Source organism: Plecotus auritus, assembly GCF_963455305.1.
Source record: "Plecotus auritus genome assembly, chromosome: 8".
Classification (NCBI taxonomy): domain Eukaryota; kingdom Metazoa; phylum Chordata; class Mammalia; order Chiroptera; family Vespertilionidae; genus Plecotus; species Plecotus auritus.
In genome coordinates, this window is record NC_137782.1 from 159,074,232 (window position 1) to 159,548,839 (window position 474,608).

Here is a 474,608-nt window from a genome sequence, read left to right on the forward strand (position 1 = left end):
TAAAATGTTCTCTGTGGCTTCTTAAAATTGACTCCTACCTCCTTCGCTTCCTATGTGGACTTTTCTTCTTCCTGCCCTTTAAATGTGAAAATCCCCTCTCTTCTTTCTGTTCTCTGACATCTCTCATATGTCTTATTACCGAATGACTAGGGTGGTTTCCTAATGGGTCGCCTTGCCTCCAAAAACCTACCTCTGCCTTCAACTTAACCGTTGTTGTTTTTAACACATTTTGTACTGAAAGTCTTTGGGGGCCATGGTGGTATCTTAGCCAACTTTGTATGCCCAGAACCTGTGACAGGCTCATGTAATGCCTCTTTTGTACATTCCATGGCTGTGGCATTTCTTACTCTATGTTATAATTACGTCTTCATGTGTCTATGTTCTATCCAGACTTTGACAATCTTAGAGCAAGTTTATGACTTTACTCATTTTGAAAGTTTACTCATTTTATAGCCTGCAATGCCTAATGCTGTGCCTGCCATGTAGGGAACAGATAGCTGAAACAATGCTGAATGAAAAAAGGAATAATTAAAGAGAAGGATCTTTTGTCTATTCCTTTAAGAAAAGATATAAGTTTGCAAACACTGATTTCATATTAGGCCACTGAAAAATCTCCCCATAAAAGAAATTATGGCCTCATTCTATGACCACACTGTAACAAAACTATAAAATAATTACAAAAGTTTAAGTTGAAAAAGAGCCAAGCTCTTAGAAAATTTTTGTAAGTCTTCTTTTAAAAAATTCATTGATTGGAGAAGAAATAAAAAAGGAAATTACAGGATGCTTAGAAGTTTTTAATAATGAGAACACCACATACCAAATATTGTGGGCAGAGCCAAAGGAGTTAATTAGAGGCAAACTACCCCAAAAAGATGTTGAAAAACAACAGATCAATAACCATGGAAAAATGTAAAAGTTATTGAGAAATTGTTTCTAAGAAATGTTCTTAGTCCAAATTACTTGCACAATCAAGTTCTCTCTGATTTTCAAGCCACAGATAATTTCCAAACTATATAAGATGTTCAAGTGGACAAAAGTAACAGAAGCTAACATAATACGTGTGACTTAAAACAAACTGCTAAAGCATAATAAAGGAAACCACAGACTAACCTCATGTATAAACCTTAGAGATGTAAAAAGATAGCAGTATTAAGGAATGCATTAGCATAATGACGAAAACAAGTCAACTGAAAAAAGATTTTGAATTAGCACAATAGGTAATCTTGAAATGTCTTCTGATAAAATTCAATATTACTTTTTTTAATTAATAAAATGGAGTTAGAATTATTTTTAGCATGCTGAAGTTACCTGTATCAAACCAAACACAACATCAGAAACAAGAAAAGGCTACTCACTGTCACTACCATTTAGCACTGTTCTGGGCATTTGAATCATTACAACCAGACAGGAGAAAGAAACTAAAGAAGAATTATGAGAAAGTAGGAGACAAAATCATCCAACTTGTACATGTTACAATCATTTACTTAATAGAATCAACTTTTTTTTATTGTTGTTAATCCTCACCAAAGGATATTTTTTTCCATTGAATTTTTAGAGAGAGTGAGAGGGAGGAAGGGAGAGGGAGATGGGAAAGAAGAAGGGGAAATAGAGTAAGAGAGAGAGAGAGAGAAACATTGATGTGAGAGAGACACAACGATTGGTTGCCTCCCATCCCCACCCTACCCCCAACAGGGGACAGGAATTGAACCCACAACTCAGGAATGTGCCCTTGACTCTTCGGATGTGGGGCCCTGTGCTCTAACAACTGAGCAATACTGGCCAGGGCAATAGAATCAACTTTTTAAAAATGTTTGACATAATTAGCAATGTCAGTGAGGTAAAGACACAAAATAAACACACGAAATTCATATAATTTTCCAAATAACAGCCAAAAACTGTTTTAAAATATAATGGATAAAATCTCATTCAAAGTAGCAACAATAACAAAATTTCTAGGAATAATAAAAAGTGAGTATTTTAAAAATGTATAAAACTCTATGAGAAAATAGACAGATTTCAATAAATTGAGTTATACAAGTTTCTAGGACTGAAAGACTCAACATTGTAAAGGTGTCGATTCTCTCCTATTTAATTTCTAAATATAATTAAATTTTAGTTGAAATCCAAGAGATGTTTTTAAACAGGACAAAAAAAGAAACCCTGAAGTTTATTTAAAAGACTTTAAAAAATTGAATTTAAATATTGAATTTGAAAATTTTTCTAAATAAAACTTTAGAGAACAACAAGGAGAGGGTACTAGGTATTAAATAGGCTGAAACCATCAAAAATTAAAAGTTTGAGCCTGGTTCCAAAAGAGGCAGAGCCATGGAACAGAACAGAAAGCCCAGAACACAAGATCTACATTAAAATGTTTACTTCTTAAATATGGTATTTAAACCCAGTGGGGAAAATGAATTATTCAATAACTGGTCCAATAGTTAATGACTATGAAAAATAAAGATGCAGTTATACCTCAGACCATACAAAAGTACATGCCTAGTGGGCTAAAGAGTTAAAGGGGAAAATACAACCACAGGCAGACTTGAAGAAAATCAGGTGACTGTTTTTATAATCTTAAAATTTTTAATCATAATTAAATACGTGTATCATGGAAATTATTTTAATGATGATCACCAAAGCAGAAACTATAAAAATTTTTTTAAATATTTAAATGAATAAAATGTAAAATTCATGTATATAAAAAATAACCCAACTATAACCAAAATTGCCACAAATGATAAAATGAGATTTAAAAAGGAAACCTATACAGTAAAGAGTTAATACTTTTACCACACAAATAGCACTTATAATTAACAACTGAGCAATAGTTTTACCATAAAAATAGCATTTATAATTCCCGTTGTTGGCCGGAGGTTTGGAAAACGGCACCTTCATACTCTGCTAGCAGGACTGTAAATTGGTACAATATATAAGAAAGATAATATTGTAATACTAGAAGCCTGGTGCATGAAATTCGTGCAAGGGAGGGGTCCCTCAGCCCAGCCTGCACCCTCTCAGAATCTGGGACCCCTCAAAGGATGTCCAACTGCCTGTTTAGACCCCAAACAGGCAGTTGGACATCCCTCTCACAATCTAGGACCACTGGCTCCTAACCGTTCGCCTGCCTGCCTGCCTGACCACTCCTAACCACTCTGCCTGCCTGCCTCATCACCCCTAACCACTCGCCTGCCTGCCTGATTGCCCCCAACCACTCTGCCTGCCTGCTTGATTGCCCCTAACCACCTCTCCCTGCCTGCCTGATCACTCCTAACCACTCTGCCTACCTGCCTGATCACCCCTAACTGCTTGCCTGCTGCCTGATCGCTCCTAACCACTCATCTGCCTGCCTGATTGCCCCTAACTGCTCACCTGCCTGCCTATCGCCTCTAACCACCTCTGCCTCAGCCCCCACTGCCGCAGCTTTGTCTGGAAGGTCGTCTGGAATGACGTCTGGAAGGTCAATCGGCTGTCCAATCTAATTAGCATATTACGCTTTTATTACTATAGATGTTGCAAAAGCTTTTTAAAATATGTGTACCCTTTAGTTCTGAAGTTTTTGTTCTAGAAATATACCCCAAGAAAATACACGTGAAAATGGATTTTCACGTGTATAAGGATGTTTCTCACAGCATTGTTTATACTAGGTAAAACTTAGAAACAATCCATGTGAAAGTAGGCTTTTCTATTTGTGTGTTAATAGACAGAGCCTATGATGACCCTCAAAATGCACTACCAACATAAAAGAAGCATTAAATTGCTTATTCCCATATTAATTTCTACAAGGGGCCAGGAGTGGGGAGGAAAGTATGAGTAAGGCTTTCCGTATTCTGGAAAGCTTGGCTTTAAGTCCATGAAAAACTGGGCATATAGACAAAAAGCTTTTTGTGAGCCTCAAATCCAAGCCACCGTGTTTGAGTTGAATAATTAGAACACATTCATAAGAGGTAGCACTTTGCAATCATCCTATCTAATAAAGAGGGAATATGCTAATTGACCATCACTCTGTCACAAAGATGGCTGCACCCACAGCTGAAGCCAAGTTCCCATAAGGAGGCTTAACAAGCAATCAGCTTGTTATAAAATAATGTTTGAACTATACTAACACGGAAAAATATTCAGCATAGATTAAGTGAAAAACACAAGTACAGAACAGTTAATCAGTATGATCTCATTTGTCTAAGAAAATATGTCGACATTTGTAAAAGTCTAAAACGTTACATATCAAATTTTAATAGTGGTTATCTTTGGGAATTGGGGATCACATACAGGTTTTCCCTTGTTTATGCAGATCAGCTTTTTTCCTGTTTCTATGATAAATGTTTATCAGTTGTTCCTTTTTAACTGAGATCTTTTTTATGTAAGAAAAGACATACTAGACCTACAATCATACTTCAATACTTTAATCATCTACACAAAGAGGAATAAGACATTGGTAAGAAATGAAGTAAAGAAAAAAGGACTCAGAGCAGAAAGGCCTGGCCATCCATTAACAAGGCCAGACTCTTCCTCTAGACCAGTGGTTCTCAACCTTTTTAATGCTGTGACCCTCTAACACAGTTCCTCATGTTGTGGTGACCCCCAACCATAAAATTATTTTTGTTGCTACTTCATAACTGTAATTTTGCTACTGTTAATGAATCGTAATGTAAATATCTGTGTTTTCCGATGGTCTTAGGCTCTACAGCAGCGGTTCTCAACCTGTGGGTCGGAAAACACAGATATTTACATTATGATTCATAACAGTAGCAAAATTACAGTTATGAAGTAGCAGCGAAAATAATTTTATGGTTGGGGGTCACCACAACATGAGGAACTGTATTAAAAGGTTGAGAACCACTGCTCTAGACTGTCTCAGTTTTCTAATGTCCTGGTCCTGGAACCAATATTTGATAGCAAGTCACTGGAAGTGGTGGAACCATAGGTTCAAAGCATGCAGGAAGAGGGGGGAAGCATGGTCTTGATGGAGCACCTGGATTCAGTTTCTCAGAGACGTCCTGATGGACCTTTGTGCCTATTTGAGGCATTCCCTTCAGTAGAAATTCCCAAATAATATCTATCCATCCCATGCACACATGGTCAGGTAGCATGAACCTCCCCTGCCCGCTGAGGCCTCCTGAAGCTGCCCATCCATGCATCCACCTGGTTCCAAAGGCTAACCATGCCTCTCCAAGTTGGCGACACGCCACCTGCTGGTCAATTTCAGGTACTAACTGCCATATCACATTGCCCCCCCACCTTCCTTTTCTAGGAGGACCTTTCACGCAATATTACTCTCTTAAATAAATACCAGTCACAACCAGTTATCGTAAGAGCTGTGCTAGCGACAAGCCTGTAACAAATAGAAAGAAAAAATGGTGAAATAACCAGAGAATAGAGCTTTTAATCCCTAAAGACCTTGAACAAAGCAAATCATTGTCAATACATGAAAAAGTAGTGTCTGTGTTTGATGTACTTTGCATTTGGGGATTTGCCAAGCAGGTGACAAAAATCTCTGCTCTCCAAGTTTATAATCTCTCCGGGAGAAAAGCCACACGTAAGGAATAATAATTACCTATCATAACAATTAGTACCTATCAATATTATAATGTACTACATTGATACTATATAACAAGCTAACATCTGTGCACAATGCTCATTTAATTCTCACAGCAATGCTCTCAGGAGATACTATTATTACCCCCAGATGACCTTCGTGAGATGAACTAGCCTGCTCACAACAGTAAGCAGCAGAGAAAGAGAGGAATATGAATGTAAACCTAGGTCCGCCTGACCCCAAATCTTGCACATTTGCCCCCCAAATGATTTAGTAGCCACAGAAGTTTTCATAGACTGGCTCACACTTCTTTTTAATTGAACCGGCTTACCCTCAAGCACAACAGCCAAGTCAATGGCTTGCACTTTGGGGTCTAACCATTGGTAGGACAATAGTTGTTCCCTGTCACTACCCTTCGCAGATGTGTGGTATTTCAGCCAGTGACACCTGCGAAGTGGTGGTGGCACAGTCTGGTAGACTGAGGGGCATTTACAACATTGTTTCGGTGGATAATGCCTTCTATGGGTTAAACACATGTTGAGTTCCAAATAACTGATACACAAACAAGTGAACCTTCGCAACATAAGCCATTTATAACCTGGAGATGGGCTGTATAAAAATAAAAAGGAGAATGAATAAGGAAGACAGCCTCTACCAGAGGCGGCCTCCACGGTGCCTCCTCAACCCAGTAGCCTGCTCCTTTCCTCAGTGTCCCTGGAGAAACTCCCAAATTTCTGGACAAATCTGTCCAGATTAAAGACAGACTTCCACATTAAGTCTCTTTTTCCTGTTTTCTATCTCTTCTCTTTTCTTTCTTCCTTTTTGTAAAATTTCATTTACTTTTTAAAGACACATTTCAGCCCTAGCTGGTTTTGGTTCAGTGGATAGAGCGTCGGCCTGTGGACTGAAGGGTCCTGGGTTCGGTTCTGGTCAAGGGCATGTACCTCACTCGGCTGCAGGCTCTGTCCCCAGTAGGGACCATGCAGGAGGCAGCCAAACATGATATTCCTCCCTCATCGATGTTTCTATCTCTCTAGCCCTCTCCCTTCCTCTCTCTCTAAAAGTAAATACAAACATTAAAAAAATAATAATAATAATAAAAACACATTACATATTAGTATAGTTGCATTTACTTAATCTAATTCATTTCAATTCACCTTTATGGCTGCATTTTCCTGTTACGATCAGCTTCTTTGATTAGGCTAGATTTCTAGTGAAAGCTTCATTCGGTAAAACATGAGAAGGAACATTTAGTATTCATGGTACAAAGCACCTTTAACATAATTACTTACATAATACCTTTTTCCCCTAATAGTTTTATTTCAAAACCTTGATTTGACAGCAATTTTTATGACTCTGTGAGGATCTCACCCCTATGAACCACAGGCTAGTGGTAAAGTTAATCTGAATCTGAATCTTCTAAAATGCTACCACTGTTCCAGAAGTCTTAGTTCTTGAAAAGACTTGCGTGGGGAAAAAAAAAAAAAAGCCCCCAAGGCTGCCCCTGTGCCTTGTTCTGAGAATCATTTAGTTAATCAGAAGATAACAGAAGAGCAGTTTTCAGGTTAGATTTCCTTTCTATTCAAGTTTCAGCATCATCACCCTTTCAAAGCTGAAAAGACAAAACTGATTCAGGGATAAATGAGGCAAAGAAAATATTTAAATTTATTTTTTCTCAAAAAGTGTGATCGCTAAATGTATGAGTTGGGTCTTCATCGGAATCACAGGAAAAGCGCAGTTAGAAACTTTAAATCCTCTTTTTCTCCTAGGCCAGTGGTTCTCAGCCTTTTTAATGCCGCGACCCTTTAATACAGTTCCTCATGTTGTGATGACCCCCAACCATAAAATTATTTTCGTTGCTACTTCATAACTGTAATTTTGCTACTGTTAATGAATCGTAATGTAAATATCTGTGTTTTCCGATGGTCTTAGGCGACGCTGCTAGCAGTTCTCAACCTGTGGGTCGCAACCATCGGAAAACACAGATATTTACATTACGATTCATTAACAGTAGCAAAATTACAGTTATGAAGTAGCAACGAAAATAATTTTATGGTTGGGGGTCATCACAACATGAGGAACTGTATTAAAGGGTCGCGGCATTAAAAAGGCTGAGAACCACTCTAGGCAAACTATAGGCCTCGCCCTTCTCCCATCCCCCACTGCTGCTTCAAGCTCGCTCAGCACTGGCCTTGGAGTCTCCTAAGCTGTCCTGGGTTCACACACAAAACACCCCCCCACCCCTTCACCCCCGCCCCGCCACCCGGGCCTTGGCTGGAAGATGATGCTCCGTGTATACTTTTTGAATGAATAAATGAATGAATGAATGAATGAATGAATGCATTTTTACACTGTAATTAGAAAATACTCATATTACTTTGAGACCAAATCCATCTGCTCAAAATTGTGCATAATTCTCTATAGAACCTAACCATCCTGCTCTTCACTTTACCATATTATCCCAACCCAGCAAGCTGACTACCAGTCCTATTTTCCACTCCTCACTGCCAACTGCTTCCTCCAGTTTTAATCCAACCGTTACCGTCTCTAGGTCATAAATCTGGGAGGCCTGAGTTTCTGAGCTCATTGCATTTCCTTTCCTGAGGCATCACTGCCTTTATCACATACGTCATTAAACATCGCCATGATTCACTGACAGATATTTGCTCAGCCTTTTGGCCAGTCTTGGGATTGCTTATACCCTTCATGTATACAAAGCCTTTAGATAAGGTTTCCCTTTGATGACTTCCTGCGAACACAGAGGCAACCACAGCAGAGTGGGAATTTGCCTGAGGAAGGAGGGTCTGGAATTCTTGCAGCAGGATTTATCTGACTGGCACAGCAGAGGGAGGGAGGTAAACAAACAATGACAACAAAAAACACTTTGGGGAGCACATTTTAAAAAACGGTAGGGAAATTTCCAATCGTTTTTCATGTTTTAATTAAACAAGGAGTGTTTATTCTCAGGGCTCGTCTTTGTGATCGCCATTCTTATGAGTAAAAGGCTGTAGAGATCCATTTAAGCTAAAACTCAAATGGAAGGCCCCGTGGAGGGGAGGGGTCAGAACTGAGAGGTGGGTGCTGTTCCCTTCATATAAACATAGGAGGTCAGAAGCTCAACAAGGCTTCTTGGCAGGTGGAGTTAAAAACATGCAGTAAGAAATCAATCCAGGGAACATGGGTTCAAACAGCTGAAAAATGCCAATCTAAATGGTGAGGCTTCGATAGGTATTTAAATGCTGATACATTATTTTTAAACATATATTCTACTGGTCAGAATAACTACATTATTTTATTGAAGAATGGTTTTGTTTCCTATTCCAAAATAAGAAAAGCAGGACACCTGTGTGCTTTCTTTTTACTTTATAAGATATTTACATTTAAAAAGCAATAATGCACATTCTAGCAAGTCAAACAATACAGAGATACATAACGAAAAAAATGTAAGCCCTCCTTCCCATGCATTCCCATCTTGCTGAGATAATACACACCCATGAGAAATGTATCTCATTATATTTTCCCATTTTAAAAAGTAATCCCATTTTAAAAAGTAATCTATAATTAGATTTCCCCCCTTAACAATGTATCATGGCGACACATATTGGTTCCAAGGTCAGTAATATAGATTTAATTTATTCTTTGTAATAGTTGTAGTAATTACATTCAAGATGCTCCCAGTGTTTTTCCTCTATAAATAGAGTTGCACTAAACATCCTTACACTTGTAGCTTTAGTTTCTAGTGCTCTCATATCCATAGTATAGATCTCCAAAACTGGGATTATTAGAACTGCAAAGTGATTCATTTACTACACTTTCTCAGTTATTTTCCCAAAACTAAACTGAGGGCAATACAAGGGGTGATGGCCTTAAAAAGACTGATAAATGTCCATTTAGAGGATCAAGGTTATGAGAGGCACTAAAAATTCATTTCAGAATCATATCCCACTAGGTATATTAACTAAATTGTGTTAAATCTTGCTTGCTTTTTATATGAAATTAATATTTTTCAAAATCAAGGCATCTTAAGCCAAACTGATTAAAATTTGTCAAAGTTAAAAGTGGAACTATCTCCCCCCAGCTAATCCTTATGATCTGCACACACCAAAAATTCCATACACTCTAAAGGCCGTTCCAGTTGTAGATTCTATTGCTAATTCATTTTAAAAAAATGCATGAGCCCATGTGAACCGTTATGTTATGAGAACAAAATGGTAATGTTGCACTAAAAATATTTTATTGCACTTTCAAAGCACGCAATGGTGCTGGTGCAAAAAGGGTCGGTCCCAGCCTCGCTTGTTTTTATCTGTTTCTGGACTGTGGACTTTCTCTTCCACATGGCATCTCAGTGGAGCAAGCATGGGGGCCACAGTCCAAACCCAGGGATAAAGAGCACCCCGTGTCTACAGCCACACTCCTCCTGGCCTGGAGTGTTTATCTAAAATCACCTCTTCTAAATTATGTTTTCACCATGTCCTTTGGTTTGAAACTTGAGAGTGAGAGACTGGACTATATGTGTCTATACTTTTAACATATATATTCCACATTAGCTAATAGGGCTGAACCAGCCAACACACTCCAAGACACAAATGACAGAGCACAGGGTTCCCTGCCTGAAGAAAAAAATAATATGTTATGCCCACCAGACATTCAAGGAAATTTGTTCACATTATCAAAGCCTTCATTGTTTTAGAAAGCCCCCGTTGCCGGATTGCGAGAAATGTGTGCACCCCCGAATGCATTAAAAGTGGCAGTCAACCACCCAAAATTCAACTCAGATTATTCAAGAACACATTTGTTAAGTAAAATAAACAGTCCAGTGTTGGACCCAACTTACTGGCCCAGGTGGTCTGTGTCTTTTCCTTCGGAACAAAAACGTGGGCAAGCAACTCCTAGCTGCCTGGGATAGTGACCATGGGTTTCACAACCTCCCAGGGCGCTTAAAAGCAATAGCTAAAAATAGCCCGAGCTCTCATGTCAATGTCCTCAGCGTAAGGGCCAGGTGAAAAGTGCCCGAAATAGGCCCCCTGCATTCTAATTCCATAGGACTGCTCTTAGCTGAAAACCCCCCGTCACGCTCCCGACAGTTCCAACATGGATCACCTTTTTCTTTTCTAACCGTTTCCCAAATTAGAAGGAGAGGCAGTGTGGTGAGTGGTATGGATGTTGGCACGTTGGAGAACCGGGAAATTAGGATTCTCATTCCATAATCAGTCATTCATGAGTGAAGTCACTGAAGCCTGCAAGTATAAATCCCCTAACTGCAAAAGGCAATGATGATACCAACTCAAAGGGTGGCTGTGTGGGTTGGAAATAATGCACTGCATTTCAGGGTTTTATCCTATAAAAATATTCAATGAGTGCAAAAAGATGTATGCAGGACAAGTTCAAGGTGTCACTCATAGCAACAACAAAAAAGGGAAACACCCTAAAAACAAGGGGAGATTGATAAAAATAATTGCAATGCATTAATTCAATGCTACATGATCACACAGTCATAAAAAAGAGGAACGGGAAGATGACTTTGATGTAATAAGAAAGCAAGCTGCAAAAACACGGCATAAATAATTATTGTTTTAAGCAAAACAAACAATCAAAAAACAACAAAAACCCTACTGTGCATTTATCTCCATTTTTATTACAATCATGTATGTTTTCAAATGCATAGAAAATATCTGCCATCTGTTCAGGGCGGTAATCAACACCCACTCTGAAGAAAAAGGGTGGCAAGGGTTACAAGCCTTGTCTTTTTTACCTACCCATTACGGTATTGAGTACATTCACTTACAATAAACCTGTCTTGTTTTTATAGTTAAAAATTAAGGACAATAAAGAAAGCAATGAGAAATAATTAGCACACTGATCAGTGGGCTTCGATGAAGGGTTATCATAGTTACTTCTGTCCAGAAGCTAGATAACTTAAGTAAAACAAGTTTGCAGAAAACTAGCCAATATTCGTAACATGCAACCATTTATGTGCCTGTGTGAACTGGATTGGTCTTTTTTTTTAAGTGATTATTTATTATCTTGATTGTGGTGATGGCTTCATAGGTGCCTAGGTATGTCAAGACATCAAACTGTATGTATATATTTTTAAAATATATTTTATTGATTTCAGAGAGAAAGGGAGAGGGAGAGAGAGATAGAAACATCATTGATGAGAGAGCATCACTGATCGGCTACCTCCTGCATGCCCTTACTGGGGAACAAGTCTGAAAACCTGGCATGTGTCCTGACCGGGAATTGAACCGTGACCTCCTGGTTCATAGGTCAACGCTCAACCACTGAGCCACGCTGGCTGGGCCAAATGGTATACTTTTAATACGTGCCATTTACTATGTGTCAATTGTATCTCGAGAAAATTGTTAAAAAAACAAGTGGAGCTAAATATTTCAACAGTAATAGCATGAAAGATGGGCGAATGAGATCAGAATTAAAGGTTCCTAAGGTCTTTATATTATTCAGATGTCAAAACGAAGATATTAATAATAGGTGTTGTTAAATCAAATACATATTCGAAGTGTAGCTGCTAAGAGAAAAAAATAGAATACATCACTTCCAAAACACTAGAGGGGAGAAAGTGGAATAAAGAAAACTTGAAAAACTGAGAAGAAGGCAGGAGAGAAGAGAAAAAGAATGACAATAGGAAATAAAATTGACATTATTAATACCTCAATAACAATGATCCGTGTAGATTGAACTCACCATGAAAATGCAAAGACTATCATTACATTGTGGGAGTAAAAGGGGCCACATACTAAACCTGACAAGCTCAGGGGAGACCTGCATGGTGACCTCACACACGCAGAGACCGAAAGTAACCACACAGGGTGATCTGCCATGGACGTCCCTAACTACAAGTGGGTGGTGGTGGGAGTCAGTCCTAGCCCCTTGACAAGGTCAATCTTTGCCATATGCGAGCCTGTCTATTGTCTTCCTGCATCTAAGATAACGTACCTTTAAAATGTCAGAGTGATCTTTTTATCCAGACCCCTCAGGGAAACCTCCTGGCACCAGTGTGTGGCCACAGAGCCCCTCCATGTTATCCTGGTGCCCCATTCCTCTCCCCTTCTCACCTGCGTAAAACAAGTTTGTGTCTCTCCATTTCGCTGAGTATCCCATCTCGGAGATTTCCCTGCTCTGCTTTTCCCCGCCCCCTTCATCTGCCACCAATGGATGTCAGGTGACCTCCTTACATCTCTTCCTTTTGTTCTAACGTATAAAACAGGCTGCGAAACTGCCCTTCTCCATTCTCCGGAGCATTTTCTCGCTCTATTGAGATTTTGCTTCCTGACCATTGTCATCAGTTTGGCTCCCATGTCCACAGGTTGGGACATTTCTTACTTTGACAAAATAACAAGTACATGAATCCATGTTCAGTCAGTTCAGCTCCACAGGTGTAGGGTGTGTATGTGAGTGTGTATATGTACACGCACACACGCACGTGCGCGCGCACAGATAAAAAGATCAGATACCTTTCCCCAAATCAACCTCTTTAACTGCTTTTCTGAAGCCTTGAAATTAACTGAAAGTTCTTTATACCAAAAATAACAAAGGAAACAGACCTGGTGGGGAGGGGGGAGAGGGAGGGAAGAGAACTGGCAAAGAGAAAAAACTTTTCCCCATCATAACCTCAGCAACATGGTAAATGGAACGCATGTGGAGTTGTCCAACAGATGCCCCGTTGGCCCAGAGAAGAGATGAAGCCCTTCCTACCTACAGGGAGGCCCTCCGGTCTGTCCTGACCGCCCAGGTCCTCCCCCCAGGAGAGATCTGAGGGTAGAGAGGCCTGCCCTGCAGGTCAGTCTGGAGCCTCTGAGAAATGGGAGCTAATCCTGCCCAGGCCGCACTGGACAACTCACCCGTTCTCCAACGGGATCTGCAGATCTGCAGGGATGGTTCTCATCAAGCTTATCTGGAAAACAGATGGCAACTTCTTCCCAGAAGTCCATTCTTTAGTCATTTTCCAAAAGGAGGCCATGTGGCTCATCCGGGCCACGTGCGTCTGGCAGCGCTCTCCCGGCCTCTGCTGACTGTGCACGGATGGGGGTCCGTGTGCAGGGAACTGTACGCAAGACCCTGGAAGACTGAACAGTCACGCTGTGCACTGCCTGTAAACGGCATCTCCACAGGCCCCTCCCAGCCCGTTATCTCGGAGCCTGTGATCCCGGCCTGATCACTGGGGTGCTAAAGCAGAAACTGCATCAGATGAAGGATCACAAGGCCAGCTCTGCCTCCATCTAGCCAAAGAATAGTGAGCCCATCACATTACCACTGTGAGTTCCCCTTAATAATCAACAAGAAAGTGGTAATGGCAATATTTGTCTCATGGGGAAAACTACTTTAGAAACCCATAATGTATTGTAGAAATGTAAAGTATGCTCACTTCTTTTTTTTTTCTTTTTTAAATATATTTTATTAATATTTTACAGAGAGGAAGGGAGAGGGATAGAGAGCTAGAAACATCGATGAGAGAGAAACATCGATCAGCTGCCTCCTGCACACCCCCTCCTGGGTATGTGCCCGCAACCAAGGTACATGCCCTTGACCGGAACCGAACCCTGGACCCTTCAGTCCGCAGGCCGACGCTCTATCCACTGAGCCAAACCGGTTTCGGCAGTATGCTCACTTCTTATATTAATCTGTGGATGGACAATTGGGAACACTGAAGCACTCCAAAGGGTTTTTTTTTTTTTAATCCTCACCCAAGAATATATTTCGTCCAATGATTTTTAGAGACAATGGAAGAGAAGGAGGGAAGAAGGGAGGGAGAGAGAAACATCGATGTGAGAGAGATACATAGATTGGTTGCTTTCCACTTGCACCATAATCAGGGCCAGGGTTCGAACCTGTGACCTTTGGTGCCCAGGCAAACACTCTATCTACTGAGCTACACTGGCCAGGGCCAAAGAGATTTATTTTTAAAAGCACAAAATATGGCTCAAGGAATTAAAATGCTAAGAGAAGAAACTCCTGGAAAATTAACTCTAGAGGCAATAATAGCTGAATGGATGAAAGAAATTTCACCAAACATCATGTGATTAAATATATTCGAGGGGGCAGCTGTATAGATAGGTAGATGGTGTTGTAATTTTTCATGGCAAAGAAGAAACAGGGATGTTTGAAAGAAAAAAAGCCCTAAAAGCTAAAGACATCGAAAGAGAATACTGAAGAAGGAAGGGTTAACTGATTGGAGGGATGGGAGTGGTTTCAGATACAGGTCCCAGCCAGGAGAAATTCTAGGAAGGTGATTCAGAAGAGAAAAGTCAGGGGGATACATTATTCTCTTGACCTAGACTCTTGTTCCTCGAGCTACATTCATATCTCAACTCACCTATGTGTCTCTGAATTCCCTTGCTGATTAGTGAAACTAACCATTGCCCTACTCAACCCAAATTTCTTAACCTTGTCCAAAGGCCAGTTAGTGCCTGACCTTGCCACCCCCTCCTCCTTTACTAGCGACTAGAAAGAGCAATGGCAGCAAATGCAGGATCCAACAGTGAATGGCACTCATGAAGCTGTAATTACTGGCTTGGAAAGCACACTCTATGCAAAGGCCAGCGGCACACACCTCCTCCCCCTCCCCCCACTCCCTCCAACCTCCCCAGGCTCCAGGGGAAAATCTGAGCAGGGGTTTCCAACCCTTTTCATCCTTATGGCACCCATAAACCAATTACTAAAATTCTGTGGCACACCAAAAAACGTATTTTTTGCCAATCTGACAAAAAAAAAAAAAATAGGAATGATTTTGATTCATTCACACCAGACAGCTATTGTTGTGCTGTTACCGTTTTTCTATTTGACAACCTAAAGGAAAAGAAGCGTCAGGTACTGCACGTTTTACACATCCTTGTGGCTCACAGGTTGAAAATCGCCGCTGTGGAGCATGACCCAGAGCTGGGTGCCCCCAGCCCTGCCCTTCTTTTCCCCTCAGGAGAGCCGAGCAGCTGTGGCCAGCTTCCTGTCTCAGGAGCAGACACAGTCTCCTGCATTAGAACCTTTCTCTCCGCCTTCCCCTCTTCTGCCCATCTGCCAAGTATCCCAATGCTACTCAGGGAAATCTCACCCTATTTGGCAAACAAAAAAGTTCCTAATTATGGCTACAGACTGCGCAAGTACTGGAGGTATGTCATCCTTAAGGAAAAGGCAAATCCAAAGTTTAGAAGTAAAATGATGCAGAAATGAAAAGTTCTTCTCCACCTAAGAATCACATAGATAAGGCAGTCTCCTTAGAAAAGAATTCATCTGCTTCCTCATTCTCTTCTAGTAACTTTGCTTTCCTACCAACATGAATGGACAAAATAAATCTAATTTATCTTGTATGCTTGTCCTGGCACCAGGTACAGCCCCTGGCACCTCCTAGATCCTCCATCAGAGCTCATTGCTTTGGACACAAGGAGACTGTGGGATGATTCAATATATACTTTTTCTGTTTTGCTTAATTGTCAATATATTATTAATGTAACAATGATTAACATAGTATTAATGTATGGTATATTAATATAGAAACAATATGTTAATAATATTTCACGGTAATAATTTAATAATACAGATTTATAATGAACTAGAGGCCCAGTGCACAAAATTTGTGCACTGGGCGGGGGGAGCGGGAGCCCTCACCCCAGCTGGCACCCTTTCGCAATCCAGGACCTCGGGGAATGTCCGACTGCCGGTTTAGGCCCGATCACAGGCAGTTGGACATCTCCCTCGCAATCTGGTTCTGCTGGCTCCTAACCGCTCACCTGCCTGCTTGCCTCATCACCCCTAACCATTCTGCCTGCCTGCCTAATCACCCCTAACTGCTCGCCTGCCTGCCTGATTGCCCCTAACCGCCTCTGCCTCAGCCCTTGTTGCTGCGGCTTTGTCTGGAAGGACGTCCGGAAGGACGTCTGGAAGAACGTCTGGAAGGTCACTAGGCTGTCCAGTCTAATTAGCATATTATGCTTTTATTATTATAGATTATGATCTCATAAAGAATCATTTAACATAATACATTGTGAATATGTTATAACAATTTTATTGTTAAGTATATGGTATTTTAAGTATACATTCCAGCCACTATTTATGATGTAGTTTCTATGGAAAAAATGAAAAGTGAATTCAGAGGACTAAGAACATTCTTAAAAACAAGTTTTTGGAGCATGACTAATTTGTAAATCATGCAATGCATGGTCATTATTTATATTTTAAATGCCTTTAACTTTTATTTTGATTTTATAATTTCCTAACTTCATAACCAAACCCTGATGGAATAAGATATGAACCTAAATATGATCATTTCAGTTGGCTGCGACTCACAGCCCGCACCTCGGGGTCCTTGGTCCAGGTCTCTGCCATGGGCGGGGCCATAAGAACCTTCCACGTCCTTTAGTTGTATCCACTCCCACCAGTTCTATTTTCGTAGCTCCGTATTTAGCACACAGAGCTATCTTTATCCTCCAGCTGACTGCCACGAGAGTCCCCAGGGCAGAGTAGTTACACAAGATTATTGAGGCATACTTCCGACCCTTCAAACAAGACAATGCAGAGTGCAGAAAAGACATCAGCAAGCGGTCACATTGTTAGAAGTGTGTGAGAGAGAGAATTTTTAAAGATTTCTTTCTTTGTAATAGTTTTTGTGTAATGGTAAGAGCACAATGTCTATATTGCTTCCTGGAAGTTAATTTTAGTCTGTGTAATGTAATCTATTTCTATGCCTACATTCACTTGAAAATGTCATAAAGTTTCTTACAATCATGTAGTCCTGATCTCAAAATTGGGAATCTTTTAAAACTTCTATTATTCTTATCCTCAGTGGAAGAATCCATAGTTACGCGCCTAAATAAGCAGCTGGATTGTTCTAACAGGCTGAGACTCAAAAACTGCCAATCCTTTGCTTGCTTTTCAATTATTCAGCTTAGCTGGATGCCCATGCGAAAGGCCAGCGGAATGTATCATAACGGGAGAGGACTATGAGTCCTGAACAGATAGGAGAATCTCATAGCCTGATCTTCAAATGCTGTTTATGTAACAGGCAGCACTATAGCTCTTCTGTTTAGATTTGAACCATCCAACACAATATCCACTGAGCATCTGAAGCTATTGAGCGCATGAAATGAGGCTTGTGCAAACTGAGATATGTAGTCATCGTAAAACACACACTGGATTTCAGGGACTTGCTGCAGGAGAAATAACGCAAAATATCTCAATTCTCTTTTACATTGATTACATGTTAAAATGACAGTGCTTCAGATATGTTTGGCTAAATAAATTACATTCTTAAAATTAATTTTACCTCTTCTCTTTTATTTTTTAATGTGGCCGCTGGAAAATATAAAATGACATAGGGTGACTCACATATGTGGCTCTCCTTATATTTCTATTGGCCAGCACTGGTCTGGAGGCTTCCACGATAAAGAGCATGACCACTGAGTGGTCCTTAGGATTGGAAGTCAGAGCTGCTGCAGAATTTTACTCCAAATCAGGCTCATAGAGGAGAATATGACTTAGAATAAAGGTCGAAGTAGCCCCTGTATGGCTAGTTCTCCCACCCAAAGAAGTTTAGTGGTCCCCAACAGGACAGTTCAATGTCTTGGACACACGTCAGAGGGAAATGTTACCTAGTGTATGTAATACTGGCCTTACTTAGCACTTTCCTAGTTGATAACACAGCCCTCATCTCCATCTCAGCCCTTATGAACCGTGCTCATGTCACAGCATGGACACTGGAGTGAATCACGGATTCACTTCTTTTGAGGTTTTGTTTTCTGTTCTCTCCTCTGTTGCTGCTAAAACGAAAACTAGGAAACATTTTGCAGGGAATAGAAACGGGAATTTTTTTTAAAGTTTAATGAAAAAATCATACTTTGAAGACTCTACATATGGCCAAAATTTGGCTAGTGATTATTAGAGGAGCTTTATTACTGGGCACGAGCACGGGGGGTTCATATTAACCCTGAATATTAACGTATATCAAAAATTCAGTACCCAATCCCTGATGTGGGCTTACCAGGTAACTGAATTAAAACCATATTGGGGCGGCGGGGGGCGGAGGGGCACTGCTGCCAGCAAAGAATTGTGTAACTGCTGGTAAAAACAACCGTGACTGCAGGAGTAGGCCGAGGACAAAACAATACCACCTTTGTAACGCTCCGGGACTGCTGCAGGAGACTGGCTCCACTGCATTTTCCAGGCCGATATTTGCTGACCATCTCTTCTACCCATAATTGTTTTCTGCCATTCATTTCCTCCAATTGTCAATTATTACTAAAACAATTATGAAAAAGAAAAAAGAGTGTGTGCCTTTGTTTCCTGTCGCCGATGAATACAGTGAAGTCATAGGCCAGGCGAGCGCATCATCATTTTTTCCATTACAATGAATTATGCTGTCACAAACAGGATACAGCTCTCTACCAGGGCAAAGAGGCCGTGAGGGGGGCTGACTGAGCAGAAACGTGATTGGCAGCCATGACAGCAAGAAATTAGAGCACTGGGACTTAGCTGCTTTTAAAAAACAAACTGGTTTTGGTTCCTGACAATAAAAGTAGGACATGCTTATCCTGGAGACAAAGTGAAAAATAAAAATCACCATTACCCCACTGACCAGAGATTCCTGTTGTTAACATTTCATTGTGTGAATTTTTAGTTCTTAACTCTTTTTCATATGTACATATATAATTTTTAAGACGAGATCACACCATGTATATAATGTTTTGCCTTTTCTTTTTCACTCAACATTTATCATGAATAGTTTCCAATGCCATTAACCATTTTAATATAATTTAATGGCCATATAAAATTCCATATCATGAAATATTATTTAACAATTTCCCTATTTTGAATATTTGTCCAAAATTTGTCTGTTACAAATAGAGAAACAGTCTTTTGCATGCATTTTTGTCTCAATCTATGAATATTTCCTTAGGATACATTCTTAAATTATATCCATTTATTACAAAAACACATATGATGTATTTTTAAGTATTTAGAATAAAAGGTCTAGGACAGTGGTCGGCAAACTCATTAGTCAACAGAGCCAAATATCAACAGTACAACGATTGAAATTTCTTTTGAGAGCCAAATTTTTTAAACTGAAGGTTCTTCTAACGCCACTTCTTCAAAATAGACTCACCCAGGCTGTGGTATTTTGTGGAAGAGCCACACTCAAGGGGCCAAAGAGCCGCATGTGGCTCACGAGCCGCAGTTTGCCGACCACGGGTCTAGGACATTTTCCTAACAATAAAGATGCATGTGTGCATTAAAAGTTTAAAAAACAAACTTGATATATGTACCTTCCTAACAAGATAAACAAGTGAAATACTTTTCCTAGAAAATGCTTCATGTCCACTTGAAAAGAATGTATATTCTGCTATTTTGGGGTGAAATGCTCTAAAAATATCCATTAAATCCATTTGGTCTGGTATGTCATTTGAGGCTACTGTTTTCTTGTTGATTTTCTGTCTGGAAGACCTATCCATTGACGTCAATGAGGTGTTAAAATCCCCTACTGTGACCATAGTACTGTCAGTCTCTCCCTTTATGTCCAGCAAGATTTGCTTTATATATGTAGGCGCTCCTAGGTTGGGTGCATAAATGCCTACAAGGGTTAGATCCTCTTGCTGGATTGCTCCCTTTATCATTATTCAGTGTCCTTCTTTGTCTCTTACTGTAGCCTTTGTTTTAAAGTACATTTTGTGAGAAATAAGTATTGCTATCCCAGCTTTTTAAATGTTTTCATTTGCATGAAATATCTTTTTCCATCCCTTACAGTCTGTGTGTGCCTTTTGTACTGAGGTAGGTCTCTTGTAGACAGCATCTATATGGGTCTTGTTTCCTCATCCATTCAGCTACCCTGGATGTCTTTTAATTGGAGCATTTAAGCCATTTACATTGAAAGTGATTATTGATAGGTATATATTTATTGCCATTTTATTCTTTTCATCACCCAAGCAAGGTGCTCCAGGAATGTCCCTTGCATGGGTTATGTGAGCCTTCCTGTTACAGTTGAGTCTGGATTGCTGTTGGCACCCCTGTAAATGGGGTCAACTTTAGGCTGCCTGCCTATGGGGAATGGCCCCGACCATCATGTACCAGCTTCTGTGTGGATGCTGGCCACACAAAGCAAATTTTGCCTATCAGGGGCAATGTGCAGCTTCTGGAGCTCAGTGGGTCCTGCTCTGCTGTGGTCTGGAGCCTGCCACTGGGTATGTAGATTCTGCGGCCTCTTGGGAGGGACTCCAGTGCAGGTCAATGCCAGACGCTGCCTGTGACTGGCCCTGGACAACCTATTTGGAGCTAGAAAGCAATCCACCGTTTGTGGCTGCCTCGGCCAGATCCTGGTGTGCATGCGAAGGGCAAAGCTGCATACCAAGGCCGGCTTTTACCAGCACCGAGTCCAGGGCAGGTCAGCAAAAGGCCCAATGCACCCTGAGACCAGCCTCCGCCTGTTAGGCTCAGTCACCGAAAGAGCCTCTAGCAGTACTCGAGTTGCGTGAGGTCGGTTCTCAGTGAGTCAGGAGGTCGGGGCGAGTGGTGTTCACCAGACTGATAGAGATTCACACTCAGTGTCAGTGCTGAGTCTGAGGCCACTCAGCCAAAGTCTCGGGGTACACCAAGGTAGCTGCCACCCACGGGGTGTCTGCCAACCTCTGTGGTGGGATGGGGTCTCAAGGGGTTGTCCGGGTGAGGCCAGCTCTTTTCACACACCCACCCTTCCTACTAGTCTCCAGGTGGCTTTTTCTGTAAATCCTTGCTTATAAGACTTCTCTTCCGTTGGTTATTCAGGTTGATCGTTCTATATTTTAGCTGTAATTCAAGTTGGTTCCTGGGAGGAGGTGAGTGTACCTTCCACCTACTCCATGGCCATCTTGGATCTCAACAAGTAAAATACTTTTAGTGACTACAAAGTTCAAGATAAAGCCAAAACTGACTTGTGCACAATGTCCTTTGGGTGAGCCACGTGTTAAGGGTGTATGTAATCCCACGAAGTCTTTTACCAGAATCTCCCAGCACAAGTAGGCTCCAAACCATTTTAGAGCCCACAGATGATTCTGCAGTGATTCTGTGAATTCTTGCTTTCCTAAGGGACTTGTGGCTGGCTGTGCAGTCCCTGGGCTGGGCTGAGCATCGTCACCTCATACTGCCACTAGAGGGCAGCCAGGGACAGAGAGAGGAGTTGAATATTTGGTCACGTTTTCTCTTCAGCATGATCTTTATTTCACCAGATAACGAGGAGAAATTGAAAATGAGGCGCTGAAGGGAAAAACAATCTAGGTAATAAATAAATAAGAAAATCTCTGTATTTAAATTATTCCCTTTTCCTCAGAGAGGTTCACCAAAAGGTGCAGAATTCTGAGGGCTGCCACAGTTAGGCACCGAAGACCAGTCATCTTAAGACGTGGGTGACAGCATGAGCCATTGGCACGCTTAGATCTTTGCAGAAGAAAGTGAATCCAGAGCTGATTCTTGACGTTCCCTGTGGGAGTTAGCAGGAGCAGGAGCTTTGACCTCATACATACCTGGGCTCCATTTTCTGCCTGTCTCTCCCTCGCTAGGTAAACTTGGACAAGTTACAGAACCTCTCTGAGCCTCTGTTTTCTCATCTATAAAATGTGGCTAACAAGGGAACCTGCTCATAGGTGGTAGTGAGCATCACATACTAGAATGGCTACCAAAGGCTTGGCACACAGTAAATGTTCAGTCAATGTTGGCCATTGTCATTATTTCTGGTCCTCAACTCCCTCCTAAGCTGTTTCCCATTTCCATCTGTCCACTTATTATTTCTACCTAATTATCGCATCATCGTCTCAAACTTAACATGTCTGGAACCTCATCTCCCTTACTAACTTCCTGGCCTGCTGCTGTCTCTTTGATTGGCTATTTCTTCTAATGGACATAAAACATATCATCCTCTCTAGCACTTCCTCTCCTTCAATAACCATATTCAATTAGTTTACAAAACAAGTCGATTTGCTCTCTAACGTGTCTCCATCTGGTTTCTTTCTCTCTGCTGTCACCAGTACCCAGGCCTTGGAGGCCTGCTCTCTTTACCCCCAGGTCCTGCCTCAAATGGGCAGATCTTATTGATGTCATTTCCCTTTTCACAGAGGCTCCCCAGTGTCTTTGAATTAGATTCTAAACTGCTTGGTCTGGCACTACCGTCCCATCACAGTCTGACCCCAACCGCCTCCAGATGCTTCTCTCTTCCTCCACATGCTCATTGCCTCTGCTCCTCTTGAGCTGGTTGACGCACCGTTCCCTGGAATGGTTGGCAGGCTCAGGAAATAAAAAACAGACACCCAATTAAATGTGAACCAGATAAACAACAAATAATATTTTGTGTAAGTATGTCCCATGCAATGGGCTTCAAACACACCTGTGCAATAGGACTGACTTTTACTAAAAAAAAAAAAGTACTTGTTTATCTGAAAAAAAAATCACATCTAAATGGGAATTCTGTATTTCACCTGGCAACCCAAGTACATTCCTCTCTCTGCCCATGCACACAGCTCCATTCTTGTCTTGGATGCTCTTATGTCTTGTTGTACCCATCAGATCTCCTTCTGCCCTTCCAGGCCTAGTTCAACCTCATACCTCCATGAAACCTGCCTGGATCAAGCCTTTCTTATCTGGTACTCCTTCTCTACCTCACTCATTTGGTTCCATATATAGGATGCCTTGTGTCCTCTATAATTCTCTTTCTCCAAGTAAACATTAAGTTTATCACAGGCAGAGATTGTATTATAAGGAGGAGGATTTAATAAACATGGTTTGGTTGTATGGTGCTGCTTCTGACCTGTAATATAGAATGGGAAGGGCTGAGAGCATAGGAGAAAAACCTCCAGAGGCCACTAATCTGGATTTAAGCTGCTTCTAGGCACGAAAATCAGTATGTGACTCCCTCTCCCTCACACAGGTATGGCTGCCTGACCTAGGCATATTTCTCCTTATACCCCATTCCAACACACCAGACAAATTGTGGATTCATTTGCTAACATCTAAATTTATCACCACTTCACACTGTCCCCTCACACTTACATTTAAATGTGAGGGCCAGGGTGGCTATACTGTGTAACCTGTAAACACATAGTGATCAGAGCAGTAATGCTGGAAACCAGGAAATACATTTCTATTTAATTGATAGAGAAGCTAAAAAAACATTGGCAGTTTTCCCCCAAATGACCAAACTCTAATAACATAAAATATTCTTAGGAGTTTCAAACTACATCAAGAAACCTGTGAAACTATTAAGTAATTCCCAAGAAATCTATTTAAATAATTGGCATTTTATGAATATATTTATAAGTAGCTATGGACATCCAGAAAACAATGACCAACAACATTTCTAAAAGTGAAAAAATATAATCTTAGAATAAAACGTGTATCATAATTTTATCTACTTACATCTTCAATAGTGTTTAAAACATTTTTATTCTCGTAATGTAAACACACAAATGTGCCCAGCGAGAAAGGTGCTTTGAAACGGTAAATGGAGGGACTTCAATGTTAATAGGGTCACTGTAGGCAAGGACTCTATCACTAGACCCACACGGAGTGGCAATTAATTAGGTTCCCTTGGATTTCACTTTGCGGAAATAATAAAATGAATTCAGAATTGGCTTTGCAGCACCAGAGTGTCCTGGAAATAAACGCTAAGACTTTGTTCTATTTGATTCTTCAGATTCATCCTATTTGTCCAGATTAATTTTATTTCCCTCTATTTTTAACAACCTAAGTTCAACTCAAAAATATTGCCCTTTCTATTCAAGAAGATTATACTTTGCCACAGTTTCCATGGGATGAATTACCATTTTCTAATCAGAAAAAAAGAACCCTTAAGTTCTCCCAGGAAAGAACAGCCAATGAAATCCACACGAAGACAGAGGAAGCCTTGGCCTCCTGCGCCAGTTGCAATCTGGCTGGCTCAGCTTTCCTGGCTTCCAGCTTTGCTATCTCCTTGGGACAGATTCTAAACATACCAACCTCAAGCTGGGAAAAGCCAAACAACAGCAACCTACTTCCTTCTGTTCTTCCTTTCCAATCAACCACCAGAACCTTATCCCGTAGTAGTTCGACACTGAGGTAAGATTAATCCAGTTCTCCAGGGCACACACGCGGATACTATCAGCAGCGGATGCAAATACGGTGCATCATTTAAACAAACGCACTTGTTTGATGTCAAGGAATGTTGAAAGAATTTGGAATGTCCCTAGGAGCTTTTCAAGTTTTTGCGGAGATGTCAACTGTTCTTGGATTTCATCCATTCCCTGTGACCTTCCCACTTCCAAACCCAGAGGCGTTTCTCAGGTCCCTCAGAAAACAAATGCCGAATGAATGTTTCGAAATAATAACTTAAATGGCAATAACTATTGTGAGCAAATTCTATCACTGGACCTGTTCAGTGCTATGTCTTGTGCTTCTAGAAGGTTCACCTTTGTCTGAAAATGATGTCCAGGAGAAAGAAGCTTTGTATTTAAAAACAGACAAACTTTGTCTTCACTTAATTTTACACAAAATTAAATTTTAGGTAAAATGACTTTTCTAACATTGACCATTTATGCCTGACGGCCCAGTACATATATTCTAAACCAGTATTGATCAAAGAAATGATGCATAAATTATTAATCAGTACTTCAAAAAAGATAGAAAAACAGGCAAATATCCAGAAATTATTTTTCAAAAATGACCTTTAATGAAATTACTTATACTATTCATTATCACTCTGGTGATAATGAAATGAAGGAAACCTTAGTGCAGATAAAGTTGTCTTAAGGAAACAACCACTTTAAAAAACATGTATTATTATTAACAATGGCAGATTTCATAACTGAGCTGATTTCTACCTTGTTTCAGAGATACAAGCAAAGCTTGGTGAAAAGTTGCATCAGGATCTGCCTCAGGTCATATACACAGTCCGTAGCTACTATCCCAGTTCATGATATACATGTAGACACATCCATGGGCAGTCTTAAAAACGACACTTACCTTACCTCCCCGATGCGGGATCATTTCAAGTTCATCTCTATTGAATCGCCTCTTGCTCTCCACTTCACCAACCCTAGCAATTCTCTCCCACGTGTCTAAACTCCTCGAGATTCCTGTTCTTTCTTCTAAAATGCTGTCATTATCTCCATTGCCCAAATTCAGTTCAAAAATAGGGAGAGGGGAAAAAAACCCAATTTGCAAGCTGTTTACGCCTAACAACGATAGAAGCTGCTAAGCTTTGAGCTCAATGAATTAAAGGTTGTTTGGCTAAATGGCAGGCACACTTCCTCCTATTCTTTCTGAACTTCGTTTTCCTGCCTCCAGAGGAGCTTGTTCCTTTCCTGGGCTATAAATAGACTGGTCGCAAGAGTAAGGAGGAAAGAAGAAGGCAGGAAACGCATCTGATTTCAAAAAGCAGTGTTAGGTGCATGTGTGTGTGTGCGTTTCTTTCAAGTGAATACCCATAAGCACGCTAAGGAAAATTCAGCTTTGGCATGTGCGCCATTCTCAAAATTTCCTTTGAGAATTGCTTCGAGCCTTGGTATCCCTATAAATTGTCATTTACCATAAGCAAAGCTTAGGTTTGGAGATGTATGATTTTCCATGTAAAATACCATGAACAAGCCTATATCTGCTCCTTCTTCCCCACAGCAATGCCATATAAATTGAATTTCCTCGGGGAAAATTGGACAACTGGCGATACCCTGTTTCTTTTCCTCCAAGAGGAGGTAAAGTACTTTTTGAGGCAAAGTCCAACAAAAGGAAGAAGTCATCAGGTGAACAAGAAAACCAGACCTTTTGCTTAAAAGAAATCATGAGCTTGAATTTATAAACCGGCCATTCATCTGCACTAAACCAAAAGATTGTCCACAGTCTTGCTACTCAACGTTGTTTAACTTCTCATAATTGCAACTCACGGAAATAAAAATTAGATGTCATTTCTCACATTTCAGGTTGGCAGATTAACATTTTGGATATTGTCTGATACCGTTGAAGCGGAGAGAAATAAGCATTTATATAGTAGGGGATGGAAGTGTAAACTGGCATTAGCTACTTGGAGGTCCATTCTTCTCTCAAAACGTTAAGTGCACATACTCTAACAAGAGGCTTTAACATAGCTGATTCTGCGAAGGGGCAGGGGTGTAGATCTGGGATGGAGGCATAGTTTAGGACCAGGGGTGGGCAAACTTTTTGACTCGAGGGCCACAATGGGTTCTTAAACTGGACCGGAGAGCTGGAACAAAAGCATGGATGGAGTGTGTGTGTGAACTAATATAAATTCAAAGTAAAGGAGCGGAGGGGAGAGCAAGAGAACCGGATAGAACAGCCGGATCCGGCCCGCGGGCCGTAGTTTGCCCACGGCTGGTTTAGGTTGTGATATGCAGACTTTGTGCTCTTCTAATTTTCACAGTGTGTGTGCTTTAAAACATTAATTATCACGACAGAATTTTTAAAAAATGTTATTAATTCATGTGGTTCTATTAGAGATCTATTTATTACATGTCTACGGATCATCCTACACTTAGTGCTTATCAACAAGCTGCTCTTTTCATTGGGGTAATATTTTGAGAAGCAATAGCTGGAGATTTTCTTGGAAGGAGGGGCTACTCTAAGTGGTGTTCACCCACCAGGAGCATCTCTAGCACTTTGATCAGAATCTCTGGTGAGGGGCCCAGTGGATTTTTACTCCGGGTGATTCTGTTGCTCACTAAGTTGTAAGAAGCACTGGTCCATGGAATTGTTTTGTTTATTCTGTATTTATATTCCACCTTCCAAAAAAGATTTGAGACGATTGATTTTTTTAAAATGTAAGAATAAGGAAAAGTTTTGAGTGCTTTCTAGGCTGGTGACTCCTACTTAGAAGGCCAGGAGAGTGTTTACACGTAAGGTGAAGAAGACACACTCATTTCACAATGACTTTGGAGAAGCAACCCGAGACAAGGCGAAAGCAGTGCAAAGAACAAAGGGAGGAGATTTTTACAAGCCTAACCAATGGACACAGACAACAGGGGGGCGAGGGCATGAGTGGGGGGTGGGGGGCAATGGGGGATAAGGACACAAATGTAATACCTTAATCAATAAAGAAAAAAAAAGTTAAAAAAAAACAAACAACAACACAAAAACACAAACGGAGGAGATTTAAGGGCGAGACAAAGGAGTGCTCACCTTGGGGTAGTCGTGATATAAATGGATAAATTCAAAGCCAACTTTACCAATATATGTACATTTGAAAATTACAAGTTGTCTGAAATAAGGCTAACCCAAGGAAGACATGAAGAAATTAAATTAAAAGTCTCTAGAGGAAAACAAAAGGTCCCACTCCCTATTCTTGCTTAGTAATTTGTTGTTTTCTGACCCAGCCATTTCTTGTCCATCTGTAACCGTCATGCAAAACCCTGTGTTTTAGAAACAACAGGTTCATGATGAACTCAGCCAGAGCTGGGGAGGGACAAGCAAGACTCTCTACATCCCAGGCACTGATGGGGGGAAAAACATTTCTGAGACAGAGAGAGACAGACACAGGGAGAGGAGTGAGTGACCTCCTTGCAACAGCAGAAAGGAAGAGGGAAGTCCGTGACTGTCAGGATATCACAGCTGCAGATACTGAGTGGCTAAAAGGTACATGAGTTGACATTGACTGGCAATGGGGTAATATTTCTCTGGGAGCAAACCATGCTCTCGTGTGAGAAGAATGAACACCTCTAAGAAACTCCAAGAGCATTGACCAGGCTTTCATTGTTCTCTGGAAACATTCCTTCTCTTTTGTGGGGAAATATTTCACTCCTCAAGAACAACTTCACAAGCTCCCTCTGTAGCCCATGGGTAGAATTGAAGCACTAAAACATCTATAAAAACAGAAAGGCCCTGTACTCTTAATCTAAAAGGCATTAAGGGAAAAGGTCAAAGGCTTTGTGAGGAAAGGTACTATTAGGCTTTCTTTAACTATTTTGGTTCTGTAACTGGAGGAAAATAGATTTTTAAAATTGCAGTCACCTACAAAGAATTGCAATGTACATATACAATATAGAGGAAACCCAAGCAAAAGTCCTCAAAACACACACACACACACACACACACACACACACACACAAGTCTGTATGTTAATGCTCTAACGAGCTGAATGCACTGTAGGTATCTGAACCTATATGCCTTGTAGGTATTTTTAATGATACTTTATCTTTGTTCACAAAGTGCAGAAGGTCTAGGTGATAATCTAGACCTTGGTAAAGTTTAGTGGGAAACTCTAGCCAGACTGCCTTCGTTGTACTTGACTTTGGTCTCTATTGGCATTCTGTCACTTTGCCATGCACCTAAAATAAAACAGCACAAGTTTCCATGCAATGGCGGGGAAGAGAGTCTTGAGACTCTCCCATAATAAATGCCCAGAGCTTTTTCAATTTTGTCAAGGCTTAAATCTGGCGTCACAGTAATTAAAGGACATTTTAATTGGTGCCGTGGTAAAAGTTTTGTCTATTGATTTTGAAGCATGAGCACCCTCATTTTGCTGCTTCTGCCAGTTGTGTGTTCCTTTTGGAAAGCCCTTGGACTCCACCATAAGGTGGGTTGTGAGGCTAATCACTGCTGGAGGCAGGAGGAAGTAAATCCATCACTGGGAGGAAAAACTGCAGAAAAGAAAACAGATCATTGCAGGGATGACAGTGCGTGGCACACTTCTGAAGGCAGACGGAGGTTACCAGGGCCTCCAAGAGTACGGTGCCAACATTACCTTATTTTTGCACAACATTTAGACAGAAGGAGGGAAGGCAGCATGGGAAAGAGCGTGGCAGTGAAACTGATTTACCCATCACAGAGTAAAATTTATTGCTTTGGCAGCCACTCTGGTCTAATAAAGGCCAAGTGGTAGGTTGGTTGCTGATTTAATAGTCCATACAGTTTCCTTGCTTAAAAAAACCAAGAGATTAGTCTGAATTCACATAATCCCCTGAACCATATAATTATGCAATTAATGAAAACAGTTTAAACTGAGTTTACATTGATATTGTCGAGGTGAACACAATCACAAGCTTTAGAACTCTAACATAAATTATTGGGTGCAATTCACCTCAATTAAATGCAACAAGTTAAAACAATTGAGTCTTCTGGTCATATTCACTATGACCAGGAGACTCTTTCTTTCCCTTGCTGGCAAGCTGCCATGTTGTGAGCTGCCACGGTAGAGGGCCACGTGGCAAGGAGCCGAGGGTAGCCTCCTTCCAACAGCCACCAAGAAACTGAGGCCCTCAGTCCAACAGCATGTAAGGAGCTGGATGCTGCCAACAACCATGTGAGCTTGCAAGCAGCTCCTTCCCCAGTCGAGCTTCAGATGAAACAAAAGTCCCAGCTGATACCTTGAATCTTCCCAATCCAGATGCTAGAAGCTTTCAAGATGATCCCAGCCTCAACCAATACCTGACAACAGTCTCATCAAAGACCCCAACCCAGAATGCCCAACCAAGCAGCTTCCTACTTCCTGATCCACTGAAACCATGAGAAACAGCCAATGCTTGTTGCTATTTTAAGCGGCTAAATTTCAAGGTGACTCATTAAGCAACCTTCAGTAACCAGCTCAGAGCCTGAGAATAACTGAAACTGCTTAAGAAAAGTCCAAGAGATTCTTGTAATCACCTTCAGATTTCTCTGAAGAAAGGAGTAGTGGTGAGTAAAAGATTCTGCAGCAACAGAAGCTAGTGTCATTCTGCTCCTAAGACTGCTAGTCCATCCTCACCATGCTTAAATGAGCCAGGCGGACTCCTGCATGAAGAGCACTACGGACATTCTTATGTATTGCGGGTTTGGTTTCAGACCACCGCAATAAAGTGAGTCATAAGCTTTTGGGTGGTAGAAGGTCCTGTCTTCAATTTGTAAAAAATGCCACATCTGTGAAGCATCATAAAGCGAAGCACAATACAATGAGTCCTGCCTGTCTGTTACTGTTACGCAGTGTGATGGTATCTGGAAAGGTAAGTGATAATAACAGTTTGCTCCCATTTGCCAGGGCAAGAGCAGGGCCCCTGGGAACTGAAGTCTGGAAGTGGCCTGCATCACTTTCACTCACAGCCAACCCTCAGGCTCATTATGTGGCTTCAGTGTTACTGAAAGCCTAGAAAGTGTAGGAAAGCACTTGGATAGCCAGTGAGCAGCGAATGTCAACACTCCAGAGGCAATCCCAGATCTTCCTGACTGTAAAATGGGGATTCTGTCCATGAGACCCCAGTTCCTTTTGGGTCTAGCTAGCCTTGTTGTCTAGCCAGCTACTTTTAATTTCATTGTTTTAAAACACCAGTTGTTAAAGATTTCCCTTCCAGGAGATGTAGAAAGAACATCTACATCTTCTGGCCTCTAAGAACAGACCTCCTGAGTTTGTATCCTGGCTCTTTGTACTTTCTGTGTGCTCTTGGGTGAGTTATTCAACGTCTCTGTGTCTCAGTATTGCCCATATGTTAAAGGGAATAACTGATATTCATAATAGGATCTACATAACAGAGTTGACAAGATTGAGTTCATTGCAATAAAGCATGAGGACAATGCTCACTATGGTAAATGCTCACTAAATCTTATAATAATTATTACTCAACCACGTAGCTTTAAACTGAGAACACTCTTTCTCAGCTGCAAAGTGTAACTTCAGCCAGAAATTTTGGAAGCATGTGCATTGGGTCACAAGGCAACCACTTGAGAGGGAATGACATCGTAAACATCAAACCAACTTGGAAAAACAACTCAAAGGTCATGCTCAGTTGAAAGTGGTTGAGCATCGTGGTCTTTATTGGCAAAAGCCTGCACGTGTGCACATATTTGTGTGCAAAATCCAAAATGTAAAGAAGCAGCAAGATGTTTGATAAGCCACACGTGAAATTCAATTTTGAGAGTCCTTATTCATGTAACCTGCACATAATATATTTAGACACGGTCTTGTATATTCATGAATCAAGAAGCAAAGCCTAGAAATAGCTCAATAAGCAGCCAGGGGCTGGCCAATATCGCAACACGTGGGAAACAGTGGCCAGTATCATGACCAGCCGGGTTCCTGACTGTAGGCAATAACAATAAGGAGGAAAAATACAATATGCTCCAAAATGGAAAGAGCCTCATCGATTTTTAACCCAGTATTTATTGATTTATGTTACCCTTACTCTATCAGCGCATAGCAAAACTTTGTAAGGAAACGCACCCAAGTGTCATCGGTGGTAACATTAGAGGTGGATCAACGCTGGTGGCATCCTTCTTACCCACCCTGCAGCGGGTGACCAGCGGCCACCACCCCACCTTGAGCAGGTGACCAGTGGCCCGCCACCCCACCCGCAGCGGGTGACCAGCGGCCCGCCACCCCACCTTGAGCGGGTGACCAGCGGCCAGCCATCCCTCCCGCAGCGGGTGACCAGTGGCCGCCACCCACCGCCCTCTCTCTGCGGAGTGATCCCATCAGTAAATGAGGGAATTGCCAACCACTTTTGGGAGCTGGTGCCTCTGTCTGAGCTGCCCCCCCCCCTCCCCACTCCCGCCCCGGGCTGGCCGAGGCTGGCCGGCTCTAAGGGACCCACACTGGACATTACCTGTGGGACCATTTGTCCTTTTCCGAGGCGGCAAGGGCTGGGAGCGGCTCCTTCCCTCTTGGCGTGCCGCTGCGCCTCGCATCCCCGCAGCTGACCGCCCACAGGGCACCTTCCTGTCTGCCAGATGGAGCTGGGACTGTCCGCAGCCATATTTCATTTCAGGATTTCAGGAGGCACCGCCTCGTTGCCAGCTCCCTGTGCTGGCCTGCTGCCGCACCACAGGGGTCCCGCCCCTTCCGGGGAGAAAGGGCGATGACTGGCAGTGAAGCAGCCTCTGAGGGAAGAAACTGGCACACCTGAGCGTGTGGTGGACGGCCGGGCCTTCTCCATCTCCATGTCCATCTCCAGCCGCTGCGCAGCTCGGGCCCCCGTGCCCCCGGGCCCCCAGGCCTGGGCCCAGGACTTGAGGGAGGCTGGCAACTGGTGGGAAGGGCGCCCGCCTGGCTGGTGTGGGACCTGTGGCTGCCCCTGGCTCCCTAAACTGTGACAACCTGGGACCTGGGCAGGCTTCTCCAGGCACCGCCTTCCCAGCCAAAGGACAGGCTGGACCTGGTCCCCAGTCATCTCCCTGATGGCATGTGTGTGTGGAGGATACTCATGCACAAGCAAGCACACACACTTGCCCATGCTCACATACATGCAAGCCCACCCCTGAGCAGACCTGCCCGGAGGTGGTCCTCCCCAGCTGCCTGGCAGTGCCCCAGCACTGCACACACTGGTGGAAACCCGCCCCGCGCCCCCCTCCATTCCCCCCCCCCCCATGTCCTGAAACTCCCCTAGGGCCGAAAGAGCCTCACAGTCACGCTGCCTTTTCTACTCTGGACATCGTTTTCCTCACGGAAAGTAGGCAGGAAGCACTAGCTTCCCTCAGCGCAGCCACCAAGCCCAGAAATCTGGTGTCACCCCAAAACCTTCTCTTCCTTCTTCTGCTGGCTTCACAATCTGGGGCAACTCAGTGAATAAGATGAAGTTGTGTGTGTGTGTGTGTGTGTGTGTGTAGGGGGCGGGGAGGAGGAGAAAATCAGTAAAAGGTAACTCTGCAAAATACTTTTTAAAATTTTTATTCAAGTGTCTCTCCTAGAATGGGGTCGGGAGCAATTGAGAAATCCGGGTGCTGGTGATTAGGAACTGTGGGGAAGGGATTCTAAACACCAGTGCTGATCGGAGGGAGGAGTTTGAGAACAAAGACCCCAAGAGCTGTTGACTCATGTTGCTTGATTCTGAAACACACAAGTCCCCTGGCAGGAAACCCTGCGGGGACTACAGACTAAACCGTCCTGCCACTTCAGTCCCAGGAGGGGCTGAGCAATAACTGGAGCAAAGGGAAGTTGTTTTATTGTATTGTCTTAAAGAGAAAAGTTTCTTAATATTTATACTAACATCTTAAATAAAGATGTAGGGGGATGCAAACTTGAATGAGGTAGCAACCATATTGGATGATAGAATCAGACTCTCAGAAGATCCTGACAGGCTAAAGTTAAGGGACAAATTTGATGGGAGGTAAAATTAATCCAAGCAAAGGCAAAATTCTGCACTGAGGCCCAAAACACCCCTTGTACCAGTTCAGACTGGGGAGACACGGCTCATTAGGAGCCCATAATCTTTAACCTTGTTATCCATTTTGTATCAGTTGGAGCTTGCTAATTGCTCAGTGTTTTTAAGGTATCCCACGGAGAAAGAAGTGCAGAGGGGATGACAATGCTGCCTCAGTCATTCGATTGCTTCTAGCAAGACTTCAGACATTTCCATTAGTGTACCCAGTAAGCAGATTTAGATAATATCTCATCTTAATTAGGTTAGCACTCATACTGAAAAAATAAAGGCTTTAAAAGATGTCTGCACAAAAGTTAGCAAGTGAAAGAAAGATAATAGAAAAATAAACCGAAGGAAAATGGCAAACTTTTCTACTCTGACCACACTCTTCATCAGCCACATTATGAGCTGATGATATCAGTAGACCCACAAGCAATAGTCCCTCCAGACCGACAATTATCAAGAAGACCATTTGAAACATGGATTTACATCTGCTGGCATTAGTGACAAAATTCACCTAGTTGGCTAGCATATTGTGGCTTGAGATATTAACTAGTAATAAACAAAGTCCCGTAGTTAGCAAGGCATTTAAAAGCTAAGCATCAGAACAGGAAGACAACTCCAGTGGTTTCTCAGAGATACTTAGAGCTATGTGGAATAAACCCAGTTCTTAACAAATCTCACAAAACCTACTGACAATTACTTAGGACCTTCTTTTGAGGTTTCTCCCTTTACCATTAAGGACAAAAGCCACAGGTCTCTGGTTCTTTCTGCAATATATATATATTTGGAATAATTGTAACACAAAGACTAACAAACTAAGAGGCATTCCTTTTTCAGCAAATGTTTTTGAGAAGTCACATAGAAAACATTGCTGAAGATGTGAAGAAAAAAATATTAGGAAAGATTACTCAGTATTGGTCACACATTTGGGTGAAAGTACAAATTTTGTAATAAGTCTCAGCTTATAATACTGAGTAATACAGTGAAGAACTGCTGGGGTTTTTTGTGAGTCATTAAAAATCCTACTGAAAAATCCTAAAATACTAAAGAGTATCCCAAAGATAAATGCTTTCATAAATAGAAAACAATATGTTTATGGGAAAACTGTTTTGAAGTATAACCACTGAATTCAAAAGAATAAAAGGTATTTTTTTTCAGAGAAATAAAAGGAAGGATTTCAGGAAACCTTGACAGGATATTCATCTCTGTGGTGTTAATCCAATATTTCATAAATGCAGCAAAGAAATTGATGCTGGAAGTGCACACTGTACTACTTGATGTCACTGATGTGGATAGTTTTTTTAAAAAAATCTTTAAACAGCAGAACTTTATAAGATTGTAATGGGATGGAGGGTCTGTTGAGATTGCATCATAACCAATTTTCTTCTTCTACCCAATATGGCTTCCTTCCCTTCCCTTCCCTTCCATAGACATTGTTCTAAAGAACTCTCCCTAATTTAATACCTGTGTGCTGACCTCCATCTCAGAATTGGCTTCCCAGGAAACCCAATTTGCAACAATGGCTGGAGTGGACCAAGAAAATAGATGCTCATATGGGGTTCCGAAGCTGCCACCCACCCACCAGCTAGCAGTGAGGATGCTGATCATCAGAATGAGATCTGCTGCTTCATGGGACAGAGAAGAATGTGGTGACCTCCTGGTGATCCCCTGGGTTCCCTCTTGACATTCCCTTGCTCATCTTAATGATACATGAACAAACACAACAGTCATGCTTAAGAAGGGCCATGGAGACCAAGAGCTCAGAGACCTCAGGAATGAAGATCTGGGTCATGCCAATAGGTAAGCCATTTACCCAGTAGATCATGAATATCAATTGTAGCCTAAGTGCTTACAGCTGGTGTTGTAATTTATCCTGCTAACCTTCTTTTCCCTTTCCGCCGGGAAAAGAGGTACCATGGGATCTTGAAGGAACTCTTCCCAGAATTTACATGGAGAAGTGGGTCTGAGTAATAGAAATGGTGGACCACAGTGGAAGCTGTGATGTGCCACTCTGACCCCTTTAAGACTGAAGGACTTATTTCTCCAGTTATTGAGGGAGCTATTGGAGGACATTCCTCAGAAATTACTGTTGGCTGGAAAGTTCTACCTTGCACAAAGTCATGCCTCCTTCCCCAGGGAAGCTCAGATCTAATAACTGTTCAGTGTATAATATAAAAACCCAGAATGCTCATTTTATCTCAAGATAGCAATAAAAGGCCATCACAGCTTCAAGGTCCACCAAAGGTTGGCCTAGTCTTTGTCGAGACAACACCACAGCCCCATTTCTTCCTCTGTCCAATACTGGCTGCTCCCTTCCCTTCCCTTCCACAGTGTTGATCCTGATACAGCTCCCTGTAAAACTTCCTGCACACCAATCTCCACCTCAGAGACTGCTTCCTGAAAACCCATACTTTTACATGAACATTATTGGGACACCTGATAAAATTTGAATATGAACTCTCCATTAGATACTAGGATTATACAGAGTTACTTTTCCTGATTTTTCACCACATATTGTGTTAATATAAGAGAGTATACTTGTTTTTAGGAAACACACACTGAAGTGAATAGGAATAAAGGCACACTTAATCTGGTATGATTTAGAAAAAAATGTACATGGACAGGTGGAGGATCAGTGAGAGAAAAAAGAAAATAGGGCAAAATGTAAACAATTGGTAAATATGGGTAAAAGGTATGGGAGAATTATTTATATTTTTCTTGAAACTTGTAAGTTTGAATCAAAATAAGAAATTACAAAAATAAACCTACCAGACTTCTTCCCATTTTCAGTGATTCTGATTCAATTATTAGGGTACCAGCATCAGTGTTTTTCTTTTCAACTCCCCAGATTTGACAACCATTGATATTATGGGAAAGGTCAACATTAAACAAGTCATCTCAATATAGTGTGATGAGTGTTATGAGAGCGGAAATACCAAGTACTAAGAGAAAGCACACAAAGAGGGCCCACCCTAGTTAACTGGGTCAAAGAAGGTATCCTTGGGAAAGTGACAGTTCAGTTGACATCTGCAGGAGCACTTAGACCAAGGAGTATTGATGGGAGGAACAAGGGGAGTATTCCAAGCAACAAGACATTGTGGGGAAGTCCCAAAGGAAGCAAGAGTGAGTTACAGTCATGGAATTAAGAGAAGTTTATTGTCACTGGGTGACTGGTGACTTGAGTGCAGATAGCAAGGGGAACCATGGCATGAGACGAGTCTGAGGAGGTAAGCAGGGAACATATTGAAATTTATCTGGAAGACAATGGAAAGCCACTGAATGCTTTTATACAGGGGAGTGACTTGACCAGATTTATACTTTTGAAACATCGCTCTGGCTACTCAGTGGAGAGTGGATTGGAGGGAGGCAAGAATAGGAACAGGAAGACCAGTTAGAAAAGGTTGTAGCAATAGGAAGATGACTTGGACCAGAGAAGTCGAAATGAGAAAGATGAGATGTGGAGGGAATCCATGATATTTAGGATGTAGAATCAGTAATATTTGCTATTGATTGGCTGTGGGTGATGCTGAGGAGGAAGGAAGGGTGACCTTCAGGTTCTGGGTTGGATAACTAGATGAGGCAGGGAACATCTAAGCTCCATGGAAGCAGGAAACTTGTCTGAACTGGATACTCTTATATTCCCAATGCTTAGCCCTAATCTGTAGATGTTCAATAAATATTTGTTGAATAAATGAGTGAGTAATCTTGAAGTTAAGATAATGAGTTCACTTTTGAATATGGAGAATTTTGAGTGCCTTTGAGTCTTTTGAGAGTCCACACTGGAAAAGTGTAACCTTTCATTCAATTAGGAAAGTAACCAATGAAAAGATAATACCTGTGTCCTAATTTTGAGATCATTATTCTCCCTAGTATATAGAAGTCTAAAGTCCCCCTGAGACTTTGTGTAGTCAATATCTCCTCACTTTGGACCTAATTTGATTTTAAAATGACACAGTGACTGAGTATTGACCTTAACTAATGGGTTAAAGTCAATTGCCTAGCTTTTGTGGTCATCCAGATTTCTTTATCCTAGCAATTATATGACTATAACACATATAATTGTCTTTCTTTTTTTTCATCATTTTTTGAACTTGAGTTTAACATGTCATATGCATGTCACATTAAGGTATTCTGGTAAAAGTTAACTCGAAAAGCATGGCATTTTAAAGTGGACAAGAAGGACTAGCTAATAAGCAGGAAAAAAAAAAGAGGGAAATTCAAGGATTTTTACTGCCATCCAGTGGTGGTGCTCTCAGACAAACACTGGGTACAAAGCCCATAGTTAATCTCTGTTTTCCACAGCAAAGTCCCAAATGCCATTCATTCAAGCTTAGGGATTAACCTGCAATGCTAACTTGCCATGAAAATTGTATTATGTTTTCCCAATTTTAAGACAATAACTTTAATGGGCCCTTTTGTGGTCCTGAAGAAGATCATAGGCTTCCATAACAACCAGTTTACTTTAAGAATGTACTCAAGCCCTAGCTCAGTGTTCGGCAAACTCATTAGTCAACAGAGCCAAATAGCAACAGTACAACGATTGAAATTTCTTTTGAGAGCCAAATTTTTTAAACTTAAACTTCTTCTAACACCACTTCAAAATAGACTTGCCCAGGCCGTGGTATTTTGTGGAAGAGCCACACTCAAGGGGCCAAAGAGCCGCATGTGGCTAGCGAGCCGCACTTTGCCGACCACGGCCCTAACTGGTTTGGCTCAGTGGATAGAGCGTCAGCCTGTGGACTGAAGGGTCCCAAGTTCGATTCCGGTCAAGGGCACTTGTCTGGGTTGTGGGCTTGATCCCCAGTGGACGACGTACAGGAGGCAGCCAATCAATGATTCTCTCTCATCATTGATGTTTCTCTCTCTCTCTCCCTCTCCCTTTCTCTCTGAAATCAACAAAAATATATTAAAAAAAAAAAAGAATGTACTCAATGGGGGAAGAATTTGGCTCAGTAAAGCCCTGGTCTTGATGACCCGAAAACTCCTGCCCTGGTCTCCCTAGCCCACCCCATATACACACCTATATGGGGAATGATCTTCACTGGTTCACCTTTTGGTACCTACTAGACATTTCCAAGTTATGTTTTATCTGCGCTCTTATAAATGTGAGCTCCTACATTGACTATTTAGAGCCCATGGGCATAAAAAAGGGAACTGGCCAAACTCCAATTCATTGAGTTTAATTAAGCAAGAGCCTTTGCCAGCCCACTGGAGGAGAGAGAGAGAGAGAGAGAGAGAGAGAGAGAGAGAGAGAGAGAGAGAGAGAGAAGAGAGAGAGAAAGAGAGAGACATTGTTATCACAAGATTTAGAAAAAACGAAAAAATTGGCCAAACATAGCATATAAGTTTTATATAAAGTACTTTTTGGACTTGAACACCATCCAGTTTACATGAAACTCATAAAAGTGTTAATATTTCCTACTTTAAAAACATGCATATAATGTTCTCTGTGCACTAATAATGTGGCCTGTTAACCAAGGTTTGACCTTTCTGTGCTGTAAATTCAAGCCCACCCACCAGCTTGTCCAAAGTCATAATCTCTGGCAGTGATGTCATCCCTTGACACTAAAAATAAACACTACCCAGATCTCTGTGTCCTTTCTCCTGCAGGTTTGTAGTCCACTGCAGAGGTGCTGATGGATGGGGTTCAGGAGACCACAGGGTTTTGCTCGTGCCCACTGGCTTGAGCTCCTGGCTTCCAGGGACTGGCCCCGACCAAAAACAACACTTCCCAAGAATGCTGTGCAAGCTCCACTTATATAATTCATAAGGGTGTGAAGGCCAAAATATGCAGTTGGCATCCAATAAAAGATATATATTGTATTTACTGGCAGATAAGACATGCCAGTTTTATAAGGAAAACTAGGAATCTGGGGGAGGAGGGAAATGTGAAGGGAAAATTGAAATAGTTTTCATCTTGCTTGTTTTAAAGAGATTTTTTTAAGTAGTTCTGTAGATGCGGTATACTATATACAGGAGTCCAGAAGAAAAATCATTGGTTATGGCTATGAGACAATATTCTACTAACTTTTAATGATATAAAATAATATAGTTAAAAGGGAATATATTAGCATTAGGTACTGAGTAAGTTACAGAACAAAAATTTACTGGTAAATGAAATCCCATACACATGGAACGCTATATAAATAGCTTTCAATACGATCTCCCATCAAATCCTGGAAACCAAAAGTAAATCATAACATGAAATAAATTTCAATACATTTTTATAAAAACGAATACAAATAACTAGCAGAACAAAATACATAAGGACGATTTTCTATACAGTAGCCAAAGGAATCAGTACAGACTTGGCACAAAACATCCAGCAAGAAACTAAATATGAACGAATACTTATTTCACACTCCTACATGGAGTAAGAGTAAATATTTCACTGAATATTAGTGTACAGGAAAAAAAAACTCTATACTAATAAATGCATTCTTACATAAAGAACTTGACCTTAAGATTATAGCGATGTCTCCATGTGCTCAGAGAGAGACAACATCCAGCACGCTTGGATGTTTGGTGTTGCTGTGCGCTGCCACTAGGGGATCTCATTACTGCTATTGCCTTCTTGTTTTCTACTCCTCCGTCCCTTACCCCCTCTCCACATCGTCAGGCCTTCCACCTTTAATAGGGGTACAGTGGGGCTGGGGTAGGGAAGATGCATGCTGCCAGAGCAAATAATACAGCTCTGTGCTTCCTCGATGCTTGGGCACTGCGTTCGTCTGTCTTATGCCTCTGAACTGAATGTTTCCTAGACCAGTGGTCGGCAAACTCATTAGTCAACAGAGCCAAATATCAACAGTACAACGATTGAAGTTTCTCTTGAGAGCCAAATTTTTTAAACTTAAACTTCTTCTAACGCCACTTCTTCAAAATAGACTCGCCCAGGCCATGGTATTTTGTGGAAGAGCCACACTCAAGGGGCCAAAGAGCCGCATGTGGTTCACGAACCGCAGTTTGCCGACCACTGTCCTAGACCAACCCCTCAGGAAATACAATATACTCATGGTTTTAATTCTTCACCAAGGTATGCCCTTGGAGTTAGAGGCTTTTTAAGAGAAGCCAAGTTACAATAACCAGCAATTGGCCAACTTAGTTGCCTGCTTGAAGGGGAACATAATAAAAGATTTTAATATCTTAATCAATGGAAATTTTGTATAGTCTTAGATGACCTTTGGGTATTCCTCCCAAACAGAGGCCAGTTTGGGCATGTTTCAGACAGAGGTTTATTCTTTTTTTTTTTTGATTTTCCAAAGGAATTTATTTGGCAGGCCAGGGGACAGGGAGGCCCTACAGCTAAAAGAAGGTGCCGGGCCTCTTGGTGGTGAAGTGTGGCTGGTGCTGGCGACAAGATGCGGTGGGGCAGCGGGAACTTGATCTCGGAGTCGCGAAACAGCTTGACCGCCAGTGGGTGGCACTTGCTGGCCATGATCTCCTCCACTTTCAGAATCTGGATTGAGTGGGCGTGGGCGGGGTGCCAGGCCCCATGTCTCCATAGCACCGGGTGGTCAGGTCCTGGTACTCCTGGTACATGTTACGGGTGCCACTGTGGGAGCCGTAGCGCAGCCAGATGCCAAAGTTCTTCAGCCCAAGGGGACACTGCTCCACATCTACACCTGCCCACAGTAGATGATTTCCCCTGAAGATTTCTTCATCTTCTTTAGCTGTGAGACACAAAGCACCAGAAGCGGGACTTGGCAACAACATGGTTAGGTGCCAAGGTGCGCATATGGCAGAGGGGCAGCTGAGGCCCTCGGAGGTGGGCAGGCAGCGCCCAAGGCCACTCCTAAAAGCTAGAGGTTTATTCTTGTAAACAACAAAACCAGAACACATTTCTCTTTGGCTGCAACGTAATTAGATAAATTCAACATTTATATTCAGGCTAAGCCTCCTTAGCAAATTAGGAATAGGAAGAAGCGTTCTTCACCAGGTAAAAGGCACACATAAAAACTTAAGTGTGCATCCTACCAAACAGGGCAACAATAAAAGTATTTTTCTTAACGATCAAGATGCCTGCTATCACCACGCTACAATTCATTATTGCACTGGAGGTCTTAGTAGTTCAGTAGACAAGAAAGGTAAAGCTATGAAGACTGAAAGGAAGGAACAAAACTGTCATTAACCGAAGATACAGTAAAACCCCAGGGTAATCTAAGGATAAATTGTTCAAATTTAGAAGACAGTTTAGCATGGCCCTGATCAATCTATAGAAGTCCCATTGGAAACAAACTATTCAATGTAAACGTTCACTGCAATGGACTCATGACAACAGAAATTGTGAACACTTTAGACATTTATCTGTTTGGCGAGGAGCAACGATTTAGTTGGATCATTGCTAAACCAAACAAGTTTTGGCACTAAGATATCCAAGCTCTAGAACTATCGTGATTTTACAATGGGGCAGGTCTCAGCCCTTCCATGCAAATGACCTTATGTTGAGATTACAACGTAAGTGCTATAGAGACACGTGTACAGTACCCACTTGTTCACTTGTTCTTGAGACATTCCCTATGGATTTAATATTTCCAGGAGACAAGGCAGAGTAAGTTCCTACTTCTTCTCTCCACCCTCTGCGCTTCTATGCTTTCCTCTTTGGACACCCTACTTTGGCTGTTGGGTGTATTTTGCCTTGGTAGCAAGGCTGATGTGATGGATATCCAACCCTACAAAATGACACTGTTTGTTCAATGGGAAAACCATCTGTGTGCAGGTCTATGGGACTGCTCTCAGCAACACCTATGAGGGATTGAGGGTAACAGGATCTGTGCAAGGAAAACTTTCTCTATCTCTGCCCCCTCCCCCCACCCTTTCCTCTTGCTAAAATCAATTTTAAAAAATCAGGCTGGGAAAGAGAAGACAATTTGAGAAAAGGGAAATCAAATAATTAGACAATGTTTGACACAGTAGAGACCTTAGAGTTCACTTTACTGATGACAAAACAGTGACTAGAGATATAGACTTTTTTGAGGTCTTACAGTAAAGCACGCCATGAAGAGCCAGAAGCTAGGACCCAGGTGGTGGTTCTGAGATGCCAAGTCCAGTGCTCTTCATGTAGGACCAGCTGCACATTCTGTGACAAAAAGGAAGGGACAGGTGAAGTAGCTGTGTTGCTTTCTTTTCTTTTTTCCTAGTAAAATTTAAGACCCATACAATTCTAATTACTTCATCTGTTTCCTGGGGCTTCTACCCTACCCCCAACTCCCACCCCACTCCCCAGCCAGGACTGACTAGTTCCTCCTTATTTCCACAACACTGAGTTCTAGCTTCCCCTGGACTACTTACCGCATTGCAGTATGATCAGTTGGGCTCACACCGGTCTTCTGAGCTAGGTGTGGGTCAAACGCCAGAAGTTCTTCATCTCCATGGTCCCAGCATCAAGCACAATGCCTGGTACAAGTAAGTTCACACTGGACAGCTCACATATAGCACCTCTCCATCATCGCAGGAAGTTCTATTGAACGAGCACTGGTCTAGAGCAGTAATGAAGAGAAGGCTGAGAAGGCTCTGAGGACAAGGGAAGCAGTGATTTCTTCTAGGAGGTGGGTTCTGCCCCACCAGTGACGGCCATCCTACTCTCTCAAAGACAGGGGGAAGCTGGTTAGAGGCATCTCACATTCCCGTGGTGACTACCAATGTTATCCTAAATTAGAGAGGTCTTTTTCCTGAGCAGTGTCTCCTGTTTTTTCAGACTGTGATTTACTTTTCCTTATTCCATTTTTGCTCATAGTTGTGATTGGCTATCACTTTGATATTGAGCTGTGACAGCCATCTTTATTTTCTTCTTCTTACCAAAGATTTGAGCAGTAAATCATAGGTGCTTTAGTCTATATTTAAATCATTCTCATTTGAATGTTGAAGAGAGTATTAGAATCATAGTATTTTTTAAAAAAATATTTTTTAATTGATTTCAGAGAGGAAGGGAGAGAGGTAGAGAGATAGAAACATCATTGATGAGAGAGAATCATTGATTGGCTGCTTCCTACATGTCCCTTACTGGGGAGGATTGAGCCCGTAACCCCAGCATATGCCCTTGGCCGGAATTGAACCTGGGACCCTTTAGTCCGCAGGCCGATGCTCTATCCACTGAGCCAAACTGGCTAGGGCATAGAATCATAGTCTTTTTATTGCTGCATGTTACTAGAATAATTCCTAAATTCATAGTTATGGTTTGTCCTCACAAGCAGGGACATATAGAATTGGCATGCTTGGTAACTGTTTTCTTGAACTGTTGACCCAAATAAAATGTTCATAAACCTCATTTCTTAAGCATAACAGATGTGTAATTTCTGCCAATATTGGGTCATTAAGATTTACCAGGAGAATTCAAGTACATTTTAGAGTACGGCAGTCCTTTGTGTGTGAGAATACTACAGCTAAATTATAGTATTCTTTTGAACCTATAAACGTTTTTTAGAGAAATATGAATGATGGGATTGTGCAAACCTTTGATATATTTAATTAGGGTTTGGTTTGTTGGCTTTGTACCTAGTGCTCCTCTCAGCGAACATGGCAGATATCAACCTGTAACTTCAAATTGCATAGGCTTACAGCAGCTCGCCAGTGTTTTTGGAGCGATGTTTGATGATTATGACAAAAGAATAGAATGTTATTGGTTACTGGTACTTAAAGTACAGAGACCTGTTCTGTGGAGGGATGGAGAAAGAGACCTGACTCTCACTCAAGCAGCTGGGAAACACATGGATTAGCATAATGGGTTATCCATAATGAGTATAAGGAATGACTGGAATGTGCTGTACTGTGTGTCTGTCTCTTCATGCCACAGAACCCCAAACCCATGGAGGACAACTGGGCTTTAAAAGTAACTCCTAAAAGCAACGAGAAGAATCCTATGTGTCTTCTTATGATCTTTCCTCTGTGTGTGTCCTACTCGGTTCCTGTAAGGACACCAGTCACACTGTGTTACGGCCCACCCCAATGACCGCATTTAACCATATTCACCTCGTTGAAGACCCTCTCTCCAAATACAGTCACATACAAATACTCTATGGTTAGGACATCGACACATGCATTTTGAGGGGACATACTCCAGCCCTTTAAGTATCTAACACATTTAATAGTTAGCCTGCCAACAACTCTACATTAATAGGAAACCCCTGTTAAAAATAAAGGTGGGGGGATACAACTTGTACACGTATACTCATTGACAATTACTCTCAGGTAGAATATTTTTTTCTAAAAAAATGGTGATTTATTTTAACATACAATGGTAAATATGCTGGGATCATCAAGTTTTCAAAAAATTTCGCTGGGCATACTTCACACATTACAATTCTATGTGAGTTCATTGGTTCTTCCATTTCAATGTACAAGAGGGATCCTCCTGACACCTACTAGCAGCTTGGCTAAGCACGGACATTAGAATCAGACAATACATTGTAAATAGAAAGTACTTTTCTCCAAATGTGTATAAAAGTGTGGAAACAAAATCACTGCCTGCTCCACAGGACAGACAAGCTGAATTTAAGAATGCTCCCAACTAGGAATCACATGACCCTGTGTCACAACACTTACAAAGCAGTTTCACAATATCCCACCAACAACTTGTGCACTTGAGATTAAAAAAAAAAAAAAATCTGAAGGAAAAGAAAAACAGTAGCCAAGGAACTGCACAACCAAAAAAATGAAAATTATATAAAATATTTCCACCGCTATTTAAATGCCAAATTTAATCAAGCAATAGTAAAAAAAAAAAAACAAAAACAAAAACAGAAACAAAAAACACAAGACAACATAATAATACAACCTTCTGTTTAAAATAACAGCACTGCTCCGCCTCTTTTTTCCACTGAATTTTACATATGAACAGACTATATATACTGGTTTTTCAGAGAAATGTCCATTTGGTCTGTCGCACCGGTCAGGCTCACACCGAATCCTTTCCTTGTCTTCTGAGGACACACGATACCACGCTGCTCCCGTGTTTCCAGCACTCTGGGCGAGGTGCAATGTCTCAAGTATAATACATTTCTCTCTTTTCCTTTACACAGTGCAGAGTATATGGGCTTAGGTTATGCAGGTTTTCTGTTACTCCAGGTCGCTGTCCTTTTCCAAATTCAAGGCGGTATTCAACGGGGTGCAGTAGTTGGGCTTGTCAGAAGGCACGTAGCCGGGCAGACACAAGCATTTGTAGGAGCCTTCCGTGTTGATGCACTTGGCATTCTTGCAGAGAGACATCCGGTTGTTCAACTCGTCGCATTCGTTCACGTCTGCAATAAGCCAAACCACACAGGTGAAGCAGCTCTGATGTGCTCTTTGAGGACACGGAACCCACAGCCTACCCGAGGCATCGAGGCGACTGGCCTGCACACAGCCTGGCTGTTCTCCTTCCCTTCCCCCACCCTGAGACGTTCCCATTCATGACTGTTGATCCATCCCAGGAACGGTAAGTCAGACTTTCTAGATCTTACAAAGGTAGATTATCGGGGGAATTCTAGAATTCCTTTCCCTGTTATTTAACACAACACGAAGCATTTGTTAGCCTGACATTTTACAGTCAAACCTCAAGAAAGCTGGAAATACTATCCCACTTGTGAATTCTTTTCCACAGGTAGAGAACAGATGGATGTGTCCAGAGGAACACAGTTAAGAGCAAACCAGGGAGCCGACAGCCTCTGAGCAGCCCCTCCTAAGGCTGAAGTTACCTTCTCGGTTTCTTTCCACAGGAAAGAAAGGCTCTTATGCACTTGCAACACCTGTACTTAACCCAGGTTCCCCACTTTCCAGACCCACCACAGATGGAGACTGGCCAACAGGGAAAGGGACACTACAGGAGGGGGAAGAACTGCAAAAAATAGAAGAAAACTTTATGTCCAGGGCCTTTTAGGAGAGAGGCCAGAGGGCCCTGGAACACAGTCTGGGAGTTCATTCGAGGTCACATGGGGCAGGACAAGTATGAGGTTACTGCTCTTTTAAAAATAAGAGGGGAGGCAACGAGAGCATTTTAGGAGGAACTTTTCCCAAATGATTACCATGGAAGTTGTGTGTTTTTCAGTCGTCTACATTCCCTTATGCTTGGGTTAAGTATTCAGGAAAAACATTGCTGGCTGCACATCAAAAGCTACATTTAAGACTCAAATCAAGAAATGGCTCTAGGTGAGGAATTCTACAGGAATTCTTACATGAGATATCAACTCTATTTTTAAACATATACTAGAGGCCCAGTGCATGAAATTTGTGCACTGGGAGTGGAAGGGGTGGGTGGGTGGAGGTGTGTGTCTCTCAGCCCAGCCTGCATTCTCTCCAATCTGGGACATCCCTCTCACAATCCAGGACTGCTGGCTCCCAACTGCTCGCTGCTTGCCTTCCTGATTGCCCCTAACCACTTCTGCCTGCCAGCCTAATCACCCCCTAACCACTCCCCTGCCAGCCTGATCGATGCCTAACTACTCCCCTACCGGCCCGATTTCCCCTAACTGCCCTCCCCTGCTGGCCTGGTCACCCCTAACTGCCCTCCCCTGCCAGCCTGGTTGCCCCTACCTGTCCTCCCCTACAAGCCCAGTCGCCCCTAACTGTCCTCCCTTGCAGGCCTGATTCCTCCCAACTGCCCTCCCCTGCTGGCCTGATTGTCCACAACTGACCTTCCCTGATGGCCATCTTGTGGTGGCCATCTTGTGTCCACATGGGGGCGGCCATCTTTGACTACATGGGGGTGGCCATCTTGTGTGTTGGAGTGACGGTCAATTTGCATATCACTCTTTTATTAGATAGGATATTTTCATTGATTTCAGAGAGGAACAGAGAGGGAGGGAGACGGAAACATCCGTGAGAGAGAAACATCAACTGGCTGCCTCCTGCATGTCCCACACTGGGGATCTAGCTCGCAACTCCAGGCATGTGTCCTGACTGGGAATCAAACTCTGACCTCCTCGTTCATAGGTCGACGATGCTCAACTACTGAGCATACCAGCCGGGATCACCTCTATTTTTTAAAAATTGTGGTAGAATATACAGAACAGAAATATGGCCATTTTAACCATTTTTAAGTGGCTAGTCCAGTGGCATTAAGTATATTTGTGTTGTTGTGCAACCATCACCACCTTTCATCTTTAAAACTTTTCTCATTTTCCTAAACTGAAACTCTGCAAATCTGTCTTAAATGTACTTGAGGGTATGCGATCTGACCACAGGAGATCTCAGGAAAAGAATTATTTCCCACAAGACACCATTCTTACCGACACAGGTCATCTTGGCCATGTCCAAGTGATACCCATCAAAGCAGTCGCAGGTGTACCCTTCCTGCACCCTCACACAGCGGCCGTTTTCACAGCCATTGAGGATGCCGCACTCCTCAGCCTGAAGCTCCTCAAAGCTGTTTAAAAAACCTGGAAACGACAGGGCAGACGCCGCGTTAGAAATGTTCACCCTCTTAAACTGTTTCTAAAAACTATATGGTTATGCGTACGGTTATCAGCTAGACATAGTTCAGACACTTTAAAGTTAGCATTACAATGTAAGTGAATACTGCATATAACTGCAACACAATAGGAAGCACCAACCATTAAAAATTTTAGATATTGTGTACAGATCAGCCCCACATCTTGGATTCTGATGCACCAGCAAGTATGATTTTTGGTTTTGCCCTTATTTAAAGTTTTTACCTAACATTCCAATTTCCCTGAGTTCTCACCAGCAAATGTCAGGACATCTTTCAGCGTGGAACCAATAGTGAATTTATCAGAGTTCAGGAGACATTTGCTCAGAAAACCCAGGAGAGCTGGAGGGGTGCTTCTTCTGCTTAGAGTTCCCCGCAGAGGGAGGGCCAGGCCCCTGGCCCTGTCGGGTCTGTTTGTTTGCTCTGGCTTTGGAATGAGCCCTACAAAAGGGCTCTTGGGGATCAAAGGACAAAGGCAGTAAAAGGGACTCAAAACATCCTGATAAATGAGAAAAGAACATCGTGCCTGTGTCTAGTAAACCCAAAGTCCTTTTGTGCTGAAACAAAGACGCTCTTGTGGAGTTCAGATAGCTTTAAAGGGACTCAGGGCTGCAGTGTAATAATACAGAAACAATCTACCCAGGCAGCAAGGGTGCTTAGCTTTCTTTCTAGAGAAGAAAGCTGTAAATATAAAAGACTCAAGCACACTGTGGGTGTGGCCCCTCCCCACCTTCTGGACCTCACCAAGTATTAGCTTTAAGAAACATCAAAATGAGGAGAAGGGTGTTGGGGCGCTGCGTTTTGTGACAAAGGGGAAGGGATTAAGCAGCACAAATGGGTAGTTACAGAGATGTAGATGACAGCATAGGGAATACAGGCAATAATACCGTGATAATTAGGTATGGGGCCTGAGGGGTACTTGAAGCAGCAGGGGGGACCGCTCTGTAAAGCACATGATTTTTGAACCACTTTGCTGTACATCTGAAACTAATACGGAATAATATTGTAAACTGTAGTTGAAAAAAAAATATATAAGAAAAAAAATCAAAATGTGGCCAAAACTCTTAGGCCTTTGAAGTATGTAATTCTCCAGTGGAACTGCAGGGGGCAGCAAAAGATCATTGCTTATACAGGGCTCTAGGTCTAACTTGGTGACTTAAAAAATTTAGTAATATATCCAGGACAGGTCCTTTTTACAAAATTTTAAAGGAAAAACATATCACAGGTCATCAGGAATACGTCAGCAGATTCCCCCTAGCCAGTTTGAGAAATACTGACTTAAGAAAATAAAGTCAAATTCCAGGTATCACAGCAAAATCATTTTGACTTTAAAACTAGTTAAACCATTTTTTATTCTAGGAATTAAAACATGAAATTAAATTTGAAACTCCTACACAGGCATCAAGTAGACTCCCCATAATACTTGCACAGGCCTCTAAGACGGGGTCAGCACAGCGCCGTCCCTGCTGCCTATTCTATAAATGAGCGTTTTACTGGAACACAGCCACTCCCTCTCCTGATGCACATCTGGCTGCTTTCATGAGAACACAGCAGAGCTGAGTAGCTGCAATGGAGAGGTGGTGGCTGCAAAGCCTAAACATTTCACTATCTGGTCCTTGTAAGAAAAAGTTGACTTCTGCTCTAGGAGAGTCCAGCTTTAGAGCTATTGCTCTAACTAAAGGCACCACCCGCCATCAGTAATATTTAAAAATAACTAGAAAGCAGGAGATGGCGAATTGTAAAGGTGATAAGAATCCTTAGCCTCCCCTCTATGTTACCATCTACCCAATACCATCATTTCTCCAGCAGGGCCAGTGAGCCCTTGCTCCTGGTCTGAGATGGAGGAGCTATTTCTTGTAATTTGTTTGAAATTTAAAGGCCATTTTGTAGTCAAAGCTGGAGGTCCTGGAACTACATCTCAACTACAATGTTGCTAAATAGGAAATGGATGTGATACCAACTTGTTCCCCTTTTAAGGTTTGTCCTAAATGAAAAAAGAGTTTTAAGGCAATGTGAGCATTAAAAAAGAAGGTACATTAGCCAGAACATTTCAACATGGAACTTCCTGAAATCTGAACTATGTTGCGATCGAGGCTACACACATAAGCTATGGGGCTGTGTCAGAGTAGATCTGGTATTTTGGATTTATGGGGCAGGTAAGCTGGCTTTATTTCAACCTTAATATTTCTTCTCCCTTTCTTTTCCTTTCTGTCTCTTTTTAAGGTAAATGTTTATGGACCTATAATGTAAACACAGAGAAATGTAGAAATCATAAGTGCACAGTTTTATAGCTGCTAGTGCATCTACGCACATTTCATGAGGTCGTGTATGGCTGTGTGTTGTTGATTACAAGAAATGTCAGGTGTTAGAAGTCAGGACAGTGGTTGCCCTTGCAGGGAGTGGGCTAGGAAAGGGCACCAGGGCCTCTGGATACTGGAATGTTCTAGACCTGGATGAGAGTTACACAGATGTGTCAGTGCTGTGTTCATGTAAATTCTTTATTGATTGATTGATTTTAAAGAGAAGGAGGGAGGGAGGGGAACAGAGAAAAAGGGAGACAGACATCAATTTGTTGTTCCACTTATTTATGCATTCATTGGTTGGTTCTTGTATGTGCCCTGGCCAGGGATGGAACCTGCACCCTTAGCGTATGGGGACGATGCTTTAATAAACTCAGTACCCGGCCAGGGCTGTTCGTATAAATTTTAAAGCACCCTAATTCTACTGGATGAACAATATACTACATCCTTCAAAAAACAAAAAGAAGGGAGGAAAGAAAGGAGAAAGGGAGAGAGAGAGAGGGGAAAGAAAGGAGAGAAGGAAAAGGGAAGGGAAGGGAGAAAAAAACTCTTCAACTCAGAATTGAAGTAGATCCAAGTGCAATCACAAAGCATGCATTGCCCCTCAGGGACTAGGTCATGGCTAGTTTGATGCGCAGGTGTCAGGACCCAAAGAAAGGAAAAGCTTCATTGTATTTTGTGAGTCAGCAGCCTCTCCAAGTCCCAACCGTTGCCCTCCTCCCCCCGTCCTGAAAATCTGGTGCAGAGTGCTTCCCTGCAAGGAGGGCCCCTTGGTGGGAAGGGGCCCAGGCAGCTGGGATCAGCATTTCCCTATTCCCATTCTTGAAGTGACGCAACCTATTATCTACTAATATTTCATTTTGGACCGTCCGGTTTCTCAGACTTCGGATACTTATCTACCCATGAAAGCTCTGGTTTTCCCATGGAAACATTCAGTTCGTGTGGCTTCCTCATCCAGGCTGCTGGGCTGCACATGGTAAAGCAGTTACTTTCTAATGAGAGTAGGGTATTCACACCCCACCTCCCACAAGAAAACCCCACTCACAAATGCAGGAAAAGCCGGCACACGTCATATCTTACTTAACACATCCCCTCACGAGTGGATTCTAAAAATTAATTTCTGACCAGGAGAGCAATGTTTTTGACCTCCCATGCTAAGACACTTGTAAGAGCAGTTCACCTTTGTCATTTCCTTGTGTGACAAAAGCTACAATTCTAACAGGGTGTTCAAGGAAACCCTCCCGCTAGACCACCACTTAATGGGTACAAATGATTGTTATGGAAATGTAATAAGGTAATTTGCTTCACAGACAGTGAACATGGCAGCATCCCCACCAGCGAGACCAAGATCTGATCCAACAGCTCTCACATTTGGATGCAGCAGAGTTAGTCCAGGAGCCATGACACCCCAAGTTTCTGATTCGGAGGTCTAGCTCAGCCTGAGGATCTGCATTTCTAATGAGTTCCCAGGATTACATTTTGAAAACCCTTGGCTAATCTTGAACCACAAGTTAGTGTCAAAGTAACCGGAAATGTCTGCTTACGGTCCTGAATGAAGTAGGGATCGGCTTCCGGAGCATACTGTTCACTGAAGTCCACCAAGGCGTCCCGGCCGTATGGCTGCCGGCGTCCTGTGACGGGGATGTTACACAGCTGGGCATAGTCATCTAAGAAAGAAACAACAAGGGATGCCTTCAATGTTTGCTCGCACCTGGATGCATCTACTGCCAGCTTAGAGCCCTGGGAATCTGCTAGGGCACTGGCCACGGAAGGCCCATGTCCCATCCACACCACTGGGCCAGGAAGTGTCTCGATGTTCTTCATGAGATCCCTGTCCATCCACATACACTGAGTGTCCATCCACATACACTGAGTACCCATCCACATACACTGAGTGTCATCCATATACAATGAGTATCCATCCACATAAAATGAGTGCCATCCACATACAATGACTGTCCATCCACATACAATGAGTGTCCATCTACATATGAGTGTCCATCCACATACATTGAGTGTCTGTCCACTTACAATGAGTGCCATCCACATACAATGAGTATCCATCCACATACAATGAGTGTCATCCACATACAATGAGTCTCCATCCACATACAATGAGTATGCATCCACATACAATGACTGTCCATCCACATACAATGAGTGTCCATCCACATACAATGAGTGTTCATCTACATACGAGTGTCCGTCCACATACAATGAGTGCTGCAGAAGGTAATTAAGATTTTAACTTGAACTCTAAATAAAAAATAATAGCTGAGCAGTTGGTAGAATGTACCCCAAGAGACTAAGGAACTGAGAAAAAGGGCCATCTGAGAGTGATGCAGGCCTGTCGGGAGAATGGCTTGATCTGAGCCCATCAGGTAAACACTTGATAGATATAAAGTGGTTGTTCTTACAGACAGGTTTCACTCACGAGAGAGAGAGAATTTATCTCTGGTGACCCAGAAATTAGACCAGCAAGGAAGGATGCTATGATGTACCATTTAAACTTAGTAGCTATTATTATAACTCGATACTCAAGACATGATCCTTATGGATAGTATTATATTAATGATATCATCATCATCACCATAGTGTAGTAAAGGTAGCAGTAGTAATAATAGCTAACAGACAGATAATGCTTGCTCTGTGCCAGGTACTCTTCTTAATACATATTAATTCACTAAACTCTAATTCATTAATTCACTCACACCACCCTATGAAGAAGTACCATCATCATCCCCATTTCACAGATGAGGAATCAGAAGCACAGAATGGTTAAGTGACAGCTAATATGTGGCGGCGCCAGACTGGAACTCAGTAATGAAGCTCCGGCTGCACACTTATTCTGCCTCTCCCACAACGACCTCAGCTCATCTCTAACTCTTGCCTTTACTCCTGCACCCCAGATAGACTCCTCTATGGTTACTATTCCTGTGGCCATAGTTCCAAGCTGGGTCAGCCCTATGGCTGCCTGACTTCTAAACTCTCCTTTAGGGTTCCTCACAGGATCCACCCAGCGTACAAGATCTGGGATCCCCATTGGCTGAGGTGACTGGGTTTTCAGTGCAATTCATGCTCCTGTCTGCATTTAGGAGCAGAGTTGTGCAGAAGGTGTAGCAATGAAGGCTTCAGAGGGGATGTCTTTGTGTTCTGAACGCATGTTTTACAGAAACAGGCTACCCGAGGATTCACCTAGCAGACAGTAAAAATTCTGGGGCTCCCCAGACTCCAACAGCACTGCCAGAGCTGTGAGGTGCAGGCCAGCAGGCTCCAGGGCTGGATGGGCACTCTTAGGGCAGTTGCAACAAGGCAACAGCCACTTGGAGAGCTGTCCTCTATTTTTTTTTGCCTCTGTAACAAAACTGAACAAATACACTAAGGCAATAGCGTGAACACTCAAGACTGTCTTTCATCCCTCAACTTAAAGGAGTCAAATGTGTGTGTGTGTGTGTGTGTGTGTGTGTGTGTGTGTGTGTGTGGTGTGCAAGCATAAGTACACACACACACACACACACATGCACACTACAACTGTCTTCTATAATTGCACCAAGGAAGCGTAAGGCCAGAAAAGACCCCACACCACTGGGTAGGGGAGGATTATGGTTGCCCCTTCCTAAAATTCTCCTCCTGCAGAGCATTCCAGGAACAACATACAGACCCCAGACCGCCCAATATTTTTGCATGAAAGCATTTCATGAGAAATATTCATTTCATTAAGGAAAGAGCTGATCCTGGAAGAAGATTCTTGACTCAACAAAACCCAACTTCAAACAAGAACACACATGGCCGTCAGTTCTGCTTCGAGTTTGAGAAAGAAGAATGAAGGATCTCCCCGCGAGAGCAAGATTGCTGAGATGTTTACAAGTTTCAAGAGCTGAGGTCATTGTCTCTCAAGACTTTCTCTATACATTTGTTGGACATCTGAAAGGGAGACTTGTTCCATATTTTATATCCAAGCAACAGTTGTGATCAAGAATAGATATTACAAGTAAATTAATCCATGTTCTTATTTTGTAAAACGAAATCCAGACACAGCTGAGCAAGCTCCTCTGACATGTGGCTCTCAGGGGAGCCCCGCTGAGACTCGAGGTCCTGGGGCTGTGGACCGACAGAGCCAGGGCCGTCCCAGAGCTGTCTGACCTTTTTGTCATGGCCTTGGCCAAGACCATGCCTCCTCCACTAAGACATGAGCTGGTGGCCACCCTCCAGGCTGTCACCGTTGAGCAAAAGGAAGGGACCTAATGTGAGAGGAGTGATGAGAAGGAACAGATTTCTGTTCTGGTGAAGTGCTGATGGGCAGCTTCCTGGAAATGCTGGTCCTTGATTTGAAACTAAATAAAATTTGCTTTATAGGAAAAGATATTTTGGATTGATTTTAAAAAGAGCTTACCCAAAAGCATCAAGAAAGGGAACTGTAAGCTGGGTTTGGGAAGTATCTCCTAGGAAGACTTCTAGCCCAACGGGGGCTGGTGAAGGGGGGCAGAGGAGAGATGGGGATGGGACCTCTGGGACTTGAGGCATCTTCTTTGCCCTCCCCTCTTCCCAGACATGCATTTATCTTTCAAGATTCTAGAACTTACTGTCCTTTGCTGCTTTACTTTGTCTAACATACTAACATTCCAAACTTCAAGACAGTTTTGGTCAGTTATCAAAACATGATTTCTGTATTAAATGTCCTCTCTGTTGTATCTGAAGACGTGCTTGTTTGAGGGGACTGAGCTCTCAGTGCATTTCCAGGACATGCATGTTGAGTAATTTTTTTTCTGGGAGCATGGATGAGTCCATACTAACCCACCCATGTCACCTCTCCACGCATGCACTTCTGTTCTCATCTTGGCCAGGGTCAAGGGTGAAGTGAGGATGGGGTAATGGAAAGAATGTAGGCTTTAGAGGCAGAAGCTTGAGCTCAAGTCCTGATTATACCATTTATCATTCAGCTCAGAAATTTTGGGCAAGCCTCAGTTTCCCCTTCTGTCACATGTAGATAATAATTCCTGCTTGTCTACCTATGTGTTATTGACATATAAACATGAGGTAACATTATGGAAAGGTTTATAAATTTTGGAGCACCAAGAAATTGGACGGTGCAATTTTTTTCTCATAGGTAAAATCACTAAGTCCCTACTAAACAACAGGAAGTGAGGATTTTCAAAGACAGCATCCGAATGATTGATGCAAACTGCAGCGTTAGTAAAACTTAATGGTAGTTGTCATTGGGCAAAGGATTGTGCAGTAAACTAAGGGCAATGAAAGCACAGTTTCTGGATGTCTTTAGATATTGTTGTAAGGCTATTTGGAGTTTCCTAATAGATGGAGGAAAATTTTAATTCAGTAAATAGAGAATAAAGCCTTCATCTCAGACATAAGGCTTACTTGTCGACAGCCTAGCAAATATTACCACTTGGTCGAACAGTGATAAAGTATGAACAATGGCATGCTTTCACACTAGATATACGGCACTCAAAGTACAGGGGAAAAACTGGTGTTCAACAATTCTTTGTGAATGCCTGAATCGATCAGAAATGTGTGGAGGTGAGAATAGGTTTCTCAACCATCTTCCAGGGGAACAACTATATAGGACTTTCTAATGAGTCTCGGGCATGGCACCAGCTTTAGGATCTGGGCACATGCATATTTCTAGCACGTCTGAGCCTCTGAGCAAACCCCCAGCCACAACCAGAACCCATCCTAGCTTGGAGATGTTTGGTCTGGTTATCGGTAGGGCTGGTCAGGGCTGCAGGCCAGCTTGGGGACACAGTGAATTGTGGTTGGTTGAAGGGACGGAGCCCGGGATAGCGGATACCTGAACTATTTGCACAACTTCCCATGACAGCTCATGAGAACCTCATGGCTGTCCCTTCATCCAGCTTAATGTGTGCACACAAACACATATATTCCATCCCTGGAGTCTTTTTTTTCCTCCAAAAATTTTTCCCTTTACTTAACGCCATCACCAATGAAGCACCTAGTCACCTAGGGCTTGGTATAAACAAATAGCTTTGCTTAGGAGGCGGGGCCTGCACTCTGTGGGAGGCAAACACTACTTATGATACACCATGCAGTGTGTCCATCCGGGATCCAGCCAAATGAGAGTGTAAAACGAATAGGAAATGGAAATATTCACACCTCCAAGCCCCGACCCCACTGCCGTCCCCACCCCACCCCCCAAGCACAAATGCTAAGCTCTTGATCAAAGCTATGAAAGACACACATGGGATGGTGTGGGACACGTTACTAAGTGGTCTAAACAAGACCCAGGCCATTGATCACACTCATTTCCCCGGCCTGGCAGATTCATAGAACAGATGGTGCTTTGATTTTAATTTTAAATTGAAAACAAAAAAGTTTAAAAATTACCCCCTGGAGCCAGTGGGTCTGGGGCCCCTGCCGTCGGCGGCAATGGGAAGCACATTACTGGATCCTGGCAGGGACCCGCCACTGCTGATGACAGACACATCTGCAGGGCTGGGCTCACAGTCACATGTCACCATGCCACTCTGGCATGTGGGGAAACTGGGAGGTGAAGCCTGCGCTCTGCCTGAGGCTGATTGAATTCAGCTGCTTGTAGAAATAATGCAGAGGCTGCATTTCGCTCCCCACACAGCAGGGCTGAACCTTGAACGCTGGAATTGCATCATTTTCCAACATAGGAGAAACAAGGACCGATTCTTATGCTTTAGAGAAATGGGTCTTATTTGGATCAAATTCCTAGACCAAGCATTTTTCTTACAGGTCCCCATATGTATTATTAATTGATGATGGTGTTTGGAAAATAGACACACACACACAACCAGGAAATGGAGGAAGGAGACAGGGAGAACAAAATGAGTATTTACCCCAATGCATGCTGAGCCAGCAGTATAACAGGCATATATATATATATTTTTTGGACTGAAATAAGCAAAACCTACAAAATTAGAAAAATGTTGACCATTTACAGAACATTCCATCCAGGACATCTGTTTGGGTGTCTGTCCACTTAGGCTCCTTCTCAGAGGATACATTCTTACCCACAGTCACCGGTGAACATGCAAGAATCCAGTTGCCCTGATATTAAACTTACTGAGTTGTGAGAGAAAATTGGGCACATTAAAAAGAGAAAGGACCCAGAGTAAAAGTCTTGGGTTCTAGTCTTGTTTCTCTACGTCCTAGTTCCTTGGATTGGACACAGTTTTTGGTCTGTTGAACTGGATTATAGTCTTTTGCCTTAGTGACATTCAGTGATGGACCAACTCCCTCACTTGTGGAAACCAAGACTGAGAATATTATGGGCAGTGTGGGGTTTGGGAGAGAGAAGGGCTGTAAGGACAGGTCACTGTGACATGGGCAATAGCTCATCGGTAATAACTAAGTCAGCCAGGAAGAGCTGGGAAGGTTCCATCCACCATGGGGGTAACCGTACAGCAAGCATGTCAAACGCACGGTGCGGCCCGCCAGCCACGAGTCTGACATGCTTGGTCTACAGGAAGGAGGCCAACCAGGTGAAGAGGAGGAGGGACAGTCACTCAGAGAGTCACAGGTATATTCAGTAGCCCTCCCTTATCTGGGCCTGACTTTGCGTGGTTTCAGTTGCCCGCGGTCAACCATGGTCTGAAAATGTTAAAAGGAAAATTCTAGAAAGAAACAGTTCATAGGTTTTAAATTGCACATGGTTCTGAGTAGTGTGATGAAATCTCGTGCCATCCCACCCTGTCCCGCCTGGGACGTGAATCATCTCTTAGTCTGGTGTATCCACATTACGCGTGCCACCTGCCCCTAGTTCCTTAGTAGTAGCAGCAGTCTTGGTTGTCAGATTGACTGCTGGGGTCTTGCAGTGTTTGTATTCAAGTCACCCTTATTTTACCTAATAATGGCCCCGACGCACAAGAGCGGTGATCCTGGCAATTTTGATGTGTTTGGAAGGAGCCATAAAGTGCTCCCTTTAAGTGAAAAGGTGAGTACACCACAACAAGATATTTTAAGAGAGAGACCACAGTTACTTTTATTACACTGTGTATTGTTAATAATTGTTCTATTTTATTAGTTATTGTTAATTTCTTACTGTGCCTAACTGACAAATTAAACTTCACTATAGGTTTGTATGCAGAGGAAAAAACATAGAATATATAGGGTTCGGTACTATCTGTGGTTTCAGTCATCCACTGGGGGTCTAGGAATGTATCTCCCATGAATAAGGGGGGACTACTGAACAACAAATAAAAAAGCATTAGGGGAACAAAAGCACCATGCAGACGCTGGCTAAAGAGCAGTCGAAAAAAGGAAGGTTAGCTAACCTGTACCATGAAGCTTCTTTGTGTGAGGCGCTGTGCACTTTTGCACACACCTTGTCATTTAAATCTCAGAACAGCCCCGTGAAATAACTGTAATTAGCTCCTTTGTTTCCAATAAGAAAATTAGGTTTCTACTGTAAAGTCCTAGTTTAGGTGAGGGATTTTTAAAAAATATATTTTTACTGATTTCAGAGAGGAAGGGAGAGGAAGTAAGAGATAGAAACATCAATGATGAGAGAGAATCAATGACCAACTGCCTCTTGCACGCCCCCCACTGGGGATGGAGCCCGAAACCTGAGCAGGTGCCCTGACCGGGAATCGAACCTCTGACCTCCTGGTTCATAGGTTGATGCTCAACCATTGAGCCACGCTGACGGGGCTAGGTGAGGAATTTGAACCTAAATTGGTCTATGTGCAAAACCATGTTCTTTCTACTCCCCAGCTGCCCTTCTGAAACCCTAAGAAAATTATTAAATACACTCCCCAGACCTTAAGCATCAGGTAAGTAGTTTGTTCAGCAATAAGCATCTGTGATTACAATTCCGGGGAGAGGAATAACCATGAATGCTGATGAGCTCAGCCCCACCAGGGGCAGCTCTATCATTAGGATTTATGTTTATTGAATTTGCTCGATTTATTAGGTGAAAGAGATCAAATTGCTTAATGTTCAATTAAATTGTACTTGTTGAGAACAGGGAAGTAATGAAGTCTACAGTCTTGGCAAGGTTTACCTTCTGCGGGGCTCCTGTAAATGTGGAGGTTCTGAGGAAACTCATGGGTCTCACACCAACCAAGTCCCCCCACCCAACCTTCTTCACCTAACACTGCCCCCTCCAAGTTCAGTCACTCCCAGAGTTTCCCACCAGGTTGCTATGTATTTAGCCAGACTCTAACCGAAGAGACAGATCGTTGGGTCTGAATGCCACAACGTGAAGGCTCACTTTGCTTTCTAAAATCTGGATTCAAAATTTGCACACTTGTACTAGTATTAAGTTATGCCACACATGAAAACCTTATAATAATGATTGATAACTTATAAATTTTCTCATTAAAATTACATAAAAGGGTTTCTCCATTTCTAAGTATCTCGGGCTTTGGAAATACTCAGTAAGTCTTACATTCAGGCAATCTCAGAGGAAACCAGGAATGAGGTAACCTCTAATAATTGATAAGAGACAAGACTGAACAATATTAAGCAAAGTGGTAAATGATAAAAAAATAAATAAGCATGTATTATATATAAGAAATACATTTTGTCTTCTCTCTTAATATATATATATATATACATACATATATTTGAATTAACCAGGTAAGCATTTTTTAAAAGATAGGAGCTAAATATGTGCTTAAGAATATAGGGGAACTTGTACAATATAGGGGGTGTATTATATGCCACTGAACTGTTCACTTAAAAATGCTTCATTTTATGTTATAAATTTCACCTCAATAAAAACAGTCAAGAGAAACAAAACATACATGGAAAAACCTTTAATATATATATATATATATATTTAAAGTCTGGAGTTCATCTAACTTTTCTGTTTTTAATTGGTAAGATAAGGAAGCTAGACTAGTTGATCTCTAAGGTCCTTTCTAGTTTACATATGATTCTAAACAGAAAAATTTTACTATTAGGCTGCAAAATCTTGTGAAGACAATTTGTCATGGAAACTTAAGGCTGTAATATGAGGTAATCACCACTAGATGATGCTATTGCCTTCAGGGGGTGCTTACCCGAATGCTTCAGGTTGACTGACAATCATGGACTTCAATACACTGTACACATGGACAGTCTACCTTGTAAGGGCAGTCTAAGTATCATTCATTTTTCTGCTGAGGAAACTGAGAAATTTAATGATATTCCAAAGGTCCAGTTAGGATAAATTCTCAAAATATAACACTTCCTTTTACTAAAAACAGTAAATTATTTTCAAACCTCAGAGGGAAGGTAGGGGAGGGTGGGGGTAAGTGAGAGAGATCAACCAAAGGACTTGTATGCATGCATATAAGCCTAACCAATGGACTCAGACACCAGGGGGTGAGGGCATGAGCGGAGGAGTGGGGGAATGGGTGGATAGGGACACATATGCAATACCTTAATCCAGTGGTCGGCAAACTCATTAGTCAACAGAGCCAAATATCAACAGTACAACGATTGAAATTTCTTTTGAGAGCCAAATTTTTTAAACTTAAACTTCTTCTAACGCCACTTCTTCAAAATAGACTAGCCCAGGCTGTGGTATTTTGTGGAAGAGCCACACTCAAGGGGCCAAAGAGCTGCATGTGGCTCGCGAGTCGCAGTTTGCCAACCACTGCCTTAATCAATAAAAAAAAAATGAGGGTAAAGATGTGTTGTAAGTATATTATTCTTTTTAAGTTTGGAAGAGAGAAAGCTATATTAATATTTGTTCAAAACTTTTCATTAATATTCAGAGGTATAGCTCTCAATGTCCTGAGATAAAGATATACTGCTGAATCCATTACCATTATTTGAGGAGTAAGTTCTAGATAATGAATGTAATATTAAAGTAAACATAGTTGATATGATTATTCATAAATATGCCTTCCATTCGACTGTAAGAAGTAAGACAACACTGTGAAGCAAAACTGAACTACTTTAAGATCCCTAGCTCTGTTTTATGATTTTTCTCCTATATTGCTCTTGACCTTAATCTACAATGACTTTCTTGTGACCTGCCCCTCTGGATCTACTCAGAATCAGGGACAGTCCCCTACGCGCTCCCTTCTGGCAGTGACTTCTTTGGCTATCTGCGCAGGTGCTCATGCATTACGGTGTGAATGGCATCTCCTAGGGCTGAGCAGCGCACAACCAACACAACTGCTCACAGCAGCCCCGCTTGTGCTGGGAAGGAAGCATGAAGGAGGAGGCACTGTGGTGTGTAGCTCCCCAGTGAGCTCATCTTTTGTAATGTGCTTCTTTCTTAAGATGCTAGTTACTGATGCTGAACAAAACAATGACCACCCCCACCCCCCACCCCCGGCCCCAGCTTCTGCTTCTTGCCGATTGTGTCAACACAAAGGTAGCTTTGTGAAAATCAACGATTTTCAACCGGTGTGTGGCAAGAATTTTTAAAACTTGCAGTACCTGACTATTTAGTCAGGGGCACTGACCTCTTTTCCCTTAGACTGTCAAATTAAAAAACAACAACAGCCAACACAACAATAGCCACCTGGTGTGAATGAATCAAAATTATACCTATTTTTTTTTTGTCAGATTGCCAAAAAATATATTTTTTTGGTGTGCTGCAAAATGGTAGTAATTAGTTTATGTGTGCCATGAGATGGAAAAGATTGAAAATCGCTGTTCTAGATGCTTTTCTCCCAATGACAAGAGGCACAATCTGTCTGCTGCATGGAGGGCAAGTAGATAAACTTTCCCTCACCCCTCTGCAGACTTGCCTGGTCTGGCCTGAGGTCTACATTTAAAAGGCAAGGGCAGCCAGTGGCTTTGTGCTAGCCATTGTTGTCTTATAAGATTAATTAAGAGAAGATCGAAATAAATACAACAGTCTTTGAATTCAAAACTGCAGACAGAATAGGGCTGTGAAACAATTATGTACAGTGATTTTCTCATAGTCCCACTAATCACAGAACATTCAACTATTCCTATCATTGAAGAGATAAAAAAAGTCGTTAACAACAACAACATTTGAAATATGTGAAAGCAAATTCCCACTAACGAGCAATTCGCCTACTGAAAGATCACACCGAAAGGCATTTCTAGGAAACTAAGTGCCTATTCATAGTCTCTGATTTCAAGGGAGAAAGCGTAAACGGCTAAAAACTTTATTTTGGAGAATAATTGGATCACTTGTTAATTAAAAATAATAGTGTTGCTTTTGGGATCAGATTATTCATTTGACATGCATGTCTCAATTTCTCTATATTTGGCTCTCAATTAGAAAATTCTAATAGGACATCAATGTGATTATAATCATAACAACATTTATTCTCTTTTCAGAGTATTTTATACAACAGAGAGTGGCCACCAAATATTTCCTAAGCATGTCAACGTGGTATAGCTTTTAGGAAAATAAACACTGAATGAAACTGACACCCCGAAGTCCAAGCTGTACACAGTCTACAATTTCAGAAGTGCTTGTTCATGGCACCGACAGGAAATCTTTTCATCAGATGCCCCACATTTAACTGTCCTCTAATCATTGCCGAGACCACTGAGACAGTAGTTTCACCAAGTTCTCAAAACAGAGAGTTCATGCTCAGGTTCGCAGTCAGCAAGGTCCGCTGGTCCACCCAGCCGGGGTGGGGTTCCACATGCTCATTGGCTCCAGCCTACTCTAGGGGTTGGGGTGAGGAATTGCAACTTTTCCAGCAGCTTAGCAGCAGATGGAGTGAGTGTCCCCCGATCAGGGTTTGTTTTCTTCCTTTTTGACGTTATCTACTCGAAGGCAAACCATGTTTCCTCGCCTTCTATGTTTTAAATCATTGACCATCACAGGGTCCTACCCTAAATGTGACTTCCTTGCTCATTGCTTTCTTCTCCTCTAACACACCTGCCGAAGGTGAGGTGGTTGTGAAAACCCGCATGGGTGCTCCATTTCTAGTATTTTTCCTCCAATGCCCCGTCCTCCTCTTTGTACCTGGCTCCTCTGTCGTTCATTCCTGCTCACTCATCGGCTTTCACAAGTCCCTATCTCCTTCCCATTTTTGGTCAGGAGGTCCCGACCAGCCGCACAGCCCTGCCCAATGCTGAGTATCTCCCCCTGTCCCTGCCCTTCTTCCTCCGGCCATTTTACAAATGAAGGAACAAATGTAATGCTGACCTAAAATGACAAAGCTCTATGTGCAAAATTCCTTATGAATTTCAGATTTCAATAACCCTTTTCTAGAAAGAAAAGTATTTTCACCCCTTTTGGAGGGGGGAGTAAGGGGAAGCTTTCTAAATAAATAAACACCTTTTCAATAAGGAACGATATAAATTGCTTAGTTGCCATCTCATATGGTATCCAATTCAATCGAGTTCCACGGATACCATGAACCCAGTCCCTAAGGAACTGGACCACTTACCACTGAGATAGATTCTGTGTACAGAGTACACATTCTGTATGCAGGCAGGGTCGCCACTCAACGCAGGAGGCCTTTTACATCTGTCCAGTTTGATTTTTTTTATTCTCCACTATACGTTATGAACAGCTACACTTTCTTTAATCATATTATTCAGGATCTAGGATCCAAATGACAAATGCTTTCATGCTCAGAGAGGATTCACTGCTATAACCTCACAAAGGAGTTCCCAGCTTTGGCTGTGGAAAACCAAAGTGACTTGTCCAGAGCAATCGACAGAAGCAGAGCCAAGGCAGACGAGAGCCCGGACTGCCTAGACCGAAGGCGGCCACCATGCACTGTGCCTCGCGTGCACGCTGTTCCAAAGTTATTATTAACATTTTTTGGAAACATATTTCTTGGAAAAGCCTTTAAACCGTGACTGCTGAAAGGCCTGTTGCAGCCACTGCCCAGTTACAATATTTTTTCAAGTTTAGTCCAAGAGTCAAATCCCTGTCTTCCTTCACACCTCCTCACACCTCCGAGGGGATTATGAAACCTCTTACACTGAGATCTTTGGGAACATGGAAGCACCATGCGGCCATGCATGGACGTGGAAGAAATCACGAGCTCAAATGCTCAGACTCCAAGTTCTGTCACTTTCATGGGACCTCATGAAAACATTGGGGATAGATTAGCTGTTAGGAAGTGCCCCAAAATTTTGTATCACAGCTAATAATCCTATCTAATAAAAGAGCAATATGCAAGTTAACCATCACTCCACTATACCCACAAGCCACGCCCACCAGCCAATCTGGAGCAAGTATGCAAATTAACCCAACGAAGATGACTGCGGCCATGGAGCGAGCAGGAGGCTTGGGTTTCCCCGGTAATGGAGGAAGCCAAGCTTTCTGCACACCCTGGCCGGCCTAGGCCTCCACTCAAGGCTACAAAGTTTCAATTATAGAAGATAAATAAATCCCAAAAAAATGGCAGCAGCCACAGAGCTGGAGAGAGCAGGAGGCTTGAGTTGCCCCTGGCGATGGAGGAAGCCAAGCTTTCCGCACACCCTGGCTGGCCTAGGCCTCCACTCAAGGCTACAAAGTTTCTATTATAGAAGATAAATAAATCCCCGATACCAGGGCCTCCGCAGGCCCCTCGCCCAGGCCGCCCCACACCCCAAGGGAACCCCCACCCTGATCTGGGACACCCTTCAGGGCAAACCAGCTGGCCCCCACCCGTACACCAGGCCTCTACCCTATCTAATAAAAGAGTAATATGCAAATTTACCATCACTCCAACATACAAGATGGCTGCCCCCATGTGGACACAAGATGGCCGTGACAAGATGGCCAGCAGGGAAGGGCAGTTGGGAGGGACCAGGCCTGCAAGGGAGGGCAGTTGTGGGCAATCAGGCCAGAAGGGGAGGGTAGTTGGAAGGGACCAGGCCTGCAAGGGAGGGAAGTTGGGGGTGATCAAGCCTGCAGGGGAGGGCAGTCAGGGGTGACCAGGCCAGCAGAGGAGGGAAGTTGGGGGCGACTGGGCCCGCAGGGAAGGGCAGTTGGGGGGGACCAAGGCCTGCAGGGGAGAGCAGTTGGGAGGGACCAGGCCTGCAGGGGAGGGCAGTTAGGGGCAAACAGGCTGGCAGGGGAGCAGTTAGGCATCAATCAGGCTGGCAGAGGAGTGGTTAGGGGGTGATCAGGCTGGCAGGCAGAAGCGGTTAGGGGCAATCAGGAAGGCAAGCAGGCGAGCAGTTGGGAGCCAGCAGTCCTGGATTGTGAGAGGAATGTCCGACTGCCCGTTTAGGCCCGATCCTACTAGGGGTCCCAGATTGGAGAGGGTGCAGGCTGGGCTGAGGGACACACACCCCCATGCACGAATTTCGTGTACTGGGCCTCTAGTACAGGAGTGGGCAAACTTTTTGACTCGAGGGCCACAATGGGTTCTTAAACTGGACCGGAGGGCAGGAACAAAAGCATGGATGGAGTGTTTGTGTGAACTAATATAAATTCAAAGTAAAGGAGCGGAGGGGAGAGCAAGAGAACCGGATAGAACAGCCGGATCCGGCCCGCGGGCCGTAGTTTGCCCAAGGCTGCTCTAGTACATAAATAAAGGCATTGCTTCCATATTTAAATGTGACAATAGTTAGGAATATACTATTCTAATTTAGAAATACAACATGATTGTATGGCATGTGATTTCACAGAATTAAATTGTAAATTTCATGTAAGTACATTTGTTTCAACATATGTTGCCTAGTACATATCAGTAAATAATGAAATGAAGGAAGAAATATGTAATTAATTTAAAACTGAAAACATGTAAATTATAAATAATTTAGACTGCATTTCAGTCATGGTTCTTACTCTTAGCTGCACCTTGCATATAATGGTTTAATAAACATGTTGTTCTTTGCCTTGTTTAAGAACTAGAATTAGACATAATTCTGTATTACAGTCTATAGATTTTTTCTCCTTTAAAAAATGGCTATATTTCCACTATATGGATACACCAAAAATTATCAACCAATTCCCTATATAATTTCAAATTTTTCTTATGCTGTAATGGTTATTTTTTTATCCCTAGCAGTCAAGTACAAGACCAATCTGTATTCCCAGAACTGGAAGTTTTTTTTAGTCAAATGTACCTACACTAGTAGATCTTCAAACTGCTCTCTCGGTAAAAGAAAGGGCCCACGCCTCTGCATCCTGATTATTACTGAATACTGGTGTTTTACAAGTTTTCAAACAATTTCTTTTGTGGCACTTCAGTTTCCTTAAAGATTTTTTTTTTTTTTTTTTTTTTAACCATTCTCACCTTTCTATGCCTGACTTGCATCAGGAATACTTAAGGTTAAAACACCTGTGGTGCAGTACATCAAACTACCAATAGGTGGCACTCTGCCAGCTTCCGAAGTGTCCCACAAAGAAAATTTAAATTCAAAGTTTTAGAGCAAGACTTTCTCAGGTGATTATGTTCCATTTAATTACACTAAATCTAATTATTTTAATAATTTACTTAAAAGAAGTGTAATTATTTTAACAAGAACCACAGACACTGGGATCCCTGGGTACTTTAGATTCCAGTGTTTAAATGTGTCAAATTTTCTTTCATTTACAGATCAATATGGTTTTATTTCCATGAGATAATGGCACTCTACATATCTTGTAGAAAATTTTAATTTGATATGTTCAAGAGTATCAATAAAAACTTTAAAAACTCATTTTAGATAATTATTGACTTTCCCTGGCTGGGTGGCTTGGTTGGAGGGTTGCCCCATACACCAAAAGGTTGCAGGTTCAATTCCCAGTCAGAGCACATACCCAAGTTGCAGGTTCGATCCCTGGTAGGGGCGTGTATGAGGGGCAACTGATCAATGTTTCTCTCAATCTCTCTCTCCCTTCTTCTCTCTTTAAAAATCAATAAAAACATTTCTTTGGATGAGGATTAAAAAAATAATTATTGACCTGCTTTAATCTATTAATCCATCAAATATATATTATATGTTAAGCCCACGATTGTGCTAAACTCTGATGCATAGTTGATGAGGCACCACCTCTAATTTTGCCTAGCTCTAGAGATGCAGTTTTTCTTTTCTCTACACATACAATGCATGAGAAAAAATTTAAATCTCAGCTTTAATTTTCACTTGGCTACTTCTATATTCTAAGGGATACCATTTATCTAAGATGTGCTTTGAGACTCTGGGGTGAGAGGCTGGAGCAGCACCGAAGTGGAGAAGATGCGTGAATGTTGGGCCTGGCTGCCTGGACTGGAATCTGCCGCTTGCTGGTGTGGACCATGTACCTCAGTTCCTCTTCCAGAGAAGGAAGGCAATTATGCCCCTGCCTCAGAGAACGGCTTGGGAAATTAAACATCTTAATACATGGAAAGCATCTGGAACAGCACCTGGCACTGTGCTACATACATGCCAGCTATTATCATATTCTACTATGGGGGAGACCCAGAAAAACCAACCGACAGAAAACCCAATAAACTCCACCGAAGATTTCCAAGTTCTGACATTCCAATGATTTTCTTCTAGCATGTCACTGAAAATTCCCAGAAAGACCAAGCAATAACCAACCCCCTCGTGTTTGACATGGATACAAGGGATTGTTCTTCCTGACTTATTTTTCCCCCTAACAGCTTTTTCTTCCAGAGGCTGGAGGTATGAGATCATGATAAAGGGCTCAAATGTGAGGGTCCTCCCACAGCAGTTCAGCCCCTCCCCCCAGACGTCACAGATGCCCTGCCGTCAGTTCACGACCACTTCAACAAACTGTCCACTGTTGCACCTGCAATGCTACCCACCCTCGGTGGTCTGGAACCTTCTCCTAATGCCAGGTCCGGCCTCCAAGACATTAGCTGAGGCAAATAAAATCCTCAGCAGCCCAGAAATGTACTGACTGATACATGCAATTCTCACGTCAAGCTATCCTGACACAATCCATCCCCCTGCACTCACTTCCCCTGCAGGTGGTCCCAATCCGCAAGGGGCCACCTACCTTCAGAGGACACTAAGTATTTCGGGAGCCACTCCACCGCCTCCAACTCCCAGCATTCTCAGATGCAGCTGCTGCCTTAGCAAGAATTAGTGCCCGTGACCCATTGGACCAGAAGTGTGCAAGCCTGCTCCAGAGCCAAAGCGTCACTTTACGCTGCACTTGATGCTCAAAGCCGATGACAAGGGCTGCATTTGCCCCTCCATTCCTCCAGCACCGTCTCCATCACTAACAGATTGTTCCCCAAAGCAGCGCTGGGCGCCTAAGGAAAGTGGAAGGTCCGGTGCCTGACACACGGGGATTCAGCCAGGGCTTACAGTAACACACAATTTGGCCCTTTCTCAACAATCAGGATATGCGGAAGCAGCATATTTAAGAGGCTCAGTGACAGAAATTATAAGCAAAGCAGTTTTAAAACATACGTTCTTTGCTCCCTCTTTCTGAAAAAGTAGCAACGGCACTCTTGTTGCTTTTAATAAAGTCAAGTTGGATGCTGTTAGATGTCTCTAGAACCTCGCGAGTGTGGGCTGAGGACCAGCCGCAGCCGCCTCCCCTGACGGAAGGAACACTGAGATAAGGGCTCACCTGAGTCCTTCATGGGGCACAGGGCGCACTGCATACCCCAGGCCTCGCCATACAAGCAGCAGCACTCCGTGTAAGTCGTCTGCTTGCCAACAAGGGGCCGGCTGCACACATAGTCATCACTCAGATGCTCCCAGCACAGGTCTTGGTAGACATCGGTTTCTTCAATTTGTTCTGAAAGGGAAGGTGTGGATCTGTGACAAGTGCAGCACTGCTCCTGTTTCACAAACATGGAGGTGGAAGCCGGCGAGGCTCCAAGTTCCCATGCCTGTTGCTAAGAGTGACTTCCAAATAAAACTCTGAAGCCAGCCTGGTCTCTCCATGAATCACACCTCTGTCATCTCCACCTGGGTGTCATCCCATCAGCTGAATTCAACCTGCCTCTCCTGTTCCAGCGATGTCCTTCCCAGTAAAACTCTCCACTATCTTGCCTGTACTTCCTATTCCTGATGGTCTTCTCCTTCCTTCAGTCTTTGCTTTGTCAAGCTTACTTTTCTGTCCAATCCTACCACTTCTCCCTACATAATATTTTTTAGATTCAGGCTTTCTCACTCATTTCAGCTGCCTAAGCCTTGGACTAGTGACACTTCATCCCAGAGTCCTCCATCCTAACCTTTTGACCTTTCAATTGATTTCATCCAGAGTGGTCTCCTGTTGTGATGATGGACTGACCCACCACACCTGATGTGGGAATGGACTGATCAATCACACCAGTTGTCAGTGGCACATGAGCTTCTCAGGGAGGAACAGGGATTCCTATCCATGGGTATACAGGCTCTCCACCTCCTTGTGGAACTCCACCCTCTGTTCTGCCCAGCTTCCCCTATGTCCTCCAGTGCAACCTGGGAAACAAACTTATCTCCCCCTGAACTTACCCATACATCTTCCTCAGCCCCCTTTGAAGGCTCAGTGTGATCAACCCTCAGGCATGAACAGTTCCGCGTCTGCTCAGCCACTCCAATACTGTTGTCCGCTGTATGAGTATGTTCAGGGTATTAAGTCTCCTTAATGTACTGATGATACGCATTTTGCCATTTCTCTTAGCATTTCATTTGAATTATTTCAAAAATACCCACGGAATCAATTTTTCTCTTTGCCAATAGCTTACACTTTAGTCAGAAAACCTTATGGCGTTTGTTGGACACACACTTGCATACCCCATCCAAACTTACCGTGTGATTCAGATGGCCGTACACATCGCTTTTCCGAAGCATCCAGGACCATTGGATGGGTACAGAAGCAGTTGTAAGAGCCTTCTGTGTTAATGCACTGGCCATCGATGCAGCTGTTGGGGTCTTGACATTCATCCATATCTGAAAGGGAAAAAAAATGTGAAAGAAAACCAGTAATCAGTTGTGTCTCATACACTTACCCAATCTGCGTCCAGATTCCAGGGGCTGCCACAATTTCACTCACTACGCATCATTATCCAAAACAGTCTGACTATAAAACGGTGACGTTGTGTTGACGGGGAAAATAATGTTGCCCTGCTGCTGATGACATTCCATAAGGAAAGAAAACATTCAGGAACAGAAAATGCTTAGAGTCTCAGACATTGAAGATAAAATGCCTCTTTAGGATGGTGTATAGTTATTTCCTTTTGCTGTGTTTTCCGGCCTAGTGTACATGGTTTTCTGCTTAAGCATTAAAGTCAGAGTCAGCATTTTAAAATGGGATGAGTGATGAAGCAGGAGGTTCCCCAGACCAAAAGAACACTCCACTCAAACCAGTGACCTGAATTATAGTTCCACATTAACTGTGCGTTTGAAATCTAGTCCAACAGGAGTATATAGAAGCTTTTTATTTTCTTAAACCTTGCTCACGAAAAAGACCCATAAAACATTTACACATCTTCGCAACACATGATTGAGATGCAAAGAAATTGATTTTGTACTCCCCAGCATGACTTATTTTTTTTCAATCTGTGTATTTTCACAGCACCTTCTACTCTCTTAAAACTCACCAAAGCACTGCAATTTGACGGGGTCGTAGTATGTCCCTTGCTTACAGTAGCATTCATACCCAGGCTGAGTGTTCAAGCAGAAGCCATTTTTGCATATTTCTTGTCCAAAGAGCAGGCATTCATCCGCATCTATGGGCAGGCGGGGGGTGGGGGGTGAGAAATGGAGCAACAAAGAGAGGAGTTAGCTCTGGTCATTCAGTCAAGAAGAAGCGTCTAACCAATCCTGAGCTTCATACTAGATATTTTTACATTTATATGCCAAAGATTCTTAAAGACACAGCAACACAAAATTCTTGAAGTTGTGACTAATTCCAAGAGGTGGAAACATAGTCAGGGTTGCCTGTGATGTTTAAGAAACAAGGTCCAAAGCATCCATAGGGAAGGTATATCTGTAAAGATGGTTTCTGGGCTGCTCCCTTGTATTTGATGGAACAGTCTATGAAATTCTACAGTGGCACCAACAATATTCTCTAAAGGACATGCCTTTGAAGAAATGTGCCTTCCTATAAATACATATTACGGCCCCTTAATTAGCTGAGATGATGAAAACTCCTGAAAAGAGTTTGATGGAGTTTTATAAAAGTCTTCTTTCTTGGGGATGATAAGCTAATAAAGGCACAAGTTGTTAAGGGTGTTGGCAGACCCATTCTCCCACAGAATTTAGAGTTCTCAGGATACTCAGTGGTAAACCTGAGATAATAGGAACATCTATCTGATAGGCTTGGAAGGATTAAGTGATAAGAGAATCCATGTGGAGAGTTCAATATACTCTCAAAAAGTGTTACTTATTACTTTTATTGCCATTATTATTACCATCAGTTCTCACATTTTAGAGCTAATACCATCTAGTCCTCATTTTAAAAAACTGGAGATTCCAGCCCTGGCTAGTGTAACTCAGTGGTAGAGCATTGGCCCATACATTAAGGGGTCTCAGGTTTGATTCTCGGTCACGGGCATGCACCTGGGTTGCAGGTTCTATCCCCGGCCTGGCCCGGTCAGGGCAAGTGTTGGAGGCAACCAGTGGATGTGCCTCTCTCACATCTATGTTTCTCTCTCTCTTTTTCTTGCCCTCTCAAACCCTCCCTTTCCTCCACTCTCTGGAAAAAAACAACAACAAAAAACAAAGAAAAACCACTAAAAAACTGGAGATTCCATAGATGAATTGCTCCAAGGTATACAGCTGGAAAATGGCAAAACCACGTCCAAAATGTACGGCTGTTTAGATCTGAACCTAATATTCTTTCAGCCACTTCCAGTGCTGCTGAAGACAGGGGAGGAGGAATTTATTTTTCTATGAAAGAGGGGATGATTTGGTGGTGAAATCAGGGCTTCATCTCACAATATGAAGTGAGATTTAACTACATCCGGGCAAAAACATATGTAATATTTGTGAACTTGAAAAACCATTAAACACATATCACCAACCAAGTCTTGTTATTTAATTGGACTAAATCATAGATGTATTTAAAAAACACAGATGGAATTTCTTACCCAGCTACTGGATTATACCAAATTATTAAAACACGATTTTTCCAAAGAGATGAACAATAAAAAATGTTTTCCATCCACTTAGCAGTTTTCAATATTAAATTTTACAGAAAAAAAATCACTTTGTCTATAAAAGGACTTAATATCTCTATCATGGAAATGTCAAAAGTGAATGGTTAATGAGGAAATACTCATACATGTGGTTTAAATTTCACCCAAATAAAAAGGCTGCATATTTATTTTAGAATTATAGACTAATAGCACTGAATATATAAAACACATCTACTTTTGCTTTCTTATTTTCCATTCCTTATTATGAATCTGTGGCCATAAGTAAAAGGTCCTAACAATAGTAGGATGAGTTTTAAAAAAGCAAGAATGCTAGCTTTATTGATGATCATTAAAGACCAACATGATGACAAATTTATAGTCTTAACATAAGGTTTCTAATATGCTTCTGCAATAAAAGAATAAATTTATTAAGTACAGAATTCCGCGTTAGGTAATTTGACATATATTATCTCATTTAGTCCTCATAATACTTTTTTAAAAGATATATTTTTTATTGATTTCAGAGAGGAAGCGAGAGGGAGAAAGAGATAGAAACATCAATGATGGGAGAGAATCATTGACTGGCTGCCTCCTGCATGCCCCCGACCGGAGACCGAGCCTGAAACCCAGGCATGTGCTCTGACCAGGAATCCATCCATGACCTCCTGGTTCAGAGGTTGACGCTCAACCACTGAGACACACCAGCCGAGCAACAACTTTTGAGACATCATTTCCGTCCCAGAGCTGGAAACTCAGAAGGTTAAGTGCCTTAAGTTCTAACTCCCGGGCCATGCATGGCCCTGCCCAGAGTCCATAGGGGTTCCTTCCCGTGGCCAAATGAAGGCTTTGTAATCAGTTTCCCTGGCTCAAACGAACTCTGATTCTGTCTACCCCAGCCACGCTTTTATTTGCGTGCCTGATATGCACACACATTGTAAATTCATTTCTGCTCGATCCTGACCTTTATAGTCCTTGTCACCAGCTTCATACGAGGATTCTCCAGTGGGGACAAAACCTTTCCCTCTAGGACACATTTCAGTGAATTCGGCTGATTTCAGGAGAGACAAAGAAAAAAAGTTGAAAGAGAAAAACATCAACCACTTCCATTAATGTGTATTTTCTTATTATGATTTTTTTTATTGTTGACAGTATTACAGCTGTCCCCCATTTCCCCCCTTTAGCCTCCTCCCCCCAACCCCCATCCCACCCCAGGACTCAGTAGCTTTAAGACAAATTTTGGCATCCTCTTCAGGCAAATAAATTCAGTACAATCTCAAAAATTATGCATTAGGTGCAAATAAAACCAATGACTTCAGAGGTGTACCTATCATTATTTTTATAAAACCTTCCTAGTTCGCCCATATTTTACCTACTCATGTTGTACTTGGGGTTATGACTTACTTCTCCATTACTGTGGTCTCTAGTATTTTAAAGTTTTAACAGGAATCCATCAAGTGAAATCTTAGCTTAAACATGCAATCGCTAGTTATGGGTCATGCTGTGTCGTTGTTATATATATAAAAAAAAGATTGGTTTCCATTTTAAAAAATGGGGTAACATGGAATTCTCTTTCTGCCAAATATAATACTGAACCTCCCTGTAACCGTAAATTCGGTGATGGAAAGAACTTTAGGAATGCATACTGAGGTGATTTTTCCAGCTCTGAATGAAACACACTCTAAGGTAGCCTCACTTGAATTCCAGTTGGGCAGCTACCAGTGAATGCCCGAGTTTCAGAGCTCCTGTTCTCATTCAAACCAGAATGAGACACTCCGCCACCACATGACCAAACGCAAGTGCGAAACCTCCTCTCAGTGGATGCTTACCAGTCCCCAAGACCGGGCAGGGGAAGATCTCACAGTTGTCGCCCCACCCCGCCCCGGAGGTGCAGCAGCACTCTTGCTTGGTGACATTGGGGGCCAGCACATTGTCGCAGAGGCTGGCGTCGTTGAGATTGTAGTAGCATTCTTTCTTCTCTTCTCTGCTTGGCTCTACTTCCACATCTACACAGAGGGCACAAAGGAAAAGGAGTATTGACTGGACACATCAGATCTATCGCTCTCACAACAGAGTAGAAGCCATGGTGACAACAAAGACCGGGTGGGATAATAATAGTGTTTAATGGACAGAAAGCCGCTTCCCACTTTTGGGTCGGATTCTCCCACTGCAAGATGCACATGCACTTGAATCCCAAATTTTGGTGGATTTCTAACCCTCTCCAAGAGTGCAAATCTGTCAAAACCATTTCCTGTTACGTTAACCAATGACTTTATTCTTGTGCATTTGGCTGTGAGTAAAGTTTCCATACTTGCTTTCTTGCCAAACATAGGCCCATTCTTTACTGAGCTATAACACCTACTTAATTCAGTGAAAATTTTCCCCAACACTTGACGGGAGATGTAGGGCCACACATAATATTTAACCCTTAAGATGGTTGTTTGAATCAACCATGCCCCCGATCTTTTCTGAACAGAACAAAGCAGAAGATGGTAACTAGAAAACAACAACAACAACAACAACAACAACAACAACAACAAAAAACTACTGCAGAAACCCAGAATCTATAAAATAACCTTTCATGACTGAAAATCTACTTAAATTGCTGCAAATACAAGGCTTTGAATGAAATAGTGAGTGTCAGATAAGCCTCAAGGTAAATTTCAGGGCTGGGTCTTGTCCCTCCCTGCTCCAGTGTGTCCTAGAGGAAAATGCATTCTAACAGACTCAGCTTAACACTCTGTGATAAAGACAAAGTGATGTGATAGGATATATGTGATGAGAACGTAACCCGCCTGTTTTTAGATAATTCCAGACATGATTTCATCCCATCGGATTTGAAGTCTATGAACAAGTGTGTGCTCTTAAGAAATGATCAATATTTTGTGACTGGACTTGGCAAGTAATCTAATCTCTTCCCTGCTATATGCCATGAAGTTCAAATTACTGTCTATGGTCCAATTAAAATTTGTTCCACTTTTATTTTATAATATATCAGATAAGAAACTGACTACCACCATCAGAACTACTTAGATTAATTCCAATGATTTTGTTTTCATGAGAATGCTGCCGTTTCCAGATTCTTGGACCCAAACAAACTGTAGGGACAAAGGGAAAACATTTGCCAATGAGGATAAGACTTTTTTTTATAAATATATTTTTTTTATTGATTTCAGAGAGGAAGGGAGAGGGAGAGATAGAAACATCAATGATGAGAGAGAATCACTGATAGGCTGCCTCTTGCACGCCCCCTAATGGAGGTCGAGCCTGCAACCCAGGCATGTGCCCTGACCAGGAATTCAACCATGACCTCCTGGTTCATAGGCAGATGCTCAACCACTGATCCACACCAGCTGGGCAAGGAGGATAAGATTTTAATGTCAATGTTTACCCTTCTTTTTTTTTTTTTTAGTTAATAGATAATTATATTAGAAAAATGTAAGAAATTATTTTCACAATAGCTTCCTGTATATTTCTTTTGGCAGCACCAGATAGACCTGGAACTTGATTAATATACCAAAGAGCAAAGGTGTTTTTAAAACGTAAGTTAATAAAATTCTCAGAAAAGAAAATCCCTTTTCTTTCCTCTTCTGGCACTAAAAACAAGCAAGGCAGCAAACAAGCCTTGACCATACCCATTGCTCTCCTACACAACACAGAGCATCCACGGGGATGGAAAAGATCCCTCGCACGCTTGAGTCTGGCTCGTTCTCTGATTGTTCTGTCTTTGACAGATTTCAGCTTGGACTCTAGGTTAGTGTTAATAGCTGATGACAAATTCAAACGTAGACTAAGAGTCCAGGAAAAAAACTGAAATGCTGATTCCTCAGAAGCAGCTTGTGAAGTGGTTTTGAATCATTTCCTCCTGTGTGAAGTTGGAATAAACCTGCCACATCCCTCATCTCATCTAGCTTTCCACGTGCACAGAGGACAGCAATGAGCTTGGCCCACGCCAATGCACGGGCCACTGCCAGTTCATTCTCCTCAGGAGGGGCCCCGAGCTCTCTCACACGGAGTCACTGGAGAAAACTAAGGGTAGGTATTTTAAATGATTATTAAGTCAATCCTGAACTCTGTGGAACATTTCATAAGCTTTCCCCCAACACCTGTGAATAAACTGACACCCTATTACTATTAAAAACTCAGCTCAATTATTTTATACAGTTGGCCTAAAAATGTAGCTAGCTATTAATGAATGTATTTAGAAATATCAATCAAGTCAGCAACACAAGTAGTTTTGCCAGTCAAGTTTACAGTTTGTACTAAAAGAGGGCTCAAGGACTGTTTTTTCCCCACTTGTGTAGAAAGTTGTAGGTATGTCATCGAGTTTATTACAAAACTAGAGGCCCGGTGCACAAATTTGTGCATGGGTGGGGTCCCTTGGCATGGCCGGTGATCAGGCTGATCGGGGCCGTCTTGCCCAGCCCAGGGGGATGGACTGTGGGAGGTTGACTGTGGGAGCGCACTCACCACCAGGGGGCAGCTCCTGTGTTGAGTGTCTGCCCCCTGGTGGTCAGTGCGCATCACAGCAACTGGTGGACTGGTCGTTCGGTCGACCGGTTATAAAAGTCGCTTAGGCTTTTATATATATATAGAATGACCTTCCTAGAGCAGTTGTCAACGGAGACTTCTAGATTCAGAGGTGATCAGAAACCATAGGCTTCTGAGTCAAAGCATGTCAAAAATTACATCTACAGTAAACACTGCTTTCTACAATGTTCATTAGACCCACAGCATAGGAATGAAGAAATCAAATGATCTTTGCTCTTCTTCCTTCCTTGATGAAAGGAAATTCACAGGATAGTGCATGGGGAAACAATCAATAATATCACTGTATTATTCTGGCTTTACACTGGTTGTTTCAAGTTTTGCTCTGATTTTTCTTTCCAAGCAGTCTGGAAGCTCCATGTTTACACAGCTGAACTCGAGGGCTGGTCAGGCCCTCATCCGTGTTTGGGAAGTGAAGCAAATTCTTTTTCAAAAACTGGTCCACAAAGGTCGTTCTGTGAAAAACTACAATTCCCCTATCTTCCTAACCTTTATGGTACATAATGACCTTCCTAGAGCATTTTTCCACTGGGGGAACACTGATCAGTAAATAAACAGAGTTTAGAAATGCTTCTATTGGAAAATGATTTTAAAAGATCAATCATTATAGGAAGTGTCAAGCATTAAAAAGAATTTTTTTCTTAAAAACATTATGAATAAAATTAGCCATATTACGTATCTTATGCCATGAACTTCTACAAAATATATTACTTCTCCAGTCTTTTCAGACTTGATTTCTCAATCTGTATCTAGAAGTTGGCTTCGCATCTGTATATAAACAATCATTTGTGTATTCTAATCCTGGGGGTGTGACTGGTGATAAGAAACTGAGTTTTTGGACTTTTTCCATGTGTGCTTTTTTGGGAAGAAACTTTTAGAGAGTAATTCCATGAGACAGATGGTGCAGGGTGGAGCATCCTCACCTTTCAGAAGAAAAACTGAGTGTGGGTCCAATGTCCCAATGCTTCATGCTTCCCTAGACTTCTTCTGAGAAGCCCAGCTTCTTAGCTTCTCACTGGCATGAGTTTGTTTTGCTTTGTCTTTTTTTCTTTTTTCTCTCTGAGACAAAGCGGGAGGGGGCAGCAGACAATTCGTGCAGGTGTGGAGTTCAGCTGCAATGCCACAGGGCATGGGTGGGTACCCTTGCTCCGAGTGGGAAGGAGTGGGTTGCAGCTGTAGGTGCTGCTTATGGAGCTCCTGGAAGCTTCTGGAAGCTCCTCTCGGTTCATCAGACAGAAGAGGGTGTGGTCATTCACTTACAGGATTGTTTCCTTCTTCAGTCTTTCCCCCAGTATATCTAATTTTAGCTTTGCTGTTGGGGTGAGGAAATTGGGAACATTTTTTTGGTGAAAGTGGATTCGAGCATCTAATGGACACATCTTTGCTTTCACGTTCCATTTGCAATGTGTTCTGAAGGCCTCTCTGAGCTGGTCCTCTCAGAGCCGCTGGGACAGGCAGGATCACGAGAGTGACCAAAGGGCAACGTCACAAATACGTGAGCACACAGTGTCCCCAGATGAGAGCACCTGCCTGCACAGTCTGGAAAAAGACATCAGTTCACGCAGCTCTGCGATGGGGTAGTGGTGTTCCGTAAGCTACTTTCAACAGACTTAGGAAGCTTTATTCTTTTTTATTTTTTAAATCACCACAGGCACCGATGTTTTCTACCAACTCGTGTTTTTACGAGAAAAGGAATTCTAGTGTAATATTCCAAGGAGGAGTAACAGAGAACTTGGCAATGCATACCTTTCTTTATTCTCCCCTAGTTTTCTTATTCAAGGACTTGGAAAATGAAAGTGTGTGTGTGTGTGTGTGTGTGTGTGTGTGTGTGTGTGTGTGTGTACGCGTTAAGTGGAATTCAGGAGAAGCCATGGTGCATTTCAGACAACAAGCGCAGCCAATGGAATGGACTGGATATGAGGGATGCAAAGAAAAGGAAGTCTGCAGAAAGGTGGTAAAAGATATGAAAGAAGTCAAAATAAAGGTTAGAGAGCAAAACACAAGAGAAAAAATACTTTGAGAAAAGATTTCTCCACACAGTTCCCATCTTTAAAGAGGTCAGTCGGGTAGGAAGTCAGCCCATGACAGCGTTAGGAGAATAAGACCTGGGCACCTAAGCCACACTGTAGAAGGGTGGGCTGAGCAAGGCAATCATGCAAGGCTTCCTGGAGGAGATGATGGTTGAGCCAAGTTCTTGAAAAATACATTTTTAAAAAATTGGCCAGCAAATAAGGCGTGATAGGGGTGAGGAGGAGTGAAAATACAACTGCACCGTGTATGGGTGCACCAGGGTGAGGGGTGCCTGGTTTGCAGAAGGAGTAACACTGTGAGTGTGAGAACCTGGGGGATGGGGCAGGAATGCATTAACAGGTGAACAGGTGGTGGCTGTGTTTCTGACTTAGGTGTGGGGTAGAAGACTGCCAGTCTCTCTTGGAGGCCTCAGGACCTCGCATTCCCAAGGCTTCACCATAAATTCTTGCTAGATGGAGTGGAGGATGTTTTGTTTTTGTTTTTCTGGTGAAGGGGTCAGAAGAGGAAGGGAGAAGTAAGCCTAAAACAGGAATGCACTGGGGAGAAGAGAAAGTCTGTGATTTATGGAGATGCTACTGAAAACTGGAAATGTGAGGGTAAGACAAGTGGGCAGATGTGGGTGAAAGAGACTCCTGAAAGCCGAATAAAGCACCGTGGAGAAAGGAAATGGGGGAGACACACCATCCTGGGTGGGAACAGGAAGCACCTGTGGAGATGGAGAAATGAGCAGACGTCACAGCAACACAAGTCCTGTGCGCATCGTAAGGGCTGGGACAGAGGATCGCGAGCATAAAGCCACGCTGAAAGAGACATGTGAAATGTTTGCAAACATTTAGAAATGTACAAACCAGCCCGGCTAGTGTGGCTCAGTGGTTGAGGGTTGACCTATGAACCAGGAGATCACAGTTGGATTCCCGGTCAGGGCACAGGCCAGGGTTGTAAGGCTCAACCCCTTGTGGGGCGTGCAGGAGGCAGCTGGTCAATGATACTCTCTCATCATGAATGTTTCTATCTCTCTCTCCCTCTCCCTTCCTCTCTGAAATCAATAAAAAACATATATTTTTATTTTTTTATTATTTTTAAAGTATATTTTTATTGATTTTCTCACTATCCTCTTTGAATGTGAGAAGAGACCTGACCCAACTTAAAAAAAACAACAACACAGAAAACAAATGATCACATTTTCTTCAGCCTTACCCACATTTATGGTATAGATCCACTACAAATACACATTAAGACCTCTGGAGTTTTATGGCATTTTACAGTGTTTGCATTCCAAACAATGTGGTCTCACTGTCTTTAATTTTTTTTCCTACCGAAGGTTTTTTTTTCCAATCAGACATTATTTTGAAAAAACTCTCTTCATGTTAATTGATTTCACAGGTTAACTAAACACATTAGAAAAATAATCCTACTCTGCCAAATATAACAGTTGCATGATATTATGTGGTTTCCTGCCTTAAAAAGATATGTACCTACACAGAACCTGCAGTGGACCTCGATAGGAAGAGAGAAACCAGAATGCTGTTTGGGTTCAGCTGTCAGAACCAGGAGGACTGACTTGCCCGCGTCCCCTGATAGCAGGGAAATAAATGCTTTTTCTTTTGTGCCACCTGCAATGTAACCAAAGCAGCACCTGGAGGAACTGTGCGCCCTAAAAAGAAGTGGGAATAGATAATTCCTCATTGAAATGTGGCCCCTTCACAACTTCGATCAAAGGAATAATTATTTTATGCAACTAGCTGGGAATGAGGTGGTGGGGCACAGAAGGGACACATTCTCCAATGTGGAGAGGCAATTCTATTCAACAGTTGCAGAGTGTCGCCATAGGTCAGGCACTGCGCTGAGCACTGAGCTAAGTTACAGGGGATACAAAGCGAAATAAGACAGAGGAAAAATGGCCATATTGCCTGTGAACAGATTTGGACCTCATGCTGTAAGCATCAGGAACCAGTTGAAAGTGTAAAGAAGGGTTGAAAACCAGATGTATGTTCCGAAAATGTAAACAGTGTTAGCAGTGTGGGGGTTGGGAGAGGCAAGATGAGACGTCAGCAGGCACCTGCTGTGGTCCAGGGAAGAGAGGCTGAAGGACTGGCTGGGAACAGTGGGAACAGAGGAGCAGGGAGAGATCTGAAGGATACTACTGAGGTAGAAGCGGCAGGATGTTAGCATGGCTTGGATGGAAGGGGAGAAAAATCAAATCTGACTTCAGGATTTCCAGTATTTTTGTTGTTTGTTTTTATGTGAATCCACTGATATTTTCAAAGAGAGTGGAAGAGTGAAAGGGACGGGGAGAGACAGAGAGAAACTTTGATGTGAAAGAGACACATCAATTGGTTGCCTCCCACACATGCCCCAACTGGGGCCAGGGATTGAGCCTACAACCGAGGTGCATGCCTTTGACCAGAATTGAACCTATGACCCTTCAGTTCGAGGACCTACACTCTAACCACTGAACCAAACAGGCTAGGGCAGGATTTCCAGTTTTGATGTTTAGCAATTAATGAGTGAAGACAGAGAGAGTAACAGGCTGGAGAAGAACAGTAATTAATTTGGTTTTGGATAATTTCAGGCAGAGATGCTTACAAGACACCCCAGGAGAAAGGTCCCATGATTGGCAGCTGGAAATAGAGGTGGAGGCAGAAGGTGTTTGCTTGGCAGTCCACATCGAGGAGAGGATAAAATCTCCCAGGAGAACTAGAGTGAAAGGGAGGGCTGCACATGCAGCTCCCCGGGCCACTATTATTTAAGGAATGGGCAACAGAAAAGGCGTCCGAGAATGAGACAGAAAAAGAACCGTCCGAGGGGTGGGGTGGGAGGATACAGGGAGGAGTAATGTCCTGAAGTCAGTCAAGGGGAAAGGCAGGGAGGGAAATGGGAATCCATTGTCATCGATTCTGAAGATGGAGCCTGCGATTAGACGGCTGGGTCACTGATGACTGAGAGAAAGGAGTATCAGGCAGGTGGAGCATCTGAGGGCTGATCTCAGCGTGTGGGGGATCGAGTGGAGGAGAGTTCTGCTGAGGTAGGTGGAGCATGGATGTCGCTTCAAAGACTGGAGGTCGGCATGGGGACAGGTTATCCCTGGATGATAGCTCTGGGGGGGATTTCCTTTTTTGATATATTTTTTTGCATTTGCCAGTTTTCTAGGAAGAATGTGCATTGTTTTAATAATCAGAACAAAGCAAAGAAATGAAGTGAAAAGGAAGCCAGTTTTTAGGAGACTTTGGTGGCATGGTGTCCTCGATCTTGAGAAATAGATGGAAGAGGAAAGAGGCCGGAGGCGGGATCCTCTGCCGATGCTGCCCACACTGGCTAGATGACCCTGAGAATGACTTTCAGAACTCCCCTCTGGGCCTTGGCCTCCTGACCTGTAAATAAAGGAGCTGGGCTGGAGACCACGAAGGTGGGCCTAGAGGTAGAAATCTGGGGTCTGGCTTGCGATGTGAGAATAAGCTCTCAAATGAGTAGAGAAAATGGATATTTAAGGAAACCCTGCAATGCATGTTGTGATGAACAATTATTTCATAACGCAAATATTCATTCCAGTTTGTTTTATAATTTCTGATCTTGTTTGTTTACATTTCTGTTTTTAAAATATGTTTTTACTGATTTCTAGAGAGAAGAAGGGAAAGGGGGAGAGAGAAATAACCATGGACTGCCTCCTGCACTTCACCTCCTAGGGATTGAGCCCACAACCCTGCATGTGGCCCAACCAGGAATCGAACCTGTGACCTCTCCTTGCATGGGATGATGCTCAACCAACTGAGCCACACCAGCCAAGGCTATTTGCATTTTTTAATAGTGAGGAAGAATCATTGCTTTATAATGCAAAGAATCACTCCAATTTATATGTTTTATACTTTCTGATCTTGTTTATGTGCTTTTCTTAAAGTAAACACCTACATCGATTATAATACGTATCTTTTTTTGCATTCTTTTCATTATACCTTCTGTTTTAAAAATAAAATCCAGTCCCTACCACAGCATCTCCTCTATGCACTAATCAAGGCAGAGAACAGCATTTTGTGGGTGAGGCTTGAAGGCCTGCAGTTGCCAAGACTAAATGTTTACTGCTTCCTTGAGAGTGCCCGAGGACATAAAGTTTTTATGGAGCAATTATCGCAGGCACTGAGGAAATAAAAGCATCAGGCTATATTTCATATCCATACCCTCTTCCATGTGATGAGCGATCTGGTCTGGACATTTCTTAGTTGTTTCTGTTTCGGGTGCTTTTAGGCAATTCACAGCCATGCAAATTAGTGGCCAAAGGCCCAGGCAGTGAAAAACATTAGACCAGACCTAACAAAAAGGGTAGGTAAAAGCCAAGAAGTAGTTTAGGAATAAAAATCCTAGGACATTAAAGTTCAAAAGCACCTTGAAGGTCCACCTGGGACAAAGCCCTGCTGGAAGTGGGTGCCTTTCTGCCAGTGGGTGTCCCACCTGTCCTAGGGCAATGATTTTCAACCTCTTCATCTGAAGGCACATCTGATTAATTACTAAAATGGTGAGGCACATGGAAAAATAAATTATATGTTTTGCTGATCTTACAAAAAACAAAGGTATAATTTTGCTTCATTTATAGTACACGGCTATTGTTGTGTTGGCTGTTGTCACTTTTTTATTTGACAATCTAAGGGAAAAGAGGCCAGTGCCCCTGACTAAGTCAGGTACTGCGTGTTTTAACAATTCTTATGGCACACCAGTCGAAAAATCGCTGCTCTAGGGCAACACCCACGATTTCATGAGACAAGTATTTGACAGCTATCTAATTACTGGAAAGTTCTACTGCATCCTGACCTGAAATCTGCCTTCCTGACACTTATCCGTTAGGCCCAGTTCTGCCCTCGGTGTGAAACCACTTGAAATTATTATGCTACTGCTCATCCTTGGAATGTTATAGCCTAACTGGCAAATTTATCTTCCCTTTCTTAAACACTTTCACTAAGGATGAGGTCTGTTACCCTATCATGTATATAATAAAGTTCATCTGAATCCTTGTTTAAAAACTTAGACCTGGCACAAGATGTTTTGTTTTATGTAACAGCAGACTCTCTGGCTGCAGTGGAATACAACTCTTAACTGGCCTCCATTTAACCCACTTGTTGGATTAGCCAATGTTCTCTGGTGCTCTGGGAAACATCCTGGCTAATGCTCACAGCGGGTAGAATGCTCACGGCCAGTCGGCTGTTCTTGGGCAGGTCTACATAACTTCTGATCTTACATGTTGACCAGTATGTCGACCAAAGTCTCAGCCACATTTATTCTCAAACATTTTGTGCCAGTGTGTTGATTACTGTAGTTCCATAATCAAATACTATATAAACCAATAAAATATGAATGTGAGTAGAAGAGTTATTTCTATAACATGTTCAAGTTTTAGAAAGACTACAGTTTGTTCAGTTAAAAGAATGCTATCAAATGGGTATGGAAAAAACAACTGCAAAAAAATTGAGAAAAACCACAACAACCTAGAGGAATGTTCCACTCATTTACTTCTGCAAAGGCCTTTACATTCTCACTCCCTTTAATGTTGGCAGTGGAGATAATGCATCATAGGTATGGCTCATGCAAGACAAGCCAGGCAGAACTCTTTTAACGGTGAACTTCTACTCAAAGCAAGACGTTGGCCCTTCCTCAAAGATTATGAATGAATGTACATTTACATGCTTTATGTTGAATTTTAAATATTTAAAATATGTCTTATCATTTTTATGATTTCCAGCTTTAATCACCTTTTTCAAACAACTGATCAATTATTGGCTCTGAAGTCAGGGAGAAGGTTCCTGCTAGAGTTTATAGCTGACCTGTCTCGTGGGACACTTAAAAAGTCCATATAATGAAGTTTTCCAAGACCTATACAAATTGAGGTCTGGTAGAAGTCAGAGATGCCAGGAACTATAGGAATTAGTAAGACTCACAAGCTACTGTTTACTTAGATTATCTATAACTAGAGGCCTGATGCACAAAGATTCGTGCAAGAATGGGCCTTCCTTTCCCTGGCTGCCGGCATTGCCTTCGCTCTGGCTAAAGCCATCTTTCCGCCTTCCCACGCTGCCCAGAGGCCCAGTGCGGCGGTGTGGAATGCCTATGTCGTCGCCATGGTGACGATGCAAGTGTCCAGCCCCATCCCTGGCTGCTCAGTGCCTGCGTATGCAAATTAACTTCCATCTTTGTTGGGTTAATTTGCATACTCACTCCTGATTGGCTGGTGGGCATCACAAAGGTATGGTCAATTTGCATCTTACTCTTTTATTAGTGTAGATAATACAAGGGTAATATGCTAATTAGATCGACATCTGGAAGGACGTCATTCCAGATGTCCTTACTGATGAAGCTGGGCCGGAGGGAAGCGGGCCGGAGGGAAGCAGCCCGGGTCCTGGGTGTCTGCTGGTGGCCAGAGGAGGGAAGCCCAGGTCCCGGGTTCAGAGGGAAGCTGGTGCTGGCAGCCAGAGGGAAGGAAGGCCTACTCTTGCACGAATTTTTGTGCATCGGGCCTCTAGTACTGATATAAACCAATGAAACAACTGGGTATGTAGAGGATTTAGCAGAAGCTAGAGAACTATGCAGAAAATATACAAGAAATCGTAAATAAAAGTGTTAAATATAATGTTAAGGTAAAAGTATGTACTCATTGGCAGACAAGCTTTATGAAGCTACATATTCAAAATTATGTTCTTTGAAAAAGCAGAAGAACTTTCCACAAAGGGAGTTAGTCAACGAGAGAGAAAGGAGACTCAGGGAGGGAAAAGGCAAGGGGACTTGGTAACAGAAAAACAAAAAACAGCAGGTGAGGAACAAGGCTTACAAAAAGAGTCATGTAAAGTTTTAAGAAGTAGTTGTCAGTGAACTAGTCCGGTTCACCAAAAATGGTTCTGATGAACAATGATCCCATTGTTAGAACTCTAAAAAAACACAAGCAAGCTTTAGGATCCCAGACATATCTAATTGAAGCTATGTGAACTGAATGAACCATTTCTTGACCTTACTAAAACATTCTAGCAAGTGAAAATATTTGGAGTTAAAAGGTACACCATTTCAGAAGAGCTCATCAAAGGATGAGAAATAGACATCCCTTAAGGGTTTGCATTATAGCTTACTATTTGATTACTTTACTTTATATAGTACTTTGCCACTGATGAAGGGCCACTACATATACACTTTTTTAAAAAAATTACCAAAACCCTCTGAGGTAAATATAACCTGCCTGTTTCCTAGGTGAGAAAATCAGAACTCACAGATGTTGTATGACAAACCCGAGCTCACACAGCTGGAAAGTTGGTAGCAGACCAGAGCCCCGGTCATTTCAATTTACAGTCTTACAAAGAGTTTGGAAAATAAACGGAAAAAGTAAACGTTTCATTAATACCAACAATCATTTTATGTATCCTCCCCTCCCCTCCCTCTGTAGACTGTGATCACTGGAATGTCTTATTTTTTTCACTTCGCATGGTATCAAATGAATTTAGCATGACTACCTGATCTTCATATAATTCATTTAACGACTACACAAATATTATGACATGCGAATCATTTCAGTCAAAAATACAATGGGTGAGGTGTTACTCCATAAAACCAAAGATCAATAAGAAGAAGACAGTTACTTAATCCATCCCGTTATTGGCCAACCAGGTTTTTGATGCTTAGTTTGTGTTTGTCTTTGCTGCGAAGATGAAAAGTCCTTTCTCTACAGCTCATGTGTTGCAGTCCCTGAATGGAGAGCAGCCCCTCCCTCCAGGAACACTCTGTTCCCCTTCACAACGCCCGTGTATGACGGTCTGCTCCTTTAAACCTGCACTCCCCACTTCCTATAGTTAATCCCTGAGAAGTAACATGTGTGTGGATGAAAACCTGTACTTTTATTATATTTCCCTCATTACTTGCAAAGACAATTATTTTACCCAGAACACGTGCACCCTATGATGGAACAGTGAAAGCTTTCTTAGAAACGTGGATAAAATCAACTGAGATTGAGCAAGAAAGCAAAATGGTCTGCGTGTCATTTTAGCTGGCTCTCAAAGGACCACTCAGTCTTTTGCTTTTCTTAAAACACAACCACACTATGGCGACATGGCACAAACTACAAGGGCGATCTGGAAGTTGATGAATTTATCTGGAAAAGCATCATTTCTCCATTGCAATGCGTGCCATCAATGACAGCCCAGATAAAATTTTAAATGAATGCAAACACAGCCGCTCTGCGGGCCAAATTCTGGGAAAGCACCTCAAGAATTCCAAGTGGGAATCTTTATAGATCCTGAGAGGCTTATATGTTGCTCCTAATTTGGAGAAATGTCAAGATACATGTCTCCGAGGACCAGGAGAGAAGGGTTAGGCAACACAATGAGATGATGCATGTGAGACCCCAAGCGATGGCTCTCTGAGTTTTAAGCAATTCCCAGTAAATGCTCTCATCACTTGGGATCCTACACCCTCACTCATGGCACCTCTGGCTTGGAAAGCACAGGAGGGACCACCTAGTCCTCACCCCCCTCCTAAATCCACTAATAAGGCAGGCTTGGAAAGAGCACAGAAGCTTCTAGGGACAGCATGTGCCAGAACATTTGGTTACTACTTACCTCACTGCAGAGTGTTCGGCCCAAACCTATGCACATACCGATCCCAGAGAGGAGCCCTGCACCCCTCCACAGGGGCCCTGTGACTTACCCCCGGGGGCCCGGGAGCGGCACTGCCCGGTCATAGGGCTGTACTCCTGGTTTTCGTCCGCGCACACACACAGGAAGGAGCCTTCCACGTTTTCACAAAAGGCTTCGCCACACACGCCACTGAGCAGCTCACATTCGTTCACATCTGGAAAAGGGAGCACAGACCGAGTCCGATGGGGGCCTCCCTCCTTTGCTTGGCCAGCTGTGCAAAACTGGTGGCACTGGCTGAAAACCAGGACCCCTGGCGAGCAGTCGAGCCCTGCTGCCCCTCAAGGCAGGGCTGTGCCCTTTGGTTTGTATGAACAAGCCATGAAAATGCACAGTGAGTCTCCAAATTCCAATTCTGGCTTTAAGGAACATCCCAGAACTGTACTGCAAGCACCCGATGCACCTTTGATGCTTTAGTTTTCTCCTTCCTAACTTATTGACTTAAGGAGGTCTTATATAACCCACACTCTTCCTCTCAGTCCCTAATTCGAGGAAAATCACCATCACTGGCACTTTGAAAACCATACACTCCTTTAAATTCATTTTTAAAAATGGTTTTAAATCCACTTACATGTCTGAAAATCGTTTCCTAGCAGCCAAGACATCCATCATTTAACAACCAGGAGTCAGGCTGTGTAAAGACCCTGTAAGTATTCACTGGGTCCCATGAATCACTCACATACAACTCCTCACTGGTTTCACCCTGCCTTGGAAAATCCTGTTGGTGTCCACAGCCCAGGAATCCACTGGTGAGTATGTTTGATTCAACATTTTGCAAGTGCACAGCCCAAAAGAAGGCCCGATGTGATGTTCGACCTCGCCCAATCCTACCTCTCACCTTTACTCCTCCTAAGAAATGTTATGAATGAAGGCTCCATTCGGCAGAGCCCCTGGCTGACACCTGGAATGCTCATGCGCTGTACGCCTTCCACCTGTGCAACATGGGCTTTCAGGAGGCCGCGTACCCAAAGTTAAACATTTGAGCAATCAGCCAAATCCCTCAGAAAACAGATCCTGTTTTCACCTGCTACGCTCAGTTAATTGAACACAAAGTTTATGTATCTTGACTTATTTGAATAATTACTCAGTTTTCCATTTCACTGCGTATATAAACAGATAAAAACCCAACGAGCTGGGTTTCGCTTATTAAAAGATATTGCAACTTAAAGTAAAGCAACGAGTTAGTATATTTAATCAACCTAGACAGTCATAATTTAGACCAGAAAAACTGACTTTAGAAATCTGCCAGTTCGCATTGATCAGTTTTAGGTAAATGTCCAATGGAACTTTGGACTTTCCAACTGGTGTTATTTACAGGGCTACTGAAATCTCCCCCATCAGGTTGCATTCATTGAACCCAAAAATATTTCCTAGTTGACTTCTAGGGGCCCAGGCACTGGGGGAAAAAATCATGAGTCAGGCGACCCAACTCCTGACTTCATGAAGCTTATGGTCAAGTCAGGGAAGTGAATCAGATAAGCATGTAGGCTGTGGTAAGTGCCAAGCACAAACAGAACAGAGCGCTATGAAAGCACAAGACAGTGGGCCTTCGGTGCAGGGGTGGGTCAGGGAAATGGTTGGAAGGGAGCTCTATCTGAAGGATGAGAGGTGATGATAAGAAGGGGTGGAGGTGGGGGGAGGCAGTCAGGGTCCTAGTGGAAGAAACAGCATGGCCAAAGGTTGGTATCAAGGCTGATTCATCCCTTAAATCCTACAGAACAGCAGTGTGGTGAGTTGCACAGAATAGGTGCTCAGTTAGTATTTCTGAAGGAATGCATAAACAGACAAAAGGACACCTGTTGAGTTCCCTAAGATGACAAAAACGATTTCTTTACTAAGGGTGGCGTTTTGCGTGCCACAATGAAACATCGACACGGGCTCAGTGAATTCATCTGGCTGCCTGGAAATGGACACTCACCTGGGGTTTGAGAGCTGTGTGAAGTCAGTGGCTTGAGATCCCACTAAGGGACAGTTAAACAACATTTACTGAGCACCCATGACAGGCCAAACCTGAGGTCCAGCCGGGGGAGAAAGTTCTCCATCACTCGGCACTCGCTGCCTTGGAGAAGGCAGCTGCAGGCAGCACACGTGTGATTAAATTATTCCCCCCCAAAGGGTATCAGTTCGGCAACAGAAATGGCTCAAGGTATTCTGGAAGCAGGAGGAGGGTCACAGCTCCGTTTGAGAGGGAGAGGTGGGACAGGGGTGGTGTCTGGGAGAAGAGGGCATCTCACCTCCAGCTCTGGCAACGAGTGGAGTGAGTGCAGGCTCTGGGAAGGGGAGGTTGGGAGGACATGCTCAACAGAGTGAGCGAACAACAGCCAAGGAACGGCGCAAGCGCAGCAGTTTCACGTGGCTGGAGCGTAAAAGGTGAGGGGAGACAAGGTGAGGCTGAGAAGGTAAGTGGGGGTCAGGTCACATGACCTGTTTAGTCACAGTATTTAGTGAGTGTCAGATGACTTTCGCCGCTTGTATTTCAGGCAATGGAGACTAAAGCAGCAACTGGAAGTAGCGAGGATGACAGCGTTACCTCAAAAGTGGTTATTAGTCAAGTGATTTTTTTCATTAAATTTCCAGATGCCTAGGTTTTGTCTTCCCAGTTAGATCTGGATGGGACCTGAATGAATGCTTTCATTGCAAATTTGTCACAGAATGAACAGAGCTCTTTTTCTTAATTAAGAAGAATCAAGAAAAGGCCTGGCTATCTGGGAAGTTTTTAATGGAAGAACCTTTCTTCTCTTTCCCATTCAATTGCTCTGTTATAAACATGCTTCATAATGAATTTGATTTAAAGAAATCATAGCTGGTCAGAAAATGAAATGCAACACCCCCTCTTCTCCTGGGCACGTGCTGGGCCATATCCTAGGACATCTGATGACATTCAAGATTCCTTCGCCACGTTCATCAGAGGAGCGAAGAAATGCAGTTGCCCAATCCAATGCATTGCTCCTGGGTGTCCTTCCTGGAAACGGAAACTCCTGCCAACACCTCTCCTTTACAGGCACTGCCTGAGGAGGTGCCCAGGGCAGACAGACAAGCTCTCCCCACACCAGACGCTGCTTCCTGTGCAGGAGGGGCCTGAGAGTTCTGCACACTCAGCTAAGAGCTTAAACACATGTTCTCCCTGCTCTACGTCTAAATTCAAAGTTACACGTCTATACTTCTTAACGTCCCTAACCATTTCAGAAGCCAGGGGACCTTTTCGTACATCCCCACATTGTGTGACAACATCAAATCGTGATGAAATTCTGTCTGATTACCTTGCTGATCGTCTCTCCTGTTGTTGATGGCTTTGGTTTCTTTTCCACGTGGAGATAGAAAACGTGTTGGGGGGAAAATAATCTAAAAACTCACCCACACACCCTTGCCCATCCTGCGGGGCCTGAAAGCCCTGATAACAGAGGCAGCGGAAGGAGCCGGCCGTATTGTCACAAAACCCGTGCCTGTCACAGACAGTGTTGTTTACACACTCATCAATATCTGCAAAAAAGACACAAAACACAGACTGACAGACACCAGGTAGGAATGGGTACACAGGTGCTTCCACACCCCGGTTAGTATGAGATGATCATGGTTACACAGGATGAACTTGAAAAACATTTTACACAGCAATAAAATGTTTTGATGGAAATGTCTTACTAGACAAAACACTGGGTTCTAGGAGAAAACATTTACTTTTTCTCAGGAAATGTTTTCGAACGGAAACAACGGCTGCGATGGTCACGCTCAGTTATTTTCTCAAGGCTTTTAATTCTTTATTTTGAAGGAGAATACTCTCTCTCTCTCTACAGGGGACATATGGGAAGGTACTGCCACCTGTTTTGATTGTGGTAAACACTAAACCGTTCTATTTGCAGAGTTGGGGACTGAAAGAAGCAGTGGCCTGCCTGGGCAATGGTTACTCAACTCCATGGATGACCTTGATCAAGTCTAACCAGTATTCCCAAGAAGGGGGAGAGAAGAAGGAGGGGGAGGGGAGGAGAGGCAGAAAGCAGAGGGGAAGGAGAGAAGAGAGAGGGGAAGTGAGGAGGAAGAGGGAAGGAGAGCAGAAAAGAGGGAGTGGGAAGGGACAGAGAATCTGATGAGTTCAGCAGTGTAGCCAGCCAGACCCAATTATTCACAAGGAGAGATTTCCTGTCACCAAGTCATAGCCACTCAAGGTCCTCAATGTCAATGCTGCTCCACCTGGCCAACCAGAGGCCAAACCTGTAAACCCATGTTGTTCTGTATAAACTTTATGACAGACAGTGGTCCTGGGCCTCTCCCCGCCCCCCATTAATAAAAATGTTCTCATAAAAGTGAAGTCTCAATGACAAAGTCACAAAAGGACTTTCAGATAGAGTTCTTCTTTATCTTCTTCTTAAGCTTCCCTGCCATTTTTTCATTTCTGTCCTCCTGTTTACTGTGCACTTCCTTCTGTCCTGTCCACCTCTGGACCTCACAGTCCCAAAATACAGGTTTTGGGAGAAATAATTAAGAAAGTGCAATGACTGTATCCAAATCTGGTAGAAAGTGCTTTTATGTTCAAATAATGAAACAAGAAAACAAATGATAAAGAAAATGATGGTTTGGTTAAATTGCACTTGACAGAATTTGGTTTTCGAGAGTTAATGTTAATAAAATTGAGCTTTTCTTGTTTTAATTTTTTTAAGCCGAGTCCAAGAAATTTTCTAAGGAAAAATTCAGCGCTTTCGGCAGCTGTCTCACTTCCCTTCCTGATGTTCCAACACTGACACCATCAAGTTCAGAGACTGTCTCACTTTTTGAATTGCAAAATATGAGTGACTGCATCAGAGTTTTCTTAATTTTCCCAATTCAAAGAAGACATTCAAGGCTAGGGCCTTCCTCCCAGCCCCACCCTTTTCCCAGGAGTCCAACCTGCTCAGCATCTCCCACTATACAACCCCCCCCACCACCCATCCCCTTCCTTCACTGCCTTGGAAAAGCTTGACCATGATGTTACCCACTGTGCTTTTCCATTCTTTCTACCACTGTAATATGTCTACAAAAATAAACCCCACAAAACTGTCTACAATCATTGCCTTTATTTCCTAATATAGCTTATTAGTAAATAAAATAATAGCAACGATACTAATACTAATAACAATAATATGAGTGTGTTTCTAGAATCACTGTGATGATTAAACACAATAACACACATAAAATGTTACTTTTAGAACACTGCCTGGCATGTAGCATAGGAAGCATCCAATACGTGTCAACTGTTATTATTACTATTACTATTCCTCCTAGTCTTTAATAACTCACTTCCTGACTCTATATCTCAAAAACCCTCAGAAAACCCATCGACAGACCCATCATTAAATCCCATGATCATTTGTCAATCAGTCACCATCACCCTTGACTTCCACGTCTGGTCAACATCCCCTCCTTTACTCTCTCTTTTCATAACCGGACAGACTATTTTTCTTATTCTACCTGTAACCACTATGGCTGGCCCTCATTTGGCACAGCCTGAATGAAGGTGGCGCCTGCCAGGTCTCAAGCCTCAGTCCTCCCCTCTCTGCCTTTTCCACACCCTCCCAACTGCAAAGACCAAGGTCCTCAGAATGAATCCCAACTCCTTCTCTCCAGCCAGGATCCTTCATATTCAAAGTCATCCATTTATCCATTTGATCTTCTGTTGTAACGTCAAACTTATCAAGTCTGAAACCTACTAAACTACACTGTCTTCCTCCTAAACTGTACTTCCTGACCTTAGTGAGAAATCTTGCATCTCTTAGCCTTCCCCCCCGCTTTTTTTTTTGCCTTTATCAAACACAAAGAAGACACTCCATAAATTTGTTCTGAGAGATTTTCAATGCCAGCATGAGGCTGGGATTACAGCTATTTACTGATCACAACCATGAAAGGAGTAACTGCACGTGTCATCAAATCACTTAACACAGGCCACTGCTAATTTAAGACTTCCTGAGATGGACATTTGTCAGGAGATTACACTACTCGTTGAACTACAGGACATAAGGGTTGGAAAGAATCTCAGAAATGCTTCCTTTACCATTTTTATGCTGATTTCCCAGCCTTCCTCCAGGGTCCACCTCCATGTGTTAGAGATATTTATCTAATAACTATTGGACACGCTCATAATAAATGAACTTATTGCCACTCCCGCCTCACATCTCCTCCATTTCTCCTACATCCCCTTCAGCAGAGAATCCAACTAGTCACCCAAGCCAGGAACCTTAGTCACCCTTCTCTTGCTCCTCCTCCCCCATGCCTCCTGTCACACCCTTTTATCTAACTTTCCTGATGCTCACACTAATTGTTTTTTTTAATCTCCAGTCTTGCCTCCCTCCCTCTAATCCTTTCTCTACCAAACTGCAACCCTGTCAGTGACATTCTCTTGCTCAGAATGTTCAGTATCTCCTCTTGGCTGGGGGATACCAAGCATGCTCCTTCGCAGAGCACAGAGCGCCCTTCATCAGCCGGCTCCTGGCTGCCGGTCTGGCCACCTTTCTCAGCCAGCCTCCTTCCCAATAAACGCTCCATCTCCACCAGCAGAGTTCTTTGAAGACCCCATGGTCTTCAATCTCTCGCTGACTTGGTGCACACTCCTTCCTCCACTAGAAACCCGCCCCATACCTGCTTTGCTCAAAGCTCCTCCTGGCTTTTCAGGAGTCGATCCAAGAGCCACTTCTTATGTGGCACCTCCCATAGCTCCTCCGATTGCAGATTTCAGGGCCCCTCCTCTCTGCTCCCAGAACATGTTGTGCCATTGCTGTGCTTATCAGGGCTACTTTTTGGGGTGGGGAACCTCACCAGCACCTTATTCCCCTCCAAAAATGAGGTGATGGATGGCAAAGAAGCAGCAGTGCTAGAAACCTGGTTGCTTTTCCGACAGATTCTTGAAATAAAATCTCTTGCTTTCCTTTTTATTAATTCCATGCTGTTATAGCAGACGGTGCTTTCGTGTTACTGATCGCCAGCTCAGGAACTGAATGACCGACCTTAAGGTGAGGAAGTCCTGAGACAGTTATGAATTACTGGGCGTCTTGCAGTCTCAGACTTACTGTAACAGTGATTAATGAAGTTTAGATGAGCAATATTTTGGATTTGAGTGAATAGGAAAAAATAATGTGGAATGCCTGCTGGAGACTCACTCTTCAACAACTAATATTTTATAAAAATGATAAACTGTCACTCTCAGCAGTTTCATGTTTTCAACAATGAGGTGAGGTAATAGCTTTAATAAGAAGACAACATTTGTTTCACTTCTCTGACTAATGATCCGTAGTAAAAAAACACACGATTTCATTAGATTTTTCTTTGATGTGAGCTCTCTCAGATATTTTTCCATTGTTAGTTCTGTCTATAAAGAGACTTAGAAGAACTGCTACAGTTAAGATGAACTCTATAAACATAAAGCTAAATGTTAAGATTTTTGATTATATAAAAATTGAAGCCCTATCAAGATGCAGGTTTCAGAAATGGACCAGTGAAAGCCATCTGTTTTGGCTGAAGTTGAATTCTGAATATGAAACTCAATTTTGAAAGATCCAACTACCACAGCTTGTCTTTTCACTTAATGAAGAATGAGTCTATGACATTACCAATTTTGCTAAGGCATCTGTAAGAACCCTGCGTGGTATTATCACCAGTCATACTGCCCACATGAGTGATGAAAAAGTGATTATCCAGCTATCTCTCGGCTGGCAACGCAAATGAATTAGGTACACTGCTGTAAGAATTGCTGATTCCTCATGCAAGATTTTGCTATTAATACCTGACTGAACAAAGCAGATATAAATATTACTGCTTCAATGGAAATGAATTCAATAAAGAATTACACAGACCAAGGAGAGTGGATCATTGATGTGAATTCTCCAATAACTACATTATATAAATGCCAGAAAGGAAAATAAAGCAGAGTCCTTCCTGGGCATCTGGAACTAGCAGGAGCTCATTTTTAAAGTAGCAGTGTTGTCAGTGACCTACAGGCCCACACTTTGAGGCACTGACCTGTTTGGTAGATCCATTTTTCTCATCCATACGCTTTTTATTTAGTATCTTTTCTCACTGGATGAAAAGTTTTTCAAAACCTATTATATTACTTTTAAATATATATATATTTTTTAAATTAATTTTAAAGAAAAGAAAGGAGAGGGATAGAGAGATAAAAACACCTCCTGCACATGCCCTACTGGGGATAGAGCCCTCAACTTGGGCGCGTGCCCTCACCAAGAACTGAAACATGACCTCCAGGTTCATGGGTTGATGCTCAACCACTGAGCCACACCGACCAGGCCAAAACCTGCTGACTGTTATCAGGGATTCTCCACAAAAAGCAGAACTCTAACCATTTTCCCTCAATTCTCAAATAAAGACTTAGGGTTAGACACTTGGTATCACCCTCTTGCTTAAGTAAGGTGAACTATGAAAAAGGGTAAAAGTATGCAAAGGAGGCATGATTTTCTAAAAGGGACTGGGGTCAGGTAAAGCTTACTCATCAAAAAATTACAACTATGTTCAAAGGCCTCAACAATCCATTAGATTCTCTGAATTATGTACAGAGAAGTATGTGTATGGGGAGAAAGGAGTATTTGTGTGCCTTTTTTATTTTTCAGTTAAATGATTTGGTTTTCCTTCTCTCAGTTGCATTCCTCAGTTTGTTGTTGTTTTTGTTTTGTTTTGTTTTTCTTTGTGTGTGTGTGTGTGTGTGTGTGTGTGTGTTTTAAGACAAAGGTGCTTCTCCTTTGTACTTCCTTAGCATGTCCATCTCTTTTGATTTTCTTTTTCCTATTCTGAGCAAGACATATCTACTTAGCTCAGTGCTGAGTCTCCTGTCTGCTTCCAGGGAACTCCAGAGAGGGGGGTGATGGCACAGAGCCCCATTGTTAGCAAATGGATCGTTCACAGAAAAATCGCCACAGTTCTTGCATGGCTCGGAAGAAAAAGCCTTCCTGTCATCAAAACATTTTCAGATGAATGATACGGTTCATCTCAACTTGAGGGGACTTGCAGATTACTGGGTTTGAAACCCTTCATTTTAAGAACCAGAACACTGAGGCCTAGAGAGGGGAAGTGACTTGCCTCAAGATTATGCAAGCAGTTAGTGGCAGAGCTGGCAACGCAACGGAGCCCAGTGTAGGAACAATCTTAGGAATCCGAGTTTGTAGCTCCATCCATCACGTCTTGCCTCCCACCGTGGCGATGGCTATACAAGGTCCGTCCAAGAGGGTGAATGGAACTAACCAAACTGTGAGCCCAACAAGTGCACTGGAGTTTGTTCACGACAGAGATGGGAGTCGGAGAGCACACTCCTTGATGTATCGCGTATTGACTTGCAGTTTGAATCAAGTACTCCCATCTCATCTTGAAACAAGTCTTCGTCATCAAGTATCATCATGCTGGAAATTGAAATATCCGAGGTATAGTTGTGCTGAAGATGAGATTTTCCTAGGAGACCCATGGAAGAAAGGCCCATTGGGCAATAAGGGTGTAGAAGCCGCAGGAGGTCCCAGGACCAAGTTAGCACTGATGTTCTCTGGATCTTTTCACGAAAAGGAAACGATCCATCACGTTAGCCCAGGGCCCTCTTGACCAACTGGAATTGGTTACACAGTTAGTGCCAGAACCTTAGGGAAATAGAGCCAAAGAAAAGGGGCTTACATTGGAAGGGAGTAGGGTTCTTGCTTCAGGAAAAATGCCGCCCTCATGCTCCTTACTGAAAGGAACGGAAGCAGACGGGAGACAGTAAGTCCCAGCCAAGAAGTGGGACTGAACAATGTTAGACCAGCTGAATCGCTGCCCAGAGGAATTTTTAAATGGCATGGCTGCTGGCCCAAGAGAGATTAAGGCCTCTCTCCCAGCAAAGGAGGAGAAGCCAGGATTAAATGGAAGATGAGTGCGAGGCCTAAAGAAGAAAATAAAATTTAGCCAATAGGAAATTAAAAACTGGATTTGGAGATGGTCCAGACAATACAATAGGATATGGAAAGAGCCTTTAAGAAACAGTCCACTGAGGTCTGGCAACATCGGTCAGGCTGAAGAATATGGGCTTTCTGTGTTATGGAAAATAACTCCATTCTGGGAAACGGGGACGAGCCAGGAGGCAGAAAAAGCCATGTCCCTGTGCAGAGTTTGACTGCCATGCTGTTGCCTGACAGAGAAGGTGGGAAACCCTGGGGACCTCAATGGTCACAAGTATGTTTTGAAAGCTAGCAACCTAAGATAAGCAACAGAAATGACAGAGGTAAGAAAGTTATTTCAAGTCCAACTTTCTAGCACATAAATTCTAGAAATCAAGGCTGCCCAATGAGTAATTTTTTTTTTAATTCAGCCTTGAAATTCACTACTTTTAAAAGATTTACTTAAATTACCCTGTAACAACCACCAGGAGCAGCCTCCCATTTGGTTTCTGGAAACAGCTAGAGGTTCTAGAGAAACTAAACTAAAACTTTGCTTTGATTTAATTAACATCATGTGGACAATGTATATTCGCCATTCATAAAATCCTAATGAAAACCCCCCTAAAATCACAAGCATCATCCTAGTCATCGTATCCAAAAACATGAGCCATCCTCAATGATCTCCTTGCACCCCATCATCATGCTCCTCTAATTTTATCTCTTGGTTCTATCTCCAATCTCTCCCCTCCCCACCATCCTTATTCAGGGCCTCACCAGCTCTCACCAGAATTCCTACAATGGCCTTTCATCTGGGTATAGTGCTTCCAGCCACTCACTGCCACTCCAATGCCATTCTCCATAATGAGAGAATGATTTACCATGGAAACAGTCCAACCAAATAATTCCCCCTTAGACTTCTGCAGGTTTTCTCCATGGATAATAGTATAAAACCCTTACCACATGCCTTATGGAGCTCATCCACACATAGCTTCTCAAGGTACTTGCTTTTCTAGGGGGACCCTCTATCCCTGGGATCCAAGGGGCTATATGCTCCTGGGTTTCCTCTTAATCCTTAATCTCTTTTACTTGACCACTAGATTTTGAAGTTTCATGGTGTCTAGTCCTAGGCCCTCTTTTCTTCTCATTTTATGATGTCTCTTAGTGGCCTCATTCATTCTAATAACTCCCACTGCCACCTACAGCTGACCACTCCCAGTTGTATCTCCAACCTAAACTTCTCGTCCAAGCACTAAATCTAACTTAATCCAATTGCCTACCTGATGTACCCACATAAATATTTCCTAGACAATTGTACTAAAATATATTCGAATCATACTCTTGATCTTTGAAAAAGTTTACTTTGCTTGAAAGGATAAAACTTATATAAGAGAAATGCTTCCAATTATTATTAATAGCATACACATATTTTAAGATTGAAAACCATAGCAATTCTCAACATTTGTAACTGCAACTGAAACCAAGCAACCAACAAAATCAAAATCGCCAAGACAAAAAAAAAACAACTTAAATTCTTTTTAATCTAGCCAAGGATTTTTTTTTTATTTTTTTTGCATACAAAGCTATATTTGTTTAGTTTCAAAAACTCTGGACACACAGGCCAAAAGTACAATCTTCTGAACATTAAATTAAAAGATTCTGTTGAATAAAAAATAAACACACTTTGGACCAAATCCCTCCCTCAACACAAATGGTAAATTTCCAGTTATAAATGTTTTCTAACTGAAGATTGACTTTTCTACTGTATACAGGTAAGTGCTTCATAGTTTTTCACTCTTTATTATGTGGAAGCAGATCTTGGGCCATTGTGTTTCAGGTCCCAAACTTAACTTTTGGTGCATTTTATTTCCCTTTCATGCACTGTTCTCTCTTTCTTCTTCCCATTGGTAAGAGGGATATATATTAGACTAAAATATTAAGGACTCTGAGTAGCAATCCTGACCATTATTCCCTATCGATCCATTGTAAGCCATACAAACACTCTGAAAGAATTTCCTCTGAGTGAAGAATAAAATCAAGCTATTTTCTGTTTTTTTTTTGTTTTTTGTGTTTTTTTTTTTTGGTAAATAAAAATAGCAATGCAGGTGAAAATAAGAGACCATATGTAACTCAATACATCTTTCCTTAAAATTTAATTGCATTTCTGTATGACCCACTGCAAGCCAAGGGTATTATTTTGAATACTCCGTCCCAAACATGCTATTGTTTTGTAAAAGGTGATGGAAAGATATTAAGAAATAAAATTTTTAATAATTTTCTTGAAATCATAACAGCACTGCCATGTATACAAAACGGACTGAAATCTAATGTTCTAGGATGTGATAGGGTTAGGAATTGTGACTATTTAAACAGATAATGGAGAAGGGAAGATGTTGAATGTTTGAAGGGGAGGTCATATTTGTTGTTAAGCATTAATGATGAGACACAAGGTCTAGATCTAGATTGATGCAACTCCCCAGGTCCTCGCTGGCTCTGTCCCTGGAGTCACCTGAACCCCCAACAGTGGGTTCCCAGTACCTTCCTCATCCACATGCCTTTCCTACGTTTTAAAGTAAACACGGCCCTAACTGGTTTGGCTCAGTCAGTGGATAGAGCATCGGCCTGTGGACCGGGGGGGGGGGGGGGGGGAGGGGGGGGGTCCCAGGTTCGATTCCGGTCAAGGGCATGTACCTTGGTTGCAGGCACATCCCCAGTGCGGGGTGTACAGGAGGCAGCTGATTGATGTTTCTCTCTCATCGATGTTTCTAACTCTCTATCCTCTCCCTTCCTCTCTGTAAAAAATCAATAAAACATATTTTTTAAAAAATGAAAGTAAACACGGCTAGTAAATGCTCCTTTATGTGAGGATAAAATCTAAAATCGAGTTTTTAAATTTTGTAATTTTTTTGAACACCCCAAAAAGTCCTAAGAATTTTTCAACTATTTAAATCAAGTCTTCAGTTCTCATTTCCAATAGGCTTTTGAAGACAAGGAAGGGGGTAAGTGTACAGACGAAGATCCTCTCTCATCTGAAATAAGCCCGAGGATGAAAGTCTTTAGGAACAAAATCATTGTAGATTAACTGCTTTCAGAAAATTCCAAGAAGAGTATTTTGGCCTTTACATTTTCAACTGTCTTAACAAGCGCAGGCAGTGAAAGGTCAAGAAAATGGGGCAAGTGCTGGCCCAGTTTTGCTCAGGGAGGGAGCTCAGAAAGCTCAGGTCCTGGCGCTGGGAAGGGCACCTGTGTCCTTCGACAGGTTAGCCCTGGGCTGGCGGGACGCTTCCCACTGGGAGAACAAGGACAGGGGGCAGAGCCTGGAGGGTGAGTAAGGAGGACACTGCCTGTGGCAGAGGTTTGTTCAATTACAATAAAACCTGGATATTTTAGGGTAAAATCGGAGCCTGAATATCTGTGACACCTAAAGGAAAAATTCCAAATTAAGTTGAAAAGTAGTATATTTTTAATGAGAAGCAAGATACCTCTTTCTTTTCACAAAAGCCAAACCTGTAAACACATGAAGCCATCTATGCTTCTTTGGAGAAAAAGAGAATCCAAGTGGATTTCTGAATTTAAAAAGCCATTTTCTTCCTATTTCTTCCCAGTAGGGATTGACAGAATACTACATGAAAATGGAAAACGTATATTAAAGGATTTGAATTTGCTACAGAAAAGAAACATTTCTAAAAATCTAAAGAAATGAGAAGAAAACTTTAAAAAAGTATTTCTACTCTTGAAAGTTAAAAAAAAAAAACTTAATGTTACTATATAACGGACTATCACAAAAAGAAGACTATTTGAATAAATTATTCAGTATAAATAAATCCTATGCCATTCAGAAAAAGTTCTTTAGATATTCATGGAAAATATCCTGAACTTCACGGCATATTTCTCCTACCATAATTACTACTGGCAAAAAAACAGTATGTGTGAAATATACATGTGTGTGTTTACACTGTAGAAGTTTTTTAAATGCACTGCGATTTGTCTGATATTTATTTATAGCCACCTGGATCATCTTTGCATTAATTTAATAGTTTTATATTTTTACACCCACGATTTGCTTAAAAATAAACACCTTTGTCTAACGTCAGAGCCAGGCTGCACACTTGCTCTTTCCGTATAGTCTTTCTTACACCGGGAGGTGCTGCCAATGAGGACTGGGAGAAAGCCCTAGGCATGGGCCAAACATATCAAACCCCAGATTCATCTTTTTGACACTCAGGCCCCAGAGGCAATATCAAATCAGCCAAAATATTCCCTTTTTTTTCACTATTCTAATTTTTCTTTTTCCGTATTCAAATAAGAGTCCAAGAAAGATCAGTTTTGAAACCACAGGAAACAGTGTACCTCTAGAAATAACTCCAATGCTTAAATGCAAACAAACATAGGCCTTAGCCATCAGTTTATTGGCAACAGATATATAAAACATTTTAAAACTTGAAATATTGAGGGGGTGAATGGGGACAGTAAGTCATATGAAACTTTTGGGGAAAATGAAGGGTAAGAATTAAAGCCAATTATGTATAAACGAGTCAATGTATTGTATTCTGATGGACTTTGGATACAGTTTGAGTTTAAAAGTGGCTAGTATACTGCAGGTGGGAATGCAGACTGGTACAACCTCTATGGAAAACAGTGTGGAGTTTCATCAAAACATTAAATATGGAACTGCCATTTGACCTAGTGATCCCACTTCTAGGAATCCCACTGGTATCCTAAGAAAACCGAAACACCAATCAGAAAGAATGTATGCATCCCTATGTTTATGGCAGCACAATTTACAATAGCTAAGATCTGGAAACAGCCTGAGTGCCCATCAGTAGATGAGTGGATAAAAAAGCTATGGTACATTTACACAATGGAATACTATGAAGCTATAAAAAAGAAGGCTCTCTTAACCTTTGAGACAGCATGGAAGGACCTAGAGAGCATTATGCCAAGTGAAATAAGCCAGTCAGAGAAAGACAACTATCACATGATCTCACTTATATGTGGAATAAACAAGAGACTGACAAACAAAATAGATCTAGACACACGGAAGCATACAACAGACTGACAATTCTCAGAGGGGAGGGGGGCGGGGAGAGATTAACCAAAGAATGTATGTGCATGTATGCATAATCCATGGACACATCCTGTGGTGAAGGCCTGGGGAGGGGGCAGGAATAAGGAGGATTCAGATGATGAGGTGAAACATTTTAAAAAATATTTTTATTGATTTCAGAGAGGAACAGAGATGGAGAGAAGAAACATCAATGATGAGAGAGAATCATTGATCGGCTGCCTCATGCATGACCCCTACTGGGGACCAAGCCCACAACCCTGGCATGTGCCCTGACCAAAGCTGAACTGTGACCTCCTATTTAATGGGTTGACACTCAACCACTGAGCAACATTGGCTGGGCAAGAACTCTATTATTATTATTGCTATAGCTTTTAATAAAGTCATGAAATCAGATATATATTAAGTATCTGCAGTCCACTTACACTGGGAATCCAAGAAAACTGCATAATCTATCAGTCAGATGCTTAGCAAGTAACTGATTTGGGAATCAATATATTAAGCATTATATATAAAACCACTACTTACAACCTTCCATGACCTATCAAGTATTCAGGTTGTTGATGACATCGAAAGACTCACCCTAACAGATGCCGGAAGCCGGGTTCCCGGACCTGAGCTGGGTGGCAGAGGGAAGTGGGAGGGTGGCTTGCCTAATCGCAGACTTCACTTTCTGGAAGTCTCATGTCTGTGTTTTGGCTGCAAGAAAGTGTTTACTTCTCCTTCTATGAAGAGCTGATTTTTTCATAGCTCGGGGGTTCTAGAAGGTCAGCAGTGATACAAGGCTTAGGAAGAGCTCTTGAATTTCTTTGCTACGATTATGCACCTTTTTTTAAAATACAAATGTTGCTATATGGAAGACAATCATACAATGCATGGAAAATATGTATTCCAGGTCCAAAAGCAGCTTATTCCAGCAAAATTTCCTCAGCTCTCTCCCTAATGATTTAAACATCCATTTTCACTCACTTCTGTAGAAGTGCGTTCACAGAAGGAATGAGTATGAAGAACAGTAGCCTTTCCAGTGGGAAGCCACTTCCCTTCCTTACCTGGAATGTTGTACGACCCTTATTCTTGTTACACATGGGAGAGAAAGAATCCGATTGTTAACCTAAATTCCCTTTCTTTAGAAACGTCAGAAACACTCAGGCCGCATTCTCTTACTAGGGTTTTCAGTTTCCAACCCCCAAACTACTAAAAAACGTAAAAATCCTGGGGCCAAGCAGCCAGATGTAATATAGTATTGTGTCAGGTACTTCGATGTCCTACTTGGCTAAATCGTTTTCAAAAATGTTTTCTCTTTGGTGATAGATCTGGAGTTCCATCTCCGTGCCCCAGAGCCGCCAACTGCCTTGGAGCTTGGCCAGGAATGGTTTTATACTTTCTCCACTGTTTGTAGAAAATGTACCTACCTAAAAGCCTGAAAACAAAACCACGCTTGCTCCCAGTTTGCTTTTGTTTCTTTGATTTGGCCAAAGTTGCCTCGACTGCGTTTTCTGGTTTCCCCGATGAACACAAAAGTGGCTTGAGAGTTTGAACCCAACCTCTTTCAGTCTTTCTGTTATCACTGTTCTCAGGAAGCATCACAAAGCCAGCCATCCTGGCCACCTGCGTTCAGTATGTGTTGGAGACCGGGTGTAAGCTGACAAGTTCCTTGCACCTGAAGGGACTAGCAAGGCTGTCCCCTACCCACACAGCTTTCCCAGGCTTGTTTGGATGGCGGTTATCAGTAGAATGAGAGCAACCTTTCATAGCTTACCAAGAAGTCTGTAACTATTTACTGAGATTTGCTGTACTGAGAATTTGTCCTTCTGCTCTGTCTCTCCCTTAGAGATTAAGAGGAACAAAGAATACATTCCTCTTGACAGACCTCCTATTCAGTGTTTTGTGTATAAAAGGCATTACGCAGTTAATAAACTTGCTGCAGTCTCTCCATGACCTGTAGTCCTCCCGATCCCGCTTTCCTGTCTTTCTTTCTTTTCTCAATTCCCACCTCCCTACCTCAGCCCGGTTCAACCTGTCAGGCTGGCCCTGGCAAGTATGCCTTCCCTTTCAAGTGCATGAGTGAACCAGTGGTGTATAGCAGGTACTAGGAAGGTTTGGGGATTCGGGTCTCCATAGCTGTTTAACAATAGGACCTGGACCTTGGCGTACTTTGGGGTTCCGGGTTCGGGCTGGGCATTATGTATACGTCCCCTCCCAATCCTGTAGTGCTCTGTTTGCGAATCAATGTTCGAACGGTTTAGAAAGCGGGAGCAGAAGCTTCTGATCACATGGTCTGTCTGGGGTATTCATTTTGAAAAGTGAGAAATAAACAACCACAGCAGGGGTGGAAAATACAGGAATAGAAAACAGAATTAAAATGAAAGGTGATGACTTGTCTTTTCTGATGAAAAATAGGTAATTCCAGAAATGCCTGACTTTTAAAAACAGACTATTTTTAAGAGCAGTTTTAGGTTCACAGTAAAATTGCTCAGAAAGTTCCCATACTCCCCCAGGCCCCCCAACCGCACCCCTCCCCCAGCCTTCCTCACTATCAACGCTGGGGAAGCAGAGTGGTACATTTGTTACAACTGCCGAACCAACAGTGACACCTCACTGTCACCCAGAGTCCATAGCTGACATTAGGGTTTGCTCCTGCTGTTCGGCTCTGACTTTTTCATTCCCTGTTAGGACCACAGAATCCCCGTTGGCAATAGGAAAAAGCCCAGAGCAGAGAACTGCAGGCCCTCCCGTCTGTTAAGGCTCCTGTCCCTGAGCCAACGGACAAGCGGTTGGAAAGAGAAAGGCTTCCTTCGGGCCTCAGACACAAAATGTCAGCTTTGCTTTTATAAACGCACCGAGCACAGTGACGGGCACGCAGCATACACGGAAGAAATAGTTGCCAAATGAATGAAGGACCGAGGATGCTCTCTAAAAGGCAGGGCTTTCGGGGGCGATGGTGGTCTGGTTTGTAGGCCGAATTAGCCAAGACCACCAGGTTCTGAAAGCCACTCTTGCTCCCTCTGCGTTGTCAGGCTTCTTCGAGGTCCGTGCTGGACCGGTGTGGCCATGCTGTTGTGTGAACAGGCTGGAAACATGCTGAGGTCTAGAGGTGTCTGGTGTCTCCAACTCCAGCTCTCACTCAGCCTGGACACCCCGCTGAGAGTGCAGCGGGCAAAGAGGCAGGTGAGGGGCGTGATGCAACGTCAGCCTCCAGGAGGCCTCTCTCCAGGGAACAGGGGACAGAGGAGGTGATACTTAGGAAGCCAACTGTCCCTTTCCTATCGCCTCCCACTCACACAATTCTGCTGACGATGAAGAAACCAAACCCCGAGTCACCTTATAAATGGGATGACAGATACTTTGCATATACATTAAAATTCCACAGTAAAAAAAAAGAGAGAGAGAAATAGTAAGAGGGCAAAAGAATTATGACGTTTTAAACAAATGGATGTGATGCGCTGGGATATAAAATAGTGGACCAAGGGAAAGAGGTCAATGTTTCCTTTGCTTTTCTACACAAGATCACAGCTCTGGCTGAGGACATGAAGGAGTGGAAGAGCAAGTGAGCCACACTTAGGAGAAGAAGGGAAAGCACCCAGGGAGGAGGCAGCAATCAAAGGGTCCTGGTCCCTGTGCTTTTGTGACGTCCACGGGTGGGACTTGAGAAAAAAAATCTTGGCATTAATATCCATAGAATAGAACTATGCTGTATTACTTAAATACAAAACCACAATCTTCTCCAGGTACTATTTACTTATTTATCCCCGATTCCCCGCCTGGAATGTGGGCTCCATGTGGGCAAGAACTGTGTGTTTTGCCCTCAGAACAGTAACGATGAGGGGCACAGTATAGGCCCTCTGTATGTATTCGTGGAGTGAATGAATACATGAATGAAATAGCTGCTCATTCATCACTTACTTCCCACTCCACTCCGGCTGACTGCAAGTAACACTGTTGTTCTCCGTCTTGGCAGGTGCTCTAGAGTGCCACCAACAGCAGGGGAGGGAGGCAGCCAGCGGCGCTGTTGTTATTTCTGTGGAACCTGCTACTTGACACTTGAGATGGTGCATGCTGACAGAGGCAGCTTCCTCACTGTGTTCCGTAACTGTGACCAGATGCAGCCACATCTCCAAGCCACGGGAAACAAGGGAAGGGCCCTCCTCCCCTAGCGGGGTGGGATCCACTCAGCCCTGCCTACAGCAGGGTGTGCCAGTCCTCGCACCCATGCGGCTGCAGCGGCTTTACCAGAAGTTCAGAGGCTGGGGAAGCGGCATGAGTGAGAGTGCCAAACGCGTTCTCAATGTGAATTCAAGCACAATATAGGTCTTCACTTAACATCGTCAGTATGTTCCACAACTCGCAGCGAAACAACGAAACCGATTTTACTATAGGTTGGCTGACATAATGAACAAGAGTTAAGCTCCTATGGTATCTCATCAAGGTTGTAGCAAAACGACGTTGAACAGAATGACGTCATTCAAGGACCTAAGCTGCACAGGTAATTCCTGATCACATGGCCTGGCTTCCTCCTAGGTCACAGCCAGGGGCAGAGTCAGTGCTACTGCCACGAGTTTCAGTCCAACGGAAGGAAATTTGGACCAGTTTAATATATTGGATTAAGCCCAAACTAAATGAAAGCCTTGCAGAGCTTATTCTAGAAAGAGAATAACACGTCTAATAATCAGAAGAGTTCTAGTAATACTGCCCTATAGCAGCACAATATTGTGAATGACCCTATTTTATTACTTGTAAAATTTTCCAGGTTCCGGAGTTAAAAAAAAGAATGAACCAAGTGTCAGAGAGAGTATACTAAGGTACAGTAATTTACGTAACACTAGACATTTTCTAAAAACTCATTTTGAAGTTCAAGTCTTTGCCAAGCAAATGCATAACAAAAATTAGAACTGCAGCCCGGCTGGTGTGGCTCAGTTGTTGAGCACTGACCTATGAACCAGGAGGTCAGGGCATATGCCTGGGTTGGGGATGGATCCCCAGTGCGGAGTATGCAGAAGGCAGCCGATCAATGATTCTCTTTCATTAATGTTTCTATCTCTCTTTCTTCCTCTCTGAAACCAATAAAAATATATTTTAAAAAATTAGGACTGCACTTAAAGCGAATAAACACTCAGGAGTTGCAAAAATCAGTATTAAAAAAGATAGAGACTTAAAGGAAAATGACTAAGTCCAAGAGAAAAAATAAATGGGAATATATTTACGTTGGTATATTCTTCTGGAACAACAGTGTTGACAAGTGAGCACTTGAGCGTCTTACTTTTTTTTTTGAATATAGTTTTTTTCATGGCACAACTATTGGCAGGTCTAACTTGCACTCTTTTCCAGTGAAGCGAGCCCTGTCCAGCCAGGACTTAGAGCTCACTGAGGAGGCCAACCTGCATCTTTCTGGAGTGCAGGGAAAGGTGCATTCCGCAATCCGGTTTCACCAGTGGTTCAGATGCCGCCATCCCTCCAGAAGACGGACGCGTTCCTGCGGCATGTTTCCGAAGTCTCAGAGCTCTCGGTATAAAATTAACCTAAACCTCGAACCATGAAAACATGGCGTCCTCATAAATCTCTCATGGCCACCTTTTTACGATGTTTTCGCTCCACTTCCCAACTTTTGATCACTTCCAAAGCCCTCAAAATCTGCTTGCTCAAACCGCACCCTGCACTATCTCTTTTTTTTACTTGAGGCCAAATCTGGCATCAATGTTTTGTCTGCTCAGCAGGAGAGCAATTTCAACAATCTCCTGCTTTTTATAAGATCAGTGTATTCCTCCCAACATAGTAATTAGTTTCAGATGAACCTGGTCGCTGTTCCTTGGACCATTCCACTGTGGTGTGAGCAAGGAGAGCAGAGACTTCCCACTGCACTATTTTTTTGAGCAAAGAATGTGGGTCCTCTCATAGCCCCAGGACAGAGCCTTCCCATTTTACTTCCTTACAACATAGCTGGGTTTTCCTAACCGACATTCTCAAAGAGGTAGATTGAAATGATGATTATGGGAATCTTCTCATTTTTCTTTTGAAAAGGTTCCGATGAATTATTCCTCCATTTATCAAACTATAATGTCATCAAGGACATAAATCTTATGACTATAACCAGGGCTATATCCCTGCAAACACACAGAGGTTGCAAACAGGAAGCCAACAGTGTTATCTTAACTGAATTAGCTTGCAGGGGATAATAAATACTGACAGGTAAAAAAAATATACTGGCCTAGAGCTAAGGCTATTTAGAGGAATAACTCTGGAAAGTCTCTGCTGGCAGTGGTGCAGAGAAATCAAGCAAGACATTATTTTTATAAACAGAATGATGGAGATGATCTATATGGAGCACAATCAAAACAGGCACCGTGTCAAGTTACACCCCGGAGTTGCCAGTTTTCCTTTAGGTCTCCCACGTGCACCTAAATCATCAACTCCTGTGCATTTTGATTCATTAATTCAGTACCAGCAGTGAAGTCATCCATGAGTATTTTCCCCGCCGTAACCTTAGGTTAGCCCTTGTAAATCCCAGCAGCCCTGAGGGATGGTTTCTGGGAGGCGTCACCCTGATGCCTGGAGGTCTTCAGTTGGGACTATCTCTTAGTGTCTTGGAGTCTGCCTGTTTCACAGGAAGCAGCGTCCTCGCTGCTTTATCAAGCAGTTAACAACAGAATTTCTCATGTTCATCTTACCTTCACACGTACGGCCATCCGCCGAGATTGTGAAGCCCTGTTCGCAGACACAGTGAAAAGAGCCATCTGTGTTCAGACACTCTCCATGGGGGCCACAGAGTCCAGGCTGTTCACACTCGTTAATGTCTGGAATTGAAAAGAGAGTTCCAAACACTTGAAAAAAATCTGCGTGGTTTTTTTTTTCTTTTCCATAATGCCATATGTACAGTAGAGACATCTATTACAAAATGGTTGGACACTTATTTTGTGGCACAATCACACCATTTGTACAAATACCAGACCACAAGACAAAGTGGAAATGTCATGAAACTATTTAAGTTGAGTCATATGAAATAGCCAATGTTCCATCATTTCCGACCTACCAAAAAAAAAAAGCAATTTTGTAGGTTCAACCCAAAGCCAGCCTCATTTTAGACTTGAGGAACAGTCTCATAGAATCAACAGCTCCTCTGTGAAATATCCTTCATCGGTGAGAAAGCTGTGTGCCCCTGCCCACTCCCACTGCCGTGCATACAATTCTGTTGTGGCCTTATAACACCCATGCATACCAATCCCTAGGATGTGAACTTCTTAAGGGCAAGGCTGATTTACTGCATTTGGTTCATAAACAGCGCTTCACAAATGTCTGCTGACAATATACATAAAATAGGCTCCAATCTTTATTTCCTTGAAAATGGACAAAAGAAAGAAAATACAAGAAAAAGAAGGCGGTTTAGACCAGGAAGTTCCTATTATTTGCACGGCTTTGTGGTGATGAAATGGGTGAATGAGGGTCAACTGCTTAGTGCAGTGCCTAACACACAACTAAAGGTCAAAGAGTGGTAGCTGCTATAGTGATGACGTGTGAGCAAATCATGCTGTAGTTAAACTTGTGTTGACCACCTTACACTCTGCCTGTCCCCAATGAAAAGTGCTATTGATCCCTGTAGCCAGAGCCACGATGCACTCTTGAACCAGGACAAAGCATGAAGAGTTTGGTGTAAGTATGATGTTCTTTCAAGCCAGTTCTAATTGCACTGGTTGACAACATAAGGAATCCTGGAGAATGGTTCATTTGTTCACTTTGGTATTGACACAGAAAATTGCCTATTTACACTGTGTGTGTTTTTTTAATTTATCTTTATTGTTGAAAGAATTATAGATGTCCCCCTTTTTTCCCCCCCTATTGGCCCCCTCTACCCTGCACCCACCCCTTCCAGGCATTCACCACACTGTTGTCTGTGTCCATGGACTATGCATATACGCATATAATAAGTTCCCTGGTTAAGGTTAATCTCTCCCCACACCCCCTCACCCCCTTACCTACCCATGTTCCTCACTACATTGATTGCTCCTTAATGAAAATACATATTTTAACTGAGTCCCCAGCTTCTAATACAGCACATTAACAGTGTATTATGAATGTCTTTCCACTACAACATTTCGGTCATGTTCATACTCTACCAACTGAACAGCAACTGGCTAGTTCACTTAATTAAGGGGCGGGGATCATAAAAACTATCACAGATCCTTGGCACCATCCAGGCAAGTAGTCCTACTAAGGTCATTCTCTTGCCTTCCTAAAGCGTCCTAGGCCATCCTTTCTCTCTTGCTAGTGAGGTCCTCGGCACTTTCTCGTAGGAGTCCATCTTCAGTTCAATGAAAAACATTTACTGAATGCTGCCTATGAGAAGGTAAATAGGGTGGAACCCTTGACATTATGAAGCTCACCATATAACAAGGGAGGCAAGAACACACATGGATAACTGGAAAGCACAAGACCTTCCTAGTGATCTCTAGAACATGCTTAGCCACCAACCCTGCTGTTCCCTTTCTCAAGAAAGCCATCCCTCCCCCTGTATCCAGGATCTATTAATCCTGAACAATGTATCCTACCATCTGCCATATAGTTCAGACTAGTTGGCCTATCCATTGCTAAATAAAAGTAATAAACCAAGCAGCAATTACTCATTTTCTTAAGAATCCTTTCTTTCTTGTTATTGTCACTGATTTTAAGACATTTGAAGGGAGAGGAATGAATCATTTTCTACTTAACTATTTCTCAATTTTTCACAGTGAAAATTTTTTTTCACTTCTATTATAAAAGTCTCTAACTACTGATAGAATCTCAGATTGGCAATCTTTTTTGAACTCTGATCTTCTCTTAGCCTTAAGCTCCATTCTTTCTTTCCAACCTGCTGCCTAGAGTCATCTCTACCTGGGCAAAAGTTCCACTGGTCTAGAGATCAAGCCCAAGGTCATGCCCTAGCAGTTGAGACCACCTCCTTATTTCATCCCAGTTCCTCAATGTGGCCTTTTAAAAGCTGCCTGCTTTGCAACTTCTCAGAGGGAATAATGTGCACAAAGTTCGTGCTTCAAGAGAAGTCAATGATCAACAAATAATTGTATAAAAAGTTTGATGACAGGAACTGAAAATGGATTCCCAGACTTTTTTTTCCAGGAAACCACTAAGAAAGAACAACATGACTATCTGGAACTAGAGAAACATATGCATTCAATTTGGGTTGGACTTATTGAGCCATTTCTAAGCTATGCTGCTAGTAACTCAGCTGAAAGCCAGGCTATATTTGTGTTTCTTTCACGGGTCTGAGATTCCACAGAAATTCGCAGTTTGGCGTGTGTAAGTCAAAACGTGAAACTGAAGTGTGTGCTGAATCTCAAATGTATGCTGCCACATTCCTAAAGAGTCAATCAACATGGAATTTCCATGCTGCCTGTATACATACCATCACTGATTTCGCTGGGGGAAGAGGATCTTAAATACACTTCCACTTGAAAGTGACTTGTTGATACAGAACTTGCTTCGCATTATTAGGTAAGGTTTAAAGTTTAGGCCTAATACACATTGTTATTACATTTTCAGCATTAAAACAAATTGAAATCTACACCAATCTACAGAATGGTGACATGACCATGGGATTAGATAGAAACAGGCTACTAACTTCAAGCAGAGTGAAAGACCACAAAGTTGCCTCCAAAAACATAGCAAAAAAAAGATAATTCAAAACAAAGTGAGTGTACACGACTCTGATCATAAACAGCCTCTGACAGGAGACAGTGGGTGACAGAGCAGATTCATAGATGATATTGTTTAAAAGATATTAAAACCGGCTTCAGGAATACTTTTCATTCATTTGGATTTCAGTTTTTTTAAGCAGACATGTTAATTCATTCTGGAAAACAGGAATCAGCAAGGTGACAGAGAATGAAGTCACCTTAATAATGATAGTCAAGCCCTAACTGGTTTGGCTCAGTGGATAGAGCGTCGGCCTGGGGACTGGGGGGTCCCAGGTTCGATTCCGGTCAAGGGCATGTACCTTGGTTGCGGGCACATCCCCAATAGGGGGTGTGCAGGAGGCAGCTGATCGATGTTTCTCTCTATCGATGTTTCTAACTCTCTATTCCTCTCCCTTCCTCTCTGTAAAAAATCAATAAAATATATTTTAAAAAAATAATGATAGTCAATAAAGCATCATATGCTTGAAGCTGTCACACGTTTGAGAGTTGATATCAAATCACAAACAAATTTAATGTTCTGAGCAAAGATAGTAGTGCAATTAATAAATGACTAAATTAATTCCTCATGATTTAACTCTAGATGTTTAATAATAAAATTTGCAATATCAAATCATGGTCCATTTATGCTAAGATTTGGTTTTGCCTCTAGTATAAAAAAAATTGTGATAAAAGATATCAGAAAAGAAAATATTACTTTTCAGCCAAAAAAAAAAAATCTGTATTTAAAACAGGTTTCAGTTGTTTTTGTTTGTTTGTTTCCAGGCATCTCTTAGCATTTTTATGCAAATCAAGATTCATTTTGTTAAGATGTAAAAGTCCCAAAGTGGATAATCTCACATAAATTTGTTATTCAAATGTTCCTTCTCTACTGCATTAAATCCAAGTACATTTAAATTCTGCTTTGTAAATACTGAAAAACTTCAATTCATTTTATTAAATCATAATGGCAAGTATCTGATATTAAATGAGGTATACAGCAGTGTATTTAAGTCTTGGGATTAGTAAGGGAATTAATTGTAAAAGATCTTGAGACAAAGGCCCATGTCTTTGGTATCTCAGTGACATACAGCTGGGTGTGTGATAGGAATATAGGGCATAATATTATTCCGGTACCACATCTTAAAGATTAGACCATCTTCCCTTTCAAGAACACTATAATTTGCCCTGGCCCATGTGGCTCAGAGGTTAGAGCGTAAGCCTGTGCAATGCAGGGTGGTGGGTTCGAATCCTAGTCAAGGGCACGTGCCTCAATTGCAAGTTTGATCCCTAGCCCTGGTTGGGATGTGTACGGGAGGCAACCCATCCATTTGTCTCTCTTACATCAATGTTTCTTTCTGTCTCTCTCTCTTTCTCTCTCCCTCTTCCTTACTCTCTAAGGATCAATGGAAAAAATAGCCTTCTTGAGGATTAAAAAAAAAAGAATACTGTAATTTGGGATATGTGAGAAGAGATATAGTTTATGACAATCCAGAATAAAAAAAGTCATATATGTTCAGTAGCAGTGCATAAAGAATAACTTCAACAATCCTTTATTTAAATGTTACTTGAAGATACAAAACTGAGTTCCATAATGGCAGAAGAACAATAAGAAAAAATAATATTTCCAAAAATAAATATGCATAAAGATAAATATAAATGTGAATTTTTAATGAAAAAAAATAAGCATGGAAATACTATTGATACAGTAAGCAATTATACAAGACATGATCACAGTACGAAAGAGGCCCGTGATAGGTCACCAGGGTGGAAAGCCCCAGGTACCTAGAAATGAACAAAACTGGGAAAACAAAGCATTGTAGAATGGGACCTTGCCCCCAGGATGACCCTTCCTCTGCTAGCATATCGCTGGTCATGAGGTTTACACCATCCCTTGACCTTTCCCTCATGAGCATGTTGCAAGTCATGTGGTAGACCCCCTTAAAGGAGGAAGAAGGAGCCAAAAAATAGCCTCATATGACTCCCATTCAAGCCCTTGCACAACCACTCCCTTAAGCATTAAGCCCTCAGGACAATGAGGACCAGCATCAAATAATCTTAGGAACAAAGCCTCAGGTCTGTTGACCACAGAGAAAGAGTTTGGGTCAAAATAGGGATAACATCTAGGGCTCAGTTGTGTTTCAGCTCCAGGACCAGAAAAGCAGCAAGGCCAGGCAGGGTGATGCCATGGCTGCCATCAGGACCAGCTGTGATGACTAATGACCCCCCTACCCTGGCGCTGACCAATCAGTGAAGACCACAACTCTGAGAGGACACCCAGCTGATGAATATTTTATTGAGATCCTCCCCTGAGACCTGTAAAAACCCTTAACATCACCCAGTGTGTGCTCTCTCTGGAGCACACCCATTCCTCTCCCCTTCCTTCCCCCACGAACGTTTTTCTTTGCCTTTCTTTCTCCTAAGCTCCCAGGGCTCTTCTTTTATCTCTGTTCTTGTTTCCTGAGTCCATGCAGCCCAACTGGCTCACTTCTTCTAACCCTGTAAATTTCTAAATAAATTTTTGCTTGCATTTGAGTTCCTTGGCTCTTAATTCTTTTCTTAGCTGAACTCAAGGACCAAGGTCTAACATCTGGTGTCGTTCACCATTAACACTATGACTAATAAGTATAGGAAAACTTGTGGGGCAGTCAGGTATAGCTAAAGATGTTGGGACACAGGATCTAAACGATCTTATTTTTCATCCCAGCATCAATCATGCCCCAATGCATTACATGGGGAAAAACAACTGAATCTCACATCTTTCTTTATGCTATAAATGCAATAATAACTGGTATGGCAGCAGAGCAAATAGTAATGAGAGAAGATACTGGGTTCAAAGCTCTACCACTTATTGGGGGAGCACACTAATTCAATTTTCTGAGCATCAGTTATTTATACACAAAATGAATGTAAAAAAACCTACCTCAGATTTTGAAGAATTAAATGAGGTACCTACAGTACTCAGCATTTAGTAGATATTAAATTAAAGCTGTTGTAATTAGTGCTGTGTTCCCCTGTACTGTTGTTTAGAAGATTACATATGATAACACTTTGAAAAATAATATAAAATCCTGTCCTTCATAATTTTGATCAAATTATATTTTAAATACATATTTTTATTGATTTCAGAGGAAGGGAGAGGGAGAGAGAGATAGAAACATCAATGATGAGAGAAAATCATTGACTGGCTGCCTTCTGCATGCCCCCTACTGAGGATCAAGCTCACACTTGGGTATGAGCCCTGACAGGGAATCGAACCCGGGACCTCTTGGTTCATGGATCTATGCTCAACCACTGAGCCATACCAGTTGGACTTGATCAAATTATTAATGAGGTGGTTTTTTTAGGAAGAGAAAAAGCTGGATACTGGATAAAAACAGAGATAAGGAAAAAGAGAAATATTAGCTATGTGACAAAGTGAAATATGCCCACGAAGGATATAGAAAAACTAGAAAGATAATTTAGAATCAAGTTCCAAGACTGACCCATGAAAAAAAACAACAGATTGCAGGTGATCTCAGTTGCTAACAGCATGCAAAGCGAGGACACAGTTCTAAAACATAGGAGTTTCAGTTCATAACAAGGTGCCATGCAAAAGAGGACTTCCTACTCGATGCCAACCCAAGAAAGATATTTTAACAATACCAAGTGGCAAAGCCCATTTACATATAAAGCAAGTGGTACAACCCCAGATCACCGTCAGGAAGCATCGAGAATGGAAGGACTGTGGAAATGATGAGAAAGAGGAAGAGAGAAGTACCTTGGCATCCTTTATTGTCATTTAACTGGAAGCCATCTGGACAAGTACAATCGTAGGACCCTTTGGTGTTAATGCAGTCTCCTCCCTGGCAAACGCTATTGTCTTCCAAGCATTCGTTGATATCTACAAATCAATTTAAGAATTTTAAAGATTAAATAAATTATAGCTTAAGCAAGTAGGTATTTCCCCTTACATTTACACCCAAAAATCACGTTCATATATATTTTTTACGTCACTCATAACACATGATTTGAAATGAGTGACAAGCTTTTTAACTTTAAGAGTTTTTTTTTTAAAAAATGAAACATTTTGAAAGAATTTTAACTTTGAATAATATATAATCTGAAGTTTTAACATCCAATGAAATTAATTGGAAGAGGAAAAGTCAAAACTCTGTAACAAAGAGTAATTTACTTGGCTATATTCTTGGTATTGACAGAGAATAAAAAGCATTCTTTAAATACATACTATTAAGAATATCTTGAGCATCTATTTTTACATGATGCTGTATTATGCATTATAAGAAAAAATTAAAAGTATTTGGCATGGTCCCTGCCCCTAATGAGAAATGACTGTTCAAAAAAATTTGTAGTAATAAACACATGAAACATTAAGTTGTCTTAGAAGTCCAAAACAATTTAACATAAAGCTTGTCAGAAATATAATTATTTATCAAAAGAATAGTAACAACTTCAGGTGTCACGTGAATTTAGAGAAGAGATGTAAAGGTCAAAAGAGGGCTCGCTGTAACAAAAGGAATGTCCGTGGGGTCTTGTCAGCAGGCTGGACAGGAGGAGGGGGAAGCAGAGGGGCTTTGGCAGAAAGGGACTCAGTAAGATCAAAGCTGAAGTCACTGACTCAGCAGCTGTCACAAATAGGTTGGAGGCTGCCTGGAGCTTTGAATGTGTGTGTGTGTGTGTGTGTGTGTGTGTGTGTGTTTCTAGCATATGTGCAACTAAAAATGGTTTACATACCCAATAATGAGTTTTTTACTGTAAGCATGTGAGACAATTAAGGACCCCCCTCATAGAATGATCGCTGGGCAGGACTTTCCAGAGGGCTGTTTAACACCACACTCACTCCCAGTCTGAACTCATTATCCCTAACACAGGCCATGAGTCCCTCTTCTCTTGTCTAGTATAGAGGATTTAAATGATTAGCAGTGAAGAAAGCTAAGGGACCAAACGGTCTTTGTTTTCTCAGAATTTGGCATGTTATGGCATTTCTTGCAAATAACTATGATCACTGCTAAAACATATGAGAAGCTCCAGGAGGAAGTGAATACGAAGACTGTTGGAGTCTAGTTCTGTCTGGTTCAAAACATGGAGGCGCCAAATTAAGTTTTCTTCACAGAACCCAATCAACCAATTAACTGGCTTCTGTACCAGTCATCGGGGAAATAAAAGAGAAATAAGCACCTTATAATTTCATTCTATCAAAGTAAAAACAAGTTATATTATGAGGTTCACCCAGATTTAGAGTGTTTCTGAATACTGATCCTAAAACATAAAACACGGCTGATGTGACTTTTTCACCAATTAAGTGGGTTATCACTTTTTCTTTAGTGTGTTTTTCCAACTTCACTGAAGTATAATTACATACAATAGATACTCCTAATTTTAAGAGTTTTGACAAATCTAGACACATTCTTTTGACCATTCTCATAACCAAGGTGTAGGCATTTTACCTACACATCATTTACTGTTATCTCCCTCACTAGATGTAAACTCCATGAGGGTAGGAATTTTTGTCTTTTTGGTTCATTGCTCTATGTTCTGGGCTTACAATAAATCAATAAATATTTGTTGAACAAATGTATAAAACAAATGATTCTGACAAGAAAAGAAATCACTTCTCCCCACCATTTTTTGATTTGGTCCATAAAGACCAAGCATTCCTTTGGTCAAACTAGAGATAACATCTAGGGCTCGGTTGTGTTTCAGCTCCAGGACCAGAAAAGCAGCAAGGCCAGGAGACACCAATGGCTGCCATCAGGGCCAGCTGTGATGACTAATGACCCTCTGCCCTGCTGCTGACCAATCAGTGAAGGCCATAACCCTGAAGGACACCCAACTGATGAATATTTTATAACCGAGGGGCCATAGGAAGTCAGAGTAAATCAGGAATCTTTGTCTCAGGCTTTGTAAGGGATTAGCAGGGAGCAACCCCAGTGAGGGCTGGGGAAGGTGCTAAGATAGGCATGAAATCAGACACTGTGCCTGGAAGGGGAACAAGTCGGAGGCAGTGCCTTTAAAGGTTGAGATGCCTGGACCTCCAATAACCAGGACCACTGAGCTAACCCCATCATGTCAGATGTAAGTGGCTACTGAGTGTGGTCAACAGCACACAGAAATGTACACAACACTTGGGCTTCTAACTCGACGAGAAGGCCAGCAGGACTGCAGGACAACCCTGTAGGAAAACCACATCTTTGCCAGAATTATTAGAGAAAAACTACACATGTCAATATAAAAGCCAACAAGAAGGATGGCTCTTCTTCCCACAGCTGTGAGCGGCATGCAAACCATCACAGCTCAGTTAATTACAGCTAAATACACTGGGAGGGTTGGAAGCAGTGCTAGATGGGAATTATCAGGCAGAAGTGCTAATAGAGTTTCAGAGGGAGCTCTCTCTGACTTAGCTGGATGGACTCCAGTCCTATTTATAATCTAGTAGGAAAACGAGCCCTGACTTGATGAAAAAAAGAATCGATAATATATTCCAAAAGAAGCTTTCGCATGGAACAGAATATAATCATATATATTAATAATGATGAGGAAGTTGGCTAAACAGTTTTTGTTTGGCTTTTCACGCAATGGATGTTTTTAGAATAAAAATCCTGAACTTCTGAAAAGTGGTTACACGTTATAACAGCCCAAAGAAAGGAACATGCCCTTGGATGAGACCCATTACCCAAAACTCAATCAATGGCTTGGTCAACCAGTTGGCCAGGCCAGGATCAGGGCAGGGGGGTTTCAGGCCCCAGCATGTGCCATGCCACTAACTTCACAGCAGGTTCCCCTGGCTGACTCCCCCCGCCCCAACAAGGCTGCCTCTCCCACTCTGAAACAGCACTATGTTGGATCATTAACATTTACCCGTACGGTATAGAGCTCCCCAAACACACTCTTTCACACGAAGTTTATGAGATCGATTTATCACTTGTTTGACCCTTTGCCTAGTTTTCAATAGTTGATTACAACTTTTCACGGGCGTTGTCAGACCTTTGAAGAACATTAGAACATTACCACCTTAGGGTAAAACCTTAGAAGGTGATTCATCAATAGTGGACAGGGAGGCCCTGGAAACTGCCCAGATCGCCCCCCAGATGGGCTGCGACTGCCTGTGCCACGGTCCCTGGGCAGAAAAGCAGGAGGCTATGAAGTGCAGTGGATCTTTCCCAACCAACGGGGACAGGAAGTTAAAAGTATCTGGGGCCATTGAAATACAGGCCATAAAAGCATTCACTGGAAAGTGCACCCACTTCTCTCACAGGTGGGGATCAGGCTCCCACTCAGACGCTCACGCTCTGCGTGGGGCGCCGCCTGCCACACTCACACTTCCTGTGTCACAACTGACAGAGTCAAAATGCGGTAAATGAGCAGGCTAGTCAGGAAAAAACTGTTACTTGGATGGATACCAAAGGCAGACAGAAGTGACAAGTGCCAGATAGGTGGCAGGTTGGTTCGGCAGCCCTGACGGCCTCAGGAGGTTCTGGACCACGGCAGGTAGGGGGCGGTCAATGACTGCATAGTGCTGTCCATGTCGGGTACCTTTCAGAAATATCCTCTGAAAAAAGCTCAAAATCGAATTAATGTTTGCCTCTCTAAAAACGTTCCCATTGCCCTAACCCGTTTGGCTCAGTGGATAGAGTGTCGGCCTGCGGACTGAAAGGTCCCAGGTTCGATCCCGGTCAAGGGCATGTACCTTGGTTGCGGGCACATCCCCAGTAGGAGGTGTGCAGGAGGCAGCTGATAGATGTTTCTCTCTTATCAATGTTTCTCTCTATCCTTCTCCCTTCCCCTCTATAAAAAATCAATAAAATATATTAAAAACAAGCAAACAAAATGTTTCCATTATCTGCAAAATTAACTTCCATTTACTTATGTGGATCATTTGCATGCTGGTTCTGCATAAATGTGTCACCTTTCAAAACTACACGCCCAGCCCTAACCGGTTTGGCTCAGTGGATAGAGCGTCGGCCTGTGGACTGAAGGGTCCCGGGTTCGGTTCCGGTCAAGGGCATGTACCTTGGTTGCGGGCATATCCCCAGTAGGAGGTGTGCAGGAGGCAGCTGATCGATGTTTCTCTCTCATCGATGTTTCTAACTTTCTATTCCTCTCCCTCCCTCTCTGTAAAAAAAATCAATAAAATATATTAAAAACAAACAAACAAACAAACAAAAAAACTACACGCCCAGGACCACACTCCATCCATAGCTGAGAAAAGTTAAACTGGTCCTTTCCTCCTTTCACTGGCTCAGGTCTTCCAACAAACAGCTCTAAACAGTGCAAAGAAAACCTGGGTTCCACTTCTTCTCTGCGTTACTTGTGTGGCCTTGGGGAAAGCACTTTGCAGGGACCTAATGTCCTCAACTGTGAAGCCAAAAGGTTGGGCTCGAGGACCCAGGCTGGGAAAACATACTGATTTCTGTCTGATTCTGGCATCTTCTGGTTCCGAAATCAGGAGCAATTCTCACCTTCACAGTGGTCCCCCAGGGCGGATGCTCTGTAGCCCTGGTCACACACGCAGCGGAAGGAGCCCTCCGTGTTCCTGCACTGCCCGTTCGTGCAGAGATGCCGGTGCTGGCATTCGTCAATATCTGTGAGCAGGGGAGGGAAAAGAACCTGCAGAAGGGATGCTTTAAAAATACTTTTATCCTGGCTAGTGTGGCTCACTGGTTGAGCATTGACCTATGAACCAGCAGATCATCATTCCATTCCCAGTCAGGGCACGTGCCCAGGCTGCTGGCCTGATCCCCAGTAGGTAGGAGGCAGCCAATTGTTTCTCTCTTTTATCATTGATGTTTCTATCTCTCCCTCTCCCTTCCTCTCTGGAATCAATTAAAAAATATATTATAAAATACTTTCAATCATTCATGCAAAGGAAGTACTAGTATATAAATTTGATGGCTTATAATTAACTTAGATTTGATTTGTCGTTATGTGAATGAAACACTCCTCTAGTAAAAAGCTATTAATCCCCCAATAGAGAGAAATCCAGATAAATTTACAATTTTAACCAACGTGTTAAGAGCCTGTACATATGAATCCCACTGTTCACTGTGCATGGTAAATATGTTACTGGAGTCTATAAGCCTTCACTAAACTTCTTAGCTTTCTTTTACAGGTTCGACTATGACACTCTGTCATAGTCTGGAGAGTTGCACACTGCAGCCCACTGCCTATTACTGTAAATGAGGTTTTATTGGAAACGAGTACCACAGATTCATTTACTACCTGAAAGTGATTTTTTTGTATTGAGTTCAATTAAATTTCTTTTAAGTCTAAGGTCAAACCTAGTGAGGTCCAAACTCCTCACTATCACCTGTAGGAACAGGATGTATTTCACAAACTCGATCCCCAAGTAGAAGGGGGACACTATGGCAGTCTTGTTGAAAAGTCTACTTCAGTGATTTTTTTTAAAGGGAAAATTTTATAAAGCTGAGTACACATAAAAGTTAAGGTCATTAACATTCCATAGCACATACCAGACTGATATAACGACCTTCTAATTGCAGGAATCCTAGTGTGCACAGCTTTCAAATGAATTCAACCGAATTGACTTTCTGTAGTAAGGAATGCAGAGTACAGTCCTTTTTCTTACTAATATGAATGCCCAACCACTTGATCACTAATTACCTACTTTTCAAATTTAAATATTTTCATCCTGTTCCATTGACTTTCCTGATGTAAGTGTAAGTCCCTTGCTTCCTGGCACTAGAAAGCCATCATCGATGTAGTGCCTCACTTTCCTGAGGGCGCCTTTTCCAGGCCCGGGGTCTTAGGCTAAAACCAAGGAGTTCACGTTGCCACACTCCTACCTTCACACTGGTCTTTTGCTGCTGACAGCTGGTAGCCCTGCCCGCAGGTACACCTGAAGGAGCCCTCGGTGTTTTTGCACTGCCCATTTATGCAGAGATTCCCTTGCTGACATTCATCAATATCTGTAAACACAAATAATGACAATTGTTTGAAATTAGGGCATATCTCGAAGACCCCTCTCGCTCAACTCTGAGACTAAACTAAGTCACTGCCCACAAGGCATTCCATTTCCAGACTCGCCCTGTAGGGCATGACCCCCAATAACAAAAGTTTTCTATAATAAAGAAAAAGGGGAATGTAATGTTCTCTACAGTACATTCTGGGGTTAATATTACAAAAATAATAATACTTCCTATATGAGACCCTCTAAATTTTAGTCTGATTCAGCTCACTAATGTTCCTCATATCAACCTCAGCAGCTGAACTGTGGAATGGAAAAAGTTACAAATAGACAATAAAGTTATGAGCTACTTTTAATATAACATGAAGCCCTTTGCCATCTCTCCCATACTTTGGCTATAGCAGAAATACAAGATGAAATATTTGAGAGTTGAAAACAAAACCTCAAGCACAAAATAGTGACAATTGGCAGCATGTAGAAATTTCAGGAAAGAAGGCTGAATTAAGGCTCTACCAAGAATTTTAAAAACAAAACCATTTTGAAGGCAGTAATGGAGAGAAATAAACATTTCTCCTGTATTTAGAAGAAGCTGAAAAAGTAAAAGATCAAACAATTGTGTTAAAAGATACTGAACTTATTTATTTATTTGGGGGAGGGGGAGAGAGAGGGAGAGAGAGAGAGAGACAGAGAGACAGAGAGAGAAAGAGAGACAGAGACAGAGAGAGAGAGAGAGAGAGTCACAGAGAGAAGCATTGATGTGAGAGAGAAGAGTGACATGTTGATTGATTGCTGGGTATCAACCTGCAACCCAGGAATGTGTCCTTGACCCAGAATCAAACCTGACACCCTTTGGTGCAGGGGCCAACACTCTAACCACAGAACTTAATTTTAAAGAAACAAGGAAAGCCAAGTGAAATGATGGTATTATATTGATGGCTGGTGGATTATCAAAAGAGAAAGTGGAAGTCATTTAAAAAATTCTCACATTTCTTTTAAGGCAGTGGTCTCGCAAGCCGCGGTTTGCCCCTCTATTGACTAATGAGTTTGCCGACCACTGTTTTAAGAAAACCAAGTCCTAGCAATCAATGTCTGACCATTGCTTTCTTCCAAAAATATCCTAGTTACAATGCCTCTAAAATATTTTCCCAGGAGAACAGTCCTTCCCCCTAAGTATTATTGACAATTACCTGTTTCCTGAGCAAAGATGCATTTCTTAACCTCTAGGGGGGCATTAACCTTTTGATTTTATCCTGATACAAGCAAGGTCTAGAGTTATTAGAAGTTTCCTTAAAAAAAAAAAAACTCACATAAACTATTAATCTAATTGTAGTTCAGGAATTTACGGCTTTTTTTCCCCCATTTAATTTTATATAGAAATTAGTGTACTACAAACTTTTGTTTCACTTATTGTATTATTGATCCCTTTTATTTATACCTAAGTCCTGCCTGCCAACTGTTGACTACCAAAAGAGAAATCAAATAAGTGAGCTGAATTTCATTTGAAGAATTATATTATACCTTTCCAACACTCTAAGTCTATTAATTTTAGGAGTGGCCGACAGCAAAGAACAGCCTACACCGTATTTTCTTTCAGCACATTCTATAAAATACTTGAGGTCTCTCAGTTCAAGAACTTGAGACCAACAACTGCTCCTGTCACGTGCTGGATCTCATGTAATGCCTGACAACATTTGTAGAGCCTTGGACTCTTTGATTTTCTCAAAGAAGATGACAAATTAAGTATTCTCATGTGATGATGTCTGCCACAAGAATAGACCCTCCATTCCAAGTACCGGCAGGGTAAGCCAGACATCTTACATAAGTTCCTCATTTGTATTGGGAAGACTGTCAGAAGTAATCCATTATAAGTAATGACATACACATTTGGAATAACTTGAGGCAACCCAGTTATCTTGAATCAGGTGACCGCTGGGTCTTTAAAATAACCAAGGGGAAGAGAGGCTGTTTAATTCTACAGATCAAAAGGCATTTTTCATTTCGGAGGAGGGACAAAACTCCTATGATAAAAGAAAGCTTTCTAAAGAACCAGCATGAGGAAAATGTCATCTCTCTTTTGTGCCAAGAGGTGAAAATAAAATATTATTCTCTGTGAAAGATAATTAAGATAATAATTTTGCACATATTCCTATGACAGGACCAGCTCAGAGTTCAAATAGAGACTACCTCTAGTTATTTATAAATTTAGGACATACAGTGCTAAACTGTACAGATGCAAAGAGATACAAAGAATAAAGCAGAAGGAAATTAACACGTTAGGCAATGTATTTAATAACCCGATAAAGGCTGTCAGTATATTTAGTGAGGTGAAGACAAAGACAATATTAAGGACCATCCACAAGGTGAGATTAGCAGCTTTGCTGCAATGTTGGAAAAGGGAGAGATTTATGATCTGGGAAGAATTTGACATCTGTGAGCCGATGTGGTTTGGAAAAGATTATGAAGTAATTAAAGAAAAAGGATGTTATGTAATTTATTATTATAAAAAGGAAAGGCTTTGATTGATGAGTAAGGAAAACACTTAGTGCATATATAGTTTTCTAAAGGAGAAGATAGGAACTTTTTTTAAAATTCTCACCCGAGTATAAGTTTTTATTGATTTGAGAGAGAGAGAAAGGGGGAGAGAAAGCAGAAGAGGGAAAGGGAAATGGAGAGAGAGAGAAACATTGATGTGGGAGAAAAACATTAATTGGTTGCCTCCTGTACATGCCCCAACTGGGGATCAAACCCACATCTTGGGTATGTTGTTTTTTTAGTAGCAATTTCAATGAGATATAATTCACATACCATGCAACTCACCTTTTTAAAGTATACAATTCAATGTTTTTTTGCATATTCACAGAGTTGTGCAACTGTACATATTATTAATAGAAACAGAAAAAAACTTAAATAAACAGACCTATGGTTTACAGGTGCTCTGTAAATATACACTGTCTTCCTTTGTGTACATAGCTATGGTCTGTGTGCCCAAGTAGCTCGGTGAAAATAAACCACAGGTAATGTGGGTCCCTTTCTAAGGCTAGATACTCTAATCCAGTGGTCGGCAAACTCATTAGTCAACAGAGCCAAATATCAACAGTACAATGATTGAAATTTCTTTTGAGAGCCAAATTTTTTAAACTTAAACTTCTTCTAACGCCACTTCTTCAAAATAGACTCACCCAGGCCGTGGTATTTTGTGGAAGAGCCACACTCAAGGGGCCAAAGAGCCGCATGTGGCTCGCGAGCCGCAGTTTGCCGACCATGGCTCTAATATATTCTTTTTTTTTCCTTTTTTTAAAAAATTTTACTTGTTTTATTTATTTTTTATCGTTTAAAGTATTACAAATAGTAGTACGTATGTCTCCTTTTTTTTTCCCCATTGACCTCCCCCCGGCCTTCCCTACCCCCCAGTACATGCCTTTACCTGCCCCCGCCCCACCCCCCCGCAGTGTCTTGTATCCACTGGTTATGCTTACATGCATGCGTACAAGTCCTTTGGTCCTACTCTTAATGGAAGTTCAAGCAAGACTGAGAGAGGTGATGCCAGTACTTACCTTGGCAGTGCTTGTGGTCTGGGGTCGGGGTGTAGCCCTTGTGACACGAACACATGTAGGAGCCTTCCAGGTTGGAGCAAGTCCCATTGGTGCAGACCTTCGGTTCCAGGCACTCATCCACGTCTTGAAGAATGGTGCACATCGGGAAGGGAAATTATAAAACACACAAACAAAAGCAGATCAGAGAAAAAAGAAATCAAACATAAAGAAAGTTGAATTTAGTTAGAAAAAAATAGTGGATCTTCAAAAGACCTTTAAGATAAACTTTCAAATTAACCCTCACAAGGAAGAAAAGCTCTGGTGTGAGCTGCTCATCTGATGGTTCTATGCCTTCATTTACTTTCTACAAAGTAACGGACAAAAGAAACCAAACATGCTGTGTGAGTGAATTCAACGGAAGACAGGGGAGCAGAAGGGAGAGTGGTTGTGGAGCAACATCCCCTACAAAAGAACATATTCCAAGGAATCAAAGAGGCATCCAGCTCTACTTGGAGAATTGAGTTCAGTAAGAGGTGAGGATTCATAGGAGCAAAAGATATGACTGGGGTCCCAGAGAAACCTCAAGGAAAAGTATAATAGGTGAAAAAAAACTCTAATAAAACCAGTATTATAAAAACAGTCTGGGGACAAATGTAAGGCTATTGGGGCAGTCAGAAGGTATGCTACAGGCTAAAGAGGCAGATACTAGCTAATCTTTATCAAGCACTTACTGGATGCAGGCACTAAAGGCTTTACCTATATTATCTCATTTAATCCTAACAAAACCCAGCTAACCACTTTCCAGAGAGGAAGGAACCATGACGTAGAGACATCCAATAGGCTGCCCAGGCCACACAGTTAGAAAGTGGTGCCTCTGAGATTGAAATCCAGTCAGTGTTAACCCCGAGGCACACCCTTCTAACCTGACTGTAAGTTTCTGTCGTAGGAAAGTTAAGTCTAGTGATAGGAACAGAGAGAGATGTTTATGCTTATGTTTGTTTTTATTATTTGCAAAACTACTCATCTAAGTGTTCACTGATTTCATTCAATGAAATAAAGCATTCATTAAGCTCCTATGAGAACATTATTAATTAAAAAAGAAAAACTGGAGTTCTGAGCCCCATTTGCGTGCCCCTGGGTAAGTCCACTGTATGTTGTAGTGGGAAGATACAATGTAGCATAAATAACCGCCCAATGTGCTAGCAGCGCGTACACACACACACACACACACACACACACACACACACACAGTATTGCAGTTCAGGCTTAATTGTAAAGCAGTCTGTACCTTAATCAGTGCATCTTAATGATAAGGCAGACAGACAAGAAGGAGGAAAAGGCTCCTGATTTCATCCACTTCCTTCGATAATGCTCACTGCCAAGGCAAAACAGCTTTCTACCTTCTTAATGTTCTTAACGTTAACAGACAGAGAGTCACGAACACGTCAACAACAGAGATCTCCTTTCCGGTCAGCAATCCAGAATTCAGAGCGCATTCATTTGCCCCGCATTTCATTAAAGCTGTATTCTATCGTTCTTACAATAGAACTGAGAAATAAAGGGTTAGCAAAATACGGTAAAGAGAGGGGAGTCTGTGTGCGCAGGTGGGTTCCACATGCATACAGAGAACAGCCAGGCAATTGGCACTCTTAGGCGGCTCCACCCACTCTCACACAACCACTAATCACGGTGAACGGACTCTTCCCCATCACAGCAAGAACAGCTCTTCCAGGCTGACACACGCTCCATCCATCCTGCCTGTGTGGGAATCCACCTTTGTACACATGGAAGGCAAATGACTTGAAAGAAGCCAAACACTGAAGCCAAAATAAACAATGGGACAGAATGAGCCTTGACACTAAGCATGGCCATTCCTGACAGCAGCGAGAAAGTGTCAAGTTTAGCATCTGGTTTGCTTGAAAAAAAAATGGTAACAAGTTGAAAAATGTATGGCTCGCTCTAACTAATTATTCATGCCCAGGGAATGTGACTTACAGGGCTGGAGGACAGGGAATGTGACTTACAGGGCTGGAGGACGTAATAGCAAAATCAGTTCAAGACCATATTTCTCTGAAGTAAGTGAATAGGCATTACCGATTACTATTCATGAGATATTTATAAAAGTTCTACTTTGTCAGGCGACTACCATGATTAACTATGAAGCAGAATGCCTTGAAATACCTAGGGTATTCTGATGTGTTTATTCTTCACTTATTACAGACATAATTGCATGGAGCTAGAATCCTTGCAAGTCAATCATTCACATGGAGACAGAGCAGTTTGAATTCAATGAGTATTTGGACTTAATGGAGCTCATGTCCTTGGGGAAATAACTATACAGTAAAATATTATAAAAGTACCTTTACATGGGGGCAAAAGGTACAAACTTCCAGCTATAAAATAAATAAGTCAGCCCTAGCTGGTTTGGCTTGGTGGATAGAGCGTTGGCTTGCAGACTGAAGGGTCCGTGGTTCAATTCTGGTTAAGGGCACATGCCTGGGTTGCGGGCTCGATCCCCAGTAGGGGGCGTGCAGGAGGCAGCCGATCAATGATTCTCTCTCATCATTGATGTTTCTATCTCTCTATCCCTCTCCCTTTCTTTCTGAAATCAATAAAAATATATTTTAAAAATAAATAAATAAAATAAGTAAGTCCTGAGAATGTCATGCACAGTATGGTGACTAGAGTTAAAAGTACTGTATTGCATATTTGAAAGCTGTTAAGAGAGTAGATCTTACTAGTAAAAGTAACTTAGCACAAGGAAAAAAAAGAAAAAGAATTTATAACTATGTACAGTGACACATGTTAACTAGACTTACTGTGGCGAGTATTTTGCAATGTAAACAAATATTGAATCACGATGTTGTACATATGAAACTAATATAACATTATATGTCAATTATACCTCAATTTAAAAAGAATCTCTATATAGAATACATGTATCTAGATGGGGCCTCACTTGGTTGATGGAAAATAAACTCAGTGTTGTATCTTTAGCCCAGACCTGTTTCCTAAGCTGCAGATCCCTACATCTAGCAGATCAGTCTACAAGACATCTCCACCTGATGTCCCACAGACACCTCTGAGTCTTCGTGGCCAAAACTGACCTTCCCCGCTGCCTCCTCTTTATGCTGTCTCCCATGTCAGTACATGGTGCCACTACCACTCAAGTACCCAAGTCAGAAACATGGGCACCCTCCTTTCTAGATTTCTTACACTTCTTACCAAGTCCTATCAATCCTACCTTCCAAATATCTCTCAAATACCCTCTTTCATTCCTATTCTACCATTCTCTCTCACATGTATCACTACCATGGCCTTTTATTTCTCTATTTCCAGTCTTGTCCTCTTCTAACATTACCCAACCTACTGCCGGAGTAACCTTTCTACAATACAGATCCAATCAATGGTTGTTCCTCTACTTTAAAAATCCTCAGTTGTTCCCAGTGTTCTTCAGTTTGGTCAAGGACACAAACTTGTGGGGTCTCGAGTGGTATGGACAGGAGGGCTGGTCCCCACCATCCTTCCTTCCAACCCTTGGGAGGATCAATGCCATGGGAAACAAGGTGGTCACTGCCCACCTCAGCACCCATCACTCACAGCCCCTTACCCCCGCCGCAGAGAGAGGTGGTAACATCTACTATGTTGGAGATCAAAACTCACCTTACTCTAACAGTACAGTCTTATAAAAGAGCCACATTACCCAAATTCTTACACTGTATATACATTATGAGTTCAAAAGGGAAGTTTATCATGAAAAACACTGTGTCCACCGAAAAAGTGGCTTCCAGACTCCAGAAAGAATTACCAATGGGCTTTTGGGACAAAATTTGGCATTTGCCATTCAATGAATGAATTAAAACCACCCACAGTAAGGAAGTTGTTGGCATTTATGAGACCAGCACTTTGTGGATATGATAGTTCAAAAGTTTATGAATCCTTCTCACTATTCTATTGCCCAACCCCAATGGATCCTTCTCATCGATAACCCCTGACAGACTGTAACAAATGGCGTGTTGAAACCAGAAATGCCACGCCTGGAGCAGCTCCTGACCTACTCCTCTAATCACTCTCCCGGAAGCAGCACTCAAGATAGTCTGGCATGGTTTGCCCTGACTGAACCTTGGCTGGTTCTTATGATCATCACTCTCATTTAAAAGTGCTTCACCTCATCAGCTGAATCCTGGAGTCTACAGTTCTTTGTCAAGATCAATTTGAAGTTCATGGGTCATTAGCTCCTGACTCCACCTTCTTTCCTCTTTAGGGGGAAATGAAGACATTAATCTCTCTCCAGCTCTCTGGCAACTTTCCATCCTCAACCATTTCACAAAGATGACTCCCAGCTGGCCAGCAATCCCACCTGCAATTCTCTCACTGCCTTGGGATGTATTTCATCTGAGTTAGGAACTCTTTTGAAATTTCCCTTACTAATATCCTGGGAACACACCAGACTACCTGGTGGGCCTGACTTCTAAGTCACAAAGGGTTTTCAGTGGCTGATTTTACACCAGTCAGCCCAAGGCTGCACTGCACCCACACCCCCACCCTCAGCCCCCGCCGCCCTTCCACTTCACTTAGCTCCTTGGGGTGGGTCAGGATTGGTTCCAGCAACCATTGGCCTGCATGACTTCCTGTACTTTCAAGGAGGTGAACTTGTCCACACAGTGAACCAGGCATTTTTCAGAGTCCATTCAGCCTCATTTAATTCCTTAGTGACCAATGTGGACTTCATGAGTGGGCACCATTTGATATGGGGGGGGGGGCGGGGTAGGTGGGTGGAAACATCGTATTCTATCACTACAGCTACATAAAAGTCTAGGATTACGCCTTGCCCAAACATGCTATTACTTCAATGACCCCTTAACTATTCTTCACACACAGTCTTTTATACTAAAGATGCTAAGAGAACATACTGGACAGAAACACATACTTGACAAATGAGAGACAGACGCTGGGTAGGCCAGTGTGATCCAACAACCTCAAGTGCACTTAAGGTACAGTAAATCCTCAGGGACTCAGGCCTGCTGTCATTTCTGACCAAGTTATGCAGTAGCAGAGCTGTCTACAAAAATATATGGTTCTCGAAGATGCATCACTGCTTTTCAGAACTGGAAACCAGCCAAGGCTATGCACATCCCAGGTCAAGAGCCAAGGACAGCCTGAGAAGTTCAGTTCCACTAATCCCACCAAACCACTGGCTTCTTACGTTACCTTTCCAAAAGCACATGTGTCTTTCAGCAAAACTCAACTGGACTATCCATGGGGCAGGTCTGACATCTCCGACTCTAGCATCCCCCAGCCATTACTATTACATTGTGCAAGGGACAACTCCAGCCCACACAGATTTCTCCTTTCTATGAACTTTCCTTTTCTTATTATGTTAATTATGTTGTTTTGTTCTTGAGTTTTCTTGAGTGCACATGAGAGAGACAGGAGATACTGTGTAGAACAAAACCAAAAAATTGTTTTGGAGAAAGAGGGCCTGGGATCTGGTCCCCACTTCTTACCTCTGACCTTAAGCAAGCCTATTAACCTATTTGGGAATCAGTGTCTCCATCTGTACTACACGGATGATTGCCAGGAGGATCAAATGAAACCACAAAGTCAAAGCCTCTATCACAATTAAGATCTAGTCTCTCTGAAGTTTATAATCCAGTGCTGCTGTCTCCAATCACCATGCTGTGCACTAGGTCTCCAGAACGTACTTACCAAGAGTTACAAGTTTGCACCCTTAAACATCTCCCCAATCCCCCTTCCCCAGCCCCAGGTAACCACATTCTACTCTGTTTTATTTTGCTTTTTTACAATTTCAAATCTTCTCTGGCATCTGGCAGACATATAGTTAGGTGCTCGATAACAACTTGCTGACTGATTAGAGATTCCTTTAACATATAATGATTTAGGGGTAAGTTGGGTGTTGACATTTTATAATATCCACAAAAGGTAGATGGTAAACTCAGCTGCCATCTTGTATGTATTTCAGGACAAGGAAGATAAAAGGGAGGGTACCAGGGTTAGGGAAAGAAGAATTCTAACATTGACTGAGTCCTTCTTTATGTCAAACACCTTACTAAGCACTTTATATGGCTCACTTAATTCTGACAATAATTATGACCTATGATTTTACAGATATTAAAACTAAGCTTCAGAGTGGTCACATGGTCCCAAATCTGCCTAAATTCAGGGAAATGTGATCTTTATGTCAGAGTTACTGGAAAGTACCTTTAAACAATGAAATATTAGAGAATTTCCTTTGGGGAATAATCTAGTTGGGTTGGAATCAGCTAGTTCTCCAGGAGTTAAGAGAAACCTATAAATTGAGTACCTGTCAGGCTGGCTCTCCTCAAGAAAAGTCCTGGTTGGAGCAGCCAGTTGGAAGTAGACAGAACTCAAGGTGTTGAAATAGTCATTAGAGGCAGGGATCGAATGGGCAACAACTCCAGGCTGAATGTGAGGTCCAAGGAATACAGTGTTGAATGATGAAAGTGGCTCTCAAGAGAGGACCAAAATCCACAACTTGAAAGAAGATGCCACATTAACAGAGGTGCAAACAAGAGTTGCCAGAAAATATTGAGGGATAGATATTTTGAGAGTAGTAGACAATAAACTATTGAGAATGAAGGACTATGTACCCTGGGCTAAACACTAGGAAAGAGTGTGTTCCCTGTGACAACACCTGCTGACATTTTACCCGTTTCTGCCACAAACAATTTCTGTCCTAATTCATCAATCAAGGAGAAGCATCAATCAGCAAGACCCAGTGTACATAGCATGAATACAAGCAGACCATCAATGGTTTCAGCAGGTCTACTGTTTAGTTAGTGAAAGAATCAGAAAGTGTAACTGGCATAAAATCCCTGCAGAACACAAGGGTCAAAAAAGCAATTCTTAATTCCCAATTAAACCATTTCAAATAAAAATGAGCCAAATCAGAATGAAGATGGACAGAATACCAAAAAAAAAAAAAAAAAGAAAAAGAAAAAACCAAGCATAATGCCAAATAAAAGTGCTAATCTGTACAACACTGCACAAGTTTAATCACATAATTTTAAAATATGAGTGAGTGAGTGGAGGGTAGTAGAAGAAGGAGGCTATGAGACATATGGCACAGAACAGTCCAGTGATGCAGCAATTATTTCTGTAGGTGATCACGAGCAAATGCCAAGGGTAGGGCTTTTCTTCAAACAGTGAACTTCTATACTGTTCTCATATATTAAGAGTTGGACAATAAAAGTCTCATCAACGTATCCTAAATTATCTGAACTAACAGGATATAAAATGCCACTACTCACAAATAACTGTTAGAGACAAAAGCAAATGGTTAACAAGGAAAACCCTGTAAATGACTGATCTCTGACCACCGCAGACTCTTCTCTCTTACGCTGCTTCCTTCCCTTCATGGCACTCATCATATTTGACACACCATATACTTCTCATTGCTGGCTTACTTATCTGTAAGCACAGTAGCTCTAGAGTAGAAGTGCAATTCGAGGAGGGAATTTATGTTGCTCACTCTCCATCCCCAAAGTCTACAAAAAATACCTGGCTCATAGTAGGCACTCAATTGTTAAATGAATAAATACATATAGGTCAAGTTGTGTTACCCATGAGCTCAACGCAAAGATAAGATTAAGTAAGGACTACACCTTCTGGAAAGTATTTTGGAGTCCCACAAGTACAAAGGTGAGAACTGAACTCCATAAAGGAGCAGAGACAAAGAGGAGTGGCTGGGTATTCATGAGCACTGTCAGAGTTTAGCAGAAAAATCCAATCCACTCATTGGCTTAATATGAACAGAAAGGTTTATTGCAATATCTTTCTGCTGTCACACTCAACTTTTCAATATTTGAAAGCTCTACTGCCATAAAAAAATTATGATGGAAAATCCATTTTGATATCATCTGCAAAAGCCCTCATGAGGAATTTAGAATGAGCACAAGTCCAACCGAGCAATGAATGGAACTGCAATTATACCACAGAGAAGCTTCATCTATAGAAGACAAAGAGCCAAACATTTGACCCAGAACAGAAGGAAAAAGTACGCTGCCTACTTTTAATAGGAGATGCATGACCTTCAGAATGCAAAAATGAAACCTATTGCTTAGAACAGTGGTCGGCAAACTCATTAGTCAACAGAGCCAAATATCAACAGTACAATGATTGAAATTTCTTCTGAGAGCCAAATTTTTTAAACTTAAACTTCTTCTAACGCCACTTCTTCAAAATAGACTCCCCCAGGCCGTGGTATTTTGTGGAAGAGCCACACTCAAGGGGCCAAAGAGCCGCATGTGGCTCGCGGTTTGCCGATCACTGGCTTAGAACAAGTGGCAAAGTGTTTGACGTTGGTTGAGTAGCACAGTGACTTAATGTGTCTGCGTATGATTCTACTAATCTGGCTGGCAAAGTGAAATTACTTTTAAATGAGGTGCTGTGTTTCTGTCACTACAACTGGAGCAAAGTGGTCACAATTAGATTGATTGTATACATCTAGGTATGAGAAGTCATTTATTATTATTACTACCCAATCTAGATGCATGCATTTATATTGAAGAGCAATCACTTGCCAATTTGGTAAGTCGCATTCCATTAGCAAATTCATGAATCAGGGCTGTGTTTATATCACCACTTAGCTATGTAAGGTAAAGTTCAGGATCTGCTCTTGGGTTATAATATCCATCAGTATGTGGAAATGAGAGCATGAATGGAACCTTCATAGACAACTATAAAATGTATGCCAGATGGGAAAATTAAAACCAAATGCACTTTCTGACCAACACAGACTACAAAATATTATCAAATAAGCAATTAATGAAAAAATCTTTTATTCTCCCCAAAGATCGACATCTCACCGTTCCATTGACAGACACTCTTGGGATGGGCATGAGGCTCAGGGTTTGGGGCCACTTGCACCAGGTGCAGCTCATGCTGCCTGAGGCTGAGTCCAAAGCTTTGAAATGGAGAGTGTTTTTGCCAGGCCTACCTATACCGCACTTTCTAAAGTACCTAAGTGTCTTCCCAGAATTGCAAGAATAGGCCAACATTTTTAACAGACCCAGAAGGTCTGGCGTGTTTTACTCCTCATCTTGCAGCAAATCTTTCCTTGATCTCTGTCCTTCAGCACACTGTCCTTTCAGCTGCTGGAATATGACCGCCTCTTTCTACAAGCCCCCTGCATATGCTGTTTCCTTTGTCCAAAATGTTCTCCCTCTCATTGCCTTCCCCAATTAAAAATTAACTCAAGAATTTTCCTAGAAGCAACTCATTGTAGCACAGGCTCTTAGAGCGTCGCAGAACCATCCCTTTCCAGTACTTGCATCAGCCGTGCATTTGCACTGATTTATGAGATATCTGGGTGGGTACCCATCTCCCCCCCCCCCCCCCCCCCCGATAGGAAATTCCATGAAAAAGGCACTTTTTTTGGACCCTTGATGTACCCTGGCACTCAGTACAACTCTGAGCATATATAGTACGTTGTCCAGCATTTGTGAAAGAAAAGATAGAAGGAATGAATGAAAGAAAAGTTCAGACTTTGGCATGGAGTGCAAAAGAGTTCAACTTCTAAGGAAAAGATCATGTGGTAGACAGAAACACCAAGGAAAACCATGGAAGGAGACAGTTAGTGAGAGCACGTGTAATTAGAACCGAAGCAAGTGTACCAGATCTCCCTCGGTGCCTGATGCAGGCACTATTTATTAAACACTTAAATGAATAAATGTATTATAAAAGGGACATGAGTAATCAATCAAGATTCCCCCCCTGCATCTGCTATTTCTGCTGCAAGTTTGGGTTTGTATGTTTCCTAGTTCTATGTGGTCTCTGACAGCTTCTTCTTAAGCCTTTTCTCACTTTTTAAGTATTTTGCTTTCTACCATTCTCCCTGTGGTGATTATTTTATTTAGTTTTGGTTATTTAACACATCAGGTAACAATGTGTTTCCACCAGAATTATTTGTTGCATGTAAAAATCCCACATTCCTCATGCCAACTCACTTCCTTATTTTCTCCATGGTTAAAACTTACTTAGAACTTTTCTTTGAAGTTGCCTTAGAATGATATTTTGTTACCTTCCATATGTATGTGTGTGTATTTATTTTTATTTTATTTTATTTTATTTATTTATTTTTTAAATGTATTTTATTAATTTTTTACAGAGAGGAAGGGAGAGAGATAGAGAGTTAGAAACATCGATGAGAGAGAAACATCGATCAGCTGCCTCCTGCACACCCCCCACTGAAGATGTGCCCGCAACCAAGGCACATGCCCCTGACCGGAATCGAACCCGGGACCTTCCAGTCCGCAGGCTGACGCTCTATCCACTGAGCCAAACCGGCTTCGGCTATTTTTATTTTATTTTGAAAGAGGGCTCATTTGGCATTACACTATTCTGTCAGAAAACGGGCCAGACAGATGAAATAAAACTATTTGATAAGAACTCTGTGGTACCTACCGAGACACTGCCCATTCCAGCCTCGGAACCCTTCAGTGCAGGGAACACACTGGTAAGATCCAGGAGAATTCACGCACTGCTCATCTGGACAAGTACTTGGACTCAAACACTCATCAATATCTGAAAAATCAAAAAGCTAGGTCACTGGCATTTTATCAGGATACTACAGCAAACACTTTTGTGATAAAGGGGGAAATGCATGTCCTATCTGGTGGGATAAACAACCAGCTAAGTGACACAAGGTCTATAAACACACAGCGATAATGCATGGCCAAGCATACCTTGACCCAAAATATTTACACACATTCCCAGGAAGTCGTTGGACCCAATTCTCCAACTGGCAGGGCCTGAACTCCCTAGTTTAGGAGCTCGCAATTTCTCCGGGGAAACTTTCTGGACATCAAACCTTTTAAGCAAGTGTGCAGTTTGCCAGAAAAAAAGATAGAGAATAGGGAGGGATGAGCAGGAGGAAGCCATACAGGGTGGGGCAAAAGTAGGCTTACAGTTTTCCATGTGGAAAATGATACCATAATGAATACAAGAATAAACCCTGTGTTTCAAATACTCCCAACTATACACCTAGTTTTGCCCCACCCTGTATATCCACCCACCTACAAGTCAGCTCTACAGACACTTGACGCTCTGGGGAAATCCTCACTTTGACCTCAAGGGCCCCAAAACATCCTAGGTTGAATAATTTAAAACCTTTCATATGCTAGGAATTCCTTGGAAGTAGAAAAAAAAAACACTGGAAGAGAATGAACTCATCACATACTTTCAAGATTTCCCATCAAACATGGTGATAAGATCATATGGTAATATTTTCCGGTAAAAATGCACCTTTCTTTTCTCATTCACAGCTAACTGAAGTTAGTAATCATTGTTCTCTTCCATGAGGAGGACAAAACATCTTAAATATGGTTGGGACTGTGGCAGAGATAAGGAATCCAATAGCTTGAGGCATTTTTAAGAATAGTTAAACAAAATGGGGGAAGAAAGTAGGATATATTTAAAGTAAGTGTTTTTCTGGAGTTGGATTTTTTGAATTGCAGTGAGTGGATTTAATGTCTAAGTGTCTCAATATAAAATGTATATAAGACCTCTAATCATACTTGAACTATAGACAGATATCTCAGGACATAAACTGAAAAGTGAAAAGAAATACATGATGGATACACAGAACAGGCATGGGCATTTGACGTCTTCATTCTGGTAAATTTCTTTAAAATGGTCTCCCATTGCATACCCCTGGATGTGTGTAAAAAGAAATGCTTAAAGTAAAAGAGTTGAAGACGATAGTAACAGAATCGACACCAGGCCAGCACTGTAATTATTTTTCCTATTGGTAAAAAATTCTAGCCAATAGACAATGACACACAGTGGTTGTGTGTGTGTGTGTGTGTGTGTGTGTGTGTGTGTGTGTGTGTGTGTGTGTGTGTGTTTTAGGTCAGATGTTCTGGGACTTCTTGTTCTACAAAAAGATGATGTTTGCCAGTTTCACTTTCCAAACAGCATGACATTATTCTCTGGATGGGATGTTTTTTTAAACCGAACTACAAATGCTAAATCAGAGAAGGTCACAGAGGCAGGCTGGTCCGATAAATAAGGTGCAGTGCTGAGCAACACCAGATAACATCCCTGAGTTTCCTGCTGCCCTCACCTGCTCTCTTGTCCCCTCATCTAAGAATTAGGGACCACCTGACGGGTAATATCTTAGCGGAATAAAGTAAGGATGCATGAGATAATGTCTGTAAACTACAATAGGCTCCTTGGAGACTGGCGCTGTTTGAAAGCAGCCTTGTCGGGGACAGCTGAGAAAACCTTCCGTGAGCCAGGAGCCCGGGGACCTTTGGTTCGGGTCCATGACAAAATTAGAAAACAGCCATGTTCTTTGGCTCCTTCTTCTTCTCAAGCCTTTTCATGGGGAGAGAATTATATGTTTTTTTTACACAGGGAACTCTGGTAATATTTCTGTTAAATAATCTGCATACATTGAATATTACTGAAAAGTCTCCTGTTTCCCATGGACTTACATTTCTTTCTACTCCTTTCCACTTTCCATCCTGATGCTACAGTTATTATTTCAATGTCTTATCTTCTCATTCTGAGACTGTACGTAGAACATAAAGATCCATATTTGACCTCCTTGGGGAGTGCTGCTTTGCACCTAAGTGCTTATCAAATACCTACACACACACACACACACACACACACACACACACACACACACACACACCCTTTTTTAAGTACTCCCACAACTAGAGATGTACTGAGAAGATCTACACAAAAAGAAAAGGCGTCAGGGAAGGGCAAAGTTTAAGAACAAACGCTTCCTCAGAACTAATAATGTGACCGGCACCATATAAGATACTGCAACACCATTTCTATGCTCAGCAACCTGAGGAAAGTTAACTTCTCAGCTGCCATGCTACAGATGAAGAAGGAACTTCCAAAGGGGCCAAGTCACTGGTTCCCAAGCAGACAGTCAGGACCGGTGGGGGTTGTGAATTGATGCCATGGCTCCTCTCTCTCCTGTGTCCACCCCGCCTCCCCGAGTGGAGAGAGAGTTCCCAGGAAGAGGAGCGTGGGGACACGTCACACCTGCACTCCACCATGCCCCTCGGCCCTCGGGGGACAGTTCACGGCTCTGTTCTCACTCGAGTTGACCGGAGATCCGGTAAGTACACTGTTCCCTCTTGTCTCTTGATTAGAACCGAAGGGGACAAGGCAAGAGGCCAGCAGGAGGCAGGCGCAGGCTGCCCCAAACTGTCTAATTAGCTCTCCCTCCAGGCCTGGGCCATTGGAACGGTGAAGAAAACCAACCTGCAGACGCCAAGGGACAGCTGAGAGCAGCCCACCCCAACCAGTCTACCTCCTTCCCTCCCTCTGGACGCCCAGCCATATGAGAAAAGAGGCTGATCCTCGGGCAGCCAGGCAGGCAGGGAACCCCAGGGCCCCCGCACCACCTCCACATCTGGACTCCTCAAACACTAGCTCAGAGACCCCTGCACCTTCACCCTCATGTTTCCATGGCAGAATCTAAGCCGAAGTTCAATGCAATTTTCTTTTTTTTTTTAAAATGACTTTGTCTGTTTGGGGGATCAGGGTAATGCTGTTTTCTTCATGAAAATAATTAAAGGAAAAAGTACCATCATGGTTTCAAAAAGAACCTGTGTGCAATTTGGACCCAAACACGAGAATGTGAAATTGTTCATCATTTTGACCATGCTATAAAAACTTTTCAGCCCTAACCGTTTTGGCTCAGTGGATAGAGCATCAGCCTGCGGACTCAAGGGTCCCAGGTTCAATTCCGATTAAGGGTGTGTACCTTGGTTGTGGGCACATACCCAGTAGGGAGTGTGCAGGAGGCAGCTGATCGATGTTTCTCTCTCATTGATGTTTCTAACTCTCTATCCATCTCCCTTCTTCTTTGTAAAAAACAACAACAATAAAATATATTTTTTTAAAAAACAAAACTTTTCAGCGCCATCTGATTTGGCTCAGTGGATAGAGTGGTGGCCTGTGGACTGAAGGGTCCCAGGTTTGATTCCAGTAAAGGGCACATGCCTGGGTTGCGGGCTCAATCTCCAGTGGAACATGCAGGAGGCAGCCGATCAATGATTCTCTCTTATTATTGATGTTTGTATCTCTCTCTCCCTTTCTCTTCCTATCTGAAATAAATAAAAATATTAAAATAAATAAATCATGTCCCTCTTTAGAAAAAATAAATAAAAACTTTTCAAAATATTTTTGTAAGGCGAGCCAATTTCTGGCTGCGGTCCTTAATAAAGGCATTTTTACTTGGCACTGTTGGAATTTGACCTGCAGTGGGTCAGACAGAGCTTCTGTGGGGAGTCTGCAAGCAAGTCCCAAAATCTACGTGAAAGAAACAAGTTGAGACAAAAGAACGTATCCAGGTGAAAAGGTCAAGAACAAAAAAATCAAAGGTGGTTACACCTGCACCATGTCCTCACATGAAGGACCCAGACACTGTAATTAAGTCTGGGTTTGTACTAACGCTGCAGTAATTGTTCTAACGTGATCTCACTTGAAATACCAGCGAAGGAAGATACTGAAGTGGGTAAGAAAGAGCATAAAGATAGAAAATAATCCAGACAGAGCCACGGAAGTGAGGCAAAGAGGCTGTGAATCCAGAAGGCGGGAGGCGCTGAGGCGAGCTGGAGGCATGCACAGACGGGCAGCGGGAAATACCAGGCGGGGGCCTGTCAGCCACGGGCCTCCGCCCAGCCCTGCACCGCACAGTCAGGCTTACTCAGCACTCAGAAGTGGTGCAGCCTCCCGGCCTCGCAGCACACTCACCCTCGCAGTGCCCTCTGGGGGTCATGCGGTACCCGCTGTCACAGTACTTGCACCGGAAGGCCCCCACGGTATTGATGCAGTGGCCTTCCCCGCACACATCCGGCCGCAGGCACTCATCAACATCTATGGAAAGCAGAAAACAGTGTGAGGTTTATTTCACAAAATATAATTTCAAACCTCTCCCTGTTCAGTTTGAGTTTAAGAATGAAATAACTGATTCCTGCTATCACCTGAGTGGTTTTGATTTGTGTGGGATCCAAAAGAAACATTTAACCCCTCTGGTCTTTGTACACACTTGACACTCTTTGTTTAAAGGGGTCAGAGAAATAATCCTATATAATAAAAGCCTAATATGCTAAGTGTCCGACCATTCATTCGACCAGTCGCTATGAAGCACACTGACCACCAGGGGAAAGATGCTCAGACCAGTAGGTTAGCTTGCTGCTGGGGTCCGGCAGATCGGGACTGGGCGAGATGGGCCAGACATGATGGCCCCTCCCTGGCTAGCCAGCCCCGATCATCAACCCTGATTAGGACGAGGCGAGACAGGGGCAGACATGCCCTAGAGCCCTCCTGTGGTCCCAATTGTGCACCGGTGGGGTCCCTCGGCCTGGCCTGCACCCTCTCGCAATCCGGGACCCCCTTGGGGGATTGTCAGAGAGCCAGTTTCGGCCCAATCCCCGCAGGCCAGGCCAAGGGACCTCACTGGTGCACGAATCCATGCACCGGGCCTCTAGTATTCTAGTAACTATGTATGGTGCTGGCTAGGTACTCCTCTTATAGGGGAAATCATTTCGAAAGTTACATAAAAGTCTCTTAATGCCTAGGCTATACACCTAAAACTAACTAACAACGAATGTCAACTGTCATTAAAAAAAAAAAAATTAAATGCAAAAAAACAGTATTGGAGGAAAAGAATTCAATTTTAATATCTTTCCGCATCGAGCAGATTGCTGTGTGATAGCAGGTGTTGTCTGATGAGGCAGTGAACGGATGGGATCTTAGGGGAGGCACAAAGGCAGACCTGGGAATTGAGGCACAGGAAGCACTGCCATTACCTATGCAGCTAGTACCCTCCTCACTGGCCATAAATCCTGCCGGGCAAATACACAAGAAACTTCCCTCAGTGTTCTCACAGCGTCCCTGGGAGCAGAGGTGTTGGGCCTGCGTGCACTCATCAATATCTGTTAAGAGAAGGACGGATCAAAGGATTAGTCAACTGGAGCACGACATTCTCCGTCTCCTTGTTCGTGAAACACCAGCCGACTCCCTGTGTCCCACAAGCCTTCATCGCTGAGGACAAGGAGACATGACTGTTCTCCTTAAGCACTTGAAAGGCTGTGACTGGGAAGAGGGAATATGCACTGTGCATATTGCTTCAAAAGCTAAAACTACAACCATGACACTGGTGTTTCAGAGAGACAGGTTTCAGGTCAACACAGAAGAACCTGCCGATACCTAGACTCATCTAAGCTCTGCCATTCACTGAGGGACTCCCAGGCCGGGATGGCAGGGACAGGCCCAGTGTTGTGAAAGGGACTCTCCCACTCTACACACAGGTGGAGCATGATTGCCCTTTCAACTTCATACTTTATGGCTCCAGTAACACACACAGTGTGTGCAGATGAAAGGGAAATAACCATAGTGTGAACAGGCGGATGTCCCCTTATCCCCTCATACGTATACAAAACCAAATAGCAAAAGTCACAAATCTTGTCTAACAGCATTTAGCATATTAAAGTAGTATTAATTAGCTTTATGCCTCTCGCTTTTATTCACTTTATAAGCCTTAGTTTCTAAAAACTAACTATAGTGTTAACAACCCACCACCATCCCAGCTCTTTCTGAGACACATTTCTCCAGAGGCATACTCAACAACTTTGTGTCAGCATTTGATGATTTTCAATTTAGAAATCCCTGTTAGAAACCAGATTTTATGCAATTAGAGAATATAATTCTTTATTGCAGTATATGTTAATATTAATTTGATTTTGCTAAATAGATGTTTGTAGCTCGCTGTTTCTAGAACTCTTATTTTATATATTTTACCTGAAAAACTTTTGGAAATCCCTTCACCTTTATGTAATTGTATTATACTTGGCGAAGTAGGCAGAGTTGAACCAAGAGGTAACAGCTCCCCAAGAAAACCTCTTTTTGAGCATCCTTAGCTCAGGGATAAGAACTTTATAATATTAAACCAGTAACATTTTCCTTTGATAATTACAGAAAAAATGCTCTTACTGTGCAAATATTTGCTACTGAATAATTTCGCCTACGAAAGTGTCTCTTACCAATGCATTTCCTCTGCTGCTCACTGAACTTATAGCCTTCGTAGCAGATGCAGGTGTACCTCACCGGCAGGTTAATGCAGTGTCCTGCTCCACAGATGTCGGGGTTCACAGAACATTCATTGATTTCTTTAAAAATAAGTAAAATATTGGGGGGAGAAACAGATACAAAGATTTCATTGCTACCGGTAAACCATGACTTTGTGTTTCCTGATGAGCTTATTGCCAGGTATGCACTTAAAAGACAAAAGGTGACCACTTCTAAAATCAAGTATAAATTCATTTGACTACTTTATTAATTGTTCCATTAGGCCCACACAAGGTCATCAATAATTCCTAATGAAACAATTTCTAGATGAACTGGAGTGGGTGGACACTCAGAAAGAGCCATGTTGGAAGTTGTGAAATAATAAATTCTTCCTAACTTCTAAGATGGCCTATCAGTGAATTTCCGTCCACCCAGATTCATTTCTGAATCATCATGTGATTTGTCCTGATAAGAAATATATGGTAACGTTGCATTTGTGAGGAGGCCAAATTCAAGTTCCAACTATGTCCAACCTCCTCCAAAATTTCTCATTAATTCTCAAGAAAGATGTACCCCTTCTAATCAAAGCAAAACTTCTGGGTGTAACTTTACTCTTAATTTGCCATTTCCAACATGCGCATATTTTATTTAAATAGATAAAGTAGAATCTTCTTCCAAATCTTCTCTGCTAAATTCCTCCCTTACTCTTCCACTGATTCCTGCTTGAGACTTGCTTCTTCTATGAAGCCTGAGCAGATTAACCCTGAGTCCTCACTCCACTCAGACAGATGCTGTGCTAGACACAGGGTCATAGGAGTCCATGGTAGGAGAAGATCAGAAAAAGGAGCTTAATTACCAAAAGGACCTAAGGACTCAAAGGTGGCCTTCTGAGATGACATACCTCCCTAAAAGAGTCTGCTTTCAATGACCTTTGTAAGGAGGTAGAATGGTTCAATGGGAGTGGGGCAGTGGTCAGAAGTCCAGTCTTGGAGACAGTCTGGGTACAAATCTTGCTGTCCCTTTCTTAGCTCTGTCACAGGGCGGGGCGTGCTCCTCAAAAATTCTATGCCTCACTTTTCTACATGTGTAACATGGGAATAATCAAAGCGCCAACTTCAGGCTCTCGGGTTCAAAGGAGATAACGTCAATAATGCATGGAGACCAATGCCTGGCACATTTTCTATGATCAATAAAAGATAGCCATTATCATCATTATCACGGTTGCTCCTGTGGAAGTCACATAAGAATATACAACAAAGAAACAGCACATTTAAAACAACAGCTGTTTGTTCATTGTCATCACACAGTAAGCAATGCTTGAAACACATGCTGTCGTGGAAGAGCCCAAGGGGCCAGAGTAAGAAGGGGGCCTCGAGCATGGCTGCCTAATGCCCAGCCCTTTTAGAGGGTCTATAATTTGAACGAGAAGAAAGATAAGTGACAGGTGTGCTCCGTCACCAATAACCCACCATGCACTCTGCAGAAAAAGGATGTGAAAACCAGTGCCTTAACCATTTGTATGCCATAAGCGTCTATATAAGTCTATAGATGCAAGCAGCAGACCTTTTTTCATTAAATTCAAAATATCGTGGCAGTTAACTGGTTAACAAAGGTTCACCATGGAAATGACCTACATGAGGTTGAGGTTGCTCTCCAAAACCCCACTACAGTCTTCCTATTTCACCAAGTGCTATTCGCTGTGCTGTGACTTTAAGACACCAGACGCAAGTCACTTGAAAAGTTGGTAGACTTTAAAAGAAAGCATATGAGTACAGAGCTGCAGTGTTTTACACAAAAGCACTTGGAGGTAAGGGACAACCACACACTTACAAATTACTGATATCTTCAGGGAGCCTGGTTATGCTAACTCACTTTCAGAAGAATAGTTTTTACACTCAGTATAATATAAAATTATACACAACAGCAAATAATTTGAAAGGCTAAAAACATGGATGATTAACATGAGTCCTTAAACTTCAGTGATGGGCAATTATGCCAAAAAAAATGAATTAAGATACATATATAGCATAGATTATTATATAGTCAGTAAATGATAGGAAAATGTTTACTGGTTACAAAATATAGTTGGGAGCAAATTATAATATAGATATCACCTAAATTGCAAAATACACAGAAAAGAAGATTTTAAGGAAATAAATCCAGTGTCAGGATTATGGGGATTGGTGATTTTTTCTTTACATTTTTCTGTATTTTTCAAAACTTCTACAATAAGCTTATATAATTTTATATTCAGAAAGGTCTTCAATTAAAAAGTTATCATTTCTGTGTTCATTTCTATGTGTGATAAAAATCTGAAGGTGAAAGGTAGTGTTCTCCAGGTTATACTCCCAGGGGTGGGCAAACTTTTTGATTCGAGGGCCACAATGGGTTCTTAAACTGGACCGGAGGGCCAGAACAAAAGCATGGATGGAGTGTTTGTGTGAACTAATATAAATTCAAAGTAAAGGAGCGGAGGGGAGAGCAAGAGAACCGGATAGAACAGCCGGATCCGTAGTTTGCCCACGGCTGTCCTAGACCCTCAGGTAAGAATTCTCTTCTCTGTTGATAGGAATTCTTTAGTAGAATAGTATCAAAAGCATGCCTCTGACCATTTAATCCATGTTGAACTTAGACGTCTTCTTTGAAAATTATTGCTATTTATACTTCTCGGTTTTCTTTGTAATTACTGATCTTTATACTCTTTGCTCCCATTTTCGTAAGACAGAAAAGACATATTTATCACATTTGCAAAAAGAAAAAAATAGAAGTTAATAATGAGGGACAAAAATTCAAAACAAATCAAAGACTATAAATACCTAGATTTTCATGAAATGCTTAATCAGTACTCACTCTCCATCTCACACACACACACACACACACACACACACACACACTAATTTGTTGAGTACCAAATATTTGCCACTTTTCAAGCATATTGGAATGGAATTTTTACATGTGTGAATACAAGTCTTTAAAAATATGTGATGCTTAATTCACACCAGATACATTCCTATACCAGTTTGCCAACATACTAAGTTTCTTCTTAAATCAGCTCTAAGATATAAGAAATTCTTAGGAATTATAACTCCTTAATCTTAGGAAATGAAATGAATAACAGCCTTTCCTTCCAATCTAGTATTTTGAATAGAAGCCGTGCAGTTGAAGTTATATTCATGAGGCATGTTTGAGGAACTTTAGCTGATTACCCCATAGATTAGTAAGTATGTCAAGCTGCAGCTTGAAAATGCTGGTCCCCTTGGGAGGGCCCCAACTTAGGTAAGAAAATGTCCTCTGACACCACTAGAGGGAACTAAGAGACACATCACAGGAGCGAAGGGACATTTACGAAAACACACCTGATTTCTACACTGTTTGTCCCACTTGTCACCCAATTCATTAGTTCATTAGGCAGAACTCCACCCTTCCCGTAGAAAGAAGAGTCGTAACACCTCCCAAACACTTCTGTCTGCTTTCTCTTCACTAGTCATCAAAAGTTAATCAGCACCATTTTTAAGGGAAAAGTAAATTACTAGTACTCCTATCTTAAAACTTAAGCAAAACATGTCTCCTCCCACCGCCTCCTACACTTTCCCTCCTTTTTTATTAAATTCTCGTTCTCTGGCACATATGCTACACAGCAAGACGAGTCCTCAGGGTACCGCCTTGAAGGATAAGGAAAGCTTCCTGCTTTTTCCATGTGTTTTGTTTTTTTTTTAGGGAAAAGACATTGTGCTTCTTATTTTTTGAAGAGGTCACTCACACATGTGAACATCTTCCCAGAGAATGGATCAGTTTATGTCAAAACATACATTTCTGCCCAGTCAGCGTGGCTCAGTGGTTGAACATCGACCTATAACAGGAGGTCACGGTTCAATTCCTGGTCAGGGCACGTGCCAGTTGCAGCTCTAGCCCCAGTAGGGGGCATGCAGGAGGTAGCCAATCAATGATTCTCTCTCATCATTGATGTTTCTATCTCTCTCCCTCTCCTTTCCTCTCTAAAATCAATAAAAATATATTTAGGTTTAAAAAAACACACAAAACACACACACACACACACACACACACACAAACACACACATACATTTTGTGGATTAGACTGTGTCTACATAACCCTGGAAATATAGCCAAGCCGCACACAAGAAGCACTGGTCTTAGTGGAACTCTCGAAAGTGGGGATGTCTTGTCTCCCTCAGCATGCTCCACTTCCCAGAGAGACTATCAAGAGACCGCTCCCCCTGGAACCTTCTGTGTGTCCTTCGTATACCCATCCCATCCCCTGGTGTTCTCAGGACCACCCTACCCTTTCCTACTATACCTGCCCCTGAAACAACTCCATCTTCACTGGATCAAGGACCCTTATTCTGTTTATGTTTTCGCTAGAGTCCACTTAGAATTTGGTAAAAGAGCCACAACAAGATGCCAGTGGGAAACCAAACACTCATCTATTCCAGCAACAAGGCCAACGGTGGATTTAAGAGTTTGGTATCTCTGTTCTATTTTCTAGAATCAAATGAAAATGACAGCTTTTGGGAAAATCTGAAATTGAGTATGCTGATTTTAGACTTTTTTCCACCTCATCATGTGATTACTCCAAGTAAATAAATAAATAGAGCCTGGAAATATCAAACCATGATGATTTTACATAAAAAAAGAGAGTTCCTTTTCCATCAGTATGCATGGTTTACGGAGGCTGTAATGATGCTGGTGATATGTGTCAGGGATAAACGGTCTCTTTAAAGGGGTCAGTTATGAGATCTGGAAAAGGTCTGATGAAGAAACAGTGTTTAGAATGTTTGGGCTATGAGAATTACAAAGGTTTCCACAAAGGCAGTCATGATGTCAAAGAACAGTTTCTGGCTGGTCTGCCAGGGCTATGGAGAAAGTGTGGGATGAGCAGGAGGAAGCATCAAATATTAACTCTTGGGAAGGGTTACAAAATGCCCTGGCCTCCTCACTGCCACACAATGAGCATAAATTGTCCCACAACAATTGAAACAGATGTTTCCACTTTGCAAATATTTGCCAGAGAAATAAAGGTTTCATTTCCCAACCTATCCTTGGGCTGTTAAGACACTACACTAAATCAAGACTTTATATGCTGAAATGTATAATTTATTTGGACACAGCGTGCCAATAATGTTGCAAGCCACCAACTCAGCTATTAAGAGTGGAAAAAATCACCCTTATTTCCTGCAAATATGTGGCTCACTTTATAATTATTGCATGTCAAGGGGTGTCTGACAAAATCTGAAAAGTCTACTTCCAACCTCACCGTCATAAAGATATCATCACTAGGCAATGTGGAACTCATTTTACTTAGTTTAGACTCATTATTATTCTACCCCTTTCTTCAACTTATGAGAGCAACTAATAGTGACAAATAACACCAACTCTCCTGTGTTTTAGGGAGAAAAATCATTGCATAATATTTCCTAAGAGAACAGATCACATCACTCCCTCAATTTATACGTTTGGCTCTCATATCAAACCAATGCAAACAACTATATTTTGATTTAAATTAAATTTGATACAAAACAGTCTTCCGGTTCTACTGTAGGTTACCGATTACAGCAGAGCTTCAAAGTTGCAAACCATTTAATTTAAAGACTGTTTGTACTGCCCTCATGGATTGTTTTAGATAATTTTACTATAGGAAGGGTGAGTACCTACAAATGTCGCATGAAAATGAAATTCGATGTTAACTTATTTCCTGGAAGGAAATATTTGTGCTTCAAACATGTGATAGCAGATGTTAACCCTGTGTTCCTGCCAAACTCAAATTAATCTCTGTTAACCTCTTCATACAGCACCTGGTTTTCGATCGGCTCTGTGGTTCTGTTGAAGCTAAGTGACTTCAATGTTACTCCTCACACAGCTGCACTGAAATGACAACACTGCACTTATCCAGCCAAACTGACCCTCTACAAAGCTAGTTGCAAGATGTCTGTCTACTGACCTCTGTTAAAAAGACACAAATTGAGGTCTATAGAAATACATCATATTTAAAAAAAAACTCGTGAGTTACATTGTCACACTGCAATTTTTCTTTTCAACACCGAGGTTAACAATGAGAAGGTGCTTGCTGACCAAGACAGTGTATGACAAGTTTGTATGCATTGCGAGGCATAGCAGTGAGAATAATTTGAGATGGGTTTAATGAAATGGGTAGACACATAAATGACCTCAGAATGGACAGCCACTATTTTTATTTGGACAGTCACTAATTTACCCATGGTCACTTAAAAACATCACTATCATTTCATTGTATCCCTCTAGAAATACTTACAAAAGCTAACATCTTTATACCACTTTTCTTAGTATTAAGAGCAACTGCCATGAGTAACTGTGGGGAAGGCCATGGCTCTAGTGCAGGTGGGCCTCAAGGGTCCCGACAGAGATGAACATGAACTACTAAGTCCATGACATGACGGCACTCGCCACCTGTCGACAGGTGCTTCTAGAAAATACTGTCTAGCCTGCTTGCTTGATTCAAATAGCTAAGAGAAATTACATCCACATTTTTGAGAAAATGGTAAAAGTTTTTGGTTATTTTAAACACATAAGAATTGTATATATTTTATATAACTGGATAATGATATACAACTGCACATATGTACACAACTGTATACTTGTTTTTAACACGAAGTTATATATATATATATATATTTAAGGTGTACAATTTGATGTTTTGATATATGTATAAATTGTGAAATAATCACCACAATACAGCTAATTAACATATCTATCAAGCACATTTCTATCTGAAAAATGATGGATCTAATGTTTCTGAAGAAAGAAGTATTTTAAAGGAGGCTGCAAACTCCTCTATTATATACTGTCACACACGGCCAATCTCATCCTTAACTGACACTGACATAATGCATCTGGGTGGCTCTACAGCGCCCCAAAGCTCTCGGATCCTACCACAAAAATAATCACTGCTAATATCTGGTGCATTTTCCCAGCATTTTCTCAACTATTATGTCTTTTTAATGTAACTGGTATAATACTCTGTATCTTCCATTTTTTATATACTTCATCTTATATTTAACAATTTATTGTGACCATTTTCTGCTAAATCTTAATAAATGTCTTTAAAAAATACTATATTTGATGGTAGCATTATGTTCTAATGTATAGATAAAACATCTATTTCCCTAAAGTTAAATGTTTAAGTTATTTCAATTTTTTCTCTATTATACATGGTGCTTTAGTAAGTATCCATTTATATAGACCACTAGAGGTCTGGACCCTTCGGGGGATGTCTGACTGCCGGGGGGATTAGGCCTAAGCCGACAGGCAGACATCCCTCTTATAGTCCAGGGCTCTCACAGTCCGGGACCCCTCACTCCTTACCGCCTGCCTGCAGCGGAGGTGGGAGAGGCTCCCATCACCACTGCTATGCTCGCCAGCTGTGAGCCCGGTCTCTGGCTGAGCTGCGCTCCCCCTGTGGGAGCGCATTGACCACCAGGGGACAGCTCCTGCATTGAACGTCTGCCCCCTAGTGGTCAGTGTGCATCATAGCGACCGGTCGTTTCACCATTCGGTCATTTTGCATATTAGCCTTTTATTATATAGGATTATCAGTGTTGGAGGAGACATGATTTCCTTACACTAGATGTCTTACTATTGGATTACTGAGTCAAAAGTTCTGAATATTTTTAAAGTTCTTGCTTGTGCTTTTCTGAAAAGCTGAACCAGTTTACATTCCTTCCAGCAATGTGAGAGCCTCAATTTCACTCTAGAAGAATTAAGTCCTAATGTGATAAGAATAAAGAATTATTTTAATTTGCATTTCTTTGATTACTAGTAAAGTTGACATTTCCTAGCATATGTTTCTTGGTATTGTTTTTCTCTATGAGTTATTCTCTGATTTCCTCATTTTTTTTTCTTTTTTGTTAAGTCAGTTTATTTTACTTACAGCTGTTCCAATATAAACTGAATATAAATGCTGATACTGAGAAACATTAGGAAGAGTTACTAAAAGATGTCAGAGCATCATGCCTTCTACTCCATCATCTATGAACTTCTTATGTAGTGCCATGAATTTGGCCACAAAACCTTCCAAGTGATAAATGGCTTTACTACCCAGCTGTAGATGATGTTCATAGTAAGCTGCCATCTGGGCCACTTCTCCCTCCAGCTGTCCATCACAGTTATGCAAAAGTTCCGAGAGAGGCCCTTCATTACTATTTCAGGAGGAATACAAGGAGCTAAAAGGTCACAGTCTTCCATGAACTTCAAGGAGCCTTTGTGGAGTCTGCTGACTGACAATAGCACTACCAGTCTCCCTCAGATACATCTCCCCATCTGTTTCGGGGGCTTTGTGATCTGGAGTAAAGGATATTATTGCACTCTGCAGACTGACACATACATAGGGCTTTTCTAAGCCTTCCACAGGACTTTTCTGCAAGTCTGTGAGCCAGCGGTGCAGGAAGATTCAGACTTTCCTCCCTGCGCACGGTAGATAACACGTGGCAAAGGCTGGGAGCAGGCACGCAAACAGCCAAATACCTACTATGAGCAGGTGCTGTGACTTTAGATGTAGAAATTGCAACACAAGATCAATCTGCAGGTGGACATATACTTGCCCATGGTTCCACACAAGGCATGTTTGTCAGCCCCTGCCAATCAAACCACTTTAAAGTCTCCTTGAGAGTTTGTTTCAAGTTGCTGTGATTGTGCCACTGTTTTCAACATCCAAATTGCTACCCTGTCACTCTTTCCAGCTTCCCTGGGATAAACTACAAGGTGGTAGTTGCTTGCAATAGTGCTAATTTCAATTTTTCTTTTTAGATGGAGCTGTGATGGTCTGATGTGCAATTCTCAATTTGTCTACTCCAACACTATGAAGTTCACATAGAACGCACATAATTCTTGTCTTTATATCAGCCCCTCATGGTCCATACACAGACGAGGGAAGTCACCAGGTTGCACCAGGTTGTGCAGCTGGGCCATCTGCTCCTTGTGACAGTCCAGCCGTCCCAGGGAGCAGGGCGAGTTTGTCCACCCAGGGGCGCACGTCAGCTGGAGTTCGCGGCCACGGGCTTCAGGTCCCACGTGCCCTGCACTGCCTCAGTTTTCTATTGTGTGTTTTTACTGGTCTCCAACGTTAAGAATATTAGCTGTTAAGCTGCTGATTTGCTTCATATTATGATACAGTCTTATAATTTGTGACTAATGGTTAAAATAATGTTCATGATAAAGACTTCTAAAAATATGTAAAGATCTATTGAAGGACATAAGAATGATCCATGATCCTTCTAACTGGTGACAGTTGAACACTTTCATGTGCTTTCTGCCTCTTCTTCTATTTGTAATCATTTAAAAAATAAAATTGGGCCCGGCCAGCATGGCTTAGTGGTTGGGCGTCGACCTATGAACCAGGAGGTCACGGTTCAATTCCCCGTCAGGGCACATGCCCAGGTTGCAGGCTTGATCCCCAGTGGGGGGGGGGGGGGGGGGTGCGTGCAGGAGGCAACTGATCAATGATTCTATCTCATCATTGATGTTTCTATCTCTCTCTCCCTCTCCCTTCCTCTCTGAAATAAATAAAAAAATATTAAGATAAATAAATAAATAAAATTGGAATCATTATATTGTGTTCTGTATTTCTTAATATCATGCCATAACTATCTCCTCATGACATTAAGCATTCTTTTAAGACATTACTTCCATAGCTGTGTGATATTCCACTGCATATGTGCCATCATTTATTTAAATACATGCCTGCTTCTAAATAATATTCAGTTTATTTCCTAATCTTGCTACTATGACTAACCTGCCATAAGCAATCTCACATATTTGACACAGTTTTATTATTTTTTTTTTTTCTCTCTTTACTGAGTAAGGTATTACATATGTGTCCTTATCCCCCCATTGACACAGTGTTGGTGCTCTATTTAAAATGAAGCTCACCCCCATGTTTCCTCCCCAGGTTACATCACACAGCAGACACTGCGCCTACCTGTTACTTGAGTAGGTGCGATCACTTGGCTGGCACTTGAGGTAGAAGCTTCAGGGGCCACTTCCACAGGCACAGGAGGTGATGTTTTTTCAATCACTACTGCACGAGGACGGAGGGGACCGGAAGGACATTAAAGCCCATTAGATGCACTGACATGCCACTTCAAAATGCAAGCATAAGAACTGTCCTAGGTTCCTAAAGCTCAAGGTATGAACCTACAGGTTTCAACATTTAGCAAGAATATCAGGGATAATTCAGAAGCCAAGAAAAACAACCTGTCATCAAATGATGACCCTCGATAATATCATAATCATACATATTACTCCTGACCACAGAAAACAGCAAAACACTTTTCTTTTGCCTTTATAATACTTATAACACTAACATTGTATAAGTATATTGATATGCTGAAATGTATAATTCTACTGATTTATTAAACTCTAAAATCAGACACAGAACATTCTTATCTCACTCTTCTATTGAGAATGCTGTAACACACAGCACAGGTGAACAAAGGCTACCTGGAAACTGTGGGTGCAGGTGGATAGTGGAAATGCCTGGAGAGAGCTGGGGTTGACCAGGCTCAAGTTTGGTTTTCTCTTGATCCAATGAAGGTATTTCCTGCATGGTTGAATTAGAAAGACAAAAAGAGAACTGAAAGCAGGAATTATTTTTCATTTGCATTATACCTATTTTTATTTAATTAATTCTACTCTTACAAAGGCACCAAAGGTCATAGGACATTAGACAAAAACCTGTGCAACTGTGTGATTTTTTTTTAAATGAACTATCACTGTGCCACTATTTTGGCAAGCTGCTGAGTGTCTCCCGCAGTGCTAATCCATGCACACGCCCTCACCCATCTTCAAGGGCCCAGAGCAAAGGGTCCCTTCAGACGTTGGAAACCACTGCCTTGGCTCAAGGGCCCACACTTGGCCTGGAACAGAACAAACCCTGAAGGAGAACTAAACCGTCGCCTCATTCACATGTGGCTCTGCCCCAGATTAGATAATGGCTGTAGCAGATGTGTCATAACAAAACACACAGTATTAAAATGTGTTATGCTGGTCAGTCATTATGGCCGCTCTGAACCTCACATCTACTAGTAATAACTTGGCACCTCCAGCTCTCCCGGTAAGGGCAGTCCAGCAGAGAAACAGAAAGGCAGAGCTTGGGAGGAGCGCCCCAGGCTTCCTGTGTCCGGCTGCCCACTCCCGTCCCCTGGACCATAAGCAAAGAAAGAGACTCATGATCAGTTCTAGCTCCAGCTCCTTAGGACTCATGCAGACCAAACTTGGGGCTTGTTAAGCATCTGTGACCTCATCCACACATGTGGGGCCAGGGTGCTCCTATCATCACTTCATTAAAAGTATTCATCAGGTTACTCGGTCACTGTTACCCTACATTGTCCCTCCCCCCCCCTTTATTATTTTATAATTACACTAGAGGCCCAGTGCATGAAATTCGTACACTGTGGGGGGGGGCATCCCTCAGCCCGGCCCGCACCCTCTCGCAGTCTGGGACCCCTTGGGGGATGTCTGACTGCTGGCTTAGGCCCAATCCACCCTCTCGCAATCCTCGCTCCTTACCACTGGCTCACTGCTCCTTAGCGGCAGGCTCCTTACCGCTCGGCTGGCTGCTCCTTAGCACTGCTGCGAAGGCGGGAGAGGCTCCCGCCAAAGCTGCTGTGCTCGCCAGCCATGAGTCCAGCTTCTGGCTACCTCTGTGGGAGCACACTGACCACCAGGGGGCAGCTCCTGCGTTGAGCATATGCCCCTGGTGGTCAGTGCACATCATAGCGATTGGTCATTCCAGTTGTTCTACCGTAAGGGTCACTTAGGCTTTTATTATATAGACTAGAGGCCCAGTGCACAAAAATCATGCATGGGGGGGGGGGTCCCCTCAGCCCAGCCTGTACCCTCTCCAATCAGGACATCCCTCTCACAATCTGGGACCACTGGCTCCTAACTGCTCACCTGCCTGCCTGCCTGATCGCCTCTAACTGCCTCCCCCCCCCCCCCCCGCTGGCCTGGTCACCCCTAACTTCCCCCCCACTAGCCTGGTCACCCATTACTCCCCCCCTACTGGCCGGGTCGCCCCAACTGCCCCCCCGCCAGCCTGATCGCCCCTCACTGCCCCCTCCTCCCGTCGGCCTGGTTGCTCCCAACTGCCCCCCCCTGCGGGCCTGGTCGCTCCACACAGCCTGCTGTTCAGTTGTTTGGTCGCCCCTCACTAACCCCCCTGCCGGCCTGGTCACCCTACACAGCCTGTTCGGTTGTCCGTTTGGTTGCGATGGTTGCTTAGGCTTTTATTATTACAGATATTCTTTTTATTTACTGTTTTCATTTTACACTAACTTGGAGGTATTTTTTAAAAAAATAGAGACCTAAATCTTCTCTTGAAATTATCTTTCCTTTTGCTTTTATAATGTCACTCCTAATTCTCCTACTACTTTGTCACTTTGTTCTCATCCTCTTTTAACACAGTTGACATTCAATATTATTTTATACTGTTTCAGGTGTACTGCATAGCGGTAAGACATTATTACATTCTCCCTACCTTGCTTTGATTGCTGTCATCCTCTAGAAAGCTTACTCCTCGGGCCTCCATGTCCCTTTCAGCCTGTCTCCTGGTTTGAATTACCCCTTTCCTACTTTTTATAAAATAGACATCTTGCCTGAGTATCCCATCTAAGATCCAATTGTGTAGGCACGATTCTTTATAGGGTAACTCCATTTAGGTATTCCGCAAATCCCTTGAGTCCACCCCTTCCAAAACCATCCAGTATGTCACCTCAACTTCATTTCTGTCAATGCCACAATCATTAATCTACCAGGTTTAAAGTCACATTTTAGTCCTCCCTCCTTCATTTCTCATCCCAACCCCTGCCCATTTGCACTATTCCTTCTATTGTCCATCCTTTTCCAGACCCATGGCCCTCACTACCCCACGTGTGGATTCACTCTCTGATTCTCAGTTTATTCTAATATTTACTTGGCCTCTCCAGCTTCCTCTTCCTCTTCCTATCTCAGTCAATCCTGCTGTGATTTATCTTCTAAAAATACTGAGCACTTATTACTTTTCTCTACTTCTTAAGAACACAGACTAGCTTTCTATTACCTATTTAATCTGACCTCAATCAGTATCAATTGCACCCCAATCCCTGCAGCCCATGGTCAATGCCAGCAAGAAGACCACCAATCCACTCCCGCAGCTAACGGACAGAATTCCCCTATCGGCCTAGGCAGCAGCCTCCCTCACCAATGCCACCTCACCACTGGACAGGTGTGGTCCAGCTGAGGAGCAGAGTACTTCCCTACTGATGACAGCTGCAGGCTGGTATCCCAAGCCTCCCAAAGTTTCTCTTTCTAACACGTCTCTCCTGCTCCCCTCACTGACGTCTTGCTGTCCCAGCCACACCTTTGCACATATAACTTCCCACCCCAGACCACCCTGCTTTCTCTTCATCAATCTTCAATATCATGAGGCCTCTGCCAGGAGTTAATTCCACAAGGACTCTGGTTGCATTTTTGCCACTGCGCTTCTCCAAATTAATTGCAATAAGAGTAGACGAGAAGATGTTCAGGCCCTCTTTCAGCTTCCTAATGAAAGGCAGCATGAACTCAACCATAAACAGAGAAGAACAGGCCCAAGATAAGACGAGGCTGTGAGGGAGCTGGCCGGTCCACTCCCACCCTGAATGATTCCTCCCTCTTATCAACCAGAACCAAATTCAAAATCAACAGAACTGCAAACTACCGTACGTCACTGAACTTCAGGAGATGTTAACCAACAGCTGCAAATGTCCATGCAAAATATGCATATTTGTTGTGCTTCTTCTGGGGGTTAATAAAACATGACATTCTTCCTTGTTGGGTGCTATCACTCAAAAATCACTTTTTTCCCCCCCTGGATTCTTTCAACACATATGCTACTCTATCCCATGTTCATAAGGTAAAGATTTTTAAAACTATAATAATTTATATATGTATTTGCCCGATCTAAATTTGAATACTTGCTGCAGTCTTGTCAACTAAATAACTATAAATGTATAAACATTTAATAATTACCTCATTGTCATGTTATTATAGAGAATCAAAACAAGATTCAGACAAGGAACAATATTCCTTAAATAGGACTTCGTTCCAGAAAATTTATATATTTCCTACTAATAAATTTCACAATTTATAGTCCCATTTTATGCCCAAAACGAATAGGTTTATAAAATTTCTCTCAAATTTCTAATCAGTATTCTAGGAATGGTTGTAACTTTCAAGGGTAAGATCTGTTCTTACTCTAACAAATTCAAACATGCATGTTAATTTTTTTTTTCTTTTAAAATGGTGTTTGTTTTTAATTTTTAAAAATTTCTTTATTGATTAAGGTGTTACATATGTGTCCTTATTCCCCCATTACGTGTTAAATTTTAATCAAATTAAAAAGTGCATCGCTTAGTACATATGCGCCATAAGAATATACAATTACATAAACCCGCCAGAAGCTTTCTTTCCGTAGATGGTCCAGGCCATAAGTTGACTCTGAATTCTGCGTTAAGCCCTGGTTCCTATTAGTCCCATCATTTTCTTCCCCTGGAATTTAAGTTCCATGAAGAAAATAAGTTTTGTCTGGTTTTTCGCTCTATTGTTTTCCTAGCATTCAGAATATGCCAGCCATATAGTAGGTGCTCACTAAATACTTCTTGAATGAATGAATGCCATTTCCTCTAACCAAATGATGAATATACATGCTACTGTATTGAAGCTTTAAAAACCCATACATATTCCAAAAGGAAACCATTGTAAAGTTAAAGAAACAAAAAGAGACTTGTAAACAATGAATAAATTACCTTCTCAGGGGGTGCAGTTGCCACTAAAACCAGAAAAGAAAGGAGGACATTAGTAAAATTTAAAACAATCTACTACATAGTATTTTGTTTTAAAGTGCAATGGAAGTTCAGTATGTCTCCAAAAGGATTAAGAATCAAACTAAATCAAATGCAGAATTATGGTCACTACTATTTTGGATATTACACACGGCTGACGGGAAAATGGTCAGGGCTATGTCATTCCTCAATTACAGGAGGTCAGCTCACAGATGCGATGAAGTTCTTTCCATATCTCTCATTAACTAAAAATGTTAAAGGAGGCAACGCTTTCTAGTACATCATTTTATGCCTAATCTCAATTTTGTAGAACATTCCATATTTTAGAAAACAAATATTTCCTTTAGTTGGTCATACTTGTCCTTAACATTATAAAATGTCTGAAATGCTTTCTGAGGTCAATGTTAAGAAAAGAATGCCACTATTTCAATGGGACAAGAATACGTGCTGCATTCTTGATGCTTACTAATTCTTAATGAAGCTCTGTGAGCATTTCCAGGAAGATATGCTAACGAAATTTCAGGGAAAAATCACAAGCCAGTAAGATCCAATGACAGATTAGCATCAATATGGTGAACACATTACATATTACACAATCATAAACATTATCGTAGGGTGAGTGGTTGTACCTTTGTATTTTGAAAGGCTTGCTTTTCATTAACCATTCCTTATGCCTTAGGTGAACATTCACCAACATTTTTCTCATGAGTCAATGTCTCAGTAACATTGATATACAAGTTTGGTAGATGCATTAACTCCTAAAAGCAATCAGATACCAGACTGCTACCACTGCTGCAATATCCTTGTGATTGGAAAAACTCAGAACTAACGTTCTGTCCTGCCTGATCCACCATTAAGGAAGTCTTGAGGCAGAGCCTGGACCAGAGCCAATTTTCTCCGGCTTACGCAGAGGATGAGGAGCTGCCAACACCTGGCCCTGACACCCCAAGTGTATAGGAGCGAACTGGTCGACACCGTCCACCCCAGGTGAGGTCCCACGGCTCTGCCTCACCAAGAAAGAAGAGCAGCAAGACGAGAAGTGGAATGAAAGAGGCTAGAGAACACCAAGGGTCAGCGCCCTGCAAAAAAGACACCTCGACCAGGAAGGAGGCCCTGCCAAGACCCCAAGTCTTCGCTAACCTATGGCACCTTCTCTCCTTACAAAATCCATAAATGAGCACCCTGAATTCGGACCAAGACTCAAGTTAGAAACACCAGCTTTATTAGAGCCAGTATATATTCATACAAACCTAAGATTTGTTTTCCTTCTATTGGGGGTGAGAATTTTTGTAATAACAGAGATATTCAATGTATTAGCTATGCTGGTTTATATTGAGAGGCAGAGGGAGAGATAATCCTCTTTGTGAAAGCCAGGGAGATAGTCAGAGTCAGCTGTCTAGACTCCCTCTGGAGGATAAGGCCTAAACCACTTCCTTGAAAAAAGACACCCCCTGGTACCATCACCTACTCTGTGCATGACAACTGGCAAGTCGGGTCCCCTCTCCAGGTCTCAGGTTTCCCAAAATGTAAATCCAAAGACTGCACTAAGTGGTCTCCAAGATCCTTTCAATTGACCCTGTCCTTCCTCCCCTTAACCCGGACTGCCTGTTGGACTTTATTTCATGGAAGCTCCTTTGATGCTTTAACTTTAAGCCTGTGGATTCCACTTTTTAAAGGAAGTAAATATTTATTAAACGACCCTCTAGACACAGAAATGAATATGGGCTATTCCTTGAAGGATCTAAAGCACTCTCCAGGACTAAACACCAAGAGAAAGGGGCCTCAAACACAAGACTATGTCCTGAGATTACCTTGGAATATTGTTACCTGCTAGGTACATATTACTCTAGAGCAGTGATTCTCAATCAGGGGTCATTTTTCCCCCCACCCCCACTCCAGGGACATCTGGAAATGTTTGGACACCTTTTTGGCTGCAAGAACTAGAAGGGAGGTGCTACTAGCACCTCGAGGTCAGAGGCCAGGGCTGTTGCTAAACATCCTACAATGCACAGAGCAGCCTCCACATCAAAGAATTATCCACCCCCAATGTCAATAGCGCCAAGGCAGGCAACCCCTACTCTGGAAGGGTACCGACAGGGAAAGCAAAGCAAAGACACACGAGACAGATGGCTAGGTCCATGATCCATTCCCACTCTCACCTTCGGGCTCCGCCACTCCTGGCCCGTGTTCCCGGGAGAAAGTCAGGGCCTCCACTGGCTCTTCCTTGGCTGGGAGAGGTGGAGGATGAGTACTTTTAGCAACAGGTTGAGTGTTCTTTGGCTTGACAAATACAGGTCCTTTACCTACATGGTGATGGATTGGCCTGCGTCTATGAACGCCAGAAACCGTATAACCCATTCCACCAGGACAGATTTCCTTAAAAGCAGCTAGATTTGGGATGGGAAAATATTCCTTTTAAAAATCTAAAAGTGCAAACTGATACAGAGGAAAATATCATGATGAGTATCTCAATAAATCATCACTAATATAGTTACATTTAAAATCTTCAAAAACAGATGCAAAATGCTTGAATTTCTGTTAAACTTGCATATTTACAGAAAAAAACCCCAACCCTTCTTTTACTAAACATTTCTCCATCTGTTAATTTCTTATCCTACACAATCAGATTATATATTTATATAACACATAAGAGCATATATTTTATATATCATTTATATGTATCAGCAATAAATTAAGTGTTATATAATTAATACTTTACACATCACATATATTACACATAAAGTATATGTAATATATTAGATTTATATGTATAAAAGACACCATATAAGATATATTTTATTGGAGATGTGTGTGTAATATCAGCAAAAATTGGGCTTTTTTCCTTCTGCTATGGGTTAGTTTCATTGATTATTAACAAGAAACTCAGTAACATCTCTCTAAATTAGATGGGCAAAAAGAAAAAATTCACTATTCAGGGAAATGGGGGGTTGAAATCATCATAATTTGTTTCCAGTTGAGGAGCCCAAAGGACTCAGCCAGAATGGAGTGTATGAGCTGACATGGAGAGGTCGGTTAAGAAGAATTGAAGAGGAGAAGCGTACTTGAAGAGAGAGTCTCAGGACAGTGGGGAGGAACCCAGTGCATTAAGACATGCCAAAGAGATGATGGGCAGGAGTCAAGTTTAAAAAGGACATGCCACAGCCCGGCTGATGTGGCTCAGTGATTGAGCATTGACCTATGAGCCTGGGGGTCACGGTTCAATTCCCAGTCAGGGCACATGCCTGGGTTGCAGGCTCAATCCCTCGTGGGCATTGAGGCAGCTGATCAATGATTCTCTCTAATCATTGATGTTTCTGTCTCTTCCTCTCCCTTTCTTTCTGAAATCAATATTTTTTTTTAAAAAAGGATATGCCACATTAGCATATACTTATATTCATGGGAAGGGATGATAAATGGGAAAAAGCCTGACCGTGAGCAGATAGCTAAATTACCCAGAAGACAGGGGCTATTCTGTGCCTAGAGTCACTATCCACCCCAGCAAAGTGGTTTCGTAGAGTTAAATAAAAAAAAGTAGACTGGGCACGTGTGAGTTGCTGACCTCCATTGCATAATCCCAAGGAACACGTAAAGAAGAAAGACTAGGGAGACAAGACAGTGTGGGGCCCAAGGAGGAAAATTCCAGCTACTGCCTTTGGTGTTGGTATTGGAGGCAAGTTACCAAATGTGGACACCAAGGAACTTATGGCCAACATTTTTCTTTTTACTTGTAAAATTGAAAGTAAAATCAGTCATTTAGTACTTCCACTGAACAAAAGATTTCCTACTGAATGAAATGGACCTAAAATTAATTCCCAATGAAAAAGAAACTCTAAAGCATGCTAAAACATTACTTTAATAAGGATCACACATTGAATTGGTGGAACCTCATTCTCATGTTTAACTATGAAATAGTTCTTACTCGAAAGAATAGATGTTTCCAGAAGGAAACATGGTATTCTATCAAACAGCTCAAATTATTTTTATGAAAATCACCACGTAACCAAATTGGCTAAGTGTAAAAATTTTATCTTTAATATTATTTTCAAGTTTAGCTGTTATATTTTAGGGAGAAGTCTCCCAGCATGATACTCACCATCTTGATTTACGTTTCATGTAAAGGTTACAAACCTACCAAAATTGAACTTAAAAGAGAAATGTATCTATGAGTTATAAAGATAATTTATTTTTTATTATTACTTTTTAATAATGAGTGGATCAGATAGATCCTATATAAGAAAAATAGGACCTTTTGGAGATGTCTAAAATTATCTGGTCTACCAAAATACCATCAACATTACACTACCCTGTGCCTTACCAGGTCTTTCTGATCCTACCCATCACCAAAAGTGGATCATAATATTTACATTTACATTTAACCCTGTCTGCTACAGTATAAGTTGTGGCTTTAAGACTGCAACGGCCCTGTGAAAATTTATGCATCTTCTCAAATATGCAACTGAGCAAACTTTTTATGTCCACCCCACACCAGTGACATGGAGGCCACTCCCTCTTTGATAATATCATGGTGCCCAGTATTTGCAGGGCATGTTTCTTTCTATTTCATTTAACTCTGCTTGACCCTGAATGAGAAATTGGTGACTTCTTGGTAAAATTAAGGCACTTACACAGATTTACTCTTTCGGGGCATTAGGTAATTATGTACCAAACTGAAGGTTAAAGACTAATCAACTTCTTAATATTCAGCTCCCACCTAGAAGTTCATGGGGACTTTGGCAGGCTCTACCCTTGAGTTACTGAAATTACCTCCATTTCTAATTGGAGAAATTAAACCCAATGTTCACCACAGAACCTGACAAGCAAACCATCAATAAATGAATGAATGAGGCAACCGACACAAGGTCTAATTACTGTGCAAGTGGTGAGCGGCCAATCGTTAGGGAAACGCATGGCCCAGCAGGGACTTCTGGTCTCACTACACTTTGAAACAGCAGCCTTAGAGTCCCAGAAGTGACGATCAACTGTAATGGCTCTTCTTAACAGTCCAAAGGAAGCCTAATATTACACAGAACTGGAAATCTCTTTGCATGTAATTTTTTTGACAGTTCACCCTTCTATGGTCACGGTTTCTACGGAAGTGACAAAAACACACTGTGTTATTAAAAACTAAATTTAGAATCAGAGACAAAAAAAAAAAAAAATAACTCTAGCTGCCGAAGTTGTCCCGTGTACTTGTGTGGCCAGGAGTGAGCGTGAGTGCGCAGCTGAGCATGTCTTACCTGTGCCTGGAAGGGGACATTTCTCACAGTGGGGGCCCCAGGCCTTGCCCACGCTACAACAGCAGAGCTGCTTGGTGAGGTGAACAGACAGAGGGTGCATGCACTGCCTTCCGGAACTGACAAGTCGGTAACAGGGCCCCTTCTCTTCCGAGATCACAGGGGTATCCGCTGAAGCAGAGAGACAAGGCCCGACGTCACCCAAGACACAACAAAAACCAGATGGACTTTTCACGTAATAGTAAAAATAACCGTAGAGTCTGGATCAGAAACCGTACTTCCGCATATGTCTATCTAGATTTAGGACAAAGCCTTTCTTCATTTAGCGTCAGTTTACCAAATGAGTTTTCCAGTTCAGTCCCTCCTTCCATTTTAGAAAAAGCATTAAATCAGGGATGTGGGCCTAAAAGTGAAAAGAAACCATTTCACCCAAACAAACATCATCACCTAATAGCAAAATCACTACACGGCGGTTGTTTTCTTGTAGATGGCCGTAACGGAAGTCGGTCTAGGGAAGAATTTGTTGAGCAGCCAGGCACTATGGAAGCTCACAAACTGATGCTCACTGAGAGCTTGCAGGGCCCCATCAGATTTCACCCTAGGACAGTGAACAGGGAAAGGGCAGCAGCAAACCCTCTGACCTGCAGTGCCACCAGGGCCCCCAGTCCAGCCGGACAGTAGATCAGAGAAGGAGCAGAGGATGGGCTCAACCCTGAAGAAAAACATTGCAAAAGCACACCAGCCTACATTCCTCCAATACCTAAATCCTATTCCTGATGGTCCTTCTACTCTAAGTTTAGTGGATAAGACTTCTTGAATCTAACCGTTACACCCTCTGCTGGGGAGAAAGGGCACATATGACAGCTCAGTAGATGCTACAAGAAACACCCCAATTAAATCGAGATGCTATGTAGCAGAGTGAAAAGGTCTACCACCTGCCAGCAATATAGCTTAAGGGAAGTCACTATGACTGGTTATGATAGTTAAGTTTATGGTCATTTTAACTGGGCTAGCCCATGGTACCCAAATATTTGGTCAAACACAGGTCTGGATGCTGCTATAAAGCCCCCCTTTTTTTTGTAGATGAGATTAGCGTTTAAAGTAGCAGACTTTGAGTAAAGCAGATTACTCTCCAGAATGTGGGTGGGCCTCATCCATATGAAAAGAAAAGATCTGATCTCCCCCAAAAGAAACTGATCTCCTCCCAAAAGAGAGAATTTTGCCAGCAGACGGCTGGGCCATCAAACTCAATGCCCACCATGTGCTGGGCAACACTACAGACTCTTCCAATGTTGCCATGGTAACATTATAGGGTCGCACAATAAATTCTGACTATACTTTCAAAGACATGCCGCTCTAATATCAATTCAAATGTGAAGGATAATTATCATGAACTTGATCTAGGACCCTAAACTTGGAGGCGCAGAACCCAGTTTTCAATCTCCAATGTCAGGTACTAGCTGTATGACCTTGAGAAGTTACTTAAACTCTCCTAACTTCAGTCCCCCAATGTGTACAGTGAGAACAATACCTATCTCATAAAGGTGCTAGGAAAATTAAAACGAAACGATGTGCATAAACATGGCTTTGAAGGGATTTGTCCTTCATCTCAAAGCTTCCAGGGCTCTGGCAGAAGTTCCTGAGCACATCTGCTCTATAACCCTTTATTTCTGGCAATTAGCACCAAGTCCAAGGCTCAGGGAGACTATGAAGCAGCAAAGTCCGGGCTCAGAGTTCTTTCATCTGAACCTATAGACACACCCCCCGCAGCGCTCATCCTGAAGCTCTTGAATTCTTAAAGAAAATTAGTTGCCGCTCAGGTCAGAAAGTTTTCCCACTCGAAATGCAAAAGGTTATTATACTTTTTCTTGGATTTGCTCTGACATGTCCTAAAATTTCACCTTTCCCCAGACGTAGGTAGGGGCAGGCTTGGAGAACGCTGCTGCCTCCTGAGCTACACAGACAGAGAGGTGAGAGGCAGCAAATGCCAGAACCCTCCCACTTCCCTTCTTTGAGCTTGGCTAAGTCAAGGACAGAGAGCGGGCAAGGAGAGAAAGGGAAATGGTTGCAACCTTTGGCTGGAGTCAAGGAATTCGGAGGGTGCATTTGGGAACAGGGAGAGCTTCCCACTGCGCCTCGGCTGTTGCCAAGTGCATTTCTTTAAGTTCACAGAGTCAGCCGCACCTTTTATGGCCTGGGCACGGCCTAAATTCATGCTGTCTGAACAAATGTGGTCAATTTCCCTCAGTTGGCTTGCAGACTCTTATCCATGGCTGTTTCTATACCCCTCAAGAAGGTATATTCCAAATGTTAACCCGGCAGCTACTGTGTGCGTGTGTGTGTGCGTGTGTGTGTGTGTGTGTGTGTGTGTGTGTGTGACCCCACTCTCTGCTACATCCCCATAACCATTGAGGGTACCATCTTGACAATTTTTTTTCCTTACTCTGTAAGTATTACCTCCTTCCCTGATTCTTCTCATCTGTCTTCGGATTTTTCCCCATCAATTTCGTCAAAATCTAGTTCACCAGCAAGTCCAACTGGATTAAACCAAGTCACAAACCCTGAAGGACTCTACAAATCTCTACGATGTTACGCGTGGTAAATTCCGAGGCAAGAGAAATAAATCTGCCCATTCAATACTGGTACAGAGCCCAGGTTATAACTTCAAACTCTAAACTGGAATATTTAACTAGCAACAAACATCTCCCAATACTTATCATTTCAGCTGTTGTAGCTGAACCATAAAATTGAATTATTTTTCAAATAAGAACGGATGGTGGTTTAATAAGTTCAGTATTATTTGGGCAATGACAGGGGGAAATAAATGCAAAGGAAATGTGTGTTTCAAAAATCTCATTGGCAAATTTCAACAATCTCACTAAAACCTGGATGTCTGCCCTTAACACTAGACATCCAATCTAGTCAAAGTTTAATAAAACACTTTGCGACCAGTTCTCCAAGTTTACTAATCTGCAACCTTAAATGTAGTGATTTCAACAAGGCAAGTCAAATCATTTAAGGAAATAAAAACATTCACAACAAATTTTATATCCAAACTCTGAAAAATCTTTTACACTTAAATTATAAAGCTATTTAAAATATTGACTCATGTAATTCACATCAACCAGAAATTATCTCTAAATTTTCTGGAGATTGTCAACAATGTGATTTTTGGCCTGAAATTTCCAAATTCTCGCGTCCATTTTCAAACGTACCTCGTATGCAAACATAATTTTACAGTCTTAACTTTACCACTGGCTAACACGCTCTATAACTGTCTGTCTGTTCGTGAACAGAATTACGTGAAAGAACATGGAAAAAAAGAACTTACGTGCAAAATTTCCTAATCTGCATTCGGCAGTTTTTAAAGGAAAATAGTAGTAATTAGTAACAATGTTCCCAAAGACTCAACAAACTCATCTAAAAGTAATGAATGAGCCTGTCATTTTTATTTTATGACACTTGTTTTTCATGTCTATGGTCTCAGCTTAGGGCACAGAGTTAGAGGTAAATGCACAGTTAAAAACAAATGATGGTATCATCATGAAGAGCATCTCTTGACCAAATGGCAAGTTTAAAACAGGGGCCCAGAGGGGTGCAGCTTAACATACACCAAAGCCACATTAAAAACAGATAATTAAGAACCAAACTTTATAGGACAGAAATTAATACAGAATTGTTCGTAAAGTTATCCTAATAGTTTTCTGCCTTACGTTAGTTTAAAAGGTTTAAACTTTAGTTGTATGTGGCTTTGAAAAATCTGCATTGCTTACTTATGTTGTAATAATGGGCACGAGGACATTTAAAAAAAAGATAACCTTTAAAAATATGCATTTGAGAATTTTGTATCTAAAATGCCTGCATCTCTAATTGTCAGGTGATGCAGTGATTACACTGGATTCTATTTCATGGTGAGAGAGTTTTCGGAGGAACTATATTTTCTGTCCAATATTAGCATATGTGGTTTGATGGAGGATTTTTACCCCACCAGATACAAGAGAAAATCTTAAGAGACAATATTTATTAGGCAAAAGAGTATAACTTCGGGGATGCATTTTGGTGGCTTTTGAGGACAACGGAATAGAATATCCAAAACTATTTCCCAGACTCTCCAACTAAGAAAGTACAGTGAAATCTCATTAAATCAAACACTAGTGACTCAGAATTTGGACTAATTAAAAACAGAAGCTGGGAGAAAGTTGAACTCGGCCTAAATAATGCTTAAAATACTGGTGAAGGAAAAAACATTTCATCTCTCAGATATGCTCACTGTAATGAACTCTCTTCTCTTCATCAAATCCATTTCCTCAGTGTGCTTGTTCTCTACCTTGACTTTTGGCTATTATATTTTTCTGAATGCAATAAAAATGCATTTTGGCTCTGTAACATAGGTTTATTGTAATATGTCAGCCCCGCTTCCTCCCTCTGGTCATTTTATGAGGTTTTTCCTGCATATGTACAATATTCAGTTGACCACTGAGTATTTACCTTATTTTGCATAACCTCCCACCCCAACCCCTGATCCAAAATGAGAATAAAAAGTGATCATTACTTACGAACACAAGTTGTAAAAGTAGGATCCGGCCCAAATCCCATTTTGCAGGTACATCTATAGCTGCCCATGGTATTCAAACACTCACCATTAGGGCACACACCCTGTAGCTGGCATTCATTAATATCTGCAGGAAAACACAACTTTTTTAGAAGGAGCGTTCATCTCCTGCTTGGACAGTTTCTGGCTATAAATTGCATTCACTTTCTTTTTCATCATAATCTCTTGGATATATATATATATATATTCCTAATATGCAAAGTGTCCCCTCGGGAGTTTGACCAACTGGGAGTTAGATCACTCACTATGACGTGTGCTGACCACCAGGGGTGGCGCGGAACAAAGGAAGGCCCTGGCTGGCAGCCAGCAGCCGGGGAAGGGAGGCCCCAGCTGGCAGCCAGCAGCCGCTAGGGACCCTACCCATGCACAAATTTCATGCACTGGGCCTCTAGTAGTAAATAAAGATGCTAGCATCTTTTAAATAATATTTTTTTATTAATTTCAGAGAGGAAGGGAGAGGGAAAGAGAGATAGAAACATCAATAATGAGTGAATCATTGATCAGCTGCTTCCTGCACCCCCACACTGGGGATCAAGGCTGCAACCTGGGGCATGTGCCCTGACGAGGAATCAAACCATGACCTTCTGGTTCATAGGTTGATGCTCAACCACCTTGCCTGAGCCATGCTGGCCAGGCAAGATGCTAGCACCTTTTAATGCAGCAGGTGTGAATGAACTAAAATGAAATCACAAGCTATCGAACATCTACAATTTATATGACAAATTCTTATTAGGCACCTACTATGTATCCACTGCTGTTCTAGATACTAGGGATTTACCAGTGCACAAAACTGACAAAAGATCCAGGCCTTCACAGAGCTTTCCTTTTACTGTGAGTGTATGTTAGGTACTCTAGAGCACAAAGGGAAGCAAACAGTTCGCCCTGGAGACATTGACAATCTAGTCGAACATACATCTATGTAAAAAATTCACGAAGTGATAATGAGTTCAAGTTATCACAATTAGAGGAAAGGTCATAAACTTGAAGGTAAAGTATGAAATGGCCTGTATACACAGGAAGAGCTAGGAGAGGAAGTTGGAGGTAGAGGAGATGGCAGCATTGAAAAGCAGGTAAGACTTCGGGCGTTGAAGTTGGGAAGAAGTTGGGTAGAAGTGGAGGGAGGGGTGAGTGATCTCTGTGGGTGGATGCAGGAGCATAAACACAGACACCAGAGAAGGGAAGGGGCATCAGGAAATCGTGAGGCAAACCGGTGGCTACAAAAGAAGTTTTAGGAAAGTATATATCTGGAAAGAGAGCTGGTTAAAGCCAGGCTAGGTTTGGGTTCCATTTTATTGAGAATAGGGAGTACACTAAAGGTTTCTAAGCAGGAGGGAAGACATCATCAAAGGCAGGCTCTGGGGAAATTCATCTGGTCAGCACATGGCTTGGTGAGAAAATATGAAAAGTTGGATCACTGAAGGAGCAATGCAAGTATGAGAATGGTGACAAGCCAGGTTGGTGACCACGAGAATAATCAAGAAGAAAAGGAATAAAGATTAAACACACACACACACACACACACACACACACACATACACACACACACACACACCATTGACAGCGCCTGGTGTTTGACTGGCCTACAAAGAGAAAGGAGTTGAAGGTGCCTGGGAGGCTTCTAATCCCAGAAAAGAGGAAGACATTGTTGGTTTTGTGGAAAGCTCTGAGGAAGAGGGAGGTAGATGAAGAGATCAGTGCTACACTCGAAAGTCACACCCAAGAATAAATATCCAGCAGCAGGGAAGGAAAATTCAGGAAGCGAAAGGAAACCAGAGCTGGAAATGGAGACTAAAGGTCATCTGCCTGGTGGTTGCTCTGGTTCAAACGTTTGAAATTCATTCATTTCAAAATTCATATGTTGAAATCCAGCATCAACATATGATGGTATCAGTAGGTGGGGCCTTTGGGAGGTGATAAAGTCTAGATAGTGGAACCCTCAAGAATGGGAATAGCGCCTTGCAAACAGGCTCCAGAGGATTCCTAGTCCCTTCCTCCAGGTAAGGACACAAGGGACAAGCCTGCAACCAGAAAAGGGCCCTTAGCAAAAGAAGACCATGCTGGTGCCTTGATCTTGGACTTCCCAGCCTCTAGAACTGCGAGCACTAAGTATCTGTTGTTTATAAGCTACCCAGGCGGTGGTGTTTTGTTACAGCAGTCCAAACGGACTAAGACAGTGATCCAAGGGGAAACCAAAGTTAACGGGAAAAGGAGAGATAAAAAATGTGCTGACTTTAAAAAGAAAGATTATAGAGTCGTTTGCAAAGGCAATTAATTAACAAGCAAAAGCAGAATGTGACAATTTCAAAATTAGCAGTCATTTGTATTTTGGTATATGAAGCTCAATGGTTAACAGACTTGGCTATTAGCATTTCCTTTTTAAATAATATTGATTTCCTTCTATCATTAATTCTAATAAAGCTTTTATTAAGGATCCCAAAATATCAATTTTCTAAATTAAAACAACACATTGGTAGCAAAACTTTACTAGCAGAATTGTCACATAAAAAGGCACATACAGCCCTCAATAAATCAGTATTTGCTTATAGTTCCTAATCTAAGTAGCCATAGATATCTATATGGCCATAGTTTATCCAACACATGCAGTTTTTAATTTCATATTAGTGATAAAATACATTTTTTCAATGACATTCAAGTGACAAATTAACACATTTGTTGTATCAGCTCCACAGCATCCCAACTTGGGTCCGGCTGGACACTGGTCAGCTAGATTACACCGGGCCCAGCATAAGGCCCAGCACTGACCGTCTTATTCCTTATCACAGTGTGTTGGGCTGTAATACACATTCATGCACAGCATGTAATTAACAATATTGCCCTGTAACTCATTCTCCTTAGGAAAGTCCAGTGGGGGCTTACATGATATGAGCAAAGGCCCTGTTGTATGTCCCAAATTAAACCTCAAGTTTGGGTAACGAGCCAGCTATGGTCAAGAAGGCTGGACAAAATCGCCTCTCTTCCGTTTCTGCTCATGTCCCCCCTGAGGTTCAATGACCGGCCTTCCTCTTTCTCTGAGTGGCCTCTCCTCCTATTCACTGGCTGCACCACCACACATTCCTGGTTTGCCTCCAGGGACCCAGAATCTGCCCTTGCTTCTTTAACATCCGTCCCAGCCTCCCTGTGGGCGGGAGGTTACGGTGAAGGGGTTTTGCCCCGACATATAGATACCTGGTGCATGACCACTGCCTGTGCCCTCTTTGACTCTCCTAAGCATTGCCCACTGCCTCAACCATGATGCCATAGGAATGGAGGACAGGAATTAAGACTTAAAAAAAAAAAGTACAACTATGGCTATAGAGAGGAAGGAATGGAAAAATGAATGAGGAAGGGGAATCGTGTAAAGCCCCCCCTTTTCCTGCTATCACTAATCAGCTAGTGCCACTAGCACCGGCCACACCAACTCCCCTAATTTTGGCCTCAGTAACCCAGAAGCATGACCCTTTCTTCATGATACACTTTCACAGCTTCCGGAAAAACTCCCATTTCCCTCAGTTGCCTCAATTTATTTTTATCATATTCTCTAAAGTACCATAAATTAGAAATTAAATTTCCGACTTTTTAAAAATGTATCTACAGAAAAGTATATCAAACTAGATGAATTTTACATATACATATTGTGAAGGTATGTGCATGCATAAATGTGTACACGTTTGTGTGTGTGTGCACTATGTCACCACCACCCAGAACATGTTTATTGCCTGTGAAGGCTCCTTCGTGCCTCTTCGCAGTCAACATCTCTGCCCCCACAGGTCACTGCTACTCTGACTTCTATCACCATAGATTAGACCTGCCTGTTTGTGACCTTCACACAAAGGCAATCATATTGTATATGTTCTTTGGTGTGATTTCTACATTCATTATTACACCTGTGAGATTTATCAATGTTGTTACTGCTGTATTATATTTTATTGTGTGAAGCTATCAAAATTAATTTATTCATGCCAGTTTTTGGCTATCCTTAACAACGCTCCTATGAACATTGGCATATGTGTCTTTTGGTAAGCCTGGGTATTCATTACCCTCGTATCTGTATCTAGAGGTCGGATTTCTGTGTCGCTAGAGAAGGCCCATGTTTACTTTAATAAATACTATCAAATACTTACCCAAAGTGGCTATGCCAATTTCCATTCCTGGTACCAACTGATCCACATCCTTGTCAAACATTGGGTCTCTTTCATTTTAGTCATTCTTGAAGAAGGGTGGTGTGATCTCATTAAGGTTTCAACTTAGGCTTCGTTCTCATTAGCCATTTGGATTGAAAAAAGTTATCTTCTCAAAGGTAAATATCGATAGGAAAGTTGCGGGTTGATGAGATGGCTTCCCTTTTAGCTCAGGGCGGATCACTTGGTGATTCTCAAAAGGGAGGGCATGTGACTGCCTACGGGACATGTTGGGTTGTCACAAGGACTGGGGAAACACAGGGGTGGACATTGGGAAGCAGAACTTTCTAAAAGTGTGGTGAAGTCTCCCTTGACAAAGAATTGTTCTGCCAAAATGGCAATGTCCTCACTGAGAAACTCACATGGAAGTGATGGAAGTAAGTGTCTGTACGTGCAAAAGGCACCACTGTCTGAGGAAGATGATGGGGTGAGGGTGGGTGATGGTTACATGTGAGGACTTGACTCAATGTCTGTATTTTCTACATCTGGACAGTCGCTTGCTGTCTCTGAGACAGTGCTTTGGCCATAGGGTAGGTGGGAGGCTGAGCTAAAAGCAAAACAGAGACTGGGTCTCCCAAATCCCTGAGTCTGGGGTTAAGTAGTTAGGAAAAATGCATAACAAGAGACTCATTAAATAACCTAATATAACACAGCCTTCCTATTGCAGTACTAGGGAATGGAATAACAATCTAGTGAGTCAAGAGCCCTCATCATCACCCTTTATATTTGTATGGCACACCCTGCTTCAAGGAACTTCATAGTAATTCGGGATGGTGAGCCACACAATAATTATGTCTGCCTGATAGAGATAATTTTGTTCAAGATCATATTTTTTTAATAATTAAGGGGGAGTGGGGAAATTTAATGGGAAAAACTATCCCACTACAATCCAGTTTTGGTCTACTCAGGATGCTAAATTGTTAGCTCAAACAAGTCACTTAATTTCTGTCGATCTAGGGTTTCTCTCTTATAACACAAGGGGGTTGAAGCAGATAATCCCCATGATTACTTCTCGCTTAAATACTCTGACTTCAAAATAGTCTGCCAGTTGCCAAGGTGGAAAAAAAATGTGACATTTATGGATAATATATTATAAATAACGTAAGTGCCCTTATGGGAAATAAACACACTTTTATGTATCCTGTGTGTTTAATAATTTGCTGCCTTTTTAGTGACGCAAGTTCATACAGGAAATGAGACATGTCCCGTAATCAACAGGAATTAGGCCCAAGGTGAAAACAGCACATGAAGATTTTTGTGCTGTGTGAAAATATGAAGCTTTCTCGTGATGCCACTGTGAGCATATTCAGTGTTTGCTGATGGACAGACATTCCATCAAACAATTTAGCAATGTAACTTCTCCTTAAAAGCAGAAAGAAATATCTCTGGAGGTAAATTCTTTCCCTAACCAGACAAACCTTTTGGCTCTTGAATAGGGATCACTTACTTGAGCTAAAGGAGAAATTCGTTCTCTAAAAAGAGAATGAATTATGTATTTCTTAAACTTCCACAGAAGCAGCTGCACATTGGATAGACATACCCTTGAAGTCACGTAACAATATTCCACATGGTACATACCTGTTTGGATACTATTAAGGGAATCAAATTTTAGATATTGGGTCTTTCTATTTTCCTTTTCTAAGTGATTTGCCTAAGAACACATCTGCCCATCTTCCTCTCCTGTCTCTCCCTTGACTCCGTGCCTTCTTCCTCCTTACAAAGTCAAGTCATCTCTTGTCCATTAATGATTTCTTCCTAGGTTTTCTAGGTGCATTGCCCTACTGTGTAAAATTCCCAAAGGCGCCAAACAAATGAACAGTTGACAAATATATCTCTCTAGAGGGAGAGCCACAGAAGAAATGGTACATCTGATTTGTTTCATAAAAAGGCCTGGCTTCATCCAGCCAGCATGGCTCAGTGGTTGAGCATCAACCTATGAACCAGGAGGTCATGGTTTGATTCCTGGTCAGGGCACATGCCCAGGTTGCAGCCTTGATCCCCAGTGTGGGGCGTGCAGGAGGCAGCCAATCAATGACTCTCTCTCTCATCACTGATGTTTCTATCTCTTTCTCCCTCTCCCTTCTTCTCTGAAATCAGTAAAAATACATTTAAAAAAATAAGAAGAAGAAGGAGAAGCCCTGGCTTTGCCAATTAGGTTGGACAGCAGACATAATTTGTAAACCGAATAAGCCAACTCTGCAGCTCTGAGGCTTTGATGAAAATATGTTTAAAGCACATATCTAATATAAATACACCATACATAAATCTACTGCGCCCATTTAATTTTTGATAGGAAAAATGTAGATGTCAGCTTAAAAAATGTAAGTTTTTCAAAATTACTGTAGGAGATAAGTGAGAAAAAAAATGTTTGAAGGGCATCATTCTATAGCAATTTTTCCCAAAGTAGTTTACACAAACTACTTGGTTAGGATTCTGCTAAAAGAAGGGTTCTGTGGCAAAATATATTTGAGAAACATGGCGTATTCTACAAATACAAGCACATGGACTCCTGTTTTTGTTGTTGTTTTTTAACTTGGTATGTTCCACACACTTGGCCATGGAACCCATTTTTGCACACCATTTATCAACATCCCTAAAATGTTGCTCTCTGGGGCTGGCCCTACAACTACTACTGTACAGGTCTCTCCATGGTAATATTTGCGTTGACCGCCTCCCTACTGACCAGTAATTATCCCATCATTATAAAATGATAGATTTTATCATAAGAGGAAGTGAGCCATTGTGGGAGCAACTACGTTCCTTCGAATTCTTCCCTCTTCAGGGTAACAAGACAAAAGAATGATCAGAATGCAGAGAACAGCTGTATTTATTTCTTGATACATGTGTACTACACAATGAAGATGCTAATGGCACACACATCTCTGTTGGTCTTGGATTTCTGACTCTAGTCTACCAAATACTGCATTAATTTCTCCTTGAAACATTCACAGTAACACGAATCCGTCATGGCTTCTCCCATTGATTTTACAGCCCCCAGAGATGAAGGTCAAAGAGCTATTGAAAAATAAAATGTGCTAATGACTCACTTCACCACTATCCTTCCTGAAGAAAAGCGAATAAAATAAACAGACATTTCCTTTTTGAATCCCATTCCGGTGATTTGAGCTGAGTAAGAGGACACATCAGAAAGTGATTCTAAAATAAAGAGGAATGGGTCCCAAATTGATTTTTAAATGTTGAAATATGACACACAGGTCCAGATCAGACTCGTTTAAATTCTAACTGAAAGGAATGTGCCTATTTAAACTAGAAATGGCAGCAGGAGTTGCGAGAAGATGCCTTGAACAGTAAGATAGCCCCTTCAAACAGGAGAAATGTCTATTAATTCCCTCTTAGCCACTGACCACTGTAAAACATGATTCGACCTCACATTAAGTATCCCACAGTTCCTGGGATTAAATCACTAAATACAGCAGAGCAGTGTTTGAATCTCCATCCAGTAGGCTAAATAAAAAGAACTTTAAACATTTTTAAGTGTCTTGAAGAAATAAATGATCAAGCCTGGTTGACTCCAGTCTTAGTTTATGCCTATTGATGTTCTGCTATTATTTCCCAAATATATAGCAAGAACAATGGATTCTAAGTTTTGTCTTTACACCTACATTACTCCCATAAACATATTCCCTATTTTATATTCCATATTCCTGAGAAAGAAACAAACATCACAGCAATCGATTCCCCATTGATAATGGAACTGAAGGGAACTGTAGAGACAGCTCTGTGAAGGGATTCAGAACAGGCCTCCCCAGGAATGTGCCACTTTGGCAAGTGAATGAGTTTAAGATGAAGCCATATTTAATATAAAATAACTGGGGAAAGCCTAAATAGAAATGTCTAAGGCAGGAGTGGGGAACCTTTTTTTCTGCTAAGGGCCATTTGGATATTTATAACATCATTCACAGGCCACACAAAATTATCAACTTAAGAATTATGTTGCTATGAAAAAAGCTCCTAGATTTATTGAATTTGAGTCCTGCCTGCGGTTGCCTTGGCAGGGCCAGACCAAATGATACAGCGGGCCAGACGTTCCCCACCCCTGGTCTAGGTCCTTGGAGAAGGAAAACATACTGTTTAACTGTCCCTTGTGTGTTTTCCAATTTGTAAAGAGAAGGAAATCAGGAAGGAGGGGAGGGACATGGTCAGTGGGCACTCTACTGAGAGTGGGAAGGGAAATGGTACATCCTCTTCTAAAGGAAATTGGCACAGGATGAAGCAAAGCTTGGAAAACAGCACAGTCATAGGGTCCCATAAAGGTACTGAGCATAGTCATAGGGTCACATAAAGGTTCTTGGTCACACCCTGACAGCATTCTCTATAATAGGGAAAAATAGAAACCAGTCTGAAATCCAACTTTAGGGGAATGGGTAAATGCATTAAACATTAACTGAGATCCCATGGCAGCATTACAGTAATTTTGAAGATCATTTAATAACATCAGAAAGTGTAATATATAAAGTGAAAAATAGTTTGCACAGCTGTCCATGAAATTTCTTGTGTGTGTGTGTGTGTGTGTGTGTGTGTGATTGGCAGGAAATCTAGCAAAATGTATCAATTTTTGTAGGAGATGATGGAAATTTTCATGTTTCCCCTTTATATGTTTCTCTCATTTCTAAATTTTAAGCAACAGGTAAGAATTTTATAAATAGAAAAGACAGTGTGATTTTTAAAGGAATGTGTTTTTTAAATAGCATCTGTGATTTTTCTAACTAAATGGGAACTTCCCTCTGAAATTGTATAGCATTTAATTCAGTTCATACAACATGCCACCTTGGTTTTCTAACTGTGTGAGAACAGCGATCTTCATAAGGGTAAGAATTCAATTACACTATACTGCTCAGAGTGTCCCTACTTAAGGCATCATTAAATGTCTGTAACATGAATAAGTGTATGAATGGCAGGTGGTCAATAAATTTATGTTGATAGATTGTTTACTTACAATAGATAAAGAAACTACCTGTGAATAACAAATGGTATAATTTTAAGCTTTTTCCTGAAAAGCTTTTAGATATACTCAAAAAAGAAGAGTTTACAATATATACACATTAGCTTAACACCATATTCCAAATTTTTCAAATTTGAGGAAAAACATGATTCTTCATACTGACAATGTACTGTCTACTGTGTAAAATCCAGATAAATCCATGTGGAGACACATCATGATAAAACTAGAGAAGATGAAAAATTAAGAGACCATCTCAAAAGAGAGAAAAGACAGATTATCTACAAAAAAAAGTATAAAAGGTAGAAGAGTCAGATGACATTGGTATAACAATCAAAATTATTGTTGAAAAACTGTTAACCTAGAATTGTGTACCTGACAAGTCTCATAAAATGAACTCAAAATAAAGAGTTTTCAGACATATAAAGGAGTTTTCAGACATATAAAATTCACACTTCTCAGCTAGTCTCATTGAAAGAAATGTTAAAGAATCTAATCTAAAAAAAATATACAGTTAGCAAATAAAAATACAGACACTGAGTTAAATTTGAATTTCAGGTACACAACGAATGCATGTTAGTATAAGTATGCTCCCAAATTATCTGCTGTTTATCTGAAATTCAAATTTTACTTGCTTTCCTGTATTTTATCTTGCAAACCTACCTCAAAAGAAAACAAGAACCCAGAAAGAAAACATAGGATGTAAGAAACCATGCTGAGTGCAGAAATTGATAAAATGTCAGTAAGTTCATATACCTAACAACTGTATGGGGGGGAAAACCCTTTCTATATTTACATTATACCTTCAAAACTAATTATGAAATGATGACTCTTATCTAAGGCACAAATCCATTTTCTTTTAAATATGCGAGTTGTCATAAATGGTCTTTGGACATTTCCATGTTAAAAGAAGTGCCACTGTTTTCCCAGCATGCATCACAAATCCTGTTCTATCTGTTGTACATGGCGCATGCAATCAATCATAGGAGCCTTGCCTTAAAGTTACAAAGCACTTCATCTTACCAGGCCTGTCTGTGTTAACCCAGCACATGCCACAGGCCACCTTCTCTTCTCCAGCCAAGTAGGTTTTGAGGGACTCACCTGCACTTCTAGTCTTTTCAAGACACACAAAGACCAGCCTTCATGTGCTCACCCTACTGCAGTCACAATCAATTTTTCAGGGAATCATTAAGAAGTCTGAAATGCAAGCTAAAACCCAGGCAAGCTCTTCATAACCCAAATGTCCCATGAATGGCTTACTTATATGGAATATTAATCAAGATCGGCGAGTCTCATTTTATGACCCAGAGATATGCCCTTGAAAACAACGTGCATTATCTTTCCTATGGGCCAAATAAAATTCAATTTCAGATGCACTTTGAGGAGCTATCTAAAAGGAGCCCTACGGTGAAAGTTGTGATAATGAGTAGTATTGTGCCTACTGTATCTGTTATGTAAATGTGTTATATTGAAGCATAATAACCAGTGTAATAAAGTGACGCCAAAAAAAAGTTATGTGGACAGCTCTCTCATATTTGCTTTAATGGGCTCCCCGGGAGCCAGCTAAAACCCAGCTAGTTGGGACAGTGAATAAAGTAAATTACATGCTGCTGATTCAAAGTGATTTAATTATACTAAATCCAAGGGCAGGGACGATGTCTTATTCATCGTTCATTACATATCCTTGGTCTGCAGCTCAGGCGCCCTGTGCCAATTAATGATGGTGTAGTATTGAGTATTTTTAACACTTCTCAAGATTATCTATGAAAATGGAATATACATACACCGGATTATAAAAGTGTAGACGCCACCTAGTTGTTTATTTTGGCATTGCCCACAGCACCTGGACACATGCAAAAATGTAGAAAATAATACTAAGCTGATTTTATACCTAAACACTCCTGCATCATGTAAGTGATTTTAGTAAATCAAAAAAGAGATATTTGCTTTTAATAAAAGATTTTGCTAAATAGATCAAGCCCCAAGTACTTTCCGAAATAAATTCTGCTTTTAAAACTTAGATTTACACCTAATTTAATAACTCAGCTCACACCAAAGTTACAGATAAGAGAGAGTATTCAAAATTTGGAGCGAAACTTAGCTTTCAAGTAAAGCAGTATGAGCGTATGAGGTTCCTATTATCATCGCCGTGATATATTATTTCATTTAATTCCCGTTCAATATCAGACCTGTAGCATAGTCACGGAATGACAAATGACGCTCTCGATCCACAAGGAAATAGAACTGCATTGTTTGTTATGAGAAACAAAGCAAATGATAACAACTCCAAAATGTTGAGGGCAGGTTTGAGAGCTCCATGTGTGTATATGTAATAAATCATTCCTCTGAAAAGATAATTGCAGTACCACTAGAGAGAAGGAAAAAAAAAAAAACACCCAACTTTGAGGGCAATTATTTGAAAGCTCCTCAAATTAACTCGGGCACAGTTGGTTCTTTGTTACTGAGCACATATTAGTGAAAGTTGTATCATTGGAGGAAATAATGTCATTCTAGGTATTAATCACTTTAATTTTAAATGTGCTTGGTAAGCCGAGAAGACGTGAGACTGTAGGAACAATGTGGAATGCAGAAGTAATTAGATGCTGAATGGGCTCCTTTTGAAAACTGCAGGATAACAGAACCAAAAAGCTTCAAGGCTCTAGGAAAACGGAGGGTATGTATGTAATGTGAGAAAGTTCTGTTTCATTTCACTGACCAATCATATCACAAAGGGAGTGAAATTAAGCCCTTCTTTCAGAAACAATTTTAACAGATTATGTGGAATGAAATCATAATATTTTAGGAGTCAGTCTTCTAGTGTAATTTAGCGGTGGCTTCTGGAGGCACCGTGAAATAGAGTTTTCTGTGATACTTAAGTCTAGAATCTGTGCCAAAAAGTAGAACACTGTTTTTGCAAATATCCTCCTGAGACAAACATAAGCCAGGATTTGGTGTTACTGACCATCAGTGCAAATGACCATTTGATATGCTCAGTGTGAACAAAACTTGCTAAGGGCCAATTCATACCAGCCACACCAGGAGGGGGTGGGGAGCCCTCAAGCAAGTACTGTTGAAAAGATTCTCCATTCTAACTTGTGAAATGAGATAGCAAGTGGCTACCTGCAAATTTTCACTTCCACTTTGACAGTATTTTGATAACTACGAACTCTTAGAACCTTGAACCAGCCAGTAGAAGGAACATCAGATGATCATCCTTTGTTATTAAACAAAACCTTATAAATATTAACTGCTTTGACTTCTATTAAGTTCCGCATACATGGCATATCTTCTGTTCCAATTAGTGAGTATTCACATCAGTAATACTTTACAGGTATATATGTATACATGGTAAAGGGGGCCATATTGCACATAGAAACAATTGGAAATTTAATCCTGGCTGGGCTTCTTTTCATATGTGTGACCTTAAGAAAGTTACTCTCTCTATGCTTCAGTTTCTAATTGGGATTAATAATGTCTAAATCCTATCCCACCCTCCAAATCATTCCTATTCTTCCTCATTTAACACTCAGAGAAGTTAGGAGCATCTGTCACTCTTAAGCCTTTCTAATAATTAGCCATTAGAAGACAGGCCTATCACAGAGGAGACGTCAGGAAACTACATGTCTAGGGGTTAAAACTTGTGTGACACACCAAGATGTCGCTTCTTTCTTCTCATGCACAACCTCTATCCCGGGAGACAGAGTAATGAGAGCATCAGAGAACTGGGGTGTACCCAAGAGTCATCTAACCTCATGTGCTGCACAGCATAGAAATTCCCTAAAGCATCCTGGCCAATAGTTAAGTATCTGTTGGGTCACGTCTATGCGCAGGAAGCTCAGTGCTTCCAAAGGCCTTTCAGTACAATGCTGGGGAATGCTATTCCTTAGCAGAGATTACTTGTAGTTCTAAATATGCCTCCTTGTTGCTCCATTCTATTGACTTTGGCTCTTGAAGCAACTCATGAAAGTCTAGTTTGTAAGACAGTTAATCAAACATTTAAAGGCGTATTTACAAACATTTAAGGCATATTTATAAGTCAGCCATTATATTTGTCTTTGGTCTGCACTTCTCCACGCTAAACACTCTCAGGTTTTGAGGCCCTTCGCAAGCTTGGTTGACCTTATTAGCCAAAAGATAATGAACTCGAATACACGAATACCCAAACCTCAAATTCGGTCTGACTGACAGAGTGCAAGGTCATTACTTCTAATGCCCTGCTCATTCTTGCTTCTACTAATGCATCCTAAAATAGAGTTGGGCTTTTTATAGAGATTTTTATCCAAATCTGTGAAATTATAACTTGGTTTACACTGTAGTATATACATTTAGCCATCTATTCATTTATTTAACCTACTCATTCTTCCTTCTATTTAATTTCATCTTTCATCCATTTAATACAATCTTTCAATGATATTTTAAATTCTGCTGACACACACATAATGTTGATTAATCCACTATTCCTGTGTCACTGAGGTTTGCAGACATTCTTCAAAAAGTGCCTTGGACATCCTCTCCTTGATCAGTAATTCTAACTTTCCCAAAATTCCTCATATATGACCAGGGCTTATAATATTTTAAGGTGAAATTTTTAAAAAACATGGTATGTGCATTTCAAAAAATTTATTTAAGTCAGTGAAATATCTACAAATCATAAAAGCTACACAGATGCAGTATGGAATAATTTACTCGAGAAAATTCTCAGTTAATTAAGATATTTCTTTGACATGAACCATTTCTATAATTTATAACATTACCTTAATCTACTGTCTTATAAACAGAGCCCCAGACCACAAGTCGGAGACGTATGCTACGTTTTTGACATGGATTTTGGTTCAATAAGTCTCTTGGAAGCTGTTCCTGTTTATTTCAATGTACACATAGTCCAGTAACTAATAGCAACATTTTCATCCTGGACACATAAGGGGATATTAGGAGCATTAAGTGCACATCCCACAAAATAACAAACAGAATGTGTTATCCTAAATGGGTACTAAACTCGGTATTGGGACACCTGAGTTACAACCTCAGTTCTATGTACTTAGCCACAGGAAAGCCGCTTAACCAGCCTGAGCGTCAATGTCCTTCGTTTGCAAAGTGTTGACACTGGGCTGAATGACCTCTGAGGCTCTCCCTGCTTGTACAACTCTGCTGTGGGTTCAAAATAAATTGAGCAAAAGCACTCAGGACCTGTCACATTTAGCTACCTAGTTTTACCTACTACCTGGCTAATGTGTGTTCACCCTGATGTTTAACACCTAGACACTTCAAGGTGGCCAGCAACACTCTGAGAGCAAAAAGGGAACCCTGCTGCCCAATCATGTGTCAGCAAAGAAGTAGTACTGCTAGGTACATGCATGTGCTCGTGTGTACACTTTCACGTGCTCGTGTGTACACACACATGCACCCAAGCATGGATGGAAGGTGACTAGCATGGAGACCACTAAGCGATCCATAATGTAATCCAATCTCCTGTGGATTTCATTGCAAATTAATAGAATGAAAGAAAGTTCCATAAAGTTTACATGGTAGTGAAGCCATTCTAGCAACCTTACACTATACCCCTGTATTTCCGCACAGCTAAATGGAGTGAGCAAGAGGTCGGTCATCGTATGACCTCAGCTGCTGGGCTAATGAGCAAAGCGTGGCCAAACAACTCAGGTTTCTAAAAGCCAAAACAACTGTGAGTCCATTCCGATGAGTTTTGTTAATCTTACCTTGACAAAAGGTGTTGTTAACCCTCTTATAGCCTTGTAGACATTCCATCATTTGGTTATATCCATGATAAGCTGTAAGGGAAGAAATAATTCTTTGTTATGTGCTTAGTTTTAATTCTTACAATCCTAAACTATTATATGTGATAACCAGAGCCACTTTAGGCATTAGTGGTCTTACTCATTTCTAAGATACCAATTCAATGGATACTAATTTATTTCCCATTATCCTAGTTTGTCAGTATACTTCATATTTTGCATTAGACATAGTCCCAATTATTTGTCGGTAAATGCTGATTATGTTAAATGGGAGAATCGTAAGACTTTTATTCCAGTTATTCCTTATTTATGTTACAAAGGATCGCTTCCTCCCCAACGACTGCTACAGGCGCTTGAATTTTCTTATTGTGGGTTTGGGTGACTACAAGCTAGTCTTCCTGGGACACTCCTGAGTTATGCCTGATGTTCCAGCAAAGTTCATGACTAGCACTCCATTTCACTCTCAAAAGTGTCCCAGTTTACACAATGGATCGTCTGCTCGCCTTAATTGCAGGAAAGCATATTCTAGTTATGAGCTGATTCTTACTAATATGAATTCCGGAAAGAACAGGAGATGAGGAGAAGAAGCTGGGATCAGTTGTATGGACTTATCACTCGGAAAACTCATCAGCGGTATGAATGCTGCAGTCATCAAACCCTACTCACTGAAATCTGATACTCTAACGTGAAACCAGAGTTGAAATAGCGTAATTTCTGGAACCACGGAGACCTAGGTTTTGCCCAGCAATACTCTGCAACCTTGGGAAACAACCCTTCCTGGGCTTCAAATGGCAACTCCGTGCAATGCGAGTATCACCTCTACCGACCATGGCAGGGTTGTTGTGGAGTTTAGAGATAATGTACGCAAATGCCTGCAAAAGGGCCTGATAAGACCACATGTCAATGGCACATGTCACTGTTATTTCCTGAAATAAAGTATTCTTTATTAAAAAGATAATGAACAATACAAAATGCACCATAATCAAAATAGGTTAGACTACTAAAAAGACCTGCAGAAGTAAGTGAAATAAGCCAGTCAGAGAAAGATAAATATCACATGATCTCACTCATTTATGGAATATAATGAACAACATAAACTGATGAACAAAAACAGATCCAGAGACAGAGAAACATCAATCAGACCATCAAACCTCAGAGGGAAGATAGGAGAGGAGGGGGAGGGAAAGGGGGAGAGATCAACCAAAGGACTTGTATGCATGCATATAAGCCTAACCAATGGACACAGACAACAGGGGGGTGAGGGCATGAGTGGGAGGGATAAGGGGGGTAATGGGGGAATAAGGACACATATGTAACATCTTAATCAATAAAGAAATTAAATATATATATATATATATATATATTATATATATATATATATATTATATATATATATATATATATATATATATATAAAGAGAGAGAGAGAGAGAGAGAGAGAGAGAGAGAGAGAGAGAGAGAGAGCGCACTGCAGAAGGAGTAAAAAAGGAAAGCTGAAGTAAAAAATAAATCTTATGGAAAATAAAATTATTTTGCATTCTCCGCACTAATGGAACAAGGTATGTACTAGTGTTGTTTCTCTCCTCCTTCATTTCCTTTCTTTGCCATATTTCCCCTATCTTCAGATCCTTCAAATGCTAGAAAATGGATAGAGTGAGGAATCTGAGAGTAGTGAGTTAAAGGGAGAGGTCAGCATGGGGGGAGCTGCCCCTTCACCTCCTTGACTGCACGTCTAGTCTTCTCCCATACAACAAAGCCTTCTGGAGCAGACTGCCCACAGGGATCCTGGGCGCTGTGTCTGTGAACTGTTCAAAGGCAAATGAGAGGCAAAGGCAGGGGGCGGAGCAAAGGATCTCCTGAAGTCTTTCTGAGCTTAGGATTCAATGTTCATTTTCCTCTAAAATCTCTTAAGGGACAAGTGACTTGCTCATGCTAAGTACATTTTTTAATAGATTACAGACTGTTTAATGAAATCATCTGCGGATTTAAAATTTCAAAGTAAAAACTGATCCATAGTGAAAGGTATTTCTGTATGTGGCTAAACAAAAACTTCAAACATTAAATAAAAGCCATTTGAAAACTGAGGTTTGGACTATTTTGAGTAAAAAAATAAAAAGACATGGAACACAAAACCATAGCATGTAAAGCCAAGGAAAGTCTGTTCCCTTCCCAAAGGAGTATGATTTAGAGGGTAGTACCAACCAAGGAGAGGAAAGTTTATACATGACACAGGAAGAATGTGACCCCAGTGTGTTTCTTGGGAGTGAGTCACTTGGGCACAAACGAAGTAAATGTCAAGATGCTAATGGTTTACTTCTTTCATAATCCACACTGTCCATCCCCAAGTGAATCAATCTCTTTAATTTTATACATTAAATGAGTCAACATATGAATTTATTTCATCAGCCTTTAGTTAACAGTGTTAGCAACTTTGTATTTTCACATTCTATCTAAATTATTATCAACATTAAAATATAGAGCTACCAAAACCATATAAAGTAGATGAATTTATACCCAGGTGGCACAATTCTAGGTAAGAAAGATAAAAGGTCAGGAGTGGAAGTTAGGGATTAAAAAGCAAAAAACAAACAAAAAAAAACACTATGATTCCCGTTACCCCTGTCTTGCAACTTTGGGTTGTGGAAAAAAGAGAGAAAAGAGAAGAAACTAAGCAAAAGATATATATATATATAGAAGAGAGAGAAAGGAAGAAATGAGAATAAGTATAAGATGAAAGAAAAGAAAAACTTGGCCACAAAACAAAGTTGTAAGAACTGGGTTTGTCTTTCTTTAGTCCTTAAATCTAGCAGCAGGAAATATACCACCCTCCACAATACTCCTACAAACATACACAGTCAATGAAGGGTAGGCAGTTAAAACAAAAAGCAATATATTTTCAACATTTTAGATACAGACTCTCATTTTCCTGACCAATGGACTCAATAGCAAATGAGAATTGGGAGTCTAACACAGGTTCTACCTAACTTCAAACTCCAGGCTCTTTAAAATCATATTAACTGTCTCCTAGATGCTCCTTCCATCAGGTTCCCAACATAATTCCAGGCAAATGGATCTTCCAGCGAAGAGGGACCATCACATCCAACCCACTTGCTGGAAATCCACACTGCCCATCATTTTCGAATCAGCCTGGAAAGTCCACTGGGGACATCCTTGCAGTACTCAATGTTCTTATTTGTGTGACGTTTTCCCTAAATAAAGGTTACTGGAAACTTTAGTGGCTATTTCCACAAATTGGTCCTCTAAAAGAAGGCAGGAATATCAACAAAACAGTGATACTAAGTGAAATTAACTTCAGGAGATTTAGAAAACACACAAGTTTGAGAGATAAGGAAGTCTAAATGAGAGACAATTATTTAAAACAAGTTACTATGATGGGAGAATAGTTTATAAGACAGACATAAGGAGCCACAGTGATTTCAAGGTGGCAGATTCTAGACTTAACAGAGAGGTTTCGAAAGCATTTGAGAATATCAACCAAATCAAATAAAAATCACTCAATTGAAACAAATGAGAAATTCCTTGCAATGTAAAACATTTTTTTAAAAAACACACCTATAAAACTCTTCAGTTATACAAAGCAAAAAAAGATGACTGAGAAAAGTATCACTCCTTGGCAAAAACGTGATGAATAAGTGGAAAAACACTCCATTTAAAACAAGTTACCTTTGTTTTTCTAAAAAAAAGTATTAGAAATCAGTTTTCCGGAATTAATGCTACATACAGAAACTAAAAATAAAAACTATATTTGAGAAAAAGGTAACAGAAAGATGTGGTTCTGGACTTATTCCAATCAATAGGTTCCGAAGAACAGATTTTATAGAATAATCAAAGCATGTGAGTGTCAACAGCCATGTGACCCAGAACTGTGATAGTATAGAAGCATGAGTAAGAAGAAAAGGGGAGCGTACTGGGGCCCAGTTACTATAAATTTCTTTTTTACAAATCAGCAACAATCATTTCTTCATTTGAGCTTCTTTTTTTTTTTTTTTAAGTGAATTGTGAAAAGTTATAGTATAACAAAACCTACAACAGAAGTTGTGGCTGTTAGTAAAAATTTCATTTAAGAAATTTAACCTAAGAAATCACAACTGCGCTGACTTTATATAGGATTTGAAACATGTAATTATCATCTTAAAAGCTATCCTGTTTTCTCTTCACCTGAGAAAATGGAGCCTGTTTTATTTAGCATATCAACTCTTAAAAGACGTTTCAAAAAATATGTAATCTGACTGGAGAAGGCAACTCATAACTGTACTTATTAAAAAACAGAATGGGGCCAGAAAGTTGTGGCCCAGATGGCTGAACATCGACCTGTGAACCAGGAGGTTACGGTTTGATTCTCAGTCAGAGCACATGCCTGGATTGTGGCTTGATCCCCAGTAGGGGGCGTGCAGGAGGTGGCCGATCAATGATTCCCATCACTGATGTTCCTATCTATCTCTCCCTCTCCCTTTCTCTCTGAAATCAATAAAAATATATTTTTTAAAAACAGAATGCGTATAAAACTTTTCTCAGACCTGTAAGGTTTCTGGAAGTGCAAATTTTTGCATGATGTTCTACAATTCAATAAGAGTTCTTTGAAAGTCGAATGTCCCACCATTAAAATAGTGATCGTAAGGAAACAGATGTGCTACATTAACCTGCAAAGGAAAGATGACATGTCACTTACATGGCTTCTTGGGGCATTTCTGGCATTTGTGAAAGCCCCAGGAGGTCCCCACAGTTCCACAGCAGTCCTCCTGCTTGGAGAGGCCAGGGAGCGCTTTGCCACACTGCAATGATGGGGTGTGAAATACGCAGGTTAATTGAGTGCAGGACGCCCCGCTCCAGAGCACTGCTGAGCTTCAGCCACATTATAAAACAGTCACGTTGTTATCAACGGAATTAGAGTGGGGGAAAAACACCTCTAAAACTTCAAAACAGAACAGCATGATGGAATCAAGACCACACGGAAATGAACAGGCATATTTTCTAGAGCTTCCTGGCATTGCTAGTCTTACAAGAATCTGTCACTGTTCAGAGCGCTTTATAAAACTTACGTTTCCAAGCCCCTTTTTCTCTTAATAGAATCTGAAAACGTAAAAAAAGATCAATATAAACCTTTAAAATGTTAGTTTCAGCTCTCAGTGGATCATCAGGAAACAGCACTCTAAGGGCAGGGCAGGTGTGTAAACCTTGAGGATGTGGCACAGATCCCATCTACAAGGGGCTGTTGGTCTCCCTGTAACCCCATGGCCCGGGCAGGGGAAGAACAGAGAGGACAATACACGAGATGCTCACTGGCTGAGCCGGATCAGCTCGCACTGCTCCGGCAGTGGCGAAGGCGCCAGGCAGCCAGGCAGACTGACCTAGGAGGTTGGCCAAGCTAGGCAGACACCGGCAGGTTGGAGACAGGAGGCAGAAGAGCAGGGCTTGGAGGCCATGACCAACTGGAACTGCCCCATGTAAAGATCCATCTCCTGACCCTGGTCAACCACAGGAGGCCAGAAGAGGCTGAGAGGTGGGGGTCTGAAGAGAGACCGACTCCATGAGGTTGGGAAGGGTCTAGGAAAGCTGACCCGGCTCTGTGTGCCCACCTGAGGGCAGCTGTGCAGGGAGGACCACTCCACCCCTGCTGTGCAGGCTAAGCCCACACCCCACATCTCAGGGGTCGGTCCGTGGCCTTCATCTGCCTCAACCTCCACAAAATCCTCTAGCGGTTTCAAGAGTCAACTTTCCAAAGACAAATCTGACCACATTCCTCCACGAATGAAACACCGTCAGTGACTCCCACTGTCTGAAGGCTGCAAACGCCCTGGCATGACACAGAAGGTCCTTCCTATTCCTGCCTAAGACAGCTTTTCTGACTTTCTCTCTGCCCCCCTTCACCTCCCTACACCCATCCTCAGGCATCCCAAAAGACTAGTTTTCTACACTGTCTTTCCGAAAGCTGTTCCTTCTCTCTCTGATGGCCCTCCCTTTTTCCTTTGCCCGGAGAAACTTTCTTATCTCATGAGCCCCAACTCTGAGGAACCGTCACGGGAAGCCTCGGGAAGCCTCGTGTCTCCTCAGTGTTAGCAAGCTCCTCCCTCCTCTTTCCTCCGGCACGTTTCTCACACTTCCACAGCCTCTGCAATGCATCTTACTTGAATGTAGACATATCTTATTTACCTTTATATTCCAGTGCACAGTGCACATCGCAAATGCTCAATAAATGCTGGAGGGAGGGAGGGGCCAGTTGCCACCCACCCAGGCGAGCAGTGACTCTGTGAAAAGCAATGGCAATCAGCCAGTGCACAGAGGCCAGTGAGCGGGACACTGGCAGAAAGTCGGGCAGGTGGTGCACCTTCCAAGGGCAGCAGGGCGCAGACACAGTCACCTGGCAGCCTCCAGGGACAGTCTTCTTTCCCACGGGTCCGGGCATAGCAGCATTCTGACTGAGGCGCTAAGTGAACAAATTGAAAAACGAAGCCAGAGGTGGCCTTGCACAGTTCATGAATTTTTAGTTATATCATCGCTTTGAAGTCATTAGGTTGTGTGTGTGTGTGTGTGTGTGTGTGTGTGTGTGTGTGTGTTTTATGGTTTTTAATGATTCTGGCAGGATGTTGTGTGCTCTCCAAAGCTGGAACATGGTGAGAGAGAGAGAGGGGACAAATGAACAAATGGTGAACCCGAGAGAAGTAAAGCACAGACGGGCTGATTCCAGTAGTACCCAGACTCCTTCAGCTTACTCTCAGAGGTTGCAAGGTGAAATGCAAGGCAAGGAAGAAGAAAGAGGCAGTGATGCTCCAGGCACAAGACTAGCAACACAATGGTCACGTTAAGAAAAGGTGAAGGGATTGAGAAGTACAAACTGGTAGTTACAGAATAGTCACAGGGATTTAGCTAGCGCACAGGGAATGTAGTCAGTATACTGTAATAACTCTGTATGGTGCTGGGTGACTACTGGACATCTCGGGGGAACACTCTGTGAAGTATATGACTGTCTACGGGGGAACACTCTGTGAAGTATATGACTGTCTACGGGGGAACACTCTGTGAAGTATATGACTGTCTACGGGGGAACACTCTGTGAAGTATATGACTGTCTACGGGGGAACACTCTGTGAAGTATATGACTGTCTACGGGGGAACACTCTATGAAGTATATGACTGTCTACAGGGGAACACTCTGTGAAGTATATGACTGTCTACGGGGGAACACTCTATGAAGTATATGACTGTCTACGGGGGAACACTCTGTGAAGTATATGACTGTCTACGGAGGAACACTCTATGAAGTATATGACTGTCTACGGGGGAACACTCTGTGAAGTATATGACTGTCTACGGGTGAACACTCTGTGAAGTATATGACTGTCTACGGGGAACACTCTGTGAAGTATATGACTGTCTACGGGGGAACACTCTGTGAAGTATATGACTGTCTACGGGGGAACACTCTGTGAAGTATATGACTGTCTGCAGGGGAACACTCTATGAAGTATATGACTGTCTACGGGGGAACACTCTGTGAAGTAATGACTGTCTACGGGGGAACACTCTGTGAAGTAATGACTGTCTACAGGGGAACACTCTGTGAAGTATATGACTGTCTACGGGGGAACACTCTATGAAGTATATGACTGTCTACAGGGGAACACTCTGTGAAGTATATGACTGTCTACGGGGAAACACTCTGTGAAGTATATGACTGTCTACGGGGGAACACTCTGTGAAGTATATGACTGTCTACGGGGGAACACTCTGTGAAGTATATGACTGTCTACGGGGGAACACTCTGTGAAGTATATGACTGTCTGCAGGGGAACACTCTATGAAGTATATGACTGTCTACGGGGGAACACTCTGTGAAGTAATGACTGTCTACGGGGGAACACTCTGTGAAGTAATGACTGTCTACGGGGGAACACTCTGTGAAGTAATGACTGTCTACGGGGGAACACTCTATGAAGTATATGACTGTCTACGGGGGAACACTCTCTGAAGTATATGACTGTCTACAGGGAAACACTCTGTGAAGTATATGACTGTCTACAGGGGAACACTCTATGAAGCATATGACTGTCTAACCACCAAGCTGTGCACCTGAGACTAATACAACAGAATATTGAATATAAACTGTAATTGAAAAAATTATTTTAAAGAAGTTCACAGTGGTCTCCACTGTTGCGATCTGCTGTCTTTCCAGTTTTATCCATCAGACTTCTGTGAGACACCAGAGCACATCACATGTTGATCATTCTTGTATCAGGCTCTAAGGGTTCTTCTCTTCATCAAGCAAAACCCTCAACACTTGCTGATTTTATATGCTCAAAAGTTTAGGAGCAGTTAAAATCCAATTTTCACCTGGGATTCCTAAAATGTTTGATTTGGTACGGCGAAAATAAATCATTGCTGTCTACCGGGCCTCACAAAAGGTACCAGGTTTTCGTTACAGGACTGGGGCTGCTTTATCCCATGGCTTTGTTTTTGCAGGTCTACAGCCAAGAGCAGCACAAGCCTTCCAAAGCGATGAAATAAACGGCCGTGTAGGTGGTACCAGACACTGTGTGTTCTTCCCAAAACTGGGTCTGCACAGCATGAGAACAGGCTGCCAGGGACGAAGGCAGGCTTACAGCAAGGCACTAAGTTCTAGGTATATACCCCTGTAGTGTTTGAGCTATGAAGAGCTTTCAGCGTGTGGCCAGAAACTCCACCCGAGAGATCTTTGTGGCCATACTCAGGGCGCTTGCATGAGACTACCCAGTACCGCTAGGTCCTCCCTGGATGTGGGAAATATTTAGAGGAAAAGAAGGCAGAGGAAGGATCTTCTCTCCTCCATGCCGAAAGGCCACATGGGAGAGACCAGATAGAAGAGGATGCTGGAATTCAGAATGTCCTCTTAGATGGGAGGATTCTGCTTCTCCATGAGACATAATTACATGGACACAGACTGATTCTGCTTAACTACATTTCTGTGCCCAGATTGAGGTGAGTTTTACAAGTGAAAAACACAAGTGGAATTTCTCCTATGTGAATCATTCACCACATTTTCAAAGAAAGCCAGTCTCTCATTTCACGGCATACCTTGCGCATAAGCAATCCAGGAGAAGCGTGCTACACTTATAACCCAATGTTCAGCTATTTCAAGTCAGAAAGAAAATTCTATCCTGTCAAATGAGCAATGCACTATAGCTGCCCTCCCCCCCAAATTCACATGACTCCACGCTGCAGATTGGGGGACACTCTGACTCCACACACCCATGCTAGGATTCTGCAAATGCATGACCCACGTAGAGCAGTGCAAAGGGAACCATGAAGGTTCTGGCAAACATGAAAAGTTACAAATTAACAGATTGCAAGACAATGTACTTTTCTAAATCTTGATCTGATTGAGAACACTTATCAGTAGACTTCATCCTCAATTTTGGGATAGTGCCATAGTACTTTCCTGGTCAACCTGTGATTACAGATGTTTTTAGAGCTCCCTCTAAATACATAAGCTGGAATGATAGCTCGAAACTTATTTGGCAACCAAGGCTTACAATTTTTGTTAATTAAAAACTCACCACTGGAGTTACTTCAAAGATGAACAATAAGTTGAAGAGGTTGTGATAAATACTAGAGATTTAATTTTCATACCATAAAATTACTGGTACCTACAAATCCTCACTCCAGGAATGTTTGCTGCACAGGGCCACATTCTGAGGACGGAAGATCCAACCATGGGAAAGAGAAAGAAGAACTGAATTGCCTCATTAGACCTGGATGGAAATCCCAGTTCTCTCTGATGAGCAGTGAGATGTTCAACAGATAATCCAGCCTCTCTGTGCTAGTAATGGGACAATAATCCCAACTTCAAAGGATTGTAGTAATATTGATTCATATCAAGCAGGGCTGCCTTTACCACCTCTGTGGAAACTAGAAAAAGGTGACTCTTTGGGATGTGTTCTGCACTAGGACATAGCCTTTGGAAAGCAGTATGTAGGCTGACTCTCCATTCGTCCCCTCAGCTCTTGTGCTGTGTGAGGATCCTATCGAATAAAGAGGGAATATGCAAATTGACCATCACGCCATAACAAAAATGGCTATGCCCACAATGGAGGCAGGGATTCCATAACACAAGATGGCTGCACCCACAGTGGAGGCCGAGTTCCAATAACGAGCCTTAACGAGCTATCAGCAGGGACCTGAGGCTGTGCCTCTCGCCTGGTGAGGCTTGACAGGGGACCTCAGGCCGTGCCCCCTGCCATTCAGGGCTTGATGGGGGACCTCAGGCCATGCCTCCCGCCATTCAGGGCATGATGGGGGACCTCAGGCTGTGCTCCCTGCCCTGGGTCAGGGGACCTCAATGCACGCCCCCCGGCCCGGGGACCTCAGGCCATGCCCCCGGCCCTGGCGCTAGGCCAGGCGACTTGAGGACCCCCTCCCAGCGGGGCTTGATGGGGGTGGGGCCGGCCAGGTCTGGATCTAGACCAATGGGGGTGGGGCCAGCTGGGTCTGGGTCTCACGCGATTTCGAGGCACACGTGGGTGGGTGGGGACTTGACTCTGGTTCCTACGGCATGCCCCAGACTCTGACAGGAGGAAGATTTTCATATTCATTTTACTAATTTTCTTTCATCTCTGACACTTCTATTATAGAGAAAGGACAAATAGCAATTTTAAAATATTTCCTCTAATTAATTCCCTTTTAATGTGCATGAATTTCGTGCACCAGGTTACTGGTAATCTATAAAGTGTTAAAGTGCTGGCGATTTGCATAATAAAATACTCTTATGAATTACCTCTCTCATATATTTTATTTTACTTTATTCTCATTATATTTTATTTTATTTTATTTTATTCTCATTATACAATGAAGGATAAAATATTTTGAGTTTGAATAAAGATTGTTTTATCAAAGAGAATATGGCAATGAACCATGGATAAATATAACTTAAAATGTTAAAGTATACAGATTCTTTAAATGTCTCTAAAGATTACACTGAAGTCAGACATGAAAGAAGGGGATGCTGATTCATTTCAACCCTTGCAAGAGTACACAGGACCATGTTTAGACAGGAGCTGAAACAAGACAGTGACTCAACTGCTGTACTGGGGAGAAAGAGATTCCAAAGAGATGGAACAACTCTAGCTACACCCAGGGCCCACCACCAGCAGGGAGAGGACCCAGGGTGAGTGGGTAGGAGGAGAAGGACAGACAGAGGCAGGCCCAATACAAAGAACAGAGAATGAGTGGGGAAAGTCAGAGAATGAGCTGGAGGTGAACCATGGAGAGTTTTCCAAACTTGCCATTCGATTGTAGTTGGGGATTAAAGGAGACAGGAAAAGGGAAACATCAAGGTTTGTCTTTTTTCCCAAAGCAAAAAGGTATGGATTGTGTCCAATTAAATATTTGGCATCTTCAAAGTAATGGCAGGCACAGAAATATTGATAAAGAAGAAAAGAAAGAGGAGGAGATGATTAAATAATTTTTATATCTGGTGATTCCCCTGAAAAGTAAAAAGAAGAATTATTGGGATAGAGTATATCATTTATGGGGGGGAGGAGAGAGAAATTATATGTAAGGTAAACAGGATCAGTAATCATCAGAGGACAAAAAAATGAAATTGAGTAATTATCAAAGGCTCATTGGTTATTCTTCTCAAACAAGTAGCAGAAGGGACTTAAGTTCAGCACAAATGAGCTCCTTTTTTTTTTAACAAGACATGTTCTAACACAAAGCAAACACCTGGGCATCTCCATGTTCAGTAGAGTTAGTGCTTTATGAATGAGAACTTGACCTTTCCACACAATCATGTTCCCTGTGGGCCCCATAAAAGGAAGTGTAGAGATAACAGTAGCTGAGAAAATGACAAGACATAGCTTTTGAAGTTGGACCAACATGGGTCCAATTACCACCTACATGACCGTGGGCAAAATTCTTAACCTTTACCTATTTCCTCCTCGATAAAATGGAACTAAAAATGTCCATTTTCACAGAGCTCTCAAGAGGACTGAGATAAAATACACAAGAGGCAGATTCTACATAAAACAGCCATATATGGCCAGCATGCATGAAGCTCACTCTCAGTATTAGACTCCTTCCTCCAGGGCCCTCATTTACAAACAAAGGACCGAGGAATCTAACAGTTACTCGATATACAATGTTCCAGAGTCAACTTACAAGAAGAGATATGTAAATAAATAGTTCAGATAGACATAGAAATAAGAAAAATAAGGTATTCTTAAGATTTTACTTAAAACGTTCAGGTCTTCATAAAAGTGTTCTGGCTAATAAAGAAATGCTCAGAGAATAAATGCTGTGAAGAATTTGTAATTAGGCGAATTTCATCTTAATTCTACTCAAGAAGCACGACCTGGTGTCTCTGAATTACAATAATTCAACCAGTAAAATCAATGTTCAAAAACGCAGACCATTTTACTTTAGGAACATCAAGATCTTTCTGGTCATGTACCATGTCTTGGTGCCAGAAGACCAAGATCATGAAGCCAAAATAGTGAAGCCCACTCTGCATCTCCTCCCTGTAAACATCTATAGCCCAATCATAAGACACTGGAGCACACAGAACTCCCTAACACAGATCCCAGAGAATATATCTGTCCTTTCATGGTCGGCTAGTGTTGTAGACTGAATGTTTGTGTGCCCCTCTCCCCCAATTCATATGTCAAAGTCCTGACCCCAAGTGTATTAGGAGGTGGGGCCTTTAGGAGGCGATTAGGTTTAGATGAGATCATGAGGGTAGGGGACTTGTGATGGAATTAGTGTCCTTATAAGGAGAGAAAGAGACCAGAGCTCTTTCCCCCTTTGCCATGGTGAGGGTGCAGCAAGAAGGTGAGTGTCTGAGAACCAAGAAGAGAAACCTACCAGGAAATGAGTCTGTCAGCACCTTGATCTTAAGACTGCCAGTCTCCAGAACTAGGAGAAAATACATTTTGGTTGTTTAAGCCACTCAATCTATAGTATATTGTTGTGGCAGCCCGAAACAACTTATACAGATAGCCATGATTTCTTGTGAATCCTCCTTCCCCAGAAGAGATGGACTAAGAGCCAGGATGACATAGTAGAAAGAACAATGGAGTAAAAACCAAAAAGCCTAAGTTTTAGTCCTCACCAACCACAAACTCAACACAAGTCGTGAAGCAAATTAATTTACTTCTCTGGACTTTAACATTCTCATTGTTAAAATTTTAAGGATAGACTAATTGCTAATACTCACTGATGTGCCTAAAATCTATGATTTTATGAAGGTATCCTGGGAGCTATGGTGGAACGGTGTCCTGTGTCATGGCAAGCCAGTGAAGGACAGTGTTCCTTAAATGTTACCTGCCTGCCAGATTGATACACTAGATTCCATAATGCCGCCTGTTATCTAGTCCTAACATGATGCTCAGACCTGGACCAACTTGACAAGTGATGTCCAGAATGGGCCTCCTCTTCTCTACCCTACCTCTTGCCTACCCCTTTCCTACCAGTCTATACTCACAAAAAAAGGCAGCTCTATCTTCCTGAAAGTCATCATGGCTCTTCAATGGCTCCTTTCTAGATTATACTATAATAACTAATTATAATGAACTAGAGGCCCTGTGCACAAGATTCATGCAAGGTGCGGGGGGGGGGGGGTCCCTCAGCCCGGCCTGCACCCTTTCCTGGGACCCCTCAAGGGATGTCCTACTGGGATCGGGCCTAAACGGACAATTGGACATCCCTCTCACAATCCAGGAATGCTGGCTCCCAACTGCTCGCCTGCCTGCCTTCCTGATTGCCCCTAACTGCTTCTGCCTGCCAGCCTGATCACCCCTAACCACTCCCCTGCCAGGCTAATTGATGCCTCACTGCTCCCCTGCCACCCTGTTTGCCCCCAACTTCCCTCCTCTGCAGGCCTGGTCACCCCTAACTGCCCTCCCCTGCAGGCTTGATTGCCCCCAACTGCCCTCCCCTGCTGGCCATCTTGTGTCCACATGGGGGCAGCCATCTTTGACCACATGGGGACAGCCATCTTTGACCACAAGGGGACAGCCATCTTGTGTGTTGGAGTGATGGTCAATTTGCATATTACTCTTTTATTAGATAGGATAGAGGCCTGGTGCACGGGTGGGGGCCAGCTGGTTTACCCTGAAGGGTGTCCCGGATCAGGGGGGGGGGGTTCCCTTGGGGCATGGGGCGGCCTGGGCGAGGGGCCTGTGGTGGTTTTCAGGCCAGCCACGGCCCCCAGCAACCCAAGCGGGAGCCCTGGTATCTGGGATTTATTTATCTTCTATAATTGAAACTTTGTAGCCTTAAGCGGAGGCCAAGGCAGGCCAGGGCTGCGGGAGCTTGGCTTCCTCTATCGCCAGGGGCAACCCAAGCCTCCCGCTCTCTCCAGCTCCGTGGCTGCCGCCATTTTTGTTGGGATTTATTTATCTTCTATAATTGAAACTTTGTAGCCTTGAGTGGAGTCTAGGGCTGGCCAGGGTGTGCGGAAAGCTTGGCTTCCTCCATTGCCAGAGAAACCCAAGCCTCCTGCTTGCTCCGTGGCCGCAGCCATCTTGGCTGGGTTAATTTGCATACTTGCTCCTGATTGGCTGGCGGGCATGGCTTTGTGGGTGTGGCGGAGGTACGGTCAATTTGCATATTATTCTTTTATTAGATAGGATAACTAATTATAATGAACTAGAGGCCCTGTGCACGAGATTCGTGCACTCAGGGGAGGGGGGGTCCCTCAGCCCGGCCTGCGCCCTCTCACAGTCCAGGAGCCCTCAGGGGATGTCTGACTGATGGCTTAGGCCCACTCCCCGTGCCGTCAGTCGGACATCCTTAGTGCTGCCGTGGAGGCGGGAGAGGCTGGCTGCGCTCACCAGCTGTGAGCCTGGCTCAGGGCTTCTGGATGAGCAGCGATCCCCCTGTGAGAGCCCACTGACCACTAGGGGGCAGCTCCTGCGTTCAGCTGTCAGTGCACGTCATAGCGACCGGTCCACCATTCGATCAATTTGCCTATTAGCCTTTTATTATATAGGATAATACATTATCAATAGGCGAAATACCAAAAATTATTCGAGACAATTACAGAGATGCAGATGTTGTCTGCTGTGAGCTGTGACCATTATCAAGTCACATTAGAGTTGATCAACCCATACTGCACAGTGTCCCATAAATCATTCCATCTGTGCAGTTGCCAGGCTCACTTCCACCCACACCTAGAAGTACCTTATTCCAATGTTCTGCCATAAAACTCTGAGGCATTCTGGCAGACAGAACTTACCACCTTAGTACAATGAACCTGGTTGAGGGATATGAATGCCATTTTTTGAAATCTTGGACTTCTTTTAATAAAAACAATGAGGTTCCTTATGGGGAAAGTTCTCACTGTATGTAATGGGTTGGATTAATCCAAACCTCTGTCACAGCCCTTCTTTGTTCCTATCATCAATCTTTTTGCTATGATATAAACACATCTCCCCTCTGGCAAAGTAACTTTTGCCCATCTTCCAAGGAAATGGCGTTCTTCTAGCCTCTGGACAAACTATAGCTCCAAATTAAACTGAAAACCCCCCTGAGAGCTCTTCAATGTCCATGTACAAGAACATTAAATATGTTTATATCCGTGTGCCAATAAGAAAGAGGGTCCAAATCTCTGAACCCTATCACTAAAGCAGCTACGGCAACATTATTTGATCAACTTGTTCTAAAGGCTCGTTGTCATGAAGGAGAATAGTGTATGATGGAGCACTGGCAGGCTAACAAGCATTGTCTCATAAGAAGAAGAGGAAAACGCTTAAATACTTCCAGATTTTCTAAAAGAACTTGTAAAAAATTTGCTTTGGCTTGAGCAGAACATTCTTCATAAGCAAGGTTGGTTGTTGTTTTTTTAATCCACCCAGCTTTCTTTTGTTAAGAGTAATTAAAACAACATCAGGTATTTTGAGGTATCTGATACAACCTTAATCCTCTGATATTTCAGGCTATTGATTTTATAAAGTATCGACTGTGACGGGGGCATTAACTGCTGGAAATGTATCCACATCGATTTCTGAGAGTGTTTTTGTTTAAAGCCTGCTGAAGCCAAACCATGGGCTTCAAGGAATTCCAGACAGCTACTTTAGTTTATGAAACGGTATTTTAAAAGTTACACCAAGACAAAAATGGTTTTAAAGTAACATACAAAGGGAAATAACTCTTAAGCGTGAAACTTCTGATTTGACATCTTTTCTAAAGAAATGATCAAATTTGGGCTGCCTATTTTATCCACCTCTACAATGATTTGAGCATGTCAATAGTCAAATCTGCCAGGTTGTGATACATGTGTGTCTTGCTATTCTTAAATTGCAAAAAGAGTAAGTATTGTCATGACTATATTTCTGATGTGCTAATTCCTATTAGCCTTTCCTTGCAGCAAAACAACATGAATCACATCACACATCCTAGTACTAAATGGTAAAAGTATTTAAAAAATTTTTAAGTTCCATTACCAGGGATGTGTCTAAAAGGATATACTCGTGTTGAGGGAGGAAATAAAGGTGGGCATATAGGCATCGTTACTATTACTATGGCAACCAGATCACTCCCAAATGATGAGCATAAAGGCCTCTTTTCCCCAAAGCTTATTTCTACAACTGTATTGAGAGACATTTTCTATATTAAACTTCAATGTCTGCCAGTTTCCTTCTTGTCTATGTAGAGATACTGAAAGGAACAGAAACCATTTGGGGCCTCACAGCACTATGTAAATTGTAACACGTGCCTCAGTGGGTTAAGCTTTCCATTTTTTTGTGTCGTATCCAAGTACACAGAACTCAAAACTAATAATTACTTGTGGTTTGGTTGCAAGTAGCATAGAAAAATTGAATGCCACAAATCATATTAATAGCTTTTTTTAGTTCTCTGCAAGCAGGGAATCAAGTCTGTCTCGACCACTGCTCTGCCACTTGGCAGAACATTTACAGCTCACCTAAGAACCACTTGCTTCCCGCCATGTCCCAGCTCCCTAACTGTATTAGTCAGCTCGGGCTGCCATACAAAATACCACAGATTAAGGCGGGGGAGCGGCTTAAACACAGACACTCCTTTCATCACAGTTCTGGAGGGTCAAGTCCAACCTCAAGATGCCATCAGGGTCCGTCTGGATGAGGACTCCCGTCCTAGCTTGCAGGAGGTCACCGTCTCGTTGTGTCCTCAACATGGCAAAGAGAGCAAGCTCGCTGGTTCCTCCTAAGAACACTAATCCCGCCGGCCACTGTGGCTCAGTGGTTGAGCATCGACCTATGAACCAGGAGGTAATGGTTCGATTTCCTGTCAGGACACATGCCAGGTTCTGGGCTTGATTCCCAGTAGGGGGCATGCAGGAGGCAGCCGATCAATTGGTGATAATCTTTCATCACTGATGTTTCTATCTCTCTCTCTGAAATCAATAAAAACATGCATTTTTTAAAAAGAACACTAATCCTATTGTTCTCAGGGCCCCACCCTTATTAATTCATTTAATCTTAGTTACCTCCTTACAGACTATCTCCAAATATAGCTGCAATGGGGTTAATGCTTCAAGTTATGTATTTGGAGGTGGAACACAATTCAGCCATAACATTGCCATAAAACTAACAGTGAAAGAGGGCCATGTGACTCAGTCTGTGTAATGGGCTAGGGCAGTGGTCGGCAAACTCATTAATCAACAGAGCCAAATATCAACAGTACAACGATTGAAATTTCTTTTGAGAGCCGAAGAAACCGACTTCTGCACATGGGCCACGAAGTTTCAATCGCACTGTACGTGCGCGCCCGCACGTGGTATTTTGTGGAAGAGCCACACTCAAGGGGCCAAAGAGCCGCATGTGGCTCACGAGCTGCAGTTTGCCAACCACTGGGCTATGGGAAAAGTCCTGTGTGTCCCCTGCAGTAAGTACCTCTCTCCCTCTGCTGCAGGAATGGAGGAGGCTGTGTTTTCTAGACAGCACATCAGGAACATGGTGAAACCACCATCAGCCTCATTCCCTGAGAGGTGAGTAGCACAGGGAGGGCCCCCTGCTCGCCTGTCAGGCATCAAGTGTGTACAAAATAGAAGTTTTTGTTGTGTTTATTACTGCAGCACAACTGAGCCTAACCTGACTGATGCTCATCTCTTTACTATCTACTCATCTTTGCCCAGCACTGAGCTCAGCTCATAAGAGCCCTGCCCTCATGAAAAAGACAAGCTTTGAGAAGTGCTGACCCCGGAGAGAAGTCTCTCAAGTCAGGGTAGATCTGAGAGATCATTCTAGGTGTTGTATTTGACATTTGTACAGCTTGCTCTGTCCACGGAACCGGTGCCATTTCTTAGTATCAGTGGGGTCTAAGATTGTGGAAAAGAAAGATGTCAAAATCATCATAGTCAGAGGACTGTCGAGCTAAAAGAGGTCTTGGTAGTCCTCTCAGCCAAACCAGTTATTTGTAAAATAAAGATACTGAGGGCCAGAGAATGGTGAGTTTGCCAAAATGGAAAAAAGAGCTATCGACTTGGAAATAACAACACAAGTCTGTCCCTACCTCTGTGAGCTTCAAGTTTCACTTAAATAACTGGGATACAAGACTACCTACTTTTCCTTGTTTTGAAGTTGTTCTGAAGGTCAACCAAGGCCATAACTGTGAATGTTCTCTATCAGCTATCAATTTTATAAAAATACACTGTCTTACTAAGATGCCTGCCCCAAAGCCACAGGATGTTAAGACCACTTCCTTATCAACTCCATTAAAGCTTGCACAATCTAAACCAGTCCTCCTCAAGGTGGTCACCTTGAAGGCACTTCGGTCTTTGTTCGGAATATGTGGAACTCCTCTGTCTGGATTTCAGAGTTCTCTTCAGGCTAAGGACCGGTTCTTTTAAATACCCTCAGTGGTGGCAAATCCCTGCTCCCCGGAGGCTGAATTGACCATCGGAAGTTTCCAGTTCATTGAGAATACAGTAAATGAGGGAGCTGCAGGAGATTAAAGAAAGACTGACTTTTCTGTGCCGCTTATAAACTGGCTCTGAAATAATTCTTTTGAAACAGAAATTTCGAAATACAGCCGCAGTATTACTAGAGTAAACGCACAGTCTCAGAGAGAGATCTTGTTGAAAGAGAATCTCCCGTTTTACATATAAATCTCTTACACACAAAAGGAGGACAAGAGGAGAAAGAAAAACATGGAAGGATGGCAAAGAAAACGAAAACAAGACTATCAGGGTGGCGGGGGAAGGTGCAGGGTGGTGTAGGGCAATCACTCTGCTGTCGCTCACCATAGGGCCACGTTGCCTTTTTTCACTGTAACTTTATGGGTCAGATTTCAGAGGGCTGGATTGTTTTTGGTTTGGGGGTGGTTTGTTTGTTTGTTTGTTTATTTGTTTATTTATTTATTTATTTATTTATTTATTTTTAGTAAACCAGATGATTCCACTTCATCTCAACAAATTTCAATTCCAAAGTAACATGCAGACAACGCCAAGAAACAAACATCAGACCCTAGAAATACCAGCTGTGACTCTTTAAACATTTTTGTAATTTACAGAGCCTAAATCAACCATCAATTTAAGCCATGGCCTCTTAAAACTACTTCCAACATGCATGCTCAAAACTATCATCTTCCAATGTAACGACCACAAGATTTTACCACTTTGCCAATATCAGAAGTGATGTAACTTCCACTCTGTAACACACTGTCCCGTAATTATTTTCAATGCCTATTCTTCTGCAAAAGCAAGAGTCTAAGCATTAATCGGTGTGTTATTTTAGTGAGCCCTAGAGGTATAAAATACAGAAATTGGATATCCCATGTCATGATAAAGGCATTTTCATGGCCAATAAAATGCAAACCATCTGAGAGGATGGGCACGGGAAGGACCAAAGAAGCATGGACTTGCTCAGCTATGAAACAAGTCAGGCTAAATGAACACTGGACTCTTCGGTGTCCAAAGATATTGGTCTGGGTAAAGACTGGATATTGGGCAGGGGGAAAGGTAATGTCTGGGTCATCACTCATTCTCTGAAGTCCTCTACTTCAGTTCTAAGAATCTGTATTTTGATGATCCTAGCAGTTCAGGCCCACATTCTCCATCCAAATAAAGCTAGACGTCCTCCCTGCCACTTGGCATGAGCCCAGGGACACGCAGACATGTTCCCTTTCACAGGCAGCAGCTCCCCCCTTTGGATCCAATCCCCATCTTCACCGTCTTTTCAGCTCCAGGGAAGAAGTGTCCTACATGAAGCAGGCAGGGCTTAGAGAGGCAGGATCAGCAACACCGCGGCTCTGGGCACCTCTCACGGAGGTGTGCGTCCTACCTTCAGCGATACCTCTACTGTGGACACAGGTAAGGGCTGGCAAGGACAGCCCCTACAGAGCCACTGGAGACAACCAGACTCACTCACACTCAATTAAATGTCCCTTGGATTATGCCAAAGCAGTGTTTGAGTGGGACACTTAAGAAAAACATAGGAAGGGCCTGGTGTTAACGACGTATTCCACCTGCAGGAGGCCAAATGTCAGTAAATGCAATCAGCGCACCCCAATGAGGCTCTCTGCTCATGGAGAAGGCAGACATCTGATGGCTCCCGCCCTGCCTTCCTTAAGCCCTGCCAACAGCACCCTGCCTCACCTGGGAGGGCTTGCCCTAAGGGCACGTGAGCTGCGGAAATGGGGAACATACCTGTTGACCCAGTTCTCCTTCCCACATAAAGAAGAACACATATAACACATACGTGACAGGCTGAGTCTCTGGTAAGTGTTTGATAGTTACTCTTTCATTAGACTTCTCATCTATGTTTGTCATTGTCGTTTTTGGTCTCAATATAGAGAAAGAACCAATGTGAACTGATTCTGGCATTTTCCCTGTCAGAAGAAAACTATTACTTCACCAGTGCTTTAGGCCTCCCCTCAGTTATACTGCTCCAGTCAGAGCAGAGGGAATCCTCTGGAAATTAAATAATAGGTCTCCAAGCAGAACTGATTCTCCCAGCTCCCTTGGTAGGGTACTAAATTCTCTTTCCATCCTGAGCAGAGATTTTGAACGTCTCCAGCCCATCTCTGTATCTATATCTGTACCTACTCATCTATGTGTATTCTCCCTGCCACAGGGAATTGACAGGCATGGCATCTGCTCCCCTCCTTCCTCACTGGCTTCTGTGTGGGGAAAACCAAGAAATATTTTCCTTCAAAGTCTTGTGACAGAAGTATGGAGATTTTTTTTAAGTACTTTCAGCCATGTAATTAGGATACTTTTCACTTCAATGAACTCACACTTTCCTGTTAATTTCTCCATGATGCTTATTAAAAAAAATATTTTCTTAAACGAAAGCTAAGTGCATCTGTTTGGCCCTTCAGAAGTGTGTGTTTGTGTGTATGCGTGCATGCGTGTGCGTGTGTGTGTGTGTGTGTGTGTGTGTGTGTGTGTTCCAGTGCTAAGGTTTAGAGCTTGATGATGTTATTGAATTTATCTGCCAAGAGACCTATCTCCAATTAAATAATATTTTTCTCCAATGGCCCATTCTGTTTCCATTTTTCCTGTCCAAAAAGAGCTGTTGGAACAACTTCTGAAAGTTCTAAGGGGATCCCAAACAATTCTCATGCCACTTTAACTCAGTTTTGCCCCAGGTCTTATTATTTATATGACCAATAATTAAAGGGGGAAAAAGCTTCTCCAACAATTTTACATCAAGTACGGATCCTCTCCATAAAGATTATTGTCTTCTATAGAATACATCTTAAAGAATTTAATTTTAGTTTGTTGTGGGTGTTTTTTGGTTTTGGGGTTGTTGTTTTTTTACTGTTAAGGGGAATTCTATGCTTGTAAACTGTAAGAGTTGGTTTGGATATTATTTGATCATCTTTATCTGTGTAAGGACACTACTAAAAATATATTTTATTCCATTTATATTTACTCCAGGTTTTCCAACGTTTTTGTTCTTAGTTAACTCGGGTGTGACTATGCGGACTTTTCTGCTCTTTTAGGATTTGCAATAAGATCTTGAAGAGTTGCCCTAACCCGTTTGGCTCAGTGGATAGAGCGTCGGCCTGCGGACTGAAAGGTCCCAGGTTCGATTCCAGTCAAGGGCATGTACCTTGGTTGCGGGCACATCCCCAGTAGGAGGTGTGCAAGAGGCAGCTGATCGATGTTTCTCTCCCATCGATGTTTCTAACTCTCTATCCCTCTTCCTTCCTCTCTGTAACAAATCAATAAAATATATTTTAATTAAAAAAAAAAGATCTTGAAGAGTTTTTTTCTCATCCTACAATGCCTGTGTCTAATGAAGGAGCACATTCCCCCCTTTAACAAAGAGCATAGGATTGCACACCCAGGCAATGGCAAACCCCAGCGTGGAAGCTGAACCTTGAATCCTACATCATGATTCTGAACTCTCCACAGACAAGACAAGGTCTTTTCATACCATCTGGCATCATTAAGTAACTAAATATTTATTTCCAGCAATTAGGCAATAAACATGTTGGAAACAACCAAAAACGCAGATGCCAAGTCAGTTTCAAATTGAAAGCAAAGGTCACAGTGTAAAGCAAAGGGTGCCCTGGCACAATGGGAAAGGTACATACATTCAATGTCCTTGTGGAGCAATAGTAGATCACAGGGGTATTTTCTGAAATTTGGCCTCTTCTTATAGATGAACACTAGCATATAAATGTTCACGTTTTAAGCACATGTAAACATGAGATTATCTTGAAAGTAGCTGGTAATTGTAACCACTGGAGATGTAATTCTAACTTGATCTATACAGTGAGCAAACTCTCCAAAATGTTTTCAAATGTACATGGTGTACCCTGTCTACTGCAGGAAGGCAGGTACCTAACTCTGTCAAAGCTCTGACTTGTCAAGTACTTGAAACTTGATTTATATTCAAGAATCCAATTCCTCCTCCAAGCCACCCCATATATTTATTGGGTTAATTTCTATTCTTTTAATACTTTAAAGGAAATTAAATAATGTCTGTACCTAGCCTGATTCACATAAAAATCAATACTTTATATGACGTTAAGACCCAGAAATTACTATTAGGACACAGAGATTGAACATCACTTTCCACAATAGGAAGGATCCCTTCCACTCCATATCTTGACACTGTCAAGGTGGGAAACATTATAGTTTTTTCTGATTCCATTATTCCTGCTCTTTTCTCTTTATATACATGCCAAAGAAATGTCCTCTGTTCTCATGAATCTATCATCACTAGATCTATTCACTGACCACTGAATTGTCTCCATTAATCCTCTCTCACTCCATCTCTAATACAGCTTTGGATTTCCCAGTTGATATCCAAGAATACACCCTTCTTAATGTCAATCAAGAATGAGGCTGCTTAAAACAAGATGTAGCTGCTCATCTTCATTTCACAATCCTCCCCCAAGGGCCATTTAGTTAATCAATCATAGCGAGCATTTATCTGATTTCTGAAGCAAGGGAATTCAGAATAGTTCAACTCATCACCATCTTTTTCTTCACAGCAGCCCATAATCAAATCCTGATGTTTGATTCTTTGCAAAAGCCCTTATTGTCATCTCTTTATTTTCAACTTTTCTCCTAGATTAGACCCTGATCATTTCACAATTGGACAAAGGCCAACTTCTCTTCCCTGGCCTCCTCATGTCTACCCCACATCCACCTACCCAACCCATTCATTCAGAAGCTGAAACATTTTAAATTATTTTCTAAAAATTCATTAGCTGTTTAAAGTCACAACTTTTACAATCAGCTTAAAATTATATTAATCCACAGGCATATTTCAGAGACATTGCAGGTTCAGATCCAGACCTCCACAATGAAGCAAATATTGCAATAAAGTGAGTCACATGAATTTTTTTGTTTTCCAGTACACATAAAACTATATTTACACTATACTGTTGTCTATCAAGTGTGCAACAGCATTAAGTCTAAAAATGTATGTACCTTAATTTAAAATACTGTATTGCTAAAAAAAAAAATGCTAACCATCATCTGAGTCTGTTGGAAAAGCAGTGCCAATAGACTTGCTCAATGCTGGGTTGCCACAAACTTTCAATTTATAAAAAATTCCGTATCTGGGAAGCACAATATAATGAAGCACAATAAAAGGAAGTATGCCTATATTTTTTGTACATTTAGAAAATTTTAATGTTTCCCCCTTTTTATCCTCATAAGAAAATTTCAAATATGCTGAGATATCTGATACTACAACGATCTTATATGTCCACTTCTCAGAGTAAACAATTGTTACAATTTTGCAATATTTGTGTGTAAATGCATTTGAAGATAAATTATAGACATAATGGCATTTTACCCTAAATTTTTCATTTATCTTTCAAAAATAAAAACACTGTCCTACAAACCCTAATACCATTATCACACCTAAAAAATTAATAATTCCAAAGTATCATCTAGTATCTAGTCTACATTAAATTTCCCCATTGTTCCCCAAATATCTTCTAGAAGTGGGCTGGCTTTGGTTGTTGTGACTCTTTAGTTTCTTTCTAGAAAAGTCATTCTACTTTTTCCCCATTGTATGATTTTTCTTAAGAAACCAGGAAATAATATCCTATATTATCAATCTGCCTGATGGGGATGAACAGGGGTTGTATTTTTAGCTTGTTTCTTTACCCTCAGTACTCCCCATAAGCTGGGGTTAGGTGTCAAGGCTTGGTTAGACTCAGGTTAAACATTTTTGGCACCGTTAGTTTTAGGGTGATATGCAAACTTCATACTGGATCCCATCAGGAGGCACATGAGGTCGGCTGTCCCACTTGTAATGATTCTGAGTTTGATCACTTGATCAAGAAGGCTTCCCGCTATTCTGCCTTGACACCAAGTCATTTAGATGGCCCTGTGCCTCTGGTTTAAGAGGCTTCGTGCTGTGCAAACATCTGCCAGGAATCCTGAGCCAGTTCGCATCTCCAGTCTCTCTGATACTTCTTCCTCACCCATTTCTTGCCAAGTTCTCTTTCCTCTGTTTAGTTATCCTCCCCCTTTTCTCTGTGACTTTAGCTTCCTAACCAACTGACCATTTTCCTCCACCACCCAAGCAATTCGTGAAACTCTATGCTACGAAGCTTCCCAGAACTTAAATACATTAATCACAGTTCATGCTGGCTTCTCAACCCCAAGACTACTGCCTAATTATTAGAATGTGCCACAGAAACAAGGGCTATTTCTGCCAAATTTGTTTTGTATATGCCCTCTTATTGTAGCACATAAACATAGATGCTTACTGATAACTCCATGGCATTAAAAGTCTCAATAGTCGAAATCTGCAGCTAATAAGACTATTCCCATGAGCAAAGCACTAGTGAGCATTTATGCATCTGTTTTTACCATTCATTTAGAACATCCTTTTTAAATATATATTTTTAATTGGTTTCAGAAAGTAAGGGAGAGGGAGAAAGAGATAGAAATATCAACAATGAAAGAGAATCATTGATCAGCTGCCTCCTGTACACCCCCTTTTAGGGACTGAGCCTGAAACCCGGGCATGTGTCCTAACCGGGAATCAAACCTTGATCTCCTGGTTCATAGGTTGATGCTCAACCATTGAGCCACATGGGCTTGGCTTTACCCATTCATATAAAATCTACCTATACCTCCCCCTGTAGCTGAGTATGCAAACCAACCATAGCAAGAAAGCACAAATGTTTTCAAACATCTTTGTAGGATACAAAGTTCATCTTATATACTAGTAACTATTTGCCAGTAATGTATTTTTTTTTCAAGAATGTTCATTGTTATTTTCTATAATTTGGATCATCCTAATTGCACTAATTAATCTGGCGATCATAGACATCCAGCAAGAGACAAATATATACTAAGAATGTTTTCTAAAACCAGGTCTTATTTTGAAGCTTCATATTAGTGACTACACCTGCAAAAAGAATTAAGACTCGAGATCACTGTCTGGATCATTCAGACTGAATGCCAGAGAGGCATGCAGATAAAGCAAAAGTATTCTACTGAGTGTGAATTATTTGGGTAACTTCACCAAATTCATTTTAATTATATGGTCCAGCTTAGGCTGAAAAGTAAACAATGTTTTAACCTTTTTTTTGTTAGCACATTTGGGCCTAATATTACACAAGAATAACAAGTTTGTGAATACTTCATTTTCTTGCTTTTTATCATCTGTGTTCCAACTTGGAAACAGGAGAAAGGCACTGGGCACACAATTTTAAAAGGATCTGTTTTTTCCTTCCTCATAACCAACCTAAGGTGAAATGACTAAACAATGCAAATGGCACCAAATTCATCCTCTCTCTCCAAAGCTGGTCCAGGGCAAAATTTGTGAAGTGCATGAAGTGTACCGTCAGCCCCACAGCCCCTATAAAAAGCTGCTCTTAGCACAAGAATCTAGACTTTACTTCAAAGCTAAACTTAAATCAATGCTGTTCCTTCCCCCAAAAAGTATTTGCTTAAACGTGGTCTTCAAAAGCTGTGGCAGGTTTAGGAGGCATTTCAAGTTATCTGCGGGCTACACCTCTTAACTGGCAACTACTACTACACAACGAAGATTGCGTTTGGGGAGATAAACCTTCCCTGCCTTACTGACGTTACATGACATAAGCAATCACTGACTATTACTAAGTTTGAGACTATGGATAGATGAATATCTTCTAAGCTAGCATTTGCCTAGTTCTATAACATTTGCAAAACAGTGCTCAGATTACCTTGTCTAATCTTAACAAAGCCCAATATTCTTGTCTCCTCCTTACAGATAACAAAGCTGGTTCCCTGCTACCACGGTCTGGGCCCATGGCTACAGCCAAGATCGTATAACTCCACATGGGTACTCTTTCCATTCGGGTCCACAAACCAGTTTTGCCTTCTTCCCCTGGGGGAAAGGTGATAACTCTACCATGGACTTGCCCAAAACCTAAAAGTATTTTCCAGGTTTCTAAAGCAACAACAATTGATTCTTATTACCCCCAAGTATTTCACACACACAATATTCTTTCAATATTCAGGTAAGAAAAGAGACATAATAAATTCGCCTCACTTACTCTTCTCATGTGGGGCTGAAACCATGATCAAATGACAGGAGGAGAACCACAGGACAAAGCGATGTCATAACCACACAATCCCAAAGCAGTCAGCACCAAGCGGTTTGGGTAAAACAGCCAACATTTTTGTTGCCTTCATTAAGCACTTTCAATGATGAGTTTTAAAGGAAAATCAGCCTCCCTTCAACTTTACGATATAGATATAGGCCTAAAGTTCTATGTAAATCCAGTGATGTTTAAAATGAATGTCAAACAACTCAGTCATTGCCAATCTAGTTATGAGTTTTTATAAAGAAAATTAAAGATCACAAATTATTATTGTCTGATGCAGGGGTCCTCAAACTACGGCCCACGGGCCACATGCAGCCCGCCGAGGACATTTATCCGGCCCGCCGGGTGCCGCTGCCTGTCCTGCTTAGCAGCCGACTCATCCCGGGCCCGCAGTTCGCATAGGAATTTGTTCATAGTTTTTTTAAAAAACTATAGTCCGGCCCTCCAACTGTCTGAGGGACAGTGAACTGGCCCCCTGTTTAAAAAGTTTGAGGACCCCTGATGGGTTCAAACCCAACTACACCTATTAACCTGCAACTACTACAAAAAGGCATAAGTATTTTCAAAGCCTTTGCAGAATATATCTCAAGCCTGACACATGTTTTATACACAGATCAACTTAACTGGAAAACAGCAACGGCAGTCAGGGACGTCCAGCAGCATTTCTGGAAGGTCACTACTTAAACATTATCTTACAGAGCAGAGGATGGAAAGCTTTTTCTGTAAAGGGCCTTGCCGACCATATTTTAGGCTTTGCCATTCTACCGTCCAACGCATGAAAGCAGGACAGGCAATATGTAAACGCATGGATGTGGCTGCGTTCCAATAAAACGTTATTTACCAAAACGGGCCCATGGGTCAGTTGGCCAAGCCCTTCTATAGAAAGTCATTTTACTACATCTGGTTTTCCTTTGAAAATGAGACTTTCTAGAAAGCACTGCTGAAACAGGCTGGGCAGTGTTGCTTACCTGGGACCCGACAGTTTCCTGGAAGCAGCGGCCAAGCTGGGTCTTCGCAGCCACAGGGTAGATGTGAGGAATAACTTGCTGGTGGGAGTACGTGGAGTGGACGGTTTGGGTCTTCTGGACGGGAAGCCCTTGGTAGGAGATCTGGGATTGGCCTGGTTGGGCTTCTTTTACCTTCTGGCCCGTTGGGCCATCAATTCTTGAAACCTGATGTATCTGGACGGAGGCCTCCGGGGGGTGCTTCACGTGGATATTGACTATGTTGGGAGGAAATTTCACTGAAACAGATGGGGAGTAAAGACTTGTTAATCATGACGAATTAGCAGGCAAGTCAGCGTGAAAGTCAATTTTACACACATATATACTTACACGCGTATGTATTATATATAGGATAAATTATACAAATGTAATGTATACATATATTTGCCACACAGCCATCATAATAAGTGAGAATAAAAGGATACATTAAAAATAAAAATTAAATCTGAATTTATGTTTTAAAAAATCAACTAATTACAAAGAGAAATTAAAAGCTCTCACTGTAACATATTCAGTAAGATAATTTTTTCAGGTGAGTCATAAAAGTATGAAATTCATGCAGCTTATGAGGACGTACATTTTATCAAATAATAGTAATAAAGACTCAGAAGTTGGATTACTTTTGAATTTCTCATTAAGTTCCTATTGCAAAGTTGTGGGATATACTTTTCTACGCTAAAAGGGGAAACACAATTTCATACAGCACAATTCTCTTGCCCTTAAATAACATATTGTGGATATATTTTGGTGCTTATTGGGACACACACACGAAATACCAAAGTGTGCTATTTTATATCTGTACCAACACTCACTTTCCGCCACTTTCAAACACAATTTCATCTTCTGATGCTAACATTCAGGTTTTAAAGAACAACAGCCAGTAACACTTTCTGACCCCTTTTTAAAAACGGTGCATGTCTAAGAGATGCCAGGTTTAAAAGAATGAATGAGTCATAGAATTCCTGAGCTCCAAGTGACCTAGTTTACCTTCCTCTACAGAAGAATATACTGAAGCCCAGTGAGGTTAAGTGATCATTTAGAACTAAAACGAGGCACTCTTCAACTATTAAATAGACTTGTGCTCATCAGCAGGACCAGTGTGATCACTAGCTCATTAACGCTGTAAGGGCCCGAAATCTCCAACTCGTCTTTCCATTCCCAAGGCCCGGCCAGAACGGCCAGGCACATTCATCAGCTCTGGGTGCTATGAGTCATCAGAGAAGGATAGACTCCTTTTTGTTTTCTATTTCTTAGATACCAAATCTCTATGGCCTAGAAAGCACTTCAGCCACATACCTGGGCCCACATTCTGTCCCTACTGTCATTTCTCAAGCCACAGATCACATACCCCTTTCTGTTTCAATACCAGCCCTGGCCATCTGCAGGTACCTGGCTTCTGTGGGTCTGGCAGGCTAGCAGAGGTCTGACGAATGGGAAAAATCAAAATCTTAAGCTTACCTTTGACTCCTTGCTGACTGGTCATCGTCAGAGGCAAGGTATGTGTAGAGTGGACGACATGCGTTCCCAGCGCCTTGCCTGACTGCTGGGAATGCTGATAAAGTTTAGGAACGCTGGCACCATGGACTGGAATCTGGCAGAGCTTCCCTGTGAAGTTTGGAGGGCACTGGCATTTGTCCCTTGAGCTGCATTGGCCACCATTCATACATGGAAGATGGCAAATTACTGAAAGGGAAAAGAGAAATTGTGGAGAAATGGTTAGTTTCTCAAATGCTAAATCACAGTCAACCAACAAAACTTTCACAAACACAGCACCATTACAGCCATCATATTTCTACTGACTTTGAAACAGTAAACAAAGAAGTAACTACGTTGGCAAAAAAAAAGGTCTCTATTATTCACGATCTTTGTTTTTCCATCCTAAGTCATTTAATTCTCCAGTTCCTTGCAGTGCTCTCCCCCAACAATGGAGAGAATTCATAGGAAAAGAATATGTAAAGGAGCCAGTGAGGATTATTGTCTCACAGTGCCCTTTTGAGTATCTCTCGCATTCTGTAATTACTTTGTCCTATTCAATTCCAAGTTTATTAGCTGTCTCTCTAGATTATAAACTTTTAAGAAAAGGATATGTCTGGAGGAGAAACCAAGATGGCGGCATAGGTAAACACCTAAACTGCCGCCTCGCACAACAATAACAAAACTACAACTAAAAGACAAAACGGACACCATCCAGAACCACAGGGAGGCTGGCTGAGTGGAAATTCTACAACTAAAAGGAAAGAGGAAAGCACATTGAAAATCAGAGGGGCTGCAAAAGGCTGAGGTACAGAGACACGCGAACGCGCAGAAAGGAAGGGCGGTTGAGTACACAGGCAGCTGAGTGCGCGGCTGGCTTTCTAAAGCGGGAGGGAGACAGAAGCTCCCGACTGCGCTGAACTCCAGTCTCAGGAGAGTTTCTGGGAACCCAAACTCATTTGGGGAGAAACTGGACTGTCAGGAAAAGAGAAAGCACATTGAGAATCAGGGGAGCTGCGGAGGCAGAGGTCCGGAGGCACGCTCACACAGAGAGGACTGACTGCTGAGGGCACAGGTGGCTGAGTGCGAGGCTGGCTTTCTAAAGCGGGAGGGAGACGGAAGCTCCTGACTGCACTGAACTCCAGATCCGGGAGAGTTTCTGGGAACCCAAACTCATTTGGGGAGAAACTGGACTGTCTGGCAACGGGCAAAACTCGAGGGCGGCTTTCTCTCAGAGGTGCTTGCAGCAATTACCGAGGGACACTGAGACCCAGGGGCCTCATAGGGCAGGGCTGACGGGAAGCCAAGGCTGTCTACTCTGCCCTGAGACTCCGCCCCATACAAGCTGAACACAGAGGCATTTACAATTTTGCAAGTCTTGTCTCATAAGGTGTGTCCAGCACAGAAGTTCTCCTGGCGTAGACACAGCTGATCCTCAAAGCCAATTGGCCTGGAGATCAATTCCTCCCAGTGATACCAACAACAATCAAGACTTAACTACAACAAGGCTATACACACAGTCCACAAAGGGGTGCACCAAGAGTGTCCACCTCAGGTAACTTGGTAGGCTGAGCCACTGGGCCCTATAGGACACCTAGCACACAAAGCTACTCTACCAACTCATGAAAGCAGCAAAAATGTGGAGACAAAGAAACAGATCACAAACGAAAGAAATGGAGGAAAGCAAATGACTGGATATAGAGTTCAAAACCACGGTCATAAGGTTTTTCAAGAATTTCCTAGAAAAGGATGATAAATTTAGCGAGACCCTCGAGGATATGAAAAAGGACCAACTAGAAATTAAACATACACTGACTGAAATAAAAATATTATACAGAGACCTAACAGCAGACTAGAGGAACACAAGAATCAAGTCAAAGATTTGAAATACAAAGAAGCAAAAAACACTCAACCAGAAAAGCAAAAAGAAAAAAGAATCCAAAAATTTGAAGATAGTGTAAGGAGCCTCTGGGACAAATTCAAGTGTACCAACATCCGAATTATGGGGGTGCCAGAAGAAGAGAGAGAGCAAAATACTAAAAACCTATTTGAAGAAATAATGACTGAAAACTTCCCCCACCGGGTGAAAGAAATAGACTTACAAGTCCAGGAAGCGCACAGAACCCCAAGCAAAAGGAATCCAAAGAGGACCACACCAAAACACATCATAATTAAAATGCCAAGAGCAAAAGACAAAGAGAGAATATTAAAAGCAGCAAGAGAAAAACAGTTAATTACCTACAAGGGAGCACCCAGGTGATTGTCAGCTGATTTCTCAACAGAAACTATGCAGGCCAGACGGGATGGCAAGAAATATTCAAAGTGATGAATAGCAAGAACCTACGACCAAGATTACTCTACCCAGCAAAGCTATCATTCAGAATTGAAGGTCAGATAAAAAGCTTCACAGATAAGAAAAAGCTAAAGGAGTTCATCACCACCAAACTAGTATTATATGAAATGCTGAAAGGTATTCTTTAAGAAAAGGAAGAAGAAAAAAAAGGTAAAGATAAAAATTATGAACAACAAATACATGTCTATCAACAAGTGAATCTAAAAATCAAGTGAATAAAAAAATATGATGAACAGAATAAACTGGTGAATATAATAGAATCAGGGGCATAGAAAGGGAGTGGACTGACAATTCTCAGGGGGAAAGGGGTGTGGGACGTGTGGGAAGAGACTGGACAAAAATCGTACACCTAAGGATGAGGACAGTTGAGGGGAGGTAAGGGCAGAGGGTAGGGTGGGAACCGGGTGGAGGGGAGCTATGGGGGGGAAAAGAGGAACAACTGTAATAATCTGAACAATAAAGAGTCATTAAATTAAAAAAAAAAGAAAAGGATATGTCTGGCTTAGTAACCTTTACATTCTTAGCACCTAGAATAATGCCTGGTACACAGTGGACATTAAACATTTCCTCAAAGAATAAACAAATGAGAATACTAAAAATAATATCTGCTGAGACTATAATCTGAATAAGGAAGTAGAAGAGTTTGAATCTTTCTTTCCCAGAATTTGCCATCTCACTACGATAACAAGACCACAGTGAAACCTAAAGACACAGACTAATTAGTAGTTTGGAATTTAATTTATTTAGAATACCAAAAGATAAAAGGGCACACTGGGTAAGGAATTTTCAGAGGTGTTTTAAATTCTGATGAAATTCAGCTTATAGCCAACCTCTTTATCACTAATGAATTCTTCCTATCAGCCTTTAAACATGAGCAGATTTCCACCACTTTAAAAAATAAAACCCCTCAACTCCATTTTCTCCCATGATCATACTTTCCAAAAGAATTGTCTGTTCACTTCTCCACACACTCCCTTTCCCCACCCCTCTTCTATGGAAACTACTCTTACTGAGGTCACCAAAATCAAACGGACAATTTCAGTCTTCCCTTGGTTTCCATGACATCTCACTCATCTATTTTGATCCTTCCTCTTTGCCCATTCCATCTTAACATTCTTTACAGAATCACCTCTTAACATGCCCTTTAAACACTGATATGCTTTACTATTTGGCCTTAAAATCCTCTCTTTTACTATCTCTACACACAGTGGTCGGCAATCCGCGGCTCGCGAGCCACATGCGGCTCGCGAGCCGCAGTTTGCTACTCTGTTGACTAATGAGTTTGCCGACCACTGTCATATACTACCCTTTACCTCTTTACACACAATATGCCACAATTGCCTAATCCTCACAGCTTCCAACTACACGGTAACATTTAGTCTAGTCCAGTGGTCGGCAAACTCATTAGTCAACAGAGCGGCAAACCGCGGCTTGCGAGCCGCATGTGGCTTGCAAGCCACGGTTTGCCTAGCACTGCTCTATGATTTCAACCTGTCGTATGTGACAATTCCCAAATTTCTATTTCCTAGCAAGAGATTTCTGCTGTGCTCCAAATTACTACTACACATTTTCATATAGATATTCCACAGACATCTCAAACTCAACATGTCCAAAACGTAAGTCATCATCTTCTCTCTAATGTCTCCATTCACCGAGTGAGTGGTCCTTAACAGAAACCTGAGTGGAGCTCTGTCACTTGGCCCATCCATACTCCCAGTCCTGGAAGCCCTGCCTTCTCAACATCCGTCAAATACGTGCACTTCTTTCCCCTCACAGGGCCCCTGCTCCCTCTGAAACCTCATCACTTATGAGTCTCACCTCATTCCCTTCGATCCAGCTACATGGAGCTTTATTCAGTTCCTCATTGTGTAAGGCCCTCTTGCCCCCCTAAAGCTTTATCCATGCTGTGTCCTTGGCCTGGAACACTCGTTCCATTCAGCCCCCTCACCCATCGAACTCCTACTTATCTTTCAGACTCTGCTTAAACCTCACATCTTCTAGAAGCATTTGCTATTCCCCCTCATCTAGGTTTGATGCCTATCTGAACCTCCAGGGACTCTCATTCACTGCCCATCCTGCCACTTAGCTTAGTGCCTGATGACTTTCCTGTATGCCTCATTCAACTAGAGCTCGGTGAGGCCAGAGACTTTATCTTTTGTTTACCCCCAACATGCAACTCAGCTTCTAGAAGAAATGTTACAGCTCAGAAAAGTACTGGATGAAAAATGTATGCCTACGACTCACTCAAATACCATTGTAGGTGCTACAGAAGATTCGGTCCCTGCCCTCAAGACCGTAAGCACTAACCGGGGAGATTAGATAACACATGCTAACTAAAAACACAGACCACCAAATATGTGACAGTTGGAAAATATAAACTAGAAACTGTGTGGAACCTCAGAGAAGGGGGAATCATTTCTGGAAAATCAAAGTAGACTTAATAGGAGGGATCATTTGGGGTAAGTCTTTGAAACTGGGCAAGATTCAGAAAAACAACGGATTGCATCCTAGGAGGACAGTATGTGAAAAGGACGGGAGGCAGGCATATTTGGGAGATAAGGAGAAAATTTTCTGTTGAAACCTCAGGTTCTTGAGGGGGAGGGGTCAAGTGATAAACTAGAAGGTAGAGGCTTGGGTCAGCCAATGGATCAAGGCCCAGTAAAACGTTTGGATTTTATTTTGTAATTATTACATTATTTTGGAAACTCCAAGGAGAGAACTAAAGAAGGCTGAGAGAGTGTTCCAGAAAGATGACTCGTGACGGATTAGTTGTGATGGAGAGTGACTAGGTGGAGAAGCCAGTTAGGAGACCGTTAAAATACAAGCTGAAAAACACATGGATGAGGACGATGGCAACAAGAGCTGAGAGAAACATGAGGCGCTGCAATGACAGAGGGAGAATCGGTGCAACATGAAGACGGGACACAGCAGGCCAAGGGAGAGTTGAGACAGTGGAGGAGGAAGGGGAGCCAAAAAAATGACCAAGGGCAAGAAACTGTGTCCAGCGTCTATGTGACGGTTCAAGCCAAAACTGCCCTTGCTGACCGGGGTCTGAAGTCAGCTTTCTCCAGGGCCGATGTCCTCTGAGGTGCCGGGTAAGAGAAGTGACTCAAAGTGGACTCCAAGGTTGAGTCAAAGACTTCATAACTCTTACGTCAACTCTGAATGGAATTTCTAAATCACAGCTTGGCTACCCAGGATGGATTCAATGTGTCATGGGCAAGGGGAGCCAGGCCAAGATTGAAATGTACTACAAATAATTTAGAACCGGAATACAGGCACCACTCACTCTGCATGGTTCCAATATGCATGAATTTCAGTTTCCGCAGTTTACTTAAATAACACCAGCCCCCCAACAGTATGGTTCAAACGTCAGTTGCCACAGTGTATTAACTGTGAGTAATTGCATGAAGTACAAACTTCACTGCTAGCTCTTTGGTCCACAAACACGGCGTGGATAACAGATGTGTATGGTCATCAGTAACCAATCATGTCACTTCCTTCAAAGTCTGCTGGTGACTGATCCCTGCACATCTGTTCTCAGTTCACGCACAGACAGGAAAGCATGTCGTTGTGTTGCCTCCTCATCGCGCAGTGATAAAATCAATAACATTTCACAGAAGTGGATAATTAAAAGGGTCAACGACAAAAAGTGCCGCAAAAAAATGACAGGCGGTTAACATTGGAAGTGAAATTGGAAAGCGGTTGTGGTGAAAAGGATGATGATGTGCCAGAGGAAGCAACATTAAAGGAACCCCAGGACAGCTCTGAAAGCACAAAGGGTAAGATGTTGGCAGCTGATCCAGACATGGAAAGCAGTATGACAACCGACTAAGGCAAAGTAAAAATACTCCATATCATGTTATACAGTGAGAAGAAAGCAAACATGTTCTAACTACTCTTGATAAGTTCTACTCAAAGAAATAAAACACTTTAATACCCAGTGTTTCTAACATTTTCAATTACAGGGCACTAATTAAATTTTAGCTTTACTATTTTTTTCCATTTCCCTCTACATTTATCACCTACAGTAAAAGAGTTTTAATAAAAACGTTTTCAAGGTCATGGAACTTAATAATTCATTGATTAATAAGATCATTTTGCACATGGCCATTTTGCATTAGCTTGCATGATCATTTTCATGGTCCTGTACTACCATGCAAAGATGACTATATAATCTATACTAAAATAACTTCACATATACAACCATCTTTTTTATAAACAAAAAAACAACAGACTTTTACTAGATATTTCTAGTATCAATAGATTTTGAAATTGAACTCAAATTTAATCAGTTTTGTTGAAATCTATCTTTAAACCCAAGATAGCTTCAACCCAAATGTTTCAAGGACTGCCCGAGTCTAAGTGGACACAGCCATAAACCCAGAAGGGAACTCCACGACCCGTGTCTCTCTGCGCAGACAGGAAACAATGTCTGCTTGACTTATTCCGATCAATAAAAGGCCACTATTGATAATCATTTATGAATGAGAAAGTAAATATGTATTCTACTGTTCCAGCATTTTAAAAAAATCTAAATTACAATATAAAGTTCTTTGCCTCGGCTCAATAAATGCACACTGAATCCTTTGTGGCAGGTGATCTTTTTATAGCTAAATAGTCTTCTATATCAAAGAAAACAAACTGAAAATCAACCTACAAACTTAAGGATTGAACTATGAATCGTTTCTTTCTGTTTCAAAAGTTCATGCTTTGACCTTTTGCCTAGTGATCTACAGTCTGCGTTGCCAGTGTTCTAGCAAGCCTTCTCAACGCATACAGAGAAAGAGGAATAAGTTCTCTTTAAGACCGACTTGGGAAGTTTGTGGTATGCTGGCTGCAAATCTAGCTATGGCACATATATTTTAGAACATGTAACTAGAGTTGTCACACAGACAACTGAGAAAGCCCATAACTTTATCAGCTTGATATTTAGCGGGCCATCCCCATAACTCACTACATTGCATGCAAGGTCACCTGGGACCTACTGAAAATAACAAGAGGTCTATGGGCCGCCAGCCTGTTATTCCAGAAAGTATCCTTTCATCCCAGCCACTCAACGAAGCTCACGGTACTGCTATAAAAGGTCAACATGAGTGGAAGGATCCACACTGAAGGTTTTAAATATGTCAAGTGCTTCTGTGCGTCCCACCATTCCCTGTGGTCTATAAAACAGCTTGCAGCATTCCAGAAGCTGGGCTGACAGAATCATATTCACATTCTACATGGCAAACTGGAACTTAAATGAATAGATATTAGTGACTTGTACACGAATATGGGCAAACTGAATTTTCTAAAGATTTGTACTATAAATCCATACGCTGTGTCTTCCCGTTATCTTAGCTATAAAAATACTTCAGCTCTAAGAACATACCTGAGTTTCCTGCAGCAGCATCCCGGCTCCTCCACCACCCTCTTGCTTTCTGTGCCAGCAGACAATTTTGTGGCTGAGGCAGAACAGGGAAAACAAACCTCCACTTGAAGAAACCCTGCACCTGTCATCTCACAGAACACACACACACACACACACACACATACACACACACAACTTTGATTTGCATAGCTGCTTCAACTTTGCCACTTGTCTCTGATTAGAAGAATAGCTTTCCCTTAAAAGTTTTCCTCATTTTTGTTGATAGCCTTGGAGTGTGAAAGAAAAAAAGCAGTACTATTTTGTAGAAAGTAAAAGTTATTACTTTATTCATTCCCCTAAACATACCTATATTGTCCTCTTTCAAAAGGTACCCTTCAACTCTATTCAGCCAGATAGTAGGTTCCTACTATAACTGTTTAAAGCTTTCCGATAACAAATATGTTAGATAACAATTAAATGCTGCAAACTATAGCTCATGTCAAGAACCTTAAAAATAATGAAACAAAACAAAACTGGGTCCTGGTTAAGTAGCTCAGTTGGTTAGAGTGTCATCCCAATACACCAAGGTTGTGGGTTCAATCTCTGGTCAATCAATACTAGTAAGAAGCAACCAATGAATACATAAATAAGTGGAATAATATCTCTCTCTCTCTCTCTCTCTCTCTCTCTCTCTCTCTCTCTCTCTCTCTCTCTCCCAACCGCCTCAAATTAATCAATAAAAACAAAGCACTATATGCTTGCCTTGTGATCCAGGATGCATCCCCTCAAAACAGACAAAAACCTAAAACTGAAAGTGAAGATGGAGGTCCCGTTCTTCTGAAGGTAGAACAGAGGCACGGAGGAGGCCTAATGCCACACATGAGCCCAGGAAGGAAGTACAGAGATTAGTAGGCATTTATTACAACCTAGGTTTGGGGGGGGGGGGGTAGTGGTGGTGCATGGAATGTACAGATTTACAACCGTGCTCTAAAATTGCCTTCAGCCAATTCTTGATTATCTGTCTGCCAACGTATTCTGACTGATGGACACTACCAAGAAAACGTGAGGTATAGTGGTCCAGAACAACCTGTCCAAGGAGGTGACATTTAGGCTAAACCCGAAAGAAGAATCCAGTGACTTAAAAAGTTGGCAAAAAGAGTGTTTGCAGAAGTAATAGTGGGAGGTAGGATCTTGAGGTGAGACATGGTTTAGGAGGCTGGGGCAGCAGGAGCGTAGGAGACAGGGAGAGGGTGAGAAAAGCTGGGTTGGACAGACAGATAGGGTTCAGATTCCCATGTCTTCCTACAATCATATAGGGCAGCCTATAAAATCAGACACAATGCAACAGAAATTTTTATATATAAATAAAAGCTTAAAACTTAGGACCAGGAGAGATAAGAAGCTCCGGAGTCCCATAGACACAGAGATCGGACTGGTGATTGTCAGAGGGGAGGGGATTGGGGGACTAGGAAAAAGAGGTGAAGGGATTAAGAAGCACAAATTGGTAGTTACAGAATAGTCACTGGGAGCATCGGAAATATACTAGTAGCAGTTAATAATATTGTACCAGTGTACGGTGCCAGGTGGGTATTGGAAATATCAGGGGGAACACTTTGTAAACTATATGATTGTCTTAATCGCTATGCTATACACCTGAAACTCACACAAAATGATACTGAAAATAAGCTGTAATTGAGAAATAGATTGAGAAGTAAAAACCATCGTAGGCATCAGAACCAGAGAAAAAGAAAGAACAAGCCTACGTCAGTAGAATCCTCTACTGCACACACATGAAATGTGTGCCGAGTGTGCTCTGCGTTCCTGGCCCTCCTTATACATTTTTAGTAACTAGTTAGCCAGATTCAAATAAAATTCCAAAAGATTTCTCTTAAAACTCATACATTCACCCTACTGGTAAGAGGACTTCTTTATTGTGTGAGAGAAGCGATTAGTGTTCTCAATCTTACATACAAAAGGGAAAATGGGAATCCAAAGAAATCTGGGGGCAAAGGGAGGGTGCTTTCATAAGAGTTAAAAAACAGCCCCACCACGCTCTCCCTGGCAGAATCTTTGTTTTCATGCTTTAGAAATGAGGGAGACCATCTCTATCCCACCCCCACCTATCACACACTGCAGTGTTCTGGGCTGCAGATCTTAACAAATGCAAATATCAACCTTAACACAGACAAGAATTCCAGGAACGGCGCTGGTTTTTAAAGCTGGTGCCCATGAACAAATGCTTCGATACCACATTCTGTTTATAACCCGGGCGATAGAAGGCCCTACCACACACACACATGCATACCGGAGCTTCTAATTCGGAATGAGGCCATTCATCATCTCAACTTTGTTTATGGCTTTCCTTTCCTTTATCAGGAGGCTCACCCTGGCTGTGGGCTATCTAATTTGATCTCATTTTATACTCTGCATAACCTATGGAGCACCACGTATCGAGCACATCACAAAATTCCACTCACACCCTTCACCCACAGACACTGTTGGCGGTGCTCTCTCTCAGAAATTCCCAAACACCAAGGCTCTTTCTCCGTAGGAAAGACACAGCAACATCTGCAGGCTGGAGGAGAAACACAGGAATCCCAGACTCTTCGGGACTGGGGTGTCCTTTAGTAACAACCTTCAAGCTAGCTTTTTAGGTTATTTCATCTCTTTCTCGCTTAATTATTTAACTCATTCCATCCAGAGATGAACTAGTATGCAGATATGGCTTACAATTAATTTTGCTTCAAATTGCAACCTACGAATCTTAATATCAGTTACTGAATCAAACTTGCTTTCTCATATTTTTAAGACAAGCAGTTATTTTGAGTAGAAGGTTTCCAAAGGGGTTAGACAAAAGGGGGGTGGGGGGCGGGGAAGAATCTGGCCATTTAGGATAGAGTTAGGGTGGAAGAATAGGGGAAGAAGGTAGGATAAGAAAGAAAAGACTACTACAAAAGCAGGGCAACGTTCCCCAGGAGACGTGAAAAGGAAACACACTGGGTAATAAAACGAAATGGGGTCTGTAAAACTCAGTCGGATGCCAGGAGCGATAAATTCTGGGTAGACAATGTTTGGGAACCACACTATAAACAAAAACCTGCGTGGCCCGTCTACAGTTTCCTTTTATTCCCACCCTCCACGGATCATTACCTTCCCTGGCTCCCACCGACCTACGCCCCCACAAGCGAGGCCTCTCTCTCAGGCCTGGTCCTGTTATTTCTTTTAAAGGGCAGAGAGCCCTTTCGAAGTCCCCTGCCTAAGTGCTAAGCAATCACAGATGAGCATAAAGGTCGGTGACGGGGATGCAGTGAAGAGAGTCAAAATCACCATGATCAGGAAAGTATTCACTCCCAAGGATACGGAATATAATATGTAGCTGCTGAAGGGACAGGCGTGTGAGCTCAGCTCAGATCTTTCTAGATGTTTGAACTGGAAAACCCTCAGGCAGGACCACCAGCTCCCCGTGCCTCTATACAGGTTGCTTGTGGCCTTAAAACCTCCATGTAACACAAAAGTGCCCAGGGAAAACCAGGTAGAGGCCTCTCCAGACTGGTGGATAAGCTATCCCAAACATGTCCAGGTTCAGCAGTCTACACGCACAACACAGCCTATGGACTGAGTATAGACAGAGGCTGCCTACGCTCACAAAACGGGCTCAATAACCACGTGACAACTGCTGTCTGATATCCACGTGACTGGATACCAGTTTCTCCCTCGGTTACTGAGAACTTCTTTGTCTTTTAGACTTAGATGCCTTCGTGGAAGGACTGGAGTTAGAGGTTTAAAAAAAAAAAAGGCTTTTGGCAAATACTAAACAATAAAATTTGTAAGAGTGCATCACAAGTTTCAATTTTACAACCTGTCAGATTTAAAATCTTTTAACCCCGATTTCTTCTCTTACACGGCACGCACAGAGGGATGAGAATGTTTAGCGGGAACCAGAGGTGATTTTTTGACATTACCATAAACCTGAATGATGGTTAAGAGGTTCCCAAGTGGTTTCTACCAGATCACTGCCTCTGATATGCAGACTCATTTGAGCTGAAAAGCTGAACACCCCAATTTCCTGCTTATCCATTTCAGAGATTCTGTCACCAGTGGAAGACATCTATACCCAATCATGGGAGAAGGGCTCCTAGGGATCTCGTTTTTGCGGTCTGTCCAGCCCAGTTCCCCACCGTTGCTGTTATGTTCTCTTCGGTTCCAGACATACCCAACCCTGGTCTGTTCTGAGCACACCATGCTTCTCCATACACGTGTGGTTCTCTACGGGCTCTTTCCTCTCTTCTGCCCAGCTCACCACCCCAAACCTCATCACTAAGGCCTTTCCTGGTGGTGCCAGAGAAAAGTAGATAGTTCCTTCTCCCTGCCACATACTCAGGTCAATGAGTGCATGTGCACACCCAGCCCAGAAGGCACCGAACTGTAATTGTCTGGGTGCGCATCTGACTTCTCCAAAAGGTCATGAGCTCCTGGAGGGAAGGAACCTTGCCTTTGGGACGTTGACCTTTTCAGGGGCACATCCCAAGAGCTTAGCAAAATGCTAGTCACACAGTATGAACCCAATAAATGTTTTTTGAATGAATAAATGAGCAAATGGGAGCTTTCTATAAAACATATTTTTTAATGTAAAGTCAGCTAAATGCCAAATTCTGTACGTTTATAGTTTGCTTTCCAATTTCTTAATGTTGTCTTACCCCTAAATTGACAATCAGTCTTATATTAGTCATTTGCTTTTATTGTCTTTCCAAGACATTTTAATGTCTATTAATCTTCATGAAACAACTCTTTTTGCACTCATTTCTAATCAGTTCACATAGTATTTAATTAAATGATGTAATTTATGGTCAGAAACAAAAGAACTGACCCTTTGTAGCTATTCAACTCAGACTTAGGACGTGTAATGTGTGGGGTGAACTATTGGCAAAGAATATTCAGCAGGTCATGGGCATTGGTTGGTGTATTTTAAAAGGGGTGGAGGGCGTTGGTTAATTTGGAAAGTCAGTTACGTAGAGGTAATTTTAGACAGCATCAACTGCAGACTGCTTAAGATCACACTGAACTTTCAAGAGTCAAATGCTAAAGCCATTCAAAGCCACGAGACTCATTACTGATGAGATGAGCCAAGATGTCTCCTTCCATTTAACTTAAATAACTTGGTATGTCAAGTTCAAGTTGTTAAAATCTGCCTATACATTCCTCGGGGCTCCATATATGCTTCCTGAATCTGGAACATTCCATTAAATCAAGACAATATGTATCACAACTGACTTCCTGAAGATAATTCCTTCTAATCCCCAGTATTGGCCCATGGTTATGTTTCTAATTAACTCTCTTGAGATGTAGCTCAGACTTAGGCTGAATTGATTTTTGAAACATCCTAGTGTATATCTAATCCCCAGTTACCACTATAAAACATCTGGAGGTCTAGATTTTGTACAGGATAAGAATCAGAGAATCAGAGACATGGAAGAAAAGTAAATTAAACCTACCATCATTAATCAGCACTAGAAAAATTTCTAAATCCTTCTGGCAACGTTCCTAAGTAAACCAAATATCATCAGGGAAACTACATGGGTATACAAAGAAGAATTTCAGAAACTTTTCCTTAGTATTCCTCCTGTTTCTCTCTCTCTTTTCCTTTTATGGCCAGTCAGACACTGAAGTTAAGAAAACTATATATGGATGTTTTAATTCGGAATTGAAATGCACCGTACAGTGATTTTTACTAATATAAAATGAAATAGTTTCACAAACTACAATCATTTCTCTGTAATTTTTGCAAATGTAAAAAATCTGCCAGATTGAGGTCATAATGAAATTTTATAATTTATAACATATCTGATCCAAATAAGAAGGAAAAGCCCATACGTTCCTCTTAGAGAGATGTGTACCTACTTTGAGAGTTACAGCTTTTCCGGAAGAGGCAATTTCCACCACTTGAAAAAGCTAATGAGGAAAGAAGGAAGCACTTGACAACTTTTCTACTTACTAATAGATTCAATACCATCAAAGCCTGAAACCGAGCAGCTTTCAAATACATTTCACAAGCCATTTGGAGCAAAGCCTTGTCACAGTTCCCTTCTAAAGTTCTACTAATTCTCTTCATGGAACTCATGTATTTAAGCAACTTTATCATGTGAGTTAAGCAGTTTGCCACATGATTCACATTTTCTAGTCCATTACTTTTTATCAGGAAAGAGATCCAGCTAGTAGTAACAGCAGTGATGATGATGATGATGATGATAAATACTTGCTCCTGAATGAAATAAAATCACCCTTATGTAGAGATTTTCATGTACAAGTTTAAAGTCTAGTGAGTCAGAAGATCCCTGTACTGAGAGCCAAGAGATCTGAGTTCGAGTCCTAGTTCAGCACCACACAGCTAAATGACCTTCAGTAATTCAGTTCAGCTCGCTGGAACTCAGTTCTCTAACGGATAAAACAATAGATCTAACTGATATATACATTTCCTTCTCAGTGCCAAACTTTTATGATCCTATAATGCATTAATTTTTTAAAAAAAAATACTGATTATCAGCCATAAACATTAAGCCTGGTTTTTTCTCAGACCCATAACCCCCACATCAACTGAGACCAAGTTCTACTAATTCTAGTCTTCAGTATCTTTCGGTTTGTTTCTTCCTCTCCATTCCTCCAGACCTTGGTCCAGGTTCAGACTAGTCCATCTTGCATAGACTATGGCAAAGCCTTCTTGAGAGCCTCACTACCTCCTTTCTTACCTCTCTCCAATATTTTCTCTCCATACCATGTCCAGAATGTACTTTCTGACATGAGTTCTCAATCAACAAGCTCATTCCTCCCCAGGATTTTTCTGTGGCTCTCTATCACCTAAGAGAAAAAAAAATCCTGTCTTCTCAGTGGAATCCTGATAAAACCCTATAGAGTTATTGGAGTAACTGCCTCATGGGTTTTGTGGTGAGAATTAAAGGCTCTACTCATGGTAATTAAGTGCACTATGTATCCAGAGCTGCCAGGCTTATCTCCACTGTGTCCGGCTTTGGGCACTGTAGACCACTAAACTGATGTAGTTTTGATTCCCAGAACACACCACCCTCTGTGTAAATCCATGTCAATGCTCATGGCTAGATTCCTCTCCCAACTCTTCCTTCTTCAGTTCTTGGGCCCCCCCACCACTCCATATCCTCTCCTCCTGTGAGGCCTCCTTTGACTGCTCCCTGCAGGCTTAGGTGCTCCTGCATCTCTGAATCTAGAAACCCTAAGTAGGTGCCCAATGCATGCCAGTGATTTTCATGAACCTCAGCAGAGCCAACCCTCCAGCTCTCTGACAAAAGGCAGAGGACCCAAAGTTAAACTCTCTGTGTGTTTATACAAGGACCAATCGATTAAGAATATTTTCCCCAGGAGAGCTTTTTGTGTTTCTTTTTATTCCAAATGACACTAAAATAAGTGGAATGATAATGCTTAAAGTGAAGCAATGATTTTCAGCTAGTATCCCATGATATATCAGACTGCTTCTGATGCTTTTCCAATATACAGCTAACAGCAATCCTGGAAAGATTTAACAGTTTTGCAATCTTAGTCACAAGCTTCAAATTGCCTTAAAAACTTTAAATCTTATATCCAGAATATTTTTTAAATCATATTTTGTATTTTTCCATCATTTTTAACATAATGAAATATTTCCAATAGTAAGTGATGATTTAAAGTCTCCTAAAGCTTCTTATTCCTTATATCTAAGAGGAATACTGTTTCTCTTCACCAAAGCCCTTTGCCTTTGATTCTAACATAGATTTGGGCCACTTCTGTTAGCCATGGGTACAATGACAATTGTCATTGTCTATATCTGAAAGATCTCTTCTGAACTCTCCCTACAAAGTTTAACTAATTGTTCTGCTTATATGAAACTTCTATTATCATTGAAGGACAAAGACTATACATGTAGATAAACTTACAGCTTATTCATAATCTTCCTGAGAGATTTATGATTAGCTCTTCCAGCTGCTAGCAAGCCGATCAACAGCCAAGCAGAGGAAACAGTGAATCTTACTTGTCAGCTACATGTGTCATCAATATGGTCCAGATTAGGAAAGCTTAAACTGGATTTCAGGACAAGAACAAAATTTCTGCTTTCGCCATTAGCATAAAACTGTCCAGGATTCTTACAATTAAAATGGAGAATTCTGGTTTTCATTGCCCAATACCCCATGAAAAAAAGAAAAACAGAGAAATGATAGAAAGTTCCAAGTAATTATTAGAAATATGGTAACATCCAGTCAGAATTCCTAAAGCAAACAAGAAAAATAGTCATTAAATATTCATTTTTATTTTTAAGATATTGCTTGACCGCTATCTTTATATGCTCATTTATTTTGACTCCATTGACACACATATGAACAAATACAAATCCATCAAATAAACATTCAGAATTGATAAACTTCACCCTTTATTCCGGTACCTTCAGTTCAATACGTTAGGCAGGAAAAGTAAATAGGAACAATATCTTTGTCTCCCTCCAAATTTGCTCTTTTGAGCCTGAGGAAACACAAAAATTATTCACCCATGGCTGTCACTCTCCTCTACAAATGATGACCATCAATTAAGTTCCTCAACATGTGTTTCTCAGGCTCCTGTGAGCTATCAAGGAATGCTAGCAAGTATGCTCACTTTTACTAAGTCCCTCCATGGAGGATACAGAACAAATTTAAGGAAACTGTCTAGAAGTGCAGAAGAGATTATTTAGAAACTAACCAAATGATCAAAGTTTTCAAGATTGATCAGAAAAAGCTATCATGAATGTTTAATCTAAGTTCTTTACACCCAACATAAAACTGTTGAAAGGTTTCCAGTCACTTTGTTAATAAATCAAAAGACATTAATACTAATATTATACTAGGCCTCAGCTATCTAATACATAAAAGTAATGGGAATGATAACATATCTGTCTTAAAGTGCCTTAATGCCAATATTGACAACACTTACTCATCCATATAAAATATTGTCCACAGAAGGCAAGGACAATAAAGTTTCAATAAAGAAATGTTTATTTAGCCTCTGTGTAAGGGAAGATACTAACAATTGTTGGCTACTCTTCTATAGGGTACTGACTTCATTATCTCATTTACTCCTTACAGCAACCCTGGGAATGACATAGTTTTATACCAAAAGATATAGATAACTGAGGTTCAGAGACATTTTGTATTCTTCCCAAAACACACCATCAGTAAATGGCAGGGTCAATACTCAAAGTCTACCACGCTATCTCCAAAGTGTGCACATGATCCCAATAGGTTCTGAAGAGGTCATGAGGCCATATCACCATTGTATTCCTCTATCTTTAACAAAAAAATTAATCTATCATGGCTCTTACAGGGCCTAGATAAACTCTTTGCAACACTTCACAGGTCAGCCACAAGTAGAGTTGGTAGATAAAATTTACTTTCCATCCTTAAGTACTGCAATGGTCAATAATTATGAGGCAGAAATAGTAGATGCTACCAACCACGGCGGCCCAGTAAAAGCCTATAATATGTACTTAGTTTTCTCAATAGAACTGAAAAGGCCTATTTCTATAGTAGGTCAACCCGCTGTATTGAATGCCCATTCTTTTCCATTTATTATACCAATCATTGTTAAAGGAACAAAACAAAGATGTGGTGCCTCATCTGTAAAAGCTTAGAAGCTAGTTAGAGGAAACCAAACTTACACAGTCATTCAAGCTCTCGGGAAGGCCACCCAAGGACGCTGACACAATCAATCAAAATATTCCCTTGGAAGCAGCATTGCCCTAACCACATGAATGACCCGCTCAAATAATTCCCAAGCACTTGGATTCCAATGAATTCAAGTTCTGCTCTTCATCTGCCGACAATTAAAAGGGGCAAGTCTCTTCAAGACCCTAATAAATTTTCTCTACATGACCAAAGAAATGGAAATTGTCCACAATAGTTATTTTTACAGCTGGATTGAATATTAACAATTCTCTAGATTGAGTACTTAAGCTTTCCAGGCCTTACCTATCTAATCAATAAATGGGAATAATATACCTATAGTTCTCAGGATGAAAAGACAAAGTATAAAAATGCCTAAAACTACTCTGGGTACGCAATAAGTATTAGTTTTCCTTTCCTTCCAGCTCTGAACCGAATCTTCTCCTATAGTTTCATTCAGGGTATTTTTCTTCTTTAATAAACCATTGAAATGTCACACAGGAAGCTAAAGAAGCCCAAATTAGACATGCCCATAGATCCAGAGGCAGAGTTAGTACCTTCAACAGGGGCCTTCTAATAGAAGCACAATCCCTGGAGTTCCTGTCTTTCTTTAGAAGTATTATTGAGAGAGGTGAATGATTGGGCACTGAGATTATGAAACAGAAGAGATGAAGAGCAGAAATTCTTTCTCTGGCAATCAAACCAGTGATATTACTTTTAAAAGGTGCTAGACAGGAAGTGCTAACGGTGACAGCTTTTTGATAACTCAAACTCAACAGCTTGGTTAAGTGGCAGCTGAATTGGCTGAGCCCTGGCTTTATAGCAAGCACACAAGGTTTGGCGAGACTATTATTATTACTTTATTGCAGCCTGGTGAGACCCATATTTTTCATTATTTGTGATAGGAAGCCTTTGAGTTGCAGGGCCGCAGCCACAGCAGGCTGCCTCACTCTGTGAAGACTAGCAGGGCTCCGTCAAGGCCAAGGGGAGAGGAGCCAAGCTAAGTGCAGCTGTTGCTACTCCTGCCTCAGCTTTGCTCCCTCCCTCACAGAGGCACACTCAGCCTGGGATTAAGCAAGACCCGAAGCCCGCTACGTTCCCATCTCATTTCATTCTGTCTGGCCATGAGACAAAGAAGTGCAACGCACATGTTCATCTCACCTTAACTGAGCTCTCCAAAGAAATGTGTTTCCTGCCTCATTCTATGATGTGCTAGACTCAGAATGTGTCATCAGTTCTGTAGAAAAAAAAGGTACACTCTGTGTTTCTGCCATTTTGCAGACCAATAGTTTTGTCTTCACAGCTACCCAGCATTGAGGTACACACACTACAATCAATTTGAAGGATCAAGGTTACAGGGAAGGGGAAGAAAGGAGAGCAGTAGAGAGGGGAGAGAAGGAGACAAGAGGGGAAGATTCACTGATTTCCAGTGTTCCAACATTATTACCAAGGGACTTGAGTTTGTATCTTAAATTCTAGAAAGTCAAAGTGTTCTGGGTAATACATGTGAAACACTGGAAAGAAATCTTCCACTTTCTGGCCAGAAGGTGACTCCTTTGATAACCAGTCAATGAATCATAGATTCTTTATTACTCAACTTCCCCTCATTGAGCGAAGGACCCCCCTCCAGGAATTAGTCAGGGAAAAGTGAGTCTCCCAGAATTGAGCTCATCGGGATGCCCTCTCTTTTCTCCTCTGGGTTCATTCCAGGAAATGGCATAGAACTGTGCCATTCAGGACCTGGAGAGCATCATGTTAAGTGAAATAAGCCAGGCAATGAAAGAAAAATACCACATGATCTCACTCATTTATGGAAAATAATGAACATTATAACCTGATGAATAAAAAGATAGATGCAGAGGCAGTAATGCACCGAACAGACTGTCAAATTACAGCGGGAAGGCTGGGGAGTGTTGGGGATGGGGAGAAAGAGATCAACCAAAGGACTTGTATGCATGCATATAAGCACACCAATGGACACAAGACACTGGGGGGGTGGGATGAGGGTATGCGACAGGGGGTAGGGGAGGCTGGGGGAAGGTCAATGGGGGGGAAAAAGGAGATATATGTACTAATATATGTAATACTTTAAACAATAAAAAAAAGATTTTACTGTTTCAAAGTAAAAAAAAAAAAAAAAGAACGGTGCCATCCAGTTTTTGTCATGCCCCTGCTGTGGGTAGAAAGCAGCCTTCTGTGGCTGGGACCAGAGGGCCTGTCTGCTCATGCCCCGAGATATTCCTTCTGCATGTCTACCTGCATTTTTTAAAATATATATTTTCATTGATTTCAGAGAGGAAGGGAGAGGAAGAGAGAGAGAGAGGAACATCAATGATGAGAGAGAATCATTGATGGGCTGCCTCCTACATGCCCCCTTTTGGGGATGGAGCCTACAACCCAAACATATGCCCTGACTGGGAATGGAATCATGACCTCCTGGTTTAAAAGTTGACGCTCAGCCACTGAGCCACACTGTCCAGGCAACTACCTGCATTTTTAATCCTCAGTCCCTAGATATCTGGGTTTGGTATTCCACACGTCAACCTCTATCCGAAGTTTACACAGCATAATCTACTTATTCTTTTGTTGGGCAAAGGTTTACAGAATAATTGGGGAATATTCTGTGCCACATATATGTTCTTTCTCAGTATGGTCACCCTAGCTTCTCCCAATTACTCAGTGACTCTCACCCTCACCTTATTTGGGTGGGAATGGGGTTAGTGAGAAAGGGATGGAGCAAAACCCATCTGAGACTCCTCTCTTGCATGGGCAAAACGCATTCAAATCATCCCGCAGTGGCACTGTCCAACAGAAGGCCACTTCAAGAAGCATCCAGACATAAAAGTGTTAAACCTAAAAATCTCATTGGGCAACACAAGCAGAATCATAAGCCTGGGTCCGAACCAGAGCTCTGCCACTAGCTGTGACCTTAAGGGAGTCACCTTCCCTCACTGGGCCTCAATCTTCTGGGGTATAAAACAAAAAGGGTCGCCCTAGCAGGTTTGGCTCAGTGGATAGAGTGCTGGCCCACAGACTGAAGGGTCCCAGGTTTGATTCCGGTCAAGGGCATGTACCTCCATTGCAGGCTCCATCCGTGCAGGAGGCAACCAATTGATGTGTCTCTCTCACATTGATGTTTCTCTCTCTGTCTCTCCCCCTCCCTGCCACTCTCCCTCAAAAAAAAATCAATGGAAAATATTGATTTTTTATATATTAAATTAATTATGTATTAATTAATTATATATTAAATCCTCATGGGTGAGGAGTAACCAAGAAGCAAAACAAAAACAAGGAGGGTGAACCAGAGGCTCCGCAAGCTACTCTCAGCTCTAAGGGTCTCCCATTCATTTCACAGAACAACTCCCCACAGGTTTCCACAAAACAACTCTTGCACAAGGGGTCATTTGGCACAATCATTAGGTTTCACCTTTTCAGAAACACACAGGTAACAGCCAATAAGTCACCTCTGAAATGCCATTTCCCTTCCTTCGCTGCTCACTGCCCTCACAGCTCTTCATTCCCACACGTGCCACATTTTAATTCTATTTGCACTAACAACTTCTTAAATAATCCCAGACAATAACATGTCTCTGGAATCCAAACACCTTTGATGTTTGACTTATAAATTTTATAGCATCTATAATTTCAAGGCTAAATTATATATTAAATTTCAAAGGCCAAGTACTTCAGAGGGGGAAATTATGTGTGCTTTCCACGCACACCCTGAGTCCAAATAAAAGCTGCTCTTTCGTCACCAAGGAGTGACTATCAACTGGCAAAAATTTGTCATTTGCAAAACTATGCAGTGTTTAAATCCTTTATGAAAACACCAAATAGTAAATTAAATTTATTCAAAATTCCCTCTAAACTTTATTAAAACTGTGAACAGAAGATAATGTCTTTGTACCAGACTTGAATCTACAGCTAAAAATATTAAAGTACTAGGCAATGCTATCAACTGATGGTATTTTTTAAGTTTCATGAACACAAGAAATTAAATATGCCAATCTCTTACCTTACAATGTGTTAAAATATGTTCAGGATTGGAGCTTAATGAATTGCATTTTGATGTCATTGAATGTCTGGTAATCAAGCAATTAATCATAGCTGACAATCACACCTGTGAGGACCCTGCTCTGATCATCAAGATCCCCAATGGCCCTGCAGGAGGGAGCTGGGAATAAACACCCCAAACTCCTAAAGAAAAGGGGCCCCTGATGCCTCTGGGACATAGAGCAGGGCAGATTTCCAGCACAAGCACTATTGAACACCATTTTTTTTTTTAATCCTCACCTGAGGATATTTTTTCTATTGATTTCTAAAGAGAGTGGAAGGGAGGGAGGAAAAGGAGAGAGAGAGAGAGAGAGAGAGAGAAACATCGACATGAGAGAGACACATCGATTGGTTGGGGAGTCTGAGGGACATGCCCTTGACCAGGAATTGAACCATGGGCCACAGGCCAGTGCTCTAACCACTGAACAACCGGCAGGGCCATGTTTTGACTGAAGAAAGCTCAGGCATCTGGCCTTATCCTTCCACAAGAAGAAACAATTCCAGGAGCTGTTAATCCAAGTAAGTTAAGAAATCTTGAGGAATTAGCAAAAGATAAATAAGCTCAAACCTGTATCAGATGGAAAAACTACCTCTTCAGTTACTATAAACACCATGTTCTTTATGGTTAGAATTTGCTCTTGACTTTTTCCCCCCAGTAAGGTGATTTAAATCCTTACAGCTCAGATTTTCAATCCTAAAACATTTCTTTGTTATAGTTTGTAGAAGGGCCCCAGCACATTCTAGGGCATGCAAGCCCTCATTTCAATTTCCTTTAAAAAAAAAATTACCTTAAACCTTAGCCCTGTAAAACCTGACTGGCCCGATGCAACTCTAACCTTTCCTTCCTTCCACTCCACACAGGCTGCGCTTCCTTCAGACCACCTTCCCTTTCTGGCCAAACTCTTCTGAGCACTTTGGTTTCAAAAACTAAGCAAGAAAAAAATCCAGTCATTTGTAAGCTTGTCAAATGTTTCAGGCCTCTAGCTTTCTGATCAAACTTGTCGGGCCAATGACACGTCACCACACAATATATCTCTGGATTTGTGTAAAATCGTCCTTTGGTTTAAAGTGGAAAGTGTAGCCAAAATAAAAAGTACAAAAGAGAACACACTGTACATACTTGAAAATCACAATAAATATTTTCAGAATAAAACACACTAAAAATAGCCTAATCCCATTTACACTTTATCATTCTCCTCAGAGACAGGCTTTATTTTAGACAGGATAATAGCATTTTAGAGGTGCAAGGGATCTTGAACATCAACTCCCTAAACTCATCCTTTTACAGATGGAAAAAAAAAAAGACTTAAAATGAGTTTTGTCTAAGTGGCAGGACCAGGATTAGAACTCAGGTCTCCCAAAGATTCACAATCAGTATCAGCTACAGATAACATTGTAATTAAACACTTACCTTAGTAAGTAGAAATCCCAGTTTGTTTGTTTTAAATCCACCACAACAAACCAATTCAAAATTGGGCAAAGTACTAGAATACATTATTTCTCCAAAGAAGATTTACAAATGGACAATAAGCCCATGAAAACAGGTTTAATACCATCAGTAATAAAGGAAATGCAAATCAAAACCACAATGAGATACCACTTCACACCCTTTAGGATGGCCATTTCTCAAAGGAAAAAAAAGAAGAAGAAGAAAGGTAACCAGTGTTGGTGAGGATATAGAGAAATTAGAACTCTCATACACTGCTGGTGGGAATATAAAATAGCATAGCTGCTGTGGAAAACCGTTTGTCAATTCCTCAAAAAGTTAAACAGAATTACCAGTAATTCCACTTGTAGGTATAGACCCAAAATAAATAAAAGCAGGGATTCCAACAGATACTTGTACACCAATGTTCACTGCAGCATTATTTACAGTAGATGGAAACAACCTAAGTGTCCATCAATAGAAGAGTCAATAAACAAAAGGTAGCATATGTATACAATGGATTATGATTCAGTCTTAAAAAGGAAGGAAATTCTGCCAGGCTGGTGTGGCTCAGTGGTTGAGTGTCCATCTATGAACCAGGAGGTCATGGTTCAATTCCCAGTCAAGGCAAATGCCCAGATTGTGGGTTCAATCACAAGTAGGGGACATGCAGGAGGCAGCCAATCAATGATTCTCTCTCATCATTGATGTTTCTCTCTCTCTCCCTTCCTCTCTGAAATCAATAAAAATATTTTTAAGGGGAGAAAATTCTGACACAAATTGAAAGTGCTCTCAAGTATCATGTTCATAAGCTGCAACATGGATGAATCATGAAAACATTATTCTAAGTGAAAAAGGCCAGACACAAAAAAGACAAATACTCCGTAATTCCACTTTTCTGAAGGACGCGGAATAGGCAAATTCATAGAGATAGAAGGTAGAACAGAGGTTGCCAGGGGCTGGAGGGAGAGAGGAATGGGGAATTACTGTTTAACAGGTGTGGGCTTTCTGCTTGGGGTGATGAAGAGTCCTGGAAATGGACAATGGTGATGGATGTACATCACTGTGAATGTACTCAATGCTATGGAGTACACACTGAAAAATGGTTAAAATGGGAAAAGTTTTATTTTACCACATCTAATGAAAGGAGACAATAGGAAAAAAATCAGTCATATGAATTATGGGCTTGGAGGGTCTCATGAAGATAGGCAATAAAATATATCACCCCTATAATAATGAATTAAGAACATTTCCGCCCAGCCAGCGTGGCCCAGTCAGGGCATATGCCTGGGTTGTGGGCTCCATCTCCAGTAGGGGACGTGCAGGAGGCAGCCAATCAATGATTCTCATCATTGATGTTCTTCTCTCTCTATCCCTCTCCCTTCCTCTCTCTCTCTGAAATCAATAAAAACCTTTAATTTTTTTTAAAAGGAACATTTCATTTCATTCAAGTAAAAAAAGGCAAAAGACACAACCATGAAAATTCCAAGTTTCCTGGGCAAGATGACCAAAACATGAGGGGGAACTGCTACAGCAAGATTCTACACACATGAAGGCAATGGCTTTTACTAGTACTTGCTCTCTAGGGCTCTTTCTCAGTCCAGAAGCAAATGCTTGAAAACATGACACACATCACTGTCCAGCTAACCTCAAGTGCTGTAGCCACAAAGAGGTTTTCCTTTTTTCAACAAATTAAATAATGTGTCAGACTTTTAATGCCTGGATAGTGTGTGTGTGTGTTTTTTTTCTTTTAGACTTGGCAACATAATCCTTCGAAAGACATGTGTACAGACGTTTGGGTTAGAAATAACAAACCTGTCCCCTCCCAAGGTGCGATGTTTATTTGAACGTGTGATGATGCTATGGTTCAAATAAACACACTCAGCTGTCTCTCCTCTTCCAGTGGCCGGAGCATTAGACGCTTTGCAAACAAGTGTCCACAGTAGCAATGGGGAGTGTTGAAAAGTGGTTTGTATTATACAATCACTTCTGAGATGTGCAAAAACTGCCTCCTGCCCTAAGTGTTTTCCCATTCGTTATTTCTTACTTCACTTTCCAAAATATCCCCGTGATAAAGGCCAATCCTGCTCCCTTGTTGAGTCATCCTGAGACATCCCAAACCACCTCAATCCGGCGCCCTCCGCAATCCTGCGAGGTGATCGCGTACAACTTGCCCGATGCAGATCAAGCCTCCCGGAGTCAGGGTCCAGGTTCTGAGGCAGCACAGGTACACAAGGAGGGCTGGAAGGGCGATCAGTGTGAGCCTCGGCACTGTCACCGAAGGAGTGCACCTGTGACAAAATGCTGGGCGTTTCACCTAGAGAACAATCTTGATATTTAAGAGGGACGGTTCCCTAGGGACCTGGGCAAAATGTCAGAGAGAGGGTCCAAGATGTTGCCCAACAGGAAAAAAAGCAATGCTTAGAGCTGGAGTCTCAGCTTTGGCACTGTGATATTTTGGGCCAAATAATTCTCTGTTGTGGGGCTGTCCTGTGCACTGCAGGCTATTGAGTTGCATTCCTGGCCTTTACCCATTCCATGCCAGGAGCACTCCCCAGGTTGGACAACCAAAAATGTCCCTCCTGGGGGGCCAAACTTCCTCTGGTTGAGGACCATTAGACAAACTCAGCTTTGAGCCTTCCCATCTGCATTGGGTGTGAGCCAGATATTTCAGAGTAGGACAGGGAACTAGCGAGCACCAGCAAAGGATACATACGTGAAATCAGAGGGAATCAGACAGGGTCAGCCACCGTGGAAAGAGGGAGAACCCAGAGGCTGGTGTAAGAAACACCAGGGGGGGTTGATAGCACAGGAATGGGAATTTCAGCTTTGCTATGCCAGCTAATGAGTACATGTTCACTCTCGCTTTCCATTAACTCAACTTTTCTGTGCTGAAAGTGCTCTCAAGTATCATGTTCATAAGCCAGAACCTAAGCCCTGTTGGTAGGGAAGTTCAGGATAGAGACTGTGTTACCAGAAAGTTAGGATGGTGGTTGCAGGACAGGTTTAGACAACTTGGTTTCGTTCAAGTGCATCTTCCCTTAAAGACTGTCCTAGAATACTTTCCACATGCTTAATAGTAATCACAAGCAGGACTTCAATAGGATAATCCTATTGCGGGTGGATCCAGGCAAATATATCTCCCCTCCCATTTCTCCTGGAAAAACAAATCTATGTCCTGTTACTAGTAGGCCCAGAGTGTCACCCTCGCATACAGCTGTGCAGGCTATGGAATGGAACTTGAGATTTGAGCAATGTCCCAAAGCTGAGGACAAAAGTCAGTGACAGTCGCCCACTTCCTAGGATGCTGGCTGGGCTGCAGAACCCAGCTTGCTGCACTGGAGCGGAGGAGGTGAAAATCCTTTGGGGAGCCTGACACATATCCCTTGATGAGCAAAGAGACTTTCTGACTGTCCTCTGGAAATTTTGTAAGGCATGAGGCAGGCTAGAGCAGGTTGAAATGGTAGGATAAGGAAATGAGGCAGGCTAGGGCAGGTTGAAATGGTAGGATAAGGAAATGAGGCAGCCTGCACCCACTGTTTCATGTGGCAAGGACGGTATCCTGGGGGCACCCTGCCCAAGAGGCTGCCTGTCAGGGTGAGGAAACTTCAGCTTTAAGAGTGATGGGAACTGAGGTAGGGGAACTGCAAAGGATGAATGTCTTGATTGCATGGTCGATTCTCTTCCGGCATTTATACATCACTTCCTAATACAGTATCAGCCTCATATAGAAACTCAATAAGTCAGTATAATTAATTCATGATAATATATCTTTCTGAAGCCACCATTTATTATAAGTTAATAGTACAAAGGGTGATGCATGGGCCAAACAGCACTCCAATCCCCGGGAACCTGTTAAAAATCTCAGGCCCTAACCCAGACCTGCTGAATGGGAATCTGCACTTGACCAATATTCACAGCGATTCCAACGAACAGTAAAAGGTGATGAGCACTGGCTTAGACCGGAGGAGCTCCATCAGAGCTATACATATTTAACAATCGTCTGCCTCGTTTGTTTTCAACGCCCACCCAGGAATTCTGATTTAGAAGCCTGGGATATGGGCTGGGCATCTGTACTCTTAAGTAATCCCTGGGATAGCTGTTGTATAACCAGGATGAACAACCACTGATTTAGGGGTTGGCAAAGGCAAGCATTTAAAGTCAGGTGTCAGCAACAGCTCCTACCTACTGTCCCACCTCCCCACCATAAACATTTCTACACATGAATCAACTTCTCCTTCCTTAAGTCACTGTCATCCTCCAGCAAAACATCCAATTTTGTCTTCGTGATCGATGAGAAGTCCCATTCAAAATGATCAAGAAAGAAAAGATCGTCACACCCAGTGGGGACTCACAAAGCTACGCAGGTTGAAAAGACACCAGAGGTCTCCAACTGGACCCCTGTCCCCAGCCGCCTGGGGCATGTTAGAGTGACTCAGCACGGACTTCTCACAAAGGCTTGTTATTTGTGAATGAAGATGAAAGGAACCATTCACCAGCCACCAACAAATGGTTAGGTTTTCTGGTCTAGATCTGGTCTTGGAGGAAGAAAGAACGGGACCTGATTTAAATCAGACCCTGACTCAGCCGCTGTTATTGCTACATACCCAAATATTCGAACTCAGCCATCACTGGAACAGATCAAATTTCAAATAACCAGCTCAAATAGAGCCCAAACTCTTGAATCCCAACCCGATTTCTAGGATAGACTATTAGGCAAATTGGCACTATTAGTCGCCGGTGCAGTATGTTTCTAAGAGTTAATTTCCTTACATGAGATCCTTCAGAATTCTAAAGTTTTCAAGTAAGTGCCAGGTAAAAAAGAAGAAATACTTTCTCTGGCAGAAAATGGCCTCTAATATGATGAAGCTTGACAGAAGGGAAATGATAATTACTGTAGGAACAGCATAGTCAGAAGTCTTTTACCAAATAAGGTTATGATTTCTGCAGTGAGTGAGTGCATTTCAATAAGAGGGCATTTCCAGTCTGAAGAGCTTAGCTTCTTTTTCAAAAAAATGGGAAAATACAGAAGAAATTCTGTTTAATACTAACTTATCTATTTACCAAGTACACAACTTTGGCATGAATGTTATTATTTTTTTCTTTTCCATAAACGTCATGGATTTCTGGGCACATTATGGGACTCTCAGATGTTTCTAATTACCCTCTGTGTACACCCAATAAAACAGCTGGCTTGAGACGTTCTTAATACAAGGAGATCCAGGGGGCTCATAAATCACCCTTTCTTCAGAAAGGGACAATGCGGTGGCAAGCAGTGACCTTGCTAAAGAAGCCTTTCGTTAAGAATGTTCCAGGGCACTTCCTAATTTGCCGGGGAAAGGGCAGTGGTCTGCTTTTCTCACTGCAAAAGATTTTCAGGTCAAGTTTCCCTTTTACCTCTTCTAGGGAAAATCTGATGAAAGTCAGGCTGACTTTTCACACCAGGGAAGCTCAGAAAGTCCCCATAATCCAGAACAAAATTTTATTGATTCTGATGGGCATCTGAACTTTGGTCTCCGAGTGAAGAAATCTCTCATTACCGCATGAAGTTGTTTCTTTTTTTCCACCAAATCTTACCCAAAAGGCCAACACTGCGGCCGTGCCAGCTTTTTCAGTCATTATTGCAGGAGTCCAAATTCAAGGTAACAGAGAGGAACAGGAGGCCGTTCCTTAAGCCCATACCCTTCCACTAAACAGAAAAAAAAAAAAACCCAAGTTTTAATAAGTGCATCCATGACAGCACTCTATTAAATTGGCCGTGGAAGGGTATCTGTTTCTTCTCATTTTCTGTGTGATATAACTTTGGGGAATGAAGCTCCAACTTCCTCACTAACTTTATCCTGCCCCATTTGGTAGTTATTTGATTTTCCTGGACTGCGGAGCCTGAAGATGACTGTGTGGCTGCCCTCAAAAACATTTTCACATCATCTGTGATGTTAGTTCCAGGAGGTTTTTCCAACAGTACACAGATGCATTATTCCTTCTCCACTTGGAAAATTATATATATATATATATATATATATATATATATATATATATATATATATATATAGAGAGAGAGAGAGAGAGAGAGAGAGAGAGAGAGAGAGAGAGAGAGATTAAAAGCTGATACAAATGTTTTACTTTTATACTAAGATGCCAAAGCCCAACACATATGCCAATAAATGCTGCCGGGATATACTGTATCCCGTAAATGTGATTTCAGTATCTACTTTAAGTCCCGCTTCCTTCAATGTACTCTAGCAGAGGAGCCCAGAGGTAAATTACGCAAAGGATAGCAAAGCAAAGTAAAGCACGAAGCAGAAGCCTATGTTACAATGAAACAGCACCGGAGATTTCCTCCCCCGCCCCCCCCCCCCAACTCCCCCCAACCCCCCCCCCTCCCCCGTCTATTCAAGATGGTGACTTGTCCTCCTGCCCACAGCTTCTGGTTCCAAAAAGCGCTCCACGGTCGCAGGGCTCCCACCATTGCCAGCAAGGTTGGCAACCTGCACGAGCTCCTAGGTAAGCAAGCGAACCCCCGCCAGGGGGTGCTCGATCCAAGGCAGAGGGACGGGGTGCTGCTACGTGTGTCCGCCGTGTGATAACTCAGTATCTGACATGGGCTTGTGCGCAGTCTAGTCTGCCAAGAGCAAGTCTCGCTGAGCAAATAAAGAGCCTTCTGTGCACTGGTAGCCGTGGAGCAACGAGCGCGCATAATGGAAACATCCTGCTCGGTCTCTCTTGCAGCTATTGTGCCGCCAGGATCAGTTCATGAGGGGAACCCGGTCTCCGTGGTGCACCAGGCGCATACCCCACCCGAACTCCAGGAGACGTAAGCTCTCTCCCCACTATCCTGGGCCACAGGGGATGCAAATTAACAGGATGCTCTCTTCAGAAGAGAAAGACCTTCTTCAGATCAATCCAAGGTGCCCCAGGACGCCCTCAGCCTGCTGCTCCCCAGCTGCCGCGGAGCAGCCCTGCAAGTTCAGGGCAGCGCCGATGCATTTGACCCAGTGGAATCAAGCGAGGCTGGGTCACCAGCCCAGGCTGCCAGGACCGGCCAGGCGTCCACCTGAGCCAGACCCCCACGTGTCACTGACATGGTAATGACTGGAGGTCAACAAGGAAGAGATCACTAGCACAGGCAGCAATGTTCGAAATGGACCTGGAGGCTGAGATTCAGGCAGATTGCCGAATGGGGAGCAGCAATGCCACGCTGCGGGAGCAGCCGAAGGTATGAAAAGGCGACTGCACTTCGCCGAGCATGGGAAGTCCTCTGCAGTCAGTGTTCAAAGTGTCAAGTTCTGGTCCGGACAAAGTGCTACAGAGGTGGCCTGTATGTTCTCCTTTCCTGTGACCACCCCCCCCTCGCCCACACACACACACACACACACACACACACACACACACACTCAGATGGTATTTTACACCTGTGGTTTCAGGTGTCTGAGAATTCTGGGTGGAGCCATATCAGGAAAATTGTGTGTGCACCTTCATCACACGGCCACCTGCATAGACAATGTGCTTTGTCAACAAAAATGCATTCAGCATCTCCAAGGCCAGGCCCCATGCTGACACTGGAGATGCCAGCAGGAAGCAGGCAGGTCCCTGTCCCCAAGCAGTGCGAGTGGAGTGGACAAAACCAGTGTGAAAACACAGGGGAGGGAGGTTTTCTAGTGTGAGTGGCGCTCGCTGACTCTTGAAGCAGCAGTGGGTGACCGCCCAGGCTGGGTGGGTTCAGTGCGCCCCCAGGCAGGGCAGCAGTGGGAACACTGGGGCCCTGGGGCAGTCAGCGCCCTTGGTCTCCCTGGAAACTCCGTTTGGCAGAAGCAGAGAGGAAGGGGCACAGCCATGGTGAAGGCCGGGGAGCCAAGGAGCAGCTAATCCTGAGGGCCCTGCAGGCCATGCTAAGCAGTTTGGAGTTTTCCAAAGATCTGTCCATGTGCCTGAGCTGACAGAGGAGGGAAGAATATACACTTTGTGACATCGTGTTACAGACTCCAAGGGATTTTGAAAGGTCATTTATTCTAAGCTAGCCCAGGACAGCCCGTTTGTGGAGTCCTGTCCACTCCCGAGACACAGGCCAGGGATGGCTTAAGAGGTTCAATCAATCACACACGCCTTCCTCGCTGGGCAAGCAGACTGCTGAACTCTCTTTTACCAAAGGTTAGTTTCTTCCAAACTGTCCTGACTGCAGACTTAGCCTCAGACGGCCGCTGTGAAGCCCTTACTTGCTCATATTCAGGAATCTTCCTCTTCAACCAAACAGGACCTCATTTTCTCCTGATTTTGGCTCTTAGGGTCCAACAATTGCCCTCCTTGGCCCAACTAGCCCCTGAAACGACCTTCCTATGTAGCCCTCCTTCACTGGGCACTCTCCCCTACACACACACACACACACACACACACACACACACACACACACCTGCCCTCAGAAGCAGGAACCAATTTTATATCCTTTCCTTAAAAGAAAGTTCTGTACCCAAATCATGTGATCTGTCTTACAAGAAACTAGAGGCCCAGTGCATGAAATTTGTGCACTTTGGAGGGGGGTGTTCCTCAGGCCAGCCTATACCCTCTCACAGTCCAAGAGCCCTCAGGGGATGTCTGACTGCTGGCTTAGGTCCGCTCCCTGTGCGGGCCTAAGCTGGCAGTTAGACATTCTTAGCGCTGCTGCAGAGGCAGGAGAGGCTCCCACCACTGCCGCTGCACTCACCAGCCATGACCCCACTGATGCACGATTGGGGCCGGCAAGGGATTGAGGCTGGGGAGGGATGTGGGAGGTTGGCCAGCCAGGGAGGGACTGCAGAGGATCCAGGGCTTGTCCGGCCCACCTCACTCAGTCCTGATAGGGCAGACCCCAGCAGCAAGCTAACCTACTGATTGGAGCATCCGCCCCCTGGTGGTCAGTGCACATCATAGCGAGCAGTTGAGCAGCCTTAGCATATTATTAACATATTACGCTTTGATTGGTTGAATGGCCAACTGGATGACCAGACACTTAGCTTATTAACCTTTTATTATATAGGATAATGTTGGGAAAAGAGGTGACCCAGCATTTTTAGTCATTCATTTATTTACTGACATCCCTACACTTTTTATTATCCATAACACAGATTCCTTCTGCAATCATTCCAGCACCTTTTTTTTTTTTTACCCAATGACTTGCTTGCCTCTATTTTCTGTGTATGAGGTTCTTCATAAACAGATATTACACACAGGATACCCTGATACAATACAATATCAATACCCAAATAAAACCTAACCCAACAGGACACATCAGAAAAGTTTACATGAATTCTCCTAACACCAGCCTTTGGAAGATACTCCACAACTTGGATAAAATAACCTGCACAGTCACAGAGCTCGGTTATAAAGTCTGTCATGTTCCTTCACAGAGCTCACTATTCACACCATTCAGGTCTCTGATCCAGGATCATCTCACCAGAGAGCCCTTCCCGGCCATCTAGAAGAGCAGTCCTCACCTTCCCACACCCCACTCTCTGTCCCTCTCTCAGTGCTACTTCTTCATAGCATTTATCACTCCCTGCCATTGTATCATAGGGGATGCTCCTTACAGTGTATTTCTAGTAGCAATTATTAATTACTAGAGGCCCGGTGCACGGATTCATGCACTGGTGGGGTCCCTCAGCCTGGCCTGCACCTTCTCACAATCCGAGACCTCTTGGGGGATGTTGGACTGCCCGTTTTGGCCTGATTCCCCGGCAGTCCAACATCCTCCAAGGGATGTAGTAGTGCATGAAGCGCAGGCAGCCAGAAAGGAACCTGGGCCACTCCCGCTCAGCCTGGCCCCGCTGCACCTGCCGCCGCCACCGCTCAGTGGCACTGCTCTGGAGGTGGGAGAGGCTCGTGCTGCTGTAGCTGCGCTTGCCAGTCGTGAGCCCGGCAGTGTCTGGCACCCATTGGTCAGCGAAGCAGCGCTCCCACTGTGAGAGCGCACTGACCACCAGGGAGCAGCTCCTGTGTTGAGTGTCTGCCCCCTGGTGGTCAGTGAGCATCATAGCTACCAGCCAGCCCACCAGTCATCCGGTCGTCCAGTCGTCCGGTCACTCAGGCTTTTATATATATAGATGGTCAAATACAGGTAACATAAAATTGACTATCGTGAGCATTTCCAAGTATCTATAGTGTTAAGCACATTCGGACTGTTGTGCATTCGATCTCCACAACTTTCTCACCTTGCAAAACTGAAACTCTGTGCCCATTAAAATGATTCTCTATCTCCACCCTTTCACCAAGCCCTGATAACCACCACTTTCCCCCTCTATGAATCTGACTGCTCCAGGTAACTCGTACCAGTGAAATCATACAGTATTTGTTTTATGTGGCTGACTCATTTCACTTAGCATAAGATTCGTACATGATGATTCATACAAGATTCATACATGTTATATAGCCGCATGATATTTTTTAATGTTGCATGTTCAAGGACTTTGTCTATTTTGTTCATTGCTATATTTCTAATGCCTAAACCAATCCTGGACACAGAGCAGGTGCTCAATTAAAATAGAGTAAATGAATCAGTGCTCCTAATACCAGCCTTTGTTGGGTGCTCCACAGCTTAAATAAAATAAAAAAGGAAATGCCTTACATTATGACATTTATCCAGTATTAGAAATCATTTGAAACGATCATATGTGGGAGTAGTTGGACAACTTCTTACGCATTCTTGACTGCCCAAATGAAAGGCGACCGCTTTTAGTATTGCATTGGATCATCTTTAAACAACATAAAACCTGTAGCCATGCATTACGGGGGAAATATATGCCCCAGTTCATCAAAAAGTGACATGTTGGTATTGGATTGGTTTCCGTGCTGGATAAACATCAAGGGATCCAAACAATGACAACTGGCAGACGACGAAAGATTCAGTGTCTGAACTAGGTTGCCAGAAAAAAAAATCTCAACGCCTCCCCCTCCTTGAGCATTGCTGATTTATTTAATGCCTCGTGGTGAGAGAATTTTCTTCCCTCCTTAGGAGGAGAGCCTACATAATGAGTGTGGCAACATGGCCTGCCTCCATTCCCCATCAAAGGCTGGAGGATTAGGCTGCTGCTGTTAGACACATGGGGAGCCCCAAGCAGAGCAGCACGCCAACCTCAGGGCAGTTCAAAGCGCCTACAGGTTGTCACCGTTACTACGGGCTATTCAGAAGCTATAACTATCAAAACACTAGTTTCCTACCTTAAACACACAACTTCCCTCTTTTTTTTTCGAAATGATAAATGTCAATGTCCCCTTTCCAGAGGACGTTAGTAAGGTCCACAAGAGCAAAGCCCTAATTCCTAAGCTTGACATCAATCGAAGCCCTTCATAGCCCTGCCCCAATCTACTTTCCTGGACTTGTCATCTGTCACTCCCTTTCATTCTTTCTATATTTAAGGGAAACTACGGCCAATTCCCAGAAACCACCTGTGCCTTCTCGTCTCCACGCCTAATTCTGATGGGTAAATCCTTCCCACATCAACTTTACCTCTCCCTTCCCTCTACTTCCCGTCCACCTTTATATTGGAACCTACCAATGTTTCAAGTTGAATGCCCCCGCCCTTCCATCTCCAACCAGCAACATGCATTCATTTAGACCCCACCATGATCTGATCTGTTTAGCAGCTGGGGGTGGCCTGGTGAACTACACAGAAAAACTGCATGCCATCCCTTTTCTCTCAGAGCATCCCTCCTCAGCTCGAAGGAACGGCTCCTCCTCTGGGCTCCTGCGGGGAGGTTTCTACCTTGAATTAAGATTATTTATGTCCACTCCTCATCTCCTCCTTCAAGTATACGCTCTGAGAGGGCAGCTGTAGGATCTGCTTCTCTTGAAAATCAAAGACGGTGTTTTATATATAATCACTCAATATATGGTCCCAGGAGGCACCATGGGAGGGCAGGAGGTATTTGGACTCCTGGATAGGAAAACTGATTTAAAGTCACCTTGAAGCAAACCACGAAAGCCGTGGTCTGCATACCTGCAAAATGTGATACCACCATTTACTTTTATTCAGGGGGAATAAGCATCAAATAAAGTAACATATGGGAACTTACTTTTTAAATTATCGAATTAATTATTCAGTTGGTGCTAATGGAATGCAAGTCCTTGGTAACCCCTCAGAGAAAGCATCCTACAAACCAAATGTGTTATTTTAGCAATCCCAATGGCTTTTCAATGCCTCTACAAATAACTTCTGCCAAGGGACAGTATTATTTTATTTGAAATACTCTAGTTGTGACAACATGAATTCCTATGCTCTTCTTATTAGAGGAACTTACGATTCTATAAACAACTTAAAAATACCAGAAGGTCATCTTCACTCTATCCCTATGGAATGGAAAGAATGCACTAAAGCAACAACAGTTAACCTGCTGGCCCACCCAACTGGGGACATGTTTCCATTTTTTAAAAAGGCAAAGGCAGGGAGAGCAAGAAGGCAAAGCTCAGAATGCCACACACACACACACACACACACACACACACACACACAGTTATTATAATTAAAAATCTGCTTCTATTATAGGAAATACCACTTAGTGTAAATATTCTGTTACATCATACTAATCCTGAGTTTATCCTAAAATCTCTGAGTACTTCCCTTGGATGTCATCCTCATTCGGGCCTCACTTTTAAAGTCACGTTAAGTGTACTTAAGATTTCCCCAACTGAATACTCAAAAACAGAGAGCGTGTGCTAAAGAGTAATGAAAAATGCGCCTGCCTCTCACATCTCAACAGCCCAGGCTCACCATCATCAGGGGCCAGAACCACCACCACAGAAAACGCGGAACAGAAGGAAGAGACTAACATCCCCCTGTGCCTGCTACAGAACCACCCTCTGCAGACCTGTTACCCCCTGCATCGTGCCGCTGAGCGACATGGGCCCAAGAAGACAGAAACCCAGAACGTGCCTAAGCGCTTGATAAAGCCAGATCTGAACCCAAGGCTGTTGGCCTCTCCGTTGTTTATTTTCTATTATACCATTGAGCCTTCCCACACACTCAACCCTCCACGAGGCCTTTCACCTTGTCCCTCCTACACATCATGGTCAGACCTCAGGGAGTTATGTAAACAGGGGACATAAGATCTAAGATCTATGCCTCACTGACCTAATCTATACTAAGGCAAACTCGCATAAGCCACTGTGCCTAAGTTTCCTTATCAAAAAAGCAGTGACAATATCTCCTCCATTTCTCTAAAATACACACACACACACACACACACACACACACACACACACACACACACCTGGAAATCACCATGTAAATTCAAAGGTAGTTCTGCTGTTCAGATGATCAAAATGGATTATTTAATTAAGGTGCCTTGACTATGAAGTCCATATGGTTTTCCCCGTATCATTTTGACTTCTTGGAGCAGGGGCCAGCAAACTATGGCGCTCAAACCAAATGTGGCCAAGCCACACCCATTCTCGAACATACTATCTACGGCTGCTTTCACGACCAGGACGGGGTTGAGTGGTTGGGACACAAACTGTATGGCCTGAGAAATCTAAAATATTTACCATCTGGCCCTTTACAGAAAGATTTTGCCAGCCCCCATCTTTTATAACCGAAGACAGTAGCTAACAAATTATGGGAGGCCAAGGAGAATAGCTAACAAGTTACAGTAAATTTTGGATTTTCCTCACACTGTACTATTTTCCATATACACGTATCTTAGGTGTCAAAAGATTTAATATACTATACACAAATATATATAGAGAGAAAAGCAACAAATTTGAAAAACCACTTTTTCTATGTAACTAGTAAAGTTACATTAAACCAGTAAAGTCCACAAAGATATCGTGTATGTCTGAAAAATGGATTTGTAAAATTTTCTGTTTGAAGAATCACAATCTATAAATTTTACAAAACTGCCATTCTTAAAAAAAATAAAACTTGTCCCTCAAATTATTCAGTATTTGAATTAAAATGTAAAGAGACAAGAGACATAGCTCAGGATGTAAATGAAATAGTTCCCATGATTTCCGATGTGCAACTGTTCCTTATACCCCCCCACCCTCTTTTATTTTATTTTCCTTTTAGTAAACGACTCTGCCAGTCCTTTTGTGACAGAGTTGAGTGCTGGTTTGAAATATTTCTGTAAATAATTTCTCTGCATTTTAAATTTTGAACAGGTTACGTGTATTCTGTTCCTCAACATTTGCTCAAATGCCAGAGGAGGGAAGTGTGTGGCGTGTTTTAACAAGCAGACTTCCTCTGTTTCCCAAAGTCTTTAAATATTTAGTTTCAAAATGAATACACTGTGAGCCAAAAAATTACCACCCATCTGATTACTTTGTCATTCCTACTGTAAGGATTTATGGAAGATGCAAGGAGGTGGGGGAGCAGGCATTGTTGGCGATCGAGGAGGGAAAGCAACGAGAGGAAGGAAAACAATCAAAAAAGTAAAAGTGAGAAAAGCCATTCAGCCCACAATAACCTGCCTGGAATTGTCTTTTTCCCTTGCCTCCTTGTCTATAACCCTCTGAAAAAGCCTGAAAATAACATTACGTATTCCTCTTTCCAAGGCATAAGATTTTAGAGGTGCACTGGATTTCAGAGGTCACTACACCTCAGCCATTTATTTTCTGGATGAGAAACACTGAGGTTCAGAAATATGAACTGTCACGTCCTGCGGATTAGCTGGTCATTAGTGGCAGGACAAGGACCAGAATCCGGTTTCCTGATCATCAGGTCAACACACTTCCCATTACACTTGGCTCTCTGCCCTGCTGAGCGTAATGTGCCATTTGGCACCTGACAGCTAAATTCTTTTAAAATATGCCTAAAGCACCCCTATCGTAGCCAGGAAATTCACAATACCTTTTCAAATAGTATCTATGGTGCATGCTTTTCCCAAGTACAAACGAACAACCCGAGTTAGACCTCAGAAGAATTAGGAGTCGCAATAAAGCAGAATAATCCAAGAGCAAATAAGGACCTCCAACTGCTTCCCTGTGTTCTGTCTTGATGGAAATCACTTTGAAATAGACACACACCCCCCTTCTCTTACCCCCTGAGACGTACACTCCCAAGACTAAACAGCAATATTCCATAAAAAGACCAGATCTAGCCAGTGTTATTATCTGTCTGACATTTGGGTTATTCTTGTGAGTAACTCATAAAGTAACGTGGGTGTCTGTGATTATTTGAGTACACATGGCAAACCATAATTGGTCAAAAAAAATAATAAAAGACATTTTTCCATGACAAAAATACTGTATTGAATGACAACCTGGCAGTGTGACAGCATTCGGTGGACCGCAATACTTTCTCCACTTACAAAAAAGTAAAAAAGAAACAAAAATTTTTTTAAAAAAAGTTAAAAGCCCTTTTTTTGCAGTCAGTCATGACTATGTTTCATATTTAAATTATTTATGAAATATTAAAAGGTTTCCAGTGCTGACAGTAATCCACTAGCATAGGTCCCCCCAAATCTATGTCCTATGTCAATTTATAATTCAGGCTTTTGATAGAGAGCAGAAACGTAGGCAAAGATGCAAGTCTGTGTCCCTGCCTACAAGCTGAAACACAGGGCTCCAACAATTTTTAAAATTTCTGTGGAACATATTTGTGGAGTACAAACTTAAATTTAATCACCACCTCCCAAATGTTACAACAGGAGTCATAGCTCACATAAACCCTGTGTATCAGTGGGAAGATAAGATTGGAAGTCAATCAGCGCAAGTTATGGTCTTCATCTCAAGCTATTTCCTTCCGTCCAACTGATACGTCCCCATCACCACACGGCTGCCTCGATGATAAGCAATAAGGGGTGATACCCTAGTTGCCATTTCTCTAAGAAACCAATAACCAGTCTAAAAATTATTCTAAAAGTAATTTAAAAGGTCTCTTGGGGGGGGAAGCATATTTAGACTCATAGAAACCCATTCAAACAGAGAGCCGTGTGTGTATGGGCGGGGGGGGGGGGGACAGGGGGGGGCGCGTCTAAATGCTACGATCTCATAAAACTACTCGGTAAGGACAGGCAGGGACCGTGGAGGAACTCACCCACTCGGAAGTTCGTGGCCGTCAGGGTGTCGGCAGCATGACCATTCTCACTAATGAGAGTGGTGGTGTTCCCCTTCTCACAGCTGTTCTGACAGCTGCCCTTGGTGCAGGTCACTTTACAGATGCTCGGAGTAAAGACCACCTTGATGCGGCCAGTGTGGTTACTCACTAGGAGCGGAGGCAGGGAGAAAAAGAACAACAAACACATCAGCTTAGTATCCATGAACTTGCCTCAGAAGGTTTCAAAAATAAAAAAAAAAAAAGGTGAAAAAAAGAAAGGAAAGGGGCGCGAGGGGGAAAGAGAGAGCCCACAGCCCGACAGGTTTAAGGAAAGAGGGAAGCCTTTCGTGCTCGCTGCTCTGTATCCAGTGGTGTCTCTGAAACAGGAGTAGGAAGCTTAGCAAACAGAACTCTGGGATGCACTCCAAAACCACATTTGAAGTCGAGTCACTGGAGTGGGATTACTAACCACAATGCTGCACTTTATTCACGGGCAGACAAAGAGCAGCACCGAGGGCACGACAGATGAAAGAGCCAACCCTGACAGGCAGATGTAATGCAAAGAGGTTGGCCGTGCACCTAGTGGTGAATAAACGATTGTGTCCTCGCCTCGCATACTTTCCCTGTTTCTCCACTTATGAAGTCACCGTTGCAGCCCGACCCCTGGAAATGTTTTAGGCATGCGGCATGTCTGAAAACATCTGTCTCACATCTCCTGGCACTGCCGGCTGCAGTGATCGAATCCCGTGACGCAGCCGCGGGAGCCCAGCTTTTTCACAACTCCGGGGCGTTCTTTCTCCGTCTAAGCGTATGCAGCGTATATTCTGTTTGACTGTGAACAGGGTCCGTCTCAGGAAAAGGGAGGCCAGCTCGCCACGCTGCACGGCGGCCTCGTTTCAAATGCCACCCTGGAGCTCTCGCTGCTGCACTCACACGGCCCTCTGTTAAACAGACGCTGGAACTCGGCTGCACAAATGCATAAAGTGGGCACGAATCTAAATGTCAGGCTCTAGGTTGTAGCCCTGGCTCAGCCTGGTGTGACTTTGGACCTGTCATTTCACCTTTTCTCTAAGACAGGAGAGAACTGGAACCGATGCTTTCTAGCCAGTCCTAGCTTTCAATGTCCATATCAGAGGTCAGCAAGCCATGGCCCCCAGATCAAATCTGGCCCGCTGCCTGCTTTTGTAAATAAAGTTTTACTGGAACACGCCCACACTCATTCATGTATGCATTGTCTACGGCCACTCTTGGCCTAGAACAGCAGAGCTGCCCAGAGAATGTATGGCCTCACCCAGAGCTGCTGGTCACAGCCAAGTCCCACTATGAACTCTCTGGCAAAGTGTGATACCAAAACCCTATTCTGACTTATTTCTACATCTGTGGCAGCCAGACTTTTCTCTCTCCAGGAGCCCAGGCAGAACACAAAGATGGTAGCAGCGGCTGAAGACGGTTCATTTTTTGAGGCTTCAGGGCCAGTAGGAAACAGTGCCCGTCCTGCGGCCCCTGGGTCACTCCTCTGCCCTCCCCTGCCCACCAGAAGCAAGTCTGCCCCTTATCCTGCTTTTATTTGACCAAGATTATACTTTCAGAAAATCATCGAAGAGGCCTCTATAGGCAGGCCCTCAACAAAATAAACTGGGGTCAACATCTGAGTTTGGAAACAAAAAACCTTAACCAAATAAGCCATTAGAACTTCTAGGCTGGAATGGGGCCCCCAAGGTCCTCGGACACAACCTTGATGGAAATGAGTCTATTGACAGGGAGCTCACTCTCCACTAAGTTGGCACATTTAGTTACGGGCAGTTCCTAGCAAGTGCTCTTCCTTCTGGAGCTGAAGTGTATCCTCACCGTCGGCTGCACCCACTAGTCCTCATTCAGCTGCCCAGGGCTCACAGTCGAATGCCCCCTCCACATGGTAGCCCTTCAAGTTCGCAAAGATAACTGCCGCGTAAACAAAGAAGGCTGGAGTCAGTGGGACGTGAAGACGCCAGGCTGGGTGGGTCCTCTCACTTTACAATAGAAAACAGTTCCTCCAGAGGATAGATACTATGCGTTCTTTTCAGATGTTTTTTTTCCGAGGCCATTTCTTCTGCATTCACCGATGCTGCTAACAAACACAGGAGCAGGTCAGGACCCACGATCTGAGGTGGGGAGATACCCTCGTGGCCGACCAGGTCTTCCGACACCTTACAATATGGTGTGTAGAAACCTTCCTCTCAAGGGCCAAATAGTAACTACGTCAGGGTTCCAGGCCTAAAGGACTCTGTTGCAACTATTCAAAGCTGCAGTGGTCACAGGAAAGCAGCCTGTCCGGAACAATATGTAAATGAGTGGGGGAAGCTGCGTTCCAATAAAACTTTATTGAAAGAAACAGTTTGCCGACCCCTGTTTTAAATGCTTAGATGAGCCGAAACCGGTTTGGCTCAGTGGATAGAGCGTCGGCCTGCGGACTGAAGGGTCCCGGGTTCGATTCCAGTCAAGGGCATGTACCTTGGTTGCGGGCACATCCCCAGTGGGAGGTGTGCAGGAGGCAGCTGATCGACGTTTCTCTCTCATCGATGTTTCTAACTCTCTATCCCTCTCCCTTCCTCTCTGTAAAATATCAATAAAATATATTTTTAAAAAATGCGTAGATGACATTCAAAACCTTTCTACGACTGTATCTCAGAGATTTCACAAACGACAACAGAATTCAGATTTGACGATCAGACAGTTTTATTTCTTTACAGTAGCACCAAAAAAAAAAAAAATCAGCCTACACTCTAAGCTGTCAAACGATGCTTAACAAATATCTTGAGAATACTTTGTGTGTGTGAAGCCCAAGGAAAAAAAGAGACAACATAGTCCCACTTCAAAAGAATATAAACATATTTTTTCTGGCTCTGAGTTCAATAACGAAATGAGAAGCGGTGTGCCAACTATTTTGTCTTCTCTGGCATTAACTCGTGGCACCTGCCCTGCAGATGCTTACATCGGCACCTAAATTATGCTCCCTTCGGCAGCCGGAGACATCCAACAAAAGCAAGCGCTGGGTCGTCATTCCCAATTCACCCCCCAGCTCCAGTAGTCCCTAACAGGCACTTGAGATGCTGAGCCTATTGTTTTTAAAAACTGATTATATTTCTTTGCCAAAAAAAAAAAAAAAATTGGCTTAGAATCATCTGGATTTTCGAAAAGGCAGAGACAGTTTCATATGACTTAATTCTGATATTTTACAATGTTCACATCTTCTTGGAAGCAGAAGACACGTTTTATGTCATATTTCCCCTAGTGTTTTACAAGATTTCTGGTATAAAGGAATCTAATTCTAAAACAGACACTTGTATTCTCAGCGGGTGCTCCTGTGTCTTCAGGCATTTATTTATTCATTATAAATAACTTTCGTCAACCTCAAAATCAGTGTTGAAACACTCACAACTGTTTGACACTCAATTGTCCTTCCTAGCTTTAAGAGGATCTCCATAAACAGTAAATGGATTAGGAAATACAGTTTCCTATCCACACTCCTTTCAAATCATTTCCACATAGCTAGGGTATCGTGTAAAGAGAGTTTAAGTTACATGTGTGGGGTTTGTTGTTGTTTTTTTAGGTGCCTTTCAAATGCCTTATTCTGGTAACTCTCAAAACTAAGTTAACACAGCTCTGAGTTTCAAATGCCTCGCATGTGACAAGATGAAGACAATGAGACTCACCTCTCCAGAGTTCTGTGAGAAGTGAGTGACAGTGGCTCTTCCTACGGAGGCCACTCGGTCCCTACGAGGCCTCTTTCTCAAATACCTTGACTAAATGAGTGCTTGAGGACCCCTGGGGCCTTGCATGAAGTAAGTACCAAACAAACATGAAAAAAATGACGTGATCCGAAGGATGATCCACAGAGAGGGGGTCATTCTGGTAGAAAACTCCGAAGCCCACAGTCACATGGGTGGCAGAAGACCATCCCCAAGTGGCACCCATGGGCTGGCTAAGGATCGCACACCTGAGAAGCAAGAGTCAGGCCAGTCCAGAGTTAACAGGGGGATTAGGGGGATTGTTGGCACAGCTTTTACTTGAGTGGTCCCTCTGACCAAAAAAAAAAAAAGTAATTTTCAGATCCCCGTCGGTCCACCAGCCCCAAAAACGTGAAGCAAGCACTCTCAGACCTTGGGTTTAGAGGCTTGGCGAGGAACACAGATTGCCTGGAGCCACGGAGCACCTCCACGGGGCCTCCGAGTCAGTCAGTCCGTCAAGACACTCGAGAGTCAACATCCTGTCTGCAGCTTCTGCCAGGCCCTGTGTGAGTTTATACCTCCGAGAAGAGGCGCTGGCACCCGGGGGAAGGCAAACCACAGATATTCCGAGTGAATGGTGGCGACGGGGATGGAAGGGAAGCCGATACCCGGTCCCTATAAAAAAAGCTTTCATTGCCATTTCCCAATCATTAATGACGGGGAAGAATTCAAAAATGCGAGTCCTGTTCCCAACAAATGGACTTCAGGCTAGAAAAGAGCACAGCTGCCCTCCTTCAGTCGTTAGACTAGGATGTGACCCAAAGCCACGGCAGCCAAAGAAATAAATAGAACAAGTTCAAGACTCACATCAGATGTCGGGAACGCATACCATCTCCCCTGCATTCAGCCAGAAGGCTGCGACCCACAGCACCTGACACGCATCCAACGCACACAGCGGGGACCCACCCGCACAGGCGACGTCCTCGGGGAGGCAGAAGCGGCCTCGCTGCGGGGAAGAGCCCCCACCGGCCCATGATCGAAGCCAGGTCAAGGAGACCGCGGAGCTGATGCAGTACCCAAGTCACATGTGACAGAAACAAGGCTAATAGCTAATTCTTCCACTTGCAGTTCGCTGCTTGCCTGAAGGCCAAGAATTCTTTGAAGGACAAATCATAAACGTATTAAATAATGCTTAGAATAACAGGGCTCAATTGTTCGGCTCCCCAGGCTTACGTAACTCCTCCCGGACTGGTAAAAGAATGCCCACAGAATACTGTGTTCCTCGAGAAAGGTGCTATGTAAAGAGAAATTTATATCAAGTCTGTTACTTCATCAGATTGCCCCAGTCCCGGGAAACCCTCCAAGAGGGAACTCAGAGGGGATGTCTAGTTCTGATGTGGGCGCTTCTTCAGATAAGCATCTAGATTACAATCCAACACCATCTCTTGAGTTTTTCCAAGAAGTAACTAAACAAAGAAGTACACAGATAAATAGTTGCTACATTGGCGATATAAATGAAAACATCTGAGCTTCCTCCTCCTCCTCTCAATTCTCCCTTAATATTCACTGAAGGAAACTGTATGTCAGGTATTCATCTCTCTCTTTCCCATTCACACGTGATTTCCTTCCATTTTTATACTGTAAGGAGACAGACCTATAGAGAGGCCAAGAAGGAGAGCCTGTTAAACCATTTCATTTAAGAATAAGTTTTTGGATCCCTTCTGAGTTTCTGAAAGAATTGCTTACTGCTCATCAAAAGCTGGGATTAAATGTATGCCGTGTTTGAAAATGTAAATACAGTCCCAAAAATACCCACTTGGGCAGAAATGCAGACACTACCTAGTTACGCACAGTCACGTATGGGCTTGCTTATTGTTTCAGAGAAAATAGAAATTATAAAGACCCAGGCCTACCCACCTTACCTGCATCTGCTGCTGCCCCTCCTCCCTCCTGGTGAAGGAGGTGGTCCTATCTAAGGCCAATGCCTCCACTGAAGCGACAGAGCCCCTTCCTCTCATGCTTACTCAAAGACTTCCTTCTCTGAGTGTGCAAACGTGCTGTAATGCCCTGGTTCCAACTTTCCAAGAATACCCCACCTCCCACTGTCCCCATTCCACTCCACTGCTGACAATGCTCTATTTCTGCTCCCTTTACAGCAAAGCTCCCCAAAAGAGCTGCTCTACTAGCTCTCTCCACTACCTCCCCTCCCATTCTCGCTTGAACCTGCTGCAATCAAGCTTTCCCTGTCAACACTTCCCCAAAGCCACCCATCTGAATGAAGGTCATCAGTGGTCTTCGTATTGCCAAAGCCAATGGCAAATCCTCTGGCTCTTTCTTACTCAAACTTTCAGCCTCTCTGACAGTAGAACACTGCTTCACAGAATACTCTTTCTCCACTTTGCTTCTAGGTTACCATCTTGGCTCATGCTTCTCTCTCCTACCTCGAGGACCACTGCTCCTCATGATGCTACCCAGAGAGGGCCCCAGAGCTCAGTCTTTATGGATTTGGCAATACCATCTATAGACTTCTGCACAGAAAATGTTTAAGTATAGCCTGGACCAGTGGTCAGCCAACTGCGGCTCGCGAGCCACATGCGGCTCTTTGACCCCTTGAGTGTGGCTCTTGCACAAAATACCACATGCGGGCACGCACATACAGTGCGATTGAAACTTCGTGGCCCATGCGCAGAAGTCAGTTTTCGGCTCTCAAAAGAAATTTCAATTGTTGTACTGCTGATATTTGGCTCTGTTGACTAATGAGTTTGCCGACCACTGGCCTGGACCACCTCTCCCTTGTGTGTATGCATGTGTGCATGTGGGTACTGAAGGGATGCGTGTTTGTGTGTGTGTGTGTGTGTGTGTGTGTGTGTGTGTGTCCAAGAACCAAACTAGTCAACTGTTTATGGAACTTTGCTACATAGATGTCTAATGTCTCATGTACCCAAATTCACACCTGTTCTTTTGCAAGTCTTCCCCATCTCAGAAAATGGCAAGTCAATTCTTGACCTTTTGTCACTGGAGACTCAACATAGCAGCAAATCTTATTTAGCTCTATTTCCAGAAGTTGGTAATTTCTCAGCACCTTCCTAACAACACTGGTGGAGTCCACCATCATCTTTTGTCTGGATTATTCCGATGGTCTCCTGGGCGGACTTCCTGCTTCTTCGCCCTCCTATAGTTTATTCTCCACTCAGCACTCAGTGCATCCTTTTTAAATGTATGTCAGTTAGATCATGACACTCCTCCCTTCGGTGGTTCCCACTCTAAATAAGAATACAAGCCGACGCCCTAGGAGGCCCTCCACAGCTGTGACCTCCCTGACCTCATCTGCTACACCTCTCCCCAACCCTCTCACTCTGACTTCCTTACTATTCTTCAAATATTGGGCACACCCCTGTCTCGGGCCTTTGCCCTTGCTGTCCCCTCTGCCTAGAATACGCTTCCCCAGATATACACAGCTTCTTCCATCAACTCCTTAAAGACATCTCCAGAATGTCACCTTATCAAGAGGCCTTTCCTAACTACCTGGCATGAAACTACAACAACCCCACACTTCTATCCCTCAAACCCTGCTTTACATTTCCTATCCTATATAATAAAACCCTAATATGCAAATTGACCGAACGGCGGAATGACAGGTCGCTATGACGTGCACTGACCACCAGGGGGCAGATACTCAATGCAGGAGCTGCCCCCTGGTGGTCAGTGTGCTCCAGCTGGGCTTACTGCTGGTAAGCGCAGCGGCGGTGGCAGGGGCCTCTCCCGCCTCCACTGCAGGCGGGCAGGAAGGAGCGAGGGGTTCCAGACTGCAAGAGCCCCGGACTGCGAGAGAGATGTCTCAGGGGGATCAGGCCTAAGCCGGCAGGCAGACATCCCCCGAGGGGTCCCGGATTGCAAGAGGGTACAGGCCGGTCTGAGGGATCCCTCCCCCCCAGTACATGGGCCTCTAGTCCTATATAATAAAAGGCTAATATGCAAATCGACCAAACCACAGAATGACTGGTTGCTATGATGTGCACTGACCACCAGGGGGCAGACACTCAATGCAGGAGCTGTCCCCTGATGGCCAGTGCACTCCCACAGGGGGAGCGCCACTCAGCCAGAAGCTGGGCTCATGACTGGCGAGCACAGCGGCGGTGGCAGGAGCCTCTCCCACCTCTGCAGCAGCACTAAGGACCCCTTGGGGGATATATGATGGCCGGCGAGAGGGCGCAGGCCGGGCTGAGGGACCCCTCCCCCCAGTGCATGAATGTCGTGCACCGGGCCTCTAGTTTAGTATAAAAATACTTCATATATGTAGTGTTTGATTATTGTCACCAGAATACCAACTCCAGAAGTGTCCTGGTCACTACTATATACCCAACATGTGTCATAAGTAAGTGCTCAAGAAATAATTGAATGAATGAACAAACTTCACTGACAGGAAGCTAAATAACAATATTTGTCTATGGGTAATTGTTAGCAGTGTTAAAAGAACACTCCTATGACACCTTTAGCCTCCAAATACTCCTGTTACATGCTATATTTGTCAGAGAGAAATGCTTTAGCCATAGAAGTTTCAGGTCAAGGGAAAGCACAGTTGTTGTTAGTCAGGAAACCCTGCAATTATTACAAAACACATTTTTCCCCAAATCATTAAAACGCTACCCTAAAATGGCCAATGATATAAAAAAGTAAACATTTTCAATTAAACATGCCAAATGAGAGCATAACTGAGTCAACAACAGGAACAGAAATTTCTTAAACACTTTTCAATAGCAAAATAGGCAATTATTTGCTCCCAAAATTTCACAACATATTATGCAAAAAATCAAATTGACAAATGATGGAAATTTCCTCTAATTCCATAAATAAAATTTATGATGTGTTAAGAGTTGAGTTTACAATAAACATATTTGTGATTTACTAAGTATTCACTCCCTTTGTTAGACAAAAAGCAACTAAGAAATTAAAAACACTACTACCCAGACTCTGTGATCTGATGTAAATTGTCACCAGGCCATGAAAACCACCAAAGAAGAGAAATACACTTTGATTCTCAGCTTGGGGAGACTGGCTAAAGGACTAAGCACAGATCCAGCAATGAAGACAGTAGATTTCATCTCAAATTTCCACTTACTTCAGGAGTTTGGTCTCATCTCCTGTTTCTCATTTAATCTTTGTTTTGCCTTGACTCGAGATTTTAGAACTAAGATTTTCACCTAGAATCACATTTTCTCACCTTCAGTCTTGCCCTACATCCAGACACCAATGCTGCCCCAGCAGGACTTTAAAAAGCACACCTTGTGACTATAGGATTTTATCTTGCCTTTTTTTCCTTGGAGTTTTTGCTCTTTAAATACCAATCATTGTAAGTTCTCTTCTCTAAAAATATTTTTTAAAGGTCCTATTTTTATCCCGGGAACAAAATCAAATATGTTTGAAGGTATAATATATTTTACAGTCAAAAGACTAATCGTAGTTTACTTACCCAGCAGAATCTGACCCAGTGTTTGGAGAAAGAAAATACAGTTGGTAATAAAAGTGAAGAACTAGAAAAACAAACCAATGGCTTTAGGACATTTTCGTTTTCTGACCTCTTTTCTAAGATATTTTTCTTTAACATCCTAGACGCTGACGGGGTTCAACTGTCTAGGCCTACTTCAGTTTGTGGGTGAGGAACAGCCAGGAACAAGCTAGGGCCTGCAGTCCGAGGAAAGAGGTGACAGCCTTGCTGAAGGCACCGCAACTAGAGGCAGCAACGGGGACAGACCAGGGGGCCTGTAACTGCATGCACCAGGCTGTCCCACAGCGATGTCTCTCACGTGACTTTAAAACCTCCCCTGTCGAGAACAACGTATCTAGAACTCTCCCCTCTGCTCCTAATTCTGAAACCCAGAGAACCTACTGTTGCCCTCCCATCCTGAGTGAACCATGGCGTTTGAAACGTTGTGATAAAGAGTTGAAGAGGCAGCCAGTGTGGCTCAGTTGGTTGACTGGCATCCCATGCACCTAGAGAGGTTGCTGGTTCAATTGCCAGTCAGGGCGCATGCCGGGTTTCGGGCTCAATCCCCAGTAGGGGGCGTGCAGGGGTAGCCCATCCATGTTTCCCTTTCACTGATGTTTCTCTCTCTCTCCTTCTCCCTGCCTCTCTCTCGAACATCAATAAAAACTTAAAAAGAAAAAAAAAAGAGTTGAAGAAACACATTCCCAGGACGACAGGACTTAAATCAGTTCATAACTTAAAAGGCAGCAAAGAAGCCCTAACCGGTTTGGCTTAGTGAATAGAGCGTCGGCCTGCAGACTGAAAGGTTCCAGGTTCGATCCCGGTCAAGGGCATGTACCTTGGTTGCGGGCACATCCCCAGTAGGGGGTGTGCAGGAGGCAGCTGATGGATGTTTCTCTCTCATCGATGTTTCTAACTATCCCTCTCCCTTCCTCTCTGTAAAAATCAATTATATATATATTTTTTTTTCAATTATATATATATATTTTTTTTTTTATTTTTTTTTAAAGGTAGCAAAGAAGGAAGTCAGGGAGGGAGAGGGAGCTCACTGTACCTGTTTTCTCAGTTCTGAGCCGACAAGGCCTTGATCCAGAAGGCTACCAATCATGGGAACCACACTTGGAGAGGGTTAAATGAGTTTGCCAAGGGGTGGTTTTTTTTAGCCCTCAACATTCAAGATGTTACTCTTTGTCAGTGCCTCCCAAGGGAGCAATACGATTTAAAAGATGCACTTTTTCATGTGAAAATCTCTACCTCCCTTAAGAACCTACACCGTTTCTTGCAGCAGCACAGCTTTGGATGCTACCCCGTGGCCATTAGGGGAGAAGCTTAAGTACAACCCACGAGGGGAGGACATCCTTGTGGTCCCTGCATGAACAGAACCAGTTACAGAGCAGTAAACACATACCTGTCTTCCATCTCTAATACACATTCAACCTGGCTAGTTTGCCTGGGCTCCTTACAGAGCAAGTGCGTTAGATATGCTTCACATGACTCTCATTGTCTGTCCCTTCATTTGGAACTGAATTAGGATTTATTTATCCCCACATTTGTTGTTTTCCCAACGACAAGTGACAGAGGCATTTGTTATCAGTCTATCACTCACCATTTCCATAAATAACATCTGTTTATTTGCATGTGGAGAAGCAAGTCTGACTAAAAGGATAGATGTCGACTGAGCTATGTGTTTACCAAGGAACAAATTTCATGGCTTATTCACAAGCTTGATGAAGTGGGGGCCATTTCTCATGGGGGTCCCAGAGTATCTCTACCATTTACTAAGAATCAGGATTCCACAGAGCCTATATAGTTTCTCTGAAAAATATTTCGCACAAAATCAAACTCCTTCAAAAAAATTAGGACCCTTCTCCACCTAGACCCAAGCGAGCCTCACCTCCTACATGCTAGATCCCCCATGGAAAGCCAGGGCATTCGCCAGGCAGGACAGGCCAACAGTCCTCACTCATGCACCCACTTCCTTCACATACGGTTTCTACTCCTAGGAAACCTTTCCTCCTTTGCCCTCCACCTTGCACCCTTTTGACCAAACTAAACTCCCCCTTCCCTCCATGATTTTCAGCGCACAGGCATGCCCAAACACTACAACCACCCCCACCCCACATCTTTACCTGGCTCTGCACATACTTCTATTTGTGAACATACGCCTACTTCTCCAACCTTCCCCTGGCTTCACGCAAATCAAGGGATACTTTTTATCCTCCTTTTCTATTCATAACCAACATGCCACCTGGTGAGTGTCCTTCTTTGAGAAGGGGAAAGAACGTGTGGCAAGAGGTGAGGGACACAGGAAAGAATGAGGGGGAGGAAATGAAGGTAAGTGACCCGAGGAAGGAGGAGCTCAGGCTGGGAAGCCAGGACAGTTCCATTGTCTGAGGGAAGGAGAGAGAAGTGACGCTTCCTCAAACAGCCAATACCTGGAAGGGACAAAACTTTAACAAAGGTGAGTGCCATCCAGGGTTCCATTACCTTCATAAGGGAACCTGGGAATTTCTCTCTTACACTAAAGGCAGACATAAGGAAGACAATGACCTTTCACAGCTTACAAAATTTAAATTCTCCTTGAAAGGGGAAAAAAGTCAAGAGACAGGACAGAGAAGGAAGTTAAACCTGCTCCCTGGACCAGCATTCTGAGTCACTGCGGCTGCAGGTCAGAAGTAGACACCTCGAAGTGCCTCTGAGGGAGTCCAGTTCTTCCACATAAGCAATAAAAATCCAGAGCAAACCAAAATATCATTTGAACGCATTTTATTTTAAGTAGCACTAATGAAGTTGAAGATGTGAACATTTCTCAACTTCCAAAACAACTCTCCAATTTGATCTGGTGAAGCAATTAATTATATGGAAGAAAACTGGCATTTTGAAATCTGTGAAGTAATTTAGAATTATAGAATCGGGGATATCCAAGCTTGCAGAATACAGATTCTGTCTTTTTTTCCTCCCAGCACAAACGTCTCCCTGGCTCAGTTTTTAAATGACTCCATCAAGTGGCCCCAACGTCTCTCCCCAAAGGGTTACTGCCTAATTCAATAGACCTCATAACTAGGAAAGATTTCCGTCTAAAAAAAATCCCTTTTTCAAAATCGTCCTATTATACCTAGCTGTGCTCCAATATCATGTGATAAATAAAATTAAAAATGATGAGTTGGCCAATACGAAATGAATCACTGATGAGCAATTGCGCATTATAAATCTTTCAGCTGTCAGTTCATTCTTTTTAGGTTATTCATTTTCAACTTCCTCTTTTGCTTTTGACTCTCATCAACATAGTGCCTCTCCAGTTGAACACTGACAGTTTTAAAGTTCATCCACACATTTGTTAATACTTCCTTCTTCAGGAGGTGATGTGTACTTGCCTGCCCTTGAGCATGGGCTGGTCTTAGTGACTCTCGACTACAGGAATAGATTGAAGCAGAAGTGATGGTTTATAACCTCAGAGAGCAGATCCTAAAAGGCCCTGCAGCTTCTGTCTTGTTCTCTCTCTCTCTCTCCCTCTGGATCACTCACTCTGGGGAAGCATAGCACCCATGCTGTGAGAGTCTGTGAAGAGGCCCATAGGGCAATAAACCGTAAGTCTCCTGCCAATGGCCATGTGAGTGAGCCATCTTGAAAGCAGATCTGCCCAGCCCCAGTCAAACCTTCAGATGACGGCAGCCCCTGCTGCTACCCTGATGGCAACTGAGCCAGAAAAGAACCGAGCCAGAAGCAATCACCTAAGGTATTTCTGAATTCCTGAACCACAGAAACTGTCAGACATTTGTTGCTTTAAGCCACTAAGGTTTGGAGTAATTTGTTACACAGCAGTAGATAAACTAACATAAACACATGCACACTCCTCTTCTCTACTTTTCTTTTTGGCCTAGATTCTAGAAAACATAGAAGCAGAATTTATGGATCTTTCTAAATGCACAGAGCACTACCTGCATGATGTATGGACTCATGAAATGTATACTGAGTGCCTGCTAAGCCACAGAGCTCAAAATACACACCACAACCACGTACATTACACTCATACACACTTCACAGACAGGGACACTACAGAGACTTTCATCAGAAACTTGACCAAGGTCCTTTTGTTAGGAAATGGTAGAGCTGGGATTTTGATACAAGCCATTGTCCTTTTCTCAGACCCCAGCCTCTCCCACACTTTCAATGAGCATTACTATGAAAACTATATGACACAAAGTACTTGGGAAGGCTGGGATGAAGGAGAAAAGCAAACACAGACTGATCACATACTATGTGTCTGGCTGTTAGGTATCATATCCTTCATCTCACTTCATTCTTACGACAGCCCTGTGGATAAGTGTTAAGATATGTATTTGAAAGAAAAATTAATATTCAGAGGTTTAACGAGACAGGATACAGTAAAAGCACTCATAGGCTCCACCCTCCAGGACACTGCAATCTAGAGTGAAGAAAAAGACATGCAGTATAATGCCACCCACCCCATCTAACTCACAAGATTATGGCAGGGACCAGGTGAAATAATTTGCAAAGATGTAATTCAGAAGCTGCTAAACACGATGCAAATACAAGAGGATATCGTTACATGTGGTCAGATCTTTGTGGAACAACTCAGAAAAACTCAAACTGTGGTGACATTTACCTCCTGATTTTTATAGAGCAAAACCACCAAGAGCTGCTAAATATGGGGAAATTTCTCCTCAAGGTGTTTGCTTTCATGATGGCATATACTATGACAGGCTCTAAAATAAAGTAAATTTCTACTGTGGACTTGTGTTTCTACATAATTTCCAGATAGGCCTGATAGCTTGACTTTGTTTGAAAGGTACCAAAATGAATTTCAACCAACAGAAGAAACCCACTTATTAGAAAGGTTAGTTGTACATTTGCATAATTTTTAAGTTAAACAATTCTTGCCAGAAGCTCTGTATTTAGATAATTTTAAAAGTATGTTATTGTCATAAAAGTCCACCATATAATAAAGTTGACAACTTTTTTAAAGAGAGTCAAATTTTGACTTTGTACTCACCTAACAACTTCTACAGAGCTAACACAGCACTCTTTTCAATAAATAAGATCTGTCTTGACAATTTTAAACTCATATTTTTGGTTTCTAACAAACTTATATGAATAACACGCAGGATATGCCTTAAATAGTCAAATAATGTGCTAATATTGTAATATATCGATGAATGAATGCATCTCAATCATGGTAAGTGCTAAACAGGTAAAAAGGAAGAGGAGGATGGGATCTACATAGTATCTTTGATGGAGACAAATTAGCCTATGTCCAAATTTCCTAATTACTTAATTTCCAATACCCTTAAAGTTTTAATAAATACACATACACGTTCTTGAGGTATCGTAAGGTGTGGTTTGGAAACTGGATCTCTGACAAGAAACATTACAAATTATATTCTCCACTGAGTCTTTTAAAAATTCCTTTAAAAAGAGACATCTCATTTTGCTCTGTTTCCAAGTTTGCGACATGGCAGAGCATGTCTGATATGTATTTGCACACAGACCCCATTGCAGTTGCCTAAAACCCCATACCAGAAAGGATGATGAATGAATAGGAGGCATAATGGGATGTCAGGAGCCTTCTTGAAAAGGTTCCTATCCACGCTACTGAACTGAAATTGAACATTACATGTAAGCAAGAACCTCTGAGACCTGAGAATGCTCTATGAAAAATCCATATTGGTACGCAAACATAAATAAATAGCACATGAGGCCCTACTGAGCCCCAGTCCGGGCAGAACGACTCTCTAAGTGTCTCGGAGATCTTAGGAACTGATGGAATTGACCCACCCACCCTCTGTCCATCTGCCAACCCACCCCAAGCTTTCTTAGAAGTGAGGGGGTGTGGACAGGGGGAAGAGCTAAAAGGGGAGTGTAGAAACGAACGAAAGCAGCTGGGTTTTCCCTCTAAAAGGCAATCTTTGGTGCTCTGAGCTATCAGTACATGCAGCTGTTAGAGGGAAGGGCACAAATAGAACATGTATTAGCTGGGGTCTTAGGCTACAACACACTGTGAGGGATGCACATTGCCTCAAGGGATGGGGTGGTGCAGTAACGCTTTGTGCAGCAATAAGGGAGATAAAAGTCTCCAGAAAACCCAGGAACAGCCAGCGTGTAAGCCAGACCTCGTGAAGGATATATGTCAATTAACTGGGAAGACACTAAGAATCCAAAGTCCTTTCAGCAATACATTGTATGGTGCCCTATCCCCAGCCCTTTTCAGAAAATGCTGACGAACTTCATTCTTGTACCCAACATTAACATGATACAAAGCTTCTCTCTGGCCAGTTTTACTTGGTTTTCCATTTCTGTTTGAGCTGCTTAATGTTCAACTCTAATTTACAAATTTCTTGAGAGAGTCTGATTAATCTAATTCCACCAATATCATCCCTGGTGGCACTGCTCTTCGACCAGGCCTCCTGAGAGGCACCTGGCCAGCTCAGATAGGTTTTTCTTGAGTCAATTATCTACACTCCCCGCATCCCCCCTTTTTGGGGGTCCATTGTGGCAAGAATAGCATTTTTTTTTACCTGTAGGTATCCTGTCTGATTAAAACAGTGTCGTCTACTCGACTGAAACTAACAACTGACTTGTCCAGATTGTTTTAAAAAGTAAATTTTCTGCCAAAACCGGTTTGGCTCAGTGGATAGAGCGTCAGCCTGCGGACTGAAAGGTCCCAGGTTCGATTCCGGTCAAGGGCATGTAACTTGGTTGCGGGCACATCCCCAGTAGGAGGTGTGCAAGAGGCAACTGATCGATGTTTCTCTCTCATCGATGTTTCTGACTATCTATCCCTCTTCCTTCCTCTCTGTAAAAAATCAATAAAATATATTAAAAAAAAAAAAGTAAATTTTCTGCCCAGCTGATAAGGTAATCTAAGAAAAGCTACAGATGTCAAAGGAGTTAGCATGGCAGCAGACTGGATCCAGGCCTTTCTCGTGGAAGAAGGAAGAATGCAACCACACAAGGCCCTTTAAAGCTCAGAGCTGGCACACTGTCACTCCACCCACACTCCAGTGGTCAAAGCAAGTCACATGGCCAAGGTCAACGTCAATGGGGTGGGAAAGTCCACTACACCCCCAGGGAGGCCATGGCAAGAGGGAGGAAGGAAGAAACTTATGCATAAGTAAGTTCTGAATGTGTGGGAGCAAGAGCTCTGGTTTCTGCTGGATCTGAGGCAGGCGGTGTCATTACCAGATGCACCTGTAGCCGTTAAGTGGCCTTCATGAAAACAACAGCTGCCAGGGCGTGTGGTTCCAGACATCAATCCCACACAAGAAGCCCAGAGGCCAGCAACCAAGGGAACGGGAACCTCCACCCTCTCACCTGCTCTACGGATGCTTTTCTTTCTCTCACCAAAGCTTTCTAAATCTGTTTCTAGGAGACAGGGATTTTCAAATAACGATGCGGTTTTTCACAAAAGCAACCACTGCCTATTAAAATGTTTTCATTTAGTTAAAAAAAAAAAAAAGCTGGATCCTTGAAAGTACAAACTTGTGAAAGGCAGTTAGAACTACAAGTATTTTTCCCATGGATACTGGATATGTGTTTAAAAAAAGAAGTTCCCAAAGGTGACTGTTTAAATAATACTCATAGTTATATACGATCGAATGCATATGCATGTGTATCTATACTAGAAAAAGAGTAATATGCTAATTAGACCAGGAGACCTTCCAGACGTCCTTCTGGACAAAGCCATGGTGGCGGGACTGAGGCAGAGGCAGTTAGGGGCTATCAGGCCATTGGGGGTGGGGGGGCAGCTGGGGTGAGCAGGCTGGCGGGCGGGGGGAGGGCAGTTGGGGGCGAGCAGGCCTGCGGGGGGGGGGGCAGGTGGGGGCGAACAAGCCAGCAGAGGGAGGCAGTTGGGGGCGAAGAGGCCAGCAGGCCAGTTGGGGGGGGGCAGTTGGGGGCGAGCAGGCTGGTGGTGGGGGACAGTTGGGGGCGAGGAGGCCAGCAGGCCAGTTGGGGGGGGGGGGCAGTTGGGGGCGAGCAGGCTGGTGGTGGGGGACAGTTGGGGGCGAGCAGGCCAGTGGGGGGAGGCAGTTGGGGGCAATCAGTCTGGCAGGGGCAGGCAGTTAGGGGTGATCAGGCTGGAAGGGGTTGGGGTTGATCAGGCCAGCAGGCAGTGTGGTTAGGGGCTATCAGGCAGGCAGGCAGGTAAGCAGTTAGGAGCCAGTCGGACATCCCCCGAGGGGTCCCAGATTGGAGAGGGTGCAGGCCGGGCTGAGGGACAACCCCCCCATGCACAAATTTCGTGCACCGGGCCTCTAGTATATACATATACAGACATCAGCCATACAAACATGTATCTCTCTCAAGGTTTAATGTTTGCCTGTCAGAGAATTACTCAAATATAATGCTATTGCAAGCACCTCTTAGGAGGAGGTTTTCCTCCCACTCAGACATGTATGAAATGTCTGCTCCCTTCATGTGGGGATAAAGGAGAATGAGGGCGGCTAGGTTTCAGTTTAATTACATTTCAGTTTCACGAGGGGCTAATACGAGGTAAATATTGAAAAATACGCAGAATCAATGTCACAGACAATTATAACAAATAGTCTTTATTTTTCAATCTTCATCCAAGGACATTTTTATTGATTTTGAGAGAGAGAGAGAGAGAAACATCAATTGGTTGCCTCCAGCACGCCCCCTGACCAGGGCCAGGGATCAAACTCAAACACAACCCAGGTATGTGCCCTTACTGGGAATTGAACCCAGGACCTCTCGGTGTACAGGACGATGCTCCTACCAACTGAGTCACACCAGCCAGGACTAAACAGTCCTTTTAAAGAATTGCTATATAAAAATATAAGGTACTGAGATCTTTACCTCAAAGAGGGGAGAGACAAGCTCACCACAAGTCAGTCATTTTCAATGCTAAGAGGACACTTCTGTAAGGAGACTGACACACGAGAAGACAAAGCATCCTACTTTCTCTTCAGAGCGTCTCAGGAGCAGTGTTTTGTGCAATCTTGTTTATTTTGAATCAAAACTATCATTTCAACTCCAATAGAGATTAATTCCCTAGGAACTATTTTCTCACTCAGAAGTAAAATCAAGTAAAGCCCTCACTTCCTGGCCAAAAAAAAAAAAAAGGCTGAGTAAGCACCATCTCTTTTCTTTTTCAAATGCAGATTTTCTCCTCCCAAAATGTTGCTTTGTAGTACCCTACCCCACCAGGCAACCTGTAACTTCATGTGCTATTTTTCCCTAGAAATAGCACATTTTGATCACAGAATATTCTGGAGCCATACGGTGTTTATTTCTCAATATCTTGAACTCAGCCTCAACCCCCAGAAACATCCTTGGATTGGTTTATTTATTATGAAATCGTGGGCCCTTGGGATTGAAGCCTCTTTCTCTTGCTCGAAAGGCTGCCCATTGGGGAATTTAGATTACATCATCCTTCACTCTATGTTTCCCTCCATGGTTCTTTTCATATTGCTGGATAAGCTTCCTGGAAGTGTTTATCATCAATCCACGTCCACCGTCCCCAGTATCTTAAACTGTGTGTGAGCAGTCGGGAGGCAGAGAGAGCGTTCATGTTCACATATACCTTCCCAGACTGGGACAGTATCAAACAGCTCCTGGATAAAACATACCACCCACCTTCACCTCCCAACTGAGCACAGGGGCCATGAGAAGACCACACGTGGAAATTTCTCCGCAATAGGTAATACCCTGTCCTTCAATGGAATCAGGGTTCCTAAAGACATCACTTCAACAAAACACTGATGTTAACCTTCCCTGAATGCTTTATTTTTTCAATATATTTTTATTGATTTCAGAGAGGAAGGGGAGGGAGGGAGGGAGGGAGGGAGGGAGGGAGGGAGGGAGAGAGAGAGAGAGAGAGAGAGAGAGAGAGAGAGAGAGAGAGAAACATCAAGGACGAGAGAGAATCATTGATCAGCTGCCTCCTGCATGCCCCCTACTGGAGATCAAGCCCAAAACCCAGGCATGTGCCCCAACCAGGAATAGAACCGTGACCTCCTGGTTCATAGATTGACCACTGAGCCACACCGGCCTGGCTTCCTGGATGCTTTCTTAATTGTTAGTTTGTACCCAGTATCCTGTGTTTTTGCTGTCTAGATGTGTGTAAGCCCACAGCGACTTTGCCAGGCATTACTGAAGCCTGGGTGATTTTCTGTTAGCCATCTTTCCTGCTAACATCCACCCTGCCAAGAAACTGGGAAACCAGCTCAAGGTTCCTGATTCCCACACAACAGTGTGTGGGTGACCCAGTGGCTTTAGGAACTTGTTGCTTTACCATCATTCCTTCTCTAAGGCTGTGCTATGTCACACTTGGTATTCCTCTTAAATGCTAAGTCACTTCCTTGTTAGTTGTCGTCAGCTTCTTGTAAGACTGTTGTTGGCTGGGTACAACTTCCACTGCCATTTAGGACCTGGGTTGGCTAGGGCCAATCCCGAAGACACATTTGTTCGCACCCCAGATGCCAAAGGTCGTGTCCATGTAGGGAGGGCTTCCAGAGCTGCAGGAGGTGTGTCTACGGAACTCTCTCCTCCACTTTGTCCATCTGCAAAGCTTTGCCCCAATGGGGCTCCCAACCAATCAGAAATGATCAGAGTCCGGCCGGTGTGGCTCAATGGCGGTTCCAATGACAGTTCCATTCCCGGTCAGGGCACATGCCTGGGTTTCGGGCTCGATCCCCAGTAGGGGGCATGCAGGAGGCAGTCAATCAATGATTGTCTCTCATCATTGATGTTTCTATCTCTCTCTCCCTCTCCCTTTCTCTCTGAAATCAATAAAAATTTAGTTTTTTAAATAAATTATCAGAGAGGGCAACTCACAGGATTGCAGTCGCCAGCACACTTTTTCTTTCTTCGCATGATCTGTCCTATCACTCAGAGCCCAGCTTTCAACATCCCAATGAGGCGAGGTGGTTCTTAGAACCGGACTCTTCCTCACCACCGTTTTCAAACCGTTTCCTCTCTGAAGAGCTCCCTATGGCAATCCATCCTTCGCATAAGAATCTGGCCCCAGTTGTCCTCATCTTTACTAATTACAGCTCCGTTTGCCTTTATCCAGTTGCCACTCCAAGGTTTTGCACAGGGTCAGTTGAGGATGCATTTGGCCTTCCACGCTCTGCGGCAACCTCTAACCCATGGTGGATGGTCAGCATGCACCACAGACACCTTCCCTGTGGAGATTCTGTAACTGGCATTGAGAACCCAGAGCCTTTAATCAATGTCTGTCCACCCCTGGAAGTGGCAGGCATGAGCAGAACTGTCCGTCCAGGCCAAATGCTGCCTGTATCTCCTAACCTTCAGATGTGTTTTGCCAACGCAAACCTCTTGGATGTCTCCTCTAACCCTGTGCAGAACCACTCACTTCCCTCAGCAGGGCATCCAAGAAGACAGACAGTTGTACCAGTAACTCTTTGCTGTACCAATATGTAACCACAGAAAACCTTTACACCAGACACATGGACTTCCTTTTTTTTTCAAAGGGAAATACACCATTTGTCACATGAAACCCTGAGATCTTTCATGTCTTATGCTTCCTGATGTCTGTGTGAACGCAGCCTGAGGCTCAAACTAGCACATTCAACCACAGCATCATTCAAATGTGAAGGGGGGTAAGGGGCCTAGTGCCTAAAGGGTCCAGATCTGGGACCATGGACTGTGGCCAGGCCAGAAATGGAAGCCGGGACTTGGGCAGCAAGCCTCCTTGTCAGACCTGAGACCAGCTGTTCCATCTTCAAATGGAGGAGCCCCAGGACTGGTCACTGGGTGGAAGTGGAGCTGACTGGCCTACTGCAAGGACTGGGAGAGGTCAGCACAGACCATTGCCTCCGGGGCTAAAATGTCACCTGTGGTCCCAGTGCGGGCAGGACAAGGTTTTCGGCTGTCAGAAGCAGCCTAATGGGGTCTGTGTACGTGATTCCTGCACCACTATGGCTGCTTAGTGAGACAGAAAGATGACGTTTAACACTTCACGTACAAATAAAAAGCGGGCTGGTGCCTACTCCTTTTTATAATTTCACAGGACCATATGTTTGCAATGCCAGCCCTCAATCTCTTCATATCTCATCATGTCTCAGCACAGCAGGAGGCAAACTGGCATCGTCTTTTAAGAGGCTGACTCTTATCTGTTTTAAAAGGAAGGTAGTGTATAGAAGAGGACATCTGCTTTTTCTGAAATTTAAAATTCCAGCTTTGTTGAATTGAAAGAACTTAACATTCTGGACGATGACTTCAAAATATAGATAACCTATTTAAAAGCCAAGTCCATCTTGACAGGAAAACAACTGGAATTAGCAATGAGAAATCCCATTTAGAAAAGGGTAAATTTCTAGATATTTACAAATACGAAAGTGATCAGATAAAAAGAGATGAAGCAGGTGAGGATTTAAATCAGAGAGTCCCCAATCTTTTAGCTCTGGGACTCGGTCTCACCTGTAACCCAGCTGTCTAGGGAACCATGTTAGTTACATGGATATTTCTGCTTATCCTAAGGATCTCCTTTATAAATAACTCTACACTCAACCTTAGTAAGTTCTCCAGGACTTACAACCCTCATGATAAAAATGTCCTTCCACCGCAGTCTATAACAGAAATATAATTTTCTGGTTTTAACATTATCAAGCATTCCGCGGTATTTTTACTACGATAGCAGATAGTCCGATGTGGATACTTATTACCCTCAAGGTCTTTTTCTAGAGGGTTGTGCCAAACTAATCTCTTTACGCGTGAGTTATTTGAGTTTGCTCCTGAGCATATGGTATTCTAATAATCTCAATGGACTGTTTTTATAAGAGTTGCCTTTCAAATGTTATCATGTCATTTCAACCTCTCTTCTTCCTCTGTGTTGAAAATACTAAACCAAGCACAACAGAATTTGGCTTACGTCCTCAGTTCTTTCCTGCAAGTCATCAAGGAAGATACTGGACAAAGAAGACCCCTCTACCCCACGCCATCCTTAGGACTTCTTTTCTGCATGGACGTTGCATATAATTTGCCTCTGGATCTGGATTCTTTTGTGTCTAGATTCCCTGAGTATATATGCTTCCAAGGTTCATTCACATTGTGGCAGGTATTGGCACTTCATTCCTTTTTATGGCTGAAGAGCCAATTATACAATATACCACATTTTGTCCATCCATGATCAGTTGATGGGCATTTGGGCGGTTCTTGCTTTTTGATGATTATAAATAACTCCGCTATACACTTTTCTGGCGGCCTGCAAACTAAGTGGAGATATATCTGAGACTTTTCAAAGTGAGGAAGGCGGGCTGCTGTGACAACAAAGAACAGTTGTTATGGCTCAATTGTCATGTTCCAGGCACCGATCAGATCCAAAACCTAGATATTTTCAGTAGACTGAGAGACTGTAAATCTCTAGGTCAGCAGTTGGCAAACTACAACCCATGGGCCAAGTCCAGCCAGCTGCCTGGTTTTTTTAAAACCTGCCAGCTAAGAATCGTTTTTACAGTCTTACATGGTTACATTTTAAATAGTCACATAAGTACCTACATAAAACATCTTCACGTTTTGTGTTGGCTCATGAAGCCTGAAGTATTTCCTACCAGGTCCTTTAAGAAAAAGTGTGGACCCCTGCTCTAGATGATACTCATGGCAATTAAATTCTGTTAAGACCAATGACTAAAGCACAGCACTGTTATCATCACTAGAGATATCCAGAGAACACCCAACCCAGGATGCCAAGTTACCCAGGAAGTGCCGCAGAAGGCTGGTGACTACACAGGATCGAAAGAGGAAAAGCACACGTGGGACAGGGACGGTGAGTGATGTCATCCAAACTCTGGGCAATTCCAGTGACGTTTACTCCTCACAACAGAGAACATGTCACCAGCCACTTGATAGCTTGTGTCTCCCTATCCAGCTTGTTTTATCTGCCGAGTGTTAGAGTTAGCACTTCACTTAACACATTTTGCTTTACTGAACCCATCATCCCCCATCCTCATCCTTTTCCTGTTTCTTCTGACCAATTCTCCTTTTGCCTAGCAGGGGTCCTCAAACTTTTTAAACAGGGGGCCAGTTCACTGTCCCTCAGACCATTGGAGGGCCGGACTATAGTTATTAAAAAAACTATGAACTAATTCCTATGCGCACTGCGGGCCCGGGACAAGTCGGCTGCTAAGCAGGACAGGCAGCGGCACCCGGCGGGCCGGATAAATGTCCTCGGTGGGCTGCATGTGGCCCACAGGCCATAGTTTGAGGACCCCTAGATGGTGTCAACAGCAAATCCTTATTCACTTGGGCTTGGAGTGCTGCTGCCTCCTCCTATTATGAGTTGATTAAGTCACACAATGCTTACAGCCCAAGGAATACATCATTATTGCTGCTCGCAAGGTAATATACCAATATTATACTGACCAACAGGTCATTACTGTACCAGGGGTCCTCAAACTTTTTAAACAGGGGGCCAGTTCACTATCCCTCAGACCGTTGGAGGGCCGGACTATAGTTTAAAAAAAAACTATGAACAAATTCCTATGCGCACTGCGGGCCCAGGACAAGTCAGCTGATAAACAGGACAGGCAGCAGCACCTGGCGGGCCGGATAAATGTCCTCGACGGGCCACATGTGGCCCACGGGCCGTAGTTTGAGGACCCCTGCCAGTATAGACCATGTTTTTTATCCCACTTAAATGGGGAACACAACGCTTGTTTCTTTGCCAATCAAAATGTTTTCTCTAGTCCCCAGAGCTTCTCCAAGTAATGACAGTAGACTGTGAGGACACCCCAGACCCTCAGTTCCATCCCAAGATTCATCATGCCCACCGGATCATAATACTCCCATTTTTCCAAAGAGTCAGAATTATCGACTCCTATTGTTGGACCTTCATATCCTTCAGTAAAAGGAGCTCGTCTGTTTGCATTTGATCTGTTCTATGAAGATGAGAAAGAAGACAAAGTTTCTGCACTTTGCCAAAACCGGTTTGGCTCAGTGGAAGAGCGTCAGCCTGCGGACTGAAAGGTCCCAGGTTCGATTCCGGTCGAGGGCATGTACCTTGGTTGCGGGCACATCCCCTGTAGGAGGTGTGCAAGAGGCAGCTGATCGATGTTTCTCTCTCATCGATGTTTCTGACTATCTATCCCTCTCCCTTCCTCTCTGTAAAAAATCAATAAAAATATATTTAAAAAAAAAGAAAAGTTTCTGCACTTCCTAGACTTCTCTCAATCTTCCCTTCTGTTACACGGACGGTTTCCTTGGGAGTTCCTTTTTATCTCATGCAAAGGTAGATGTGGAGTTAGATGTGGGGGCACAATACTTTTTGATCTTTACTGTCACTCATAACTTCTTTCTAGTATTAATATTTCTATTCTTCTTACTCAATTTTTCTACTTTATTTTATTTTATTTTTTATTCACAGAGAAAGGGAGAGGGAGAGATAGAAACGTCAATGGTGAGAGAAAATCATTGATCGGCCGCCTCCTACATGTCCCACACTGGAAATGGAGTCTGCAACCTGGGCATGTGCCCTGACCTGGAATCGAACCGTGACCGCCTGGTTCATAGGTCAACACTCAACCACTGAGCCACGCCGACGGGGCTCAATTTTGCTATTTTAGTATCCTAATAGTCCTGCCAAACTACCTCTTTTTAAAACTTTCCCATTAGCCCTCCAGTTCTCAGTAGAGTTCTGGTCTCAGCAAAAAATAGCCCCGTTTCCTTTCCTGGCCCTCCTATATGGCTATTTGCAAGTTCCTGGGCCTTTTTATTGAACAACCGCCAACTGTGAGGGGTGGGGAGGGGTTGAACAGAGAACTCCATCTTTGTGATCATGTGTTAGTCTAAATTACTTTACCAGCTCCCAACTATAGAGAAACTACATTGAAACAGGATGGGTGGGAATTTATGGGCCACACAGATAAGAAACTTACCTACACATCCTTCTAAAATATAATTTTATCTTTCAGAAGACAGTTGAACAAAACTTTGAGAGTTTAAAATATATACATACACACACAGTGGGAATTTTTCTTCCAATAACAAATCCTAAGTAACAAACCAAAACCACAGTCTAGCCAGTGATTCTCAGACCACCTTTCCCCATACCTTCATGTAGTTATAAACTCTCTCCTTTATCAGTCTGATCATTAGCTTTCAAAAACTCTCCCCATCACATTCTAATTTTGGAGAGCTTCTAAAAAATATGTGATCTATATAAGACCACAAGGAAATAAGAAGTGCCTCTTTTTTGTTTTTTAAATTAAGATTAGAAAAACACTATACACACAAAACAGGGATATTAACAAAGCACTTAAGTCAAAGGATCTTTAGAAACAAGATGGACACATCTATTGTGTTGCACATGCCTTGGAAGTTGTCTTGGCTGAAGGGCAAGGAGATAAGCTACATGATTTCTCCATTCCTCCCTCTCTAAAATCCCCAGGGCTTCAGCCCAGAGTGGTTCAGTTGGCTGAGTGTTGTCCTGTGCATCGAAAGGTTGCCAGTTCTATTCCCGGTAAGGGCACATCAAGCATTGTGGGTCCAATCCCTGGCCAGGGCATGTACGGAGGGCAATCAATCAATGTTTCTCTCTCACATTGATATTCTTTCTCTTTCTTTCTCTCTCTCTCCCCTCCTTCCTCTCTCTAAGTATGTCCTCAAGTGAGGATTAAAAAATAATATTAAAGCCGGCCAGTGTGACTCAGTTGGTTGAGCATCCTCCCATGTACCAGGAGTTTACCTGTATGATTCCCAGTCAGGGCACATGCCCAGGTTGCAAGCTTCGATCTCCAGTAGAGGGTGTGCAGAAGGCAGCCAACTGATATTTCTCTCTCATGGATGTTTCTATCTTTCTCTCCCTACCCCTTCCTCTTTCTGAAATCAATAAAAACATACTACTACTACTACTGATAATTAATTAATTAATTAATTAATTAATTAATTAATTAAAATAAAATAAAATCCCAGGGCTTGCTTTCTTCATCATCCCAATAAACCTTATCAAACGATTGCTCTGGGGAAGTGCAGGGTGGGGTCCCAGCCTCAGATCACTGAGCAGAATTTTCTAACATGATGCAAAGTAGGATGTACAAACCTTATGTTAGATACCCTTTTTGTTAAGTGACCAATTCTGAGGGAAGAATCCATCTTTTTATGAGTGACCAGTTCGGGGAGGTGGGATGGACTCAGGGAATCAAATCCACAGATACAGACCTCTGAAGTGCCAAACAGTAGTACAAATTCTATCTCAGCTATTCACGGGACACTGGGTGGTGAAAAGTAGTCCTTTCCCACCTCACGGCTGGCATTCTCTTTCACAACGGATGGCGCAGGCCATCCGTCAACGGAGACCGAGCAGGACGCTGCTGGAATGAGTGTGCACGTCCAGCCCCGGCCTTTGAATGGTCTGCGCCTCACTCCAGAACGTTTTCTCCAGATACTGCCAGGAGACACTCTGTAATACCTAAACCGCAAATCATCACATTCCCCACCCTCGCAGCCAGGGCTTGTCCTTGAGCTCCCCACATGGTGCGAGATTCACCACGCTGGCCACTGATACAATGGCTCCTTACAAATCCAGAGGGAAACCTGCCACACCATCTGCATGATCCACTAAAACGTGGACCTCAAAACAGGACAATACCCACTGTAGGTGTGCTCAGAGAATAACGCGGGGCATGTCACACATCTCACGAGGAACGCATCCTGGCCAGCTTCCTAAATTTTTTATCAATGTAAACACGGCAGGCATATAACTGCATCTAAAATTAGAACACATGTGTCTCAGACATGGGACCCTCTTGCAGGAACGGAATTACAGGCCACTTCAGATTCTTTTCCGACAGCCAAGAAAACTGCCTTTCCTCTGAATAAGAAAACAGTGCTGCTGTCTGGTTGTTTTAGGAACCAATGTGGGTTTATTTAAGTGATTTTAAAATTTTATCTACTGTGACGCATTCAAGCCATCGAAACCAAAGTGTTTTCAGACTCGGCTACTATAACTTAGAGAGATGACTGGCTGGACGATACTCACACTGAAAAGGTGCAGCTACTTGATCCGGCCCGTATCTTAAAGGGAACGAACCTTCCGTGGACTGCTCTCCCGAGATCACCTTCTGGGCTGCAAAGTACTTGGGCTTGAGCACATATTCCTGGGTCTGGCCGTGATGAATCACCACGTTCTGGGAGGACAGGGGTGTCACTCTGGGGAGAAACAAAGTGAGGACAGGAAATAAATAATGGATATTTTGAAAGGCGAGTAAGAATAAGAAGTTAGTTAAACTTAGACAGGAATATAAATTCCATCCCAGGCTCCATTTTTCCTTCACATACTGTAGCTGGACCTTTACAGCATCCAAGGAATTAACAGCTTACCCTCGGAAACCTCCCACATCACAGGGACTCTGCCTGGCCAGTTGAGAAGATTAAGGACCAACGGGCCACCACCGGTGGATTCCAAGGGAGGATTCAGAGCACAGCTACCAGAAGCCTCCATGCAAAACACGTGGCATTTGTACAGAATAAAAAGACATGCATGGTCAGGCACCTATACAAAAAGGCGTCTTTTATGTGAACTGATAAATAAGTAGGCAGTGTTGAAAATGGAAAGAGAATAAAGGCAGAATAAAATACAGAAAAAGGGCTATGTAAGAAATCCCAAGAGGGAGCAGCTCAGCGAAACTAAACAATGAGAACCTGTACCACACACAGGGGGCCCTTCCTGGCGCTAGAAGGCAAGCGAGGCAATCACGGCGAGCCTCCCTTTCCTGGTCTGAACCACAGACTCTGCCACACAGGGCTAAGGGAAAAAATGCTTGTAACAATCGGAACACACAAAACTGAAAAAAATGTAAATGATCTTTTGAAATAGAAGTGATGACGAAGACAGGAAAAACAGATACTCATTCTAGTTAACATTTAAATATTTTATGCTGTTTCTCATAATGATTAAAACTGTACTACTCAGATTCTATGTTTTATAATTACCAGTTTCTAAGAATAATAAGAATGACTAATCATAATTGTATTATTTCTTCAATATGAGTCAAGATCTCCGGGGACGCCTGAACACAATTACTGTGTTTTCACCCTCCTGGCCCAAACCTTTATTTTCTATGACAGTTCTCTTCTGCTGCATGTAACGTATACTTTAAAATAATAAGCTTCACCCAGCTTTAGTCATTCCCTGAGAGACAGAACTGAAATCATTAGCTAAGTAAGACTAATAAATAATGAAGAATATGTAGAAGATATACCAACTGATTCCAGAAAAGGGCTGAACTGCTACTAAAATTGTATGGGCAGAGCATTTTAGCAGCAGACGGGGCCTTTGGAAGGAAACCTGCCTGCTCTCTGGTGTAATCTTAAATTTTATTGACTGTGGCACATTAAAGTCAACTAAACTGAACAAAATTTTTCCAAACTATGACACTCTAATTGAGGAAAATGGTTCACTGAGCTATTCTCACACCGATAAGTTACCACGAAACTCTAAAGATTGCCCCAAATGAGGGGCTCTGAGCCGGAGGAAGAAAAGACACCAAAGCAGGTCAGTATGAAAGGTGAATTGTCCATCTGCCAAAAACACCACCACACAGTGTCTCATCAAAAGCAGCAACTGAGTTCAAAATAAACTCGGTCTACTTGAGTTATTCCAGTTGGGGCTGATACATGAGCTATTTAGGGGGATAAGGTACCCATGAGAAATAGAGGAAGAAAAAGAAGCTGGGGCCCTCAGCTGGTTAGAGCATCATCTCAATATGTCAAGGTTGCTGGTTCTATCCCCTGTCAAGGTACATCCATGGATAAACGAATGAATACATAAATAAATGGAACAACAAATCAATATGTTTCTCTCTCTTTCCCTTCTTCTCTCTTTCTAAAATCAATCAATCAATTTTTAAAAAAAGAAGCTGGGATTGAGGGTGCTTCTGTATTAACTAGTGATCTAGATCTATCACTTTTTTTTGAGGAATTTCTTTATTCTTCAACAGTTTGCAGAGGGACTTTAAATATAAAATAGCATCCTTGGCAATCTGTTCAGTTCATAAACTTTGGGAGCATTTTCATAAATAAAAAAATCATAAATGCTACTTAAACATCTATAGCCATTCAAATTGCTTTCAGGAAGTCTCCTCTATGATCTGGTTTGGTATTAAGAAACAATACTGTCCTGGCCAGTGTGGCTCTCTTGGTGGGGCATTGTCCCATGCACCAAAAGGTTGCCGGTTTGATTCCTGGTTAGGGGGCACATGCTGGGGTAGAAGGTGCCTTACACTATCATCATTTTTTAAATTCCTCTTTATTTTTTCTGCTCTGGGTGTTTTCTTCTACCTTGTCTTCCAAATCACTGGTTCAATCCTCTGCTTCATCCAAGCTACTATTTATTCCTTCTATTGTATTCTTCATTTCAGATACTGTATTCTTTTTTCCTGTTGTCCTTTTTTATGCTTGCTATCTCTTTGTTGAAGTTCTCACTGAAATTCCTTGAACATCCTTATAACCATTTTTTTAACTCTATATCTGGTAAGTTACTTGCCTCCATTTCATTTACCTATTTTTCTGGAGCTTGCTCCTATTTCTTCATTTGGGAGATGTTTGTCTCCCCATTTGGGTTGTCTTTTTGTGTTTGTTTCTGCTCTGACTTCTAGTCTTGGTAGAGTGGCCTTATATAGCAGGTGTTGTGTGGGACCCAGTGGCATAGCCTCCTTAATCACCTAAGATGGGTGCTCCAGAAATGTCCCTTCTGTGGGTTAATGTGGACCCTCCTGTTGTAACTGAGTCTTGATCTCTACAGGCCTATTCATGTGTAGCTAACTGTGGGGATAGGCCCATACCTCAGTGTACAAGCTGTTGTGCAGGTGCTAACTACACGAAACGGGATTTGCCTCAGTAGGGTCTGGTGCCTGCCAAGATTTCCCACTGAGTATGCCATGTGGGAAGTTAACTGGATCCTGCTCTGATGTTGTCTGAAGCTGGCCACTGGGTATGTTGGTTCTGGGGCCTCTTGGGATGGACTCTGGTGCCAGCCAATGTCAGATGCTGCCTGTGACTGGCCCTGGGCAACCTGTTTGAAGCTACAAAGCGATCTACCGTTTTGTGGATGCCTCTGCTGGGCCTCGGAGTGCAGGAAGGACCAAGATGCACACCAAGGCCAGCTTTAACCAGCACCAGGCCCAGAAGCAGGTCAGCAAAAGTCCCAAGGCACCCCAATTTCAGCCTCCACCTGTCCGACAGGCTGACTGCCTGTTAGGCTCAATCACTGCAAGAGCCTCTGGTGGCACTAGAGTTGCATGAAGTAGGTTCTCAGTGAGTCACTACGTAGGGGCAAGTGGTGTTCACCAGATAGATAACAGGTTCAAACTCATCGTCAGTGCGGGGTCTGAGGCCACTCAGCAAATGTCCCAGGGCATTCCAGGTCTAACTACCACCCGCTGGTCTCAGGGAGTTGTCAGGGTGAAGCCAGCAGAGTTTATCAGACCCAAAGAGACCAAGATTTGGCCGTGTGAAGGCAGGCGCTGCACTGCTCGGGCATGCAAGGTAAAAATGGCCCCCGTGCTCTAGCCGTTTTTCTCAGTGGTTAAAGCATCGGCCCATGGACTGAAGGGCTGTGAGTTCAATTCCAGTCAAGGGCACGTACCTCGATCCCCAGTTAGCAAGCTTGATCCCTGCTCCAGTCGGGTGCATGTGAGAGGCAATCAATTGAGGTGTGTCTCTCACATTGATGTTTCTTTCTCTGTTTCTTCCTCTCCCTTCCATTCAATGCGGGGGAGGGGAGAGATTGGCCCCCATCTTAGAGCTACACAACTCATTCTGTCCCAGATTCTGCAGGACGGAAGTGGAGAAGGGAGTGGGGAAGGTGGGGCCACCAGGAGCCTGCAGAGTAGAGCTAGCAGATCTCCCTTGAGAGGGAGGTGCCGATCAGGTTTATAGGAAAGGGGAGGGAACAGCCGCTGCCCCAAAGCCACATAAACTCAGTAACTGACGACCCCTGAGACTGCCCAGACCTCTACACCCTGACCCAGGCGCTGACTCCTCAGCAGGGTGTGAGCTCCACAGGATGGGGCAGCAGGGAGTCCAGAGGATGGAGCTATTGTATTTCTCCAAGCTCATGCCCTATGGAGGGGGGTGCTCACGGTGGTTGTCCCCTCAGTTTTCTCCCCGGAGCTACAAACTCCAGTCTCTCTTCTAACAATTCTAGTCCACTCTACCCTCCCTCTGCTGGAGCCCAGGATAAGAGACTGTGAATGAGATTTTGTGTGTTGGCCATCTTTGAGGGTGCCTGTCTCTAGCAGACTCAGTCTCTCCCCAGTAGATAGAATCCCCACTGATTTTCACAGCCAGATGTTATGTGGGCGACACTTCCTGGCTCTGGTGCTCTGGGCTTGCAGTTGAGACTCCATGATTCTCAGGGAGAACCCCCAGAGCTGAGATCTCTCTCTGGAATCCCTGCCATGAGAGCGGTGCCAGCTCTTTTTATCTCCGCCCCTCCTACCAGTCTCAATGTGGCTTCTTCTGTAATTCCTTGGTTGTAAGACTTATCTTCAGCTAGTCTTCAGTTGGCAGGTCAGTTTGATTGCTCTATATTTTAGTTGTAATTCCAGTTTGGACATGAGAGGAGTTGAGTGTAACATCCACCTCCTCTACTGCCATCTTGATCTCTAGATCTGTCACTTTCAATCCTTAAGTCTCAGGAAAATCCATCCTGGGCCTGGGTTTTCCCAGACTCAATGCCACGAAGAGCACTCCCCTCCCTTTGTCATTAGATTAATGACTGAAATTACTAAAAACCTTCACATTGTAAACACTTTTGTTTCAATGATGTAAGTGTTGTTTTGAACTTTAAGTGTGTTTCGTTAGGATGAAGTAGAAAGTGAAACAGCTGGATACATCTGGTAGGGTTGATAAGAACCACAAGTCTATTCTGTTAACCTGGGGACAATGGGAAGCCCTCCATCTCATCTCAGGGGCAACTGGCACCCCAGCAATGCTGTCACCCTGTCCCTGTGCTGCTGGCACCTGCTGAGAGAAGGACAGGCTCACTCCTGTTTAGAAAAGGACCGTCCAGCATCCCAGGAGACCTTGGGGCTGCTACAACCACTTCGTGCTCCCACCACAGCCAGGTAGGTGAGACAGCGGGGTCTTCCTTCTAGTTGAGGTCCCCTCTTCTCTCCCCTCTCAATCAAGGAAGTGAGAGACAGCAAGAAATGAGCTGAAAGCATATGTTCATACGAGCTCCTTTTCCCTACACATAACAGAAAGGAAATGAACAAACAGAGAAGATCGAGCTGTACTGGGTCTAGAACTTGAGTAACAGCCCTCAGCCATCACTAACTTAAGGACATGAGCAGTAAGAAACTACCAGTGTAATGGCACCTAAGTCTTCCTACAGCAAACTACTCTGCAGGTAACACACATTATAAATACGAAGCCCCACAGAACTGCGCTTCCCCTCCTCCATCTCATCTTCCCTCTGCCCCAACGCAAGGGTATAAACACACAGGCTCATAAAGACACACAGACACAGAGACTAAAGCCACTCTGCCTGACAGGCTCACCCAGAAAGAAGTCAAGCCATACATAGTGGGCTGGCAGAGGTCAAGTAGAGGAAACTGCCCCATCACTCAGTCCACAAAGACCTATACTAACTGTAATTACCATCCAACCCACTCCCACATGTCCTCCTTTAACAGTTGGTGTCCACCTTTTCCTCTAATTTCATCATTCACTGTTATTTCCATTAGACCAGAAAAAAAATAAAAAGCTTACCTATCACTAGTGAAGATCAGATCAGATTTGTCAAAGCATTTCTCAAAAATTCTTTTAAAGGATAAACTAAAATATTTGAGAGAAAAATTAGATTAAAAATGAGCATCGACCCAGGAACCAAGAGGTCACCGGTTCGATTCCCGGTCAGGGCACATGCCCAGGTTGCGGCTGGATCCCCAGTGTGGGGTGTGCAGACGGCAGCCAATCAATGATGTTCCTCTCTCATTGATGTTTCTATCTCCCTGTCACTCTCCTTTCCTCTCTCTCGAAATAACAATTTTTAAAAACTTTTTTTAAATGGAATCTGTAGGACCTCTGGTTCCTATGGCTTTTGGGGGGCACCTATATATCTCCCATTCCTCCAAATTTGCCTGTAAAATTCTAAGTAAGAAATAAAAAAGATAGAAAGCCAGAGTTGGATATTTGGTTGTTATATAGCATTACAGTCACACTAGTCATTAAAATATTGAAATACTCTGTTCTGACAAAAAGCTACTGACCCAAGCCCCTTAGTGCCCCTCCCTAACCCCTCAACTGGGTCCCCCAAGACATCTCCCCTCCACCTGTAAATAAGGAGTTGACATTTGGCAGAGCTAGAGATCTCTGTGTCTTTGCAACAGCATTCCTTCTGACAGGCCAATGCCTATGCCACACAGGATACTAAATATGGTTCGTATTACCTGCAAATAAACACACAAGAGAGATTTCAACAAATCTGTAAGGGATTCCATGTGGATTAAGAAACCTGACTACCGTGGCAGCAGAGGAAGCCACACTTTACATGGAGTTTCAGTACACTCCTAGGTGTGTCTGCACTTTGATATGACTAAAACAAGTCTTACAAAACAGCATCTACCCTTACCATGTGCAGGACACTAGTATGTTCTCCTCTAATCTATTTTTTCTATGACAGCCGGAACCACTGCATTCATTGCATGACCTCATGACTCCCTAAGGAGTTGCAGCCAGTGGTTTCGGGGCACTTGGTCGAGAATCACTGGGCAAGGCACAGCCACAGAGGAAGGAGTCTTGCTAAGGAGCCACAGAGTTGTTCTGGATGCTGAAACAAGTAAAGCAAAGAGGGATAGGAAGAAGTAGGGCTGAACACTGGTGTCTTAACTAAAATGTCTGTACAGGCATACCTCTGAGACGTTGCAGACCGCTGCCATACAGCAAGTGTCGCAATCAAGTGAGTTGTACAAATGTTTTGGTTTCCCAGTGCATATAAAAGTTATGTTTATCCTACACTGAGTGGCCAGATTATTATGATCTCTGAATGCATAAGAATCTGGCTGAATAATCTCTGAATGCATAATAATCAGTGTATATCCTATATAATAAAAGGCTAATATGCAAATTGTCCCCTCGACCAGGAGTTCGACCAGCAGGCAGGCCGGCCAACCGCCCATGTCCCCTCGCCCTGGCCAGGCTAGCTGGACCCCACCCATGCACGAATTCATGCAATGGGCCTCTAATATATATATATATATATATATATATATATATATATATATATATATATATATGTATATGTATATGTATATGTATATGTATGTATATGTATATGTATATATATGTATATATATGTATATATATGTATATATATGTATATATATGTATATATATGTATATATATACACACACACACACACACACACACACACACTGAGTGGCCAGATTATTATGTGTTCAGAGATCATAATAATCTGGCCACTCAGTGTATACTGTAGTCTATTAAGTGTGCAATAGCACTATGTCTAAAACAACAATGTACACACCTTAATTAAAAATACATTATCACTAAGAAATGCTAACCATCCTCTGAGCCTTCTGGGAGTCGTGATCTTTTTGCTGGTGGAGGGTCTTGCCTCCACACTGATGAAAACAGTGTCTGCAAAGTGCCATTAAGAAAGCACAATAAAACACAGCATGCCTGGATGTGAAGGCGCTTGTTGTCCCCACTCTAGCAAACAAAACATCCAGAAGTCCAACTTCCACTTCCCTGGGGGAGAGGAATGAGTATTCTCTGAAAGAATGGAACCATGTGGTTTGAACCACAAAACTTACTTCCCCAGAGGAAGGCCCTCTCCTTCTGGCATTTTGGGTTCCCCTCACATAAAGACTGGCTTCTCACATTTCCTCTAAAAGGAAGCTGCTTGCCAGGCAACCAGGAAGACTGGGAGCTCCAGGAGAACAATCCCAGAGCGGGGAAAGGAGAGGCATGGGAATGGAAAACGTAATTGAAATTTTAGAAACGCTTGATTATACGGTGATGAATGCAATTGGTGGAGTGGATTTAGGAAAAATCCATTCAGATGTGATGCTAGGAACACCCCCCTTTAGGAAGCACAGAGCCCTGGCCAGGTAGCTCAGTTAGTTAGAGCACCTGGCCTGATACACCAAAGTTGCAGGTTCAATCTCTGGTCAGTGTACATACAAAAATCAACCAATGGATGTATAAATAAGTGGACCAACAAACCAATGTTTCTCTCTCTCCCTTCCTCTCTCTAAAATCAATCAATAATTTTTTTAAAAAAGCAGCATAGAGATGTCAGCAATGGACACATACGAAGGTAGAAACCCAAGTACCCGATCCTTGGCCTTACATTGAGTGGTACGTCCACAGACACAACGTCGCAAATGTCAGAAATACCCACGTTTCCAACTTTGGTGATAAAAATGTGCAGAATGAGCTAGAGGAGGATGGAAAATTCCACAAGAGGAAGGGGAGAAGTGGAGGGAAGATTGAGAGGCCATTGGCCTCATCTTACAAAATGAAAGGTCACCAGATAACACTCATGACCTTGAGCGATGAAACTGATAGACAAAGTCGGTTTCAATGTGCTGTTGGAGTTTGCACGGACAGAAACTCTGAATATGAAATAAAGATTTTTGAGAGGAAGGGTGGGGAGCAAGAGGTAAAGTAAATAAGAAAATCCCATCTCCTGTGGCAAGAAGTTTTAGACGGCATCTGAAGGGAATAAATCAAGAAATGGCTGGATGGAGGTAACCACCGGAAGGACTAATAGAACTTGTGGTTACTAGTAAGTGACGGAGGGGCAGGGACCAAGGAAAAGGAGTTAGGCTCCATGAAGGTTTCAAGCCTGGTTGACTGGAAGGGTATTTGGTTCAAGGCCCAGGAGAAAAGCAGAGAAATAGGTATGCAGCATTATGGCAGTCGGAAGAAAGGGCCGGTCTGTGACCAAGATCATTATGTTCCTTTTAGAGACAGAAATTTGGGGTGGATCTTTGGGAAGCAGTTAGGAAAAGCCTCCGAGTTTAGGAAAAGTGATGTTCAAGATGGGGCTGACTTCTCCAAAGGCAAAAAAGTTTCAGAAAAAAATATGGAACCACACCGTTTGGGAGGATATTTATTTCATGGTGAGAACATAAAGAGAAAACAAAGGTGGGGAAGTCAGAGCAGGGGAAGGACAAGAATGACGTAGGTCCAGCAGTGACAAATGGAGGAAAGTTTCTGGGAGTCAAGGAGAAAGGACCACCTGTTCACTGCTGGGAGAAAACCAAAACAGAGAAATAAAAAGTTAGAAAAGGTCACTGGGTTGGGTAGTAGATCGCTGGTCCCATCCACACGGCTGCTTCAGTCACGACAAGAGAAGTGTGACCACACAGGGTGCAGCGCTGGGCAGGCGGCGTGCTGGTGGCAAAGGACAGACAGGGAAAGCAGGCCAAGGGAGGGGCGGCTGGCCCCCTGGGGTCTGGGCCTGTGGAAACCTCTGCATCTTTGTAGGCAGAGGGGAAACAACTGCATGAAACGTCTTTCCTTCAAAGAAAGGATTAGTCACCCTCTGTTTACACGGCTGCCTTCAGAGTGGCGATTCCTGGCACAGGAATGAACTAAATTTTTCCATATTTCTACTAAATCCATTATTTGACCTGTGGAGCGGGTGGGAGGGCCTGGCAAAACCCAAGCCCTTTTCCACGGAAGAAAAGGGCGCTGGACCGCACAGAAGGCCATACAGGGTTTCCCACAGGAGGCCCCTCGGACACAGCGGAACCCTTTTCCCCGGGATTAGGAGACCCGGGTTCTAATCGGGCCTGAGAAAGGAAGCTGCAGCAAAGTCACCTCAAGCTGCTGGGGCCAGTTGCTGCCTATAACACTCCCCTGCCACACGTGCCCGGGTTGTGCTCCACGCTGCTCAGAAGCACCGGTGACGGCTGCTCAAGGAGAAGGAAGTGCAACGAAAGAAATGCAAGCTCCAGTGTGAATGAGAAAACGTCTTTCCTCTTAAGTCCTCAAGGACAACACACACACAGGGAAGGACAAATAAATCAACCTCTAGGAAGACGAAGCCCTGGCCGGTGTGGCTCAGCTGGTTGGGCATTGGCCCCTGCATGGAGGGGTTGCTGGTTCCCAGTCAAGGCACATGTTCCACCTGCAGGCTCCGCTCCTGGTGGGGGGTATGCAGGAGGCAGCTACTCGATGTTCTGCTCTCACACTGATGTTTCTCTCTTGCTCTCTCTCTCCCTTCCTCTCTCTTAAAAAAAAAATCAATAAAAAAAACCTCCAGGAATATGTCACAAAGCACCTTAAGACATGTGTATCTACACAGGTAAGGGGTAACAAGTATTTATTGCCTGTAACCCCCTTCATACAGAATTACCAGATCAAAAAACAATTAGGAGGTAAAAGGCTGCCGACGAGGGGACTAAAGGTCAGCTCTACAGCACGTATAGACTGCCAGTGATCGAGACAGGTTGGCACAGGCCAGAATTAACACAGCCAAAGTAAAATGAAACAAGCAAACACAAAGTCATGAGAACAGGCAGGAAGAAAAGATCACACTGAAAATATAAATGGAGGAGAGAAACCAACAAAAATGCTCAGATTTTGAATGAGATGAAAAAAAGCAAAAGGGAATGAGAAAATAAAATTAAGAAGGTAGGTGGGGCAGGAAGGGGGGAATTAAGGCAACTTTGGTGGTCATCATCAGCACACACACTAAACACAACCAAGTAGTTTTGGAACCAATTGTCTCCAACCAGTGGTTCTTAATGGAGGGGGCGGGGTGGTGATTTTGCCCCAGGGAACATTTGGTGCTCACGTCTGTTGGGAAGAAGCTAGGGATGCTACTAAATACCCATGATGCACAGGACAGTGCTCCACAGAAAAGAATTACCTGGCAGTAAATATCAGCAGTTTCAGGTTTGAGAAGCTTTGCTGTAAACATGTCCTACTATCACCAGACAACTATAATAGGAGTACAGAGCCAAGTGCCTCTGGGAGTCGCAATGAAGAAGTCTCTTAAAGTGACAGGGCCAGGCACACAGAATTTAGACTGTAGACTAAAGAAAGAGATAAAAACTGTACCACCTTCTCCTGTGTCTTTGGAAGTCCCACTGAGACAAGAAGGTGGCCCTATACTCCAGTTGCCTGACTGGCAACCTGAAAGGGAAACCAGAATATCGCTGAAAATGTACTGGGACGGCAAAAAGAATTGGAAGCATTTTTACTAGACCTATCCTTTATTTACAGGGAATTGTGGAGCAGAGTACATGTTACTATCACAAGGGCACAATCAACAAAACCTACAGTTGCTAGAAGAACTCAGAGAGTAAAAGAGACTTAAGAGACATATAAACCTGTTACAAAGAATGAAGACTTTCTAAAGTTCTGATTTGAACACATAAGCTATTAAAAACTTATGAAACAATTAGGGAAGTTTAAATACCGTACCTGGCTTTTAAATGAAATTAAGTAATTATTTACCTTAGGTGGGATAACGGTCTTGAGGCTAGTTGTTAAGAGCCCTTGTCTTTTACAGATGCATGATGAAATAGTTACAGATTGGCTTCAAACTAATCAGGGGGAGGGAGGGAAGTGGGATAGAGAGTAAATGAACACAGTGGGTTGTGATTTAATAATTATGGAAGCTGGGGCATGGATACTTTGGGGTTTCTTTACACTATCTTCTCTAGTTTTTATATATTTAAACTATTCTGTAAGAGTTTACGTAACACAAATATACCAAGTTCTCCTTTGTACATTTTAAACATGTATCAAATGAGATCATGTATTTATTTACCAGTACTCTGAAAAGCAGAAAACATTACCTAACAATATTACTTCTTATTCACTAAAAGGAAAAAAGGAGACAAATAGCAGGAGATGGGGCGGGGGGGAGAGAATAAAAGAAAAGACAAATTCCAGCCACGCACTTCCTCTCATTTCTTTTATTTTCAATTACAAAAGCTACCTGCTCCTGGAGCAGATACCCTACCTGCCAAGAATGAGCTAACCATTCAAAAGCTCGGAAAAGGCACCAAAGACTAAAATCATCAAAACCTGGGCATGACGAAGTTATAAGGCAAGTAATCGCCTAATGAAATACTAACTGAAGTCCTCAGCTTTGTCAAAAATGAGCAGCTACACTTAGTGACCTGGGGCAGCGCCCCCGAACGCAAATGAAAAAGGAATTGCAGCCATCTCCTATGTAGCTAAAAGAGCCTGGGAAAATCTAAATACAATCCAAGAAAATTCCAAATTACAAACAATAATGAAGGCTCCTACCCTATTGGAGAAGCGCCAACTTCAAGGCTTTTGAATCCAATTCTCAGAACCAGATCCGAGCGCTACCACTTATGGGAAGGGAGGGAAGAACAGGCTGAGTTTCCTCACTGCAATGTAAGGGTGATGATACCCACCTCACAAAGTCAACGTGAAGACAGGCAAGAAATGTGATTTTTTTTTAACGTGTGAAAATATTTAGGATGACACCGGATGCACACACAGGGTGGCAGTCTCCTCCACTCCTGCAGCATCGGGGGACCACACAAACACAGAATCTCACCCTTCTCGTAATATCAGAGTCCACGTTCAGAGACTGCCCAAACGTGTAGGTAAGAGAAGAGCGAAACTTGTTTTAAACCTTCGTTTAAAAAAAAAAATCTGAAGTTACTTTTAAGCAATGAGCTCCAAATGTACAGTTGCATTCGGCAACTGCAGGGTCAGCTGTTCATGCTCTCACACCCACATAGGGAAGCCCTCCATGAGGCTGCACACCCCAACACGACAGCGTATAGTTGGCAGTTCCTCAGAACAGAATCACCGTGTGATCCAGCAAGTCTACGCCCAGGAATAGACCGAAAAGGCTTGAAAACAGAGACTCAAACAGATACTTGTCCGCCAATGTGCCCTGCAGCATCATACACAATAGCCAGAGGTAGAAGCAATTCGAGTTGTTTCCGCCAACAGATGAATGGATAAACAAAATGCGGTATGTGTATGTATGATAGAACATTATTCAACCATAAACAGGAATGAAGTTCTGACACATGCGCCAGCATGGAAGAACCTTGAAAACATGATGCAAAGTGAATAAGCCAGACAACAAAAGGCCACATTTATATGATTCCACTTCTAGGCGGTACCGAGAACAGGCAAATTTAGATAGAAAGTACAGTAGAGGTTAGCAGAGAATGGGGGGAGGGGAGGGATGAGGGGTCATAGTTCAATGGGGACAGAATTTCTGTTTGGGGTGATGAAAAGGTTTTAGATACAGATAGTTGTGATGGTTGCACAACAGGGTTTAATGTAAATAACCCCAAGGTATTGTACACTTAAAATGGCAAAGTTTGTTATATAGCATATTTTACCATAATTTTTAAAACCTACATGAAAAAGACCCCAGATTCCTTGGGGAAAAAAAAGAAAATAAAACACCAGCACTGAAGTGTAAGAGACAGGGAAAAGGCAGTTTTCTTACTCCCACCCCACCCCTGGCCATTCAGTAGTTTTGGATGACACAGTATAACGTTTGTTCATCTCAGCCAATTCCAAATGTTTTGGTCCCCTTTTAGACAACCGTTTAAGAAGCCAATTCTTCAGTAATAACCAGGTATATGGCCCTATCCCCCATATTACCATTTCAATCATTTTTCCCTCTCGCCTTCTAACACTCATGTTGGCCGCTGCTCCTTGAACCACATTGTAGATTTCAGCCTCTGCAGCCACAACACATTATGTTCTCCAATGACCCTGTGAGGAATTACCGTGGGGTTTGCCAGATGTGGGAAATCACCTCCATCCACTCGCCTGGGAAGCCTTTCATACCTAACTCCGCTCATTCTCCAAATTCTTCATTGTTGCAGCAATTGTATTTACATGCCTTTTTTAGTCTACTCTCCATCACAGACCCTTCACGGCAGCAGGACGAGACATTTGTGGTTTGGGTTTCGGAGGCTAACTTTATGCACGCCCTCTCGTTACCTGCAAACCTGGAATGATGGAAAAGCTAGTGGGAACATGTCAGACCACATGTTCTTCTACAATTTCCCCTCATCCTCGCCGGCATCTTCCCTACACTGAGCTCTGTGGAGGCATCTAGGGAGGGTCAAGGATGCAGGTGACAGGTCCAGAATCCAAGAGCTCGCTTCTCCAGGATGGGGCATCCGCGGGCTCATGGTGGCAGAAGGACAAACAGCACTGAGTCAGCTTAGGCAAATTCAAATCGTACTTCTGCCTGCACCACTGAACCTCTGCCAGCCATGGATCCAACATCCAAGGCTCCATGTTTTCACGTATAAAGTGCAGGGCTGGAGGGCTCTATGCAATCACCTCCTAAGTCCCCAGGTTCTGAAATTCAGTTCTAAGAACAGTATTCCCAAAAGTGTTCTCTACTCACATCAAAAAATATTTCATGTAAGAAAGTGTTTTTTAAATATAGTACCCATGCAGATATCGGTTCAAAGTAGGAAGAGAATCTCTCAGGGTTTTTATTTTCCCACATCCAAGCTAAATAAAATTAATAAGGGGAAATTCTTCAAATCTTTACAAAGTCTTACAATTGAATGCAAAAAACTCTGTCTTTCCAAAGTGGTCTTTTTTTTCCCCCTATTACAATTGCTACTAAACTAGGTCACCTAAGTAATAAGTATCGAAAGCATTTAACCAAATTCAAACCTCTGTTCCAATCCTCTCTTAGGGCTCAATCCAGCAGAAACCAAATGCCTATGCCCTCCAGGCCCTGAAGGAGCCTCAGTGCCGGGAATGTGGGCGTTTTTCTAAAGCCAATGTACCTGTGGGAAAACTGTGGCTCATTTCAGTATGTCTGAAGGACAATGAGAAACAAACACACACACACAAAAAAAAAAAAACCACACAAAAAAACTCTAAATACTGCAAAGCACCATAAAATTGTCATTAATGACCCTCTTATCCTTCTTGTAATAATATAGTTTCACGGATCTTGATATGTCTGCAGCACTTGTAAAACCCATACATTTCTTATACAGGATAGCTACATATGTTATAAAGCCCACACCATACTGTTCTGAGTTCCCATGGGTGCCAATTCCCAGAAGCCTGCAGAACTTCTTTCACAATTTCTTGTTGTACAGAACTTCCATGTTCATATGTTCATTGTTATGAAAATATTTTATTTCACCTTTTTGTTGTTGTTGTTATTGTTGTTAATCCTCCCCTGAGGATATTTTCCCATTGATTTTAAGAGAGAATGGAAGGGAGGGAGACAGAGAAAAACATCGATGTGAGAAAGACACATTGATTAGTTGCCTCCTGCACGTGCCCCGACCAGGGCCAGAACGGACATACATGCCCTTGACCAGAATCAAGGTACCTGCCCTTGACTGAAATCGAACCCAGGACCCTTCAGTCCGCAGGCCAATGCTCTATTTGCTGAGCCAAACCAGCTAGGGCTCACCTTCATTACTGAAGAATTTCTCTTTGGAACTAAAATTCCAAGGTTGTTTCTTTAGCTATCTTTTACAAAAGTTAATAAACCAGTTTCTTTCCAGTTTAGAAATGTCTCACTATTTTATAACCTCCTTTGTTCCCCAAGAGAAGTCACCCATCATTTATATCATTGTTCCAGTGTATGTGATATAACTTTTTACTCTGGCTGCTTTCAAGGTCTTCTCTTTAGCTTCCATTTTTAGCTGCTTTACTATGAAGTGCTGAGGTGTGGTCTGTCTTGTACTCATGTTACTTGATGTCTGCTGAGCATCTTACATGAGTGAGTTTGCTCTTCAACTGGGAAACTGTCTGCCGTTATTTCTTCAAAACCTGTTCCTACCACATTCTCTTCTTGCCCTCTAAGACACAATTCCAGGTATATTAAATTATTTTATACTAGAGACCCGGTGCACGAATTCATGCACAGGTGGGGTCCGGCCGGCCTGCCCTGATCTGGCTGATTGGGGCCGGATCAACCAGGGGGAGGGGCTGTGGAAGGTTGGCTGGCCCTGCCTCTGATTGGGCCTGTTGGTCGGCAGCAGTGTGCGTCATAGCGATCGGTGGTTCTGCTGGTTCTGGTGGTTCTGGTCACTTGGTTTTTATAGATTTAGATTAATTTCTGGATAAAAGCACCAAGACTTTGTCCATTTTTAATCATTTTTCTCTTAGTTCTTGATAGGGGATAATTTCTATTGATCTAGCATCTAGTTTACTGATCCTGTTTTACTTCTACTTCCTTAGTTTTCTACTTTTCTATTAAAATTCCCCATCTGTGCTTTCATTATGACTGTTTTCTTGTAAGTCAAGCATACTTATAACAGCTCCTTCTAAAGTCCTTGTGCAGTAATTCTAGCATCTCGCTCCCCTTGGAGTTGTTTGTTGTCTGTTGACTGCTTCTTCTCTTGACGATGAGTCATAGTTCCTTTCCTTCCCAGGATGTTTGTGTGGGAAGGACATTATGAATACTGTTTTGTAGAGGTTCTGTATCTTTTCCTGAGGAATGTTTTGTTCCACCAGACAGCTACTTGGCCAGATTCAAACTCCAGTTCTGTTTGCCTTATGGTGCGCGGTGGCTGGATCTGCTCAGTCCCTTTAGCTTTCCAGCTGCTGCTTTTCAGGAGAACTTCAGAGTCTCCTCAGGGGTCAGCCAAGAATGAGGGCAGAGTTTATATTCAGATGGAGGGGCTCCCTCTTCTCCAGACACAAGTGCCATTCATCTCCTAACTCCTCAAGCCAGTAACTGCCCCTTTCAGCTCTAGATCCAGCCACCCCAAGTGGCATAGACTGGGGAATGCCATCAAGCAAGAACAGAGTCTATAAACGTTGACTTTACCCAGTGCAATTCACTTCTTCCAAGAAGCAACTCTCCTCCAATTTCTGTCTGTTTTCAGTTGTTATCTGGAGCCTTCAAGTAGTTGATTTTATATTTCATCCAGAGTTTATAATTGTTTTCTACAGGAAGGTTAGTCTAATAAAAGTTTGCTACTATTGGCATTGTCAGAATAAAAACCTTCCCCATCTCTACTTAAAAAAGCAGGTTTCTTTAATTCAAGATCACTATTATTTTACATTGATATTTACATATAATTGTTTTTAAAAAGCACAGAATAGGAAAACAATTCCGTGTCAATTTTTAAATAATCAGACTACCTAAGGAATAGTGAGGACCTTAGTTTTCAGTTTCATACCAACGATTTGTTTACACTAACATAAAAAGCATAGGGTATAAACTTGGAAGTGGCCACATATGCGTATTTACATTTGGTGATACAATGCTTTTTAAAATAGGTAAAAATATGTCCTCTTTAGAGAAACAAGTAGGATTTTTTCTCATTTGGAAGACAGCATGACCTTCAATGTAGTTCAGGAAACCATGGTGTTGCCACCATGTGCAGTGCAACTCATGAAGGCAGTCTGTTTGCCAAGGCCAGCAGGATTCATCACATTTCTGGCAGCGGGGGAATCTGTAAGCTCTAACTCAGTGGTCGGCAAACTGCGGCTCGCGAGCCACATGTGGCTCTTTGGCCCCTTGAGTGTGGCTCTTCCACAAAATACCACGGCTTGGGCGAGTCTATTTTGAAGAAGTGGCGTTAGAAGTTTAAGTTTTAAAAATTTGGCTCTCAAAAGAAATTTCAATCACTGTACGGTTGGTATTTGGCTCTGCTGACTAATGAGTTTGCCGACCACTGGTCCAACTCATTGAACAATCAAATAGCATCATTATGTGGTACTCCCTGAGCACTGCAAGCCAACTGGAATAAATGGCTTTATGTAATTCCCCAGACTTAGTCTGCAAGTCATGTGCTAATGGTCTGGTGTTCTACATCCAGCAAGGAGGACAGTTCTAACTTCGTTGATGAAAATCAGTGTTCAGACTTGAATACCATCCAGTCCATTCACCTCATTCTACAGATGGGGAAACTGAGGGCCAGAGGAATTAAGTAATGTAACCAAAGATGACAAAATTAAGTAACTGTCTACAATATCTTACACGATTCCTCCTAGATTCAGGAAGGAAAGTTAATTATGAAAGTTATATCAGAGATGGGAGCATTAAGAGAAGAAGGAAACAAAACTCCTTAAATTTTTACTCTCTCGCTGCTTGGCAAAAATGGGCATTTAACCTCCTTGTGTCTTTAAAAAATAGAGACAGCAAAATAAACGTTTCCCAAAAGAATTATCTTGCAGAACGATTAATAAAAAGAATTGCAAATAGTTCACAAATATGAGCTACAAAAGCTCCACTGAAAGTTGTATATCATTAACTTGTATTACTAACCTGCTACCTTTTCTTGCCAGAATCCATTTATCCTGCTAAAATCTCTTTTCACATCTTTCAGTTCCACATTAAACTACCCATGTGGGACCCAGGAGATGCTAAGTTCTAAGCCCTAATTTGTTGAAATGTTGAAAAGAAAATAAAAAGGACTGGTGATTTCCTCATTTCTCTGCGATTTTCCAAGAAGGCCAAGGCAAGTCCTATGAGATCATCATCATGATTATTACTTTATATTACTGTAATAGTTCTCTTCCATGGAGTTCAATTAGTTGGCTTCTGATAAGTGTAGTTTCACAATCATTATTTCTCTTCAACAGAAAAAGCTGCATGTTTAAAACCAAAAGAATAAAAATAATCTTGGGGTGTGTGTGTGTGTGTGTGTGTGTGTGTGTGTGTGTGTGTAGATGTATAGACACACACAGATATATGTTGTAACAGTTGTCTGGGTTCTTAAGAATGAAATCAAGAGAACAATTTGGAAACATTTACACTGGCAAACACAGAACCCACAAAGGTAGAACATTTAAAAATATATATTTTGAGCTGGCCTATCTTAGCTGCCAACAAAACCTGCCAAGAAACTGTTTCAAAATGCTTGGATTGTTCTAACCGCCTCCCCCCAACCACCCCCCCTCAACTGTTTCCACCAGGCAGTAAATAAAATCCCATCAACCTCATTGAGTGGGAGGGAGGGCAGAGCAGAAGACCATGGAGGGAAGGAAGGGCAGGCCAAACCCGCTTGCATTTAACCATCTTAACTGCTGTAAGCCAAATATTTGATTTTGCTCACTTATTTCCCTTTGAAAATACATGTAAGTGAAACAAAGATTGGATTCAAATATACGAGGGACTGGTTAGAATGTTATGAATCAATGCTAGTTCACTGAAAGATATGTTCCCCTCTAGAGAATGTCTGCGAGCGTGAGTGTGGGTACCACATGGTCTTGATGCATTGGATGACCTGTGGGGTGGTCTCTTTCTCTTACCCCTTAGACTTCTTGCCTCCCACCTATGACAGTAATGAAAGAAAGTATATGAAATTAGAAAGGGCTGAACTCCTCCCCGTACGAGGAAGGAACTCCGTCTCTGAGGCAGCTCAGTAAGGATGGGTGGGATTTATACAACCAAGAGCAGCATGTACTGGCAGTAAACAGGTCCAACAAGGGATGTGGAGTGAGAACAGTTTCAGAGGGTTCAGGACCTTGGGAATGAGGACTCTCTGGGGGGTAGCTGCTGTTTGCAGAATTCAAGAACAATGGGGGGAGGGGTTTCCAGTTTTCTGTGGGACCCAGGACCTCCTCAAATATTTCACTCATTAAGTATTTCAATCAAAGCTGAAATTAATTACTAACGTTTCCTCTAAGGCTAGAAGTCTGCCTATGAAACATCTCTCCACTACTTATTCGTCCAAGGAAAACACACTGATCCCACTGTTTGTACACAATAGAGATGATGAGAACATGGGGTAAAAAGTCAGAAGGAATAGTCCAAAAGTCTCATGCTCTGCAGTTGTCAGCACCTCGTTAATAGGGGCTTGCACCATTGCCCTTCATCTACTTTCTTTGCTTCAAAGCCCAGGTTGAAAGGTTTGTGAATTTTACAAGTTCTAATACAAGACTATCTTTACGATATTTTTTCTAATTAAAAAAAAAAATGCTATCGTGGCATGCCACACACCCTTAGAATTGGAGATAACCCAATAAAGAATGGATCCTTTACAAGGGATAATGGGTAGATGGATCGGCTTTGTGTGAGCAGTCTCCTAGTCCCACAGAACTGTGCTTCAAATTGAGTGTGTGAGTGTGTGTGTGTGTGTGTGTGTGTGTGTGTGTGTGTGTGTGTGGTGTTTGTGTTTTTAGCAGATTATTAAAGAGGTCAGTAATTATTTTTTTAAACTGTAAAGAACTATGGAAATAGATTATCTACCATGTCGAGTCCCTCACATCACAGATGAGACCCTTAAGATGCAGCAAGGCTGACCTCTCTGCAGTTACACAGCTAGAGGTACCCACACCTGGCCAGTGGGGTTCCAGGGAGCCGGGGTTGAGGGGGGGGGAGGTGGAGGGGAGGACTTCAGGGGAAACAGAACCAGAGAGTGTCGAGAGACTCTAAGAGGGCTCTGGAAGCAGACTCGAAGGCTGGACCGAGACTAGGAGCACAGGGCTTCCTTCTGAAAGCCGCTCAGGCTTGAATACCTGAGGCTCTCGTCATTTTTCTTAGAAATTGCAACTCTGCATTATATTCAGGTAAAAGCGATGCTTAGCTTCCACCTAGAAGTGTGTGCAGGCACCATTCACTTGTTTGATGAACATTTCTGCACTGTTCTGTCAGGTATGCACCAGGTGCCCTTGAGGAGACCATACCTTCCCCATCTCTGCCGACAGGAGTCATTCACACACACTACCATGTGCCAGAGATGCCAAGACACAAAATGAGAAAAAGATGAAAAGGGGGTGAAGAGGGCACAGATGTGGACATCACAGAGTCACATGTAGGAATCCCAGCTCCTCCACTCACTGGCTGGTGACTTCAGGCAGTCACTGACCTGCTAAATAAACGAGGCATGCGGCCCACCAGCCGTGAGTTTGACATGCTTGTGCTAAAGCTCAGTTCCTCATCAGTACCCAAACAGCCTGTTACTACTAATATTAACACAGCATCTATCCCAAAGGAGCTCACAGACCACAGAGAACTGGGAAGAATTAACTAGTTCTAGTCCCACAAGACCCAAGTTCTATCAGGTATGCAACAGGTGCCTTTGAGGAGACCATACCCTCCCCATCATTGCCCACAGGAGTCACACACACACACACACACACACACACACAGAGTACAGTACAAAACTCAATTCATACAGTCCAGGACAAGGATTCTCCATAAAAGTGCTTTTACCCAGACAAGCAGCTATCCTGGACAGCTGTTAGGCACCACGGGGGCACCGTGTGGCAGGCAGAGGTCTGGCAGGACTGAAGAAGCCACACCCGCCTCAAGCAGCATCTCCTAAGGTCACGTGTGTGGCATCAAGCCTATACTTCCCATTCTGCCCAGTGCGGGCAACGAGGGGGGCAGGGAACTGACTTCCTGAGGTCAGTCTTTTTAAACCTCACTTCTGGTAAGCGCCTCTCTGTCACTGAAGAGCTACTGGCCATGGTGGTGAGTTATACATCCCTGATGTTTTATTATTGTTGGAATCTGGAGTTAAGGTCAGATAACTTGGGTGTGTATTAGCCCACTCAAAGGACCAACACCGCCGCCACCACACCTCCTGTGAAGACAGCAACGATCAGCAGCAGGGTAACTTGACCTACTCTGGCCCCACTCTACTCACACAACCATGGACAAGTCTCTTAGCCTTGCCTCTCAGTCTCTGTATCTCTAACATAGGAATCGTAAGAGTAGCAGCCTCCTGGCACAGTGGTGCTGCTAAAAGGGGAACTTCACGAAGAGCATTTAGCACCATACCTGACACAAAGTAAGCACTCAGTGCCGGCAAACTCGAGACAGCACCCAGGAGCTGAGGACTGAGTCACAGCATGAAAACACACTCAGCACACAGCAGAACCCCTTTGGGGAAGCATCAGACCACCAAAGGCAACATCTGTTACCCTGCCCCGCAAGTAGCTGATGCATCATGAAATACCCAGGAAAAAGGGTCAACTTGCAAGCCAATAATAATAAATACAAAGAATGCCTTCAAAGTCTTTCCCACACCATACAATTTATTCAAACACAATGCATTGTGCAATGGCTAAATGAGAAAGCAAATGAAACTATGAAATGACCCAAATTTTCCAACTTTCTTCCCCAGCCTCGAAAATACACAATATTCTTTCACAGGAAATATAACTCTTACTTTAGTGTAAAATATATTATCAAATTTAGAATGCAGGTTGTTAAGTGCACAGGAAGCGGACAATGTCATCAAGTGCCATGTCCATCAAAACTGACAAGTTGATCAAATGTATTTTGATCGAACTACCAACAAGTTAATAGTTCCATTCTTTGGTGGTGGTTGCAACTATACTATATAATAAAGAGGTAATATGCAAATTGACCACCACACCTTCACACAAGATGGCCGCCCCCATGTGGTCAAAGATGGCTGCCACAAGATGGCCGGCAGGGGAGGGCAGTTAGGGGTGACCAGGCCTGCAGGGAGGGCAGTTGGGGGCACTCAGGCTGGCAGGGGAGCAGTTAGGCGTCAATCAGGCTGGCAGGGGAGTGGTTAGGGGGTGATCAGGCTGACAGGCAGAAGTGGTTAGGGGCAATCAGGCAGGCAGGCAGGCGAGCGGTTGGGAGCCAGCAGTCCTGGATTGTGAGAGGGATGTCCCCCGAGGGGTCCCAGATTGTAAAGAGTGCAGGTTGGGCTGAGGGATAACCCCCGCAGTGTACGAATTTCATGCACCGGGCCTCTAGTATTAAATAATAGTGTTTGCTGAGCTCCGCCATGATTCATCAGGTATATGCTTATTCTAGTGTTTGAAAAGCAAAAAAGATAGTTAGGATATATAAATATGTTGATGAGATGAATACCCGATGTTGACAGAAACTGAGAAAACTAACTTACACTGGGAGGCAAAAATTGAAAAATTTAATTTGCTACATATGAAAAGACTTTATCCATAAGTAATATCTTGCCCAACTTCAGATACATATAGTGCCACACACTCTGTATTTTGCTCACTACTTTGATGCTGTACTTTCATGTCTGACTCGGAGAGGGTTTCTCCACCTCAGCACCTTTGATGCTTTGGGCTAGATCATTCTTTGTTGTGGGGCTTGTCTTGTGCTTCGTAGGATGTTTAGCGCCATCCCTGGCCATTGGCCACAGATGCCAGGAGTCCCCTGGTGTAGTACTTTTTACGTTGCTCAAAGTCCCTTGGGAACAAAGTCACCCTGGTGGAGAACCCCGGCTTATGGCATGACTGCTTCCTTCTCCATATTATCTGAAAAGTACCAATGAGAACAGGAAGCAATTGCTATGTGCTGCTGTTAAGTAAGTGACATTGTTTGGGTGTTCTACATACATAATCTCTAGTCTCACAACCGTATCTTGTCTCCATTAAAGAAACATCCACCCGCCAAAACCGGTTTGGCTCAGTGGATAGAGCGTCGGCCTGCGGACTGAAAGGTCCCAGGTTCGATTCCGGTCAAGGGCACGTAACTTGGTTGCGGGCACATCCCCAGTAGGAGGTGTGCAGGAGGCAGCTGATCGATGTTTCTCTCTCATGGATGTTTCTAACTCTCTATCCCTCTTCCTTCCTCTCTGTAAAAAAATCAATAAAATATATTTTTTAAAAAAAAAGAAATTAAAAAAAAAGAAACATCCACCCAGAGCAGTCTTCCCAGCTCTGATGCCCAAACTTTGCCCATCTGGTCACACACATACAGTGCATTTTAAAATGATGTATTATTTTCAATGACATATTCATGGGAACAAGATCATGATCAAGAAGCACACAAGTCCCCTCTTCTTTAGAGTTGCATTTAATTTGTCACTAATAAAGACCTACCTTCATTCCTTGCCACTTTTATATACCCATTCATTGACTCACTCAACAGATGCATATTAAGTTCCTACTCTGCACTGTTCTGGGTCAAGGGATTCAGCGGTGAACAAAATTGCAGGGTCCTTGCCCAAATAGAGCTCACATTGTTGTGTTGTTTTTTTTAATTTTTCAATTATAGTTGACATTCAGTATTATATTAGTTTTAGGTGTTAGTGGATAGACATTTATATACCTTACAAAGTCATTCCCCCAACAAGTCTATACCCACCTGACACCATACATAGTTACTACAATATTATTGACTACATTCCTTATGCTGTGCTTTACATCCCCATGACTATTTTGTATCTACCAATTTACAGTTCTTAATCCCTTCATCTTTTCCACCCAGCCCCTAAACCACCTACCAGCTGGCAACCATCAATTTGTTCTCTGTACCTATGAGTTTGTTTTAGTTTTTTTGACCGTTTATTTTAACTTTTTGTTTGTTTGTTTTAGATCCCACATATAAGTCTTAGTGAGCTGTTTCCAAACACAATGCAACACACAAAGGCATCAATCAGCACGGGCCAATGAAGAACCTGCCTTGGTATTTTCTGCTTCAAAACCCACCTCCAGAAATGCACTTCCTATGTTTAACAAAAGACTTCCATTATATTATCCTGTACAATGAAGCTAACCACTTCAAGCACCCTATTTGTAAAAACCTTTATCCTCTATGTGCCTCGTACTATCCAGGAGTTTTACCAAAGTGAATGCCTAAAGACTGAAGCTTACTGTTTTAGCACCAAAATTTTTAATTCGTTTTTAACTGTATTTAGCATTTTCTGTACACCAGACAAATCTGCACTCCTACACCCTACATTCTACCCACAAGTCAGATTCAATTTGTGGCATTCTCTTTTTTTTAAGATAGTAATCAGAACATTTTGGGAATGCTTATAAAATAAACTCATTTCAATTTCTGCCAATCAGGAAAATGTACTTAAATAATTAAGGCAAAGCAAATTCTGTTTGGATAAACTCCATTGGCATTTTATAAACAAAATGACTTCTTATTAGTAGCCAACTTTCTGAAAGACAGTTTGAGATACAGCCATCATTTACATTCTGCTTTCTCCCAGGCTTCAAGTTGAGGGCAGGGCAGGGGGTGAGGGTGATAAACGATCCACAGGAAAGAGAATTAGAGATTTCTAACCTCAGGTCTATATACCGATTTCATATACATCACCTCAGTACCCTTATCTTAAAATGGAAGATGTGCCTGGCCTGTGTGGCTCAGTGGCTGAGCATCTACCTATGAACCAGGAGGTCACGGTTTGATTCCTGGTCAGGGCATATGCCTGGGTTGCAGGCTTGATCGCCAGTGGGGGGCATGCAGGAGGCAGCCAATCAATGATTCTTTCTCATCATTGATGTTTCTATCTCCCTCTCCCTTCCTCTGTGAAATCAATCTATAATAATAAAAGCAAAATATGCTAACTAGACCAGACAGTCGAACGACTTTCCGGACGAAGCCGGGGCTGCGAGGGCCGAGGCAGCCATCACAGCTGCGAGGGCCGAGCCCCTTGCACAAATTTCGTGCATCAGGCTTCTGGAAAAATATATTTTTTTAAAAAATGGAAGATGTAGCTAGCCTATTCTTTAAGACTGCTATCTGGAGGAGCAAATGAAACTGATGCGGAAAATGAGACATTTGTGGGGGGCTAGCAATCTGAATCTGTGCCAGTAACCTAATGCACATTCTTGTTAGCCTATAGTCCCTGCCTCTTCTTTAATTATCTGGTCCTGTAAGACCTGTTTACCTAAGTACTACTCCCATTTTAGAAAGGCCATAAACCATGAACAATACACAACCCCCAGACGGAGTTATCAGCACTGGCGCCAGGCCAGGCCTTTAGATGTGGTCTCACGGCCCCCACCCCAACACACGAGGCTTTTTGCAAAGCCCGCAAAAGGTCCGGAAGTCCCATCCCGTGTTTGGGGGACAAAGAAACCAAAGGGGTACAAAGGGAAAGCTTTCTCCATATGGGCTTGCTCAGGATTTGGAGAGAAACAGCCTCCCCTGAGTCCTGTACTAGTACATGAGAAACATCCGAAAATAAACGGGTTTTTCCTGTGCCTCCGGTAGTCCTGCATATTTTTCGGTCGCCTGGTAATTCTGTAGCAAAACCATCATTTTAGGAGGACTTGGAACATGCTCAAAGTGGAACGCCAAGGTAAAGGTAAATAGATACAGCATAAGTGAGATTGTCCAGTACCCTATGTGTCCAGACTCTAATATGACAACCCGATTGGAGACATCGAAGTATGCCTATGGCAAAGTGCCCAAATCAGTGCGTTCCTCTGTATGCCTACAGAAGCTAAGACACTACACAAATAGCCATAAGATGGGGACATTCTCCCACAAAAAAAAAAAAAAAAAATTAAAAATTAAAAATGGGGGGGGGGGAACAAATGTGTTACTCCATTTCCTTTGCCAAAAGTTCACAAAAGATGGAACAGGGCCCAATGAGACAAGGAAGTAAAAATGATTCTGGTTGTTGAATCAACAAACTGTCCTCAATGCTTCCAATGAATTAAAAGACACCAACAGCCGTGGTACAGATAATCTTACTGCAGATAAAAATGAATCAAATGGTTACATCATGAAGCTTACAGAAAGCTTGCTATGTTGTGCTGCCCAGAAGTTTCCCAGCTGAACCCTCTGTTCCCTGGGTAGAGGGAAGAGATAAGTGAGAACAGCACACAGTGATATCAAGGGCATCTTGGAGAACGTTTCAGGCCTCAAGCACGTCACTGTAACCCCCAGGTCAGAACCCTGGGGTTTCGACATCATCTGCGGGGCTGCACTCCCCCCGCCCCGCCCCCCAACTGAGGGCTCCTGGCGAGAATCCTTCCTTGCTTCCTCCCGCTGCAGGGGCGCCAGGCAGCGCTCCGATGCCTGCCCATGGCCTTCTCTTCCTCTCCCTGTGTCCTGTCCTCTTCTGTCTCCCCCCCGCGCCCCCCCCCCCACTGCCCCCCAGAGGCCACGGAGCAAGCGATATTGGAGCACAGCCACACACATTCCTGGGTGTTCACACCACAACAGCAGAGTGGCGTAGCTGTCACGGAGCCACAGAGCCTGCAAAGCCGAAAATATTTACTGTCTGGCCCTTTACCGAAAACGTCTGCCCGCCCGTTTTAAGGCATCAATTATATTCATAGATTCAGTGCAAAAACTAAGTTAGTTAAAGTATCTTTATATTAACTCAAGCACAGTTTGGTAGACATCTGAATGGCGCACTAGTATCGAAGAGTGACATCTACTTTTAAGATAAAACAGATTTCAAAGAAGCCCTGGACTTCGGGCGTGCCTCCCGAGGGTCCCCCTCCAGACCCCTCCGGGCATGCTTCACTTTGTTTTTGTTGTTGTTTTTGTTTTGTTGTTTTAATATATTTTTTATTGATTTCAGAGAGGAAGGGAGAGGGAGAGAGAGATAGAAACATCATTGATGACAGAGAATCACTGATGGGCTGCCTCCTGCACGCCCCACACTGGGGATTGAGCACGCAACCCAGGCATGTGCCCTGACCGGGAATTGAACTGTGACTTCCTGGTTCATAGGTTGACACTCAACCACTGAGCCACGCCGGCTGGGCCACTTCGGAGGAAAAGTTGGAACTGCCCTGCCCTGCCCTCTCTTCTTCCACCACATCCTGCTGGGTGAGGAAGGGGAGCCAGAGGACAGAGCTCAAGCTGCTGGGAGAGAGAACAGGCAGCGTCCAGAGAGAATATCCAAAAAGAACAGGAGGAGAGTCAGGAGGACACAGGCAGAGGAGGTGCAGGGCGTGGGTTTAAGGACCAGGAGGCACAACCACCCATGTCCTGGGAAGGGGCCGGCGAGACAGTCCTGATCAGTCGGCTCTTCTGTCTGATAAGGACACCTGAGACTAGATTTGGGGTCCACATGGTTAATCTATGATCTCATCCTAAATTCCTTAAATTAATGACATCTGTAAAGACCTTCCAAATAAGGTCACATTCACAGGTGCCAGGGATGAGGATGGAGAGCCACCATTCAACCCACTGGACGCTGGAAACCAGGGACCTCTGAGGTTTGACCAACAGGTGGAGGGACACGGGCAGCTGTGGGCGGGGCTGAGGACTGACCTCTGGGGGAAGGCACCTGAGGGCATCACTGGCCAAGGAGAGCCCTGTGTGTCGGGTGGCACAATTCAGACAGGAAAAAAGAAAACTTACGTGTCTTTTAAAAACATGTATTGCCCGTGTGGGCAGAGAAGTTCCACAAGAACGAACAGAAGCTCTCATCCACAGAGGCTTCCAGAGAGTGGGATGCGGTAAGGAAAGAGGCGTCCAGCAATGGAGACCCTTACTCTTATGTTATGCCCTTCTAAACAATACTGGGTTTTATCTGCTTACCGGCAGGCTATCCAAACGAGTTCCCTAGAGCCAGATTATTACTACTATTACCCAGATTCACAAGCAGCCATGCACAACTGCAACAGCAACGATGAGGATCCAGACAGAACCTCGGACACCTGCCGGCAGCCCTTCCCAGCTCTGGGGCTTCCTCAACTTCAAAGCCAGTTTCCTCCCTGCACAGGCCTATATGAACGACTTCAAGCAACTGAACTCAGCTGCCAATTCAGATGCATAAATACCTATCTGGGCACACAGAGAAAAAATCCGATACACATATGTGTCACAAGTATAGGATCATCAAGTTTCACCAAGAAAATGTCCTTGTTTGTTTAGCCTCTGAAAGCCTTCTTTGTTCTCTGAAGAGTCACAGAGAGAGCCTGGGAGATGTGCAGCCCGCCCTTTGAGTGGAATGAGACAGCATTTCCAGACCCCAGCTTCTCCCACCTGTAATGCACATTTAATTAACACTCAGCAAAGTCTACTCAAGTTAATGACGGTCACCCATCAGGAGCGCCTTCCTCTGGAAGGGGATCCAATATCCTTTCAGGTTAAGAACCCATTAGGCATGCCAGCTTCCTCCAATTTACAGTGCATCAGGAGGTCATTGAAAAAAAAAGACCATTTCCTTCAGAAATGACCTTCTGGAACTTCCTTTTCCAGTGACTGATTGTTTCTTCACTCTAAAGTTTCCTGTTGAAATGCTTCTGCAACATGACCAGCCCTGCCTTAAGGTCACAGAATGATAAGTTAGTTAATACAACTCTTTTGAGTGTTCCTAGAACTACACCCTTGGGTGAGGACCACAGGACGCCAGCTGAGTTTCATGTTAGGGCAACTCCGCTGGGACACAGGAAATCACCAACCACCCTGCACACCAGCAGAGACCACGCGAGCCTCCTGAACCTGAAGCAGTCTCCCCGAATCCAGACTCTCCCCTCTCCTGTAAGCTTCCCACTGCTCTCAGGTGAACTGTCCCAAAGCACAACCTGATCCTGTGTCATTCCAGGCTTCCCACCACTTCCTCATGTTGCCATCTAAGACTGTCCTCAACTAAGACCCACTGGACTGGGGAAGGAGGAAGTTTGAAGGGGGCATAATATTTTGAAACATGAACCAAAATTTTTTTTCTCCTTGTTTATCCCCCTTCTTTCCTCCCAATTCAAGGTAGGTCCTTATGTTCCTTGTCTTATCCAACTAGCCTGTAAGTGTTGCTGGCTTTTATGTTGCAAGGCCTGAGCCCACAGATGGACTTTGATATTATAGACCTTGAGATGCCCTGCCCTAGTGCATCTGAGCATGGTATTCCTTCCACATCGAATGCTCTACCCACATTTTTATCCACTTACTCTGACCCAACCCTTCCATTCCTAGCTCAGTATCGCTGTACATGTATGTGTGTACACAGCGTGTGAAGTATGTATGTGTGTACCCACGTGCAAGTTTTATCCTGGGACAAAATCTTTATGCACAGAGCATATCTTTCAGTGGAGATATTAGTACTCAGAGAGAGTGCCTCAATAACTATTCACTGTAGCCGTGGACAGTTTTAACTTCACAAGCATCATTTACTCACGTACTCCTAATATACACTGAGTGGCCAGATTATTATGATCTCTGAATGCATAATAATCTGGCCACTCTGTGTGTGTGTGTGTGTGTGTGTGTGTGTGTGTGTGTGTGTGTGTGTGTGTTAGAGGCCCGGTGCATGAATTCATGCATGGGTGGGGTCCAGCCAGCCTGGCCAGGGGGAGGGGACATGGGCGGTTGGCCGGCCTTCCCGCTGGTCGAAATCCTGGTCGAGGGGACAATTTGCATATTAGCCTTTTATTATATAGGATATACACTGAATAGCCAGATTATTATGCGGTCAGAGGTCATAATAATCTGGCCACTCACTGTATTTATTGCTGCAATGGAAAGTCTACATTTATATTTTCAATAAAAATTCCTCAGATAATTTCAAAAAAATAACTATTCACTGAAGAAAATAAGAAGAAATGAAAAAATTAATAAAAAGAACTGATTGCTTTCAAGGATTAAGTCCTATGTCAGTTATTTGATATAAAAACACTTTTTCATAGAAAGTAGATATATATAACTATATGTGATAGTGTAAATACATACTTTTAAAGGATTTTATATGAAAACAATAGAAGTGAATTCGAGCCTTTATCTTGAACACAGAAGTTATAAAAACGAGAGCTTAGGTTTAAGTAAATGATGGACAAAGATAAAGACATGGAGAATTGAAATAGACCTCTAGGATTTTTCAAGGGCTTAAAAAAATGGGGACATTGGTTCTACTTCAAAACATGGTCTGCCTTCTCAACACAGCAAAACAGATGCATTACTGTTATTATTGCTAGTCGTGATTAAGGGCTTTTGGGGGGGCTATATTTACAACACGGAGAGAAAGGGCAGCATATCAGAAAAAAACAGTAGTATATGGTTAAAGAAGAACCATCTGGAGGGGAAAGGCAGTCTACTGGGGAATTAACTGCATTGCAAGTAATTAAAAGAAGAACAGGCACGTTTCCTAAGGAGCAAGAAAAGAAGTGACAGGGAAGAGGTTGCAGATGACATGGTCCCTGGGACAGGCTCAGGGCTTGGCATTGGTCTAGCACAGTCTGGTTGCCTTTTAGAGGAAGCTGCGACTACAACTGGGATGGAAATGCTGGCCAGAATGCAGAGTGCCACTGGTTATTTCAAAAAATGGATCCTCCAACTATCAGTCAGATGTTCATACGATGACATATTTCTAATCCTATCACAAATTTCACTGCAAAGGTTCAGCTTTTAGTACCTGGTGAACAATGGAAATGCTTCCGGATAGCCACCACTCATCTCACACACATCCTTTCTATTAACATTGTAGTCCCTGATAATAAGAATTCTGCATTAATTCTTCAATTCAAGATAAATGGTCAGGGTGATTAAGCGAATTACCATATGCCCGCCTGTGGGCTTTGTGGTTTGGGTGCAATACAACTGAAAACATGCAGAAAGCAGCCTTCTCCCCGTCGGTGCTCTTCCACTGACTATGATCCTCACCATCACAGACACACCGGACTGCCTGCGATTCTGGCTTATTCTTCTGATTTCTCCACTAGAATGATTCATCCTTGAGAACAGAGACCCTCACTTACTCATCTATATATCTCCTGTGCCTCATGCAAAGCAGGCACTCAATTCATGTTGTTGATAGTGTTAATAACTCTAGTCAGACTATACAAAATAGAAGACAAAATTAACAGGTGAAATGGAAACATAATTATCCTATCTCAACACCACAGGAGGGCAAAAATATTCACCTTACTGGATTGACTATATTACACAGAGTCCAGTTTAGTGATTGACTACTCTTATGCTTCTTTAAAAAAAAAATATGTATTAAAATTTTTAGTTAAAATTAAGTCAAGCTCACCTTTGGTTAAATTGTGACTATAAAATCAGATTAGATTATAAATAACACTATTGTGTTGTTTTGCTTTGAATTTAAAATAATCATCCACATAAAGAGTATTTATTGCTCCCCAATTTTGTTTCAAATAATTATTCCCACAATTATCTGTCTCCTAGCAAAGATACATGTAATCAACATGAGCTTGGCTTTAACACTGTATTCTGTCACATGACTAGCATGCCTTACCCTCTCTCTAACAGCCTGATTAATTATAGACCAGGTCTAATTGCTTCACAATTTAGGTCTGCAGGCGTGTGGCTAAGTGGAGGGCTGCTTCACTCAAATTCTGCCAACTCCGCCCTGCACAACACTGTGAGGTTAGCAATTCAGCCTCTCCATTGCCTTGAGAGAAAACACTGTGTTCCCACAATTCCTATCACTTAATAATAGTATTAATGTGATTAACACCAAGTCTGTGGTGTTACAATAGTGGTTATCACATTTCATTATGAAGGAGCAGCCTCAATTCATCTCAAGTATTCAATCACCTATAAATGTCTCCAATTATATACATCTAGATGTGACCTCCTCCCGGGCTCCATATATTTACAACTGCATACTGGGCATCTCCACTGGAATGAACATCCTGCAGGCACTCAACCTCAAAACGGACAACAATGAATTCATCAGCTTCCCCTCCTGCCAGGTTCCCTTTGTCCATAAACTGGTATCCAACCGCCTCACTGCCCACATCCACCGAAAAGTAATGAAAGTTTGAAAAAAAACACGAGTTATCTATATACAGTTTCAACAGGATTTTTAAAAAATATATATTTTCTTTGAGAGTTTCTATTTTTAAATAAGAATAATGCTTTCCTAAAAGCCAATAAGCAAATGGAAGAGGCTTTGAATCATCCCTTAGTTCTACTATTTGGCTTACAGTAAAGCTGAGCTCTAGTAAAGACGTTGAGCAATGCAACAGCTTTCCAAGTGGGAAGAAGAACGGTGGGCTGGCCGTGGGCCTGGCCGTCCCCCTCCACCATGTCATCTTGATCTCGTCACGGCTGATTGTGTCCTCCTTTGAAATTCACAGCTTGCCTTCCCCATGTAACAGGGAGCAGCTAGCACCTCCTTGGTCCTATCCGTGTATCTCCGCTGGGAGAGGACTAGAGACACAAATCTCTTCCAACAACTCAGAATCAAAATATACACAACCCCAGCATATCCCTGATATTCCTTTTTTTAATTGGTGATACGCTGGCACAGAGAACCACTATCCATAGTCACTTCAACAACTCAAAGAGGTTTAATTTATTACCAAGAAATCAGAAAGCCATGGTCGTCTACCTACGCTTGCCCCTAACTCAAAAGCTGAACAACATATAGAATGACCTGAAGAAAAGGCCCAATGTCTGGAAAAATAATCCCGTTCATATTAATTAGAAAAGAAAAAACGATTCTTAGAAAGATTTGCTTGCTAAAGCATTTCATTTTAAAGCACCTGGAAATGACTTTTATCAGAATACCATCACACTCTAAGAAGTATGGATTATATCACTTGCTTAGAGTATTAAATTTAATAACCACCATTGAAAAACACACAACACCTAGTAAAATAGGTAAATGGTAACAGGCAGCTGGGTAACTTCAAAGTCAGATGTTGGTTCAAACACACATAAGGCCATTTTAATGGTACATTTTTACAGTCCATCATTCTTGCGTCTTGCCAAGAAGGTGGGAAGGAATGTTTCATAAACATACATCCCACATAACTCTCCTAGCTTAATAATATCCATTTCCTTGATAGGACCAACAAATGAGTGGTTTTTGAAGATATCTCAGGACAGTTCTTTTAAATCAGACTAGTAGTAACTTCACTACATTTCAAATTTCGAAGTTTAAAAATCACGATGCCGAGTTAATTCGTGAGAAATCAAAATGTACACCTCACACGTGTGTTTACTTTTTGGAACGATTTAGTCCCCAAATATTTTTTTCATCATTCACATTTATCACATCTCAATTAGCCACAGGTCACTGCAAACCTGCACTGTGGGGATAATCCACCACATCTGAGTCAAAGCGAGTGTTTCCTTGACACGCTGGGCCGCTCTCTGGGAGGTCAGCCCCCGGAGGAGATGGAATTGCAGGTGTTCGGGAGATTTCAGGGTTGTTCAGAAGGCCGCTCTCTCCAGCACCACCTGTTACTTGAAATCCTACAACCACAACATCATTCCTTTTTATTTGAGTCGGACGTGCTGGCTCTTACTGTATCTCCACCTAGAGCAGGGCTTAGGGAAGTAACTGAAGCTGCTGGAGGAAGAAGTGCCATGAAAAGAAACGGGAGACTCATGAGAAGAAAGTGGCAGCCAAACAACGCAAAACGAAACAAAATCCTTTTGGCACTTGAGCAAAGCAGACCTGGTTTGCAGCCCCGTCTATTCTCTTAGCAATTCCTGTATGTTAATGAAGTGCCAGCTTATTTAAATATTTAGTGAAGGACAACATATATGATGCTCAATCTACTTTTCAAACGTATGCAAAGTCAAATATAACCAATGTCTCAATTACCCGTTTCAGATCAGCTGTGTCTTGACTTTAGCCCATTTGGCAGCTCCCACTGGGGATGAAACGTGCCCTGCGTTACTTCTTGGCCACCAAAAAGGTGTGGGAAAGTGGCAACAACGCACAGCTGTGTATCACTTTACAATTTGCCAAGCACCTTCCCATACCCTGCCTGAGATTCTGAGCTCAGCAAAAAACGGAAAACTGATGTCTCAGGGCAAATTTGGAGACTGAATCAGATTTAATTCTTCCCAAACTTCCAAAAACAATTAATAAAAAGGCAACATAAAAAAACAAAAAACAAATGTAAAGTAAGTTTCTTCAAAAAGCCTGGCAGTTCTCATAATAGCCTGACTTCATTTGGCACAAAGGAAACCTACTAAAAAAGGGGGGGAAGGGATTTCTTGTTTAAAGTCGGTGCGGAACGGGCACAAGAAATTAAGTCAACTCCTGGTGGTCGGGTCTGGGATCATCCTCAAACACACGCAGAGCAGTGCTTCACGGTTAAGGACGAAGCTGTTGACAAGTATCTGATCCACAACGAAAAGAAATCCACCATAGCAGCAGTCAATGATTAAATGAAAAATAATGGGGAAAGACTGGTGATCAGAGCTTCTTTCTGCCTGCTAAGCAATGTCTACAATTTCTCCTCCTAGCTCTCCCCACCATCTCATCTCCAATTCATTCCGCAACCCAGTGCAATCAGGATATACCTTATCTCTCCACAGACACTGCCATGGCCAAGACTAACAATGACCACATCATTGCCAATCCCAACACTATGCTGAGTAGTCAAGTTGCGCACTGTGTGGAGGGCGATGCCACTAACTCTTCCCTCCGAGGTTCTCATCCGTGCTGATCACCAAATGACTCTGAGTCTCCATTCTCTGAATACATAATAGGATTGCGATCCTCAGAGGGGAGGCGGGCCACAGGACATTATCAGGGCAATGAAATGGGAAAGGAAATAACATGAGCTGAAGTTTTGAGAGTTAATGCATGGTTCTCCACCACTCTTGCCCTCTGCCGTAGCAATGAGCAATGTTTCAGATGGTGAAAATCGCACAAACTCTGTCAGCTCAGGACCCACAGTAAAAATGATATGAAGAATCCCTAAATGACCTTGATGGACATGACTTAGGAGTGAGTATGTGGCACAAAGGCCAAAGCAACCTGCAATGAGTATCTGCATGAGCAAGAAACAAATCTAGATTATTTCAAACCCCTCAGATTATGAGTTTGTTACCACATCATAACCTAGCCTACATCTGAATTCTTCTCTCCTTCCATTAGCTTGTGGGACCACACCTTCTGATTCTTCACAAAACCCATTCAGTAGCCCACCTCCAGGGGTCCTCAAACTTTTTAAACAGAGGGCCAGTTCACTGTCCCTCAGACCGTTGGAGGGCCGGACTATAGTTTAAAAAAAAAACTATGAACAAATTCCTATGCGCACTGCGGGCCCAGGACGAGTCGGCTGCTAAGCAGGACAGGCAGCAGCACCCGGCGGGCCGGATAAATGTCCTCGGCGGGCCGCATGTGGCCCGCGGGCCGTAGTTTGAGGACCCCTGTATCAGATGCTGAGCTAGGCAACCTCTAAGGTGGCCCCCAATCATCCCCACCTCCTGGTGGTTCTGGACCTTGTGTAATCCTTTCCGCTTGAGTATGAGGAAACAGCCCTGCCTTCAAGGAACTACTTGCACAGATCCACAAATTAGAAGAGAAGGAGCCCGTTAGAACATGCCTCTTGCGTGAGCTGTACGAATAAACAGAAGAATGGAATAAAGGCTCCGCTTCTTGTAAATCAAGTGTGGTCCTCAGGCAAGTTCCCAATGTAGGCTGGGAAGTTCCCAATGTGGGCTGGGAAGTTCCCAATGTGGGCTAGCGAGTTAAGGCATTGTCTTGGCACAAAACCAGTGAACATTAAAGAGCCATCCATGTGGGTGAGTAACTAGGCGGGCATCTCTTAGAGGACTTCTTTACGCAAATCCCAGGCACACGGAGTGGGGGGCCCATGGCCACCAACCATGGCTAGCCACCCACCACCTAGCACCAGCTACCAGATTGCACCTCCCCGGATGGGCACGCTGCCCCAGTTTATCTGACCCCTCTCCCAGGCCCATAGTCACCTTGCCATGGGCTTAAGCAAACTATCCTCAGCAGGACAACAAACAACTCCAGACGGAGAAATGACAAACTATTCCAAGACACTTTTCAAAGAAAAAACCAAGACAGGTATTTCTGAGTTTTCTGTGGGCAGCTGGGGAAAAAATTAAATCTACCCAATTCTAACACCTCTCCAAAAGGTTTCTTGCCAGGACCATGACGAATGCTGTTAAGAATGCAGGTTTCCGGCAGAGAGAATGTGACACATCGCTGAGTCACAGGCAGGCCCAGCCCTGGCTGAAAATCTTTGTCCAAACTGGGTGATGCTTTCACTGTCAGAAGTTTAAAATAAGAGCAATGGTGAAGTCACATCTATGAGTCATCTTCCCACACGTTATGCTCACTTCTCAACACGATCAGTAGATCAAGTTCTCAAAGATTTTCCTCGGGATTGTGAGCGGTTTCCGTCCAGCATTCAGGAGAGCAGTGTCTGACATACTAAGTCAGAAGCTATCGATCCCCCACAAATAACTCAGAGAAATTAAGATTCTACAAAATATTAACAACAGTAGTCTTTGTGGACAAGAAAGGGGGAAAGAGAGGCAAACATTGAAAGTGCACTGTATGATTCTTCTTCTCTGTAACTGTTTTAGGAGCTGAACACCGGTCTCTGAGCAGTTGTCTGCACTATGGGCACCTACATCTATGAGGCTTGAGAGTAATCCTGACTCAGCACTTGCAGACTGTGTTCATGTACCTATGTGCGCACGCGCGCGCACACACACACACATTCTTTTTCCATGGGTTTCAAGGGCAGCAGGGTTACTATCACTGTGTTCTCTTCCCTCTTCTTCCCAGGGAAGCCTCAGGAAATAGTAGGACTTCTGCAGCAGGCAGCACTGACCTGCCTCTGCCTTCCTGGGAGATCACCTTTCCTCCAAACCTAGAGAGACTGTCCAGAGGGAATGGCAAGAATGGGTGCTTATCTGTAGCAGATGAGACCTCGAAGATTAAAGATGCTGCCATGAACAGGAGGAGGGAGAGGGGCAGGCAGAGGTGGGGCTGCAGGGAAGGATCAGTGCACAGAACCAGCAGCCTCCTCCCCCTCCTCGGTCCAAGCGCTCAGAAACCAGGCCTTGAGTAGGACCATCCTCGCAGGGCCGGAGGGGCACCTGACAAGTACAGGGAGAGGGATCAGCGGTCTTGTTTTGTGCTCTGCCCTCTTCTAGACCGCTTAACAAATTGCAGGACAAAAGTAAACCTGAGGTGAGCATAACTTCTAGAGCAAATTAACCTCAGCCTTAAACAACTTCCTCACCGCTAACGGTTTTTGAAGTAGACCTTTAGCAGGACACAAAAGCTTACATTCTCTGAATATGAACATTTACAACACATGATGAGCACTGATATAAATCAGAGGTTAGCAAACACTTTCGATTAAGGACCACATACTAAGTATTTTAGGCCACGCAGTCATATCAAGGATATTTATAGACTAGCAGGTACTTAAGTAACAGATGAAAACTTCCCACGGGTATAACAAAATTCTAAATATAACAATGGCACAATTATTTGTAACACAAGCCTTCCAGTGTAAAGAATGGCATTCTGTTGGGGCAGGGGGGGTGACAATTTTCTTTTTTTTTTAAATATATTTTATTGATTTTTTACAGAGAGGAAGAGAGAGGGATAGAGAGCTAGAAACATCGATGAGAGAGAAACATCGATCAGCTGCCTCCTGCACACCTCCTGCTGGGGATGTGCCCGCAACCAAGGTACATGCCCTTGACCGGAATCGAACCCGGGACCCTTCAGTCCGCAGGCCGACGCTCTATCCACTGAGCCAAACCTGTCAGGGCGACAATTTTCTTAACTGGGGTTCAAAAGTTAGTGCTCCTTATCATCAAAATCAATTGCAAGTATTAATCTGCTGATGCTGATCTGTAATGCAATTTCGCATTAGTTCTTCTATGAAATGTCTTTTCACACAAGTAGGTCATACCAAACATGATTTCCATGAGCATGATTTTAATGAAGCATATTCATCACTTGGATGGCATTTAAGAGATTATGTTTGATGCTTCTCTTGACAGTTTGCTTTTAGAATGTCACCATATCACATTTCACTTCCAATTGAAATTAGGTAGAGGCTCCTCACTTACAGTTATGAATTTTAAAACATGGAAATTTGTACTTGCATTGAGGTCTGAGAAGCACTACTAGTACTTAGCTTATGCTAAGAAAATATATTTGATAAAAACTGGTTTAGGAACAGAGATCGCATTCCTCATTTTAACTTTTGATAGCATGGGAAGTATACAAAGCAGTCTGACATCACTAGTGACTCCAACAATATTAGTTGTCGTTTAAAATTACTACGTCAGTATTAAATTTCACATATAAGCACTGTTTTGCCTTGTAGTTTGTTTAACTCATTATCAAGTCTATAGCAAAAGCTACTGTCCAACACCATTCAGTGTTCAGTAACAGTAGTCAAAGGCAAGTTCGTCTTGACCCTGACTTAAAAAAAAAAAAAGTTTTGCAAAAAAAAACAACACAAAGCCATTTTTTACCACAGCTGGGCCATCAAACTGCTGTGCAGTGAGGCAAATCAGGATATTCACCTTCTGTGTCTGACAAAAGTTCACAGAACTAACCAATATACGTCCAAGAAAACAAGTCAAGTTCACCGCTGGCATCCCTTGTTCCACTGCACAAGACAAATTCAAATATCTGCAAAGTGCCTGGTGATAAAAACAATAGTCATAGGCTTTAAACACCTTACATTTTCACAAGCTTATAAATTTACCCAACTAAGCCTTTTTCTGTTCTACATGTATTTTATCATCATCCATCACAGCAAATTCCACTTCAGATTGTACTGACCCCATGTTTTCTTAACTTCTTTTGAAATATTCTCACCAGTAGCTGTTCTATCCAAACTACTCATAGAGGTTAACTTTCCTGTCACTTTCAAACCCTACACTGACCCTCAAAAAGGCAGCTGAGCAGTACTATCAATATTTGTCAACTCATCAAGAGTCCAGGAAAACCACTCAAAACCATGTGCCTTGTTAATTAACTAGTGACAACATTGAGTCCTCAACTCCTCCAGTAACTCTTCTCTCCTAAAGGCTAATAGTTCAAACAATTTTGTTTTCTCTGAACACATTTCTACAGCTGCTGCCATCAACCATGCCCTTATTAACTCACCAACAATCAATGGCTTTCTGGCTTAGCTAATAAACAAGCCACTTGGAAACTTACATTGGTTACACCTCCTTTCCATTTTTTATTTTTGGGAAGAAACTCTGCTATAATGAGATATTTGGTTTTAAATTTCCTCATTCTTAACTTGCTTTCCTGGGAGTTGAGCATGTTAAACAAGTGCTTACTCCTCGGATGGAGATGGACAGTATATCCTCTGAGCACAGTCACAGAGTCACGGGAAAAACACAATGCGTTGTCATCTCATCGATAACAAAATAGCCCACACTCCACTGTGCCTCTAAAGCACAATATTCAGAGTTGGCTTTTCTCTTCTTTCCTTGTTTTGACATCAAGGATATGCACTGGTAAAATAAATAAATGAAATGTCGCTGCCAGGGATAACCTAGCATTCACTATACCTGCGGTCACTGTGATTTATGGAGCATCAAGCAGCTGTGAGAAGTGACAAGGGAGCCCTATACAGCCTCTGTCACCACCTGGCTGTCGCAGTGAGAAGGCAGCTACAGACGATACGCAAACAAATGACCAACAGCATGGCTGCATTCCAATAAACCTGACTTTTGGCAGAGTTTATAAAATATGAACTTTATCAATTTTCACATTATACATCACAAAATAGTCTTCTTTTGATTTGTTTCAGTCGCTTTAAAATGTAAAAAACATTCACTCCTGGGCTATTCAAAATCAGGTAGTTGGCCAGCCCCTGATCTACATGAGATTTGGATCCATCAGCATGGCTATGTCATTATCAGACTCTCACCCTTTCCGTCTGAGGAAGGTGGACAGAAAGCTGAATGCCCCTGGGTCCCGTGAAGGAGGAGAGGCCATGGCAACAGAGAATGCAGAGAGGGATTAGAAATGCCACAGATAAGCCTTGCCCATTTCATAGTTTTGCCTCGGTCTAGCCCAGTGGTCGGCAAACTCATTAGTCAACAGAGCCAAATATCAACAGTACAACGACTGAAATTTCTTTTGAGAGCCAAATTTTTTAAACTTAAACTTCTTCTAACGCCACTTCTTCAAAATAGACTCGCCCAGGCCGTGGTATTTTGTGGAAGAGCCACACTCAAGGGGCCAAAGAGCCGCATGTGGCTCGCGAGCCACAGTTTGCTGACCACTGGTCTAGCCCATCTGTCTTTGGAGAAGTTTCAGGTAACTAATGCCCTGACACATGATTACAGGTCTGGTTATTATGGTATCCATCTATGGACTGACTATTAATGTTCCAGGCAATAACCTTGAAGCTTTATATTTCATCTTCTCTATAGCATTATGACATAGTTGGTATTTTTCACTGATAAGAAAACTGAAGTTCAGACAGGTACATGATTTCCCATCAGTCCTAGTAATAGTAGACGACAGAGCAGGAATTTGAACTCAGGTCTGTCTGATCTTTAACCACTACTCTAGAACAGTGGTTCTCAACCTTTCTAATGCCACGACCCTTTAATACAGTTAAAATTATTTTCGTTGCTACTTCATAACTGTAATTTTGCTACTGTTATGAATCGTAATGTAAATATCTGTGTTTCCCGATGGTCTTAGGCTCTACAGCAGCAGTTCTCAATCTGTGGGTCGCGACCCACAGGTTGAGAACCACTAGCAGGGTCGCCTAAGACCATCGAAAAACGTATTTACATTACGATTCATTAACAGTAGCAAAATTACAGTTATGAAGTAGCAACGAAAATAATTTTATGGTTGGGGGTCACCACAACATGAGGAACTGTATTAAAGGGTCGCGGCATTAGAAAGGTTGAGAACCACTGTTCTAGAAGGACCAGGGTAAGGCACCTGACATGTTTACTCTCCCAACAACCATTATTCTTTCTCTTTTCTAAATGCTTGACAAACATAAATAACAAAGTCATTAAATGCTAATATAAATTGTTACAAAAATTAATTCCTCAAACAATAAAATTTATTGAAAATATTTGCACTGTTTTACATTTCTGAAAATATTTTTAATGTTTAGCATAATAGAAGGCAGCTGGATTTTCCTACCTAGTTCCACATCTAAATGATTATAATATCACACATTATGTAGCCTCTGGAAAACTCTACTGTACACTCCCTGAGAGAATAAGAGTGTGAAATCGAATAAGCCTTAGTATGATTATGGAAACAGTTTTGACCTGGTGAACCCCAGGATTTCCAGATTAAGGCAATGCAAATCATAATCCCACAAGCTTTTAAAAAACAGGAGAGAAAACACAGCAAGCAAATTCTAAGACTTATCTAGACAAAGGACCTACAAATAACAAAAAGCAGTTATGGGGGGGGCTGTAAGAGATCAACCGAAGGACTTGTACGCATGCATATAAGCATAACCAATGGATAAAAAACACTGGGGGGAGGGGGGCAGGTAAAGGCATGTACTGGGGGGAAGGGGAGGCCGGGGGAAGGTCAATGGGAAGGGAAAAAAAAAGGAGACATATGTACTACTATTTGTAATACTTCAAACAATTAAAAATAATAATAATAATAATAAGCAGTTATGAAAAATGAACAAAAGTGGAAGACTTACACAACGTGAAGACTTACTTTGGGTTTTTCGTGGGTTTGTTGTTGTTGTTGTTGTTGTTGTTGTTGTTGTTCATCCTCACTCGAGGATATTTTTCCATTGATTTTTAGGGAGAGTGGAAGAGAGAGAGAGAGAAACATCGATGTGAGAGAAACACATCAATTGGTTGCCTTCGGCACAAGCCCCGACCAGGGCCCAGGCCAGGGAGGAGCCTGCAATCAAGTTACGTGCCTTGACCAGAATTGAACTCAGGACCCTTTGGTCCCCAGGCCGACGCTCTATCCACTGAGTCAAAGCGGCTAGGGCTAAAGACTTACTTTGGAAATGACAGTATTCAAGAGAGTGTGGTTCTAGCATAAGAATCAACAAATAGATCAATAGAATAGGCTAGAAACTACCAAATAGACTCACACAAATATAACTGACTGCTCTTTGACAAAAGGTGCCAAAGCACTCCAAGGGGGGTGGGGGGGGACTTTTCAAAAAGTGATGCTGGAACAACTGGATAGCAGGATGGAAAAGGAAAAAATGAACCTGAATCCTTATCTCATGCTACACACAACTAACTCCAAGCTAAGCACAAACTTAAATGCAAAAGTTAAAGCTGTAAAGCATCTAGAAGACATCATAGGAAAATACCTTTATAATTTGGGGATAGAGAAAGATTTTTTTTAAACATAGAAATCAACTATATAAAAAAAGGAGAAATTAGACTTCATCAAAATTGAGAACTCCTGCTCATTAAAAGACATGGTTAAGAAAATTAACAGACTAGCCACAGACTGGAAGAAAAAGGACAGTGCATGTGCATGTGACAAAAGATTGATGTTCAGGATGTATAAAGAATTCTAACTCAATAAAAGGAAAAATTAATAAATGGGCAAAAGATTGAACAGACATTTCACAAAGGAAAATATACAGATGGCTCATATGTACATTAAAGCCATTCACCATCATTAGTCATCAAGGAAATGAAAATTGAAAACACAGTGGGATACCACTACACACTCAGAGGAAGATTAGGATTAGGAAGACTAAGCATACCATATACTGGGGCAGATCTGGAGCAGCCAGAACTCTCATTCACCCTTAGGACAGTACAACCACTTTGGAAAAGGTCTGACAGTTTCTTATAAAACGGACCCTGTGCCCACCTTAGAACACAGAAACACCACTCCTAGGTATTTATTCCACAGAAATGACGGCATACGTCCACATAAAGCCTTACACAAGATGCTCGTAACAGCTTTATTCATAATAGCCCAACAGAAACAACCTGCGTATAAACACTAGATTAATGGGAAATCAAACTGTGATATGTTCATAGAAAGGAATACCACTCAACAATGAAAAGGAACAAACCACTTGTTCAGATGACAATATGAATGCATCTCAAAAAAAAAATATGGCGAATAAAATAAGAATTATACAAAAAAGTACACACTGTATGATTTCATTTATAGAAAATCCTAGGATAGGGAAAACTCATCCATGATGAAAAGATGAGGATGTTAACTGTCTATGGGACAGAGGGTAGGACTGAGTGAAGAAAGGCATGAAAGATCTCTTATGTAACCTATGTTTACATTTCTCAAAATTCACAGGGTGCAGTTAAGATGTGTGCATTTCACTACACATAAATTTCACACACAAAGACTAAAAACAGATATTGGGCTCTAGTCAATGCTATTCATGTTGAAGTGTTTACAGGTAAAATGCACTGGTCATATTTGCATCCTGGTCTGCAAAGCATCAATAAACCAGAATGGACTGGTGGAAGAACATTGTATTTACAAGGTAAGACAAAAAATTAAAAATTAAACTATGATAAAGTTAGGAAAATGACACATTCCATAAATAAAGACTAAATTATACTCCACGACCACCTCGATCACCTTTTCCCTAATTATGCCCGGAAGTGAAAGGCATATGCCCATCAACGCTAGTTCCTCTGCCTCAGAACCAGGCAAAACCCTTGTTACTGTCCTATGATGTGATGTGACATAATCAAGCACATGACTACAATTAGGTTTCGGTTTTCATTTCCTCAACTGTCTACAAGATCTACTTCAGAAAAGATTTTATGAAAAGCAATTTTTAATTTTCAAAACTCTGCCACATAAGGAAATTCCAATAGCTATAAAACATGCTATTTTTAAAAATGTACACATTGTACTTTTTAAAATATGAAAGCCAGAAGCCTTTCTGACCTCCTATTGCCTTTGACTATAAGAATAATCTCTCTCTGATTTCTTTGCTATTGAAGACCACATATATTTTAATTTTGGCCATCAGAAATGCATTTATTTCCACACCCAAAAAAATCTGAAGTTCCCTCCTCATACCCTCCTATATGCACCACACATACACATACATAAACACACACATACGCCCTCAAGATGACTTAGCACAGCCCAAATTAACATATAAGACAAGTATTCCATGATCACACAAGACAAGTATCACATGATCATTATATGTGGAATCTAATGAACCAAATAAACTGACAAATAAAATACATGGAAGCATGGAACAGACTGACGAATCTCAGAGGAAAAGGAGGAGGGAGCTGGGAAGAGACTAACCAAAGAACTTATATGCATATATGCATAACCCATGGACACAGATAATAGGGTGGTGAAGGCCTGGGAGGAGGGGTCAATGGGGAGAAAAAGGAACATTTGTAATACTTTCAACAATAAAGATAAATTAAGTGTGTGTGTGTGTGTGTGTATACACACACACACACACACACACACACACACTTAATTTATCTTTATTGTTGAAAGTATTACAAATACATATACCTTAATGGCAAAATGTCTGTGCCATTATACTTTGGGCTTAAATTATTCCCAATAATAATCAAAAGCAACACATTACTCAACTCCAAAGAAATCTATCTTGAATGCAAATATACCTTCAGATATTAGAATTAGACATCTTGTGTGTTCTAGGATTCCAGTAAGTTTTAAAAGGGGGAAATTAAAAGGGGAAAAAATCCATGTTACTATGTTCATTTAGCCATTTCTCTCCTCTCCACCCACTCCTAAGGCAATTTCGGAATCACAGACTCCATCCCATCCCCACCAGCAGCATGTACACTCGCTGAAAGAACCCCGGTTTAGCGCTGGCACAGAAGAAGAAGCATGTGGAAGCGAAAGGGAATCGGCAGTTTAAAAATAGGCCTGTGTGCACAGTCCAGCGTCCGCTCGCCAAAGGGGAGCGATGGCGAGTTTCGGACATGGCCCGAACCAGCAACATCCAGAAGAACTTTGATCTCTTGTTCCAACCTTCTCCGGCCTATTTTCCTTCTTCCTTTGAGAACTGAGTGAAGTGGCCAGTCGGCCTGCCAGAAGTCTAGGAATAGCCCGTCTCTGTGTTTGCCTTAGACCTACCTGCCGTCTAGAAGGCATTTCTCCATTCTTAGGGATACGTCTGACTTACTCTCAGACATTCACACCATTTCCCTCTGTCTTGGTGAAACAGTTTTTATACTCAAAGCTTATGGCCCCGGAGTTCGTACCAGAAGCCCAGGATAATTAGAGGCTGAATGGGAAACATTCTGTCTCTTGCACAATCATGGTATGATTTTCTCGGGTAACATGTTTGCTACATGAACATGTGCAGAGCCCTCACTGAATAGACCCTGTACGTTTCCATCTCTCCAGGCCCAGACTTCCTAACCACGAGCCTCTCAAATCTGAAGGCTAACAGGGGCGCGTCTGGCTCAGCTGCTTTCGTCCTACAGAGAGACTCTCTGTTTGGAGATCTAGGTTTTCCAGTTCGGCCATTACCCTGGGCACCGTGATCCTAGCAAGTCTGAACCAAAAAAGGAGTCCCTTGAAGGTGTTTGAAATTAGATCCCAAGGCTCACTTGAAGTTTCCATGTTCATTCTTTTGATTTATGGGTCTCATTACTGGGGAAAGCTGAAATAGCTCTCTCCTTTCTCTCTTCAAAGCACTGGGGTACTCAAGTATATTAAAGCTAATTGAAATCACCATCGTAAGCACCAGTATGCTCAACAAACCAGAGAAGACCCTGCAATCCAAAATATATGGTCACCTTTTATACTTAACTAGAGGCCAGTGCATGAGAATTGTGCACTGGGGGGAGGGTCCCTCAGGCCAGCCTGCACCCTCTTGCAGTCCGGAACCCCTCGGGGGATGTCTGCCTGCCGGTTTAGGCCCAATCCCCCCTGCAGCTGAGGCGGGAGAGGCTCCTGCCACCACCACTGAGGGACCCTTCCCCCTCACCCCCAGTGCATGATTTTTGTGCTCCGGGCCTCTAGTTAAGTATAAAAGGTGACCATATATTTTGGATTGCAAGACCATATATTTTGGATCAGCCGGACCCCAGCAGCAAGCTAACCTACTGGTTGGAGCATCTGCCCCCTGGTGGTCAGTGCATGTCATAGCAACTGGTCGACCGGTCAACTGTCTGCCCCTGGTGGTCAGTGAACATCATAGTGAGTGGTTGAGCTGCCTTAGCATAGCATTAGTATATTATACTTTGATTGGTTAAATGGCCAACCGGATGACTGGACACTTAGCATATTAGGCTTTTATTATATAGGACTAGGGGCCCGGTTAATGAAATTCGTGCACTGGGGGGTTGGGGGTCCCCTCAGCCCAGCCTGCCCCCTCTCACATGCTGGGAGCCCTCAGGGGATGTCCTAAGCCACAGTCTGGCTTCCCTTTGTGGGAGGCGACCAGGCTGATCAGGGAAAGGCACCAGCCCCATCACCCCGCTGCTGCAGCCACTGCCAGTCACCGCAGCCACCAAGGTGTTTTCATCAACACCGACTCCGGTCCCTTCACCATGAAAAAATGACAACTTTCTTTAGGCATTTTCAAGATGTGTCTTTCATAGGATATGACATTTCTTTCTTTCTTTTTTTATCCTCACCTGAGGTTATATTTCTATTGATTTTTAGAGAATGTGGAAGAGAAAGGGAAAGACAGAGAGAAACATCAAAGTGAGAGGGACACTTTGATTGGTTGCCTCCTGCATGAGCCCTGACCTGGGCCCCAGCCAGGGAGGAGCCTGCAACCTAGGTACATGCCCTTGATCAGAATCTAACCCGGACCCTGCGGTTGGCAAACCTAGGCATTATCCACTGAGCCAAACCGGCTAGGGCAGGATATGACATTTCTTAGCCCTCCAGCAGCGGACCTTCGTTTTTTTTCTCCAGGAGCGTGGTGGAAAAGCCCTAGATCACCTTTTTGGATTCTTATACCCAAGTTACTAAGAATATTACCAGTGGCATACAGGGAGCTTAGCCATTATCTTTATTGTTGAAAGTATTACAGATCTCCCTTTTTATTCTCCCCATTGGACCCCTCCACTCGGCACCTCCTCCCCTCCTCCCCCAGGCTTTCACCACACTATTAGCTGTGCCCATGGGTTATGCAAAAAAGCATACAAGTTCTTTTTAAGAGCACAGGAAAAACACTTCTTAAATGTTGTACTATCTAATGCTGCCTTTGAAAGATGAATTTCGCATGCCCTTCTGCCCCTAGAAGACACACTGAATTTCGTGATAATCACTGGTAAGGATAACTCCAAGTGGCAATGAACGTGTGTGGCTTTAAAAATAAGATAAACACCTATATTTGTACAAAACACAGGGAAAAAATGAACAAACTGGCACACACATTTTTTGTCCTTGTTGCACTGCCATTTCTGTCATTTCAAAGTACGCAGGTCATGTCACCTTGAGCTTGAATGGAAATGCTTCTTCTCCTGCTACATTTATACCAAGCTGACATCCTCAAAATAAAGTGAAAATGGGAGCAATTAAATTAGTACCCATTAAACAGAAATTCTGGAATCAAAAGTATAACCAAAACACTTCAGACATTGTTTTCCTGTGCTGAAAGCCATATCAAAATAAGAAGTGGAATTAAAATTGTTTCTTAAAATGCTATTAATACAAACTATCAACTTGAAATGCAAACATAAGAAAATATGCAACACTGATCTTTTTGCCTATTTACCATTCATAGCAACGATGATTCCATATCTGGGAAATATCCCAGAATGTTCATTTTTGAAAATGAAAGACAAAGAGGGGGGAATAAAGTACAAAGAAAAACAGGAAGACCAACCACCTGATGCAATGGAAAGAGCGAGGCTCAGAGGTCATGAGAGCTGAGTTCCAGTCCTGGCTTTACACAGGCAAATCACTTAAACTTAGGAAGTTTCGTTTCTCATCTGGAAAAGACAGGAGGTGAAGTAGTTGAATTATTTCCTCTAAGCCCCTGAGAATCTATAACCAATGGCCTTTTGCAGGAATGGGTCTCTTTGAAATAGCTTTTAATGCTAACTAGAATTCCACTACTACATGCTTAGTACTTTCATAAATACTGGCAAATTTCCGTACATGTCTCTATAATTATTTTTGGGCTACAAGAACTTTAGAAAGACCATAAAATGCTTTCCACTTAACAGGTACCACTTTGAGAAGTCCCAATTTGTCCAGTAATTGGAAACTAAAGATAGAAACATTCTTGGGTTTCTTACTATTTACCCAGGAGTAAACTTGAAAGCGCTCCCAACAGCCACAGGTGGGATCATTTGAACAAAATAATGATCATATAACCCAAGGAATAAAATAAGTGAGGCTAATGAAATGTAAACAAGTGACTGATGAAGTGAGTGAGGAGAAGGGACACATCCTTAGAGAAGAATCCCAATAATGACTGAGGATATGCCCCTCCCTCTCCAGAGGTAGAGCTTAGTTCCCCTCCCCTTAAGTGGGGATGGTATTTGGTGACTTGCTTCAAAGAATGGGTTAAGGAGTGGGAAAACAATAATATTACAGTGAAGTCTGGCAGACACCACCTCGACCAAGTAGTCAAGATAAATGCCATCTGTGATAAGTCACGTTCCTATCACATACCCTCTCACATGGTGTGATGAGAAAGACACCTCACCTTTGCAGTATTCTCCCAACCATAATCCCCATTCAATCATCAGCAAGCATCAGTCCACCCAGCCTGAGACATCATCCTACAAATATTTTCAAAAGTGTCAAGGAAAGACTGAAAAATTGTCAAATTACAGGAGACTCAGGAAACATCAGTTGGGCATAAAGTGATATCCTGGGGGCGGGGGGGAATTGATGGAAAACCTGGCGGAATCAGAATAAAATCTATGGTTTATACCCCTCTCCTTCTCTCCACCGCCTGATGGGTTTTCCAAGGTGTCAGTTCACTGTGTCGCAGTCTCCAGCTCAGTTGCGTCTACTTCCCTAACAGGAATACTCCGTGAAAAGCATGCTGAGACCAATTCCTCCTTCTACTTCCTCCCCTGAGCAATTGCTTACAGATTTCCTCCCAAATAAAATGCCACTTCCTCCCCTTTCAGCCTATCAACCCCTACCCATCCATCCACAGGGGAAACCTGCCATCCAGCCTGAATGCTCTCTCCTTTACAGACCTCAGGCTCTTGTCTTCTCAAAAAGATCACATTTTGCTGAAACCGGTTTGGCTCAGTGGATAGAGCGTCGGCCTGCGGACTGAAGGGTCCCGGGTTCGATTCCGGTCAAGGGCATGTACCTTGGTTGTGGGAGGTGTGCAGGAGGCAGCTGATAGATGTTTCTCTCCCATCGATGTTTCTAACTCTCTATCCCTCTCCCTTCCTCTCTGTAAAATATCAATAAAATGTATTTTTTTTAAAAAATCACATTTTACAGTTTTGTCTTCTCCGATGTATAGCATGTTACATCGCGTATGAAGCCCACCCTAGACGTTTGGTTGATTTTCTTCAGACACATAATCAAGAACACACATTATCTGAGTACTTCTCTTAATAAGTTAAAGAAAAAAAAAAAGAAAAGAAAAAGCTTTTTTTCGGCCGGTTGTTAATTATGTCAGGAACAGAATCAAAGCTGCCTATCCAAGAGCTGCGGCTCTGGGCCCCATCCCGCCGCTTTAAGGTACACCTAATTTCATCTGACGCGGAGCTTCCTGCCCTAATGTTTTCAAGCTGAGACGCGGAATGTTTGCTGTGCCATCACTGCGGTCAATTTGCCAATCACACCCTCCAGAGCAGAGGTTCCAAGCCCTTTGGGGATCACACGTCCCCTTGAGGTTGACGAGAGCTGTGTAACCACATTCCCCGTAAAAACACTCATGTCCACAAAAGTGCGTGGACGAGGCCAGGGGGCGGGTCGGACGCCCGAAGGCCTCAAACCCAGGACAAGAAGCCTGGTTGGTTTTCCCAATGTCACAGGGCCTACAAGACAGGAGGCAGCAAGGGAGTACTATATATAGGCTGACAGAGTCTCCTTCCCAGAACTTTTCACGTAAGAAGCCAAATGTGTTTTTTAACAAACACTAATTTATTAATATGCCAACGGAGACGTTGAACATACAGACATATTGCCAATATCTGGGTGTGGGTTAAGGCACCCTTGCCCTTCCTAGAAGTATTAGAGCCCTAGCCGGTTTGGCTCAGTGGATAGAGCATCGGCCCACGGAATGAAGGGTCCTGGGTTCCATTCTGGTCAAAGGGCATGTACCTTGGTTGTGGGCTCGATCCCCAGTAGGGGACTGGCAGGAGGCAGCTGATCGATGTTTCTCTCTCATCGATGTTTCTAATTCTCTATCCTTCTCCCTTCTTCTTTATAAAATCAATAAAAAACATATTTAAAAAAATAAGTATTCGATATCTGCTTAGATTACCCCAGGGTTACAAGATAATTTGACCTCACTGCCCAGTGGCAGGAACCACCCACTGGTCTTGCCTCACACAACCCTGAGCAGAAAAGGAAGGCATTCAACAGCTTTCATGTTGCTGTGCAATTGCTTTTCCCATCAGAGTAAACCGTCCCTTTGCCCTTTCCAGCCCTTCCAGCTTCCTCTGGCAACCAAGCAAATCCCTCTTTCCTTTTTCCGACTGAAGACCAGAGTTCCTCCCGTGCTCTCTGGCTCTTCTCTCTCTCTCTCCTTTTCTCTGTCCTCCCGTCTCAAAACCACACCGAGGAAAAGCCCACCCCCACCACTCCTGCCCCGGTCGGAATCAAAGTCCATCTTTGTTTCCCTTGGCAACCACTCCTAGAGCATCTTCTTCAAAGCACTTTATAAACTGTGTATGTCAAATGCACTGGAAACCTTAACAAATCCCTGAAAAGGAAGTTCTGTTAAAAATCAGTCATATCAACAAGAAAGCAAAAGGCCCAATTAAACCCAGGGGCAAAAGACCCAAACAGACACTTCAAAGACAATATGGGGATGGCAAGGAAGCACATGAGAAAATGCTCAATATTTCTGGTATTTGGGGAAATGCACATTAAAACCACAACAGCTACTTGCTATGATACACCTATTAGAAAAGCACACAGCAAAACCGACACTACCAAGTGCTGGCGAGGCTGTGGAGCTCCCAGAACTCTCACGTGCCACTGGTGAAAATACTAAACTGAAGAGGTTAAGCAGTGCAAACTGCCAGTTATAAAAACAGTCTTGGGGATGTAAAATACAGCAGAGGAAATACAGTCTACAATACTGTAACAACTACGTACGGTGCCCAGTGGGTACCAGAATTCCCAAGGTGATCACCTCATACGTCGTATGAACGTCTAAGTCCTAGGTCCTTGGTCGGCAAACTGCAGCTCGCGAGCCACATGCGGCTCTTTGGCCCCTTGAGTGTGGCTCTTCCACAAAATACCTCGGCCTGGGCGAGTCTATTTTGAAGAAGTGGCATTAGAAGAAGTTTAAGTTTAAAAAATTGGGCTCTCAAAAGAAATTTCAATCATTGTACTGTTGATATTTGGCTCTGTTGACTAATGAGTTTGCCGACCACTGTCCTAGGTTATACACCTGAAACTAAACGATACTGTATGTCAACTGTAATTGAAAAATAATTTTGTTTAAAAAGGAAGGGTATTCTGACCCTTGCTACAACATGGATAAACCTTGAGGACATGATACTCTGAGAAATGAGACAAATAGTATATGATTCCACTTATATGAGGTACCTAGAGCAGTCAAACTCCTAGAGACCAAGGGGAATGATGGCTGCCAGGAGCTGGGAGGAGGGGAAAAAATGGAGAGTTATTTAAAGGATATAATTTCTGTTTTGCAAAACGTAAAGAGTTCTGCAATCAGATGGTGATGCAATGCCATACACAGACCATGTATCACAGAAATGTATACTTGAAATCCATAGGACCCTATTAACCAATAACACCCCAATAAATGTAATAAATTTTTTAAAAAATTAGATGATGATTGCACAATAATGTAAATGTTCTTAATACCACCGAATGTTGTTCTTTTAAAAAAATGATTAAGATGTTAAATTTTATGTTATGTATATACTGAGTGGCTGATTATTATGATCTCTGAACGCATAATAATCTAGCCACTCAGTGTATATCCTATATAATAAAAGGCTAATATGCAAATTGTCCCTTCAACCAGGAGTTCAACCAGCAGGCAGGCCAGCCAACCGCCCATGTCCCCTCCCCCTGGCCAGGCTGGCTGGACCCCACCCGCGCACGAATTCATGCACCGGGCCTCTAATACACACACACACACACACACACACACACACACACACACACACACTGAGTGGCCAGATTATTATGCATTCAGAGATCATAATAATCTGGCCACTCAGTGTATTTTGCCACAATAAAAAAAAAAATTAAGAATACAAACTGGCATAATCATCTGAACAACAGTTTGGAAGCTGCTTACACAGCTAAGGGTACACTTCACAAATGACCCTCAGCAGGCAGACCTATTCAAGTAGGCACCAATAGGTACACCTCATACAAATTCCTGTCATGATATTTATCACATTGCACTATGATTGTGTGTGCATGCATCTTCCAATAAACAGTGAGTGTTTAAGGGTAACTCTGTCTCACTTATCTGTTTATTTCCCTACTCACCCCTCAAAACAAAGCTTGGCATGTAGTAAGTGTTCAAGTGTTTGCAGAATACATAAAGGAATATTTAACCATGTGCTGCATTCCGGACTAGGCACTGGGAATGCAGGGAATGGAAAAGATGTGGTCTCTCTGTCTTCAGAGAACCATCTGGCTGGAGAAACAGGCTTGACCCAGAGGAAATGGTGAACACGGGGGTGAGTAACTCTGACTGTGTGAAGTGGTGTGGTGGTAAAAGCTCCTCATCATTCTTTAGAGTCAGACAGGCTTGTGTTCAAGGTCGGACTCTTGCTTCCTACCTGTCCCCTTGGCAGGTTACTTGACATCTCTGAAACTAATTTTCCTGATCTATAAAGAGAGGGTATTCATGATGGAGTTGTTGGAATGCAACCTGACAGTCAGCCGGTAGGTACCAGTATGATGTTACCCGTTGTAAAACTGTTGAAATTCTTACGCAGCAGTTGGGTACTGGGAAAAATCAGAGGGAACAGTTTGTAAAGTAGACTCTCACTAACGACTGATGATCACGTCCCATAGTCAGTTCTCGTGATGGCAAACCCAAAGCTTAGCCTTCAAGTAACAATTGCGTATTTCCTTCTTTGCCAAGAGATGAAACCTCGAGGGGCCTCTGTCCCTGCACCCTGCACACTGTCCCGGGCTCCACCTGGCCCTTGCCAACCACTCCCTGGCACCCAAACTTGTCCCCTTCGATCTCTCATCTCAGCTCAAATACTACAGGATTTTGTAGTCTCCTTCCCCTTCTTGTTTTCAGTTCCAACGTGAATCGAACACAAAACCAATCCCTCATACTGGAAAATTCCACTTTCAAAAAATTTATTGATTGATTTTAGAAGGGAGAGAAAGAGAAACATCCATTTGTTGTTCCACCGACTGATGCATTCACTGGTTGCTTCTTATATGTGCTCTGACCGGAGACTGAACTCTCAACCTTGGTGTATTGGGAGGATGCTCTAACCAACAGAGCTACTTGGCCAGGGTGAAAACTTCCATGTTTAGCAACCAGGATCACCCCAGGTTTGCAACTGAAATACTAAACTGATAGCTATCAAATTCCAACTCAGATTCTTGAAAAGGAAACTACAGGGGGCCAAAAAAAATAGGCAACTTCATTCACCCCCTCAATTTAAATGTAATTGCCTACGATTATATGGTTATAGCCCCCCACAAACATAACATGTAATTTCTCAATGATTTCGACAAGAGTGTGATTAGAACTGGTCAGCCCAAAATACACTTTATTTCCACTTTGGTTAGAAAAGATGTGTACTCCATGTCCTGATATATTTGGCAACCTACAGGCTGCCAAGTTACAGGTGGTCATGGCAAGGGATGAGTCGAAGACAGCACTAAAAAGTGTAAATTTAGAGCCCAAAAGAGGCACCCTCAAAATAGACACAATATTACTACTGTTTATAGCTATAATAGCTATACTACTTCGGGAGTACTCTTGGATTTAAAAGTATGTTTCACCGGGGTCCCAACTCTCCTGTGTGCCAGCAGTTCTGTTTTTTCCTATCAGATACCATTGGAACAGGAGCAGCAACGTCTGTGCCCTTCCCCTGCCCCCAAATTACTATCCCTCTCCTCCTCCCTGCGTAAGGATGCACAGAACTTTTATTTTCTCTCAAATCCTCCAAGAGAAGAGTGGGATTCTAACACACAAAGGCTAGTTTAACCTCTGAAAACGCTAATCAGTACTCTGAAAGTGCACGTTTGAGGGCCAAAGAATGCCCAAATGAAACCTGAGGAAAATGAAGCCACGGGAGACAAGGTTTAACCACCAGGCTGGGGACAGAGAGACAAAGGACAGGAAATGAGGCCCAGCCAAGAGCACAGGTGTCCCCATCCGGGTGCCAAGGAGCGCACATGAGGACAGGCTGCAGAGTGTCCTACAGACCCCTCCGGCCCCGGCCAGTGGCTGGAGGAGCCCCCCAACAAGGGGGTGTCCGGAAGACTCCTCCGGCTGTGAACGATGGAGAAAAGAATGCCTGGACCTCTCCACGGACCCAGCGGGCAGTTATTCAACTGTGATGCGAGCTCCCGCAGAACAAGGATCTTCATGGCTTATACTCCAAATATTAGGTTTCCAATATCTCAGAACAAAAACCCTTTCGTATAAACTAACTAGGATGGTGACTTCCGGCGAAGCAGGGGGTGAGATGTCCAGAGAACATTTGCTGGTATCAAACAACTGACCACACTAAACAGAATATCAGACTACGGTTGCACTGGCAGGAGAGTGAGAGACACTCTCAGAGCCAGGAACACCCAGAGAGCATGCATTGCAGGGAAGTAAGTTGGCACCAGAAGAGGGACTGGCTCTGGAGGGGCAGCTGCCACTCCTGGGCGCCTCGGTTACAGGGTTTAATACACTGCCCAGGGCACAGGGCTGAAGCCTGGTACCTGTACAAGATAAGAGATCCCACATAAGACCGAACAGCAAGACGCTTAGTAAGTGAACCAAAGACAGCCTGCCCACAGGCAAGTGAGCATGAGCGTGTACGCCTGCCTCGGCGTAGGATTTGGTGAGCGTGAAAAGTTACCGTAACGATGACAAAATTCATCTCAGGTGACGATTCCTATTATTCGTCCTCCTCTGTGCAGATTTGGCCATCAAATAAAAAATATCTTTGCGACCAAAACAACAACTCAAAAATTGAGGTACAAGTGGGCCTGGATGGGCAGTACCTCCAAGAGCTTGTTAAAAGCAAACATAATGCCCTCTGTAAGAACATCCCTAACACTGGGTCTTAAGGAATTCTAGAGATAAAATGCCAGTGAACCTTTACTGACAATCAGAAGCCACCACATACGCAAGGAAATACACCAGAATTAGACAAAAATCCAACGGCAGTATTAGCCCAGTAACAACTGCAAGTTAGACTGGGACTGTAAGCTACAGAATATATTAATACATATAAAGATGTTGAAATTATGACTGAGTGATAAAGGACTATTAATATAGACTAGATCTAAAAAAGAACTTTTAGAGATAAAATAAGTAACATGTAAGATGGGTACCTAAAGGACGGCAGAAGGTATAGCAGAGCTCGGTGGATAAATGAACCTAAAGAAACATACCTGTGTGCAGCACAGACACAGGAGAAACTACAGGAGAGAGCTGAAAGACATGGAGAAGAGGATGGAAAGGTGTACTAGTTGTCTAATTACACTTGTAAAACAAGAGAACTGGGGAGCGGTAATAGTCCAAGAGAAAAAAAAATGACTAAGAATTTTCCAAAAGTGAAAAACATGAATTCTCACATCATAATCCCCATAAATCCCAAGCAAGAGCAATAAAATCCAAACAGAAAAAAAAAAGATGACCCATAAAGGAATAAGAATCAAACTGATCACCTGCTGATCTGATCATCAGCTGATTAAATAATTAACAAGGAAAGCCAGAAGGCCATGGAAAAATGGCTTCAAAATGCTTAGAAAAAATAACCACCAAGCTACAAGCGCACATCCAGGAAACCCAAGGAAATAAAAAGACCCTCACCACAGGAATTTCCGAAAGAAGCACTTTAAGAAAAATTGTCCCAGAGAGAATGTCTAAAATGCAAGTAGGAATGGTGAACCAAGAAATAGTAAATGTGTGAGAGAACGAAATAAACATTAACAATATAAAGCAGTGACATAAAATATAATTGTAGGATTAAGATCTTTTCATTGAGCTGTTGCAAAATAACAGCATTAACCTCTGGAGGGAATGACCGAAGCTGAAATGTCCAAGGCCCTGTGGCACTGGTAGAAAGGTGAAAATACTGAATATCTTTTGCCTTTGTGAATTTAAATATTCATTTTTTAGGTAAACATCTGGAACAATCACTAAGAGAACAGAGATAGAGTACCTGTACAGGCAGTCCTCGGGTTACGTCGGACTCGATGTACGTTGTTTCGTGGTTACGTCGCCATCTCCCATTTATTTATTAAAAAAAAAAAAAGTCCCATCATTTCGATGTATGTACATATGTGCTTTCTGTTTTTTATTATTTATTTACCACCAGTAAAGGTCAGGAATTGTTATCTTTCTTTTAAGTTTTTTTTACTGTTTCACTTCATTGCTGCTGTGTGTGTCCATGTGAGGGACGTAGGTGCTTGTGTAAGTGGGTCCGACTTCCGGCGGAAATCGCGTTACATCACGCATCTCCCACATAACCCGAGGACCTACTGTAATAAGAGAGGAAAAAGAAAACTAATCTACCCAAAGGGGAACAAAATTAAAGAAAAAAGAATTTTAAAATATATTTTATTGATTTTTTACAGAGAGGAAGGGAGAAGGATAGTTAGAAACATCGATGAGAGAGAAACATCGATCAGCTGCCTCCTGCACACCTCCTACTGGGGATGTGCCCGCAACCAAGGTACATGCCCTTGACTGGAATCGAACTTGGGACCCTTGAGTCCGCAGGCCGACGCTCTATCCACTGAGCCAAACCGGTTAGGGCAAGAAAATTTTTAAGTACAAATAAAAAGCGCAAGGGACAGTAAAAATTAGATCACCCTCATGGAAAATACCCAAATAGTTTTATAAGCAAGTTCTACGAAATATCCAATCTTTTACAAAATTTTCTCAAAAAAGTATGAAGAAGGACTACTCCCCAACTCATTCTATTAGGCTAACATCACCTTAATACCAAAACCATATCAAAACAGTATGAGGAAGCAAAATTATACGCCAGCTCACTCATGAATACAGATGTAAACTGAAAGCGCTGAAAGATTTAAGAAAGACACAATAGCCAAGTGAAGTTTATTATACGAAGGCAAAGTTGTTCCAACATTAGCAAACCTTTCAATATAATTCCCCACATTATAGATAAAAGGCATCCATATGACCAAACCAACAGATCAAATGATCAAATTCAACATCTGTTGATACTCTCGGCAATCTAGAAATGCAAGGGAGGGCTCCCCTTAACTTGATAACGGGTATCTGCAAACATCCGACAGCAAATGTGGTCCTCAGTGGTGAAAGGGGAACCGAACCCTTTTTAAAATAAGGAGCCATGCCCACTATCACTCCTTCTGTTTCACAATGACCTGGAGGCCTCGGCCAATGCGATGTGGCACACAAATTACCACTGTAAAGGTTAGGGGGGGAATTTCTCACCATTATGATATAATTCTCTAGAGGAACCCCAAAAGAGTCAGACAATGTACCAGAATGAATGAATTTAGCAAAGTTTCAGTGTACAAATAAAAAAAACACACAACCTCATTTCTATAAAATTTGGAAATGAAATTTTCGAAACAATATCATTGCAATAGTAACCAGGAATATTGTGTCAATAGATCTGTCCAATGACGTGCAAGATGTACATAAAGAAAATTCTAAAACTGTATTAAAAGACATTAAAGATCTAAATAAATAGAGGGACATATGTATATATAAGAAGAGTCAATATCAAAGATGTGCCCCGGCTGGTGTGACTTGGTTGAGCATCATCCCATATACCTAAAGGTCATGGTGGGTTCCCGGCCAGGGCACACACCCAGGTTTCAGGTTCAATTCCTGGTCGGGAGGCAAGGGATCGATGTATCTCTCACATTGATGTTTCTCTCTCTCCCCCGCCCTGTCTCTCTCTCTAAAAGCAATAAAAACATATTCTCTGAGGTGAGGATTTTTTTAAATGCATATTCATCTCAAACTATATACTGATTCAATGCAATAATCAAAATTCCAGCCAGGTTTAAAAAAAAAAAAGTGACAAGCTGATTCTATAATTACATGGAAATGCAGCTGACTCAAGGGTAGACCAATGTAACAGGACAGAGAATTCAGAAACAGACTTACACATATTTAGAAACCTGAATATGACAAATCTAGCACCACCGGAGGGAGAATTAGTCAATATCCAGCACAGTACGAAGACAATAAGCTATCCGTATGGAAAAGAAAACCACACTATACTCAAAACCAGTTCCAGGTGCATTAAACCAATGTGAACGGAAACGCTTAAAAATACAGAAAAAGATCTCAGAGCAATGGGTTAGGGGAGGGTTTCTTAAACAAGTTAACACCGTTTCTAAAGGAAAACAGCGACCACCCCAACTATCCTCGAGGAGCAGCTTTAAACGTGGGCACGCGCTCACTGTAACAGAGGCACCCCACGGACTCCACGGAGCAGAGTGTGCGCTTCTCAAACACGGGTCTCACAACACAAAATGTACCCTTAACACGAGTGAAACCCTTTTTCATTCCATTCTATAAAAGCTCTTAATATGTAACAGAAGACCAAAATGCTCAACTCAATACTGCTGGCCCGGCACAGCGCCGGAAACAAGCCCAACGCCCATCGCCATCGCCGGGAGGCTGGACGTGTGAACTGTGGTCAGTTCATACAACAGGATGCTGCCCAAAGCAAACACAAATGGACCCCACCTATCAGGCACCAGGACAACCAAGAGTTCTCCAAGCTGCTCCTGAGACCAGCACATCAGCATCACCTGCAAGTTTTTAATGGTGCAGGCTCTTCTCCCAAACCCACTGAGTTAGAAACTGGGGGGGGGGGGGGGGGGGGGGGCAGCACAGGGAGCTTCAGACATGGCAGGGTGAATCTCATAGACTCAAGTTTGAGAGCCACTGTTAGGGATGAATGCCAACACCTGGGCAAGAGAAGCTAGTCTCAGACGAACACAAAAACGTGGATTAGACTTATTTAAAAGTCAAAAACTGGCTAGCCAAAGTAACAGCTCAAAAGTACCAAAAAAAATACAGTAAAGCTCTAAAGAAAAATAGGGAGTGGTTAACACAAATTACTGTGAGGGAGAGATGGGGGCAGGTGTGGGCAAGGGCCACAGGGAGGCTGCTAAGGCAATGAGAGTGTTTTATTTCTTCAGTGCATACGGGAATGTTGGCTTTCATTATTAGCCTTTAAGCTGTGTGGGTTGTAAATTCTATGTCTTTTCGCAAATGATGTATTTTTCTAACAATAAAAAATAAAAATGTAGAGCTGGAATTTAAAAAGTTAAGAACATATAAAACATTGTCAACATAAAGTAGTACAGCCCATATGAACTCGTTTCTAACAAAAGCCCTAGGAAAAATAATGGAGTAAGCAGCAGGTATGGAATATTTGTAGACTGTTAAGTGTTTACAGGGAAGCATACGTTTCTTCATTCTTCTCTGTTCCCCCAAGTTTTCCACAATGCATAAAATAACTACCCTAAAAGAAACTTTTTACAGAGAAAGTGTGAGCAAAGAGCGTATGAAACAATCTGGTGCCCACCTCCCCATCACTCCCATCTTTAAGCTTAGTCTCTTTTCCGGACTTAAAGTCCCAACCTTGACAAAGCACCCATTATTGCCGAAGGGAAGATAATAGCTTTCAATTTGGGGGTCTCAAAATGTATTTTTCTTCTCTAATTTTCCAGAAATACTTTCGTGGCACTCTATTCCGTTTTAATTGCGGCATACCTCGGAGATGCTGTGGGCTCAGCTCCAGACCACAATCATAAAGCGAGTATCGCAAGAACGCAAATCGTAATCGTTTTGCTGGTGGAGGGTCTTGCTTTCAATTTGTAAAAAACACAATACCTGTGAAGCACAATAAGCTAAGCCCAGCAGAATAAGCTATGCCTATACTTCTCACACCACGGTATCAAGGTATCTAAGGCAGTGAGAAATGATTTTTTTTAAAAGTGGAAACCAAAAAAAAAAAAAATTATATGTATATGTAGTTAGTAAGACTGAACAACAAAACCTCTTCCAAAGCCATACAAGGACTGCCTTAGAAACTCATTTGTTTCTCATTTATTTTCCCCATTAGCAATGTGTTGCTAAAAATCACAAGAGAATAAAGCATTGCTCATATGAAGTCAGTCCTCTCCATCTGCAACCAGGGGATCCGAAAGGTTGGCTTCAGCATCCAAAGAGAGGCAATTATGCACAATGAGCAGAGGAGGTGGCTCGAGGTTGCCCTGCCAAGAAATGACATATTCCAGTGGACTCAAACCACCCTCCGCAGAGTCTGGCATTCCGTAGCGTAAAAATAAAACCGAAGTTGACTGCAAAGCAAAGCTTGCCACCTGCTGCCCGATGGCATAATCGTAAAAGTTCAAACTGGGTCCACGTTTTGCACTTAAACCCTTTTCTGAACTGATTGGTATGGATGTTTGCATTTTCTGTATTTTTTTTTTTTTTGCATTCATTCTCACTAATGTTTTAAGAGAGGATGTCAGCCCCAACGTTTTTTAACTGATTCTGTTTCCAAGCCTTTACATAATCAGCTATAACAAATGTGCCTAAAAGAAAACAAAAAAAAAAACACAACAAAAAAAAACCCTGCAAACTATTATACATGTTGTGTATGTAATAAATGGACTGATGTGCACTTGTGTTTATTACAGTATCCAGACCGGGGAAGAATTCCTTTGAAAATGTGCCAGCATTGTCCTAGGCTCCCAAGGCCTGTCATCATTCTAGATGATACTGAATACTAAACCCATTTCCTGACCCATGCAGACTTTAAAATGCAAACAGAGTTGAACATTAGTATATATACATTTATATTACAGAACGTGAAGTAGCAGCCCAGCTAACCAAAAAGAAAAAAAACTCACCTCCAGGAGTTCAACACTGCTTTATCAGTTCTAAATATTTAGATTTTTAAATATCTTAATTATGTTAAATTAGCAAGCGTTTTGTCCGTTAAACAAAATATTTCTAGTATTCTTTTCCATTTGAATTCATTCTAAGAAAATCAGAAATAAAAGCATTTTCGCCTTTTTTCCCCCCTTAAAGAAACCACACACCTCAAGTTTGGCCTGATTCTTGTGACTCTATAGATTTGTGTATCCATGCTATCATTCCCTCAAAAAGAAATACAAAACACTCCTAGGGAGAAAGTGAAACTATGAATTTAGGAGGGAAAATATTGAGGGGAGAAGAGACAGAGAAGGAAGAGGGGAAAGAGAGAGAGGGGAGAGGGGAGGAGGGGAGAGGGGAGAAGGGGAGAAGGGAGAAGGGGAGAGGGGAATCAGTCCCTGTTCCTGGACTGATTATTTCAAAAGTAAATCATCAAACACTCCCTATCAAACTTTGGCTCCCTAGCTAAATTAAACAACAAATATAAGCAAAGTCGGGGGGGGAATCGCATTTTTTGTTATTTAACACCACCCAATAAATAATGCCATTTTTCTTACAGACTTTAATTATGGGTAATTACTTTTATTAATAATGATAAATAATAATAACGAATGAGAATCAATCCAAATAGAAACTAGATAATGCAATCCAACTAGAAAGATAGTTAGAGCCCGTGAACATAATAGGTGGTGATACTCTAGTCAAGACTCATTTTTAGGTCATCATAAAGACATCCTGAAAAATGTGGGATTTCTATCACCTAAAGGAAGAGGAATAGGAGTGAGCTGAGCACTCGGAGTCTAGCATGAAAACCAAAGAGAGAAAGCAGAGATCTGTGTTCAAGGAGCGGCAATCACATGAAATGATTATGGCAAAAGCTATATAGCCAACAAAGGTAATGATAGAAAACCGGAGTCTGATGAACATTTGAAGAAGAAACCAAGATCTTGATTTTTCTGCAGGGCATGATGAACTGCCACAAAAGATGGGAGTGTTCATCTGACCAACACAGAAGAATCTTGTTCTGATTATGGGTTGGTGAATTTGAAAACAGGGGTAGAGTGGAATAAGGAAAGGGAAGCATTCAAAGACAATTTCCACTGTTCCCTACTCCCAAAGCAAAGATTATGTATTATTTGATTTGACAAGAGAGAGAGAGAGGGAGAGAGAGAGAGAGAATGAATCATTAGACTACACTCTAAAGGAACCATCTTCTTGACTGGTAGATAGTCTGCATTCCTCTGTTTTAAAGAAAATTAGCTTTCCTCTTAAGAAATTAAGAGGAAATTAGTTTCCTCTTAAGACTACACAGCCAGCTCCTTTTGGCATCCCTCTCTCTAACCTGCCCATCAACCACCCAACCTCGCTTCCCACAGGAAAGTCTTATACTTCTTTAGCAGCTGTGAGAGGCATCTCTCCATTTCTCACAGCCCCACTCAAAGATCCTCTCCCTAATTGTCAAGGCCTTCCATAATCTGCTCCTACCTACCCAATCTCATTTCCTACTGTTGTATTCTTCCTAAATAGATCACTCTCCTGCCAGTCCTATGGAAATAGGACTCATTCCAACATCTCCCACCCTATTATTTCCTGCACTTAAAGGTCAGCCTCTCCTTCACTTCCCCAAATCCTCCAGACTCAGGTAAGTGTTCCTTTACTCCAGTACTCACTTCCTAATTCTCCACTAGGATTTATAATAGGTAGTAGTCAATTAAGTACTTACCCTATATTATTAACTATTTTTTAGGCATGTTAGCTTGATCCTTTTAATTAGAGTGTCAATAACATGACTTGGCATATGGTTGACACTCAGTAAGTATTTGTTGACAGACTAAATGAATCAACTACAATAAACCTAAAATGTGTGTTGTGCAGGTGAGGAGAACTGTATTCTATCTTCATGATGGTTATAGGTGGTTCAGTGGTACATAAAAGATTTTTGTCTGTGTCAATCAACAGCCTCTCATAGGACTGAAGAATTCTGAAATATATTACTCAATGAATAATAGGTTATATTCTTGTCCTCATAGACAAGTGGAATTTCCACCCTCCCCCCAAAAAAAAAATCCAACTCTTAAGTTTTTTTCCAAATTTTGGAATTAAAAAATTAAATAAGTACTAATAACATTCTTTGCATACAGGTACCCCCTCTTTTGAGAGTTCTTGAAATGTTTGACAAATGGGAAGTTTTATATGAAAAGAGTTCTTACAAATAAAAAATTTTTGTAAGACCATGTAATAGAAAATGGGATAAAGAATGTTGGTAGGTTATTCATATAATAAGTATGTGAATAAACATGTAAAAAATGTTCGCCCTCACAAAAAATAATCTAAGAAAACCAAACTGAAATAAATCTGTAAGCAATGTGATAAAATCATACATCACAGGAATATTTAAAACCACTAAGACTTTACAAACTATAACTTACTTGATTTACCAAAGTCTTATTTGAAAGTGACCACACTTACTGTCCCACATAGTATCTAATACCCACATGTGACTAACATTTACTTTGACTTAAAAATCACTACATCAAATTAACACGAAGCAACATGGCAACAAAGAAATTAATCAAGGAGACTGGGAATCATTTCAACCTTATGTGAAGTATTTCTAACAGCACACTAAATTTTCCAACGATTTAGATTCATGGGTCACCTTTCAAGTCATTAAGGCAAGTACGTTGTGAAATGCTTGCCTCACCCATGGAAATGGAATTTTTAGAAACTTCCTTTACTCCTTCGAAAGAGCTCCCTTAAGTCCAGAGCTAAGCAGGAGCTGCAGGAACGGAAGAGGAAAAGAGAGACTTTCACAAAGAGCGGGGGGGGGGGGGGGGGGGGGGGGGGGGGGGGCGGGGAAGGGGAGGAAGATGGTTATTTGTTCCCAGGGAGTGAGAAATGGGAGAGGGCGACCGCTTCCTTTCAAATTCCTTTTCTCAGCGTGAAGTGCACCCTAATCTTCTCAAAAGGCCCATGTCATCTTCCTGTTTGAGTTAAGAACATCCTTCCCAGCAATATAATTAGGAAGGATTAGCTGCTGCAGAAAGAGGCTTTGAACAAATTAAGAAGTTTCACTTTAGATTCTGTCCATCAAGTCTCTAAATACCAGCGCTGGCGAAGCACCAACCCCAGGCAGAGACTAAAAAGGCGGCACTTTGAAAGCAATCGGAGCGATGTGTATGTCAAGACAGCCCTAAAATGAGAAAGCTTTAAAGATAAATTCCGTACGTGTGACACACAGTCCAGCTAATCTTCAAATATTTGGCAACAACTTCTACATTGGTGACTTACTCTAATGAAGTAATCATCACATTTTCTTCATGAGATAGAGTATGTTTTGACTAAGTGAACCTTGATTGTTTTGAAAATAAACGATTTTTTTGTCTGACAACATCGATTCACTTAAAATTTATGAAACAAAAATGTCTCACTTCTCTGTCCTTTTTATTTATAAAAAAAATACTTCAAAATATTGTGCAAAATGTTTTCACGATTTTGATTAAAAAAAAAAAAAAAAAAAAGCCAGACTGTGGCATATGAAAGATAGCAAAGAGAACATGGAATAAGAGGTCAGGTTCAGCCCTAGCCAGTGTGGTTCAGTGGATAGAGCGTCGGCCCAAGGACTAAAGGGTCCTGGGTTCAATTCCAGCACGTACCTTGGTTGCAGGCTCGATCCCCAGGCCTGGTAGGGCATGTGTGGGAGGAGATGTATCTCTCTCACATCCCTGTTTCTCCCTCTCTGTCTCTCCCCCTCCCTTCCACTCTAAAAACCAATGGAAAAATATCCTTGGGTGAAGATTAACAAAACAAAAGAGAGGTCAGGTTCAGGTCACAGCTCTGTGTCGACCCGTGTGTGACTCTGGGAAGGCATTCACCCCTGTAAGTTATGAAACTTTATGGTCCGCGCTGGTTGAAAATTTTGGAAGATACAAAAAAAAAAAAAAAACCCAAACACCCTAATACACGTGTTCTATTTTCCATGATGTCAAATACCTTCCCCACAAGACAGGAATCCACGCTGACTCCATCAAAGACACTGATATTGATAAAATCCTCCTTTGATGGGTCACAGCGCGCTCCGTGCATCACACCCATCATGCTGGAATCCCATCAACACTGAGTGACAGATGAAGTCTGCTACAGGCTGTCCCCGGTTCCTTCCTCTGAGAGCTGAGCCAATTCTGCGTCAACGTTCAAATTATTGATATTTAATTAAATACTTATGAGGCCTAAAAAGTTCAAGCACAGAAACTGGGTTTACAGTGTCGGTGTCTGGAATTTTCCCACGAGACCGGCATCCAGGGCTCTGCCGTTGCTTCTGTTTGTGACGGTGCCTTATGCCCATCGCAGGCTTCCTAGGAAGTGCAAGAAGCAAGAAGACCCGCGCTGCAAGGTCCGAGCACTAAGTGGAGTCTGATCAATGAGAACTCCCGGTGACACGGACAGGTACAGGCAGGCGGGGCCCACCATCACACCCACCGAGGGAGGCGTGGGAGGAGGGGACGCCCAGCGCGAGCTACTGTCCTGCCCTGGTGAGTGCGGTGGCTGAGTGAACGTGTGCCTGCTCCCATCAGTGACCCTTTGAACTGGTCTCTTCTCATTACTTTGGGGAAACTGAGGCAGCCTAGAAGATGTGCTATCTGCATTGCATTCCTGCAGGGTCAGACTTCTCCATTGAGAGCAGTCCCATGCGATCACTCATTTACTCATTCACCAAGTCAGTGCAGGGCCAGGTGGAATAAAGCACAGAAACTGCAAAGAATGCTGTGAAGGGAGGGGGCCAAGAAAGTCTCCGCAGGAAGTAACAGGGTAGCAGAGAATGCTTCCCAGAGGAGACTGAGATCAGGAGAATGAGCAGGTGCTGATTAGAGAAGAGGCGAGTATGCATGGGGCACGGGGCGGGGGGCGGGGGGAGAGACAGAGAAAATGTGCCAGGAAGGAGCTGCCTGTGTATGGGGACAACCAGGGGGACGGGTACACATGAGACCAGGCGGCCAGCTCGCCAGGAGTGGCGAACCGGTCTTTATCCTCAGAGCACTGAGAAGCCAGGGCAGGGCAACAGGAGACTTACCTTTTGAAAACAGCCCTCTAGTTGTGGACACAGGTTTGGGCTTAATTCTCTCATATTTTATAAAGCCCCAAGCGCTTGGGACAGAGGGGACAGTGGGGACAGTCAAAGCCTTCCCCCCTGCCCCCCACTCACAGGGATGTCCACCTAACTCCAACGGGAATGGGAACATGGGCCAATCCACTGTTTCGTTCCGCCTTCCCCGCCGGCCTTTCTGGTCCCTCCCACTCTCCGGCATGACACTTAAAACCTCTTGTCTGAAAATAGCCGTCCTGGCTAACGGCAGACATTTTCTCCTGGATCAGCAAATCTAGGGGTTCTCCTTTCCGTGTGTGTAAGTAGACATTCTTTCCACTTAGAAGCTCTTGCCTCCAGGACCGTGCAGCCAGCCATTTCTGCTGGGTCCTCTCTAACACATCTGAGGCGCAAATAAAGAGGTGAAAATAAACTCGGCGTCAAGAGCCTCAGTGAAAGCATACCTACCGTGTAGGCTGTTTAATGTTGCTTTTTATGTCCTACTTGGGCATGTTGTATGTAATCTGAGGTGTTCTTGTCCCCTCCCTCACACAGAACTCACATCTTATTGGCTCTTTATTCTGATCCCAAAGAGCTGCCATAAAAATTTGGTCTTAAAATTTAGTCTACACTCTGCTCAAATGAAAACAAACGCTTAGGCCAAGGCAAACAAGGAAAGAGGATTTAGTGCGACCCCAGAGGTACCCTGGAAGGATTCAGGCGCAGTATCTCTGGAATGCCGAACGCAGCCAAATGTGATTTTTACTGTAATCGACACAACACCCCAAGTCGGGCTCTGAAAATCGTTCTTGCATTTGACATCAGCCTTGCAGGCCTGGCCCACAGCTCACGGGTCCCACGGGTCAGCCAAACTGTGCTCTGCTCCAACCGCGTCTCCGTGGATTCACAGGTGTTTCAACCCCGGTTCTACTGTCGGTTTGCAGCCAGTCCTCGGACAACAAATTAACTCAATTTTCGTGCACGGATTTATGTCCACGTACAAGAATACTCACTCCCTGGGGAAACACTTTATCAGGCTTAAGGGCCACGGTGTAATTGTCGTAGAGAGGGACATTCCTAGCCCTCTCCCACTCCTGCCCTCGTCTGCCTGTCCCTTCCCAACTCCTCCTACGCAGGGCCCGCAGGCCACTTTGTGTAGTGGGTGGGGCCACTGTACGTCAAAAGCCACTTATTCATGAGTCGTGTGGACGTCTCAATCCCTCGTCCCCTGAGCTGGGCCCTCCTGGTGTCTGGTCCCCTCTAGGCCCTGATTTCTTGGTTCCCCCCTTCCAGCCAGAAGTGCCTGAGTGTGCTGGTCCCAAGATTTCAGAGAACAGAGGGGGCCACAGTTAGTCCTTAAATCTATGTGACGTATTAAAATCTAAATCTCTTTTATGAGAGTCACAGGGCTGGCTCTGCAATTCATTGAAGGGTCTAGTGATAATTATTTACTATCCTGTGACTGCAGCGTACTCCTGAGTAGCAGGGAAGATTGGCAGGACAAGACGGGGTCCCTAGTAAAATACTGCAGTGTTTGCCCCTCCCCACAAAGATGTCCATGTACCACTTCCCAGAACCCGTGAGTGGGAAATGAAAATTAAAGCTGCAGATGGAATTGAGACTGACCGTCAGCTGACCATGAGATGAGGAAATGATCCTGGAGTGTTCCAGGGGGCCCCACATAATCGCAAGGGTCCTTAAAAGTGGAAGAGGGAGGCAGAGAATGGCAGAGAGAAGGACGCAGCCCAACGCTGGCGGCTTGGAAGGTGGAAAAGGGGCCACAAGACACATAATTAAAGCACCTCTGGAAGCTGGGAAAGAAAAGAAACATTCTCCCCTGGAGCCTCGGGAAGAACGCAGCCCTGCCAACATTTTGATCTTGGCCCAGAGACACCCATTCCAGACATCTGAACTCAGCATTAGGAGACAGTTCGTTTGTGTTAAGTCCCTAAATTTGTGACAATTTGTTACAGTAGTGATAGGAAATGAATACAAATGCCATCAAAGAAAGAAGCAATGCAGACCACTGCTTACTGACTGCCTCAGCACGAATCCTGGCTCCACACACGCGGGCTACGCGAACTCAGGCAAACTACTTAATCCTTCTGCACTTGAATCGCCTCGCCCTGCAAAATGGGGATAATAATAGTATCTATCTCACATTCTTGTGAGAGGATTAAAAGAGGTAATATTTAGAAAGGATAAACACTCACTTGTTACTGTATATACTAGAGTGCACCGGTGGGGTCCCTCGGCCTGGCCTGCGGGGATTGGGCCGAAACCAGCAGTCCAACATCACCCGAGGGGTCCCAGAATGCTAGAGGGCACTCTGCAAAGTTGCTGTTGCTCGGCAGCTCCTGCATTGAGTGTCTGCCCCCTGGTGGTCAGTGTGCGTCATAGCTACCAGCTAGTCAGCCAGTCACTTAGGCTTTTATATATATAGGCTGTTCTCATAATTATTATTATTATTACATAGCAACAAAACACCATCCTGATTTCTAGCAATTAAATTGGGGAGCAAACTATCCTAGAACTTGCCCTTTTCAACTGCAGACTTCGAGTTTCCATACAATTCTTTGACCAGCATTTAAACCCAGTCAGTTACTGGTTGTATCTCAAAACTAATTTTGGCCAAGCCTTCCTCCTGGGACCCAACAGGCTGAAGAAAACTTGACCTCCCCTACCCTTCGCCTACCTCTCCCACCCCCACCCCACAGTTCACTCCTCCTGCCAATTCTTACTCAGGAGGAAACAGTTCCTGGCTTCTAGTTCCTCAAACACTACATCACCCCACCATTTCCCCCACGTGCCTGGTTTCCTCAAACAACAAACCAGTGCTGACCCACAGATACCGCTATGATCAAACTTTATACGATGGATTACGAAGTCCTTCTCAAACCTTGACATCACTATACCCAGTTGGACTTAGTTTTCTGATGAGTTCACAAAGGTCTTCTGGAATTCCCACATATACCTGCCTACACAGCATCAATCATAAAAGCCAAAAACTGGGAAAATTCCAGACTTCCATCAAAAGAAGAATAAGTAATAAGTTGTAGTATATTCATATAATGAGCCAATCTTTGGCAATGTAAATGAAAACTACAGCCACATAAATGACATAGATGAATCTCACTGTATGATCCATTTATATGTAGTTAAAAAACAGACAGAACTCATCTCTGGTTAGAGGTCAAGATAGTGGCTCCTATTGGGAGCAGGAAGAGGGAAGACCTAGAAACAAGAAGCTTTGAGGACCTGGCAATGCTCTACTCTTCACTGTGGGTGGTACACATACGAGTGCGTTATCACGGGGGGAAATCGCCAGGCTGTGTACACTTCTGATGTGTGTACTCCTCTCCGTGCAATTTCAATTTAACTTCAATTTTTAAAAGGGTTATAATAGCCCTGACCGGTTTGGCTCAGTGAATAGAGCATTGGCCTGCGGACTAAAGGGTCCCAGGTTCGATTCCGGTCAATGGCATGTACCTTGGTTGCGGGCACATCCCCAGTGGGAGGTGTGCAAGAGGCAGCTGATCGATGTTTCTCTCCCATCGATGTTTCTAACTCTCTATCCCTCTCCCTTCCTCTCTGTAAAAAATCAATAAAATATATATATTTTTTTAAAAAAGGGGTTATAATAAATGCATGTAAAAGGTTGAAATAAGTCATTGGTTCAATTTTTAGTTCTCGTCCTATGCCTAAAATGTCCTGAAATGAACACTCTACCCCTTTGCTTTTTTTCCACATCATAAAGTAGAGATCAAAACCTCCATCTCGCCCTGGCCGGTGTGGCTCAATAGGTTGGGCATCAACCCGTGCACCAAAGGTTGCCAGTCCGATTCCCTCCCACATCGATGTTTCTCTCTCTCTCTCTCTCCCTCTCCCTTCCTCTCTCTCTTAAAAAAAAAAATAATAAAATAAAATAAAATAAAAATTCTTAAAAAATAAACAACCTCCATCTCATAGACTGGTTGGGCATATCAAATATAACAAGGAATGCAAAGTACTCTGCAAAATGTTCAGGGTTTTACAAAGGCAAACAGTATTATTCCAAGACAAACAGGAAACTTCTGCAATGTAAGTATACATGGGACAATCCGTGGACAGGGATTTAGACATTGAGATCGTTTTCTCCAGGTAAACATCTACTGTAACCCCTCTGTGTACCTATGCAGCTAGAGATGAAGAACTGTGTAGCTATGATCATGGTAAGTACGGGGCAGCACAGAAGAGAAGCCTGGGGGGGTGTGGGCAGAGTGGGGGTTGGGGGCAGGGATCCACACTGAGCAAAGCCCCCCCGTAGTCGCAGACCATTTGGGGAAACTGTCTATTTGAGAACTGGCCATTTCCTTGGCTTCTTTCAAAGGTTCAAGTGTCCCAGTCTCAATGACTAGTGCTACAAAACACTCACACCTGGTCCCTACAGTTTTCACTGTTGGTGTAGTTTCACTGCGGGAGGCTTTGGGGGGGTTTTCCTTAGGGCTATGAGAGAGTCCAAATAGAGGGAACCACTTTACATCTTGCCGTTGGTGGTGGTGGTGGTGGTAATGAGGAGAGCAGAATACGTCCAGGAACATTCCACAAAGTCTCCTATCCTTGTCGGTGTCACAGCATATAGTTTTCTTTAAGACCTAACCACAGTGAGAGGAGGCCAAGAACTTCCCCGCGGCACCGACGTCACCCAAGGCTGCCTCCGATCCACCGTGAAGGTGGAAGCCATCAACTCCATGTGAATTTTAAAGGACCTTCTCTGTATCACTTGATAAATGCCCGATGCGTTTGAATTACTCCTGTCTTATAAAAGGACGTTTTCTAATTTGCTTCTTTTCTCTTCCCCACATCCCTGGGAAGATGATGATGGACAGAGGGACAGTCAATGACATTGGATAAATGCAGTCCCCTCAACTGGTTTGAGACAGGAAAAAAACTAATTTTTCCCGAGAAACCAGCCACAACCCTTTGGAACATCAGGGTACCATAGATGATGAAAATAGCCAGCCCCAGGCAAGAAAAAAAGACTGGGCCCGTGTGAGCTTTCTAGATAGATTTGACATCATATCCTGAGTAAAACCAGGCTTCCTTCTCCAGCCGAAAGAGAGGGGACTGGGTACTTTGTCTCCTGCAAAAGTGCTTCCTCCTGACACAGTGCAGATAACAGCTCCCCATTTGGCAAAGCCCAGCGGGCAATTTCACACCAGTCACAACAGCTCCATGGAGCAGCAGGAGGGCCTGAAACACACTTTTATGGGAAACCTCAATGCATTCATGTGAATAATGATACTGGCAGGTGAGGAATAAGCTCGGGAAAGCTAAAGGGTTTTGAATGTTGTTCCCTTGTGGAGTCTCCCAGTGCAACTGACAAGAATTAACACCTTTTTAAACAGGTGACACAAGATAAGACCTGTGACTGAACAGTGGCAATTCTCCAAACACACTGACGGCGACATGGGAATAACATCTACAGGATGCAATTGTGAGAGGAGCCTGAAGGGTTAATAGGGACTTTCTAAGGAACCTCCATAAAGTGAGCACCAGAAAAGGGCTGCCAGTGTGCATGCAGCAACATGAAGCAGCGTTTGTTCCTTTCGTCAGCTCATGACGTAGCCGTTACTTTTTTTTTTTTTTTTCAATTTTGCTTCGTTGTGTTTTTTTGGAATTGTTTGGTTGACATCTTAGTCTTTAAAGAGGTTTTCAAGCAATCTTTAGAACTTTCTTATGACCACTAGTCTTCCTCTACATCAAGTTCCAATCCATTCATGTCCTCGATGTGGTCGTTTTCAAATATGTCCACACATACGTTGCTATTTCTCCCTTCAAGAAATACAGCGAAGCCCTAACCGGTTTGGCTCAGTGGATAGAGTGTCGGCCTGCGGACTGAAAGGTCCCAAGTTCAATTCCAGTCAAGGGCATGTACCTGGGTTGTGGGCACATCCCCAGTAGGAGGTGTGCAGGAGGCAGCTGATCGATGTTTCTCTCTCATAGATGTTTCTGATTCTCTATCCCGCTCCCTTCCACTCTGTAAAAAATCAATAAAATTTTTTTTTTAGAAAAAAAAAAGAAATGCAGCAAAATTCCTCTCCCTTGGAGGGTGGTCTGACTTGGCGACTCACTTCTGATGAGTAGAATAAGGGAGAAGTGAAGGTACGCCGTTTCCAAGACTGGAGACTGAAAAGGCACCGTGGCTGTGTCCTGGCTCTCTCCAGCGTGGGGTCACTCACACTGGGAGGCCAGCGTCATGTCATGAGGACACTCAAGCACCTCAAAATAAGATAACTTGAGAACTGTTACATTTCTCAAAAGTAGCAAAATGGTCCTATCATCTGTGCTTCCTTGGCAGTTTGATTAAATGTGAGTTCAGGTGATCGTGTCATTCCCTAAATTCATCTGTGGACCAAGTGCCCCCTCCCTGTGCATCCCTCTCAAGTGATAGCCACTTATTTCAAAATCTCCTTTATTTTTAATTTAATAAATCTTTATTGTTCAGATTATTACAATTGTTCCTCTTTTTTCCCCCAGAGCTCCCCTTCACCCAGTTCCCACCCCACCCTCTGCCCTTACCCCCCCTCCACTGTCCTCATCCATAGGTGTACGATTTTTGTCCAGTCTCTTCCCCACCCCCCACACCCCTTTCCCCCTGAGAATTGTCAGTCCACTCCCTTTCTATGCCCCTGATTCTATTATAGTCACCAGTTTATTCTGTTCATCAGATTTTTTATTCACTTGATTTTAGATTCACTTGTTCATAGATATGTATTTGTTGTTCATAATTTTTATGTTTACCTTTTTCTTCTTCTTCCTCTTCTTAAAGGATACCTTTCAGCATTTCATATAATACTGGTTTAGCAGTGATGAACTCCTTTAGCTTTTTCTTATCTGTGAAGCTCTTTATCTGACCTTCAATTCTGAATGACAGCTTTGCTGGGTAGAGTAATCTTGGTTGTAGGTTCTTACTATTCATCACTTTGAATATTTCTGGCCACTCCCGTCTCGCCTGTATAGTTTCTGTTGAGAAATCAGCTGACAGTCATATGGGTGCTCCCTTGTAGGTAATTAACTGTTTTTCTCTTGCTGCTTTTAATATCCTCTCTTTGTCTTTTGCTCTTGGCATTTTAATTATGATGTGTCTTGGTGTGGTCCTCTTTGGATTCCTTTTGTTTGGGGTTCTGTGCACTTCCTGGACTTGTAAGTCTATTTCTTTCACCAGGTGGGGGAAGTTTTCGGTCATTATTTCTTCAAATAGGTTTTCAGTATCTTGCTCTCTCTCTTCTTCTGGCACCCCCATAATTCGGATGTTGGTACACTTGAAGTTGTCCCAGAGGCTCCTTACACTATCTTCATATTTTTTGATTCTTTTTTCTTTTTGCTTTTCCAGTTGAGTGTTTTTTGCTTCTTTGTATTTCAATTCTTTGACTTGATTCTTGCGTTCCTCTAGTCTGCTGTTGGATCTCTGTATAATATTTTTTATTTCAGTCAGTGTATGTTTAATTTCTAGTTCATCCTTTTTCATATCCTCGAGGGTCTCGCTAAATTTATCGGCCTTTTCTAGGAAATTCTTGAAAAACCTTATAACCGTGGTTTTGAACTCTGTATCCAGTCATTTGCTTTCCTCCATTTCTTTCGTTTGTGATCTGTTTCTTTGTCTCCACATTTTTGCTGCTTCCCTGAGTTGATAGAGTAGCTTTGTGTGCTAGGTTTCCTATATGGCCCAGTGGCTCAGCCTCCCCAGTTACCTGAGGTGGACACTCTTGGTGCACCCCTTTGTGGGCTGTGTGCAGAGTCTTGTTGTAGTTAAGCCTTGATTGTTGTTGGTATCACTGGGAGGAATTGACCTCCAGGCCAATTGGCTGTGAGGATCAGCTGTGTCTACGCTGGGAGCACTTCTGTGCTGGAGACACCCTTATGAGACAAGACTTGAAAAAGTCTCTGTGCTCAGCTTGGATGGCGCAGAGTCTCAGGGCAGAGCAGACAGCATTGGTTTCCTGTCAGCCCTGCCCTATGAGGCCCCTGTGTCTCAGTGTCCCGTGGTAATAGCTGCAAGCACCTCTGAGAGAAAGCTGCCCTTGAGTTCCGCCCACTGCTAGACAGTCTAGTTTCTTCCCGAATGAGTCTGGGTCCCCAGAGTCTCACCCTGAACTGGAGTTCAGTGCAGTCAGGAACTTTTGTCTCCCTCCCACTTTAGAAAGCCAGCCACGTACTCAGTTGCCCGCCCTCTCAGTGCGCGCGCGCCTCGGTACCTCTGCCTTCCGCAGTTCCTCTGAGTCTCCGTGTGCTTTTCTCTTTCCTTCTAGTTGTAGAATTTCCACTCAGCCAGCCTTCCTGTGGTTCTGGATGATGTCTGTTTTGTCTTTTAGTTGTAGTTTTGAAACTGTTGTGCGAGGCAGCAGTTTAGGTGTTTACCTATGCCCTCATCTTGGTTTCCCTCTCCAAAATCTCCTTAAGAGCAGAACTGGATCTTATACATCTTAATACTCCCTGCAGTGCCCAAGTCACAGGGCAACCTATGAAAGTTTTTAAAGAAAATATCAGAACTTATTAGTATCTCTGGCCATCTCTTCTCCTTATCCAAAAGCACCCAGTAGACATGCAGTCTCTGAAGCAAATTATCTAGAGGCATACCTGGGAAATAGGGCAGGCCTGGTTCCCCAAATGGTGTCATGCAATGCCGTGGCTCACACAAACTTGCTGGTTCCCTGGTGCATATAAAAGTTATGCTTGCACTAGACTGTAGCCTATTAAGTACGCAATAAATAGCACTATGTCTCAAAAATGTACATGCCTTACTTTAAAAAATTCTTTATTGCTAAAAAATACTAACCACCATTGAGCCTGGTGAGAAAATGGCACCAATAAACTCACTCAACACTGGGTCGCCACAAACTGTCAATCAAAAATAAAACAACAACAACAAAAAAAACACGCAATATCTGAGGGGCACAGTAAACCAAGGTGCAATAAGAGGGAGCGCAATCAAACAAGGTATGCCCACACTGACTTCTATTTTCCCAAAGGCAAGTGAGGGCTGGAACCTCAGCCTCCTCTTTGACTCACGACATTCTTGTCCAAATTATACTGCTGCTACCAAAAAAAAAAAGAAAGAAAGAAAAAGTTTGCTCCTTTATTTGACATCTGACATATGGTTCTCACCAACAACCCACACATACACATCACAGAGGGTCACCGTCTAACAGTGGATGGTGCTATTCAAGATGAATGATGTCGCTTGTAAATGACTTCACAGTTTATGTAAGTAACGAGGCTAGAAAAAAATAATTGCAGTGCACAGTAATCTGACTCTTGAGTGCCAAGGCATAGTTCAACGCAGAACTGTTTTTGAGATCCAGAACAACGCTGAAAGAGAGCTGCCTCGGTATGACAGAATCGAAGATTTACATCACTTCACGGACACAGTTACATGCGTGTTCTGGCATCAAAAAGCACTACTAACTATCCTTTAGAGAAGGGGTCAGCAAACCACAGCTCATGGGCCGAAAAGCTGGCCCACGGCCTACAAGCTAAGAATGATTTTTGCATTTTTAAAGGGTTGAGGGGGAGGGGGGTGGAATCCAAAGAAGAATGATATTGGGTGACATGTAAAATGTGTATGACATTCAAATTTCCATAGCCATAAATAAAGTTTTATTGGAGCAGTCACATGTTCATTTCGGCATCGTCTGTGGCTGATTTTGCGTTATGAGGACAGAACTGAGGAGCTGTGACAGAAACCCTATGTCCCCCAACACCGAAAATATCTGAGCCTTCACAGAAAAAGTTGGCCACCCTCCACTTCAGGGCGTGGATGCTGGATCCTGCTGCCTCCACTCACAGCCTCGTGCTTATTCTCCCTAGTCTGCCTGCATTTTAATCCAAACACTTATTATTATTAATTATTATTATTATGGCCTTCAGCAAATTACTTCACCACACTGCACCTCATTGTCCTCATCTTAATAACAGTGCCTACCACATGGGGTCATTGTAAGTTATAAGTTAATAATATATACAAAGCATCTGAAACAGTACCTGGCTAAGATACTAAGTATTAGTTAGGAAACACTGTTACTAAGTATTAGTTATAACTACTATTCCTTCTTGCTGAGAGTTGCAGGATATAAATATTTTCCAAATAAAATGCTAGCCATGTGGTTAGATTTCAAACTAGCCCCTTCCCCAATCTACTTGTCATGGCAGAAGTGAAGTGTGAGACAATAAGAAATGAGAGAAAAAGGAAGAAAAACAGAAAGAAGAGGACTGAGAAGAAAATAAAAGGAGAGAGAACAAGTTAGAAGGACCCCACTCTGAGGGGACAGTAGGTGGCCTATTCAAACGGGAAGTATAAATTAGGGTAATTTCATCCACAGGAGCAGATTAAATAACGCCTGTGGGTGGACTGGATCCTAATCACCACGTGGAACCTGTTCCTAGGGGGGAGAAAACACTGGAAATTCCACGCTTACAATGAACTGCTGGGTCAAGCCCGCTCTTAAGTTGAGGACTTCCTGTATTTTACATTCCTAGGCAAATGACAAGTGACAGTTGCGGTCAATTCTGCGTCTTGTTATCCACGCGGAGCAGCTAATTAAAAGGCACCCATCTGCGCCAGGGTCCCGGGCAGCCGAGACGCTGCTCCTCGTGCGACGCAGAACGGCACCGGGGGACCGGCCTTGATCCAGGTTCCATCTTGTTCAGAACAGCACTTCCCAATGCTCAGAAAAGGCCCTGTTTCCATAAATAGAACACAAGCTCATTCCCCAAAGACGCTCCTGCATGGCAGCTGGCGGGTGCACTCAACCTGCTCCCAAGGCTGGGACGTTATCTTCCCAAGGCCTCGCTTCCAGGGGAATGCCTTCTCTGTGCAACGTGGAGTCCCTGCCTTCTCCGTGTCGCTTTAAACATCACACTATGTATGTCTCTTTTCAAATTATTATTTCAAAACTCCCCCCCACAAAAAAAAGGATTTTTAAACTCACAGCTCCACCATAATCAAACAATTCTCTCTCCTATTCCCTTCCACCCCCGCTCCCTGTAATCGCCACTTCTGCTCTGGTCTGTGCTTGAAGTCTCCCTGCAGAGGCTAAATGCACGCATCGGGTATTTCTCAGAGACGCGGTGTGTGAGCATAACCTGTAAAACTTTAAGGAAAGCAAAGACAGGCATTGCTAAGCAAGTGACTGCTGCACACTGTGCAGGGAAAGGAGGGTGTTTTTAAAGTGACTCGTCTACGAGAGTAATTAAGATGCCCCCGGGCTGGAGGCAAGTTCGAAACACTCACTGAGAATGTATCTGCTGGGACAGTCCCACTGACGGCTTGGGCTTGAGGGTCAAGGTCATCTGGGCCACGGGGCTGACCCTTGGGAGGGTGTCTGCCTTCTTCGATGACGTGTGCTTCACTGCTTGCTCAGGAGGGACCCAGGAGGCCGCAGCCCCGGGGCCCTGCCCCGCAAACACTGGCGACGAGGTGTCCAGGGTGGCTGTCATCTCACAGGCTTTGCCCTTGGTCCCTGGTTTGCACACACAGAATTGAGGCCGGAGACACATCCCTCCGTTCTGGCACGGTGGCACACAGCTGGCTGCGGAGAGATAACAGGAAACACACATTAGAAGGAAAGCATTACAGACTTGACTAATTCTTCCGAAGGCTTAGCAGCAGCATCCATCAATAGTCACCAATAGGAGAAGCCAAGATGGCGGCATAAGTAAACACCTAAACTGCTGCCTCGCACAACAATATCAAAACTACAACTGCAAGACAAAACGGACACCATCCAGAACCACAGGAAGGCTGGCTGAGTGGAAATTCTACAACTAGAAGAAAAGAGGAAAGCACACTGAGACTCAGAGGAGCTGCAAAAGGCTGAGGTACGGAGACGCACGAGCGCACGGAGAGGACGGGTGGCTGAGTGCACGGGCGGCTGAGTGCACGGCTGGCTTTCTAAAGTGGGAGGGAGAAGGAAACTCCCGACTGCGCTGAACTCCAGTCCCGGGCAAGTTTCTGGGAACCCAAACTCATTGGGGAGAAGCTGGACTGTCAGGAAAAGATAAAGCACCCTGAGACTCATGGGAGCTGCGGAAGGCAGAGGTCCAGAGGCACACGAGCACAGAGAGGACTGACTGCAGAGTGCACGGGCGGCTGGGTGCGCAGCTGGCTTTCTAAAGCAGGAGGGAGACGGAAGCTCCCAACTACACTAAACTCCAGTTCTGGGAGAGTTTCTGGGAACCCAGATTCATTCAGGGAGAAACTGGACTGTCTGGCAGCAGGTGAAACTCGAGGGCAACTTTCTCTCAGAGGTACTTACAGCGATTACCACGGGACACTGAGAACCAGGGGCCTCTTAGGGCAGGGCTGACGGGAAGCCAAGGCTGTCTGCTCAGCCCTGAGACTCCGCCCCATCCAAGCTGAGCACAGAGGCTTTTGCAATTTTGCAAGTCTTGTCTCATAAGGGTGTCTCCAGCACAGAAGTTCTCCCAGCGTAGACACAGCTGATCCTCACAGCCAATTGGCCTGGAGGTCAATTCCTCCCAGTGATACCAACAACAATCAAGACTAAACTACAACAAGACTGTGCACACTGTCCACAAAGGGGTGCACCAAGAGTGTCCACCTCAGGTAACTGGGGAGGCTGAGCCACTGGGCCATATAGGAAACCTAGCACACAAAGCTACTCTACCAACTCAGGGAAGCAGCAAAAATGCAGAGACAAAGAACAGATCACAAACGAAAGAAATGGATGACAGCAAACGACTGGATATAGAGTTCAAAACCACGGTTATAAGGTTTTTCAAGAATATCCTAGAAAAGGCCAATAAATATAACGAGACCCTCAAGGATATGAAAATGGACCAACTAGAAATTAAGCATATACTGACTGAAATAAAAAATATTATACAAAGATCCAACAGCAGACGAAAGGATCGCCAGAATCAAGTCAAAGATTTGAAATACAAAGAAGCAAAAAACACTCAACCAGAAAAGTGAAAAGAAAAAAGAATCAAAAAATTTGAAGATAGTGTAAGGAGCCTCTGGGACAACTCCAAGTGTACCAACATCTGAATTATGGGGGTGCCAGAAGAAAAGAGAGAGCAAGATACTGAAAACCTGTTTGAAGAAATAATGACCGAAAACTTCCCCCACCTGGTGAAAGAAATAGACTTACAAGTCCAGAAAGTGCACAGAACCCCAAACAAAAGGAATCCAAAGAGGACCACACCAAGACACATCATAATTAAAGTGCCAAGAGCAAAAGACAAAGAGAGAATATTAAAAGCAGCAAGAGAAAAACAGTTAATTACCTACAAGGGAGCACCCATACGACTGTCAGCTGATTTCTCAACAGAAACTATGCAGGCGAGACGGGAGTGGCAAGAAATATTCAAAGTGATGAATAGCAAGAACCTACAACCAAGATTACTCTACCCAGCAAAGCTATCATTCAGAATTGAAGGGCACATAAAGAGCTTCACAGATAAGAAAAAGCTAAAGGAGTTCATCACCACCAAACCAGTATTATATGAAATGCTGACAGGTATTCTTTAAGAAGAGGAAGAAGAAAAAGGTAAAGATAAAAATTATGAACAACAAATACATAGCTATCAACAAGTGAATCTAAAAATCAAGTGAATTAAAAATCTGATGAACAGAATAAACTGGTGACTATAATAGAATCAGGGGCATAGAAAGGGAGTGGACTGACAATTCTCAGGGGGAAAGGGGTGTGGGGGGTGGGGAAGAGACTGGAAAAAAATCGTACACCCATGGATGAGGACAGTGGGGGGGTGGGGGGGTAAGGGCAGAGGGTGGGGTGGGAACCGGGTGGAGGGGAGCTATGGGGGGAAAAAAGAGGAACAATTGTAATAATCTGAACAATAAAGATTTATTGAATTTTTAAAAATTTTAAAAAATAGTCACCAATAAAGTGAAACCCTACCTAAAGATGTCAAGATGATGATGGTAGTGATGGCAGCTAATATTTATTAACATCTTTCTATGTGTCGGGCACTGTTCTACTACATATCAACAAATCTACCCAGCCAGCGTAGTTCAGTGGTTGAGCGTCGACCTATGAACCAAGAGGTCAGAGTTTGATTCCCCATCAGGGCATGTGCCTGGGTTTTGGGCTCCTTCTCCACTGTGGGGCATGCCGGAGGCAGCTGATCAATGATTCTCTCTCATCATTGATGTTTCTCTCTCTCTCTCTCCCTATCCCTTCTTCTCTAAAATCAGTAAAAAAAATTATTTTTTTTTATTTTAATCCCCCAGCAACCGCTTTAGTCGATATTTTATTCTGCCCATTGTACTGATGAAGGGGTTGTATAGCTGCCAAAGGTCACACAATTATTAGTATAGGGAGGAGCTGGGGTTTTTATCCAAGCAAACTAGCTGCCAAGCCATTGTTCTCATCATTTTACTCTACCTGCCTCTCAGAAATGCATCAGGAACTCGGGGGAAAACTTAAGAAAACGCTCTGCCCTTCTCTGAAAACGGTGCCCTGTGGCGTAAGATTAAGCTTTGGGTATCCAGATAAGACTTGGTAAAGTAACAAAGCCCCAGCCCCACCACAGCCCCCTCACAGAGCGCCCCAGACTTCATCTTGCACGAGCCGCCGGAGCCCAGAGACAATCTTTCAGAAACAGGTCCAGCCCACTTTTTTTTCCCTGAGAGAAATCCAAGATTTAAAAGGGTGAGAGTCGCCCAATACACATGTTGATGCATTCGCCAGTGCACTGTACATCATCCCTAACTTTATCATGAAAGACAACCCAAAAGAAACAGCCTCTTCATCTCCTACTTGCTAGGATGTGTGTGCTCTGCATCATCAGGCGTGTGGCCAAGCAGAGTTTTAGAGTTAGGAGGGCTCTTTGTCTCGGGTAAGGGAAGTGGATTTTATCGGCCCCAGGGGAGTTCACATGTTATTGACATAAGTTTTATTGGGTTAATGTCATTGGCCTACAAACATGACTTCTTCAGTCCCTTCTGTATTTGTCCAAGTACAGGTATGCATGCCAAGCTTTCGCTGTCAGCGCACCTTTGACTGAAACTCTTGGTCCTGAGGGAGACAAGACTAAATCGCCCATAACGCTCAATGCAAGATTCAGACCACAGACAATTGTGAAGGAGGTGAGGGGTATGAACCAGGGGAGGCTCAGTAGGGAAGACGAAAAAGGCCCGAGACCTACTGATTTTCTTTGAAAGAGAGATGACACTCTTCCCATCGTTCTACAATACGAGTCCTATTAGCTACAGCAAATAATGACAAGAAGTGAGTGTCAAGTGTCAGAATACTGAGCTGACAAATTTTCCAAAAGCTGAGAAGGCTTCTTAAAAAAGAAAGAGAGAAAGAAAAAGAGGAGAGGGAGAGGGGGGAAGGGGGGGGAGAGAGAGGGGGGGAGAGGGAGAGAAAGAGAGAGGAAGACAGACGCAGCCAGCTCCCTAGGTGACCTTGGGGCAAGTTACTTAACCTTGGCCTCTGCACCTGTACATGTTTGGGGGCACAGGGAGGGCAGTAGCTGCTTGTTCTAAAATGGTCCCCACGGGTCTTCCCATATGAGGCTTCTAGAATTCAGTGTCAAAAGCGATGCACTTCTGGAGTCCAGGATTCTAAGTTACCAGCGTTTTCCTGGCGGGTAATCATCGGGTCCCTTCTGGCCGTGGGTATTTATGGAATGTCCCTGAATGGAAACAGGCTCCACCCAGAGAGAACAGAAGCGGCTGTGAGCAAAGCCTGGACTGCCTTTCACAGGCGGGCTCTGCCAGAGAGCCCCTCGGGCACTTTCATGTGTGCATTCTCCTCATGCTTTCCATTAGAGCCGTGTTTCAGTTTAACATCTGAGAGTGATTTCCGCCTCTCCTCCCTCCCAAGGTGTAGTCTGCTAATCCCCCAGGGAGGCGGCCCAGACAGCGCAGCCTGCGGAAGCTGGTACCTGGTGGAGGCCAAGGCCTGGGGTCTCCCCGAGTGCCACTGAGAAGGCACAGCAAGAACTGTCCCTAGGAGGACATGGAGGGATTGCAAGTGTAAAAGGGCAGAGATTGTTTTTAACTCTTCCAATGTTGTATGTGACAGGGGGGCAGGAAAAGAATAATAAGAGAAAGAATTTAAACCACAAAAATTTTCTGCTGGAAGGAAAAGAACATGGTATGTACTCGTGTGACTCTGTGCAAGGCCTCCCTTTTGCAGTGAATTGTGAAAGGACAATAAGGAGGATGATTCGACAATTTCCTCCTCCTCCCACCCCCCCCCCCTCGGTTCTGGCAGCAGCCCTTGGAGCATGCAGACAGCAGGGGCTGGCTTAAACTGGGGGGTTGGTGGGGGGGCAGATTCCCTAACTGCCAAGACAAGCCCCTCACCTGCCATGAGAAGCAGGACTCATGTCCTGCAAGCAGACTTCATCAGGCCCTCTCCCCTTCCATACCTGGGCCTCAGGCAACGGGTTCTCACACAGCACTTCCCAGCAAGCGGCGCGGGGCCAGCAGCAGCATCGTCTGCGGACACTTCTGAAATGCACTTTCTTGGCTGCTGCGTCCAAAACTGGAGCCCGGCAGTCTGACGGCCCTCCAGGTGGGTGCGATGCACACGCGACTTTGCAAACCACTGACAGACAGCATTTGGAAACGCAGTCTCCCGCCAGCTGGTTTTTTTGAGGGTTTCTATTTTTATCATTGCAAGTTTAGTGTTTTCACACTACCCGTGCTTTCACTGCATGGCATTCTTGCTGTGATAAAAGTGTTTGTTTTATGTGGCCCTTTTATGTTTAATGCAAAAAAGAATAAAAAAAAATGTTCCATGTGACCAAATTCTCAAGATAAATATGGGCCCCTTCCAAGAGTTTAGACATATGATCACCATCTACTTCATGGTCGGCGTAAACGTGTGCAGGCATTTATGAGAAAACTGTTATTCTGAGGTGTTGGACTATGTGGAATATTATACATACACTAGGGGCCCGGTGCACGAAATTCATGCACGGCGGGGGGGGGTGTCCCTCAGCCCAGCCTGCACCCTCTCCAATCTGGGACCCCTCGAGGGATGTCCGACTGCCCATTTAAATGGGCAGTCGGACATCCCTCTCACAATCCAGGACTGCTGGCTCCCAACTGCTCACCTGCCTGCCTTCCTGATGCCCCTAACCACTTCTGCCTGCCAGCCTGATCACCCCCTAACCACTCCCCTGCCAGCCTGATTGATGCCTAACTGCTCCCCTGCCAGCCTGATTGCCCCTAACTGCCCTCCCCTGCAGGCCTGGTCCCCCCCAACTGCTCTCCCCTGCAGGCCTGGGTCCCCCCAACTGCCCTTCCCTGCAGGCTTGATCACCCCTAACTGCCCTCCCTTGCAGGCCTGGTCCCTCCCAACTGCCCTCCCCTGCTGGCCATCTTGTGTCCACATGGGGGAAGCCATCTTTGACCACATGGGGGCAGCCATCTTGTGTGTTGGAGTGATGGTCAATTTGCATATTACTCTTTTATTAGATAGGATATCACAGAAGTACTTTGAAAATGTTGTTTCCACCATTTGATTCTGCATTTTCCTGGCCAGCTGTGGGTCACACAATGTGTCAATGTAACATGAAGATCTTATCAGAGGGCTGGGAAGTGGTTCTGAGGCTTGGGCTGCACCTTAGAATCAGCTGGGGAGCTGTGAAAACTCTCAGAAACTCAGGCCTAAGATGGGAGAGGGGTGAGGAGAGGGGTGCGAAGGGGGAAGGGATTGAGATGTACAAATTGCCCGTTATGAAGACAGTCACAGGAATGGAAAGCACAGCACAGGGAATATAGTCCGTGATACTGTAATAACCATGTACGGAGTCAGATGGGTACTAGATTTATTGAGGTGATCACTTCGTAAACTATATAAATGTCTAATCACCAGGTTGTACACCTGCCACTAATTATTACATGTCAACTGTCTCTGAAAAATTTTGTACATTAAAAATAAAAAACAAAGCCCAGGCCTCATGCCAGCAAACTGAATCAGAAACCCGGGGGGATGGAGCTCAGGCATCAGGATTTTTACTTTGTGCTGAATCTCCAAATGACTGCACCGTGCAGCCAAGCTTGAGAACCAGTCGGTCAGGGAACAAAACCCTCATCCAGACTGCAGACAGACTAGTCTTCCTAAAATGTAGCTCTCTAGAATTTTTCCTCCTTCACTCAACAACTTTCAGCACATTGTAGCTGCCCCTGAAATACATCGAGAGCCTCTACATCTAGCCCCACCCTCCCACTATCACTGCCCCTCGCCCATCCCTGCAGGAGCTCCCCACTCACCTGCACACAGGTGACCCATCCTAAAGCAGGGCTCCGGGAGTTCTGCTCTTCTGAAACCTCCCACCTTCCTATGAGGTCTTTCCCAAATGCCCCCCACCCACTGTGATCTTTATATCACCTGAACTTCTGTCCATTTCATCATTCACTTCACATTTCATATGTGCTTTCACTTATTATTAAGCATCTTTTCACAAGGTTCCCTTATTGCCCAACTGGATTCTAAACTATGCAGTCAGATCATTGGCTTCTGCAGAACTTATACACCCAAGGATAGGAGCCTGAACTTCACCGTGGCTGAGTGACTGATATGAATGTAGAGACACTCCTTTGCTAAGGATGCTGGGATGTCAGGACATCTGTAAAGGGAAGGTAACCAATCAACGGGCTCTTAATGCATTCCATAATAACACCCGCACCTCCAGACTTAGTTTGCATGTTGTTGGATCAAAGAGTCTCCAATCCCTCCAAGATGTTTTAAAATCACAATTATGTTAAAATATACTCTGCTCATGTATAAGGGAGGTCTGTAGTGGCATTTAACAGTATGCTTGTTAAAGAAAGTTCCAGAAGCTCAGGCCCCGTGGGTTCTAGAAGAACTCTGAAGGGGACTCATTCTGAAACAACCGGTCAAGGACTAACAGAAGAGAATATAGCAATGGGCTGGGGGAACTGTGACAAGCTACTAAGCTTCCAGCACTAACACACGTTAAGGGAATTCACCTAAGAAGCTCAAGTGCAGTAGAAACAAGAAGAGCTTCTGAGAGATACTCGGTTTGTGAAAGGACGTGTGGAGGGGGTCACAGTTCATAAAGCAGATAATCCAATGAAAGGGCGCTGAGTTACCCTCTAGCTACCCCCTCCGTTCCAAACGCAACAATGACTCTGAAAGGTGTTTGTTTTTAGGTTAAAACGATAGTTTTCTCCAGTTGGCCAGGGTGGAATAACTGTTACCAGCAAGCCTTTTTTCCATAAACAACGAAAAGCATGGATGAAAGATATAAAACAGCTGCTGTCACGCTGAAGACAACTAGCAGGGGAGGACAGTGAGCCCTGAGAGAAGGGAACCAAAGAGCCCACGAGCACCCCGACCGCCTGCAGCAAGCACTTGGCAGACCGAGGCACAAGCAGGCCCCAGAGGGAAAACGCGGACTCCTGAGCTGAGACCTCAGGAGGCTGAGCGGCGGAGCCTGCAGGGCGGGTGCTGCAGAGCAGAGACCGGCACACGGACAGCCTTGGGATCCCCCTGGAGCCTCTGCGCATGCTAAATGCACAGGGCGAGGGCAAACACCAGGAGACCAAACTCCCCGGGACCTGTGAGGTGCAAATTCCCACTCCTGACCCTCCAGAGTGAGAACATTCAATACGGAGCCCAGAATAAGCAAAACCTCCCTATCAAAATCGGGCAAGAATAATACACAAAAGAACACTGACAAATCACAGTTAAGAATAGAGATGCCAAATTATCCTGTCTAATAAGAGGGAATATGCTAATTGGCCAACACTCCATCACAAAGATGGCTGCACCCATAGCTGAGACCAAGTTCCCATAAGGAGCCTTAATGAGCAATCAGTAGGGACCTGAGGCTACGCCCTTCCCTGCCCCTGTGGGACTTGACAGGGGACCTCAGGCCGTGTCCCCCACCTGGCAGGGCTTGACAGGGGATCTCAAGGCCTCGCCCCCCACCTGGCAGGGCTTGACAGGGGACCTCAAGGTGCGCTTCCCATCCTGGTGCTGGGCTAGGGCACCTCAGGCCGGGCCCCCCACCAGGTGGGGCTTGACAGGGGACTTCAGGCTGCACCCCCCACCCTGGTACCAGGCCAGGGGACCTCAGACCGCATCCCCCGCCCAGCGGGGCTTGACAGGGGACCTCAGGCCATGTCCCCCACCTGGTGGGGCTTAATGGAGGACCTCAAGGCACGCCCCCCGCCCCCCAGTCTGGGCTGCGGGACCTCAGGCCATAACCCCCGTCTTGGCACTGGGCCAGGGGACCTGAGGGTACATTCCCTGCCCGGTGGGGCTTGACAAGGGTGGGACTAGCCAGGTCTGGATCTATCCCAATGAGGGGGGGGAGGGGGGGCGCGCCGGCCAGGTCTGGGTCTCACGTGATTTTGAGGCACATGTGGGTGGGTGGGGACTTGACTCTGGGTCCCGAAGTGTGCCCCAGACTCTGACAGGAGGAAGGTTTTCACATACATTTTACTAATTTTCTTTCATCTCTGACACTTCTATTATAGAGAAAGGGCAAATAGCAATATTAAATTATTTCCTCTAATTAATCCCCTTTTAATATGCACGAATTTCGTGCACTGGGCCACTAGTTATAAAATATTAGCAAATCAAATTCAGCAGTGTTTCAAAAACAAAAGGGAAAGCAGAATAATTCCAGAAATCTGAGGCTGGCTTTAACATCGGCAAATCTATCCGTGGAATTCCCATGTTAAAAAATCAAACGAGACGGCGTCTCAATGAATGCAGAAAATCTCCCAATAAAATGCATCACTTATTCATTATTTTAAAAATAAAACCAATAAACTGTTAGCCAACTGGGAATACAAAGGGATTTCCTATTCTGGTAAGTAGTACCTATAGCAAATCCCACAAGGAGCACGTCAAAACCTACGATAAATACTACAAGGTAGCTGTAGAAGAGCGACAGAGGCATTCATGTCAAAGTTGGAAGTAAGTCTGATGCCCACAATAACCTCTGATAGTGGATCTTGTAAGTCCCAGTGAACGTGGCCAAACATGAAAAAGGAATAAAAGGTCTAAGAACAGGAAGGGAGGAAACAAATGCATCATTATTTCAGCTCACCAGGTGTCTATGTAGGTAATCCAAAAGATCCTACAAACTACTGCAACTGAGAGGACAATGTGGTGCTGGCTCCCAGATAAAAAGCAGGTCAGTGAAATGTACTGGAAAGCTTAGAAACAGACTCAAATATAAACAGAGCCTTGGAAGACAATGGAGGACACAGAACCAATCTGAGAAACAATGGACTACCTAAAAGATGGTGTTGGAAAAGAAACAGCCCTCTATCTAGGAGAATTAAAATTAGATCTCTACCCACACAAGAATGTACATTCCAGATCTTTGAAACGTTTAAAAAAAATGAGAGAGCCGAAACCGGTTTGGCTCAGTGGATAGAGCGTCGGCCTGCGGACTGAAGGGTCCCGGGTTCGATTCCGGTCAAGGGCATGTACCTTGGCAGCTGATCGATGTTTCTCTCTCATCGATGTTTCTAGCTCTCTATCCCTCTCCCTTCTTCTCTGTAAAAAATCAATAAAATAAAAATGAAAATAAACTTTAAAAAAAAAATGAGAGAATATTTCATGATTCAGGGTAAGGAGGAATTTCTCAAATGTGAAACAGTCAGTAAAAATCAAAAAACGTGACTATATCAAAATTTAAATGACTCTATACCAGCCTTGGGCAAACTACGGCCTGCGGGCCAGATCCAGCTGTTCTATCCAGTTCTCTTGCTCTCCCCTCCGCTCCTTTACTTTGAATTTATATTAGTTCACACAAATACTCCATCCATGCTTTTGTTCCGGCCCTCCGGTCCAGTTTAAGAACCCATTGTGACCCTCGAGTCAAAAAGTTTGCCCACCCCTGCTCTATACATAAAATTGGGAGACAAATGACACTTGCAATATATTTAGGAAAGGATTATTAGCCAGATATATCAAGAATTCCTACAAATCAATAGATTAAAAAAAAAAACACGAAGAATATGAACTGGCTATTCAAAGGTGATGAAATGTGAGTAGCAAATACACATGAAAAGATACTCACCTTCTCCAATACCAGACAACTGCAAATCAAAACAATACTGAGATACAATTCCACACTTAGGGGACTGGCAATACATCTGCCTAAAGTGTTAGCAATGACTTAGGGAAACAGGAACTCAGGTACTGCTCATGGGAATATATTTTATATCACCTCCGCAAAAGGCAATCTGGCAATACCTAGTAAGTTTCTGATATGAAAACCCAGCAACTTCACTTACAGGCTTGGGGAGATATATGCAAGAATCTTCACTACACACCAATTATATGGGGAGATACTGGCATGGATAGATAAATGCATAAACTATGCTATATTCATTCATGCAATGGAATACCACACAGCAGTTAAAACCATGAGCTGGATCCACCTATCAAAATAGATGGGCCCACCCTAGCCAGTTTGGCTCAGTGGATAGATTGTCAGCCTGCGGACTGAAGGGTCCCAGGTTCAATTCCGGTCCAGGGCACATGCCCTGGTTGTGGTCTCGATCCCCAGTAGGGGGCGTGCAGGAGGCAGCCAATCAATGATTCTCATCATTGATGTTTTTATCTCTCTCTCCCTCTCCATTCCTCTCTAAAATCAATATATATATATATGTAATAGATGGGCCCTGAAAATAACAACAACATTGCCTAAAATAAAGCAATTTATGAAAGCAATGTAAAGAAAATTCTACCCAGCCAGAATAAAAATACATGATGCTATTTTATCATACTGTTACTTATGTGATCATATTATAACTGTCTGTGTCAATAAATTACATAAAACAATACACGGGAAATCAGTGAAAGCATAAAATATGACTGGGTTCACACAAAGTTCGTGACAGCGATCACCTCAGGGAACAAGAGTAAAGAAGGAAATAGATCACTTTATGGGAATACTTTTTCTTTAAAAAAAGAAAGATGGGTAGCAAATATGACAACAAGTAGACCTATATTAACTATGAGAAGTAGACACATAGGGGTTTACTGTTATATCCTTTGTACTTTTCTGTATATTTTTCAGTTTTTAAAAATCAAAATGATTTTTTAAAAATCCAACAAAGGCAACTGAGAATTGAAGGTAGTTAAAGTTGTTCCTTAAGCACAGGGTGAAGGGGTGAAGATAAGGATGAGGTCCGTCGATGTGGCAGAAACTGCCACCATGACAACGATGAACTCAGTTTGCAAACACTGGGCTCGAAGAAAGCGGAGACCCCCACCTCAAGACCTGGGTGAGCAGGACAGGCGACAACATCGGACCCCATCCAGACGCCACGCTGGTCTTCTGAAATCACTCCTTCATCATTTGAAACATTCAAATTCTCAGCTTTCGCCCCCACCAGTCAATGCCCTCAGATTTTCCCACATCCGACTCCAGTTTGACAAGCTGTTCCTAATGTTATTTAAACGCTCAGTGACTGTATTTTTAGGAATTAACCCATGCCCTGAAGTCCAGGCTCTGTTGCTTTTACTTCTAAAAAAGTAGCTCCTAGCTATATTTAAAACCAGCCCCGTGCACACAGGGCAAACACTGTGACTCTGCCCCTTGCCTCTCTCTCTGAGCAAGTTGCAGCATGCCTCCGCCTGTGTCCCGGGAGAAAGAGGAGTCCGCCTGCGTCTCCTGAGATCACAGGCAGCAGGTGAGAAATCGCTTTGCTCTGTGTGTCTTCACAGGAATTCCCAGCTGCCTTTGAAGCCGTGCAGTCACACTAAGTGATATCAGATCACAAGAAGCCTAGCATGAGGTCACACCGTGGGGTCTGCTCTAACTCCGTCTGCTCCGTGTACCAAACCCAAATAAACGTTGTGCTTTCCTTGTAAAAACCTCTGCGTCAGCTTCCTCCAAAATCTCTAAAGAGCAAGGACTATTAGCATAACATCCCCATGCCTTTTCCCTCCAGCCTCGTGGGATCATGAAGAAGTCCACATCAGCGCGTTCTTTAGGGAGGCGGACCAATCGCCAATGCACGTACCGACCCTTAGGGGATCTGATTGTTATGAAAAGTCATGTGAGACGCTGGGGGGGGGGGGGTGTGCTTGGATTGCTCTCTCCCCTCCAAGGCAGGCTGTCAGATAGCACAGGCTTTCTCCCCACCGTCGACGTCCTGAACCCATTCCTTCCCTAACCTACTCTGAAGTGACGACTTAACCAGCAGACAGCCAGGTGGTCGGACACAGCACACAGTCTCCAGGATGCAAGGCGCCAGGTGTGTGCAGACGCTCAGACTCTGTGCGGGAAAACGACTGCCTCGATGTCCTGAGCCCCGTCGGCCTAGTTCCCCGGGAGCTGCGTTCTGGAAGGCAGAGGTCCTCCGAGCCTGAGCTCAGCAGGCGTGGCCTGTTACCCGGTGACTCCATTTAAATAGGGGGCTCCCGGGGGCCAAACACACGCCGCCCAATGCCATCAGTAACTGTGAAGTCACTCACGACACAGAACATAATTAAAAGCCGTACGTCATGTGAACGGAAAACCCACCCGCAGTTTTTCAGGGTCTGGTTTCTGGTCTTATTACTGCCATTTTATGAAGTTGTTTTGTTTTTGTTTTTTAAGTCAGTGGGGGGGGAAGGAAAAGAACACAAAGCTAAAGATCTACAGGGTAGACTATATAAACATGTCATTAAAAAGAGCAAAAGTGCCCAGGCCAGTGTGCTCAGTGGTTAGAGCATCTGCCCACTCACCCAAAGGGTCATGGATTCGATTCCCAGTCAAGGGCACATACCTGAGTTTTGGGTTCCCTCCCTGCCTCCGGTCAGGGCACATGCGGGAGGCAAACAGTCCATGTGTCTCTTTCACATCAATGTTTCTCTCTCTCTCTCTCTCTCTCCTCCTCCCTTCCACTTTCTTAGAAAAGCAATGGAAAAAAATATCCTCTGGTGAGGATTTTAAAAACTAATAAATAATAAATAGCAAAAGTCAGAAGAGAGAAAAAAATAGAAAAAATTTTCAGAAAAATGCTGTTATTTAGAAGTACTAATGAAAGTTGTCTTTAACAAATTAAAACCAAAATTGAAAAAAATAAAAAGGACAGAAATAGACAATTAAGACAAAAGAAAATGCAATTGGTAAATAAATTTGTGGGGTCATGTCCAAGTGAATTAAGTCATCCAAAGAAATGCAAACTCAAACATGAAGAAACAACAGTATGGCTACTTAATTTTTTAAAAGACGTAAAATTATTAATACACTAGTAGCCCTGCGCACGAATCCATGTGCCAGTAGCTCGCCAGTAGCTTGCTGCCGCCCTCCAGTGGCTCTCCGCCCACTGCCCATCCTCCTTTAGCTCCCCCCGCCTCCCCCCATAGCTTGCTGCCCTGCTCCCTCCTGTACCTCTCCACCGCCCGCTTGTAGCTCACTGCCCCACCCTACTGCTGATCCGTGATCCGATCATTACTCGGATCATCATTATGCTTCATGGCGTAACGACCATTTGCATATTATATCTTTATTATATAGGATACTGCTGCAAAGATGGTAACATAATGGTACACCCCTTTTAGAAAGCAGTTTAAGCCCTGACTGGTTTGGCTCAGTGGATAGAGCGTCAGGCTGCGGACTGAGGGGTCCCGGGTTCGATTCTGGTCGAGGGCATGTACCTTGGTTGCGGGCACATCCCCAGTAGCGGGTGTGCAGGAGGCAGCTGATCAATGTTTCTCTTTCATCGATGTTTCTAACTCTCTATCCCTCTCCCTTCCTCTCTGTAAAAAAATCAATAAAATACATTTTTTTAAAAGAAAGCAGTTTAACAAAATATTTCAAATATTTTGGCAGCCTCACTTCTAGAAATGTATCCTAAGAGTCAAAAAAGGAAATATCTATGCACACATATGTCCAGCCGTGTTATTTATATCAATACACATGCAAAAGGCCAAAACCGGTTTGGCTCAGTGGATAGAGCGTCAGCCTGCGGACTGAAAGGTCCCAGGTTCGATTCCAGTCAAGGGCATGTAACTTGGTTGTGGGCACATCCCCAGTAGGGGGTGTGCAGGAGGCAACTGATCGATGTTTCTCTCTCATCGATGTTTCTGACTATCTATCCCTCTTCCTTCCTCTCTGTAAAAAATCAATAAAATATATTTTTAAAAAAAATACACATGCAAAAGAACCACACACTTTAGGTCAAGTATGGTATTATAGCCTTTCGAAATTAGAATTATAAAGTTGATACTAGTAAAGTGAATAAAAACACAAGGTTACTTTGCTATTCAGTAAGTCATTTATTACACACCTTCTCTAATAGTATAATTTCATCTTGTACACTAAGGTTAGTGCATATGTATAACTAAGTTTTTTGACAAATCCTGAGTTTTACAGACTGTGAACTATTATGCACATATAAAGTATTATTATAATTAACATCTTTGTTGTTCATTGAGAGACCATGTATTTCTAAATAATAACTCTAAAACCTTGCTTTAATCCCATATTCTCTTTCTTCTTTCATTATTAAAACATTGAGCCCCTCCCCCTGACATGTACCCCTGTATCAAAAACTGTGGATGAAAAGATGAAAGAGACAAATTTCCCACTGTCAAAGAGATCCAAATCCAATAGGGAAGACAGATAAATGTAGAAAAAAAATCACCATACAGCTCTGTGTTGGAATGTAAAGGTATAGAAGAAATGAGGGGCCCTTATTGGGCAACTGACAAATATTTGTGAATTATTATATTCAAGGGACCAAAAAGCATACAAGGAATTCTTAGAATCGTGTATTTCTTTGTGGAGCTATAGAAGCCCACCGGCCTAGGCTCACCTAGTGATGGAAGCACACAGACCTGAATCTGAGCCGCCCCCAGCTCTGCACCCGTAGGCCAGTTATCAAGTTTACTGTGCCTCAGTTCTTCACTGAACAAAATGCTGAGCGACAGTTCTGCCCTAGGCATAGTCACATGCCTACAAATAGTGCTGTAGACAAAAAAGCACCATCTCTGCCCCAGGGGGCTCACGGCCAGAGGGCTGATTATAATTACTGTAAGTGTTTCAGACAGAGAATGGTGTGCTGTGGGGGCCCATCCCTGTGGAACTCTGGGTATTAGGAAAGACCTCTCTCCCTGAGATCATGAACTTAAGATCAGATCTGAATGCTGAGAGAAATAAGTAACACATAAGCCTGGCCCCAGAGTGGACAGACAGATGTTAGTGGTGAAACCTGCCAAAAAGCCAGTAAGAAGCAAAATGCAATGGGCTCTACTGATTCACCAATGACATTTCCTAAGAGATCAGGTTCAGGGGAGTGGAGAAGACACTACAGTATATTCATAAACATGTGTCCAGGATGCTGGTCCAGTATGACTGAATGTCACCCGCAGAGACACTGCCCTGGAGGTCAGCAATGAAACCCTGATGCCCATCCTCACCATGGCAACACCTGTTCTCGGTGTGCTAGTCGATGCTGTACCACATGGAAGAGAGAGGCGTGCAGTGCTCGTGGGTGCGACTCTGTAAAGCCACTGGCCTTACTTTAGGAGTAAGCCAAGCATGTCAAAATGGCCCTCCGGCCACGAGTGTGACATGCCTGGAGTAAGCTCTAGAACAGGGGTGGGCAAACTTTTTGACTCGAGGGCGACAATGGGTTCTTAAACTGGACCGGAGGGCCGGAACAAAAGCATGGATGGAGTGTTTGTATGAACTAATATAAATTCAAAGTAAAGGAGCGGAGGGGAGAGCAAGAGAACCAGATAGAACAGCCGGATCCGGCCCACGGGCCGTAGTTTGCCCACGGCTGCACACTCAAGCCTATTGGTGTTTTATCGTTCCTAATGTAGGAGATTTTATATTGAAATACGAGCACCGCAGTGTGACAACTAATATACTGTAAAAACAGAAATATCCCACCACCCAGGAACAACAAGCAGCAGATGACAATCGTGGAATGTGGTACAGTCGTTGGAGACAATGTTTGAAAGACATTCTTAATGACACAGAATCATGCTCATGATGTAATGCCACGCTGGAAACAGCCCCCACTCTCTCTGGAACTCATTCCGGTCAGCCTGTGACTACAGCTGGCCAGGGAGCCGACCATGGGGGAGTCACCAGTGACCTCTAGGCTGCCCACCCAGCGGGCCTTCTCCCTCCTTGAACAAGAGTGGCGTGGATCCATCGGTCAGCCTCTCCCTCCTCCCCACTTCCTCCCTTTGGCTGAGAGGTCACACCTGACCTCACCATGGACCCTTTCTCAGTCTCCCTCTGGCTCTCCCTTCTCTTCCTGACCTCTAGATGTTGACATTTCCCGGGGCTGGCCTGGTCCTTGGGCCCATGTCCTGGTAATCTCATTCAGTCCCGTTCTTTGATGTCCACCGAGGCTGTGCCCACATGTAGGTCTCAGGCCTGGACCTCCTTTCTGAACTCCGGGTTTCCACGTCGCACTGCCTCCCCGTAGAGATCTAACAGGCTCTCAAAGTCAGCTCCTGTGGATTCCCCTCCCCGACTCCAAACTCCACAGCCTGCTAGCATCCACTAGCATCCACCCCCTCGCAGAGCCCCGCCGTTCCCCCAGTTGCTCACCCAGTGTGTGAGGCTGCTAGGGCTGCTGTGACAAAGTACCACCCGCCTGGTGGCTTCAACAGCAGAAAGTCTTGTCTCCCAGTCCTGGAGGCTACAGAGGTCTAACATGGAGGTGTCGGAGGGGCTGGTTCCTTCTGAGGCCGTGGGAGAGAACCTGGCCATTCCTCTCTCCCAGCTTCCCACAGCCGCAGGCATTGCCTGGCTTCTGAAGCTGCTATCCCCATGTCATTACATGTGTTCCTCCATGGGGGTCTGTGACCAGACACCCTGTTCTTATACAGACACCAGTCATGTTGGATTAGCACCCCTTCCCTCCAGTACTTCTTCTTAATCAATTCCATTGGCAATTACCCTAATTCTAAAGAAGGTTCTATTCAGAGGCACTAGGGGACTAAGACGTCAACATGTGAACTGAATTGTGGGCAGTCGTATTTCAACCCATAACACCAAGTTATCACCCTATTTGACTCTTTTTTTCTCTTATACCACACGTCCACTTCAACCTCTCGGCTCTACCTTTAAAAACATCCTGACTCTAACCATGTCTTACCACCTCCCCTCAAACCTTACTCCCGGCCACTTTGTCCCCTGGGGTCAGTCCATTCTCACCAGCAGCCACAGGGAGCCTTCCCATCACTCCTCTACTCTAAACCTTAAAGGTGCCCCTCTCGCTCAGTGGAATGCCAAGCCCTTTCTTCCACAGCCTGCAGGTCTCTGCCACCCCTCCCCTGTCATATCCCAGCCCCTCTCCAACACCATCCCCCATCACACTGCCTTCCTTGCTAGTCCCTGGGCACAGCACACCTGCTGGGCCCTTGCCCGGCTGTTGGCTCCCACATATTCCCGGGGGAACACTGCCTTCCACATCACGCAGCCTCCCCCTCGACGTTAGCTCCAGCCAGCTGTGAGCCTCGATTCCCTTACTCTACCTTACTTTTCTTTTTTTTTTTTTTTTAAATATATATTTTATTGATTTTTTACAGAGAGGAAGGAAGAGGGATAGATAGTCAGAAACATCGATGAGAGAGAAACATCGATCAGCTGCCTCCTGCACACCTCCCACTGGGGATGTGCCCGCAACCAAGGTACATGCCCTTGACCGGAATCGAACCTGGGACCTTTCAGTCCGCAGGCTGACGCTCCATCCACTGAGCCAAACCGGTTTTGGCTACCTTACTTTTCTTCAAAGCACTTATTCCTACCTAACATTATATTATGTATTTGTCTTCTCACCGTCTGTTTCTCCCACCAAAATAGCAGTTCCACAGGAGAGAGACGATGTGGGTCACTGCTTTTCCCCTGGGGCCTAGAATGTCTAGCTCACAGAAGATAATCAATAAATGAGTGTTGAATGAACACATGACTGACGGCTAGAAGAAAAATACACTTAAATGCTAATGTGAGTCGTTCACCTGTGAGTGGTGAAATTACACAAGTTATTAAATTTTTTGGTTTATGCCATATTATACTTTCCATGTTTTTCTAAAATGGCCTGTTATTACTTTGACAGGATGGCAAAAATCAACACTTTTTTTTTAAAAAAAAGATAGGTTAATTCACTTAAAGTCTAGTTTAAACATACTTAAATTTTTAAGGGCTGTAATTCCTACAATGTAAACAAAATGTGAGGCAGAGTACCAAGCATGAGATTTTATGATAACTGTACTATACGGGAACTTACATTATCTTTACTTTGAAACTTATTCGTAACGCACTGTGATTGGGTAATGCGTCTAGCACTTTTATTAACAAGTTCAGTGTGTTTGAAAAGCTGGCTTCTTTCATTTGCATCAACCAAAAATGTTAAACAAGAGAAGCTCTTTCAAAAATCACAGCCATGAAAATAAACTTTATAAGGCCCAAACAACTGCCAAATTGAGAACCGAGTCTCTGAAACGTGGATTAAAACAAAGGGAAAGAGAAGACGACAACTTTGCTCTTTAAACTTTATTCTGATTAGGGAGTGTCACCTAGTGGTAAAGAAAGCCCTTAAGCCAGGCAGCCCAAAGCAAGCCCCAGCTCAGACACTGACCAGCTGTTTGCCCTTGGATATATTTCTATGGCCCTTTTTTGCATCTCAGTTTTCCCATCTGTAAAATGGAACCCATTAAATAAAAAAAAAAAAAAAACACACAGAGGGCTTCTGTCTGGATTAAATGAATACATGCAAAGCACTTAGGACAGTGCCTGGTTCAGAATAGCCCTACACAGGTGTCAGCTATTATTATTACCCCGTGCCCCACATGCATCCCACATGCATCCCACACATGCCTTAAAGTAGCATTTAAGGAAGCTTTGGAGAAGCAGGTCCCAACTATATCTGGGATAGAATTTTATTTCTACCATTGGAATTTCACATGTGCCTAAAATTGAATCAAACATCATAAGCTGCCTTTTTTCGTTCTTTCCTGCCCACACTTAGTCACCCAGAGGAAAGCCGGGGTGGGTGGCAACCCAGTGACAGGGAGCCTCATTAAATTAAAACAAAATATTGTGTGAAACTGTTCTCACGCTCAAGACTCCTATTTCCAAACTGATTTTCCTAACTGAATGAAGAATAATAGCCACATGAGTGAGACAGGGCCTTTAAAAATTACCCTTTGGTTTATTTTGACAGCATTCCTTAAGGTAAACTCAGAGCATTGTGTGGCCAGGGATGGGAATACCCTGGAAGACATATGCTCGAAGCCGTGCCAAACCCCTTCCTTGCAAAAATAAAAATGCTTGCAAATGTCCCTGAGCCTGTGCCTCACTCACTGTGGGGCACAAACCTCTGACTGGCTGTGGGCGTGCTCCCAGCTACACAGACCAGAATAATGAGGCTTTCACCCCCAAAAGGAGCAGCAGTTGAAGCCTCACTGTGAAATGCAAGGTCATTCTTCTAAATGGAAGGAAGCTGCCCGGCAGATGATGCTACTGGCAAACAATGAGCCTTCTGGCCACCAGCTCTCTGATTGTGCGGGATATGACTGTTTTCAGAACTGAAGCTGAAACAGAACCCTGACGTCCAGGGCTCCTCAGAAAGCACTGAAAGGAACAAGCAAAGCTCTGTTTCCAAAACATTGATAGATGAAATTAAAACTGGTGAAATGGCTTTTCTCATTTCCGACAGCCTTCTGAACGGAGAAATTATTCTAGTAATACTGCGACTGTAGAATGCTCCTTCTGTCCCTAGACTGGGCCTAGCTTCCCATCTGCATTTAAATTTTTTACTTCATTGATCTCCGAGATCCCTTCCATAATGTCTGTTCATCTCAAAAGTAAAAACTGTATAGTCAGTAAACAAAGAACGTTAAATAATTATTAAGATCAGAAATTAACAAGAATTATTTTACTGCTAAAAAGTGTCAGCTTTAAAAATAAATTAACTATTTCTGTCTACAACACTATGCCAAACTTGTTAAATAATGGATGATGGTAACAGTGTTATTATTCCCAAATTCCTAATGTGTTTATGTTTTCCAAGAAAACAAATGGTTTTAAAAGTTTTTACAGATTTAATCCAAATAATTCTTTTTATTGTTCAAAATATGCCATAAATAACTGACTTATTTTAATAGTAATTGTATTTGTCTCTGTTTCCTGAAAAAGCAGACCTGCTAAATTTTCTGCTAATCAATTCTGGAAAAACATTAATTAAGAGAAATAAGAAATAATAAGAAAATTTTACACAATGATTCTGAAGGTAGATTATTATTTTAATAAAGCTGTGGGGAAAAAAAAAAACATCATAATCACGAATCTCTCATAGCTGCCTGTTTAACAGATTGTGCAGTAATTTACTCTCAAGCCACAACCCCCTGAAGGCCATATATCCCTAGTACCCATTTTTGTATTTTTCTTAGATTTCTTCCCATTATTTGTCACCATCAGCTCATACCATGATTCAGGGCAGGCTTCTGTGGATTTCGAATGAAGGACAAAAAAAAAAAAAATGGCTATTGTGGTTCCTGTTATGTCTAAAGATGTCCTCAAACAATCCCCCCCACCCCCACCCGCCCCGCTCCCTATCAGCACATGCTCTCCTGCCATCAGAAGGTGGAGCACATGGTCCGTTCCCGCCACCCCGACTCCAAGCTGGGTCCGTGGCTGTTCAGCCAAGGAAATACCGTGCCATTCTGAGACCGCCGAGCCCGGGCATTCAAAAGACCAGGAAGCCACAGTTCTTCCCTCTTGGAACCCAGCCACCAAGGTATGGGGAAGCCCACGCAACCAGTGGAGAGGCCCACGTGGGAGACAGCAGAGGCCCCCATCCACCAGGCCTCCCTGAGCTGCCAACCTGCAGAAACCAACACTGTCTGGCCAGGCACGTGGGTGTAAAGCTGCCCAAGCTGACGCCACATGGTAGAGAGGCAAGCCATCCCCGCTGAGGCCCGCCAAACTGCAAAACAAAGGATAATGTCTGTTTTAAGCTGCTGAACACGGGGGTCTTTGTCTTGCAGCAAGAGATAGCTGAGACAGGCTTCCAGAAGAAGGGTCAGCACATCTCACTCCCGGCTTCTGCTGATTCTGCCACGCTTCGTCACCTCGCGTCGACACGTGAAACTGTGCTTGGGTGAGCAAGGCTTCAAAATAAAAATCCGCACGGACGTGACTCCCAATCTCCTAAATCCTACGAAGCAGGGAGCACACCCAGCACAGGCCTCCACATCCATGCATTTTCTAGCACTGAATGGGATCCAAGACAAGGCTAGCTTTCCAACGATTTCCTGGCCAAGTCGCCAAGCACAGAAAAATGCTCACCTCTGATAATCCTAGCCACACGTGAGCATTATTTTACAAATTTCGTTATATATAGTTTACCACAATTTTTTTAAGTAATGCAATACACCAAGGAAAACAATGAATTGCACACTTTAAATGGGTGAGGGATACAGTATATTACTTATATGTCGATAAAGCAGACAAAATCACTGTGTCCACGTTAGGCTATTCCATCAGACAGCTTATCCTAAAGCTCAAGAAAATCCATGACAACAGATACACATAAGGTGGCCCAACTGTGGCCAAAGCTGAAGTCACAGACTCTCAGAAAAAGCAGGACTTCCTCCAAGGATTAAAATTCCCCACCATCTCTCTGCCCAAGTCCAGCACCTCCAATAAACATCTCCCCTCTCAAACAGCCCAGGCCACCTTAGAACAGCTCTGGCTTAGAAAGACTTTTCCTTATTAGGCGGGAACATCTGCCTTAGCTTCCATTCATCGACTCCCCTTTCCACATTTTTTGAGGGAAGTTCCTTAACGCCGGCTTGCCCAGCCCTGAGTATATTACCCTTTGTCCCAGTACGAGCTTGGGAGTGAGAATGCTTAGGACTAAATCCGAGTTCCATCGCTTGCTCGCTGCTTGAGCTTTGCCTAGTTATTTAGCCCTTTCGTGAGCTTCAATTGTAACATCTGTGCAACGGGGATGGTAGAAAGTCCTCTCATCTTCTGGGGAGGGAGGGAGTTAAGTTAGTACCTAAGATGAAAGTAACCTACAGTCGAAATTACTCTGACAAAACCTACCGACGATGGCCACCATACTGTCTCTCAAAATGTCTTTCTGCGTCTGCACAGGTCACCATTTCTTAGTGTAAGCACCATCTCCCTCCCTCGGCCGAGCACGTGGAGTCCTAACTCATGATGTGCATGAATGATGCCACTCCACTCCAACACAACCCACCTCGAGGGGAAGCAACTAGCAGAGGGCTTGGAGCATCGCTCGCTTTTATTACTCCACCTACTGTGATCCGAGGAGGGAAGCACAGATCCAAGCTGAAGTTTCAAAGCTGTCAGCCAAGCGTGGAATGGGGCGGACCTCCGAGTGGGACGGAACTCCGAGTGGGATGGTCTTTTTATTTCCTGTTGTCTTCTACTTCCTTCAGGGCAGGATAACGAGGCTGGAAATCCACCCGTGACAGCACCCAGGAGCAGAGACCCTGGCCCCACCCCTCCAGGGCACTCACTCCCAAACCCTGCCTGTCAGCGCTGTGCTCAACTCACCTGGAAACACTCACCCTCGCTCTCACACGACTCAGGGCCCCTCCTCAGCCGCGGGAAAGGGGAAAGTGGTTTTGCCTGAGCCCACCCCACTGAACATTAAACACACCCATTTTCTTTTCAGCAGACACCGGCCCCACCACCTGTGCACTGTAATCACCGTATTAGCTAAACTTCTGCACTTGTTCAAGAGTAGTTAGTGGTGTCACGCAGGTGTACTGTCCAAAACTGACATTACATATTTTCCACCGCAGATGAGCCACTGCAGAAGCTCAAGGGCTATTTTTGTTTTAATGGAACAATCATCACAGTCATTTGCCTGGTCCAACCGCTCAACACCTGAGGGGGGTTTCCCACCAGTGACTGGTGATAACCTCCGACCCAGACGGCAGGAACCACGAGCCTGTCTGGTCCGCTTGGCCGCTGGCAGAACACGCCTCACGCCCAGCTCCGGGCAAGACTATGGGACTCTAAGGAGGGCGGTCCGTCAAAAGATTATTTAATACAGGGCATTTCCGTTCTTTTATTAATTGTTGCAGGGAAGAGAAAATATTTATCTTTCTGATAACCAGTGCTCGATGGTTGGCCATACCCTGGGCAATGAGAAGCTCTTGCCAATCCTTGTCACTGCCACACCCTTTGGGGCAGGGTCTCTATGACCAGCACCAAGGGAACACTGTGCAGCCACTTTCCTGCAGAAACCTCGTTGCTGTAAATGGTCGTCAGCTTGGTGGTGAGTTGAGCAAAACCTAATGAGTGTAAGTGGAACTGGGCCATAACCCACATTTACACTGAGTTCTTCATGCCACTTACTGTACACTCTTTAAGCAGGACATTTCCTCTCCTTGTATGCCTTTTACAACCAAGGAAAAGCTAGCCAATGAGAAAACTCATCCGGCAGGAGAGTTAAGCCCCAGGTGTATCCACGTTCGTGAATCATAAGGCAGCGTGGTCCCCGGACAGCAGCAGCAGCAGCAGCTGGGGTCTCCCTAAAAATGCAAGTTCTCATGCCCCAGCTCAGACACGCAGAGCCCAGCAGCCTGTGCTTTAACAGGCACAAAAAATTGTGGGAGCTACAGTCATATTTTAGAGTCACTAGGATCTGTGCCAAGGGCACTTCCGGAGTGACAGGCTTTCCATTCGCTGCAAAGTAGTTTGGCGCCTGGGGGGAAAGGCAGAGTCGGGCAATCCCATAATATACCGTCGTCAGGGTCACTCAGGATGGTAAGCATCACGGGCCAGGTACGTGAGGCAGCTCGGGGATTGAAGGTCAAAGCGACAGGAAGGATGGATGGTCCTAAGACAGAGAAGCTGACCTGAACTGTGGCTTGGGAGATGAGAACAGCGCCACCTTCCAAGAGGTTGTGCATCAAGGGACAGCCGTGACTCGTGTTCAAAATGTTACAGTGAATCCTCTCTTCAAATGCAATTTTACAATGAGGCGTACTAACTACATGAAACAGGCAGAGCAGTGTGTGTTTGACCCCGCACTGCCCCACACATACCTGGCTGCTTCTCTTTCCTCTCTCCCTTGAAAGCCCCTGATGGACTTGGGTGGTGTCCTGAGGATTTCTGAGAGCACAATGTGAAACGCACAGATCTGAGCAGGTGGACACTTAACATCTACTTCACCACTTCAGGGACAAGCTCGCGCCTCCTGTTCTAGCACTTTCCTCTGGGAGACACTTGGCAGAAAGTTCCAACAATTCTGAGGGCACTGCAATAATCAGCAGGGTTGCCTGGCCAGCGTGGCTCAGTGGTTGTACGTCGACTCTGAACCAGGAGGTCACGGTTCAATTCCCAATCAGGGCACATGCCTGGGTTGTGGGCTCAATCTCCAGTGCAGGGCATGCAGAAGGCAGCCGATCGATGATTCTCTCTCATCACTGATGTTTCTATCTCTCTCTCCCTCTCCCTTCCTCTCTGAAATCAATTAGATATAGATATAGATATAGATATATAGATATAGATATAGATAATAGATATATATAGATAATAGATATATAGATATAGATATAGATAATAGAGATATAGATATAGATATAGATATAGATATAGATATAGATATAGATATAGATATAGATATAGATATAGATAATAGATATATAGATATAAATAGATATATAGATATAGATATAGATAATAGATATATAGATAATAGATATATATAGATAATAGATATATAGATATAGATATAGATAATAGATACATAGATATAGATATAGATAATAGATATATAGATATAGATATAGATATAGATATAGATAATAGAGATATAGATATAGATATAGATATAGATATAGATATAGATATAGATATATAGATATATAGATAATAGATATATAGATATAGATAATAGATATATAGATATATAGATAGATAGATATAGATATAGATATAGATATAGATATAGATATAGATATAGATATAGATATATTAAAGTAGGGTTGGTCCACAGCTCTTTCTCACAATCCAGCCCTCAAACACTGTAGTTGAATGGTCCCTGAATAACCCCTTATATACACACACACACACACACACACACACACACACACACACACTCTTAGCTGACAACCCTTTGTCTGGACCATCCACTGAGGAATGTAGCCCAGAGGACCTGGCCTGGGATGAACAGGTTACTTCAAGCAGCAGAAACACCTGACATCAAGCTAGCAAGCTCTGCCTCCAGTGAGCAGCATAGCCCTGGACCAGTCCCAGTGCTCCGGGCCTCGATTTCCTCATCCATCACACAGGGAGGGAGTCCGCCGGTGGTCCTGGTCCCTTCCAGCTCCGCCCTCCTGGGTCCTCTGGGGTCACAAAGGACGGAGTCGTGTTTACACCTCAGGGTCTTCAACAGAACAAAGCAGGCTCCATTCTCCCCACTGCCTGCACAGGACGGGATGTGTGATTTACATTTCTATGGTCTCTCGGTGACTAGCCAGTAAACTAAGCCTTAACAATAGGCTTTCTCCAAAAGTCGTCTAAATATAGACACACTCTCTGGGAGCCAGAGGATTTCCTGAAGGGTTTTTCTGAAGAAACTAACAGGCCTAAATAATAGATGAACTTGTATATGTGAATGCCAGTGCGTGCGTGTGTGTGTGTGTGTGTGTGTGTGTGTGTGTGTGTGTGTGTGTGTACACAAACAGTGTAATGATTGTGTTGGTTCCCTCTCCCCCGCCCCCCCCCCCCCCCCCCCCGCAGAAGGCTAAGACACTGGGCATCATTTGTCAGGCTGTCTCCACCAATTTTCCTTTCACTGTCTCTGGAATTCATTCCTTTCTTTGCTTTTAAATGAGCCCCCTCCCCCCCCCCCACGCTTTGGGTTCTGGCTCCTCTAGCCCACCTCCAAGGCTGGACTGCAGGCTCCCTGCTATGGGGCCTCACGTGCCTGCTCCAACCTGCATCCCCAGCACACTCCCTTGGAGCACCGACCTTCCCCTGGCTGAGTTCTCCCCTCCCCAGCCAGTCCCCAAGCCCAGCCTCCCTCTCTACCTGAAGGACCTCCACCTCAAGGTGCCCCTCACCACACTCACCCCTCCTGCCTACCTTTCTTCCTCCACAGAAGCCTGAGGGCCATCTCTCTTCCTCCCGCTCAAAACATCAGATCTGATCCTACCTCCCAGGTCAATGTCCCTGTCGCCTTCCCTATCACCACTGCCCCCCTGGCATTTCATCTCCCGTCCGCCCAGCGGGTCTTCCTCTGCAAGGAGCCCTGTAGCCCCGCAGGCTCCCTGCTCCCCTAAGCCTCGCCCACGCAGGGACCCTGGCACTTCCCACGCCTCTGCTGGGCTCACATACTGTCCTGCAATCCTCACAACGCGCACGAATCATTTCTGGACTGAGGTGCGGAGGCTCCGTGACAATACCTGGATTCCAATCCAGGTCTCAGCTCTTGCAGTGGCATGGTGAGGGTGCTGGACACGTAACTGAGGCAGGGAACCAAGCCTCTCCCAGCTCTTGGCTCCGCCTGCCTCCTCCCCTCCTCTACAAGCATCCTAGAGGCTGAGCAAATCAGACCCCAGCCTTGTGGATGAAACTCACGCTTCCTACCCTGAGGCTTCTGTCCATACATCTGTCTGCCCCAAATGCCCTTCTCCCAGACTCACCCTGCAAAACTTCCCAGCTGCCTCAACTCCCTCGGGTCCTGCACTCAGCTTGCCTAAGGCAGCTGAGTTTGGTATCAAGCTCTCTCTTTGGAGCCCCGGCGGCACTCGGTTTCCCTCTTGTATCAATCTGTGCGCCTTTCTGATCCACTTCCCACCGCAGCACATTGCTGCGTGGCAGCAGCCAACAGATCTTTGTGTCCGCGCGCCTTCCACCCAGCACTGAGGAGAGTGCCTTGCACAGGCCTGAGAGTCAACAAACACTTGCTGAACTGGGCGATGTTGTAAGAGGCTATCAAGGAGGAGCTCGCGAAGAAAACACAAGAGTCAGAAATTATATGTAATTATCCCACCTCTACCAATACTCTAGGAAATGCCTTATGTGCACAAGGGCTCTTTTTGGTCATCTTCAAGCAGAAACGAACAACACTAGCAAATGAATGGGTGTTATAAGGGAGCACGTTTACGCTCAACAACGATTTTATTTTTCACAATTACAGTTGTTTACGGAAGAACGGGGTTGGTCACAAAGGAGTGAGCTTCCTGTCTCTACAAGGATTCAAGTACAGTCTAAGTCAGCCGAGGGCAAACTACGGCCCGCGGGCCGGATCTGGCCCGTTCGGCTGTTCTATCCGGCCCGCGGAGCCGAAAGAGCGGAGGGTTCTCTTGCTCTCCCCTCTGCTCCTTCACCAGCAGCAGTGTTAACATGGCAACGTCGGGAAACACGGCTGCAGCTCCTTCTTCTGAGTGGGCGGATTTATATCTGCCCATTCAGTAGAAGGAACAACCTCTCCATCTTCCAGAGGCTCCTTGTAATGCCCGCGGACAGACGCGTCCCCCACATCACCCTGGGAATGCGTAGACACGTTATCGTGGTGATGTAGGGAGACACGCCCCTGGAGAGCACAGTATCAGAGCATTAGCTAAAAAGGAGACCAACAACACTGTTCCCACTGAAGTTGATGTTTTAAAGACCAAAAACCTTCCAACCCAGTCTACATTGCCATCTACATCTACATCCCGGGCATAATTTGGAAGTTGTACTAAAGAAAATGTCTAATTTACTGTTTACACATTTTGTTCTTTTCTATTTGTTTTAGTTTTAAATTATTTTATTATATTTAAGTTTAATTTGAAAGGCTTTTGTACCTTTCCTTTGTTAGGCAATTTTATTTTGCCTTTGCCATCTTCAATATAAGGTATGTTATTGTGCTATGATTCCTCCATTTTTTGAAGTTTCAAATTATAATAATTAGTGTTTACATTCTTCTTGTTAAAATGTTTGAAATGAATAAAACTATTGAAATAAAAAAAAAAGACTGTACCTTTTTATGTAATGATGTTTACTTTGAATTTATATTAGTTCACACAAACACTCCATCCATGCTTTTGTTCCGGCCCTCCAGTCCAGTTTAAGAACCCATTGTGGCCCTCGAGTCAAAAAGTTTGCCCACCCCTGGTCTAAGTGGCCAGTGACAGAGGTGCCTGGAGGATTCCTGGGCTGGAATGAGGATAGGGTGGCTCGATGAAATGACTGACTTCCCAGATCCTTTGCAATTAGGGTTCTAAGCCGTCAGCTTCCCGTTGTCAGGACACCCACTGAGGATGACAGGCACGTTCTGTCATGTTACAACGCCTACAATCAGTTCCCTGAAACCTCACCCCATGTCACTCAGACAGGCACTAATATATCATGTAACCCTGAACTTGGGCAACAATAAAAAATCAAAGAAGCTGCCTGGTTGAGCATTGACCTATGAACCAGGAGGTCAGGGTTCCATTCCCAGTTAGGGCACATGATCCCCAGTAGGGGGCGTGCAAGAGGCAGCCTATCAATGATGCTCTCTCATCTCTCTTTCCCTCTCCCTTCCTCTCTGAAATCAATAAAAATGTATTTTTTTAAAGTATGTTGCCTTACATCCTCTGTAGTTGCAGGTATTTATGTGGGCAAATACTAAAAAAGAAAAGAGAAGCTAAGCTGAGATCATATTTTGTTTGGTAACTTTAAGCAAAAAGTTCTGTGATACGAGATAAAAAGCAAAATGAGTAACATTCAAGCAAAAGAAAGTCAGCACTGTCTTCTTTTCAAGCCACGATTTTGTCATCACACTTTCAAAAACCAGCTCCTCCTCTGAGACAGAGGTGGTCGCTATGAGAATCTGAGAATGTAGACCTTTGTGTTTGTGAGAGATGAGCAAATGCCGGTGCTCTCCAAGAGGGAGGGTGGCCTTCGACAGCCTCGATGCAGTTCACGTGGTGACAAATTCTTCATGGAAAACTCTTAGGTGCACCTTTTAGTATGTGTCACCCAAAGGCTTATCAGTATGTCTCCCACCCAGACGAAAAGGCTGCACAGACAGGTAGAATCATGATACCACACTGAGTCATAAAAATTACTAATGAAACCTAGAACTTTCTCCACACGCAGCTCTGCCTTGTGGTGCTATGAATCAGTCAAGGTCACCTTCGGATCACTCCCAGACACGTATTCCTCCAACCGTCTGTAGAACACCCATCCAAAAGGGTACTTAAGAAGCCTGTATGAAAAGCACCCCAATTCGTGAAAATGTGGTCAATGACCCAGATCATTCTTCATGTAAACAAACAGTAAATATAAGCAAACAGTAAAGAATAATAGGGTCCATCCCAACAGGGTTAAGCTTTGGGAAACTCACTCCGTGTGTTTCTAAGTGAAATTTTTTAAGTGGAACTTCATGAGAACTTTATAGAAAAGCTACTGAAACTGAAATCACACTAAAAAGTAACCCTATACTTTGTCTCCATATAAATATTCATCACTGGGTTGAAACCTGAGCATGAAATGTAAGTTCTAGAAGAGCTCCCGTCCCGAAGAATGCCCAGCGCTCCTGACAGTCCACAGCAGACACGAGAGACCGTGCGCTAATTGGCTGGACTATCTGTCAGCGGCACGTGCACAGGCTATGGGTGGGCGCAATGAGCATCGGGTCAATAAAGCAGCTCTCAAATGGTGAGACGCAGGACTTACACTTGGTGGTCAATATTCATCCTTGGAAATTCACAGTAGCTCACCCTTAACCTACTGCTAGATTAATGTTTCTTAACAAAGGCTCCCACAGTTTTCTTTTGCACTGAGCTTTGCCAATTATGCAGCCAATGTGGTGCTGATATGACCATTCGACCCCCTCGGTCCAGCGACGCCTGAAGCCAGCATAAACCTGAGGCCTCCCAGACATCTGGCAATAAACAGCCTCTTTTTCTTTAGCCAGTCTGTGTCTCCTTCACTTACCACCAAAGCATCCTGCCTAACACAAACTCGGGATCCACCCCTCTCCCACCACACCGTACAGACACCCACTCCACCCAGCCCTGGCTGCCTCTGCGTTATCCTCAGTCAATACATCTCCTCTCTCATCTTAAGAGACGTAGCTGATCCTCTGCCGGCTGCTGAGTCTGAATTTCCCTCATAAATATACGAGTAGACGATTCAACATCAATCTTCTGTTTCTAAGACTCAACTAATTGACCCAACAAGGTCAGAAAGACATGAAAGATTCATTCATTCATTGATTCAAAAAATACTTACTGAGTTCGTACCATGTAGTAGGCACAGGATATATAAAAGGAACCTTTTTGTACCTGACCGGCGTGGCTCAGTGGTTGAGCGTTGACCTATGAACCAGGAGGTCACAGTTCGATTCCTAGTCAGGACACATACCAGGGTTGCGGGCTCGATCCACAGTGTGGGACATGCAGGAGGCAGAGGATCAATGATTCTCTCTCATCATTGATGTTTTTATCTCTCTTTCCCTCTCCCTTCCTCTCTGAAATCCATAAATTTTTTAAAGAACCTTTTGCACCTGCAACTGATAGCAGAAACCACCTCAGAAAGCCTCCGATGAGCTATGTCCTTCCTTCAGAAACACGGGGGCTGTCAGCTCCACAGAGCAGCGTCTTAATCGTCTCCTTGGCCCACAGCACAGTGCCTTCTATACAGCCGGCACCTCATCAAAAGTTAGGGAATTGAAATGACATACACATAGATAACTGAGCTATAAAAACGGTAGCATTTTTGTGTTTGCCCACACTGGCTGAATGAGTGAGAACTAAAGTTTTGTAAAGCATTTCCTCAAATTTGAGTACCACTGTCTAAGACGGTAGCCTTGTCTACGCGGTATTTAAACATTTGGAGGCTTCCTCAAAGTAAAATGCAGTCCTGGCCAGGTGACTCAGTTTGTTAAAGTGTTGTCTCATGCACCAAAAGGTTGTGGATTCCATTCCAGGTCAGGGCACATACCTAGGTTGCGGGTTCAATTCTCAGTTGGGGAGTATTCAGGAGGCAACCAATCAATGTCTCTCTCTCTCTCTCTCTCTCTCTCTCTCTCTCTCTCCTCTCTCTCTCTCTCTCTAAAACTCAATAAAAACATATCCTCAGGTGAGGATTAAAAAAATTATAACATGCAGCCATTTGGAAATTGCTATTTACTTACATTGGGAAAAAAGGCACAATATTTACTTTTACCAAGGTATACGTAGTAACACAATAACTGGTTATTTAAATAAGCTCCCCCCCAAAAAAATTCTTTCTAATTGGAGAGGAACAGGCATTTTTAAAAGACCTAATACTTCTTCAGTACTCAGGTAAAAAAAAGATACATGATGGGGAAAATAGTCTGTTTCACAGAATAAGCAAACTCCTTCAGCTCTTTCTACCAAGACTCCTCGTCTTAGAACGAGCCATTCTTTTCCTCGATACGCAGCTAATAAAAGTGTGTGTCATTGCCGAAATTCTTCGCTGGGCCACTTCCAAACATCTGATGCATTCCTCCCGCGACGTCCAGGACTGAGTCAGCAGGACCCCGAGGAATGGCGAGCAGCGCTGCCTCGTCCCTGGGTCTGAACTTCCTCATCTCCGCACGAGAAAGCCTCGCTCCTGCCAACGCGGAGGGCATGTTCTGGACCAGAGCTGGCTCCTCATTTCACTTCGAACGTATTTTGGAAACGAGCAATGGCACCTGCCTCTACAACAAAATGGCACACTCGCTCCTGTTGCTTTTATTAACTTTGTAAGACCTTTCCCATCCTTCCTCCCTTTGGCATCTCTTATTCTGGTAACCCAATTTAACCCCGGGGCCTGGAGCTTCAGGGTGAATGGGTCAGCTGGCTGCTTGTGAAAACGAGAGGGTCGTGGGGCACCCCTGGGGTTCCAATCCGGTAGGTCTGGGGTGGGGCCCCCACAGCCTGCATTTGTTACACATCCCACAGGGGGGGCTCTGATTCACAGGAGGTCTGAGCACCACACCTTGACACCTGCAGCTTTAATGAATCTGAAGAAGTGTGATCTGAGCATCTACCACGTTAAAGAATAGAAGAGGACTAGGAAGGCCCAAAGATACAAGACTCACATTCACTGGGGGGCAGAATGGCTTCTCTGGTCCCCTCAGTGAGCGTGCCAAATGCGACGTGCGGTAACATGCACGCGGCACCTGCTCAGAATACGAGGTTCCCATCAGAGACTGCAGAACCGCCCCATTCCATCGGGAAGGGGGAGAAAGCTGAGCTTCTAGCCCCCAAGGCTTGGAGCCCAAAGGAGCCCATTTCCCTGCACCCTGCTTCCCTCTACACATGAACAAGGGTGGGGGGCGTAAAAGGAGAGGAGATGGATTGGGCCAGAGCGCACTTCTCAAACTCCAGCTGCCAGGGGCTTGTTACAACAGAGTGCTGGGCCCAGGCCCAGTTTCTGACTCGGGAGGTCTAAGGTCGGGCCCAGGAATTGGCATTTCTAACAAGCCCCTGGCCCACGGACCACACCTGGAGAACCATGAGGTCTGTGAAACGCCGTTAAAGCAGTCTGCGTTATAGGACAAAATGGGCCATTTTAACAGTCAAAACTGAGCATTTAAAGCTGTTCGACGGGAAGGTTTGCTAATATTCATTCTCTCATAACAAAGGGAACTGCTTAACGACATAATCTCAGTCCACGGATTCAAATGAATTTCAGCTGGCCTCTCCCTCAGAAACAACAGTGACTTGTAATGCTTATGAATCAAGAAAACCTACTGAGGGTCTATTGTATGCACAGTAATGCTGTGTAGGCCAACTTTCTGGTGGATAAAATGGAAAACAAAAGCAGGGTCCCTGCCTTTAATTTACTAATAACCTGTATTATTTCACCTCCGGTTACTAAAATACTCTGGTCTAACTTAACCGTTTCACATCCACTGTAAGAAACAGATCTCTCTAGAAAAACAAAGGTTTCTCGTCTTTGCCTGCACTCTACTTTTATGAGAATAATACAAATCGCAGTGGAGGCATGGGGGGGTTAAAGGGAGATTTAGGTATTTTTGCTTATTTTCAAACCCACTTCCAGAAGGTGCCCCAAGAAACCATAACCCGTCGGTGAACAGGACAGTCAATAAAGACCTGAGACCCAAGCTCTGTAACCCCCGCCATGCCACGGAAACACACCAAGGGGTCTACGGTTCAAGACCAGACCCGTAGCCAACAAGTTTCAGAGAAACTTTTCACAAACTGAAAAACGTTCACGAAAAAGCCAGAAAAATTTTACCAGTAACATCACCTGATGCTTACATGGCCCTGTGGGGGAAGCTTTCTCATGAGCCACATTTTATTTAATATTTACTACAATATGGGAGGCTAGCCAACGGGTGCCCCGTGACACACACAGGAGCAGAATCGCCCGGAGATGGTGAGTGGCTGCCAAGGCACCCAGCACAGGCCATCATTGCATCTACCTCTTCCCTCGGGCCCACCCTCAATCTGTAAATTAGACTGCGGGGTGGGGGGGGCGGGCAGGGGGAGTGCGGGGGTGTTACAGCAGTCAAATGTATTCCACAACTTCTGCACTCTCACTTGGACACATTCTAACGGCTCTCTGTGAATTTTCTATGGTGACCAGAGCGGGACTGTCCTCTTCGGGTTTTAAAGGGTTAAATATTCCATTGTGCAGTTAGTGCCATGTGAGGATCCCCACAAATTTGCCTTTTAACACAGCTGTGACCAGAGACTTTTCTTTTCTTAACCCTCAAGCTTTCACCCTGAGTCTGTCTGTGACCCTGATGTGAGTGTCCCCTATCTGCCAGAGCTCCACAGAGGCTTGGGGGTGTGGGGGTGTGGGTGGGGGAAGGGGGTCCAATCAGCAAAGGGCTAGGCTGGCGGTCAGGGCACAACCCAGGTGGTCTGACTATGACAATAATTTGTTGTGGTCCTGAGCACTTTACTGTTCTATATGGAGTTTTTCTCATCCATAAAAAATAGCAATAAAAGTAATTGAATGAATTTTCTATTTAAAACATTCTTTTCCCAGGCCTCCAAAGAAGTGCTGAAAAATACCAATTCCTTCATCATAAATCCACTTGCATTTCCAAGTCCCCTTTATCGTCTTATTTATGGCCTTACATCACCTGCAAGACTGACTAGGGGCCCTGCCCTGTCTCCCTTCTCACTAATACTCCAGTCCTACCTACAAACCAGTAATGCTCACTCCTGGCCCCTGCATGGGACCCGTTCCCACCCCGGGCCTTTGTGCTAGCTTTTCTCCTGGCCTAAAAGACTCTTCCTCCAGACCCCTTCGTATCACACAGGTCTCATGTCCCTTCCCTACAGAGACCGTCCCTGACCATGCTCCCTCCTCCAGCCCCATCCCTCTCTAACCTATCACCTGCTTTATTTTCTTCAATGCTTAACACCTCCGTGTGCCTGTACCTGGTACACATGGGCTCAGTGAAAATGCAACAAATAAACCCATCCATCCATCCATTCATTCCATAAAGTCTATGTGCACTTGCCAGATACTGAGGGTAAAAGATGGCTGAGTGTACGCCCCACTCGCACAGAGCTCACAAGCTCACACACACACACACACACACACACACACACACACAGACTGTGACACGATGTAAACAGTGTTAGGAGGCAAGAGGACGTGTATGCCTGATAGCCACAATAATTACTTGAATGAGGTTGAGTAATGAATGGTGCTCGCCCATCCATTTTATTTAGGTTTTGAAATGTCTCAGAAGAATTCAATACTTGAGCTGCTTGAAACTTCCCAGTTAATGGCAAAGGCAGAAAAGTGCCCCACTCTTGAATCAATGTAGCCAATAATTCATTAAGGTGAGGTGGTATGTCTTAGCTGGTTTAAACAGCTTTTACCGCGAAATTTATTTTGAAGATTTTCATTATTAACTAGCCACTTGATGTGGTGTTAAAATAAAATATATATGGGTGAAAGGCCGGAGACTCTACTTTTTTTAAATATATTTTATTGATTTTTTACAGAAAGGAAGGGAGAGAGAGAGAGAGAGAGTTAGAAACATCGATGAGAGAAAAACATCAGTCAGCTGCCTCCTGCACACCCCCTACTGGGGATGTGCCCACAACCAAGGTACATGCCCTTGACCGGAATCAAACCTGGGACCTTTGAGTCCTCAGGCCAACGCTCTATCCACAGAGCCAAACTGGTTAGGGCTACTTTTAATTTACAGTAACGATGATAAAATTAAGTTCCTGCAAGACTGCAAGTGAGACTGGAATTGTTTGGTAACCCTACAAGAAATATAGACATTTTTAAGTGTATAAAGACAGAAGAGCCTTATTATGTTTTTTCCTTATTATATTACCCTATTTTCCTCCAGTGGCTTTTTACTAGTTACATCCTCCCTCCCTTAATTTATTCCCAAAACACCTCTGAAGGTTCCCCTCCAGCCACTGTGTCCTCACTTCTGAATAACTGATTTCACCCGTTCAGAAAAGTTGACCGCATCAACTGTGGATAGCAACACCTCCCTTCAATTGGTCTTCCCATCCATCAACCAAATCCATCTTACCTCGGGCCCAGCAGAACCGAAGGCACGTATTCAAAAACCAGCCCATCCATCTCCTAATTTACAAAACACAACATTTCGCAAACTGTTTACTTACATCCCTGCCAACAATATTACTCAAATGTGGTGGAGTGGAAAAGCCACAGGGAATGGTGCAGTTGGCCGAGAGCAGTATTTGGGGATCTAAAATTACAGGGGGGAAATCATACCACATTCATTTTACTTAGTCCCAAATCTCTATCAGATGATGTTGAGCAGAGAGATTCTAAAATTGGCAGGAAGAAAGGAAAAGTTGTCTTAAAGTGTGGGCCATGCCAGGGCAGCCTTCAGAGAAAGAGCAGGAGGAAAGAGCATAAGGTGCTGCGCCCTTGAAAAGCTGTCAGAATCGCAGTGTCTGCTGGGCAGGGATAACCACCCAGAGAAAAGAGGGGAAAGAAAACCACGTGGAAATGATTGCCAAAAGGTGAGGTCAACAAAGGAAATGGAATTCTTCGTGTAGGATTTAGAGGACAGTGTTTACAACACAACAGAATCAGACGTGCTAGGTCAATTCCATTTTAGTCAATTCAGTTACCATTGGACCATGGCAAGGAACCCAGATACTTAAAATTACACAAAGAAAATGCTGCTCCCCAGGAGACCCACACTGATGGGGAGGCAGGTACCTCTCCCACCTGGTCCAGCCCTACGCAGAGCCAAGTCAGAGTGAAATCAGTGCGCGGGAGGTGGGGACAAGGAGAGAGCACCATGATTTTCCCCAGGGGATCTGAGAAAATCAAAGAGGGGTGTGTAGAAGGCTGGGGCACCCAGGAGGGGGCGAGCCTAAGCAGAGTGGGAGCCCCTGAGAGTTCAAATATCCTCTCCTATATTACTTCATGCGGGACCCCAACAAGCCTCTGAATCACAGTGCAGACCATGTTATTCCCGTGCTGTGAATGGGGTCACCTGGCCTTGCCCCACGTCTCACAGTCCAGTGGGCTGTGCCTACCAGAAATGTTCAATCCTGCATAATAAGGAAGGCAAATGACTAGGTGCGCATGGGCATAAACAGATAAATACAGCTGTGATGTCTTTTTCCATAAGTACCAAAACAACCAATTTGTGCCACACCAACCAATTATGTACTATTTTCTCTCCACTAACAAGACAGGAAACTTCATTAGGAAAACACGCATTTAGAGCAAGATAAGACCATAGTCTCTCCCTTATCTATAAATCATTGTGCTTAATTACCACTTCTGGGAGCTTTTAAAAACACGACCCTGTTGGATCTATTATTTTCTGTTTTTGTGGACTTAAAATATCTTGTAATTAAAAATAGAATATTTAGTGGAAAAAACCACTCAGTGTGTTCCAAAGCATTTCAACCTTTTTAAAAGCCATTTTATTTAAGCTCATCCCTATCACTAACAATTTTGAAATTTTCTAACTCTTGTAAAAACATATTTATCATACACTCAACTAACTAAAGAAAAACTGGAGGAAATAACCTGATATGCTACAATCTTCGTATCTACTATTCTAAAGTGAGCTGAACTAATATTTAGAGGACCCCCGCCTTGAGAAGTGTCTGAGTTGTTAAGCGTTGGCCTTGGCCCTTAAATTCCCAAACAAAGGGTCCTAAATATTGCCCAGCTAGAGGGTTCCTTCTGAATCAGCTTCTCAAAATGGGGGCCACCCTCATCAGCGTCCCCTGGGTGCTTGTGAAAAGCCCCAGAGACTCTGATTCCATACAGCACTTTAACAAACACCTGCAATGACCAGCTGCACATGCACGGTGAAGAACCACACATCTAGAACCTCTTAAAACAGACCGAGTCATATGGCCAGAGTCATAACCACAATCAAAGGAGCCAGTTCCCGGCCACAGCAGCCAGAGCTCCTGTGTTGGGGAAGAAGCCCACGACTCCACAGTCGCAGCCTGTGTGGGAAGGGCCACCAAGCCTGCGCCCACTCGTCCGTGGGCTGCTGCTGGGGAATTGCCCAGTGTCCCCGCGGTGACCCACCTCCAAGTACCCCACCTCTCAAGTCCATGTGCACAGAATCTATGGACTTGTGTTCTGAGTTGAATTGTGCCCTCAAAAAAGAAAGATATGGCCTAACCGGTTTGGCTCAGTGGATAGCGTCGGCCTGCAGATTGAAAGGTCCCAGGTTCGATTCCGGTCAAGGGCATGTACCTGGGTTGCAGGCACATCCCCAGTAGGGGGCGTGCAGGAGGCAGCTGATCGATGTTTCTAACTATCCCTCTCTCTTCCTCTCTGTAAAAAATCAATAAAATATATTAAAAAAAAAAAAAAGATATGTTGGAGTCCTGACGCCCGGTACCTTAGTATGTGACCTTAGTTGAACCTTATTTGGACACAGGATCTTTATAGAGGTGATCCGGTTAAAATGAGGTCATTAGAAGGAACCCTAATTCAATATGACTGGTGTCTTTATAGAATAGGGAACGTGTGGACACAGAGACAGACACACAGAGGGGGAGGATGATGTAAAGAGACACAGGAAGAAGACAGTCTCCTACAAGAAGAGAGGCCTGGAGCAGATCCCTCCCGCACAGCCTCAGGAGGAACCCACCCTGTTGACACCTTGATTTTGGACTTCTAGCCTCCAGATCTCTGAGACAGTGACCGTCTGCTGTTCTCAGCACCAGGCCGTGGCACTTCGCTATGGTAGGCCTATACGTCACCCAGCTTGGGAAATCACAAAAGAAACTGAGGCAGTGAAAGCCAATCCAAGCCAGGGCTGTCCGGATAGGAGCTAAGAAGACCAAGACCTCAAGAGAAAATATGGCAGCACTAGACGTCCAGGCAGGCAAGGGCAGTGGAAAGAACCAGGAACCAAGAGCCACAAGGCCTGGGGTGGGGTGTGAGCTCTGCCTCCTCTTTGTAAAGGGGGTGATAAGTCATGCCTGCCTCACTGAGCCCCACGGCGTGTGAAGGTGAAGAAAATGCTCTCAGTGCTCCGGGAAGCAAGGCAAAAGCCACCCTCACCCCATCAGGGCTCCCTCCGTCTGTGCTCTCGCCCTGGCTGGTGGAGGCTGGAAGAGCGGAGACACAGTCCTAGCACTCCACGTCACCCCGTCCATTGCTAGGAAGGCCTTGGAAGCAAAATCTGCATTTTTAGGAAAATTTCATCCGAGCTCCCAAACATGTTTGAGTATGTTTGGAATATCCAAGACAACAAATGACAGGGTCAAAAACAGCAAGCTCCTGTGGTTGCCGAAGTCTGCTTCCTAAGGGCCCGGGGCTCACTGGGCAGAGAAACGTTGAATAGCAGGCCAGGCAGGGCGGACGGCGGTGTGTCCAGGTGGCCCCGGGGCCAGGGGAGGGCTTCCCTACGAAGCTTCAAGTACTATCACAACGCAGAATTTATGGCCCCTAAATGTTTGTTTTAACTAGCGTGGAGAACACATATTTGACCCAGTGTGAACTTGACCTCTGGGTCCCTCTCCCTTCGCCAGGCTGTCTGTGCAGCGGGACCATATTCTCCAGCGGGGCCTCCCACCCGGCTCCCAGCACTGGGGCCAGGGCAGCCCTCCCAGCAGTTGCCATGGCAAACCTCACTGCAGATCTACAGGCAAAGCGGCTGTCGATGGCCATAGCAGGCACATGAAAAATGTGTAATCGCTCTGGGCCTGGCTCCCGAGCTCAGCGAGCACAACCCTGAGCCAAAAGGGCCAGGAGACAGCCTGAAAGTCCCCTCGGTCACCCGGAACCCGGCCGCATCGCACCCTCCCGGCCGATGCCATCGGCTGCAGCACCGCTGAGCACCGAGGGTACACATACCTCTGTCCCCTCGGCACATAAAGAAGGAGCACGTCTAGGTTTGGGTTTCCTTTTTCCAAAGCAGCGTGGGCTGAATGCCAATGGAAAAGCAATGGAATATCGATTTTTCTATTTCTTGCTAAGGAGAGAACAAGTCACTTGCTGTGCATGAGCTAAGTGAGTAGAAACAGACCCTGTCCTCCCCACAGCTGGCTGCGTTTCTCCTCTATTCATAGAATGTGGCACATGGTAAAAGCGAAACAGATCTCTGTTAAGTAAATGAAAGAACCATCCATGCCTTTGCCGAGGGCCTGCCATGTGCCGGGCCCTCTGCCACCTTCCCCCTTCCGCCCCCTCATCCTGCCAGCCGGCCTCACCCTCATCTCCCCTTTATTCTTTGTGGTGTCCATTCCTACGTCCAGTCTTCTCTTTAAAGCCAAGCCCACTGGCAATGTCTCTCTCTGGCCCACATTTACCCTAAAAGGGGGACAAACAAATTGAAAGAACCCTTATAGGCAGTGGGTTCCGTTTGGACAGAGGGGGGAAAAAATGAAAAAATGGGGAGAGGCAAAAACATGAATGCCCCACTCAAAAGACAGAGTTTGTAAGCTACAAAGCCCTCCTCGAAATGTTAACGCTCTGGAAAGAGGGAAAATGTGGCACTATCTCTTTTACCCAAAACTGATACCATTATCAGCAGTCACTTCCTATTAATAACTAGAACGCCATATCTGGTGCTGCGATTTCAACTTCTGGAGCTCCACACACAAAGGGCGTCTGGAACGCCACCATTAACATGCAATCGGGCGTCCCTACGGAGAGACTGGGCAGCTATAACCCCCGGGACCACCTCTGTGGATGCACACATCCATTCTCTGCCCCTGTGGGCCTGCCGCCGGCTTGTGTCACATCTCTCTCTCTGATCGGAGATTTAAGGGTCACTAAATCTTCAGTCTTTAGAAGCATTTGCCTGTGGTCCATTCAAATTCAGTTTCAATCAACTTAAAACAATCCAGGCTGTCTGGAAGGGGCACCTTATTTTCTTCACTGGATTAAGCAAAGGAAACAACATCAACACATCCAATCTCTTAGGCAGAAATACTTTTTGCATCCATTGGATATGACCTGGAATTCTTTAACTGGAGCCTTTCAATTATCCTCAAAATACAGTGACAAGGAGGAGGCATCCTGGGTGATACAAATGAATGAGCATGCATGTTTTATGATTGCTCTATTAAGGAGGAACTTCATGTGGGCATGCCATTGGGGTTTTTGGGGTGTGTGTATGTGTGTGTGTTGTATTTTAAGTGTAATAAATCATACCCAAGTGTACCTGTTCAGTGAGAGAGGAAGGAGACCACAAGTCAATTTCTGTTGCAATATCAATGCCACTAGTATTTCCTGAAGTGGTTATAGTCACAAAAACTAGTGTCAGGATTTTTTCCATTCAATTTATGAATACCTTAGGGGAGTGTTTTCCCCTCAGCAAGCTTGTGGACAGGAGACCTAGAGACACAGAAATAATCCAATAGTTAGTCTCTTTTAGAGTTCTTTTAAAATAACTCGTTCTGGGGTCCAGAACAACCCAAAGTGCTTTATTTCTTTTTTTCTTGGTAATCAAAGCCAGACAAGAATGGGAATGACTGGCTTTTTCTTTTGTTCTTTTTTTTTTTTTTTCATCTTTATTGAGGTATAATTGACAAATAAAAATTGTATATATTTAAGGTGTATGCCATTGTTTTGATATGTTGTGAAATAATCGCTACAATTAAGCTAATTAACATACTCATCACCTCACATACTTAGTGTGTCTTTTTTGTGGTGAGGACTCTTTAAGACCTACCCTCTGAGCAAATTCCAGGTCTACTCCACAGTATTGTTAACTACTGTCACATCGCGGGGCATTGGGTCTCCAGAACTTACCCATTTACTCATCCCCCCCAACCCTAAATTACTTTAAAAGGAAAACCATGCCAAGGGCGAGTGCTGGGAACCTCACACAGGGAATGAAGAGAGAGAACCAAGTCAGAGGGACATGAGACAGGATTTACTTGGCTTGATCCAATAATAAACTCTGAGAATCCTTCTGGTCTCGTCAAGGTTTTCACATCCATCCTCTTTCACCTTCATTCCTGCAATAATCCTACAAAGTAGGCACGTTTTTGGCAGTCATTTCAGGCTGGGAAATTGGGTTAGAGAGGTCAAATGAGTTCCCCAAGGCCACACAGTTAGTGAAGGCTTGAGGTTCTGAACTCAGTCTTCTTTCTAAACCAAGGGTTTTTCCTAGCGTCACACTGCTCAGCCGTGGACACAAGTTTCCAGCATCAGTGGTCACCCCCGCTGTTCCATCTAAAAGCAAAAGGCTCCTTCATCTTCCCAGCTAAGCGAGACACACACAAGGCAAGTCCGCGGTTGAAACAGATCCATCTAGTAGATACATCACTTTGAATTGAGCACTGACCTACCCCAGAATCATCTTTAAAGACAATTATTGCTGAGAGGTCTTGTGGTTTAGGTTTCTAGCAGTTGGGCCTGAGTTAATTGGTCGGGTGGGGCAGGAAGGATCATCTTTTGAGGGAAAGGGATGTTGCATTGCTTAGATCATAGCGCTACCCAAGGGCTACATTCCAGGATCTGGAAGGATACCTTCAGCCGACAGCCAGAAGCATTTGTTGTTGGTCTTGTGATACTACATTAGTGGAGCGACTTCTTCTGGAAGCCTGCAGGAACTGTCCAACCCTAGCTTCTCAGCGACACACCCCGCTAAACCTAGGCACACACATGCCCTTTCCTCTCTCACCTGGAGAAGCAGAAAGCCATGTGGAGATTCCTCAAGATCTGGATGTGCTCCTTCTAGAGCATCTTTGGGTCTTCTAAAATGTCTTTAGGTCCCCAAATCCTCAGACAACCTGAGAATGGGGGACTACTTCTTTTCAGAGAGGGCACTTAATTGCAACATTTGCCAAGCCAACGTCTCAAAGTCTTGATGCATTCTCTCCAACAGGCAGCGAGCGGCACCCACCCATCCTCTCTAAAACCCTGCTCTGCATTTTTCATCTTTACACAGTAATATCCCACCGCAATGGTGCTCTCATGGATGGGTTGTCTCCGTGTTTTAGGCAACCACGTCACATCAGGTTCTGAGCAGGAGTTACTGAAGGGAGTAAAGGGTGTGTAATTTGACCTGAGCAACTGTAAATTCAGGAAAATATTGGTGCACTATTGTTAAGTGCACTCTAAGAAGTGACAAGTTATGACTTAATCTCAAATGCCTACAACCCTGAGCATTTCTGATCTAGTGGTTTAAGTTCAATAGGTGAGTTCACATCTGCCACTACTCCTTGATCACAGGCAAATCCTAACCCACCTGAACACTCCCTTTTACAAAATTAAAGCTACCGTGCCAAAGTCCTCCTGTTACTCTCAAGGACTGAAGGCATTTTTCAACAAACAAGTTCACCAGGATGACTGTACGAGGATATTTAAAATCTCATCCACCAGTATTTTAAAACCCAAACCATACACAAGACAAACTGCTAAATCTGACTTGTTATGCTGAATACTAATAAGCAGCTGAAACTTTGGACGATTCCAGTCCACATGGTTATGGCTCAAGCGCTCTGTAGAGAATACCCAAGAACGCTTCACTTTCTCTGAGTGGAAATAAAATGTCTCTATTTCCAATGAACACGAGACAGAAGCAACTTGTCAAGAAGAGCCTCAAAACATGCTTCACCTTAATCCTTAACTTTATGATGCGCAGGGGAATATTTCCAGACCTAACTGCATCATTAATCTATTCATCTAAAACACTGCTAAGCGTGAGTATTAACTGCAGGAAACCCCGCCCGTCCAACAGCCAGGCCTCAAGGATTCTGGTTGCTGTTTTCAGAAAGCTTTAAAAACTACGGATGCTTTGCCCAGCTGGTGTGGCTCAGTGGTTGAGCATTGACCTATGAACCAGGAGGTCATGGTTCGATTGCTGGTCAGGGCACATGCCGGAGTTGTGGGCTCGATCCCCAGTGTGGGGGGTGGAGGAGGCAGCTGATCAACGATTCTCTCTCATCATTGATGTTTCTATCTCTCCCTCTCCCTTCCTCTCTGAAATAAATAAAAATATATTTTTTAAAAAACTACTATGGTTTTATTCTAAAATAGGGCCCTCTACTTCCCATTCCCCTTCTGCCATCATGTTAAGGAATGTTTTTCATTTGTTGACATCCATGTCTCAATTAATTGTATTGCACCTGCCACATGGCACATCCTCCAACAGGAATTTTTTGCTTCACTCCTGATTCACAGGTGTGACCAAGTGATTAACACCTGAGCTGAGGGCAGAGGAGTCTTGGCTGCGTGGTTCTGGACAACAGCCTGCTGCTGGCATTGATACCAACGTTACCAGGGCCCAGCCCTTCCCGGATGGTAATGGAGGCTGCAGATAATGGGGTGAATTGTACTCCAGACACCAACGTATCCAGGACAGCATCGGCCCCTTTCACGTGCCCCTGTCGGATCGCCCAGTGAGAAGAGCCCCACTCTGCCTCCCGTGCAGGGCCGCTGTGAGCATGGAGACTTACGTTTGGTGCACCTCTGGGAGCCAGGGGCCTTACTCCAGCCGTGGCAGCACTGCCCTCCACAGACATTGACCCTGAAACAAAGCAAGACTCCTGAGTCCGGGGGTTGCAGCACTCTCTTCCAGAGAACCCAACCTTCTAGGGGGTTCCCACAAGCCCAGCATCCTGCTTCCATATTCCTCTGGCTTCCAGAGAGTCCTCACGGGTGTCCAGGATGCGACCCAAAGATGCCCAGTTAGAAGGGTGAGGACCTAGGATCAGGAAAGGGTGGGAGAACCAGGAAGCCAGCATGCCCTAGGGCTAGACAGAAGGAGACGAGGAGTCCAAATAAGTGGTTTCCTTAACCCCAAAGTAGAGCTAAAGGTATTTTGTATGTTATCCGCACCCACATTTTAAACTGAACCCGAGTTTTAGAGAAAAGTGTCCAAACAAGGAGGGGTGAGATCACAATGCTTGGAACCACCCTTGAAGAAAAACGCCAAATAATCAAAACCACTTTCCCCCCCACACACCCCAATCTGTGATGAATGGCGAGGGGAGCTGGGAGAATGTTTAAGAGCCCCCAATAACAGAAACTTTTCAACAGAAAATTCTGTCGCTGCTAAGACACAGGTGCAGAAAGATCCAATCCCAGAATTTCGAGGATGCTGATCATTTCTAGACTACAGAACGGGAACCAAAACTTTTTTTTTTTCATTAGCGAGAGAAAAATATTAAAACTGTGTTGCAAGAAGTTTAACTGATGCTGAGGGATCAAGTGGTAGTGACTTCATGTTTACGCCCAACCTCTAGGAGTAGCTGGGTTCTCGCACAGGAGGTTACGCCCCAGGCAGAAATGCCTTTTGTGTTTATCCGCAGCTCAGTAACAATGCACTCGGGGTTTATCTGGGTACAGTTCCCTGGTTCCCCGCACTCCGCTCTTCCCGCCGCGCTCCCGCTCCTGGGCAGGCGGAGGCGAGCGGGAAGCAGAAAGCGGACCCACTGTGCACGCCACCCGCGGCCGCGGGGGCGCCGAGTGGCCCTGACCCCGGTCCGGTGTGGGCGGCGCGCGAGGAGGGAGGCAGGGAGGGGTGTGGGCTTACCCCTGCAGCTGCTGCTTCTGGTGAACCTTTAGCCTCGAGCCCCCGCCGCTCTGCGTCTCCTGCGACACTTTGGGTCGCACGACTTGCCTGCCTTGTTTGGCGAACGGGACTGCCGCCGGGTGCCCGCCGGGCTTGGGGTGGAGCTGCCCGCCGGAGCCCCCGGGACGCGCCGGCTCCGGCGGTGGCGGTGGTGGTGGCGGCTGGAGCCCCTGCAGGGCCGCGCCACCGGGCTGGCTCGTGCGCCGAGTCCGCTCGGAGGGGACCCCCGGGGAGGCGCGGCTGGGGGCTCCCGCGCCCGCGGAGCTGCGGCTGTACCTGGCGTTGAGCGCGACGTTGAAGGTCCGCGGGAGCGGGGGCCCGCCCAGGGGCAAGGCGCCCGCAGCCAGGCCGGGGCCCGGGCGCACCACGTACGTGATCCTCCGTACCCGGCCGTGTGCGGACGTCGCGAGCAGCCCTGCCCAGAGCAGGAGCCCCCACCTGAGCCAGGCCCCCGCCATCGCGGCCCCAGCCGGCACCCCGACCCCCGCCCCCAGCCGCGCGGCTCGCCCGGTGCGGCCGCCTGCACACGCTCAGCTCCCCCGAGAGCTGCGGAGAGCCCGGGCCAGGCGGGAGGAGGCACACTCGGTTACGGGAGAGGAAGTTCTGCGGGCGGGCGCCTGAGCAGCCCCAGACCCCAGCAGAGAGCGGCGGAGAGGAGGGGTGGGCGTGGGGGTGGGGAGCGGGAAGCCCGGGTGGGGAGGGGCGAGGGCGGCGGGCTGCGCAAGGTGAGGGTCCCCGGCCGAGCCGCTGTGCAGGGGGCGCCGCGCCGGGGAGTCGGCGAGGGCGGGCGTGAGCGCGGGACGCTCGGGCGGCAGCCCCGCTGCAAAGTGTTTAAAAAGTTTCTCTGGCCGTGGAACCCTGTGTCAGACCTGAACAGCCAATCTCCGGCAGACGTGACGTCAGGCAGCAAGTCCTAATTGGGGAACGCGTGCGATGAGCCCGAGAACGCCGCACCCTCCACATCCACGCCGATCGTTCCTGTGCGTTGGCCAGGCCGGGGCCCCCCTCCCGTGTCCCGGGGAAGGACAAAGGACTCCTCGAAGTCCCTGAACGGTCTTGCCTTCTGGGCGCCCCACAGGGGTGCTTTGATATGGTTTGGAAGGCATTCCCAGGCATTTTCTTACGGGTGTTTGCTCGGATACTTGCTGCGGGGATTGGATTGAAATGCCAGATAGGGCCCCAGAAAGGACTGCTCGGGGTGCGCCTATCTGAAGATCCGAGAGCGTTTCGATGGCTGCGGGATAGCGAGCTCCGCGCGCCGCGCCAGGCTCTGGGTCCGCAGCTTCTGGTACCCGGCTCCTCGCTTGGCCGGTACAAGAGCACAGCAAGAGCAGCAGGGGGCGCCCGCGGAGACAGAGAAGCCCGCAACGCAAATTCACCCCAAGGCAGCCCTGCGCTCGGTGAACAGGATAGAAATACTAAGTTTAGGATTCATGACAACCCCAAGCCATTATTAGTACTCTTTAAAGTCAGATCACTTCCCTGGGGCTCTATCGGAAAGGAAAGAATCGCTCACGAGCAGTGCCCCACAATCACATTAGGGGAGATGCAGAATGTTCCAGAGTACAGAGTCAATGGGGGTCATAGTGCTCTCTAGGGAAAACCATGACATAATGGCATATTTACTTCTGGCATTTGAATTGAAAACAATGTCTCCAGCAGGACTACTCTGTTTATTACATGAATGCAATAGAAAGTCCTTGGTTGTAGCAGTGTTTTCTAAAAAGCCATCTAACTAAAAATAATAGTTTCCAAGGCTTTGGTTGTTCTTGTTCATATTTATTTGTGGCTTAATGTTGTGTTGTCTGCCTGCATTGGCTAGTAGACGATTGGTAGCAGGTGACAGTGGCTCAAAAAGAATTAATGGAAATAATTTTTAAACTGAAGAAACTTAATCCACTAATCTATTTTTTCTGTGCGTTTGAAGGAAGACCTTCAGTATTTGATTTGGCGGGAAAGGGCCTCCGTCCATCTGCTTAAACACCAGTTTCATGTGAGAACACTCCCTGAGAGCCACTGTCCTAGAATAATAGCCTTGTGCTGGAGGGAGAGACCTGAGCAGTGCTAACACTGCAGTGAATTAGCTGTAAGACCACTGGCAGCTCACTTCTCTGAACTTCAACTTCCTCCTCCATAACACAAAGAAGCTGGATTAAAAGTTCCTTCCAGCCCTAACAGGATCGGTGAGGTCACTCCAGGTCAGCCTCTGAGCAAAAGGCAACCAGCTGAGAAGATTGGGAAGAGATCAACCAATGAACTCATGTGCTTATGTTCATAATCCATGGACACAGATGGTAGAGTGGTGAGGGCTTGAGGGGGAAGGAGGATTGGAGAGGGCAATGGGGAGAAAAAGGTTCATATGTAGTACTTTCAACAATAAAGATTTATTTTAAAAAGGGGGGGGGAGGGTCAAAAAGCTGTACTGTAGGAAGGACACACACCCAAGCTTATCACTATCCAAGCACCTACTGTGCTGGCGAGCACAGAGGCTGACCCTCTGACGAAACATCTCACAAGGCACAGCCCCTTTGCCCTATCTGGCAAGATGTAAAGAAATGAGAGCTTTCAAGAAAGATAAACCACAACTGAATAAAGCAAAACTTTGCGTTAACAATGTTCAATTCAAAAGGCAGGACCTGATTTGTACAATACCAATGTCCAGTACAACCTTTGTCATCTCCTGGAAGATTCACAACATCTAGGGAAAACATTTCCTACCTGCAACTCAAGTCAATTGAGTTTTGACCTCGCAGATAGAATTATATAGCAGCCACTGAAATGGATGTGGTAATGGAGAGTCTCTAGATCAGCCTTGGGCAAACTACGGCCCGCGGGCCGGATCCGGCTGTTCTATCCGGTTCTCTTGCTCTCCCCTCCGCTCCTTTACTTTGAATTTATATTAGTTCACACAAACACTCCATCCATGCTTTTGTTCCGGCCCTCCGGTCCAGTTTAAGAACCCATTGTGGCCCTCGAGTCAAAAAGTTTGCCCACCCCTGCTCTAGATGCACTAACTCCATTCTGAAGAGTCGGAACAGGAGAGCAGAGGTGTCACAGGTGAAAGCTCAGAAAATAGTTAAGGACAGCATCACCAAAGGACCAGCCTTTAGTGCAATGGTGGGCGGGCTGTTCTTGTGGGGCACTCACAGAGCCTAGATGGACCACATACATCAAAGCCTCTTTCAGTCCATGAGAGGTAGCTGCCTGCAGAGACAGAATGTGGGCCGGGAGCCATCAGTCTGGGCCCTAGCGCTCTGCTTCACTTCCTGTAGGAACGTGGGCATGTCAAGTCGTCTCACCTCTCTGGGTCTCAGTTTCCAGAGAGCCTGGGGGTCAACCCAAGGTCCTTGCCTTGGGGAGACCAATGACTTGGATTCGCCATGGCTCTGTGGCTCTGCAGAAGAATGTTTTCTACTGTTCAAGCTTCCTTCCTCTGGACCCACAGCAACACAGAGGTGGGCATTCCGCCCCAATCTTCAACCTGCTTACAACTTGCCTCAGGATTTGGCGATATCACAGTCAAATCATCTGTGAGACAAAACCACAGGAAGACTCTCTGGTGTGAATGTTCATCTCATCCCCGAAGGGCCCATACCATTTTGTATACATGTGTGTACACACAACCATGAATGTGGCAATGCCCACATAAGTAAGCAGCCCCTCTCTAGTGCAGAAACTCTAGCAAAGTCATAGTTTTGCCCATAAATCTCGTTATTTATGTACCTAGCAAGATAATCCTTGGAAAATGTGTCATGCACCCTCTGTACTATCTTAGGAGATGGTTACTCATCTAAAACACTGAACTCACTATCATTCCAAGAGTGAAAGCCCGGTTTCTGTCCAGCGTGAGGACCAGCCTTTGCCAAGTCCAGACCCAGTTTAATGCCCTGGGTTCTGGACGCACACCCCCCCACGTTTCAAGTCTGTTTATATTGGCAATACCCAACTTCCTGGTTCACAAAACAAGTCTTGAAAGATCTCATAGAACTTCTTGGATTTCAGATGGTTTTCACAAAACAATACGCAGATGAGCTAAGTGTAAATGAATCAGAAAAGAGGATTACGTTTCCCATAAAAAACTCATGAGCTTGAGGATTAGGGGAAGAAAGGATGGCTGGCAAATGCCAAATGTTTTAAAGCACTTTGAAACCATTAGTCAAACTGAAAATGCAGCCAGGTTCCCTCATCCTTGTACTTTATGAGTTTTGTAATTGAAAATCTTTTCCTACATTTCAGATCAGCTACAAATCAAATTTAGTGTCTGCCTGTGATGAGAACTGCTTCCACTCGTTTTCTTCCAGCCTAGGGTTTCTATGGGATACCTTTCAGTTCCCTTCTAGTTGCATCAAGAAATTCTTAGAAAGAGAAAGAGAGGAGAGAAGGGAAAGAGAGAAACAGGAAGTCAATAAAGTTGTAGATAAAAGGAGGAGAAAAAAGGAGAGTGAGAGCAAGAGAGAGACTGAGGAATGGAAAAGAAAGGGAGAGAGGCCTCGGGGTGGCTCCTGGCGAGCATGGCCTTTGCCCTGTACTGGCTGCTGTAGGTCATTCTGTGTGGAGGCCATAGCCATGGGGCCTGAGGAGCATCCCTTGAGAACACTAGCTGGGAAACAGACGAGGGAATTAGAGGATGCGGAGAGGAGCCAGGGATTCGATCTTAGCCAACGAACCTTGTTCGATCTGTAGGAACTGTGACGAGAATTCCATTGATAATAGTAAATTCAATTGCAAGTGTATTCCTTTTACTATTGGGGTGAAGATCAATGAGGGAACTAAAGACTCAAAAGAGATACCAGCAGAAGTTATTACTTCCGTCTTTACTGGACTACTAGAGGCCCGGTGCACAAAATTCGTGCATGGGGTGGGAGGGGGTGTCCCTCAGCCCAGTCTGCACCCTCTCCAATCTGGGACCCCTTGAGGGATGTCCGACTGCCCGTTTAGGTCTGATTGGGGGAGGGATCTCTCACAATCCAGGACTGCTGGCTCCCAACTGCTCACCTGCCTGCCTTCCTGATTGCCCCTAACTGCTTCTGCCTACCAGCCTGATCACCCCCTAACCACTCCCCTGCCAGCCTATTTGCCCCTAACTGCCCTCCCCTGCAGGCCTGGTCACCCCTAACTGCCCTCTCTTGCAGGCCTGGTCCCCCCCAACTGCTCTCTCCTGCAGGCCTGGGTCCCCCCCAACTGCTCTTCCCTGCAGGCCTGGTCCTCCCCAACTTCCCTCCTCTGCCGGCCTGGTCACCCCTAACTGCCCTCCACTGCAGGCTTGATCGCCCACAACTGCCCTCCCTTGCAGGCCTGGTCCCTCCCAACTGCCCTCTCCTGCTGGCCATCTTGTGGCGGCCATCTTGTGTCCACATGGGGGCAGCCATCTTGTGTATTGGAGTGATGGTCAATTTGCATGTTACTCTTTTATTAGATAGGATACATATCTTAGCTGGTTGTCCTTGGACTTGACAAAAATAAAAACCTGATGATAAAACCAGAGTCCCTATTTATCTGATTTTTGTTTTCAGTGTTACACGGACAATTTCTTTACAAAAAGATCAGCTCATTAGAGGCCGTAACTCTACAGTATTGGAATCCACTTGACCACTGTTAGCAAAAGGTCCTGCCATGGTAACACTGTGAAAAGGGGACAGGACCAACACTTGGTGTTTTTAGAGCTTTTTCTCTCTCACTTGTCAACTTTTTTTCAAAGTTTTGAAATTTGTTGTGACTTAGCTATGCTGTGAGAGTGATCATCCTCCTAGATAAAAGTTGAAGGGTTTTTACAAAGTAATCACTGCACATAAAATGATAAATAGGAAGTATGGATGATTTTATTTTGAACTCTTTGGTCAAATGTCTATATGTTGTCTTGGCTAAGAAAAATTCAAATTTATAGTAAATTGAGGGGCCATACTCTGATTTCAGGAAGAATTCTAATTTTGTAAGTCAGATAGTCACATGATGAGTCTGTTTTTTGTTTTAAGTTCTTTTCATGCACTTCTTATTTTATTAGTTAGCCTGAATGATGAGACCAGATCTTATTGATAGAAAAATCTGTGTAGAAAAATGTATGCCTTTTCTACAATGATGCCTTATTTTTAAAAATCAGCATAAATATCAGCCTGCAAGAGCAATCCTGAACAATCACAATCAAACCGTACTATGTAAGAAGACTTATCTGTGTAAGAAGACTTCATTGCGAACCATTTACCTCTGCCCAAATGATCACATTTCATTTTCTTGGAATAGCACTTGGAGGGATATGATTCTTAATGCTTCATTCTGTCAACAGCACATTCATGCTAGGTAAGTTGCCTTCTGTTTTGTTTTTATGCTGTAGACCACTGTGCATCCCATAATACAGTTTTACGCAGAAAGAATTAAACTGTGTAAATGGTTTATCCGGAAATCATCAAGTTAGATTTTAAAGAGAGTAGGATGGTATCTTTGTCTATAGGAGAACATACATTTGTAAGTAAAGTTAAATTTCCAAATCAAGAAAAAGGTAAGGAGAGAGAGAGTATGAAGACAAAAAGAGGAGGAAGGCAGTGGAAGGAGGGCCAAGAAGAGGTGGACGGAGGTAAGGAAGGAAGAGGAGTGCACAGGAGAAGGGGAAGTGAAGGAGGGCTCAATAAAGGAGAAAGGTAGAAAACAGAGGTAGGAAGAGGGAGGAAGGAAAGAATAAAAAATGAAATGTAGAGAGAGCAGAATTATACCCAGAACCTGTGGGCTAATGTTCTGAGGCTGCTCACTAAGATTCTGGCAGGCTTTTCTGAACATGGGCTGGTTCTGACCTGACTATCAGCTTGCCCCGGTTTGGTCTAGAATTAAACCTGTGCCTTAGAAGTTGCCAGCACAGTTGGCTGGCTGGCTGCCCCACCTCATGCAAAGTGGGAAAGACAGGAAGTTGCTCCCCTACAGCAGGGGCCAGAGATGCAGCCTCAGCCCAGACTCCTGCCAATCTGCACCTCAGTGACTCTCATGGTCCTCTCCCTTGTTCTCTCAACCATTTCATCAAAAAAGCGGGGTGAAGGAGATTAGAAGTGTGTGGCCTCCTCCACATTTAACCCAGCTCCCATGAAAATTCACATGAAGCTTTACAAATGAAGAATTAAAGCTGAGACTCTTGGGATGAAGGCGTCAGTGTGTCTGCCAAGCTGTGTGAGCAAGACAGAGATGGGGCTGATTGGCAGAGAAAGATGAGGTGCCCCCTGGAATTGAGCAACGAGTGGAACTGAGGTTCCCCCAGCGTTTCCCTTCCTTTAAAGCTTCAGGTTTAGCATTTAAGCATTTTTTAAAAATATATTTTAATATATTTTTATTGATTTCAGAGAGGAAGGGAGAGGGAGAGAGAAATAGAAACATCAAAGATGAGAGAGAATCATCTATCCGCTGCCTCCTGCATGCCCCACAATGGGGACCGAGCCTGCAACCCAGGCATATGCCCCGACCGGGAATCGAACCGTGCCCTCCTGGTTCATAGGTCTACACTCAACCACTGAGCCATGGCAGCCGGATCATGTAAGCATTTTTAGTTGTCAACCATAAGGCCCTTAGCTAGCCTATGTAGAACATTAAAGCAAAATCAAAACGGAATTCCACTGTGCGTGAAGAAGTTAAAGTAATACCTGGTTGAATTGCAGCCCGAAGTTGCCCCTGGGCCAGTGAGTGCCATGCAACATAGACCCTGGCCAGGGGAGCATGCAGTCTCCTGGGAATAAACAGACTCAGGACAAATAATCACATGAATGGCGAGTATTAAAAAAGGACTGTGGGAAAGGAGACCCTTAAGAGGAAAAAGGGTTGGGCGCATGGGCTGCCTTCCTACAAATTTAGAAAAGTTAATCAACAAAAGCGAACTCTGAAAATAAAGTTCTGTGTACACTACATTTTCCTTTCTGATTATTCTGGTCAACTTCTCACTTGCCTACATATAATTCCACAATGGCGGCTGATTAAGACGATGACATGCCTCTGTCTACAGCTAACCAAAATCTGTTCATTAATTTAGCCTTCACGGAGATATTTTCATACCCATTGATTCAGAACTTTTGAACGTGAAACTATGTAATAATTTAATAGCTATCAATACAATTTGATTTACACTTGTCATTCACAACCTCTGAACCTCATTGGTCCATTGGCTAGTCCACTACAAGAGGGCATAAAGGAATCACGTTCTTGCTCTCGTGGAGTCTGCATCTTAGAAAACCCTAGAATGTTCACTGCACCATCGAGGCACTTCAACAGAGCAATCCATGAAGACCTGCCTTTTGATCACAAAAAAGGGTCCCCATTACTTGCATTTCACTGTAGTGTCTCAGTCATAAACACTTCTTTGACCTTCCATTCAGTCAATGGAAGTTTTCCTGGTTTCCCAGCTTAAATGTACGTTCAAAGATGCCCAGACCTGCAAGGTTGGTTGAGCGCCAGGTGGGCAAGCAAAGTAGCCTTCTTTCCATTCAGATTTGGCTACTTATGAATTGTGAACCAATTTTCACAGGAACCTCCTGCTTTGCTTCAGCGTCAGTGCTTCCCAGGTTGCTGAGTGGCTGGAATTGCTTCTTTCTTTAACTTTCAGGACTTTAGTGATCGTCATGTCTCTTGTCTACATCAATTTTCTCCCAGTGGCAATAGAGCATGATGTTGCCTGAGTTTAACATGATCATAACCCCCACCCCCAATATCGTCTGTTGCCCTGAAATTGATGAAAATATCGCAGAGTGAATAAAGCAGCCTAGAAAATGCCTAAAGTTGCTTATACCCTCTCTACATACCAATTACTAGCCAGCCTGCCTGCTTTCTAAGTTCCAAGGCCCTTCATAGATTGTTTCCTTCTCACTTTTTCAACCTCACCTTGGGCTACTCCCCCAAATGCACTTTCTGTTGCAACAACATTTATGTACCTGTTTTTCTTCTTTCTCTTTAAAAGAAAAAAGAAAACTGGTCAGCCATTAGCCTGCAGAAACAGGACACTCACAGTCCACCTCTAGCATCCCCTCACATCAGTCTCCTGAAATACCCTCAACTCCTCAGCTAAGTCCTCTTCCTCCTGAAAAATAGAACTTGAGATCCTTTACTTCCATGAAGCTCTTTGTACCATCCTTAACCTGTTTACCCTCTGCTCCCAGCATTTATCCTCCATCCCAGGCATTAAGCACATCATCCAGGCTTTGTAATAGATACAGAACACTTCCTGCAAGTGAATCCTTTTCTTCTTCTTGGTCCTAGTAAGATAAACCAGAATTAAGGCACGTCATGGTTGATAATAGCTGAGGTTTGGTTACTTGTCTTTAGCTGTCTGTGGGCAGGGTTCTACTAAGGAAAGGGGTTTGCCCAAGTTTTCCCCCAACCTAAGTTAACTTGAATGAAACAGTGGCCCTCTTTAAGGAAAAAGAAAAAAGTTTCCTACCTCTGACTTAATGGTTTGGAAAGTTCTGTAAAAAGAATTTTGTCATATTTGTGTCTGAAAATGGTTAGTTACATTGCCAGAGTTATATCATTAAAATAGTCAATGCTTTTATAACATCTCTTTTTTGTGACCCTCTCAATTTACCCTAAGATTGGAGGCCGGACATACTCTGAGAATGCCACTAGTAAAAACCCCCATAACATGGATGAACTGAGCAATATACAGAAGTAACTCACACCACCAAGGAAACCCCAGCTATGCACGGAGAGGCCTGGCTTTCTAAACAGTGAGGGGAGACCAGTAAAACCAGCCCAGGGTCTGATTCCTCCACGTTTCCTAGTTTTAAAGCCCAAACTACTGCTGAGAGGGATCAGGTTACATGTGCCAGCTGCCAACAACTTTACACTTAACCCTTTTCAACCCACGACCTGGACGTGAACGCTGCCATTTCACTTCCTAGAACACATCTTCAGTCTTTACAGTTTCCCGTTTTCTTACCTGCACACAAGTAATTGGCCACAGCTCCCGGTGACGGTGACACAGCCTCCACCTCATCCCTGGAGGCCTGTGTTGAGTACTGAGACCACGCCTGTCAGACCCCCCCATGCCTATCACAATGTGCAAGTCACAGGAAATGCTTGTAAAATGTTTGTTGAGAATGACTGTCCCTTTGGATGCCTTATTGCAGTGTGTGGTCCACAATAAGAAACCTATCTTTTCTTCCCATCGTGAGCACAGACCTCGCCCACGATGAGTTGCCAAAGATCCTGATATGGACTCACTCATTCAGTCATCCACTGACTCCTTCCTTCATTCACGGGACGTTTTTGTGGGCCAATGATTTCTTAATGAACAACAATGGGGAAAGGATTTTAGGAGTTTTTGCTTAGGGATCTAATATTCCTGACTAGATCCAGGATTCTCTCTGAAAGTGGGGGCATTATCTCTGGGAGGCATGTGAGGAAGAGATGGGTAGGGGGAATCCCTTCCTGCAATCTTCTTGCAGCTAATCCACTGGAAAATCATGAGCAGAACATCTCCAGGAGCACATACAACAGCATCTGTAGAAGGTAAATCCATAACCCTGGCTCTCTACATCCCAGGAAGGAGTAGAACGGATGGTGAAGAGCACAAACTTTGGTGTCAAATAACCTGGGCTCACTTCTCAGTCCTGATAAGCATGGCCATGAACTTGGGGCATCGGTCATGTTCTGGATGAATCTAGGAGGCAGCTGTCTGGGCAGGAAGGAGCTAACCTCTGACTCTCCCTGAACAATCACTTTTACGAGGGAATGTCTTCATGTTCCTCAGTGCTGGCCCGGGAACCACTCAGCTGGAGGCATTTGGAAATAGATCATTTCAGCCGAGGCTGCCATTCTATTTTATCACTTTACGGTTCAGCACAGAGAGTGATTTCTTAGTGAGCATGAGGCTTCCTAATAGCCAGCTCAGCCTCTACATGTTGACTGCCCTAACTCCTTCCAGTGGGAGAAAGCCGTTGCTGGGGATTTAGAGTCAAAGATAACCCAAAACGCGAGTCTCCTGCGTTTTTCACTCGGTGGAGAAAGGTCGCAGGTGACTGTTTCAGGGGCTCTTGCTGAGGAGGACAGGATCAGGCTGGGAGGAAAGTACGAGATGGAAGAGGGGACCTCAGTTTTCCAAGGCGGGGTGGTGGGAGGAAGAGAATCATCCATATTCCTTCACTAGGCACCTCCAAAGACCCATAAACGGTGTGAGAGGGCTCCGCACCTGCCGTCAGAGAAGGGGCCTTCCTGTAGGTGTTTGCCTTTGTAACCAAACACAGCATTCTGTGATAGAATAAACCATGTTCTTCTCTAAGGTTCTATTTTCTTACCTGTGAAATGGGAACGATGCCTAACACAGGGCTCAGCTAGCTTTTTCTCAAAGGGACCCGATAGTAAATATTTTCCACTTTGCGGGCCATGTGGTCTCTGTCACCACTACTCAGTGTTGCCGCCGTGGCATGAAAGTCACCAGAGACAATACATGAAGGGATGGGCATGGGCAGATGTGGTCTGCAGACCACAGGTGGCCGCCCCCTGGTCTACACAGGTGTTGTGAGAATGAAGTGAACTAATCCGAGTAACATATTTTTGTTTGTTTTGTTTATTTTCTCAATTACAGTTTACATTCAATATTATTTTGTACTTGTATCAGGTGTGCAGTATAGTGTTTAGACAATCATATACTTTATAAAGTTCCCCCTGATGTTCCCAGTGCCCACCTGGCACCATACATAGTTATTATAATATTATTGACTACATTCCCTATGCTATACTTTATATCCCCATGACTATTTTGTAACGATCAATCCTTAATTCCCTCACCTTTTTCACCCAGGCTCCCAACCCCTCCTCCCCTCTGGCAACCATCCATCTGCTCTCTGTGTCTATGCATCTATTTCTGTTTTGTTTGGTTGTGTATATTGTCCAAGTAACATGTCTTAGTGCAGCATACCACAGGTCAGTGCTCAATAAACGTTAACTGTTATCATTGCTCTGACTTTAGATCCTCCCATTGTACGTGCTACCTTGACTCACTTCAGTGAGTGACGTAGTCCTCCCCTCACCCTCTCGGGCATATGGAGGGTGTCATGGGTTGGGTTCTTGGCAAGGAGCCCTGACATGGAGTTTAGTGTACAGGATGTTTACTATGGAGTGTCTTGGGAGCAACTCCGTGGAAAGGAAGAGAAAAAAGCAGGATTGAGCAAAAAGAGAAGTTGAGTCGCCCAACAACAGCTCGAGCCAAATCCACAGGGATCCCTACCATGGCTGGCCCTCAGAGTTGTCCCACGTTGGGTCAAAATGACCGGGCCTCAGTATCCCCCACCTGGAGCAGTCTCTGGGTGGGGGCTGCCCTGAAAAAGGTATGTCCTTGGGTGAGGCAGCTCTGCAGCTCAGGTGCTCCTGGAGGGACCCGCAGGCGAGCCTCTCTGCTGACAGCACACCCCACAACTGGGCCGACAAAAGGGGGGAAAGATATGACTGGTTCTGACCATGAACTGTGCACCGAAGTGACACCTATCACTTGCAGCCCACGCATTTAATTGCTGCTTGCAAGACTCTGCAGAGACCTGTTCTTCTATAGTGACTAGTAATGTCAGAGGGTGGCTGCTCCACCAGCCTGGGTTCCAGAGGGATGACAGGGAGCAGAGTCCCCTCTCAACCGGTGATGGAAACAATGTGAGCAAGACTTAAGCCTGTGTCCTTTAAAGCCACTGAGATTTGGGGGTTGCTTGTTGCTGCGGTATTGTTAGCTTTCTATAATATTCCTAGCAGCAGCAGAGAAGGCAGCACTGGATGGATTTGAATGTTTTAAACTGAAAACACCTTTATAATCTTAAAAAAAAAAATCATGGAACCGCTTTGAAACCATCATCGTCATTACCAGCATCATCATCACAGACAACACTAGCATTTCATGAATTCACTAGTTGAATGCTCACACAACCTTTACCCAGAGATATAATCTTCACTTTAGAGATGGTGCTTATAACTTGCCCAAGGCCAGGGGTGTGCAGGCTACACCCCACAGGCCAAATCCAGCTCATGACTTGTTTTTGTAAATAAAGTTTTATTAGAACACAACCATGCCCATTCATTACGTAGTATGTAATTTTGGCTGCTTTCATGATGCTGCGGCAGAACTGAATAGTTGCATATGGCCTGCAAAGCTGAAAATACTTACCATCTGGCCCATTACAGGAAAAATTTGCCCACTCCCTCTCCTCCCCCCCCGCCCCTCTATACACAGCCTAATTCCAAACCCAGGTTGTCTCCCTCCAGAGACAACGCTCATAATTCAGATATAAGTAAACACTAGGTAGGCTTGGAGCCTGGAGGGTATTGTAAAACTTTTCCATGTCCATTATCCTAACTGTACATTTTTTTAATTTAAAATTTTCATGACATTTATTTCTAGCAATATGGCAGACTTCCTATCCTGAAAAAGCCTCTCCCCTAACAACACCTATAAAATGCTGGATACAAGGAAGAGCTGACTTGGCAAGAAATTAAGGTAAATCTTCAGAGGCCAAAAGTGGAGTAGAGGCCAGAATCCAGAATGAGCACGGTAAATGCTCACTTCAGCAGGCATTGGAGCCCTCGGGCATTTGCCAAGGGAGGGAGGCAGGCAACATGGTAGTAACATGTCAGCACAGAGACTTTGGAATGAGTCCCTAAAGACCCCCATTTCCAGTAAAAGAGTGGACTGGAAAGCATTGGCCCTGTACAGGAAGACAGCAAAGAAAATTTTGTATCTTAGCTTTGATTTTGGTTGCGGGGGGAAAGTCCCTACCCCATGCCCAGAAGTAATTAACCACAAACCAGGCCTCAAGACCTATGGTTCAAATTCACTTTCTTGCCTATGTTGGTACTATTTTAAGCTAAAGATATTTTAAATGGTCCTAGGTTAGTGGCTCCCCAGGCACTTGGCATAAATAAACACAAACAGAAGGAATAATCTCTCAAGTTAAGTCTCCTAACACTCTCACAGATAATGTCCCCAACAAAATGAGCTCACAATAAAAAATCACAAGACTTCTCACAGAGCAAGACAGCATGAGATGAGAGTTAGCAGAAATGTCAAGCAGCAGAATCAGACACACAAGGTCTTTAGGTGGTAGTATTATCACATAGAGCAAACTTTTTCTCCAAAGGGCCAGGTAGTATATATTTTGGGCTTCTTAAGCCATTCAATCTCTACCCAAAAGACTCAAATTTGACATTCTAGTGAGAAAGCACACAGGCAGTATGTAAATTGATGGGCTTGGCTGTGTTCCAATAAACCTTTATTTACAAAAACAGGGAGTGTGCCAGATTTAGCTAGCAGGCCATAGTTTATAAAATAAATATGATTTCAATATTTAAAGAATTTAAAACATGAGTAAGGAATAAAATATTATCATAAATATCCAAGCAGATCCTTATCTTCTGGCAGAAAACATATAGTTGAAATTTTAATGCGTTAACTTGCAGATAGAACTGAATAACCAGTACTTTGAAAGTTGGATACAACAAAAAAAATTACTTAGAATACAGTACAAAGAAACAAAGAGGAAGAAATTATAAAAGGAAGCTTAACAAATATGGAAATTTTGAGTGAGAAGTTCTAACATGTATCTATTCTGATTTCCAAAGGAGAAGAAAGAATGGGAGACAATATTCAAGAAGTTTCACAGATCCTTATATTTAGGAAGTACAAAAAATTTCCAAAAAGTAGTTACACCCTGACACATCCTGGTGAAATTACAGAACATTAAAGATTAGTTAAATAGCTTAAAAACAGCCTGAAAGACAGCTTACCTGCTTGATATGTGGCTTCTTCTGAGCAGTAACAGACACCAAGACTGCCAGATACGCCTTCGAAGTGCTGAAAGAAAATAATTGTCAATCTATAATCACATACCCAACAAAATTTCTAACTCAAGAATAAGAATGAAATAGAGATGTTTTTAGATGAGCAAAAACAAGGTAATTTATTATCAACAGGCCCTCAGTAAGGGAACTTCTTAAAGTTATATACTTTTGGGATGTAAGAAGGATGGATGGTAACCAAGTGAACAAATTAATGGTAATCATGTAGATTAATTTAAGTAAATATCAACACTATTAACAACATCTAATTTGTAAACTTAAAAATATTGGGAGGAAGGTACATGGGCTTCTAAAGTAGAGATAATATTCTGTTTTGTAACATAGTAGTGTTCATGAGTGTGAATGCTTATGCTGCACACTCTTTCCGATATGATACATTTCACAAAATATTTTAATAGAAATAAAAAACTAGACAATAACAGCTTGTAAGCTGGAAATAATTAAAGTGCTCTAAATTTTAGGAGGACAATAAATATAATAACTTTTACCATTAAAAAAGTAAGATAGAATCTATAAGTTCCAAACTACTAGAGGAGGCAAAAAATAAAAGAAGAAAACACTCCATAGAACAAATAGAAAGCATGAAATAGATAGCAAAAATAAATCCAAAAACATCAATGATCACAAAAAATAATGAATTAAATTTGCCAGTTATGATGGTTTTTAATCCAACTATAATCTTCCTATAAGAAACTCACTTGAAACACAAGTAAATCAGATGTTTGAGAGTAAAATAATAAGAAAGCTATATAAGGCAAATACATTTTTTCAGCAAAGAAATAAAGAACAAACAAACAAAAAACCTTTTTATTTGCTTTCTGGTGTGACCTCTGAATCCTCATAGAAAGTGATGGATTATAATAAAACAAAGAGAAGAGAGAAATGAGAAAACACCTGGGCTCAAAATTCTGCAAAACAAACAAACAAACAACAACAAAAAAGCCTAATGATATGAAAAGATTGTTCCACATGTGCTATACCTGTGGAATTCCAGCAAGCATTGGTGAAAACCTGGGGTTTAATAGTAAACCAAAAATAAAAGCAACTTATCATTACTCCAGTTTGGGTCAAATTTCTTAACTTAAGAATGGAGTTTACATAATAATCAGATAACATTGCAAAATAACCTGCATTTTCAGATGAAGAAGAGTGTGGTCACTTTTAACTGTGATAACAACACTCTAACATTTATGAGGCATTACTTACTTAAATATAAGGAGTCTCAGGAAAATACATTAATAAATTTGAAGTGTGAATGGATTTGACTATGTTGAAGTTTCAGGGATGAAAAAATATGTAAAAGATGGATAACTGCCACATTAAAAGAGAAAGATTAGAAAAGAACCTAAATAAATAACAGAAATGGTTGAAGTATGACGCATGTGTATAATAAGATGTTCTCAAAGGTATTTTGTAGATATAGGGAAATACTTATGGTACAGTTAATAAGCTAAATAGTATGCAAAACTCTAATAACAAAATGATCATAAATACACTAAATGTAGTCAATTGTGCCTAGAAACAGGATTGGGAAAAAACAACAACAAATAGTAAGAGTAATAGGGACATGAGTAGTTTATATTCTGTTTTCCAAGCTTTTGCAATGAGCATTTTCCTAATCTGGGCCTCCATTGGGAGGACGCCATTGATCTCCCACCATCCCCTGGTAGGTGCCCAATAAATATCTGTTGACCAAATGAGTGAACGAGGGGAATGAATAGAGGCACTTCCTCCGACTCATCCGTGGGCTCTTCATCTGCTCACCCTTGAATCCGGACATTCTCCAAGAGTCCACACTCAATTGCTTTTTCTTTTCTTTTTTTTTTTTTTTTTTTTTTTTTTTTTTTTTAAATATATTTTATTGATTTTTTACAGAGAGGAAGGAAGAGGGATAGATAGTCAGAAACATCGATGAGAGAGAAACATCGATCAGCTGCCTCTTGCACACCCCCTACTGGGGATGTGCCCGCAACCAAGTTACATGCCCTTGACCGGAATCGAACCCGGGACCTCCCAGTTCGCAGGCCGACGCTCTATCCACTGAGCCAAACCGGTTTTTGGCTGCTTTTTCTTTTCATTCTGCACTTCCCCCCTCAAGCATGTGGCCAGGAGTTTGACATGCTTGCATCCCTCTTCCTTTTGCTTTAGCCAACATTCATATGCAAATGAGCCCAACTTTTCAACTCTGCGGTAGGACCCACAGACATTCCATATTCTCATCTATAACTCATCATTTTCTTCCCAATCATTCTTCCTCTAAGAGCTCCAACTTGGTTAACATCACCACCATCCCTCCAACACTGCGAATCCTAATTCCATTCCCACTGCCCTGCTCCACTTCTCACCAAGGTCATCACCAACCCTGAGGAGTTTCCTTACTTTGAACCTGCACTTTCCATGCCTTTAGAATAAAGTCTGGTTCCTAGAGGCTCCTTCCAATCTGGCTCAGTCTCTTCGCTGCTTCATCTCCCATCACCTGTTTGCACAGCCAGCACCTCTGCCATGCATTCTTTTTCTTTCTCTCTTTCTTTCCCTCCCTTCCCCTCTTCTCCCTCCCTCCCTCCATCCCTCTCTCTGCCTCATTAGGTTTCTAGCTGGTCAGCTACCTCTGTGACTGCTCACATTTCTCTGATGCCTGGATGCCGGTCTCCCACTTCTCTACCTCTCAAATTGCTCTTCCTCCTCTAAAGCCCATATCAAGTGTCACCTCTTCGGAGAAGCCTTTTCCCATACCTTCAGTCAGGATTAAGATTCACTCCCCTCTGGGGTCAAATTGCACCTCAACCATGCCCTCATTAGCACAAAACTCAAGGTTGTCAGCTGCAAATGGGTGGACAGAGGGAGACAGGGCGGTGCCCTTGAGAACCTGAGCACTGGGGATGTAAGGTTTCCCCCCTAGAATAAACCCATAAAAACAATAAGTAATGGAAAAGAACAAAAGTCCTGCTAGGTTCACTAGCAACAGCTGTAGCCTTTAGCCAGTGATGCTAATGAAGCTGTGAGAAAAGCTGGTCTGGGAAGGGGAGAGGGGGTGGGGGAGGGGAAGGGATCCATAGAGCACATTCTGGCGTTTTCCCAACCTTTTCCAGGGAGGACAGTGCTGGGGCGGGGAGCGCGGAGGGCATTAGATTCCAGGCACTGTTGTCTGGAAAGGGCCAGGGCCAGGGCCAGGTTCCTCTTCTGGGCTCACCTTGACCTGAACTCACTGTCCCAGATACTCCCTGCGGTGCAGTCATGCCCATGGGGAAACCTGGTGAGCATTAGCCAAACTTGGGTGGACACCCCAGTATGCAGAAAGGGCAGCCCCTAGAAATCATTGCAGCCCCTGAAAGGGCTATCCCACACTATGTTATTAGCCTACACGACAGGCTTCGATTGGGCATCTTTCAGTCCATCACAAGCGCTGTTGTCATGTCCAAGTGAACTTACAAAGTTCAGTTTCCAGGCCTGCAAGGTTGAGGGCTGGAACACCAATCATGGTGATGCCCTGGAGGCAGCCAGCCAGCGCCCCCCTCACCACCAGCGCCACCCACAGCCGGGAATTAGAGTTAACCATAAATGGCCATGTGTCTCCCACCAGCCCAGGGGTTGACAAACTTTGTCTGTGGAGGGTTATACAGTGGGTTATACAGTCAATATTTTGGGCCATAAGGTCTCTGTCACAACTACTCAACTTTGTTCTTACAGTGGGTGCTACAGCAGCCACGGACAATATGGAAATGCACAGGTGTGCCTGGGTTCAAATAAAACACTATTTACCAAAAAATAAAAAATAATAACAAGGTGGTAAGTCAGAGTCAGCCCATAGGCTTTAGTGTGCCAACCCCCGAAGCAGCCTGTGAGTTCTGTGGGTTTCTGTATTGCAATATAAGTGACATATAGCATTATGTTCGTTTCAGGTGTATAACCTAATGATTCCACATTTGTATATATTGTGAAATGATCATCATGATAAGTCTAGTTAACATTCTATCACAACACATAACTGCAAAACTTTATTCTTGTAATGAGAATTTCTAAGATGTACTCTCTCAGCAGCTTGCAACTATGCAACACAGTGTTATTAACCATAGTCACCACGCAGCGCATTCGACCTCATGAATTTTTATAACTGGAACTTCACAACCTTTGACCCCCTTTGCCCATTCACCCACCCACACTGTGAGGTCACACCATCAGCTGTGGGCCTCAGGAGGCAGCTCTGTATCCTGGTTACCTGCTGCCTCCAACTGTGTCTGGGCTTCACAGAGCCTCCAGTGATACCCTAACAGGGGCTCACCCGATTTCAGAAAGTCTTTTTTTTTTTTAATATATTTTTATTGATCTCAGAGAGGAAGGGAGAGGGGGGGAAAGAGAGAGAGATAGAAATATCAATGATGAAAGAGAATCATTGATCGGCTGCCTACGGCATGCCCCCAACTGAGGATTGAGCCTGCAACCCGGGCTGACCAGGAATCGAACTGTGACCTCCTAGTTCATAAGTCAATGCTCAACCACAGAGCAACACTGGCCAGACATGAGAAAGTCTTACCCATAATACAAATCTCTCACTCTTCTGAGAGCTTTAACATTTGCAAAGCATTCACATGGCCTTTCTTAATTCACACCGAAACCCTATGAGGTACAGGAATCTCAGGTGTCTCCAAGCCTCACCCACTTGTGAGGGCCCATTAAAGTGAAGTCCATCTGTAGGACCAGAAGCCCTCAACAGTTACCTCATCCCCCCCGCATCACGTCAAATCTCCCCTGACTTCTGGGCATCCTCGAGCTGTCTCCATTAGCTCATGCCCAAGCCGGCAGCAGCCTCTGCTCCTCCTTCCTCCCAGTCGCACACCCTGGCCCACAAGCCCTGGGACAGCAGTGCCCGGATGCCGGATGCTGGTGCTTGCATCCCATGGGCCTTGGGGTGGAATCAGAAACAGTGGTTCAGTTCCATCTTCGGGGAGGACTTTGTCACCTGCGCTCCATGGCTCGGCTCCACTCCAAACCCCACTCCATTAGGCCGGGAATGGGGTCAGGACAGGGATACTTATACCCAGGATGCAGGCTGAGGGCACGAGACACAGATGCCATACTGACTCTCGTGGTCCTCAGTCATCCCTTGGCCTCCTACATCCAAGAACACCCAGAACTCCCTCCTCCAGCCAAAGAAGGGGAACCCTCTCACACATGATCACATTCATCCACATGGCTCCGGGCAAGGGTCACTTGCCTTCGCATCTTGTTTCTGCTACGCCTCAGCCAGCCCTGCTATCAAGGCATTATCTTCCCACTTATGGTCAAGACCATGAAGGTCTGAACCTCATGTAAATTAGTGAATAGGAGAAACTCGGCTTGAACGCAAGTCTTTGACTTCGAAACCACCCTTCCTTCCACTTCATCACAACTAAGCAATTTATGCTCTGCCCCATCTTCTAGTTACACAAGATCGGGCCATTTTCTACCTGTAGCGTATCAGTTAAACTCGACTTCTCCTCTCTCTTCCCACGTCCGGTTACTTGGCAGTGCTAAGAAGTGGAAGAGAGGTTCATTGGCCTTAAGAAAACGTCAGTGTCGTAGGCGGCTAAAGCAACAGAACATTTTCTTTGCAAAAGAAATTTTGGCAGAACCTGGTTGTTTCTACAGACGCTGCAAGCAACCAACGTGAAGATTGTGACTGTGATTCTAGCAAGTGAAGGCTGCCCCTTAGAAAGTGGGGAATTTCCAACACAAGTAATTCTTTTCATCTTTCTACTCTCTTCTCAATGTAGCCCTGATCTCTGAGCCTCCACCCAGAGCTGGAACATGACGACAAAGTAGGAAAAAGAAACATAAACCACAGGAAATAGGGTTCGCATCATGCGAAGCCTTACATTAAAGCCATTGTCTCCAATGTTTTGGATAACTCCAGTTTTTCGTTTAGGAAAGAAAATCTGAAACAGAACAATTACATCACAAATGGAACGTTTATATAGTTCCTGGGACAGAAAAAAAGGTTCAGTGGAGGGGAAGGCTGCATGATCTCAATGAGATCCAGGTGGAATAGCCCTTTCAGCAAATGTCGACACACCAGCCCATAAAAATGATGGAAAAGGCACAAGACGAGAATAAAAGCAACTAAGTGCCAGGTGCTCATCCCGACTGAACCCACATCCTCTCTGAGTCTGTCCCTTCCAACAGCTCCTACTGCCCACTCTCCCTCCCTTCCAAGGGCTTGAACCTCTCTCCTGCCTTTTGGGGTCTCCTGCTCATGGTCCTCCCCCTCCCCCACATTAGGCAACCAGGGCTGGGGGGAGCAGCAGGGAGCACAACCTGAGCGGTAGTGATAGTAATGATGATAGTAACAGCATCTGAAGCCCTTGCTGGGCACTGAGGGCTGGCTTGGATGCTCTGCCTGGATTATCTCACTTAATCGTGACAACCCTGTACAATAGGTTCTACAACTGTTCCCATTTCATAATTGGGGGAAATGAAAGGTTAAGTATCTTGCCCAACATCACACAGCTAGTGAGTGGCCGAACTAGCTTTCAAACCGATCACCCTAACCAGTAGCCTACGTATCTCCGGAAAATAGCTACTAACTACGGTGTATTCAGCTATCTTCCCTCAAAACAAACGCACAACATTGTCATGCATTTTATAGATGAGAAGACATGGACACATCCGTTGAGCATAGACTACCTGACAGGAGGCCCACATGTGCACGCTTGCATCTCGTTCCCACTGCAGACCCAAGCTACCTACAAACAGGCCTTTTAATAAGCTTCAAATTGCAGCCCATAAACACATGCCCCCGCCCAGGTCTGCATCACCATCAGGTCCATTCTAGGAAGTCCGGTGGGAAAAGCCTGGATGCAGACAACACATGGGGGAATGCAAAGGAGATGGGGGCGGGTGTGGGAATGGTAGGGCAGGGGCAACAACAGGCCTGGCTAACCAGGAGAGGGAGCAGCCTGCCTCCCCAAGGCCCTGGGGGGAAATCACCAGGGAGGTCAGTGCAGGAAATGCGACGTGTGCAGGTGGGACCCAATCCTGGCAGGAAGAGGGGAGACTGTGTTGGAGCAAACCCAAGAAACATGAGAGATTAAAAAGGGGTTCCCTGAGAGGTTCAGTTCACCGTGGGAGCCGGAGGACTGTCTGGCTTATCTGCTGGAAAGGAGGCGAGGGAGGCCAAAGCCTGCAGCCTTCTCCCTTTCCCAAAGCCCACATCCCTCCTCCAAAGCCTCCTTCCTCGAACCCCCTCCTCAACTAGGCAGAGCCCCTCCCTGTACCCCAGGGACAAAGACAAAGCTGCTTTTTGTACCCCAAAGAGGGCCACAGTGCCATCTGCAGGGGGCCATTTCTGCAAGCTGTGCTCCTGCATCTGCCCTTCTCACGTGGTTCTCGATCAAAACCACCCTCTCCGTGAAATCAGGCAGAGCAGCATGTCTTCTGCCCCGAGCCCGCTGTGGCAGGCTGCACGCCACACTGGTTCCTGCACTCATCACCCATCACTTCGGCGTGATCAGAGGAACAAGCGAAGTCCTAGAGAGCAACCCCTTTCCACGCACAAGATTATTCGTGAACGTTTTTTTAAAAGGGTGGAGTACTAGGAAGTCAGAAGGAAAGTCTTGGCAAGGGATAAAGGAGAATGCTGATAAGGGTGAGAAGAAGGAGACAGTCTATAGCAATGGTCGGCAAACTCATTAGTCAACAGAGCCAAATATCAACAGTACAACGATTGAAATTTCTTTTGAGAGCCAAATTTTTTAAACTTAAACTTCTTCTAATGCCACTTCTTCAAAATAGACTCGCCCAGGCCGTGGTATTTTGTGGAAGAGCCACACTCAAGGGGCCAAAGAGCCGCATGTGGCTCGCGAGCCGCAGTTTGCTGACCACGGGCCTATAGAAATGGCTGGACCACGGTAGCTGGTACCTCATACCTAATTCTCAGTTGAAAGTGAGAGAAACTTACCAGGAAAAACCCTTATGCATTCAAATGTCTCTGACTTTGATTCACAGAGGATGGAAGGCAAAACACGAGAACGTGGATGTTAACGTAAGCGTGGCCATTCTCGCATAGGTGAGAGGACACGCCGGCCTGAAATGCGCGGTAGAAGGAAGCGGCCTTACATATGACATAGGGATGCAAAAAGATGGCATGGTCCTGTACAGAAAGCCACTCACTGAGGGTGGAAGCAGGACGGGATTACAGGAGATATACAAATCAGAGTCCTGCTAGGGTGAGGGGTCACTGCGGGTACCCAGGCAAGGATGGGGCTTTCTGAAGGCAGACCATGTCACCACAAGCAAGCAATCACAGGGCTGGGGACTTGAACTCTCTTTATGTCTGCTGGAGGTCACACTGGGCTAAAATAGCATCATTTATAAAAATGTTTAACATTCCTAGCTAACAATTTCAGCTCTCAGAGAGGAGAAACTGCCCTTCCAGATATAACTTTAACCAACAAGAAAGAACTGGTTTCTATACAGAAATTATAGGGACTTGGGGAGAAAGTGACCATGTCTTTTGGGAGTCCATAATAGCAAGGCAGGGGAGAGTTACGCAAATTCTGAGGCGATGCAATAATGACGAACTCTGGTTCGAAGGGAAAGGATAAGTAAACTCCTAAGCCAGTGTGGCCACACACAAAACTTTCTCATGAACGCGTGCTCTTAAAAGGGCATTGTTCACAAGAGATAATGAGGAACACATACCAAGAACAATACGAAAAATGAAGGTTTTCAGCAAGGCTAAAGCTTCAGCTAATGGGAAATCCAAGAAACACGAGAGATTAAAAAAGGGTTCCATGAAAGGTTCAGTTCAGAGAGAGAAAAAGAATGAGGTGGGAGAGAAAAAGGGAGGGAGGGAGGGAAGCAGGAAAGAAAAATAAAGAAGGGAAGAAGGAGGAAGAGAAGGAAGAAGAGAAGAATAGGAAGTGATAGATCCAAGAATATGATATAATGTTAACAGGCAAATAAAAGTCCAAATTACCAAAAATTCAAATTCCATCTTATGGAGTAAGAAGAATAGATTTTGAATTCTAAATGTGCAAAGAAGCAAAGAAGACCATGAAAGGAGGAAAATGGAGCCCACAGTAAGTTAGGGAATTAAAAAAATCTTGGCATAAGAAATGATTTCAAACCTCTAGGCCCAGACAAATTATAGTCCAGAGTGTGGAAAAAAAAATGCAGATATAATCTCAGAGCCACTGGCAGTGAGTTTGAGAAATCATGGAAAATGGGAAAGATGCCAGAAACCTGGGGAATGTTTTATTTTGCAATATGTTGAGGTTGGGGGGAAGCCCAACAGATCCTGAAAATAAAGACCTATGAGCTAGATATGATCCCCATCGAGGAGAATGAGTCCAATTGGACTCTGTGGTGATCAGGAAACATCTGCTTTTTTCATGAGGGATGTTGTCAGAGTAGAGTCTTCCAACAGACAATGAGCAGTGCGATGAGGAAGTCGGAAGCCATGCCATCCAAGGGAGGTGGAGAGGTCTATACAGCTCAGAAACGACATGACTAAGAAGGGTACCCGAGATCTGATACGTGGGCATGCATAAGGAGCTGTGGAATCATTTTGTGTTGCCTTAGGACACAGAAGTAGGACCAATGTTGACATTTCAGTAGGTGGATTTTCCCGTAACATTTAAAAAGTATTTTCTGGTCATTCATTCAACAAGTGTTTATTGAGCACCTACCGTGTGCCAGAAACCATGCTAAGTGCTGAGGATACATGAAAAAATGACAAATATTAAAATATTTTCAAAATATTATATTATCCTGTTCAAATATATATATATATATATATATATATATATATATATATATATATGTATATATATATATATATATATATATATATATAGTTCCTACCTGTAGAGAGAGCCTGGGAAGGCACATGGGCATTCTTTAATTATTGTCAGCTAAACCCAGTGGCGTTGGCAAAGCCACGCCCTGGGAACACGCTTTGCCAAAAAGGCCAATGTGTTCTCACATTGACTCTTATCTTTGCCCAGGTGTCGGGGAGTGGGTTTTGATATGTAAATCCAGTCAAGCACCAGGAATGAACAGGACTTGGGCCTACTCAAGAATGCAAATAATCTCCTTTGTCTTGACTTTTGGTGAAACTTCCTGGTATTTGGGGGTATAAAATAAACATGCTGCATCAGCTCTGGGTCACTGTCTCTCCATCAGAAGAGGGCAGTGGTCCACCCGGTCCCAGCTTTTTCCTTCTATCTCTGTGTCTTGTCTCTTTCTTCTCAATCCCCAGACCCTCTACTCGAAGAACCGGATCATCTCTCTTTCTGTGCTGGACGCGGAAAAGAGAGACCCCGTCATACCTACCTTCATTGGACTTAGAGTCTTATGGAGGAAAACAATAAACTAAGAAACATAATCACAGATTCTAGCGAATGACCAGGAGAGAATAGAGGATAGGGAGTAACAGAGAGGATCTACTTTATAGATGGTTTTGGGAAAACTTCTCTGAGGAGGTGACATCCGTGCTGAGACCCACATGACAAGGGCAGAATTCTGTGAACAGTTTGGGGCAGAGGGAACACTGGCTGCAAAGGCCCTGAGACTGGAAAGAGCTTAATTTGTTCCCAGAACTGAAAGGAGTACGATGGTCAACTTGGTGAGCAAGAACGAGCGGAAGGTGACACTGAGAGACAAGATTGAAGAGGCAGACAGGAGTCAGGGGAGTGAGGGGATGAGGTGTGACCATCAGGAGGAATTTAAAATGTCTCCTAAACGATACAGGAAGCCATTGAAAGTTTTAGCAAGAAAGTCATGTGGTCTGGCTGAGATGTGCGGTTTTTTGTTTTGTTTTTTGTTTTTAAATACATTTTATTGATTTTTACAGAGAGAAAGGGAGAGGGATAGAGAGTTAGAAACATCGATGAGCGAGAAACACCCATCAGCTGCCTCCTGCACGTCCCCTACTGGGGATCGAGCCCACAACCAAGGTACATGCCCTTAACCAGAATCGAACCCAGGACCCTTCAGTCCGCAGGCTGACGCTCTATCCACTGAGCCAAACTGGTCAGGTGTGTGTTTTGATGCTTACTCCAGCTTCTCCGTGTTAACTGGATCAGAATGGGGCCGCAGGGAAGGGGGAGAGCGCTCAGGAGCCTGCTGTCGTATTCAGATGAGGCCACAGCGTGAATTGAGGGTGTGGAGGCATGTAAGAGAGAAGTTCAATTGCAATATTTTTGAGGTAACAGAGACAGAATTTACTGATAAATTGAATATGGAGTTGGAGGGACTGGAAGAAAAATGACTAGAATTATCCAAACATGGACTCAGGTGGCGGCATTTAAGGGCCACCTGCGAGAACACTGCAAAATGGGGCCTGGAACAGGGCTCACAGGACGGACTGGAGAGACGAAGGTTGCATGTGACTCGGTGATGATGACGACAGAACCCCTAAGAACAGGTGTCCAGTACCAATGTCAGTCTACAGGGCTACCGGAAGCTCCAGAAAACAAGTTCTTGCTTTGGCACAATTCTTTTTTTTTTTTTTTCCCTTTCTATTGATTTTTTTTTTTGAAAGAGAGAGAGAGAGAGAGAGAGAGAGAGAGAGAGAGGGAGAAACATCTGTAAGAGAATGAAATATCAATCAGCTGCCTCCTGCACACCTCCCACCTGGGACTGAGCCTGCAACCTGGGCATGTGCCCTGACTGGGAATCGAACCAGCGACCCTGCAGTGCACAGGACGACGCCCAATCAACTGAACCACACCAGCCAGGGCCACAATTCCTAAACTGTAACTGGTTATAAACTTTATCACACGCACCAATAAATCATTTCTATGGAAACTTACAGGGTTCCCAGTGCAAATAAGAATACAAGAGGAATTGTAAGTATAGTTTGCTATATGTATGTTGTATACACATGTATATGTTACATATAATTATAGCTTATATAATCAAACACCTTTGCTTATAACTTAAAATATAGAAAGTACCCATGCTTTCAATGCACACGATACACATTAAGACCCACCAGACACAAATACCACAGATTTTCCTAAAGAGAGCACAGCATTCTCGTCCTGTTACATCATCGGGAGAAGCCATCTCTTGAGAAGAGAGGTTTTTCAAATGCAATAAAACCTTAAGACTTTTCCATGACAGAATGGATCCCCCAAATCAATCCTCTCATCCCTGTTTCACTCCCAATCATCTCACCTTCCAGCCATGGAGACATTCCTGCCTTCAAGTATCATAAATATCGAGCGAGTGGCAGAGCACATGAGAATTTAATTGTGGCGAGGATTCTTCTTGAGTGCATATCAATCTTTCAGAGTTAGCCAGGCCCCGGCCACAGATCACTGCTGAGACGAGATCTGCTGTGCTGTGAGCCCTTGATGCTACATCTGTCTGGCAACAATTAAACATCAGGGTTTAAACTCCAAATCACAGACAGCTTGCCCTCAGCCCCACCATGCAAGCTGTGAATAGTTAGGCCACCTAAAATATCCCGGAGTTAAGTGTATGTGGGAACCTCACCCTGGGTCCTTTCTCAATATTACATTCATTTGACATTTAACTTTGTTGAAAAAAAATGAGAGAGAGAGAGAGAGAAGGAGAGAGAGAGAGGAGGAAAACTGAAGCCTCGATGTTGGCCAGCAGGTGGGATTTTGCATGTTTCTTATTTGGGGGCCCAGACTGTGGTTTCAACTGCAGTGGGCTGTTTTGTCTAACTGTCTGGGCTGTAACGTGCGTTGTCCCACAAACAATTTGTCACACCGTGAGAGCTGCGTATTCGGGGACAGCGCTCGCTCAGACCGTATGGCACAACGTGCTGCCCTTGTCAGTTACGGTCCTCGGTGGCAGGTAATTTCTTAGGCGGGACGTCATGAACGTGTCAGGACTCTGTGTCTGCTGAGTGCCGGGTGATAACCTCTTCCAGGCAACGTTAGCCGGGACGACATGCCTGTTAAAAACCACAAAGCACAAATGGCTGAAGGGCTTTCCCACAGCAGCCATGTTTGGATGGGTGATTTCGGAAAAGGATGCTTGAAGAATAAAGAGTTTACCGCCAGACGCGGGGTTTTGGCATAGATCATCCTAATGATGTTATGATAGGGCCTAAAAATGTCAACTTTTGACTCCCCCTGCCCTCCCCCCCATTCAACGTTTGTTCTATCCACGGTGCTGATGACACGCATCTACAGAAAAGCGCACGCTGTAAAACACAATGGAATCGGCCATTTGAGCAGAATGCTACGAAACAATCCATTAGGGATGCCCTCCTGAGAAGGACTCAGCTCCACCGGCCGTGGATGGGTGGGAGCTCCGCGCCTGAAAGTCATCCCGCAGCGTTCTGCTGTCCTTATCCCAAGAGAGAAAGCACGACGAGCTTCCGAGCAAATGCGAGAGAGAAGCCCAGGGACAACCCGGGCCTGCCAGGGAGGAGAATCAACGGAGGGCACGGAGGAGACGGGGGCAGGCGGGGCCAGAGAGACATGGCTGGAAGGCGGAGGGGCAAGTTGAGAGACTTTTAAAAAGAACCAAAAAGGCATTCGGAGGACGGTAAAAGGGAAAGATGGGAGAAAGCAGCCTGCGCCCCTCAGAGAGCTCCTCGCTGCATCGTAAAAGCCCCCGGTCTGCCCTTGTCTGGCATCACGCCCACAAGTGCTACAAACTGTGGGTTCTTATTTTCCGTTTCGAAAAGACAAACAACCACAACCACAATTTTAGGGCAGTTTTAGGACGGAGGATAGAAAATGTTCTTTGCACCAAATGAACGAGGTATATTGGGGACATGGACTAAGGCTGGGGGCAGAGAACCAGCGCTGACCGTGACCGCTGCCCAGGGCCGGCTTTGGGTCACGGCCGCCTGGACGCGAGCTCTCGTCCCCGCTGGAGCGGTTAAGAACACGTTGGCGTGAGAGCTGCCTCGGTGGGACGGAGCTGCTGGAACATTTATGACGCCTTCCTGCAGACTCCGAGAGCTGCGTGGCCCAGGCAGGCTTCCCAAGGCAGCGCCGACACTTTGATCTTCTGGGGGCTCTGACATCTGTTCTTATTGTCTGCACATTCATCCGCTGGAATCAAAGCTCATGGCGAGACCGCGGAACAGCAGTCTGAGGCCCCAGAACCTGTCCAAAGCTAATAGAGCCGAGATTTACACTTTTGAGATAATAGCATCCCACTAATGCAAGCCAAGAGGCAATCAGCCCGCTGGGATTACGAAATATCCTACGTGCTGCAGAACAGGGAACACTGTTTCAGAAATGAATCTTAGGTGTCCCAGGCCTGCTGGCCCTTGCATGCAGTATTACAGCTCGAGCTATGATGACTCTGCTTCTACGTGGGATGTTAGGGATCCTCTCCTCAAAGGCGCTCCCCAGTTAACAAAGAGGTGCTCAGGAACAAGCCTCCCTCCCTCACTAGCTCTGTGAGGTGCTGGCACCCACCCCAAGAGCCCGCCCCACACGGCCTGGCTGGCCTCTGCAGTGGCATCTCTGAGCCCTCAGAATGACAGACCTGGTCCATCGGTCCGGGAGGCCAGCACGGCCCACATGCCAGATGGATAGCCTGGGCTCAGGAGCCACGTGCTCGACGTGAGGTTCCAAGGTCTTTCAGGAACACAGCTCCTTCATCGGGGGGTGTTTCCAGCCTGCCCGCCTGCCAGCCAATTCACTCCTTCCCCTTCCCATCTTGCTCACATAGGCTTTCCATTGGTGAGCTCTGCACGAAGCCAGGGGACTGGCTGCTGGTGGGACTGCAAGGACCATAGCAAGTTATGGAGAAGGAGCGTGGTTTGGGGATGTTAGGGAGGCTGCTCCCCTCTCAGAGCCCTCTCCAGAAGAAGTCGTCTTCTCCATGGGCTCACTCCCCACCCCCCCCGCAGAATCCTGCATAGCTGAGGGCTCACTCTGGGGGAGACTGATTGGGTGAAAGCATTCATGACGCACATCCAGATGAAAGGGAGGTGTAAGGGTTTCTTCGGCTTAACTGCCTAGTCTGGATGGACCACATTGTTTATTCATTATCAGTTCATGGACATTTGGGTTGTTTCTACTTTGGATCTATTATTAATAATGATGCTATGACCATTCATGTATGAGTTTGTGTCTAAACACACGTCTTCAGTTTAGTCATATGGCAAGTTTATTTCTTACTTTTTAAGGAACTGCCAAACTGTTTTCCACAGTGGCTGCACCACTTTATATTGTCAGCAATATGTGAGGATTCGTCTCCACACCCAATGCTAACTTTTTTATTATAGCATTTTAATGGGTGTGAAGTATATCTCGTGTGATTTGATTCGCATTTCTTTAGTGGCTAATGATATGCAGGCATCCTCAAACTACGGCCCGCGGGCCACATGCGGCCCGCCGAGGACGTTTATCCGGCCCGCCGGGTGCCGCTGCCTGTCCTGCTTAGCAGCCGACTCGTCCCAGGCCCGCAGTGCGCATAGGAATTTGTTCATAGTTTTTTTTTTAAACTATAGTCCGGCCCTCCAACGGTCTGAGGGACAGTGAACTGGCCCCCTGTTTAAAAAGTTTGAGGACCGCCGAAACCGGTTTGGCTCAGTGGATAGAGCGTCGGCCTGCGGACTGAAAGGTCCCAGGTTCGATTCCGGTCAAGGGCATGTACCTTGGTTGCGGGCACATCCCCAGTAGGAGGTGTGCAGGAGGCAGCTGATCGATGTTTCTCTCTCATCGATGTTTCTGGCTCTCTATCCCTCTCCCTTCCTCTCTGTGAAAATCAATAAAATATATTAAAAAAAAAAAAAAAGTTTGAGGACCCCTGATATAGAGCATCTTATCATGTGCTAATTGGCCACTTGCATATTGGAACAGTATTTACTCATGTCCTTTGCTCATTTTAAAAATTGGGATATTTTTCTCTTTATTGTTGAATTGAAAGAATCCTGTATATATTTTAAATATTAGATCCTAATCAGATATGGGACTTGAAAATATTTTCTCTCAGTCTGTGGGCTGTCTTTTCACTTCCTTGATAGTGTCTTTTGACATACAAAAGTTCCTAATATTGAAGAAGTCCAATTTATCTTTTATTTTCCGCTGGTTATACTGTGCTTTTGGTATCATATCTAAGAAACTATTGTCAAATCCAAGGTCACAAAGAGTTACGTCTAATTTTTTTCTAAAAGTTTTATCATTTTAAGCCTTATATTTATACTAGTAGCCCTGCACACGAATCTGCTCGCCAGTAGCTCGCTGCCACCCTCCAGTAGCTCTGTCCGCTGCCCCGCCCTCCTGTAGCTCCCCCGCTCCCCCACCTCCCCTCATAACTTGCTGCCCTGGCCCCTCCTGTAGCTCTCCACCGCCCACTTGTAGTTTGCTGCCCCACCCTCCTGCTGATCTGTGATCTGATCATTAGGCGGTCGGTCATTACGCTTCACAGCATAACAACCATTTGCATATTACATCTTTATTATATATGATCTTTGATCCATTTTGTTAATCTTCACCCAAGGAATTTTTTTCCATTTATTTTTTCGAGAGAATGGAAGGGAGGGAGAGAGAGAGAGAGAGAAACATTGATTCGAGAAAGACACATCAACTGGTTGCCTCCTGCTCATGACTGACCAGGGCCAGGGATTGGGCTTGCAACTGTGGTACTGCCCTTGACCAGAATCAAACCTGAGACCTTTTAGTCAGTAGACAATGCTCTAACCACTGAGAAAAACCAGCTAGGGCTTTGATCCATTTGGAATTCATTTTCAGGGGTGGTGTGAGGTAGGGTTCCAGATTCACTTGTGAATAAGCAGTTGTCCCAGGACCATTTGATGAGAAAACTATTCTTTTCCCATTGAATGGTCTTGACACTCTGGTTAAAAATCCATTGACCATAGATTAATGGGTTTATTTCTGGGCTCTCAATTATTCTATTTCATTGATCCATATGCCCATCCTATGCCAGTATTACACTGTCTTAATTACAGTAGCTTTGTAGTAGGTTTTGAAAATGGGCAGTACAATTCTCCACCTTTGTTCTTTTTCAAGAGTGGTTTGGCTATTCTGGGTTAAAAACTTTTAATACATCTTCCATCCATATTGTGAAACTGGGTTCTCTCTCTGAGATGCCCCCAAAAAAGAAGTGAAGAGGGAAAACAGTGTCACTTCTCTGACTTGGCTATACTACTTGCTCTTAAAATACAAAAGAGCCTTTCTCTTTTTTTCTCTACATTACAGTTCACTATTCCCAGGGGCCTGCACAACGTTTCTCTTTTTGTAAAACCCAGAATCCATGTCCATGTAAACGTGGTAAAAGGCACCTATATTCCCTTTTCGCCAATGTCATGCTTCCTGGGCACATTCCGTGATGGTTCTCAAAGGCTGGGATCCCCCAGAGTCTTGTATTTCTCATAAAGAACCAGTCAGGCCCTTGCCCAATTATTTCCATTCGGGGTCAATGTCTCAGAAGTTTAACTCTTTTTGGAGAATGAAAACAAATAGCACACAGCAGTCACAGAGCAAAAGCAAGAAGGGAATCAGGCACTTTCTATTTTCAGAGTCAAAGGCAACGTACACTGAGGGGTGGGGGTGGCTTAAGAACTTTAAAAAATAAAATTCTTAAACTATCTAGCTCTCAAAGGTAAAATGGCCAAATGTCATAGACCCTGGAGACAATTGCATGTTTGACGTAAGTGCCTCACAGAACATGAAAGCAGGGAAACATGCGTTTCTCTCTGTGAACGGACCTTGTAGCCTATACTCCTGCCCTTGGTTTCTAATAAATATAATGAGAGTTTTCGAGAATATTACAGAAAGGCATTCAGTAGCATGAATGCTCTGGTACGGGGCACAGGAAGCACGGGGCTGTTCTCTGAACATTGTATGTTTAACAGCTACATTGGGGGCAATAGAAGGTTCGAAGGGCCTTTCTGCTTTCATTGGCTTTCTCAGAGCATGCTGAAAGGCGCTCATACAGCAGGCACACAAGAGCAAAGCACAAGGCCAGCCCGGGCAGTGTAGCTCAGTGGTTGAGCATCAACTGATGAACCAGGAGGTCACAGTTCAATTCCCAGTCAGGGCACATGCCTGATCCCCAGTGGGGGGCCTGCAGGAGGCAGCCAATCAATGATTCTCTCTCATCATTGATGTTTTCTATCACTCTGTCCCTCTCTCTTCCTCTGTGAAATCAATAAAATAAAAGTTAATTTTTTTTAAAGTACAAGCCCAGGCAAACATGCTGCCCCCAACCCTCTGCTCTTGCTGCAGACTCCTCCATAAAAGGAAGAGGTCGAGCCTGGAGGCAAGGGCTGTACTTAAAGAGACAGTGACTTTGGGCAGCTGTGCAACCTTTGTCCCTTTTATCCCTCACAACAGAAACAGCTCTGGAGAAATTCTCAGAGATGAAAATAACTTCAGTTGAGGACCTTCCATTGGGAAAGACCGGACTGTTCCGTTGAAGACAGAAAACGGCAGCCCATGAATGCACGCGATCGCTGCTCGGGGTAAAAAGTAGCGCGGCTTTAATTTAGAAATACATTCTTCAGCCACCCAGCCAAGCGCAAACAGACCGAGACCAGCATGAGATGGGGAGTTTGATATCATCACCTCCGCTTGCGGCCCCAGTTGTAAGGTTAGGATTGATTTAGAGGAGAAAAAGGGCGTATTTTTAGATTCTGTTCCACAGGATATCCAATAATGTGGCAAACACTGAGATCAGATGCGATGACAAATAAGGCTGCTGTGCGAGGCAGCAGGTGGTGTGATGCTAAAGCTGTTTGGGGCGTGTCTAAGGACTAAAATATTCTGGAACAGCCCAGAGAGGTCAGTAGAGGTACTGACCACGTCCTATTTCATAGTAACTGTGTAGACCCTGGGTTTGCTGCTCTGTGTCCATTCAACTTTGCTGCCTGAATGTTTTTTTCTACAGATGCTCTTTGCTCCTCCCTGCTTTGACCACACCACAGCGCTTCCTCCACGTGTGGGGGTGAAATCTCCCTCAGATGGAGCCCCCCACCCTTCCACCCTCTTCCCTACTCAGCTTCAGCCTGACTTTCACCCATGACATTTTTCCTTGGGGGTTTGCCTGTCGTCATCCTTCTGAAAATCACACTCCTGGAGACAAGGTCAGAGCCACTTGACCCCTCCGCCCGCCTGACAACCAGCCTGCTTGGGAACGGCCTTCCACTGTGTGGCCATCACTGCGGGGCCCAGGATCGCAGATTAGGCTCTTCCTCGCCACAGGGAACCCCAGCATGAAGTGGGCAGACGCCACAGGAAGAGCAGCCTAACAACGACCACAGCTGTGCTCAAATGTGGCACAAGAAGGTTCTAGAACTTCTCGCCAAACCCCTGGCTTGTAGTGATGGGGCGGACACCGGTCGGTTCAAACACGTGAAGGTCTAGAGCTGTGTGTCCAATACGGTGGCCACTCCACATGTGGCCAGTGTGCCTGGGGCACTGAGTGTACATTTTACTTAGCTTCAGTTCGTTTAAATTTTAAAGTGGAAGCAGTGTAAAATGCTTTTCTGTTACACAGAAATTGGTTTTGGTGGGTAACACTTGGTTTCAACTCATGTATCATGTAAGATATTCACGTGGCAGGGCTCATATCAGCACATATGTTGGTTCTAGTACTTATCAATACTTTAAAAATATTGTTTGCATGTTGGAAAGATACTATTTTTGATATGTTGAATAAAACAAAATAGGTTGTTAAAATTAAATTTACCTCTTTCTTTTTACTGTCTTAATGTGGGCTACTAGAAAGTTTTACATTACTGCCCTGGCCAGTGCTGCTCCGTGGTTGGAGTGTCAGCCTGTACACCAAATGGTCACAGGTTTGATTCCCCATCAAGGGCACATAGCTGGGTGTTGGGGTTCACTCCCGGACTTGGCGAGTTTGGGATGCAAGCAGTTAATGTGTCTCTCTCACATCAATGTTTCTCTCTCCCCATCCCTTCCCTTCCACTCTCTCTGAAAAGCAATGGAAAAAATATCCTCAGGTGAGGATTAACAACAACAATGAAAAAGAAAACGTTACATTACACACATGGCTTGCATTATACAGGGTGGGGCTCAAGTAGGTTTACAGTTGTATGTGAAACCGAGTTTATTCTTGTATTATTACTTATTCCATTGTTTTCCATACAAACAACTGCAAACCTACTCTTACCCCACCCTGTATCCTTTTCTTAAAATCTGTTTTTATTGATTTTAGAGAGAGAGGAAGGAAGGAAGAGAAAGAGAGAAACACTGATGCCTCTCGCTCGTCCCCTACTAGGGATCAAGCCCGCAACCTGGGCATGTGCCCTGATCAGGAATCAAACCTGTGACCTCCTGGTACATGGGTCTACACTCAACCACTGAGCCACTCCGGCCGCTCTGCCTTGTATTTTTCTTGAATGGTGCTAGTCTGTAGGACAACTGAAGATCTTCAAATGCAGGAAGAACAGAGCTGCGGCAGATCTGGGCAGGACAAGAAGAGGTTGGGAGGGGGGTCACAGGCCGTTATGCCTCTGGTTTTCATCCAAGGGCTTAATTTTTTCCAAACTGGGAAGAATGAAAATGTTTAAAGCTTGAATTTTTTATTCTGTAATAATATTTAAAATGTTCATCTATTGCCAACTGGCCTTCTGCCCCTAAAATAAGTTCTTCAGCTAGGGAATAGAGCGACCTTTGTGTGCAATGATCCAGGGCAGGACTGTCTCCCCTGCAGCCCCAGACTCCTGGGACAGCTTGGAGCTACTGCAAAGGGTCCCCAAATCCATGCAGGCCAAGTCCTGTCATTAGATTGAATAGTAACCTCTGGCACTACAATTTTTCAGAAGGATGGGTGTTGCTTGATTAATGAAATGTAAGTTTCTCTTCATGTGTTGCTGAATTCAGAGTAGTTACGGGATCAGGATACATTTTTCAATCAAAAGAATTTAAAATTCAGTTACTCAAGCCTGGGCTCTATGGAGTGTTGGGTCTTTGCTAGCTCACTTGTACAAATTAGAGCAAGGTATGCCAGGGGTTCAAGTCCCGACTCTTCCCAGGGGTATGGCCTGCACCAGCAGCCTGTGCAGCCTGCTACAGTTTACTGTTCAAAAAGTTCTTCCCACTTGAAAAGTCTTAACTATGCTGAGAAATACCCAACAACCATCAAATAAGAAACAGATGCTCCACCTCTAAGGGGCCCTGACCTTGGCATTGTCCGGGGTCAGAGTTCATGCTTTTGACCTGGAGGCTGGTGAGGTGCGCTCCTAGGTCTGGGCCAGGTCTCGGGGCTAGAGCGGGCCCACCATGGGCCCTCACACCATCTATCCCCATGGGGAACACAAACAGGAGCCGGTGGCCTCATTGCCAAAAGGTTCTGGAAGGAGCCAAGTTAAGTTGGATGGAAATTGGAATCAGGATGGATTCTTTTACCTTTAATTAAGGAATTTGCAGCGGATTGAAAAATAGGCTATGTTTCCTAAAAGTGTTGGCATTTATTTAAGTTTAGGACAGGGTTTTTCAGCCTCGGCCCTGTGAACATTTTGTTAATTCTTTTTTGTGGGGCTGTCCAGTGCAGTACCAGATGTTCAGCAGAAACCCTGGCCTCTAACCCACCAGACGCCAGTAGCACACCCTCCCAGTTGCGACCATCAAAAATGTCTCCAAACGTTGCCAAGTGTCCCCCGGAGGGTAAAACTGCCCCAGATGAGAACCACCGACTTAGAATATCCAAACATGGTTTGTGGCATTAGCTGGTTTCCATCATTTCCATATCACAGCTGCAAGTACAGGGACTTTGGAATCTGGCGCATGTGAATTCCAATCCGGCCCACACATGACCAGCTGGGGGGCCGGGGGCAAGAGACTTAACATCTCTGCACCTCAATTTCCTCCCCTGTAAGATGGGGCAATAACTGTGCTGTCCTCAGAGAGATGTGAGGATTGAGAAGCTAAAGCTCCAAATAGGGGATCAGTAAATAGCAGCTAGCGCACTCCCTGCGCACTGGACTGGACAGGCGTCCCTGGGTCCCCTCACTCCAGGGCCTCTGTAGTGTGACAGCCGGGGACCTGGGCTCTGAGCTCAGAGCCCAGGGCCCAGAGTTCACACTCCAGATGCAACGTGGAACAAGCTGCTTAACTCTGAAGCCCGAGAGAGAGAGAGACAGAGAGAGAGAGAGAGGGAACAGAGGACATGGGAATGAAATGAGCACGCAGGCCCGAGCCTCCCCACCATGATCAGGTGCTGTGAGCCTGCGTGTGAATGCGGGGAAAAGCAAGGTTTTCTAAAACTGCAACGAAATCATGGTCTTTCTTAACTTTCCTCCCCTACTGCTGCCCCACTCCTAGGGAATGTTCTGGAACCCCAAAGCCCTCGCACCTCCTTCTGTGGCCGCCTAAGGAACCCCCCTGTTCCTCCCGCCTACCTCTTGCTTCTGGAAGCTCTCCTGGGGCCCTGGGGCCGTGCTGTTCCCAGGTAGTCACCCCCGGTGTCCCTGGGAGAATGAAGCCAGACTTCCTTCCCTGAAGTGGAGCAATGCCCTCCCTGGCCAGCGGCGCGGGCCTAATTCGGCCTAGATTCTCGCCAGCCTTACTACCCTCAGCTGTGAAATGGGCGGTCAGGCAAGCCTCCCTGTCTCCCCAGCCTGGCCGGACCCAGATGCAGGTGCTCCTCATCCACGCCCTGCCACTCCACCCCACTTTAAAACACACCTGTTTATCTTTCTAAACAGGGGTGGGCAAACTTTTTGACTCGAGGGCCACAATGGGTTCTTAAACTGGACCGGAGGGCCGGAACAAAAGCATGGATGGAGTGTTTGTGTGAACTAATATAAATTCAAAGTAAACATCATTACATAAAAGGGTACGGTCTTTTTTTTTTTTATTTCAATAGTTTTATTCATTTCAAACATTTTAACAAGAAGAATGTAAACACTAATTATTATAATTTGAAACTTCAAAAAATGGAGGAATCATAGCACAATAACATATCTTATATTGAAGATGGCAAAGGCAAAATAAAATTGCCTAACAAAGGAAAGGTACAAAAGCCTTTCAAATTAAACTTAAATATAATAAAATAATTTAAAACTAAAACAAATAGAAAAGAACAAAATGTGTAAACAGTAAATTAGACATTTTCTTTAGTGCAACTTCCAAATTATGCCCGGGACGTAGATGTAGACGGCAATGTAGACTGGGTTGGAAGGTTTTTGGTCTTTAAAACATCAACTTCAGTGGGAACAGTGTTGTTGGTCTCCTTTTTAGCTAATGCTCTGATACTGTGCTCTCCAGGGGCGTGTCTCCCTACATCACCACGATAACGTGTCTACGCATTCCCACGGTGATGTTGGGGGACACGTCCTCGGGCATTCCAAGGAGCCTCTGGAAGATTGAGAGGTTGTTCCTTCTACTGAATGGGCGGATATAAATCCGCCCACTCAGAAGAAGGAGCTGCGGCCGTGTTTCCCGACGTTGCCATGTTAACACTGCTGCTGGTGAAGGAGCGGAGGGGAGAGCAAGAGAACCCTCCGCTCTTTCGGCTCCGCGGGCCGGATAGAACAGCCAAACGGGCCGGATACGGCCCGCGGGCCGTAGTTTGCCCACGGCTGTTCTAAACCATGCACTCCCCCGAGTCAAGGACTATCTCCTGTTCATACTCTCCCCCCGCGCGCACACACTAACTCACAACTTAATACCTTCTGTACTACATAACCAACTTTTCCATCTTTCCCAGCACATTAGCAAAGTTACTAGGAAAGCTGGACTACCACACCGAAGATGCTACAGAAGCACAAAATTCTGACGGGGAGAGAGCCAAGACCCAGGAGTGGTTTTCTTTAGGAAACAATTCTACCAAAAACATGTGAATAGAAGTAATTTAAAATGTTCAAGACATAGCAAACGCACGACTGACTCCAAATTGCCACTTAGTATGCTTTGTATTATAGGCTATAAAAACGACCCCCATCTATGGAATGTTAGGCTGACAGCTAAGACAGTCAAAGCCTGCATATTCAATACCCCACCATTTCTGGTTGTGCCAAAAAATAAACAACCAGCAAATCATTTCATCTCTTTAAATAAATAAAAAAGCATTTACACTTTAAAAAAAATGGGGTGAGGTGGAATTCCCTCCTTCTTAAAAATGTGTCTAGAGCAGCCGTGGGCAAACTACGGCCCGCGGGCCGGATCCGGCTGTTCTATCTGGTTCTCTTGCTCTCCCCTCCGCTCCTTTACTTTGAATTTATATTAGTTCACACAAACACTCCATCCATGCTTTTGTTCCGGCCCTCCGGTCCAGTTTAAGAACCCATTGTGGGCCTCGAGTCAAAAAGTTTGCCCACCCCTGGTAGAGCTACTAAAAAACTTGCATTTGCCAAACAGTTGATAAAGCGATTCCTCTGGATTGTGCAAGTGGGGAGAGAGGGACCACTGATGAGACCTGGTCCATGCCATTCGCCAGACTTGGCTTCTTTCTCTCCTGCTTCCCCCGAGGCTGGCCTCCCCTCGTCCTTAGTTTCTCCGTTTTCCGCAGGTAGATCTTCCGTGGGTTCCTGGGCAGCCACTGGCGCCTGCTTTCCCTTTTCCTTTTCGTTTGCACCCTTTTGTCGGCTGACTTATCCTTTCCTGCCGCCTTTCTTGGCCTCGTGTCCACTTTTGCAGGAGCAGGTTTGGCTGACAACCTGGCCCACCTCCTCTTAGGCTCCTCCCTGGCCGCCCCTGGCAGAGCTGACATTCCTCTTGGGCATCGTGGAGGCAGCCCGGCCCAGGGCCCGGAGAACAGGGGCTACCAAGCTGCTGGGACCCTCGATGGGGGCAGTGGGAGAACCAGATGAAACTGCCCTGTTCATACTTCTATCCCATAACATAGTTCCTGCCACAAGGCAAGACCTCAATCAATGTTTGTTGAACGAATGAATGGGGAGGAGGGATTGGGGCACGTGACCACTTTAAATTCTCCCAGTGGGACAGGGTGGGGGTTTCTTTCCTTCTCAGCCTCCTCCGGCCCCACCCCACCTTGCCCTTTGCTGGGAAAATACACTGTATAAGGCGAAACAAAGACTGTAAGGTGAAGCAAGAACAAGTCCAACACATGAGACATGACCCGCGTGACCTGCAGCAACACTTTTCCAGGCTGCACTCGACATGCACCTGCGTAAATAGATATATGGAGACTGTTCCAGAAGGGAGCCCCAGGGAACAAAGAAAGACCCTTTGGGGAAGTGCAGCAGCTGGTTTCAAAATAGCCTGAGGCCCAGGGAAGATGGGATAGAAAAGCGAGTCTCCTCTTCTCCACAGCTTGACACTCACCAGGCCTCAACAGCCCATCCACAGTCCTTGGGACTAACCCAGGGCTTCCGTGAAATGAGAAGTGGGGAGACTCACCGCCTCCTACCGCAAGTCCCTGTCACAGCCCAGACACAGGCTTCTCACCATGCCCCAAGCATCAAAAGTTGACTCAGGGCTTGAACATGTTGCTCAAGAACATTCGTTCCCTGAAGTCCTCTCTGAGTTTTCCTTTGCTTGGGTTTAACTTTTAATTTTGCTCTAGTCTCCCAAGCCCTAAGCCAGGCTTCCTGTGGAGTGCACTCAGGACCATTTATGGATGAAAGTCCCACACATCCCTTGCTGTCTGTCAGTTCAGCTATTAACAGGGAATCACCGTCAACTGTGGGAATCAAGCAGAGTACTGATATGGTCCTTTGCAGCCCTCCTTCAGTTATTTCAGGAAACACCCCTTTGTTCTAAAGTAGTGTATCAGCTGGGGCCCAGCCTTCCACAGGCATGCCCTGTGAGTCTATGCCATTCTCTTCCTCATTCTCATTTATATTGCCTATTCCACGGCACTTACCTCTAGAAGAGTGAGTGGCTAGAAAACTGGTAAGGGTTGCACGTAAGCACCAACACCCCAGACTTTCAATGCAGATGGAAAGAAAGATCCTCCATTTTTGCTGTATTCGTTTCCAATGGATGCTTGAACAAATTACCACACACTTGACTGACTGGTCAGATTTAAATTAGTTCACCAGGCCAAAATCAAGGTGTCTGTAGGGCCACACTCCCTCTAGAGGCTCTAGGGGAGAATCCTTTTCCTTACCTTTTCCAGCTTTAATTCTTTAAAGCCAGTGAATAGTGAAGAGCTATGGACACAAAGAAGGGCAAATGAACTAAATTCCTGAGAACACTGGGCACAGAAAGAAAAAAAAAAAAAAAAAAACCACGGGAGAATTTGAAAACAAGTCAATATAACTGATCTAAACAGAAGCACAAAGGAGAAAAAAAGATTAAAAACAAAATACTAGGAACTCAGGGGGCAATATCAAAAAATCTAACATACATGGAATGAAAGAAAGAAAACAAACGGCAAAGAAAGAAAAAAAAACTGGGCAAAATAATTAATGGAAGATTTAATAGTCAGCAAATTCCTAAATTAACAAAAGACATTAAACCACAGATTCAATAAACGCAGCAAAGCTTTGTATGAATACAAAGATCGCTCCTAGACACATCATGGTCACTGAAAAATCAAAGACAGGAGGAAAGCTCGTAAATAAAGAACATTATAACCTGATGAACAAAAAGATAGATACAGAGGCAGTAAAGCACCGAACAGACTGTCAAATTATAGTGAGAAGGCTGGGGAGTGTTGCAGAGGAGGGGGAAAGAGATCAACCAAAGGACTTGTATGCATGCATGCATGTAAGCACACCAATGGACACAAGACACTGGGGGGGGGGGGGGGGTGGGATGAGGGCATGTGCCAGGGAGTAGGGGAGGCTAGGGGAAGGTAAATGGGTTGGGGGGAAGGAGATATATGTACTACTATATGTAATACTTTAAACAATAAAAAAAAAAGATTTAAAAAAATGAAAGAAAGAAACCAGAGGGGAAGAGAGACACTTTATATTTGGAGGGAGAGGAAGGAGAGACATAGATGGCAGTTGACTTCTAATCAGAAATAAGGAAACCTAGAAGGTAATAGGATAACATCATTAAAATGATGAAAGAAAAATAATAAATGTCAACTTAGAAGCTTATAGCCAGTGAAAATATACTTCGAAATGAGAGAGAGAGAAAAAAAGATATTTTCAAACAAACAAAATCTGAGAGAATGTGATACCAACAAACCCAGAGCTCAAGAAATAAGCCATTGTGTTTACATCACTACAATCTCAACAAGTTTTCTAAGCTAAAGGGACATTATCCCATGTGGAAAATGGAATCTACAGGAAAGAATGAACAGCACTGGAAAAAGCAAGTATGTGGGCAAATATAAAAGATTATTTTTAATTTTTAAAAGATGTCTGAATGTTCAAATAAAAATAATAGCAAGTATCATAACACATGTAGAAGTAAAACTCATGACAAAAATACCACTAAAGAATGGAGGGATAAGATGCAACTGTAGTGTTTTAAGGTTCTTGCTTTGTCCATGAAGCGCTGTAATATTTATTCAATGTTGACAATGATATATTAAGGTTGCATATTGAAATAAAACAAAGAGGCACAGCTAAGAATCAAAAGAGGAGATAAAAGGAATATGAAATAATAATCTGTGAGAGGACAGGAAAGAAGGAACCAAGAACACATGGGACAAATATGAAACAAAGCAAGATGATTCATAAACCCACCCTATCAGAAATTATATCAAGATGGCCTGCATGTACTAGCTGCAGTGGTGGTGGGAGCGAAGGTCTGTGCCCTGAATGAAGGCCGGCCAGGGGTCGGCCAAAGCATGGGCCATCTCTGCCACTTCTGTGGGGGAGCTCACGGGGTGTCGCTGCGGTTGGGCAGAGTTTCAGGGATCACTACTCTTGGAATCAAACATAAATCCAAACACTGCATATCCGAAACCGCAAGATGCATTAACTGTTTGGTCAGAAGCTGAACACTGTGATCTGGCTCTACATTTTCAGGAAAAAGCTGGTTGTGATGAGATCTGGGGGGAAACTGGTTACGTTCAAGGTTCTGCTCCATCAGTGGAAGTCACACAGGGCCTCAATGACGAGTCAGAAGAAGAACGATTTGAAGAAACGCCTGAAACCAGTCACCTGACTGATCTGCCCACATGTAAACTCAATAAACTTGAAGAGACTCAGTCGCCTCAGCTCTCTCCTCACCTATCCGTAGGGAAAAGCTGGCTCTGGCCTTGGAAAATGAAGGTCATATTAGAAAACTACTGCAGCTCTTCCAAGCTTGTGAGAACCTAGAAAACACCAAAGGCTTACACCATTGGCATGAAATTATTAAAGCAATCCTATTCCTAAATAAGGCAATTCTGTTTGAGGTAATGTTTTCTGATGCATGTACCATCGGTGTCATTGGATGCCTTGAATATGACCCTGCTTTGGCTCAGCCAAAAAGGCATAGAGAATTCCTGACCAAAACTGCAAAGTTTAAGGAAGTTATGCCAATAACAGACTCTGAACAAAGGTAGAAAGTACATCAGACTTACAGGATACAGTACATTCAGGACATCATTTTGCCTACACCTTCCGTTTTTTGATTGTTTGTTTTTTAAATATATTTTTATTTCAGAGAGGAAGGGAGAGGGAGAGAGAGATAGAAACATCAATGATGAGAGAGAATCATTTTTTTAATATTTGTTAAATTTCTTTATTGATTAAGGTATTACATATGTGTCCTTATTCCCCCAATACCCCCCACCCCCCCATCCATGCCCCCACCCCCCTGTTGTCTGTGTCCATTGATTAGGCTTATATGCATGCATATAAGTCCTTTGGTTGATCTCTCCCCCTTACCCCCACCCTCCCCTACCTTCCCTGAGGTTTGACATTCTGATTGATGTTTCTCTGTCTCTGGATCTGTTTTTGTTCATCAGTTTAATGTTTTTCATTATATTCCACAAATGAGTGAGATCATGTGATATTTATCTTTCTCTGCCTGGTTTATTTCACTTATCATAATGTTCTCCAGTTCCATCCATGCTGTTGAAAATGGTAAGAGTTCCTTGTTTTTTACCATAGCATAGTATTCCATTGTGTAGATGTACCACAGTTTTTTAATCCACTCATCTGTTGATGGGCACTTAGGCTGTTTCCAAATCTTAGCTATGGTGAATTGTGCTGCTATGAACATAGGGATGCATATATCCTTGCTGATTCATGTTTCTAGTTTCTTGGGATATATTCCTAGAAGTGGGATCACTGGGTCAAATGGGAGTTCCACTTTTAGTTTTTTGAGGAAACTCCATACTGTTCTCCACAGTGGCTGCACCAGTCTGCATTCCCACCAGCAGTGCACGAGGGTTCCTTTTTCTCCGCATCCTCGCCAACACTTGTCGTTTGTTGATTTGTTGATGATAGCCATTCTGACAGGTGTGAGATGGTACCGCATTGTTGTTTTGATTTGCATCTCTCTGATGATTAGTGACTTTGAGCAGGTTTTCATATGTCTCTTGGCCTTCCTTCTGTCTTCTTTCAAAAAGTAATCTATTTAGGTCAGTTGCCCATTTTTTGATTGGGTTGTTTATCTTCTTTTTGTTAAGTTGTATGAGTTCCCTGTAAATGTTGGAGATTAAACCCTTATCGTTGATATCATTGGTAATATGTTCTCCCATGCAGTGGGCTTTCTTGTTGTTTTTATTGATGGTTTCTCTTGCTTTGCAAAAGCTTTTTATTTTGATGTAGTCCCATTTGTTTATTTTCTCTTTAGTTTCCATTGCCCTAGGAGCAGTATCAGTGAAGAAATTGCTTCGGCATATGTCTGAGATTTCTCTGCCTGTGGATTCCTCTAGTGTTTTTATGGTTTCCTGTTGTATGTTTAAGTCCTTGATCCATTTTGAGTTTATTTTTGTGTATGGTGTAAGTTGGTGGTCTAGTTTCATTTTTTGCATGTATCTGTCCAATCTTCCCAACACCATTTATTGAAGAGACTATCTTGACTCCATTGTATGTTCATGCCTCCTTTGTCAAGTATTAATTGAGCATAGTGATTTGGGTCGATTTCTGGGTTCTCTATTCTATTCCATTGATCCATATGTCTGTTCTTGTGCCAGTACCAAGCAGTTTTGAGAACAGTGGCTTTGTAATACAGCTTGATATCTGGTATTGAGATCCCATCTACTTTGTTCTTCTTTCTCATGATTGCTATAGCTATTTGGGGTCTTTTTTTATTCCAGATGAATTTTTGGAAAGCTCATTCTAGGTCTTTGAAATATTCCATTGGTATTTTAATGGGAAGTGCATTGAATTTATAGATTGCTTTAGGTAGTATGAACATTTTGATGATGTTGATTCTACCAATCCATGAACATGGTATGTTCTTCCATCTGTTTATGTCTTTATCTCTTTTTTCAGTGTCCTGTAGTTTTCCAGGTATAGGTCTTTTACCTCCTTAGTTAAGTTTATTCCCAAGTATCTTAATTTTTTTGGTGCGATGGTAAATGGGATTGCTTTTTTAGTCTCTCTTTCTGTAAGTTCACTATTGGTGTATAGAAATGCCATAGATTTCTTGGCGTTAATTTTGTATCCTGCTACATTGCCGAATTCATTTATTAAGTCTATTAGTTTTTTGATGGAGTCTTTCGGGTTTTCTATGTACAATATCATGTCATCTGCAAATAAGGACAGCTTTACTTCTTCTTTTCCAATTTGGATGCCTTTTATTTCTTCTTCTTGTCTGATCACAATGGCTAGTACTTCCAGCACTATGATGAACAGGAGTGGTGAGAGTGGGAATCCCTGTCTTGTTCCTGTTCTTAGGGAAAATGGTTTTAGTTTCTGCCCATTGAGTATGATGTTGGCTATGGGTTTGTCATATATGGCTTTTATTATGTTGAGGTATGATCCTTCTATTCCCACCTTGCTAAGAGTTTTTATCAAGAAAGGGTGTTAGATTTTGTCAGATGCTTTTTCTGCATCAATTGATATGACTATGTGATTTTTATCTCTCAATTTGTTTATGTGATGTATCACGTTTATTGATTTGTGAATATTGTACCATCCTTGCATTCCCGGGATAAATCCTACTTGGTCATGGTGTATGATCTTTCTGATGTACTGCTGGATCCGATTTGCTAGAATTTTGTTGAGGATTTTGGCATCAATGTTCATGAGGGATATTGGCCTGTAATTCTCTTTCATTGTGTTATCTTTATCTGGTTTTGGTATTAGGGTGATGCTGGCTTCATAGAATGAGCTTGGAAGTGTTCCTTCCTCTTGAATTTTCTGGAATAGTCTGAGGAGGATAGGTTTTAGTTCTTCCTTGAATGTTTGGTAAATCTCCCCTGTGAAGCCGTCTGGCCCCAGGCTTTTGTTTGCTGGAAGCTTTTTGATAACTGCTTCAATTTCTTCCATAGTTATCAGCCTATTGAGATTTTTAGAATCTTCCTGAGTGTGTTTTGGAAGGTTGTATTTTTCTAGGAATGTGTCCATTTCCTCCAGGTTGTGTAGTTTGTTAGAATAGAGTTGTTCATAGTATTTTTTAACAATCCTTTGTATTTCTGTGGGATCTGTTGTTATTTCACCTCTTTCATTTCTGATTTTGTTTATTTGGGTCCTCTCTCTTTGCTTCTTGGTGAGCCTGGCTAGAGGTTCATCAATCTTGTTTTGATTGGCTGCTGATTGCACACCCCCTACTGGGGATCAAGCCTGCCACACGGGCATGTGCCCTTGGCTGGAATCGAACCTGGGACCCTTCAGACTGCAGGCCGACGCTCTAGCCACTGAGCCAAACCTGTCAGGGCTATGCTATCCATTTTGAAGAGAATTTTCTTTCTACTCTTACATCTTTTATTTAATTCAACAAATTTGAGATAGTCAGCATGTTGCAGGAAGATAAGAAGTTTTTGTCTGAAGTTTTTGCGCAATTAACAGATGATGATAAACGGTGTGAGTTGACATTACAACCTCAAAACAGGGATGCATTTTCCAAAACTTTGGCAAAGTTCGGGATTCTTCCTGCTCTTGAAATTGTAATGGGCATGGATGATGTGCAGGTCAGATCAACTGCTACAGATAAATTTTCTTACCGAATAGAGTTTAGTCCATCGATGGCCCGAGAACGTATCATTCAGAAAGCCCACAAAGTGACCATGATATCCTTCTCATTCATGTAAGAACTGAACAAATGATCTGTGATCCTGATCTAGGAGGTGCTGCTCAGTGCATGGGACTTCTTTGTACTCGAATTGATCCAGAGAACATGCTGGCTACAACTAACAAAACTGAAAAAAGGTAAATTTCTACATTTCTTCTCCAACCATCATATGCATGTCCTCACAGCACCACTTTTCACCAAAACCTCAGAAGACAAAAGGGAAGAGGATAATATAGCTGGATCTAACAAAAACAGCACCATTTGTCCCGCTAATTATCAAACAGCAGAGCTGCTTGTCTTGATTTTAGAGCTACTCGCATTTTGTGTGGAACATCAGACATGCCCCATAAAAACTGTGTTATGAACAAGGACTTGCTAAGAAGAGTCTTGGCCTTGTGTGCGCTTCATTTTACGAGGCAGATAATTGGCCTTCAAGATGAATTTTACAATCGTTACATCACCAAGAGAAATCTTTCTGAGCCCGTTGTAAATGCTCTTCTGGATCATGGAACTTAGTACAATCTGTTAAATTCAGCTATAACTGAGTTCTTTGCATTTGTAAGAATGGAAGATAAAAGTCTTCTACTGCACGTATAGTTGAAAACTTTTATAAATCACTTGAATTGATTGACTATGTTCAGACATTCAAAGGATTAAAGACTAAATATGAGCAAAAAAAAGACAGACAAAATCAGAAACTGACCAGTGTACCATCTGTCCTGCGCAGTAACAGATTTTGCAGATGCAAAAGCCTTGGAAGAGGATGAAGAAATGGGGTTTAATGAAGGTGGAGAACAAGAAGGAAAAGCAGTTGTGGCACCAGTGGAAAAATCCAAGCCAGAAGATGATGTCCCAGGTAGTTATGAAAAGTGTGTGAAGACTAAGAAAGCCAAAGAAAGTGAAGACAAGGAAAACCGTCCCAGAACGACAGCTTCCGGTGGCTTCCAATTTCCTTTCTCCCACTCGGCCAGTGCTGATGGAGAAGCGGCGCAAAGAGTAGACCTGCAGTGGCCCCAACACCACCAGCAAGTGCCAAGAGCCTCTTCCAAAACTACACACTTGGCTACATCAGTAACAGCCCCCAAGGGAAGTTTGGTTGGTTCAGTGGATTATCCAGAGGAAGAGGAAGAGGAAGAGGAAGAGGAAGAGGAAGAGGAAGAGGAAAGAGGAAGGTGAAGAAGAAACACCTTTCAGGAAAAGACCTCATCTTAGCTCATAAAATATTGACGGGGGACCCTCAGCATGTGGTCTCACTAAAATGCTGCAACTGTTCAATGAGCTGAAACTGAATCAGAAAGCCTTCTCACGTGAACGCTATCAGGGGTCCTCAAACTTTTTAAACAGGGGGCCAGTTCACTGTCCCTCAGACCGTTGGAGGGCCGGACTATAGTTTAAAAAAAAACTATGAACAAATTCCTATGCGCACTGTGGGCCCGGGACGAGTCGGCTGCTAAGCAGGATAGGCAGCGGCACCCGGTGGGCCAGATAAATGTCCTCGGCGGGCTGCATGTGGCCCGCGGGCTGTAGTTTGAGGACCCCTGGTAGACAAGGAATAGAAAAACAGGCTTCCCAGGAAGTTGATCACTTGCTAATAATTAAGCGGTTTGCAAGCTAACAGAAAAAACAATTTAGTAACTGAACCTACGAGACAGCTACTCAGCAAGGAAACTCGCAGGCTTGGGGACACTATTAGGTTGAAAAAATAATATGAATGCAGAGTTGCTTCAGGGGGTGGGGGGGAAGGGGGGTATTGATCTAGAAACAATGATAAAACTTCAGAAAACCCAATAACATTACTTGCATCATGGTGTTGGCCGTGTTGTTCTTTTAATCAGCTGCCTCTTTTTAAAAGAAGGTTTATGGAAAACATAGTTTTTTAACTATCACAAAAGAAAAACGAAGTGAAGCTGTTGGGACCATTTCTCTGAAGATTTAACAGAAATTCGGCCTTTCTGTGTAGTTGGAGGGGAGTGTACCCCGTATTACGGCACATGTTGAGTTTTCTGCACCAGGAATTTTCATATGTATTTTGATGGAAACAAACAAGCTGGATTCAAAATAGTTTTGTTCATGTGACTTTAAAATCAGCACTTTTAGAGAGACAGGTGCCAGGAGCCAGTACAGCAGCACCCAGATGATTTTCTCTAGAAACGGGGAGAAGGTTGAGCAGAGTGGCTTCAACTGCCTACAGGCCCAGGCCTTTGTGGAAGATACTTTGAAGTTACTTTCCGCTTTGTTAGTGACTTGTCTCTCTCCCCAGAGCTGCAGGCAATTTGAAAGTGTCATCTATGCAGACTACTATGCAGAGACCAGTGCTGAATGAAGTGGAATTTAATATCCGGAGGCCATTTTGATTCAAGCAGTTACTTCACTGTCAGACCCAGAATGCAGCCCATGAAGCTTTTCCATAAACAAACAGGGTGTAATGGGAAAGCTGCTGTTCTTACCGAGCGAAAACACATTCCATGTCTGTAAATGAATTTAAAATAATAATTTGAGGCAAACAGTTGAGAGGTTTTATTTTTAGAACAAGCAAGTTAACTGTAAATATTTTTAAATGTTCGTTTGCTCATCTGTGATCTGAGTTCATGCTGAGGAAAACATCCCTCACACTACAAGTTAATGCATTGTGGGGGGGTGGGGGGGCCTAAAAATCATGATCCAGCTACAATCTTCAGATCACCCTTGTAATGTGTTATGGGTCCATTTTTCCTGGAATAGCTTACACTGAAGCAGTTTTCCCTGTTTTGAAGATTTTGTAGTCAATTTTCATTTTGACTGTTTGGAAAAGGTGGGCTGTGCTAGTCAATGGTCTAGGACTCTAGGCACTGCTGGTCCAGCAGCCAAGAAGACAAAATGCAGGCTTTCATGATGCTTCCATGACCGAAATAGGAGGTAATGTTATTGTGTTAACATGGAAAATGCATGTCTCTCCCGAGAGCAGCCTCTTTTACGTAAGACCACGTTTGAGGAGAGACTGTGTCCTCAAGGCATTGTGCCAAGTAGAAACCCATGGCGCACAGTATTGTTTTCACGTGACTTGCTGGTGGCCTTCTCTCAGAAACCAGAAACAACGGCTGAGGTGGCTGTGTCCGCCTCAAGACCTGGCGTTGATCTATTGCCTTACACGTTCCCCTTCCTTTTATAGCATCTCTCAGCCTCTGCAGCCTCAGCGGTCCTCAGGGGCAGCTGGTTCCAGCAGCTCCTCATGGTACAGAGTCCATTCCTGGGATTCTCTGATGAATGTGCACTTTCCCAACCAAGGCTGGGGCTGAAGACCACAAGGCACTGGTGTGAGTGGATGTGATCCTCCGAGCTGCGGCAGGAGGGAGCCAACCCAGAGAAGATGACGAATCCGGAAGTCCACAGAGCAGGGGAGCCATGCCCTGGGAGCCTTGGGCTTTGTCATGCAAGATCGTAAATCCCCTCGGGGGTTAAGCCATCCTGAGTTGGGTCTGTGGTTACTTGCAGCTATAAGCATCCTCACTAATGCAGCATCCCCAAAGCCCCTTTGTTTTTAAGAACGTGTATGCTCTAAAGCACCCCATTTCCCAGAGCTACTCGCCAAGGAATTCTCCCACAAACCAATGAAACTCTCGGTCTTCGTGGTCAAATGCTCTCCGTCTGCCCTTTTCTTTTTCTTACCTTTATCCCCTTGGACAGCTACTCAGACACTCGGTACATTGAAATTGCTCTAGCATTATTACCAAAAGCTCCGTGAAGACACTTGAAGAGAAATAACGCTTTGAACTAAAAGCGCGTCTCCTAGTGTTACTGAATAACACAAAACAGGACTCAGCCCTAGACCCCCACTGCGTCATTCAGGGTCTGGCTGCTTCGGTGAGTGCCAAAGTGCCTTTGGGGCCCCCGGAGCGCTCTTTCCTTTCCTTGATTGCATTCAAAAGGACTGAAAATAAACAAGGCATGTTCATTACTAAGGGGTATTCATTACTTTGTCCAAAGTCTCAGAGCTCCAAAGAATCGGGACAATCTATTTTCTGAATTCACTCACCATAGTTTCCCAAGCAGCCACCATGGGCACAATCCTTAGTACTTGTTGGAAATGTTCTTTCATGTAAACTGTAGTGTCCCTAGAGCAAAGCTGAGATCGTCCTGGGGGCTGGAGGCAACAATTAAGCCTTTTTCAAAAGATGTGCAGATAAGACTGCTTGGGAGTTTTGAAGCAACTTTATTCTAGGAAGCCCAATCACTTCTAAATTAACACGGAGTTGACATTTCCTTGGCCTACCCCAGGGGGCGGGTGTCCCCTGCTTTGTTAATTCCTATAAGTTGTACTTATTTATTTTTGTCATAGTGGATCCAGCAAAAGTACAGAGAATAATAATAAAACCAACCCCCATATCGTAGTTATAATGATTGAACAAACGCTAACATACTGCTATCTTTCTGTTAAATATAATCATAATGATGGATATCTCTATTTGATGCATGAAATAAGTTGTTAAGCTAAACTCATAGTCCCATTTCCATTTTTTCCAATTAAACCTATCAATTATGAGCTTTTTGCAACCATGATTTCAAAACAGAAGAGATATGTTCAGAAACAGACCATAAATACTCCAAACAGGACTTCAACAGGGCTTCCCTGCTGCCTCCACAGGGGCTGTGGCGGGTGACAGAGCCTGCGTGGGACATGAGCATGGGCTATTTAGAAGAGACAGATGCTCTGTAAGCATCAAAGGGACTAGACCTGAAGATCACAGGTTTGCGGAGACTGCAGGTCTCAAGTTACTCGGGTCTATGTTTTGTGAATTTCCTTTACTGCATGCGTATTCCGAGACTTAATTTTACAAGCATCTTCGTTTTAAATCACACCCATACACAACCTGAACTGCAGAAGTTTGGAAACTGAACTCCCCTTGTCCCCCTACTTAATGAACACGCAGTCCTATCTCACCTTTGCGGGGCGTGGCTACCTTTCCCTGCTTCCATACATGACATCATAAAGTTCTCCTCAGCTCCCAGGCCAGCCGTACGGTCCAGCTGACGTTTCTTTTCAGAGCACTTATGGATTTCTGTAGCCTCCCCCTGGTTTACAACCGTCTTAAGATAAAAGCAGAGTTCACAAAAGGGTTAAGCACAATCTGTTGACAGATGCAAACATCCCTAACAAGAGCTGTCTCAGTAATTGTCTTCATTCCCAGGCAGGAACAAAGCAAACAAGCAGTTGCTTATTCGTCTCGCTTTAGAGCAAAACCACATATTTTCTCTTTCTGCTCAAGTGTTGCGTCTCAGAGAAGCTTAGAAAAATAGAACTCAAGTTGTGGAAATAGCCAGCAGTGATGGTTACACCACATTGTGAATGTGCCGAATGCCACTGAATTGTGCATTTGAAAATGATTAAAACGGGCAATTTTATGTTATGTATGTTTTACTACCAATTTTTTTTTTTAAAAAAAGGAGGTTTCGGAAAACAAAGAATGGTTGCACCATGGAATTGTGGGGGAACGAGCCTTTTAGCCTGCCTTTTGGGCCAACAGCAAGCGGAGCAGACAAGATGCGAGCCAGGACCATGTGCATCCCAGTTCTCAAACACGCTGTGGATGGAGGTCCACTCATGCTTCCTGCTTCCTGCACCAGGGGGACAGCAGGGTGTCTGGTGATAAAAAGCGTAAGCAATTCCAAAGTTACAATATGGCTTTACTCCGCTCTGGGCAGACCACATCCGCCGTTTTCTCCTGTTTTGGACACCTCCCGTCACGGTCACCTGCTCATCCAAGTCCGCATGGCATGGTTTGATATGTTAAGAAACCAGCTTCCCCATGTTGGGTCCTACTGTTTCCCTTGCCAAGCTTTCTCTACCAGCACACGGTGCAGATCGGGTTGCTGGGGAAAAGCCCTCACAAAGCTGCAGTCGAGTTTTGTGAATGTGTTTCCCCCGATCCACTAGTACAGGACTCCAGAAGGAAAGAGGGTGATCCGGTTCGTTTTATTATGACGACCTGTCCTGGGACGTGGGTGCCGCATGTGCCCCAGAAATATCTGACGGCTGCAGCCCCGTAGAAAAATAAGCCGTTCGCCTTTCTCCCTGACGTGGCCTGCGTTTACAACCAGCCGGTATATGATGAAAGTTTATGCTGCTTTTCCACATAAGTTATTTTTCCAACTGAAAATTGCTCCCAGCTGTTCTGACCCACATGTGTTGGCAGCCTGTGCGGTGAGGGCCACTTTACAGGTGATGAAGCCTCAGACAATGAGGTTTACACAACTTGTATAAGCTGGTCAAAACCCCCGATACCTTTGCACGTCTAAGGCTGTCCCCTCCCAACACAAACAAAAGAAGTGGTCTCTGCAGAACTTCCCTTGGGGCACAGTTAAAGGGTTTCCGTGCTGTGGGCCCACACTTACAGAGGCCCCGAGTAAGATTAATTACCCAGTGTTTCCTTTCCGTTGAGAACTGGGCTTGCAGTTCAGTGCGCATCACTCCAGGCAGCGAGGAAGGATCAGATGGTCCCTTGGATCCGGCTTCCAGGCGAGCTGACGGGGATACACACCTGAGCCCGCTGAGCTGCCATTCAGCTCTCGGCTTCCGACTTTACTCATTCCTTCACATCGAAATGATAGGTCGTTTTTATTATGTAGAAATTGTTCTAAAATTAGTACAATATTCTATTTCATCAGGAAGTCATAGGATAAGCCCATGGTCAGCAAACTGTGGCTCGCGAGCCACATGCGGCTCTTTGGCCCCTTGAGTGTGGCCCTTCCACAAAATACCACGGCCTGGGCGAGTCTATTTTGAAGAAGTGGCGTTAAAAGAAGTTTAAGTTTAAAAAATTTGGCTCTCAAAAGAAATTTCAATCGTTGTACTGTTGATATTTGGCTCTGTTGACTACTGAGTTTGCCGACCACTGGGATAACCAAAGCAATGATTGATAAGTGTGGCTATACCTCCAGGTTTTTCCAGAACAGTCTTGGGTCATTTAACACATACCAGATGCTTGATTTAAAAAAGGAAGGAAGGAAGGAAGGAAGGAAGGAAGGAAGGAAGGAAGGAAGGAAGGAAGGAAGGAAGGAAAACAGCCCTGGCAGGGTGGCTCAGTCAGCTGGAGCATTGTCCCTTACACCAAAAGGTTTCGGGTTCCGTTCCCAGTCAGGGCACGTACCTAGGTTATGGGTTTGATCCCCAGTTGGGGAGCATTTGTGAGGCAACCGATTGATGTTTCTCTGTCACATCAATGTTTCTCTCTCTCCCCCCTTCCTCTCTCTCTGAAATCAATATAAAACATATCCTCAGTGAGGCTTAAAAAACCAACAGGTAGAAAAGTTACTTGCAGAGCATTAAAAACAAAACAGAACACTAGTCATCATAGTGGCGTTACACACACTGGGATGGGACGAGCAGGCCTCCACCTGACATTCCCAGCCTCCTCCAGTCTTGAACAGAAGGGATGAGACAAGTGCATAAACTGAGTTCACAATTTTTCCTCCTGGTAAAATCCAAAGGATGCCCAGCAATGCCCTTCTTCCTTTCCCCAGCTGTTCCCCGATAAGGCACAACTAACTCCCCATTTGATGGGCAGCAGGAAAAATATCGAGTGCCCAGCCGCCAGTTCCTCGGGACTCAGTGGTCATGAGAGAGCTCGCTGCCCGCCACCTCTCCCTCGTCCCTGCTGGGGCTGGGAGGTCGTGGCCACACGCAGCAGGGTCAGTGGGAAATGTGAGAAAGTGCAAGGCAGGTGCAGGTGAAATGTGTGCAGGCAATGGAAGGCGAGCAGCCCGTCAGAGGCTCTGCAGATGGCAGTTTGAACATTCTTGCTCACAGTGGTTTGTCATTTTCTAGTCAGTGTATATACAACAACTATTTATAGTGTTGTTGAGTGACATTTTTCTCTTGCAATAAACCTTTTAGCAGCAATCATCTTGAAAGACCAAAACACATTTTTAGGGAAAAATTAAAATACGAATGTTGCAGTTGGGTCAGTAACGTGCATAAAATGTTTGTTGACACCTAGCATCCATGAAAACCAGAAAACACAAATTTGCTAAGAACCATCAAAATTACTTCAAAAGTTAGTTGTTACTTGAAGTAAACCACGCTCAAAAGTGATGAATGAACACAAGCAGCTGCACTAGGTATGTTTTCAAATCACTCTGTAAGGCTTAATTTTTCATTTAGATGCAGTGACAGTTCTTCTAAACCAACTTACTCCTTTTCAAGTTTCCTTGAGCATGCCTCAAAAACGCTATGAGTGCCCATCGGCAGAAGTGGGCCTGTGGAAACAGGGCATGACCCCAGCTTTATAGCGGGGCCATCAGATGCTTCCAGTGAGAAATGTGGTAATTCTAATAATGGTTGATTTTTAAAAAAACAAATGTGTGGAATACAATGAAAACTTCGGAAAGTCTCTTCTGTCAAAGGTGAAGCACCTGGCGTTATTCTGATTGCTATCATATATCCCGTTTAAACGTTCATCATTGAGGAAGAACTTTGTTTTTGAGGTGATAAATATTCATGACCAGCATCCTGGTAGAAACAATATTGTTATCAAATGAAGAACCTGTGGAGCAGAAATGTACTTGGACTGGGTAGTAAGCCATAGCTAATTAGTACTTTTGTCCAAACAAGCTCTGGTGGTCTCCCAACAGGAATGGAAATTGAACTGCCGCGCGCGCACACACACATACACACACACACACACACACACACACACACACACACACACACACACACACAGAGTAAGTGGATCACAAAATTCTCCTTCCTGTCTTACCAGTTGACTTAGAATGTCTGAGTCTTTATGATGACCTACTTTGTTAATATCAACCTAAGTGTCCTACAATGCTCTGAATTTTAGCTGCATTTTGTTCAAAATCATTTGGAAGTCTTCAATGCATTGGAGTAAATGAATTTTTTAAAAGTCAGCTTTTGAGCTTGAAGCTTTTAGAAAATGACAATCATTGAAAACCAAGCAGACAAACAGGCAGGACCAGCTACCTAATTTGTGGGGCTCAGTGAGAAATGAAAACACAATCCCTTGTTTAAAACTGAAGGATTTCAAGATGGCAGCAGCAGGGCACTAACCCACGTGGGGAGGCTCTGAGCCATGGCACAAGCCGTGGAGCTGACTCTGCGAACAGGAGCCACTGAAATGTATCCTGCCAAGGGGCGGGGTGGGAAGGGGCTCAGTGAGTGCTTTAGTGAGTACAGGATTTAATTCTGAAATTCTATAATTGCGCCCGGGATGACCTCAACCTCTGAGAAGAATATTTTGATGGAGTTCCTATTTTTATTTAGATAAATTTAGATTCTGTCCCAGAATAGGATGTAACTAAGAAGACCTACAATGTTGAATCATCTAAATTTGGGGAACCATTCAAAAGAATCATAAATAGAGACAACTTATTTGACAAGTTATCATAAAAATATTTGTCCAAGAAAGGTAGTCTGAATGAAGGCCAGAATTTCCTGGGAATGACTTAGACTGAATTATTTACACATTTCAATGTTTTTAAAAATTAGAATTGAGAATAGTCTTAATTTAACAGAATTGCACTCAGCTTACCAAATACTTTAATACCTCTAGAGAGAATTTTCTCAATTAAATATAGTGTGGTCTATAGAGAAGTCAATGAAAATACCAGCAATTTCAAATATATGAAGCCCAAAATGCAGACAATTTTGTAGAAAAACGTAAAAATAATAAAACTATTGACAAATACACTCTACATAAAAATACCATGACTGATAGGCTAAGAAACGTGATTCCGTTACAATAAATATAGGGTGGGGCAAAAGTAGGTGTACGGTTGTAAGTATGCAAAACACAGTTTATTCTTATATTATTAGTCATTACTTATTGTATTATTTTCCATATGAACAGCTATAAACCTACTTTTGCCCCACCCTGTATGTATCTAAAATTACATTCTGCTTAAATTTTTTTTTAACATTCAGATCAACACAATGAAAATTACCAAATTTGCTTTAATGTGCATAGTATATGTTCTTCTATATCTTCAAAAGAATAGTTTTTTTATTTGAAAACTAGAGGCCCGGTGTACGAAATTCATGCACAGGGAGGGGTGTATCCCTCAGCCCAGCCTGCATCCTCTCCAATTTGGGACATCCCTCTCACAATCCAGGACTGCTGGCTAAAAACACTTGCCTGCCTGCCTGCCAGCCTGATCACCCCCCAACTGCCCTCTCCTGCAGGCCTGGTGCCCCCCAACTGCCCTCCCCTGATGGTCCGATTGCCCCTAACTGCCCTCTTCTGCTGGCCTGGTCGCCCCTAACTATTCTCTGCTGCTGGCCTGTTTTCCCCCAACTGTCCTCCCCTGAAGGCCTGGTTGCCCCCAATTGCCCTCCCCTGCAGGCCTGGTCCCCCCCAACTTCCCTCCCCTGCAGGCCTGGTCACCCCCAACTGCCCTCCCCTGCTGGTTTGATTCCCTCCAAATGCCCTCCCCTGCAGGCTTGGTCCCCCTCATCTGCCCTCCCCTGCAGGCCTGGGTCTCCCCCACCTGCCCTCCCCTGCAGGCCTGATCTGCCAGCCTGGTCGATCCCAACTGCCCTCGCCTGCAGGCCTGATCACCCACAACTGCCCTCCCTTGCCGGCCATCTTGTGGTGGCCATCTTGTGTCCACATGGGGGCAGCCACCTTGTGTGTTGGAGTGATGGTCAATTTGCATATTACTCTTTTATTAGTTAGGATAGTTCCTGAATAGAACCATTTTATAGGTCCACCAATATAAAAAACCAACTTGTTGGTCAATTAATAAATCTTTCAGAAAAATTATCATTCTAATGGTTTGTAAGCCTCCCATTCCCTGTCCAAGTACCTTGATTGGGATGACATGATGTGCTTACCTTGGTAATGATCATCACAGCCACCATTTACTAAGCACCTGGGGTGAGCTCTGCACTGCTCAGCCATTAGCTCATCTGACCTATGAAACAAGCCCTTTGAGAGGTAATGTTGGATCAACCACCTTATCTGTTGTGCAAACTGTGCCTAAGGTGGTTTGGACGCTTCTCTGAGGTCACGTCGCTGGGGAAGCATCTGAGTCCAGGCCTCCTGACGCCAGACCCGAGAGCTTTCCGCCGCCCGTTAGATGAGTTCACCAGAGATTCTGATTTAAAAAGGACAATTGCCCAGTGAAATTTCCAGGAACGAACCCAGATCTCTGATGTAACCATCAAAATCCTGCTGCCTCTAATAGGGCTAATTTGTGGTGCTCATCGCTGCTGATTAGCTCATTTCTTCCCTTTCTGGCACCGTTCATAAAGGTCCATTCAGTCTCCAACCTTTATTCATCACCGGCTCTATCTGTGCAAGGCCCTCTGGGGACCCAAAGGGAAATCAGACCTGGCTCGCCCACAGACCTTTCCCTGGAGCAAGCAGACAAGGGGTGACGTGTGCCATTTACGTCTCCTGGGGGACTTGGAGGCCGAGCCAAAGAAATTTGCTCCAAAGAGTCTAAACAAATCAGGAAAACGTATTCCAGTTTTCACCCCAACTCATGATGCTGCACCAAACGTCCGTGCTTTACCTTAAGGAGCTTTCCCTTAAAGCGGCCGGGCTACCGTGACGCCTGCAGACCAGCTGCACTAATCAAGGTGCGATAGGAACCGTCAGTAACCCTCCGGTGCTGCTCAGGTGGGTGCTTCCAAAATGCCATCGTTTGTTCTGTCCCACAGCCGCTGTGCGGAGACAGAAGGCACAGAACGGAATCTTTCCCGCTGCAGACTCAGTGTCTCTTCTTAGGAGTCCCCCGTGGGCCTTAGCTCAGCGTCAGACTCCCAGAGGCCTCCGGCTACTCCTAAACCCACGCAGTTACTGTACACTGTCACTGATACCAGCTCGTCCTTGGCGGGCCAAGAAGGGACTTCTGGAAAAGTCGTTAGACGTTTGCCTCTAAACCTCACTTCGAGGCAAGCCTTAGGTAGGACAGGGTCGGACAAGGGCAGGTCGGACAAGACGCGGATCTTTGCAGGGCTGGCCAGGAGGATTTTAGGAAATTCCCTTCTGCCCTTTAAGGAAGAGAGGGACCCGTTGCTTTTTTCTCTCTCCCAAATGAGCTCTTCCAAAAGATGTCAGCAGAAAGGAAACAGCTTTTTCCTGGAGTTACCAAGCCACGCACATGTGCCTGGGTTTAATGTGGTGAACATGTGGGGAGGAGGGCAAACCTGCGATAGTCTCCCCTTCTGTTGTCCCCCGTCCTCAGAGCCATAAGAACGACGGTGGCTACAGTAGAGGCTGTGATGCGCTGACTACACGCCCCATGCAAGGCACTCGTCCCCCGGCTGCAGGGAGGATTGCTACTGAAGGCTCCCAGCTGAGTCGGTCCTCAGGCCTTGCCCTTGGCGAAAGGGAGCCACCCTACCCAAGGTTACACCCCGACCCCAACAGCAGCGCCCGGAGAGTGACTGGTACAGGGATTCCAAGGCCTGACAACTCTAAGTTAGGGCCACCCCAGCTCCCTGCAGGATCGTCCGAGGCCGTTTGTTGCAACTGCATTGTATTTCAGCTCCTGCCTCTGTCCCATCTTGCGTCTCTTAGCTCCCAGGTGTTGATCCTGTGAGCACTCCCATCTCAGAGTCTGGTTCCTGGGTGAGCAGGTAAGACGCTGACCATGGACGGAGCGCCTGTGACAGGGCAGGCACTCGTGTGCTCTGTGTGCAACCCGTGCAGCATCTCTACCAAGCGGGCAGTATGGGTTTCATTTTATAGCGGACAAAATCGAGACGCAGAGAGGTTGTGTTCCTTGCCGAAAATCACATGGCGAGTGAGCCACAAGTCAGCTTTAGAGCCAGGCCTTTAACCGTGAATTCCACACAACTTAGTACATGCATGGCCCTATGCTAGGCTCCGGTGATTCCAATCATAGACATTTTTATGAAGTATGACTTTCATTAAAATAAGAAAATATATTTTTAAAATGAATGGAGTACAATTATAAAGGAGTGGCACAAGGGGATTGCTTTGTGGGAAGAATAAATAAGATCTGTAGTTTAGTTAATAGCACTGCACCAATGTCAGCTTCCTGTTATATAAAATGTTATCATTGGGGCAAGCTGGGTGACAGGTATAGAGGAATTTATCGCACTATTCTTGCACCTTCTTTTGAGTCTAAAATTATTTCAAAATAATATGTATAAAAATTTCTAAAGCAAAGAAAGAATGAGACATAAGGTTTTCTGATGTCTTAAAAAATATTCCTCAAAAGGGAAGTTAAAAGCTATTTTGCAATAATTGCCATCAATAAGAACTTAATTTAAATACTTTTCTATGATTCACTGAGGGCTGAGAGAGATGTTTTCCGCTTTAAACTAACAATGTGAGATTATGGTGGGCCCTAACTTTCCTTCCTAATTGTGGCTTCAGATAAAACAACACACTAAACAATAAATCCTCCCCCCACAGAAGTGGAGAGAAATGCGCCTACCACACGTCCTCTTTTCACAGCGGCGTCCCACCATGGAATTCTAGGCAGAAACAAGGATGTGATCGCCTGCACACATCCTCCTGCCCAGGTGAACCAGGCTGTCCCATCGCAGTGGCACTTAGAGGTGGGGGTTGACGTGCAGGACAGTCACTGGAGGGAAGCAAGCTGATGGGTGAGATGGAATTGGTACTGGGAGAGGAGGAGGCACTTATCAAGAGAAGGGCATAGCAGTCAGTGAAAGACAAGAATCATATGGTTTCACTTACATGTGGAATCTAAAGGACAAAGTAAACAAACAAACAAAACAGAAACAGACTCATAGACACGAAGAACAGACGAATGGTTGCCTGAAGGGGAGGCTGGAGGGCTGGGTGAAAAAGGTGAAGTGATTGAAAAGTACAGGTTGGAAGTTACAAAATAGCCATGGGAATGTAACACCATAGGCAATACAGGGTGTCCCAAAAACATATACACACACTTCGAATAATGATAAAGGCAGTGTTTATTAAAATACATCTCACGTTCAAAATTGAGCTGTCAGCTGTTAAAATGGACATATATTTTGGGACACCCTGTATGGTCAGTCATCTATACTAATAAAAGAGTAATATGCAAATTGATCGTACCTCCACAAGCCACGCCCACCAGCCAATCAGGAGCGAGTATGCAAATTAACCCAACCAAGATGGCTGTGGCCACGGAGTGAGCAGGAGGCTTGGGTTTCCCTGGCATGGAGGAAGCCAAGCTTTCCACACACCCTGGCCGGCCTAGGCCTCCACTCAAGGCTACAAAGTTTCAATTATAGAAGATAAATAAATCCCAGATACCAGGGCCTCCACTTGGGTAGCCGGGGGGCATGGCCGGCCTGCAAACCACCACATGCCCCTCGCCCAGGCTGCCCCACACCCCAAGGGAACCCCCACCCTGATCCGGGACACCCTTCAGGGCAAACCAACTGGCCCCCACCCGTGCACCAGGCCTCTATCCTATCTAATAAAAAAGTAATACGCAAATTGACTATCACTCCAACACACAAGATGGCTGCCCCCATGTGGATACAAGATGGCCGCCACAAGATGGCCAGCAAGGGAGGGCAGTTGGGAGGGACCAGGCCTGCAAGGAAGGGCAGTTGGGGGTGATCAAGCCTAAAGGGGAGGGCAGTTAGGGGTGACCAGGCCGGCAGAGGAGGGAAGTTGGGGGCAAACAGGCTAGCAGGGAGCAGTTAGGCATCACTTAGGCTGACAGGGGAGTAGTTAGGGGGTGATCAGCCTGGCAGGCAGGAGCAGTTGGGGGCAATCAGGAAGGCAGGCAGGCGAGCAGTTGGGAGCCAGCAGTCCTGGATTGTGAGAGGCATGTCCAACTGCCCGTTTAGGCCCGATCCTACCGGGATCGGGCCTAAATGGGCAGTCGGACATCCCTCGAGGGGTCCCAGATTGGAGAGGGTGCAGGCTGGGCTAAGGGACACACACACCCCCTCTGTGCATGAGTTTCGTGCACCGGGCCTCTAGTAGTGTATAACTATGCATGGTGCCAGGTGGGTACTGGAGATTATCAGGGGGAACACTTTGTAAAGCATGTAGTTGTCTAACCATTATGCTGTACACCTGAAACTAATACAAAATAATACTGAATGTCAACTGTGATTGAATATTTTTTTTTTAATTTTTTTTTTTTATATAGTTTATTGATATTTTTACAGAAAGGAAAGGAGAGGGATAGAAAGCTAGAAACATCGATGAGAGAGAAACATCGATCAGCTGCCTCCTGCACACCTCCCACTGGGGATGTGCCCGCAACCAAGGTACATGCCCTTGACCGGAATCGAACCCGGGACCCCTCAGTCCGCAGGCCGACGCTCTATCCACTGAGCCAAACCGGTTTCGGCTGTGATTGAATATTTTGCAAAAAAAAAAAAAAAAAAAAAGACAGAGAGAGTGACATAGGATCCTGGCCCAATCCATTCATTACTATCTCCCCCAATCTCCCCAGGAACACCTGTAAGTAGTGGGAAGCTATCACACTCATGGTGGCACTTACATGTTTCCTGAAATTCTAAGTTTTTACTTGAAAGTTCAAATTTTACTTTTGGCAACAAGTACGGAAAGTTCTTTTCCTTGCTATGACAGGTCCTTTTTATTCGTTTTCAAGAAAATATCTGCCAGATACTCACATCTGAATAACTTGTTCCTGCAAGTGAAAATGGTCTTCAATGAAGAAGGAGGAGGAGGAGAGGAGGAGAAGAGGAGGAAGAAGAAGAAGAAGAAGAAGAAGAAGAAGAAGAAGAAGAAGAAGAAGAAGAAGAAGAAGAAGAAGAAGAGGAAGAGAAGAAGAAGAAGAAGAACAAGAACAAGAAGAAGGAGGAGGAGGAGGAGAAGGAGAAGAGGAAGAAGAAGAAGAAGAAGGAGGAGGAGGAGGAGGAGGAGGAAGAGGAGGAAGAAGAAGAGGAAGAGGAAGAGGAGAAGGAGGAGGAAGAGGAGGAGGGGGGAAGAAGAGGAGGAAGAAGAAGAAGAACAGCTAACTCTGCTGGCAACTCTGCACGGTACCTTTCCTGGACTCAGCCACCCTGCTTCGGCGTCCTTAAGAAGAGCTCCATGCCTATCTCCCATTTGGTCACAGAAATTTAAAAATACCTGCATTCAAGGGTCAAAATTTACCCATTCTGCTGCCCACTCAAAGGCATTAAGTGAAATGGGCTTTTTCCAAAAATAAGTATTTGATGCTGAATAACCCCATGTCTAGCCGTGCAATTCAGTGTCACCACCTCAATTCTCGTGAAAGCAGCTACAGTTTCACTCACCCTTGCTTTCTATCAGCGCAAACATCAGCACAGTGGAAAAGGGAACACACACCCCTGACCCCCCCGACCAGGGATTTGCAGCCCACCCTTTGAGAGCTGCTGAGGTACCACGATGGGAGCAGGGGTTGGGGGGATGTTTTATAAGAAACGTAATAGGTACGTTTCTTTGGGGCTGAGACATGAAAGAGGGAGGGGCGTTTGTGTGAGAATTAACAGAAGGTGATGGATTAGGAAGAGGGAACTGCATGTGCAAGGGCTCAGAGGCATGGCAGAGGAGGGCCATGCAGAGAACCTGAGTGCACTGTGTTTGCCCTGCAGGCAGCGTGGTGGGCGCCACAGCCCCTACACGGCACAGTTCACAGTCCAGGAATAAGAACCCACCATGGCACTTAATGGGTCAGTTAGTCTTTGAAACTACCCTGTGGGATCAGTGCTTTTACAGATGGGAAAACTAAGGCGGGGAATGCAGAGGTTAAATAACTGGTACCCGACCCCACAGCTATGTAGTAAGTGCCACGGCCAGCATCAGGCTCAGAGGGCCTGACGCCAGGGGGGCCTGCACAGACCACTTCTCATGAGGAAGAGGATACCATCTGCTTCCGATCTGGGAAATCCCAATTGGCCGGCTGAGGTCACATGCCCATCTCTGGGACCAATCCTGGCAGGGGACACATGCCCACCTCCCTTGGCGATGTCTCCAGTCCTGATGCCCACACACTGGATACCATTCAGCAATGACAGGGGGTGAGCTGCAACAACACTCAACAGCATGGATGCTGCGTCTTCCTAACATGATGTTGGACAAAGGCAGACCCCAAAGGGCACACCCTGTGTGAGTCACGTATATGTACCATTTCACTTCGTAACAATCCATACACCCAGCATGTCAAACTTGCGGCCAGCGGGCCGCACAACTCATTTAGGCAAGAAGCCTGCTGGCCGCGAGTTTGACATGTTTACACTGTGCACTTTTCTGCAAGTATTTTTTTTCCAGTGTTATGAACTAAATTTTTTATTAAGTCTTTAGTGTACATAAAATTAAAACTGGGAAAAAGATACATGAAGGAGCTTTATTGAGCCAGGGTGGCAAATGCAGAAAGGATCTATGCCCACGTCCTAAAGGATGGCGAAAACCAGGGATGAGGGGCATCGTGTTTCAAATGGCTCTCATGAGCACTTGTTCCAGTTTCGCTCATTAGCATCCTAAGCCAAAGGAGGGTCCAGAACACAGAAGCACCCTGTGCACGTGCCAGTTTTTTCCCATGGGGCCAACCGGGAGGGCTGCAGGGCTGCGCCACCCACCGCCACCGCAGGGACCCTGGGCACCGGGTGGGCAGGCAGAGGTGCGGGCACCACGCCTCCCTGGAGTGGACACATGCCTGTCAGCTCGGCTGCGGTTTACAGGTTATAGACCAGCCATGGGCAAACTACGGCCCGCGGGCCAAATCCGGCCCGTTCGGCTGTTCTATCCGGCCCGCGGAGCCGAAAGAGCGGAGGGTTCTCTTGCTCTCCCCTCCGCTCCTTTACTTTGAATTTATATTAGTTCACACAAACACTCCATCCATGCTTTTGTTCTGGCCCTCCAGTCCAGTTTAAGAACCCATTGTGGCCCTCGAGTCAAAAAGTTTGCCCACCCCTGTTATAGACGGTTTTGCAACCTTCAAGCCCACACTCCCTTCCTTAGCAGATGTGAATATCTCACACTTTCTTCCATGTTATTTGAAATTCAAAATTAATTAAACATTATGACAAAAAGCAAAGCCAAGCCCCAGGACAAAGTGCCGCTTTGTTCCCAAGCTGCCTGTGCAAACCTCCCCCCGCCCCAAGCCCCGGAGTGCGTGCCCCGCGCTCCCCTCTCCTCCCCGCGCCCCCTGAGAAGCCTCGGTGGGTTTATAAGTTACAAGCCTTTTCATTTCCTCCAAGGTTTTTGATGAGAGATTTGGGGATGCGGCCACCAGGTGGACGCTGTGCCCCGCATTTATGAGCTAGTGGTCTGGCTTCCCAGAGGGATGAGGGACTAAGAAGCAGACGGACCTACTTTGTTTCTAATAAAACCCACAACTCCTTACTTATTAAACAAGCATCACTTAATGGTAATGGCTCCTCTTTATGGGGCACTGCCCGTGTGCCACACACAGTGTGGAGTGTCCTGTCTTACCACAGCCCCGGTGATGGGAGTGACATCATTGCTACCATGTTTCTGCTGGATGGCCGGTGAGGCCCAGGCTCGGAGTGACCAGAAGCCTGCCCAAGATCTGACGATGAGAAAGACAAGGATTTAGAAGGCAGGTCCCAGTCAGGCTGGCCTCCAGGTGCCTGGCCCCTTCAGCAGACCACAAACCATTTGGCAAAAGCAGGGATTCGAAACCCTTGCTGTTCATCTCCAGAACCTCCATGCGGGCACCCGACTCCTGATCAATGGGTGAAACTGACACCAAGAACCCCCCAACCAGAAAGAACTCTCTAAGAGAGAGGAAGAGACCAGACAGGGGGCCCTGACCCCGGCTCTATGCCAGGACCTGGATTGTCTGGGGGTGACCTGTGATGGGAACCCACATGGTGGGGCCTTGAGCAGGCGCTGGTGCAGACATGAAGGAGCTGTGTGAGTGAGAGCCAGTGGCCGCAGCCCCCCGGGGCCAGGCCTGGCGGAGGACCATCTACGGTTCCTTCTCCCCACCTCCCCGCAGCGCTGCCGGCTTGGCCCACCCCAAATGGGGCATTCCTGCTTTCCCGCTGCCATTTTGGTCAAAACCTCACAACCAGTGCTCACTTCGGCAGCACATATACTAAAAGTGGAATGATACAGAGAAGATTAGCATGGCCCCTGCTCAAGGATGACACGCAAATTTGTGAAGCGTTCCATTTTTCTTTTAATTAAAAAAAAAAGATCGCAACCACACCACCTTGACTTTAACCCCAGGCTGTGAATGAACTCCAGGATACCAGTCAGGACAATGATCTTTCCTTCCTGGATTTCTACTCCTTTAGACCTAGAAGGGAAGATTCTAGAACAGCCTTGGGCAAACTACGGCCCGCGGGCCGGATCTGGCTGTTCTATCCGGTTCTCTTGCTCTCCCCTCTGCTCCTTTACTTTGAATTTATATTAGTTCACACAAACACTCCATCCATGCTTTTGTTCCGGCCCTCCGGTCCAGTTTAAGAACCCACTGTGGCCCTCGAGTCAAAAAGTTTGCCCACCCCTGTTAGAACGATGGAGGGGACCCACTCCCTGAACCCAGGGCAGCCATGCGGATCGTCACTCACAGCCGAGTGGACCATGCTTGGTGACTTGGACATCAGAAAGCCCATTCACATCCCCCTGGGGAGAGGGACCCATGGGTCAAGCTGGAACCTAGAAACAAACAAATTTAACCACATGCCAGCTTCTCGACCCATTTAGAAGGAGATTTAAAGAAATAAACACAGAGAAACAACTGTCACACACTCACAGAGTGTCAGCTGTTATAAATCACTGCCTAAAGTTAGAGAATGTGAGTCATTCTCGCCTCTTGCTACTCAGAGAGTGGCCCCTGGGCCCACAGCCGGGGCCTCCCCGGGAACTTGTTACAAATGCAGCGTCTCGGGCCCCGCCCAGACCTCCATATTCAGAATCCACATTTTTACAAGTGTGACAAGTGCTGCTCTGACTCCCCCAGACTCCTTGTTTCCTAGGCAGAGTATCGTGCCAGGCTGATGGCACATACATTGTCGGATGCCAGATCCCCAGCCCACGTGGCCACAGATTTCCACGGACAATCCTCCTCGCCTACCCAGGGTGCTGACCGTTTCCTGCACACCATGGAGGTGATGCCCGCCTTCCAGGTTGCCCGCCTCCCTCTTGTTCTCCTCACACCTTCCCTGCCCACCCCCATTCTACTCGTGCCACCACACTTTCCTTCCGAGCATGCCCCACCTGAGTATTCAGATCCACCCACCCTCCCTGCCTCCTAAATGATGAACGGTCAAGCTCCCTGGCCTGAGAGGTCTCGATCGAGTGCCCATTCCCTCCTCATCTCTCTGTCCTTCCCTCCCAGGCCCTGAACTCCAGTAGCCTTTTTTGCAGATTTTGGCTCACACATGTGGACCGCCTTCAGCACCCTGCAGCACGCCTCGGCTCTTCCGAAGGTCGGAGTCCGCCAACACCAGCTGGAATGCTTCCTCTGGGGCCTTTCCAGCTCAGTGTCTGTCTCAGCTCCCCAGTCAGATTTTGTCCCTTATCGCAGTGTCCCTTCCACCTTCTACGAGAGTTATTAGTGTACATGCTTCCTGTCCCTGCTGCATGTGCACACATTTGAAGTGGGAATCATGCCTTGATCATCTTTGCTTCGAACAAAGACGTTAGCACCCAGCTGACGTGATCAGATACTCAGTCCTCAAAGGCGGAACGCGTAATTCAAGCCCCTTCTTTTCCCTAAATTGTATATTTATGAGAACCTCAAATATTATGTCCATATTTAACATGGTGAATAAAGCGCCTTTATGGGAAACATCAAAATGTCTTTGAATGGCGCTACCTTGAAAAATCTAGACCATCGGCCCCCTAAGAGACATTCAATCAATGGGTATTGAATAACGAGTGAAGGAGCACACATTGTGTTCCCTGGGCAGTGACGCGCTGACCCCCCGGCCGCCGCTCTATGGGAGCGAAGCATGGGGTTCTGAGATGGGACAAGCATGCTGCCTACCACTAATGGCCGATGACAGCGGGAATTAAGGAGCGAAGTGTCTGTCTCCAGGAGACCCTGGGACAGGGGTGGGCAAACTTTTTGACTCGAGGGCCACAATGGGTTCTTAAACTGGACCGGAGGGCCGGAACAAAAGCATGGATGGCGTGTTTGTGTGAACTAGTATAAATTCAAAGTAAAGGAGCGGAGGGGAGACCAAGAGAACCGGATAGAACAGCCGGAACCAGCCCACAGGCCATAATTTGCCCACGGCTGCCCTGGGAGGGGGCTGTCCCCTGCACGGCCGGCGGGATCCTTTGCTGCTGTGCAGTCACACGTGCGTCCCATCTCAGAGGGGAACGTGCGCCTGATTTTCTCAGACTGATTACAGCTCAGCCCACATCTAAGCGGCCGCTGAAACCCAAGCCCATTGACGAGCCATGGAGTGTGAAGGAGGCACACCTACCAGATTCGGCCGCTAGGAGAGGTGGAGGATGGCGAAGATGTGAGACACGCAGCCGCGCAGTTCTCTCACATGGACTAAATTTGCCTTTGCAGCTTCAAGTTAATAATATTTTACCGTGACGCGGTCAGAGAAACTTTCATTTTGGCCTTCTGTGGCACGGAGTTCCCTATGCCACGGGAAAGGAAGCTTCTAGACCTGCCAAAGCAGAAAGAGGTGGGGCCCAGGTCTGTTCTCTCAGGAGGGTGCTGAGCCTGGTGCCTAACCTGGCGAAAGACCAAGTGAGAGGGGTCATTGTCCCTGCCTTGTAAGGAGTCGGGCCATGGGGCCGCCTCGTCAGCTGAAGAGCCCTGTGGAAAAGTCGGAAACCGCCCTGGCTGGTTTGGCTCAATGGACAGAGCATCCGCCTGGGGACTGAGGGGTCCTGGGTTCCATTCCAGTCAAGGGCACATGCCCAGGTTGCAGGCTCGATCCCAGTAGGGGGCATACCGGAGGCAGCTGATCAATGATTCTCTCTCATCATTGATGTTTCTCTCTCTCTCTCCTTCTCCCTCTCTAACATCTATTTTAAATAAATAAAAGAAAACTCAGAAACCCACCATCAGTCCACAAAGGTTAGCAGATGAGAATATCAGACTTTCAAAATCACCATGGTTTTAATAAAATAATGAAGTGGAAAGTATTGGTTTTTGTCTTGTGTTTTTCTTTTTTCTTTTAAAGAAGATTCTTAAGATGCTTAACGATGTTGTAAAGTTTGAATCTTCTCTTAGCAGCGATCTCCTGGGAAGAGCCAATAAACAAAACGCCTTCAATATTTTGTCATTGGGAATGCGGCTAGAAAAACAAAACTCCGGCCGTTTCAGTGTTTGGTCACTGAACAGACTCTGGTTTCGATTATAAACACCAGCCGTTTCAAAGATCTGTTTCTAGATGCCAAATGTATCCAGACCTGGGGCCGGGAGCCCTGGCGGGGTCTGCTCTGAGAAGCATGGTGAGCGAACCACGGTGCACATACTACCCGTAACCGGCTACCAGCAAACGGTGGTTCTGGTTCATTAGTGAGGCCTTGTTTCCATTAAAATCTTAATGGCATTCAAATCAGCTCAATTAACAGCCAGAGAAACAGCCACAACTAAATGACATTCCACTGTTTCCAATTAAGTTGGAAGCCTTGGGTGCGGTAGCCATCAACATTACAAATTAGGGATGTTTGCCAAAAGTGAACTCCTTCAGTGTTTCTCAGACCATCAACAACCTTTGCTAATAGAATTAGTTCACTGAATGTGTGCAGAAAAATAGAGTTAAGCAAGCCACTTAACGGCATTCATTTCTTCAATGAAATATTTCATGCCCAAGGCTGAGCGAGGTGTAGGTAAGACCAACTAGGGCTCCGATGGGAGACTGCCACGTAAGAAGAAAGCAGTGCCTCTTGTTTATGGTTTCCATCACCAACACACTGAAGGAATCATTGGCCTTCTGAAATCAAAGAGAAAAACGATCAGACTGGCCAGTGACTTTGAACCCATTGCTGGTAGCTTTGGATCACTGAGGTCAAAACAACTATGATGTCAATATTTATAAGCAGTTTCCAAACCTCATGTGCTCCGTTCTCTGAGAGCAGCATGATCTTTGGGGGAAAGGATACAGTCTTCGTTCTGTAGTAAGCGTAGCTTGAGTGTCCGTTCGAGGCTGTCAACAGACCACACTACAGAACAAATCTGTGCTTTTAGGGGCTCTGGGAAGGCTTGGACTCCCCTAAATGCATTCCCTTCCTGCTGGTGCATGTCCAAAAGTGTGCTATTATAGCGTCATGGCTTTGGACTGGGGTTCCTACTAAAGATCCCTTTGAGAAGAGACACCTGGCTATTATTGCCTATCAAGGACTTAAGCAGGCCCCAGTTACTATGGAAACTTAAAAAGTGAGTGAGGTAAGTTTCTGACACTGATCGTGCCATCCAGCCTGTCCCACCCATCCTTCAATAAATTCCTTCCTTCCCACCTTGAGTGCGAAGGCTTTGAAATATCTCTTTTTATTACAGCAGTAAAGATTACATCTCTCAAGTCCTTGGCTTGTACTAAGGTGTAAATGGCTGATATAAATTGTGTTACTTCTTCAAGGTACCTTTGTATTTATGACGATTCAAAGTCTGAAAGTGAAAAAGCTCTAGCCAAATGAGTTTCAGGAGCAGCCAGCTACATGCTGAAAATCGTCTGTTCTTTTGGTCCATAAGCAGACTTCGCAGAAGGTGAACTTTGGCACCTGGTCTCCAAAGATGAGAGGGAAAAAGAGAAAAAAAGACCTCTCTCTATATATACAGTGAGTGGCCAGATTATTATGATCTCTGAATGAATAATAATCTGGCCACTCAGTGTATATATATATATATATGTGTGTGTGTGTGTGTGTGTGTGTGTGTGTATTAGAGGCCTGGTGCATGAATTTGGGGTCCAGCCAGCCTGGCCAGAGGGAGGGGACATGGGCGGTTGGCCAGCCTGCCTGCTGGTCGAACTCCTGGTCGAGGGGACAATTTGCATATTAGCCTTTTATTATATAGGATATACACTGAGTGGCCAGATTATTATGCGTTCAGAGATCATAATAATCTGGCCACTCAGTGTATATGGTGGAGAAAGTAGGTTTACAGTTGTGAGTACATGAAACACAGAGTTTAATTCTTGTATTATTATTTACTAATTATTCCATTGTTTTCCACACGAACCACGGTAAACCACCTTTCACCCCACCTGGTATCTGACTAACGTAGAAGATCACATTCTGAACCCAACATTAGCATGGCCTCGCAGCTTCCACTATTGCACTTTTGGGAGTCCTGAGCTACCATCTAAGAAACCCGCTCCTTGCTGGAGAAGAAGAGGGCTGCACCATGTGGGGAGAGAGCGGCCCACATAAGACGGTGTCCTGGCCGAGGCCCCGGACGACTGGCTCCCACAAACATCTAATGGAAACCACACGAGACATTCTGAGTGAAACAAGCACAGCTGCCCGCTGAGTTCAGAACACGGGACCCTGAGAGGGAACGAAGCAGTTGTCATTGTGCCCCAGACGACGACAACAACACCGCCAGTTACTGTGTTCACTCTGACGGCCACATCTGCCAGGCTTTTCACTCTCCAGTGCTCACCTCTCAGACTTCCCACTTAGGGTAATGTCCCGTTTGGGCAAAGTACAGTCACGTGCCGCATAACCGCGTTCAGTCAAGGATGGGCAGCACATGCAGTGGCGGTCCCACAGGTTATAAGGAGCTGAACATTTCCTGTCACCTGTGGGAGTGCGCTGATCTTCAACGGGGGCACCGCAGGATTTTTAAAGCGCACAATACTGACTATTTAGTCGGAGTCACTGGCCTCTTTTCCCTTGGATTATCAAATAGAAAAATGACAACGGCCAACACAATAGCCACCTGGTGTGAATGAATCAAAATTATACCTATTTCTTTTGTCAGCTGGGCAGAAAACACAGTATATTTTATGATGCGCTGCAGAATTTTAGTAATTAATTCATGTGTGCCATGAGATGAAAAAGGTTGAGAATCGCTGTCCTACAGACCAGGTGTGTAGGCTAGACCATCTAGGTGTGTGACGTGTACTCTGTGATGTTCGCAAGTGAGAAAGTCACCTAATGACACATTTCTCAGAACTTACCCCTCGTTAAGCATTGCATGACTATATGTTCCCTAGAATTTCTTCCAGTGCATATCTACAGGTGGCAAACGACTGTTGTTGTTTATCTGAAAACGTCTTCATTTCACCATTATTCTTGAAGGATATTTTCACTGGGTACAGAATTGACAGTTGTTTTCTTTCAACATAGCATAGATATCATTTCACTGTTTTCTGGCTTCCACACTTCATATTAAGAAGTCATGTCCCTCATTAATAAATAATCTGTCTTTTCTTGGGCTACTTCTAAGACATTCTTTTAAAAAAATTTTTTTCTATAGTTCTTTGTGTTTGGTATGAATTTATTACTATTTTTTCCTTTCTTCATTTGTTATTCAGCTTATTGTATTATTTATATTATTACTTATTATTAACATTTTTTAATGTAGGATTTATTTGGCTTCTTGATCGCCTACTCTGTTTTTAGCATCTATTCATCTTTCTCACGTTATCCTTATGGCAATGAGAGGAGTGCAGTATTGGCACAACAGGCAAATGGAAGTAGACATATAGACCCAGAATAGGAAGCCAGGAATAAACTCACAATTATATGGGCAGTTGAAACAGAACTGCAGGGATGGAGCAGAACCGTGGGGAAAGGATGAATTTTTCAATATTAAATGCTACTGGGGAATCTGGGTATCCTATTAGGAAAAAAAAAAAAATGGAGACTCCTATTATATACAAAAACCAATTTCTAGATAGTCCTAAAAAAAACTTTTAGAAGATAATAAAGGAGATTATCCTCCCATTGTGTCAAATTAGGAAGCACAAAATGTCACTGGGTTTCATTTTAAGTGACCCTAATTTTTTTTCACTTGGAAAATGTTCTGGGGCAGCGAAGGCCCTGCTCTGAGACCGGCGCACCCATGGTTGGAGGTTAGCGCTGGAAGACATAGTCTCCCCAGTAAACGGGTGTAAGTGCTACTGGCAGTACTACCACGCCTCCCATTCCCAGGTAGCATGTTAAGAAAGGGTTCATGTAGGGTCGAGATTTACAGACAAGATGATGAGGGCAAAAAACCTTCATAGGAGTCCTTCCAGCTCTGCCAAGCAAGCACAAATAAACAGAAAGCGTTTTTACCCTTTGCCAACTAGCTCAGACAGAATGGAAGGAGGAAAAGTCATTCCTTAAGGTTGAAAGGAAGTTGGCAAGAAATGTATATGGCCTGAGGCATCTTTGCTCAAAAGGAGAACTGAATGTCCTTCCAATTAGCATGCTTATGTGCCCAATGGCCCTTCCCTCTCCTCCCAGCCCCACCCTGGAATGTCTGCTCCTCTCTCTCCTCGCTCCTCCCGCTGATGCACACCTATAACGTGGCATCTTCCTCGGTGCCATGTGGACATCGATGGTTGTGTCTGCTCAGTCCTTCCAGGCATCTGCTCCTCCCTCCACTCCCACCAGCGCGGGAGGGGCTGCCTGCCTTCGGAGGTGCGCTTGACCTGGCCCTTCTCTAGAATGCTCTGGCTTGGAAAAAGGGAAAGAGAGGCAGCTCCTTGTTCATGGCGAAGAGTCAGAGGTAAAGCCCGGCCTCTCAAAGGCTGTCTCCTGCTATGTGAGAAATAAACACAAAATCTGAAACTAACACGCCGGAAAAGGGAGAGTGAAATGGAGTGCTGGTGGCCCGCCCCATCCATCACACCCTTGCCCCTGGGGGTGGTTCTGTGAGCCCTACATCTGCCCCTTCCCCCTCTAGCCAGAGTTAAAGTCCTGTCCTCGGAGTTCTAATCCATC

The 474,608-nt window shown here is 43.6% G+C and overlaps 1 protein-coding gene and 3 pseudogenes across 9 annotated transcripts; 1 reads left to right on the plus strand and 3 right to left on the minus strand.

The window, feature by feature from the left end:
- Positions 1 to 40,884: 40,884 nt before the first annotated feature.
- LOC308256709 (large ribosomal subunit protein eL20-like) lies at positions 40,885 to 42,875 on the minus strand (annotated as a pseudogene). Its single transcript has 2 exons — positions 42,871 to 42,875; positions 40,885 to 41,431 (listed from the first exon to the last, which is right to left on the minus strand). The product of its transcript is annotated as a large ribosomal subunit protein eL20-like (transcript).
- Positions 42,876 to 44,645: 1,770 nt separating this feature from the next.
- On the minus strand, positions 44,646 to 401,580 carry LTBP1 (latent transforming growth factor beta binding protein 1; the record flags this gene model as incomplete). 6 transcript variants are annotated; one of them, XM_080684179.1, is made up of 34 exons in its annotated part: positions 44,646 to 45,815; positions 47,781 to 47,930; positions 51,825 to 51,947; positions 68,669 to 68,839; positions 69,838 to 69,978; positions 70,629 to 70,757; positions 73,129 to 73,215; positions 73,994 to 74,170; positions 87,411 to 87,554; positions 90,752 to 90,877; positions 108,991 to 109,116; positions 115,745 to 115,867; positions 120,444 to 120,566; positions 121,788 to 121,910; positions 125,464 to 125,586; positions 135,889 to 136,008; positions 140,209 to 140,331; positions 141,267 to 141,392; positions 142,500 to 142,625; positions 152,492 to 152,590; positions 153,013 to 153,112; positions 157,338 to 157,360; positions 159,533 to 159,601; positions 162,611 to 162,778; positions 167,164 to 167,286; positions 182,072 to 182,143; positions 186,798 to 186,900; positions 210,061 to 210,335; positions 211,555 to 211,779; positions 250,448 to 250,615; positions 277,617 to 277,786; positions 355,481 to 355,778; positions 400,005 to 400,075; positions 401,084 to 401,580. In XM_080684179.1, 34 exons carry the CDS (start codon positions 401,578 to 401,580, stop codon positions 45,634 to 45,636), a joined length of 5,004 nt encoding a protein of 1,667 aa, XP_080540305.1. In that variant the 3' UTR covers positions 44,646 to 45,633. The 6 variants fall into 6 exon arrangements, with proteins under 6 accessions (XP_080540305.1, XP_080540303.1, XP_080540304.1 ...); XM_080684177.1 differs by having other exon boundaries at positions 159,533 to 159,760; XM_080684178.1 differs by having other exon boundaries at positions 87,393 to 87,554; positions 159,533 to 159,760.
- Positions 150,515 to 151,531, minus strand: LOC308255871 (replication factor C subunit 3-like; annotated as a pseudogene). Its single transcript has one exon. The product of its transcript is annotated as a replication factor C subunit 3-like (transcript).
- Positions 401,581 to 443,510: 41,930 nt separating the features above from the next.
- On the plus strand, positions 443,511 to 470,092 carry LOC308256710 (serine/threonine-protein phosphatase 4 regulatory subunit 3B-like; annotated as a pseudogene). Its single transcript has 7 exons — positions 443,511 to 444,091; positions 447,599 to 449,036; positions 451,013 to 451,075; positions 453,286 to 453,496; positions 459,588 to 459,765; positions 468,160 to 468,320; positions 469,913 to 470,092. The product of its transcript is annotated as a serine/threonine-protein phosphatase 4 regulatory subunit 3B-like (transcript).
- Positions 470,093 to 474,608: the final 4,516 nt, after the last annotated feature.